Source organism: Mirounga angustirostris, unplaced genomic scaffold (genome assembly GCF_029215605.1).
Source record: "Mirounga angustirostris isolate CCGP_5_RB_7025 unplaced genomic scaffold, mMirAng1.0.hap1 SCAF_1, whole genome shotgun sequence".
Lineage (NCBI taxonomy): Eukaryota > Metazoa > Chordata > Mammalia > Carnivora > Phocidae > Mirounga > Mirounga angustirostris.
This window is the reverse complement of record NW_026991709.1, coordinates 159209921-159663763: the sequence shown is the minus strand read 5'-3', so window position 1 is coordinate 159663763 and position 453843 is coordinate 159209921. Positions and strand designations below refer to the sequence as shown.

At 45.6% G+C, this 453843-nt stretch overlaps 9 protein-coding genes, 4 long non-coding RNA genes, 1 other non-coding gene and 3 pseudogenes across 33 annotated transcripts; 9 read left to right on the top strand and 8 right to left on the bottom strand.

Moving 5' to 3' along the window:
• The first annotated feature begins 3131 nt into the window (after nucleotides 1-3131).
• Nucleotides 3132-3716, top strand: GP9 (glycoprotein IX platelet). The gene has a single exon (XM_045904243.3). It carries the CDS (start codon nucleotides 3132-3134, stop codon nucleotides 3663-3665), a length of 534 nt encoding a protein of 177 aa, XP_045760199.1. The 3' UTR covers nucleotides 3666-3716.
• An 8380-nt stretch (nucleotides 3717-12096) lies between these two features.
• Nucleotides 12097-52254, bottom strand: RAB43 (RAB43, member RAS oncogene family). 2 transcript variants are annotated; one of them, XM_064591388.1, is made up of 3 exons: nucleotides 51898-52254; nucleotides 21955-22132; nucleotides 12097-19780 (listed from the first exon to the last, which is right to left on the bottom strand). In XM_064591388.1, the coding sequence occupies exons 1-3, from the start codon at nucleotides 52099-52101 to the stop codon at nucleotides 19530-19532; spliced, it is 633 nt and encodes a 210-aa protein (XP_064447458.1). In that variant the 5' UTR covers nucleotides 52102-52254; the 3' UTR covers nucleotides 12097-19529. The 2 variants fall into 2 exon arrangements, with proteins under 2 accessions (XP_064447458.1, XP_045760197.1); XM_045904241.3 differs by having other exon boundaries at nucleotides 21955-22138; nucleotides 51898-52250.
• A 6087-nt stretch (nucleotides 52255-58341) lies between these two features.
• ISY1 (ISY1 splicing factor homolog) lies at nucleotides 58342-85341 on the bottom strand. Of its 2 annotated transcripts, XM_045904239.3 has the most exons (11): nucleotides 84024-85328; nucleotides 81552-81574; nucleotides 80875-80926; nucleotides 80034-80099; nucleotides 79003-79045; nucleotides 74270-74382; nucleotides 68519-68636; nucleotides 64666-64788; nucleotides 63527-63648; nucleotides 59474-59560; nucleotides 58342-59084 (listed from the first exon to the last, which is right to left on the bottom strand). In XM_045904239.3, exons 1-11 carry the CDS (start codon nucleotides 84024-84026, stop codon nucleotides 58977-58979), a joined length of 858 nt encoding a protein of 285 aa, XP_045760195.1. In that variant the 5' UTR covers nucleotides 84027-85328; the 3' UTR covers nucleotides 58342-58976. The 2 variants fall into 2 exon arrangements, with proteins under 2 accessions (XP_045760195.1, XP_064447426.1); XM_064591356.1 differs by lacking the exon at nucleotides 64666-64788 and having other exon boundaries at nucleotides 84024-85341.
• A 12344-nt stretch (nucleotides 85342-97685) lies between these two features.
• On the bottom strand, nucleotides 97686-166108 carry CNBP (CCHC-type zinc finger nucleic acid binding protein). 6 transcript variants are annotated; one of them, XM_064591408.1, is made up of 5 exons: nucleotides 165998-166108; nucleotides 100326-100442; nucleotides 100116-100206; nucleotides 99729-99932; nucleotides 97686-98772 (listed from the first exon to the last, which is right to left on the bottom strand). In XM_064591408.1, the coding sequence occupies exons 2-5, from the start codon at nucleotides 100426-100428 to the stop codon at nucleotides 98655-98657; spliced, it is 516 nt and encodes a 171-aa protein (XP_064447478.1). In that variant the 5' UTR covers nucleotides 100429-100442; nucleotides 165998-166108; the 3' UTR covers nucleotides 97686-98654. The 6 variants fall into 6 exon arrangements, with proteins under 6 accessions (XP_064447478.1, XP_054360525.1, XP_045760192.1 ...); XM_054504550.2 differs by having other exon boundaries at nucleotides 100305-100442; nucleotides 165998-166105; XM_045904236.3 differs by lacking the exon at nucleotides 165998-166108 and adding an exon at nucleotides 109213-109382 and having other exon boundaries at nucleotides 97766-98772; nucleotides 99729-99927; nucleotides 100114-100206; nucleotides 100305-100442.
• A 651-nt stretch (nucleotides 166109-166759) lies between these two features.
• Nucleotides 166760-192784, top strand: COPG1 (COPI coat complex subunit gamma 1). Its single transcript, XM_045904233.2, has 24 exons — nucleotides 166760-166916; nucleotides 167856-167908; nucleotides 168358-168438; nucleotides 168697-168768; nucleotides 168878-168957; nucleotides 171006-171081; nucleotides 171313-171405; nucleotides 171793-171879; nucleotides 173202-173359; nucleotides 173447-173580; nucleotides 174670-174737; nucleotides 174983-175171; nucleotides 176090-176185; nucleotides 178696-178939; nucleotides 180166-180241; nucleotides 182016-182119; nucleotides 182595-182720; nucleotides 183030-183098; nucleotides 186448-186590; nucleotides 186906-187077; nucleotides 187972-188069; nucleotides 189581-189719; nucleotides 190048-190146; nucleotides 192293-192784. Exons 1-24 carry the CDS (start codon nucleotides 166880-166882, stop codon nucleotides 192421-192423), a joined length of 2625 nt encoding a protein of 874 aa, XP_045760189.1. The 5' UTR covers nucleotides 166760-166879; the 3' UTR covers nucleotides 192424-192784.
• On the top strand, nucleotides 169946-170049 carry LOC123834973 (U6 spliceosomal RNA). The gene has a single exon (XR_006788547.1). It is a non-coding gene; the product is annotated as a U6 spliceosomal RNA (small nuclear RNA).
• Nucleotides 192785-193784: 1000 nt separating the features above from the next.
• Nucleotides 193785-219504, top strand: HMCES (5-hydroxymethylcytosine binding, ES cell specific). Of its 4 annotated transcripts, none has more exons than XM_045904230.2 (7): nucleotides 193785-193876; nucleotides 194701-194906; nucleotides 205447-205590; nucleotides 206062-206187; nucleotides 214146-214324; nucleotides 217227-217419; nucleotides 218848-219504. In XM_045904230.2, the coding sequence occupies exons 2-7, from the start codon at nucleotides 194724-194726 to the stop codon at nucleotides 219082-219084; spliced, it is 1062 nt and encodes a 353-aa protein (XP_045760186.1). In that variant the 5' UTR covers nucleotides 193785-193876; nucleotides 194701-194723; the 3' UTR covers nucleotides 219085-219504. The 4 variants fall into 4 exon arrangements, with proteins under 4 accessions (XP_045760186.1, XP_064447411.1, XP_045760187.1 ...); XM_064591341.1 differs by having other exon boundaries at nucleotides 193817-193834; XM_045904231.3 differs by lacking the exon at nucleotides 193785-193876 and adding an exon at nucleotides 194161-194279.
• Nucleotides 219505-228983: 9479 nt separating this feature from the next.
• Nucleotides 228984-230493, bottom strand: LOC123864021 (histone H1.10). Its single transcript, XM_045904228.3, has one exon. The coding sequence runs from the start codon at nucleotides 230102-230104 to the stop codon at nucleotides 229463-229465; it is 642 nt and encodes a 213-aa protein (XP_045760184.1). The 5' UTR covers nucleotides 230105-230493; the 3' UTR covers nucleotides 228984-229462.
• A 1549-nt stretch (nucleotides 230494-232042) lies between these two features.
• Nucleotides 232043-240308, top strand: LOC135364444 (uncharacterized). Its single transcript, XR_010411559.1, has 3 exons — nucleotides 232043-232318; nucleotides 234527-234729; nucleotides 235033-240308. It is a non-coding gene; the product is annotated as an uncharacterized LOC135364444 (long non-coding RNA).
• Nucleotides 240309-241413: 1105 nt separating this feature from the next.
• Nucleotides 241414-331065, bottom strand: RAB7A (RAB7A, member RAS oncogene family). Of its 7 annotated transcripts, none has more exons than XM_054504546.2 (9): nucleotides 330849-331043; nucleotides 275843-275954; nucleotides 274639-274699; nucleotides 272421-272547; nucleotides 262864-263082; nucleotides 261001-261129; nucleotides 259496-259639; nucleotides 253726-257146; nucleotides 241414-251975 (listed from the first exon to the last, which is right to left on the bottom strand). In XM_054504546.2, the coding sequence occupies exons 3-7, from the start codon at nucleotides 274689-274691 to the stop codon at nucleotides 259526-259528; spliced, it is 642 nt and encodes a 213-aa protein (XP_054360521.1). In that variant the 5' UTR covers nucleotides 274692-274699; nucleotides 275843-275954; nucleotides 330849-331043; the 3' UTR covers nucleotides 241414-251975; nucleotides 253726-257146; nucleotides 259496-259525. The 7 variants fall into 7 exon arrangements, with proteins under 7 accessions (XP_054360521.1, XP_064447445.1, XP_064447430.1 ...); XM_064591375.1 differs by lacking the exon at nucleotides 275843-275954 and adding an exon at nucleotides 273006-273348; XM_064591360.1 differs by lacking the exon at nucleotides 275843-275954 and having other exon boundaries at nucleotides 253722-257146; nucleotides 330849-331065.
• LOC123834377 (ATP synthase subunit s, mitochondrial-like) lies at nucleotides 263090-269015 on the bottom strand (annotated as a pseudogene). The gene is made up of 2 exons (XR_008505181.2): nucleotides 269005-269015; nucleotides 263090-268445 (listed from the first exon to the last, which is right to left on the bottom strand). The product of XR_008505181.2 is annotated as an ATP synthase subunit s, mitochondrial-like (transcript).
• Nucleotides 304766-320387, bottom strand: LOC129045400 (large ribosomal subunit protein uL24-like; annotated as a pseudogene). The gene has a single exon (XR_008505098.2). The product of XR_008505098.2 is annotated as a large ribosomal subunit protein uL24-like (transcript).
• A 71-nt stretch (nucleotides 331066-331136) lies between the features above and the next one.
• LOC135364445 (uncharacterized) lies at nucleotides 331137-344961 on the top strand. Of its 2 annotated transcripts, none has more exons than XR_010411560.1 (4): nucleotides 331137-333371; nucleotides 341802-342035; nucleotides 342903-343312; nucleotides 344625-344961. It is a non-coding gene; the product is annotated as an uncharacterized LOC135364445 (long non-coding RNA). The 2 variants fall into 2 exon arrangements; XR_010411561.1 differs by having other exon boundaries at nucleotides 341802-342049.
• Nucleotides 344962-358585: 13624 nt separating this feature from the next.
• On the top strand, nucleotides 358586-378885 carry LOC135362285 (uncharacterized). Its single transcript, XR_010406803.1, has 4 exons — nucleotides 358586-358774; nucleotides 359692-359863; nucleotides 363286-363421; nucleotides 375602-378885. It is a non-coding gene; the product is annotated as an uncharacterized LOC135362285 (long non-coding RNA).
• Nucleotides 378886-380234, bottom strand: LOC123862975 (26S proteasome regulatory subunit 4-like; annotated as a pseudogene).
• A 17901-nt stretch (nucleotides 380235-398135) lies between these two features.
• Nucleotides 398136-427134, top strand: RPN1 (ribophorin I). The gene is made up of 10 exons (XM_045904222.1): nucleotides 398136-398476; nucleotides 401878-401942; nucleotides 406480-406786; nucleotides 412393-412602; nucleotides 415028-415220; nucleotides 419697-419796; nucleotides 420977-421115; nucleotides 421387-421506; nucleotides 425086-425331; nucleotides 426519-427134. The coding sequence occupies exons 1-10, from the start codon at nucleotides 398216-398218 to the stop codon at nucleotides 426699-426701; spliced, it is 1824 nt and encodes a 607-aa protein (XP_045760178.1). The 5' UTR covers nucleotides 398136-398215; the 3' UTR covers nucleotides 426702-427134.
• A 15148-nt stretch (nucleotides 427135-442282) lies between these two features.
• Nucleotides 442283-446972, top strand: LOC135364431 (uncharacterized). Its single transcript, XR_010411529.1, has 2 exons — nucleotides 442283-442836; nucleotides 446887-446972. It is a non-coding gene; the product is annotated as an uncharacterized LOC135364431 (long non-coding RNA).
• The last annotated feature ends 6871 nt before the right edge of the window (nucleotides 446973-453843 follow it).

Here is a 453843-nt window from a genome sequence, read left to right as displayed (position 1 = left end):
GGACCTGCGAGGTGCGGCCGCTGACCGAGTCCCCATGGCTTGACCACGGACACAGCCCTCGGGGAGCTGCTGTGCTGTCGGGGAAAGCAGATGACAAACATACAGATGAACAGGAGCGTGCCTTGAAGGGGGCTCTGAGTTGCGAGATGCTAAAAAAGTAAAACACCCACACTCTGTGTACGAGAGGCATTCTCCTACGGGTCTAGGGTAGTGTGTAAATGGGGTGTTTAAAGCACCCCTCAGGGACGCCTGGGTGGCTCAGTCGGTAAGCGTCTGCCTTCAGCTCAGGTCATCTCAGGGCCCTGGGATCGAGCCCCGCATCGGGCTCCCTGCTCAGCGGGAAGCCTGCTTCTTCCTTACCCTCTGCCCCTCCCCCTGCTTGTGCTCTCTCTTGCTCTCTCTCTCTCTCTCAAATAAATAAATAAAATCTCAAAAAAGAAAAAGCCCCCCCCCAGGCCTCTGCCCTTGACTTCTCCTGCTGCTGTCACTGTGGGTGTGGTGCCCAGGTGCCCTCCATCCCGGCCAGGGTACCACTTGGCACTGCTCAAGCATCAGGGGCTCCTCAGCCGGCAGCATCGCGGGGGGCCCAGGACCTTCTTGTCAGGTTTGGCGTCCATGGCTGACATTGGCCATGACCACAGGAATGGCCCAGGGGACCACTTCCTCTCCTCAGCGGCCCCTCACTCTGGGCTCCTCTCCCGGGCCCCTCTATCAAGGGCTCTGTTTACTTCAGTTGCTAGAACTTGTTCCCAAAGCATTGCTATACCCCAGGGGTTCCCCCACTTCAGCAGCCCCCCACACTCTCCACGGGCACAAATTGTGCCATCTCTGCAAGCCCTTTTCTGACTGATTTGGTATTTCATATGAGTGCAATTTTTTATAACTTATTATAAAATGACTACATGAATGTCCTAATTTTATAATATATTTTTGTATAATATTTTACTGTTAGGCTTGATTTTTATTCATGTTTTTTTTTTTAAAGATTTTATTTATTTATTTGAGACAGAGAGAATGAGATACAGAGAGCATGAGAAGGAGGAGGATCAGAGGGAGAAGCAGACTCCCCGCCGAGCAGGGAGCCCGATGTGGGACTCGATCCCGGGACTCCAGGATCATGACCTGAGCCGAAGGCAGTCGCTTAACCAACTGAGCCACCCAGGCGCCCCATGTTTTTTTAATATTAAAAAAATAAACTGAAAATCCATTTCTCTTTTAAAGGGAACTCTTTATCACTAACATAAATGGAAAACTGATGTCACTCCCTTAGGTAAAATTTAGCTATAGAAATAAATATAATGCAAATTAAAAAACGATCTTAGGGGGCCTGGGTGGCTCAGTCGTTAAGAGTCTGCCTTTGGCTCCAGTCATGATCCCAGGGTCCTGGGATCGAGCCCCACATCAGGCTCCCTGCTCAGCGGGAGGCCTGCTTTTCCCTCTTCCCCCGCTTGTGTTCCCTCTCTCGCTATCTTTCTCTCTGTGTCAAATAAATAAAATCTTTAAAAAAAAAAAATCTTAAATTCTAGCTAGAGACCAATGACTGATGGAGACCAAGCCACAAGCCCTCAGCATCCTGTGAAAGAAAAGGATCAGGAGGTTTAGAAGGTGCTAAAGATGTAGTGACACCGAAAAGTGACTTTCTCCTTGACCTATTCAGAAGAACCACAGAAAATTTAAAACGACGTCGTTCTCCCTCCATAGAATTCTCAGCCCACGGGAGCCGCCCCACCTACACCCTGCGTATGCAAGCAGGACAGGGATGATTGCTTCCATTTTACAGATGAGGAAGCCTCAGACTTGGGAGGAACAACCAGCAGAGCCACTCAGCTCCAAGGCCTCCCCTTCCTGGAAGCCTTCCCCACCTCCTGGGACCTGGTGAGGGGCCGCCTTGGTTTTCCCACAGACTCCGTACTGAGGCCCAGCGAGGCACGGGTGGTCCACAGGGATGCACTGTGGGACCCCCTTCTGTAAACAGGGGTTGGCCTACCATTCAGGGCCCAAGTCCCCGGGACCAGAGACGGCCCCCCAGGGCTGCACGTGGGGGATAAGCCAGGCTATTTTCATCATTTCCTTCCTCCCACTGAAGCAGCGGCCACCACCGGCTGCCTCGCGGACAGCTGCCACCTCAGCCTCAAGCAGGACAGTTCAGGCCACAGAAAGGGGTGCCGGCTGCAGGCCTCACAAGTAAGTGGCCCTCTTATTACCCAGCACCACCTCCCACAGCGCACCCCCACCCAGGTGGGACGGCCAGCCCCCGGGCCCACCCCTGTCCCACCTTCAGCTTTCCCTCCAGGAGATGGGGTAGGGTGGGGCATGGCTCTGAGACACTGGCTCCTTGGTTCATTCAACTAATATTCACAACCTGCCATGGGCCCGGCCCTGGTGGGGAGAGCCCGTCTGAGGAAGGGGAAGCAATCGTAGGAAAGTCAGCAAACCAGGCAAGAGCCCGGAGCTCATGAGGCCTGAGTTGGAGTCCGTTCTCTGACACAGACCGCTGGGTGACCCTGCACGAGTCATTCTCTGTCTCCAGGCCTCAATTTCCCCAACTCTGAGTATTGGCCTAGATGTGTGGCTTTCCAGAGGGAACGCCTTCTGGGCTGCCTCCTGGTCCCCACCTCAGCATCCTCATCCTGCTGTTTTCTACATCGAGTATCACCTAAGGTTCGCTGGGCCACAGGCGAGCTGTGGGAATCGATGGGAAGAGGTGTGGTCTGTGAAGTCCACACCACTGGCCTGACCCCAGGCTTGGGCGTGGGGGCTGGGAGCAGCCTGGGGGCCAGGGGCCAGGACTAGGAAGCATCTAGCCGGCATCTGCACCTCTCCCCCCTGAGAAGGGGCTGGACCTCCTGGCCCCTTCCTAAGAGCGTTCTTACCCTCACTCCCCTCCCCACCCCTCACAGCTACGCTCCCCATCCTGCCTTCTGAGTGTCCAGGCTCAGCTAGGCCTGGGTTGGGCACACTTCACTTCCTGCAGTCTTCACCACCCCATTTCACAGAGGACAAGGCTGAGGCCTGAGAAGGGAGGTGAGTTGTCCTTTGTCCCAGGTCAGTCCCGCCGGCCATCAGCAGGGGGTGCGGACTGCCAGGCCCTCCCTCACCTCGCGGCCACTCTCCCCACAGCCAGCCTGCCAATGCCTGCCTGGGGGGCCCTGTTGCTGCTCTGGGCTGCCGCAGAGGCCACCAAGGAGTGCCCTGCAGAGTGCACCTGCCAGGCCCTGGAAACCATGGGGCTGTGGGTGGACTGCCGGGGGCGGGGGCTCACGGCCCTGCCCGCCCTGCCGGCCCACACCCGCCACCTCCTGCTGGCCAATAACAGCCTTAGCTCCGTGCCCCCCGGCGCCTTCGACCACCTGCCCCAGCTGCAGATCCTCAATGTGACACAGAACCCCTGGCACTGCGACTGCAGCCTCACCTACCTGCGTCTCTGGCTGGAGGACCGCACGCCCGAGGCCTTGCTGCACGTCCGCTGCGCCAGCCCCGAGCTTGCCACCGCCCGCCCGCTGGGCCAGCTGACGGGCTTCGAGCTGGGCAGCTGCGGCTGGCGGCTCCCGGCGTCCTGGACCTACCCGGGGCTCTGGTGGGATGTGCTGCTGGTTGTCGTGGCCACGCTGGGCCTGGCTCTCCTGGCCGGCCTGCTGTGCACCGCTACAGAGATCCTCAACTGAGCCCAGGCCCCCAGGGTCACCCCTCCCCAGACCCCGCCCGGCCTGGGCAGCCCAAGCCACCAGTAACTCAAAATAAACTGGCTGCTCAACCATTTTATCCAAGTTCAGGTTTTTGGGTTTTTTCCTCTCAGCACCCACGTCTGGCTCTTTCTGGAAAACTGGGTCCGTTTTGTTATAACCAGATACCAATTGGGCCTTCTCTGTCCCCCCGGTTCCTAGTAAAATGGGCTGTCCCCCCTCCTCCACACCAGCCTCCCCCAGTCCCACAGTCTGTGGACATCCCGAGCCCCTCCTCCGTGCCTGACGGGTCCCAGGACTCCGGTCCTCACGCTCTCCTCTGTCCTGGCCCCTGCTTCCTGCATGGGCCACGCCGGAGGGCCCAGGCAAATTTCACATGAGCGTCCAGCTGCCCTCCCAATTCCACAGAAAGCGTGCTCTCCCAACACAGCAGTGAGCAGAGCAGGAGACACGGAAGACCCTGCGAGGGTAGGAGAAGAGCCATTCCCGTCTCTCTGACAGACACACCCTGAGAGGCACATCACCGTTTCCAAAGCGGCCTTTGGCCACGAAGACACCTGCTCCCCTGGCCCCATCCTTTCTCACCTTCTCTTATAAGCTCTCTCTCCTTTTCCTCCTCTCTAGCCAGCCCTCGTCAGAAACAAAACAACAAATTCTTCCCTTTCTCATGGAAACAACTCCAGGTGCTGACATCAGACACCTGCAAACCGGAGTCCCCCTTCCAGCCCCAGCAATGGCCACCAAATTCGTCAAACAAGACACTTCTCTCCCTCAGAGGAATTCTGGTGCCAGCTGTTAAACTAATGAACTTTCCTCCACAGCATGAGAGAATACTTCCAGGCCTGTTCCTGGCCACCCCAAATCCAGATAGAATTACACTGAGGTCCTTCCCTTGAGGAGGTCCGTGCGGTGGACCTGTGGCTCGGAGGGTGCCACAGGGAAGGCCAGTGGGCACAGAGCACCCACTGGAGGACACTGAGCCGCAGAGGTGAGGCTGGAGCCGGGGGCCCAAACTCAGCGGAGGGGAGGGGCTGTAGGGAGAGGTGGGGCCTGCGGGAAACCGGAGGGCCCGTGTTCCACCTAATGCCTCCCCGCGGAGGTGTGGACCCAAGCACCCAGGCTTCCCATTCTTCCAGGGGGGTTAGAAATCTGCATCTGTGTGTGAAATCTCTGACTCAAGTGTTGGCAACGAAATCCAACAAAAAATGTTGCGGAAATAACAGCACACATAAAACGTAGTAATCGGCTGGATGGAGTCCACAGGCTGGGAGTGTGGGATTTCTGCAGTTGGAGCCAGCGGCTACAGGGCTCCCATGAGAATGGGAGAAGCTGGCTTCTCCTCACCGGGCCCTTAGTTTGTGCGCGGCCCCGCGTGAAGCACCTGCCGTGGGTCATTCTTCTGTACTCCGTGAGGAAGGCACTGCTCGCCCACACTGGGCGGAGGACACAGGCCTAGGACCCCTGACAGTCACTTCGCAGGCATGATCCCAGACAGCTTCCCCTTCACACCTGAAAAGTGCCCCCTTGAAAGCTTCTGAAACTAGTGACCTTCAGCCCCCCAGTGTCCTTGTGGGATGCCCCTATATTCTGCTCCTGCTCCCTCCTGAGGCCAACACATGCAGCCACAGGTCTGGGCACAGGGCGATCAGAAGCCTTGACTCTGCTGGCCGAGCGGCTGGCCCCGTGAGAACTTGCCAGGAGCCTGAGCAGCACCGCATCACCAATGCAGGGGGGCGACACCGCTGCGGGCAGAGGGGAAGGGAGGGGCTGCCAGCGGCCGGGCGGGGATCTCCCCAGGTGGGTGGCGGATTCAGACGAGAATCCCCAGGGAAACAGGTGCACTGGGAGCTTCAATTAGCCTCCTCCATTGTCCCCACGGTCCTTGTCCCAGGCCAGCAAAGTGGCCACCACAGAGCCATGTACACAGTCCCCACTGCTCCACAGCCACCAAACCAGCAACCACAGATCCCGCCGCCGCCGCCCCCACCGACCATGCCCCGCTGACCACTGCTGTCCCCTGCAGGCCTGCAGGTCCCCGCCACCCCTGACGGCTGGGCGCAACACCCCCAGCACCGCCACCACTGGCGCCCACATGGCCTGCTCGCCGGCCTCACGCTTGCCTCCCCTCACCCTCTCCTCTGCAGCCACAGAAGAGCAGCCCTGTGAGGCGACACCGCCCCCCAGCCCCTACCACCTCGGTCACCACTAGCACCAGACAGCCACGGACCTTTGCCCCATTATAAGCAAAATGCCATCTCTGCCACCGCCGTCCCACGGTCTCTGTGACCGCATCCTCATGACCATCTCCTTCACGAGCATTTTCAAAATCAAGCTGCACGTGGAGAATTTGTCGAGGCGACTTTGACCGGCTGCCGTGAGCACCCCCACCTTCCGGGCGGCTGACCCCCTCCACTGATCGCCGGGGCGGGCCGTTCCCCAGCAGGCCTCTGCCCCACTGCAGGCTCCCGCTGAGCCCAGCTCCCGCGCCCGCTCGCGGCCCTCCTCTGGTCCTCTGCGCTCCTCCGGCCAGCGGGCGAGCAGAGAGCGAGGGGCAAGCACGACGTTGGTGGCCGGCCTCGCCGTGGTAGCGATGGCTCTCGCAAGCAGCCGTTGTCTGGGACCAGGAGCCGGCCCCGCCCTAACCGCCGGGAGCCCTGGCACCTGCCACAGCAGCAGGGGGGCATCTGGCCGCCGTGGGCCCCGCGAGGTCTAGGCGAAGCTGACGGCGCTTGATCAGAAGGTGGAGCCGCTGTCAAGAGGGCATTTGTAAAGGGTGGGCACTCTCGGGGGGTACACGCTGAGTCTTGGCCCTGAGCCGCAGCCACATCCAGCCGCTAACACAGTGCCCGTCTCCCGTGTTTTGCATATACACTCAGCCATACCTCCTGTGAGTGCATGTGCGCGCACAGTCTCCCAGCCGGGACCCTCACCCTCTCCAGCCCCTGCGGATACACGCCAAACCAGATGAGGGCTAATTCCTTGTCAAGCGAAGAATGCACTCCATCTCTTGCAAAGGGCCTGAGCCCATCCTGTGTGTGGCCCGAGATGGCAGAGAGCAGAACGTGGAAGACTCTGTCCTCACCCAGCTCTGCCCCAGCGAGGGAACAGTGAGTCCGTGGCCTGGAGAATCTTCGAAGAACAGCGTCTGACTCGACAGACACCCCCGGCCTCTGATTGGCAGCTTTCTAAACATCTTTGGGGATGGAATCCTCATTTTCATTCACTACAGGTAATAAGCAGGGACAACTTACAGCAGGCTTTGTGAAATGTCTCAAAATCTTGGGAAGGTCTCATTTTTTAAGCTAGATCTCTAGTAAAGTGGGTTAAATTCAGAGAGGAAAGCTGAACTGTATTACCTTCTTAATTTAAAAAATTAAAATACCTCAGAGTTGTCAGGGCAACAACATAGAAGTATCCAGATGGAGTCCCTGATGGCCCCAGTGACCCTGTTTTTGTTCAGACTCTTACAGGGATGTAAATAAAATCCTGTTCCTTTCTTTTAGGTCTGCGTATCCCTACTAAGCAGGAAACAAGTGAGGTTTACAAAGACATCATGAAACGATAAGTGAGGCTCTGAGGTTCAGCCAACCTGCTGGATTCTTTATCGAATGCTTCAGGGGGCCGATCGGTGAGTAAAAGCAAAAGCAAGAATACATGCATTTGATGCTTTTGGTTCTGAAAAGAACTCCCTGCACCTGCATCACAACCTGAGTAACTAGTCCTTACTTTGAGTCCAGAAAGTGTGAATTACCTTATAGAGTTTTTTAACCAAGTCTTTATATATTTATGTAGTATCCTTCAACAAACGTGGATCACTTTATTCTGTAACTGAAGCCACCCATTCATTTTGTCTTTAAAAAGTCTGGAGTGGGGGCGCCTGGGTGGCTCAGTTGGTTAAGCGACTGCCTTCGGCTCAGGTCATGATCCTGGAGTCCCGGGATCGAGTCCCACATCGGGCTCCCTGCTCAGCAGGGAGTCTGCCTCTCTCTCTGACCCTCCCCCCTCTCATGCTCTCTATCTCATTCTCTCTCTCAAATAAATAAATAAAATCTTTAAAAAAATAAAAAATAAAAAAAATAAAAAGTCTGGAGTGGAGACTCGAGGGAGGGGGGGAATGGGGAGTTGTCTGACAAGTATCAAGTTTTAGTTTTGCAAGAACTAAGATGAAAACGTTCTGGAGGTGGATGGTGGTGATGATTGCACAAGCACTCAACACTACTCAACTGTACACTTAAAAACGCTTAAGATGGTAAATTTTATGTATATTTTATCACAATTTTTTTAAAGGTCTGGAGTGATGGTTTTCAAACTTTTTTAGTGGTAAGACCTTTTTTCCCACAAACCCTTAGACAGTACTTGGTATATGAAATAAAGTGGCTCAATCTGGTTGGACGGGAGTCTAACTGCCGCCCTTCCCTCCTTCTCCATCTCTGCCCTTTGTGGGCGATTGAAAAGCTTCAAGACTCTTAAAAAGCCCATTTATGAAATACAGATCTAGAGCTTTAGTGGGGTATTAAAATTCAGTTTAAAAAAACAAGTATAACGAAGTGTCACTGAGAATATAAGGTCTGAAAAATGGAAAGAGGTCCCCACTTGAGAACAGCAAGATTCAGTCTTCCCAGTCTTCCCTTTATTCTCTAAATTCAATTTCATCCCAATCAAAATTTTGGCTATAGAACCTGACATCTAAGGGATGAGACCGACACCACCTCAAACTCCTTATCAATCCTCATGAGAGATTTAAGCAGAAAGCCAGATAAAGCCAGGACAACAGCTTGGAGAGGCGTTGGTGATGCGTACAGAACCTTCCCCAGACTCTGCTTACACTGGGCATACTGCCCGAGTGGGACAGTCTCCTCTCCCAGCCCCAAGCCCCACTGAAATTACTAGGGGATTGTAAAAAAGGGATAAACCCACAAGGACCAGGTTAGTGGAGGAGACAACAGCAGGAAAGTGATGCCCACAAGGTTCTATAAGACGGAGAGTTGGGCAAAGGATCCACAGCTGTCTGAGCAGCTGAGAGAAGCCACCCCCACCCCCGCCAGCCTGCAGAGGGAGCCCAAGGAGGGGCAGCCCCGTCGCCCCACAGAACCCCCAGGAGGCTCCACGCTCCCTTTATGCAATTGGGATATGACTTTTATTCAGAAATGAAACAAAAGAATTTTTTAAGGTCTGCAAGATGATAACACTTTATATGATTTTCAATCATGATAACAAAATTCAAATATAACAAACTGCACAAATGAGCCCAGCAAGACTAATGACACAATGCTCCTTCAAAGCAGCAAGGGCGTACTAAAGCTGTCATATAGATCCTAAACATATTTCTATTATGCTTAGGTTACAAGCTCTTGCGCAAAAGCAATCGGAATAGTTCACATCCAGGAAAAACACACAGAACCTTTAAAATAGAATGTATCCTTTTATTAAGCAACTTTGTAGAAAAACAGGATATTATAAAAAGTAAGACTTTTTCATAGCACCAACCACTTTATATTTTAAAAAGTGAACACGCAAATAGGAATTTGCTTTCATTGCTAGGTTGCGCAGATTTTAACAAGATCAGATCACGGGGGAGGCTAGGGGCTGAGAACGAAGCACTGGCTGAAAATCGGGCTCAGAGCACTTGGAACCCACAGGTGCCCTCCCCAACTTCCATCTTGACATGACCACCACTTTGCCCCAACCCTGCAGGAAAGAGGAGATGTGTTTTCAGAGACACCAAGAAGAGAGACTCCAGGCCTGGGACAGCAGGCAGGGCAGTGAGGTTCTGCCATCACCACCCGCCCCCAGAAGGAGACAGAAGATCCTTACTGCACAAACAGAAAGGCCTGGGAGAAAAGACCTTCAGGCACAGACATCTGAGGACCCTGCCCTAGTGGAAAGGCCAGATTGACCCCGATTACCTTATAGGAAGAAGCCCACCCATCATAGGACCCACGCATCCAGCCAGGCTCCAGAAGCTTTCAATACAGGGGACAGTCAGGGGTGACCAGGCTGAAGAAAGCCCCCAGCATGTTCAAAACAAACAACAGGAAAAAGGAACACTGAGCAAAGAACAGGAGAAAACTTAAAAACTTGTTTTGGAAACAGCAAAACACCCAGTGGCTCCTTGGAGTAATGAATGACTCTAGGTCTGGGGCAGAAAATGCACAATATATGCCAGAAAGCAAAGAAGCACTCAAGACCAATGGGTCATGGCAAAGAACTCAGGAGCCTGCTTGAAAGGAGTCTCAGTATCCAGAGATGGAATAACTGGAGCATTAAAAAGAATGATGGCTTCAGTGGATTAACCCACTGACTATGTTCCTTTGTAGAAGCACACACACACATATTCGGTATGTTTTTATCTTTTTTTAAGATTTTATTTGTTTAGGGGCGCGTGGGTGGCTCAGTCGTTAGGTGTCTGCCTTCGGCTCAGGTCATGGTCCCAGGGTCCTGGGATCGAGCCCCGCATCGGGCTCCCTGCTCTATGGGGAAGCCTGCTTCTCCCTCTCCCACTCCCCCTGCTTGTGTTCCCTCTCTTCACTGTGTCTCTCTCTGTCAAGTAAATAAATAAAATGATTTTATTTATTTACTTGACAGAGAGATAGAGAGAGAGCACAAGTAGGCAGAGAGGCAGGCAGAGGGAAGGGAGAAGCAGGCTCCCCGCTGAGCAGGGAGCCCAACGTGGGTCTCAAGCTCAGGACCCTGAGATCATGACCTGAGCTGAAGGCGGCTGCTTAACCGACTGAGGCACCCAGGTGCCCCATATATTCGATACATTTTAATCCATCGAAGCCATTATACTTTTGTTGGCTCAAATAATCCCAGCTAGTGTATACGGAAGGGATGACTTTAACATGAAGGGTGAGCAGGAGTTAGATGGCGCCATTTTTGCAACCCCCTGATGAAATGACTGGTTCAGGCAGTGATGGTTAACAGATGGTAAAAGCATTAGGTGAAAGGCTGATGAAGAACCTTACAAGAAGGCCCGAGGTGGGCACCACCTGAACCCCTCAGATCAATCCCAATACATTAAAAGTGGGACGCCCTGCCACTATGTGCTTCCTGGCATGAGCAAAAGGTACAAATCACACCATCCCTATTCTTGCCAAGAATCCAATCGAACCACCAGTTTCCAGGAAGTACAGGGGAGAGAAAAACATGCTAAAGAACACCATCGGGGCATAATCAGCCAAACCCAAAACCTGAGAGGGGAAGCTACAGGCAAATGACCCAGTTTCATCAACAAGTAAGTGGCATGAAAAAAAATAAAAGAAGGGAATACTATTTTAGATTAAAAGAGACTTAAAAAGAGATACACACCCAAATCTGATAACCATCAACAACAACCAAAAACAAAAATAGAAGACTTTTTTTTTGAGCAATTGGTGAACTTTCATATGGACAGATCCAGGATGACTTGGAGGAATTATGATTACTTTTATTAGGTGGAGTAATGGCATTATTCTGCTTGCCTGCTTGCTTTTAGATTCATAGTGACCAATTTGGATGAAATGCCTCCTGTCTGTGATTTGCATTAAAATACTCCCGTTGAAAAGGGGGGCGGGTAGATGCGGCCAATGTGGCAAGACTATGAGGGTTGTTGAAGGCGGGCAGTGGGTACACAGGGCTGGGCCGCACTCTCTGCCTTTGTGGGTATTTGGAAAGTCTCAGAATTAAAGCAAATATCATGTATCACATATGTGATTTTTAAGTAAAAAAACAAAAAAAAACCCCCCACCAAATAAGTAAGAAAATCCATGACCGATTATCAATCCACCATGCCAAAGTTCTCCCTGAAACTACTGAACGAGGTTATGAGTGATGAAAACTATGAGTAAAATAATTTCCAAAAACCCTTATCAGATTTATTACTTATTTCCCACATGAGCACGTATCTGTATGTATGTGTGGATGTCAATAGCTTGATAGAGATCTATAGTTACACATGCTTATGTAATATATATCAACAGGATATATATAAAATATGCTATATGTTACTCAAAAAGCAGCATAGTTCCATTTTTAAAGATTTGTAAAAGAGAGAAAAGAAGGAGGAAGTTCTTCATAGCTCCGTTTTAACACAATCACCCTTAACATTTTCATGTCCAGACCCTATTGATATTACATTAATTGCTAACACTTCTTGACTTGGGTATTCTGAATCCTTCGATGAATATAGCATCACATTTTTAATGTTATGTTGTTTTCATGACTCTTCTGAAGTGTACTGTGTCTTTCTATGACAAATGTAGTAGATGTTGATCATAGAAGACCGAAAGTGTAGAAAGGCAAAAGGAAGACCCAGCCCTTCACGGAGAGATTGTCCTTCACCTACAATGCTCAGACATACTGTCTAAAGTACTCTGCAGCAAGGGACGGCTGCCTCCCAGTTTCCCTTTGTATAGAAATAAGGCTGTCATGGATATTCCTGTGCATAGAGGTTTTATTATTCTTAAGATTCGTTCCTTGAGATAGATCGCCATATGGTTTCTGTTATTTTCAGAAATGTCCACTTAGAACCGGGTCCCTTTTGTCGAATGTATACCTGAGTACATTGCAGGCTGTCAGGCCAGCCACATCCCATCCCACTAAATCCAAAGGTCCCTCCCAGGATTTCAGGGGGTTAAGGAACAACCCTAGAGCCCAACATCCAGGGCTCAAATCTTCTCTCTGCTGTTCACTGGATGTGCATTTGAGGCAAGTCCTTAAATTCTCTTGTGAATTCACATAGAAACCTTTCAATAAATTTCAGACTCTGCCAACTGAAGAGGCTGTAAACAGCATTCCAATAGAAGTTTCAAGATTCCAGACTCGCAAAGTGGGCAGCCTTCCCCTGTCTACTCACGCCCCCACACAATGTGCCACATTTGGGTGCAGATGTGAATATAGATTTTTTTCTGACTGAAGGGTCTACAGCTTACAGTGGTCAGAGATCCAGAAAAGATCAAGAATCCCTGTCACACACGATAAGCTCAAATGTTGCCAGATGGGGTTGGAGTTTGCTGGACGAATGTTGGGTGTTAGGTGGGCCCAAGTGACCCCACGGGTTCTGACTCTGTCAGAGTCAGAGCTTTGCCAAGGAGCCAGCCACCAGCCCTTTGCCCTTGATGTCCACAGATCGAGTCGGTGCCTCTGCGGAGGATGGAAAACACACTTCAGGGGTAAATGGGCAAGAACCTTCAGGCCTTCTTCTTTAGGAAGAACCTAAAAACTTCTGAAACATGAAGGCCTGCCCAGGGGCCACCTGGGTGGGATGGGCAGGCTGTGTAGACCAGTGCTCCTCAAACTGTAACATGCACCCAGATCCCTTGGGGATCTTACTCCAATCTTGAATCAGGAGCTCTGGGGTGGACACTGAGATCCTGCATTTCTAACCAGCTCCTGGATGACACGGGGCTGTGAGCAGAAGGCTGGAGCATGCCGGCCCCACTCACCAGCTTCCAGGAGCTAACTCACCAGTCCCATGACTGCCCTCTCTCCTGGCCTCCTTTGCCGGGTCCATGTCTCCTGATGTCCCCTCAGCCCTGCACACAGACCCTCCAGCTCCCTTGTAGGTGCTGCTGACACATGCTGATGAGTAAGCGGCTTTGAACTGGGAACCTCTACGTCTGCAGCTTGTTCCCTGGGAACCATACTGAGGTGACGGTCGCCTCGGGATGCCAGGTGCAGAGTCACCGCTGGGGACAGAGGCCCGAAGCACACAGCCCGGGTGTGGGAGGGATGGGACCCATCCCGGGCTCCCTCTCAGAGCTGAGAGCTGAGGTGGGCGGGCGGTGCTGTCCTCACCACAGCCCCGAGTGGCCTGGGTCAGAGCACACGCGGATGCCCAGGAAGCACCGGTCGGGGCCAAGCCTGCCCTCTGGGCGGGGTCTGTTCTTTCCAGAAGAACAGGAGCCGACAGCAGAGACGGGACTTGGCAGTCTCTGGGGCTGTGTGTATGTGTGTTTGTGGGGGGCTCCACAGACTCTGGAGGGCTCCTGGGAGCGTCTGGGAGTCAGCGTCAGGACCAGGTGGTTGTCCTTTGGGGCCGGGCCCCATCTCGGACTGTGTGTCAACAGGGGGCCCTGCTTGGAGAAGCCCAGGACACAGCGGGGAGCTGGGCTCTTCGGGTGGGTCTGGGGGTCTGCCTGTCAGGGGAGCGGCGGGTCAGGGAACGCAGAGCCCCGTGTGGCTGGGGGTGGCGAGTGTCAGGGGAGAGCGTGGCCAGGCCGTGGACAGCGCTGACGGGCCCCTCGAGGGAGCCTGAGGGCAGCAGGGAGCCGGGCAGAGCCAAGCAAGGGGGTGACCCGGTCAGCGTGTGACCTGCTTTAGGAAGCCGGTCAGCCGGTGTGGAGCCGGATGTGGAGGCAGGAGCCAGGGCAGCTGGAGGCCGGCTGGCGTGGGGAGTGGGGAGTGGCCGCGTGGGAAAGGTGACAAGAGGGTGAGGAGAGGAGATGTGACTGGGGTGGGGCCACCTTGCATCCTGGCTTCCCTGAAGGAGGGGCTGGCGCGGTCCCTCCTCAGCTGAGCCCCTGGGTGAATGTGTGCAGGGAGCAGGGGGGAGGCGGGGTTGCGGCTTTGGGAGCCCCTAGGGGAGGGGCAGGGCCAGGCTCAGCTCTGGGACCTAGGCCCCTGGCCTCAGTTTCCCTGTTTTAAAGCCCAGGACTTTGTCCCAGGGTCAGGCAGCGCCACGGTGTGGGCAGAGGCAAGAGAGGACCCTCATCACAGCCTCTGTGGGGGCGTGTGGTGGCCCGGCTCAGACCACCCACTTAGGGGTTTTTCATCCAAGGGGCACATGCAGGCTTGGGGGCTGCCCTGCATTCAAGGACAGCAGGAAATTCAAACCACAGGCATTTCTTCTCCCTGGAAAAGGTGATGGGAAGTGCCTGGAGCGTGGCCCCTCTGGAAGGCCCAGGCTCCAGGTCTTCATCATTCAGTCAGCGGAATTACCAGGATTCTAACCTCTGGGACAGTGTTAGAATCCCTGCAGTGTACAAAGCCTCTCCCAGCTGGGATCTTGCAGTGGCTTGCCGGGTCGCAGGCAGGACAGGAATTAGCGTCCCCCATCTGAGGAAACCGAGGCTGGTGGAAAACCAAGGCCCGAGGCCCAAGGTCACGCAACTAGTCACAGCAGACCTGGGATTTGGATGGAGGTTGGTCTGACTTCCACGATGTCAGTTCTTGCCAGAGCAGGGCGTGGCAGACAGAGTACAGCATGACCCGGCCATGGTGAGCAGCCGTGCCGTGCAATCCTCATCTGGCCCCCATGTCAGCATAGGCCCCTTCTGAGAATGACCAGGAACAGACCCCAGAGTACCTGGGTGGGCTACGGATTCGTGGACTTCCTGGTGCCAGGGGCCCCAATCAGGCACTCTGCCTACTCTGTGCCTAAAACCATTCTCTGCCCTGGGAATACAGCAGGACCAGTCTGGCCCTCGTGAGGGCTCTACTGACTTGGAATAAAAGCTCTAACTTGTTACGGCTTCAAGGCTTGGGCAAGGAACTCCCAACCCCTGAGTTTATTGGCTCATCCGCAAAGAACAAGGATAGTAACACCTTCCCACAGGGTTGTAGATGAGAGATCCCAGGCCTGGTGCCCCTGGCCATCAGTGATTCATACGCAACCTGCCTCAACTCAAACCCAACTGAAGGAACCTAAGACCCAGAGAAATGCAGTAACTTGCCCAAGCTCACACGGGTATATCCCTGGCAGAGTGAGGACCCAATCCAAGCTCCTTCCTGCCCCTTAGGCACTGACTGCTTCTCAGATCCCACACTGGTCTGGGGCAGAGAAGTCTTAACAGGGCTCCCGGCAACAGAAGGGCAGTGGGCAGTGTGTAGGCCCGCCCACCCACTCTGGGCCTGGAGACTAGTCGGGGAAGCCAGCTGGGCAGGTGGAACCGTCTGTGGAGACATGGCCACCTGGGCCAGCTCTGGGCTCAAAGGTGAGATAACCAGTCTTGGGCACCATTGGCTCTTGGCAGAAATCTGTTTAATGATTTAGGAATGTGTACACTCTGGCTCTGCTGTTTCCATAAAGGCAACTTTTCCATGTTTCAAAAAATAGATTTGCTATAAAGATTTATGCATCATAAATAGGTAATGTGAAAAATCCCCAAATGCAAATGGCATCACTGGGCTTGGCTGAGGCCTTCCCCACAGCCCAACGGCCCAGGCCAGCAGGGTGCAGAGGGTCCCTGAGGCCCCATCCCTGGCAGCCCTCCTAGGAAAGAGTAACTGAATTCAATATGAATTAGGAGCTTCCTCTAGCTCCATGCCTGCTGCGGCCTGATGTCTTTGAACCCTGCTTCCAGGACAGGAACCCACCTCTTTGGCTTGGGAATCACGATCCATGTCCCTTGCCTGCCCCGCTGCTAAAACACCAGCCTTCTGGTTCTTCAGCCCGTGTCACACCGGCCCCACCCAGGCCACAGACGGTGCTCTCGCCGGGCCTGCTGGCTGCCAGGATACTTCCTGGCCCTGTCCCCTGCCTCCTCTCCCACACCCTGGCCCCTGACCCCACCTGCTCCTGCTCTTGGGTAATTTATAAACAGAGGAAGAGATTAAGCTCTCTGGCCCCAGAAGCCCTGGGCCTGCTGAGGGAGGAAACAAGAGGTGGGTCGTGTTCTGTCTCAGCACTTCCCCATTTTCTCTTACCCAAGTCTGGGTCCCCATGTGACAGAAAACGGAGGCCCAGCAGATAGTGAGGCCCCCACCCAACCCGGCCCTACAGACAGGTCGCCCAGCCGGCATGCGGTCAACCCCACACCAGCGTCAGGCCCTGAGCACTAGCATTTGTATTTGGGGCCGAAGCTGGGAAATGGCTCCCACTGAGGAAGAGGGGGACAAAGAACTCATTCTTGCCAGGGGGTACTAGGAGCAAGGGGTTAGCTTGGGGTGGGGCCAGTTCTCAGGGGTGTCCAGGTGGGTCATTTGTGGGACTCTAAACGACAGGAATAAAGGCTGGGTGACTGCGGAGGAGGGTGGGAAGGGAGCGGCCTGGACAGAGGGTGCTCCTGGGGCACAAGGTGCTGGGGAAAAGCCAGGGCAGAGCTGTGGAGGCCTTGGACATCCAGACTGAGCATAGACCGTATCCCGAGGGCCCCAGGCACCCTGGAAGGTGAGGGGGCAGCATCAGTGTGACCTTTTGCCACTGCCACGCTGACTGCAGCAGGAGGGTGCCTCGGGCTGCACCGGCTAGAAGCCCAGGGGCCAAGGAGGTCCAGGAGGCGTCCAGGGGAGGCCAGGGCCTGTCCAGAGCAGAGGGGCGGGGGGCAGCGTGGAGGTGGGATCCCAGCACTGCGGTAGGGTGGAGAGAGTGAGGAGCCTAAGACAACCCCTGGATTTCTAAGCTAAACCCCTGGCGGCCGTGGTGCCTGGAGGATGGGGTGGCAGGAGACCACGCAGCCCAGTGTTCTGGACACCTTGGAACTAAGAAAGACAGGAAAGGGAAGTGTTTTCGTGGTTGCTGGGTGAGCCAAAGGCTGCCAGTGGGCAGAAACCTCCCTGGTCCTGGCTGGGCTGGCTGCTCCCTTCTCTTCTCTGCCAAGCCTCTGCAAGGTTTCAGGCCTCCAACCCCGGGGTCTGGAGGAGGAGGGGGATGGTTTGGAGTCCAGACCCCTGTCACCAGCCAGCTGTCTGTTGCTGGGCCTGCCCTGGATCCTCATGGCAGTCCAGGGCGTCCCTGTGAAGGAGATGGAACGGAATGGCCTCCCGCGTTCCCTAGCCATCCCAGCCCTAAGGCGGAGAGGGACAACAGGTAACAATGGGTAGGGTCTGTACCTGGGCTCAGTGGGAACTGAGGCTGCAAGTCATTCATGGGGGGCAGTGGGGAGGTTAGGCCCAGGCCTATGCTCCAAGACCCCCTGCATCCCCGCCACCGCCCCCCAAAGCAGCAGGTCTCTGCAAGGTCAGGCTTCATGAGATTTCTCTTCCAGCTTGGGCCCAGGTTGAATGCCCAGCTCTGCCCAAACATCAGCCCCTAGCAGAGGTCATGGGGCTGGAGGACCTTTGCCCTTGGCTCAAATGTGCCTCAGTCATAGGCACGTTCTACTTGCAGGTAGAGCCCAGGCACTGAAGTGGAGGGGCCTGGCAGACACCAGTTCTCCCTGCCAGCAGCTGGGCCCCAGGCTCCACTCACCCCATCCCACCGGCAAGGCCAGTGAGGAAGGAAGCCAAGTGAAGTGGCCTTCTTGCTCCCAGGTCCCACCCCACCTGGCCACCAGTGGGCTGGTTCCCCTCAGTGCAGGCCCCTGCTCAGTAGCTCCTGGTCCAACCAGGTCAACATCCTTCCTCTCCAGAACCAGGCTCAGCTGTCCCAGGGCTGCCTCCCTGCCCAAAAGGGAGTCCCCAGCCCTGCCTGTCTCGGTCTCAGCCAGGGAAGCCCTCTGTGCCCGACCCTGCTTCACCAGACTGCTGTGGGTCTGGCTGCTGCAGAAGGTCTGGCTTCTGGCTCTGCAGACGGGCCTGCCTGGGCGAGGGTGTGACACAGGCCAAAGGGTGGCAGGCAAGGTGCAAGGCAAGGGAAGTCAGCTGGAGGCCTGTGGCCCACCGCTGGGGCCAGGGCTGGGCCAGGGGCGCTGTCTGGGCTCCACCTCCATGGTGTGGCCTTTCCCATGGCTCTGACAGCAGTGTACTTCCTGGAGCCCCACACGGAGGGGGGCCTAAGGGCCTAGCCTGGGCTGACACGGAGGGCCTGGGTGGTACAGGAAGATCACCTGCCTCCCCCAGCTCCATCCCTGTGATCCCCTGAACTACCCCCAGAGGACTTCCAAGAGCCCCGGTGATGCCGGCGCCCGCCTGCCTTCTAACCAGCATGCAGCACACGCCGAGGCTGTGAAGGGCGGGTGGGCCTAGGAGGATGAAACGGTCAGAGCCAGGACTGTTGGGGCCTTGTCTTCTTCTTTCGGGAAACCGTAAGCTGGACTGGAAACGGTGGGGGAGCTGTTGCTCTGAAGGTGGCAGGAGGGGCTTCTGCACAGGTCAGACTAGGTGCCCTGAGGGTCCCTCTCAGACCTTATCCTCAGGGACTTCAGCTTTTACTTTTCCCTTAAATGTCCACATTCCTATCTCATTCCCCCCAAACCCCCAAATTCTGCGAGTCGGTGCTGAAGAATCAGCTGGTTTTGCAACCCGAGTGGCAAAACTTTGGGCCCCAGGCCAGCAGACAGTCCCTGCTTGGCTGTGGGCCATGACCCCCTACTTGTGCCGATGAAAACAAGAAGCTACATGGAAAACCAGAAAACTTGAGAGATCTTGCTAAGGCAGAAGCCAAGCCCCAAGCTATCTGCGAGCTTAGAGCTGGCAGTGAAGAAAGGAAGAAGGCTCCTCGCCAGGAAGGAGTTAGGGCTTCCCCGGGGCTGTGCTCAGGAACCGAGTCTGTCGGGCTGGTTGCTCTCACTCTCTGGGGCTATGCACAGAGGCCCTGGAATGACCCGGAAGAACCCAAGGCACCAGCCACATCCCTGGAGGGCAGCAACCTGCCACCACAGCTGCAGCAAGACGCCAAGGTGGGAAATGGCCAGAACCAGTACCTGCGGCGCAGGGGAGGCACAGCCCGGCCCCTCTCCCGCTGTGGTCTAGCTGGGCAGGCACCACGAAGGACGCAGAGGGGACAGCCACCGGCCGGCAGGATGGGCCCCCACTCTACACCCTGTAGGACACCAGGTCTCCCTCAGAAGGTACCCCGCTTCTTCCTTCCTCGAAGGTAGCTTTCCCATCAAGTACCCAGGCCACGGAATGGATAATTCCAGGACTTTATCCAGCTGCTCTAGAATCGCTGGCACCATGGATGGCCAGCTCTGGAGGGGTGGGCCCGGCAGGCCAGAGAGAGAGAGAGAGGAGGTGGGGAGGCCCCTGCCTGCCTGCCCTGCACCCCGGTCAGCAGCCACAGCCCCAGCTCTCTCCGACGTCCTTGCTATCCAGCTGGATGTGGTCGGTGCCCTTCTCACTGAGCAGGGGGCCGCCGTGCCTGACCACCAGCTCCGTGGCCACCCTCACGAAGGCCTCCTCCACGTTGCTCGAGTCCTTGGCAGACGTCTCGATGGCGCACAGGATATCGTAGTGCTCCGCCAGGCTCTGCGCCTCGGCCAGTGGGACCTCGCGGAGCTCGCCCAGGTCCGACTTGTTCCCTGCAGGGAAAGGCCGGGTGCGGCTTGGTGAGGCCCACAGGCGCCAGCAAGCCCTGGCCCACCTGGCAGGGCCAAGCTGGGGGATGCCCTGCCATCCATCGCGCCCTGCCCGCCACCAACAAACACCATTTGGCATGGCCATCTCTCTTTCTCTTTAAGGAAAAAAAAAAAAAAGACCTTTTTAAATTTTAAAGTGCTTATTCTAACCTTTCGTCCCTGCTTTTTTTTTTTCCTCTTTATTCTCTTTGCCAGAGTCTCGTGTATTTTATTGCTTCTTCCCAAAGTGTAGGAGCAGTAGAGTTTGGCCAAGAGCACTTTAGAGCTGCGAGCAACGTCAGCTCCCTTTCACTTGCTCTGTGACCCTCGGTAAGTCACTTCACCCCTGAGTCTCGGTCCCCCATCTCTGATGACAGCTTCGGCACAGGGGGACCGGATGGGCAGGAAAACAGCTGGCCCGCGGCAGCATGAACAGGGAGAACTAGTGCTGTGAGGTCTGTTCTTTGCTAACATCTTGTTATGCTTATTATTTATTCTCTCCTATTTTCCTCTGGAATTCTCTTATTCACTGTGAGATCATGGTTTTCGATTATTTTGCTTTCCTGCGCAGAAGAGCACAGACTACCAGCTGACCTGAGAGCACACTTCTGGCTTCTTCTACAAGGTGTCAGACGTTTCATTATGTTCCCAAAAAATCTGGTCAACAGCTCCTTGACCCAATTTCTAGAAGAAATCTTCTAAGTCTCTAAATGGTTGACTTTTGTATTGTGACTATATAGGGAGGACAGAAAAAAAGATAACCGTCTAGAAAGATCTAAACTGTCTTTGGTAGTCTTAAATGATGCAGTAACCAATTTCAATGTGGGGAGCTTATTTGGATCCTCCTTTCAACAAACTGAAAAAAAAAGTATGTGTGCTATTTAGGAGCAATGATAAATCTGAATGCGGATCAGCTACTTGATTATATTAAGAATTTTCAGATGTGAACATGGTCTTGTTGTTAGGTACTTTTTAAGTGTTTGTATCTTTTATAGATTCATGCTGGAATATTTACAGATGAAATAGTTACGGTACTGGGATTCGCCCCAAAGCAAGACAAGGGAGGGGAAGAGATGAGGGTAGAGAAACTGGCCATAAGTTGCTCATAGCTGAAGCTGGGGGATGAATATCCAGGGTTCACTGCACTATTCTATTTTTTGTATTTGTATAAAATGCTCTATGGCAGAATGTTTTACTTTAAATGCCCTGGATAAAAGGGAAGTGTAAGGCCAGGTAAGGTGAGCTCCACTCCTGCCTGGGGAGTCCAGCTCCGCTAAGCGCTTCCCCATCCTAGGCCAGGCAGGCTGGGGAGAACCAAGCACCACCCTTTCCCCAGCCGGAGCTATATCCAGGCCCCATCTGTACAATCTCGTCTTGGAAGAATCAGCCTGATGGTTGGAATGAGGACTCCAGGGACCACACGAATGGTCCAAAGCGTCTTAAGCCCAGGTCTGGGAAGTTGATTTAGGAGGAAAAGGGAAAATGGAGGTAAGAGCAACAGTGGTTCTCAAAGTGGGGTCTCTGGGCCACAGACATGGCACCTGCTGGGAACCTGTGAGAAATGCACATTCACGGGGCCCACCCAGCCCTCCTGAATCAGACGTGGTGCCTGGCATCTGCGCTTTCACAAACTTCAGAGTGATAGGGAAGCACACAGATGGTTGAGAAGCCCTGCTCTGCAGTGTGGTGTGACAGCAAGTCACCGAATGATGATCGGCAGAGCTCAAGTTTCCTATTTATATGCTCACAGGCTGTGTGGACTGGGATAAATTACTTCACTTTTCTGAGCCTGAGCTCCAGCCCCTGACAAACAAGGAGTAGCCAGGGTTATGGGAACTAAATCCAATGACACCAGTGTTACCCACTGTGGGGATACACGGTAACTACAAAGCGAATGTTAGCTCCTTTCTTCCTCCCTCTAATTCCAACTTTGAATATAATTGTGTAAGTGATTGGCAGGATCATATTTGGAAGATCACAGTTCAAGTTCTGGCTCCCTTCCTGCCTGGCCAAGTTCAGCCTCTCTCTGTGCTCCACTTGCCTTCTGTTTAAAAAGGAGAAAGAGACTAGGACAGACCGAGAGATAGATCCGTGACCCCAAGGCACCCTGCTGGACCTGCCCTGTGCCCCCAGCTCACCGATCAGCAGCTGCACGATGTTAGAGCCTGCGTACTTCCTCACATCCTCGATCCAGTGAGGCACTGACAGAAAGGAGCTCCTCTTCGTGATGTCATAAGCGAGGATGGCCCCGTTGGCACTGCGGTAGTAGCTCTGGGTGATGGTGCGGAATCGCTCCTGGCCAGCCGTGTCCCAGATCTGCAGCTAAAGAAATAGGGGGCCTCCCGTGAACCTGGTGGTGTGACCACGCACAGGGGATAGGCAGGGCAATCCCACAGACCCACGCCCAAAGTGCTGGTTCCACTGGGCAGGCCACCAGCCTGCACCTTGGCAGGAATCATGCAAGAGGGGCTAGAAGGTGGACAGAGAGAGAAGGACTTCTGCACCCTTAGGAAACAACTCAGTGGCCCAACTTTGAGGGGGACAGGAGGATGCAGAGGGAAGGTGGGGAGCCCTCATCTCTGCTCGCTAAAGTCCCCAGGGAAAGGTGGTAAGGGGACATTCTGCACTGCAGCAGGAAGTACATTTGACCCAGGGTCCTCCTTGTGCCCTCTCTCCCCTACACACTGGGCTCACTGCTGGCAAGTGAGCCAGAAGAGCTCCAGCAGCTCACAGTTCCAGGTGTGCTATGATGCTGGCTGTGTGTGCATGTCCTGTGCCTTCCCCTCTCTGGGCCTGTAAATGCACTGCTCTACCCAGCTGTGTGGAAGTTTCCTCCAGCATTAGGGTTCTCTACTCCTGCCTCAGTGATGCCTGGGAAGATGCTCACAACCTGGTGATGAGGGGGCCTGGCCTGTGGCAGTGAGGGCCCGGAGGAGGCAGTGGAGAGGGTCCTCCCGTGGGGCCTTTACCACCAGCTGGCCCAGCTTGGCCAAAGGCAAGAAACTTGGGGTCTTTCCTTGCCATGTCTTCACTTAGCAAACACCCATTGGTGCCCACTGCCAAGCCCTTCTGGACACTGACCATGGAGGAGAGGTGCCCGTGTGTAGCAGGAGCTCCCCTGGTTTCTGTAGAAGCAGCAGTCTGCCATGACAGATGCCAGATAGGGCAGGGTGAGGGGTTGTACCCAGAGAAGACCTGGACCTTCACTGTGCCCAGGCTGGGTGGAGGTCACCAGCTCTGGACCTGGGAGAGATGGGCTGTCGGGGGCCATCAGAGTGGGCAGATGCCAGGGCTCTTGGGGGCTCAGGGTTTGTCTTCTCTGCTCCACAAATCACAGGTTCTTGGGGCTCTCTGAAGATGAACACGAGCCTTCGATCTCCACCAAGCTGTGGGTCCATCCATCCTCCTTCACTGGCACAAGCACTCTGGGCACCTCTTTATCTACTTCACAAGGTGTGGGAGGCCCCCTCATCTGTTCAGGATAGGGAAAAACCCCAGAGGCCTTAGACAGTTCCTGAGGGCAGGGCTGTGGAGGTGACCACCTCTTCCCTAAGCCCCACCGACAGCAGTCTGAGTTAACAAACTCTGGGCCACCACACGCCAAATGGAACCCTCCAGTCCTGAGACCTCCTATTTACTCCTTCATAAAAGGCTCCAAGGAAACCGGATGTCTGCTAGTTCATGCATGGGGTGAAGCGAAAGGCATGAACTCTGGCAATACACAAACCTGGAATCCAGATAACCAAGAAACTCATCTCCATACCCCAGAGGAGGGCACATAAGACAGAGGCCAAACGAACATAGAAAAAAAGGTGACTTGAATGAAACAAAAACTATGCAGAGGCAAATTTTTGTTTACCAAAAACAAACATCAGGATTTTCAGAGATAGGAAAAGATCTGTAAAACAATAATAGAATACTATTTCTTAAAAAAAAAAAAAAAAAGTTGAGGGAGTATTCAGGAAAAAGAAAATAGAGGGGCGCAACTCTTGATCTTAGGGTTGTGGGTTCAAGTCCCATACTGGGTGTAGAGATTACTTAAAAATAAAATCTTAAAAAAAAAAAAGAGCTTTTGATAATTAAAAATATAACATCAATGAAAAATTCAACCTAAGGGTTATAAGATAAAGTTGAAGAAATCCCTCCAAAATAAAGAAATACAAAGAGATGGAATAGAGAGGGAAAAAAAATTGTAGAGCCAGCCTAGGAGGTCCAATATGGGGATAGTAAGCATTTCAGAAGAAAAAGAACAGTAAAATCAAGGGGAGGAAATCAAAGAAAAACTTCAAGAACACTCCTTCTGTGTTGAAAGAGCCCACTAAGTAGCCACAATGGAGGAAAACAGACCCCCCAAAACACACCGCATGGGAATTCCACAACAATGGGGAAGGAAAAAAGGTCCTAAAAGCTTCCAGAGAGGAAAAGAAAAAGAAAAAACAGGTTTTAACATTAAAGTTTTACAAAATCCACATGGCATTAGATAGTCAATGAAAAAAATGCCTAATATAATAGGATAGGAAATTATTTCCAACATAGAATTTTCTACCCAATTAACCATCAGTCAAGTGTGATAGTTTAATAAACATTTTCAGATACACAGGCCTCAAAAAATTTATCTTCCTGCCACCCTTTCTCAGGAAGCTACTGGCAGTTCCTCTAACTAAAGCAATCAACCAAAAATAAGATGTGGGATCCCGAAAACAGAAGTCCACTCAAAAGAGAGGCAAAGGGAACCTCAAGATGGTGGTTGAGGGAGATCCCAAGGCAACAGCTGAGCAGCAAGCCTGGACATCAACCCATCTGCAGCAGGCCACGGGGCTCCAGGAGCAGCTTCCAGCTCTGGCAGAGTAATTACTGGCAGATGAGCCCTCCCTCCACAAACAACCATTAGACTGAGAAAAATATGGGAGGTTGCTGTTTTCAAGATGTAAACAACAAGCAGCACGAGAAATAATCCTGAAAGATGCAAAACTCGTAAGATGCGCCTCCCGATCACCACAACTCTCTCTACCCGGGCATGGCTTCCTGACTGCCAGACAATGGGCTATAATCCAAGCAAAGCACAGTGGTCCCACATGGCCAGGAGGCAAATATCAGAGTCTGGCGCAGCTGATGGGACTGGAATGAGGAGCAATGCAGGGGTGGGAAAGCGTAACGTCTGGGTGTGCTGTGGGAAGTCTTTGGAGACTCCTTCCCTGGGGGCTCCATGCATAGGGTGGGACTACCAGAATTTTACCAGAGAGTGACTACTACAGGGTTGAGAAAAGACCAGAGATAGAGGTTGAGCAGTGCTAGGGGGATGCTAAAGTTCTGACCCAGTCACAGTGAAGAGGCTTCCCGAGCACCTTGTTAGAAACCCAGATTCTTTCCTGAGACATCAGAAAGGCTGTCACCTACGAGTGAAGACCATGACTAAACAAAGGCCTCCAAAAACCTGCCCTAACAAAGCCTAAAACCAAGCCCCAACACGAGTCTCAGGTTTGGAGGCTGACTTCTGTCAAGTCAGAGAGGCTAAAGAAACATCCTTGGACTTCCACCTATCTGCCCTAACAAAACATAAAAGCAAGCCTACACAGGTTCAAGGTGATCGGCCAGCAAACTGAATTGACTATTAGGACATGAGTCAATGGGGGTGCCTGGGTGGCTCAATCCATTAAGCATCTGCCTTTGGCTCAGGTCATGATCTCCAGGTCCTGGGATGCAGCCCCGCATCGGGCTTCCTGCTCAGTAGGGAGTCTGCTTCTTTCTCTCTCACCCTCTGCCTCTCCCCACTGTTTGTTCTCTCTCTCTCAAATAAATAAATAAAATCTAAAAAAAAAAAAAAAAAAAAGGACATGAATGAATGCTCTTCAAAAGAAGAGAACAGAATCCAGAGTCTCAATAAGACATCAACCAGGGGTGCCTGGGTGGCTCAGTCGTTGGGCGCCTGCCTTCGGCTCAGGTTGTGATCCCCGCGTCCTGGGATCGAGCCCTGCATCAGGCTCTCTGACCCGCACGAGGCCTGCTTCTCCCTCTCCCACTCCCCCCACTTGTGTTCCTGCTCTCACTATCTCTCTCTCTGTGTCAAATAAATAAATAAAATCTTAAAAAAAAAAAAAAGGCATCAACCACTATTTCCAGTATACAATCAAAAATTCCTAAACATGCAGAAAACCAAAAAAACAAAACACCCTAAGAAAATTTGATCCACAAAGAAAAAAAGCCAATAGAAAATGATACCAAAATGATCCAAATATTGGATTTTAGTAGGCAAAAATATTAAAGCAGTTATTTTAAGTATGACCAGAGAATTAAAGGAAAATATGATCACAATGAGTAGGCAAATAAGGAATTTCAGCACAGAAATGGAAATTATTTTTTTAAAACATACAAAAAAGACTCAAAATTCTAGAGCTTAAAAGTACAATAAGTGAAGTTCTATGAGCTGAGCTTGCAAAACGGAGATGGCACAAACACACAAAAATCTGAACCTGAAGAAAAATCAGTAGAAAGTATTCCCTCTGAAGAACAAAGAGAAAAAAAATATTGAAGAAAAAGCAAGAGAGGTACAGGGACATGCAGGACAACATCATACAGTTCCATATTGACATAATTGCAGTCCCAGGAGAAAATGGTGAGAATGTGGCAGAACTAATGACTGAAAATTGCAAATTTAATGAAAATACCAATTTAATGATCCAAATAACTCAGCAAAACCCAAGCAGAAGAAATACAAAATATACCATGGGAGACTATAGCCAAACTGATGAAAACAACGGTAAAAGAGAGAAATTTTAAAGGAGTCAGAGAAAAAGACATATACAGGGTAACAGTAACAAATGACAAGTGACTTCTCACCAGAAATAATGGATGTCAAAAGACAATGCTGAAAAGAAAAGGAAAAAAAAAAAGTACTGAAAGAAAAAACCTTTCAACACCAAAGTCTCTAGCCAGGAAAAAATCTCTCAAAAATGAGAGTGAAATAAAGATAATTTCAGACAAATGAAAGTAGAATCTTCCTGGAAGACCTGCACAACAAGAAATGCTAAAAGATGTTCTCCAGGCTGAAGAGGAATGATACTAAATGGAAATGCTGATGTACACAAGGAATGAGAAGCACTAGAAATGGTAAATAGGTAGGTATATCTAAAATATGATTTTTGTTTCTTGTAATTGCCATATAAGACAACTGACTAGAAAACTATAAATAATGACTGTAAGGTGGGATTTATAATGTATTAGAAATAAAAAGTATGGGGCGCCTGGGTGGCTCAGTTGGTTAAGCAACTGCCTTCGGCTCAGGTCATGATCCTGGAGTCCCTGGATCGAGTCCCGCATCGGGCTCCCTGCTCGGCGGGGAGTCTGCTTCTCCCTCTGATCCTCCCCCTCTCATGCTCTCTGTCTCCCATTCTCTCTCTCAGATAAATAAATAAAAAATCTTTAAAAAAAAAAAAAAAGAAATAAAAAGTATGACAATAATAGCACACCAAAAAAAGACGGCAGTTAAATGAAATTATACTGTTGTAAGGTGACTACACTTGTGAGGTGTCAGATGTAAAGTGAGAAATGAGAAGTGTTAAGTGTCAGTTGTAACAAATGAAGTGATACAAAACTGACTCTAAAGAGACTTTATAAGTTAAGGATGCATAGTTAGCCCTTCATCTGGTAAGAGAAATAAGCAGGTCAATAGAGGAAATAAAGTGGTATTCTTAAAAAAAATTTTTTTCAACAAAACCAAAAGAAAGTAGGAAAGGAACAAAGGAATAAAAAACAGAAGCGGCAAATAGAAAACAAGGAGCAAATGGCAGATTTAAACTCAAACAGATCAATAATTACATTAAGTATAAATGGACCAAACATTCCGAGTAAAAGCCATAGCTTGTCAGACTGGAAAGAAGGCAAGACTATATGCTATCTACCTGAGATGCACCTTAAATATAAAGACACAAATAGGTAGCCCATAAAAAAATGAAATATATAAAGTACATGTAAAGAGTAAGCATAAGAGGGCGCCTGGGTGGCTCAGTTGGTTGGGCAGCTGCCTTCAGCTCAGGTCATGATCCTGGAGTCCCAGGATCGAGTCCTGCATTGGGCTCCCTGCTCAGCGGGGAGTCTGCTTCTCCCGCTGACCCTCCCCCCTCTCGTGCTCTCTCTATCTCATTCTCTCTCAAATAAATGAATAAAATCTTTAAAAAAAAAAGAGTAAGCATAAGAAAGTATGACAGTTATAAGAATATGAAGTAGGCTTCCAAACAAAGAATTACAAGAGATAAAGAGACATTTCATAATGATAAGAGGCAATTATCAGAAAGACATAATGATACTAAATATGTATCCACTTAATTACAGAGTTTTAAATTTCATGAAGTTAAAACTGACATAACTAAAAGGAGAAACAAATCCACAATCGTAGTTGGAGATTTTACCACCTCTTTCTCAGTAATTGATACAGTAAGTAGACCAAAAAAAAAAATCAGTGTGGATAAAGAATATACTAAACAACACTACTGATCAAATTGACATTTCTAGAACACTACACCCAACATTGCAGAACAGCACTTTTTTTTCAAGTGGACCCAGAATATACACCAAGGTAAACCATACATATGCTGGGCCTCAAAATAAGTATCAATAAATTTCAAAAGGCTGAATTCTTGTAGATTATTACTCTAACCACACACACACACACACACACACACACACACAAAACACTAAAGTAGAAAACAAGAAAGCTCTGAGAGAGATTTCTTCAAGAAGACGGAACTAAGAGGTGCCTGGGTGGCTCAGTCAGTTAAGCATCTGACTTCGGCTCAGGTCATGATCTCCTGGTCCTGGGATCGGGCTGTGTCAGGCTCCCCACTCAGTGGAGAGCCTACTTCTCTTTCTTCCTCTCTCTCTGCCCCTCCCCGCCACTCGTGGTTTCTCTCATGCTCTCTCGCTCGCTCTCTCTCGCAAATAAATCAATATTAAAGAAGAAGAAGAAGAAGACAGAGCTGAGAGAAGCATACTGAGAGGCATATATTGAGAGGCAAGGTATACAAATATGTTGGACAGATGGGGAGGGAAGCTATATCAATTAGGATCTTCTCTAATTGGGGAGATGAATTAATGGTAAATACATAGACACCTAAGCAAAACAAAGATGATTACTACTTCCAGGAAAAACTGGTGAACATAGTAAATGAAAAATAATGGCAGTACACTAATGGCTTAGCAGTGAACAGCACTTACTAATCATAACGTAGTCATTCAATCATTTAAATAAGAACTTACTAAACACCAGCTATGTGTTCCAGATACTAGAATGGAGATACCAGGGCCAACAAAACAGATGCAAATTCCTATCCTCAAGCTTACAGTCTGGTGCAAGAGACAAATGCTAAGTAAGATCCTAAGTAATAAGGATTTATAATTATTATAAAATATATGTATTTATACATACATATATAATATAAAAATATTTATTATAAAGTAAATAATAAAAATAATAAGTATGCTAGATAGGGATAAGAAGGGAAAAAAATGAGCAGGGGAAGAAATTATAAAGCACGTGAAGAATGAAGATTTAGATAGGACAGCCACAGAAGGCCTCATTGAGATAATTGTTGGTAATAATCTGGAGGGGGTGCCTGGCTGGCTCAGTTGGTGGAGTGTGCGAATCTTGATCTCGGGGTCGTAGGTTCAAGCCCCAGGCTGTGTGTAGAAATTACTTAAAAATAAAATCTTTAAAAAAAAAATAAATAGGGCGCCTGGGTGGCTCAGTCGGTTAAGCGACTGCCTTCGGCTCAGGTAATGGTCCTGGAGTCCCGGGATCGAGTCCCGCATCGGGCTCCCTGCTCGGTGGGGAGTCTGCTTCTCCCTCTGACCCTCCCCCCTCTCGTGTGCTCTCTCTCTCTCATTCTCTCTCTCAAATAAATAAATAAAATCTTTAAAAAAATAAATAAATAAAAATAAATATACAGGGGCGCCTGGCTGGCTCTGTCAGAAGCGTTTATAACTCTCGATCTTGGGGTGGTGAGATTAAGCCCCATGCTTGGTACAGAGATTACTAAAAAATAAAAGAAATTCTCTTTTATTTATTTATTTATTTCTTTTTTAAAAGATTTTATTTATTTCTTTGACAGAGAGAGACACAGCAAGAGAGGGAACACAAGCAGGGGGAGTGGGAAAGGGAGAAGCAGGCTTCCCGCGGAGCAGGTAGCCCAATGCAGGGCTCAATCCCAGGACCCTGGGATCATGACCTGAGCCGAAGGCAGATGCTTAATGACTGAGCCACCCAGGCGCCCCAAGAAATTCTCTTTTAAAAAAATAAATAAATAAAAAATAAAGATGTGGAGAAAGTTCGCTAACTATGCAAATGTCTGGGAGACAAGCATTCCAGGAATAGACAAAAGCAAGTACAAAGGCCCTGAGGCAGACACAAAGCAAGCAAGAAGATTGGGGTGTTTGGAGCAGAGTACAAAGGGAAAGGGGGGACGCCTGGGTGGCTCAGTCGGTTAAGCGTCTGCCTTCGGCTCAGGTCATGATCCCAGGGTCCTGGGATCGAGTCCCGCATCGGGCTCCCTGCTCCGCGGGGAGCCTGCTTCTCCCTCTGCCTCTGTCTCTCTCTCTGTCTCTCATGAATAAATAAATAAAATTAAAAAAAAAAAAAGGGAAAGGGTAATAAGGGATGACAGAGAAGTATCAAGGGGCCCAGATCACGCAGTGACTTCTAGATCATAGTAAGAAATCTGGACTTCATTCTGAGGCAAAGTGGGAAGCCATGGGAGTTTTGAGCCAATCAGGCTTACTTTTTAACAGGATCTCTCTGGTTGCTGTACTGAGAAGAGATCAAAAGAGGTCAAAGACAGAAACAGGGAGACAAGTTAGGAGGCAATGGCCATAATCCAGGTAAAAGACAGTGGTTGGACCAGGGTGGTAACAGTGGAGGAAGGGAGAAGTGAGCAAATTCAGAATACACTCTGGGAAGAGAGCTGAAAGGAATGTAATTATGATCTAATCACTATTGCCACACAACTCTACTGGGAGGATGCAAAGTGTGTACGTGTACGATGGGGGCTGGGGGGAGCACTGAGAGTTAGTTAACCATCACCTTCCAAAGTCAGAAGTCAACAAACTATGCTATAACTGGGGGGGGAAGGGGGATGGGTTGCAATATAAGCAAAAGAAATAGAAAAATCCTATCACCTGTAAAAGAGCTGGAGCTGATTACCCCTAGAGGCTGGAGGTGGGGGTATCAGGAGACCTTTTTGTAACAAGTCTTGTTGAACCTAATGACTCTTTAAACCATACACATATGTAACTCTAATAAAAATTAAAAACTAAATTAAAAACCAACAAAATAGCTCCAGATTAAGGTATCTAGGTCAACCAATTGGTGAAATTTGGGCAGCAATGGAGGAGATATTTCTGGAAAGTAGGTCCTTCCCATGACTGGTAATATTCTCATCCTACTCTCCCGCATTAGAGGAAGGGAATGAAAAGAGCAGTGTCAGTGCTCCGGGGTCCAACAGGCCTGAGATTGTAAACCAGTTCCATCACTTTCCAGCATAGTGTCTCTGAGCTACAACTTAATTCAGTTTCCCATCTGTTTAAAAAAAAAAAAAAAGGTACAGTAAGGGCCAAATAACAGATTCAGTGTGTACAGTGTCTAACATAGAGAAGGTGCTGGATAAATGCATCCCTTTAGGGGCACCTGGGTGGCTCAGTCAGTTAAGCGGCTGCCTTCAGCTCAGGTCATGATCTCGGGGTCCTGGGATGGAGTCCCACATTGGGCTCCCAGCTTGGCAGGGAGCCTGCTTCTCCCTCTCTCTCTGCCTGCCTCTCCCTGTGCTTTGCTCTCTATCAAATAAATAAATAAAGTCTTTAAAAAAAAAAAAAAGCATCCATTTAACAATATTTACTGTGCTAGTACAATTTTTGGTTAGTGTTTTAAATATAAGAAAGGAGCTTTAATGCGAGATAGAATATATAAAATGCCCAAAGAAAACTATATCAGGCTGTGTGCATGGGTCATTGATTTCTTCGTCTACTATGTACTGCATTTCTGCCATGGGCCAGCCTTTGTTCAAGAGCTGGGGAGACTGCAGGGAATAAAACAAAAACAGAGCTCACATCCCAGCAAAAGAAGACAGACAAGAAGAATGCAAATAGGACCCTTGCAGAGAAGGATAATGAGCACTCTGCAGAAAATAAGGATAATGGGGAGAGACTCCCTGGGATAGGGGCCTCCTGGGGTGGTCCCAGAAGGTAACACTCAAGCTGAGACCTGATGATGAGAAGCCAGGCATGGGGACAGTGTTCAGGCAGAGGGAACAGTGCCACAGTGTCCAGAAAGACAAAGCTCGCCGTGTTGGGAGATACAGAAAGGGCAGTGTGGCCAGATGGCAGTGAAGAAGGCACATGGAAGGAGATGTGGTCAGGGGCAGCGGAAGCCAGAACATGCAGGATCTTACAGGCCGACGTCGAGTACGGATTTTATTTTTATGGCAATGAGAAGCCATTGAAGACTGTCTGAAACAAGGAAATTCGTATTAGACATCTCTTTTATCCCACCTCACATATCTTAGCAGCCCCCCTGAACTCCAGCCCACTGCAGCAGCAACCAGCCCACACAGTATAACAGCCTAAAGAGCCTCGCTGCCTGCCTTGGATCCTCTCCGATTCCAGCCCGGGAGGCCTGTGGGAAACCAAGCATTCATGCATTCGTGACCCAGAAGTGAGAGGGCCTTACCACCCTACGGATCAACCCTTGGCCAACGGGGAGCAAGGGATGCCCGGCCAGATCAAGCCCCACTTGCCCGTGGCAGGGACCAACTTGAGGATGCAGCCTTGTAGCACTTCCTTCCTCCTGTTTTACTCTCTCCGGTCACCAAAACAAATGAGCTGCGTGCAAGCCTGTGTCTCAGGCTCTCGTTTTCCAGAGGGAGCCCAGGCTGAGACGAGAGGCACTCTGACTGATGTTTGCCAAGTATCACCTGGGTTGCTGAGTGGAGCGGGGTCCTACTGTGGGATCGCGGGGAAGGTTTCATAGAGGAGGCTCAATCTCTTGGCCCAAATGCCCTCTGTGTTCCAAAACAGGTGGGAGAAGCCAAGCCAGGTGAGGGCCTACTTTCCCAGCAGCCAAGCAAAGCTCCTTTGTCGGAGCCCCGCACCTGCCGTAAGGCAGGGCCCCAAGGGGGTCTGGGCGAAAGTTTAATAAGTGTCATCAGCCACCTTAGCTACTCAAGAGACAGGCAGGTGAGGAGGCAGGCAAGCACACTGGGGCTATCCTGAGCCGTCCATCGGAGAGGACAGCTGCAGGCTCTATTTCCCAGAAGCCAGAGCAGAACCCCCCACATGGATGCTGTGGGGTTCTGAGGCAGCAGGCTGGTTCCCCGTCAGAGCCTGCAGGCAGAGACCACCAGCCCAGTGCACAGAGCAGAAAGGCAGGCCCACGTCCATCTGTCTGTCTGTCTGTCTTCTTCCCTGCTCCCTGTCCTCAGCAGGGCCCATGGGCACCGAGTCCTTTGCTGCTCCCTCCCCTCCACACTGGCTGTCACCAAGCCTCACACCACAGCCACCGCAGCCAGCCTCAACCCTGCCCCGGGCCTCCGCCCGCACTGCAGTCCATTCTCCACACAGCAGCCGATGTGGAGCCCCTAAAACAGTGTTAAGTAGGATCTTGTCGCTCCTTGGCTCTCCACCCCAGAAAGGCCTAAAGGACCTGCAGCCTGGACTTTATCTGCCTTCACACATAACTTCACTTCAGCCGTATTTGCTCCTGGCCGGTCCCTGAGCACTCGGAGGTCTCTATACCAAGACCCCTGCCCTTGACATTCCCCTTCCTGAAGTGTTCTTCTCCCAGGCCAGCACATGACTGCCGCCTCCCTTCACTCCTGCCTGCTTTCAAGTATCAGTTGTGCTCACGGGTCTTTCATGATTCCCCTTTCTTAAAAGAGCAGCCCATCCTGTCCCCTCACCCCGATTTACTTTTCTCTGAAGGCAGCATTCACACATATGCACTTTTTAAATGTTTCCTGTTCTCTCTCATAGGAGTTTCATGAGGGCAGAGCCTGGCTGGCTGGCTTTCCACATATGCCCAGAACCCAGCATACTGCCTAGCATGTCGAAGGTGCTTGATTAATACATGCTAGATGGATGAGTACCCTTCCTGCCCTTAGAGCCTGTCACCCTGCCCCGCCGGATCTCCATCTAGCAGCTCAGGCTCCAGGACTTGGCTTAGGAAAGCGAACCATTGGGTCTTCGCATCCTAATGAGACTGTGAGTGTTCAGCCTGAAACCACCGAGAGCATCTACCAAGTTGAAACCGACACCCCACCCGCTGAAGTCCTCTGCCCGCACACTCACTTGCCAAACAGGCAGGGACTTTGTACTGTGGGTTATGCCCCAGCCCGCCCTCCCTAACTCTCCCACTTCCCGCCTGGCACGCTGCCCGCCTCTCCTACCTTCCCCAAGCCAGGCCTTCTTATCTTACATCGGACTTCAGGGGAAATTTTTAGGGCTCCTGACATCTGGAGTGAAGTTCAGAAGCATCTGCTGGGCACGGAGAGTAGGAGTGAGGCCCAGTTAGGATGGAGAAGGGCTCCCAGAGCATCTACACTCAGAAAAGGGGAGCTGCCCCCACTCCCACTCAGGAGAGGTCAGTCAGGTAAGTTTCAAATGGGTGCGGGTGGGGGTGGCTCCCCTCTTCTGAGTGTGGGGGTGGGCATTTCCAGGCTGCAAGGGTTCTGGGTCTTGTTCAGGTCCTTCTTCTGCCTTGGTGACAAGAAGGCTCGGGCCCATGTATCGCTGCCTCAATCTGGGAAGCACAGTCTCAGGGTAAGAGATGAGGCTTATTTTCTCTTCTAAGCTTCACAGTTAATGACTCCTTGTTTACACTGTCCCTCTGAGTCCCTATACCCATGACGGCATATTCTTGTCTTTATCTTCTTTTCCTAGGATAGATTGCATTCATCTTGATCTTTTGGTGAACTCCTACCTAACCTTCAGGACCCTGTTCAAAAGTCACCTGGTCAGTAGAGCTTTCCCTGACACACAGGACCAAGCCCCAGCCCAGAGCAGAATTCATTTCTTGCCTTCCTGTTCCCTAGCATCTGTGTTCTTGCCTCTGTAACAGCACACACTGCAGAGTATGTTCAACATTTAATTCAAGTGTCCCAAACTAAGGTGCGTTTGGGGGCAGGCAAGGAACATAAAATGCAGCAAGGCAACAGAAAAGATTGTCCAGCCTAAAGCAAATCCAATTAAAAACAAAGCAGCACATCACCATTCTGTAGGCACCAAAAAACAGGTTTCTTAGTGGGAACTGGCCTAGGGCTGTCTATGTGGGGCTCTTGGTTTGTAAGTCTCTCTCTTGCTATCGAGAATGGGCTCTTGAGGGGAGAGACCCCATCTTACTCCTTTGTGCCACCAGCAACCAGGCACAGACCCAGGTACTCAACAATAAAGGAACTGAAGGCAGGGCCTGGTAGTCAGGCCAGTGAGAGGGAACAAGAGGAGGACAAGAGGTACGGTGGGGCTAAACCTGCTTTCCAGGGATTTGTGCCTGCTGTCCCTAAGGAGTGGCTTCCTATGTGCCCCAGTGGGAAATCAAGTCTGCTCATTAGGTTAAAAGCACCATTAGCGGGGTGACTGCGTGGCTCAGTTGGTTAAGCATCCAACTCTTGATTTCAGCTCAGGTCATGATCCCAGAGTCGTGAGATCAAGCCCCGTGTTGGGCTCCATGCCCGGTGGGGAGTCTGCTTGAGATTCCGTCCCTCTCCCTCTGCCCTCCCACTCATGCTCTCTTTCTCTCTCTCTCTCAAATAGATAAATAAATCTTAAAAAAAAAAAAAAAAAAGCACCATTAGTGGTTCAGTTTCCAAAACCTATGTCCAGCACTGTCTCCACCAGTGGAAATAGAAGAGGATTTTATGTGAACGGTCTTTCTCCTGCATGACAAAACAAACAGTGGAAAGTTCCTTGCTTCTTCATAGTAGAAAAAGACCTTGGAAAAATTAGTTCTCAGGACAAAACTCTGAAAACTGGTCAGACTGACCCAAATACGAGTTCCTGAGCTATTTTTCATGATGTCTTGGGATGCGGTGAGCTGACCCAGGAGGTGGAGTCTGCAGGCCACTCCTCTGGCCAGCCGCTGTCACTTCTCCTGCCTCAGTCCTCCAGGGAAGAGCACAGCCTGGGGCTTCCCAACAAGCCAGAACCGAGACACGGGTTACTCTTAGGAGCAATAGTGAGAAGCTGCCAAACATCCAGTATGTTAGCTGGCAGGTGGGCAGGCAGGGGGGCAGAAGCCAAGGGAGGGAGAGCAGGGCAAGAACACCCTAGGCTAGTGACCCAGGGAGGGGCAAACAACAAGGTCCTGAACACAGACGGCTTCTCTGCAGCGGGCAGCAAGGGCTGCGGGCATACTCCTGAGCTCAAGACTCCTCCTGCCCCCTAAACACAGCTGCCCAAGGTCCCAGTGTCACAGATCTCTCTCTGTCCCTTGTTACAAGGCAACCCTCCTTGGCAGGTTATCTGTCACTGGAAGTGAACGAGTGATCAGGAATCTCAGGTTCCCATTCTACTCCATCAGCAGAGGGGTCAAGGATGGTTCCAGTAGTTACCTGGAGTCGGTATTTCCTCACCAGGAACTTGGGTACAGCGGTGACCAGTCCCACTCTGCAGGGCTGGCAGGAGCACGTGGCGCAGGAGGGGTTCTAACGTGCTTCGAGAACCTCCAGGCACCACCTGTGTTAGCATTCACCTCTGCCAGCCCGTTTCATCCTCACAACCCTAGAAGGTAAGTCTTACTACTGTCTACATGAGGGGTCACAGGGAAGCAGTGGCAGAAGAGCTTTGTCTGACTCTAAAAGCCCATGCCCTTTACTGTGTGCAAGGCTCCTCCAGAATCCTTAAATGCTTTATTTTGTTTTGTTTCTTCTGAGAAACCTCAGTGATGATTCATACCTCCTGCAGGAATCAGTCAAACCCCTTCCTGAACAGTCTCGATGGGGAAAAGACGAGATGTGGGAAAGAGACCAAAGCCTCTGACCAAGGAGTCTTGCCTCGGTCGCTCGCAAAGGACCACTGGCTCCCCAGGGATGCCCCTCCTCCCTCTCACAGGGAAGCCGAGATCACCTAGCACAACCCAAGTCCTTCCTCTGTGGCCTCCTTCCCTGCTGCTACCAAACCACACTCACAGGCCCCCTTAAGCACTACGGGGCAACAGAGAGTGACCCGACCGAAGCAGGGTGCCAGGAGCCCCCCTCCCCGATTCGGTGGTCAGGCAGGCCCGCCAGGCTGGGAAGAGCCCATAACTAACAGGTGGACTGCTGGCTCCTTGTGGCAACAACCTATGCCTACCAGGAGAAGCTGAGAGCAAGCGATGACAGCATTCCTAAAGCCATGGCCATGAGCTCCGACTTCCTGGGTAAATGGTGTCATGGAGCCCTCGGAGCCTCCACACTAATTCCCTTACGCCCATCTGCTTCTCTTTTTCCAAAATTCCTCTGCAGCAAGGACCCAGCCTAGAGAGGGATCAGATGCACTACATCCCAAAATGAGCTCTGCCTTCCCTCACACTGTCCCTCCTGCACCCTGACACCAGGGTTAATGAAGAGTGCGCCAAGCTGGGAGCCCCACTCAGCCTTGACCCCTTGGCCGCCCCTCCGCTCTGTCACGGCTGATGGTGCCTCCAGCTGGCATCAAGCCTCAGGGACAAACAGTGGGTCTCCCACACAAAGGGCCACCACAGCCCTCAGGACACAGGTGACGCACCTTCCACGATCAGAAGTCTGGCGCTGAGCCCCCTGCATCATCTCATCTCCCCTGACACTCCAGCTACGCTCGACTTGGACAAACACCCACACTTCCTCTTCCACACCTCCCTGACTTTGCACATATATGGCTTTGGTAGCTAAAGCCCCTTCTATCTTTCCTCACTGGGAAATTCACGTATCCTTCAGGGCCTACGTATCATGAAACTCACTGCCTCCGTGACCCTGGGGAGAGCGGATTGCTGCCCCCTCTGTGCCCCTGTGGCATTCAGCAGACATCCCTCTGACAGCCATGGCAACCACAGGGCCCTGCTTTGCAGGGACGGTCCTAATTTTCAATATTCGGTCTTGCTGTCGCTAAAATAAACACACACATACTTGTCAGGCCATGTGTTCCAATTCCTGGTTCAGAAACTGGGCAACGACATTAATAGCACTGCATGCTAGCTGTTTACCTGTCTGTGCCCCTGACCAGTTAAGAGCTCCTGAAGAACGGGGACTGTCTCTTACTCATCCTTTTTTCTCTTGAGCTTAGAACAGTGCCTGGGAAAGAGGAGGTAGTTATAGAACGGACAGACAAACCATCAACTAGTCGCCATCTAATGATCTCCCCAATATGCAGTTTATGTCTCAGGGTGTCAGATGGTCACATCTACCAACAACTGTAATTAAGCTGGACAGAACACTTTCAAAGTTCCAGGCATTTTCTCCTTGGAATCCCATTTCATCTTGTCCACTGCTCCAGGCAGAAAAGGCCAGCTCAAGGCCACGACTCTTAAGTGATATCCCAGGAAACAAATTTAACAGAGCAAAAAGGAATCTTTTAACAATAAATGTGAATAGAGAAATCTGGTAGACACAACCCCAACCAAGTGATCAAACCAAGGCATCAGTACCAATGTGGGAACCTGGCTTCCTGTGCCACCTGCCGTGTCCCACCCAAGTCGAAGTGAGCTCTAACTCAACCTCCAGCTTACAGGAAATACAGGAGACAAAGGAACAAGTGCAAACACACCACAAGGGAACCATGAGACAAATCCAGGAAGTGAATCGGTATCCAAAATCAGTATCATTAACAACAACAACAACAAAAAGTCATTAAAAAAAAAAAAAAGCAAGGTGTTGTTCTGGACCAAACTTTACTGGACTCTGGTTCAAAGAGGAAAAACACTGCAGCGCCTTAGGTAGTTCAGTCAGTTAAGCATCTGCCTTCAGTTCAGATCATGATCTCAGGGTCCTGGGATTGAGCTCCACATCGGGCTCCTTGCTCAGCTGGGAGTCTCCTTCTCCTTCTCCCTCTACCCCTCTCCCTGCTCGTGCTCACTCTCAAATAAAGTCTTTCAAAAAAAGAACAAAAATTAAAAGAGGAAAAACACTATAAAAAACTTGAGGGAGAAAGGTGGAAAAACTTAAAAATCGACTAGACAGTAGATGCTATTTTATAGAAATACCATTTGACCCTTGAACAACATGGGGTCAGGAGCACCAACCCCCTGGGCAGTCAAAAATCTGTGTATACTTTTGACTCCCCAAAAACTTTACAAATAGCCTACTATTGATGGGAAGACTTGTAGATAACATAAACAGTCGATTAACACATATTTTTGTATATTATATGTATTATATACTGTATTCTTACAATAAAATAAGCTAGAGAAAATGTTATTAAGAAAGTCATAAGAAAATTTACAGAACTGTACTATAAAAAATCTGCACAGAGGTGCCTGGGTGGCTCAGTCGGTTGGGCGGCTGCCTTCAGCTCAGGTCATCATCCCAGGGTCCTGGGATCGAGCCCCGCATCAGGCTCCCTGCTCAGCAGAGAGCCTGCTTCTCCCTTTCCCTCTGCCTGCCGCTCTGCCTACTTGTGCTCTCTATCTCTCTGTCAAATTAAAAAAAAAAAAAAATCTGCACAGAAGTGTACCCAGTTGTTCGAGGTTCAACTGTACTGATTTACTTAGGTGTGTTAAAAGCATTGTGCTTATTCTTATCAGGGAAATAAAAATCAAAACCACAATGAGATGTCACCACCTGTCACCTGTCAGAATGACTAAAATAAAAAAGACAAGAAATAGGAAGATTGGGGTGCCCGGGTGGCTCAGTTGGTTAAGCGTCTGCCTTTGGCTTGGGTCACGATCCCAGGGTCCTGGGATTGAACCCCACATCGGGCTGTCTGCTCAGAGGGGAGTCTGCTTCTCCCTCTCCCTCTGTCCCTCCCCCCTGCTCACTCTTTTTTTTTTTTTTAAGATTTTATTTATTTATTTGACAGAGAGACACAGTGAAGAGAGGGAACACAAGCAAGGGGAGTGGGAGGGGGAGAAGCAGGCTTTCCCACCGAGCAGGGAGCCCGATGTGGGGCTCCATCCCAGGACCCTGGGATCATGACCTGAGCCGCAGACAGATGCCTAATAACTGAGCCACCCCAGGCACACCTCTGCCCCGCTCACTCTTTCTCTCTCTCTCAAATAAATAAATAAAATCTTAAAAAAAATAAAAAAAGAAAGAAATAGGAAGTGTTAGTGAGGATGTGGAGAAAAAGAAAGCCTTGCACACACCACCGGTGGGAATGCAAACTGGTGCAGCCACTGTGGGAAAAAGTATGGAGGCGCCTCAAAAAATTAAAAATGGAAGTACCCTATGATCCAATAATCTGGTGGGTATTTACTCCTGGGTATTTACCCAAAGAAAATGAAAACACTAATTCTGAAAGATATATATACCCCTATGTTTACTGAAGCATTATTTACAATAGCTAAGACATGGAAGTAACCCAATCACCCAACCATAGAAGAATGGATAAAGACGATGTGGTAAATATATTCAATGGAATATTACTCAGCCATAAAAAAAGAATGAGACCTTTGCAACAACATGGACAGACCTAGAGGGTATAATGCTAAGTAAAATAAGTCTGACAGAGAAAGACAAATACCATATGGTTTCACTCATGTGGAATTTAAGAAACACAACAAATGAAAAAAAAGAAAACAAATGAGCAAACAAACGAAAAGAGACAAACAAACAAACAACCTTAGATACAGAGAATAAACTAGTGGCTGCCAGAGATAGGAGTAGGGATGGGTGAAATAGATAAAGGGGGTTAAGAGTACACTTATCACGAAGAGCACTGAACAATGTATAGAACTGTTGAATCATTATACTGTATACCTGAAACTAATATAACACTGTATGTTAACTACACTGGAGTTTAAAAAATAGAAAAAAAAATCATGCCCATTCTTAAAAATTGTATGTTGAGCTATGGGGTGATATATCATGTTATCTGCAACTTACTTTCAAATTAAAAAAAAGGTATATTACATATACAGAAAGACGAAGCAAACAGAGTAAAACAGAACAACTGCTGAATCTAGGTGGAGGATAGGTTTGGGGCTTATTGTGCTCTTCTTTCAGCTTTTCTATATGCTTGACAGTTTTCATAACAAAAAGTTGGGAAAAATAAGAGTATTAATAATATCTGCAGAATGAAAATATTACTGATATGAAAAAGAACGAACTGGAGATCTTGGAAACTAAAATTGTAATTATCAAAATAAAACAAGAGATGGAATGAATGGTCAGAACAGATACAGCTGAGGGACGCCTGGGTGGCGCAGTTGGTTAAAGCGTCTGACTCTCGATTTTGGCTCAGGTCATGATCTTGGGATGGGGCCCTGGGTTGGGCGCTGCGCTCAGCATGAGCTTGAGTCTGTGCTCAGCACTGTGCTCAGAGTCTGCTTAAGAATCTCTCTCCCTCTCCCTCTGCCCCTCCCACTCATGCTCTCTCTCTCTCTAAAATAAGTAAATCTTAAAAAAAAAAAAAAAAAGAACAGACACAGCTGAAAAGGAAATCAGTGTACTGGAAGGTGAAGCCCAGGGTTTGTCCAGAACACAGCACAATAGAGCACCATGCTGTTGAGATGGAGAAGGTAAGAGATGTGAAGAACAGACCCTAAATTCCAGCTCCTGTACCATGCAAGCTCCAGAGGGGAGAATAGGAGCTAATCAAATACATTTTTAAAAATTCCTTAGACCTGGGGCGCCTGGGTGGCTCAGTTGGTTAAAAATTCCTTAGACCTTTAGGGGCGCCTGGGTGATGTAGTCGGTTAAGCATCTGACTCTTGGTTTTGCCTCAGGTCATGATCTCAGGGTCCTGAGATCGAGCCCCATGTCCGCTCCACGCTCAGCGTAGAGTCTGCCTGGGTTTCTCTCTCCCTCTTCCTTTGTTCCTTCCCCCACCATGCTTGCTTGCTCCTCTCTCTCTAAAATAAAGAAATAAATCTTAAAAAAAAAAAAATCCTTAGACCTTTAGAAATACAGGAATTTTCACTCTGGTTATACCTACTGAGTTCAGAGGAAGGTGAATGAAAAAATATCCCACAACCTAGGTACACTATGGTAAGATTTCAGAACATTAGAAATCAAGGGTCACTTGATTTCAAGAGTCACTTACAGATTCTTTCTGAAAGAATCACTTGAGGAACAATTCAAGCAAAATGCCAATGAACTAAAGCAATAAAAAAACAGTAAACCAAAAATAAATAAATAAAACTTGGAATTAAATAAATTAAATAAATTAAAGGAATTAAAATAACTGTTGATGCAAAATGTCAAAAAAAAAAAATCAATAATGATCTGGCTCTCGAATCCCAGATGATTTCAATGTGGAAACTGGGGGTGGGGAGGCAATGAGGAGGGAGGAAAAGTGTGCCAAGGTTCTTGTCCTCTTAGGGTCAAAGGAATAAATACTAATTCTAGACCACAGGTAGGAAAATATAAATTTGAATATGTATTTAACATTTAACAAGATGAATAGAGACAGGACATATGTATTTCCAAATTACTAAGAAGACGGCATGGGAGAGAGATCCAACAGAGGCCAAGACATACTTTGTGACGCAGAAAGTCAGTCACTGAACAGTGAGGGCAGAGAGCTTCATGTAGGTCATTCAACAACAACAGAGATGGTGCAGTGCTAAGTGCGGGCACACAGCAGAGCTCACATGCCCTCCCGGGCCTGGGAACAAACACGCGAGCAAGACGTGGGGTGGTAGTAAGTGCTAGGAAGAAAAAAACAAAGCAAGGCAATAAGACCAAAAACATTATGCTTGGTGAAGGAAGTCAGACACAGGAAAACCCACAATATTGTAGGTTTCCATTTATCTGGAATGTCTAGAACAGGCAACCCTATAGAGACAGAAAGTAGACAAGTGGTTGCCAGGGGTTATAGGGAGGTAGGAATGGGAATGACTGCTCAGGGGTAGCAGGTTTCTTTTGGGGCAATGCAAATATCTGAAAATTGATTGTGGTGATGGTTATACAACTCTGTGAGTATACAACACCACAGTGAACCGAACACTTTAAATGGGGAAGTTCTATGGTATACGGATTATATCTCAATAAAGACTTTTTTTAAGGAACTTGGTAGAGTGCTACTTTAGACAAAATTGTCAAGGGGGCACCTGGGCTATTCAGTCAGTTGAGCATCCGTCTGACTCTTAATTTCAGCTCAGGTCATGATCTCGGGGTTGTGGGATCGAGCCCCACCTCGGGTTCTGCCCTCAGCGCGGAGTCCGCTTGGGACTCTATTCTCCCTCTGCCTTTCCCCCCACTCACACTCTCACTCACTCTAAAATAAATTTAAAAAATCTTTTAAAAAATGACAGTCAAGTAAGGCCAACTCACGTAAAGCAAAACAATAATCTGCTGATGTATACATACATGTACACACACAGAGCAAACTGCCCCAAAACATCTTAACACACCACGGCCTTCCATCCATTATCACGCTCCTGCTCAGAGGCAGGGGAACCCCTGAGTGGCAAAAAGAAGAATCTAGCTGGAATTCTATAGTTTGGAGTCCTTTTAATACTTAATGAGTTTTTCACACTAGGCTTGAAAATACCAACCATGACTGTTTCACATCAAATTAGCCGAACTTCGCCAGTTAAATTTTAAGAGATTAGGCTTTTTAGCAAACTAGTCTACAAAAACTTTCCCCATCAACTTGCACTATGGTGACACTATTTCTCAAAAGTCATAAAATCAAACAAAACAAAACAGAACACAGAGTTCCTATAAGGTCTCCCGTTTTCACCTGACATTTACCTCCCCTCCCTGGCCAGGAGCCCTTAAGCTCCTGCATGAACCCAACCCTTCAAGCAGAGGTTTACTGATACCCTTTCCTGCTTAGAAGCCTCTCCCTTCTCTCTCTTTCTCTCCCTCCCTCTCTGTTCATTCAGCCAACACTTACCAAGGACTTATTCTGGGGAAAAGAACCCAAAGAAAACCCTAGAGTCAGAGTTTACACTGAGGTATTTACCTTGTGATTTCAATAATAAAATAGATTTTTTTGGGCGCCTGGGTGGCTCAGTTGGTTAAGCGACTGCCTTCGGCTCAGGTCATGATCCTGGAGTCCCTGGATCGAGTCCCGCATCGGGCTCCCTGCTGAGCGGGGGGTCTGCTTCTCCCTCTGACCCTCTTCCCTCTTGTGCTCTCATTCTCTCTCTCAAATAAATAAAATCTTTAAAAAAATAAAATAAAATAGATTTTTTTCTATGTATTTCAAAGAATGTTCACATATTTTATAAAACCGATCTTTTTCTATGTAATTATCTATAATGTAAACACGGAAGATATTAACAATTGATAGCAAACTGAAGTTTATTCTGACAGCTAAATTCTACTTTTTTTATCATGAAATCATCTGCTATTTGTGTACCCATGAGAGTTAAAACCCAAGAATAAAAAAACAAGTTAAACAAACAAACAAAAAATCAAAGCTTTTCATTGGAAAATGTAAATGGAACATTTTTTATTTTTTTTTAGATTATTTCTTTACTTATTTATTTGAGAGAGAGCATGAGTTGGGGAAAGGGGCAAAGGGAGAAAGAGAATCTCAAGCAGACTCCCCACTGAGCATGGAGCCTGACCTGGGGCTCGATCTCACGACCCTGAGATCATGACCTGAGCCAAAATCAGGAGTTGGATGGTGGGGCACCTGGGTGGCTCAGTCGGTTAGGCGTCTGCCTTTGGCTCAGGTCATGATCCTGGGGTCCTGGAATTGAGTTCCACATCAAGCTCCCTGGTCCGCAGGGAGTCTGCTTCTCCCTCTGCCTCTGCCTCTCATAAATAAATAAATAAAATCTTTAAAAAAAAAAAAAAGAGTTGGATGCTTAACCAACTGAGCCACCCAGGTGCCCCAGAATATTTTTCATTTTAAAAATATCTAATTTTGGGGGCACCTGGGTGGCTCAGTCGGTTAAGCCACTGCCTTCGGCTCAGGTCATGATCCTAGGGTCCTGGGATCGAGCCCCACATTGGGCTCCCTGCTCAGCGGGGAGCCTGCTTCTCCCTCTCCCTCTGACTTCCTCTCTGACTACTTGTTCTCTCTCTCTCTCTGTCAAATAAATAAATATCTTTTAAAATTAATTAATTAATTAATTAATTAATTAATTTAAAAAATATCTAATTTTTATCTTTCTCTGGCATCAAAATGGCAGGAGTGGGGATTCCCTGACTGGAAATTATAGGATTTTTTTTTTTCAGTGAGTGATGGGATCCTTCAGTGATGAAATGTCCAACACCATCCACATCAGCTAACCTAACCCACTAACCATGAGCTGTGAGCTGGAAGCCAACCTTTCAGGCCTCTCGCATCAAGATGACCAGCATCCCCTTAAAAAGCAGTTGCCTCAAGAGATGACACACTCCAATGACCTGTTGCTGCCCAACACACACTGCAATTGCTGTCAGGGCCCTTGGGCAAGCCCCCTGGACTGACATGCACCAGAATTGTGACTCTATGGTTAGACCTCACTTTGGACCGAAGAACACTACCACTATGGAACACTCTCAAATATACCCCTGAAGGACCTGCCAGAAGGAAGAGCTGCAGGCTCTGAAGAATGTGAATAAGGATCGTCACAGCTGATCAAACATTGGGGAAATACGCACACAATTTCTCAAGGAGACGATTTTGAAAGGGGCAGCACCCATGGACACATCAGGTTCTAGGTTGCTATTTTTTTTTTTTTTACAAATTAGTCACATTCCTCCTTAGTCACACTCCAAATTCGGGACGGTGTCACCTGACGAACAGGTGCGAAAACCTCGAAGAACTCACAATGTTTACATACCTCATGTAGGACTAAGTTCCTGTTTTTCCAGTCCAAGAAAGGGAGGTTTACAAGGCAAAGGAGTACAAGTAAGATCAGAGGAGTCCATGTATGTCATGGGATAGATACAGAAGTTATTAATGAGCAATGGTTCTTGCTTATCAATTTATCACAGCAGGTTGGAGAGATCCTCTCTCTAACAGCACTAGCTCAGGTTCTGTTGCTCTATGTTCAACAGAACAGCATTTTGTAAGCCATTCTAGAAGATGGGCTTTTTCGTTTGTTCACACTAGCCATATGTACCAATTCACCCAATTCACCTGAATGAATAAGGATTTGTTTGTTTAACCAGCACCTGGCATTAGGATACTGATAACGGTACTGCTAATCAAAACACACAAAAAATGTAAAATATAAGTGATATATGACGGCCCAGATATTAAACTCATCCCAAACCTTTCCGTGCGTGTGTGGTGTTTGTGCGCATACTGCCAGTGGGAGAGGGCATAGCATAGCAGTGAGAATAAGCACCAGACCAGGAGCCAGAAGGCCAGGTTCTGTTCCGATCTGCCACATACAGGCCTTCATGTCCCACTCTGTAAGATGGTGGTCCTTCTCACAGGGTGACCTCAAGCAAACCCTGTGTGGGTAGGTGAGATAGGGATTCTTTCTGCAGCTCACTGATGGAGTAACAGATAGGTGAAGTGACTTGCACAAGGTCAGCTGGGCACCCAAGCTGAGAAGCCCCATGCCGCTCTCTCTCCCAGTTGATTTCCACACCAACGTCAGTCCCCATTTCCTAATGATCTGCAATGGGCCAGGTCCCTAAAGATAAGAGGTTTACAGGGAAGCAGATTAGAAGCAATGATGTCACATGCCCAAAGAACTACATGGCAAAGTCAAGATTTTAAGATGGTGCCTCGTGGGTCTAACACTGGCCCTCCTTCCACTGTCTTTCCACAACCCGCGCTACCTCAGGACTATTAGAAACCTCAGGAGGCAAGGTTTATTTTGCAACGGGATGGCTGTCATTGGCCTCAAGAACAGATTTCTCCAGACAACCAGCATGACCCAGAACTTCTTTCTAATCTAACAGTCCTTATGCTATTTCTGATCAAAACTGAAAAAGTCAAACCAATACGATCCAAATCAGAAAAGCATCTGATCCAAATAGCAAAATCAGACCCCTGATTGGAAGGACCAAAGATGCAAACTTTAAAAAGAAGGCAGTTCCTATTTCCCTGCCTGCCCCCTCTTTGGGAAGTGCCAGGAGCAGCTACAAAAACAAAGGTGACTTGTAGGGCCTAGGGAAGCTTGAGAGCCAAGGCCCAAGGGCATACACTTTACCTCTGTGAAGGAGAGATCTGGCAACATCCTCAATAAGGGGAGAGTGAACCCGACAGAGAGCTGAATAAAGGGGGTACAATTCGACAAGGCTAACCTCTGTGTGTGGACTTGAGGTCTGTGTCCCCAGCGATCTGCAAAACGAGTTTACATAACAGGCCTTTGTGTTGTCCCAGATAAGAGAGAGTAGAGGAGCAGTAAGAATGTTTTAAGGATTTAGAACCGGCTGATATTTCCTGGGGGATAGTGAGGTTGGGGGGCAGCGGGGGCGGGGAGCAAAGGGTGGGGGAAGGGTGAGTTAAGAAATCATCTGTCTGAGATAAGGAGGAAAATAGTAACAATGGCCATAATAATTTAAGTCCTCATATTTGTAATTCCTTGGTTTTATTCGCAATAGCACTCTCAGGATAGAAAAGAAACCAATAACACCAATTGCCTCTTCTTAGAGGGCATTGCGGGGTAGGAGGACAAAGGTGAAAGGGAGATTTTTTTTTTTTTTTACTGTCTGCCCTTTTACACCTTTGAAATTTGGTTTGGAAGATGCAGCCCCCCAGCCCCCCAGATTCGCTCTTGAAGTTCAACTTGCATAGCTAGAGCTGTGTGAATCCACATGGGGTGGGCACAGGAACCCATCACCCTATATGGAGCCTTACTAACCAGCACAGCAGGCTAGGTGAGCTGTTCAGAGCTGGCTAGATGTTCTGGTAGCAGACAAACATCCTGAAACTTGCTAGGGCTTCAACCCTTACTACTGAAAAATCTATAAAATGCCCAAGTCCACACTGTTTCTCAAAGTACAGTGGCTGCAACTGTCTTTTTACTAGATTCATTAACTTGCAGATTCCCAGGGTCATCATTTTGAACTCAGAGGGACTCAGACGGGTGGCAAGTGTAAAAATGAGCCCTGGGCTTAGGACCCAGGCAGACCCTGGGTTCAAGTCCTGGTTTTGCCCCTGATTTGTGTGTGGCCTTAGGCATGCTGGTCACTTCATTTATTTTGACCTCAGCTTCCCCTCTATTAATAAAAATCAATTCCCAGACATGTACTATGCACCATGCATATAACACTGTTGTAGGTGCGGGGACTCACAGGCCCACAAAGCAGACTAAATCCCTGCACTTTCAAGGAGCGGACAGACCTTGTACAGGAGGAGACCAACACATGAGGTCATTTCAAGTCCTGCTAAGTGCTATGAACTTACCCCTGAACTCACCCTGTAATGGGACAGAGGGTCCAGAAGGTCAGGGAAGGCCTCTCTCTGAAGAGGAGGCATTTGCAGTGGGAGCCAAATGAAGCAACAGGGGGATGTAGGGACATGCTGTGACAGGCAGGGGAACAGATACAAAGAGCCCAAGGCAGGCATGTCTGAAGGACAGAAAGGGCTATCGAGGCTAGAGAGCAGTGAGTGAGGGGCAGAGGGAAGGCAGTAAATCAGCCAAGGCAGACAGGGGCCCACCTCTTCAGGTGAGGAGTACGGATGTCATTCTGGTTGCAACAGGAAGTGACTATAGAAATAAAGGGGTTTAATTAGATCTGTGATGTTGCAAACTTTTTTATTTTTTTAGCAGCAGAACTTTTCAGCCAAATAAAAACAAGTGGAACCTCAATATAGAACTGGATAAAAGTGGTTCTGCTCTGGCTGGGTGAGAAGCTAGTTAAGGCCCTTCTGAACTTGTGGCCTCTTGGCCTTCCCCCTTTACCCTCACAGCACCCCCAAGCACTGGAGCTCAGAGGAGCTGGAAAAACACCAGGTGATCTATCTCTGGGCTCGTCAAGCTCTAACAAAAGCTGCAGAACAAGGAGAGGAGTTTTGGGGAATCATGCTGGATCCTTGCTCGGCCCCAGATAGCTCCTGGAAAGGTTTTAAACAAAATCCCTGATGTGGTCACACTTTCTGCAGGAACAATAACAATAAAATCTGGTTCGTCAAAGGTTCCAGTTAAAATCACACTGCTGAGGGCGCCTGGGTGGCTCAGTCGTTAAGCGTCTTGCCTTCGGCTCAGGTCATGATCCCAGGGTCCTGTGATCCAGCCCCACATCCGGCTCCCTGCTTGGCGGGAAGCCTGCTTCTCCCTCTCCCACTCCCCCCTGCTTGTGTTCCTCTCTCGATGTGTCTCTCTCTGTCAAATAAATACATAAAATCTTAAAAAAAAAAAAAAATCACACTGCTGAAACTATAGGGACAGAAAACAGATCCGTGACTGCCAGGGGCTGGGGTGAAGGGAGGACACTGACACAAAGGGACACAAGGGAACTTTGTGGGTTGCTGGAAGTATTCTATACTGTGATTGTGGTAGTGATTATGGGACTGTATACATTTCGTCAGAATTCACAGAACGGGGTGGCCCAGTCGTTGGGCGTCTGCCTTCGGCTCAGGTCATGATCCCAGGGTCCTGGGATTGAGCCCCGCATCGGGCTCCCTGCTTGGCGGGAAGCCTGCTTCTCCTTCTCCCACTCCCCCTGCTTGTGTTCCCTCTCTCGCTGTGTCTCTCTCTGCCAAATAAAGAAATAAAATCTTAAAAAAAAAAAAAAAGAATTCACAGAACGGTACACCTAAAATGGGTGAAGCTTAAGGAGTATAAATTTAACTCTAACAAACCTGAAGTTTTTTTAAAAAAAACCAAGGCACCTCCGAGGCATTTTATGGATGAGGAAACAGAATCAGAAAGCAAAAATGACTTGCTCCTGCTGAGTCAGTAGAGCCCCAAAACTGCTGTTGATGGACTGTCTCCCATCCACTGCTGCTCAGTTTCAATCCAAAGCCTCTTTAGCACCCTGAGCCCCAGGTTTCTCTGACTGCAAAACGAGGAGGTAGATAAATGCCAAAGACTTTCCCACTCCAGTCAGATTCTAAGAAGCAGTCTGGCATAGGGGAAAGCCCTCGATGCTCTGGAGTCAGAAACACTGGAAGAAAAATGCCCACTTCAGTCAGTTACTGGCTGTGCCCTGGGGCCAGCCTGTCCTATGCCAGTACAGGGTTAATAAGAACACATCTGCACATCGGCTGGCACACAACGGCCTCTCAAGAGGGTCAGCTGTTATAACTACCAAGGGGTTTTACCATCCCTACCCCGTGCTGATCCCAATCCCACCCGGCAGCCTCCTGAGAACAACGTGGAGATGACCATAAGGAACGGAAATCACGAACTGCCTGCCCCGCATTGCATAACCTGCGCTCGGGTACACAGCACACCCTGGGCTCCACTGGGGCACAGGCTGTTATCTTGCCAGGTCAACAGGAACACCCTGCCCCCTCCTTGACCACCGTCAGCACCCAGCCACCACAAACACTCGGGTGCAGGAGAAGGCCGACAGCTTGCAGGAACACCACTGCTATTTATGCCTATATTTTAGGCACTCCGCTTTCCCTCTGGCTGCTGGCATCATCACAGGGCACAAACTCATCCACAGACGCACTCCACCCATCCTACAGCCCTTCCCTCGCCACCTGTTCCAAAGGGGTGGTCCCAAATAATGACTCAAAGCTGTCTGCCACACCTTGCTCTTTTTTTTTTTCCCATCCTAAGGAAACCAGAAACACACAGAAACCCAAAAGATTCTTTAAAACAAAACAAAACAAAACCCTTCAGGCAGGGAGTCTCTGCTTCCTGTGGCACATGAACTCTAGAGGCACTGTGGTCATGTAAAGTTTGTTGGCTTACTATTTCTCCATGGAGGGACAGGAGGTAGGCAACACCCAGAAATTATCCCAATTTTGCAGAAACAAAGAGCTAAGTACCCTGGCAAAAGGCAAACATGAGCAGGGCTACAGCAGCCCAGGGACGCAAAGCACCAGAGCATCAGGTCTCAAGGGACTCCAATACCCTGGCTCAACTTCTAGAAAACACAGAGATAACAGGAGATAACACTTGCCCTGTGCTGCCCCTGCCCAGTGCTCTTAAGAGCTGTCCTGCAGATCACGTGAACTGAAAACCATGAAAGAATGGAAAAGATTTCTGCACAGCTCAGTTAAGTTACTGAGCAAAAACAATGCTCTGCCCTAGCCACGGTCTCCTAACTCTGTTACGGAGGGCTGGTAGCCAGGTTAAGAAACTCTGATTCATTAATCACAAGTATTATTTATCAAACCATTGCCAGGACATTGTGGCAACTACATCCTGCTGTTTCTATTCAGAGTCATTGCCAAAGTTTGGTCCTCTCCCCCACCTTCCGGTATCTGTGAACTTTTCAGTTTCTATCAAACTCCAGCTGGGGGAGGGGACCCAGTGCTGGCCCTCGTCGAGTAAAGTTCCACCACCAGGTCCACAAAGAGACTGCAGGGAGGCGTGGCCAGGCCGGAAATTCTGACAAAAAGTTTTGGCCCTCCGGTCCTAGAAACAACTACTTCCTGATCCCTCCTAGTCGTGGGGGGGTGTAGTTTTCTGGCCGGGTTCCCCCCACCAGGGCAGAGCTGGGGGCTTCGATCGCGGTGGGGAAGGGTCAGGCCAGCCAGGCGGCCTTCTGTCCCCCGCACTCCGAGGCGCTCTGCTGCCTTCCACTGGCGAAGTTATTTTGGAGCAAAAGTGCCCCCAGGGTGTGTAAGCTCCGGCGGGCGGGGCCTCCTCCCCCGCACTACCCCCAAGACACACACACACACACACACACACACACAACCCAAGGCCGGCGCTCTGAGGACTGAACCTGACCCAGACCCCAAGGCCTGGGCCTGCTCCGACAGGAGGAAGGGAAAGGGGGAATCGAAAGAGATTTGCCAGAATCCTCAGGACAATCCGGGGCGCTCGCTGCGGCCTGGGGCCGCCCCCGCTGAGGGAGCGCCTTCTAGGGGCCCCGGTCGACACCCGGTGCCCGTAGGAGCCCGGGCTGCGCGGCAGCCAGAGAGGGCCAGGCCACCCCCGCGCGGCGACCCCAGGCCGGGCCTCCCACCTTGACCCGCTTGCCCTGGATCTCCAGCGTCTTCATGGTGAAGTCGACGCCGATGGTGCTGCCCTGGCGCTCCGAGAAAGCGCCCGTCTTGAAGCGCTGCACCACGCACGTCTTTCCCACGCTCGCGTCGCCCACCAGCACCAGCTTGAACAGGAAATCGTACTGCTCGTCCGGGTCCCCCGCGCCCGGGCCCGGCCCCGCCATGGCCGCGCGGGAGCCGAAGGGCCGGCGCTCCGGACGCTGAGGGAAGCCTGAGCTCACGGAAGCCGCGGACCGCCTGGCGACGTGGAACCGCCGCAACACCTGAAGTAGGGGCGCAGCCGACAGCCGGCCCCGGCCCGGCTCCGCCCCGGCCCCGCCCCGGCAGCCCCCCCCGCCCCGCTCAGCCCGGGACTCGCCTAGTCCCGCCTCCGCAAAGCTCGCGGCCGGCCCTCTGCTCGTTCCGGGCCAGTCCGGCCCTCGCGCCCGGCCTCAGCCCCGCCCCAGCCCGACTCTACCCTCAGCACCTTGGGCCCGCCCCATCCCCGCTCTAACCTCAGCACTTCGCGGTACAGACTCCGCCCTCAGCCACACCCCCGATCAGACTCTGCCCTCGGACCCGCCCCCAGCACCGCCCCGGCCAGACTCCGCCCCCAGCACCGCTCTCGGCCCCGCCCCCAGACCGACTTGCTGCCCTCGGCCCGGGGACTCTCCGCTTCTCAGCCCCGCCCCTGAGTCCGCCCACAACCCAACTCCGCCCACGGCACCGCCCCCAGCCCTCGCCACGCCCCCCACCGCCACGGGCCAGGCTGCCTCAAGGGTGGAATGAGGAGCTGACTCAAGGGTACGGTGGAGTCTCTGGGTGGGCCTGCAGGCCTGGGGCCATTAGCCCAGCCCTTGCACCCAGAATGGCCTCCTCTAGAATGGATCACTGGGAAGGGGACAACCGCGGCAGAATCCCTCCAACAGGGGTTGGGAGAGGTGGTACCATCTTCCCACACAGAAGGGAAAGGCATAGCGGCCCACTACAAGGAACGAGAAGGCTTCAGTGAGGCCGGAAATTAAGCCGGCTACAAAACTGGGGTGAAGACCAGAATCCCGATGGGGAAAGGGACCTGAAGGCTGTGTCCTCAACGTGACCCCCCCTTTCAGGACTCTCAGGAGAAGGGATCTAGAGAGCCCATTTGGTGGATGGCAAGGCCAGAAGGAGGAGTTGGGAAATCACAACCCCCAAAGGCAGCCTAGCAGTGGTTGAAGCAGATGTCCAAATGGCTCAGGGTGGACTGGCTCAGTTGGGGTTATGGGTCCATTTGGGGGAACTGACCCAGCCAAACAGCACCAATGACTGGCCTGAGCAAAGGAACATGGAAGGTTTGTGGGGAATTCTGTGGAGGGTCAGACCAGCTTCTGCCAAGATAATCCATAAACCAAGGGTCCTTCGAGAAATGGAACCCACATAAGCTTGAAATAGGTAAAATGGAACCTCTCCCCACAAAGGGCTTCCCAACTACCCAGCTGGGAGGGAATTGAGAACACTCCTGCCCTCTTCAGACTCCAGTTCTACTTGGTTCAATAAATTTTATTAATGCCTACTATGGTTCAGGTACTATTCTAGGCCCTTGGAACACATCAGTGAACAAAGAAGACAAAAATCCATACCCTCCCCAGCAGAAAAGGGAAGAGGGCTTTCCCATAGCTTAAGGAGACCATAGAGGGCAAGTCCACCAGGATCCCTGACGAACCTTACCAGCCAAGTGGGGAAGAGACTGACTGGATGAGGAGGCAAAGACAGACCCATAGAGAAGATGGAGGAGCAATATGTTCTGGAACAGTGTGAACTCTTCTCCCATGGGAAGTACCCAACAGTGTTAGACAGGAACCCCCAAAGTGACAAGGAAAAGCAATTCTGGGAGCCCAGCTTTATTACATCAGATTGGAGGGGCAGGAAATAGTCTCCCATTCTGAGCTAGAAGGAGACAGAAGGACATGGGATGGAAGGCTTCCACAGGCTGGGCTTGGCTCTGGGGCATGTCAAAGCTCAGAACCCCAGAAAATAACATCTGTTCCAGCCCAGAGTGGCTCCTCACAGCCACTGGTGGAGAGAAGAAAGGAAAAGGTGAGCCCAGGGGCCAGGATGAGCCAAGACTCAGCTATTGGAAGCAAGGGGAGAGGAAGGAAGAGTGTAGACATTTGCAGGGTGGGGTGGACATGTGGCTGAATAACTGAATGGGCTTTTACATTCATCTTGACAGGCATTGGTTTAGGGTGGGATGGGGGCATGTTGGTCTGGCTATGGATTTTGCCAGAAAGCCCAGCTACCACTTGTCTTTGTAGGGTGATGGACATGTTCTGAAACTAGACTGTTGGAGCACTTGGGTGGCTCAGTCGGTTAAGCATCTGCCTTCGGCTCAGGTCATTATCTCAGGGTCCTGGGATCGAGCCCCTCGTCGGGCTTCCTGCTCAGCAGGGAGCCTGCTTCTCCCTCTGCCCCTCACCACCCCACACCCCCACCCCCCACTCTCTCCCTCAAACAAATAAATAAAATCTATTTTAAAAAATAAAATAAAACTAGACTGTCATGAGGGCTGCATGACTCAGGAAATTTATTAAAATCCTTAAATTGTACACTTACAATGGGTGGAGTTGATGGTGTGTAAATTATACTTCAATAAAGCTGTTAAAAAAATATCTGCATTTCCTCTCTTTTGGTGGTAAGTTTCTGAGTAGCACAGTGGCATTTTATCTGAAATTGAATTATGCCCATTTGAAACAGAGCGATTCAAATTCAAAACTGTTTATGATATCTCAATGCCCCAAGTTTGAAATAATGCATATCCCAAATTTTTAAAAATGTGTCAAGAATTTAACATTCTTGGGGTGCCTGGGTGGCTCAGTCAGTTAACCAGCTGCCTTTGGCTCAGGTGGTGATCCTGGGGTCCTGGGATCAAGCCCCAGGTCAGGCTCCCTGCTCAGTGAGGAGCCTGCTTCTCCCTCTGCCTCTGACCCTCCCCCCCACCATGCTCTTTCCCTCTCTCTCTCTCTCTCGCTCAGTCTCTCTCTCTCTCTCTCAAATAAATAAATAAATAAAATCTTTAAAAAAAAATTAACATTCTTAAAGCTAGCAGTGGGTGGGCTGAGTTTAAACTGTGTTTGTGCTGTTGCCACATGGGGGCACACCATCCCAGTTGATAAACTGAAGCATCTGCTGTAACCCCAACAGTCTGTGGATCAGAACTCGTGGTTAGAGGGACAAATGCCACCTTTCTTCCCCTTCCTTGGTTCCTCCCTCCGTTCCTTTCTTCCTTTCTTTTTTCATCTTTATTCTTTCTACTGTCACCATGATTAAAATATACAGCCTCTAACAATATCATCTGAGTTTTATTTGGCAGCGCCCAGACTTGGTGCTAAAAATGTGCCCCCATCAGACCCATCAGACACGAAGGTGAGAAAACTCTGTAAAGAACTGAAGACCAGACATCAACCATGATACCCTGCATTCTTAATATAGAAGAGTGCTTGCTACGCATTATTAGAATATAATGGTGCGATTGCAGACTTAGGTGCCCTGGGTGGGTGCTGGCTGAGAACTGGGAAGGCTCCCTCCCAGAGGCCAGCCCTTAGCCCACCTGAAGGCCAAAGAAATGCCAGCCATCCGACTCTCTCTTCACTCCCAGAACCCCAAAACATCATAAACACGGGTCAAATGAACCCTAGCCCTCCCTGCTTCTATTGATGGTACCCATTTCATGCTTGAGGCTCTACCTGAAAATGAGGGATCAAATGGCTCTCAGCACCCCTACTCCAACCTCTACCAACTCCATGCCACCTTCCACCTCGCACAGTGCCCCCACCCGGGACTGCCCTGGCTTCCTCCCATTAGCTTCCAGTCCCCACTGTCCCCCACCCCCACCAAATGGGCTTGCTGGAAGGGCTCTGATGAGGCCACTCCCTGGCTCAAACTTCAGTGATAAGCCCCAGACCCTCTGGAACACCCTGTTCCACCTTACTCCTCCAACATGATCTGTTCAACCCCCCCTCCTTTTCCCCAGACCCTCCAACTTGCCAGTTTTCACAGAATCCTCCATGGCGTAGCCAGAGAGACCGAAGGGGATCAGCCCTGCTCTCCCTGCCTGCCACTAGTCTCCCTGGGGACCCGTCTGCTCATTAGTAAAGTACTGCCTGCCCCGTTAGGGAAGGCCTGATGTACCCAGATGGGTTCCTGCAGTCACCGCTTCACAGTTCCTGTGAGCAGGGGCTGAGACACCCCCACGCCATCCTGTCTTGGGGCTTTGGGAGGAGGCAGTGGGATGCTGATGTCTCTTCTCCAGTTCAGTTGTTAGCGGATGGGGTGGGGTGGAAGTGGGGCAGTCTGCGGCAACATAACCAGCATTTTGCTTCCCCGTGACAGGCTTGTCCCTCTCATCGCTGCCCAAGGTATCCAGGGTCAGAGGAGAACGATGTTAATCTCTTCCTTGTTTATACATTGCTCAAGAGCAGGAACACAAGTGTCAGGGGGGCAGAGTGCAGGCAGAGGGAGGAAGGCCGGCCTGAGGCCTGGGTGGAGCTGGTCTGATGAATCTTAAAGCAAAACAAGAAGACTGATGTTTTACTCACAGGAAAACCAGTGAGGTGAGCAAAGGAGAGGGGAGTCTATGGAAATGTATCTATGGAAAGCCGCCTTTTTGGAAACTTTGGGCAGAGCCAAAGCTAATATAAACCATGAAACAGATTTTGTCAACAAACTCAAGCCTCCCAAGACTGGTTCCTTTGCCTCTGAGCAATGAACTGGCCCAAGGGAACCACATCCCCACTACTGGTGACACCTGCCAAGCCTATTCCTCTTCTGTTCAGGCCTGGAGTGGGAGCCCTGCAGAGACGTTCCCTCTGGGGCCCCTGGCAGGCAGGCAAGCAGTCAGGGCCTCCAGGACAGGAAGAAACCTGGGGTTGGGTCCATCTCTGCCAAGGACACCTGTAGGAGATGGTGCTGGGTGCTTTTCCACCAGCCTCGGTTTCCTCAGATGGGGGACGCTAATTCCTGTCCTGCCTGCGACCCGGCAAGCCACTGCAAGATCCCAGCTGGGAGAGGCTTTGTACACTGCAGGGATTCTAACACTGTCCCAGAGGTTAGAATCCTGGTAATTCCGCTGACTGAATGATGAAGACCTGGAGCCTGGGCCTTCCAGAGGGGCCACGCTCCAGGCACTTCCCATCACCTTTTCCAGGGAGAAGAAATGCCTGTGGTTTGAATTTCCTGCTGTCCTTGAATGCAGGGCAGCCCCCAAGCCTGCATGTGCCCCTTGGATGAAAAACCCCTAAGTGGGTGGTCTGAGCCGGGCCACCACACGCCCCCACAGAGGCTGTGATGAGGGTCCTCTCTTGCCTCTGCCCACACCGTGGCGCTGCCTGACCCTGGGACAAAGTCCTGGGCTTTAAAACAGGGAAACTGAGGCCAGGGGCCTAGGTCCCAAAGCTGAGCCTGGCCCTGCCCCTCCCCTAGGGGCTCCCAAAGCCGCAACCCCGCCTCCCCCCTGCTCCCTGCACACATTCACCCAGGGGCTCAGCTGAGGAGGGACCGCGCCAGCCCCTCCTTCAGGGAAGCCAGGATGCAAGGTGGCCCCACCCCAGTCACATCTCCTCTCCTCACCCTCTTGTCACCTTTCCCACGCGGCCACTCCCCACTCCCCACGCCAGCCGGCCTCCAGCTGCCCTGGCTCCTGCCTCCACATCCGGCTCCACACCGGCTGACCGGCTTCCTAAAGCAGGTCACACGCTGACCGGGTCACCCCCTTGCTTGGCTCTGCCCGGCTCCCTGCTGCCCTCAGGCTCCCTCGAGGGGCCCGTCAGCGCTGTCCACGGCCTGGCCACGCTCTCCCCTGACACTCGCCACCCCCAGCCACACGGGGCTCTGCGTTCCCTGACCCGCCGCTCCCCTGACAGGCAGACCCCCAGACCCACCCGAAGAGCCCAGCTCCCCGCTGTGTCCTGGGCTTCTCCAAGCAGGGCCCCCTGTTGACACACAGTCCGAGATGGGGCCCGGCCCCAAAGGACAACCACCTGGTCCTGACGCTGACTCCCAGACGCTCCCAGGAGCCCTCCAGAGTCTGTGGAGCCCCCCACAAACACACATACACACAGCCCCAGAGACTGCCAAGTCCCGTCTCTGCTGTCGGCTCCTGTTCTTCTGGAAAGAACAGACCCCGCCCAGAGGGCAGGCTTGGCCCCGACCGGTGCTTCCTGGGCATCCGCGTGTGCTCTGACCCAGGCCACTCGGGGCTGTGGTGAGGACAGCACCGCCCGCCCACCTCAGCTCTCAGCTCTGAGAGGGAGCCCGGGATGGGTCCCATCCCTCCCACACCCGGGCTGTGTGCTTCGGGCCTCTGTCCCCAGCGGTGACTCTGCACCTGGCATCCCGAGGCGACCGTCACCTCAGTATGGTTCCCAGGGAACAGGCTGTAGACATAGAGGTTGCCCTTTCATATAAAAAATCTTTAATAAAAATAGCTCTCTTCAGAACGAGTCATAAAACAGAAGTATCAAACTGAAATTCCTGCCACCTGGGCAGGAGGGAATGAGGCAGGCTGAGTGGGCCATGGAGAACTTGGGAGTAGTACCCGACCCAAAAGGAACAGCTCGGGCTGGCGGCTGACACGTGGGACTGTGGGCCCAGGGTTGACACATTTTCTCATTTTTCAAGAGGAGGTAGCAATATGTCTTTTTAGGAAAAACTGCCATCTTTTTAATGGTAGTCATAAGTTGACTTCCCTCCCCAGCGAATGACAGTAGAAAGCTAAGTAAAACACAGGCAGCCTGTTTTACACACTCTAGATAAAAATAAATGGATTCCTACAATAGCAAACATTTGTACAAAAGTGACAGCTGAGGGTTCAGCACAGACAGCCTGCCGGGGAGGCACAGCAGCCCGTCCCTTCAGATCAGGAGAGGGGGTTAGAAAAGGTAGGGGAAGTAGCAGGAAGACTCGCAGCACGAACCAGCCCATCTGCAATTCCAGGACAGCAGAGTCCAGTGGGCTCACCAAGGGCCAGCGGGGGATGACGGCCTCCTGGCAGATTTCCAGACCCCGAGCATGTCCCAGCTCAGCCCTAGTAGCCCAGAAGTCTTTTGGCCTCTTCACTCTGGGCCTGCAGGGTCTCACTAGCATACTTCTGGAGGAGTTCCATCTTCTTCCTCCGCACAAGGGCCTCCTCAATCTGTGGATGGCAAGAAGAAAGGGCTCATGCTTTACTCCTCAGCGAGGCCCTCCCTGCCCTGCCAGAACCCAGCCAGGAGGGAGTTCCCGGGACCATCAAGGAGCCAAAACCCAGAGGCATCTCCCAGAGCCCCACTCTTCCCCACTGGAAGTGTACGAACAACCGTGTCTCAGTATTCCCTAACGCAGACAAGATCTTGCCTCCCCCGGATTCCACACCCTATTGTGAGCAGAGCGACCAGGCGCATGCGGTTGGGGTCAGAGCTGCCCTAAGGGATAGGAAGGAGGAGGAAAACCCACTCCCCCACTCTGTGCAGTCTCCTTTAGAGGAGAGGCCCCTGGCGCTGGGGAAGCCCCACAAGCAAGGGCAGCTCCCTGCCTCTGTCCTACCTCTTGCTGGGATGGCACTGGGACGTGGGCGATGAACTTCTGCTGCCCGTCTTCACCTCCTTTCTCCTGGCTGCCTTCCTCGTCAGACTACAAATAGAACCACCAAAAAGTCAGTGAGCAGGAGCCCGTTAAACACAGGCTGGGACCACTACAAAAATGCACAACTATGCAGCTGTTTAAAAGGAAAAAACAAAAGGAATGAGGAAGTTCAGTGCTCAGAAAGACATGAAGACGCACCATTAACTATTTAAAAAGCAACAAAGCACTGTGTAAATTATGCCACCTTTTGTCTGAGGAAAGAAAATAAGAAAAGAAACTAGCGAGAGCCGTGAGAACCAGGTACATCTCTGCACCTAGAGAACTAGAGAACCTTTGTTGATCTTTATGTATTTTTGTGGCTTTTGAACCTTGTAAATGTTATCTATTTTGTTTAATTAAGATTTTAAAATGTATCACATACAGAAAAAAGATCAACTCAGAGTCTGCACATGAGTCAAAAGAGATTACTTATCACCTAAGGAAATACTGTGGCTTTGGAAACCTGAAGAGAGGACTCCTGTGAGGCGCTGGATGCCCCGCACCAACCTCTCGGCACACCCGCTGCCCAGTGGAGCCGGCTGGAGACCCTTCAGTGGAATGTCTCGGATGCTGCTGGTAGGAGTGCAAACCGGGCCCAGCACTTTGGGAAACAATTTAGCTGTTATCTACTGAAGCCCAGCACAAGCCTCCCCTATGACCTGATAATTCCACTCCTCCATGTACACACAACATAAATGGCTGCCTATGAATAAGAAAGGCCACAGCAGCCTTATTTGGTATAGCCCCAAACTGGATGCTAAACAAACACCCACGATCATTAGACACCAAAGAGATGCATGATTCCACCAACTGACGTCAAGTTCAGAAGCAGGTAAGAGCTTAAGGGTTATGAGAGGTAAGAAGAGTAACACCCAGGAGGGCAGGAGCAAGCTTCTAGGGTGCTGGTCATGGTCACGTTCCATTTCTTCACCTGGTATCGGCTCCATGGAGTTGTTTGCCTTGTGAAAATGCACCGACCTGCCCACTTACCACTTGCATACTTCTCTCTATATGGACTACTACTCAGCAATAAAAAGGAATGAACTCTTGAATGCAACAACTCCGATGGATCTCAAGGGCATTGTGCTGAGTGTAGGGACCATCCCCAAAGGTGACATAAGGTATGATTTCACTTATGAAACATTCTCAAAATGACAGAATTACAGAGACAGAGAACAGACTGGAGTTTGCCGGGGTGAGGGATGGGGGAAGGAGGGAGGTGTGACTGTGAGGGAGCAGCGCATGGAGGGAACAGCTCCGTATCTTGATTGAAATGGAGGTTACAGGGGCACTTGGGTGGCGTAGTCAGTTAAGTAGCCAACTCCTGGTTTCAGCTCAGGTCATGCTCTCAGGGTCGTGGGATCAAGCCCCACGTCAGGCTCCATGCTGAGCGCAGAGTCTGCTTAAGACTCTCTCTCCCTCTGCCCCTCCCCACCACATGCACTCTCTCTAATAAAGAAATCTTTAAAAAAAGAAACAAACAGGGGCGCCTGGGTGGCTCAGTTGGTTAAGCGACTGCCTTCGGCTCAGGTCATGATCCTGGAGTCCCGGGATCGAGTCCCGCATCGGGCTCCCTGCTCGGCAGGGAGTCTGCTTCTCCCTCTGACCTTCCCCCTCTCATGTGCTCTCTCTCTCATTCTCTCTCTCTCAAATAAATAAATAAAATCTTTAAAAAAAAAAAGAAAGAAAGAAAGAAACAAACAAACAAACAAACAAACAAATGGTGGTTACACAAATCTACACATGATAAAAGACACTGAACTCTATACACTCATTACACCAATTCCGTTTCCTAGTGTGGATATTGTACTATAACTTTGGAAAATGTAACCATTGGGGAAAACTGGGTGAAGGATACACAGGAAGCTCTGTACTACCTTTACAGCTTCCTTTAAATTATTTCAAATTTTAAAAAAGACCCACAACCACCTCTGGTGGCTTGCCATTGCTCTCCGGATAAAGGCAAAGCCTCCTCCCGGTGGAGCTGGGGTGCTTGTCCTGCCTTGCCCCTCTCTCCCGCCTCCTCTCCTCTCCCCACCAGCAGCCCACACTGTGCTTCAGCCACACTGGCCTGTCCTCTGTCCCTCACACTCCCACAGCGTCTCTCAGTACATGCTGCTCCCCTCTGCCTGGAACACTCTTCCCTCACCGCCTCTCACTTGGTTAACTTCTCCTGATCTTCCAGGCCTCAGCTGAATGGTCAATTCCCCAGGAAAGGCTTCACGGGCTCTCCCCACACCGTGTCACTATCTCTGTGACAGCCACTGTTTTCCATCGACTCTACCCACTGGGCTGTCTCCCCACTGACTTTAAGCTATAAGCAGAGCTTGTTTACTGCTGTGCCCCTGGCATGGGCCTGGCTCACAGTAGCCACTAATTAGGCAAACAGCTGCTGAAAGAGCAAATGAATATTTGCAGCTAAAGAAGACCTTCCTAGGTAAGGGTGCCTGGGTGGCTCAGTTGGTTAAGCATCTGACTCTCGATCTCAGCTCAGGTTTTCATCTCAGGGTCTTGAGTTCAAGCCCTCACTGGACTCCACTCAGGGGAAAAAAAAAGGAAGGAAGGAAGGGAGGGAGGGAGGGAGGGAGGGAGGGAGGGAGGGGAAGGGGAAGGGGAAGGGGAGGGGAGGGGAGGGGAGAGGGGAGGAGAGGGGAGGGGAGGGGAGGGGGGAGGGGAGGGGAGAGGGGAGGGGAGGGGAGGGGAGGGGAGGGGAGGGGAGAGGAGAGAGGAGACGAGACGAGACGAGACAGGACGAGACCTTCCTAGGGCATGCGGCCAGCTTACTTCAAATGCTTCACTGTCCCCACTGCTCATCAGCCAGGCCTGCACAGGAACCTCAGGTCGGCTATATCCTGTGTGATGTTGACCAAGTCACTAACCTTCTCTGAGCCTGCTTCTTTACCACTGATATCACAGCAAGCTCCTCACACGGGACCTGACCTACCGCCCATGCACAAGTAATGCCCCTCCCCTTCTCAGCCCAGCAAATCCATTTTATTCTTTCTCGATGTGTCCAAGGAGTGAGGCCTGCATGGCAGGCCCCTCAGGAGAGCCTGAAGCTAGGAGGCTCTGCCAGAGAGGCAGGATCACAGCTCCACCTCAGCCATGACCTTCTCCATCAGTCCCTTGTCTGCTCTGGGCTGGTTTCTATCTCTACCATGGGGGTGTGGGGGTGTTAAGACTGCAGAAGAGCTACTGGCACTGCCATTTAAAAACAAACAAAAAAAGGAAATAATGAGACCTACTGCTGACACCTTGATCTCAGACTTCCAGCCTCTAGAACTCCGAGTAAATCCATTCCTGGTGTTTAAGCCAACCAATCTGTGGTACTTTGTAAAGTATAAGCAATAGATCTATAATTGAACCTGAAATCATGGTAATAATAAATAAATGAATACATAAATAAAGAGAAGCGATGGGGACAGGGGCTATAACTCATACGGCTTCAAATGTGTTTAGAAGTCGGAGAGCAGGGGCGCCTGGGTGGCTCAGTTGGTTGGGCGACTGCCTTCGGCTCAGGTCATGATCCTGGAGTCCCGGGATCGAGTCCCACATCGGGCTCCCTGCTGAGCGGGGGGTCTGCTTCTCCCTCTGACCCGCTTCCCTCTCGTGCTCTCTGTCTCTCATTCTCTCTCTCAAATAAATAAATAAAAATAAAATCTTTAAAAAAAAAAAAAAAAGAAGTCGGAGAGCAGTATATTCAGGAGGTAAGTAATTCTGGGTGTAAAGCAGTTTACAAGGTGCTCTCACAGCCATTCCCTTCTGGAACCCTCCCTGGGATGCTGCGAGATGAGCCTCATGTCCATCTTCCAGGTCAGGAAGCGGAGTTCTCACCTGGAGATAGGGGCAGAGCCAGGCTTTGACCCTGACTGCTCACCAATGAGCTAAGCCTTCCTACCACTCCACCGATTCTCCCAAGGCCCAGCCTTTGTGGCTCGGAGCAGTGAGCACCGGGGCCCCCACTGCCCAGAGTACCTCCTCCTCGGTGACAGCATATATGTTGATCTCTTCCTCTTCTTCCTCCTCCTCCTCCTTTTCTCCTCTTGCCAGCCGGGCCTCTCGCTCTGCTTTCCACTTTTCCACCAATCCGGCCCTGACTGGAGAAACAGGTGCTGCTTAGTCAGGCCTCTGAATTAGTCAGGCAAGGCCAACATGTCCCCTCTGAAGAAGAGAGCCCTCCACTCTGCCCTGGCAGGCAGGAGTGGGATATGAGGGGTAGTCTGGTCATACCACAGCTCTAGGTGGAAGTCACAACAAGGCAGCTTTTTAGGGGACGTCCCCAGATCATCCCCAGTTTAGCAACCTGAGTAGCTTCCTGACATGCCCACATGACAAGGGAGACAGTAGTATATGCTGCTGGAAAAGGGCTCAGGCTCCTGACCACCTGCCCCCAGAGCCCTAGCTCAACACACCACCAGAAGATCAGCACTAACTATTCCTCACAGGGCCATCAGGAGGCTTCAGGACAGGGTCCATAAAATGCTCAGCACAAGGCTTGGCATGGAGGAAGCACTCAGAAAGAGCCACCCATCTTGCTCTACAGTGGTAACATATTGGCTGCGTTTAAAGCAGATCGTAAAGCCACTTAAGGGGCGCCTGGGTGGCTCAGTCGGTTAAGCGGCTGCCTTTGGCTCAGGTCATGATCCCAGGGTCCTGGGATCCAGCCCCGCACTGGACTCCCTGCTCAGTGGACAGCCTGCTTCTCCCTCTCCCTCTGCCTGCTTCTCTGCCTACTTGTGCTCTCTACCTCTCTGTTAAATAAATAAAATCTTTAAAAAAAAAAAAGAAAAGAAAAGCCACTTATATGGGCACCATTTCCTGATTTCAAGAAAGGCCAATGTTGGAAGGAATCCAGATAATAAACTCCCCATGGACGGGGAACAGGTCCGATGTTGCTCTTGGGCATCCTCCACATGCTGCTTCTAGCCCCACACAGCCCCGGACTGCATCACAGTTACGGAGGGTTAGGTCATTAGCAGCCAATGTCTTCTGAAGACCATCAGCAATAAAACAAACTCGCTTTTGGCACACAGCACTATGTAAAAACCCATTTTCAAAGGACAGAACAGAAACCAGATGCCATCTATAATGAAATAAATTGCTCATAGACCTACATTTCTTTTCATATTCCTGTTCCAAAGGCACGATGACACCGTCATCTTCATCGAGGTAACCATAGTATTCAAAATCGATTGCTTTCATGAGCTCGGCACGTGTCTTTCTTGGAGGAGGAAGAGCTAAAAGAAACCGCACCAACTTAGCTAAACATCCCACCACAATCACACTTGAGCCAGCATCCTATACAATGTTACACAGCCAGGGAGTGCGCTCAAGAAAACACCATAGGCCCTTTATAGGCCCTTCCTATACTAGCCACAGAATTACGTAAGTGGTACAACCCTTTTTTCAATCAGTTTTGAAACCTTCAACCCAATTAGTCTACTTAGAAGGCATTTATCCTAATTTAAAAAACAAAAACAAAAGCAGGCACAGAGATGTGCATTGTTTAGAGGGTCGTGAAAACCTGGAATAACCAGGGCTGTCAACTACAGGATGTGTGGGGAATAGGGTACCCTATGACCCCTCTATAGCCATTTCACAAGGTGTTTTGATAACACAGGAAATGTCATGAGGTTTAATTTAAAAAAAATATGATGAAAAATGTAAATATAGAGATAAGACAAAAGAAACTATAAACAAACCAAAAAGATAAATGAGAAAGTCCTGAAGAAAATATTTTCAAACTAAGGGTTACTATTCAGATTATTTAAGTAATTCTTGAAACTCAAAACGTAGGGGCACCTGCCTGGCTCAGTCAGTGGAGCATTGGACTCTTAATCTTGGGGTCATGAGTCTGAGCCCCACGATGGGTAGAGATTACTTAAAACTAAAATATCTTAAAAAAAAAAAAAAGGGAAATGACAACCCAACAGTTAGGTGAAAGAGTAAAAGCTGATCATTTCAGAAGAAAAAATTCATATGTATAAAAATTTCAATTAGTAATTGAATTCAGGGCACCTGGGTGGCTCAGTTGGTTAAGCAGCTGCCTTCTTCGGCTCAGGTCATGATCCCAGGGTCCTGGGATCTAGTCCCGCATCAGGCTCCCTGCTCAGCAGGGACGCCTGCTTCTCCCTCTCCTCTGCCTGCCGCTCCCCCTGCCTGTGTGCTCGCTCTCTCTGTCAAATAAATAAATAAAATCTTTAAAAAAAAAAAAAAGTAATTGAATTCAATTATCAATTTCATTAGTAATCAGGGAAATAAAAAGTAAAAATAATATATTTTCTACCATCAGATCAGCAAAAATTTTATAACTACAGAAAACTAGAAATAGCTAAAGGTCTACCAATAGATGAATAGTTATATAAAGTAAATTCATATCCTATGCTTTAGTTCTTCACATCCACTCACAGAGTTCTAAGCAGAACGATGGGAGGACATCAATGCAGAGCACAACACAACAGGTATGGGAGGGCCACTGGGTCTTCGCAGGCCTCCACCTATCACCCTGACGCTGGTAATGGCGAGTCTGTCCACCCCTGCACCACTCTTGGTCCCTGTCCTGTGATGATGCTGGCTGCACCCAGCACCGGGTACAGGGCTAAAACCTGGCTGGCTCAGAACACTGCATCCCTCCCTGTCACAGGGACTGGTTTAAGGATTGAACTATGATCTGATCAAAGCCAAACAGCTTCAATTCTAGGAGTTTTGTTTGAACCGCTTGGGGGAAAAAAATCTCTTGCTGAGAGAGGACAAAATGTAAACTGATGATGGACCACTTGCCACCACAAGCAGAGAGCTAGACAGAGAAACAAGCTCACAGGCTGGAAGTCAAAAATACAAAATAGAGGAAATGTGACCTGCAATCAGCCATTCCTGAAGACAAACTACCCGTGGGCTTTTCAGTTATGTGTGTCAATAAATTCACTTTTCTGCCTAAACGGAACTGGGGATGAGTCATCTGTCACTCATACTGATGAAATTTAGCTGATGAAATAAGCATGTAAGTGCATAAAAAAAGGCCTGGAAGGGAACGCACGAAACATAATTGTGATTACCAGTGATCCAGGGGCACAGGGATGGGGGGAACCCAGGGGACAGTGCTATTTGAATTATACTCATTAAGACTGACTTAAGCACTTTCGGGGTGCCTGGGTGGCTCAGTCGGTTAACCGTCTGCCTTCGGCTCAGGTCATAATCTCGGGAACCTGGGATGGAGCCCCCCATTGGGCTCCCTGCTCAGCGGGGAGCCTGTTTCTCCCCCCCCCCAAATAAAATAATCTTAAAAAAAAAAAGACCTAAGCACTTTCTTATTAAAAAAAAAATCTAGGGGCGCCTGGGTGGCTCAGTTGGTTAAGCGACTGCCTTCAGCTCAGGTCATGATCCTGGAGTCCCGGGATCGAGTCCCACATCGGGCTCCCTGCTCAGCGGGGGGTCTGCTTCTCCCTCTGATCCTCTTCCCTCTCGTGCTCTCTGTCTCTCATTCTCTCTCTCTCAAATAAATAAATAAAATCTTTAAAAAAAAAAAAATCTACAACTGATTTTTTTAGAAAAATGCAAATTTAAAAAAGTATTATGTACAGCATAACCTCAACAGAGGAGCCCCCCTCCACGTATGTATTTTTATACATATGAATTTTTTCTTCTTAAATTATCAGCTTTGATTCTTTGACCAATCTGTTGGGTTGTCATTTCCCTTTAAAAACTGGAAGGAAATATGCCCCAACATGTCAACAATTGTCATCTACAGGATGTGAAAATATAGACAATTTTTTTCTGATTTTCTGTATTTTACAACTTCTCTATAATAAAATGATATTACTTTCATAATGAACAGCATGATATTTAAACTATGAATTATTTTTTTTAAGATTTTATTTTTAGGTAATCTCTACACCCAACATGGGGCTCAAACTCACAACCCTGAGATCAAGAGTCACACACTCCACCAACTGAGCCACCCAAGCACCCCCTGAATTAATGTTATTATTATTTTAAGATCATTTTTTAGAGGGGGGGAGGGGCAGTGGAAGAGGGAGAGAGAGAATCCCAAGCAGACTCCCCGCTAAGCGCAGAGCCTAATGCAGGGCTCAATCTCATGACCTTGAGATCATGACCTGAGCCGAAATCAAGAGTCGGATGCTTAACAGACTGAGCCAGCCAGGAGCACTTCCCCCTGAATTTTTTTTAAGTGTTGTTAATAACACATGCCAAACAGTTTGGGCATAATTAATTTAAAAATAAGCAGGGCTTAATATAGTAGAAGTATATTTTTAAACCAACAGAAAAACTGACTGGAAGGAAACAGAGCAGAATGCCAACAGCGGTGAGAATACTAGTGTCATTCCTCTCTGCTATTCATCCTTTTTTCTATAACGTGTTTAGACTTTATAGAAAAATTAAAAATCCACAACACTCCAGGCTAGTGGTTTCCAAGTGCATTTTGGAAGGCCAAGGTTTGGCTGAAGCTCCCCAGGGCCACGGAGGGAGAAGGCAGGTCAGGTGAGGGGACCAGCAGCATGGATCCACACATAGCCGTTCCGCTTTTCTCCATTTATACCTCCTGGGGTTTGGCCCAAGGTTGTACTTGTTCTTCAGGCAGGGATTTTTCAACTAATAAGTAACTGAAAGAGGAACCCGTTTCAATGAACATCAGAGCCTGCCCTGATAATCAGAGGCAACTTCAAACAGGGAAAACATTGGGGCTGAGAGACTGGCACGTGCCAAGGGTGAGCATCTGGTACCAGTTGATTCTGGAGCCACCTCCCAGTCCCAGCTTGTGCCCTGGGCCTATGACTTCAACTCCTAATACTTACAGTTTCTCATTTCAAATCTGGGAACAATAATTCTGACACCACTGCCGTGCAGCTGAGAAACAATACAGGAAAAGCACCCAGCCTACACAGACGTGTTATGATGATCACCAGCAATCAGAGGCTAAAACCGTCACACACATTAGCAGTTACTTACGTTCTTTTTCAAAAAGCTCTCTGACACCAGGCAAATCTTTCGCTGCTCCAAAGTACTTGTAACCTCGATTTCCTGGGACTTCTTTCCCTTCATGATCCAGCATTTTAGGGCCAACTTTCTTATTGGGAAGGAAAAAGAGAAAATGGATCTGATCCTTTAACCCACTATTTCCATGTTTGCAAATATACTTTAAGATAATAACATTGAATGTGGGAAAACATTGATGTACAGAGAAAAATACTTAGGTACATTTTTTTCATAAATTAAAATCAGTCTAAATACCTAACAGTATGAGGATGTTTTAAGTAAATTATAGCATAGTCAAAGATGGAATATATTCTATACCTGTAAAATGATGATTCTTATGAAACTTTTGTATTGCCTTAGGAAAACATTTATGATATGACCTAAGTGACAAAACTTAAAGAAACAATTGCAAACAACTTTAATGACAAGCAGTAAAAGACAAATGAAATACATCCTGAAGACAAAATTCTATCCATCAAAAATGATGATGTCAACAACCACATGTAGTATGTGACCCTGGACTAGGTCCTGTCTTAGAGGGGGAAATGCTAAAAAGGAGATTATTGGGAAAATCAGTGAAACAGCCAAGTAGGATGGATAAAATGATTGTATCAAAGTTAAATGTCTTACACTTGATAATTCTACCACGGTTATGTAAGAGAATATTCTTACTCTTAGAAAATACACAGAGAGGAAAAAAGAAAATACACAGAGATATTAAGTATTAAGGGGTAAGGAAGCATGATGTATTTAAGCTTCAAATGGTTCAGAAAAAATAAATCTCAAGGTACACAAAGAAAATGACAAAGTAAATACAGCAAAGTATCAAAAACTGGTGAATCTGTATGAATGGTATATAAGAGTTCTCTCTACTGATTATACAACTTTCTCAAAAATGCTTTTTAAAATAGTGATACAGGGGCGCCTGGGTGGCTCAGTCGTTAAGCGTCTGCCTTTGGCTCAGGTCATGATCCCGGGATCCTGGGATCGAGCCCCGCATTAGGCTCCCTGCTCTGCAAGAAGCCTCCTTCTCCCTCTCCCACTCCCCCTGCTTGTGTTCCTTCTCTCGCTGTGTCTCTCTCTGTCAAATAAATAAATAAAATCTTTAAAAAAAAAATAAAAATAAAAAATGAAATAGTGATACAAATGATTATTGACATGAAATTATGTTCCTGATACACTATTAAGTGAACCAAGCACATAGTTGAGTAAGAAACAATCCTGTAAAAATGAACATACATATACATAGAAAAAAAAGCTAGAAAGATACATAGAAAATGTCACTAGCAGTTATTTCTCTGGGCTAGAAAAATATATAACATATTCTATATCATGCATAGAATATAACAGTTTTTTAATATTTTATAATTTTTACATTTTTTTATTTTATATTTTCTCTCTCTTTTTTGCACAGAACTATGTAGTATCTACATAACCAATGTTACCATTTTGGAATGAAGCACAAATGCTACAACCAAAATTATACATACAGTGAGTGTGATCTCAGTCATGGCATTAACAGTCAAACAATGGAAGGAACTATTCAAGCAGCTGCAGCCAGGTAATAGCACTCTGACTGAATGCTCTTCTGCTTCTTTACACTTTTCTGACCTTAAATGACAATGTACTACTTTTTCTTTTCTTTTTCATGGTGGTTAAATACATGTAACAAAATTTACCATTTTTAGTGGACAGTTCAGTGACATTAAATATGTTCATAATTATCATGTAACCCTCACCACCATTCATCTCCACAACTCTTCTCATCTTGTGAAACTAAGATTCTAAATATATTATTTTTACACATAGAAAATGGAAATAAAATTGTTAAGCATTAAAAAACTCTAGAAAGAGGGGCACCTGGCTGGCTCAGTCGGTACAGCATGCAACTCTTGACCTCAGGGTTGTAAGTTCAAGCCCCACGTTGGGTGTAGAGATTACTTAAAAATAAAATCTGAAAAAACTCTAGATAAAGAAATACATTAAAATATTAATGTTGAATCGCACCAAAAATTATAAAATACCTAGGAATCAACTTAACCAAGGAGGTGAAAGACCTATACTCTGAAACTATAAAACACTGATAAAAGAAATTGAAGATGACAAAGACATTCCCCACTCATGTACAAGAATTAATATTGTTAAAATGTCCGTATTACACAACACAATCTATAGATTTAATGCAATCCCTATCAAAATACCAGCAGCATATTTCAAACAAATAATACCAAAACTTTTATAGAACCACAAAAACCCTGAACAGCAAAAGCAATCTTGAGAAAGAAAAATGAAGCTGAATTCCAGATTTCAAGATATAGTACGAAACTATAATAATCAAAACAATATGATAGTGGCAAAAACAGACACATAGATCAGTGGAACACAACAGAGAGCCCAGAAATAAACCTAGGATTATACGGTCAACTAATGCACAATAAAGGAGACAAGAACATCCAATGAAAAAAAGATGGTCTTTTCAACAAATGGTGTTTGGAAAACTGGACAGTCACATGCAGGAGAATGAAACTGGACCACTTTCTTACACCATGCACAAAAATAAACTCAAAATGGTTTAAGGACCTAAATGTGAGATCTGAAACCACAGAAGTCCTAGAAGAGAGCATAGGCAGTAATATCTCTGACATCAGCCATACCAACATTTTTCTAGATATGTCTCCTGAAGCAAAGGAAATAAAAGCAAAAATAAGCTATTGGGACTACATCAAAATAAAAGCTTCTGCACAGCAAAGGAAACAATCAATAAAACTAAAAGACAACCTACTGAATGGGAGAAGATATTTGCAAATGATATATCCAATAAGAGGTTAATATCCAAACTATACAGAAATTAAACCACACCCAAAAACAATCCAGTTAAACAATGGGCAGAAGACATGAACATTTTTCCAAAGAAGACATGAAGATGGCCAACAGACACACTGAAAAGATACTCAACATCACTCATCATCAGGGAAATGTAAATCAAAATCACAATGTGTGGTTATCACCTCACACCTGTCAGAATGGCTAATATCAAAAACCCAAGGGCGCCTGGGTGGCTCAGTTGGTTAAGCGACTGCCTTCGGCTCAGGTCATGATCCCGGAGTCCCAGGATTGAGTCCCGCATCGGGCTCCCTGCTCAGCGAGGAGCCTGCTTCTCCCTCTGACCCTCCCCCACTCATGTACTCTCTCTCTCTCTCTCATTCTCGCTCTCTCAAATAAATAAATAAATCTTTAAAAAAAAAAACAAAAAAACCCAAGAAACAACAAGTGTTGGCAAAGATGTGGAGAAAAAGGAACCCTCCTGCACTGCTGGTGGGGATTCAAACTGGTACAGCCGCTCTGGAAAACAGTATGGAGGTTCCTAAAAAAATTAAAAATCGAATTACCATAAGATCCAGTCATTACACTATTGGAATTTACTCAAAGAAAATGAAAACACTGATTTGAAAAGATATATGCATTCCTATGTTTACTGTAGCATTATTCATAGTAGCTAAGGCTATGGAAGCAACCCAAGTGTCCATCGACTGATGAATTGATAAAGAAGACATGGGATACACACACACACACATATATATAATGAAATATATATATAAATATATAAATATAAATATACATACACAATGGAATATTCAGCCATAAAAATTAATGAAATGTTGCCGTTTGTAACAACATAGATGGATCTGTAGGGTATCATGCTAAGTAAAATAAGTCAGCCAGAGGAAAAAAAATACCACATGACTTTCCCCATATGTGGAATTTAAGAAACAAATGAACAAACTAAAAAAAGAGACAAAAAACCAGACTCTTAAATACTGAGAATACACTGATGGTTACCAGAGGGGAGGAGGGAGGAGGATGGGTGAAATTGGTGAAGGAGATTAAGAATACATGTATCATGATGAGCACTAGGTAATGTACAGGATTGTGGCGTCACTATATTATACACCTGAAACTAATTATACTGGAACTTTAAAAAAAATTTTTTTAAAGAAATATAGTCAATAATGTTGTAATAACTGTGTAGTGACAGATGGTTAACAACGCTCATGGCATAATGTACGGAATTGTTGAATCACTATGTGGTACACCTGAAATAAATGTAATATTGTGTGTCAACTATATTTCAATAAAAAATAACACTGAAAATTTTAAGAAAATTAATGTTGACTTTGGGTGGTGGCAGTTAAGAATACCTTACATATTCATTTTTTATTGCTTCTGAGGTCATTTTTCCGGGAGGGTTACCAAACTTCTGCATTACTTTAAAGCTGTTTGACAGGACACATAAAATCACCGTCACCAAACTGCTCAAGAGAGTAAGTGAGAAAGTTCCTCATGCAGTGCCAAGAACAAAACCAGGGCTCAAGAAACATGAATGCCTCTCCTTCGTTTTTACGCCAAGTACTAAAGTGAGAATTATGTGTGTTAAACTGTCATAAAAGTGAAAATACCAGCAGGTTAGAAAAACTTCACATACTTCCTACATAACACATTACAGCTCACTGATCAGGTCAAATGACCTGAGGTAGATCTCATCACAAACGAATAAATGGGGAGGACTCTGGGGTAGTATTTTTTAAAGTTAAGACCCATGAGTGAGTCATGAAGTCAATTAAGTGGGTCACAATCATCAATTTTTTAAAATCAAAATATAACAGAATAGAAAATATCAACATGCATCACCATGTATTTTTTCAGTACATTTTTGTGTGTACTGGGTTGTGATAGAGAGTTGGTATGCATGTGTTTCACAATGGGTAATGGTCCTAAAAACTTGACAGCCAGTACAGAGGACTGAATTTATGATAGTCCAAAGAGGGGCACCTTGGTGGCTGACTTGGTTAAGCGTCTGCCTTCGGTTCAGCTTATGATCTCGGGGTCCTGGGATCAAGTCCCGCATCGGGCTCCTTGCTCAGCAGGGAGCCTGCTTCTCCCTCTGCCTGCTGTTCCCCCTGCTTATGCTCTCTCTCTGACAAATAAATAAACAAAACATTAAAAAAAAAAAATGATAGTCCAAAGAAAGGAGGGCCCCTGAGGCCCCCTCAGGTAAAGAACCCAACAATGGCTGCCCCGACTTCCAAGGAGCTCAGGGATGATGCAAAAGGACCATGGTCGTTTTTCTTTTGTTTTTTAAAGATTTTTATTCTTTTAATTATCTCTACACCCAACATGGGGCTCAAACTCACAACCCTAAGAACAAGAGTCGCATGCTCCACTGACTGAGCCAGCCAGGCACCCCAAGACCACCTGAGCAGTAAACACAGGTGCCCTGTCTGCTCTGAGGGCTGTGCTTTGGGATGTTTAAGAATTATCCTACCCGGGGCGCCTGGGTGGCTCAATAGGTTAAGTGTCTGCCTTCAACTCAGGTCATGATCCCAGGGTTCTGGGATTGAGTCCCGCATCGGGCTCCCTGCTCTGCAGGAAGCCTGCTTCTCCCTCTCCCACTCCCCCTGATTGTGTTCCCTCTCTTGCTGCGTCTCTCTCTGTCAAATAAATAAATAAAATCTTAAAAAAAAAAAAAAAAAGAATTATCCTACCCACCCCTTCCATGTTTCCTGTCCACATGCATCGTGCACTTCCCAAACCTTCTTTCATTCCTCAAGTGCCTACTCTGTGGCAGACATGGGCTGGGAGCTGCAGAGGATGCAAAGCTACCCAGGCTGGTAAAAAAGCTCGCTGGCTTACCCCCAAGATCCACTGAGACCACTGCTTACTTACTCCATAATCAGGACCGCCCAGCTCCTTTATCCGGACTTCCCAGTGTCCTTTCTCTCTTAGCAGTTTGTTAATTTCATCATTCAGGTCACGAATTCGGAATTCACCTAAACCAGCTAGAAAACAAAAATGTTAATATCGTTTCTTGAAAATAGCACTCAATGTTATACCCTTAAAAATGAATGTCGGGGGGCACCTGGGTGGCTCAGTCGTTGAGCGTCTGCCTTCAGCTTGGGTCATGATCCCAGGGTCCTGGGCTCGAGCCCCACCTCGGGCTCCCTGCTTGGCAGGAGGCCTGCTTCTCCCTCTCCCACTCCCCCTGCTTGTGTTCCCTCTCTCACTGTGTCTCTGTCAAATAAATAAATAAAATCTTAAAAAAAAAAAAAAAAGAATGTCGGGGTGCCTGGGTGGCTCAGTCGTTAGGCGTCTGCCTTCGGCTCAGGTCATGATCCCAGGGTCCTGGGATCAAGCCCCACATCGGGCTCCCTGCTCAGCGGGAAGCCTGTTTCTCCCTGTCCCACTCCCCTTGCTTGTGTTCCCTCTCTCGCTGTCTCTCTCTGTCAAATTAATAAATAAAGGGGCGCCTGGGTGGCTCAGTTGGTTAAGCAACTGCCTTCAGCTCAGGTCATGATCCCGGAGTTCCGGGATCGAGTCCCGCATCGGACTCCCTGCTGAGCAGGGAGTCTGCTTCTCCCTCTGATCCTCCCCCCTCTCATGCTCTCTCTGTCTCATTCTCTCTCTCAAATAAATAGAATCTTTAAAAAAAAAAATTAATAAATAAAATCTTTAAAAAGGGGGGGGGCGCGCCTGGGTGGCTCAGTCGTTAAGTCTGCCTTCGGCTCAGGTCATGATCCCAGGGTCCTGGGATCGAGCCCCACATTGGGCTCCCTGCTCCGCGGGAGGCCTGCTTCTCCCTCTCCCACTCCCCCTGCTTGTGTTCCCTCTCTCACTGTCTCTCTGTCAAATAAATAAATAAAATCTTTAAAAAAAAAAAAAAATGAATGCCAACACTTAACAAAAGTATCTGGTACAAAAATATTCATTTAAATTTCTAAGAAAGGAGGCACCTGGGTGGCTCAGTCGGTTAAGCGGCTGCCTTCGGCTCAGGTCATGATCCCAGGGTCCTGGGATCGAGCCCCGCGTTGGGCTCCCTGCTCAGGGGGGAGTCTGCTTCTTCCTCTCCCTCTGCCTGCCTCTCTGCCTACTTGTACTATCTCTCTATCTCTCTGTCAAATGAATAAATAAAATCTTTAAAAAATAAAATAAAATAAATTTCTAAGAAAAACCATTAACACCTAAGGAAAAGCAAGGATTAGGAACAAAGTTCCCACCAGCGCAGGGGAAAAAAAAATCCTTGAAAAACAGCTTGCTCCTCATTAGCAACTGAAGAAATATAAACTGAAGCAATCCTGCAGTTCCATTTACCCAATTATTAAAATACCTTAGTGGGGGGGGCACCTGGCATCCAACGCCAGCAATGTGCAGTGAGACTGGTACAAGCACCAGGGCCTGGGAGCATTCTGCGCTGGTTTCACCCTTTCAGAAAAGCAATGTGTCGTTACATGGGGACATCTTTTGGCAAAGACTATACCCTGAGAATTAAGCCTAAGGGACTCGTTATAAAGGAATATGCACAAGGGACTTTGCGAAGGTGTTGTCTATGGCAGCCAAGGCTGCGAGCAGCTGGGGGACCCACCAGAGGAAGGAAAATGGCTAATGACCCCTGATCCGTTAAATAAAATATCACGTGGCTATTGCAAGGGAGTATCCCTCCCTTTCTCCACTGAATGGCTTTTGTACCTTGTCAACTGGCCACATGTGTGGCCCTATTTCTGCCCTTCTTACTCTGTTCCTATCATCTTTCACCAATATATTATTTGAATATAGCAGCTTTATATTAAATCTTAAAAATCAGGTGGTATGAATACTCCAATCTTGTTCTTTTTCAAAATTGTTTTGGCTATTCTAGCTCCTTTGCCTTTCCATTTAAAATGTAGAAAAAAATCTGGTAACCTATTAAAAAAAAAACCCTGTTGGGGGCGCCTGGGTGGCTCAGTCGGTTAAGCGGCTGCCTTCGGCTCAGGTCATGATCCTGGAGTCCTGGGATCGAGTCCCGCATCAGGCTCCCTGCTCGGCGGGGAGTCTGCTTCTCCTTCTGACCCTCCCCCCTCTTATGTGCTCTCTCTCTCTCTCTCAAATAAATAAATAAAATCTTAAAAAACAAAACAAAACAAAACAAAAACCCTGTTGGGATTTTGATTGTGAGTATTTGAAAAGAGACAGAACTGACATCATTACTAGGCTGAGGCTTCCCATCCATGAATGCTGTGTATCTCTCCATGTACTGGGATCGTCTCTGATTTCCTTTATCAGTGTTTGTAGTTTTAAGGATACAGATTGCAGGGGCACTTGGGTGGCTTAGTCAGTTAAGCGTCTGCCTTCGGCTCAGGTCATGACCCCAGGGTCCTGGGATCGAGCCCTGCACGGGTTCCCTGCTCAGCAGAAGACTCTGCTTCTCCCTCGCCCTCTGCCAGTACTCATGTGTTCTCTCTCGCTCTCTCAAATGAATAGATAAAATCCTAAAAAAAAAAAAAATGGGGCACCTGGGTGGCTCAGTTGGTTAAGCGTCTGCCTTTGGCTCAGGTCATGGTCCTGGTGTTCTGGTATCAAGCCCTGTGTCAGGCTCCCTGCTCAGTGGGGAGCCTGCTTCTCCCTCTCCTCCCAACTTGTGCTCTCTGTTGCCATCTCTCTCTCTCTCAAAAAAAAAAAAAAAAAAAATCTTAAAAAAAAAAAAAAAAAGCATACAGATTGCACATATGTTCTGTTAGATTTATACCTAAGTATTTCTTGTGTTTTGGTGCTTTTGTAAATAGCACTTTCTAAAAATGTTCTAGTACCAATTTTTCAATGCTACTTTATAAAAATAGAACTGATTTTTGTGTATTGACCGTCTATTCTGTGACCTTGCTAAACTCACTTATTCATTTTAGAAATCTTTCTATAGGGGCGCCTCGGTGGCCCAGTCGCTGAGCGTCTGCCTTCGGCTCGGGTCGTGGTCCCAGGGTCCTGGGATCGGGCCCCCATCGGGCTTCCTGCTCAGGGGGAGGCTGCTTCTCCCTCTCCCACTCCCCCCTGCTTGTATTCCCTCTCTCACTGTGTCTCTCTCTGTCAAATAAATAAATAAAATCTTAAAAAAAAAAAGAAAAAAAAGAAAGAAATCTTTCTATAGATTTCTTGGGATCTCCTACATGGAAAGTTACATGATCTGAGAACAGAGAATTATAGTTCTTCCCTTCCAATCTGTGTGCCTTTTATTTCCTTTTCTTGCTTTACTGCACTGACTAGGAATTCCAGTAAGACCCTGAATAGAAGTGGTGAGAATAGGTTATCTGCCTTGTTCCTGCCCTTAGGAGGAAAGCATGCAATCTTTCACCATTAATTATGATGCTGGCTATAGGTTTTTTGGTAGAAGTGCTTTATCAGAGTAAAAAAAGAAAATTCCCTTTTTTTTTTTTTTTTTTAAGATTTTCTTTATTTTTTAGAGAGCGAGCGAGAGAGAAACAGCATGAGAGGGGAGAGGGTCAGAGGGAGAAGCAGGCTCCCCGCTGAGCCGGGAGCCCGATGTGGGACTCGATCCCAGAACCCTGGGATCATGACCTGAGCCAAAGGCAGACGCTTAACCATCTGAGCCACCCAGGCGCCCGAAAATTCCTTCTTATTCCCAATTAGTGGTGTTTTCATCATGAGTGAATGTTAAATTTTGCCAAATACTTTTTCTGTATCTACTGAGATGAGCATGTGGTTTCTCTACTTTAGAATGATGATAAGTGAATTATATTAATTTTTGAATGCTAAATCAGCCCATGCATTCCAGGGTAAATCCCACTTGGTTGTGATTTGTTATCATTTTTATAAATTGCTGGATTTGGTTTGCTAATATTCTATTGAAGATTTTTATGTCTGTTGAAGATTTTTATGTCTATATGCATGAGGAATATTGGGTGGCAGTTTTTTTCTATCCGTATAATGTCTTTTTTTTTATTTTAGTATCATGGTAATGCTAATACTAAAATTTATAAAATGAATGATGAAGTGTTCCTTTCCCTTCAATTTTCTGGAAGAAACTAGGTTGAACTGGTATTATTTCTTCCTTAAATGTCTGGTACAACCGACCAGGGAAGCCATCAGGACCTGCAGTTCTCTTTGCTGGAAGGCTTTAATGATAAATTCAATTTCTTTAATAGATATAGGGGTGCCTGGCTGACTCAGTCGGTACAACATGCAACTCTTCATCTTAGGGTCATGAGCTCAAGCCTCACACTGGGCACAGAGTTTACTTAAAAAGAAAAAAAAAATTTTTTTTTTTTTTTTAATAGATAGAAGGCTACTCAGGTTTCAATTTCCTTTTGAACTGTGTTTTTAAACAGTGGCACTACTGACATTTTGGGCCAAAAATTCTTTGTAGAATGCACTGGAGGATGCTTAGCGGCATCCCCGGCTTTATCCACTAGATGCCAGTAGCACCCCAAGTTGTAAAACTAAAAATTTCTCCAGATACAAATGTCCCCTGGAGTGTTCTATAAATGTCAAATTGATTAATACTATTGTTCAGTTCTTCTATGTCCTTACTGATTTTTTATCTACTTGTTCTATTGATTATTGAGAGACAAGTGTTGAAATCCCGAAGTCTAATTGTGGATTTGAGAATCAACACTTTAAAAGACAGGTTAGCTTACCATTCTGAATTTGAGCCACTTTTTTAGAGATCTCTCCAATGATCTGTGAAAAAAAATATAAGGTAATAAATTCTCATGACTTCTGAATATGTCTGAAAGCACAGAAAAAACAGAACTCAAAATTAGTAATTAAAAATACTTAGAATTCTGGTAACGGATCATTTAGATAATAAGAAACAATCAGAATGCAAATCAAAACCACAATGAGACACCACCTTACACCTCTCAGAATGGCTAGAATCAAGAAGACAAGAAATAACAAGCGCTGGCAAGGATGTGGAGAAAAGAGAACCCTTGTGCACTGTTAGTGGGAATGTAGACTGGTGCGGCCACCATGGAAAACAATATGGAGGTTCCTAAAAAAATGATAAATAGAAATACTGTATGAACTAATATTTCCACTACTGAGTATTTACCCAAAGGAAATGAAAACACTAATTGGAAAAAATATATGTTAATTGCAGTATTATTTACAATACTGAAGATATGGAAGCAGCCCAAGTATCCAGGGACAGATGAATGGATAAGGAAGATGAGGTGTACATACACAATGGAATATTACTCGGCCATAAAAAAGAATGAGATCTTGCCATTTGCAACATGGATGGACCTAGAGGGTATTATGCTAAGTAAAGTAAGTCTGACAGAGGAAGACAAATACCACATGATTTCACGTATATAAAAAAACAAAAGAATAAACAAATAAAAAAGTAGAAACAGACCCATAAATAGAGAGAACCAACTCATGACTGCCAGAGGGGAGAGAGTGGGGATGGGCAAAATGGGTGAAGGGGAGTGGGAGGGAGAGGCTTCCAGTTATAGAATGATAAGTCATGGGGGAAAAGGTACAGCATAGGGAACACAGTCAATGGTACTGTAATAGTGTTTACGGTAACAGATGGTAGCTATGCGTGTGGTGTCACCAGGCTGTACACCTGAACTAATGTAACATTCTGTGTCAACTATACTTCAACCCAAAAAGAAACAGAGACTTGTTACTTCTACTAAGACCAGATTCACCCAGAACATACTTGTCGTCTCCACTTCTCAGCTTTGGGCAGCTCAGTACATTCTGAGGCAAGGAAGGGTCTTCGTTCCTAAGAAGAAGCAAAATACACATGTTGCCACTGTCCTAGTTACAAGCTTTATGCAGCATCCCCAACTGATTCAGCCCTGAAGACTAAATGTCTAATGGTCTAAATACATTTGAAGCTTCAGTTCCAGATGATCTTCATCAAGCCTTACATTTCACGCTATGGTCTCTACTTAAGAAACAAGTATACATGCAAAAACATACATAGGCTGCACTGTATCTAGTAGAGTGAACCACTGGAAACAACTTAAAATTCCAGTAACAGAGAGATGGCTAAGTAAGCTAGATTATATCCATTCCATGGCATATTCATATTATCTTAAGAAATAATGGCTATCAGTGTTTAGAACAAAACATACATGTGTGTATACACATGTATGTGTGTGAGCACATATGTATATAATTTTTTTAAAAAACAAAACAAAAACATTGAAAGAATGGTACATATTATTCCTGACCTGGCTGAGCCTCCATGAATTGCGATCATTTACTGGTTGCAGCTTAGAGCTGCTCTCCCCAGCCCTTCCTATTATTCAATATTCAACAGAGCTGGGATAATATGGGAAGCCAATTATCATCATACAGAGGAGGTAGAAGAACAAGCAGCTAGGTCATCACACTGCCCCAGCTATAGGGAGGCACACCTGGAATTCAAGTGTACAGACTATAAGAATGTCAGCAAGTACAGACAAGAAATAGGAAGTCTAGTCTGCTCAGGAGGGAGTTTTACCACATTTATGCTTGATGCTTTACAATTCATGAGGAATATTTACACCAACCTTCACTTTTCCCTCTTCCAGTTGAGCTTGGCGAAATCTTGCTAAGGCCGTCCTACCAGGAAGAGAGAAGACTCCATTAGATACTGCTCACAGATTTGTCACCCAAGTTCCTAGATGGGGCAGGTCTACTCATGACCATCATGTAAGGTATTCATTAATATGACTCATATATATATATATATTATTATATACTTTTTCATAAAAATTATTCATTTAAAAAAAAAAAGAAAGCATACACGAGCATGTGCGAGAGATGAAGACACCACAGAGAAGTTAGGGGTTTTCATGTTCCAACAGTGGGACTTAAAAAAGCCGTTGGTGTTCCTGAACATCCAAGTATCCATTTTACTTACACTGCATTTAAAGACTATGGGAAACTCTACTCATCAGACCACTGTGGTGAGCAACACATCCAGATGTTAAAAGACTAATATCATGGGGTGCCCAGTTGTCACTCTCACAGCCCCTGCACCATCTCCAAGTGAACTAATGTTTATCCAGTATAAGTTCTGGGATCTGTCAGAAAACACTAATGGGGAAAACAAACAGCAAATATGGGAATACTATTTTAACACATGTAGAGAAAGAAACATACCAAAAGGACCAAACACAAAAAGAGCTCTATGGTGATAATTAAGTTACATAAAATTTACAAACAAAATTAAGTTGATACTTACATGGCCTTTTCTGCATTTCGGGCCTAAGAGAGAAGGGAAGAAAAATGCCCATGTTTAAAATACTCTTTTTTTCGGGCTCCTGGGTGGCTCATTGGCGTCTGCCTTTGGTTCAGGTCATGATCCCCGGGTCCTGGGATCGAGCCCCGCATCGGGCTCCCTGGTCAGAGGGAAGCCTGCTTCTCCCTCTCCCACTCCCCCTGCTTGTGTTCCTGCTCTCGCTATCTCTCTCTCTCTGTCAAATAAATAAATAAAATCTTTAAAAAAAAGTAACCTTTTTTTCATGTAGTTTTTAGAGAAAAGTATCACAAAGACAGTCACAAGCATAACGTTTGAACTAGTATATATACACTGTAACAAAAAAAAAAAAAAAAGATGTCCAAATCCTGTGACTTTACTTTCACTGCTCCCTCCACTTAAAATCTTTACTTCTCCACTGTCCCCACCCCCTTGGATCTGGCTAACTCCTATCCATCCTTCACAATGTATCACCTGTGTCATCACCATCCCAGGAAGTTCTGTGGCCCCTTCGTCCCAACTGGGTTGCTAACTTTTGTCTGGGTTTATAACTACCATGGTCCTTCCCACCCAGCATCCCAATTGTCTGTTTCCTGCCAGCAGAATTTGAGAAGAAAAGACTGGCTTTTCTTTCTTTTTTTTTTTTATTTTTTAAAGATTTTATTTATTTATTTGACAGAGAAAGAGACAGCGAGAGAGGGAACACAAGCAGGGGGAGTAGGAGAGGGAGAAGCAGGCTTCCCACAGAGCAGGGAGCCCAATGCAGGGCTCGATCCCAGGACCCTGGGATCATGACCTGAGCCGAAGGCAGACGCTTAACGACTGAGCCACCAGGCGCCCAAGACTGGCTTTTCCAAACTGAGTTTTACCTAAGTATTGTCACACTAGTGTCAAGACAATTGTCCCCAAAACACGGTGTCAAGCACAGAACATGTTTTCTGGGTTGTAGTATAAGTAGAAAGAGGACTTGCTGAGTCAGGGACTTGATTTTACTCTCAGCTCTTCCACTTACCATCCCTGAGAAGTAGTTTCTCAGTTTCCCCATCTTTACAATAGGGATTACAATAGGGATTATCTCACAGAGATGTCATGATGACTTAACAAGAAAAATATATGAAAACATCAGGTATGCAGTTTATAGATACTCAGCAAAAGTGAGCTCAATTTAAGTCTCCTTTCTGGCCCTCCCTTTCAATGAACACAGGAAAAAAACTGGCGAAAGCTTGGTGGACACATGAACACATTATCTACTAAGGAATAAAACAGAGCAGCTTTCCCAGGGGAAGCCATCATCTTGAAGGCTGAGACAGTGTCCTATCTATTTCATTAAATCCTAGAGATTCTGAATATTTAATTTAATGATTCTCAATGCTTACTCCATGCTTAAGATAGGATGGTAGGTACTAGCAATTTAGCCATGGGTCTTCTTTTTAAGGGGACTTACTGGAACTCCCCCCCCACCATGAATCAATGTGATAAGGGAACCCAGGGTAATGGGAGCCCACAAATACAAATGTGTGATGGTGAAAGTGTTGTAAAATAACCAACAACTCCTGTACCCAGAAATATCCAGGCCTAGGGATCCCTCTCCCCTGCTAGTGAATGGAGAGATGGATTCCCTATGCTTGTTAGAGTTCGGAAACAAAGAGCCTCAAGGCTGAGCAGGGCAGTATGAAGCAGTAATTTGGGGCATATTCTCCCACAGAAAGGGCTGTTTCTAGCCCACTAGTTTCTCTCCTTCTTCAGATCTTGGGTTCATTAATCTACAAGAGCTTGCGATACATCTACAACCTATTACTGCTTCGTGTGTTTCTTATGGGGACTTCACTTAATGAAAATACTATGGTTATCAAAATGTGTGAGCAACTTCTTTGTACCAGCGCTATGTGCATTCTCACATTTACATGTCGTGAGCGCTACTTGAACGAATGGAGAAGCCAACAAACCACTCCAGACCACAGAGATCACACCCTCACGCAATAGCACTATGCCATCCATTCAATCGTTACTGAACACCTACAACGTGCCAGACACCGTATTAGACATTAAGAAAGCAATGGTGGAAAGACCCTGTCCTCATGAAGCTTTTATCTCGTGGGGGAGACCGAGGACACATAAATCAAATAACCCAGAAACACACTGTCACAACCGCTGTTCACCTCCCGTATGGGACTTGGAGACAAACAAGTGGGCCCACGCCAGGCACCGTGACTTGCAACCGGCTCTTGCGCCTCTCCTTGCCTTACTTTTCCCGAGCGATAACTTAAAGCGCTTGATCGACATGAAAACACTGCCGGAGAAGGTAACTCCGCTCTCGAGATTCCCGTTTCCTCCCCCAATTTCTGAAGCCTGCAGTGATGCCCAGCTGTGCTCCTGCACCACGAGCGCCCCGAATGCGGCCGGGAGCCCTCACAGCCCGCCCGCTCGCCCCCTCCATCACGCACCCACCCAACTCACCATGGTTGAGTGAGGGCGCTTCCCTGGGGCCGCGCGGCCCCAGCCCCCGGAGCTTCACTGCCTCAGGCAAGGCCGACCCTGGCGGGGAACAAATACTCTATGTGACCGCACCACCGATTTTTCTGTCGGAAGGACGAAGGGGAAGGACCGGAAGTGGGAGCCGGAAGTGAAATGAGAACTGACAAGGGGAGGAGGAAACGCAAGCGCGCTCGCGTAAGGCTGGCCTTTCGTAGGCGCCGGGACGTTGCACCAATACACGCGCACGAAGAATGGGGGCGTTGGCAAAATTGCGCTTGCGCAATGAGACACCTTTTTTTGGCCCCAGCCCCTGGTTTTGCTCTCGCGATAATGAGTGCAAATTTTTCTCGTGTTAATTATTGGTACTGCGGAAGCGGGCGAGGCTAGATGTGGTTGAGTCTAAACTGTTTGGGGTCATGGTTGGTACTGTAGGTGGCATCCCTCCGTCCCCCTTTTTGCTTCTCCTGGTGAGGGCAAACATGCCCTTGTGGAAGTCGCTCGTCCTCATGCCTCTGAACGAACTAAATCCTCCCAAAGGCCTGGGGCAGCTGAACCTAGCCTGCGCAAAAGAGGCTAGGCAGCTCCAGAAGCGGAAGGCGCAGACTCCAGCTAGCGGCGCTGAAACGCCTCTTCGGGCGGAGCGGAGCAAGTGCTCTCCAGGAGTTCGAGCTGGCCGGGCTTCGTAAATTCCTTCACGTTTCCCTGTCATTTGCGTGGGGCCTCAGTTTTTTCGAGCTCTTCTGGAATCGCCGGGCTCATCAGAGCTGGACCAGTAATTGAAGTCACCCTCTTTTAAAATAAGAAATGTAAGGCCCAGGGAAGAAAAAGCTACTTACTCGGAGGAGGAGGTTGGTTAGAGAGGTTACGTATGTGTGTCACTACTCAGAGAGATGCGGTCAATCAGTGTGTGATGAGCATACTGCTGGGATCATAAGATCCTTAGACAAGGACCCAGGAGCACGGGAGAGGCCACTTGATAGGTGGGTATGGTTCTGGTGGCTACTCCCTCATGGTGTCCAGAGCTGTGGTGGGCAGGTCGGGTGAAGGACGGTAGCAAATTAAGCCAGTAAAGCAGCTGTCCTTTTTCAAGCATGGTGCTCTGCCAGAAGACCTAACCAATGGTGGGCACTTCAGCTCCAGCCCGGAGGCACAAGCCAGCAGGGAAAGCAGCTGACGCGGTTCAGGATCTGACAGGACAGACAAGTACTTAAAAGAATAGACACCAGGATCTCATGCCTGAACCATGATAAGGACAAGTTGTCTCGGGGCGCCTGAGTGGCTCAGTCATTACGCGTCTGCCTTCAGCTCAGGTCATGATCCCAGGGTCCTGGGGTGGAGACCCGCATCGGGCTCCCTGCTCGGCGGGAAGCCTGCTTCTCCCTCTCCCACTCCTACTCCCCCTGCTTGTGTTCCCTCTCTCGCTGTGTCTCTCTGTCAAATAAATAAAATCTTTTTTTTTTTTTTTAAAAAGGACAAGTTGTCTCCTTAAAAGTTTTAGGTGGGCATACGGCCTCCCAACTAGACTCCATCTTCCCACGTTCTGGCAGATAGTTGTGGGTTTGTGATTATATAACAGCCAATGGGAATTGAATGGAAGGAATGTGTGCCACTTAGGCATTGCCATGAAAAGTATGGACGGGCCTTTCCCCTTGCCCTTTTCCTTCCCCACTGAGAGGTGACTTATGGCAACAGCCACCTTGAACTCAGAAATGGAAAAATTGTGAGGATGCCAGAGTCATCTCCCAGCTCTGGAACATCTAGCTCTGTAAAATGAGAGGGAAATAAACATAGTCTTGTTTAAGCTGCTGCATTTGGGGGTCTTTTATTAACTTTATTAACCTTTACCATAAATAACACATAACCAAGCTTGTTGGTACCAAACAAACAAGGTCATTTCTCACTCAAATGAGTTTTTCTGAGACAGAAGTTTCTCAAACTTCTGTTTCTTTATCCATTAAATTCCTGACTCTAGGATGCAGAGGTCATATAAAACAGGATTCACGAGGCATTACCTATATTGATTGTCCTTCCAGCATTTGTTCTCCCTACCCACTTAGCTGAAGTCCACGGTTCGGGGGGGAAGAGAACTACATGCCCAGCTTTAAGAACAGAGTAAGAAAGCTAGGTTAAGCTAAACAATCCATGCCATATCCCTACAAATATTGATTGATGGGCTTAAGACCCAGGCTGACCAAGAGTGAGTCTTGGACTTGACTTAAAATGCTGGGAGGATGTCAGAACCAATGTAATACCAGAAGCCACTGTCAGACACTTTAGGACTCCAAGACAAGACTCAGTATTTGGTGACATCAATGAGTTGCTGAATGAGGCCTTGCCTCAAGCCCTCGGCTCAGTCTTCAGTTATATAGACCAATAAACTCTTTTCAGTGTTGAAACCAGTAAGAGTCAGACTTACCAGTACTTAAAACTAGGAGCATCCTGATTATACCATTCATCTTGCCACAGTCTGCTAAGGTCCTTCCTTTCTCTGTGCACACTGATCCTGTCTTTGCCCATACTGTTTCTTGGGCCGGCAGCACCCTTCCTCCATTCTGCTACCCAACTAGTCCCCCTGTTTATGCCTCCTTCTCATTTGAGACAATTTAGACAGCCTTAGGTGACTTAACCTGTGTTTAATTTCTAGTCTGTGAAATTGTCATAACAGTATTTACCTATTTTCATTTTTCCTCATTCATGAAATCGGGACATTTGCTTTACAGAGCTGTTGTTAAAAGAGGCAACTATATATAAGGTGCTCAGGACAGATCTATGTAAAGTTCTCAATTATTTCAAAACCAAAAACCCCATGATCTGCAGTCACATCTATTATGTGGCCTTACCCAAGCCTATGTAGTCAGCTGGGCCGGGTTCAGGGGCTTTGTAAAAGCTCTGTTGGCCTTAATTTTTTCCCCCTCCTAGTATTTTATTTACTTATTTGTGTGAGAGAGAGAACAAGCAGGGGGAGGGGCAGCGGTTAAGGGAGAAGCAGGCTCCCCGCTGAGCAGGGAGCCTGATGCAGGACTCAGTCCTAGGACCCTGAGATCATGACCTGAGCCGAAGGCAGACACTTAACCAACTGAGGCACCCAGGCGTTCCTCTGTTGGCTTTTAAATCACCAAATTTAAGATTTCCAGGCCTTGCCGCCCTGGGATCCTATCTTTTTTTCTTTTTTAAGATTTTATTTATTTTTTTGACAGAGAGACACAGCGAGAGAGGGAACACAAGCAGGGGGAGTGGGAGAGGGAGAAGCAGGCTTCCCGCCGAGCAGGGAGCCCGATGCGGGGCTCGATCCCAGGACCCTGGGATCACACAACTGAGCCACCCAGGCGCCCCCCTACCTTGTTTTTTTTTATCTCCACCCCATGGGTCTGGCTCCTGAGATTTGATAGCCAAATGAGTAAAGCAACAGAGACAATACTGCTGTACTGCCTTTTCTTGTATGCCAACAGCCCCAACTTAAGCTGTTTCTTAGCCACCATGTAAATTTGAACAGCCTTTTGTAGTGCTAAGATTTTCTGTACTTACATTCCAGTATCAATCATATATATCTTATTTATCTACGAATCCACAATTGTGACCTATCATTAGATCACATTACTAATGTACATAACAACTGTAATCTGACCAGCAGGCTGAATTTGGCCTACATGGTTGCTTTGACTTCTATCCTGTTTTAAGAACTGGAAAATCTGGGGGCACCTGGGTGGCTCAGATGGTTGGGCATGTGCCTCCGGCTCAGGTCATGATCCCAGGGTCCTAGGATGGAGCCCTGCGTTGGGCTCCCTGCTCAGTGCAGAGCCTGCTTATCCCTCTCCCTCTGCCATTCCCCCCGCTTGTGCTCTCTGGCTCTCTCTCTCTCTCTCTCTGTCAAATAAAATAAATAAAATCTTAAAAAAATAAGAACTGGAAAATGTCACACACAAATCCTGATATGAGGCAACACTGAACCCACATTCCTGTACAGCAACTGTCAATACGGTTGAAAAACCCTGGGGCGCCTGGGTGGCTGAGTCAGTTAAGCATCCAGCACTTGATCTCAGTGTCATGAGTTCAAGCCCCGCATTGGGCTCCATGCTGCGTGTGGTGCCTACTTAAAAAAAAAAAATGCAAGTGAAACATCCTAATGTTAGATCAGTACATGTTAAAATGTAGAAGTGGTTCTGGAACAGGGCAATGGACAGAGGCTGGAAGAATTATGAGGATGATAGAAAAAACCTAGAATGCCTTCTACAAATCGTTAGTACAAACGTGGATATTAACAACTCTGCTAGTGAGGACTCAGAAAGAAGTGAAGATCTCAACAGAGAAAATCTGTATCTTAGAGAATACATAAATAAAACAAGGACATTGAAGGCACTGCTGGTGAGGGCTCAGAAGGAATTGGGGAATGTTACCAGAAACTGGAAGAAAGGGGAGTCCTTATATGGTAGAAACGTAGCTGAGTTGTATCCTACACTTACGTGGAAGGTGGAATTTGTATACAATAAACTTAGATATTTAGCTCAGGGGGTTTTTTGGTTTCTTTTTGATGCTTATAGTAAAATGCAAGAGCAAAGTGATAACCTAGGGAAGTACTGTTAAAACAGAACCTGAACTTGATGATTTGAGAAAATCTTAGCCTATGCATACTGCAAAAGATGCTAAAATTAGGAGATTCACTGGGATGTGCTCTGGAGAAAAAGCTAAGGGTGTGGTTGAACCACCTTTTTCTAATGCCTCAGAACGATCAAAAGATCAGAATATTCATCCACGGAGCTAGGGTAAGAGATTAGGTGTGTGACTCATGAATCCTTTCAACCACTGCAGCAGAACCCAGGACAGAGATAGAATTATCCAGGAAAGTTCTGTGGAGGAGCCTCTTGTCTAATGAAGTGAATTCCCATGACAAATACAGAAGACCCACAAGGTAGAGAATTTTACACCAGCAGGAAGACTGCCAGCTTGGACTCTGAAGGACAGAAAAAGAACGAAATGAAAGAAGGCTGTCACATTCCCAAAATTTATAAGCAGGAAACAAGCTGATAAAACTACTCAGCTATATTGGGACACCTGGGTGGCTGAGTCGATTAAGCGTCTGCCTTCCGCTCAGGTCACGATCTCAAGGGTCCTGGGATGGAGTCCAGAAGCCTGCTTCTTCCTCTGCCTGCAGCTCCCCCTGCTTGTGCACACGTGCTCTCTCTCTCTGACAAAGTCTTTGGGAAAAAAACACAAAAAACTACTCGTCTATAAACAAGTGCTACCCTTCATGAAAAAGGGAGGGCTGGGGTGCCTGGGTGGCTCAGTCGGTTAAGCATCTGCCTTTGGCTTGGGTACTGACCCCAGGGTCCCGGGATCGAGCCCCATATTGGGCTCCCTGCTCAGCAGGGAGTCTGCTTCTCCCTCTCCCTCTGCTGCTCCCCCTGTTTGTGCTCATTCTGTCAAATAAATAAAAATCTTAAAAAAAAATAATGAAAGAAAGAAAAAAGGATGGCTCCTGGGAAGTCAGCTTGAGCCCGGAGAATATCCTCAGGTATTAAAACCTGATACTGTTTGCCCAACCAGATTTTTATTTTTTTAAAAGATTTATTTATTTGAGAGAGAGAGCACAAGTGAGGGAGCGAGCACAAGCAGATTGAGCCCCACCTCGGGTTCCCTGCTCAGCACAGGGTCTGCTTGAGATTCTCTCCCTCTCCCTCTGGCCCTGCCCCCATCCTCTAATAAGTAAGTAAAATCTTAAAAAAAAAAAAAAAGGAATTTGTAAAAGCCCACGAGTTCATAATTTACTAAGAAAAGTTAGAAGTGTACAAAAACTAGTTGCAAAGATATGAACATGAAGGAGTTCTGCTAAGGGAACTTGTTACACAGAAAGTACTTACTATATAGATGTATTCTTATATGTGTACTTTTCACCTGTGAAGAATTGAATAAAAATGTCCAAAACCAGCTAAACAATCCAGAAAATTTATAAACTATGCAAAGAACAGAAAGGTCTGATCAACTACTGTGGCCTAATAAAAAAAATATTGCAAGAACACTTTCTGGAAAAAAGGGTCCAAACGTTTTTAAGTATGCTTGAAAGATAGGGATTGGGAGACCTGTTCCCTAAAGACCATACTAGGAGTAACTGCTAGAAGAGGAGATTCAACCTTACTTGCAGCATCTCAGATTTTAATCACCTTTGGGCTTCTGTGTCCTAATCTAAGGTTAACCAGCCCAAAATACCAGAAACTCCCATGCTGATAACCTGAGATGAGATGGCATCCTTTTTCTTTTGGGTCTGAGAGTGTTTACACTCAAGAACAAGTATAAAAATGGAATATGGTAGAATTATAAAATCCTGAGGCACCTGGCTGGCTCAATCGAAGGAGCATGCGACTCTTGATTGCAGGGTCATGAGTTCGAGCCCCATGTTGGGTGTACAGGTTACTTAAACTTTAAAAAAAATTAAAATCATTAGGAAGATGTATGATTAGAACATCCCAAAGGCAGAGAAATTTTAAAGTTATTAGCAAAACTTTAAACCATTATATCCGTAGTGTTTCTGTTTCAAATTTTCAAAGCCAGATTACATTCCTAATCAAAGTTGAAATTTAGAACAAATTTAGAATCAAGATCAAAATGCCTAAGAAAAACTGATTTCAAAATGTTCCTCAGGTTTAACAGAGTATGCATTACACAAAGTTTAAAATAGTAGACTGCTCTTCCATGCACCAAAGCATTAGAGAATCTCTCAGTTAAGAGAAGCCAAGCAGCTATTGTCCCCAGAGGGACATGGGCTCTTCTCCAGTTCTCTATAGCACCACCTCTCCTCCATCTCCCAGCTGACCATCTTCCTTCATATTACCATCTGCTGCCTTCCAAAGGCTCTGGAGTTAGTGGCATGCATTAAAGGTGTTCGTGAACTGGTTCAACCAGGCCTTATTTCAGACTTGCCAAATATACTGAGAGGTACTCCTCTCAGGTGGCATACAAACAATCTGGTGGCACTGTAAGAAGTTTGCATAAAAACAGTAAGTACCATTTATTATTCCAGTAAGTGGTAGGCCCTTTACGAATAACGTCTCATGTAATCCATCACGGTGATCCAGCAAAATACAAGGTTTTTTTTTTTTCACTTTACAGATGAGGAAACTGGAGCTTAGAGCTACTTGCTGTTTCAAATATAAGCTAAAAACTGGCTTGGAGCAGAGATTCCAGTGAAGTCTGACACCACAGCCTATATTGGTTGCATGATGCTACATTCCCAAAATTGGGCAAGGCCCTGCAGCTAAAATCAGATTTTCGAGGCCCAGGCACTGCAGCACCAATAGACCTTGTGGGAGAAAGTGCAAGATCACTTGGCCAGCATTTAGAAGTCACACACATTCATTCCTGGGGTCGTCTATCCTGGGCTTGCATTTTTAAGGATTTAAGGTCCACTAATTGTTCATGACTGAAGTATTAGTAGAGATCTGTTTATCATCCATGGCTGCTAAAACCATGTGGTGCAAGGCTGATGGAAGACTTTATAATAGAAAACACTGAAATCACCTGAGCCTACTAATCAAGCCTAGTATCACCAGAAGTAAGGCAATCTGACATTATGTACCTCCTGGTGTGATGTAACAGGAAGTAGACAGCACCCCCTATGATGTATCTAGCCTAAAAAAAAAAAAATCAAAATACAATCAAGCTTCTAGACCTGACTACCACTAAACTCTGGGAAATAAAACCATATGAAACAATACTACAGGGATACAATCAGCCAAATGTAGGTCATTAGGAATTCTTCAATTTGTTTTTTCCAAAAAGGACAGGCAACTTACAGATTTAAGAGACATTACCAAATGCTATGTATATGGAGCATTTGGATCCTGACCCAACAAGAAAAAAATTAAAATGAAATCAAATGGAAATTTGGGTTTCCTCCATACATTACCATTTATCATTTTGTAAATATTCCAATTCCAAGGCATTTTTTGGTTGATCTGATTCAGAAACCTGTTAATGAAGCAATTTTGTAAAAAGTCAATATAAACATGGCAGCTATGATAATTGTGATAGAATTCTGAAATTTGGCACAAAAACCACTAGACTGAATTGACTTTCTCTTCCATTCACAATAGCGAATCAGCAAAGGTTTGAAAAGTCAATGACAAGTAAGTTTTTGCTTCTATTTCAGCCCTCAGCTATACAGTTAAAAATTAAAAAACAAAAATCTTGCCTCTAAAATTTTTGTCCTACTCAGGAAAAAAATCTGTGACTATAAGCTCTGACTTCTTGCCCTCTATCAGTTCAGGTTCGCCGTGTGGAAACAGACAAGCAAATGGCCATAGCCTGAAGAGAGAGTGTCACCTCATCTGTGTAACACCATATAATTTGCACAAATATAGTATCTAACTTTTCCAAATTAAAAATACCACCTGAAAGCACTAAATGAACTCCCACTCCTCTAAGGAGCTTTATACCTAAATCAGCTCCTAAGAGCTCCAATATATAAGATTGCCTCATAAATGATAGGTGCGTCAACTAAGCATCAAACATCAAGTACATGTGCCTATTGCATGCATCTTTGTGGCCTGATCCAGGAAGTATAAATGTAGTAGGCAGAAGAACTGGAGTTCCCCATTCTCCTTCCAGGGAACTGTTGCCCCTATTCCATCCCACTTGCATCCACTTTAAGTTGAGGTCCCATTGTGATAACTCCTCTCCAATGACTTTCATTATTGGGGGCACAAGAGGGCATGCTAACTGCAACTAAGAATATTTAAAATGAACCTAAGGGCAAAGGATGGTTACTTGGTGAAGGCAAAGCAACGCAGTAGCCACACTTAGGAAAGAAGTCCATCTCAGTCAAGTGGAAAAACTCACTGAATAATGACCTGTCTGCCATCAAATTATTTTGCCTAAGTTTGGTCACTTAGCAATGTTCTCTGGGGAGACAAGAGTAGTCAGGTTCTAGGCCCTGGTTGGTGGGCCATGCTGCAAAGTAAACTAAATTAAAACTTCAATGCTGAAAACCAAGAACCACAATAGCAGGGAGAAAAAAGACCAGGAAGGATCAAGACGAAAATGCACCCACGCTACTCAACTCAACAGAATTGCGTTGATCTCCTCAGGCCCATTTAGGAAAGGATGTTTTTACAAGTGAAAGCAAAGAAGTCAGTCAAAAAATGCTTGTTATTTTTAAGAAAACACTACCACCGTCCTTGCATTTGGGTATGTACCAGCTACCTTAGGAGGTAAAATACTGTAGCTTGCTATCAAAACATTTACTAAAAGATTACAGGTAGCAGCTAAGTTCCTTGTAAAGGTTTGTTGTGGGGTTGAAAATGGACAGACGTGAAGCAGTTATGTGTCATGAATGTTCTTTCCATTCTGAAGCAAGCAAGCAAGGTTAATTACACACAAACCACTGTAATTAAGAGCATAAGCACAGGACTATGTTCTCAAATTCCAACTGCACCACCAGGGCTATGACCTTGGTTACTTACACCAATGGTTTTCAATCCAGTGGTACCTGAGAATCATCTGGAAGCTTATAAAATACCGATAGCTCAGAAACTGCCTAGACAAATTAGAGCCAAATGCCGGCATGTCTAATTCTAGAGGTTACTAGCTCCCAGACATGAGGCTGTTGCTAAGATTCACACTTCTCCACTGCTTCAACAGTTACTCCCTCTTCACATCAAGCACACAAGACTCACAACAGTAGCCCCCAATACTTCAGGTTACATACAGGAAATGCAATGTTTAATGCTTACTATGACATACCAGTCTACCACAAAAAACATACCCCAAATCTTTTAAAAAATTTTCAGTATCATGGAGGTTTAACTTAGACTATCACAACAAATACTAATACATATTAAGGCAAACACATCCAAAATAGAAAGTAAGAGACAGATGGTAAAAGACAAATATGCACTAAAAACTTAACTCCCCCAAAATCTCAAGGTTTTACCTCTGGCACTTTAAGTAGACAAGGTTACAAGTGCACCTGTACCAGACAGCATAATCTAAATGTTTTCTGGACGCCAGCTACCCCAAAGCCCTATGCTACATCATCAAAAGCATGTGCAATTTTTCGTACATTGCAGTACAGTGCGGCAGTGGACTCCTAAAAGTAAAACCAGTGTCACTCCATTAATGCCATCACTGTAACTTTTCATTGCAGTACAGCACATTGGTTGTGTAGGGAATAGAATTCTTTTTTTTTTTTTAAAGATTTTATTTATTTGACAGAGAAAGACACAGCGAGAGAGGGGAACACAAGCAGGGGGAGTGGGAGAGGGAGAAGCAGGCTCCCAAGGAGCAGGGAGCCCAATGCGGGGCTCAATCCTAGGACCCTGGGATCATGACCTGAGCTGAAGGCAGACGCTTCACGACTGAGCCACCCAGGCGTCCCAGGAATAGAATTCTTATCTGCTGTAGGGAAAGGAAGGAATCTTTTCAGTTGACTTTAAAGTGTCAAAGCAGGCGCACCTGGGTGGCTCCGTCAGTTAATTAAGCATCCAACTCTTGATTTCAGCTCAGGTCATGATCTGGGGCTTTGTGCTCATCTGGGAGTCTGCTTGAGATTCTCTCTCTCTGCCCCCCCCCCCTAAAATAAATCTTCAAAATAAAGTTTCAAAGATACTGAAATTAACATTAAAAAAATTTTTTTTTAAATTTTTTGACAGACAGCGAGAGAGGGAACACAAGTGGGGGAGTGGGAGAGGGAGAAGCAGGCTTCCCGTGGAACAGGGAGCCCAATGTGGGGCTCGATCCCAGGACCCTGGGATCATGACCTGAGCCCAAGGCAGACGCTTAAAGACTGAGCCACCCAGGCACCTGAAATTAACATTTTAAAATACTACTTAATAGGGGTACTGTTGATCTTGGGGTCCTGCATTGGGCTCCCTGCTCAGCAGGGAGTCTGCCTCTTCCCGTAGCTCATGTTCTCTCATGCACTCTCAAATAAAATCTTTATTAAAAAAAAAAAAAACTAACATAGCTTTGCTATGCATACCTAAGTTAGATGGAACATCTTTTTTGAGAGCGCATGCATGAGCAGTGGGGTGGGGGAGGGGGGCGGGGCAGAGGGATAGGGAAAGAATCTTAAGCAGGCTCCACGCCCAGTGTGGAGCAGGACCCAGGGTAGAGCAGGACACAGGGCTTGATCTCCCGACCCTGAGAACATGACCTATTTTTTTAAATCTAAGCTCCAAAGCCCAATGTGGGGCTTTAACTCAGGACCCCAAGATCAACAGTTGCATGTTCTACTGAGCTAGCCAGGCACCCCTCAATGTATAGATTCTTCTTTTGACTACTCTTTATTAAAAAAATAAGTTTGGAGGCAAGAGCTCCATCTGATCCACTCCGTTTAGGTCATGTTGAAGCAGCTTCAAGAGGCTGAGGCGAAACAGCTATTCTAGAAGTATGCAAAAAGGCAGCAAAACTGAACAGGGATGCAAAGATGAAAATGTTAGACGATGCAAAATTCATTGTAGCACCTCCACTTATCTTTCCATCATCTCCTCGATCCTGCAGGGATAGAAATCTCAGCAAACCTTACAGAAAGGGGGGATTGGTTTCTGACCCAAAAGTGAAGCGGCTAAACCCCAAACAAACCTCCCATTTGACAGAACCATTCACCTATCAAGGCAATGCTACTTACTATCTGAAAACAGTTTTTAAAAAGTTGCTCAAGGGGGCGCCTGGGTGGCTCAGTTGGTTAAGCGACTGCCTTCGGCTCAGGTCATGATCCTGGAGTCCCTGGATTGAGTCCCACATCGGGCTCCTGGCTCAGCGGGGAGTCTGCTTCTCCCTCTGACCCTCTCCCCTCTCATGCTGTTTCTCTCGCTTGCTCTCTAATAAATAAGTTGCTTAAGGGGCGCCTGGGTGGCTCAGTCGTTGGGCGTCTGCCTTCAGCTCAGGTCATGATCTTGGGGTCCTGGGATTGAGCCCCCCATCAGGCTGCCTACTCAACGGGAAGCCTGCTTCTCCCTCTCCCACTCCGCCTGCTTGCATTCCCTCTCGCTGAGTCTTTCTCTGTCAAATAAATAAATAAAATCTTAAAAAAAAAAAAAGTTGCTTAAAACCAAGTCTTACAGGGCTCCTGGGTTGCTCAGTTGGTTGGGTGTCCAACTCTTGGTTTCAGCTCGGGCCATGATCTCATCTCAGGGTCCTGGGATTGAGCCCAGTGTCAGGCTCCACGTTCAGTGGGGAGTCTGCTTGAGGATTCTCTCCCTCTGTCCCCCTCCAATAAATAAAATAATCTTAAAAAAAAAAGTCTTACAACAAATCCTTAATTGCTACAGGAACTGCTCATTGGCTCTCAGCAATTAGCTTGGATTCCCTAGAATACACTATTTTCACATTGTACTTGCTCAGTCATCAAGGTCAATGCAACTAAATGTAACCTTATGAAAGAACACTTATGTAGCCTGTGAATAGGCCCTCAGTTATGTGTATCAAAGGGCTTGAAACAAAAGGCTGCTAGGTACTACAAATGCAGCACAAAGGACAGTTGTGCGAAGCAAAGCAGTTCTAAATATCTCACTTGCTAGGTTTTCCAACTTGAGGCTGGAAACCTTGGGGGAAAAGAACCCCATGTGTACCACCCCCAAACCGGAATCTACATTTAACAGTGATGCCTTTGAAAACAGGTCTTCCTTTACGCTTTTACTTGCAATAGAAACAAAAATTATCAAGACATTTAACATGCAGGGTGCCTGGGTGGCTCAGTCGTTAAGCATTTGCCTTAGGCTCAGGTCATGATCCCAGGGTCCTGGGATCGAGCCCCATCGGGCTCCCTGCTCCGCGGGAAGCCTGCTTCTCCCTCTCCCACTCCCTGTTTGTGTTCCCTCTCTGTCTCTGTCAAATAAATAAGATCTTAAAAAAAAAAAAAAAGATATTTAACATGCTTAGTTAACATCTATCATTTGCTCAATACAAGTATCAAAGGAAAAAGAAACTTGTTTGCTTGTGTTCATGAGTTAAAGGACCTACATGTCAGGGAGCCACACTTTTTTTCTGCCTGCTTTTGACTATTTATTAGGCAAAGTAGAAATTGGCCAGACACCAACATCTTAATCCTGCAATGGTATAGATCACAAATTGACCAGACTACCTGAGGATGAAAAACTCACAATATAGATCCAATGTGAAAAATCACATGGCATTGTGAAGGGAAAAAAATAAACTAAGCTGGGAAAGCATAAGCCACTAAGTATAATTAGTTTAGCTGGGGGGGGGGGAACGGGTGACGGACGGGGACAAAAAGAGGACATAGGGTGGGACAGATACTTGAGTAGGTTCTAGACTCCAGGTAGCTGTCATTTTTCAAGCAAGTTAAGCTTCCACTAACTCATGTTTAAAGTAAATTCGTTCATTAAACCAAATGATTTCTAAGGTCCATCTCAACTCTAGAACAAATCCTAGAAAAACAAGAATCAGCCATTTCAGAGCCTTGTGAAGCCCAGGAAAAGTATTAAATGCTAAAATATAACAATGGCATTAAAACTATCAAGAATGAACATAAAGCTAAAGGGCAGCATTATAATGGGTTACAAAAAGAATTTTTTATATCCCTGCAAAACAGGACACCAAAGGATCTAAAGCTTATGCTTCCTTGTAATAGCTAATTTTCATCACTGAAGACATGACTGAGTTAGTACACAAAGAAAAGTCCAAACTGTCAGCTTTTAGTCCTCCACATTCCCCTTTAATATGGCATTTTGCACTATATACATTAATGAAAATTTGAAACAAACAGAAAGAACTTTAGTCAAACTCCCCTTCCTCCTCCAGCTTTATTGGATAGTTTAAAATTACATTTCTATTTTCTAGGACTTCAGTTGCTTTTTCCATCTGACTTTTAAAAACTGATTACAGCAAATGAAACACAGTTGTCTAAGTGATATAGTATACAAAAATAACATCTTGATTTCTGTGAAAATGCATTTCTCTGCAATTCCTGAATAACTCCAAATTATGCTAACTCTGAGCATAGATGTTTACTCTGGGTTTTAGATTTAGTCTTTGAAAAAAATGTGTTCTAAACCTTTGCCATCACCTTATGTATATTCAGCATCAACGCTGTGATGTAGTTGTTCCTGTTTAGGCCTTTATCCCGTTTTTTTCTCGCACAGCCATTAACACACATTTGTCTTTTTGTTTACTCCCACTCAACTGTATGTTCTATGTAGGGCCTGATACAGATGTTACTTGATGTTATTTAATAGCTACTGAGGTCAGACAATCCAAGGCCATCGTTATGCTAAAATTAAAGTTATTTATGGAAGCTCATAAATACTTCCAGAATTGGTTTTATCTCCTACATGGGAACATATCCAAGAAACCCAGAACGGGCTTACTGGTCTGACTCAACTCTTCCCATTCCTCAATCCCTATTCACCAGTGGCGCGGAAAGGGGGTTCTTTAACAAAGCATTATACATAACACTTCTACCAAACTAAACATAAACTTTTTTTTTTTGTAGTTAAATGCAGAAAGTCGATTTTTTTCCACCCCTTTCCTCCTTTTACACGGCAAGTAAAGCTCACTGGCCTGGGAGTAGCCTCTATCTGCCAACCTTTGGCCAGTGAAGAGGATTCAGAGAAAATAATACAACCATCAATCAGAAAAAGGAGGGGCGACAAAGGAAAATAATTAAGCTGTGGCTTCAATCGTGCATTCCCGTGCAAGGTGCCCTGACTCGCCACAGCGGTAACAGTTGACTTCACTTGTCTTGCTGCAGTTGATGGCTACGTGACCAGTTTCACCACACCTTAAAAAAAAAAAAAAGTTTTCACAATGTGCTCAGAAAACGCAAAACTGTACTGAAGCAATAGTAACTGGAACAAAAAGCAATTGGCAAATGAAGCAATGCATTTTCTCCCTCAAGAGTCTCATTAACCCCTAAACTAAAAGCAGGAAGGAGAAATTAGATAACAAAGTACTCAATTATGAAGCCTAAACCATAAAATTAAGATTTTCACCCTAAGAGATCCACCAAAAATTCCGAAACACCAAAAACAGGGGCACCTGGGTGGCTCAATTGGTTAAGTGGCTCTTATATTTCCGCCCAGGTCATGATCTCACAGTAATGAGATGGAGCCCATGGCCCATTCTGTGCTGGGCATGGAGACTGCTTGGGATTCTCTCCCCACCCCCAATGCTAAAAAGGACATTGACCAAGATGTACCTTTTTCTTAAGTTTTATTTATCTATCTCTACACCCAGCGTGGGGATATGATTTTGAGTCCCACACTGGGTGGGTGCCCCAAGATGTACCTTTATACAAATTAATCCCTAAGACTTCACTGGTATGTACTTACCAAAACTTTAAAGTTTTGTACCTTAAATATGTACATTTTATTGTATGTCTCATCCACAGACAAAGATTTCCGGTTGCAGGACAGAAGATTTGTGTATTGGAATTATCGTTTTCTACAATGCCTCTGAAAACTCCAAATTACAGCATAACATTCTTATTTTTAAAACATTAAAAATTCCAAGTTGTGTAAGTTGTCCAACTGCCATAGCTACAAGCCATGATGGCAGAATAGTGACTAATATAGACAGGCCACTGGTTACATATGCTGAAAATCAGTATCAACTGGTCACAGCCAACCTTCATTAATGTGCTGGTCCACAAGGCCCTTGCCCTTCCATTTATACCTAACTCACCTCTAAAATAATCTCTGCCATAAGCCTTCCTCCAGCAACACCATAACAACTTACCTATAGCACTTCACTTTGGTGCAGTCTTTTTGAATGTGTCCAAATTCTCCACAAGAATAGCACTTCTGCTCATCCGCATGGTCACAGTCACGAGCCAGATGGCCTGGTTTGCCACAGTTGTAGCAGCATTGCTCTCGCTCTCTCTTGGGCTCCTTGCAGTCCTTGGCAATGTGGCCACCTCTACCGCAGTTATAGCAGGCTTCAACAATAAGGAAAAGAAGCAGACCAAGACTATAAAACCTTTACAAAACACTATTATGTTTTAAGCCATACAATACAAAACCTCAAAGGTAAAAATGTCTTTTCTAATGCTACGTGCAGCAGTAGTACATGCTCACCTCTCCAAATTCTAGAAGGGTATTAAAAGGAAGTGTTAAATACTTACCATCCTCTTGAAGATCACAATCCTTGGCAAGATGACCAGACTCACCACAGCGATAACAGATGTCTGGAAGAGATGAGGAAACAAACTGGAAACCTATTTTGGGTAAAAACAAAAAGAATTCGGCTAATTAGACCAGTCTTGATACTAATAAATACTGAAGTGCTTCAAATTTTTTTATTCGACAAAAATACCTCTATCCGAGGTAAAACCACCTCTGCCACGGCTTCTCATTCCACGACCACGGCCTCCACCAGTAGGGCATTCCCGGGCCCAATGGCCAGATCGTCCACACTTGAAACACTCATTGCTGCTCATGGCTGCAGTCAGATCTTCGAAATATTAAAAATGACATTGTTAAACTACTTGAAATTACTTTTAGCTTATATTGTCCTTTGAGTGTGTTTTTGGATAATTATTCTGGGGGAAGAAGCCAGCATATATACTGGTTAGGCATTAAATACCTATTGAGAAATATATTAAAAGTGAAAAACTGTAACACACGTATTTTGATATAATTTCTGATTGTTAAAACCATTATGATTATGAATATATGGATTAATACAAATGTTAATTTAGTTATTAAAGGGGTGATGGAATTTAGAGGGTATCAATGCACATCCATTATTAGAAATGTAACACCTCATTCAAGGTCTAATTTAATGGACACATTTTCATGGTTACAAGCCAGTAAACTTTATTTTGGGCAAATGGAAGTTATTTAATGGTCATAAAATTGGAATAGTTCAAAACAACAGAGCTGTGGTATGTACTTTGAGAGTAAGGGGTAGGGTAAAGAAAAACTGTTTCTCTCTGTAACTTTAGCATCTAACAGTGCCTAGTTCTACTGCAGCACTTGTCTGAGGACTCTTTAGAGCAAACATGTAAGAAGAAATGCAGTATATAAATTTTCTCTAGAGGATACAGTATGCTAAAAATATTAGAAAAACAACAAAAGGATATACCAAAAAGCATCTAAAGCACCGGGACCATTTTTTCTCTCTTTTATTCTCTTCTAAGTTTTCCTGTAGTTTTACATTTAAAACAAGGGTACTTGGAATTTCACAACAGATTCCTTTTTGGGTATTATTTATAAAGGGGAGGGGGCAAAACTCCCACTAAAGCAAATGAATTTTATACTTATGTAACAATCTAAAAATAAACAGGGACTATTCCTGGAATAGAATGTAATGTTGCAGGAGAAACTCCTAAGAAAGTGGTTTTTAAAAAACAAACTATCTCAGAACAATGTAGTAACTTTTACATTTCCACACTTCCACATCTGAGTATTTTTACCCTTATTTCCAGTGCCAAGCCATGGTACACCAAATTTTTTAACTACCCTCTCAAAGCCACAAGCACCACGATCTAGCAAAACATATTGTTTCAACTAAGACTGACTAGTTAAGTGGAATCATCTAAACCAACCACAGCACCAAAACTCAAGTGACAGTGAAATGGCAAAGTCCCCCCTCCCCGCCATCCTTTCAGTAACTGGTTCATTGCTAAGTCATAGAGAATCCAGTAACTAAAAATTAAGCTAAAGTTCAGTTTCAAAAGTTTCCATTGTCAAATATTCAAAAGAACTCAATACTTATCCCAAATCTCTGCTATCAGATGCACTGTAAGTTTTCAAAGGGATCTTTTTTTTTTTTTAATTTTATTTATTTGACAGAGAGAGACACAGCGAGAGAGGGAATACAAGCAGGGGGAGTGGGAGAGGGAGAAGCAGGCTTCCCTCTGAGCAGGGAGCCCGATGCAGGGCTTGATCCCAGGACCTGGAATCATGACCTGTGCCGAAGGCAGACGCTTAACGACTGAGCCACCCAGGCGCCCCCAAAATAAATAAATCTTTTTTTTTAAATAGATTTTATTCATTTATTTGAGAGAGAGAGAGAATGAGAGAGAGCACATGAGAGGGGGGAGGGCCAGAGGGAGAAGCAGACTCCCCGCCGAGCAGGGAGCCAGACGCGGGACTTGATCCAGGGACTCCAGGATCATGACCTGAGCCAAAGGCAGTCGCCCAACCAACTGAGCCACCCAGGCGTCCCAATAAATAAATCTTTAAAAAAAATGTTAGTGGTTTCAGATGCATAATGCACATTTCTAGTCAGAAGAAAACAGCCAGTAAAGATTAAAAATGTATTTTTGCAAAATATTAGATTACATTTGCTTTCTTTTACTGGTATTAGCCTTTTTAAGTCATGTAAAGTACTGGTTTCCACCAGAGAAGTTAGGATAAAAAATAAAAAGATCACAGAAGAGGGCTGCTTATGGTACCTTGTCCTCCCCTCTAACCTCATTTTCATTTTGCATCTTCTCCAGTTTATAGCCAGACCAATTTATGCACATTTAACTATTGCTGTCAATGAGTTCTTTGCACTGAAATGATCACTTCCTTTACAAGGTAATACGGGCAATTTGACAAGTCCTGAGTAGTTTATCATTTAATATTTAAACAAGAGGGGCTGCTCCTGGATGGCTCAGTCGGTTGATTGTCTGACTCTTGATTTTGGCTCAGGTCATGATCTCAGGGTTATGAGGGCGAGCCCTGTGTCTGGTTTCACGTTCTGCAGGGAATCTACTGGAGGTTCTCTCTCTCCCCCTCTGCCCCTCCCCCCTGCTCATGCCCACGCTCTCAAAATCTTTTATAAAAATTATATATATTGGGCGCCTGGGTGGCTCAGTCGTTAAGCGTCTGTCTTCGGCTCGGGTCATTGATCCCAGGGTCCTGGGATCGAGCCCCATATCGGGCTCCCTGCTCGACAGGAAGCCTGCTTCTCCCTCTCCCACTCCCCCTGCTTGTGTTCCTGCTCTCGCTCTCTGTCAAATAAATAAATAAAATCTTAAAAGAAAAGCATATAAAAGTTATATATATCTGTAAGTACAAATAAGGTAACATCTTTTAGAAAACATCACAATCCTATATATTCAATATGCATTTCTAAAGCTAGTTTCAGACAATCACCCCTTTAGACTGATGCTTTAAAAGAACATGGTTTACTTCATAATAAATTTCAAAGGGAATGTGTTATAATGAATCATCATGTTTATCAGTGGAATAAAGTCAGCAGGTAAAATTTTAGGTTTACTTTCACCACAGAAATAGGAGTTTAAAAAACTACTCAAGTACTGATTAATCTATGTGTACATTTTCATTAACTGTTTTCTTCGTTTTGTCTTATCTCTATTCATGGGACCCAGATCCAAAATGAAAAGAAAAAGAAATGATAGGAAAAGTACTTCTGGAAAGATGACAACTAGTTAAAATAACATTAAAGTATTAAACACTACACTCTACTTCTTCTCACCCTAATTCCTAACTGAAATTTGGTTAAAATGTGATCATTTCTATATGAACCACAAATTTAGGGAAAGCAGTATTTCTCCATTTAGACAGTAATTAATTCTACAAAACAAATATGCAACTTTATACATGGTAACTAGTTTTAGATATCTGCTTTGCCATCGACAAATTTCAGTGTCACATAATTTCATTTACCGAGTAAATTAATGTTAAAAAAAATACTAAATCTTAAAGGGAAAAGAAACATTTCATTTACATCCCAAAGACCCATCATCAGTAGGCCACATGCTTTTTAAAAGATCTTCCCAGTGGGTTTAGGTAATGTGTATGCAATCTGCCTTCTCCCGCCCTTTGGCCTGGACAATCAGTCAATTAAGCTGTTCTACATTTTCAGAGCCCCTGTGATAGATTTGTCTCGTAACATTAAACCAACCGATTCCCACTATGTTTTAGAGACCTGCCACTTATCCTAGAAGCAGGTCCCCATCCTAATATTCATCTTATATGCAAATGTATTTAGTTATAATGTCTATAGAAAATTATATGCTATTCCCTATGAAAAGGAGAGGCAGTTAGGTAAGATAGCTGAGATTTATGGTTCTGTGGTTCTCACTGCCTATGACCTCCTGGCTGAAATTTTACTGCACCATCCTGCCTCCGCCCCCCTCCACCTGTCACAACCTTTTCCAACCTTCAGCCGCCAACTCAAATGCCAACTCTTATAAAAGAATCTGACCGTATCTCCAGCCTGGAACTCTCCTTCCTAGTAAAACCCACAGTACTTTATTAGTATCTGTCTCATAACACTACCATACTGACTTTTATCATATTCCTTGAGGACATAGACCAAGTAATTCACCTTTCAATCATCACAACACCCGCCCCCCCATGTAATTATCCTTTTAGTAGCAGTTATACTCAGTATTTTAACTGCTTGGGGTTAAGGGACAATTATAATCAGTTGCTGAATGAAACAAACTGTGTTTCTTGTACTGACCCAACCCAATCTAACAAAGTACTAACACCTAAATGCTTGCTATCACAAGAGTTACTGCACCATTAATTTAAAGTAACAATGTAGGGGCGCCTGGGTGGCTCAGTGGATTGGGCATCTGCCTTCAGCTCAGGTCATGATCCCAGGGTCCTGGGCTTGAACCATGAGTTGGGCTCCCTGCTCAGTGGGTAGTCTGCTTCTCCCTCTCCCTCTGCCCTTCCTGCCCCAGTTTGTGTGCTCTGTCATAAAATCTTAAAAAAAAAAAAGTAACAATGTATTTCTAAATTATGTACTCATTAAGGATGTACTATCACTCTAAATTTAAGAATGATAATTTCAGATTATCTAATAAAATCCTATTACTCTTAGAATTCACAATCAACTAGACCTCTAATATTTTATGGAATGCTACAAAACATTATCTACTAATGAAAATAAAAGACAAAATGCTGTATTTTCACTGTTGCCAGGCAGAAGGAGAGCATATATTCTCTTCCTTTTGTTGCTAAAAGTCATTGCTTGTATCTACACTGATATCGTCACACAATAAAGATTTGGGGACTCTAACAGGTAAGCCTGGGTTAACCACTTAACCACCTGCTGTGTTACCTCAGACACTTGAGGTCTGTCCTTATCAAGAAAAGATAAAACTCATCTGTGATGAGAAATGTTACCAGGTGTCTTGCCCTTAACAGGTGCTCAACTCAAAAAACTTTGGTTTATATCCCCTGCTTAGTCTTTCTATTCTCCCCTCAATTAAGTTAGACTGCTTACAGGTGGATTAGAACACTGTGCAATGCCTACAGAGCAGGCTTAGAATAGGGCAAATTCTGCTTACTCAAGTCTCCCGTCTCAAAGTCTACTTCCTGAATGGAATGAAGAAGTAAGAAAAATGGGTAAATGCCAAACAACTTCACATTTCCAACAACCGAAATCAGTTATGTTTCCATTTCAATTTTTGTGTTATCAAATTTCATGACACAAACCACACTTAAAGAAATGTAGGAGCACAGGGCATGCCAGGCAGCAGTAAGGCAGTCAAGATATCGCTTGAGAAGACTGAAAATTCACTGAGAGGCCATTTATAACTAAGAGGTCCAACTATTTTATACTCATCTAGGCTTAAATTCTGGAATTGAAACCAAAACATTATTGGTTATACTAACTTGTCTTCATCAATGTAATTGGTCCACATTTTTGATACTAAGAACAAGGCCAGTGAACTACTAAAATCTTAACAGGACACCATCAAGACTAACAATGTGAGTTCCAATGAATAAGACCCTAACTCTGGCTATAAATCTATTTAAAGTAAGTAGTGACAGGCAAGGGGGGGGGGGCAACAAAGTATGATGTGGATCTGGCTATCTTTATTGTTTTATATGGTTTTCCTAACATAGCTGTGTGTGTGTGTATCACATTTACTGTATCTCTAGTTATTTCCCTCAAGTTTAGGGTTACCATATTGCTGACCTAACTATATCCAGACCACAGGGGCGCTTTGGCCCCCCCATGAATGTACTCACTCATCATTATATATATATTTTTAAAGATTTTATTTATTTGACAGAGAGAGACAGAGAGAGAGGGAACACAAGCAGGGGGAGTGGGAGAGGGAGAAGCAGGCTTCTAGCCGAGCAGAGAGCCCAACGTGGGGCTCGATCCCAGAACCCTGGGATCATGACCTGAGCCGAAGGCAGACGCTTAATGACTGAACCACCCAGGCGCCCCCATCATTATACTTTTTTTAAAAAAGATTTTATTTATTTGACAAAGAAAGACACAACGAGAGAGAAACACAAGCAGGGGGAGTGGGAGAAGCAGGCTTCCCGCCGAGCAGGGAGCCGGATGCGGGGCTCGATCCCAGGACTCTGGGATCATGATCTGAGCTGAAGGCAGACGCTTAACGACTGAGCCACCCAGGCGCGGGCCCCCCCCCCATCATTATACTCTTAAATCAGTTTAGTGTTCCAACATGGTACTGAAACACTTCACACTATTGTTAAATAAATAAACTACAGACAGCAGGGAAGGAAGGAAGTTACACTGTACATTACCTACATTCTGACCAGAATAAAGGAGACCAGAGTGTAATACTGGGAGCGATTCTGGGTTCTTATCCTGGTTCCTGCCCTGATCACCCCCAAAGGGTTTTAAGGTTTTAATAACTAAATATCTACTATGACTCAAAGGTTAATAAACATGTTACCTGTAATCCTTACAACCCTGCAAGTTATGTATTCTTGTTCCCATTTTACTGAGGAGACTGAAGATCTGAGACCATATAAAACAAGTTACTTTGTAATGACAAAAGTATTTGTCTTTAGATAAACAGAAACTAGAACTGATCAACCTTTTAAAAATCCACAGCCATATATAAATTTATTCACAGTATACCATCACACAGCTTTCCTGAATTTCAAGCCAAGACAGATTTTCTTAACCTTCTTTGCGGTAGAACTTAAGAGTGTCACCACAGATTCAAAGACTGGCAACTGATTTCACTAGTTAACAGCCTCATTTGTAATTATGGAGCCACTCCAGGTGATCACTATACTACACTCATACTACTGATTAATAATACATTCTATCTACTCACAACTTGCATTTTGGTGGCCACAAGCTCTCACTTTATTATTCCAGCAGTTTTTTACAACATGAAAATGGTTGTAAATAGCATAGCCTTACTGCAGCAGCAACTGACACTGCCAGAATCAGAGTTCTATTACGTGAGACAGTAGGGAAAGAGCATTCTCCACATAGCAGGCCAGGATGCCTTGGCATCAGTCTTCTGGCTCTCCACTTACTGTCAAAAGGGCTAGGAAGAGCAAAGAAGCCAACAATTTTTTAAAACTCACTCCTGCAAGGAAAAAAAAAGGCAAAATCTCTCTTGTGGTCAAGTGCTTAGCCAACAGACCATTCCAATTAGTCAAATTGTGGTTCTATTGCTTTTAAGCACCAATTTGGTAACTTCCCATGTATGCAGATGTTACTAGATTTTTTTATAAAAGGCAAAAATAATCCAGAAAGTCATAAAACCACCTACAAAACCCATTTATAATACCTTAAAGAAGAGATCACTCTGCCTGTTCCAGTTCAAATGCTAGTGTAATTAATGCCCTTTGGTCTTCCATTGATTTGGCTGAAAATATTTTACAGAGACTCCACATTTGTTTCAAACACATCATCTCTCATCAGTATGAAAATGTGGACCTTTAGGTTGCTAAGACTTACCCAAGTTTTCTAATGTGACATATGTGGTTAAGTACACAAACATATACTGTTAGGTTAAAAAAAAAAAAAAACTGTTGCCAAGAGCTGCGATTTGGAAAAAATTTTAAGTCCTTATTTCAGCCCTTGGGAATCTAATATTCTTTTTATATTCCAGTAGAGAGCTCTTGTAGACGAGAATCAGGCTGAACAAGCTAAACACAGCATGTACCTATGTACGTGGCATTTGTAGAGGTTTGATTAAACCATGATCAAGAGTAATTTTTAAGCATTTGAAAATGATGCTTCGCAGAAGGGGGGGGGAAGCCTAAGAGGTAGGAATTTCATCTCCTACATCTTTTAAAACCCCTCAAAACCGTATATGCAATTTATAGTGCTTGAGCAAGAGTAACAAAGTTGCTATTTTAAGGTAACTTGTCCATGCAGAAATTAACTGGTTATGTTTCTCTCAAAAATTGTGTCAAACAATAGGAAAAGAAAACCTTAAAAAAAAAACAAAACTTGTTTAACTTGGGGTATGAGGATGTAAATTAATCCAGACTCTGCTTCTTACCCTCTCTGTGGGTCTTTCTGGATAATGACTGAAACACACTATCCCAAGTGACAAATGACTACTGAGCAGTATTTTCTTTTTCTAAGACCTCCAAGACCAGATGTAGTCACTTCCTTTGGAAGTGCCCTGTGGCTGAGGCCATGTGGTTAACATGTGGCAACAAGCATACGCCTTACCCATAATAAAATCAACACCCAAACCCAAATGTGGGCAACTACGTCGTCCTAAAATAGGTTTTCACATTTGGAATATCTACAAGGGGGCTGGCTCATTAACTTTCACGTCTCATTTTAAAATTAAATTGTATTTAATTAATCCATGAAACGACTGGATTTCGTTGATTCACGGAAAGCCAGACCTATCTGCCTCTTTTCGTACTGCAACGTTAAGAGAAGTAACTTAGCATTTGAACCACGATAAAAATTCAAGAATCGGGAAGCTATCAAGTATGTCAGAGTACGAATTTCGGGATTCTCAGGCCTTCTGGCGGAGTATCCCACCACTCTAAACCCAAGCCCATCAGAACCCTTGGCACATGGCCCGCCAGGCCCACTACCCCAGCACATGGCCTGCATAAATACCCAAACCCATCCCCCCCAACCGCACTAGGGTCCTTTCCCCACCACAGCCTCCTTCCAATGAGTTCCCGCCAAATGGACCCTCCGTCTCGCATTCCGCGACCCTCGAAGTCTCAGGGCCTCAGTCCCAAGGGCCCGGGCCTCCTTTGCTGTAAGGCTACGGCCTGGGGTGCGGCCTTGGCTGTGGAAAAGGCCCCGAGGCGCGGCGACCCGGCTTCCCAAGACGGAAAGAAGGGCGGCAGGGTCGCCTGACTGCGGCAGGCCGGAAACCTGGACTTGAGGCGACGGTGGCAGCCGAGTTTCCCGCCTGACGCAGCAGCAGCGCAGGCCAGAGCGCGGCCGCCATCGCCGCCTCACCGCTCCCAACCTCTCCGTCCGCCTCGGCCAGGGCCCGCACCGCGGCTTCCCCCCAACCCCAGGGCCCGCTCTAGGACCTCACCTTCGGCGTCTGAGCGGGCCCGCAGCGGCGGAGACTCAGACGCAGACCCGGGAAAGGCGGCTCACAAGATAGCGGCTGTTTATTTTCAGGGTCCTTGCCTGCGCCACACGCGGGTCTGCACACGGCCCCACACACGCCGCTGCGCACGGCTCTCCTCCGCCTCGCCCACGCGGCCAATCAGCACGCGGAGCTCCGCCGTCCAATCAGAGCCGCCCCCGAAGAAGGCCGCCCAGCTTGAGCGCGGCGCGGGGCGGGGTGGGCCTCTACCTCCGCGCGCCGCGGCCTTTCCCAGCGTGCCCCGCGCGCGGCCTTTCCCGCCCGGAACCCCAGGCCCCAATTCTTCTCCGGCCCTTAACGCTTATTCCCGGCCCCTCCCCACCCGGGGGAAATTTGGGTGTCCCGCCCTTGGGGATATCTCGCGGCAGCCGGCGACGAGGGATGCCAGAGGGCGGGTCTCAGTGAAGTGGCTGTGATTAGCGTGGGATCGGGGAAAATTCCTGTCACTTTTGGGGCTCAGAAAAAAGCGTCTGCTCCGAGACCTCTGGTTCGAACTGACTTTCCGAGCTAGGACACGTTTCCTAAAACACACATCTCAGTTTAGGGAAAAGTCGCGGCTGCCAAGTGACAGAAGTTGCTGTGGCTGTGGGTCGGAGGCCCTAAGTTTTGTTTTGGTTTTTTTGTGAGCGTAGGCAGAGCCTGGAACTCCCTGGTGCTTAAACCTCTTTAACAGATGAACCACCACCAACAACCCCCTATCACTCCCCCTCACGAAATGTACCCGATAAGGGAAAAGGGACCTGCCCTGCGGAGGGTGTGAAGATGGCGAAGGAATGGCCCTGAGACTTCTCTGCCTCACAACACACCTTGTGACCGTTTAGCACATCGATGAGTCACATTCACTGTGACTTAAGGGGGTAACACGGCATGCCAGGAGAGCCATCTGGCCTGGGCTATCATGTTCAGGAATGGCCCTTAGGTGAGATTTGGTATCTTCTCCAAAGATATGGATGGATATGTAGCATAGATACTCTTTCAGGATGAAAACAATTATGGAATATGAACTAAAACTTTTTTTTTTAATTTTTATTTATTTGACAGAGAGAGACAGAGAGAGAGAGGGAACACAAGCAGGGGCAGAGGGAGAGGGGGAAGCAGGCTTCCAGCTGAGCAGGGAGCCCGATGCGGGGCTCGATCCCAGGACCCTGGGATCATGACCTGAGCCGAAGGCAGACGCTTAACGACTGAGCCACCCAGGCGCCCCCTGAACTAAAATTTTTAAGAATTGTGTGTACCGGGGCGCCTGGGTGGCTCAGTCGTTGGGTGTCTGCCTTCGGCTCGGGTCATGATCCCAGGGTCCTGGGATCGAGCCCCGCGTCGGGCTCCCGGCTCAGCGGAAGGCCTGCTTCCCCCTCTCCCTCTGCCCCTGCTTGTGTTCCCTCTCTCTCTGTCAAATAAAATAATAAATTTTTTAAAATCTTAAAAAAAAAAAAGAATTGTGTGTACCATCTTGAAACCGCTTTTGTTAGAAACGGGAAAAAATAGAAGCACCCCTCAGTCTCTTGAGCTCTAAAAGCCCTGAAATTACTATAGTCTCCTACTAAGCTTAATATGCTCCTCAAGGTTAGTATGCAGCCCAAGTTGTTGGCTGGTATATCCCAGAAATTTACTTTTCATTCCTTTAATGATCATCTTACTTGAAATTAATTGTACAGATCTATTAAGATGTTAAAACTGTGATAAACAGTCCATATTTGTAGCATTCATTAGGTGGGTAGCTGTGAAGATTTTAGGTGTCCTTTGTCCTTGGTCTCATCTCATTGAATCCTCCCAGTCCCCAGGCTGTATGACTTCTAAAATCATGTTCATGGGAATGCACAGTGGTTAAGAGCACAGGTGTTGAGAATCAGGCATTAAACCTGGATTCAAATCACTAGCTCTTACTTAATCATTGTAGTGCATTTAGCAGGTTGTGCTCAACATAGTGCTCAATGAAGGGTAGCAATTATCAATTATCAAAGAGTGAATGAACTATCTCAAGGGCCAATGATTTTTTAAAGTTTTGGTTTTTAACCAAGAAAATTAAAGTAAAAATATTTTAAAATTCAGCATGAAAGGGTCCCACTTCCAATAAGATTGAATTGCCTAGCAGTTTCTGTGTTGAGTTATATAAGACCAGAGTTACCAATAACAAAACTGTTTTGTGCTTATATAGTTTTATTACCAAGAAGCTTACACAGCTTTATAGATTTCCCCTTCCTAACTGATTAATCTTTATATCTCCAGCTAAGTAGTTGTGTGGCAACTGCAAACACTTAAGTAGTGATTTCCTAAGCCCCAACAGTGAGACAGTATAATGCACGAGGCTAAATGGAGGAAGTCCACCTTGGGTGCATCCAAGCCATGCCAGGAAGACTAGTGAAATTGTCCTAGTAACCATCAATTCCTATTTTTTACTTGATTTTTGTTTATCATTCCAACCACAATTTTTGATATCTATTATAGACCCAGGGACAGAATGTTCCTAATGTTAAAAAATTGTTTAAAAAGAGGGTGGGTGTGAAACAGGTAGTGGACATAATGTTATCTAGGTTTCAAAAGACTTAAGTGGAAGGAATGGAAACATAATGTGGTTTTTGCTGCTTGGCTCTAGGAGTAGTAATAGGTAATGGCTCTTCTCTACCTGGCACCCAGCTTTCTGTAATGACTATTATTATTAACAGAGCCAGACTGATCATGAGGCATTCTGTCTCCAGAGGTTTATGATAGAATTTAACTACACTCGTTTGTGTTGTCTGGATATGCCCTTGGTGTACACCTATTTCACTAGAGATGTTTGAAAATAAGAAAGGAAAAAGCCAGCCCACTCAAAAGATAAACTGCCAATCGTATATGAAGAAAGAGTCCCTCCCCTATAAATGTGTTTTCTCCCCCTCCTCCCTTCCAGTGTTCAGTCTTACCCACACTTTTTTGCTCAGCAATGTTGACTGTTATGAAAGTGACTAGTTCAGATGTAGACCTTGCCCCTAAAGATCTTGCAAGATGAAATGGGCCATAAGAAAGTATTAAGTGGGGGTGCCTGGGTGACTCAGTTGGTTAAGTTACTGCCTTCTGCTCAGGTCATGATCCCAGGGTCCTGGGATAGAGCCCTGAATCAGGCTCCCTGCTCAGTAGGGGGTCTGCCTCTACCTGCATGTGTTCACTCTCTCTTGCTCTCTCAAATAAATAAATCTTAAAAAAAAAAAAAAGAAAATATTAAATGTCCTGAGGGAGGATCAGCTAAAATGCTATGATTCAGCATGATTCAGGATTCCTTAAAATGAGTACCAGTTGAGCAGCAATACCTGCCAACTCTTAATTTCCGCTAAAATGCCCAACTGCATTGTACATGCCTTAAATTCTGCTGTCCAATGGAGATGATATCGTATATATCTTTCTAAACCCTTCCATGTCTTGTTTTCTCTGCCTACAGGAAAGAGTCTCTGTGACTTGACTTGGAAAATATGCAAATAAGTTTAAGGAGCATAAATCGTTTTCATCTCTCCTGTCTGCTTGTGAAGCTAAAACATAGTTTACTAAACTAAATCCTGAAATAGGAATCAGTTATACTAATAATAGCTAATAGTATATGTAAAGTTCTTTAACAAGGCCTGGCATAATTACTATTAAAGTGTTATCTATTATTTTTGTTATTATTATGGAGGGCTTATTATATGCCAGTCATTGTTTATAGCCTCTTTATAAGGTTACACAAAACCTCTATGAGATATGTACTTTTATTATCCCCATGAGGAAATAAAATTCCAGAGAATTCAAGTATTCTGCCAAAGGTCAGAGAGTGAATAAATGACAGGGCAGGCTTCAAACAGAAGCAGCCTAAGTGCTTAAACACAATGCTTCCGGCCTCCCAGTAGTTATTGAAACCTAATCCTACAATTTCCTATTGACTCCTTAAAGTAACAGTATAGGGAATACTAACAGATGATAAGGAAAATATGAAACACTGACCAATGATTTCGTGAGCATTCCATCAGTTGGCTTTCTCCTCTATGACCTCAAATTGAAACTACCTCTACTTCTGCAAAATAACTGGTAAGAGAAGAACATCATTTGCAAATAGTTTTTAAAGGTTCAAAGTAAAACCACCCATTTTTGTTCTTAAAAGAAAAGCAGATGCATTCATTTAAAAAAGTAACTTCATATGGATCATCTTCATTATTTAAACTTTAAAATAGGTAGTGAATGGCAAATTACAAAATGTCTTAAATTGTCTTTTGAGAGAGCATTAAAAATATGATCATCTGGCTCTCAAATCTACAAAAATAGTGTAATTGACTCTTCAAGATTAGATTGAAAAATAAGTACTGTATAAATGGGTGTATTAGAATCTAACATCTAAAGGAGTATTTAGCCTAATCTACTTGTGCTCTCTCTCTATCTGTCAAATAAATAAATAAAATCTTTAAAAATATATATATATATAGTATAATGTTACAACCAGGATAGTGAAATCGATATAGTCCACTGGTTTTGTTCAAATTTCCCCATTTTACTTGTACTCTGTGTGTGTGTGTGTGTGCAGTTTTATACAATTGAATCTAATATGTAGGTCTGTGTAATCACCTACGTACTCAAGATACAGAATACCTTCAACATCAGAAGATTCACTCCTGTTGCCCCTTTATACCAACACCTACTTCCTTCCCACTCTTCCCCTCCACCCTAATTCCTGTTCTTCATTTCTAAAATGTCCTGTCAAGAATGTTATATATAGGAGCGCCTGGCTGGGTCAGTTGGAGGAGCATGTGATTCTTGAGTCCCAGGTTGGGTGTAGAGATTATTAAAAAAATAAATAAGTAAACTTTAAAAAATATTATATACAAAAATTTTTTGGATTAATAATTTTTTTAAATTTTATTATGTTATGTTAATCACCATTCGTTACATCATTAGTTTTTGATATAGTGTCCCATGATTCATTGTTTGAGTATAACACCCAGTGCTCCATTTAGTACTATATATAAAATTTTTAAAGATTTATTTATTTGAGAGAGAGAGAGTGCGAGCGGGGGGGGGGGGCCCACAGGGAGAGGAAGAGAGAGAAGCAGGCTCCCTGCTGAGCGTGGAGCCCGACAAGGCTCAATCCCAGGACCCTGAGGTCATGACCTGAGCCGAAATCAGGAGTTGGCTGCTTTAACTGACTGAGCCACCCAGGCACCCCAAAAATGTTATACATAAATTTTTAAAAAGTTATATAAATGGAATTGTGCAGTATGTAACCTTTTGGGATTGGCTTTTGTTTCATTGAGCATAACGGCCTGGAGATTCATGGGAGTTGTGTGCATCAAACAGTTTTTTCCTTTATTACTGAGTAGCATTCCATGGTATGGATAAACCACAGTTTAACCAACATCCATGGAAGGACTACTGTTTCTAATTTGGGGCTATTACAAATAAAGTTGCTATGAACATGTGTGTGCAGGTCTGTGTAAACACACTTTCATTTGGCATTTCATTTTTCAGTTAACATTTCCCACATTACCAGTGAGGTTGATCATCTTTTCATATATTTGTAGGCTCTTCAGGTTTCCTCTTTTGAGAAGGGCTGATTTTGCTCACTTTGTGTATTTTGTTGTTTGCCTTTTTCTTCCGGATATGAAAGCATTCTTTATATGTTCGGGATAACAATCCTTTGTAAGTTATATAAAATTGTATGGGTTGACATTTTGGTGATCATTGTTTCTCAGTGTGATGTAAAGTTTAGAAATGGATAAAGAATTCCTGAAAATTGGATTTGGATCATTGATGAAGAGACAGAGTGATTTCATTCAGGAAATGTCACTCAGGGCTACCCACCAAGAGTTTAGGGAGACTACTGCAACCCCCACACTTTGTAGCACCTCCTTTGCGTCTGTTAAATGCCAACAATATGCTTTAATGGTGTCATGTTGAACGCTAGGCAGAGCATATCAAAATTTCTGCCTGCTTGAGAGCAAATGCCACGTAGTTCTTAGATTTGCTTTTATCAAACCCTTTGCCTCATTTTGGGGGAGGGCAATCAGATGCATTTATTGCATCACAAAACCATGATTTCCAGCATTTTAATCAGCCCTCGGAAACTGCTGACATCATGATGTCCTCCTCCACTGGTGTTTCCATTTTCTCTAGCACTGCAGCCAGAATTTAGAATCCTGACTCACCCTTCAGCCAGCCATAGAGAATGCTGATCATTCTGGTATGGTCAATGCTCACAAAGTGACTTTGAAAGGGGAAATAGCTTTTGGACAAACCAAAACCAGTGCAATTTCAGGTAATAGTGAGGCTTTTCTAACTTTCTCTTCTGCTCAGCTGCTATCCTTTCTCCTTTGACTGAAGGGGAAACCACGCTTCTGGAATCCTAGCCATAAAGCTGTGGCTTGTACGGGCTGGCACGGCCAGTACCGTCCTTCTGAGCTCAGTGAGTTGTCTTTCCCTTCTGCAGAGTCCCGGCTGGGGCGTGGCGCTTACAGTGAACAGTCTGCATAGCTAAATTAACAATTCCAAATTTAGCTCTCATTTCAATAAATTACCTTATAAAACATTCACTGGCCAAAATTATCTTGACTAGTTTATTTATAAGAACATTGCAATTGTTCCTGTGGATTGCCTGTGAAGAAACTGAGATGCAAAGTTTCCCCTCAAACCACAGGGAAAAAAAACCCATAAAGGAGAGTACCAGGCTTTCTAGGAGCATGAAATTTATACCTATGCTATACAAATAAATGTTAGGGGCGTCTGGGTGGCTTAGTCGGTTAAGCATCCGACTCTTGATTTCAGTTCAGGTTGTGATCTCAGGGTGATGAGATCGAGCCCCACTCTGATGTGGAGCCTGCTTGAGATTCTTTCTATCCCTCTCACTAGCTCCCCCAACCCCATCTCTAAAACAAACAAATAAATGTTAAAGAAAAGAGGCTTTGGATATTTTCAAAGGGCAGTGGTGGGGATTGAACCCCTCATCGGGCTCCTTGCTCAGCAGGGAGCCTGCATCTCCCTCTCCTGCTCCCCCTGCTTGTGCTCTCTCTCTCTTTCTGTCAAATAAATAAATGAAACCATAAATAAAACAATAAAACAATAAATAAATAAATAAATAAATAAAGTATTTAAATGGAAAATGCTTCACAAATTCCCAAATGTTTTACCAAGGTAAAATATTAAGATCAGTTTCTGACACATTGAAGGCATGAAATTCCTTTTCCACACTGATTTAAAACATATAAAGACAATATCTTGGACACGTGAATAGGCAATGATAATATTTCTATTGCATTTGAAGAATGACTGGAAGTAATTTTTTTCCTTTATTTAGATGTTGGCTTCCCTACTCAATGCAATAAAAGTTCTCAGGGGACTAACACTGACTCTAAAACTTCTGATGCTGAAGATTTATCCAAAATGAAGTTTGCTTTGGGTGGCACAGAATTCAAACACAGCTCTGGACTAAACTAAAGGGGGTAGTTAATGGGATCTTTCCTGTGCTTCCTATTTTCTTCCTTTCTGACACACATCTAGTTTCCTAGTGATTTCCTGAGTCAGCCAGAGCCAGCTTCCTTCTCTCGTCAACATTGACATGCCCTGCTCTATCAGAGACTATCACTTTATCAACCAACGCATGCTAGGTTAATAATAGCTTCATTTACATAGCACCTTATAGTTGGCAGATAAACATTCAACCAGCAGTTTTTTTTTTTAAAGACTTTATTTATTTATTTGACAGAGAGAGACACAGCGAGAGAGGGAACACAAGCAGGGGGAGTGGGAGAGGGAGAAGCAGGCTCCCCGCAGAGCAGGGAGCCCGATGCGGGACTCGATCCCAGGACCTTGGGATCATGACCTGAGCCGAAGGCAGTCGCTTAACCAACTGAGCCACCCAGGCGCCCTCAACCAGCATTTATAGAGAGATTATTATGTGCCACACCATCCAGGGTATTTTCACCTCCTCAAGTTCTTACAGAAACCTAATGGGACACCTGGGTGGCTCAGTCAGTGAAGCGTCTGCCTTCAGCTCAGGTCATGATCCCAGGGTCCTGGGATCGAGCCCCACGTCAGGCTCCCTGCTCAGTGGGGAGTTTGCTTCTCCCTCTCCCTCTGCCCCTCCCCCTGCTCATGCTCGATCTCTCTCAAATAAATAAATAAAATCTTTAAAAAAAAAGAAACCTCATAGATTCAAGCATAACTTCTCTAGGTAAGATCTATATATTTAAGTAGGAGGCATTAGCCTCCTAACCTAGTGTTTTTCACAGGGTGGGAGGCATGCAATGCTTTCAGGTGGTATATGGCAGGGCATCAACTAAAGTTACATCATATGGTAATAAAGTCTCATTTCAAGTTCTTTCAAGCCTTCTATCTGTCTCAAAGGAAAAGTCCCCGTTTGGTGCTTGCCAGTTTTTAACTCTACAACACTGTATTTAATATTTCTTAATGAGGAGAGCATAGGCCCAAGTGATCATCCAGAACATTATCATTTTATTATGAAAACATAATAGACAAGTTATACTGTTTTCTCATTTGTGTAATCAAATTTCCTCTTTTGTTCACATATACACATACATATTTTATTTTATTGCTGAGGCAGCTGAAAGTAAGTTGCAGATTTTGGGCATTTTTAATCAAGATAAAATTGATACAGGGGCGCCTAGGTGGCTTAGTAAGTTAAGTGCCTGCCTTCAGCTCAGGTCATGATCTCAGGGTCCTGGGATGGAACCCCGTGTCAGGTTCCCTGCTCAGTGGGGAGTCTGCTTCTCCTTCTCCCTCTGCTCTCCATATCCCCCCTCGTGCTCTCTCTCTCTCAAATAAATAAATAAAATATTTTTAAAAAAAGATAAAATTGATTTAAAAAAACATTAGTTTCAGGTGTAACAATATAATGATTTCATATTTGTATATATTGAAAAATGATCCCCACAATAAATCTATTTAACATTATATCACTATACATAGTTACAAATTTTTTTCTCATTATGAAAACTTTTAAGATTTGCTCTCTTAGCAACTTTCAGATATACAATACAGTATTATTCACTACAGTCACCATGCTGTACATTATTCCCTTGGGACTTATTTAATTACTGGAAGTTTGTACCTTTTGATCCCCTTCACCTACTTCACCTACTCCCCTCCCTCTGCCTCTGGCAACCACCAACCTGTTCTCTGTATCTATGAGCTTCTATTTTTTTTGTTTGTGTTTATATATGGTTTTTTTGTTTGTTTTTTTAGATTCCATATATAAGTGAGATCAGATAGTATTTGTATTCTTTGTCTGACTTATCTCACTTAGCATAATGCCTTCAAGGTCCATCCATGTTGTCACGAATTGCAGGATTTCCTTCCTTTATATGGCTGAATAATATTCTGTTGTACATATACACCACATTTTCTTTATCTATTCATCCCTTACTGTACATTTAGGTTACTTCCAAAGGTTTCCTCTTATAAATTAAGAAAATGAGGGGCACCTGAGTGGCTCAGTCAGTTAGGTGGCTGACTCTTGATTTCTGCTCAGGTCATGATCTCAGGGTCCTGGGATCAAGCCCCACCTCAGGCTCTGTGCTCAGCAGGAAGTCTGCTTGAGATTTCTCTCCCTCTCCCTCTGCCCTTTTCCCCTGCTCACTCGCTCTCTCTTTCTCTCTCTCAAATAAATAAAATAAGTATTTTTAAAAATATTTTATTTATTTATTTGACAGAGAGAGAGACAGCGAGAGAGTGAGCACAAGCAGGGGAAGTGGGGGAGGGAGAAGCAGGCTTCCCGCACAGCAGGGAGCCCGATGCTGGGCTGGATCCCAGACCCTGGGATCATGACCTGAGCCAAAGGCAGACACCTAACGACTGAGCCACCCAGGCGCCCCTAAATAAAATAAGTATTAAAGAAAAAAGAAATTGGGGCACTTGTGTTCTCTTGTGTTCTCTCTCTTGTGTTCTCTCTCTGTCAAATAAATAAATAAAATCTTTAAAAAAAATCTTTTAAAAAAAGAAATTAAGAAAACAATACCATTTACAAGTGCACCATAAAGAATAAAATATCTAGGAATAAACTTAACCAAAGGTGAAAGACTTGTACACTAAAAACTATAAAACATCAATGAAAGAAATTGAAGATGACACAAACAAATGGAAAGACATTCCATGTTCATGGATTGGAAGAATTAATACTGTTAAAATGCCCATATTACCCAAAACAATCTACAGATTCAATGCAATTCCTACCAAAATACCAATAGCATTTTTCACAGAACTAGAACAAATAATACTAAAATTTGTATGGAAGCACAAAAGACCCCAAATAGCCAAAGCAATCTTGAGAAAGAAGAACAAAGCTAGAGGTATCACAATTCCAGATTTCAAGATACACTACAAAGCTGTAATCAAAACACTACAGTACTGGCACAAAAATAGACACAAAGATCAATCCAATAGAATAGAGAGCCCAGAAATAAGCCTATGATTATATGGTCAATTAATCTAGGACAAAGGAGGCAAGAATGTACAATGAAGAAAAAACAGTCTCTTCAATAAATGGTGCTGGAAAAACTGGACAGCGACAGGTAAAAGAATGAAGCTGAACCATTTTATAACACCATACACAAAAATAAACTCAAAATGGATTAAAAAACTTACATGTGAGTCCTGAAAAAATATCCTAGAAGAGAGCATAGCCAGTAATTTCTCTGATATCAGCCATAGCAACATTTTTCTAGATAGGTCTTCTGAGGCAAGGAAAACAAAAAGCAAAATAAACTATCAGGAATACATCAAAATGAAAAGGTTTTGCACAGTAAAGGACAATCAACAAAACAAAAAGACAACCTACTGAATGGGAGAAGATATTTGCAAATAACATATCTGATAAAGGGTTAATATTCAAAATATATAAAGAACTTATACAACTCAACACACACACACAACATGATCCAATTAAAAAACAGGCAGGGGGGATACCTGGGTGGCTCAGTCAGTTAAGCATCTGACTTCATCTCAGGTCATGATCGCTGGGGTCCTGGGATAGAGCCCTGCATCGGGCTTCCTGCTCAGCAGGGAGTCTGCTTCTCTCTCTCTCCCTCTGCCCCTCCCCACCACTCGTTCTCTCTCTCTCAAATAAAGTCTTAAAAAAAATAAAAAAAAGACAGAGGACCTGAATAGACATTTTTCCAAAAAAAAACCTACAGATGACTAACAGACACATGAAAAGATGCTCAACATCACTCATCATCAGGGAAATACAAATAAAAACCACAATGAGATATCACCTTACACCTGTCAGAATGGCTAAAAACAAAAAGGTAAGAAATAACAAGTCTTGGTGAGGATGTGAAGAAAAGGGAACCCTCTCTTACACTGTTGATAGGAATGTAAATCGGTGCAGCCACTGTGGAAAACAGTATGGAGTTTCTTCAAAAAATTAAAAATAGAAATACCGTATGATCCAATAATTCCACTACTGGGTATATATCAAAGAAAAAGAAAACACTTACTTGAAAGATCTGTGCACCCCTATGTTTATTGCAGCATAGTTTACAATACCCAAGATATGGAAATAACCTAAGTGTCCACTGATAGAAGAATGGATAAAGACAATGAGAGATATTTATATATATAATATTTATGTATATAAAAAATATTATGCATATATAAGCAATATATATAATATTACGCAGCCATAAAAAAGGATAAGATTGTGCCATTTGTGACAACAGGGACAGACCTAGAGGGTTTTTTTTTTTAAAGATTTTATTTATTTATTTGACAGAGAGAGACACAGCGAGAGAGGGAACACAAGCAGGCGGAGTGGGAGAGGGAGAAGCAGGCTTCCTGCTGAGCAGGGAGCCCTATGTGGAGCTCGATCCCAGGACCCTGGGATCATGACCTGAGCCAAAGGCAGATGCTTAACGACTGAGCCACTCAGGCGCCCCTGACCTAGAGGGTTTTACACTAAGTGAAATAAGTCAGACTGAGAAAGACAAATACCACATGATTTCAATCATATATTGAATCTAAAAACAAAAACAAATAAAATGCAGAAACAGACCCATAAATACAGAGAACACACTGATGATTGCCAGAGGGGAGGGGGTGAGGGGATGGACAAAATAGGTGAAGGTGAGCAGGAGATATAGGCTTCCAGTTATGGAATGAATAAATCAGGGGAATGAAAGACACAGCACAGGGAATATAGTCAATGGTATTGTAGAAATGTTGTATGGTAACAGATGGTAGCTACCCTTGTGGTGAGCAGAGAGTAATGTAGAAATTTGTCCAAATCACTATGTTGTACACCTGAAGCTAGTGGAACATTGTGTCAACTACATTTATATAAAATTTTTTTTTCAAGTTTCCTCTTAAAGTAAGAGTAAAACGTGAGTTAATGTAAAGAGTAAATATGGGGTGCCTGGGTGGCTCAGTCAGTTAGGTGTGCTACTCTTGATTTAGTCTCAGGTCAAGATCTCAAGTTTGTGAGGAGGGAGTTTGCTTGAGACTCTTTCCCTCTGCCCCTCCACCCTCCAAAATAAATAAATAAAACTTTTTTTTTTCCACTTGAGAGAGACAGCGTGCAGGAGTGGGGTGGGGGGGCAGAGGGAGAAGCAGACTCCCCACTGAGCAGGGAGCCCGATGCTGGACTTGATCCCAGACCCTGAGATCATGACCTGAGCGAAAGGCAGATGCTTAACCGACTGAGCCACCCAGGAGCCCCATAAATAAATAAATCTTTTTTAAAAAAGGAATAAATATGAAGTAAATAAGAACAGAGGAAGTACAACAAAATGTAAACACTCCCAAAGATAGCATGAAGGATGGGTAGATTTGGCAAAGACGGAGTGGAGGGTATGCAAGGGGAGCAAGTGTGGGAAAGCAAATGAAATGCAAAGGAATCCTTAACAGTGGAAGAGGAGAAGAGAAGTACACGGGGGTGGCACTTCCAGAGCCTCTCACCTAATCCAATCTTAGTATCTGTCTTTGAACTCTGACAGGCCTTGAGGGTCAGCTACTGGAATAATGTGTGTGGTAATTACGGTGGAAAAAAAGATCCTCGGGGCGCCTGGGTGGCTCAGTCGGTTAAGCATCTGCCTTCAGCTCAGGTCATGATCCCAGGGTCCTAGGATTGAGCCTCACATCGGGCTCCCTGCTCCGTGGGAAGCCTGCTTCTCCCTCTCCCACTCCCCCTGCTTGTGTTCCCTCTCTCGCTGTGGCTCTGTCAAATAAATAAATTAAAAAAAAAAAAATCTTTAAAAAAAAAAAAGATCCTCAAGAAATACACTATTGCTGTTAAAAATAAAACACAAGATCATTTTCTCCCTTGAATATGGCAAGGACGCTGTTGAGTAATCATAACACGTTGGCCAGCTATCCTTGAGCATTAACAATGTTTTTAAATTGAGGGAGGAAAAAAAGAGGGCAGAAATAATTTCCTGTTTCCTATTCCCTCTGTGTGCAGAGTTTTCAGAGCAGAAGAACCTGGAGCCCAGGGCTGGTACTGGGACATTTGAATGTCTGACTGCTGTTCAACCAGCTTTTCCCGTTGGCTTGCTATTCCCAGGAAACTGTCTACTGGGCTGTTTGGTGGGGGTGAGGAGGGGAGTGAAGGGCTAATAGAAGGGATGTTTGAGAGCTTCAGCACCTGAATGGTGTGTATGTCTGAAAATTTCAGTGTAGGTGTAGGTCTCCAGCTGCAGGCAGCATTCCAAGTTTAGAGCAGCAATCTGATTCTCTGTGTGTGTGTGTGTGTGTGCGCACACCTGCCCATAGCACCTTGCATGCCCTTGATTACTGGAAGATTGGAAGAATAACACAGGAAGGTAAAACCTCCTCTGCAGATCAACACCAAGGATACTCACCGGGCCTAAGACCCAAATGGAGGATGACAACTGTCTTTGATTACTATCCCTCTTCCTTTTCACAACTCCCTTTTCCACTCCTTACCATTGTCTTACCGATACTATTAGGTAGTGATCTCCGATGAGTAAAAGAGCCAACAAAGAGCTTCCTATTGAGAAGTTAGGAGACAATAGCCAAGGGTCTTATCTTTTCCTGGGTTTCTTCCATGGGTCCTTCTTGAAGAGCCCATTAAATCCTTTGTGGTAGATTTCATAAAGAGGCTAATAAAGGACAGGCTCAGGGCACGTGGGTGGCTCAGTTGGTTAAGCATCTGAATAAGGGCTGTCCCCTTTGGGCAGGTGGGTTGTCATGATCCTGGGATCCTAGATCGAGTCCCTCATCAGGCTCCTTGCTCAGCAGGGAGTCTGCTTCTCCCTCTCTCTCTGCGCCTCCCCCTGTTTGTGCATGCTCTCTCACTCTCACCCTCTCTCAAATAAATAAATTAAAAAAACTTAAAAAAAAAAAAGACAGGCTCCACAAATTTCCTTAAAAAAAAAAAAAGGACAGACTCCGCAAGTTTCCTCACATCATAGGCACAGACCCTTACCTACTTCTTTATTCTACCCACTTTTAAGACCTTTATATGGGAACATATAAAGGACAGTACACTGGGTTATCATGTGGGGACATAAAAGGTAAAACTACAGTTTAAGATACACAATAGAGGAAAAAAGAACTCTGAAAAGTAAAATCAGAGGAAGTGTTTGAAAACAAATTTCTTGGGAGCCTGGGTGGCTCAGTCAGTTAGGTGTCTGCCTTCGGCTCAAGTCACGATCCCAGGGTCCTGGGATCCAGTCCCACCTCAGGCTCCTTGCTCAGCGGGGAGTCTGCTTCTCCCTCTCCTTCTTCCCCTCCCCCCTGCACATGCGCACGTGTGCTCTCTCTCTTTCTCTCTCTCAAATAAATAAAATCTTTAAAAAAGAAAATAAAATAAAACAAATCTCTTAATGTCATTATATGATTCTAAACTCTAGACTGTCCAAGGTCAAAGGTAGGCAAGGTCTGACTAATTTTTATAGTACCAGTACCTAACAGAGTATCTTGAACACAGGTGTTCAGTGAATTATTATTGAGTGAATGAAGATTTCATTTTCCCTCTCGGCATCACGCCTGAGATTGCCTAGATTGTTCATTATCCTCAGAGCCAGCATTTATTATATCTCACTCGAAAGTCGCTAAGACAAGGCATTTTCCACAGGCTTTTCCTGTTTTTCAGTACTGGCCAACCTCGATTTGTGATGACAACATCAGTTGGCCTGTGTTTTATGCTGGCCTTTGCAATGATACAGTAACAGAACCTGGAATCTCCAGAATTGGTGTTAACACAAATAGTTTTAAAATGGAACTACCATAGAAAGGGAAGGTTAGATGCTTACCTAACAAGAGGGTTGAGGGGTGGGCGCCTGGGTGGCTCAGTTGGTTAAGCGACTGCCTTCGGCTCAGGTCATGATCCTGGAGTCCCTGGATCGAGTCCCACATTGGGCTCCCTGCTCGGCAGGGAGTCTGCTTCTCCCTCTGACCCTAACCCCTCTCATGTGCTCTCTCTCATTCTCTCTCTCAAATAAATAAATAAAATCTTTAAAAAAAAAAAAAAGAGGGTTGAGGGGTTAGAATGATGTATGTATGAAGCACTTTTTATACTATAAAGTGCTATCCATATTTAGCTACTATTGTTATTAGACTATCAGAAAACTACCCATAGGATCTAACAGAGTATTCCAGGACATTTTTACTCAACATGACAAAGTAGTGGTTCTCCAATATTTTTGGTCAGTTAATCATTCTGGAAAATACCTCAAGACTTGCTATCTCATTCAGTCTTACCTAATGCAAGTGTTTTACTCCAATGAATGGAAAAAGACTACCTTTAATTTCCAGTTTCCAATAACCTCTGTTTAGGAAAGAGAAAAGGAATAAAAGAATTGTGGAAAGGAGTTCCAAGAACAGGATCAACTACAATTAGATTCTTCAACAATTCCTCCAAAATCAACTATGATTAGATTATTTTTTTAAGTAGGCTCCACGCCCAGCATGGAACCCAACACAGGGCTTGGACGCAGCGCCCTGTGATCAAGACCTGAGCTGAGATCAAGAGTTGGACGCGTAGCAGACTGAGCCACCCACATGCCCCAGTGATTAGATTTTTTTAAAGATTATTTATTTATTTATTTGTCAGGGAGGGAGAGAACACAAGCAGAGGGAGCAGCAGGCAGAGGGAGAAGCAGACTCCCCTGCTCAGCGGGGAGCCAGATGCAGGACTTGATCCCAAGACTCTGGGAGTATGACCTGAGCTGAAGGCAGATGCCCAACCAACTAAGCCACCCAGGCATCCCCCCAGTGATTAGATTCTTGATGAAGCAACAAGAAGCCAAGGTAAGGATTAGGGAAACCCAGAAAAAAGGCTCAGAAGAGGAAAGACTATTGAACATAAGACCTACCAATCTTTAATCACTGGTGTTCCCAAAGGGTCTGTCCTTGGCTGCTTTCTGTCCTTACTCCCTAATTTCCCTGTTTCAACTACCATTTACCTAAGAAGAAAGGCGGTAAGGGGAAAGTTACCTAAGATAACTTAGGGATGGAGTATAATGAAAATGATCAAAACAAACTTGAGCATATGAGCCCACCTGCCCGAAGGGGACAGCCCTTATTCAGATCTAGTCGGTTGTCTTTGGAGAATATGGGATTAGGGTTACCAGGTGTCTCATTTTTTTTTGTTTTGTTTTTTGATTCTTGTTTTTTTCCCTCATATTTTGACAGAAGTTGAAATTCTTCATTTTTATGACAAATCTCCTAGTTTCAACTGTTGGCAATTTATTTTTAAAATTGCAGAGGATTTTTATGGGAGTGAAATTACTCTATATGATACTATAATGGTGGATACATATCACCATTATAAATTATAAATTTCTCCAAACCCAAAGAATATACAATGCCAAGAGTGAATCCTAATGGAAACTATGGGCTTTGGGTGATTATGATGTGTAGGTGTAGGTTCATTGACTGTTTCAGATACACCATTCTGGTGGGGGATGTTGACAGTGGGGGCAGTATGTGTGTGTCCAGACAGAGGGTATAGGGGATCTCTGTACATTCCGCTCAATTTTTCCAGGAACCTAAAACTACTCTAAAAAATAGTGTCTATTAAAAAAAATTACTGTGGCCAAATGAAACCCAAACGGATTTGGCCCATAGACTGTAGTTAGCAACCTGTGACTGACCATACATTTTCTGGCTTTATACTTCTTACTTGAATTTGAAACCTGTATCTTTTTTTTTTTTTTTAAGATTTTATTTATTTATTTGAGAGAGAAAGCATGAGCAAGGGGAAGAGACAGAGGGAGAAGCAGACTCCCTGGTGAGCAGGGAGCCCAATGCAGGACTCGATCCCAAGACCCTGAGATCATGACCTGAGCCGAAGGCAGACGCTCAACCGACTGAGCCACCCAGGCGTCCCTGAGACCTGTATCTTTAATGAAAATTTGGATAAATTAACTGGGGCATTCCACAGACTACTCAAGTGCAATTTGTTTAAACTAGAATACATCTTACTCAATGTACAAACAAACAGAATGAAACTTGCCTCCCATCTTGAGGTCCCTGTTGGTCACAGTCCATCTGTTTGTCCAGATTAGAAGCCCTGGCGTCATCTGTGGCCTTATCTCTACTTTCTTTTTCTTTTTTTTTTTTAAAGATTTTATTTATTTGAGAGAGAGCACATGAGAGGGGGGAGGGTCAGAGGGAGAAGCAGACTCCCTGCCGAGCAGGGAGCCCGATGCAGGACTCAATCCAGGGACTCCAGGATCATGACCTGAGCCGAAGGCAGTTGCTTAACCAACTGAGCCACCCAGGCGCCCTCTACTTTGTTTTTCATCTCCAATTCCTTCATTAAACCTTTACTGAGCATTCCCTAAGTGCTAGGTACTGTGCTAAGCACTAAGGATACAAATATAAAAGACGCAGTTCAGACTCTGGAGAGAAAGGTAGAAACGGACAAGTATTTACAAAACAGTATTTACTAAGTGTTATAATACACATGTATAAAATGACTCCTGACCTTTTTTTTTTTAAGATTTTATTTATTTATTTGAGAGCGAGAATGAGAGAGAGAGAGAGAGCATGAGGTGGAGGGTCAGAGGGAGAAGCAGACTCCCTGCCGAGCAGGGAGCCTGACGCGGGACTCGATCCCAGGACTCCAGGATCATGACCTGAGCCGAAGGCAGTCGCCCAACCAACTGAGCCACCCAGGCACCCCTGACCTTTTTTTTTTTAACTGGAAGGTCTAATTGGCTTTTTTTTTTTTTTTAAGATTTTATTTATTTGACAGAGAGAGAGACAGCGAGAGAGGGAACACAAGCTGGGGGAGTGGGAGAGGGAGGAGCAGGCTCCCCACTCAGCGGGAAGGGAGCCCGATGCGGGGCTCCATCGCAGGACGTTGGGATCATGACCTGAGCTGAAGGCAGACGCTTAATGACTGGGCCACCCAGGCACCCCTCTAATTGGCTTTCTTAAGTGATTCATGAATTAGGGAGCATCCTATCCAGCAAGTAGAGGGGAGCTCCCCCTCATGACCTTCTTTAATCTGCACAATCTTATGAAGTAGGTATCTTTTTTTATAACAGCTTTATTGGGATATAATGGATATGCCATAAAAGTCACCCTTTTATAGTGTATAATTCAGTGGGTTTTAGTACATTCACAGAGCCATGCGATCATCACCACTATCTAATTCCAGACTTTTTTTTTTTTTCTTAAGAGCAGTTTTAGATTCACAGCAAAATTGAACGGAGAGTACAGAAAGTTCCCACATCCCTCCCCCGGAAACCCTGGCAAGACTGCTCATTTTACTGTCTCCAGTTTTGCCTTTTCCAGAATGTTGTATAGTTGGAATCATACAGTATATAGCCTTTTCAGATTGGATTCTTTCACTTAGTAATATACATTTAAGTTTCCTCCATGTCTTTTTGTGGCTTGATAGTTCACTTCTTTTTAGTGCTAAGTAACATCCCATTACCTGGATGTACCAGTTTACCTATCCATTCACCTACTGAAGGACATCTTGGTTGCTTCCAAGTGTTGGCAATTTGAAGGAAGCTGCCCATAAACATCTGTGTGAAGGTTTTTTGTGCACAAAAGTTTTCAACTCCTTCAGTACACATCAAGGAGTATGACTGCTGGGGTGCTTGGGTGGCTCAGTCATTAAGCGTTTGCCTTCGGCTCAGGTCATGATCCCAGGGTCCTGGGATCGAGCCCCGCACCGGGCTCTCTGCTCCGCGGGAAGCCTGTTTCCCTCTTTCCTACTCCCCCTGTTTGTGTTCCCTCTCTTGCTGTGTCTCTCTCTGTCAAATAAATAAATAAAATCTTTAAAAAAAAAAGGGAGTATGACTGCTGGATCTGATGGTAAGAGTATATTTAGGGATACCTGGGTGTGCAGTTGGTTAAGTGTTCAACTCTTGGTTTTGGCTCGGGTCATGATCTCAGGCTCATGAGATCAGCCCCACATTGGGCTCTGGAGTCTGCTTAGATTCTTGCTCTCTCTCTGACATCAATAAATAAATCTTTAAAAAAAAAAAAAAACCTCTTCTTTTTTATTTAGTGATGTTAGAGAGAGAGCACGTGAGTGAGAGTAGGGGCAGAGGGAGAGGGAGAGAGAAACTTTAGCAGATTCCTTGCTGATCTCATGACCCTGAGATAATGACCTGAGCCAAAACCAAGAGTCAGACACTTAACCAAGTATGCCATCCAGGGGCCCTGAGTATATTTAGTTTTGTAAGAAACTGCCAAACTGTCCTTCAAGGTGGCTGTACCATTTTTGCCTTCACATCAGCAATGAATGAGAGTTCCTGTTCCTCCACATCTTTGTCAGCATTTGGTGTTGTCAGTGTTTCTCACTCTGGCCATTCTGATAGGTGTGTAGTGGTGTCTTGTTGTTGTTTTAATTTGCATTTCCCTAATGACATATGATGTGGAGCATCTTTTCAGATGCTTATTTGCCACCTCTGTATCTTTTTTGGTGAGATGTTTGTTCAGGTGTTTTGCTCATTTTTAATTGGTTGTTCCTTTTCTTTTTTTTTTTTTAACACTTTAAAAAAAAATTTTTTTTTTAAGATTTTATTTATTTGCGAGAGAGACAATGAGAGACAGAGAGCATGAGAGGGAGGAGGGTCAGAGGGAGAAGCAGACTCCCTGCTGAGCAGGGAGCCCGATGTGGGACTCGATCCCGGGACTCCAGGATCATGACCTGAGCCAAAGGCAGTCGCTTAACCAACTGAACCACCCAGGCGCCCTGGTTGTTCCTTTTCTTAATTTCGAATTTGAAGAGTTCTTTGTATATTCAAAATATATTTTTAAAGATTTTATTTATTTATTAATTAATTATCTATTTGAGAGAGAGAGGCAGAGGAAGAGGGAGAGAATCTCAAGCAGACTCCTCACTGAGCACAGAGCCCAACACAGGGCTTGATCTCACGACCCGAAGATCATGACCTGAGCTGAAAGCAAGAGTCAGATGCTTAACTGACTGAGTCACCCAGGCGCCCCTGTATATTCAAAATATTTAAAAATTTCTCGAGACTTCTTCTTTGATCCATGTGTTATTTAGAAGTGTGTTATTCAATCTCCACGTATTTGGGGGCTTTCCAGCTCTCTGTTGTTGATTTCTAGTTCAATTCCATGTAGTCTATGAGCAGGCTGGGACCACCCACCTACCTCTCAGTACATGGCAGAGTTAAGGCCCTGAGTCCCAGCAGTACTGAATCTGTTGAATCTGAGCCAAGTCTGACTGTAATTTTAACCTGGAAGGATTGATTGTCTTTTTAAAAAGCTCCCAAATCTCCACCTCTCTATGTTTTAAACTGATTTATGAAAGTTAAAAAAAAAAAAGCTCAGTGTTAGTAAAGGAAGACTAAGCAGATTTCTGTTTTAAAAGCCAAAGCTTCAATGTACAGAACTATGTAGATTTGGGGTAGATGCTCTAACTGAATTTTTTATTTTAGTAAAATATACCTAACGTATAATTTACCATCTCAACCATTTTTTATTTTACAGTTCAGTGGCATTAGGTACATTCATGTTATACAACCATCACCAACATCCATCCCCAAAATTTTTGCATCTTCCTTTTTTTTTCTTTTTTTTTCCTTAAGATTTTATTTATTTATTTGACAGACAGAGAGAGAGAGCACAAGCAGGGGGAGTGGCAGGTAGAGGAAGGCAGAGGGAGAGGGAAAGCAGACTCCCCGCTGAGCAGGGATCCCGATGTAAGGCTCAATCCCAGGACTCTGGGATCATGACCTGAGCTGAAGGCAGACGCTTAACCAACTGAGCCACCAAGGCGCCCCAACTTTTGCATCTTCCTAAAATGAAACTCTGTACCCATGAAACAGCAACTCCCTACTTCCCCTTCCCGGCCCCTGGAAACCACCATTCTACTTTCTATCTCTATCAGTTTGAAGATTCTAGTAGTAAAATCTCATATAAGTGGAATCAGACCATATTTGCCTTTTCGTGACTGGCTTATTTTACTTAGTACAATGTCCTCAAGGTTCATCCATGGTGTAGCATGTGCCAGAATTTGTTCCCTTTTTAAATCTCTATCTGAATTTTTATTTCTTCATTTTGTTTCACATTAAAACTACAATGATCAAAATCAGTCTTGGTTTTGCAAACAAATGTACTGAGCTGAAGCAACCTGTCCAACAGGGAGCATCTGGTGTGATGTGTCCACGCTGGCTTCCCCGCCCTCTCCAGAGGCTGCCTTTGCAAGGAGGATCATTAAGACAGGGAGCTCAAAGCTCTCTCTATTGACCTAGGCTGAGAAGTAACAGAGCATTATTTAGTTTTCTTTGCCAAAGAGAATCTAAATTGTGCTGAATCAGAGCAACTATAAACATTGTTTGCTTTTAGATGGTTCACTTTATCCCCCAGGCTCTGAGATAATCAGCCGGTGTTCTGGAGCTGTGTTTCTGAGAAATAGATAAAAATGAGTCCACAGAGTCCATAAACAAAATATATTAGGACTTTCCAATCTAGGACAAACCAATTAATATAAATCATGGATTGTATTGCATTATACAAATATTTACAAAAAGTGTGCATTAATTAGTGCAAGGAAATTTTTAGTCTATAGGAAAATGGCAATGTATAAAATATTTAATAATGTCTTAGTCTCATACTTTAATATTCTTTTTTTTCTAAGATTTTATTTATTTATTTGACAGAGAGAGACACAGCGAGAGAGGGAACACAAGCAGGGGGAGTGGAAGAGGGAGAAGCAGGCTCCCCACTGAGCAGGGGGCCCGATGCGGGGCTCAATCCCAGGACCCCTGGGATCATGACCTGAGCCAAAGGCAGACGTTTAACGACTGAGCCACCCAGGCGCCCCTTCCTATCATAAACTTAACAAACTGAAGTCAAAGCAATAATTGCTCGTGCATCTAGAAAAGAATCCAACCAGGAAATACTGCTTTCTTACACTGTATTACCATAAAAAATGTAGTTACAGTCCATATTTATAAGTATATGCATAAATGTAACATATTTATATTACTATAAAGAATGTAAATATATATTTATATATATATGCAAAATTAATGATATTCACTGGTTTAAAAGATTACCCCTAAAATATAAAATGTGACAAATAAAAGCTGTCTTGAGGAATTCCTGGCTGGTTCAGTCGGTTAAGCATCTGCCTTCGGCTCAGGTCATGATCCCAGGGTCCTGGGATTGAGTCCCACCTTGGGCTCCTTGATCAGCTGGGAGTCTGCTTCTCCCTCTGCCTGCCACTCCCCCTGCTTGTGCTCTCTCTCTCTCTCTCTGACAAATAAATAAATAAAATCTTAAAAAAAGAAAGAAAGAAAAAATTGCCTTGATGGTTTTTTTTTTTTTAAAGATTTTATTTATTTGACAGAAAGAGACAGCGAGAGAGGGAACACAAGCAGGGGGACTAGGAGAGGGAGAAGCAGGCCTCCCGCTGCGCAGGGAGCCTGATGCGGGACTCGATTCCAGGACCCTGGGATCATGACCCAAGCTGAAGGCAGACACTTAACGACTGAGCCACCCAGGTGCCCCACGCCTTGATGGTTTTATCAGTATCCACCATAGGAGGAAAATTCAAGACAAGATAAATGTTTTTATTTAAAAATACATAAAACATAATAATAACAATATTTCAAATGCATGTGGAATGTAAACTTGAGTTATTCTGTATGAATTTCAGTGAAAACAATTTTTAAGACATAAACCAGTCCTGTGATTTGGATAAAAGTTTAAACATAATTAGGATCTTACTTCTCAACATCAAGCTTGGGCATATTAGAAGTATTATGGAGATATACTATATGACTAGGTTCTTTTTTTCCAAGTAGCAAGACAGACAATCTTCTGAAAAACTAACTCAGACAGCACATCTCCCAACATCCTCCATGAGGCAAAAAGCCCAGAAAATTTCAGTGACTTGCTGCTGGTCACAGAGCCAGGACACCAACACTTTCCCAAATCCACCAGGCTCTAATAAGAAAGGTGTTTTTTTTAAGATTTTATTTATTTCTTTATTTATTTGACAGAGAAAGAGAGAGCACAAGCAGGGGGGAGCAGCAGAGGGAGAGGGAGAAGCAGGCTCCCTGCTGAGCAAGGAGCCCGATGTGGGGCTCGATCCCAGGACCCTGGGATCATGACCTGAGCCAAAGGCAGATGCTTAACCAGCTAAGCCACCCAGGTGCCCCAAGAAAGTTTTCAAGGAGGTGAAAAATGTATAACAAAGCAGAAATATGCTGGAATAAAGGAGATCTAATAGCTTTGCTCAGAATCTTCATAGAGTGGGTTCCATTAGGATTAAAGAAAAAGGTAATCACTACAGAATTAAATATGTCACCAAAAAGAAAAGAAAGCCTTAGGACTGCAGTAGCCCAGAAGCAGGCAGTTTACACAGAAGTGATTTTCTAATCCCCCAACAATACTGCAGCAGGCCAGGAGGGAGGTGGCTTGGGAAAGATTCTCTTATTTCATCCTTGCTGGAAACCCTCCTGTGGCCCTTGTGCATTACTGGTGGGAATGTAAAATGGTGAGGCCACAGTGGTTCCTCAAAACCACTCAAAGTTTGGTGGTTCCTCAAAAAGTTAAACATAGAACTACCATATAACCCAGCAATTCCACTTCTAGGTACAGATCCAAAGGAACTGAAAATAGGGACTCAAACAGATACTTGTAAGCCAATGTCCATCGAAGCATTATTCACAATAGCCACAAGGTGGAAACAAGCCAAGTGTCCATCAACAGATGAACGGATAAACCAAATGTGATATATACATTCAATGTAATATTATTCTGCCATAAAAAGGAACGAACACAGAAAATAACAAGTGTTGGTGAGGATGTGGAGGAATTGGAATTCCTCATGCTTTGCTGGAGGAAATGTAAAATGGTTCAGTTGCTATGGAAAACAGTTTGGGTTCCTTGGGCATCTGGGTGGTTCAGTCAGTTAGGCGTCTGCCTTTGGCTCAGGTCATGATCTCAGGCTCCTGGGATCGAGCCCCACATTGGGCTCCTTGCAGGGTGGGGAGCCTGCTTCTCCCTCTCTCTCTGCCTGCTATTCCACCTGCTTGTGCTCTCTCTCTCCGTGTCAAATAAATAAAAATCTTAAAAAAAAGGTTGTAAAAAAAATAGTTTGGGTTCCTCAAAAAATTAAACATAAAATTACTATATGATCCAACAGTTCCTCTCCTAGCTATATACCCCAAAGAATCGAAAGCAAGGAGTTGAACAGATACTTGTACACCAATGTTCATAACAGCATTATTCACAATAGCTAAAAGGTAGAAATGACCCAAAATGTACAAAAATGGATGAATGGATAAACAAAATGAATGGATAAACAAATATTCAGGCTTAAAAAATAATGAAATTCTGGGGCACCTGGCTGGCTCAGTCAGTAGAGCATGCAACTCTCAATCTCGGGGTTGTGAGTTCGAGCCCCATGTTGGGTGGAGAGATGACTTAAAATTTTTTTTAAATCTTTTTAAAAATCCTAAAAAAGTAATAAAATTCTGACATATGCTATAACATGGGTGAGCCATGAAAACATAATGCTAAGTGAAATAAGCCAGTCACATAAGGACAAATAGTACATGATTCCATTTATTTGAGGTCTCTAGAATAGTCAAATTCCTAGAGACAGAAAATAGGACAGTGGCTGCCAGGGGCTAGGGGAGTGGAATGGCACTTAGTGTTTAATGGAGACAAGAGTTTCAGTTTAGGAAGATGAAAACATTCTGGAGACAGATGGCGGGATGGTTGTGAATATACTAATGCCACTGAACTGTCCACTTAAAAATGGTTAAACTGGCAGGGCGCCTGGGTGGCTTAGTCGGTTAAGCGTCTGCCTTCGGCTCAGGTCATGATCCCAGGGTCCTGGGATCGAGTCCCGCATTGGGCTCCCTGCTCCGTGGGAAGCCTGCTTCTCCCTCTCCCACTCCCACTCCCCCTGCTTGTATTCCCTCTCTCACTGTGTCTCTCTCTGTCAAATAAATAAATAAAATCTTAAAAAAAAAATGGTTAAACTGGCAAATTTTATGTTATGTGTATTTTACCAGAATAAAGTAAAAGCAAATGAAAACAGGACATATTTAGAACCCCCCCCCCAAAAAAGGGGGAGTGAACTTCTGATACATTCTACAACATGGATGAATCTTAAAAACGTTTCTAAATGAATAAGCTGGATGCAAAAGGACAAGTACTGCATGATTCCACTTAAATGAAATAGCTATAATAAGCAAATTCATAGAAGTAGAAAGTAGATTAGAGGTTACCAAGGGCTGGGAGCAGTGGGGAATGGGGAGTCATTGCTTAATGAGTACAGAGTTTCTCTTTGGGGTGATGGGAAAGTTCTGGAACTAGGTAGTGGTGATGGTTGCACAATAGTGTAATTAATGCCACTGAATTGTACACTTAAGAGTAGTGGAAATGGTCAATTTTATATCTATTTCCCCACCCAAACAGATGAAGAAACAAAAAACAAACCAAAAAATCTTTCAGTGGCTCCACAGCTTTACAGAACTAAAAATCTACCTCTATGGCTGGCAGGCAGGACCCTCCATTCTGCCTTTCCAGACTTCTTTTCCACCAGTCCTCCTACCTCTTCTAGGCTGCTCTTGGACTATGCCCAAATCCTACCGGCCCAGCTCCATGAGGTCCTCTCCAATTCCCAGTCTGAGAGTCTGGCTCCCTCCTGTGAGTAACCAGCCACTCCTGTACCACCTACTACCCCACCCTGACCCCTCCCAGGCCTCAACTCTGAGTCATCCGGGCTCACATAGGGATGTCTGCTCAGCAACTGTATGGACCAAGAGAGAAAGCGGTTCAAGCAGAGGCAGGGGCTGGCCAAGGTCACGCTTCAGGGAACAATGCACTCAAGCAGAAAGGTCACCAGACCCACTGTCAGAAGACAGATGATCCAGGGGCGCCTGGGTGGCTCAGTTGTTAAGCGTCTGCCTTCAGCTCAGGTTATGATCCCAGGGTGCCGGGATCGAGCCCCGCATTGGGCTCCCTGCTCCGCAGGAAGCCTGCTTCTCCCTCTTCCATTCCCCCTGTTTGTGTTCCCTCTCTCGCTGTGTCTCTCTCTGTCAAATAAAGAAATAAAATCTTTAAAAAAAAAAAAAAAAGAAGAAGACAGATGATCCAGGTCCACCTCAGCCACCACCTAAAAAAGTAACCATGGACAAGCCCCTCTCTGGATCGGCTTTCTCTTCTGTAAAATGGGAGGGCTGAACTGGTATCTCCAAGAATGCTTCCAATTCCAAGGTCTGGGAACCAAATGTAGGTACACAGTACAGCAAGATAGAAATAACCTTCTTTCCTACAGTTTTCAATTGATGATTTTATTCTCATCAGGGCACCTCGGCAGTCTCTAAAGGTTTCTTAAGAAACAAATGGAAAAAAAAAAAACCACACTGGAGAGTTTTGGGGCTGACTTATCTGGTAATTTTAGTGTTCATTATGGTATTAGGATTTTCACAAAAGAAATTATCCAAAGAACATATTTAGTTATTCTCTCTGTGCTGAGCCCACAAACATCAGCCTAAGCTGTTGAGCAGAACCTGGAAGTTAGTAATGAATAGCTTAATGTAGAAGTCACAGAAGACAGTGAAACGGGTGTGGCAGTGGAATACTCTACAGCGGTGACAAGGAACTGAGCAGGACTCCCTGCCACCACATGGATGAGTCTCAGAATCATATACTGTAGGACTCCCCTTTATCAAATGCTTGGAAGTGGCTGAAACTAATGGGTGGTGATTCTCCTGATTCCACCACATGCCAGCTTGAGTTAACGCTTAGATATTTAAAATAAAATATGGAACAATTAAGGAAAAATATTTAAGACATTTTAACTCATCATTTTCACTTCTGGAAATTTGTCTTAATGAAATATTCGACGATGTGCACAAATACTTAGTTGTAAGGATGTTCACTGAAGGATTGTTGCTATGGACTGAATGTCTGTGCCCCCCCCCATTCATATGTTGAAACCCTAATCCCCAATGTGATGGTGTTTGGAGGTGAGGCCTTTAGGAGGTATTAGCTCATAAGGACGGAGCTCTCATGAATGGGATCAGTGCCCTTATAAGAAGGGGCTAGAGAGGGGCGCCAGGGTGGCTCAGTCGGTTAAGCGGCTGCCTTCGGCTCGGGTCATGATCCCGGGGTCCTGGGATCGAGTCCCACATCGGGCTCCCTGCTCGGTGGAGAGTCTGCCTGCCTCTCTGATTACTTGTGCTCTCTATCTCTCTGTCAAAAAAAAAAAAAAAAAAAATCTAAAAAATAAAATAGGGGGAAAAGTTTAAAAAAAAAAAAACGGGGGGCTAGAGAGTAAGCTTGCTCCTTTTCCGCCATGTGAGGACGCAATGAGCAGATACCCATCTGCAAACCAGGAAGCGGGCTCTCACCAGACACCAGGTCTGCCGGCACCTTGATCTTGGACTTCCCAGCCTCCAGAACTAACTGTGAGAAATAAATGCTTGTTGTGTAAGCCCCCCGGTCTATAATTTGTTATAGCAGCCAAATGGACTAAGATTTTATAATACTGAAAAAGAAGAAACAACCTAAATGTCTACAGATTACGAATTGGTTTTGTATATATTATATAGATAGATAGGATAGCATATGTATAAATAAACATGCACAGTATACATATGCCACCGTAACAGTCTATCAATATATATGCTAGATATATGTCATATGTATATATAATTAAATAACATACAAATATATTTATATTCTACAAATTCTATAAATCCATATTTATGTAACATGTCAGTGTATCAATACAATGGAATGCTATATAGCCATTTAAAATTTTGAAGAAGCGTATTTAATCACTTAATAATAGTAACTAACATACACTAGACCTTAATTAAGTACTTCACATGTATTATCTCATTTAATCTTTATACTATAACTCCCTATGATAAAATACTTGCATTTTTTATTTTTATAGCTGAGAGCACTGAAGCACGGGGGTTAAGTAACTTGTTCAAGCCACCTAGTTCCTAAGTGGCAAGCCCAAACACATTCATTAATTTGTTTAAATGAAAAATAAGGTATGCAACTGTATGCATAGTATTATCTCATTTTTAAAATTTTTTTATAAGTTTTTTTTTTTAAGATTTTATTTATTTATCTGACAGATAGACAGTGAGAAAGGGAACACAAGCAGGGGGAGTGGGAGAGGGAGAAGCAGGCTTCCCGCTGAGCAGGGAGCCCGATGAGGGGCTCGATCCCAGAAGCCTGGGATCATGACCTGAGCCAAAGGCAGATGCCTAACAACTGAGCCACCCGGGCGCCCCAGTGTTATCTCATTTTTATTGCTGTAGTTTTTGTTTTAATTTTTTTCAAAATATGTGTCTGTACAGATAGGTAAAACACAGCAACATAACATACATATACAACACACACATAACCTCAACAAAATGTTATCAATGATGGGATTATGAGAAATTATGACCTTCTTCCTTTTTGTTTATATGTATTGAGTGGGTGTGCATAGGAGCTATAACTCAAAGTCTTAGTTCTGGGCACAGTATCTTATCAATTACCAACATATGGGGACTGCCCAATCCTAGGGAGGGTCAACACATCATACCAGTATCAACATATTGGGGTTGCCTATTTGCATACTCATGAGACCTACAGCAGAGACAGATGTGCACCAGTCATACCTAGGAACAACATGCTAGGGTTTGCTCATTTGCACGTAGCCCATCAGATTAGACTATGGGAGGCAATGGGCAATGACTTCCCTGAGGAAATCCATCTCAGAAAGCCACTCCCCACTCCAGAGTTCGAGAGCCCGAGCTTACAGAGCTTGTTGGCATGAGTATCACTGCAGCAGGGGTGGCGTGCTGTTCTCGCACTCTCCAACTCTTGAAGGTGGATGGAGTCTCCAGTGGAAGGCTCTGGCTTTCTCTCCACTGGGGAACCCTTTGTCCTGGATCCAATCCACAGTGAGCAAGAGCCTAGCAGGTGTGAGGAGGGGGCGTCCCTAACACAATATCCACCTAGAAGTTAAGGTGCTTCTGCTCCTACCCCACAGAAATTTGCCTCTGTGTGCTGCTTAATAGGAAGCCGGGATAGAGTAGATACTTTTATATTGGACAATCTTTTGTTATGTTTAAGAATTTTATAATAAACTGGTGCCTGGCTGGCTGGCTCAGTCCATGGAGCATGTGACTCTCGATCTTGGGGTTGTGAGTTCAAGCCCCATGTTGAATGTAAAGCTTACTTTAAAAAAAAAAAAGAGAAAGAAATATTTGGTTTGATCTCATGGCCGTGAGATTAAGCCCCGAGTCAGGCTCCACACTCAATTCTCTCCCTCTCCCTCTGCCCCTCCCCATGCTCATGCTCTCTCTCTTTCTAAAACAAATAAATAAATAAAATCCCTTATTTATTTTTTATTTATTTTATTTTATTTTATTTTTAATTTTTTTATTCTTATGTTAATCCCCTTACATTACAACATTAGTTTTAGATGAAGTGTTCCATGATTCATTGTTTGTGCACAACACCCAGTGCTCCATGCAGAATGTGCCCTATTTATTTTATTTTTTAAAAAGATTTTATTTATTTATTTGACACAGAGAGAGACACAGCAAGAGAGGGAACACAAGCAGGGGGAGTGGGAGAGGGAGAAGCAGGCTCCCCGCCGAGCAGGGAGCCCGATGCGGGGCTCGATCCCAGGACGCTGGGATCATGACCTGAGCTGAAGGCGGACGCTTAACGACTGAGCCACCCAGGCGCCCCAATCCCTTTTTTAAAAAATGAATTTTATAATAAATATAAGTAATTTGAAAAGGTTGCCTAGGCTTCCACTTCATTCTATGAAAGCCAGTGGACTCAATTAATTAGGTACCTTTTACAAGGTCTGTTTTCTAAAGTTTCTTTAATGAATGGGTAAAACTTTTTGCTATGAGTGTTTCTTGAAATATTTCTTCTTTTTTTTTTTAGATTTTATTTATTTATTTGACAGAGAGAGACACAGTGAGAGAGGGAACACAAGCAGGGGGAGTGGGAGAGGGAGAAGCAGGCTTCCCATGGAGCAGGGAGCCCGACGCAGGGCTCAATCCCAGGACCCTGAGATCATGACCTGAGCCAAAGGCAGACGCTTAACGACTGAGCCACCCAGGTGCCCCTCTTGAAATAGTTCTTAAAAAATATTTAAAACAGGGGCGCCTGGGTGGCTCAGTTGGTTAAGCGACTGCCTTCGGCTCAGGTCATGATCCTGGAGTACCAGGATCGAGTCCCGCATCAGGCTCCCTGCTCGGCAGGGAGTCTGCTTCTCCCTCTGACCCTCCCCACTCTCATGTGCTCTCTCTCATTCTCTCTCTCAAATAAATAAATAAAAATCTTTAAAAAAAAATATTTAAAACAAAATTTTGAAAAATTAGAGGTGCCTGGGTGGCTCAGTTGGTTAAGCATCTGCCTTCGACTCAGGTCATGATTCCGGGGTCCTGGGAATCAAGCCCCGCATCTGGCTCCCTGCTCAGTGGGGAGCCTGCTTCTCCCTCTCCCTCTGCCCCTCCCCTGCTTGTGCACTCTCTCCCTCAAATAAATAAATATTTTTAAAAAATTTTTTAAATAAAAAAAATATTTTGGAAGCATTTCATTCATTTAACAAATATTTGGGAGCTGACCATGTGCCAGACCACCAAGAGGAAGAATGAGACAAGATTTATAAGTCATGAGTTTACAGTGTGCACATGGAAAAGCCCATTTTCCTCCACTCCTCTCCTCCCCCACCACCAACAAGGAAGACCTAAGATTCTCTGCGTCTGTGCCTTTGGGGTATGAGCCCCCTGCCCTCCTGGCAGGCTTATCCCCTAAGCCACTCTTACAAAGTCCTATGGCTGCTCCAGGCCTATGTGAGCACTCCTTTCTCTGGGCTAACCTGTAATGTTCTTATAACCATAAGAGTTTATATTTATTGAGTGCTCATTGTGTGCCAAGCATGTTATACCCCTTAACTCTTACTCCTCCCTACAACACAATGAGATATGTACTCTCACGTTAAAGCTGAAAATAATGGACGCATAGAGAGGTCAGGTAACTTACAGGCAGTCACTCATCAGGGTTTGAATCCAGGCACCCCAGCCTCAGAGCCTGCATACACTCTTAACCACTTCTTTGCTTTGCCATATCCACCCCCAATGCCCACAGCCCACCTGTCTGGCTTGTCAAATTCTGAAGGCTGAAATCAACCTAAGTGTTCCTGAATAGCAGCAGACACTACAGTGGTCAAGACGTATTGTTTCAAAATCCAATTTTTCCCTGGAATCCAGACCCTTCCTTTTCTTTCATCCCAGCTGCCTCTGCTGGGCCCTCACTGTCAGCAGCCTGCACATGATTTAAGCCCCTCCATCAGCTCCACATTAACCATGGGATGGAGTCCAGTTTCTTGTGTGGCAAGCAAGGTTCTTGGCGACCCAGCCTCAGCCAACCTTACCAGCTCCATCTGCCCTCACATGGATCCCATCACACTAGACCCCTCACCATGCTCAGCCTACAAAGGCACTTGCTGCCCTTCTGATAGACCCAAAGTGGGCAGAGGAGCTAGGTTTAGTTAGGAAGACTGACATAAATGACAGACTAAAATACAGTGGAGTAAATGGTAAGACCATCCCGAGAAAGAGAAGGCATTCACTGGGCTGAGAAAAGCAGAAAGGGAGTCCCAGTGTAAAACGATGTAAAAGGGCTTTTGTAAACTGTGATGTGCTCTGTGCTGTACAAATGTTACTTTATTCCACAGTTACAGTGTGAAGACCAGGCTTTGGAGTCAGAGTCAGGGTTGTGATCCAATCCTGGCTTTACCCATTCCGCTCTGAGCTTGTTTACCAAGCAGTAAAAAGGAGATGGGGGTGGGGAGAGATAGGACATTTAAATAAGATATGGGAAAGCCTAGAGCATCAAATGTCCATTTCTTTACCACTGCAAACCAGACAGCAGTGAGCGCTAGGCACACTTGGGGTTGATGTGTCATCCCTTAAACCTGTAAGTCTACTATCAGCCCTGTTTTACACTCAACTATGAAATCTTAATGATCTTGTGCTGGTATTTCTTTAGATTATTGAGATGTTTTTTAAATTACACAATATATTCAAACCTATGGTGTTACTCCTGGGATATTACTGAAACTAATTAACTGAATAAGTAGAAAAGGTCATATGCACAAAGATGTTTCAATAAAAAATGAAAAATCAAAACAACTTAAGTATTCAAAAGAAGAATAATTTAATTTATGGATCATTTTGGGGCACCTAGGTGACACGGTTAGGCATCGGACTCTTGGTTTTGGCTTGGGCTGTGGTCCCAGGATTGTGGGATTGAGCCCCTCATCAGGCTCCCTGCTTAGCGCAGAGTCCACTTGAGATTCTCCCCGCCCCATGCCCCCCTACTCATGCTCTATCTCTAAAATAGATAAATAAATCTTTTAAAAAAATTTATGGATCATCTCCAGATGGGGTATTATGCAGCCATCAACAATTGTGATGGCTGTAACAAATGAGAAATACTTGTATCTTAAGGGAAAAAAGAGAACACAAAAGTATATATATGCATTATGCTTATTGGGGAATGCAGAAGCTATAAAAGCAAAGATACTCATATTTCACTAATTAAAATATTTTAAGTTTTATGACAAAAATACTATTGAAAAGTCAGAAGACAAAGAATAGAGCAGGAAAAAACTAATGTGTACAACAAAGGTTAACATCCTCAGTAAACAGTTTCTACAAATTAAAATCCAGTAGAAAAATGGGTAAATGATACATACAAACAACTTATAAGAGGAAATCCAAGAAACAACCTGCAAATTCAGCCAACAATGAGATACTAATATTCATTTGTGAGATCGGCAAAAACCAAAAAGAATGAGAACATCCAGTCCTTATAAATTATAAAGGTTCAGGGAAAAAGACATTCCTGCTAATTGCTGGTAGGAGTGTGAACTATCATAACCTTTTTGTAAAATAATGTGATATTCAAAAATTACACTCAGCAGCAAAAAAAGGAGAAACTACTGATATGAACAACAAGATGGACGGATCTCAAAGGCATTGCACCAAGTAAAAAAGCCAGACATAAATGTCTACACAATGATGCTTCAATTTATGTGGAATCCTAGGAAACTGAAACCTATATGGACAGTGGGAGTAAGGCTCTTCAGTGAAGGAGCAGGAGGGACCTTTCAGGGGTGATAAAAAATTTCAGATCTGGATTGTGTTGGTTGGTTACGTTGGTTAATACATTTGTCAAAATTTATTGAATGGGACACTTAAAATGGGAACATTTTACTATATGCATATTATATCTCAATAAAATTGGTTTCAAAACTAAAAATACAGGGGCACCTGGGTGGCTCAGTCGGTTAAATGTCTGCCTTTGGCTCTGTCATGATCCCGGAGTCCTGGGATCCAGCCCCACCTCAGGATCTCTGCTCTGCAGGGAGCCTGCTTCTCCATCTCCCTCTGCCGCTCTCCCTGCTTGTGCTCTCTCTCTCTCTCACAAAAATAAATAAATAAGGGGCGCCTGAGTGACTCAGTCATTAAGTGTCTGCCTTCAACTCAGGTCATGATCCCAGCATCCTGGGATGGAGCCCCACATCGGGCTCCCTGCTCAGCGGGAAGGCTGCTTCTCCTTCTCCCACTCCCCCTGCTTGTGTTTCTTCTCTCACTTCCTCTCTCTCTGTCAAATAAATAAATAAAATATTTAAAAATAAATAAATAAAATCTTAAAAAACTAAAAATACAAATATGTGTGTGTACATATATATACATACATATATATGTATGTATGTATAGATAGATAGATAGATAGATAGATATAGATATAGATATATATAGATATATATATATTTGCTCTTGTAAATCCCATTTTGGAGAATCAGGCCCGCAGAAATAAAAGTACCAGTATGGAAGAATATATGTAAGTGGATGTTTTATTGCAGCACTGTTTTTAGAGGCAAAAACTGGAAACGATAGGCATGTTTATCATTAGGAAAACAGCTGAATAAATTAAGGTAGATCCTTCCTGTAGAATTGTGAACCTATTTATTTATTTACTTATTTATTTGGGGGGGGCAGAAGGAGAGGGAGAAATTTTTTTTTAAGATTTATTTATTTATTTGTCAGAGAGAGAGAGAGAGCATGAATGGGGGAGCAGCAGGCAAAGGGAGAAGCAGGCTCCCCAATGAGCAGGGAGCCCGATGCAGGACTCGATCCCAGGACCCTGAGATCATGACCTGAGCCAAAGGCAGTTGCTTAACCGACTGAGCCACCCAGGCATCCCGAGAGAGAGAGAGAGAGAGAGAGAGAGAGAGAGAGAATCTTAAGCAGGCTCCATGCCTAGGGCAAAGCCGGACTTGGGGCTCAATCTCACAACCCTGAGATCACGACCTGAGCCAAAATCTAGAGTTGGAGTCAACCAGCTGAACCACCAAGGTACCCCTATTATGAACCCATTAACTTAAGAATAAGTTAAGAATAACTTAAGAATAAGTTAAGGGGCGCCTGGGTGGCTCAGTCATTAAGCGTCTGCCTTCGGCTCAGGTCATGATCCCAGGGTCCTGGGATCGAGCCCCACATCGGGCTCCCTGCTCGGTGGGAAGCCTTCTTCTCCCTCTCTCACTCCCCCTGCTTATGTTCCCTCTCTCGCTGTGTCTCTCTCTGTCAAATAAATAAATAAAATCTTTTTAAAAAATAAATAAAATAAAATAAATAAATGAGGGACGCCTGGGTGGCTCGGTCGTTAAGCATCTGCCTTCGGCTCAGGTCATGATCCCAGGGTCCTGGGTTCGAGCCCCGCATTGGGCTTCTTGCTCAGCAGGGAGTCTGCTTCTCCCTCTGCCTGCTGTTCCCGCTGTTCATGCTCTCTTTCTCCCTCCCTCTCTCTCTGACAAATAAATAAATAATTTTTTAAAAAAATAATAATAAAATAAAATAAATGAAAGAATAAGTTAAATTGGTATCTATTGACTTGGAGAAATATGCATGTCAAGTTTTTTTTTTTTAAGTGATTTGTCGAGAAATGTGAATAATATATTCCATTAAAAACAAAAAGTATATATTTTATATATTGTTTATATCTGAAAGATAGAGAGAAAAATATGCATTGAGCACTCCAGGCTGTTAATATTTTTTACTTTGGGGGATGGAATTAGAGTAGGGCAGATACAATTTTTCTTTCACAAAATTCTTTATTATTTCACTTATAACAAATAAGCATGCATTGCCTTTGTAGTTCTTTCAAGTCTTAAAGAAAACTTAAGAATGACAAAGACTATAATAGTAAATATTTTGTAATATAACAGAATTAAAATATTAAATTGAATTCATGCTTGGATTACAACTGTATAGATGAAATATGCATGTGGATAAGGGCTGGTAAGGAGAACTCAAACAGGTTTTTAGAGTTTTTTAGAGTGTGGGAGTATGCATTCTTTTTTTTTAAACCTGTGAATGCTTGTGGGCAATAACTGGAATAGTTCTATTACGTAAAATATGCAAAATATGGATGCAGTGAACAAAGTATAAATAGAAATGCAAAAATTAAAATTGTTTAGTAAGGATGGTAGGCCTATGAATACATTTTTTTCAATTTCCCCAAACTTTATGTAATATTACACCATCTTAGGATAAAAAGTAACTCCTCCCCTCTAAAAAGCTAGGTTCTCCCTTTTTTGGGATTAATGACATAAGAACACAAATTTGTATCGTGCTACAACTACAGCTTTGTCACAGTATACCCCTATATGGGTAAGGGCTAGACAGGAAGAATGCTGAGATTGTTGAGGACTTTCTAATTTGTATTCCCTTTATTGTAATATTGCAAAAATACAAAGCGAGAGTAGAGGGAAAAGAGTTTTAACTTGTGCTTTTCCAGTTCCCAGAAGCTCAATCTTCTTTTTCAAGTTTTATATACAAAGTCTCTCCTAAATACAAGCTGATTGGGTCATCCCTGAAACACATTAACTCGAGCTGCTGACCTTTGGAAAGCAAATCAGAGACTATATCCAGAAAGAACTGTAATCAGGCTTGGCCACAGTGAGAGGTATTTAGGACGGAGGCTCACGCTCAGTTACAACCCAACCCTGGGGGGCCAGCGGGGTCACTGGAACATATGACAGCCACTGTGTAAAGGACATAAGCAGCAAGGATCTGAAACAGGCTGGTTTTTGGGAGAGAAGCACAGGACTTCTGGCAGTCTCTGCCAAGTGAGGGAACTGTGATTGGCCAGCAAGTGTTTTTGCTATATCTGAACATGGGGTGCAACTGAACATAATCCAAGCAGGTCACTTTTCCCTGCAACTTAAAAAAACAAAGTCAATCCTACATTTGATATGGTTCAAATCAGCTGGAGCAGAGGGCCTCTTAGGTGTTGAGAGAGGCTCAGGCCACTTCTTATTTGTTTTTCCAATATGAGGAAATATCAAATCAGATTTAAAAATTGTGGTATACTTTAAATGCTTAAATGATTAACACTTTGAACACACAAGCATTCCATTTATAATAGTGCTATTACAAAGATGACTACAGAATTTTATATGCATGTATGGAGATACATACATTTCCTTTTTGGAACACATAGGTATTTTTGAAAGTCAGGAGACAGGATAAGTTTGTTTTTAAATAGTGTATTAGCTACCTTTTCAAATAATATGTTCAGTATATGTTTATTTAACTCCTAGCAACTTTTTCAGGTAAAAAACATCTAAATTCAGCAAGAGATCTGATTGTTCATTTGAAAAGTACATATATTATGAAATTTTTATGTATATATGAATAATATCATATCAATCTATCTAACTACTCATAGTGTACTGCAGGTGTTCTGGTTTGATAAAGGAAGACAAATTCAAGGTAATATGATAAGTCTTCTTTTAATCCTGCCAGGGTGTCTCTGACTCATGCACACCCGTATATGGAGATGAGGCTCTTGGAGAATGCGCAACCTGGCCACCAGCCCATGTCAGGCCCTGCTATGAGACAGCAAGAGCGGCAGGGAGTGGATGAACCTATGGCACAAAATCAAAGGACTCATGTGGGTATTGCAGTTCTGTCATTTCTTGTGTTGACTCTGAGCCTATGTCCTCCACGCAAGATGGAGATAGTAATCAAACCTTGTTCACAGGGCTGTGGGGAAGAATAACTGAGGTAATACATAGGATGGTGCCTAGCACGGGGCTTAGCACCAGGGTTGCTCAAATGTTTGCTTCCTTGGACTGTCTCTCCCTGCTGGACATGAGAATTACCTTGGATGATGTATGTGAAAACAAATGTTGGTTATAATTAGAAACGGGTAACAGGGGCCCTGAATCTATGTCAAGACAGCGTGTCTGTTTGCATTGTAGATGGTAGTGATGGAGGTCTTTGACTGTGCTGCCTCCCAACTCCCAGAACAGGGACGTTAAGCTTCAAATGCTACGATTTTAACGTCCTTCTGAGCCCCTCCCTTTTGGGCAGTTGCCAGATCTAGCTAGCTTCTCAGAAGGGTTCCAGAAAGGCACAAGGCCAAACTTACAGGCAAGGAAGTATGGGTCACAGCTCTTGACACTCAATAAATACTTCAAGGCTGCATCCAAAGGTCCAGCAAGGCACCTGCCTGCTTCTTCTGACCTTACCTCCTACTCTCTCCTAGCTCTTCTTACACTTTAGTCACTCTGGCCCTCTTTCTGTCCCTAAAACATGTCAGGTTGAGTTTTAGTCAAGGTGTATTCCTGCCTTCCTTTGTCCTTGTTCCCTCTTCCTAGAACATTCTTCCCCAGATCATCACATGGCCAGCTCCCTCTCATCATTTAAGTCTCCAAGAAGCTACCCCTCCAAGGAAGGCCTCTCCTGACTTCCTTAGCTAAAGTAGCCATCCCTCAACCCCTAGTCATGTTTTACCCTATTATATTATTTGACATTGCCTTATTTGCATATGTATTTATTATTTGATATCCCACAGGAGCAGGAGCACATCTGTCTTGTCCATACTGAATCCCCAGCACTTCTACACTAAAGAAACATTTGTTAAGTGAATGAATGAGTGAAAGCCTCTATAATAGCTTCACTGCAGAATGAATAGCTTCCTCCTGGGTGACCCATGGCAGTATATTTAATCAGTATGCAGTGCATATTTCGGTTGTGCTAGACTGGTACGTTGGTGGTCTCCAATGAAACACAGCATCCGGTATTCATGCTCTTTTTAGTCCCTCACATATGAACTCCAGGCTTGACCATGTGACTTGCTTTTGCCAATAGGACATTAGCAAGGGTGATGCAAGCAGAAGCTTGATTAAATACTTGAATGCTGGTTTGTCCTCTTGGGATGCTATCTCTTGAGGTCCTGAGTTACCTTGTAAAGAGTTACCCTGATGAGGAGACTACATAGAGAGACAGGTGAGCCCAGCCAGCCCCCACTGTTCCAGCCATTCCAGCTGAAGTACTGGAAATGTGAGTGAAGAAGTCCCCTTGGACATTCCAGCCCCGGCAGATACCAGGTAGAACCACCTAGCTGAGCCCAGCCCAGACTGTAGAACCATGAGAAATAATAAATCATTATTTTTTATAAGTTTGGCATAGCTTTTTACACAGCAACAGGTAGCTGAAACACTAGTCTACCTTCCATTATAAATGGCTGTATATGAGTCTATTCCTAGACTGTGAGCCCAAGGCAAAGGGATGCAACATAATTATCTTTGCTTTTCCTGCTTTGCCTGGCATCCTGCACAAGCTAAGTCAATCTAAGACTCTTCATTCAAAGATTTGTTGAGCTTCTCTACATGCTAGTCTCTGCACCACCTGTGTGCAGATAGTTCTGTGTTTGTGTGTATGTATGTGTGTCAGAGATGGAGAAGGAGCCAAAAGAAGTAGTGAAGATTCACTCCCCAAACACTTCACAAGGGCAAAGATCATACCCAACTCCCAGCACGGCGGCCCAAGTGCAGGAGGCTGAACATCCGTGTCCAGAAAGGTCAAAAGAAAGGTCTATGGGGGCTCAGAGAGGGCATGACTAACTGCCACCCGAGACTTGGGGGGAAGACTTTACCCACCTCAGGAGCAGCTTTTGAGCTGAGCATCAGTGTTCCAGCCACTGTCCGAAAGCAGAGAAGTTGGCAAGGTGACTGCAGTCATTTGCTCATGTGATCTTAAGGCCACCAGGTGAAGGACCGCCATAGCTAGGCTACAATGAGTGCGCTCCCTGTGGACCTTCAAGCCACTCTGCCCTCTCCGTGACTCTGGAGGTTTGGGGGCCACATCCCCCCGACCCTGTGCCCTGGGCAGGCACACACCCATCCTACCTCCTGGGCCCCTTTTCCACAGCCCCAGCTGCTCTTTGGGGAAGGGATGGGGTGGGTCTGCCTCACCTTGAAGCTCATTCATGTTTTTAAAAACCAGATCAAACCCAACCCTACTCTATTTTCCTCCAAACCTATTTTGGTTTGGTATTCCTTTTTCCTCTTTTTTAAAAAAGATTTATTTATTTATTTTAGAGAGAGCATGCGCACAGCGGGGAGGGGCAGAGGGAGAGGGAAAGATAGTCTTAAGCAGAGTCTGCGCTGAGCTCAGATTCAAACTTGGGGCTCGATCTCACAACCCTGAGATCAGGACCTGAGCCAAAACCAAGAGTCGGATGCTTAACCGAATGCACCACCCAGGCGCTCCTCTTTCTCTTTTTTTTCCCCTCTTAGATGGAATTAAGTAAATTCAAAGTGATGACACAATTTATCTCAAAGAGATTAGAAGTGGTGATTGGTTATTTGAGAGTAAAAAAATAACTTTACAGTTACAAATAAATACATTAAAAAAATTTTAAATGGGAGGGAAAAGGGATTCTTTTACCCCTAAAATTTTTATTACAAAGAAATCTAGGGGCACCTGAGTGACTCAGTTGGTTAAGCATCTGCCTTCAGCTCAGGTCATGATCTCTGGATCCTGGGATTGAGCCCCGAGTTGGACCCCCTGCTCAGCGGGGAGTCTGCTTCTCTCTCTGCTCCTCCTCCTGCTTGTGTTCTCTCTCTCTCAAATAAATAAATAAAATCATAAAAATAAATAAATAAATTAAATAAAAGATCCAACAATTAATAAGTGGCCATATTCACTGTGTGTGTGTGTGTGTGTGTGTATTTTCCTCAAAGTTTTGGAGGTAAGTCCAATTCTTCTACATAACCACTATAGCATTGTCGTACCTAAGAAAATTAACTATAATTAGACAGAATCTTTGAACACAGGGCTTGGAGGAAGGAGATAAGACCTTTATCTCCATCTCTTATCTGGGAGCACAGAAAAGTCAGCCAGGGTGCTGGGCCAAATGTAGGGGGTGTGAACAAAAGGGCTTTCTGATCCTCAGGGACCTGGACAAATGTGTGAAGGTGGCATCACTCAAAGGTGTATTTAAAACCATATGGGGTGGGAGTGGCTCAGTGGGTTGATTTTGGGTGGCTCAGTCGGTTGATTTTGGCTCAGATCTTGATCTCATGGGTCATGAGATCAGAGCCCCTCATTGGGCTCCACGCTCAGCAGGGAGTCTGCTTGAGATTCTCTCCCTCTCCCCCATCCCTACCCCCACTTGCGCTCTCTCTCAAAAATAAATAAATAAATACATCTTTTTCTTAAAGATTTTTTTTAAACCATTTTGTGGGAGCTCCTCAGTCTCTGGATTCTGAGCATGTATAATTAACTGTGCATTAGTAAGCCCCAGGCCGACTTCATTGATGGGCCGCATGAAAATGACATGAAACATAGAAGTGAATAAGTCCTTGAGAGAAGAAACAAACTGTAGACACAAGTCATCTTTGCACACATGAGAGAGAAAAAGAAAGAAAGGATTCAGTGCAATTTCTGCTGTGAATAAACCCAGGTCTTCCTGGGGGAGATCTAGGTGGGGCAATTTGACTGAGGAAGGAAATGAGGCTCCAGGCAGGAGGAAATTCCTTACTGTGTTAAATTAATAAAGAATGCTGAACTAATACCTCACTCTTCCCACCTCTGCCCGCTCTGGCTATAGGGGATACTTCCTGCCCTGGAAGGCTTTTGAGAAACTTTGTGTGCATCTATGTCAGGATGAAGCCTACAGTCCTTACTCCTTTCCCCCACCCCCAAACACTCCCTCTCCACTCCCTACAGACTATTTTTCTTCATCTGAGTCCCTAAATGTCCTCATCCATATAATGGAGCGGGGACATCTGCTGGTAGGGCAGTTTCCAGGTAGGCTGTGTGGGGTGGCACAGGCAAACATGTCTGGCAGTGTCAGGCACAACAGAACAGGCCCTAAGTAAGTGCTGTCTGAATCATTTCCTGGAGAGCTCCCACCCTTGTGGAAACTACATTTCCCAAGCTCCCATATCAGTTGGCTCAAGACTGGGTTCAGCCAATGGGAGATGCTAGTGGGAGACTGACAGGTAGGAGGGAGGGAGAAGCCAGAGTCTATCTCCCTGCCTCCCTCAGCTTGGGGGTGGGATGGGAGCTGACTCTTCCTCTGTACAGGCCCTCCCTCTGTGGCCCCAGTGGCCCCCAGGTGTCCCCACCCATCAGTTCCCACAGATGACGCAGCCCCTGGGCTCTGGGAATACCACCTCTAGTCCTAGGGGCAGGAGAGGCTTCCTGCTGCTGCTGCTAATTTCTGCATTCCCTCAGTGCCTCCCCTCCTGCTTAGCTTCTCAGCTCTTCCATCACCTGTGTAACCAACTCCTTCTAGTAAATCCTGTCTGTTTTAAATAACTGCAGTGGTTTCGATTTTCCTGACCGGAGTCTGCCTGATACACATGGTAATTTTTTTTTTTGTTTAAAGATTTTATCCATTTATTTGCCAGAGAGAGAAAGAGGCGGGGGATGGGGGGGAGGGGAGGAGGGGAGTGGCAGGCTGAGGGAGAAGCAGGCTCCCCGCTGAGCAAGGAGCCCAATGCAGAGCTCAATCCCAGGACCCAGAGATCCATGACCTGAGCTGAAGACAGCCGCTTAATCGACTGAGCCACCCAGGCATCCCCACATGGTAATTTTTTAAAACTAACTATGCATTAAAGGATTAACTCAGTAGGCTTGGGGTGCTCGAACCCTGCACAAGCCACAGAAAGGACTGGCCCTTGGTTGGCTCTGGGAGATAACCTTTAAACCTTTGGAATATCCTGCCTGGTAAGAGTATCTTTCTATACTCAGGGCCTTGGGTCACACCAGATAGATTATGCTAACAACATGACTTAGGGTGAATGCCTGTTTTCAATTGCCTGGGGCCTTGGCCACGTTTCAGTCTGACTTGATTGGGGCTGGGGAGTGGTTGTGGACACTGAATACCGGTGGTCAGTCATGCCAGAGCTCCAGGCCTACACAACTGACCCTCAGTAAAAACCCTGGACATCGAGGCTCAGATGGTTGGCAACATTTGTGTGTATTGTCACACGTCATCGCTGGGAGAAGTCAGCTCTGTCTGTAAGGCTCCCCTGGGTGAGGACAACTGGAAACACACACCTAGTCTCTCCTAGACTCTGCCTCATGCACTTTTTCCTTTGCTGATTTTAAACTTTTATTCTTTTGCTGTAATGAACTGTAACCACAAGTAGAACAGCTTTTCTGAGTTGCATGTCTTTCTAGCAAATCAAAAACTTGAGGGTGGTCCAGGGGACCCCCAACACACCAATTATAAAGGAATCATTTTTCACAAACAAAATGTCAGGGTCCCCAGAATTTTTTTTTTTTTTTAAGATTTTATTTATTCATTTGAGACACAGAGATAGAGAGAGAGAGCATGAGCAGTGGGACAGGCAGAGGGAGAGGAAGAAGCAGACTCCCCACTGAGTCAGGAGCCCAACGCGGGGCTCAATCCCAGGACCCTGGGATCATGACCTGAGCCGAAGGCAGACACTCAACCATCTGAGCCACCCAGGCGCCCCTAGGGTCCCCAGAATTTAAGTAACTAACCCAAAGTGAATGCAGGTTCTACCTGACTCTAAAGGCCTACCTCCTGTTACCGTGCCACACTGTCTCTCGTAAGTGAGAAATGTGGATGCAGAAAGACCACTTGATTGAAAATTTGAAGTAAAGATGCTATTAAGGCCTCTTCTGGCTCCAACGGTTTATAAATCTGTAAATTAATAAACACCCCATTGAACTCTTAGACGAAGCAATTATTTGCTTGCCAGGGAGCGACTAGAGAAGGTTTGTATGGGCAAGGCAGGATGGAGCTGCAGAGTGAAGGAGGGCTGGACAGGAATGAAACAGGGTGGAAGCTACTGAAGAAGTCCAGGACTAAGGTGTGGCAGTGGACAGGGAGGGACACGGTGGATTCAAGTGACCATGCAGGAAATGGTCTATTGGACCTCTTGGCTGGGAGCCTTATTTTCCACCCCTCCCCCACATTGGTGGTGTCCTAGGTGACCCCCCTTTCAAAAAACGAGATTGGCTAATTAAAGCCAGACGCAGGCATCCTCTTTGATTGCTCCCTTTCCCTTGCCTCACTCACCCACAGCAGATCATGTTGATTCTGCTTCCAAAACCTTTCCTACGTGGGTCCCTTTCTCTCTCTCCACATCATCTACCTCAGCCCAGCCGAACACTACCTCTTGCCTTTGCACTGGCTGTCCCCTCCCCCCATCCTTTCTCATCCCTCTGGTTTCATCCAAAATATGGGCTTCTCAAAGAAGTCTCCCCTGCCCACCCCAGGGAGAGGAGGCCCATGCTCCTGTTCTCTCCTACAGAATCCTCTTTTTGAGGGGTGCCTGGGTGGCCCGGTTGTTGGGAGTCTGCCTTCGACTCGGGTCATGGGTCCTGGGATGGAGCCACATCGGGCTCCCTGCTCCGTGGGAGGCCTGCTTCTCCCTCTCCCACTCCCCCTGCTTGTGTTCCCTCTCTCGCTGTCTCTCTCTGTCAAAAAATACATAAAATATTTTTTTAAAAATCCTCTTTTTGTCTTCATTCACGGGGTTTCTTACTCTATCTAACAAGTAGCATTTGTTGAGCTACTTACTATGTGCCAGATAAATCCTATTTTACATTAATTTTCAAGCTAAGGAAACAAGTTTTAAACTACTGTGTCAGCTAGAGCGTGGGCATCAAGAGGGCAGAGATCTTGCCTGTCCTGTTTGTTGTGGATCCCCAAAGCCAAGCATACAGCCTGGTTCATAAGGATGAACTCTGCATATATTTGCTGAAGAGACAGTGAAGAATGTAGATGGATTGGATGTGGAGAATGAGGGGAAAGAAGATGTCAGGATGGTTCCAGGTTTCTGGATTATGCAACTGGGAGGTGCCATTAACCAGGTGAGGAGCCATGCAGAGACAGCCAACAGGTATACTGGAGACAGGGGAATCGGTTGGGTTAGGGAATGTGGCATTGAGAAGTCAGCTATTATGTTGCCCTGGGTCTGGAGCTGTTTTGGGTGGTGGATGTGGATTTATGAGTCGTCAGCACGTAGGTAGTAAATGGAGTCTGGAGGTAATTGAGATCACCCAAGGAAGTATGTTGAGTGAGATGAGAAGGCCTAAGGCAGAGCCTTAAGCAATGTCAACATCTAATGTGAGAAGAAAGCATCTAGCAAAACAGCAGCTAAAAAATTAAGTGGGAAACCAAGGTAGTGTGACCCCTCTCCCCCACAGAAGCCACGTAAAAAGACAAGGGGGTGCAATGTAGTATCTACAGGTATTACTGGGCTGGAGCATACTTTCTTTTGGTCTGTCTTCTCGGCCTGCACAATATTTTAAAACACTTTGAGTTTGTTGCTACTTTTAAAAATAAGAGTATTTCTTTTGAAATCTCTCTTCCAGGGGTGCCTGGGTGGCACAGTTGATTGGGCATCCCCTCTTGGTTTCAGCTCCAGGTCGTGATCTCCGGGTCGTGAGATCAAGCCCCGCACTGCACTCAGTGCAGAGTCTACTTGAGATTCTCTCTCCCTCTCCCTCTGCCCCTCCCACTCATGCTCTCTCTATTTACTTGAGAGAGAGAGAGTGTGTGCATGGAGAGGGGGCAGGCAGAGGGAGAGGGAGAAGCAGGCTCCCCACTGAGCAGGGAGCCTGGCACGGGGCTCAATCCCAGGACCCTGAGATCATGACCTGAGCTGAAGGCAGATGGTTAACTGACTGAGCCACCCAGGTGCCCCAAATAAATAAATCTTTAAAAAAAAGAAAAGAAATCTCTATTCTAGTTTCCCTGGAAAAGTCACAATATGGGGCCATTCTGGGCCTGAACTCCTGCATGCCAAAAGCCAGATGCATTGAGTCATGACTGCCCCATTAGCTGAGGTGTGTGCTCTCCTCTCTGTCTCAGTCTCCACCTATCCCTGTTGCGTCCCTAACACTGGAGGCCTAGCAGATGTCATTCACCATCTGTCTTAGTCAGCATGGGCTGCTATAACAAAATACCACAGACTGCGTGGCTTACATCATAGACATTTATTTCTCACAATTCTGGAGGCTGAAAGTCTAAGATGAAGATGCTGGCAGACTCAGTTCCTAGTGGAAGCCTGCTTCCTGGCTTGCATACAGCCACCTTTTTGCTGGGTGCTCACATGGCCTTTCCTTGGTTCTTATGCATAGAGAGATATCTCTCTTTCTCTTTTTATAGGGCACTAATCCCATCATGAGGGTCCCAGCCTCCTGACCTAAACTAAATCTTTTTTTTTTTACTTTATTTATTTATTCGACAGAGAGAGACACAGCGAGAGAGGGAACACAAGCAGGGGGAGTGGGAGAGGGAGAAGCAGGCTTCCCGCTGAGCAGGGAGCCCAACGCAGGGCTTGATCTGGGATCATGACCTAAGCCGAAGGCAGACGCTTAACGACTGAGCCACCCAGGTGCCCCCTAAACTAAATCTAGTATGATCACATTTAGGGTTAAGGCTCCAACATATTAATCTTGGTTGGGGAGGGGCACAAACATTCAGCAATGACACCATCTCTCTCTCTCTTTTTTTTAAGAATTTATTTATTTACTTGACAGAGAGAGAGAGAGAAAGCACAAGCAGGGGGAGCAGAAGAGGGAGAAGCAGGCTCCCTGCTCAGCAGGGAGCCCGATGCGGGGCTCGATCCCAGAACCCTGGGATCATACCCAAGCTGAAGGCAGATGCTTAACCGATGGAGCCACCCAGGCACCCCCTATGACACCATCTCAATTGCATTATTGCTTTTCTTCTAATAGAGTCAAAAGAAAGGAGAGGATTTCTTTTTTTTTTTTAAGATTTTTATTTATTTATTTGACAGAGACAGAGACAGCGAGAGCAGGAACAAGCAGGGGGAGTGGGAGAGGGAGAAGCAGGCTTCCCGCTGAGCAGAGAGCCTGATGTGGGACTCGATCCCAGGACTCTGGGATCATGACCTGAGCCAAAGGCAACCGCTCAACGACTGAGCCACCCAGGCGCCCAAAGGAGAGGATTTCTTAAATGTATGTTTCTGAGAGTAGGAAAACAAAATATAGACTGAGACAGTCAGGCATTTCTTGAAAAATGGGAGGGAGCATATTTCTTAATGAAATGCCTTCTCTGCCTATGAGATTTCTAAGATGGTCCCAAGGATTCTTGCCTGCTGGGCTCATGCCCTTGTGTCATCCCCTCCCTTTGAATGTGGGCTGGACCATTACTTGATTCTACTCAGTAGAGTATAACAAAGGATGTTTTATAATTACAGTCTTTCATATCTGGCTTAGATTTTTTTTTAAGATTTTATTTATTTATTTGACAGAGAGAGAAAGCAAGTGGGCAGCAGCAGAGGGAGCGGCAGGGGGAGAAAGAAGCAGGCTCCCCACTGAGCAGGGAGCCCAAAGCGAGGCACCATCCCAGGATCCTGGGATCATGACCTGAACCCAAGGCAGACGCTTAACTGACTGAGCCACCCAGGTGCCCCACTGGCTTAGATTTTTAAACCATGTTTGTTTTTTGTTTTTAAAAGATTTTTATTTATTTATTTGAGAAAGAGAGACGGAAAGAGAGCACAAGCAGGGGGAGTGGCAGAGGGAGAGGGAGAAGCAGGCTCCCCACTGAGCAGGGAGCCCGACGTGGGGCTTGATCCCAGGACCCTGGGACCATGACCTGAGCCAAAGGCAGACGGTTAACCGACTGAGCCACCCAGGAACCCTCACTTCTGTAATTAGATTATAAAAATTATGACTTTTACCTTGCTAGCAGACTCTCTATATTGCCTTCTTGGTTTGCACACTTTGAAGAAGTAAGCTGACATTTTGGAGAGGCCCACATGTCAAGGGACTGGCGATGGTCTCAAGCCAAGAGTACACAGGGAACTGAATCCTGCCTACAATCATGCTGGAAGAGGATCTTTCCCCAGTCGAGCCTTCAGATGAGACCCCAGCTTTTGTGCAACCTTATGACAGACCTGAAGTAGAGGACCCAGGTAGCTATGCCCAAATTCCTACCCACAGGAACTGTGAGATAATAAAGGTATTTTTTTATTTTAATTGTGATAAAAGTACATAACATAAAACTTTACTATCTTAACCATTTTTAAGCATACAGTTCAGTTGTTTTAGCTATATTCACATTGTTGTGCAACAGATCTCTAGAACTTCTTTGTTTTGTAAACTGAAACTCTATATCCATGAAACAACAACTTCCCATTTCTCCTTCATCCCAGCCCCTGGTAACCACCACTCTACCTTCTGTCTTTATGAATTTGACTGTTTTAGATGACTTACACAAGGGGAATCAAACAGCATTTGTCTTTTTGTGACTGGCTTACTTCATGTAGCATAATGTCCTCAAGGTTCACCTGTGTTGCATCGTACATCAGTATTTCCTTCCTCTTTAAGCCTGAATCATATTCCATCCTATTAATAGACTATCTATCCATTTTTGTCTATCCATTCATCCATCAATGCATACTTGGGTTGCTTCCACCTTTTGGCTACTATGAATAATGCTGCTATAAACATTGCGTATAAATTTCTCTTCAAGATCCTATTTTCTGTTCTTTCGGATATACACCCAGAAGTGGGATTACTGGATCATAGGTAATTCTGTTTAATTTTTTCAGGAACTGCCATACTGTTTTCTACAGTAGCTGTGTCATTTTACATTCCCACTGGCAGTGCATAAGGGTTTCAATTCCTCCACATTCTTGCCAACACTTGTTTTTCTGTTTTGGGGTTTTTGGATTTTTTGATAGTGGTTGCCCCAAAGTGCATGAAGTGGTATCTCACTTCATGTGTATTGTTTTAAGCAGCTAAGTTTGGGGTGATTCTTATGTAGCAGGAGATAAGTAATATACCACTTCATTTTGTGAGTTCCAAGAAGGGAGTAGTTATTGGTTTCAAACGTAGCTTAAAGGTTGAGCAAGAGGAGAACTGAAACAAAAGCTCCTGCAGTCATCACAGAACAAAGGTAGAGACCTTGGACACAGCAGACTCCGTGGGTGGAGATGGGGAGAGGTGGGTGGGCAGTGGCAAGCAAAGAAGAGTAAGGGCAACTTTTTAAGGAGTCGTCTATGTAATTTTTTAAAAAGATTTTATTTATTTATTTATTTATTTATTTATTTATTTATTTATTTATTTATTTATTTGAGAGAGAGAGAGCACGGGGTGAGGAGCAGAGGGAGAGGGACAAACAAACTCCGTGCTGAACATGGAGCCAGACAGCCAGATGGCCAAATGCAGGGCTTGATCCCACAACCCTGAGATCATGACCTGAGCTGAAATCAAGAGTTGGCCACTTGGGCGCCTGGGTGGCTCAGTTGGCTAAGCCACTACCTTCGGCTCAGGTCATGATCCTGGAGTCCCAGGATCGAGTCCCGCATCGGGCTCCCTGCTCAGCAGGGAGTCTGCTTCTCCCTCTGACCCTCTCCCTTCTCATGCTCTCTCTCTCTCATTCTCTCTCTCAAATAAATAAAATCTTTAAAAAAAAAAAAAAAAGAGTTGGCCACTTAACCAACCGAGCCAACCAGGGGCTCCAGGAGTCATCTATATAATTTTTATGGATTGTCAATGATTTTCCTGAGAGGGTGAGATAAATGGAAGGGGGTGGTAGTCAGAAGGAGGGTTTTATTCTCTTTTCCTTTTTAAAATAGGAAAGAATTGATTATGTTTAAATACCTATGGCACCTATGACAGGTGGGACTGGAACCCAACCCGAATGGCTCCTGAGCTTGCACATTTACCAAAATCTTTTGCTCAATTGCCCAAGTCTGAAGCAAAATAAAAAAAAAACAAAAAAAAACCAAGACAATATAAACCAGCAATGTTCTCATTTTTTTTTCTTTCTCCCTGATGGCTATTCTGAGTGGTTTTTGGGTGATATATATCAAATATTTAATTATTTCAAGGATTCTTTCTCTCTCTCTCTCTTTCTCTCTCTCTCTTTCCCCCTCTCTCCCTCCTCTTGGTGCTTCTGTTTGGCTGGGGTGCAAATACATGCTTAATCTGTCTCTTGGGCAATCCAGCTCCATGCCCTTCCTTCCCAACACACCAACTCTTGTTCAAGTCTCTTCCAAGCAAAGCATAATGTATAGTAGATCCCCAATGACATTTTTTGAAAGAGAAAATGAAATCACCCCTGTGGCTGAACTTCCTGGGGGTTCCTGGGTCAAAGGTCCTTCACAAACTGCACCATAAACACCCCCAGGGCAATGCCAGAACCAAGTCCTTGCACATGAAATGTGTTCCTGCTTTATTCACACAAGTGTGATTTGTGTACACTCCACCACATCATGCATCAGTATTTTAGCTGTTTATGCAAAGGCAGACTTGTTCTGGGGGCCTTCTGACTATAGAATCATCAGACCCCAGCACAAGCCAATGTTTACTGGGCCCAGGCGTTATGGGTTGTGTAAAGCAGTCACTGAGGGGTGGGTGCAGGTCTCAGAGCTTATCATAGATACTCCCTTTGGATATACTGGAAGGTCATTATTCTTCAGTCTGATGGGTGGAGATGTTCTAACCCTTTCTATTCATGGTCATCAGCTTCTGATGAATCACTAATAAGTATTCAGCTACTCCACTTTTCCTGCAGATGCTGCTTCTCCTCCTACTTTGCAGTGACAGGAAATCATCTCTCAATAACCTTGAAGTTTTGCTGCAGGCCTACTTGACTTTCAGCTGGCTCACAGTCACATGCTCAGAGAAGAGCAACATGGGTGTTAACTTGTTGCTTGGGAACCAAGGGTCCCCAAGAAGCTGAGTAGAGCCCTCAGACTCCCAATCCAGGGCTCTGTCATCGCACACACAAAAATCACGCATTTGCACATGGACACCAATTTGACTTTAGATGTTACATCATTTTTTTTTCAGTAAACCATCAGTGATCAATGTGAAGTAATTTATTACAGAAAAAGAATAAATGTGAAAAAAAAGAACAAATGGGGAATTGCTTAGATGAAGGCTGGAATCTAGGCTCTGTCATTCATTCATTCAGCTGCTATTTCTGCACACCTACTATGTACCAGTTGCCAGGGACAGTGCACTCAAGGAGCTGCCTTAGCAGCTAAAGGTGGAGAGGTGACAATAAACAAGTGTGATGGCTAATTTTATGTGTCAATTTGACTGGGTCATGGGGTGCCCAGGTGTCTGGTCAAGCATTTTCTGGGTCTTTCTGTGAGTGTTTGGATGAGATTAACATTTAAATCAGTAGACCAAGTAAAGCAGATTGTCCTCCTCAATGTGGGTGGGCCTCATACAATCAGTTGAAGGCCTGAATAAAACAAAATTGCTGACTAAGAGAGAACTACACTTGCCTGATTGCCTTCAAACTGAGGTATCAGGTTTTCTTCTGCCTTTGGACTTGAATCGAAACATTGGCACTTCCTAAATCTTGAACCTGTCAGTCTTCAGACAGGAACTACACGACCAGCTCTCCTGATTCTCAGACCTTTGGACCTGGACTATAACCAAATCATCAGCTCTCTTGAGTCATCAGATTGCCGACTCACCCTACAGATTGTGAGACTTGCCCACTTCCATAACTGCATGAGTGAATTCCTTTTAGTAAATCAATTTCTCTCTCTCTCTCTCTACACACACACACACACACACACACACACACACACACACACACACACACCCCCTGTTGTTTCTGTTTCTCTGGAAGATCCTGACAAATACAGCAAGCAAATCAATGACAATCTGACAGTAATAAACTGCCATGATGAACATAAAACAAGATCATGGAAAAGAGAGGGGTGGTACTTTAGCTGTGGAGGTCAGGACCCCTTCTCTGAGGAGGTGGCCTTTCAGCTGAACCAGAGTGGGAGAGCAACAGCCATGTAAAAGATGTGGGGAGATGATTGGGCAAAGGCCCTGTGGTAGGCGGGATGGTGGAGAGCTGGAGGGACAGAAAGAAAACCAGTATGCCTGGAGGGGAGCATGGTGGGAGAGGGAGGCAGGATATAAGGCACTAGAGATTCATAGGCCATAGAGAGCAGTTTGGATTTTATTCCAAGTGCAAGGGGAATCCTTTGGAAGGTTTTAAGGAGGAGTGTAACACTCTGGCTGCTTGCATTCCTAGCTTGCTGTATCATCTTGGGCAAATGAATATACCTCTCTGAACTTTAGTTTCCTGACACTGTTGTGAGGATCAAATGAGATCACACAAGAGAGTGAGTTAGAACTGTGCCTGGCCCAAAGAAGTAGCTATAGAAACGTCAGTTTCTTTTGCTGGTTGTTCACTAGGGGCAATGACTGGTAAATGCTGACACTAAAACAAACTGGAGAAGTGGAACTGACATGAACTTTCTGGAAGGCAGTATCAGCACATCCTTTGACAAGGGGCTACCTCCCTTGTGGCCTAGGGAAACAAAGAGAAACAGAGACAAAATGTATACCGAAGATGTTTGTCACAATGTCATTTACACATGGAAAAACTGGAAACAACTAAATGTCTGGGGTTGGGGTGGTTTAAAGGCACTTTGGTGGGCGCCTGGGTGGCTCAGTCAGTTAAGCGTCTGCCTTCAGCTCAGGTCATGATTCCAAGGTTCTGGGATCGAGTCCTGCATTGGGCTCCCTGCTCAGTGGGGGGCCTGCTTCTCCCTCTGCCTGCTGCTCCCCCTGCTTGTGCACACTCTATCTCTCTCTCTGACAAATAAGTAAAATCTTTAAAAAAAAAGAAAGAAAAAGAAAAAAGGAATAGTTAATTTTCTACTTCTCATTTTACTTTGCTGTATTGTCCCAAGGTTTCCTCCCCGCCAAATATATATGCTTTTTTTTTTCTCTAATTGGAAAAAAAAAGAAATATATTACATTACCTGGGAAATGCCTCTTGCTAAATTCAGGAATAATTTATAAATAGAACTGTGTTAGGATGCTTGGAAGAAATGGTGTAAGGAACGCATATCTAGGAGGCTGACTGATTCCCCAGGTCATCTAATAACTATGTGTTCAGCACAAACTTTCCTAGAGGTGGCTTCTTCCAGAAACTTCCTTTCAGTTGATGGCTTGGGGTTCAGGAGAAGAAGCAGCAGTCTTTGGCAACCTGGGAACCTAGTTTTGAATGCCAGCTCTGTCATTCAGTAGATGTGTATCCTTTGGCAATGTATGTAACTTCTCTGAGATTCTGTTTTTGTGACTGTAGGAGCAGTCATGTTTACTTTGACCTTTCTTTGGATGGGTTAAGGATAAAATACATGAAGTGTCTGTCTTCCGGTGAGTCCTTGATAAATGCTAGCTCTTATACTGTGATCCTCCTGCCCCAATATTGATCATACCTTATTATAGTGTAGCCCTTTACAGTTTGCAAAGGTGTGTGGGGAGTTATGTTCATTATCTGATCCTGAAAAAAGTCTAATTTTTATTAAGATAATACCTTACCTGTATAGAGTACTTGCTATGTTTATAAGAATTATATAATAGTGGGTGCTCAGTAAGTGCTGAATGAATGAATGAATGAATGAATGAATGAATGAATGAATGCTTTCAAAGGTGGGTATAAGCAGAGAAAAAATAGTGGACTGCTTCATTGACTGGGGAATTCATTCTATGAGGCTAGATGCTGCCCCTAAAGCAAAGGTATCTCTGAATCTCCCTGTTATATTGAGGGGACCTTCAGGGCAGGCCAGGGTTCTGAAACTGCCCTGAGTCATTTTGGTGGACGCCAGAGACTGGTGTCCTGCTCTTGTCAAAAGACCGGGGAAGGGCCTTTTTCCTGCTCTGACTTGTGAAAAACTAGGGGTAAAAAGAGAGAGAGTTGGTGCCACCTGGAGGGTGAGAGTAGGCACCCCAGAGGAAGGCTAGAAAAATTCTTATAACAAAACACTTCTTTTAGTTCAGGGGCACAGGTGGGATGGTGGTGGTAAGAACGTACCCTAAAAATAAGCTCTGCTTTTTAAAAATTAAACTATTATTGAGATAATTATAGATTCATGAGCAGTTGTAAGAAATAATACAGAGAAATGCCATGTATCCTTTTTTTTTTTTAAAGATTTTTATTTATTTATTTGAGAGAGAATGAGAGACAGAGAGCACGAGAGGGAAGAGGGTCAGAGGGAGAAGCAGACCCCCTGCTGAGCAGGGAGCCCGATGCGGGACTCGATCCCAGGACTCCAGGATCATGACCTGAGCCGAAGGCAGTCGCTTAACCAACTGAGCCACCCAGGCGTCCTGCCATGTATCCTTTAACTAGTTTCCCCCAGTGGTAACATCTTGTAAAACTATACTACATAGGGCACCTGGGTGGTGCAGTTGGTTAAACATCTGACTCTTGGTTTCAGCTCAGGTTGTGGTCTTGGGGTCGTGGGATCAAGCCTCAGCGCAGAGTATGCTTGAGATTCTCTCTTCCTCTGCCCCTCCCACTCATTCTCGCTCTTTCTCTCTCTCTCTCTAATAAATTAATAAAGCTTTAAAAAAATTATAGTATATAGATCAGTTGAATAGAATCTAGAGTCCAGAAATAAACCCATACATTACTATCAATTGATTTTTGACAAAGGCAACAACACTATTCAATGGGTGAAAGAATAGTCTTTTTGACAAACGGTGCTGGGACAACTGGATAACCACATGCAAAAAAATGAAGTTGGACCCCCCCCCACCTCACACCATATACAAAAACTAAAATGGGCCATAGACCTAAAATTTAAGAGATAAAACTATAAAACTCTTAGGAAAAAACATAAGGATATATCTTCATGACCTTGGCTTAAGCAGTAATTTCTTATATATGGACAGCAAAAGAACAAGTAGCAAAAGAAAAAATAGATAAACTGGACCTCATCAAAATTAAAAAAAAACAAAAAAAGCTTTTCTTCTTCAAAGGACACTGTAAAAAAAGTGAAAAGACAACTCATAGAATGGAAGAAAATATTTGCAGATTGTAAGTCTGATAAGGATCTAGTATCCAGAATATATAAAGAAATCTTACAATTCTACAATTTAAAAAAACCCAATTTTAAAATGAGCAAAGGATTTGATTAGACAACTCTTCAAAGAAAATATACAAATGGCTGTAAGCACCTGAAACGTCATTAACCATCAAGGAAGTACAAAACCACAAAGAGATACACCTTCACACCCACTAGGATGGCTATAATCAAAAAGATAATAATAAGTGGGGCGCCTGGGTGGCTCAGTTGGTTAAGCGACTGCCTTCGGCTCAGGTCATGATCCTGGAGTCCCTGGATCGAGTCCCGCATCGGGCTCCCTGCTCCGCGGGGAGCCTGCTTCTCCCTCTGTCTCTCTCTCTCTGTCTCTCATGAATAAATAAATAAAATCTTAAAAAAAAAAAAGATAATAATAAGCATTAACAAGATGTGGAGAAATTGGTGGTGAATTGAAATTGCTAGTGGAAATATGAAGTGGTGCCAATGCTTTGGAAAATAGGCAGTTTCTCAAAAAAGTTAAATAGTTATCATATAACCCAGCATTTGTACTCCTAGGTATACACCCAAGAAAAATAAAAACATATGTCACATGAAAACTTGTATACAAATGTTCAAAGCAGCATTATTCATGAAAGCCAAAAAGTAGAAACAACCCAAATGTCCATAAACTAATGCAAGATAAACAAAATGTGGCATATCCATAAAATGGAATATTACTCAGCAATAAAAAGGAATCAAGTGCTGATTCATGCTACGACATAGGTTGAACTCTGAAAACATTATGCTAAGTGAAAGAAGCCAGACACACAAAAGGCCACATATTGTATGATTCCATTTATATGAAATATCCAGAAGAGGCAGATCCACTGAAACAGGAAGTAGATTAATGGTTGGGGAAGGGAGGGGAGTGAGGAAAGCGAATGGATACCACGTTCTTCTGGGGGTGATGAAATGTTCTAGAATTAGTGGTGATGGGTACACAACTCTTTGAATATACTAAAAACCACTGATTTGTATATTTAAAAGGGTGAATTTTATGTGGTAATATACCTCAATTTTTTAAACTAATAAAATTAATAAAAAGTAATATCACAACCAGTATACTGATATTGATACAATCTACCAATGTCATTCAGATTTTCCTAGTTTCTCTTGTACTTTCAGTACTCTGTTTCTACAAAGGACTTAGCAGTTATCCTGAAGAATATATATTAACATTTAAAAATAATAAAAAGCCTACAACTTTATATATATATATACATAAAAGCCCATAGTTAGAGATGGAGTCACCACCCACAATTCTTATTCTCAGAAAGGTATTGTACTTTTTGGCCTTGGTATATAGTTTTATAGAATTAATATAAAGACATAAAAGGATATTTTAGCCCAATACAATTCATCTGTATTTAGCCCAATTCATCTGTATTTCACCCTCTTAACATTAACAATCCAAATTTCTGAGGTTCTTTTCTGCTTTTTAACCACAAGGCATATTCATTTCACCTTAATTGTGAACACTTTTACACTCTGCTTTTTTCGTTTAATGTCTCATTTATTTTAAGAAGTTTGCATATTGCCTCCCAAGTCATCAGAAATATTCCTTTATAAAGGGCAAGGAATATTTCATCTGATAGATCTACCATAATTCCCTTAACCATCCCATTATTGCTGGACATTTAGGGTGTTTCCAATTATCTTACTGCAAACTGCTGCAGTGGGCAAGTTTATTTTCTTTTGGATGATTTCCACCGGATAAGGGGTGGTGTTACTGGTTAAGGATTTTGAGTATCTTTCTGGCTCTTGACAATTTCACGTTGGCGCAAGATCTTCCTTCGCTCTCCCTCTAGCCCCTAGCCTCAGCCTCAGCAAAGCCTAACCCTAGAGTCTGGCCCCTCCCCCTAATTCCACTCCTCCGCTATGCTGTTACTCCCTCTTTCAGTTATGGGCCTCTGCCCCACCCCCTGCCGCTCCTCTCCACCACTGGCTCACCAGGGCTCCTTCTCCTCGCCTGACTTCGAGCAGCCCCCTCCCCAGGCAAGCTGGTGCCTGACACGCATTGCAGCGCTCGGCTATCCTGACTCGGGTTTGCCGTAGCCAAATGCAGTTTGGCACGCTGGCACGCACCATCCTTACCTTAGCCTCAGGGTGTCCCGCGCAGGTGCCCAGGAAGACAAACTGTGGTGACGTTTCTTTTCCCCCTTTCAGTCCATTCCCGCCTCCAGCACTAGGGCGGTGCATCTAGTAGGCGATCGATAAATATCTAAAGTATTTTAAAAGCACATTGAAGTTTCTATGCTGGTTTTTTACTTTAGATCCCTGAAAGTTAATAAAGTACAAAACAATCTGCACCAGGATTAGATGTGATTGGGGGTGGGTGGGCAGATATGAATTATTAAGATAAAGTTAATGCATTTCATGCATGAAAGTTCATTTATTCAACAAGAATTGACTGAGCACCTACTATATACCAACATTAACTACGGCAGTGAATAAAAGACAATAAAATCAATAAAGTAAAAATACTTTAGATGGTGATTCGAGCTTGGGAGAAAAATCAGGCAAGGTAAGGAGACTGAAAGTGAGGGCGCCCCAGAAGCTGACAATAGTAACAGGTAACAATTGGGTGTCTACTGCGGGCCAGCGTGCTAGGGACCTCACCTTCGAAAGCCCGTTTAAACTAACGCCACAATGCAGTGAGGGAGGAACCACCGCTCCCATTGCACGGATAAGGAGGACGTAAGGCGCAGAGCTGGGGTGCACGTCAGCCCCGAGTCTAAGGCCTCCATCCTTCCCCGCGAACCTCCAGACCCGAGACCAGTCCCTCCCCTGCAGGGAGAGGGTTAAAGCGGGGAGCAGCCGTGGGTTGTGCGCTTGCGCAGAGCGCAGGTTGCGCTTGCGCAGAGCGCAGGGCGACGTGGCCGGCCGGAAATTGCCTGTGCGGAACCGCAGCCTGATCGCCGCTGCTCTGCACTGGTTTACAAGGGGGCTGCTGCGTTGCGCCCCGCCGGCACCACCATGCTAAAGAAATTCGACAAGAAAGACGAGGAATCGGGTGAGGGAGCGTAGGCTTGGGGGAGGCTGGACGCTAGCGCAGGCTCTCTGCACCCTCTTTGGGAGCCCTCCTTCCGGGCCTCTGCCTAGACCTGAAGCCGAGACTCAGTGAGGGACAGGGTTTGTGCCAAGGTCCGCAGCTGGTCAGTGGCAGACCTCGGAGAGCCCGAGCATGCTCCACTGCCCCCTCTCGTGAGGTCGGACCACTATTCGGGGGGTGACCTTGGGCGGGTCATGCGTATGTGTGGGCCTCAGTTTCACCAGCTGTGGCGGGGGGGGGGGGGGGAGGCGCCGGCCAGATGCACCCTTGTGACTTTCTCCGTGAGACCTCTTGGGATTCGCCGAGGCTGCGCTGCTGCTGGCCAGACTGGGGTTTAATCTGTGGAGCCAGTGTTCTGTGGCTGAGAACCCTCTTCCGTTCATTTATTCAGCAAACATCTATTGAGCGTGTACAGTATGTCAGGCACTGTACTGCGTTCTGAGACTGCAGTAGAACGAATGAGACACTCAGTGCCTTACCTGGGAGTATTACGTCACAGGCATAATGGAGAAGGTAGACACCAGCCAGATAATCACACATGTAATTAATTACAAATGTGACATTTGCTGTGAAGAAATCCTAGTCACTAGGAGATGGTGGTCCCCACACATTGTAGGGACTCAGTTAAGTACAAGTTACATAAATGAATGCAAGACAAGATGCTGTGAGAGGCACAGAAGAACTGTACCAGGGCTGCTGGGTGACTAAGTGGTTTGGGGTAGAGGGAGCTCCCTGCAGGAGAGTGGTAGGATCTATGTGCAGGTTGTAGAGCTTTGATTGCCATTCTGGAGTAATTTGAACTTGGGCTAGGTAAACAATAGTGACATCTTTTCCTTCTCAATGTCTGGAAGGTTTGCAGTTTAGGCTTACAACCTATACTCAGTCTTCTCTGTTCTGTAGGTGGAGGCTCCAACCCATTCCAGCATCTTGAGAAGAGTGCAGTACTCCAGGAGGCAAGTGTCATTTGCCCTCTTTCATCCTAAGTGTTCACAGCATGCTCAAAATACTAACACATTCAAAGTGGTGGGTTAAAGAACAGTAAGGGAGAAAACCTGTTCCTGGAAAGACAGGAAAACTTCATTCCTGGAGAGACTTCATTATGCTTGCATTTATTGTTGTTTTTGTTCTCTCTTTCTGTTTCTAGTTAACAGGTGTTTACTACTAAGTGTCTGTTAGTAAGTCCGCACATCCCTAACTAATATTTAGGGAAGATTTGAGGAGTTGTTAATAGGTGAATTAAGGAAAAAGCAAAACAAAACTGTTCCCTTATGAAAATAAGCTCATTCAGGCAAATATATTTATTTACCCTGGAACTTCTCAGACCTTGAATGTGCTTGAGGGCAGTCAGTGGGAGGGAAATAAACTAGGCTAGAAGGTAATGTTCTTTATTGCTTCTTCTTAGGCCCGTGTATTTAATGAAACTCCCATCAACCCTCGAAAATGTGCCCACATCCTCACCAAGATCCTTTACCTCATAAACCAAGTAAGAGGATGGAGCTTGGGGGTGGGGAAAATGGTGCTGGGGGTTATTGGGAGGGTTGCTAAGTCGGATAACCCTTAGGGTTTTTGTTAGCTCCTGTGTGGTTGTCATCCAGCTCTCGGTCCCCTCAGTGTCTAACTCTGATGTGTTGCCCTTGATGGAACCTCTCCAGGGTCTGGGGATCTGGCTTGGGCTAATCCGGCAGGAAGAGCCTTCTGGCCTCTCTGTCCCAGGCTGAGACTTCTATTTTGATTAAAACAGGGGGAGCACCTAGGGACCACCGAAGCAACCGAGGCCTTCTTTGCCATGACCAAGCTCTTTCAGTCCAATGATGTAAGTGCCCTCAGTCAGTGTGGTCTACTTTTGTGTGGATTGGAATTTTCCTAACCTTGGCCCTCATGCTGAGCCAGGGGTCATAGGGCTTTTTCTGTTTCTTAACCAGCCCACACTCCGTCGGATGTGCTACTTGACCATCAAGGAGATGTCTTGCATCGCTGAGGATGTTATCATCGTCACCAGCAGGTAAGTCTTGGGTCTGTGGATGCTCCTTTGATGGATGCCATTGCCACAGAGGCCGATTTTTCTCATGTGTATCAGGCAGTGAGACTTGTTTGACATAATGCCAGGCACCGTTTCCTCTTTTGTCTCCCTCATCTTTCAGTTACTGCTGCCCAACCCAGAGCAGCCTCTAGAGTGTACAGTTTCCCTTTTAATTATCTGGCCTTACCTTAGGCATAAATCCTTCCTTGCTTCCTTGATTCCTCTCAGTCAACTGAGCCAGCCTGGAACTTTCACAAAGACTTTAGTGAGTACCAAGAGAGAACACAAGAAAAATAGACATGGAGAGTGCAGGGGGTATAGAGACAGGCTCACTTACCACGTACTGGTTTCTGCTTTAGAATGAGTTATTCAGGGGACAGATGTGACTAAAATATAATCCCTGTCCTTTTTTTTAAAATAGATTTTATTTATTTATTTGACAGAGAGAGACACAGCGAGAGAGGGAACACAAAGCAGGGGGAGTGGGAGAGGGAGAGGCTGGCTTCCCGCTGAGCAGGGAGCCCTATGCGGGGCTTGATCCCAGGACCCTGGGATCATGACCTGAGCCAAAGGCAGACGCTTAATGACTGAGCCACCCAGGCGCCCCTCTAATCCCTGTCCTTAAGAACTAGGGCTCAGTTCTCTTATTCTTGCCACACTTTGGAGGTGGGGGGGATGTTGTACATTCCATTGCAGGTTCGTTTAGAAAATATTTATTGAATATCCACCAGTCCCTGTGTATAGCTCTGGGAATATAGCAGCAAATAAGACCGACATGAGCTCTACAGCCCGGAATTAATAGAGAAATAGCCAGGCAGACAGGCGTTAAGATATAATAGAGTTTATCATGGGATGTATGATAGACTGTGAGAACAGACCAGAAAGATATCCAACTTGAATTTGGATCAAGAAAGGCCTCCTAGACCTGTCTGAGTAAAGTCCTGAAGGATGACTAAGAAATAGCAGGAAAGTACTTGCTTTGGCAGCACATATACTAAAATTGGAATACAAAGAAGATTAGCATGGCCCCTGCTCAAGAATGGCAGGCAAATTTGTGAAGCATTCCATATTTTTTTAAAAGAAAAAAAGAAGCCACTGAAAACAAATCTCTTCCAGGCGCCTGGGTGGCTCAGTTGTTAAGCGTCTGCCTTCGGCTCAGGTCATGATCCCAGGGTCCTGGGATCGAGTCCTGCGTCGGGCTCCCCGCTCAGTGGGGAGTCTGCTCCCTCTGCCTTTGCCTGCCGCTCTGCCTACTTGTGCGCTCTCTATCTCTGTCAAATAAATAAACTCTTTAAAAAAAAAAAAAAAAAACTCTTCCAAAAACTCTTATTAAAAAAGAAAGAGAAAGGGAGGGAGGAAGAAAGAAAGAGAGAGAGAGAGAGAGAAGGGCGCCTGGGTGGCTCAGTCATTAAGCGTCTGCCTTTGGCTCAGGTCATAGTCCCAGGGTCCTGGGATCGAGCCCCTCATCGGGCTCCCTGCTCGGTGGGAAGCCTGCTTCTCCCTCTCCCACTCCCCCTGCTGTGTTCCCTCTCTTGCTGTGTCTCTCTTTGTCAAATAAATAAATAAAATCTTTAAAAAAAATAAATAAAATGTTAAAAGAAAAGAAGAAGAAGAAAGAGATAGACATCTAGATAGATAGAGAGCAGGACAGAGGTGGAGGGAGCCAGGAGTGCTCCAGCCTGAGGGAATAGCATATACAAAGGCTTGGAGAGGAGAGAGCATGACCTGTTTGGGGACTTCTCTGTTAAGGAGCTTATACTTGATGATAATGGGGAGTAGGAAGCCTTGGGAATGTTTTAATCCAAGCCAGAGAGTGACCTGGTCATTTTCGAGTTTTATATAATCTCTCTTGTTGCCGTGTGACTTTTGACCAGGAAGGAGTAAGAATACAGTGAGAGCACTAGTTAGGAGACTCGTATGGTAGTTCAGGCAAGCGTGGTGACCAGAGCTGGGGAGGAATGGATGGGGACATGTGCTTGGGAAGGGCCAGCCAATCTCCTATGTGTGGACGATGCCTTCTGCTCCCACAGCCTAACAAAGGACATGACTGGGAAAGAAGACAACTACTGGGGCCCAGCTGTGCGTGCCCTCTGCCAGATTACTGACGTGAGTCTCCTGCCCCCACCAAGCAGCCATTCTCCTTCCCTGCTTCTTGGCAAGGCTCAGTCTCCTGGGCAAAGCACTGGGCCAGGCATTGTGGGGGTGTGGGTGGGGTGCAGGAACACCAGATAAAGTTTGCCTCCTTCTTGCCCTCACTCTTCCACCCATCACCTGCACTCTTGATGGTCACCAAGGATTGATTGGGTCCCCTCCTGCCCCCACTTGTTGTCCCCACAGAGCACCATGCTGCAGGCTATCGAGCGCTACATGAAACAGGCCATTGTGGACAAGGTGCCCAGTGTCTCCAGCTCTGCCCTGGTGTCTTCCCTGGTGTGTAGCACCCTGGGGGGCGGGGCAGCAGATTGGGAAACTGAGGAAATATCAGTGTTGGTTTTCAGTAGGACAAAAAGGGTTTCTGTATCCCCAGATCTGAGAGTCCCACCTACTTTCTTAGTGAAGCATGCTGGGGAACTCTTGACCCATCCCTTGGGGTGACTGATTGTTGGAATTTGGATCTGGTGGGAGATCTGCCACCAGGGCAGAGAGTGAGGGTAGGAGCTATCCTTGTGCACTGTCTCACAGAACCAGCACAACGGAGAGGCTCTGGGTTGTTTCTGAGGAAGGATCCAGAGCTGGACTGAACTGTGAGCTGGGGCTAGGAGGTATGATGGTTGAGTGTCCTGCCTGCCTACATCTTAATGTTCTCTGTTCTCCTAGCACCTGCTGAAGTGCAGCTTTGACGTGGTCAAGCGCTGGGTGAATGAGGCCCAGGAGGCGGCATCCAGTGATAACATCATGGTTCAGGTGAGGTGTGAGCAGAGCAATGATATTTACAATCCTTAGGTAGATGGCATGGCACTAGCCTGTCAGAATGGACACTCACCATGGAGATTCTGGTGGTCCCTAGGAGGAGCAGACTTTAATCTTCTGTCATTGGATTGTGGGGAGACTTGGGAGTGTGGGGAAAGAATCCTGGGCACCACTTGGGAAGGTTTAAGTTAGAGGCTGCTTACCAGCTGGGACAGAAATATTCAAGTATTTGATAACCAGCTGAGTAGTGTTTTGGGGTATGGTAGGTAGCAAACTTGGCCCAGGCAGGCAGAGGGCCTTTGCCAAGCTGGTTTGGTTAATGATGCATATAAATACCTTGGTGGGGCTTCCAGCTACTTAACTCATTTTCAGTGACCTAGGCCAGGAATTCCTTTTACCTCTGTGAGTCTCAGCTTCCTTGTCTGTAAAATGGGAATGAAAGTTTCTGCCTCACAAAGCTGTGAGGATAATATGAGACAGCATCTAAAACATCTGACCTGTCAGGTTAGGCATCTGCCTTCTGCTCGGGTCATGATCCCAGGGGCCTGGATCGAGCCTCACATTGGGCTCCCCGCTCTGCGGGGAGTCTACTTCTCCCTCTGCCCTTCCCCCTGGTCGTGCTCCCTCTCCCTCTCTCTCTCAAATAAATAAAATCTTAAAATAAAAAACAAAAAAACCCATCTGATCTGTTGGGTGCCTACCTATAGGTGCTCCCTGTGTGTTTTCTCTTCACCCTTTGTGCTGACTCCCCTCTCCAGGGCCAGCTCTGGCCCCTCAAGATACTTCCCAGGGTCAAAGAAGGTTGTCACATACAAGACACCCACAGTTGCATGACTTAGCCCTTGAATGCTACTCTGGTAAAGAAACAAAGAGCAGGGGCATAGGAAGTAACTCTGTGCACCTTACATCTCCAGAAGGGGACTCCCTTGACTTTGGGCACTCCAGACCTAGCTTTGCCAGTACTGGCCATGAGTCCTTGGGCAAGTCAGTGGGACTACAGATATCTACCTTCAGGGGCATCGTAAGGTTTAATGCTATAAGGTCTCATGGGAGGTGTGCCGCACGCCACCTTGACCACACATGTCCATGCTCGGGGCCTGGCTCCCACTTTCTCTATCTTGTTGAAAGACACCGTGTCCCATTCTTTCTGTGTCATCTCTGTGGCATCTGTTGTCCCCGCCACATCTGTACTCATGCTTTCCATTGGGACCCTTGCCAAAATTGGGGGCAAGAGCTAGACTACAGATACACTTTCACACAGCCGGTAGACCTGAACTTCACACACCTGTGCTCTGCCGTGATCCTCTGTCCTCTAGTACCATGCTCTGGGGCTCCTGTACCATGTGCGTAAGAACGACCGCCTGGCTGTTAATAAAATGATCAGCAAGTTCACCCGGCACGGCCTCAAGTCTCCCTTTGCCTACTGCATGATGATCCGGGTGGCCAGCAAGCAGCTGGAGGAGGAGGATGGCAGGTAATGGCTCTTGTCTCCCCTGGCCAGGTGATTCCTCGTTCAGTGCTGGGCCATCCCCAACTTCTTGCCACCCGTATTCTTTTGTAGCCGTGACAGCCCGCTGTTTGACTTCATTGAGAGCTGTTTGCGCAACAAGCACGAGATGGTGGTGTATGAAGCCGCCTCGGCCATCATCAATCTTGCAGGCTGTAGCGCCAAAGAGCTGGCCCCGGCTGTGTCAGGTTACAGACATCACTTTGCCCTAGCCCCGTGCTTTCGCTCCTACTGGAAACTAGGCCCCAGGCTGAGGGTGGGGCGAAAGAAAGAAAAAGCCTTCCAACAGGCCGGAGCGTAGTGTCAAGAAAAGGATTCGGGATCTAGGAAGTACGTTTTTGGTGCCAGGCACGGTACTAGGCTCTCTCACGTGCATTATGTCTGGGGATAGGGTACTTTTAGTCCTAACTTACTATTCATTAAAGAGCCTGGGGCTCTCATAAGAGGCAGAGGTGGGGTTCAGATCCACTCTGTAGCCTGTCGGGCTGGCTAGCCATGGCAAGAGGGCCTGTTGGAAGAACCCAAGTTGTATAAAACCAGTTCATGCTCACCAGGGGCCAAGCTGTCTCAAAGGAGAAAGCAATTCAGAGGGGTCCCTCAGCCTGGACACTGGAGCCCGATAGCCTGGGTTGGAGTCCTGGCTTCCTGACTGCCAAGGCACAGGGAGGGATATGCTGCCTGATGTGCACCCACATAGGATATGAACCAGGGCAGTTGGTGAAACCAGGACTGAGGTAATTCTGCTGGTTTCTGTACATGCCCAGGAGAGAGGAGTGCAGTTCTACTTTCACAGGCAAAGGACTCAGGCTTCAGGTGTGGGGAGTCCTGGGTTTCAATCCTCGTTCTGCCGTTTACTGGCAGCTAGTCTAGAGTTACTTTCGTAGCTTTACCCCTGCATGCCTAAGTCTCTGTATCTGTTAAATGGGGATAATAATAAAAGCTGCTTCATGGGATGGTGAGAAATCAATGAGACAAGGCACAGCGGCTTCTTGGCACAATGCCTGGCACATGGCAGGTGCTCAGTAAGTAGCAGCCGTCATCATTCACGACACCCACTGGGCTCTCACGAGCATATTAAAGCCTCTCTGCTCATGAGCTCTCTTCCTTGGTTGTGATGAGGGTGCCAGCAGGGAAGTGAGTACAGCGTTTGGGTCTGAACAGCCCCCTAGCCTTTGCATGCCCTCTGTGCCCTGTCCTGCCCTTCCCCTGGAGGCCTGGGCTTTCCCAGCTGCTCAGCGGTGAGGGCAGCTTGGCACATGGCGTCTGTCTCCCCACAGTGCTTCAGCTTTTCTGCAGCTCACCCAAGGCCGCTCTCCGCTACGCTGCTGTCCGCACCCTCAATAAGGTAAGGGTTTAGGGGTGGGCAGAATGGGGGTCTGGCCTTTTGAGAGGGTCAGGGAGGTGGCCTGATCCAGCTGGAGGCGTGTCGTGGCCCCTGACCTGAGTTGCAAAAGGTGTGGTGCTGGTCACAGTTCGTTTCTACCAGATGGTGAGATGGGCTCATCCAAAGGACCTCTGACCAGGCCAGAGCCATCCAGTGGAATAACAGAAGTCCCTTTTTATCTCTCTTCTCTCCGTCCTCCCAAACAGGTGGCCATGAAGCACCCGTCCGCAGTGACGGCCTGCAATCTGGACCTGGAGAACCTGGTGACGGACTCAAACCGCAGCATCGCCACACTGGCCATCACCACGCTCCTCAAGACCGGCAGCGAGAGCAGCATCGACCGCCTCATGAAGCAGATCTCGTCCTTCATGTCGGAGATCTCGGATGAGTTCAAGGTACCTGGGCATCCCTGGAATACCTGCTGTCCCCAGAGTGAGGCAGATAACTCTGTGCCTGCTCCCCCATGTTCCCCAGCCCCCAGGCCAGGATTGACCTGGGGGCTGCTCAGGCTTGAGGACGTGGTGGAGGGGGTGGCATGTCGCCCTTCACAGGGCCCAGCCTTGGGAGACACACACATCCTGCCCCAGGGTCTTTGTCCATATTGTTCCTTTGTGAGGCTGGTTGGCAGGGCACGGAGTGAGGGCTGAGGGAGCAAGTGTCAGATTTCTCGTTTTCTGGTATGGGCTCATGGTGGTAGTGTTGATCAGTTTGGGGAAGGAGGGAGAGTCGGGTCCTGGGTGAGGAGAATGAGAAGGTAATGATGGTGATTGCAGACATGCTGAGTTTGAGGTGCCAGTGGGCACCAGGTGGAGTTGCCTGTAGACATTTGGAAACACTGGTCTTGAGCTCAGACAATAGACAAAGGTTTGGGAGTGTGTGGCATAGAAGAGGTGGGTAAAACCACGGGAGGAGGTAGGACTGCTAAAGAGATAGTGTGCAAGGGTCAAGGCCAGAGTACCCAGGGAGGAGCCAGAACAGCTGATTGGTGAGATCGTGGAAGTGGAGGTAGGAAGAGAAGCAGTACAGGTGGGATGGAGAGGGGCCTGTGGACTTAGCTTGAGATCTGAGGAAAGCTGAGTTTGGGGGACCTAGACTCTGGATTTGGGGCTGTTGAGACTGGTGTGCATGCCACCCTAGTTGGATGGGCTCGGGGATCATGTGCTCCCTGAGGGTAGAGATGGAGTTCTTCTCTCCTTGCCCTCTAGGTCCACGGCCTGGCTGGGCCTAAGGAAGGACTCCATTGGCACTTAGTGAACTAAGTAACTTGACCCTAGTGGCAGGGGCTGCTGCTCACACATGTCTGTTTCACTCAGGTAGTGGTGGTCCAGGCCATCAGTGCCCTGTGTCAGAAGTATCCTCGCAAACACGCTGTGCTCATGAACTTCCTGTTCACCATGCTGCGGGAAGAGGTAAGAGCAGGCATTTGGGGCGTGCCAGGTCTCCTCATGTAGGAAGTGACCTGGCTGTTAGCTCTATGCACAGTTTGGAGCCAAGATCCTCTTCTTGGGGGGTACCCAGATCAACCTGTTAACCAGGTACATTTCCTGGTGCCTGCAGCCCTTTATACTCCTCATGGACCACAGTATAAACATTCACCAATTCCTAGTAATTAAAGTAATAACCAATGACTCACCAACCTGGCTTTAAAGACACAGCAGATGTCCTGTGGCAATGCTTGTGCCAGAGTCAGGAAAACCTGTGTTCTTCACTGCTGTCTAGTATAGAAGTTTTCTGGGCCATTCCATGAGCTCCAGGGTTGGTTTCTTCTGAAATTGGTGCTCATAATGTGACGTTGGGTTCTGTTTTTGTTTCTGATGTGAATTAGTGATTCACTTACATTGCCTTCCTTGGGTGTCTCAACAAAATAAGTTAATTCAGAGGAGCAGAAGCAAAGGGTTTTAGAGTAGATTTGGTCCCCAGCTGCCCCTTTGCCCCAGCCCAGAGTAGCCCTTGGACCAAGACAGGTGAGGAGCCTTTGCCTGGGGTGTCTTTGGGGCTCCTAAGATATTAGAGGGGAGGAGGGCGCTAATACTTAGAGAGCCCTCAGCTAATGGGGCCAGCATTTTGGAGACACTACACAGTGCACACAATCTTGTGATCCTCATAACAGGCCTTGTCAACAGACATCATTTTCTCCCTTTAAAATCAGGGATCTGAGACTCAGAGAGGTGAAGTGACCTGCCTCTGGTCAGCTGCCCAGTAAGTATCTGAGCCAAGATCTGAACAGAGATATATCTGGCTCCAGACTCCATGATTTTCCCCCAGACCTCCTTTCCTCCCGGAAAAATACATGGTTCCAAGTATCAGTTAAGTGTAAGACCTTCACTCATTAGAGTGCAGCAGGCAGACACTTGAGACCTTGTCTTTTAGGAATGGGTCTGTTGCTCGTGCACAGGGCTGCGTCGTTCTCTAGTCAGAGCAGCTGCCAGCAAAGCCTCGTTGCAGTTACTCTGAACTTCTTGCCCCCCCCCCATGCTGCTTGGCTGGCTGTAAAACTGACACTGAAAATAGTCTTTGAAGGTTTACAGTGCGCCTACTCGCGTTAACAGTCTCACTGAAGTACAGCAGCGTACAAATAGCATCTTTCTTATTCTTCACAATAACCTGTCAAGTAAGTACACTGATGGTCCTTATTATGAAGGTGCCTAAGGTTCAGACAAGGAAAGTGACTCACAGCCGTAAAACAAACTAGTCTGAGAACAGGGGCCAGATTTCACCCACAGCCAAGTTGTACTTGGATTGTACAAAGTTTTAAACATTTCAAGTTAGTGCCCATTATTTACAAATCAGGAGAACAGCCACCAGCACCAGCACAACGGATTTCTAGTTTCTCCTACAAAACTCGGAAGATCTGGCAACACTGGGTTGAGTGGTGATTTCCCTCTTTAGGTGCTACGGGCACTGTCCAGTCCCTCACCCCTCCCATCCACTCCACTTCCATTGCCAGATTACGTGCCTCCTGGCACCTCTGTCGTTAGTGTCTGTAAGTCGCAGAGCACAGATTGGGTCTGGGGTCTTCTGGCTCTCTGCTGCCCCGTTCTGTTTGTTTTGGGTTTTGTTTTGTTTTCAATTGTGGTAAAATACACATGACATAAAATTTACTATCTTAACCTTTTACGTGTCTAGTTCAATACAGTTAAATATATTCACATTGTTGTAGAGCTAATCTCCATAACTTTTTCATCTTGTAAAACTGAAACTCTGTGCCTGTTAAACAATAACTTTCTGTTTCCCTCTGCAGTCCCCAGAAACCACCGTTCTTTCCGTCTGTATAAATTTGACTACTCTAGATATTTCATATAAGTAGAATCATGCACTATTTGTTTTTTTGTGACTGGCTTATTTCACTTGGCATAAATGTTACTGAGTTTCATCCATATTGTAGGACATGTGAGAATTTCATTTATGGCTGAATGACCACATTTTGTTCATCCATTCATCCATTGATGGACACTGGTTGCTTCCACTTTTGGGCGATTATGAATAATGCTGCTTTGAACATGGGTGTACAGCTATCTTTCTGAGACCCGGCTTTCTATTCTTTCGAGTATATACCCAGAAGCAGAAGTGACAGATCATATGGTAATTGTTTTCTAAAATTTTCTGAGGAACCCCTGTACTGTTTTCCATAACATCTGTACCACCCAGTCTGACTTTTACTTCAAAGTTGGAAAGGAAAGTGAGACCCAAAATGTTTCTATTAAACTATCTACTATTAGATCTGGAAGGGCCCCAGTGAGCATTCAGTCCACGCCTTATGTTTTACACAAAAAATAAGGTAGAATCCCCGAGAGCCAGGTCCCTTGCCTCCAGGTTCTGTGTTTGGACTGCTGTCCCTGGTCCTGGTTAGGTGCTGGGCCTCACAGCTCATTTCTGGAAAGAGCAGCCTCCTTGCTCAGTTCAACCCCTCCTGCTGCAGGGCGGCTTTGAGTACAAGCGGGCCATCGTGGACTGCATCATCAGCATAATTGAGGAGAACACAGAAAGCAAGGAGACCGGGCTGTCGCACCTGTGCGAGTTCATCGAGGACTGCGAATTCACGGTGCTAGCCACCCGCATCCTGCATCTTCTAGGCCAGGAGGGTCCCAAGACCAACAACCCATCCAAGTACATCCGCTTCATCTATAACCGCGTGGTCTTGGAACATGAGGAGGTCCGGGCAGGTGGGTCTGAGCCAGGGCTGAATGGGGGCTCTTAGCTGCTGCTTGAGCAGATGGCCTGCCAAAGGGACCTGAGCCCCCGCCCATGGGCACTCTGTGTTCTTGCCTCACAAGCTCGGTGATTTACAACATTGTGGGAAGGACCTTAGATGGTTGGGTGTCACCCAGTTGAATGGTTCTTTAGCTCTCTGATTTATTTTACTGGTTTTTGGTTTTTAATTTGCACTACATGTTACGTTTAACTTTCTTTTCTTGCTTGTCTTTTTTTGTTGTTGTTTTGTTTTGGTTAGCTTTTTTTTTAAATGGTAGTTTTATTGAGATACAATTCACATACTGGAAAATTCATTCTTTTTTTTTTTTTTTTTTTTTTTTTAAGAGAGGGAGCATGGGATGCCTGGGTGGCTCAGTTGGTTAAGCATCTGCCTTCGTCTCAGGTCATGATCCAGGGTCACAGGATTGAGTCCTGCATCGGGCTCCTTGCTCAGTGGGGAGTCTGCTTCTCTCTCTGCCTGCCCCTCCTCCTGCTTGTGCTCTCTCTCTCTGACAAATAAATAAAATCTTAAAAAAAAAATTTTAAAAAGGTTGGGGGGAGCAGAGGGAGAGAGAGAAACTTAAGCAGGCTTCATACCCAGTGCAGAGCCTGATGCGGGGCTGGATCTCACAACCCTGAGATTATGACCTGAGCCAAAATCAAGAGTTGGATGCTTAACCAACTGAAACACCTAGGTGCCCCAAAATTCACACTCTAAGAGTGTACAATTCAATGCATTAACTGTCATGTTCTTAATTTTATTTTAAATTTTCTGTCCTTCTCATGCCCCAGTGGACAGATTTTTCTTGTTTCAGCAATTGATATTCATTAGTAATAGTTCATTTTCTCATTTATATTAATCCAAAGGCTAATAACTGCAAGTTGAGGCCATTTGGATACAGAAGCTGAGCAGTCTATGTGTGGCTGTCTTCTGTGGCCTCATCTCAGTCAATGCTGAAATGGCTCCTGGAACCTTTAAAAATGGGGCTGCCTTCTCCCTGAAATGGATGAGGGAGTTGAGACCCAATGGAGGTCCACCCCAGGCCATTGATTGCATTGGTGGCAGATTTGGGCCTCCACACTCGGGATGCTTGGCTCTGGGACTCTTTTGCTCAAAGACCCATTCTAAGCATTGTAAGTGTCCAAGCTATGAGCTGTCAGATACATTGGGTAAATCATATTTGCTTTATAAATACAGGTGCTGTGAGTGCTCTGGCCAAGTTTGGAGCCCAGAATGAAGAGATGTTACCCAGTATCTTGGTGTTGCTAAAGAGGTGAGGCTAAGCCAGAGGTCCCTGAGGGATGACAGTGTTCCCCGGGGGAGAGAAGTTATATAACTGTGGATTGTAGGAAAAAAAATAGAAAGCATGGAAAAGCATGAAAAACAGTATCATGCAAAAATTTTGTGACCATTGTTGAGTTCTTTTTGTTGTTGTTGTTATTTTCTTTTTTTAAAAAAGCTTTACTGACATATATTTTGCGAGCCATAAAGTTCACCAATTTTAAATGTATAATATGAGGCACCTCGGTGGCTCAGTCGTCAAGCGTCTGCCTTTGACTGGCTCAGGTCATGATCCCAGGGTCCTGGGATCGAGCCCCGTGTCGAGCTCCCTGCTTGGCGGGAAACCTGCTTCTCCCTTTCCCACTCCCCCTGCTTGTGCTCCCTCTCTCGCTGTGTCTCTTTCTGTCAAATAAATAAAATCTTTGAAAAAAATATAAATAAATAAAACATATAATGTGATGGTTTTTAGTATATTCACAGAGCTGTGTGTAACTGTCACCATAATCTAAGTTTAAAACAATTTTTTTTAAGATTTTATTTATTTATTAGAGAGAGACAGCGAGAGAGAGCACAAGCAGGGAGGAGAGGGAGAAACAGGCCCCCTGCCCAGCAGGGAGCCTCATGTGGGGCTCAATCCCAGGACCCTGGGATCATGACCTGAGCCAAAGGCAGCCGCTTAACCAACTGAGCCACTCAGGCGCCCCAGTTTAAAACATTTTAATCTTCCCTAATAGAAACGCTATATCCATGGGGCTTACAGGGCAGAGTAAATGTCTGTTGGGCTAGGGCAGTCTTCTCAGTGTGGGTGTGTCTTCCCAGCATGAAGACGCCTTGGTTCCTGTGGGGTTTTTTGCAATGTATGAAGTTTGATGAGGCTGTTTTCAGCTATGCCTCCTTGACTCTTTTGCTGGTTAGCGGATGAGGGTGGAAATAGAAAGAAAAGAAACCCTATGGGGCACCTGGGTGGCTCAGTCAGTTGGGTGTCTGCCTTCGACTCAAGTCACGATCCTGGGGTCTTGGGATCAAGCTCCGCATCAAGCTCCCTGCTCATCGGGGAGTCTGCTTCTCCCTCTGCCTCCCCTCACTTGTCTTCATGCTCTCTCTCTCAAGTAAATAAATAAATAAAATCTTAAAAAAAAAAAAAAGAAAAAGAAACCGTATATCCATTACTAGTCACTTTGCCCTCCCCCTAGCACTCTCAATCATATAATCTGTGGCCTTTCATGTGTTTAGCTTCTTTGTGATGTTTTTTTCAAGGTTCATCCATGCTGTAACATGTCCCAGTACTTCATTCCTTTTTATGGCCAAAGAATTCATTGTATGGGTAGACCACATTTTAGCTATTCACCCATTGACAGACATTTGGGTTGTTTCCACTTTTTGGCTCTTCCAAATAATGCTATTGTGAATATTCACGTACAAGTTTTTGTGTGACCTGTCGTCAGTTCTCATGAGGATACGCTCAGGAGGGGAATTGTTGAGTCATATTAAATTCTTTTTTGACATATGACCCTGGATATAAGAGATTGCCTCTTTCACTAGGTGGACTTTAGGGAGAGGGCCCAGGGAATATGAATATGACCACGCCTTAGGTAATTAGTTAGAATATTATAGGCTCCTCTGTGCATTTGATGCCTGGATTGCACATGTGGGGACTGAGCTTTATGAGACTTGCTTCCTCTGACTGCCCTCTGATGAAGCCCTGCAGCGTCCCTCCTGCCACCCCTGGGGGCCCCAGTCAGGAGTACTGTGTGTTCTGGCTACAGGTGTGTGATGGACGATGACAATGAAGTAAGGGACCGAGCCACCTTCTATCTCAATGTCCTGGAGCAGAAGCAGAAGGCCCTCAATGCAGGCTATATCCTAAATGGTGAGTCTCACTGGCTATCTTTGACTTGGTCCCGTCCTCGGGCTGTGGCCCTTCTCACCACTCCAGAGCAGGCGCACCCTCCCTGGGTAGGGGAAGTCTGAGGCAAGACACTTTCGGCTAGACTTTCATGGCAACTTCATGGCATGACTATAACCTTAGCAGACCTAGAATCTTGCGGTTCACACCAATGTGGGTGGAAACAGCTTGGTGAATTGAAACACTAGTCATTAATAAAAATCTCTCTTTGCATAGTACTCTACTCTCTATAAGTCACTCTTTTATATACATTTATCCCCATACCAGCCCTGTGAAGGAGGATGTAGATGAGAAAGTGGAAGCCCAGAGGGTTTAAGTGGTTTTCTCAGTGGTCTAGGATCATACAACCTAGACCCCAGGGCCTCAGTCTTTCATGGGGGATTCCGGGTGCTCGTTCTGTCATGTGTTCAGGCAGTGTGTCTCTCCCACTGACTTCTAGGTCTGACCGTTTCCATCCCTGGTCTGGAGAGAGCTCTGCAGCAGTACACTCTAGAACCATCAGAAAAACCTTTTGACCTCAAGTCTGTGCCCCTGGCCACCACACCAATGGCAGAACAGAGAACAGGTAAGTAACACCTGTGCTTTCGGAAGCCTTCAGATCCAGGCCTCTGCTGGAGCCGTGAAGCCACTAAACCTAGCCAGGATGGGAGGGCTTTGTCCCAAGAGGATGGAATAATCCTTTCTACATCTGGCTCCAGGAAATGGAGACACATGCACATAAACACTCCCTCTCTTTCTCACATGTTCTGTACTCTCAACTGTTTAGGCTCTCAGGGGGTTTGGAAGTTATAATCCGTAAGTAACAGCTCTGTGGTCAACACCACATTGCCCCATTACTGGAGTTGTTGGTCACCATGTGTGTTTGCTCCTGCAGAAAGCACCCCCATCACAGCCGCCAAGCAGCCAGAGAAAGTGGCAGCCACCCGGCAAGAGATCTTCCAGGGTGAGTAGCAGTGCTTGGTGGGGCTCTCAGGACCTGGGCTTGGTCTCCTCAGCTTTAGGGTAGTTGCTCTTCTACCCTTAGGAGAGACTCAATCAACAACAGTCCGTATCCTTTTTTTTTTTTTTAAGATTTTATTTATTCACTTGAGAGAGAGCAAGCATGAGCAGCAGGGAGGGGCAGAGGGAGAGGGAGAAGCAGACTCCCCGCTGAGGAGGGAGCCCAATGTGGGGCTTGATCCCAGGACCCTGGGATCATGACCTGAGCCGAAGGCAGACGCTTAACTGAGCCTCCCAGGTGCCCCCTCAACAACAGTTCTTACTCTTCAGTGCTGGGCCCTAAGAGTACTTTAAGACTTTTTTTTTTTTTTTTTTTTTAATTTGAGAGAGAGAGTGAGAGAGAGAGAGAGAGAGAGCGAGCACAAGAGGGGGGAGCGGGAGAGGGAGAAGCAGACTCCCCGCTAAGCAGGGAGCCCGATGCGGGACTCGATCCCGGGACTCCAGGATCATGACCTGAGCCGAAGGCAGTCGCTTAACCAACTGAGCCACCCAGGCGCCCCCTAAGAGTACTTCAGACAGCACATTTGACCCTCAGGTGGAAGTCATCAGGTCCATTTGGTATTGGAGGAATAGAAGTTCAGAGAGAGAAAGTGATATACCTAAGGTGGCACAGCAAGAAAGTAGAGGGGTTGGAATTAAGATTCACATCAAACTGGCTCAGAGCTGCCACTCAGCCTTGGTTCTGAGGGCTTGGGTCCCTGGAGCCCAGGTTCGTGCCAAATGTCAGATTCAGTACATTTGGGGTCCAAAGACCCTAATACTTTTTTGGGGGGTTCCAGAGGCATTCAGTCCACATTGTCTGGGAAGGTTTTATTTAGGTATTTATCTATCCCTCTGGTCTTGTATCTTTTTACGGGTAGAGGCTATATGTCTAACTGCCAGACCATATTATCTACTAAATTCCCACCTTCAAGGACTAACACATGCCCCTCTTCCTTCTTGAAAGATCCCCTGTGCTCATCACTTCTACTCCAGCTCTTCTGTCTTCTCTTAACTAGTTCTGTGTGGTTCTTCACAGGTTCTGTCCTTTATATGCTCTATCATAGCTTTTAGCACAGTGCCTTTCTTCCTCCTAATTGGGCGAGTTCCCAATTATTGTTGAATTAAAATAAATCCTCCCCTCCATTCCATTCCATTCCATTCCAGAATCCTGTCTTTTGTCATCTTTCAGATTCAGCAAAACTAGGATCTGGAGCTAACTGGGATCACTCTAACACAGAACTTTTCCTTCTGTATTACTTTCTTCTTGCTGTTACCACAAATCACCACAAATTTAGTAGCTTAGCCCAACACAAATTTATTATCTTAAAATTCTGAGGGCAGAAGTCTAAAATGGATTTCACTGTGTTGGCTCCCTCTGGAGGCTCTAGGAGAGAATCGTGTCTTTGCTTTTTCTAGTTTCTAGAGGCCTCCTCCATTTCTCTCCTGGTGACCCCTTCCTCCGCCTTCACAGCCAGCAGTGTGGCCTGTTCAAATCTGACTCTGAGCCTTCTACCTCCTTCTCTTAAGGATCCTTGTAATTACATTGGGCCCACCAGATAATCCAGGATAATCTTCCCGTCTCAAGATCCAACTTGCTTTTACCATGTGATACAACGTATTTGTAGGTTCTGGGAGTTAATTTGTACACATCTTGGGGCCACCATTCTGCCACACCTTCGAAGGAAGACTCCTTCTAAGTCTGTTAGAGGGTATCAATTTCATCTTTAAACAATATTCCAAAGTCTAACATTTATTGATCACCTGTTCAGTTTCAGGAACTTTGCTAGATCCTGACATTTATTGCCTCGTTTATCTTCACAATAATCCTGTGAATGAGATTATTATATCTATTTTATTGGTGAAGAGTCGGAAACTCAGAGACATTAACTGATAGCTTCTAGCAGAATGCCCCAGGGTAGTTAAGTGTCAGGTCTAGAAACTTGGGGCCCGATGAAATAAATTCCCATAGAAAAGCACTCAAGTGCCCACTGATGGGGCGCCTGGGTGGCTCAGTCATTAAGTGTCTGCCTTCAGCTCAGGTCATGATCCCAGGGTCCTGGGATCGAGCCCTGCATCGGGCTCCCTGGTCAGCGGGAAGCCCGCTTCTCCCTCTCCCACTCCCCCTGCTTGTGTTCCCTCTCTCGCTCTGTCTCTCTCTGTCAAATAAATAAATAAAATTAAAAAAAAAAAAGTGCCCACTGATCTAAGCTGCTCTTTCTGGGCTTTTTACTGCCTGCACATTCATCAGCTGCCTTCGGGTGGCAGAGGGCCGAAGCAGTCACAAAGAGAAGGCAAGAATAATAATAATGCCTACTTTCTGTCTCTATCCGTGAAACATGAATTGAGTACCTACTAAGTTCAGGGCAAAATATCAGATCCCTGGCTCAGGGCACAATTCCTGTCCTTACAGAGTTCAGTTTAACTGGGAAGACAAGTTAAAAATCTTAGAGCAGTGGTCTTCAAATAATCAGTGCATATCAGAATCATCTGAGAAAATTCCGTAGAAATGCAGATTCCTGAGTCCCAAATCCAGAGATTCTGATAGAGCTTATTTAGGACAGGCCAGGAATGTGAGTTTTTAACCCAGGTAATTCTGACACCGGTGATCCCTCACCATAGTCTGAGAAACGCTGCCCCTGCCATAGACTGGGGAAGAGTAGGCGCAGCCATCGTAGGTGGACGTCGTGTGCAGACTGCTGCCAGAGGTCTCCTTCGCCTGGATGGGCCAGGGTGGGGGCCTGTGGGCCAGAGGACCCAGCCCAGTGTTGGAACCTGGCTTCGCAGTATAGGGATAGGCCTTACCAGGTGCCCACAGACCACTTAAAGTAGGGTTTTCTGCAAGTCTGAATCTGAAACTTCTCCTTACTGGCCATTTATCTTAACTGATAAATGTATAGGACCAGTTTGTTCTTTTGCCTGATTCTGTGGCTATACCATCACTCATCTCATCTTTAGAGTTTTCCTTTTTAAGAATCCTTGCTAAGCTTCTAAAGTTGTAGGAGTCTCCAAGTGGATTAGGCCTAGGCCATTGGGGTCTCCCAGTCAGTTTTCTGTGGCTGAGGTCTTTTGTGAGACAGAGGGGAAGAGAGTATTCATGGTGGGTGTACAGCTTGAGGAAAGTTAGCAAGAGGAGAAAACACATTGGTATATTTGGGAAATAGCGAGTACCCTGTCATTGTGTATACGTATTCATCCATCCATCTCAGTAGGGTGAAAGACCTGGAAAATTGGCCATGAGCATTGATTAGAAACCATCACAGGTTGGTCTGGGGATTGAAAGGCTGAGTGAATTTGTGGACTGTGGCTTTCAGAGCAGTTGGCGGCGGTGCCAGAGTTCCATGGGCTGGGGCCCCTCTTCAAGTCCTCACCTGAGCCTGTGGCCCTCACTGAATCAGAGACTGAGTATGTCATCCGTTGCACCAAACACACCTTCACTGACCACATGGTGTTCCAGGTGAGCAGGGAGGGCTGAGGCCCTGCTGGGGTGTGGGGCTAGGGAGTGGTCCCAAGTCTGACGGGTCCTATAGGGTCCCACACCAAGTTGGTCAGGAGCCCAATGTGATGATAGGTTCTGTTACCAGCTGGTATGTGTCTTGCAGCCTTGACCCATTACCTTTCTGGCTCCTGTGTGTCAGCATGGGGACAGGGAGCCTGTGCAAGGGTACTGGGATAGGAGTCATAGGGTGAGTTAGGACCTCCGGGCTCTTCCTCTGCAGCAGGGCTTGGACCTAGAGCAGTCTCTAAGCAACCCCTCTTCTCCCTGCTCCAGTTTGACTGCACAAACACACTCAACGACCAGACCTTGGAGAACGTCACGGTGCAGATGGAGCCCACTGAAGCCTACGAGGTGCTCTGTTACGTGCCTGCCCGGAGCCTACCCTACAACCAGCCTGGGACCTGCTACACGTTGGTGGCACTGCCCAAGGAAGACCCTACAGCTGGTGAGCCCCTCTCCAGAAACCACCCTGGCCTTGGGAATCCAGATGGGGTGGGCCGGTTGTGCACCAGCCATTTGTCTTCTATGAGAGATTCAACTCCTTGATTTCAGTCTTAGAAGAAGAAGAAAGGCTGAGTCCTGGGAACTTGTTAGACATCGTCCCATTTCACCCTCACAGACGACCTAGGGGGATGAGTACTGCTCTCCCTATTCCTAGATGAGAAAACTGAGACTCAGGGTAAATGAGTCACCTAAGTTCATGTGGCTGGTAAGAGGCAGAACCCAGGTCTCTCTGGTCCTCAGCCAGAGGCTCTTTCATTTCACCATGAGAGTACAAAGACTGAAACATCCCAATTCCGCTCCTTCCAAGGGACCCACCAGCGTCTTTTTTTTTAAGATTTTATTTATTTATTTGACAGAGAGAGACAGAGCGAGAGAGGGAACACAAGCAGGGGGAGTGGGAGAGGGAGAAGCAGGCTTCCCACCGAGCAGGGAGCCCGATGGGGGCTCAATCCCAGGACCCTGGGATCATGACCCAAGCTGAAGGCAGACGCTCAACGACTGAGCCACCCAGGTGCCCCCCACCAGCGTCTTTGTCCAGGCCTTTGACAGTGGACATTTGACTGTGGCCCAGGCTTAGCCATCCTGTAGCACCTCTGCTTTCCCTCTTTCTTCCCTCTGAGGGGCCTCCTCAGACCCATGACTTGACTCTTTTGCCCTTCCACAAGGTGGTATCTTCTGTCCAGATTTGTGGGGTTGGATGGCTACCTGTCGGGTTGCTGCTACTGATAATATAACAGAGGCCTGGGGAGCGGGCCGTGGCCACCCGCCCTATGGAGGAGCTCGTCCTCTGCAGTGGCTAGGGGCATCCTGACCACCCAGCCTCTCTTCCCTGCAGTGGCCTGCACATTCAGCTGCATGATGAAGTTCACTGTCAAGGACTGTGACCCCACCACTGGGGAGACCGATGATGAAGGCTATGAAGATGAATATGTGGTAAGAAGCCAGTGTCAGGAGGCTCAATTTTGTGCCTGAGGCTGCAGAGCAACCCTCTCCAAGGAGCTAACAACTAGACTTGAAGCTTTTTCTTGCTATTTTTGGCTCTTTGAAAGAAAGTTTTTTTTTTAACTTAAAAAGAATACATGCTTTAAAAAAAGAAAACTTGGGAACTACAAAAACCAAGTGTGAACAAATAGGAAAACATTACTCGTAGCCCTAGGGAGTTACGTGGAGGGGTGGGGAGGTGTTATATAATTGAGGTCATTCTGGACATTATATATCTTGCTGTTTCCACTTAAAACCATAGTGTATTTTCCTGTATGATTACAAATACTTCATAAATGAAGTTTTTAATGACTTAAAATACTCTTGTATGTAGAGATAACTCACTTGATCTTTATTCCCTCAATGTTGAACATTTGGGCTTCCAAATTTCACTGTAAAACGCATTAAGTATCCCTTTGGGTACAAATTTTTATCTGCATTTCAGATTATTTCCTTAGGATCGATTCCTAGAAGTAGAAAAATTGGGTCAAAGGATGAGCATGACTTTAAGACTGATTCCTGTTGTCAAATTGCTTTCTAGAGAAGTTGGATCAGTTTGCATCTGTTGAGTGGTCCTTTCATGCACTCAAAGAACTTCTGATTACACTTTTCTGAGCTTGGATGGAGCTGAGTGCAGGATCGCTCTGGGGTTTGACCATGGGGCACTGGCTCAATGCCATCTGAGGGCCAACTATTATACTCAGCCTGGGGATGCAGATTCTTCAAGCTCCTCATAACTAAAGGGATAGTTACTGTGGAATACAACTGATATTCACCATTGTCACACTGGAGCCTTTGTTGAGGGGACCTCCCTAAGCCAGCAGTGACCCTAAGATCAGGAATTGCCCTAGGACCAAGTGAGCTCGTTGGGAGAACTGGCCCTGAGGCATTGCTTCTGCTGTGGGAGCTGAGTCCTACTTAGGCACACCTTAAACATCCCCAAGAGTAGGGGCTCAGTGAAGATCTGGTGGGTGAGTGAATGGGGAACTTTTATGTGCTCTTTGTCCAAGGTGGGGGGTAATATTATGTCACGTTCAGGGAGGACACAGCTGAGATGGAGGTAGGGTCCAGAATATGTCAGGCTCAGAGAACATAGCTGAGGCAGAGGGTGGGATCTGCTGAATCAGGAGTGATAGAGCCATAGGAGGCAGACCTTCTGGATCCTTGAGGTGCTTACTCTAGGCAGGCTTCAGAAGGGATGTGATCTTGCAGCTGACATCTTCAGGTGAGTACTTGGGTCAGGGCATTTCTATTGAAAGGACACCACTTAGCTGTGAGCACTTGAAGGACAGATATCCAGTTTACTGTATGTCCCTAGAGCCGAGCACAGTGCTCAGCGCCTAGCCAGCACGTGCTGAATGCGTTGCAGAAAGGGATGAGCAGTGAGTTCAGAGCAGAGGTGTGCGGAGCAGGAAGTCATTCCCCTGGAGGTGTGTGCCTAACTTCCACCTCCATCTCCCCAGCTGGAAGATCTGGAAGTCACTGTCGCTGATCACATCCAAAAGGTCATGAAGCTGAACTTCGAAGCAGCCTGGGATGAGGTAGGGGATGAGTTTGAGAAGGAGGAAACATTCACCTTGTCTACCATCAAGACACTTGAAGGTAAAAATCCTTGGCTACTGTTGAAATGTGTCCTCCCCTTTCACCCCTGCCGGCCTTTGCCTCCCAGAGATCTAGGGTCCTGTCAAGAGCACATACTTCAGATGCCACTTCATGAAAAGCCCCTTAGAGGAGCGCCTGGCTAGTTCAGTGGAAGAGCATGCAACTCTTGATCTCGGGGTCAAGAGTTTGAGCCCCATGTTGGGTGTAGAGATTACAAAATAAATAAGCCAAAAAATCCCCTTAGAGCAGGCTTAGGGGATGGGGGCATGGTGGTGACACAAAGGGGAAACAAGATGTGGCTTAATGATGCTGGGATTTTTCCTTACAGAGGCTGTGGGCAATATCGTGAAATTCCTGGGAATGCACCCTTGTGAGAGGTCAGACAAAGTGCCAGATAACAAGAACACCCACACATTGCTCCTGGCTGGTAAGCAGCATTTCTAGGTGGGAAGGGCCTGTGTAACTCACAGCCTGGATGCCACTGCATCCTGGGTTGAGGGCTCCCACTGGGAACACAGGGATTCAAAGTCAGCATTGAAAATTCACAAAGTGAAAAAAAGACCAGCAGTGAAATATCCTCCGACCCTTGCTGCCTGTCATCTAGTTGCATTCTGATTACAGGCGACTGGCACTGCTATTACAAACAATGCCAGTATATGTACACATTTCCCTATTTTAACTCAAATGTTTATGTGTAAATGGTATATATATTGCTCTGCACTTCGCTCTTCACTTGACAGATCTTTCCCATGCCTGGCTGGCTCAGTTGGTAGAGCATGCGACTCCTGATCTCAGGGTCGTGAGTTTAAGCCCCACATTGGGTGTGGAGATAACATTAAAAATAAATTGAAGAATACATAATTTCCTCTTTTTCTTTTTTTAATTGTGGTAAAATGTACATAATGTAAAACTGACCATTTTGAGTTCAGGTATACAGCTCAGTGGCATTAAGTACATCTGCATTAATGTGCAGTTATCAACACTGTCCTTCTCCAGGACTTTTTTATCATCCCAAAGTGAATCCTCATACTTTTTTTAGCTTCCTTGTATTCCATTGTATGAGTGTACCATATTTTATAGGATCAGCCTGTATTGATGAACATTTAGATTGTTCCAGGCTTTTGCTCTCAGGAGCAATGCTACAGTGAATAATCACATACATACATATATATATATATACTTTATTTTGCATGTATGCCCTGAGGATAGCTATAGAATAAATTAACCAAGGCATTACCAAGTCAAAGTGCATTTCTCATTTTGATAAAAATATCCAGTTGCCTTCCATAGGAACTGTATGCCTTTCCTTCCACACTGTGGACAACATAGTATATTATCAGTATAATACAGTAATCAGTAATATATACAGTATATTATCGAATCATTATCAAATGATCTTTGCCAGTTTGGGTGGAAAATGGTATCTTAGTGTAGTTTTTATTTTACATTTCTTGTATATTGAATGAAGTTAAGCATCTTTCCAAATATGTGTGCTTGTTTGTATTTCTTTTTCTGTGAATTATTTCCATATCCTTTCTCTAATTTTCTACTGGGTTGGTTGGTCTTTTCTAATAGGAATGGCATTTTAAGAAGTCAACATGTAAATTTTCAAACTTACACAAAAATTGAATAGTACAGTGAACCCTCATGTGCTCATCCTCCAGCTTCAACAACTAACAGCATCTATACCGCCACTTACTCTACTCCCCACCCCAGGTTATTTTAAAGAAAATTCCAGAGATAGCATTTTGTATGTAAATACCTCTGTATGTTTCTCTAAGAGATAATAGTGCTTTGTTTAAAGGGGTGGGGGCAGGGGTGCCTGGGTGGCTCAGTCGTTAAGCATCGCCTTCAGCTCAGGCCATGATCCCAGGGTGCTGGGATTGAGCCCCCCATCGGGCTCCCTGCTCAGTGGGAAGCCTGCTTCTCCCTCTCCCACTCCCCCTGCTTGTGTTCCCTCTCTCCTGTCTCTCTCTCTGTGTCAAAGTCTTTAAAAAAAAGGGGGGAGGGGTGGGAGCAATACAGTTGTCACACCTAAAATTAAACAAAATGAAATGGGAGATTTTTTTTTTGCTGAGTGTTTATAAACAGGGTTGGGAGGCAGCTCTGCTTCAGTGCTCACAGCTGATAGACCCCAAGCGGATGTTTCTGGCCAAACTGAAGCAGTCCCCTGGGTCTTGCAGGCACCTGCAGTGCGGTTTTGTCATGGAGGGGCTGTCCCTACATCTGTGCTCTTAGATTTAGCCAACATGCATGAGAGCCTCTGTGATGCCAGGTAGAAACTTTGTATGTTCATTAATTCATTTCCACCTGGCAAAGCTTAAAAAAAAAACAAAAAACGGTTAGTATAATCATCTCCTCTATGTTGTAGTTGAGGCTACTGTGGCTCAGAGAGGTAAAGTGACTTGCACAAGATCTCACTTAGGGATTTCAGCCCAGCTCCCCTGTTTCCAGACCCATTCCCATTTCACTACACCACAGCTGCCTTGATCAGTTGCTGCAAATGCCACCCTCAACCTACCTTCTGCAGCTTCCTTCTTCCTTACACACCTGTACTTCTGTCTTCCCTCTAGGTGTGTTCCGGGGAGGTCATGACATCTTGGTGCGCTCCCGACTGCTGCTTTTGGACACAGTAACAATGCAGGTGACAGCCAGAAGTTCGGAGGAGCTGCCAGTAGACATCATCTTGGCATCTGTGGGCTAAGAGGCCAGGCTGCATGAGCCCTACTCCTATCCTTTTCCCCCCAACACTGCACAGAAGTCATGCCTTCATCCTGAATCCAGTGGAAACTCCTTCCCAAGCCTCTGTATCAAAAACAATTAGAAATCACTGGGGAAAAAAAATTTTTTTTTTTTTTAAATTTAATACCTGCCCCAGGCCTGCCAGGGGGTAACCTTTTTTTCTTTTTTTAAATAGGGGATGATTTTAGCTTGTCCTAGAACCTGCTGCCCTGCCTGTCAGGGTAGGGACATTGCAAATGAATAAAATGCTCACACCTCCTCTTGAATTTATCCCCAAGAAAACCATCTTATCCATATAAATAAATCAGCATGTATTTATTGAATGGCTGCTACTTCTGCAGACTCATGCTTAAGGGCTCCACTTTCCACTTCCCCTTCTGAGCCCCCACCAAGAACACCTGCTCTATCCGGTTCACACCCACAGCCTTTTGGCTTCTGTACTTGAGGTCAGACCACTCCCACTCCTCTCCAAGCCCCAGAACAGGGGCAGTGCAGGTCATGACAGCAGTCACTGAGGTCATGTGCCTGTTCTTGCATCCTCACCATCGCCCTCCTTCTCTAGGTGATGAATGGAGCCCTCAGAGGGTTTGGGTGGATTATTTGGGCATTTCCTAGCATGTGCACTGAGGTTTGCCTGCACCCAATTCAGTGAATGCCCAGAGGGGAAGAACAGCCCTTAGAGAGCACTCTGTTGGCTGAAGATGCAGAAATCCTTGGTTTATGTCGCAAGGGAGCAGGCTCAGAGGCCCCCTCAGCTGCTGTTAAACTAAAGCCAGGTGGCTTTGCTAATTTCATGGCCGAAGTAGGCCTGCAAAGCCTGTTCTTTAAAAAATCTAGGCCTCACCCTTAGAAATTCAGATTTGGGGGTGGGGAAGTAGGTGAAGGCCCTGGAAAGTCACATTCTGGTGCCCACTGAAGTATGAGAGTGACGTGTGATTCATGGACGTTTTCCTGATTGTTTCTCAATTTTTGGCCCAAAACTCTGAGGCGGTTAGCCTCACTGCGAAGTAAAGAGAATGTTTCCTGTTATCCCTACAACGACCCGGTGCCCTAGTCCTGGCTCTCGCTATACAAACAAGGGCACCTCACGCTCCCTGGGACACATCGAGGGTCTCTGCCAGCGCCGCGAGGGTGAGCCGGCCCCAGCCCGTTCTTGCGGCTAGCTCTCGGAGCGGACCCCGCAGGGGGAAGGGCGAAGATGGAGGAGAGCGGGGCTCCGGGTCATAGCCTTCCCTTGGGGTCTTTTCAGAAGATTCAGATTCCAGGGCGCGCGGGACGCCGCGGGAACCTCCCGCCACTTGGGGGCGGGGCCGCCCGCGCTGGGGGCGGGGCCTGACGCCAGAGCGCGGGCCCGCAGCGTGTAAGAGCCTGCGGTAGGAGGGCGTTGTGGGCTGCAGGGCGGAGGTGGACGTGAAGTGAGGCGGCGTTGGCGGCGGGGTGGAGGGGGACTGGGGCGAGCTGAGTTACGTGAGGCGAGGCGGGCGGGCGGCCGGGCCGAGGTGGACGTGAGGGGCGGCGGGGCCGGGCGGGCGGCCGGGCCGAGGTGGACGTGAGGTGAGGCGGGGCCGGGCGGGCGGCCGGGCCGAGGTGGACGTGAGGTGAGGCGGGGCCGGGCGGGCGGCCGGGCCGAGGTGGACGTGAGGTGAGGCGGGGGCGGGCGGGCGGCCGGGCCGAGGTGGACGTGAGGGGCGGCGGGGCCGGGCGGGCGGCCGGGCCGAGGTGGACGTGAGGGGCGGCGGGGCCGGGCGGGCGGCCGGGCCGAGGTGGACGTGAGGGGCGGCGGGGCCGGGCGGGCGGCCGGGCCGAGGTGGACGTGAGGTGAGGCGGGGCCGGGCGGGCGGCCGGGCCGAGGTGGACGTGAGGGGCGGCGGGGGCGGCGGGGGCCCTGGCCCTAGGGAGCAGGTCGAGTTCCCGCCCGGAGAGCCGGCCTCCTGGCGGCGCAGGCTGCAGTGCTGGAGGGTAGCGGGCGGGAGCCTCTCCCCCCGCCCGCAGTCGGTGCCCCGAGGGTGGGGGAGGAGAGTAGGCGGACCGGAAAGGGTCCGGCGGAGGCAGGGCGTGCTGCTCCAGCACTGACCGCCCCTCGCCCCCGTGCCTCTCTCGGCCGCCGGCTGAGCTGAAGAATGGCGCCTCGGGGCGGGCCGCCTTCCCGCAGTGTATCCGGTCTCGGCGAGGCTGGCACGAGCCGGCGGCGGGGAGACCGTGAGCTAGCGCGACCGCCCCGCCGTGTTCTCGTCTCCAGGCTGTGCCGGGCCGCGCGGGAGCATGTGCGGGCGCACCTCCTGTCACCTGCCTAAAGATGTGCTGGCCCGAGCTTGCGCCTATCGGGACCGGCAGGGCCGGCAGCGGCTCCCCGAGTGGAAGGACTCCGACAAGTACTGCCCCTCGTACAACAAGAGCCCTCAGTCCAACAGCCCAGTGCTTCTGTCGCGACTGCACTTTGAGAAGGTAACCGCTGGTGTCTGTGCCGGGCCGGCTTCTGGGCCCGCAGGGAATGCTCATCCACTTGGGTTGGGTTTGGCGCGCGCTCAGCCTCTGCTCACGGGTTCTGACCCCCCGTTGAGAACCACTCCGGACCTCACTGCAAAGAGAAGTTTGATCGGTATCTTCTCATCTTAGAAGATGATGCCGTGGGGTGCCTGGGTGGCTCAGTCGTTGGGCGTCTGCCTTCGGCTCAGGTCATGATCCCAGCGTTCTGGGATCGAGCCCCGCATCGGGCTCCCCGCTCAGCGGGGATCCTGCCTCTCCCTCTGCCCCTTCCCTTGCTTGTGTTCCCTCTCTCGCTATCTCTGTCAAATAAATAAATAAAATCTTTGGGGGGGGGGGAACACGATGATGCAGTGTTCTTCGGGCTCATTTCAGGGTTCATCGGAATGCATGCCAAATTTATTTGAGCCCCCCCTATTTGAATATGCTTAAGACCGCATCTTTCAAACCTCACCGATCATCAGGGTCATTTGAGTAGCTTAAAAAAAAAAAGATTTCCTGCCCCTTACCAGGCCAGATGAACCAGAATCTCTAGGCCTAGAGCAGGATTACGACGAGCTAATCTGAAACACCTCTGGGTTTCTTAACATGAAGTTTCTATTTTTTTCTGCTTCTGTTTATGTTTGTCTTTTACTGAAGCTAGGAACAGATGCGGTTGGTTTGGTTGTCTGAAGTTCAATTGCACTCATTGTTTCTATAGTATTTACCTCTGTAGTGTTGGAGTGACCAGTAGTTCATAATCATGTTCTGGTTCTTTATCTCCTGAATGTGTGTGTGGGCGTGTGTGCATGCACCTGAGCACCAGTGCTAGTATGCAGTAAATAAAATGCTTAATTCCAGAAATGAATGGTTTCTCCATGTCTTAAGCATTTTATTTATCTTAAGAGTGTATTTATTTTATTTAAGATTTTATTTATTTATTTGACAGAGAGACACAGCGAGAGAGGGAACACAAGCAGGGCGAGTGGGAGAGGGAGAAGCAGGCTCCCCGCAGAGCAGGGAGCCTGATGCGGGGCTCGATCCGAAGACCCTGGGATCATGACCTGAGCCGAAGGCAGATGCTTAACGACTGAGCCACCCAGATGCCCCAAGACTGTATTTATTTTAGAGAGACAGCACAAGCGAGAGGGGCAGAGGCAGAGGGAGAGAGAGAGAATCCCAAGCGGACTCCACACTGAGCGAGGCGCCTGATGGGGCTTGATCCCAGGACCCTGAGATCAGGACCCCAGCTGAAACCAAGAGTCAGATGCTCAACTGACACCAAGGCGCCCCTCCGTATCTTAAGCATTTTAAATGCCCTTGGTAGGTTATTAAAAATCATGATTGTTTCCATCCTGGATTTTTATTCTGTTTGATCTGTAATACTTAAATCACTTTATAAAGTCAGTTGTACCCCTGCTACTTATCAGAATTCTTGTGATAATATTGTAGTCAAGGTTCATTTCTATATTATTTGAAATAAGCATACCGAATAACACGATCTTTTTGGTTGAATGAAGCCATATACATGAAATAGTTTATTCTTGAGCTGTTTTTACTGAGTGCATCCTTCCCTGTTGAAACTAAAAACCTTTTTAATGAGAGGGAAATCAAAATAAGTATCATGGGGAACCTTAACTGGAAAAGAATAATAAAACATGTTTCAAAAGAAGGCCTAATTGAAGTGAAAAGAGAGACGGATTAAATGTATGTGCCTTTTTTAGCCTTGGTTCTCTCTATATCACGTCTTTAGAATTACAGAATGAATGTTAGCTGGAAGAAAAATTTGTTTAACAGATGTAAAGACAGAAGTGTAGAGATATTGTGACTTGTCTTAGGTTACCCAGTAAGTGAGGGGACAGAGCTGGGACTGAGGTCCAGACCACTTTCCGTAACCACTCCAGTGGATGCTTCCTGGAACTAGGAATGGAGAAGATGGAGCTCCTAGCAAACATAGCTTCCCTCCCTTTCCATCAGTGGTATGAATTTACTAATGTAGTATTTTGACTCCACATCGCTAATAAATTTTGTTAAGATTGCTGGGGTTTCCTAATTTTGATAAATAAGGTTACATTTGTCTCAAACCTACAAGTTGTAAAACAAAATTAGAATCATTTCAGCTGATCATTAATATGTATCAGTGGCCAGCACATGTGTATAGATTGCAGCATTTGCATTTGAAACCACTATTTGCAATTACTTCCTCTTTCATTTATCCACCCCAGCTCTACCAGCTGTTCTGGTCACAAGTCCAAAAGGGTAGAAGGAAAAGATGACTAATATTGAGCAATATTTTCAGTATTTTGGCTTCTCAGCCATTTTCTACTTATTGTTCCCATTAGGGGGCAGCCTCATGTTTGGGTTTGGCTTAGAATTGTCCAGTGAACACACTAACATTAAAGGTGATGATCAGTGGGATTTGGAAGGTAGGATTTCTCAACCTTGGCACTCTTGACATTTTGGATGGGATGCTGTCCTGTGCATTGCAGAATGTTTAGCAGCATTACTGGCCTCTACCCACCAGATGCCAGCAGCATACCCCCCTTTCTCCCTGTTAGATCTTGGTGGTGGGGAAGGGTTGTCAAATTGCATGTTGAGAATGTCAAATTTAGAGTATTGTTGTTTTGCAAATTCCTGATCAGAGATCATTTAAATGACCATTCTGTACTGTTACCTCATTTATGCTTTGGATAGGGGGCTCTTCTGCTTGGAAGGCACATTTGATTCTTGAAGAGAGGATTCACAAAAGCTGTTTTTCTTCGTTTTGTTTTGTTTAAGATTTATTTCAAAAGACAGCAAACACACGTGTGCATTAGTGTGGGGAGGGGCAGAGGGAGAGAATCTCAAGCAAACTCCCTGCTGATCACAGAGCCCAAAGCATTTGATCTCACAACTCAAGAGTTTTCAACCTGAGCCAAAATCAAGACCAGTTGAGCCACCCAGGCGCCCCAAAAGCCCTGTGCATTCTTTCTCTTCCTCCTATCTCACATGAGATTAACACTTGGATTTACATTCTCTACCCTACTTTAAACAGAAATAGTTAGGGGGGTCCCCAGAAAAAGAAAGATGAGACATAGCTTTCATGACGCAAGAGAAGTCATTTTAGGCCCCCAGCTATTTTCTGTGATCTGTGTCCTACTGGCTTTGCTTGCCTAAGCACACTTTTTTTTTTTTTTTTTAAGATTTTATTTATTGGGGCACCTGGGTGGCTTAGTTGGTTGGGCATCTGCCTTCAGCTGGAGTCATGACCTCTGGGTCCTGGGATCCAGCCCCAAGTCAGGCTCCCTGCTCAGTGGGGAGTCTGCTTCTCCCTCTCCCTCTGCCCCTCCCCCCCACTCCTGCTCCTCGCACGCACACGCTCTCTCTCTTAGATAAATGGAAATCTTTAAAAATAAAAACTTTATCTATTTGAGGGAGAGTGTGCAGGGGGTGGGGGAGAAGAGGGGCAGAGGGAGAGAGAGGCTCTCAAGCCGACTCCCAGCTGAGCACAGAGTCTGACCTCACAACCCTGAGACCATGAATCCGGTCCACATCAAGAGGACTCTCAACAGAGTGAACTACCCAGGCACCCTAAGCTCACTTCTTGCAAAACTTCCCAGGAGGTGTCAGAATTAACCCATCAAAAAAAAAAAAAAAAAAAAAACCAACCTCAATAGTTAAGGATTTTAAGGGAACAAAGGGAATGCAAAACTAACAGTGTCTACCAGGCCAGGAAATAGCCTAACCTTATCAGAGGCAAATCAGTGGTAAAACTCCCAGTGCTGTTTCAGAAGTAAACAAGGTCCTGCATTCCTTGCTTGAGATAATGATCCCAAGCCCCACCCAGTTTATTCCCGCTTCAGAGCCTGTGCATAGCCCCTTTACCCTTATCCTACAGTTACCTCTGCTTCTTTATAATGTTAAAGCCTCTGCCCTAGTTGGAGCCCAGGCTTCATTAACATAACATAAGAGGCATTATAGGCAAGTTTTCAAAGTACGTCTGCGCAACTTTATGCCCACTTTTACAGGCGATGATAAAGCTCCCCTTTCTGAATATTCATTCTAACCCTAAATAAAAGGAACGGACTCACCACACCCCCATCTCCACTTACCCCCATCTTATTTGCTGCAAATAAAGTTTACTTTGTGTGACAACTCCACCTGGTATAGTCTCTGTAACTCACCAAGGAGCAAATTCATGTTAAATTCAGCTATGCTACCATTTCTTCCAGGGTAGTCTTTTCCTTACTTACAGTGCATGCTCATTAATTGCCTTTGTTTTTCCTGCCTCTTGGCATACAATATAACCAGGCTTCCTCTGTCTTTAAGGGGAAGAATACACACACGTATATATATATATACATACACATATATACACACACATAGTTGATCCTCATTATTTTGTGGATTTCAAGTTGCAGATTTGCCTACTTTCTAAAATGATTTGTATTCCCCAAAATAATACTCATGTTGCTTTTGAAGTCATTCATGGACGTATAGAATAGAGGAAATTGAGTCACCCAATGTACACATTCCCAGCAAAGCTCTACCTTCTTGTTTTAGCTCTTACCTTGTAAACAAGTACCCTTCTTGGAGTTGATTTAGTGCTATGTTTTTTGCATTCCTGTGCTTTTTGTTGGTGATTTCACTGTTTAAAATTGTCCCCAAGCATAACGCTAAAGTGCTGGTTTGTATTCTTAAGTGCAAGAAGGTTGTAATATGCCTTATAGGGAAAAACATATTAGATAAACATCATTCAGGCATGAATTACAGTGCTGTTGGTCATGAATTCAACATTAATGAATCAACTATATGTATTAAAGTGTCTTTAAACAGAAATACAGAACAAGGTTATTACTGCTCAGTTGATAAAAATGTCTCCGTAGGTAGGTGGGAACCTAACCCTCTATTTCCCCTAAGAGCAGCAGTTCAGTATTCCACTATTCACTAATTCAGTGTTCACAGTGACTTTGTAGAACCTAACTGCCATGAATAATGAAAATGGAGTGTGTGTATGTGTGTGTGAGAGAGAGAAAGAGAAGGAGATTATCTGATAAGGCAAGATTTTGGAAGTAAGAGGACATGATTTTATAAGGAGCACAATGGAGAGATTAGCTTTAAACAAAAGGGAAGCCTTTTGGAGACGGTACCACCGCTGATGATTCTTATCTTAGAATTGTATCCTCTTGACTTTTCTCTTTCTACTCATTCTTTCTCATTCTACTTTCATTTCTCTAGGTACTTTTTCTTAGATTCTGTTTTCCTTCATTTCTCTGTTTTCTTTTTGTACCCCCAGGTTAAATCCTGTGCTTGATTTACTTTTTTTTAAGATTTATTTATTTGAGAGAGAGAATCTCAAGCAGACTCCTTTCTGAGCACAGAGCCCTATGCAGGGCTCAATCTCAAGACCCTGAGATCATGACCTGAGCCAAAATCAAGAGTTGGACACTTAACTGACTGAGCTACCCAGGAGCCCTGATTTACTTTCTAAGAAACTTTGTCCTCACGACCTTAACAGTCACCTTCACATAGAAAATTTTACTATTTGTTTTTAATTCTAAACTTAGAAAAATACTAAACTATAATCTGTGTGCTTATTTCATGTCATGCATTTAAATGATCCTGCAAAGTAGGTATTGTTCACTCTGTTTTGACAGATAAGGAACGTTGAGGGTCCAGGAAGTTGAGATTAGTCCAACCTCGTAAGTAGCAGAGATGGGATTTTTGAACCAGGGTCTTCTTGTAAAGGCTTTATTTTTTCCTCTATACCAGGGGTTGGCAAACTGGTCCGCAGATCAAATCTAGCCCACTGCCTGTTCTTGTAAAGTTTTATTAGAGCACAGCCACGCTCCTTCATTCTTTGTCTGCTTTCATAATACCAGTGGCAGTAGAGTTGAGTTGCTTGAGTCACTGCAACAGAGACTATATGGATTCACAAAGCCAAAAATATTTATTATCTGCCTTTCACAGAGAAAGTTTGCTGACCCATTATTTGTACTATGCTGCCTCTCTCCTAAGCTTTAATTCCATATCTCTGAGTGCTTGTTGGACATAATAAATAGCTGCATTGGATTTTATTCTAGTGACTTTTTTTTTTTTTTAAAGATTTTATTGATTTATTTGACAGAGAGAGACACAGCGGGAGAGGGAACACAAGCAGGGGGAGTGGGAGAGGGAGAAGGAGAAGCAGGCTTCCCGCCGAACAGGGAGCCTGATGCGGGGCTCGATCCCAGGACCCTGGGATCATGCCTTAGCCGAAGGCAGACGCTTAACCGACTGAGCCACCCAGGCGCCCCTTATTCTAGTGACTTTAAACAAACTTTTTGTTCTGTTCACCAGTGAGGGATGAGGACAGAGCATTACAGGTGTGGTTTGTCTCTTCCTTGAAGTCTGAGCTTCACCTGAGAAGACCTGGCATTTGGGGCTAGAATCATCTAGAGCAGGAATGTTACAGAACACAAAAACATCCATTCATTTATCTGTTATCTATGGCTGCTTTGTCCCTGTAACAGTAGTTATATTATAGTTGCAATAGAGACTGTATGACCTGCAAAATCTATAATACTTAGTATCTGGCCATTTCAGAAAAATTTGCCAGCCTCTGATCTAGAGGTATCTTCACTCACTTACCTGGCAATTGGCATTGATTCTCAATTGAGGCTGTTGACCAGAACACTTATGTGTGTCCTCTCCATGTAGCCTGGGCTTCCTCTCAGCATGACAGTGTTAGGGTGGCTGGATTTCTTACTTGGCAGCTCAGAGCTTCAGAAGGAGTGTCTCAGCAAGCGAGGAAGAAGCTGACACGTTTTCTGACCTAGTTTTAGAAATCATACAGTGTCACTTGTGCCACATTATGTTGGTTACAAGTGAATCACGGGCCCATCCAGATTTAAGGGGAGGGAACATACACCTCCAGCTCTCAGTGAGAGGAGTGTCAAAGATTTTGCAACCGTTTCTTTAAACTGCTATAGCTACAGACTTGAAAATAAAACAAAGAACTGCTATAGATGTCCCACTATTATCTTAAATCAACACATCTTTCCCCAAATCAAGCCCCTCTTCAGATTTTTTTCTTTTGCTCATTCTTCTAGGCTTGAAAATTTAATCAGACCTGTTTTCTTTTCCATTTACCATCACAATTTTGTTTTTAGTCTGTCTTTTATTCTTTTTTTTTTTTTTTTTTAAGATTTTATTTATTTATTCATTAGAGACAGAGAGAGGCAGAGGGAGAAGCAGGCTTCCCGCGGAGCAGGGAGCCCGATGTGGGACTCGATCCCAGGACCCTGAGATCATGACCTGAGCCGAAGGCAGACACTTAACCATCTGAGCCACCCAGGCGCCCCTGGTGTCTTTTATTCTTACTACCATCATGAGACTCACCATATCCTTACCCCCAGACCATCATGGTAGCACCCAGAATGCACTCTTCTGCACACCATATAGAATAGTGTGTCTGTGTGTGTGTGTATGCACGTGCATGCACGCATAAGTAGGCGTTTTAATCTGTAGATTTAATCAAGTTCTCAAGGGGCCAGTTACTCCCCAAATTTTAACAACCATGTGTTGGGGTCCCCCCAAGGGTACCCCCACATTTGGAGCTTCATTAGGAAGGACTCAACAAATAAGGCATATTAAGGCTAAGGTTTGTTACAGTGGAAGGATACATAATAGAATCAGCAAAGGAAAAAGACACCACTAGGAATCTGGGAAAAAATCCATGCACAGTCTTCCTTGTCTTCCCTCCTTCCTGTGAGGGGGGCTACACCAGGCATGTTTCTTTTCCAGCAATGAAAAATGTAATGTGCAGTGTTTCTGCCCAGGGCAACCCATTAGGAACTGAAAGTCCAAGGTGGTTTTTTGTTTTGTTTTGTTTTGCTTTGTTTTGTTCCATTTTGTTCTTAAGGATTTTATTTTAGGGTACCTGGGTGGCTCAGTCGGTTAAGGGGCCAACTCTTGATTTGGGCTCAGGTCATGATCTCAGTCCTAGAATTCAACCCCGCATCGGGCTCCATGCTCAGTGGGGAATCTGCTTGAGGATTCTCTCTTTCCCTCTGTCTCTCCCCCTACTCTGGCACGCACTCTCCTCTCTCTCAAATAAATAAATCCTTAAAAAAATATTTTATCTTTTTAAAGATTTTATTTATTTGGGGGAGAGAGAGAGGAGCACAAGCAGGGGGAGTGGGAAAGGGAGAAGCAGGGTACCCACTGAGCAGGGAGCCCAATATGGGGCTCGATCCCAAGACCCTGGGATCATGACTTGAGCCGAAAGCAGACGCTTAACCCACTGAGCCACTGAGGCGCCCCTATTTTATTTATTTTTTTCTTTCTTTTTTTTTTTTCAAGATTTTATTTATTTATTTGAGACAGAGAGCATGAGAGGGAGGAGGGTCAGAGGGAGAAGCAGACTCCCTGCCGAGCAGGGAGCCCGATGCGGGACTTGATCCCGGGACTCCAGGATCATGACCTGAGCCGAAGGCAGTCGCTTAACCAACTGAGCCACCCAGGCGCCCTCTATTTTATTTTATTTATTTATTTATTTTTTTAAGATTTTATTTATTTATTTGCGAGAGAGAGAATGAGAGACAGAGAGCACGAGAGGGAGGAGGGTCAGAGGGAGAAGCAGACTCCCTGCCGAGCAGGGAGCCCGATGCGGGACTCGATCCCGGGACTCCAGGATCATGACCTGAGCCGAAGGCAGTCGCTTAACCAACTGAGCCACCCAGGCGCCCTCTATTTTATTTTATTTATTTATTTTTTTTTTTAAGATTTTATTTATTTATTTGCGAGAGAGAGAATGAGAGACAGAGAGCACGAGAGGGAGGAGGGTCAGAGGGAGAAGCAGACTCCCCGCTGAGCAGGGAGCCTGATGCGGGACTCGATCCCGGGACTCCAGGATCATGACCTGAGCCGAAGGCAGTCGCTTAACCGACTGAGCCACCCAGGCGCCCCTATTTTATTTTTTTAAATAGGTTCCACACCCAGCATGGGGAATGAACTCATGACCCTGAGATCAAGAGTCACATGGACTGAGCCAGCCCCCCGAAAGCCCAAGGTTTTTATTGGGTACTCTGCCTAGCAAGCACCAAAATTCCAGACTCTCAGAAGGAAAGCAGATGCTAGGCATAAACCTCATTTTTGCACAGACTAGACACAGTAAACCAAACCATCCTTATCAGTTAGGAAAGGGGGAAAACTCAAAATCCAAGTTCCCAGATGCTGAGGGCCAACCTTGTAAGCAGGCCCTCCAAAAAATAGCATCCTCAGGCTTGCTATTATATTACTTTGCTGCACAAAACCACTTCCTACCCATTCTTGACATTGCCTCTTTGTTCATTTAATTTTTTTAAAGTTTGTTTGCTTTTAATAATCTCTGCACCCATTGAGGGGCTCAAACTTACAACCCCAAGATCAAGAGTCACGTGCTTCTCCAACTGAGCCAACCAGGCACCCCTGTTCATTTAATTTTACATCTGGTCTTCCCTCCCATCTCTTTGTCTGAATTCTGTACCTCTTGTGGGATCTAATTAAAGAATCACCCCACCCCACCCCTGTCTTTTTGCTCCTTCTGAGGAGTTGATAACTTATCCATTCCATCTCTCACAGATCACTCTCCACTGAACTCCTTTGCTACTCTTCATCTGTACCACTTATATGGCCATTAGCCTGTTGTATCTCAAATTATTAATATTTTTATGTCTTTGTGGCCTTGCATGTTATTGTGCAAGCCCTTTGAGGTTAAACACTTTTGCATGTGCCCCACGGCACCCTGTGCATGCCTTGATCATAGCATGTACCTCACTGTATTATCATTGTCTGTGACCTGTGCTTCTTGAGAGCTAGGACCACATGAACTGCTAGGCCTAGCACTATGTCTCATAGGAGGCACTAAGTAACCGTTTACAGACTAAACTTCTTTGTATCCCCCACCCTACCCAAGCAATATGTCTTACATTCTAATAAATGCTGAAGACCTCAAGTTACTCACATCGTGATAAATTATTAAAATTGTTTTCAAGGGATGCCTGGGTGGCTCAGTTGGTTGAGTGTTTGCCTTCGGCTCAGGTCATGATCCCAGGGTCCTGGGATCGAGCCCCACATTGGGCTCCTTGCTCAGTGGGGAGCCTGCTTCTCCCCCTGCCTGTGCTCTCTCTCTCTGACAAATAAAATCTTAAAAAAAAAAAAAGAACTCTTGGGTCGCTTGGGTGGCTCAGATGGTTGAGCGTCTGCCTTCGGCCCAGGTCATGATCCCAGCATTCCGGGATCAAGCCCCACATAGGGCTCCTGGCTCAGCGGGGAACCTGCTTCTCTCTCTCCCTCTGCCTCTCCCCCTGCTCATGCTTTCTCTCTCTCTCTCTATCTCTGTGTCTCAAATGAATAAATAAAATCTTAAAAATAAATAAATAAATAAAATCGTTTTCAAGTAGAATCTTTCCCTTTTAATAATCTGTATTTTTTGTATTTCAGTGTAATGTAATGCGTGTGCTACATTTGGTTTTCTAAATTTCATTATCTCCTCACTGGATCTTAACCTTTTCCATTACAGGGTGCAGACTCATCTGAACGTATCATTGCTCCCATGCGATGGGGATTGGTCCCATCTTGGTTCAAAGAGAGTGATCCTTCTAAGCTGAAGTTCAACACTTCCAACTGTCGTAGTGATACCATAATGGAGAAATGTTCCTTCAAGGTAGGTAGCAGGTCTAGGGAAAAGGCACATACTCTGTTCTTTTTTCCAGCAGAGCTGTTAGTGCCTTATATACCTGAGAAATATAATAAGGTTCTCCTGGAAAGTGTGTTCCCAGTTGCTAATAATGTTGAGTACTATTAATATATATTACTGTATAATGAGTCATCCCAAAACTTAGTGGTTTAAAACAAAACTATTGTTATTTCTCATGTTCTGTAGGTTGACTGGGTTCAACTAGACTGTTTTCACTTGGAGGTTCTCATGTACTTAAATTAAATGCAGCTGGAGCTGGAGTACATTATTTAATCTTTTCAACAGCTGTGTGAGTGATGACTTTATGCATAAGAAAAGAGAGTTACAGAGAAATTAAATAACTGCTCTAAGGTCATACATTGGTGGACCTGAGATTTTAACTCAAGTCCATGACACATTCTGTCACTAAGACCCTATCTTACTCACATTTTCCCTCAGGTACCTCTCGGAAAGGGAAGACGCTGTGTCGTTTTAGCAGATGGATTCTATGAGTGGCAGCGATGTGAGGTTACTAGCGAAAAGCAGCCATACTTCATCTACTTCCCCCAAGCCAAAACAGAAAAGGTATTGTCAACAGCATTCACAGTAGATATTTGGAAAGGGCTAGAGAGGCTAATCCAAAGAAGGACATTTTGTTTCTTTCTTCACAGAATTTTTTAAAAAATAAATGCTTTATTAAGGTATAATTCACCGTAAAATTCACCTTTTTTTTTTTTTTTTTTAAGATTTTATGTATTTATTTGACAGAGAGACAGCGAGAGAGGGAACACAAGCCGGGGGAGTGGGAGAGGGAGAAGCAGGCTTCCCGCGGAGCAGGGAGCCCAATGCAGGGCTTGATTCCAGGGCGCTGGGATCATAACCTGAGCTGAAGGCAGATGCTTAACGACTGAGCCACCCAGGCACCCATAAAATTCACCTTTTGTTGTTGTTGTTGTTAAAGATTTTACTTATTTATTTGAGAGAGAGAGAGAGCACAAGTAGGGGGAGTGGCAGGCAGAGGCAGAGGGAGAAGCAGGTTCGCCGCAGAGCAGGGGGAACCCGATGTGGGACTCAATCCCAGGACACCGGGATCATGACTTGGGCTGAAGGCAGTCGCTTAACCAACTGGGCCACCCAGGTGCCCTAAAATTCACCTTTTTAAAATATGCAAGTCAGGACGCCTGGGTGGCTCAGATGGTTAAGCGTCTGCCTTCGGCTCAGGTCATGATTCCAGGGTCCTGGGATCGAGTCCCGCATCGGGCTCCCTGCTCCTTGGGAGCCTTCTTCTCCCTCTGCCTCTCTCTCTGTCTCTCATGAATGAATAAATAAAATCTTTAAAAAAAAAAAAAAAATGCAAGTCAGTGATTTTTTTAGTATATTCAAAGTTGTACAACCATCACTACTGTCTAATTTTACATTTTCATCACCCTGAAAAGAAGCCCCATATCCATTATCCATCACTCTCTGTTTCCTATTTCCCCCTGCCCAGGCAAACACTAATCTTTTGGTCTCTGTAGTTTTGCCTATATTGGACATTTAATATATTTAGAATCATACAATATGTGGTCTTTTGTGTCTGACTTCTTTTACTCAGTATTAGGTTTTCAGGGTTGATCCATGTGGTATCGTGTGTCACTACTTCATTGCTCGTTTATGGCTTATCCATTGTATGGATAGGCCATGTTTTGTTTATTCATTCACCAGTTGATGGACACTTGGGTTGTTTCTGCTTTTGACTGCTACAAATAATGCTCTGTGGACATTGATTTACAAGTTTTTGTATGAATATATGTTTTAATTTCTCTTAGGTTTATGCCTAGGGGTAGATTTGCTAGGTCACATGGTGACTCTATATTTAACAATCCCCTCATAGAACTCTCATTTTAAGGGACGCCTGGGTGGCTCAGTCAGTTAAGCGTCTGCCTTTGGCTCAGGTCATGATCCCGGGGTCCTGGGATTGAGTCCCACATCGGGCTCCTTGCTCAGCAGAGAGCCTGCTTCTCCCTTAACAGCTGCCCCTCCCCCTGCTTGTTCTGTCTCTCTCTCTCAAATAAATAAATAAATAAAATCTAAAAAAAAAAAGAACTCTCACTTTAAGACAAAAAATTTAGCCTGTTCACATAACATTATAAGGAAATTGAAAAAAAATAAGGCATGCCAACATGTTTTCATTTTAATCACATTTATTGCTTTGATACTGCTAAAGCCTTTGCATTCTCATCAGTTTGCTTCATTAAAATTGGGAATTATTGTGGGTAGGGAGATGGGGTAACTGGGTGATGGGCATTAAGGAGGGCATGTGATGTGATGAGCCCTGGGTATTATATGCAGCTGATGAATTACTGAACTCTACATCTGAAACTAATGATGTTACTATATGTTGGCTAATTGAATTTAAATTTTAAAAAATTGAGAATTATTGGGGGCTCCTGGCTGGCTCAGTCGATGGAGCATGTGACTCTTGATCTCAGGGTTGTAAGTTCGAGCCCCACTAGGTGTAGAGATTACTTAAAAATAAAATCTTTAGGGCGCCTGGGTGGCTCGGTTAAGCGACTGCCTTCGGCTCAGGTCATGATCCTGGAGTCCCAGGATCGAGTCCCGCATCGGGCTCCCTGCTCTGCGGGGAGTCTGCTTCTCCCTCTGACCCTCCCCCCTCTCCTGCTCTCTCTCTCTCATTCTCTCTCTCAAATAAATAAATTTTTAAAAATCTTTAAAAAAAAATCTTTAGTAGCACCTGGGTGGGCTTAGTTGGTTAAGCATCCAACTCTTGGTCTCAGCTCAGTTCAAGCCCTACATTGGGCTTCCCGCTGAGTGTGGAGCCTACTTTAAAAAAATAGTAATAAATAAAATCTTTAAAATAAGTAAATAAATTAACAGTCAGAATTCTGGGGCTTCTTTCTTGAGGGAACCAATCCATAAGATTTCTAGTGCTTAGCTTTTCCGACTAGAAATTATATATCCGAAAAGAGCATTTTCCTCTGGCACTCTTCTTGAGAGACTTTTAAGCACTTATGTGGATTAAGTAGGATGGCACGTTCTCAATTCTATCTAATTTTTCTTCCCTATCAAAATGTATCTGGGGGCGCCTGGGTGGCTCAGTCAGTTAAGCATCCAACTCTCAATCTTGGCTCAGGTCTTGATCTCAGGGTCTTGAGATCAAGCCCCACACTGGGCTCTAGCTGGCCATGGAGCCTACTTAAAAATGTATCTGTTTGTTCAGTGGACATTTATTAACCATATACCATTGTATATGGTCCTGCTGCTAGTCTCCTGGAAGTTCAGAAGACATGATTTCTATCCTTGAAGCTCGACTGCCAAGACACCCAAGTCAACAGTCACAGGCTGATGCTCAAGGAAGGCATGCTTGTAAGGTTATGGGGGCATAGAGGAGAGCATATAACTCAGACTGGGGCATCACAGAAGGCTTCCTAGAGGAAGGAATTTTGGGGTGTTTAGAAGATTTACATTTGATATAATTATCAATCTGATGGGGTTAAAAATTCACTATTTTGCTAGTTTTCTTTTTCATTAGCTTTTTTGTTTTGTTTTGTTTCATTAGCTTTTTTTTCCTTTTCTCATTTTTTTCCTGGCTGCTTTTAAATTGAGTACTTTTTATGATTCTGTTTTGTCTCCACTGTTGGCTTATTATTTTTACTTCTTTAAGAAATTTTTTTTAAGATTTTATTTATTTAGGGGCGCCTGGGTGGCTCAGTCGTTGGGCGTCTGCCTTCGGCTCAGGTCATGATCCCAGGGTCCTGGGATCGAGCCCTGCATCGGGCTCCCTGCTCAGCAGGAAGCCTGCTTCTCCCTCTCCCACTCCCCCTGCTTGTGTTCCCTCTCTCGCTGTCAAATAAACAAAGTCTTAAAAAAAAAAAGATTTTATTTATTTATTTGAGAGTGAGTGAGAGAGCGAGCACGCACAAGCAGGGGGAGCAGCAAGCAGAGGGAGAGGGAGAAGCAGGCTCCCCACCAAACAGAGCCCAGTGTGGGGCTTGATCCCAGGACCCTGGGATTGTTACCTAAGCCAAAGGCAGACACTCAACTGACTGATCCACCCAGGCGCCTCTAGAAAATGTTTTTGATAGCTGCTCTCTAGGATACATTTTATTTTTATTTTTAAGATTTTACTTATTTATTTGTCAGAGCGAGCACAAGCAGGGGGAGCGGAAGGCAGAGGAGAAGCAGGCTCCCGCTGAGTAAGGAGCCCGATGTGGGACTCGATCCCAGGACCCTGGGATCATGACCTGAGCTGAAGGCAGACGCTTAACCGACTGAGCCACCCAGGTGTCCCAATAGGATACATTTTAAATTAATAATCTGCATTTAAAGAATAAACTGCTTCTTGTGTAGTATAAGAACTTTATAACAGTATATTCCTGATTCCTCCCATCTTTTGGTATATTGTCATAGGTTTTACTTTTTCATATGCTATAAACTCAACAATACATGCTACTATTTTGCTTTAGTCAATTATATTTTAGAGTGATAAAAAATACATTTTACATTTACCCTAATTTTTAGCCATTTCCATGGATCTTTACTTTTGGGGTAGATCCAAGTTTCTATCTGGTATCATATCCCTTAAGCTTAAAGAACTTCTTTTAATACCTCTTGTAGTAGGGTGCCTGGGTGGCTCAGTCGTTAAGCGTCTGCCTTCGGCTCAGGTCATGATGCCAGGGTCTTGGGATGGAGCCCCGCATCGGGCTACCTGCTCGGCGGGAAGCCTGCTTCTCCCTCTCCCACTCCCCGTGCTTGTGTTCCTGCTCTCTCTCTCTCTCTCTCTCTGTCAAATAAATAAATAAAATCTTTTAAAAAAAAATACCTCTTGTAGTGTAGGCCTGCAGGTAATGAATTCTATTTTTGTTTGTCCAAAAAACCATCTAGTTCATTTTTTTAATCATCATGATTCTCTTTATGAGCTATAACTTACATTTAATAAAATTCACCCTTTTAAAGTGTATAGTGGTTTTAGTATTCAAAATGTTGCGTAACCATCATCACTGTCTAATTTCAGAACATTATTATCACCCCAAAAAGAAACCTCATGCCCATTTTTTAATTCAACTAGCCAACATACAGTACATCATCAGTTTCAGATGTAATGTTCAGTAATTCATCAGTTGTGTCTAACACCCAGTGCTCATCACATCACATGCCCTCCTTAATGTCCATCACCCAGTTACCCCATTACCCCATCCCCCCACCCACCTCCCCTCCAGCAACCCTCAGTTTGTTTCCTAGAGTTAAGAGCTTCTTGTGGTTTTTCTCCCCCGTGCCCATTTTTAGTCCTTTTCTGCCCCCAGCACCTGGCATCACTGTCTGCATTTTTGAATGGTGTTTTCACTTTGTATAGAATTCTGGGTTGGCAGTTTTTTGGGTTTTTTTCCAGCACTTAAAAAAAAATATTCCATTGCCTCTGGCTCTTCTAGTTTCTTTTGAGAAGTCTACTGTAATTTTTATCTTTTTTCTTCTGTTTGTAATATGTGCTTCCAACATCCTCTTTGCCTAATGCCTTCAAGATTTTCTCTTTGGTTTTCAGCAGTTTGAATATGATATGTGTAGTTTTTATACATTGTGTGTTTGTGTGTTTGGCATGTTCTCTGAGCCCCCCTCAGATCTGTGATTTGATGCTTTCATAATTTTTGGTAAATTTTCATCCATCATATATTCAGGTATTTCTTCTTACCCATTGCTCTTCACTTTCTGGGATTCTAATTACACATATTAGACAATTTGATATTGTCCCATAGTTCTTGAATGTTCTCTTCTGTGTATTTTATTTTTCTCTGTGCGTTAGTTTGGGTAGTTTTTATTGTCAAGTCTTCTTTCTTATTTTGCCAAGATTTTTTTTTTTTTTTAAAGATTTTATTTATTTATTTGACAGACAGAGACATAGTGAGAGCAGGAACACAAGCAGGGGGAGTGGGAGAGGGAGAAGCAGGCTTCCCGCGGAGCAGGGAGCCCGATGTGGGACTCGATCCCAGGACCCTGGGATCATGACCTGAGCCGAAGGCAGACGCTTAACGACTGAGCCACCCAGGTGCCCAAGATTTTTTCTCTGTTAATGTATGTTGTCTACGTTTTCTACAAGAGCCTTTAACATATTAATTAAACTTATTTTAAATTCCCTTTCTGATAGTTTTAGTATTTGGGAAAAGAAATATCTTTTTGTTTTTTTAAGATTTTATTTATTTATTACAGAGAGAGATAGAGAGAGAGAGCACAAGCAAGGGGAGCGGCAGGCAGAGGGAGAAGCAGGCTCCCCGCCAAGCTGGGAGCCCGATGCAGGGCTCGATCCCAGGACCCTGGGATCATGACCTGAGCCGAAGGCAGACACTTAACCGCCTGAGCCACCCAGGCGCCCCGGGAAAAGAAATATCTTGAGTCTGGTTCTGTTGATTTCTATATCTCTTGGCAGTTCATTGGGTTTTCTGGCTTTTTTGTTTGTCTTGTAATTTTTGATTGATTGCCATACATAGAGACTGAGATAAATAATTATGTCTGGGAATGGATACACTTATCCTTCTAATAGGCCATTAGTGTGTGAGGTTGAGCCGATCTTATTAGGAGTTGAACTGGGTTTGTTGTTACAATTACCTTTACTCACTATAGGCTTTAAATTTCTCTGTGCCATCTTGTGTTCAGGGTAAGGGTGATTCTCCAGACAGTTTATCTCAGTAGCCCTGCTTCTTTCAGCTGTAGTACCTCCCTTTTAGGCCTGTGCTTTGGAAAGGATCTCTCTATGCTCTTGCCCCTTCCCTAGAATTAGGCTGCTGTTCCTGTCCATGTGATGCTTGCTGATATAAAGGGTGGGAGAGTGTTCATTGTCTTCATACAGCCTCATTCTCAGGCAGATCTGTGGCCCTGGCTGTCAGGCTCAGGCTTTCTCAGGGATCCTATTCCTTCCCCAGGGGAGTAGAGGGATTTTTCATTTACCTTTCCCCAGACTCATTGGGTCTTTACCTGTATCTTAGGGGCAGTAGGCTTTATTACCCATACCCTGGCCCCTTAAGGCTTTTGCTCCTTAGAGGAGAAATGACTGGGTGAGGCTTTCCTGCCTTTCCTGATGTAAGAGAGCTCCCCTCCTCTAGGCATGTACCAGCAAGGCAGGCTTTCTCTAGTCTCCTGCTCTGCCCCCATCTTTCTTGTGAGCAGCTGGGGAAGTTGATGGAGAAGAACCAGCAAGCTGGGCGCCTGGGTGGCTCAGTCGTTAAGCGTCTGCCTTCAGCTCAGGTCATGATCCCAGGGTCCTGGGATCGAGCCCCGCATCGGGCTCCCTGCTCAGCGGGAAGTCTGCTTCTCCCTCTCCCACTCCCCCTGCTTGTGTTCCCTCTCTCGCTGTCTCTCTCTCTGTCAAATAAATAAATAAAATCTTTAAATTAAAAAAAAAAAACAAAAAACCAGCAAGCTGATGCGAACTCCCCAGACATCCACAGCTCCCAGGGGTTCTGGGCTCTCAGGCCAGCCCATACACTGCTCTTAGCAATTTGGTAATAATTTTATCTGAATGAAGGCCTTGTCTTTCTCCTCTTGCCACCAGTCAGCCAGTACTTATGTCTCTATCTTCCTTTGGAGGCCCCTGTCTTCTCCTAAAGTTCATGCCAGTTGGTTGCCCAGTGACCTCAGTTTTCTGATGAGTTTAAGAAAAGTTATGATTTTGGGGGCGCCTGGGTGGTTCAGTCGGTTAAGCGTCCAACCCTTGATATGATAGGTCTGGATCTCAGGTTCATGAGTTCACGCCCCACACTGGGCTCCATGTGGGGCTTGAAAATAAAAAAAATAAAAAAAGATAAAATAATAAAAATGAAAAGTTATGATTTTTGTAGATTATCTAGCTCTTTTCTTATTGTAAGGGTAGAGGGGGTACTCTTCCCAGCTTTCTGTATTCTGGGTCTTGAACTGAATCTTAAATGGCAAGTAGGAGCTGGCATGATGAGAAATGGCAGGACATTTTGGGCAGAGGAAGTTGCTCTGGCAAGATAAAAAGGCATGAAATTGCACACAGGCTTAATTTATAGACCGCTGGATTTGGTTCAAATTAAATTATTTTATCTTTTTTTTAAGATTTTACTTATTTATTTGACAGACAGAGAGAGATCACAAGTAGGCAGAACAGGCAGGCAGAGGGAGAGGGAGAAGCAGGCTCTCTGCTGAGCACGGAGCCTGATGCAGGACTCGATCCCAGGACCCTGGGATCATGACCTGAGCTGAAGGCAGACGCTCAACCGACTAAGCCACCCAGGCGCCCCTCAAATTAAAATTATTAGTAAAAGCTAGAATGATGGGCTGGATTGTGAAAGGCCTGAATGCCCATTGGTGGTGTTGGATTGTATTCTAAAAGCATTAAGGATCCATAAATCCATAGCTTCGGTTGGTACTTGCCATTAAACTTCTTACTTTTGGGACAGTGGGTCAAGAGGAGTTAATAACACATGGGCTGAAGTACTTGTAAGATGATTGCCATGTTAAGTCTATAGTAGTACCCAACCTATGTGTAGGAGGGGGCTGCTGAGTATTAATCTGCCCATGTATTTTGCTTCCAGTCAGGTAATGTTGGTGCCGTGGACAGTCCCGAGCACTGGGAGAAAGTCTGGGACAACTGGAGGCTGCTGACAATGGCGGGGATCTTTGACTGCTGGGAGTCCCCAGAAGGAGACCTCCTGTATTCCTACACCATCATCACAGTCGATTCCTGCAAAAGTTTGAATGACATTCACCCTAGGCAAGTCACAGTTCTTATCCCTGGGTCCGAAAGGATTCAGAGGAGGGTTTGTACTCTGCTTTTAGATAAGTAGCTATTGGATTCAGTGCATAAGTTTAGAGGGTAGCAGTTGCTTTGCAAAATACAGTTATGGTCAGTTTGGCTATAATATGACATGCATTCCTAAAAGGCACTACATTGTGCCAGACTGTACAGTGAAAACCCAAGAACTTATGGAAAAAGCAGGGTTAGGGGGACAACACCTAAAAATTTATCAGGAACACGTTAAAAAATAATAGGGATCTATTAAAAACAGTACCACAGTTGTCTACATAGATATTACGTTAAATATGGCACTTTACCTTAGAAAGTTCCAGAATTTGCTTGTGAAAAATGAGTGTCAGAGAAATTGTAGCTTATAAGCTATCATGAAATGGAGGGAAGATTACGCAAAATTTGTGCTCTTTTGTGGCCTTAAATCCTGGGGCATGTTTTTCTGCCTTTGAAATTTTCCTTCAAGGGGTGCCTGGGTGGCTCAGTTGGTTAAATGTTTGTCTTTGGCTCAGGTCATGATCTGATCTCGGGGGTAAAAAAAGAAATGTTGGGGGTGCCTGGGTGGCTCAGTTGGTTAGGTGTCTGCCTTTGGCTCAGGTCATGGTCTCAGGGTTATGGGATTGAGCCCCATGAAGGGCTCTCTGTTCAGCAGGGTCTGCTTCTCCCTCTCACTCTCCTCTGTGCTCTTGCTCTCTCGTGCTCTCTCTCAAATAAATAAAATCTTTTTTTTTTTTTTTAAGATTTTATTTGAAAGAGCGAGAGAGCACAAGTGGGGGAATGGGAGAGGGAGAACGGGCTCCCTGATGAGCGGGAGCCTGCTTCTCCCTCTCCCACTCCCCCTGCTTGTGTTCCCTCTCTCGCTGTCTCTTTCTGTCAAATAAATAGAATCTTAAAAAAGAAAAAGAAATGTTCCTTCAAGGCATGCATTTATAGTAGATATGTATTTAATCAAAATTGAACATTTTGATCCAGTGTATAGCCCCCTTCTGCAATTAACGACTTTATTAACTGCCGAAAATTCTTCCGACACTTTCATTCATGTTCATGTCTTCTCCTGACACTGAAAGCTTTGGAAATTCCATCACTGTTTGAAACCACCAAGCCATTCATTGCTAGCACTCGGAGGAGCCACTTCTGTGGTCTTTCAGATTGTGCATTCTCTTTTTGAGAAAGCAGTTTTTTCACTATTTGGCATTCAGTCCATAGGATAAGGAATCTCTTCATTGTTTCTGTTTCTGTTCCTTTAGGCCTGACTGATACTGACTTCATGATACTTCTTGAAGTTGTTGCAGTCATAGACATTCCTTTTATTTTCACAATGTTGTCACTGGTGGATTCCTTTATGTCTGTTGCTAAGGAGATACCACATGTTCTCTTTTTACTTTGAAGATGCTCTAATAGTTCAAGCTTCTTGTCAGTACTTAAAAATTTTCCACCTACATGCACTGCTTTGCATGTTTTGAGCTACAAAGCTTTGACATGTGTGAGATGTTGAATGAAGAGGGTTTTTTATATAGGGAGAAGTTCACAAATGCAAAATAAGAGCAAAACACAACTTTGGAAGATAACGTGTAGTGAATCACAACACAGTAGCTGTCAATGTTTGAGGTGTGTGTACGTGTGCATTCTTTGTGTTCCTAGAAGGCTCCGTTCAAGTTGGTGCAGTTGCCTGTGCGTTCACCTTGTGTTTCTCACAGACAAAACTATAAACACAAAATTTTTATTATGCTGAAATTGCTCTCTAACATAGCAATCACAGTGGAACAGGCGACATTTTAAAAACAAGCATTAGCAGGGGCACCTGGGTGGTTCAGTTGGTTAAGTGTCTGCCTTCGGCTCAGGTCATGATCTCAGGGTCCTGGGATCGAGCCCCAGGTTGAGCTCCCTGTTCTGCAGGGAGTCTGCTTCTCCCTCTGTCTGCCGCTCCCCTTGCTCTTGCTCTCACTCGCTCTCTCCTCTGTCGAATAAATAATCTTAAAAGAAAAAGAAAAAAAGTAAAGCGCTCCCAACTACTTCGAACTGAACTATATAATACAATGCAGAGATGCCATTCATCAGAAACTAAATTTTTTTTTAAGATTTATTTATTTATTTGAGACAGAGCTAGCAAGCAGGGGGAAGAGGCAGAGGAAAAGAATCTCAAGCAGACTCCCACTGAGCGTGGAGCCCGGTGTGGGGCTCCATCTCATGACCCTGAGATCATGATCTGAGCCAAAATCAAGAGTCAGACACTTAACCCACTGAGCCACCCAGGTGCCCCAATTGTAAAGTATTTTTTAAAGTACACGTTTGATTTGTTGAAGTTACGACTTTTAATTATTAAAATAGATGTTCATGCATTTATCTCCTAAAATCAACTGTGCCACCCACCAGTGAATGTGTGGCGTGCTTCACATTGGCCTAGGACATAAAACTGGAAGCTAAACATAGAATCTTTTCCTACTATCTCCAGGAGTCATCTTAGGCAGCAGCATCCTTGCTTCCTGAGGCATAGTTTCCTAGAGTTCACAATTATGTGAATAACTCTTTCTTACTGTAAATCTAGAGATTATTACTGATAGACAAATTGTCCCTTTAATTCTAGGCTTAGTCCTAGAAAGTTCACCGATCAGGATGTACACTGGAGTGCACTGGATCCAGTCATAGCACTATTCATTGTCTTTGCCATGAAACTTTGTAAGCTAGCTCTTCTAGGGTTGAATTTCGTGCCCTGTCAAGTTGTGGTCAGGGGACACTTGGCAGCAAATCGGCACATGAGGTGTAGAGAGAGGACAAGCTTATCCTTAGGATGATTCGTGCTGACTCAGGTCTCCCTTCTGTCCCTACCCTCCCTCTACCTCCCAGCTAATATCTCTACCTCACTGACTAGGATGCCTGCCATATTAGATGGAGAGGAGGAAGTCTCTAAATGGCTTGACTTTGGTGAGGTCTCCACTCGGGAAGCTCTGAAGTTAATCCACCCCACAGAGAACATCGCCTTCCATCCAGTCTCTTGCGTGGTGAACAACACCCGAAACAACACTCCTGAATGTCTGGCTCCTCTCAACTTACTGGTCAAAAAGGTAGGGGCCTGTGACTGATGGTCCTTTCTGAACTTTCTGTCTTCTGTCAGAATATCTTTTTCTTTTAGGATATGGCCTTTCACTATTAGCTTTAATTTAAACCTTCCAAGACTCACATTTCCTTATGTATGGCAAGGTTAAGCAGAGCGCTATTCTCAAAGCTGGCTGTGACGCAGACTCCTCAGGAGAGCTCTTTCAAAATATAAAATGTTGGACCCTGTCTAGACCTCTTGAGTCAGTATTCAGGGCTGGCTGGGCCTGGGCTTCTGTGTCATTAAAAGCTGCTTCAGTGAGTCTGATAAACCAAGTTTGAGGACTCCTAATCTAGAGGGTGACTTACGAAAGACAGAGGAGACCTTGTCCATAACTGTATCTTTGTCCGCAACTGTGGAGTTTTTTTCTTTTTTCTGTACCTCTGCTTTCCCAACTACAAGTTGGAGGAGTTCCAATCCTTATACTCCTTCAGGAGGATTTGAGAACATTCCTGCCATGAACTTTAACTTTTTTAGAATTGGCAAGGAAGGATCCAGTTGTATTTTGAAGGGAAGGTGAACAGGCCAAAGACCTTCAGTGGGAATAGAAGTTCCAGAGCAAAGGTTTAGGAATAGCAGCTGTTTCCAGGTGGCACCGAGGGACTTAAGTAGTGTTCCAAGAATAGACATCTTAGAATGCCTGAGACGTGTTAAGGACAATGATTACAAAACAGCTACCCCCCATTTTTCTGAAAGTTTCTAAGTTTTCCATACTCCATGTCATCTTTTTTCTTTTGTCTCAGTTCTCTGCAAACTCCTGCAATCCTGATCCTTTTATTCATTAGATGTCTCTAAAAATGTAATGATACACATTCATTTTGTGCTGGACACTACCCCATTTCTGCCATGGTCTTTACTCCTGAAGAATTCCCATTCTGGACAAGTGGCATTATGGGAATTGAGGACCTTCCGTTCAGCTTTGGGCTGCAGGGGTGAGAGAGCAGGAGGGGGCAGTGCTGGGCGAGGAGAGGCTGCACAGTGGGGAAACAGGTCAGCCTGTTCAGCCTCAGCTGAATCTTTAATGCTGGTGACTGAAGCCATTCCTCTTCGGTTTCACTTCCCAGCGCTCAGCCTGGTCACCCTGAACTATATCCTCTTCTGTGAGAATGCGCCTGTTTGGGATGCCTGTCAGCTCTCTCCTCTCACTGACTGGTCCCACACACCTCGTCTTCGAGGCCCGCGCTGAGGGCTCCTCCCGGTCCCTCGCGCCCCTTGGAGCACACTCAGCCGCTCCTGCCTTCTCCCCGCTCCTGACCAGGGGCCCCATCTGGCTCTCAGTAGTACTTTCCAAGCCTGGGTCAGTACCTAATGCCTCTGAGCCTGCTTCTTCCCTTGAAGCTGGCCTGTTCCCAAAAGGTTGAGCTGGGTGGTGTAAACATTCTCTTCTTCCTCCTAGGAGCTCAAGGCAAGTGGTAGTAGCCAGAAGATGATGCAATGGCTGGCCACAAAGTCACCCAAAAAGGAGGAGCCCAAAACAACCCCAAAGGCAGAGTCAGATGTGCCCCAGTGGTCCAGCCAGGTCCTGCAAAAGAGCCCACTCCCCACCAAGAGAGGGGGTGCAGGACTCCTGGAACGATGGCTGAAGCAGGAGAAGGAGGAGGAGCCCGTAGCCAAGCGGCCTCACAACCAGTAACACCGGATTTTCAGACTAAGACTGCGATTTGCTGTACTAAATATTGTTGCTGATAATAGGTGCTTGTGTTGTATGTGTGTGGATTTGCGTTGGGATGAGGTCGCACAGTGTTACTTGACAGTTATGGATTCAGGAGTGAGTGGCTATCCTGGCTGCAACCAGGAACCCACAGTGGAGCAAATGGGCAGCCTGGGAAGAGTAGGGGGCCACCACCATCAATCATTCATAGGGTCCTTTATACCTGGTATGACCGGTGGAGCCTTCTCTCAAAGCTAGACCTGCTGGCGGTTCTCAGCCCTGACCTGGTACTGCTCACAGAAGGCTGTTTTCTGCTCAGCTGTTGGGTTCTGTCAGCCTATTGGAATTAAGTTCTTAAAACATTGTATTTTTTTCTGAATAAATTATATTTGATAAACTGTTTACATTTCAGAAAATGCTGCTGCAGGGGAAATTCTGGATCTTACTGTTTTCTCCTGGCATCAGTCCTAAGGGATGGATTTTGTCACAAACATGGAGCACTAGGGCTTTCTGTGAAGGAAACTGCTTTTTTCGGAAACTGCAAAAAGGCTTGGGGTGGGGGTGGGGAGGGGAGTGCTTGTTGCTTTGTTGAGTCTCTCTGTTCACTCAATACTTCGAAGTTTTGTAAATCCTTTAGCTTAAAACCAAGCTGATTGCTTGCCAAACACGACGGGAGGGCGGGGGGGGGGGGGTGAAGAATGGGGCACAGAGGCCAAGACCCTGTCCTGACCACAGGGACCATAGGATCTGGTTGAGGAGAAGCCCCAGTCACAGCCCACCAAGCCCATCCAGATTCCCAGCCTCTGGGCAGAGCAGGGCACAGAGGGTGACATGCGCTTGGGGCTCCGAGCAGGGCTGCCTAGGGGGCTGATCATCTGCCCCAGCCTGGTCAGAGCCCCTGTGATTTGCTCTGCAGGCTCCTCCTTGGCACTGAACCACTTCATAATTATTTGGAATGGTTGTCTATTGTCTCCCCACGCGGCTCATTAGCTCTCTGAAAGCAGGGGCCACTTTTTCACCGTTATTTTCTCCCAATGTTAACGACGTGTAACTATTTGTTAGGTGAATGCGAGCACTTACTACATGCCCCGCCCTGTGCTGGGCAAGGAGCGACAGGCATTAACACAAGCGACTACACCTGGGAATTGTGCGCGTGTGTGCGCGCGCGCGCGCCCTGAGGGCATACAAAGAGCCAGGGCCGCCGTCGGTGGGGGCTCCAGCAAGGTTCCCGCAAGCCTCGGGGAAGAGGGTGCACAGGCCGCGGGGAGAGCACGCGGGGCGCTCAGACAGGAAGGGGCCTTCCCATGGATCCCGGGGAGGGGCACAGAAGGCTCTCCAGGAGCGCCAGGAGCCGCTCCGCAACTTCCTCTTTGGGGCGTCCGGGAGACCAGGACCGCAAAACGCTGCGCGGGATTCTGGACGGAAGTGGGCCAACGCGCGCGGGGGAGACGGGGCGGAACGCGCTCCGAGCGCTCCTCGGGTGGCAGGCCGCCCACGGCGATTGGACCCCGCGCAGACGCAGCCACGGTAGGCAGGGGCGCTGGCCGCAAGCCCTATGCAAATCAAGGATCGCAATTTCCACCAATCAGAGGGGAGCTCCGGCGCTGTTCCTGCTAATGGGAGTGCACGGCACGCCTCCCAGCCGGTGCCTCGGGAGGCGGGGAGCTGCGTGGGGGCGGGGCGCGGGGCCAGCCCAGGATCTCCCGGACGTGGACCACGGCAGTGGCCCCCCCCGCTCTCCAAATTCCTCTCGGGAGTGCCTGCCTTCCGGCTGAGGGGCGGGGTTGGGCTGCGGTGCTTAGCGCTCCGGCTCCCCGCGCCCTGGAGGAGGGGGCGTTTTCACTGCGGCCTCCAGTTTTGTTTGGGCTGATTTGCGTAGGGTTTTGGTTGTTAGTATTACCAAGAGATTTAAAAATACAGATAACTTACCAGAAGGTTGACTGTTATGACTATTTCGTCATATTTGCTTCAAATTTAATAAGCAACAAAAATGAAATTCCCTTTGTTTTCATTACTCTCCGCCATTTGTCAGGGTTGTGAATCACTGTGGTGGGGGCTTTCATTTTAACATGAAAGGACAGGATGTCCTCAGGGGCATGTTTCCTTTTCATCCAGGTTTTACTTGCACATAAATGTGATGTTAAGAGCACATTCTTGTACCTGAGAACATGTTTCTGATTTTCAGGTTTACATAAATGGTATCTTTGGCGTCTCATTCTGCAATATTTTTTTTTCTTAACTGTGTCATCAGCTGTAATAGGTATTGCCAAATGCTCGCCAAATTTTCACTTATTTCAGGGGCACATGAATCCCACCTTTTGCCAATACTTAGATTGCTTACTAGAGTAGTGGAGCATCTCCTGTCCTTTGTTTTTAATTACTTTTTAAATTTAATTTTTGGGGCGCCTGGGTGGCTCAGTGCTTAAGCAACTGCCTTCGGCTCAGGTCATGATCCTGGAGTCCAGGGATCGAGTCCCGCATCGGGCTCCCTGCTCAGATGGGGGTCTGCTTCTCCCTCTGACCCTCTTCCCTCTCGTGCTCGCTGTCTCTCATTCTCTCTCTCTCAAATAAATAAAATCTTTAAAAATAAATAAATAAATTTAATTTTTGTTTTTGTCCTTTGCTTTTAAAGAACAAATCTCAGGGACAAACAGGGCAGCTTTCACCTGCCATTCGATGTGGCCAAGTCAGGCCAGGGCCCCAACTGTTTCCCCCCGGGGCCGGTGGGATAGCCCTAAATGTGGCTGGCCCCTTTCGCTGGGCTCCCAAATGGCAGGCCTCCTCCCTCCCCCGCCCCCCCGCCCTGCCTCCCCTCTACCTGTGCAGTGACCAGGCTTGGGTCCAGGCCTTAGGGGATTCTTTCCTCTGTAGCCTTAGAGGTGGCAGAGGGTCCTCAGTACTCCAGGTCCTACTAGACCGGTATCTGTACCTCCACCACACACACACACACCACTCCTGTCTGCATTTGTCTAGGTCCATCTCCTAGTGCAAAGCCCATGTTCTTAAAGCCCAACCTGCTTTGTAGAGAGGCCAAACAGACTCAGGCAAGGGAGGGGCTTGGCCAAGGACACACACCTGGGCATTAATTGAGGGCAAATCTAAAGGGCTCCTAGCCTGGGAGGAGTTTAAAGTCTGGAGAAGCTCCTGTTTGCTGCTGGGAACACCCAGGGAGAGGGTAGATTGGTGGTGGGAATGAGAGAGTAATGTGTGGCCTCGGACTCCTAGATACAGATCCCCACCTGGGTCTGAACACCCACCCTCCCCCCTTCTCAGCCAGAGCAAGAAACAAGTGGTGAGAAGGGCTGAAGATCATTCCTTGGGGAAAGGAGCTTTGGCTCAGGCCATATGAGAGGGTCCCCAGTACAAGAGGAATTGACCAAGTCCTTTGGCACCTCGGAGACTTGGTTTGCCCATCTGTGAATCAGGAGAGTGGGTACTCACAGTTGAACTCCTAAGAGCCCAGAGAAACAGATGCTCGTTGTTGGGAGACCAGAACCTACCTACCTCTGGGCTAGTGCCCCTCATGTGGAGATAGATGAGGATCTCCGCCTTGCATCTAGGACTCCAGGAAGGAGAGGCATGCTGCAGACTCCCCAGGCAACACTCCCTGCTAGGCGGGAAGCCTGCTTCTCCCTCTGCCTCCGCCCCTGCTTGTATTCCCTCTCTCGCTGTGTCTCTCTGTCAAATAAATAAATAAAATCTTAAAAAAAAAAAAAAAAAAAGATCAAGTTGAGTGATCTCATAAGGTGGGGAGCTGCAGGCCACACTGAGCTCACACATGATTTTGTTTGGCCCAAATAGTATTTGTTTTCAATTGTGATAAAATACACATGACATAAAATTTGCCATCTTAACCATTTTTAAGTTCACAGTTCAGTAGCGTTACATATATTCACATCGTTGTACAACCGATCTCCAGAACGTCTTCATCTGGCAAAACTAAAATTCTGTCCCCATTAACAAGTCCCATTTCCGTCTACCCCCCAACCCCTGGCAACCATTCTGTTTTCTGTCTCTATGATTTTTACTGTTCTAGATATTTCATGTGAGTGGGATCATACAGTATTTGTCTTTTTGTGACTGGTTTATTGCATTTAGCAACATGTCCTCACGCTTCATCAATGTTATAACGTGTGTCAGACTTTCTTCCCTTTTTAAGGCTGGGTAATCCTCCAGCATACGGATATGCCCCATTTTGTTTATCCATTCACCCGTCGATGGGTGTACAAATCTCTTTTGAGTTGATACTTTCAATTCTTTCGGGCATGTGCCCAGAAGTAAAATTGCTGGGTGATATGATAATTCTCTGTTTAATTTTTTGAGGCACCTCCATACAGTTTCCCCAGCGGCTGCACCCTAACACATTCCCACTGACAGGGTACAAGGGTTCCAATTTCTCTGCATTCTTGCCACCACGTGTTATTTTTTTTTTTAATAGTTGTCCTGATGGTTGTGAGGTGGAGTATTTCTTTTTTTAAGCCCACATTTTACAAGTGGGAGGTTTCACCAAAAAAAAGCGTATGGTTTCTACATAAAAAATTCTTGAGCGGTGCTTCTGATGACTGAGCTGGGACCACGGGCAGAGGCACCTGGATGGCCCCTGGATGGCCCAAGCCACTCTCTGCCTCTGGAGGGGAGCTTAGATGCATTTTCAGGAGGTGCTCTGATATGGTCTGAGAAATGGGAAGCAGTCAGCAGAACTGGTAGTCACTGCTCCTCTTCAGGTAGGGTCTGTGTCCTCCCGTCGGCCAGACCGCCCGCCTGGCCTGCCTGTGCACATCTGTGTTTGAGACAGTCTTGTTCCTCCTCACCCTTCCACACGTGCCCGTTTTTTTTGTTTTTGTTGTTTATTTTATTTTTAAAGATTTTATTTATTTATTTATTTGAGAGAGAGAGAGCATGAGAGGGGAGAGGGTCAGAGGGAGAAGCAGACTCCCTGCCGAGCAGGGAGCCCGATGCGAGACTCGATCCTGGGACTCCAGGATCATGACCTGAGCCGAAGGCAGTCACTCAACTGACTGAGCCACCCAGGCACCCACACATGCCCGTTTTATAACGAGGAACTGCGACAGCTTTGTAGTGTGTCAACTTGGCCAGGCTGAACTACATTTCCCACAACTCCCTTACTCATAGGTTTCCCGTAGGGTGGGCCACAAGGTTCTTGCCAGATTTGGAAGGAAGCCACCATTTTGGTTGCTGATCAGGTGATTTACCTCCTTGGTGTGAAGCAGCACCAATTACTGACTTTCCCTGGATTCTCCTTCAGTTTTGCTGACTCAGGTGGGTGCATGGTTAACCCTATGACGAAGGGTCTCAGCTTCTGCAGGATACCCTCATCACCAAGGTCAGAGGCAACAACAACCAACACAAGTTTCAGTCTGTCCTGGGGCTCCAGCTCGTGCGGTTTCCGCCTGCTCGTGATCTTCCCCTCCTGTCTGGGCAGCGCAGGCTCCAGCCTCGGTCACAGAAATCCTGCCTAATGGAAACTGGCTCCTCAGCCCCGCAATCCATCCGGTGTGTAGGTGCGTCTGTGCCCGATACCCCTCTGGTTCTGCTTCTCCACTGAGCTCGGACTGACGCCTCCTGCCTCGTGCCCGCTCAGTCTACTTGCCGCTTTCCCCTTTCCGCAGACTCGGGAGTTTTTGCCACACTGGGGGCTGGTGCTAGTGCTCCAGCCTGGACCGTCCCTGCCCCAGAGCCGCGGGCTTCTCTGGCCTCGTGCACATCCTCCTCAAGAACAGGAAGCAGGTCTGATTGGTCCCCATCCCTGCCTCTGTTCAGCCAGGGTGCGCTGAATGAGTGACCGTGCACTAGGCCATACGGGACCTCATTCCGTTCTCCCAGTATCTCTGCAAGGATCGATGCCCCCGTTTGCAAGTGCGAGTGGCCCCAGTAGCACTTGCTGTGGAAAGACCCAGGGCCTCTTTGCTGCCTCTTTTGACTAATGGAGCTGCCAGAATGACTAAAGGGCCCTCTGGCTATATCAACCAAGGTTCCATTCCCGGGACAGAGGGATGGCAGCACCCCTTGTGCTGAGTGCTCGAGCCCCCAACGCCCATCAGGTTCTGTGCTCGGCGCAGGAGTCCACTCGGTGGAGACTCCATCATATGGGTCACTAAGGCCTGCACAGCCTGGAAAGGGGCCTTTCCAGTGTCTTCAGAGTTGTCCCGGGGCCAGGGAGAAGTTGGATCTAGGGACCCAGGAGGTAGACCTGAGAACCCGAGGAGGTTCGCAGGGAGATAGATCCCAGTCCCATGAGAGGAAGGAGGCAGGGGCACAGGAGGAGAGTGCGGTACACTCTTGGGGGTGGGAGGCGGGGAAACCTGGAGACCCTGACTGGAGGCAGTGTGTTCCCACCCCCTGGTTAGCTGATGGGTGAGTAAAAGAAATCTTTCTTGGCTCCATTTATAGATAAGGAAGCGGAGGCATGGGGAAAATAATCTTGCCCAGACCAAAAGACATGGTGGACCAGACCCGGAACGCTGACCTCAGCCTCCAGAGACCTGGTCCCACCCAACCCCTCCTCCCCTCCTGATCAGGGGGTGCAGAGAGGAGCCCAGGCTGGGGCCAATGCTAAGCCCCATTTTACAGACAAGCAAATAAACATGGTTCTTTGCTTCCTCCCGGCACCGGGGTCCCCTGCCCCAGGAAGCCCTCTTCCAAAGCCTCACAGTGTCCTGTGCCTCCAGCGTTCACCTGGAATTGAGGCTCCTCAGTGAGGTCTAAGAGACACAGGAGGTCAACAGCAGGTCCTGGGCTCCCAAGCCCCGTGCAAGAGCGGAGTGTGGGGTCAGGGCAGAAAATACAGCCTTCCCAGTCCCAGCACCAAACCAGCAAGACCAGCTTTTGAACACCTTCCTCGCTGGGGCTGTCACAAGGCTGAGATGTGACCCGTGCAGCCTTCCTCAGATGTGCCAGTGCCTGGCACACGCCGAGGGGTCACATGGGGCAGGTCACGGCCATCCATTCTTCAACTTGGGGTGCAGGTCAGTGACGTGGGACCCATGCACAGGTGCAGCTCCGCTGAAGGGTCCAGTGAGCACCCTGAGAAGAGAGGAGGGGAGGGGCCTGTGGGTAAACAGTGGGACACTGGGAAAGTCCTTTCAGAAGAAGAACAATTTAAAGGAATGACAAGGTCCAGGATGTGAGCATGGGAGGGTAAAGTGAGTCAGAGGAGTGAGAGATCAGATTGCAAGTGACAAAAACCAATTCCAATGAGCCAGCGTAAAAAGCAATGTATCAGCTCATGTGGCAGTCAGGTCTAAACTATCTTCAGGCATTGCTGGATCCAGAGGCTCTGTTAATGTCCTCAGGTATCTGTGTCTCCATTTCATGGTTCCAGCTTTCTGTCTTGGCTCCTTTTTCAGATGCGCTCTCCCTGTGATTGACGAAGATGGCTACTGGCAACTCTGGCCCCCTTCTCCCTACCTGAGGGAGAGAGCACCTCTTTCTCAGTAGCTCCAGGAAGAGTCCCAGGATTGACTCTCATTGAACTCACTGGGGTCAAGAACCTATTCCTGACCCAATGGTTGTGGCAAAGTGAACAACTGAACACTCATTGGCCAGGTCTTCAGTCACGTAAACATTACTGGGACTTGAGAGTCAGATCCCCAGAGCCAGGTGGCCTGAGAGTAGGGTGGCTTGGGTCCCCAGAAAAATATGACAGTGTTCTTTATTATCAGAAGAGTGAGAGGCCTGCCCTCCAGAGGGCTGGTCCACAGGTGCTCCAGTGCTCCCGGATAAGGTGGGTCTCAGGATGGAGAAGACAGCCAGCTAGGGGCCCAAGTGTGCAAGGAATGGAGCTGGGAGACGGAGAGAAGTGGGGGCAGCAGCATCAAAGTGGGAGGCCACTGGGAGAGCCAGATGGTCTGAGCAACAAAGCGTGGATTTGGGCGGGAAATAGGGAAAGGCAGTGTGGAATACGAAGGACCTGAAGGGCACTTTGGGGCCGTGGAGCTCAGGAGATGTCTGCAAAGGACAGATGGTCGGGGGTGGGGGGCCTCTGGTTAGGAGGGGCTCAGGGGAAGGGGTGCCACTCCGTGTGACTTGTTGCACACAGCAGGCGCACTGTCCATGTGCCCGGGCCCCTCTAGCAGCCCCTTCTCAACCCCTCTCAGAACCTGAGTTACCTGGGAGCTGAGCAAAAAGCCAAGTCTCAGGCCCTGGCCTCAGATTGTTGACTTGGGACAACCGGGGTGAGCAGTGAGCCTAGGTGGCATCTGGGCTTGGGTTTCCAATTTAGGGAACAATGAGGGGGTTTGGAATCTGAGGGGTCACATTTAGCTGGTCAGGAGCACCATCCCCCAGAATCCTGGGCAGGCCGAGGCCTCGCCTGGCTTCTAGCTGCTGATGGGCTATTAGCTGGCCCTGCAGGCAGTGTGGGACAGGGGCTGGGCTGGCCCCGTGGCCCTGCGGCAGGGCACTGGGCACCCCCCCCAAAAACTGCACATGGATGAAATTATTACTGATCAGCAAGTGGCTAGGACATGGGCTGGCAGGGTGGGTGGAGCAGTCAGCCCCGGCCCACCATGGTCCTGCTGTCTCCAACCCAGGCCTCCTGCCTGCCTCCTGGATGCCCACAGTTGCCCAGAACCAGAACAGTTGCAGCCAAGGCTAGCATCCCATTTCCTCCTTTGCCCTAATGACAGGGCCCCCTACTGCCATGTCAGCAGGTCTCCATACTCAGGGGGAGGTGTCATCTTGTTCTCAAACCTTCTGCCTAGAGAGCAACGATGGGCAGAGGGACTTGGCTGTGACTTGTCTTCTCCAGTGGCAGGGAAGCTTGTGCAGGGCAGGCGCCTGTGCTGGTTTTGCCCACTGTGTCCTTCGTCACAGCCCAGCCCAGGACAAGGCCGGGGAGACTCATGCTGGCACGGGGCCCTGCAGTTCCCAGAGGCAGGAGGCAGCGGGCAGCAGAAAGAGCACGTGGAGTGGCCACTTGCTCTCTGTGGAAGGGTCTGCAGGGTGGTAGGTGGCTGAAGGGTTTGCCCTGTGACCCCACTGTGTGTGCCAGGGGACGGTAGTGGCTGCCAGACCTGGGTCAGGTATACCAGCAGGCCAGAGGGGCTTCTCCAGTGATGCTCCCTCCCCTCCCCTATTGCCCTTCCCCCACCCCACCTGTAGTCTCTAACACAGAGATCATCTCCGTCTGTCCCCTACCCCCAGCCCAGGCTTACCCAGCTTGGTACATGTACATACTCACTGTTCTAGAACACTCCCTAGCTTCCCACTGCCCCAGAGCCTTCCTTTTGCAGGGTTGTCTTCATAGGAACATTCCTCAAGGGCTCAGTTGGGTCTTAAAATACAACTATCACATATACTGGACACCAGAGTGTCTCGGGGCTGTGGATCATTCTTCCCAACTTGTCCAATAACCCTCCGGTCCGTGTGCACTCCAGATCGGCCAACAGGCGGAGGACCAACGCCTTGCTCAGGCCACACCTCGGGCTGTGCTCAGTGAGCCAGAGCCCAAGGCCTCCACATTCCCAATATCCTCATCGCATCAACACAAAGTCTCAGTGAATTCAGAATTAACTAATCTCTGCAAAGGCCCAGCCTGGTGTGACCTTGTACGTGCTGAGGGGCCCTGACCAGCAAACCCCGAAAAGCCAGGGCTGCCCCCCCTTCCCCCCTTAGCGGGGGCCCGACCACCGATCTTCAGCATCTTTCCACCTCCGCTCACAAGAGCTCTGTCCCTTGAGTCTCCCTCCGGGATCAGCCGGCCGCCCCCTCCCCGCAGTTACCACCCCGTGCGGAGAACTCCAGGCTCCAGGCCTACCTCGCTAACATCTGGGGTGCCCAGGACCCTTGGGACCCCATCCAGCCCAAGCCGCGCGCGGACCGCGCCCATCCCTACTCCACTCGGAAGAAAACGAGAGCGGTTCAAAGGTTTAAACAATTTATTGTGCCCCAAAAAGGCCGGCGGGATGAAGGGAAGGCCGCGCGGCCCGCGCCCCGAGCGATTGTTTGTCGCGCACCCGAAGGCGGAGGGTGGGAAGTGGGGATGGGCGGCGCGGGGGCCGGTCCTAGCGCGCCAGGGCCCCGCCACCCCGCGGCCCCCGCCGGGGCAGGCAGGCGCGGCCGCGGCCATTGGCGCCTAGGGGCCGGTAACCATGGCGACGGCCGTTGCCAAGGGCGAGAGCCAATAGGGGCGTCGCCAGGCCGTTTCAAAAATCTAAAGCAAAAACAACAACAAAAAACGCTACGGCGGCGGGGGAGGGGGGACGAAGAGGGGAATGGAGCGGGCCCCAGGCCCTCCGTGCGGCTCAGAGCAGGGGCGGCGGCGGCCCGGCCGGACAACCGTACAAAACACTTGGGGTAGAAAAACCGAACGCCGGGAAGACCCGGCAGGCCGGCGCGCTCACTTGCGGCCCTTGGGCACCTTGGGGACGCTGGGCTTGGCCGCCTTCTTCACCTTCTTGCCCCCGGCGGCCGCCGCCTTCTTAGCCTTGCTGCCTTTGTCCTTCTTGGAGGCGGCGCCCTTCTTGTGCGAGCGCTTCTCGGGCTTCTGGCCCTTGGCCGGCTTCTTGTCCGCGCGCCGGGGGCCGGCCGCGCCCGGGGCCGCCTTCTTGGCCTTGTGCGCGGCGGGCGCCGGGGCGGTGGCGGCCGCCGTGGCTCCGCGCCGCTCGCCGCCGCCCTCCAGCTTCTTGCGGTTGAGCTTGAACGAGCCGTTGGCGCCGGTGCCCTTCACCTGCAGGAGCGTGTCGTTCTGCACCAGCGCCTTGATGGAGTACTTGAGGTAGGTGCGTCCGTTCTGCTGGTCGAACCACGCCACCTTCTTGGCCTCCGTGTAGATCTTGGCCAACGACGAGCCGTTGCGCTCGCCCAGCCTGCGGATGGTCTCCACCACCAGCTGGCTGTACTTGCCCGGCTGGTTCTTCTTCTTGTTGTTCTTTCTCTTCTTGGATGGGGACAGCGTCGCCGAGCCGCCAGCCTTGGCCGCCTTCTTGGCCGCCCCCTCGGCGGTCGTCAGCGGCAGGGCCTCCTCGAGCTCCACAGACATGGTGGCGAGCGGGTTGGTGGCGGGCGGGGCGCGAAAGCCCGGGGGCCGCGCCGGGAAGAGGAAGGCGAGGGGCCGAGGGGGCGCCGGGGGACTGGGGGCGCGCGGCGGCTCCAGGCGGGAGCGGCCGCGGCCGGGCCTGGGGCCGGGCGGCAGGGCTGGGGCGGGGGCCGGGCCGGCCGGAGCTGGGGATCTCGGGCCGGGGCCGGAGCTGGAGCCGAAGCCGGAGCCGGAGCCGGAGCGGAGCGGGGTGTCGGGGCAGATGGGGCTGGAGCCGGGACCCGGCCGGAGCGGGGAAATATCGGCCAAGGGAGCGCCGCGGCTGCTGCTGCCACTGCTGTCGCCGGATCTCGCTGGGCGTGCGCGCTGCGCTCTGGTGAAGAGGGCGCTCTGCTCCGCTTTTATAGCTCCATGGCGGACCACGTTGAGAACAACAACAGCCTGGTCTGGAGCCAGCGCCAACTTGTGCTTCTTGCAGCCCCTTCCTCGGCCGCTGGCTTCCCGGACCGCGCCTCCCGGGCGCCACCGAGCCCACAGCCGAGCGCCCCGGACAGGGCCCGAGCCTGCGGCGCAGCGGAGAGGCGGCCTGCGCCCGGGAAGGGCTCGGCAAAGGGGAACGGAGGGGTGCACCCTATGCTGCGGGAGCGCGAGAGGAGGGGGGCACCCGGTTTGGGGGCGAATAGCGCGGGTCCCGGGGGAGGCCGCGCGGCCCGGAGCTTTGGGCCCGGCAGCCAAGAGTGCGCCACGGCCACCCAAGCCCTGAGCGCGGTCAGGGGGCCTCTGGCCTGCCCGCAGGACCAGCTTTAATTTGTCCGAACTAACACAGGGCACGCCCTCACGTGGTCGGCTGGGGCAATGTGAAGTGTGCTAGGACATCTCCGAGGGGGGTCTCCACCCGCGTCCGAGGGGACGGCGGCTGGAGGCGCCCTCCAGCTGCGCGCCCGGGGTCTTGTTATGCCTCAGGGGCCTGAGCACCGCCCGGGAGGAAGTGGGGGACGACCGCAGGTGTCTCTCTGCGGACATTTCCCAACCCCCCCCCCCAACTGGCGCTGATGCTCCAAGTGCCCCATTTTGTGCTGTGGAAGTAGCCGCCACCGTTCGCCCCAAAGCCAAATGGCGGTTCCATGGTGGAGCTGGTGGAGCGAGTGTCAGGCTGCGACCCCCAAAGGAGTTCTTGGACAGGGTGGGGGAGGGGAGGTGCTGCGGCCACACCCCTCCCCCTGTCCTATGGGAAGGGCGATGGAGAGCGGGTCCCGGAGACTGCTCTCCTAGCTCTCTCTCTGCCGGTACCAGGCGAAATCCTCCGCGGGGGCTTGTGCAAGTCTGGCGGCTCTGAGCTGGGCGGGGTGCCGCAGAACTGGTGCCGAGGAGGCGCCGAACAGTCTCGAAGCCAAAGAAGCCTCTACTTGGGGAAGCTGACACCATGGGGAGACACCCCGGGAGGAGAGCTGATCCCTTTGGAGTAAGTGATTTTAGGCCCGAGCATGGAGGGGTGGATAGGACGGGATGGTAGAAATTGGGGTTCCAGGGTGGAGAGAGCTGGAGGCCATGAAGTCCGGGAAGGGGAAGCGCGGGGGTGGGGGGTGGTGTTCTGGGCCTTCTACCCCAAGAGGCCCCTGTCTGCACGCACCCTTTTCCCAGAGCAAGCACAGACCCCATTTGCCCCTCAGACAAACTAGTGAATAAAGCCCAGGAGAGGAGGAAATTGAAGCTGGGAAATGTGAGCCCCGGGTGGGTTTTTTTGGAGTGGGAGGGCGGTCAGTGGCATTGAGCCAGAGGAGGACTTTGTCCCCCAGGGCAGTGAGTACAGCCCATAGGAGAAGGAAGATAAACCCAGGTCCCTGCAAAAAAGGCCAAGCCCCTCGCCCAAGAAGGAGGACCCCCCCGCCCCCCCAGTGAACTGTATGTCAAGCCAGGAAAACCTTGTCCGCCAAGGTGAGGAAAGACCATCAGGAATCTCCTAGCAGAGACTGGGGTGGGTTTCTGAAAGCACCTGTTGGCTGAGCCCTGGAGGTGGCTGGGGAGCAGAAAGGTCTTGCAGAGACGGCATGGCTTGAGCAAAAACCACAGGTTCCGGAAATGCGAAGTGTGTGCAGGCTAGGCGACATGGAGGATGTAGTGCAGTGATAGAGAAGCAGTAAGGTGGAGCTGCCGCAGCCGCCGAGGAGTGTCTGTCCAGGAGCAGAAGCCGTCCTAGACGGAGCAGAGGGCACAGAGGTGGGTATGGCACCCCCTAGCACTGTGGACCAGGGTGCTCAGAGCTGGGGCTGGAACAGGGACACCAGGAGGAGAGCTGGCCCCAAGAGACCAGCTGGAGCGGGAGGCAGCCAGGTGACTGGCCTGGAGGGGCTTGAGCTTGGTCTCTGAAAGGTCAGAGGAAGAGTAGAGGGTGATGCCCCTGGTGGCCCCCCAGCATGGGCAGCAAGGGCACCCTCAGACTGATATTTGCCCAGCCATCCTGGAGAGAAGGTCGCTGGAAATGTGAATCTGGAGCTGGCTGCAGCAGCAGCCTGGGTCAGGGCTGTCTTCCCGGGGTCACTGTGGAGGGAAGAGGAGGATGTGGAAATGGTAGGAAAGGAAGAGCTGCTCCATGGGAGACAGAAGAAGAATGGTCAGAGAGGAAGGAGGGACGCAGGTGTGGCTGCTGTCACGGAAGCTAAGGAGGAGAGAGTTTCAAGAAAGAAGTGCCTGTCTGTCACAATGCAGCGCATTCAGAAAGTGGATTGATCAGTCGGCAGAGTGGGCAGTTTCAGCGGAGCTGGAGAGACTGGGAAGCTTCCAGCCTCCGAAACCCTCTGGCTGGGATCTGCCGGTTTTGCCCAGTGTTTTAAAAACAAAAATGAAACGACTAAATTAGGTCCGGGATTGAAAGATCAGGTGATTTCAGATAAAAATGTCTCCAGATTTCAGCTTTCCTTTAAAAAAAAGTCTGAAGATTCACCCCGGGTGGGGGCGGAAGGAACAGGGCCTGAGTAACTGTTACCCCTCTAGATGGGCCAGACTCCCAGCACCTGGTCAGTTTGGGGGGTGTGGCCAGTGTGGGGCAGATGGAAGGTTCTTCAGCCCCGGGGGGAGACCTTGCTGTAATTGGAGGGGAGAAGGAATCAGTGGAGGGCATGGATATTTGCAGGCAGGGCAGTGTGACCCAGGCCATTGGGAGGACGTAGAAGACAGGGCTCAGAGTCCACACCAGCCCTGGTGGGCTCCTTGGCCTGCTCCTGGTGGAGCAGGTGCTTTTGCTGTGGGGAGGGGGGTACTGCCTGTGGACGTGTGGAGCAGGGCTCCGGGAGGCTAATTCTAGGGCCTTGGGAATTGGCAGAGACCAAGTGGTTTCATCCCACTGGCCTCGTCATAACAGATGGGGACACAGGCTTGACAGGCTTGGGGGATGGAGGATAGTGGCTTTGTCCAGTTAGCCAGGATTCTAGGCCTGGGGTTCTGCCAGCCTTCAGGGATGCTTCTCAACCCCCACACTCCCAGGCAGCCCCCCCACCATCACCCTTCTAAGGAAACGCAGGTGGGGAAGGCCTCAAGTAACCAATGAAAAATGATGGAATCTGGAGAAAGAAACATCTGGAAGTGGCCAGGGCCTAGCAGAGATGACCCCCTCCTGCATCCACCCCAGGGCAGACCAGTCTTGGAGTTAAGCTAGGGGCAGAATCAGGGTGGGTAGGTGGGTCCTCTCTCCTCCAGTCCTGGGGCTCCAAACACTGTCCTTACACCGGTGACACCCCATTTATGTCAGCCCTCATTCCCGACTCTCTCCTGACCACAGACTGGCCGCCAGCTGCCTGCCGCCAGCTCCACTGGGATGTCCAGGCACATCTCTTTCCGGGTGGTGGCTAAAACAGAACTCTGTTTTCTCTTGCAAACCTGCTCCTCCCCAAGGTTTCACAGACAGTTCTAGCCCCAAAGCACAGACTCGGCCCCGATTTCTTTTCTCCTCTACCCTCTCATTCAATCTATAGATTCCTGTCACATCTGTTCCCAAACAGGTTCCTCTCCAAGCCCCCGAGGTCTCCACCCTTCCCCTCTGGGCTCTTCAGCCCTCTCCACGCAGCAGCAGATGGAGTGGCTAACACAGAAGTCTGATCTCCTGCATCCCCCCTCTGCCAAAGGGCTTCGGGCAGCTTCTCATCAGATTTAGGATGAGTCTGCACTCAGCTGCACTGGCCTTTTTGTTCCTCACACAGACCGGGGGCGGGGTCCCACCTCAGGGCCTTTGCACTTGCTGTGTGGCGGACTGCAGTTACTCCCATCTCAATCCTTGAGAGCCTCTTCAGGGTAGCCGCCTAGTCAGCCTGGCTGAATACCGCTCGAGAATTCCTGTATCACATCACCCTGCTTGATTTTCTTCATAGCACTTATCATTATCTGACCCTGTTTCATCTATTTACATGTGTACTGGGCGCTCTGCAAGAACAGAGTTGGGTCTGCCTTGTTGCCCGCCCAAGCCCAGCCCTGGGCACACCCCCTGCCTGGTTGCTGCCCCTGCTCACTGCCGCCTGAAGATTTGCCTGCAGCTGCCACACCGCGCCGAACAGTCTTTCTCGAAGCCAAAGGAGCCTCTACTTGGGGAAGCTGACACCATGGGGAGACACCCCGGGAGGAGAGCTGATCCCTTTGGAGTAAGTGATTTTAGGCCCGAGCATGGAGGGGTGGATAGGACGGGATGGTAGAAATTGGGGTTCCAGGGTGGAGAGCTGGAGGCCATGAAGTCCAGGAAGGGGAAGCGCGGGGGTGGGGGGTGGTGTAGCTTGTTGGGTGGTTGGGTGTAGCTTGTTCTTTGGAATAGCTGCAGAGTGGCCCACAGTGCAGCGCTGTTTCAATGTGGGCTGGGGAGTCAGGAGTTCCTGGCTGGGCTTGGACCCTGGCACTCCCACAAACTTCACGTGTGACCCATAGCTCCCCCCACACTACTCTGCCCTCAGCTCCCCAGTTTGTGAAAAGGGGTTGGATGTGTGCAGCGCCCTCCAGCTTTGGCAGCCTGAGTTTGGACTTCTGCACAGAGATGCCCTCAAGAGAAGGGAGGACCTGCAAGAATACAGCCTTCCTGGAGGATGAGACACAAAACAGAGACCCTGTGTCAGGCAGAGTGTGGCAAGTCTGGGTCTAGGATGCAGAACCCTGGGCTCTGGGAGGGCTCCTGTGCTTCTGTCAGCCTCAGTGTTATCATCTGTAAAAGGGGTATCCGTCCTGGAGCTCAAGCGGAGGCACCTCCACCTGGGAGGGATTCAGATGGCCTGAGTGGGAGTCACCAACTCAGGGACTGGATTCAGAGGCCCTGCCGCCTGAGGGCCCCTCCTCAGGGAAGGCCCCGTTGGCTGTTACCTGCTGAGGTTATAGTTGAGGGCCAAAGAGTGTCTCCCCAAAATGTGTTTTAAACCGAGAGGTTGGCTTCATCCTAGGCCTGGACCGGGAGCGAGGGTGGCAGGGCCCAGTTTGGGATTTAAAATGTAAATAGGCATTAAGTACTTTTCAGCATTTAAGGGGAGACAAAGGGAAATTCACCAGGCGAGACTGTGGAGAAGGTTGCCTTTAAGATGCAAATGTGTATTGTGAAGGCCTGAATGGGGACGTTGTTAGGGGCCCTGGCCCCTTGCCCCCTGTGGCTGGGCAGAGGGCTCTGAGGGGCCGGTGGGTCTGACTGAACCCGGGAGAAGCGGCCAGAGATCAAAGGAGTGGACAAGTCGTGCTGAGGCTGAAAGGGTGCAAAACGTGGGGGCTGAGAGAGCTTAGAGTTCCCAGACACCTCACTTGGAGGGAGCTTGCTGACCCCTTCAGTAGGAACTGGGCCCCAGCTCTGCCGGGAGACTGGGACAGGCCAGGGGCCTGGTTCCTAAGCGCAGCCGGCCCATGCTTAGGGCACCAGCAAAACAGGAGCCCCACAGAGGGTTCCAATAGGATACACATTGTTTAAGGATGGAGGTAGGTAGTGCGCATCAGGGAAGAAGCCAGACCTTTGTGGGACCTCACACAGCATTAAGTTTGGTTTTCATTCTGAATTGCATTAAGCAAGAGGGATGGCAGGCCCACGTGCACACGTCTGCATGGGGCCTCGAGGCACCCGGGGACCATGGTTGAGTAAGAATCCCCAACCTAGAGATAAGGCCCACAGAGGCGACAGAGTTGAGGATGATTGGAGATTTGCACCTATCTCCAGAATTGAGCCACCTCCCTCTGTCCGTTCTCCAAGAGCTGTGAAGGCTGCTGGACCGAGCAGTGAGTGGGTGCAGGAGAAGAGGGAGGTGGGGGCCCGGCCAGGCCCTGCTGTAAGTCATGCTGCCTCTTTCCCCAGGTCTTCTTTTCCCCCATTTCTTTAAAAGCCCATTAGTTTTTTCTCAGTAAAGTTACTCGTGGTCTAAAACTCAACGGTGCAGAAGGATGCGAAGTGAAAACAAAGCCCCTGCCCCTCAGTCCCACGGCCTGGACACAGCCCCGCTCCCGGCAGGGGCACGCGGCCAAACGGGCACAGTGGTGCTTCTTGCTTTGTTAACCTGGACGGCTCAGTGGGCACATTGGGTGTAGCTTGTTCTTTGGAAAAGCTGCGGAGTGGCCCACAGCCTGTGCCCGGCGCTTTATTTAACCAGCCCTGTTGATGGGTGTGTAGAGCTGTTTCAATGCTTCCATGACTCTCTTCACTAGCCTGGAAATATCTACGGGATTCATCCTATAATTGGGGTTTTTCTGTCAAAGAGAATTGTCAACTTTTGGCGACCTGTGGCCAGGTTGTCCTCAGAGACTGCCCCTCCCCTGCACCCCCCATTTCCCCTTCCCCTGCCCTGTGTCCCCACCTGGGGCCTGTTTCTGCTAACCAGTGCCACCCCGGGGGGGGAGCACTCAGACCTCAGGATTTGGTTTTCTTCCTTTTCACGTTTTGTAACCCCCAGCTTGCGTTATGTGTGCTCTTCCCTGGACCCCCATCTCAGGGGCCGCCATCACTCCTCAGGGCCTTCCCCACCCCCAGCCCGCCACCCCCACTGCCCCCTCCTGTGGGCTGTGGCCCAGTCTAGCAGTCTGCCTTCTGCCAGCTTTTCTAACTTCACATCCCATTCTTCATCCCTGTCAGAGGCCTCAGCTGCCGCGTGTCTGCCTGGCCGCGCTGGGCTCTGCGGCTCACCAGAGCCCTGACTCCCCCGTCCTGGGGTTCCTGGGGCTTGGAAGTGGGGTCTCTGCCCAGCCGTCCAGCCGTGTGTGGCACAGGGCCTGGCACAGGCGCTCAGAGCTTGGACGAAGGCTGAGGGTTCGAAGGAGGGAATGAGCAGTGGAAGCCGGAAAATGGCTTCTCCAGGCCCCGCCCCTGAGGAGCTGTCCCCGCCGCCCAGGCTCACCCTTGGGCGGGGATCAAGGAGAGAAGCTCAGAGGAGCTGGGTCCCTAGAGCTAGGGGGGCAAGGCCGGGGTGAGAGGAGGGTAGCTCCCCGCCCGAAGCCTTCAGGGGGATTCCTTTCCTTGGGGGGCAGTCCTGCGCCCCCCCCCAACCCCAGCGCCAGCTTACAGGCTCTGAGCGGGGAGCGCCAGCCGGGCTGGGGTCCAGGACCCCGCAGCCTCGCCTCTGCCCCTGTGGGAAGTGCCGGCTCGGAAGGGAGCCTGCCCCGCAGGGCTTGGCTTCCCGAGGTGGGCGATGCCAGAATGGTCTCCCAGCCTCAGACGTGTGGTAGAGCTTGACATCTCTTCTCCACAAGCCTCTGAGGCCCGAGGAGCTGGGACAGGATCAAAAAACCATTCTGGGAGGGGGCTCCGGACAACCAGGACAAAGCCTGACAGAGAAACCACCTTCCTAGGTCTTCCTGCGCCGTCAGCCCGGGCGGCCTGCTCTGGCCGCCGCTGCGGCGCCGTCCCTGTTGGCTGAGGTGCAGGCGAGGGAGCCTTGGCTTTACCTCCCTCTCTCACAAGCAGTCTCAGTTTGTGGACCAACTTCCTTCTTGGGGAAGAACTGAAAGCCCTAACGGGTGGGAGAGCAGCCTGCGGCCCCCTGCTCAGCAGATGGAGTCGGGGGCACCACACTTGCCAGACACCCAACGTTCCCAGGCGGCTGGGGGGTGGGGGGGGCAGTGTTTCTACCTCCACTGTCCAGATGAGGAAACTGAGGCTTCAGAGAGGTGAGGTAATGTCCCTGATGATATCCGGCCAGGAAAAGAGGGCAAAGCACTTGCTGTTTACCCCATCGCAAGTAGCCCCCCTCTGCCACCTCCAGACACTTTCTCATACTTTGCTTTATACCACTTATCACTTTCTGAGATTATCCTGTCTCGTGCCTGTCGTCCCCACTAGAGCAGGGACCCTGTCTAAGTCACTGCTGCATAGGGCCTGGCACATAGTAGGCCCTCAATAAATATTTGTTGAATGAATGAGATGGGATTCAAACCCAGGTCCGGCTGGGAGGCCTGTGCTTCCTGTCACAGCACTGACCCTACACGGGTCACAACTCAAAAGTGTTTGTGCACTGAGCCTAGCAGAGCGGACAGGGACCCCACAGGGTTGTGACACCTTTGAAAACCCTAGTGGAAAGCCTACTGCGATCTTTGCGAGGCTCACAGAATTTTATTTCATAGTTATTTGCTTGTCCAAATTGGGGATCCTGAACTGGTCAAGAACGAGTTAACAAATGCCCTGGAAGTTTCCTCCTGCAATGAGGCGCACCCTCAACCTAGACTCTGCTCCCTAACTGCCATTATCTGAGGGGGGGCCCTGAAGAGTGGGGACGTTATGGCTGCTCTGAGTAGCAGGTAGCAAAGACGGGCCACTTCGGACGGCCACCTGCCACCTGGCTCTGCCACGGCCTCCTCCTCCTCCCCCAAGTTCAATCCAGTCCTTCTTCCACTTAAAGGCAGCCGGAGGAGCTTTTAAAAAGGCAAACCAGAGCTTGTCGCTGTCCTGCTTGGACCCGCCAGCGGCTCCCCCCCCACCCCTCGTCAGGCCCTGCAGCCTTCAGGCCCTGCTGACCTCTTCGACTTTATCTCCCGGCGCTCCCGCCCTCCACGCCAGGCACACCCCGCACGGTGCTGTACTGGGCTGCCGTACCAGGCATCCTGCTGCCTGGTCCCCCCTTCCCGACCACCCCCCTCGTCCGCACTAGCTCCCTCAATCCTGTCATCCTGATTCCTTTTCTCATAAGGTTCCTCTAGCTACGTGAGCTTTATCTGCTTGCTTTCTGTCCCCCTGCCTCCAAGACCTTGTCTGTCTTGTGTAGCATCGAATGATGAGAATCTAGAAATGAATCTAACTCCTGGCCCTAGTCAGATTCCAAAACATATTTGGGGAAGGGGAAAAAAGCCCAAATCAATGCCTAATCTGGAGCCTGACATAAGTAGCTCTCAGAAAATGTGTTCCTTTACTCCCCTCTTATCAGGTCATCTTTCTTGAAAGAGGGGGCCTTTGAGGAATGCTTTGGGACCATCAGGGGATTGAATGGAAGGATCCTTAGCCCATGTCTTATAGTCTCATCTGCCCTGCACCTCCCCCCCCCCCCGCCCCCGCCATTTTACACGAAGAAGCTGAGGTCCAGAGAAGAGGCAGGGCCCACTCGGGCCATTTGGATTATACTCCAAGTCTAATTCCCGGTCCAGTGCTCTTGCCCCACCTGACCCCCTCGTCTGTCCAGTTGAGAAAGCCTCAAAGTGAGTCTCTCTGTTGCCAGATCTTCACAGAAGCCAGGTTTTCCCCAAGCCCCCATCGGATCCTGCCCACCCCTGCTGAAACACTTGGGCAGCTTCCCATCACACTTAGAGTAAAATCCAAACGTCTCCCCACAGCCCAGAAGGCCAGGTGTGGTCTGCACCCTGCTGGTCTCACTCCTGTTCCGACCCCGGCTCCCCATCACTGCTGGCCTCTCTGTCCATCCCTGGGACAGCCAAGCCACACGCCAAGGCAGTGCCATCGTGCTGCTGTTCCCTCTCTTCTCAGACTTTGACGGCCTTTGTCCCTTTGTGCCAATCAAGTTAATGTCCTCAGGGAAGCCCTCCCTAAACACCCCGTCTGAAGTAGGGTTACCCCCCCACACCCCACACCCCACCCCCGCATCTTTCACAAATCACCTTTCCATGTTTTCCTTCACAGCACTTATCACCACCTGAGAGTTTCTGGATGCATAGCCCTAGTTTCCCTGCCCCACCCTAAGATCAGCTGGTCTGGCTTATCACCAAATCCTCTGTACCTGGCACACGATAGATGCTCAATAAACATTTGTTTGAATAAATGAAATAAAAAGGGCCCTCGTGGGGTACAGAGATTTGGCCTGGTCTTTTCTGTCCCACGCAGTAAACTAGGTGTCTGGAGAGCCTGGGGGTGGCGTTGAAGGCTAAGGCGGCATCTCCGCGCCCGCCCGCCGCCCCCCGCCCCGCCCCGCACACACAGGACTGTCAGGATGGCCGAGAGGCGGCGGTTCACCGAGCGAGCATTTGCAAGGACCGCGACGGCTGGCGTTGGTGTGTGCGGTGCATGCAGGCTCCCTGCGCACCGACGGGTGCCCGAGGAAGGGTGGCTTGCGGGGCATGTGGGCAGGACGGGCACGCCAGCTGCGGCCTGAGGGGCGGCTTGGGGTCTGGGGAGCGGGAAGGACCTCCTCAACGCTAGGGTTAATGTGGCGTAGTTCAGGTACGCGACGACCGAGGCCAGGTCCGGGGTGGAGACCTCTGGGGGCAGAACCGAGAGGGTTCCCGGGACACACCGGACAGATGTTCAGTGCGGGCTGCCGCGCTCCTGGCCCTTCTCTACAGGGGAAGCAGCGGTGAGTGCCTAGCCTTTGCCGCGTGCAGCTGCCTCAGTCAGGGCCTCTCCAGACCGGGAGTGGAGTAGCCCCCCGCCCCCCAGCCCCTCCGTGTCACAGGCGCCCCGGGCACTCGGGGGATCGCCTCCCTTCCCGGCCTCTGCCCACGAGGGGGCGCGGGACCCTGCGTTTCTGTCCCGCTGCCGCCGCCGCCGGCGGGCGCCCTGCCTTCCCTCTCCCGTCCGCCCCGCCGCCGCCAGAGGTCAGACCCGCCGGACCAGGCCGGGGTGGCGGCGGCGAGGAGGCAGCCCCCGCACAGGCTCCGCGCGGCCGTTAGGCGTTGGGCGCGCGCCCCGCCCCCCGACGTCACCGCCGCCGCGGCCCGGCCCCGCCCCCGTCTCCACGGAGACCAGCACGCTTCCCGGCGCCCGCCTCCCAACTGCAGTCCCGCTACTGCTCCCGCCTGCGCCTCGCGCTGCTGTGGACGCCGCTGCTGTGCGCGCCGTGAGTCGGGGTCTCCCAGACGCTTATTAACGTGCAGACCTCCAGACTGCCTTCTCTGAAGAGTCGGGCAATAGGTTCAGGGAGGGTCATGGGAATCTCTCCTTTTTTTTTTTTTTTTTTTTTTAAAGATTTTATTTATTTGAGAGAGAGCATGAGAGGGAAGAGGGTCAGAGGGAGAAGCAGACTCCCTGCCGAGCAGGGAGCCCGATGCGGGACTCGATCCCGGGACTCCAGGATCATGACCTGAGCCGAAGGCAGTCGCTTAACCGACTGAGCCACCCAGGCTCCCGGGAATCTCTCCTTTACCAGGGCGATTCTTATGATCGATGAGGATCGGCAGGTTTGGGAAAGGAATTAACCAAAGCCTAGAGAGTTTAGACCCTTGGGTATTGTTACTAGTAATCCAGGACCTGCATTAGAACTTTGCTGCAGCACGGTTCTCCTGAAACGTTGCTAATGTTTCCCTGGGGTGGAGCCGAAGCCAGACTCCAGGGGTTTGTGCCCTGGGCACAGATCACCCCGGATAATTTGCCCCCCACGGGGCTGCAGTGAAGGAGGTTCTGAGAGGGTGTTGTGTAAAGGGCCTATCTCCCCTCCGCTCTCCCCAAGAAAGCCCCGGGAAAGACATTGCTTTGGGGACTGCCAATCCGCAACAAATCTTAAACTATCACAGAAGCTCTTAAACTATCACAGAAGCTCTGCAAAGCTGACACTGTCTTGGATCTTGAACTGGGAGGCTGAAAGAATATTCCAGCACCCACCTGTGGTCTCTCCCACTCAGGCTAGGCCACATCTAAGCCTGCCCAAGAGACCAACTGCTGGTCTTGGAACACCCCCAGAACAGATTTTTAGCTACCTAGAGTCCCCGCAGAGGAACCCATGGGTTAAAAATATACATACTGGGGCAGGCTGACCTGAAAGGTGACTTCTAGGGTGACATGGTGAACTGAAAGCTGGTGCACACCTGACTTAATGTAGCGCCAGCTAGCAGAGCTAGCCTCCAGAATGACCTTTTAACTGATCCCCACTGACCACAGGATGAAGCACTATTCCTGATGCTGCCTCAAGGCCTGTGCAACAAGAACCTGCGGGCCTCTCCATGTTTGGAACCCACGCTGCCAGCCCCAGTGGTTACAATGAACACCGGGGACCAGTGCTTCTTAGACTTGCCTGATCATAAAACCACTGGAGACATAATCACATGTAGAACACCACACTCTGCACGTCTCAGTACCTGGCTCACACCCAGCCTTGAGGTGCCCAAACGAAGCTCAAAAAAGCTGCAACCAATTCTTGGGCCCCTTTCTGGCTGGCTTATGTGTTAATCAACAACCTGCCTTTGTCGGTAACCCAGTACCCTACTCAGGCACACCAGTGATCAGGGACCACATTGTTCTGGTGAGTCTGTGCCTCTTTCCTATCCAGGTGAGGCATCCCGAAGGGCTGGGATATTCACCGTTTCCTCTGTGACCATATACATGTGCATATAATAAAGGCATGTGAAGAGCAGTTCTGCGGGCTTCAGGCCTTGATTAAGAAAGGAAAAGGGGTTTTCCTTTTCCTACACAGAAACGCACAAAGCAGGAATAGAAATAAACCTCCGTGCCCACTAATACTAGTCTCTTGCCAACCTGTCATCTTACAGGGCCAGGGATGCTAGAATATAGTGACTCCCAGCTCCTTTCCTAGTTCTGTATGGGGCCTTAAGCCAAAAGCCTCTGCTGATTAATCACCATCTGGACGTGTGGTTCTCCTGTACGCTTTTTTAAAAATACCAGTGCCTTCTCTCAGACCAATTGAATCCAAAGCGCTGAAGGTAGGGCCCTGGCATGAGGATGTTTTAAAGTTCTAGCTCTCCAGACAAGTCTAAGCATCACGGAGGGGGAGAATGACTGTTTCAGGTCATGTGTAAATACTGTCTTAGCAGCTCAAGCTCTGCAGCCCAACCTAAGGAGATGAGCTCCAGGGGCTCCCAGTGGTCAAAGGGGCAAGCTTCTGGGCATCCCGGCTTCCAGAATGCAGAGCAATCTGAAGCTGGGATAAAAGGGAAGCCTGGGAGGGGGCATATCACACTTCCCTGGACCATTTCACAAGGGAGGGAGGGGTGCCCAAAAGGCATTCTCTTTTCCCTTCAGCTCATACCTCCTTCCAGCAAAGCTGGCAGGGGTGGCCCACAGGCTCTCTTACAGCATTTTAGCCAAAGAAATCATTCCTCACTCCTCCCCAACACTGCAAAAAGCTCACCCTCCATTCATATAAGGGAGCTGCAGACAGAAGGCTACAGAACTCAGAACTCAGTAGCTCTCAACCTGGCCTGAGAGCTGAGTTTATATCCCTTGGTCTTGCGTGCTGTGTGATTTTGAGTACTCACAGCCAGCCTCCGCTGCAGCTGGGAGGGAGGGCTGATACCAAAGAGGTGGGGCAGTTGCGGGGAGACCTGGGGTTTCTGTGAGGCTAAGCCCTATTTTCAGGTTCGTGGACTAAATTTAGGTACTAACTGCCTTTGACCATTTTACATTAAGGGTGTCCTTTTTTAAATAAAATGTACGTAACATAAAATTTACCATTTTAATCATTTTTAGTGTACAGTTCAGTGCATTAAGTATATTCACAATGTTGTGCAACCGTCATCACTATTTCCAGAGTATTTCCATCATCCCAAATAGAAACTGTACCAACTAAATATTAACTCTCCATTCCCTCTGCTCCCAACTTCTTTCTTTCCTTCTTTCTTTCTTTTTTTTAAAAGATTTTATTTATTTATATGAGAGAGTGTGAGAGAGACATCATGAGCAGGGGGGAGGGGTAGAGGGAGAAGCAGGCTCCCCACTGAGCAGGGAGCCCAATGTGGTACTCGATCCCAGGATCCTGGGATCATGACCTGAGCTGAAGGCAGATGTTTAACCGACTGAGCCACCCAGGTGCTCCTTCTTTCTTTGTTTCTTCCTCCCTCCCTCTCTCATTCTCTCTTTCTTTCTTTCGACAGCTTGAGCATGCAAGTGGGGATGGGGTTGGGGGCACAGTGTGGAGCCTGATGTGGGGCTCCATCTCATGACCCCATGATCATGACTCCAGCCGAAATCAAGGGTCAGATGCTTAACCAACTGAGCCACCCAGGCGCCCCAGGAGCCCTTGCTTTTAAATAATCTTGACTAATAGGAATGTTTCTCATAGACACCATTGTAATTCTAGGTTGCTTTTAGTAAGATTTCATCATGTTTGGAAATATCTATAGATTCTGGCAGTGGAAGATGTCACACTTACCTGTTTAAATTTAAAAGATTCTTTCTTTTAGCTAAGCCTTTTTGGGTCCTTAGAGCCTGAGGGATGTGCCATGGGTTTGGAGATTGTGTGGTGTTTTACAGTGTACCTGTTGCACAGAAATTTTCTTGAGGTTGGCAGGAGACCCAGTGTCCATCTATTCCATTCCATGACCAATTTGTCCTAACATGGGAATCCTTGGGTTAGGTGGTGAGCATTCCAACAACTTTTATTTTTTTTATTTTTTCTAAAGATTTTATCCATTTATTTGACAGACAGCGAGAGAGGGAACACAAGCAGGGGGAGCAGGAGAGGGAGAAAGAAGCAGGCTACCCTCTGAGCAAGGAGCCCAACGTGAGGCTCAATCCCAGGACGCTGGGATCATGACCTGAGCCGAAAGCAGATGCCCAACGACTGAGCCACCCAGGCGCCCCATTCCAACAACTTTTGCTCAACCTGTGCCCACCAATTTTGTGGCTGCTTCTGAGATTCCCCTTAGCAACAGTCTTTATCTACATGAAACAACACAAACATGCACATTAATATGTCAACAGTAACCAAGAGATATTATGGCTTGCAGGCCAAGAGAAGCCCCCTGTGTGTACCGCCACCTGTTCCCACCATGGAAACTTGCACTGGAGAAAGGACTGAACCAGCAGACCTCAACAAATGGGGACTTCAGACTGCGGGCTCCACATAAATTAAGAACTATAAACTGTCCCGAACAGTTCCCATATGGACCTTGGGACATAAGCAAGGGCTGGGGGTTTCCACTAATTAAACAAGAATTGTGGTCTGAAACAAACACGAGGGGCTTCGGTTCTGGGCAGAACTCTTTCACAGCCGAAGCTCACCTGCCCTGAAATCCCCCTGTCCCCAGCTTCTATTCTCAGTTTCTTAGATTTTTCCTATTCTAGGCACTTGATATAAGTGGAATCCCACATTACATACCCTCTATGTCAGGCTTATTTTATTTAGTATGTCTTCAAGGTGCATCCATGTCATAGCATGATTCAGAATTTTATTCCTTTTAATGGCTGAGTAGTATTCCATTATATATTGCATGGAATACTATTCAGCCATTAAAGGAGTAAATTATCACATTTTGTTTATCCATTCATCTGCTGGTGGGCACTTGAATTGTTACCAGCCTTTGGCTCTTGTGGATAATGCTGCTAGGAATATGATGTATGTGTATCTCTCAGAGTCCTAGCTTTCAATTATTTGGGGTCTGTACCAGGAGTGGAATTGCTGGGTCACATGGTAATTCTACATTTAACTTGTAGCTATGTGTTTGTTTGTTTGTTTTTTGTAGCTATGTTAACTCTTTGTTTTTTTTAAATTTATTTTTATATTTTTTTTAAAGTTTTATTTATTTGACAGAGAGAGACACAGCGAGGGGAACACAAGCAGGGGGAGTGGGAGAGGGAGAAGCAGGCTCCCCACTGAGCAGGGAGCCCGATGCAGGACTCGATCCCAGGACCCCTGGATCATGGCCTGAGCCGAAAGCAGATGCTTAATGACTGAGCCACCCAGGCGCCCCTATGTCAACTCTTTGAAGAATGGCTATTTTCCACAGCAGCTGCACCATTTTACATTCCCTCCAGCATGCACAAGGGTTCCAGCTTCTCCACATCATTGCAAACACTTTTTATTTTGTGTAACAGCCACACTAATGGATGTTGGGTGCTTTGGATTTGCATTTCCCCAGTGACTAATGACATTGAACATCTCTTTCATGTGCTTATTGGCCACCTGTTTATCTTTGGAGAAATGTCTATTCAAGTCCTTTGAACATTTTTTAATTGCATTGTTTTGATATTAAGTTGTAGGATTTCTTTATATACTCTATTAATCCCTTATCAGATATATGATTTACTAAAGTTTTTAATGAAGTCCAACTTATCTATTTTGTTGTTGTCTGTGCCTTAGTGGTCCTATCCAAGAAATCATTGCCAAAGTCACTGCCATGAAGTGTCCCCCCGTTTTCTTCTTTTTTTAAATTTTATGTATTTATTTGACAGAGGGAGAGAGAGTGCACAAGCAGGGGAAGGGCAGAGGGAGAAGCAGACTCCCCCCTCCGAGGAGGGAGCCTGACTCGGGGCTCAATCTCAGGACCACAAGATCATGACCTGAGCTGAAGGCAGACGCCCAACTGACTGAGCCACCCAGGTGCCCCTCTACGTTTTCCTCTAAGAGATTTACGGTTTTAGCTATCATTCTTTGCTCCATTTTGAGTTGTGTCTATAGTGTTAGGTAAGGGCCCAACTTCTTTCTTTTGCATGTGGCTATCCAGTTTTCCCAGCATGATTTATTGAAAAGACTGTCCTTTCCCCACTCAATGGTCTTGGCACCATTGTTGAAAATTAACTGTATATGTTAAGAGTTCTCTTTTTTTTCAAAGCCCAACATGGGGCTTGAACTCACAACCCTGAAATGAAGAGTTGCATGCTTTACTGACTGAGCCAGCCAGGCGCCCGAATAAAGGTTCATTTCTGGGCTCTCTATTCTCTTCCATTGGTCTATATGTCTGTTCCTGTGCTAGTACTACATGTTTTGATTACAGTTTTTTTTTTTTTTTAAGGAGACAAATTTATTGAACATCCTGCAAAGGAGCAGCAGGTAGGACAGCAAAGGAGAGACTGCCTACACTAGTGTTTTTGCCTTTTTTTTAGAGAGGTGGGGGGAGGGGCAGAGGGAGAAGGAGAGAGAGAATTTTAAGCAGGCTCCGGCGCCCAGAGTGGAGCCTGACATGGGCTGGATCTCACCATCCTGAGATCATGACCTGAGCCAAAATCAAGAGTCAGATGCTAAACCGACTGAGCCACCCAGGCGCCCTAATGGGTTTTTCTATTCCTGCAGAAAACACCGTGAGATTTTTTTTAAAAAGATTTTATTTCTTTCACAGAGAGAGCGACTATCCCAAGATTTTGATAAAGACTGCATTGAGGGGCGCCTGGGTGGCTCAGTCAGTTAAACGTCTGCCTTCAGCTCAGGTCATGATCCCAGGGTCCTGGGGTTGAGCCCTGCATCAGGCTCCCTGCTCCACAGGAAGCCTGCTTCTCTCCCTCTCCTGCTGTCTCTCCCCCGGCTTGTGCTCTTTTACTCTCTGTCAAATAAATAGTCTTAAAAAAAAAAAAGACTGCATTGAATCTGTATAATTTTGGGTAGCACTGTTACCTTAAATTTTTTTTTTTTTAAGATTTTATTTATTTGAGAGAGAGAATGAGGGAGAGAGCATGAGAGGGGGGAGGGTCAGAGGGAGAAGCAGACTCCCTGCCGAGCAGGGAGCTCGATGTGGGACTCGATCCTGTGACTCCAGGATCATGACCTGAGCCGAAGGCAGTCGCTTAGCCAACTGAGCCACCCAGGCGCCCGCACTGTTACCTTAATATTAAGCCTTCCAATCCATGAAGATGGGATGTCTTTCCATTTATTTAGGTCTTTAATTTCTATCAGCAACGTTCTGTACTTTTCAGTGTGTAAGTCTTACATCTACCAGGTTGTTTATTTTTAATATTTTTATTCTTACTGATACTATTGTAAATGGAATTATTTTTTTTAAAGATTTTATTTATTTGACAGAGAGACACAGCAAGAGAGGGAATACAAACGGGGAGTGGGAGAGGGAGAAGCAGACTCCCCGCTGAGCAGGGAGCCTGATGTGGGGCTCGATCCCAGGACCCTGGGATCATGACCTGAGTTGAAGGCAGATGCTTAGCCAACTGAGCCACCCAGGTGCCCCAGAATTATTTTCTTAAATTTACTTTTTGAATTGTTGTTAGTGTATAGAAATGCAACTGGGGACCCCTGTGTGGCTCAGTCATCTAAGCATCTGCCAGGGTCCTAGGTGTTATATATAAATTTTATATATATATAATACTATACTATAGTATTATTAACTATAGTCATCATGCTGCACATCAATTATTACATCATGGGCTTCTTTATAACTGGAAATATGTACCTTCTGACCACCTTCACTCATTGCACCCAATTCCCACCCCCTGCCTCTGGCAACCACCAATCTGTTCTCTGTATATGAGTTTGGTTTTTTGTTTTTTAGATTCCAGATATAGGTGAGATCATATGGTATTATGTCTTTGTCTGACTTACACTTAGCACAATGCCTTCAAGGTCTAGCTATGTTGTCACAAAATGGCAAAATTTCCCTTTTATGGCTGTGTACACACACACACACACACCCATCCTATCCATCCATCGATGGGACACGTAGGTTGCTTCCAAGTCCTGACTATCCTATCATAAATAATGCTGCAGTGAACGTTGGGGTGAATATGTCTTTTGACCTTGTATTTTCATTTCCTTTGGATAAATACCCAGAAGTGGGATTGCTGGATCATATGGTAGTTCTGTTTTTAATTTTTTGAGGAACGTCCACACTGTTTTCCCTAGGGCTGCACAAGGGTTCCTTTTTCTCCACATCCTCACCAACACTTGTTATTTCTCAGCTCTTTGATTTTAGCCATTCTGACGGGTGATAGCTCATTGTGGTTTTGATTTGCATTTCCTTGATGATAAGTGATGTTGAGCACCCTTTCACATATCCATTAGCCATCTATCTTTGGAAAAATGTCTATTCAGCTCCTCTGACCATTTTTTTTTTTCTTTTTGCTATTGAGTTAAAGTTCTTTATTTTTTTTAAAGATTTTATTTATTTGACAGAGAGAGAGACAGCGAGAGAGAGAGAGCACAAGCAGGGGGAGTGGGAGAGGGAGAAGCAGGCTTCCCGCCGAGCAGGGAGCCCGATGTGGGGCTCGATCTCAAGACCCTGGGATCATGACCTGAGCCGAAGGCAGACCCTCAACCAACTGAGCCACCCAGGCGCCCCGAGTTAAAGTTCTTTATATATATATATAGATAGATAGATGATAGATGATGTATAAATATTTTCTCCATATTTAAATTGTTGAATATTTTTCAAATGCTTCTTCTACATTAATTGATGGGATCATGTTTTTGTCCCTTGATTGTAAGATTTTATTTATTTGTCAGAGTGAGTGAGTGAGCACAAGCAGGGGGAGCAGCAGGCAGAGGGAGAAGCAGGCTCCCCACTGAGCAAGAAGCCCAATGTGGGACTCGATCCCAGGACCCTGGGATCATGACCTGAGCTGAAGGCAGACACTTAACCAATTAAGCCACCCAGGCGCCTCCATTTTCCCTCCATTCTATAAATATGGATTATATTGATAGATTTTCATGTTGAAGCATCCTTGCATTCTAGGAATAAACCCCACTTGGCCATGGTGTATAATCCTTTTAAAAGGCTTCAGCATTTTTCTAGCAGTCACAGAATCAATGACCTAATTGCATTTTGGTGCTCTTCAGGATAACCTGAATTAAAGTCAGAGTTGGAGGATCCTATCCGATGGCAAGGAATTGAAAAGACAAGTTTCCTGGCCCTTCCACAACTCCTAGACAAAACAATCCCCAAACAGTCCTTTTTGGCGGGGGTGGGTGGGGGGGAAAAAGACCAGAGAGAGCCAGGGTACTTTTTCTGAACTGACAGCCACGCTAGAAAGCAACAGATACAGATGCAAACCCAACTATCGAATTCACCACTTCAGTTCAATAGGCCCTCCCAGGTGGCTTTTTCCTTCCTTAAAGCTCGAAATGTATTATGCCTTTACCCTTTCCCCTCCCTGGCCTAAAGAAGGGAGTAATAATTCACTCATGAACTAGACTAAAGCTCAAGTGGCTAACAAAATTCCAGCACTGGCTCCCTTCGTGTAATTCCAGCAAAATTCCATGTACCCCCGCAAAAGAGGGCATCTTCAGCCTCGCAGGCTGAATGGAGGCGGGACTTCTGCCAACTGAAGAGCCAGGAAAGGGAATGTGAAAGCATAGTGCTCCTCTCCTCGAAGTAAAGAGGGAGGCACAGGGTGCGCCATGCCAGCACTCAGGTTATCTTCCAGACATCTGGCATCTCCCAACTGGCCAGGAAACGAAGGGTATGGAGGGCTGGCAGTCAGAGAGGGATGGGCAGAGCAGTCCGGCCAGTGCCTCACCAAGCCATAAGCCAGATCTCCCGAAGCAGGTGTAGTCCACTCAGAATTCTTGGCCAGCACTTGCACAAGGCACTTTATGACCTATGAGCAAGGTAGGCAAGTTTTAAGTGAGGTGGGTCCTCAATTAATGATCATTATGAGGTACTCAGGAATGAGATTACAGCGTTGCATTTTCTTCCAATAGTTTTTAAATTTTATTTTTAGTGTGTTAATTTTAGTGTGCTGGCTTTGCAGATGCCCTCAACAAATTCTTCTTCTTTTTTTAAAGTAATCTATACACACCCAACATGGGGTCTGAACTCACAACATGACCCCAAGATCAAGAGTTGGATGCTCTACCAACTGAGCTAGCCAGGTGCCCCTTTCCAAGTTTTTTTTTTTTAAGATTTTATTTTTTGACAGAGAGATACACAGCGAGAGAGGGAACACAAGCAGGGGGAGTGGGAGAGGGAGAAGCAGGCTTCCCGCTGAGCAGGGAGCCCGATGCGGGGCTCGATCCCAGGACCCTGGGATCATGACCGGAGCCGAAGGCAGACGCTTAACGACTGAGCCACCCAGGCGCCCCCCTTTCCAAGTTTTTAAGAGCAGCTAGAAAACTGGATATTGTGTGGTATCTTCCAGTTTAAAAATATTGGTTGGATGTGTGTAGGGAAAGTGGGGTCAAAAATTAATGGGCAGGACTGCAACTTAGTGTGTGTGGGGGCGTACAGCTAGAACACACATCTGAGATCTTTTTTTTTAAGCCTAAATCCTCTTCTGTCTCTTAGGAACCAGCAATGGGCCGTACATGTAATTTTAACTCAAAAAATACTTACGGTAGTATTTTTCACCACTTCAACTCTGGCTGCACATTAGAATCACCTGGAAAGGGCACCTGGGTGGCTCCGTTGGCTAAGCGTCTGCCTTTGGCTCAGGTCATGAACCCAGGGTCCTGGGATAGAGCCCCACACATCGGGCTCCCTGCTCAGCCGTGAGTCTGCTTCTCCCTCACCCGCTGCCCCTCCCCCCAGCTTGTGCTGTCTTTCTCAAATAAATAAGATCTTTGAAAAAAGAAAAAAAAGTCACCTGGAGAGGTTTTAAAAAACTACCTTGGGGTACCTGGGTGGCTCAGTTGGTTAAGTGTCTGCCTTTGGCTCAGGTCATGATCCCAGGGTCCTGGGATTGAGTCCCCACATTGGGCTCTCTGCTCAGCAGGGAGTCTGCTTCTCCCTCTCCCTCTGTGCTTGCTCTCTCTCATAAATAAATAAATCTTTATTAAAAAAAAAAAAAAAGGCTATCTTGGGGGCACCTGCCTGGCTCAGTAGGTGGAGCACATGACTCGATCTCCAGGTTGTGAGTTTGAGCCCCACGATGGGTGTAGAGATTACATGAAATCTGGAAAAAAAAAGAAAAAAAAAAAAAAAAGGTTACCTGGGATACCCCAGCACTGTCAAGTTTAATAAATCGGGTGGGATCCAGGCCTCCAGCTGACTTTTTTTTTTAAGATTTTATTTGACACAGAGAGACATAGCGAGAGAGGGAACACAAGCAGAGGGAGAGGGAGAAGCAGGCTTCCCGACAAGCAGGGAGCCCGATGTGGGGCTCGATCCCAGGACCCTGGGATCATGACCTGAGCTGAAGGCAGACGCTTAACGACTGAGCCAAAGCAAAAGAGAGAGCACACACAAGTGAGGGGAATGACAGAGGGAGAGAATCTTGAAGCAGACTTCTTGCTGAGCGCAGAGCCCGATGCAGGGCTCAGTCTCAGGACCCTGAGATCATGACCTGAGCCGAAGGCAGACGCTTAACCGACTGAGCCATCTAGGTGCCCCTCAATAAAATCTTTAAAAAAAAAAGATCCAGGGGCACCTGGGTGGCTCAGTCGGTTAAGCGACTGCCTTCGGCTCAGGTCATGATCCTGGAGTCCCTGGATCGAGTCCCACATCGGGCTCCCTGCTCGGCAGGGAGTCTGCTTCTCCCTCTCCCACTCCCCGTTTGTGTTCCCTCTCTCGCTGTGTCTTTCTCTGTCAAATAAATAAATAAAATATTAAAAAAAAAAAAAAGATCCAGTTTGAGGAAAGTACACGGTCAACTTACAATTAGGATGAGACAGGGTGCCGGGGTGGCTCAGTCGGTTAAGAAACTGCCTTCGGCTCAGGTCATGATCCCAGAATCCTGGGATCGAGTCCCACATCAGGTTCCCTGTTCTGCGGGGAGCCTGCTTCTCCCTCTCCCACTCCCCCTGCTTGTGTTCCCTCTCTCGCTGTGTCTCTGTCAAATAAATAAAATCTTAAAAAAAAAACCAAAACAATTAGGATGAGACATGGTCAGAATGAGTTTCAAGGTCCTTTCAAAGCAAGGAAGGGTCAAAGTCAATGTGAGGTACAGGAAGGTTGTCAAGGTCACAATGAAGGTTAAGAGGTTCAATATCAAGGTCATGTTTATGTGCAAGGTCAGGCTGGGGGCAAAAATCACAGGTCTTTGGAGAGTGTCTGGCTTAGCATCAGGGCTTGGGGTCAGGATTAGTGAAACAAGATGAATAAAACTCATCAATATACATTCACCTCAACAGCCAGCTCTGAGAGTTTGAGCCAATTAAGAGGAGTCTAATTAATGTAAGCATGCTCAGTCTCAATTATTTGATTTACAAAACTCCTAACTGCATGTTAGCATAAACCAAGATGGACAAGAAGTGTGCTCCATATGTTCATCTCTCTGGCACATTATTTCTCTGAGGTAGAGTGAATTAGCATGAATCTAATTAGTGCTATTGAAAAGCATCATTATTTAGTTCAAACAAGCTCAGTCTCAGACATTCTTCCTAAAGGCAAAACCTTATTGCTGGCTAGTATTAACTAACATGAACATAAGCAATTCAACATATACATTCATCTCAAAGGCATATTCTTAAGAAGTGGGAGGAATTAAGATCGATCTGATTAGGAGTTTGGATAAGAATTCCTGTTAGTGTAAGGCACTGGGGTGACTCAGGTCATGATCTCCAGGTCTTGGGATCGAGCCCTTCATCAGGCTTCCTGCTCTGTGGGGAGCCTGCTTCTCCCTCTCCCTCTGCCTGCCGCTCCCCGCTGCTTGTGCGCTCACATGCTCTGTCAAATAAATAAAAAATAAAATCAGGGGCACCTGCCTGGGTGGCTCAGTCGGTTAAGCGTTTGCCTTCAGCTCAGGTCATGATCCCAGGGTCCTGGGATAAAGCTCCACGTCCGGCTCTCAGCTCAGCAGGGAGTCTGCTTCTTCCTCTCCCTCTGCTTGTGTTCTGTCTCTCTCTCAAATGAATAAATAAAATCTTTTAAAAAAAAGAAAAAATAGAAGAATTCCTATTAATGCAACAAACAGCCCCAGACTCCTTATAGATTGTTGGAGTAAACTGCAAGTAAGCACTGCAATACACATTCATACTGTGAGACAGTGAATTTGGATCAAACTAAGGCATACTATTTATTTATTTATTTAAAAGATTTTATTTATTTGTCAGAGAGAGAGCACAAGCAGGGGGAGCGGCAGGCAGAGGGAGAAACAGACTCCCCAGTGAGCAGGGAGCCCGATGTGAGGCTCAATCCCAGGACCCCGGGATCATGACCTGAGCCAAAGGCAGCTGCTTAACTGACTGAGCCACCCAGGTGTCCCTAAGGCATACTATTAAAACAAATTTATATTAGTGCAACAAATTCATTTCCATTCTTCTCAAAATTCTTGTTTGAGCAAACTGAGATGAATGGAAACACAGCAACACATGTTCATCTCAATTCACCTTTTTAAGATTTATTTATTTGGAAGAGAGCAAGAGTAAGAGCGTACAAGCAGTTGGGGGGGGGAGCAGCAGAGGGAGAGGGAGAAGCAGGCCTCTTGCTGAGCAGGGAGCAGGAAGTGGGGCTCAATCCCAGGAACCAGAGATCATGACCCGAGCCAAAACCAAGAGTTGGACACTCAACTGACTGAACCAGCCAGGTGCCTTTCAGCCATTACCTCTTACTATAAGTGGTCATCTCAAAATGAAAGAAGTCAACGTCAGGATGGTTATCAGTTTTAGACTGATGGTTGTGATCAGAGGTCAAGGTCCATTTCCATGTCACATTTAAGGTTAGGACCAGCGAGTATGATCGAGGAATAGGAGCCTGGTTTGTAGAAGTGAGCATCACACAGATCCATAAACCAGAGAAGATCTAGGCCATGAGGCACTAGCCATGGTGGAGTTGTAATTGTGAGCTTCTATTTTTTTTTTTTTCTTAAAAGGTTTATTTATTTGAGAAAGAGAGCGGAGGAAGGGGCAGAGGGAGAGAATATCCAAGCTGACTCCTGCCGAGCGTACAGCCTGATGCGGGGCTCGATCTCACGACCCATGAGATCGTGACCTGAACCAAAACCAAGAGTTGGACATTTAACCGACTGAGCCACCCAGGTGCCCCAGTTGTGAGCTTCTGAAAATACTATTTGTAACAAACAAACTGAGCCAAGAGTAGGCACGGGGAAAGGAACCAACTGAGGAACCTGAGAAGTGGAAATGTAGAAAAGTGTGGTGAAAGAGAATCCAAGAGCTTAGTCAATGGGGGCATTTCTAGAAGCAAAACCTACACCAACCCTGATTGAAACACTACTTATAAATTTGGTTCTAGGTGGCATATATTCAATTCCAGCTGGTGACCTATAATATTAGAATACAGGGCCCCCTGCTGCCACATCTTCCTCTCCTGTGAAAAATCAGAAATCCAGAAATATGATACCTAAGTATTAGCAACTACGCCAACTACAAAACAGAAAAGAGCACAAAGGCTAATTACGCTCATACCCGACAGGCTGTGCACGGTCCACAGGCACAGTCTGTAGTTGCTCCTCCACAGGGACAATGTTTTCTCTATTCAGAGTCCCCACACCCCATCACTGTGATTAAAAACACCAAAACCAAAAACTAGGGACAGGCACTATAGGGCCAGACGTGACAAGGCCTTTCTGCCTCAAAGGCACCACATGTGCCCAGTTATGAAGGGCTCTTTGGCTTGATAAAGCATCGGCTATGATTAGCTAACATGGTCTCTACTGAGCCAAGGGTCTAGAAGAAGGAAAAAAGACAGGGCAAAGGCAGATGATCTTTGTTCTTGTTACATTTTATTGGCATCACGTTCATCTCTTTACAGAAGAACTTGGCCCACACCCTAGAATGTAGACCTTTGGAAAAAGAGGAAGTGCTCCGTTAAGCAAGCTACAATGCAGGGGCAGATCCTAGGGAGGGGGCAGAACTGCCAGGGTTCCATACCAAAGAAACAGGTTAATGAATAGTGGGCAATACTGGGAGTTGGTGGGGAAAAGGAGAAAAAGGTTTGCTAACCTAAGGATACCACAACCCTGAAAGGAGTGCCTTCTAGAACAAAGGTAAAATCACTAGGACAGATCTGTTAGGATTTTCCTTTTCCTCTTAATCAGTAGGATGCTGACCTAATAGGGGAGTTTTGAAGTGTGGAGCAGAAGGGGGGGGGTAAGGGGGGGAGGAAAAATGAGAATTTTAATTTCTGAAACAACAGCCATTTATCCATTGCACACACCACTGTATTATGCAAATCAACCTTTTGGAAAATGTAGACACAGAAGGGAACTAGACAGTGTTCCCCCTGGAGAGATGAAAAGCTTTTTGGCTCGTAAGTCTTTGATAAAAGGCGTACATAATTCTTGTGTCTCCTGTACAGAATACTGCCTCTAGCTGGACTTCTGCATTCTGAGTTGCTAACACTCTGCAATCCAGACAGGGTTCAACCCTCCATCTTACACGCCTGCATTACAGGACTTAAACACATAATCCAAGAATTTCTTACACTAATTTATACATTTTTAATTGGTTGCATATATTAACATGTACTATAAGATTCTTTTCTAAGAAGCATTACATAATAAATGGATACTGTAAAAAGATCTGATTAGTTAAAAGTAACAAGCATTAACAGATACATACAAAACTCAGCCTGATCAGACTGGGTGTGAGCCTGTAATGAAGCATGGGGCACCAGCCTTCCCAAGTGGTAGCCTTCACAGGAGGGAGGGGCGGGGGTAGGGGGTAAAAAGACCACAAGACCGTTAAAAAAATCAGATAACTAATTAGACACAGATTAACTGTAAACAGTTCTCTCTCCCCAGTGACAAAAAGAATAAGCTTCCGATGCTGACTCCACACCAGAACGATTTCTACAGCTTGCCTGTTGTGCTGCCGTACAAGGGCTGATGTGGTGGGTGGGCAGACCCCGAGGGAGTCATCACAGGCCTGGGCTGGAGTCTGTCTGCTTGTATCAGGGCTGTGTGTGTGTGTGTGTGTGTAAGGGTGAGTGTGTTTGATGGGGTTTCTTTTGGCAGCTGGATTCGATAGATGACTTTATGTTTTGTTTGGAAGAGGAGAGGGGGCTTGTGTCGGAAGGCCTAAGTGTGTTCTTTGTTTGTGAAGGACTCTGTGCTCTGCTCTCACTGCCCCTTCAGCAACTGCAGCTTTCCCCTGAGGGCTTGGCCCGGTCGTTCTTGTCCAGTTTGATGGGTTCGGGGAATTCATTGTACAGCTCCACCTCTGTTTCCTGGGCAGGGAGAGAGAGAAAGGTCTGTTACTCAGGGTATGGGGAACTTCCGAGCTCAGCGGTGCTCTTCCATAGCTCTCGGTGGGCAGGGGGCTGGGGGACAGACGCGGCAGTGAAGGGAGGGCTCTGGCAGAAGGTGCTCAACTCTCAAGGGCTGAGCAAGGGGACGACAGGTTTTGTGACAACCCTGGGAAAATGTGAAGAGAGAAACCGAGCAGGAAGAGCTGCAATCGATACTGAGCAGTCAGGACACAGCTGACTCATGCTCTCCATCATCATGATGGAGATCTGGTGGCTTGGGGACCACAGCCAGCTCACAAATGCTTTCTGCGTGCTCCTTATCATCTCATCACCAACACTTTGAAAATCAGACTTCAACATGGGCTGGATTTTGGCAGCTCTTAGCACTTCCACAAGGCAAGTATGGGCTGGAGCATGAGTGCTCCCTGCCCTCTCAGTCCCAAAACATTCCTCTAGTTCCCTATTTGCCATTTATTTTTCTGGACTGATGGCCCGTTTTCTTTTTTTCCCAAAGGTTTAGGAGGGTTTTGCCTCTAAATGCTGCATACTTAGAAACCAGCTATGGATGAATTTTATCACCAACTGTGGTGAGAGGTCATAGGAGATGGACCGTGGTCAGTTTAGTGTGACTTTTTGCTGAAATAACATGTGTCTAGTGAGGAGCAGCTTTCCACTTCCTGGTGCAGGAAAACAGTTTGTTACTTCAACACTGAGCACCTATGTGACAGGCAGTGTTCTATAAAAATAAAAACCTCTAAGAATACACATTAAAAAAACAAAAAGGTTTACTGAGATAAATTCAGTGGTTTTTAGTGTATTCACAAATTGGGCAACCATCACCACTAATTCCACAAATTTTCTTCACCCCATAGAAACCCTGCACCCATTAGCAGTCATTCCCCAGCCCCACCAGACACCCCCAAGCCTTGGCAATCACTGACATCTACTTTCTGTCTTTACAGATTTGCCTATTTTGGATATTTCATTTGATGGGACATTTGTTTTTATTTCTGCTTTTTGGCTATTATGAGTAATGCTATTATGAATATTCATGTACAAGACTTTGTGTGGACAGGTTTTTGTTTCTCCTGGGTAACACCTAGGAGTGGAATTGCTGGGTCATATAGTGACGCTTCATGTTTAACTTTTTGAGGAACTGCCAGACCGCTTTCCAAAGTGGGTGCACCATTTTACATTCCCACCAGCACCTAGGAGTATATTTAATACGAAAGGCAAAGGATGTGAAAAGTGATACAGTGTCACTGAAGGAGAGCACACAAAACCTAAAATAATAGCTGTTACGGACTGAATGTCTGTGTCTCTCCAAAATTTCTATGTTAAAATCCTAATCCCCAGTGTGCTAGTATTAGGATTAAGAAAGTAATGAAGGTGAAATGAGGTCATAAAGGATGGGGCCCTGATCTGACAGGATCAGTGTGTCCTTGTAAGAAAAGACATCAGAGAGTGGGGGTTCCCACTTGCTCGCGCTTGCTGTTGAGTACAGAGGAAAAGCCACGCACCCGAGGACAGGAGAAAGACGGCGGTCTGCAAATGGGGAAGGGAGCCCTTAGCAGAAAGTGAATTTGCTGGCACCTTGATTATAAACCTCTGGCCTCCACAACTGAGAGACGATAAAAGCCTGCTATTTTGCCACCCAGTCTGCAATATTTTGTAATGGTACCCAAAGCACACTACTAAGAGCTCTGATGCGCAATCCCAATTAGAATCTCAATAAGGTTTTGTATTTCGGAAGGGTGAGGAAGGAAAAAGGTGGAACTGGAATAAAATTCTCAGTCTAAATGGAAAATGCACCAAAATAGCAAAAAACAAAACAAAACAAAAAAACCCAAAACCAAAACCAAACAAACCCCCAAACCAACAAAAAAACCCCCACAAAAAAGTCTTTTTGTCAGTCACTAGTCACTTGTCAGCAGAGGTCAGACTACAATATAAAGGCAGTCAAATCAAGATGGTCCAGGCAAGGAACATGCACGCTGCCAAACAGACTGGGAAGACCCAATTTTGGAAGACCAAAAATAGATCCCAATATACATGAGCATTAAATACACAAAGGTAATGCTTCAGTCCACTGGGGAAAGTGGTTTATTTAACAATTTGCTGCTAATAATTGAAACAACTGGCTATCCCGCTAAAAGAAAAAAGGTGAGTCCCTATTTCCTGCCATAAGCCAAAATAAATTTCAATTGAATTAGACAACAAATCATCCAGACACAGGAAACCCAGACACTTAAAATGACACACCTAACAAAAATTACTTTTTTCGATGCCCCAGAAAGACAGCAGAGTTGGAAAAGTCACTTGCCATACCGGTCAAGTTAATTCCGGTTCACAGAAGGCTCACGGGAAGCGGCGGGCGCCCAGGCCAGTGCCACGGGCTGGCGGTGTGCAGCAGGGGGGCCCGACGACTGGCTGCACGGCAGCAGGGCCCCACACGGTGCCGGCCATTTGCTGCTGAGCAGGAAGAGAAGGACTGAAGTATGAGTGCCTTTGAGGAAAGTGATCTGGCACCATCTTTTGAAAGCGCACATACCTTTCAATCTAACAATCTTACTCCTGAGAGGCTAGGCGTGTAGGAACAAAAAAACATTCTAATAAGGCTACAGGGACAGCAATATTCACAGAGAAAAACTGTTGGTGATGCCAGTCAGCAGGGAGCTGGTGGAAACAATTCCCCAGACCTGTTTAGATTTGCATGCAAGTGTAGGAACACGAGGAAAAGCATATTCAGTTACTGACATAGGTGTGAAGGTGGGTTAAACGAAGGGGGAGCGGGGGAGGCAAAGGCCTTGGGCCTGCATCCTGTTTGTATCAGTGTTGCTCAGTGGGGGCTCTCCTAGTGTTTTGGGTGGATCGATTTCTTTCATCACGGAACACTCAGTGCAGCCTCCAGCCCTTGGAACAACCCATTCCAGGTACTTCCCTGCCCACAGGTCCAGATGCCCTGTCCTGCTGAGAACTGGTACCTTCTATAAACCCAGTTTCCTGGAGCTGGCAGAACCTGCCTTGCCCTTTACAGCCACCACGTGCTTCCTTAAAATGTTCTCCGCATTTTCTGGTTTGCACCTCACCTGACACTCACCCGCTCCCCAAGTCTGACCATCACAGATGACTGATGGTGCCTCACAATCTGTCCTAACTCACTGGCCCCCAAAGAGCTGCTGAATCAAAAGAACCTTCAACTCCCTCATGTCAACAAGAAGTAACGGTCTCTTTTTCTGGGAACAGTTGAGTAAACAACATAAATCAGAAAGAACACCTCACTCAAGGAATACAATTCCCAGAACTTCTGGTTAAGCTTCCCTTCTGGTGATCTGGTGATCCAATATAACCAGTTACGAGAACGCCAAGAGCGAACCCATCTCATTCCATCTTCACAACCACCCTCCAAATCAAGTATTATTTGACAGAGGAGGGTATGGAAGCTCAGAAATGATTTAAAAACAAACAAACAAATGATGGGTAGCAGACCTGGGATTTGAATTCAAGTTTATCCCCTCCTTCAGTAGGAGCCATCTGACTAAGGGCCTCCTAGTGGTCTCATCTCCTAACAGCATGCAGAGAGAGTAAGAACATACCCAAATAAGGGTGGCCTCAGCCTGTCTTCATTGCCCTTGCATTGTATAGGTTATTCACAAACAAGTGAAATTTCTGGAAGCTTTAGCAGAATGCCTCATTGCCTTCCCAGACAAACACACGGGTTCTTCTGGCTACATAGAAAAAAGAGCTAAGAAAGATTAAGGACAAGAAAGCCAGGCAGGGGCTGGGTCGATGGTCAGTCACCAGAGGGAGCCAGACAGCTGCAAGAGACCCACCTGTTTAAGTGCATTCCGCGCAATTGTCTGGAACGCCTGCTCCACATTGATGGCCTCCTTGGCACTGGTCTCGAAGTAGGGAATGTTGTTTTTGCTGTAGCACCAGGCCTGTGCCCGCTTTGTGGCCACCTGGAAAAGGAAGAAGGGTGTACGTGGGCTCCCAATAGAGGCAGCCAGCACGGGTGAGGGAGCAGACCGGGGATGAGGGTGTGCAGGGGTTCGAGGAAGGGAGCTGCAGGCCTGGCCAAGGTCATGCTGCTGGCTCTGTATAATGCTGCTAGGCCTCAAACCCAAGCCCATTCTACAGTCCATAGGTTCCAACCCTTAGCTACACTTACAGGCAGACGATGAAAGAGTAAGCAGCTAGTCCGGGAAATACTGAATTGTTTCTCTTGGGACCTCAGAGGTCCCAGCCCAGGAAATGCCTGGCCGCTTGGTCTCAAGCTTTGCAGTCCCATCCCCATTACTGCTAGTGTTACATCACCTGTACCACCGAATTCTGCAGCTCTCACTGACACCCCTGCCTCTCCTACCCTAATTCCTTTCCCACCCCTAGCCCACTTCCAGGCATGAGAGGACTGTCACCTAAGGGAGAAAAAGAGATCAATGGCCAGAAATAAACCAAGCTATAATTAAGAGTCTATGCTCCCAAGAGAAATGCTATTTCAAAGTAAACCAGAGCAATTTTACTCAAAAGCCCAAAGCACACATGGAGATCCAGGCAGGCCCCTGAGGTGCAGGAGCACTCGAGAATGACAAAATCTAATTATCTCCTTTCGAGTACAGAAGGAGAACTGAGGCTCAGAGGGCAAAGACAATGGCCCAAAGTGAGAGCCGGCTGGAGACAGCATGGGGATTTAAACCAGGTCTCGTGGGCCCTGGTCCTCAAAGGGTGCTGACCGGAAGGTAGTTCACATTCCCACAGGTACCTTTCTGGAGCCATTCTGGGCTTTGCATAGAACCCACCAAACCACAAGTCACCTTAGAAGCCAGTGTCTCTCATAGGGGAGGAAAACAGTAACGGGCCAACTAGAAAGCCACCATTTCCCAAGCTCCTCCTGGGTGCCAGGGCTTCTGGGTACACTGTCATCTGATCCCAGAGTATTCTTGTTATGTAAGTCAAGATTCAGACTCCCAAGAAATATTCCCAAATTAAAAGTGCATGAGCCAGGCTTTAAATGCAAGTCTGCCTTTAAATCCAAAAGACCAAAATGCAGACTGCAACTGGCCTCAAGTCAAATTATTTCATAGGGACCAAAATGATGGCCAGTACAGGCAACTCCACAAAGTGGACTTGCTCTTCTCTTGGCATAATTTCAAAGGGAATAGCACTGCAGACTTTCAATGCCCCTGTTCTGCCACAGGGGAAGCAAAAACGGTATGCCTTTACTAGACTAGGAAGCAAGGCCCGATTCCAAGGACTGGGCAGGTAACTAGTTAGTTATGCCTCCCTTCTACCCCACTATGGGGGCACACATACACAGAGATATGCTGGGGACTGGTCCTTAAGGCACATGACTTTTTACCAATCAAAACCAAAAACAGGGGCGCCTGGGTGGCTTAGTCGTTAAGCGCCTGCCTTCAGCTCAGGTCATGATCCCAGGGTCCTGGGATCGAGCCCCACATCGGGCTCCCTGCTTGGCGGAGAGCCTGCTTCTCCCTCTCCCACTACCCCCGCTTGTGTTCCCTCTCTCTGTCAAATAAATAAAATCTTAAAACAAAACAAAACAAACCACCCACTAAAACCAGTACCTGTCATCTGAAACTAAGCTGCCACTTTCAGAAGGCCCAGGAGCCACGACCTAAATGAGGGTAGATTCATAAGCCTCCACATTTAGGATTCCCACTATCTTTAGCACTTACTTGTCTGTTTTCGAGGTCAATCTTGTTTCCCAACACAACGAAGGGGAAGTTTTCAGGATCCCGGGGACTGGCCTGGATGAGAAACTCATCTCTCCAGCTATCGAGGGTTTTGAATGTGTTGGGGGCAGTAACGTCAAATACCAGAACGCAGCAGTCTGCGCCTCTGTAGAAGGCCACACCAAGTGACTGGAACCGTTCCTGGCCTGCTGTGTCCCAGATCTGCGAGAGAGAAAACATTATTCCTTGGGGGGCACAGCACTAGGAGTGGGGGATGCCAGAGGAAACGAGCTGCATTATGGAGCCACCGAGAGACAAGCGACTTCAGATTTCAGAATTCAGGAAGCGAGTGCAGCACCAGAGTATCCCACACAGCCCTGACAGAGAGTATATGTGATTGCATGTTCTGCAGAGGGCAGACAACGAGTCTGAACTCTGCTAGAAAATGTTTTCATCTTGATCTGGGCGGTGGTTCCATGAATAGATATTTATGTAAAATTCATGATATAAACTTAACATTTATGTACCCTGGGAACTTTCTGGGGGTGATGGAAATACAGGGACGTAATTACACACTGAATTGTACATTTAAATCTACATATTGTACTGTATATAAAGTTTACCTAAAAAAATCAGAATGTTTTATTTATATTATGACTCAATTAAAAAAAAAAAAAAGGCAAACAAAAACCCCTGAGAGAGATGAAGGGAAAGACAGCAAGGACATACTTTAGAATAGAGGGGAAAGCCAGCTTTTAATCAAAAGAACACCAGGTACTACTGACTAGCTCAAAGAACTTCATATCGTTCATTGCCATGCTAGGTTCGAGAGCAAGGATGGATTTCCTTACTGCCCTAGATCCCTAACAAGGCCACCCTGGTCGGCCTGAGAGATGGTGAGTGTTCTGAGGAATGGTTCCACAACCCCCAGCAAGTCATCTGGTTTAAGAAAGTGGGGGTCAGAAGCAGCATACCATTACTTCTAGCTGACATGGGTCTTTAACTGTTGGATTCACTGGTTTGCAGGGAACCCACTTAACTTCAGAACAACATAAGAACTTGGACCATCCTTTATAACCCAAATAAATGGCAATTTTATGTCCAAATCACCAGCCAACTACCCCAAAGGCCCAGGGTTTGAACCAAAATGGGAGTGTGGCTTGGGCCACTAGTTTTATCTCCAGAACCAAATTCTGCAGAAGGATGGTTGAGCTCCTTTGTGAAGGCTTTCTCAGGCGGTCAGTCCTGCCTCCCTCCAAGTGATGCAGAACACTTGGGGAACCCGTCAAGTATCCCTAGGCCATACAAAGATTGAGCTCCCAGTTCAGGTAGGAAGAGCACCCTATAAGATGAGGTTATGATGCTTGATTAGAATAAGTAAATAGGCACAAGAGAAATAACAGGACAGGGCAGTAATCTGGGATTCACATTTCTTTAATACTACCAACGTAATCAAAGCTCATGATGTTCTACTAAATCCCCTAACACCTCCCAAAATATTCTCTGAAAGGAGTCCTAAAACCTGTGCAAATCCAGACAGTTGATTTACTCTTGGGGACCGGCTCAAATGACAGTGTAGCAAACAGGAGTGGAGCCAGAACTTAGATACTGACTGGAGGGCTGGATACAGCAGCATTAGAACCCCCTAGAGAAGGTCCAGTAAAGCAATATGACTACACAACTCTAAACTCTGGCCCACAGACTGGCCAAGAATAGCTCAGGCCAACAGCATGCTGGAAGGGGGCTACTGTGGTTACCAATGTCAGGGCTGAGCAAAAGTGCACATTTCAGCTTTCTGTCAATGAACAGTCCCCAAGAGCCCAAGTGTTACTCCTATGAGGAGGACAGGTCTGAGAAACCCGCCTCAGCCTTTTCTTCCAATGCGCATGACCCTCCATAACCAGTACATGAAAACATGGCTGACAGGACTCTTGGCCACAACTGTGAGAGCAAGGAGCCTGACCGTGGCAGCCCACTCCATCCCCAGGAAACCCCAACCACTACATAAACTATCTATATGCACTTCACTCTGGGAAGAATCTTTCTAAAATAGGACATGCCCTAGCAGCCATGGGCTGAGCTCAGCCTGACTGTAGAGTAGAGGTAGGAGGCTGTCATGAATGTATGTGTGTGGCATAGGCGTGCTCAGGCCACTGGTAAAAGCAGCAGCCACTCAAATAGAACCAGAAGGAAGTGACGATGACTTTGATATAAGGGTGAAGACAAACTCAAAGGCAATTATTTTCCCCGCCTCTCATCAGGATGGGGAACTAAATGCAACCCCCACTACAACAAACAAAGCACACATATGCAGACAAAATTCGATCTCCGGTGCCAGTGGATACCCAGTAGAGGGACTGCGGGTGATGTCTGCTTTTGTGCTTTTCTGGTTTCCCAATGTCCTACAGTGAGTATGTGTCTCTGAGTGAAAAAATGAACCCTTTCTCGTAACAGGGAGACTGACCGATGGAGGGGGACCCAAGAGCCTGGTCATACAATAAGGAAAGTAGAAACAGACAACTATTTCTATAAAGAGAAAGTAAGAAAAAAACAGAACTTAAATCTAGGCTTGGACAAATTAAAAAAAAAAATTTTTTTTTTCCATTAGAGAAGTAACACTGTTACTACGTAAACATTTGGGTAAGTAAAGCCAAAGCTAAAAAACCCCCTGAAACACTTGGCACCCTCCCACACAGAGAGCATCTTCATTAGCTCATTTCTTATTCTAGGTATCCAGGCTGTGGGGTTTTACGTAGCTGAAATCTCACACCACACATCACGCCGTGCCCTCCCCATCACTCCTCTCTGCCTAAGTGACACATCACAGTACTCTCTGACAGGAGCTCCCACCTTTACTGCTGCCCAACAAACTCAGCGAACAATTTCACTCTTGTTTTTTAAAAACATATTACTGTCAAATTTCCACAATTTTAAGGACCTCAGGAATGAATGTTAACTTACAGAGCCTCTTCCATATTTCCGATTGCTTGTTTAGGACAGAATCCCAAGAGGAGAACTCCATGACTCTTTTTTTTTTTTTTTTAAAGATTTTATTTATTTGACAGACAGAGACACAGCGTGAGAGGGAACACAAGCAGTGGGAGTGGGAGAGGGAAAAGGAGGCTTCCTGCTGAGCAGGGAGCCCGATGTGGGGCCCGATCCCAGCACCCTGGGATCATGACCTGAGCCGAAGGCATACGCTTAACGGCTGAGCCACCCAGGCGCCCCTAAACTCTATGACTCTTGTTGGAACCAAACGGGTACTTGGAACTCAGATAACAGAGAAGGCAAAGTAAGGCATTAAGAAGTGAAGTTGAAAAACTGCGCAGTTATTCTTTGCAACTTTAAAAAATTAATTTATCTTCACACCTAGAAACGTAAAGTTCTATGAGTGTGATCTCTTAAAATTTTTAATATTTTATAGCACACCCATATTATCTATTTACCCATACTCTAATGTGACAAATATTAACACTGCCACAGTAATGTCAGTTTTTGTTTTGTTTTTTTAAAGAAACAGAGTTAACCCTTCCTCACAGCATTCCCTTTTCTTCCTCCCCAGACGTAAATGGGTCCTGAAGAGTTAACAGTCTACAATGTAATAGTATGATCCTGTACATCTTTTTGCAACTTGCTTTTTTTCCTTTTCCAAAGGTTAACGGCTATATAGCATTCCACTACCTTAATATACACACTCTATTCCCTGGTCATCTCAGCAGCAAGGAGCATTCTTCCTACACTTCTCTTCCTATGCCCAGAGCTAAGTTTCTCTAGGCTCTCGTCCTAGGCAGAGAATTGTGCATGCTCAACAATGAAGAGCAAAATGGTAGTCTCTACTGAAAAGGGCTGCATTGATACACTCCCACCATCAACTTGACAATATTCTACTCCCTGTATTCCAGCCAAAGCTTGATTTTGTGAGCCTTTTTTCCCCCATGTATGTACATTTATAGCAACATGCTTTATTAACTTTAAAGTAAAATGTAGGGCGCCTGGTGGCTCAGTTGGTTAAATGTCTGCCTTCAGCTCAGGTCATGACTCCGGGATCCTGGGATTGAGCCCAGAGCCAGGCTCCCTGCTCAGTGGGAAGTCTGCTTCTCCCTCTCCTCCTCTCTGCCACCCCACCTCAGCTTGTGTTCTCTCTCTCAAATAAAATCTTAAAAAAAAGAACATCTGTGTTATACATTTAAATCACTTTGAAGAACTCTATCTACATCAAGACATATCTATATAAAATGAGGAATATATTAGAATTAAAAGGTTATCTGGGTTTGCATTTTTCTTAAAATGTACATAAATTCTCACTTCCAACTCTAATTTCAGAATGTCATGTCTGAATATTTACTTTCTACATGAGGGACTCTGCTTTTAAAATGTTGCGGTATGACCACCTTTTAGTTCTATTGATGATAAATATATCTAAATAATTTCAAACGAGGGGCGGCTGGGTGGCTCAGTCGTTAAGCATCTGCCTTCGGCTCAGGTCATGGTCGCAGGGTCCTGGGATCGAGCCCCACATCGGGCTCCCTGCTCCATGGGAAGTCTGCTCCTCCCTCTCCCACTCCCCTTGCTTGTGTTCCTGCTCTCTCTCTCTCTGTCAAATAAATAAATAAAATCTTAAAAAAAAAAAAATTTCAAATGATACTTTATATTGAAATAGGACACTTTTCCCCCCATATCCACTATTTACTTACTTTATAACCAGAAGTTTGTTCCTCCTAATCCCCTTCACCTATTTCTCCCATTTCCCACCCCCACCCCTCTGGCCACCACCAGTTTGTTCTCTGTACTGAGTTTTTGTGTTGTTGTTTATTGTTTTTTTAGATTCCACATATAAGAGAAACCATATGGTATTTGTCTCTGTCTGAATGATTTCACTGGGCATAATACTCTCTAGGCCCATCCATGTTGTTGCAAACAGCAAGATCTCACTCTTTTTATGGTGAGTATCACATCTTCTTTATCCATTCACCTATAGATGCTTCCATTTGAAATAAGACACTTACTGAATATTATTATTTTACTTCAAGTCTAATTTTAGTTCTAGAGAAGGTGGTCCTATCTCAAAGGCTTGGACAAGGTTTTCTTTTTCTCTTAGTCCAGGAAGATCACTTTATAGCAAACACTTGAGGTTTCTTAAGTGATGCAGAGCAACGATGCCTCTGTCTGTGATATATCCACATGAAATTATTTCCAACATGCTTTTATGTAAATTTTTAACTTTACAAAGTCTCTCCGAACAGTCAGGCTCAATATATGACACTTGCATGACCTTGTTTTTCCAGCATGCTGTTAGCCCTCCATGTGATCAAATCCAATGCTCATGATTTAAGAGCAGTGGCATCAACTGCCTGAATTCTGTTTGTCTAGAGGGCCTGATGAGAGGTTATGTCCTTCTGCCAACTCTCCTGGCCCTGGTAGCACACCACAGCCCCACAGCAAAGCCACTTGGATGCCACCAGTCAGGGTTGACATCCACTTTATTCAACCAGCCCCAGAAGTATCTGGAGTCACATGACCATGGGGGTTTCTTTAAGCCACCCAACTGCTGGGAAATTTTTCCAAAAGAGCATCTTTTGATAGCACTGGGGGGGGGAGGGAGTGATCCCTGTGACTATAGCAGTGTCACCCTGCCCCGTCACCTTTTTAAATTTGTAATTCCCTGAAATCAAGCCACTGGACATTAAAGGTTTCTTCTGATAGTTGCCTGTTGATGTCTGTTGTCCAGTTATCCACGGGGTTGTTGACTGGATACTATTATGCATTATCAACATTTTTTCTGGTCTGTGGTTTTTATTATTTGGGAATCTTGTTATTCAAATGTTTAATTTAATGTAGTCTACTATTGATCTTTAATCTTCTTTGATTTGTGCTTTCTCTATTTTAAACACCTAAGGTAAAACAATTATTTTAATTTGTAAAGTTTTCATTTTGTACTTTTTTCACTCAGGTCTTGAACCCTCTGGTTACTCCCCACCCAAAATAGAAAACCATGGGCCCACTCCACTGACTGTGTAACTCCCCCTTTCCCTACTCTTTTGGAAGCCGCCTCTCTACTCAGTGTCCAGCTAGGTGTGCCCTGCTTGAGTGCTCCCTGTTCCCTTGATCCGCATGTCTCTTACAATATCACACTGTTTAAATTACCATGGCTTCATAGTAAGTTAACTTTAAATTTTTCTCACATACTTGATTCCATCTAATGTTTAATATTGATGAATTTCTACCTTCTTCCTGAGCAATATAAGGTATCCACAACAACCACTAATCTTCCCTAACACATTAAATTATATAGGTCTAATCCTGGTTTTCTGTGATAGTTTGGAAGTTACATGCTCTTACTATTAGGGTCATAATTCTAACAATAAATATATGCATACAATTAAAGTTTATCTCAGTTTATCTTATCTCAGACCTTTCTAAATGGAATCACTTTCTTTCTGCCTGAAGTACATCTTTTAGAATTTTTGCCATAGAACCTAAGGATGTACGCTTTCATTCTTCCAGGATATTTTTAGCAGGGACAGAACACAGTGCTGAAGGTTTCTTTCAGAATATATTCCGCCTGTTGATTTCCACTGTTACTGTTGAGAGTCAACTGTCAGTCTCATTCCTGTTCCTTTTTAAGGTCATCTTTTTCCTCCAGATGCTTTCGAGTTTGTCTTTTGTTTTTGCAATTTCATTATAGTATGTCGAGATTTCTTTTTTATTTATCCATCTTGGAATTTGGGCTTCCTGAATCTGTAGACTAGTGCCACATCAATCCTGGAAAATTCTCGACAAATATCATCTTTGATCTATTCTCTTTCTTTTGAGATTAAAAGGAAGTCTGACCTATCTACTGAATCCTGTTTGTACTTCTCTTTCCTATCATTCTTCCTTTCAGCCCTCTTCTGGCATGTCCTATCTGCTGCTAAAAACATTCTTGGATTCCCACCTTTTGGTTATTATATTTCATTTTTAGAAATTCTATTAACCTACACCACCTGTTTAGTTTCTTCTCTCCAGATACATAAGATTGCCTTATTTCTTTAAATATAAAAACCACTCTGAATGATCAGGGAGCTTTCCATTGGTTCCTGCCTTGTTTTCTTGTTTGGATTATCTTATTGCACGCTGCTAAAAGCCCGTGAAAAATATGAGGATTCCTCAAGATCTTGGATGATGATGCCTCTGTCCAGAGATCATGGTTTTCATTTACTTCTAGTCTTTCAAGCTGGCTGCAATCGCAGGAGGGCCAGCCTTTTGTTTCAACCTTTCAGAACACCTTCTTTGCCCTGCTGTTTCCAGACTCCAGTGACCTGAGATTCTCCAGCTGGAGTTCACTCCAGCAGTGCAGCCCTGCAGGGTCCCAGCTTAGTAGGGTACATGGAGCTCTACGATAACAGCCCCACACCCAGAAGGAGCTGGGTTCTGACTTTGGAATCAGCCCGCACTGCTATTGAAGCCATAGCCTGGCTCTATAGCTGTTTTCTCCTGGTACAGGAAGCAGCTTTTAGTCTGGCTGGTGCACATGTAAAATCTGCAGGTAGTACTTTACACCAGCAGCCTGAAGGCATTCCATTCCCTTCTGCCTCCTGTCGTCCCCGAGAACTCCTCTGTTAACCTTTGTAAGTAATCCTTCTTTTCTCTCTAGTTGCTCTTATAATTTTGCTTTTGGTGTTCTGCAATTTTGAGTCTTCTGGGTAATTTGCTCAGTTCTCAAAGCTTACTGTTTTCTTCAGCTGTGTTTAATCTGTAGGTTAACTGTTCATTTGGTTTATCACAATGACCATGTTTTCACTTCTTCAAGTTCTAAGTTCTCCAGATCCTCATTTTTTTATAGTATCCTTTTTTATTATGGTTTCGATTCCTTTTTTAAAAATCTCCAGTCATTGTGAACATTTTTTGTGGTACATTATTTCCTCATGTGGCTATGAGCTCACCTTCTGTCCTGAGGTTGCAAGTCTTCCTATAGAATGGTCTTATCTCTGCTTTTGTCAGGAATGACAGGGATTTATGGGTTTATGTCAACATTCCTGTCCCATGTAGAGTATAAGCTCAGAACCCAGACATGAGCATAGTGGGACTGAGAGTCTCCAACAAGAAAGCAAAGAGGCAAAGCCTCAAGCCTACTTCATTCATGAGCTTTGCCACTTCCTTGGGTTGAGGGTATTTGGTCCTGTTTTCTCATATTTCCAAGGTCCCGGGTGAGTGTGAGACTGAGTGAGTGAGTGAGAGAGAGAGAGAGAGAGAGAGAGAGAGAGAGAGTATGTGTGTGTGTGTGTGTGTGTGTGTGTCTTCCCAAGGGGATTCTCAATTCTAGTTCCCCTACCTTTTGTAGTCACATCTCCTGCCCCTGGCGAGTGATGAAACTCTAGTCCTGGTTATAAACTTGCAAAGCACCATGGCAGAAGCCCCCAAGCTTATCACTAGCTTTCGGTTCCCTCTTCTTTCCTGAAACCTGGAAATTTCTTTTTCTCTCAAGTTTGGCTTATTAAAATTGTAGTCATATTTTGGACATCTGTATGTGTATGCTTGGGGGAGGTGGGAGGCGAAATCCATATTAACTCCATCCTGGATGTGTGAGTCAAGGAAGTGTCAAGAGTCCTTATCCTCTGGGAGCATGTCACAGCTTGAGGTCCATGTGTGTAAAAACTTCTACCTGTAACACCTGGATCATTCAAACATTTTGGTGAGCCTGGTGTTTGCTAGGACTACAGTGGGATAAGAATTATAGTTGTCTCTTGAGGCCTAGTCTGCCAGGGACCTCATTTAATACAGGAAGGAACAACTGCTGTGGAGGTAGGAGTTTCAGAAGACAACACCTGGGCTAAAAGTTGGAGACTTCGGGATGAAGACAAGGTTGGGACAAAGGGGCTGGGATAGAAGCAGACAGATGCAAGGACAGGTTTGTAAGAGCAGCACGTGGTTTAGAAGGACTGGCAAAAGACAAAAAAGTGAAGAATAGTTTGTAGCCAGAATGCAAAGGCTTTCAAAAGTTCCTATGAAGGAATGTGTATTTTAGCCTAATTGTTGCAAGGGAAAATCTTAAAAGATTAAGGTGATACACAAAAAAGCTAGGCTGGCTTAAGAGAAACACAACTTTGGTGGCTATAGATAGGACAGATTAAAAGAAGCCAGAAAAATAGGGAAACTACATGAACAGCTACTGTAAGAATCTAGGAGAAACCCAAAGACATTTTGGCCTAAAATATTATGTAGGGATATTAAGAAAGGAATGAGTTAGACATTTTGGAGACACAGCAAGACAGAGGCCTGTATGTTGTCAAATTCAGCAAAAACAAAAACAAAAAAACCCAAACCAAACCAACAGCAAAAAAAAGGAACTCCAATTAAATTTGAGCTTTGGAAAAACAATGAAAAATTTCTAGTATGTCTCATGCAGTATCTGGGTCATACTAGATGTCCTATATTTTATCTGGCAATCCTACCTGTGGCCAATTATCCATGAATATTGTAGTGGGAAATGAAGAACAGGGAGGGAAAATGCCTAGGCATGAACAAAAGGGTTCAGCCCGAATGAACAAGGCTTGGTTGGCAAAGTGGAGACGCGTGCTTACCTGCATTGTAACTAGTCTGTCATCCACCATCACCTCCTTTGTCAGAAAGTCTGCTCCTATTGTAGCTTTGTACTGATTACTGAATTTCTTGTTCACATACTGGTTCATGAGTGATGTCTTACCAACTCTGAAATTGGAGAAAAACCACAAGTATAGGTCAACTAGCAAGGGATGGAAAACAGATTCTGATCCTTGCAGCTCTGAAGATACCTGCCTATCTTAAAGGAGAACAAGGAACTGTAATCACAACAGAGAGCCGTGCCAGCCAACTGCCCAGTGTTACTCATTCGAGGTTGTATTTTCTCCTGGGATAAAAATACGGGGTACAGATATGGGCCAGATGTTGAAAAGCTGCTTTTAAGTTTGTACAAGCAAGTCAGATGGTAGAACCTAGTATTATCTTTTTCCTTCCAGAAAGATGTCAGCAAATACTCTCCTTCTAAAAGGAGCTACAGCAATAAGATCACTCCACCACTCCAAAAATATCTCTGCTGTCTTGGGTGTCTCTCCACTTAGGGGTTGCTATTCAGTCTAAGAAAGTAATAGCACAGGAGGAAGTCAATGGCTGCGAGCAGACATACTCACCAGTCAGCCACCTGCTGCTTCAAAGTTTAAAATCTGAAGTGGAGAAAGCATCAATATTCCACCAAATCAGACTCTATCTCAGAGTAAGCTCCTCCAGAGATGTCTTCCAATAAGAAAACTCAGCAAGAGACAATGTGTGGATTTTTTTTGGTGATGAGATTAGCTGGGGCAGGTTGAGGATAATACAAAAGGCTTCTTCAAAGTCAACGGGAATGCCTTCCTTTCCCACTGAGAAAAACACTCATTTTCATATGCAGAGAACCTGGTAGTACAGTTATGGCTTAAGGCAGTGTTCTCCAACCCAGGCCACCTGGATCTGAATTTTCAGAGGAGGCCAGGAGATCTGTAATCAAATAAAGGCTTGGTGATTCTTTCCAGGCAAGTTTGGGCCTAAAACAATACCCTTCAATCCTGACACCACACTAGAGTCACCAGGAGTAAGGGAGGCAAGGGAGGGACAGAGACAGAGAGACAGAGAGATGTGTGTATTTAAGTACTGCTAACTAGGCCCAACCCACTGGTATGGAAGACTTTTAAAAGGCTCCTCAGGGGGCGCCTGGGTGGCTCAGTCACTTGGCGTCTGCCTTCGGCTCAGATCATGATCCCAGCGTCCTGGGATCAAGCCTCACGTTGGGCTCCCTGCTCCGCGGGAAGCCTGCTTCTCCCTCTCCCACTCCCCCTGCTTGTGTTCCCTCTCTTGCTATGTCTCTCTCTGGCAAATAAATAAATAAAATCTTTTAAAAAAGAAATAAATAAAAGGTTCCTCAGGCAATTAAAAAAGCCAGCCAGGGTAGAAAAATCACTGCCTTTTTAAAGGGCAGGGAGCTCTGGGATAAGGAGGCATACCTGCATTTATTATTATTATTTTTTAAAAAAATACAGGGGCACCTGGGTGGCTCAGTCATTAAGTGTCTGCCTTCGGCTCAGGTCATGATCCTGGGGTCCTGGTATCGAGCCCCGCATCGAGCTCCCTGCTCAGCGGGAAGCCTGCTTCTCCCCCCTCTCCCATTCCCCCTGCTTGTTGTTCCTGCTCTCACTCTCTCTCTCTCTGTCAAATTAATAAAGATCTTAAAAAAAAAAAATACATAGCTTCCAGTTGGCCTAAGGTTTCACAGGTCACTTCAGATGCTGAGTCTGAAAAGTCTCCCACAGAATCCTAACAGCTACTAAAGAGCTGGTCACTTACTTAGTGGCAGATCTAGGATCAGAATCCAGTTATCCAGTCCCAGGTTCTTTTGAATATAGACCTGAATCTGGCACAGCGGTGGGAGGATACCGCACAGCACACCCCAAACCCACAACTGGTAGGCATGAGGTCAGTGGCAACAAATCTACATAAACAGAACTCCCTTGTCTAACCAGCTCAGAAAAAAGGGATTCCATGAAACTATTCTTGAGTTTAAATAGCTACCCCTTCCCCCAAATCATGCCAAAGATCAGGGAACGAAGGGTTACAGAACAAGAGATCATTCACATTTCTGCTGTGCCCGAAAGAGCAGGAGACCTAGGGCCCTACTGCCACCACTATTAGAGAAGGAACTGCCAAATGTCAGCATGGAGGGCACAGGCTTCAAGGAGGTCACATTTATTAACCCAAGCCAACATGTTAGTTCAAACGGTGAGAACCACTTACCCAGAATCTCCCAGGATGATAACCTTCAGCAACACTTTCTTCCTAGAGGTCATCCTTCAAACTAAAAGGAAAAAGGAGAAAGCACTGTGAGTGTGACAGAAGTACCAAGGCTAACCACATCCCCCAGTGTAAACATCGAAACAGCCCCGGGAGCACTGAGTCTTGGGCCTTTCTGTTGGCTATTTCCCTGCCATCCAGGGGGACTGGGCAGAGAGCAGTATCAGTCATTAGAACTCTGGACCCAAGCTGGGCAAAATAGTGAGTCAGGCTCATCCTGCCCCTCGGGGTAGTCCAAAAGAACGGATTCTCCCTCTTGGATGTTGGATCAGTGTGGATTAATGCTCCAACTTCCTCAACAGCTCAGTCCTGCTTCATTTAAGTCTCTGCTCACATTGCACTTCCTCAGAGAGGTGATGTTATCTAAAGTAGCACACCCTCTCCCCATCTGCTCTATCCCTTTACATTGCCTTAGTTTTCTTCAGAGCACTTAACCACTACTTGGCATCTGAATCTATTACATTTGTCTGTCTTCTCCCTTTTCTTTTTTTTAAAAAGATTTTATTTATTTATTTGACAGAGAGAGAGACAGTGAGAGCAGGAACACAAGCAGGGGGAGTGGGAGAGGGAGAAGCAGGCTTCCCGCGGAGCAGGGAGCCTGATGCGGGGCTCGATCCCAGGACCCTGGGATCATGACCTGAGCCGAAGGCAGACGCTTAACGACTGAGCCACCCAGGCGCCCGTCTTCTCCCTTTTCGAATAACCTCCACCAAGACAGTTTTATTCCCCACTACATCTCTAGTGCCAAGTAGAGAATTATTATCAAATATTGGGGTAGTGTGAGAATAATACCTGACCTGTAGCTCTTGGAATCACCCTTTTCTAGAAAACCTTTCAGGCAGCCTTCCCTACCCTTGACTAGACAATGTAAGATGCCTAATCTTTGCTCATCTCTATTCCAGAACTTGCTCCTATTTACTTTTCAAGACAGGGTTCCGGTCTTAATTATCCCTTAGTCTCCTGAACCTGACTCAGTGACTTTCAGAAAAGCAGAAGTCTTAAATTCTGGACCCCAAAGTTAGCAACTTATCTAAAACTGCTAGACGATCACTCCTCCGACAGCTGGAATCCCCAGCGTGAGGCCTGTGTTCTCTGGAACCAGGAATTCAAGACTGAATGTTAGAACCCTCGAGAATGACACCTATACCTGAGAGCCCTTAGCTCTGGTCCATTATCCTCAGGAGACCGTGAAACAGCAAGGGCAGGAGACTACAAGTAACAAGGCAAGGGTCAACATCTACCTCCTGCCTTCAGTGGAGCTGCGGGAAAGAAGTGTTTACATATAAAAAAAGGTAGGTAAGGAACTGGGTTCAGTAAAGCCTGTTGTTATTCTTCTACAGTTTGGGAGAACAAGGCAGTCAAAACTAGGTCTCAGAAAAGCTATTTTTTAGTTTCATTTTTATTTTTTTTAAAGATTTTTATTTATTTATGTGTCGGGGGAGGGGCGGTAAGTGCACAAGTAGAGGCAGTGGCAGGCAGAGGGAGCAGGCTTCCCGTTGAGCAGGGAGCCCGATGTAGGGCTTGATCCCAGGACCCTGGGCCATGACCTGAGCCGAAGGCAGACGCTTAACCAACTGAACCACCCAGGCGTCCCTTAAGTTTCATTTTTAACCACCTAGCTTCTAGAAGGCTGAGGCTGGCTATAGTGACTGTGACTTTATCCTTTAGTGCTTGCTTCTGTTACATTCTTATACATCTAATATTCCTTTGAGTGAATTAAGTGTTTAAATAGCTATTCCTGCCTTTTACTTAATATACCAAAAATCTGGGGAAAGTAATGCTGTAAAGAACATTTTTGAACTTCAGTTTGTGGGATCATTTCCTTGGGACCCAGCAACAGCCATGGGGCGGTGCAGGTGGGGTGGGCATGATCTTCTTAGATTCAGACTCACAGGATTATCACAGGCCATACCTGGCACTTGCCTACTGAGGAGGACTGGGGGGACAAGAACACACCTTGCTGGCTGTTCTTTCAACAATCCACACAGCAGATGGCTCTGGTATAGGGAGACAGTGTGGGTTCAACCCCTGACTTAAAACCCTCATTGTTGAGGGGATCCAATCATCTGTTTTAATAGCTCTGTTGGAGGGCGCCTGGGTGGCTCAGTTGGTTAAGCGACTGCCTTCGGCTCAGGTCATGGTCCTGGAGTCCCGGGATCGAGTCCCGCATCGGGCTCCCTGCTCGGCGGGGAGCCTGCTTCTCCCTCTGACCCTACCCCCTCTCATGTGCTCTCTCTCTCTCATTCTCTCTGTCTCAAATAAATAAAATCTTAAAAAAAAAAAAAAAAAAGCTCTGTTGGCTTCTTGTGAGGAACACAACCAGCACAAGAGCCACTGTACTCTGTGAAGCCCAAGCATGGGGCTCCATGGGGGTACTTCACAGCCTCTCCCTATCCAGATGCAATTACCAACCAGGAGACATTTTACCATAAGCTACAGTGCCCAGCAACAGAAGGTGACAGTCTGCCTTCATCAGGTTCCCCAGAAAAAAAGTTAACCAAAGGTCAAATTCTCACACAGGCAAAAGGGTTCTGTTAAACTTAACTTACAGATATTGTTTAGGAATGGGGTTACTGAATCAAAAGTATAAACATTTTCATGACTTTCACTAATTCACTTTTCTGAAGGATTTTCCAAATTTATACTGCAACCACTGTTGCAGTGGTTAACAGCAGTATAGGACTTAAGTAAGAAAATGCCAATCTTACTGAAACAAAGGAAATCGGAATTAATGAAGAGATATCTCCAATAGGAAGACTTAATGCAGGGATGTAAATTCTCCTCTACTGAAACAATCCCAAGGATTTTTTTGGAACTTGAAATAATTCTATTCATCAAAATAAATTCACAAGAGTCCCTCCCATTCTTCCCCAAAAGAATAATGACAAGAGGACAGAGGACTTGCCTTAACAGTCTTGGAAAGTATGTTATAAAAATACAGTATTAAAAGTATGGGGCTGGAATAGGACTAAACAGAAAAATAACCCAGAAATGAAAAATTTGGACAAATATGGCATTATAAAATTCAGTAGCAAAAGGATGAAAAAAAAAATTCACTAAGTGAAGGCAGCCAGAAAAATTCTGAGAATTAAGATCCTTACACTTCAAAAAAAAAAAAAAACCTTACACTTCATGCTCCAAAACAGATTACCAAAGGAGTAAAGATGTAAATGTAAAAATGAAGTTGAAAGGAATACAATATTGGGTTTTTCCTGGATTGTAGAACTACAAATAGCTTTGTTTTCTTTATACTATCTTATTGTGACCTTTGGAGGAACATATTACCCTTAAACTGAAAAAGCTATTTCCATTTTGGAGAAAAACGTTAATCTGCTGATTTTTCAAGTAAGTTTTCTCATTACAAAAATAGTCCTTATTCATCATGAAAGATGAACTACACACGAATGAGGATTTTCATCCTCACTTAGGGCCTGTCGAACATTCAAGGGTTGTTGCAAATGATACTCAACAGTGGATCTGAAGAAACCCAACAAGTGGTTTCACCGGGATGTTGACGGCTTTAAACTGGCAAAGTTCAGAGCCATGTTTTTGTACTTACTGTTCTCCAGGATCAAGAATGGGGGACACTTGTTTCTAGAAAAGAGCTAAGAAAAAAAAACAAAACAAAACTCAAGCACAACTTTTGCTACAAGAAGCTGCCCAAGCTGCAATGTCTTTAAAATCTCCACTCGCAGTTTCTTCTGTTACTGATTTCCATCAACACCTTCATGGATTTCTGAAGACTGAAATTACTTTTTGAAATTCTACAAACTAAGGGGATGCCTGGCTGGCTCAGGTGGTAGTGCATGCAACTCGATCTCAGGGTTTTGAGTTCTAGCCCCAGGTTGGGCATAGAGTTTACTTAAAAATAAATAAATAAATAAATAAATAAATAAATAAATAAATAAATAAATAAAAATCCTACAAACTAGAAACTTCTAACTGGGAAACAGTTTCTAACACAGAGACCATTCCTTTTACAGGAGAAACTGAAGCAGGCAAAGAGTTGTAACAAGGTCCCTAGCCACTGTGTTCCTTGGAAATGAATATTTTGGATAACATCTATTAATCCATTTACATATGATATCTTCTAAAACCTTTTTAGAATAAGGTGTATTCAGAACACATTTCCTTCCTTCTGCTTTCAAACCAAGCCTCATTAGTGTGCTCTGGAACGACTTCCTAGGAAGAACAAGCAATACTAACTATTCCATATGATGCATCAATTCTTTCCCTCAAGTATAATTTTTTCTCACGTAATAAATCAAAAGCTAGAATGTTCCTCTGTTAGCCTGGAGTTACCACCTTCTTCATCTCTGAAGCAGAGAAACAAACTGGCCATAAAGGCAGACACAACAAAGAAACCCCATGTAGGTAAAAAGGTCAGGAAAATAATATCCAAGGGTCTGGGCTGGGCACGGCCAGCGAGGTCAGAAAGGGCCCAATAGAGAATGGTCAGGGCGAGGGCAGTGAGAACAGAGAACTGCTATGGGAAAAACTGGAGGAGCAGGGAAGGGGTAGAAGTTGGCGGTCAGCGGGCCATTGCAAAGTCTGGCCAATGCAACTTTGTGTGGTGCTCACAAACTTAAGATGACTGCTCAAGTAGAGGTGAGACTAGGGAGTTGCAGTATCAAGGAGTTGAAAGCAAAGCGTTTGCAAAGCCATCAAGACAACTATAAAACACAGGGAATGAAGGTGAACCAGGTGTTGTTATCATGTCCAAGATCACAGCAATTGAGTGGCAGAGCTGGAATTGTCACAAGTGTCAGCCCAGGCCTCAATATTTGACCATCATGCCACTCTGTAATATCAGCTCTCACCGCAAAGAGGATTCTGGTTCACCAGGGCTGGGGATCAGTCCTCAATTAGGCATTCTTAAAAGTTCCTTCTGGCAACTGAGGCACACACACCAGGTTTGGAAAATACTGACTTGAGGTCCATAACTGCTGTTCTGATTTACATGTGTGTCTGATACAGTGATAGCACATATGTTAGAGGTGCAAGGAAAGGGCAGTTAAACCAACTGGTTTTCTAGAGCCCATTAACATTTTTATTTGCTTGGTGTTGCCAAGTTGCCTACTCTCTAACAGCTAGATCCTAATCAAACAAGTGACTTTTCTGCTATCTTGTCTCTCCCCCCACCCCCCAATTAAAGTACTGAATTATAGAAAATTTAGAAAGGTACATACAAGAATGAAGCAAAGACAAAAAGGCACCCACAATTCCAACTCTTAGAAACAATCACTATTAGCACCAGGGGCGCCTGGGTGGCTCAGTTGGTTAAGCGACTGCCTTCAGCTCAGGTCATGATCCTGGAGTCCCGGGATCAAGTCCCGCATCGGGCTCCCTGCTCAGCAGGGGGTCTGCTTCGCCGTCTGACCCTCTTCCCTCTCGTGCTCTGTCTCTCATTCTCTCTCTCAAATAAATAAATAAAATCTTTAAAAAAAAAAAAAAAAGAAACAATCACTATTAGCACCAGAGTTTAGGTCTTTCTAGTTTTCCTTCAAATGGCTGAGATTATACTGTTGCATCCTGTTTTGTTATTGACATTAAGGTTGCATAATACTGCAGCATATGGATAATGCCACTATTATTAAGCATGCAATTATTTTTATTTATTTATTTATTTGACAGAGAGAGAGAGACAGCGAGAGAGGAAACACAGGCAGGGGGAGTGGGAGAGGCAGAAGCAGGCTTCCCGCTGAGCAGGGAGCCTGATGTGGGGCTCGATCCCAGGACTCTGGGATCACAACCTGAGCAGAAGGTAGACGCTTAATGACTGAGCCACCCAGGTGCCCCACAATTATTATTATTATTTTTTAAAGATTTTATTTATTTATTTGACAGAGAGAGACACAGCGAGAGAGGGAATACAAGCAGGGGGAGTGGGAGAGGGAGAAGCAGGCTTCCCACAGAGCAGGGAGCCCGATGCAGGGCTTGATCCCAGGACCTTGGGATCACGACCTGAGCCGAAGGTAGACGCTTAACAACTGAGCCACCCAGGCGCCCCTATTTTAAATTATGTATATAATCTGATCAGACACACAAATGGGTTATCACTCAGCAAAATAGTATGAATATTTTAAAGGCCCTTGAAATACACTGACAAAATTATTTTCCAGAACAGTTTTACTAACACTCACACCATCAGTGAACTAGTTATTTCCATTTCACCATACCCCAGCCATCATTAGCACAAATCATTGTTAATCATATAGCTAGAAAAGAGGGCCAACTGGTTCCATCTGCATCTCTTAGCTCAGCAGAGGTCAAACATTTCAACCAGGTATCTCTCAGTTGTCTGATGGTCTCTGCCTATTTTATCTACTATAAGGTGATTTACTGCATACATAGTCTATAGTATTGAGAAGGAAGCATCATGGGGACAGAAGTTTAGGCTTCTGAGCAGATTTGAAAGTACCATTCTGAACTATAACCAGCTTGAAACCTCTCCATCCCATTTTCTTCCAAGACTCTGTGCTCTGTACCTGACCATTAAAGAAGACCCAGCAGGGGCACCTGGGTGGCTCAGTCGGTTAAGCATCTGCCTTCTACTCAGGTCATGATCCCAGGGTCCCGGGATCGAGGCCCCCGCGCCCCCCACGTCTGGGTCCCTGTTGAGCGGGGAAGCCTGCTTCTCCCTCTCCCTCTGCCCCTCCCCTAGCTTGCACGCACGAGCGCTCTCTCTCAAATAAATTAAATCTTAGAAGAAGAAGATGGGGGCGCCTGGGTGGCTCAGTTGGTTAAGCAACTGCCTTTGGCTCAGGTCATGATCCTGGAGTCCCGCATCGGGCTCCCTGCTCGGCAGGGGGTCTGCTTCTCCCTCTGCCCTCTTCCCTCGCGTGCTCTCTGTCTCTCATTCTCTCTCTCTCAAATAAATAAATAAAAAATCTTTAAGAAGAAGAAGAAGAAGAAGATGGCGATGATGACCCAGCAGTCATCTTGTCCTCAAAATCAATGAATTCAAGGCTCAGAGTGAGGTAGGCAAGCAACATGTACTGATAAAGTTCTGGAGAAGGTCACAGGGGAGGCACCGGGAAGGCATATACTACCACTGTGCTGGTCACCAAGCTGAACAGTAACATCCGCTGTAGGTAGATTCTTTGGAACTTTCCAAACTGAGGAACCTGATTAGGGCCTAACATTAAGGCTCAAGACCACTTCCTGAGCGCACTCCATGCCAGGCACTACACTATAGGTCATGCATTTTTTTTTTTTTTTAAAGATTTTATTTATTTGACAGAGAGAGACACAGCGAGAGGGAACACAAGCAGGGGGAGTGCGAGAGGGAGAAGCAGGCTTCCCGCCGAGCAGGGAGCCTGATGTGGGGCTCGATCCCAGGACCCTGGGACCATGACCTGAGCGGAAGGCAGATGCCTAACAACTGAGCCACCCAGGTGCCCTATCTATAGGTCATGCATTTAATCCTCACAATGAGCCCTTAAGGTCGAATTCTCATTTAACAGACAAGGAAACAGAAGTTTGTAGGTGGTCACTGAATTTGTTAAAATATTCAGATGTGAGATGGGAGCCCAGGACCAATTACAAAGCGCTTCATATTGGGTTGATCAACAAGATCAAAAAGGCTTGTCATGCTTCAAAATAATCCACAGGGTGAGATGGAGTGCACAGCACTGTTCACACTACTTTTTTTTTTTTTTTTTATCTGACAGAGAGAAAGACAGAATGCGGGGGGGGGGGAGGGGGGATAGAAGGAGAAAGCAGACTCTCCGCTGAGCACGTGGGACTCGATCCCAGGACTCTGAGATCATGACCTGAGCTGAAGGCAGGTGCTTAACGACTGAGCCACCCAGGCGCCCTGTTCACACTACTTTTGCACTATTTGAGATTTTCCATAATAGAAAATTATAAATGCAATTCACACTTTTAACAAATTAGGAAAAATCAAGAATGTAATAAATTTATTTTCATTAATAAAAATACTGTGACAAACTTTTATGACAAATGTGTCCCAGATTCAGGCTTGATAATCATCTCTGGTTATCTGTGATAATCAGCCTCTGGTTTGCGGGCAAGCATACTGTTAGTCTTGCCATGATAGAAATCTTAGGTTAGAAATGTCTGGCACACTGGCAACGATGTGGATGGAACTAGAGGGTATTATACTAAGCGAAATAAGTCAATCAGAGAAAGACAATTATCATATGATCTCACTGATATGTGGAATTTGAGAAATAAGGCAGGGGCACCTGGGTGGCTCAGTTGTTAAGCGTCTGCCTTCGGCTCAGGTCATGATCTCAGAGTCCCGGGATCGAGTCCCGCATCGGGCTCCCTGCTCAGCGGGAAGCCTGCTTCTGCCTCTCCCACTCCCCCTGCTTGTGTTCCTGCTCTTGCTGTCTCTGTCAAATAAATAAATAAAATCTTTAAAAAAAAAAAATATATATATATATATAACCTTCCCTTCTTAAAAACAACAGAGCAGCAACCCACCCACAGAGGTGTCTTTAAAAAAAAGAGAGAGAGAGAGAAACAAGGCAGAGGATCATAGGGGAAGGGAGGAAAAAATGAAACAAGATGAAACCAGAGAGGGAGACAAACCATAAGAGACTCTTAATCTCAGGAAACAAACTGAGGGTTGCTGGAGTGGAGGGGGGTGGGTGGGATGGGGTGGCTGGGTGATGGACATTGCGGAGGGTATGTGCCATGGTGAGCACTGTGAACTGTGTAAGACTGATGAATCACAGACCTGTATCCCTGAAACAAATAATACATTATATGTTAATAAAAAGAAAAAAGAAAAGAAATATCTGGCACATACCTTTTATTTTTATTTATTTATTTTTTAAAGGTTTTATTTATTTATTTGACAGAGAGACACAGCGAGAGAGGGAACACAAGCAGGGGGAGGGGGAGAGGGAGAAGCAGGCTCCCCGCAGAGCAGGGAGCCCGATGTGGGACTCAATCCCGGGACTCCAGGATCATGACCTGAGCCGAAGGCAGTCGCTTAACCGACTGAGCCACCCAGGCGCCCTGGCACATACCTTCTTTTAAAAAGGAAGCCTAAATAAAAAACTATGTTATGACTTTGATAATAACTTTTTTTTTTTTAAGATTTTATTTATTTGAGAGAGAGGGAGAGAGAATGAGCAGGGGGAAGGACAGAGGGAGACGCAGACTCCCTGCTGAGCAGGGAGCCTGTCGAGGTGCTAGCTCCCAGGATCCTGAAATTATGACCTGAGGTGAAGGCAGCCACTTAACCGACTGAGCCAGCCAGGCGCCCCAGAAGTAACTTGTTTTAAGATCAGTTTGAGAGAGAGAGAGAAAGGGAGGGGAATAATATAAATTTGGATTCCCACAACTGAGCTGTTTAAGATGGAAAGTTTGAACAAAAGAATTTTCTTTCTTTTTTTAAGTAAACTCTACCCTCGAACTCAAAATCCCGAGATCAAGACTCCCATGCTCTGCTGTCTGAGCCAGCCAGGCACCCCAAGAGCAAAATTTTCAACAAATAGTATCACCCAGCCAATTCCAATTCCAATGGCTAAAAGGCACTACACAAGGGTTCTAGAGTAGCAGGAGACAGCCATAAAAGGTCAATAAACGTATATAAAAACAATCCAGGAAGTGGAAGAAGTTATGCTAGTTGCAGAAGGTGGTTTGCTTGATGGGCATAGGAACCACAGATAACAAGTGAAGGAAGACTAGCTACACAAAGGCTTAAGATCAAATGTTACCAAGTGTATCTCTTGAAAACTCACTATGTGCTTGTCTTCAGGCTAAGCATCTTATCTGTATCATCTCATCTGGGTAAGCATGAAGATTAAGATAACTTAGTGTTACTTATGGGACAGTTTAAGGGTGTTCAGTGTGTACTCTGTGGATGGGAGTTGGAACGTGACTACTGTAACAATCCCAGGGTTAGCAAATCCAGGAAATACTCTACTTTAAAAAAAAAAAAGAGGAAAAAGGACAAGGGCGAACAGATTGCCTGAGTTAAAAATAAAAATGGCTTCAAAATTCTAGGCCCAGAAGAAAGGCAAGAAATAATATCTCGAATGATGTTTTGAAAGCTCCCAAATTAAAACAAGCCATAATTTCAAATGGTAGCAAAAATGTCCCTCCAATAAGGAAATGAGAAAGATGGAAACTGGAGTTGTTTGGAAAACCCCATGATCAGATGGTGCCCGAACCAGGTGCAGGTACAGGAAAGTGAACGGGAGAAGAATGTAGGCCACAGCCACATACTTCCCGGAGGGGATACAAGGCTCCAGAGAGGAGGAGGCTCATCCTGGGCAGGGGGCAGGAGTGGAAAGACTGACTGCCAGTCTGGGAAGGAGGAGGGAAGGGGATGAGTGGGGGCCTTTGACCAAAGCCCTTTCTGTGGAATCATGAAGTCAACTCTGGGGAAGCTCAGGATAGTGCTGGTGTTCTAGAAACTCAGACAACAGGATTAGGTTGGAAAGCAGACTTTAGCAACCAGTCAGTATGGACAATCACTATCTCCAAATGCACAACAGGCATTTAGGCAAGTAAGCCACCTTTTTACTTTTAACTAGCCTTTCTTGTTTTTACGGAATAAAGTCACTTGCCTGGTCTGGAGCACCTTCCCTGCCCTTCAATTGGCTAAGTTCTAATACCCTTCATTCAACACAAGTGTATTTCAGAATAATCCTAAAACCTTAAATCTAGGTTCTCTACTTCTAGGGCACCAGAGTTTGTAGTGAGTTTTTCTTTCCCTTTCAGGTCAAATGCTGCCGTCAGCAGGAAGCCTCCTCTAGCCTCCCCAGGGCCCAAGACAAACTCCAGCCTTCCTTCCACCAGTTTCCATTACATCCACCCAGTAAATGAAGAGATACTGTGGGTAGGACTAAGCTGTGACCAACCCAGAGTGGAATCTGCCCAAAGAGGAAGCCCACACCTGGGACACAGATGGCTGGGGGCAGTGGGCAGGGCCTGTGGAATTTCTTCCCGTGTTAAAGCAGTTGGTACTCTGGAAAGTTCAAGAGCCACTGGTTTAATAGAGTCAAGGATCTGGTCAGGAACATGTATTTTCAAGTCTAGGAATAATATGAGCTCAGTTGAATTTTATCATATTCCTCTTTCCTCCTAAATAGAGGGCCTGGAGTAATCTTGCAGTCAAATCTTTTTTTAAAGTTTTTAAGTAAAGGGACGCCTGGGTGGCTCAGTCGGTTAAGCATCTGCCTCTGGCTAGGGTCATGATCCTGGGGTCCTGGGATCAAATATATTGGGCACCTTGCTCAGCAGGGAGCCTGCTTCTCCCTCTGCCTGCCACTCTCCCTGCTTGTGCTCTCTCTCTGACAAATAAATAAAATCTTTAAAATAAAAAATTTAAGTAAAATCTACCAGTGTGGGGCTTGAATTCACAAACCCGAGATCAAGAGTCACTTGCTCTACCGATGGAGCCAGCCAGGCGCCCTTATTTTTTAAAGATACACTGTATTTAGCCGTATCTCAAATTTCACTAACTGAGGAATGCTTGTTTGTGCTAGGATTTTATGATTTCAGTCTAGATGCCTGTGCTAAAATGAGAATGTCAGCATTCACCGGACACATAGGGCAGTACAAAGAATAATAATAGATGGCTGGCCTTGCCTTCTAGAGGTCTGCTGTCTGGTAGGCAAGAAGACATAATCATTCCACAGGGCAGTATAAATAACAGTACTTTAAGGGAGAGAACACTATCAACAGAAATACTGGAACATTTTCAAAAGCAACACTGAAGAGCTGTACAAGCAAGACTGAAGAGCTGTACACGCAATGCCTAAGAAGGAGAGTCCAGTGTGTCAAAACTAATTGGTCAGGACGTTTTACTTGTTTTCTATCTCTTATAAGCTTCAAAGAAGTTCTCAGGAAGCCCAGTGGGAAATGTTAAAGGACTGAAATGAGAAAGAGCAAGACTTTGAAGGGACAGGTCTGAGGAGCAGTTGGACCACCAGAGGGATCAAAAAAAGTTTTCTGGGGCCAAGACAGCTGGGATGCCCATAGGGCCCGAGAGCATGAATCCACCAAGGCTGGAGCTGGCACACAAAAGCTAAAGCCCAGCCTGCCACGGGCACTCTAGACCATTCGAGGCAGCTATCTAGTCTAGCCTTTTATTTTTCCAGAACATGCATCACTTCTACTCCCATATGCCCTGTATCTCGAGTGTGCTTGCCACTCCTCCCCCAGGGTCCCACCCCCTTCATGTACCAGGAGCCTGCTTATCTGGGAGCGGGCGACGTCTAGGCAGTCTGGAGAGCCTGTCTTCCTGCACACCACTCCCCAAACTCCAGAGCATCTGGGTCCCAGGGCCCCCTTTCATCATACTGAATCGTGACTTCCTGCATATCTGCCTGCCACCCAAATGGGGACAGAGGAAGAGGAAAGTTCTCCTCGAAGGCAGTCTCTCCTTCATCCCTGAATCCCCGATTCCAACAGTGTGTGCCCCAAAGGAGGGCTTGGTATACAACTACTGCTTGGAGAGAGCACAGACGCTGTATAGTAGCTACTAAGCACAGGTGGCTATTTAAATGAAACTAAATGAGGTCAAATACAGTTCCTCAGCCACACTAGCCACATTTTAAGTGCTTGACAGCCACCTGTGGCTGGCACCTACCATACTGGACAGTGCGGATATAGAACATTTCCATTATTACAGAAAGTTTTACTGTACGGTGCCGGTCTAAACAATTCTGGAGCATTTCACTAGGAGTAATATACAGTCCTCAAACATCTCATCTCCATTTATGGCCACTCCTTGTTTCATCACCAGCTTATCTTCTGTCTTCTTTCATGTTCTTTTTTTTTTTTTTTAAGATTTTATTTATTTGACAGAGAGAGACACAGCAAGAGAGGGAACACAATCAGGGGGAGTGGGAGAGGGAGAAGCAGGCCTCCCGCCGAGCAGGAAGCCCGATGCGGGGCTCGATCCCAGGACCCTGGGATCATGACCCGAGCTGAAGGCAGATGCTCAACGACTGAGCCACCCAGGCACCTACCCCCTTTTTAAAAAAAGATTTTATTTACTTATTTAAATGACAGAGAGAGAGAGTGAGAGCAGGAACACAAGCAGAGGGAACGGGAGAGGGAGAAGCAGGCTTCCCGCTGAGCAGGGAGCCCGATGTGGGAAGTGATTCCAGGACCCTGGGATCACGACCTGAGCTGAAGGCAGACACTTAATCGACTAAGCCACTCAGGCACCCCTGTTTTCTTTCATTCTTGACACACAATAAAAATACTGGTTGTTCAACACCAAACTTTAGATACTACTTAATGTCTGAATTTTTCATTGGAACACAACAGGAGGATAATGCTGCATCATAACCACTTCAAAATATCTGTAGCCATTTGTCCTGGCAGACCAGGGGTGCGCAAATACTATACTAGGTTCTCTGCAACCCATAAGGTGGAGGTTCAGTTAATGGTTTCACATTCACTGGCTTACAGGAAAAGAAGTGAGTACAGGAGCAAAGGAATGTTCAAATCAAAGCATGCAATACTGTCAATAACATAAGGAACATTACAAAGACCAGAAACTGATGGCACTGATCAACTGGAACAGCTCTTATAGATTCCTTGCCTGAATAAGGTGAAATTATGAAACATCAATCAAATCTTAAAATCCTTCTCTGAGAAGGTGGTAAACTTTGCGCCAGTGACAGTTTATTTATTTTTTATTTTTTAAGGATTTTATTTATTTATTTATTTATTTATTTATTTATTTATTTATTTGACACAGAGAGAGAGACAGGAAGAGAGGGAACACAAGCAGGGGGAGTGGGAGAGGGAGAAGCAGGCTTCCTGCCGAGCAGGGAGCCCGATGCGGGGCTCAATCCCAGGACCCTGGGATCATGACCCGAGCCGAAGGCAGACGCTTAACTGACTGAGCCACCCAGGTGCCCCCTGTCAGTGACAGTTTAGATGGTTTCATCAGATCGGAGAAGGTCCTATTAGGAACCTTTGTATACAATTTTGTGAGGCAGTTACACGTATTTTACTCAAGTACTTTTATAGGAACCACGGTGAACTGAGGTGTTTCATATGGCTAGATTTATATTCCAAAACAATTTCTTCCTAGCCCCTTCCTGAAACAAGATGTCAAAGTAAAAGAAATCTAGTCTGGTAAATGATAAACTGTCTCCACACTGGAACTTTTAAAAAATTAATTTATTATTTCAGAGAGAGAGAGAACACGATGGGAGGGGTAGAGGGAGAGAGAGAATCCCAAGCAGACTCTGTGCTCAGTGCAGAGCCTTGACTCAGGGCTCGATCTCACGACCCTGAGCTCACGAACTGAGCTGAAACCAAGAATCGGATGCTTAACCAACTGCGCCACCGAGATGCCCCCACATTGGAATTTTTTAAAGCTCTAAAATAAGTATAACAAATAATGTAAATGTAATATCATACCTGTTTAGGTTAGATGCCCAAAAGTTAACTCCCACCATTCACGGGACATACGACCCAGAGGTCCCAAATAGGGAAGCCTAGGCAACATTGTACGGTACTGCCACTAAGAAAGAAGGAAAGAAATCAGAGAGGCAGGATGAGTCACATCAGATGGAAAGCAAATGTGTCCTTTTCCCTCCTAGTAGAGGAAGCGTAGAGACTAATGGCAGACAGATTCAACCAGAACTGACCAAGACAAACACTGTTCAAATGAGGGCGAGGTGAAGGACCTCACTAAAGCCAGGCAGTCTACCAGTCCCCGTCTTAACACAAGCTCTGGCCAGAAATCATGGCACACCACACATGTCAAGGCTGCATTAGTACCTTCTCTCCTCTCTAGCATTTCCTGCTTTTCTCCAATGGACACACCCCAATCAGGGCTCTCCCTGCATGGCAGCCCACTCCTCACACATTTAACTGAAGGGTATAAGGACTCTCAATGGCTGCTGGGTCTTCAGAATACCCAAGAGCCCTTTAGTTCCAAAGGTGTTTCAGTTTCTCTGAAAAGGTAAACTTCAATTTCAACTTCTGCATTACCACACCACACCAATCCCACCTCTCCAAAGAATAAGATCTGTTAAAACAAAACAAAACAAAAAAACAAGACAACAGGCACAAGATGAAGTCACTTATGCTAAGCCCAGCATCACCAAATTGAGACTTAATTACAGTTCTGGCCTCTCCCAGAAATGGAATCTTAAACCAGTCAGTCAGGAATTACCTGCTCAACACTGGTGAGGTAATCTACCTGACAGACCCCTGCTGTCCCCCACAGGAAAGTGATCTTCTCACAACCAATCCACTTATAACTAGTATAACTTCCCTGTCCCACTCTCGTCTGCCTATAAAAGTCTCTTCATTTTGTACAGCTCCTTGAAGTTCCCTTCTCTGCTAGATGGGATGCTGCCTTATTCATGACTACTTGAATAAAGCCAGTAAGATCTTTAAAATTTATTCAGTTGAATTTTCTTTTTAATAAATCAAAGGAATAAAAAACTGTGGCTATATAGCATTTCTCTCTCTCTCTGATATTAGGAGGAGGGAGGGGAAGATACCTCCTAGGGGAAATACAAGTTAGAGCAGCACCCTCTTACCCAACGTTTAAGGTTTTACAGACTTCTAAACCCTTGATTCTTTCTTCAAGTCAGATACTAAGAATGTAGGAGTACTCCAAGACTGACAACTTGTCTGAAGGGCTGAAGCTCAGTGGCTATCATCCTCAGAACAGATACTCAAAATAGAAAATGGTTTTAAGTATATCAGCCTTAATGGGTACCCGGGTGGCTCAGTCGCTTAAGCGTCTGCCTTCGGCTCAGCTCATGATTCCGGGGTCCTGGGATCGAGCCCCGTGTTGGACTCCCTGCTAAGTGGGGAGTCTGCTTCTCCCTCTGCCCCTCCCCTCGAGCTCTAATAAATAAATAAAATCTTTAAAAAATTAAAAAACATCATACTTCATACCATGTCTCCAAAATACATGAACAGATTAAGCCTAATATGCAATCACTGGGACTTAGGTGGTGAGAAAGTCTCACTACCTAAACCATTTTTAAACAAGTATTTAAAAACTTGAATATGAAAGAAAAGAAAGTAGAGAACAGTATTACAGATTCTCATATTCTGTAAGCAAACTTGAAATTAAAAGCAGCATGGGATGTCTCCAGTGGGAAACTATGCATTATTTAGACTCTGAATCTAGAGCACTTCCTTTTGTGTCGACTCTAGCCTTCCACTGCCTGTGACCCAATTGTAAATTGTAGAGAAGAACCCCTGTCTGTGGATACACAAATGAATTCTGCTAGAGAATTCTCTTCCCCTGTGGAAGAGCCAGTTTTGTGTTCACGTGCATGTTCCTTTCAACTTTATTGACCTACACTTAACATCTGTTCTTTGTATTCTTTGGTTGTAACATTACCCCCATTTTCTTCTTCAGTTAGTTTAAACAAAATCTTTGACGTGTTCATTTCATATTTAGATGACAGTCATGATCTTACCTTTTCTTGAAAAGGATCATAGATTTAACAGCTAACATTTCTAACAAAGTTTTTAAGTATGTTTGGTTTATCTTCAGAGGCAAAAAGCAATACTCTTAAGGAGAGAATATGAGGAGTGATGAGATTCCTAATAATCCAAAGCTGGTCATACAAAGGTTGGTCGGAATGCTATGGCTTCAGGAGTGTGCTCAATACTCTTCCCCAAAAGCAGCTCAGATCTGCTCCTTATTCAGATGCGACACAAACTCTGGGATAATAGACCAACCAAGGGCTTTGGGACCTGAGAGGCTCTGGTTCAAATCAGGGCTTTGAAACTTACTAGTTGGTCAAGTTGAGGTAAATAATCTGTCTTCCTTGGGCCTTTTATAGTGAATTCCTAAATCTGTAAAAAGTGGATAGTTTTATCTTTCTGAGCTTCTGTGAAGAATGAGAATGAAGATGTAAAGGAACCAGAGACACCAATGCCTGATACATTACCATTAAGTGGTGTTAAGCTCAGTATCTCCCCACCTCTTGAATTTCTGGAGCTACTACTGGCTCCTGGTAAAACAACATTCTCCAATTCAGTCTTTCAACCAGTGCAATTACAAAACATATTTTAGTCTTCACTCTTATTGTTGAGATGAGCCCCATGACTGAGGAAATTTTCCAAATATAGAGCTTAAAATTAAAACATATCCTCTCGGGCGCCTGGGTGGCTCAGTGGTTAAGCATCTGCCTTCGGCTCAGGTCATGATCCCAGGGTCCTGGGATCGAGTCCCACATTGGGCTCCCGGCTCAGCGGGAAGCCTGCTTCTCCCTCTCCCACTCCCCCTGCTTGTGTTCCTGCTCTCGCTGTCTCTGTCTCTGTCAAATAAATAAATAAAATCTTTTTAAAAAAAAAAAAACCATATCCTCTCTTGGGGTGCCTGGGTGGCTCAGCTGGTTGAGCCTCCGACTTGTGATTTTGGCTCAGGTCATGGTCTCAGGGCCATGGAATCGAGTCCAACATCCAACATCTGGGCTCCACGCTCAGCAGGGAGTCTGCTTGAGATTCCCTCTCCCTTTGCCCCTCCCCCGTCCGGCACGCATGCTCTCTCTCTCCCAAGTAAATAAATAAATCTTTTTTTTTTAATTTTATTTTTATTTATTTGAAAGAGAGAGATAGCGAGAGCAGGAACACAGCAGGGGGAGTGAGAGAGGGAGCAGGCTTCCCACTGAGCAGGGAGCCCGATGCGGGGCTCAATCCCAGGACCCTGGGATCATGACCTGAGCCGAAGGCAGACGCTTAAAACTGCGCCACCCAGGCGCCCTCAAATAAATAAATAAATCTTAACAAAAATATATCCTTTCTTAAGATTTAAGGAAAAGAAAAACAGCAGCAAGAGTCCAATCAAGAAAGGAGCATCTACAATAAGCAAACGCAGCCCTCAGGGAGAACAATACGCTTCAGCCAAGACACCTATGCCAAAGTACAATCGACAACAATGGAGCCTAAACAAACTAATGGCCAATAAGAATAGATTAAGTGTTCAACCAAATTTAGGTCTCCTTAGGAATTTAGGAAGTAAGAAAGGAAACATGGCTAGAAAGGGAAGGAAGAAAATCTCAAGACAAAAAGACCTGAAAACTGGGAACATCTAGGTGACAGGAGCAAGAACACAAGAGGCTTTAAAAAAAGTGTATGTAGTAGCAATTGATCAAAAGCTTCCTCATCTCTGGGACGCCTGGGTGGCTCAGTCAGTTAAGCGGCTGCCTTCGGCCCGGGTCATGATCCCAGGGTCCTGGGATCGAGTCCTGCATCGGACTCCTTGCTCAGCAGGGAGCCTGCTTCTCCCTCTCTCTCCCTCTGCTTGTGCTCTGTCAAATAAATAAAACCTTAAAAAAAAAAAGCTTCCTCATCTCAAGCAAAATAGGATTCCTTCTCTAGCAAAGCAAGGCATGGACCAGAAGGGAATAGAGAGCAATCCTTATACCTTCAGGGTTCTAATGGGCTCTGCAACTACACCTTTTACAAAGGGAGTCCAGCCACACCCAGAGATGGAAAACTCCAGAGGGAGAAAAGCCCAGGCTCAGCAAACTCTCCAAAACCACAAAGTTCTTAAACATTTCATGAAAAAGAGGAGTAGTGTAATATTTGCTTTATTTATGTAAAAAAATGAACTCATTGTGTACTTGGATTTTTTAGGAAGAGAAAGGGGATTTGCCTTAAAAATTTTACTTTTCTTAAGTTAACGTTGATTCTTTTTCTTTAGGCATTCATTTGACAGCAGAAAGAGCTAGGTTAGAAAACGGGGGAGACAGATGCGGATGAGGAACCCTGTATCATTTTAGAGCTGGCTAAGTACAGGCATGCTCACATAATGGATGGGTGACTGAGCAACTGACTACTTTGATAACTGGCTTATTTATTACTCCTACAATTTCTGACTCTCCAGTGTATCCGGTGAAGGACACAGATGATAAATGTAAATGCCCCCTGGGTACCTAACTGAGACCCTTAGCTTAGTTTAAAATCTAGTCCTATTTCAAGATTGTCAGAAATGTGGGCTAGGCAGATTTCCTAGGTATCACACCAAAAGCACAATGTGTAGAAGGACTGACAAACTGAACTTCATCAGGATAAACAAATTCTGTTCTTCAAAAGACACTGTTAATACAATGAGAAGACAAATATGGAGAAAATATATGCAATCCACATATCTGACAACAGACTTAGAACTCTAAAACTCAGTAAGAAAACAAACAGCTCACTAAAATAAATAAGCAACAGATTAACCAGATACTTCACTGGAAGATGAATAAGCATGTGAAAAGATGAGCAACGTTATTACTCATTATGGAAATGCAAAAACCATGACATAAAAATACCAACCTGCTTGAATGGCTAAAAAAAATTTTAATGACCACACCAGGTGTTGGTAAGGATATGGAACAACTGGAGGATGTGGAGCAGCAGTATTGCTGGTGGGAACGTAAGACAGAAAAACCATTTTAAAAATTAAACATACATTTTGGGGTGATGAAAATATGTCCTGGAATGAAATAGTTGTGTTGGTTGCACAATCTGGTGAATATACTAAAAAGCACTAAAAACATGGGACGCCTGCGTGGCTCAGTCGGTTAAACATCTGCCTTTGGCTCAGGTCATGATCCCAGGATCCTGGGACTGAGTCCCACTTCGGGCTCCTTGCTGGGCGGGGAGTCTGCTTCTCCCCGCCTGCTGCTCCCCCTGCTTGTGCTCTCGCTCTATCCCTCTCTCCAACAAATAAATCAAATCTTAAAAAAATAAAAATAAAAAAATAAAAAAACTAAAACAAACCTTGAAAGGATGACTTAACGATTCCCCTAAGTATCTACCCAAGAGAAATGAAAGCGTATGTTTAGACAAAGACTTGTACATAAATGTTCATAACAGGTTTATCTGTGATAGCCAAAAACTGGAAGCAAATGTCCATCACAATTGGAGAATGGAGAATTGTCACCCACCTATATAATGGAATACCATTCAGCTATAAAAAGGAATGAACTATTGATACATTTAACATGGAAGAATCTCAGAATAATGCTGTTGAGCGAAAGAAGTCAGACACTTCTCCCCCAAAAGTACCTCCACAGTATGTGCATATACATAAAGTACATACACGGATTCCACTTAAATGAAATACCAGAAAATGCAAACTAGAAAGCAAGTCAGTGGTTGCCTAGGGATAGGTAAGGAGGGGGAGGCAGGCAGGAGGGAGGATTTATAAAGGAGCATTAGGAGACTTCTGGGGTAATGGATTTGTTCAGCATCTTGATTGTGGTCCAGCTTCAGACACATGCACACATCAAAACTCAACACGTACAGTGTAAATACATACAGTTTACTGTATGGCAATTATACCTCAATTAAGCTGTTCTATAAAAAAGAGAAGATAATCAGGGGCTATCTGCAGATATTTGAGGGGATGACATGGAAGAAGCAGTGACCTTGCGACACTTCACTTCCCACTTCATTCAGGATGTCAAATCTGGGTTCCGGTTTAGGCTTTTCTTAATTTTCTGCTGCGTGTATACACGTCTGTCGTTCTGTTAGCACCTAGAGTCACATTACATACAGAAACCTTCCACCCACCCAAATCTGTCCAAGGGGAACATCGTCTCCTGCTCTCAGACTCAAAACTATTTCCTATGTTCCTCTACCTTACTATTACATGTGCTCTAGTCCTACCCATAACTAATCTTCCCCAAACCTCTTTTTTTCATTTGTACAACCCCAGTTTGAATCCTCATTACTTCCTGCCTCTTGTACTTCCTCAGCTTCAGAGTTGCCCTGCTGTATTTAGCCTGCTTTGCTATAAATACATAGTGTTAGCTACCACAGTCAGAGTTCCTTGGGCTAACTCTTCCAGGCCTCCCAGGCTTGGCCCTAGCTCCCTATTTGCTTACCACATCCAACTTCCCCTTCTATTGTAACCTGCCTTTCCATACTTCCCTAGCCCCAGCTCCTATAAAGAGCATCTCTGTTGTACTATGACCCAAACCCAGCAACTCCTGATTAGACTAGAGGTAAACAACTGACTGAAGAGAAAGTCAATCCATCGTAGGGGCTGAACCATTCAGATTCTCAATGGAATCTGAATGCCAAAATGCAGCATGGTCAAGCAGTGCCAAGCACTAGGCACAAAAACTGCAGCAACAGATGGTGTCAGGCAAGTAAAACCCAGGTGAAAGTCGGAAGAAAAGAACCCACTTCATACCCACTAGGATGACTATAATCAGAAGGACAGACAGTAACAAGTGCTGATGAGCATGTGGAGAAACTGGAACCCCACACACTGCTGGGGCAAAGGTGAACAGGTGCAGCCGCTCTGCAAAAGTCTGGCAGTCCCTCAGAAAGTTAAACACAGAGTCAGCCTATGACCCAGCAATTCCATTCCTAGAGACGAACCCAAGAGAAATGAAATGAAACATACATCCACACAAAAACCTGCACACAAATGTTCATAGCATCATTATTTGTAACAGCCAAAAAAGAGGAAACCACCTAACTGTGTACCAACATTTGGTGATGAAGAGAGAACAAGCTCTGAGAAAGCAGAATCATTTGGACACTTAGGGAACCTAAAGAAATCAAAAAGGGAGAGATGAGAACCCATGCGGTGTTCTGCAGAGATGACAACCTTCCCCCTCCCATTACGCTGGGCTGGAAACGAATTCCCTGATTCTCTCCAGTATCCTTCTGGTAATTCTTCCCAGCCAGTCCACGTGAGTGATGAGTAGTGCAGAGACAGCCTGGACTGCACACACTGTTCCCATCCCCGGAAAGATACAGCTCTCTTAGCCACAACTTTCTCACTTTGCCAAACTCAGTCCCTTTCCAGTGCCCTAGACTTTTCTACTTCTGAATCTGCTGGTGACACTGTTCTTAACTGGAATGGCCTTCTTGCCCCTTCTCCCACCTACCCTCCCTAACCCGACTCGAAAAACACAATTAAATAACGCCTCCTAAACTGAACAAATCTCTGTCTTCAGTTGGCCTCTCTACCTACACAAGCAAAAAATTAACATTAACAGTGATGTGCTCCACTGAATACAGACACTCAAAAACAGCAGCCTCAGTAAAGAATAAATAAATGTTTGCCAAATTGCATTACTCTGGAGGACAGAACCTGAACCAGCTGTTTAACAAGTAAGTTTTGAGGGGCCCCTGGGTGGCTCAGTCAGTTGAGTGTCTGACTCCTGATTTCGGCTCAGGTCATGATCTCAGGGTCATGAGTTTGAGCCCCATGTTGGGCATGGAGACTTAAAAAAAAGGAATACAGAAAGAATGACTGAAATAGAAAAAAATCATTTTGCAAACCTTAATGAAAATGAAAGGTTCAGGTCAAAATCATCAACGATTGCTAATGCCATAGGTGAAAGGTGGGTTTGGGGAACTAAAGATCGACATGTCACCAAAACAGCACCTCACAGATCACTTCCTAATCACAGAGGTTGGGAAGGAAGAGCTGTATATAGCTGTAACCATCTTAATATAGTGATTAAACTTATCTTCACTAATAGGGGGACAATCAGACATTATGAAATATTCTCATCAAAAACATATAACCTAAATTTACCCAAGCTTTTAGATCTAACTGGAAGTTAGTTAGATCAGGGCTAGAGGAACACATTAAATATCAAATGATACAACCAGCCAAACCCAGAATGTGGAACATTCTGTTAAGACAACTGGCTTGATCTTTTCAAAGTTAAAGGTAATGACATAAAAGGAGGGAGGGGGAAGGGACCACATTCTAGATGAAAAGACTTGAGCATTTAGGGGTGAAGTGTCATGATAATATCTAATTTATTTTGTTTCTTTTTTTAAAAGATTTTATTTATTTGAGAGAGAGACAGAGAGCGCACATGCACGCATGAGCAGGGTGAGGGGTAGATGGAGAGGCAGACTCCCCGCTAAGCAAGGAGTCCAATGAGGGTGGAAGGCAGATGCTTAACCGACTGAGCCACCCAGGCACCCCTCTAATTTACTTTGTATTAGTTCAACCAAATACAGTTGACTCTGAACAACATGTGTGGGTCCACTTATATGTGGACTTTTCACAGTACGGTACTGTAAATGTATTTTCTTTTCCCTAGCTTACTTTATTGTAAAAACACTGTATATAATATATATAACATACAAGTGTTAATCGACTGTTTATCGGTGAGGCTTCTGGTCAACAGTAGTCTATTACTACTTAAGTTTCTGGAGAGTCAGAAGTTACACTAGAATTTGACCCACATGCGGGGTTGGTACCCTTAAGCCCTGCATTATTCAAGGGTCAACTGCTGAAATAAGGTAGGAGTGTGTGTGTTTGTGTATTTTAAAAAGAGACGGCTACTCCACATTAGAGGAAGGGTAGCTTCCTGAAGCAGTGCTGTCAGAGCATGATCTCTGATCAGATCACAATCTGGTTAAAGAGTAATCCCCAGGATCCCCCAACTTCACAGGGGCTGTTAGACCTGCCAGGGAACGTCAACATGCAGAAATGCCTCAAATCAAGCCAAGGTGTGCTTAACCAGTTGTCAGTCCCCCTCTCCAGGCAAGAAGGCCCTGACTGCTAATTCAGATTTAAGTAATCCTTCACATCATTATATTATTCCCACCTGTTTTTGTTTGTTTGTTTTAGATGGTTGCAGCTGTAATAACACTTCAGAAAGTTAAGAAGTGGGGGGAGAGGTTTGTAATAAAGAATACATAACATGGTTTGTTTAGTTTATTATGTTGGGGAAGAAGGGCCTGAAAGGGAATGAATACTGGTAAACATTCTAATTCTTGGGGAAGGGTGAGCAAAACCCTTAAGTTTCCATTTTCTCCCCTTCCCTTATCCTTCACCCTTACCCTTTTTCATCTTTAATCTTCACACAACAACACCTACCTGTAGCCTAGAACAAACTGACCCGTCCTTTTTAGCTCAATATTGCCAGAAGTAACCTCACCCCAAGAGGTTTTCAAATTTTCTAGCATGAAGTTATAGAAAGCATTCTTACTGTATTATAACTTATATTATGATTTACTGTGGTAAAATATGCATAACATAAAATTTACCATTTTAACCTCCTTAGCTTTATAAACAAATTCTCACATCTACAACTCAATTTTCTTCCTCACTTGTAAGAGAGCCTTCCTGTCCACCTCTTAGGGTTGTAGGAAGGATTCCATGTGCAAATATAGGTAAAGCGGCTTTGTAAACAATAAAACACTTTACACAGGTACACAAGTTACCTGAAGTCAATATGGGACTGACATAGGGAATGACATGATTTTGCCTTGCTCCCCCGCCCCCCCACAAAGAGGATTAGATTTAAAAAGATTTCAATTACCATTAGTCTAAAATGTTTTTGAATCCGTTAACCTAGAGACTGAGTGTTTTCCTGTAGCTCTCACTCACCCAAAAGCGACCCATCCTTTCAATTCTACATCTCACTTCTGTTACGGTTGGTGGATGAACTTCCTCACTTTTACTCAAAGGCTTAACCATCAAAAGCCTTGTTCAAGTATTGTTCTCTGAATTGTAACAAGTATCTGAGAAACATGGGACGCCTGGGTGGCTCAGTCAGTTAAGTGTCTGCCTTCAGCTCAGGTCATGATCCCAGGGTCCTGGGATCGACCCCGCACTGGGCTCCCTGCTCAGTGGGGAGTCTGCTTCTCCCTCTGCCTTCCACTCTCCCTGCTTGTGCGTTCTTTCTCTGACAAATAAATAAAATCTTTAAAAAAAAGTATCTGAGCCTGGGTGGCTCAGTCGTTAAGCGACTGCCTTCGGCTCAGGTCATGGTCCCAGGGTCCTGGGATCAAGCCCCGCATCGGGCTCCCTGCTCTGCAGGAAGCCTGCTTCTCCCTCTCCCACTTCCCCTGCTTGTGTTCCTTCTCTCACTGTGTCTCTCGCTGTCAAATAAATAAAATCTTAAAAAAAAAAAAAAAAAGAATAAAAATTCTGGGGTGCCTGGGTGGCTCAGTTATTAAGCGTCTGCCTTTGGCTCAGGTCATGATCCTGGAGTCCCAGGATCAGAGTCCTGCATCGGGCTCCCTGCTCAGTGGGAAGCCTGCTTCTCCCTCTCCCACTCCCCCTGCTTGTGTTCCCTCTCTCACTGTCTCTCTGTCAAATAAATAAATAAAATTTTAGGGAAAAAAAAGTGAGAAACAGAGGTATGTAAAGGATCAGTATAAGGATGCTCTGGGACCTGTCCTTAGAAAAGAGTGACTCTATTATTTTTTTTTTAAAGATTTTATTTATTTATTTGAGAGAGAGAGAATGAGAGACAGAGAGCATGAGAGGGAGGAGGGTCAGAGGGAGAAGCAGACTCCCTGCCGAGCAGGGAGCCCGATGCGGGACTCGATCCCGGGACTCCAGGATCATGGCCTGAGCCGAAGGCAGTCGCTTAACCAACTGAGCCACCCAGGCGCCCGAGTGACTCTATTATTAATGTCAAGTTTATTAGGGCTGTCCAAAGAAACAGAACCAACAGAACCACCAAGATGGAGGATGAGAACCTAATGGCTCTGCTGGCAACATATATATGTAAGGTCATATTTTGCCAATTACCTTCAAGTGAGATTTAAAATATATTGTTAAAAATAAACTTCATATACCGGGGCGCCTGGGTGGCTCAGTCGTTAAGCATCTGCCTTCGGCTCAGGTCATGATCCCAGGGTCCTGGGATCGAGCCCCGCATCAGGCTCCCTGCTCGGCAGGGGGCCTGCTTCTCCCTCTCCCTCTGTCCCTGCTTGTGTTCCCTCTCACTGTGTCTCTGTCAAATAAATAAATAAAATCTTTAAAAAAAAATAAACTTCATATATATAAGATTTACATATGTAACAATGTATAAGATCACATAAATACATACAGGATTATATATATACATATATAAAGTTTATATAAGTGACATTTATTACAAGTAAGTAGCTCACACAATTATGGAGGCCAAGGAGTCCCGAAATCTGCAATCTGACAACCAGGAGAGCCAATGGTATAAGATCCAGTCTGAGTCTGAAGGCACGAGAAAACCTTCAAATAGAGTGAATTCTCTCTTGTTCAAGCTTTTTGTTCTATTCAGGACTCTAACAACTGGATGAGGGCAATCTGCTTTGCACAGTCTACAGATTCAAATATTAATCTCTTCCAGAAAGACCCTCACAGATACATCCAGAGTAATGCTTTAACCAAATAACTGGGCATCCCTATCCCAGTCAAGCTGCCACATAAAATTAACCAGTTGGCCAGGGCTAGATATGAAAAGCTAACAGAAGCTCACCCACTTGAGGTTTCAGGTAAAAAAAAAAAAAAGGGGAACTGTAATGCTCAAGCACAGGCCCAACTCTTCAGGCTGAAAAGGAAATGCTAAAGAACAGAAATGTCAAAAGTTTCACAACACTCTCCTTCTATTTCAAAAGTTATTGAAGAGAAGGTTTAAAAGGACTGAAACTGTGCTAGTTAAGATTTTGGCAAAATAAAGACCGCCTGCCAAACTGGATCACCAATGCACAGCTTGTTTCAGACATTTTAGAAACATCATTGCTGGGCGCCTGGGTGGCTCAGTCGTTAAGCGTCTGCCTTCGGCTCAGGTCATGATCCCAGGGTCCTGGGATCGAGTCCCACATCGGGCTCCCTGCTCTGTGGGAAGCCTGCTTCTCCCTCTCCCACTCCCCCTGCTTGTGTTCCTGCTCTCGCTATGTCTCTCTGTCAAAAAAAAAATGAATAAAATCTTAAAAAAAAAAAAAATCATTGCTAAATACGAATTCAAGGTGGAAACACAAAACTACCATGACAAAAAGGAAAAGGGATGAACATTCCATATTCCGTAACTACACATGCTTTTCCACCACATCACATGCACAGCTGAGCACACTATGAGGTGGTAATACATAATTTATGAAATCACATTTCAAGGTCGGAGATCTGTCAGTTAAGATGCAGTCTGGCTTTATTTGAGAGGAAGAGTCTATGAAGAGAAGGTACTGATCTTAATTTCCTCATTTGTAAGAACATCACACTGTGGTGCAACATCACCATCTATTTCCAGAACTTTTTTCATCACAGCAAACAGAAACTCCATATAGATTAAGCAATAATTACGCAGGTCCCGCTCCCCTAGCCCTTAATAATCTCTATTCTACTTTCTGTCTATAAATTTTCCTTTTTTAAATAGCTCATGGAAGTGGGATCATACAATATTTGTCCTCATGTATGGCATATCTCAGCATGATGTTTTCAATTTCATCTACATTATAGTATGCATCAGAACTTCATTTTTTTACATGGTGAATAATACGCCATTGCAAGTAAATACACCTTGTGTATCCTTTTTTATTAATTTTATTTAAATTCAAGTTAGTTAACATAAAGTGTATTTTATTTATTCTTTTATCTGCTGATGATGTGGGTTGTTTCTACTTTTTGACTCTCTTGAATAATTCTGCTATGAACAACAGTATATCAGTATCTGTTTTGAGATCCTGTTTTCAAATCTTTTGGGTATATACCTAAAAGTGGGTTTGCCAAGACATACAGTAACTCTGTTTAAACTTTTAAGGAACAACCAAACTGCTTTCCATAGCGCCAGCACCATTTCAACTTCTTAGCAGCAATAGACAAGAGTTCCAATTTCTCCAGATCCTCACCAACACGTGTTTTATTTATGTATTTATTTATTTGAGAGAGAGAGAGAGAGAGAGAAAGAGCATGAGAAAGCACAAGCAGGGGGAGTGGCAGAGGAAGAAGCAGACTCCCCAGTGAGCAGGGAGACGGAGCCAATGCGGGGCTCAAGCCCAGAACCCTGGGATCATGATTTGAGCCAGAAGCAGACACAGATGCTGACGCTTAACCGACTGAGCCACCCAGGTGCCCTCCCGCCCGTTTAAATAACAGCCATCACCAACAGACACATGAAAAAGTGCTCAACATCACTCGGGCATCAAGGACATACAAATCAAAACCACAATGAGATACCAGCTCACACCAGTCAGAATGGCTAAAATTAACAAGCCAGGAAACGACAGATGTTGGCGAGGATGTGGAGAAAGGGGAACACTCCGACACTGTTGGTGGGAATGCAAGCTCGTGCAGCCACTCTGGAAAACAGTATGGAGGTTCTTCAAAAAGTTGAAAATAGAGCTACCCTACGACCCAGCAATTGCACTACTGGATTATTTACCCCAAAGATACAAATGTAGTGATCCAAAGGGGCACATGCACCCCAACGTTTATAGCAGCAATGTTCACAATAGCCAAACTATGGAAAGAGCCCAGATGTCCATCTACAGATGAATGGATAAAGAAGATGTGGTATATATATATATATATACACACACACACACACACACATATATACACACACACACATACATACGTACAATGGAATATTATGCAGCCATCAAAAATCTGAAATCTTGCCATTTGCAACGACCTGGATGGAACTAGAGGGTATTATGCTAAGTGAAATAAGATAATCAGAGAAAGACAATTATCATATGATCTCACTGATATGTGGAATTTGAGAAACAAAGCAGAGGATCATAGGGGAAGAGAGGAAAAAATGAAACAAGAAGAAACGAGAGAGGGAGACAAACCATAGGAGACTCTCAATCTCAGGAAACAAACTGAGGGTTGCTGGAGTGGAGCAGGGCAGGAGGGATGGGGTGGCTGGGTGATGGACACTGGGGAGGGTATGTGTTGTGGTGAGTGCTGTGAATTGTGTAAGACTGATGAATCACAGACCTGTACCCCTGAAACAAATAATACATTATATGTTAATTAAAAAAAAAACTAAATGCCATCATAGCCAGTATGAAGTGGTATCTCACTGTAGGTTTAATTTGTATTTCCCTAATGACTAGTGATATGCATTTTTGTGGTGTGAATTAGCCATTTGCATATCTTCTTTGAAGAAATGTCTATCCAGGTCTTGTGCCCCTTTTGAATCGTGTTTTATGTTACTGAGTTGTAGGAGTTCTTAAATATTCTGAATATTAATTTCTTATCAGATATATGATTTACAGGTATTTTCTCTCATTCTGAGGATTGTCTTTTTACTCTCTTGATAGTGTCCTTTGAAGCACAGTTTTTAATTTTGATAAAGTCCAATTTACCTGTTTTTCCTGTTGTTGCCTGTGCTTTCAGTGTCATAGCCATAAAATCACTGTCAAATCCAATGTCATAATTTTTTCTCCTATGTTTTCTTCTAAGAATTTTATAGTTTTAACTCTTAGATTTAAGTTTTTGGTTTTGATCTAATTTTTGTACATGGTGATAGGTAAGCTCATTCTTTTGCAGGTAGATGTTTCCCCAGTACCATTACCATTTGTTGAAGACACTGTCCTTTTACCACTAAATGGGACTTTTCGCACCTTTGTGGAAGTTCAACTGATCCTGTATGTGAAAGTCAATTTCTGGGCTCTATATTCCATTGATCTACACATGTATCCTTATGCTAGTACCACAATGTTTTATTACAGCTTTGCAGAAAGTTTTGAAGTCATGAAGTGGGAAGACTTCAACTTTGTTTTGAGCTTTCAAGACTGTTTTCACTATTCAGGGTCCCATGATTTTCTATATGAATTTTAGGATGCATTTTTCTATTTCTGCAAAAAACAGGTCATTGAAATTTTAATACAGATTGAACTGAATCTGTAGAAGGCTTTGGGAGTATTGTCATCCTAATAAAATTAAGTTTTCTAACCCCAAAACGTGACATGTCTATCTTTTTATATCTTGTTTAATTTTTTCCAGCAGTTTTAGTTTTCAGTTTATAGGTCTTTCACCCACCAAGTTAATTTTTAAAATTCAGTTTAAAAAAATTTTTTAATTCCAGTATAGTTAACATGCAGTGATATATTAGTTTCAGGTGTACAATACAGTGATCATGAGGCGCCTGGGTGGCTCAGTCGGTTAAGCGACTGCCTTCGGCTCAGGTCATGATCCTGGAGTCCCAGGATCGAGTCCCGCATCGGGCTCCCTGCTCAGCGGGGAGTCTGCTTCTCCCTCTGACCCTCCTCCCTCGCGTGCTGTCTGTCTCTCATTCTCTCTCACAAATAAATGAATAAAATCTTAAAAAAACAAAAAACAAAAAACAATACAGTGATCATCACTTCTATACATCACCCAGTGCTTATCACAAGTGCACCCCTTAATCCCCATCATCAATTTCACCCATCCCCCCACCCACCTCCCCTCTGGTAACCATCAGTGTGTTGTCTATAGTTAACAGTCTGTTTCTTGGTTTGTCTCTTTTTTTTGCCTTTGCTCATTTGTTTTATTTCCTAGATGCCATATATGAATGAAATCAGATGGTATCCGTCTTTCCTACCAAGCTAATTTTACTTTTTTTGATGCTATTGTAAGTGGTTTCCTCTTTGGATAGTTCATTGTTAGTATACAGAAATGCAACTGAAAAAAAAATAAAAAAGAAAGAAATGCAACTCGTTTTTGCGTCATTTTCTATCCTGCAACTTTGCTGAATTAGTTTATTAGCTCTAACAGGTTATTTTTAAGTATGAAATCTTCAGATATTCTACATATATAAGATCATGTAATCTGCAACAGAGATAATTTTACTCCATCCTTTCCCACTTGGATGGCTTTTATTTCCTTTTCTTGACAAACTGCTCTGGTTAGAACTTCTAGTACTGTTATGAATAGAAGTGGTGGCAGTAGGCATCCTTGCCTTGTCCCTGAACTAAATCAGAGGAAAGAGCTATCAGTCTTTTACCACTGACTATAATGTTCACTGGGTGCTTTTCATATATGACTTTTATTATATTGAAGTGATCATCTTCTATTCCTAGTGTTTCAGTCACGAAAGGCTGAATTTTGTCAAAGGCTTTTCCTGCATCAATTGAGATGATCATGTGTTTTTCTTGTTCCTTTCACTTTGTTAATGTGGTGTACTATATTGATCACTTTTTCAATGTGCAATCATCCTAGCATTCCAGGAACAAATCCCACTTGCTCATGGTGTATAAATTCTTTTAATAGGCTGCTTAATATTTGGTTTGCTGGTATTTTACTCAAGATCTTTGAATCATTGTTTGTAAGGGCTACTGACCTGTAGTTTAACTTTTTTTTTTGTAGCATTTGCCTGGTCCTGGTATCAGAGCAATGTTGGCTCACAGAATGATTTAGTAAGTGTTCCTCCCTCTGACTTCTGGGAAGAATGTGAGGATCGGTGTTAGTTCTTTAAATGTTAGCATTCACCAGTGAAGACATCAGGTCCAGGGCTTTTCTTTGTTGGTAGGTTTTGGGTAACTGATTTGATCTCCTTACTTGACAACAAGTATGATTTTTATTGGGTCGGTTTTGGTAGTTTGTGTTTCCAGGAACTTATTAATTTCATCCAGGTTATTAAACCTGCTGGTATACAAGTGTTCATAGGACTCTCTTATAATCTTTTTTTTCCCCCTGTAGAATTGGTAGTAACATCCCCACAAAGTTAATTTCTGATTTTAGAAATAGGAGGGTTTTTTTTCTTCTTAGTCAATCCAGCCGGAAATCTGTCTGCTCTAATCTTTATTATTTCCTTTCCTTCTACTAGCTTTGGGTTTGTTCTTTTTCTAATTCCACAGGAAGTAAAGTCAGGTTGCTGATTAGAGATGTTTCTTCTTAGGGCACCTAGGTGGCTCAGCTGGTTAAGCATGTGACTCTTGGTTTCGGCTCAGCTCGTAATTCTCAGGGTTGTGAGACTGAGCCCTGAATGGGGCTCTGTGCTCAGTCCAGGGTCTGCTTGAGATTCTCTCCCACTCCTCCCCCTCTGCGGACCACCGCCCCCCACCCCCGCGCTTGTGTGTGTTCCTTCTCAAATACATAAATAAAATCTTAAAAGAGAGGTTTCCTTTCTTTTTTTAATGTTAGCATTTATCACTATGAATTTCCCCCTTAGCAGTGCTCTGCTGTGTCGCATAAGTTTTAGTATATTGTGTTTTCATTTTATTCATCTCTTAAGTATTTAAAAATTTCCCTTGTGATTTCATTTTTGGCCCACTGGTTCTTTAAGAGTGTGTTGTTTAACATCCACAGATTTGTGAATTTTCCAGTTTTCCTCCTGTTACTGATTTCTAACTTCATCTCATTGTGGTCAGAAGAGAAATTTGTATGATATCTATCTTGCCACCAAGCCTTAAATTGTGGCCTAACACCAGGTGTGTCCTAGAGAAGGTCCCATGTGCACTTGAGAAGAATGCATGCGCTGTTGTTGGGTCCTGTGTCTGTTAGATCTGGTTGGGTTACTGTTGTTCAAGTTCTCTATTTCCTCACTTCTCTGTTCTCTGGTTCTACCCACTCTTGAATATCATTGTGAAATTACCTATTTCTCCCTTCAGTTCTGTCAATTTTTGCTTCATATAATTTTTTTTCATTTTAACAGTTTTTGTTTTTTTAAAAAGATTTTATTTACTTGACAGACAGAGAGAGAGCATAAGCAGGGGGAGCGGTAGAGAGAGAGGGAGAAGCAGGCTCCCAGGACCCTGGAATCATGACCCGAGCCAGAGTCAGACGCTTAATCGACTCAGCCACCCAGGCGCCTCTTAACAGTTTGTATTTAAAGTTGCATATAAGATTACTCCTGCATCTTCTCAATTCTTTCTTCCTTATATATGCCCTTTTCTTTTCCTACTTGGCAAGATTTGGCTTCATGTTCAAGGATCTTTTGGCAGTCTTTGTCCAGTTTTAGTCTAGTGATAACCACCTTGCTAAAGTGAATGTCCACATGGACAGCTGTGCCATTCGCCTTCTCTCGCTGTACTCATTCAATGTAGATAACATACTTCTTCCTGTAAACCTGGGCTACTTTGCCAATTTGCTGACCTTTGTAGTGTCCTCGCACAACCTGCAATTCATCATCCTTTCAGATGGGCATGGAATGAACGTTTTACTTCTGTCCCAGCTCTTTGGAAAGAGGGGAAGACATGCTCTTCTTGCAAATTTTTTGGGAAGGTGCACTGAAATGCTGCTTATGGTTCTTGCTCCGGTCAGAAGTCACAAAGGGATTGAACTTCATTTTGGCCACTGGCGCTTCAGTGATGGCCACAAAAGGGAAGGGCTGCGTCATATAATTTGATGACCTGTCATCAGATGTAATAAATGTTTACCATTATTTTATCTTCTTGCTGTACTGAACCTTTTATTAACATATGTTCTTCTTTGTCTCTTGTAAATTTTTTTTATTTAAAATCCATCTCGGGGCGCCTGGGTGGCTCAGATGGTTAAGCGTCTGCCTTCGGCTCAGGTCACGATCCCAGGGTCCTGGGATCGAGCCCCACATCGGGCTCCTGGCTCAGCGAGGAGCCTGCTTCTCCCTCTCCCTCTGCCTCTCTCCCTGCTCATGCTTTCTCTCTCTCTCTATCTCTGTGTCTCAAATGAATAAATAAAATCTTAAAAAAAAAAATCTATCTTGAGGGGCACCTGGGTGGGCTCAGTCGGTTAAGCATCTGTCTGCCTTCGGCTCAAGTCATGATCTTGGGATCCTGTGATCCAGGCCCACATCAGGCTCCCTGCTCAGCGGGGAGTCTGCTTCTCCCTCTCCCTCTCCTCCCCCTGCTTGTGCTCTCTTTCTGACAAATAAAGAAATAAAATCTTAAAAAAAAATTTATTTTGACTCATTTCAGTACAGCCACCCCAGCTCTCTTTTGGTTACTATTTATGTGAATTATCTTTTCCCACTCTTTCATATTCAAATTTTTTGTGTCTTTGGATCTAAACCGAGTCTCTTGTAAATAAATAGTTGGATCAGGTTTTTCTATCCAATCTGCCAATCTGTCTTTTTGGAGTTTAATGCGTTTATATTTAAAGAAATTACTGATAAGGAAGGCCTTATTTCTGTCACTTTGGTGTTTGTGTTCTATAGGCCTTAATAGCTTTTTGATTGTTCTGCACATCTTCTTCTGTGTTCAGCTGATTTTTTTTGCAGTAAAACATTTTAACTCCCTTCTCATTTCCTTCTGTGTGTATTCTATAGCTATTTTCTTTGTCATTACCCCTCAGTTTTACAGATATTAATAAGGTACCTTATTGTGTTGTATGCAACAAAACCCTTTCCTATAGTACTGTGATGCTAACAGAGTTGTATCATCATTTTGAGACCAGAGTTTAAGCAAAATGAAATGAGTATTTTAAGTGTAAACACTGAGGTCTTTAAAGCCAGAAATTATTACAGATTTCCAAACTAGAAAGAAAAAGCCCACTGAAGCACCACACATTTTAATTTAATTTAATTTTCAATAAAGTAAATATTACTGTCTAATAATGATCTTTGGAATCTTTTAAGGAAAAAAAAAAAAAAACCTGACTGGGTGGCTCAGTCAGTTAAGCGTCTGACTCTTAATTTCAGCTCAGGTCATGATCTCAGGGTTGTGAGACTGAGCCCTGCATTGGGCTCCCTGCTCAGCAGGGAGTCTGCTTCAAATTCTCTTCTCTCCCTCTCTCCCCACCCTCTCTCTCAAATAGATAAATAAATCTTAAAAAAAAAAAAAAAAAAGGGCAAGAAAACCAATGTAGATTATCCCCAGCCATTATCAGCCCATTTCTTGCCCTGCACCACTGTGATGGAACTACAAAGACCCATTTGGGCCCCTGTCTAGGCCTAGGTTTTTGGTCTTTATAGCTCAGAAAGCTGATTTCTGGTGACCTGATGGACTTTAGTAACCTGACAGGTTTACTCCTTTTTTTCTTTCCATCTTCTTTCTTTTTCTTGTTTTTCTTTGTTCTACCTTATTTTTCTTCATTGTCTTTTCTCATTTTTATTCTTTTATTAGCATAGTTAGTAAGCGTAATTATTATTTTATATCATTAGTGTTGTTAGCACAATGAGTATCGCCAGTTAGTACAGTTAGCAGATCACCATGCAGCACGGCCTTGCAGCCATCTCTGCTAACAAATCACCCCTATCTACAATTACGAGCTCCTTGAGACCACTGGCCAGGGTAACTGCCAGTGGTGAGGTTAGCCCAGCACATCTTGACTGGGACAGAGGCTGTGAAGGTCACTAAGAACAGTCAGCAGAGCTCCTCCAGTTTCCAGGGACTTTTCTAAGACGCACACAGCACAAAGGCCTTGAATCTCACCAATACTGTAAAGTTGAGGTGACTGACACTGAGGAAGCACTATTCCTTGTCTTGGAGTACGTTAGTGGAGGAGACATGTTTATTTACAATGGACCATGGCCACATGACAGAGAAAGAGGCCAGAGGCAAATTCCAGCAGCTAGTATCCACTGTGCAGTAGTGCCACCAGAATGGTATCATCCACAGGGACCTGAAGCCAGAGAACCTTCTTTGTGACACTCAGATGAATGTAAAAACTGCAAACTTTGGCCTCAGCAATGAGTTCCCCACTGGCCATAAGCAGAATACCTACTGTAACGGCCTCCCTTATACTACCCCAGAACCCTTCCTGTGCCAAAAGTACAATGATCCAAGGTCACTTGCGGGGCTCAGTTGGTTAAGTGTCCAACTCTTGATTTCAGCTCAGGTCATGATCTCAGGGTTTTAAGATCGAGCCCCACATCGCCCAGCATAGAGCCTGCTTAAGATTCTCTTTCTCTCTCCCTCTGCCCCCACCCCCCAAATACAACGATCCACTATGGTGGATGTGTGAAGCATGGTAATCATTCTGTCACTATGGTCACTGGTGTCCCTGCCTTTTGTGGGAGAGGACTTCAGGGAGCTACAGAAGCAGATCCTAAGGGGGCAATACCACATTCCAATGTTCTTTATCTCTTGAATGTGAAAATCTCGAGAAAACTGATGACCCTCAACTGCAGTGATAGAGGAACATCAGAAAATATTATGAGGGGGGTGCCTGGGTGGCTCAGATGGTTAAGTGTCTGCCTTCGGCTCAGGTCATGATCCCAGCGTCCTGGGATCGAGTCCCGCATCGGGCTCCCTGCTCCTTGGGAGCCTGCTTCTCCCTCTGCCTCTCTCTCTCTGCCTCTCATGAATAAATAAATAAAATCTTTAAAAAAAAAAAAGAAAGAAAGAAAATATTATGAGGGATCCAAGGATAAATACGGGCCAGGAAGAGAAACTCACATCTTACAGAGTGCCTCATGACAACAAGGACCCCTGGGGTGACAAAAGTAATGATGAACATGGGCTATGGGTGGGACCAGATCCAGGACTCATGAACAGCATGGAGGTACGAGAGTGTGATGGCCTCCTAAGTGATCCCAAGCTCAAGAAACCCAAGGTGAAGGGCCACCCCCATCATAATAAGCCCCTCCCCCCCTTCTGCTAACCCTAACAGTTGCATTCTTTCCCCAACCTAGAAGGTTCAGCAGGTGTCTTGACAAGGCAGTAAAAAATACCTGCAACAAGCCTGCTATTTCCACCTGGGAGCACCAGAACTCACAGTAGAAGGCCACAGTGCCTGCCAGTCCCCCACACCCCGTCTGGAGTCAAGGACCACCATCCCCAGCTCAGCCCCCTAGCAGTGGCCCTGGGGCCTCCTCCACCCCCAGCACCAGCAGCAGTAGCACAGCACCAGAGGGAACCAACTGTCCTCAATGTGTGTCCTTAAAAGGAAACCCTCTGCAAACCATGCAGCCTGATGGTACAACCCAAACCTCTCCTTCAGGTCACAGCCAGGGCCAACAGCAACGGCTGGCAGGTTCCTCAACTTTATTCTAAGACACTTTTTTTTTTTTAAGATTTTATTTATTTATTTGAGAGAGAGAGAATGAGAGAGAGAAAGCACATGAGAGGGGGGAGGGTCAGAGGGAGAAGCAGACTCCCTGCCGAGCAGGGAGCCCGATGCGGGACTCGATCCCGGGACTCCAGGATCATGACCTGAGCCGAAGGCAGTCGCCTAACCAACTGAGCCACCCAGGCGCCCTCTAAGACACTTCTGTTTTAGGCTGCCCAGCAAGAATCAGAAAGGCAAACAAAATAGAGGCCAATTTAATCTCTCATGGTGAATGGCCGAGGCAGAAATCAAATCAAAGACCATGGGGGAGGTCGAGCTGTACTTCCTGAATTTTAAATGAAGAGAAAGAAGATGCTGAGCTCCAGCAAGCCTGACAACACAGTACAGGTCAGCTAGAGACTAGGCACAAACAGCTGCAGATGGGAGCAATGTAAGAAGTACATGCTGTGTCTGCAAGATACTTGGGGAAGAGGACTTAGTTATTATTGATAAAGAAAGATTTACTTCCACCATGTACCATTCGTTTTCTGTATATCTATTTTTCCATTGTTCAGTTCTTCATTTACTGATATTTTTTGTATTTAGTTGAATTTTTAATATAATTTTAAAAAAAGATTTTATCTGAGAGAAAGCGTGCAAGCGGGGAGAGGAGCAGAGGGAGAGGGAGAAGGAGACTCCCTGCTAAGCAAGGAGCTGGACATGGGACTCGATCCCAGGACCCTGAGATCATGACCTAAGCTGACGGCAGACGCTTAACTGTCTGAGCCACCCAGGCGCCCCTAATGTAATTTTTATGTATCATTTTGGTTCCCTCTTCTTTCCTCTTCTGTATATTTATTATTTTCTTAGTGGTTACCTTGGGGATTACAATTAACATCTTAAATTTATAATAACCTAATTTAAATAATATCAATTTAGTTTCAATAGTTTACACTCTGTTCTATTCTGTCCTTTCTCCTTTACATTGTTATTATCATAGATTACATCTATATACATGTGTGCCTGTTACGACAACTTATAACTTTCATGTTTCTGTCATTTATTCAAAAAAGATTTTACTTATTTATCTGAGAGAGAGAGAGAAAGCACAAGTGGTGGGAGGGGCAGAGGTAGAGGAAGAAGCAGATTCCTCACTGAGCAGGGAGCCCGGTGCAGGGCTCCATCCCAGGACTCTGAGATCATGACCTGAGCCAGTAGGGAGACACTTAACTGACTGAGCCACCAAGGGGCCCACGTGTTTCTGTCTTTTAAATCATATATTTTTTAAAAAGGACAAAACAAAAGAGAATACTGGCTTTTATAGTTACCTACACCAGTCTTCTTCTTACGGCTTTGAGTTAGTATCTACTGTCTTTTCACTTCAGACTGAAGAACTCCCTTTAGCATTTCCCATGGTGCAGGAGTACCGGTAATGAATACCCTCAACTTTTGTTCATCTGGAAATACCTTAATTTCTCCTTCATTCTCGAAGGATAGTTCTGCCAGATATAGAAGTCTTAATTGGTAAGGTTTTTCCCCCCCTTTCAGGACTTTAAAAAACATCATCTTTACTGTCTTCTGGCACCCATGATTTCTTTCTTTTTTAAAAAAGATTTTATTTGAGAAAGAGAGAGACAGCCTGAGTGGGGTGGAGGGGTAGAGGGAGAGGGAGAAGCAGACTCCCCACTGAACAGGGAGCCCGACATGGGCCTCGATCCCAGGACCCCAGGATCATGACCTGAACCAAAGGCAGACACTACATGACTGAGCCACCTAGGTGCCCCTGGCATCCATGATTTCTGATGAGAAATCAACTGTTAAAATCTTATTTAGAATCCCTTATATATGACAAGTTGATTCTCTTGCTTTCAAGTTCTTGTTGCTTTGCAAATTCAAGTTACAACTTGACTGTAATGTGTCTTGGCACAGATTTCTTAAGTTTATCCTCCTTGGAGATCATTAAGCTTCTTAGATGTGTAAATTCATTAAATTCTGGAAGTTTCTGGAGATTAGATTTTCACAAACGTTTTGTTCCTCTCTATATATTCTCCTCCTGGAGCTCCTATGAAGTGTATTTGGCATGCTTGATGATGTCTGCAGGTCCCTCAGGCTGTGTTCATTTTTCATAATTTTCTCTTTCTGTTCCTCAGGCTGAATAATTTTGATGGTCTTACCTTCAGCTTGCTGATCTTTTCTTCTGTCTGCTCACATCTGCTGCTAAACCCTTCTAATAAATTTCATTTCAGGGGTGCCTGGGTGGCTCAGTCGGTTGTGTGTCTGACTCTTGATTTTGGCTCAGGTCATGATCTCAGGGTTGTGAGATGGAGCCCTGCGTTGGGCTCCCTGCTCAGCAGGGAGTCTGCCTGAGATTCTCTCTCCCTCTCTAAAATAAACAAATAAATCTTAAAAAAAAATTTTCATTTCAGTTACTGTACTTTTTTTTCTGCTCCAGAATTTGTTCCCTTTTTATAATTTCTTTCTTGATGGTCTCATTTTGTGCATTGTATTCTCAATTGCCTTTATTTCCTTGTCCATGATTTCCTTTAGCTCATTGAGTATATTTAACACAGTTGACTTAATGTCTTTTTTTTTAAAAAACAAGGTTTATTTATTTTATAAATGAGAGAGAGAGAAAGCACGGGCAAGCAAGGAGGGGGTAAGGGAGAGAGAGAGAAGCAGATTCCTTGCTGAGTACGGAGCCCAAAATCGGTCTCGATGCCACAACCCCAGGATAATGACCTGAGCTGAAATCAAGAGTTGGGCGCTCAGCCACCCAGGCGCCCTGATTTAATGTCTTTAACTTATAATTTCAATATCTAAGCTTCCTCTGAGATGGTTTCTGTCCAATTCCTTTTTTTCCTGTGAATGGGCCACACTTTCCTGTTTCTTTATATGTTTCATATTTTTTTCTTGTGTGAGAAATGAACATTCTGAGTATTATAATGTGGTATTCTCACATTGGATACCAGGAAATCTCACTCTCCTGTTCCTCAGGGATTGCGGATTGTTGTTTGCTGAGAGCAGGAATTGTCCATTTGTGAGCACAGCAATCACTTATGAAAGATCAGGAGTCTATCCCTTCACGAAGCACACCTCCACCCAATCGGGTTCCAGAGTTCCAATATAGTTGATTCCAAATATTCTTTGAAGGTCAATGGCTGACTTGGTAGAGGGACTGACCTCTAAAGCTTCCCACTCAATCATTTTGTGTGATATCACTGCAGTCTATAGTCTTTTAATTAATTTAAATTATCAGTGAACCAGTCCAATTTTCAGACCTTGACCAAACTCATTCAAGCTCTTGAATCACTGCTAATTCTCTCAGCAGAAAATGCCAGGTACATGCATTTTTTTTTTTTTTGACACAAGTATGATTTGTTTTCTAGTTTTGGTAAAGGGTCAGGATGAGTCATTCCCTCCTTAAATGTAACATCTTTCTTAAATCTCTTGTAACCACAGAGGACCACCACAGGAAAGGAACTGATATGTGGCAGAAGACAAAGATAATCTAATAGCACAGACTTAAAATACCAAACTAGTGGCTCCTGGGTTTAAGTACTATTCAAAATACTAGAAGTGATATGTAGTATTAAGAGGTGGCTGATGGGAGCATGGCATAGAATTTACTTCGGGAGTCTTTATTCTAGGTACAACTGTCCAGTGCTCTGAAGGTACAGCTGGAGTTAATACTTCTAACTCTGTGCTCAGAACACATTAGGGACTTGAAGATTTGCTAAAATATTTAGCTTCCTTTGTCTTAATAGAAGCATCTTTCTGGAAGCATATGTAAGAAAGGATACAAAGAATGCTCCATACAGCTAAAGTACTTAGCTCTCACTCCAGAAGCCTTCTCTCTCTAAAACATGCCTTTTTGGGGAGCGCCTGGGTAGCTCAGCCAGCTGGGCATCCGACTCTTTTTTTAAAGATTTTATTTATACATTTGACAGAGAGAGGGAGGGGACAAGCAAGGGGAGTGGCAGGCAGAGGGAGAGGGAGAAGCAGGCTCCCTGCTCAGTAGGGAGCCAGATGGGATGCGGGGCTAGATCCCAGGGTCCTGGGATCATGACCTGAACCCCTGAACCGAAGGCAGACGCTTAACCAACTGAGCCACTCAGGTGCCCCGGGCATCCGACTCTTGATTTCAGCCCAGGTCATGATCTTGGGCCCCATGTTGGGCTCCACACTCAGCAGAGTCTGCTTGTTCCTCTCCCACTGCTCTTCTCCCTGCTCTCTCTCTCTCCAATAAATAAAATCTTTAAAAAAAAATGCCTTTTTGAAGCAATAAATTTGTATCAGCAGGATAAGCTTGGAGTTATAATGTCTGGGAAATTAATGTTCTAACAGTCAGCAATTCCCACCAAACAAATTCTCCCTCCAAAAACAGCCAAACTACCTCACAATTAACCTGTCAATAGCTGTGAATATGAATGAGTTCACTATGAATATGACATAATCATTGGTTAGGAGCAATAGGGGAAGTTGGGAACTTATATTCAGTATCACCAGAAATGGATACAAATCAGGGTACCACACCATGCCAGCACTGCCCATGCATCTTTGGTTAATGGTTAATCCTATTTTTTCAGGAGCAGTTAGCTCTATTTCCTTTTTCACCGTCGCTGCTGTGCTTGCCCATGCCTACCCCTATCTGTGCAAAATCTGTCAAATAGGTGTCCCTGCTTTTCGAGCCATAGTCACCATCTTAGACCAGGCTTGCGCATATCCTACCCATGCTATTTTATTATTTTTTTAAGATGTTATTTATTTGACAGAGAGAGAGAGAAACAGTGAGAGAGGGAACAGAAGCAAGGGGAGTGGGAGAGGGAGAAGCAGGCTTCCAACGGAGCAGGGAGCCCGATGGGGGGGGGGGGGGTTCGATCCCAGGACCCTGAGATCATGACCTGAGCTGAAGGCAGGCACTTAACAACTGAGCCACCCAGGTGCCTCTACCCATGCTATTTTAGTTGTAAATCCTTGCAACTAGAATAATGTACCACATATTTTGTCATTTTCCTTTCAAATATGTAAATACGGGCAGATTATGAAATGTGGTTAATATGAAAATGAGAGTACCACAAATCTGTTTGTCTTTAGCCACATCATATAGTACTTCCTACCTGGGCTCTTGAGTAGTAACATACCCGGAAAACACAAAGCCTGCCACACAGAGTAGTAGTGTATACCACGCCAGCTTTCTTACTGTATTCAGTCCCAATTTTTCCTCCTCATTTTCAAGGCCTACCATCCTCTCAAATCTATCAACTCAAATCAATTGCTGCCAAGAATCTAGACGCCCTACTTCCAGGTTCTGCCACATTAACATACTGGGAAGGTCATGGGTCCACTTCTCTCCTTTCCTTGATGCATCTCTCGCAGCCAAGAAAACCCAAGTGGTGAAAAGAGTTCTGCCCCTGCTTCACAATGTATATTCAAAACACATAAACGCACACAGGCAGACTTACATGTATTATGAGTGAACATTCTAAAATGTAGTTAGTTTTTAAGGTAGGGTACAGAACAAGATAGGCTCCCATTTGTGTCTATTAGGTTGAAACCTATGAAAATGTCCTTTCTGTAGGTCAAAACCAAGCAACTTTATAGGGTTCACTGTCTCTAAAGTAGGAGGGATTAGGGTAGGAAAATATTTGTTTTCAAGGTTTCCTTCTGTACAATTAGATGTATGAAATTTATCATTACCTCTTCACATCCAAAAACTGAACACCTGTCCAGAAGCCTACTATCAAATGTTTTTCACACTTCATTATCCCCTTTTGTGGGTGGCTCCTCATGTGTCACAGAGTCAAAAAGAAAAATTCCTCCAGGACAGGAACTATCTTACTCCTTTGGCATTTCCCTAGCATAGCACCCGGTACAAAGCATCCTTTGGATGCTTGCATGTCTGAATGACTACATTCCACTTTCCCTGTCACCAAGGGTGGAACCTGTTCTCTACCACAGTAGTGGGAAGCAGAAAAACCAACTCCTCAGATTCTGACATGCACTGTTTGATTTTGGCCCGTGAACAACCAGAGGTGAAGTTACTAACTGTATACACCATCTGTCTAGGGAGGGCGTACCTTACAAGGCTGACCAACATGAGCTCCTCCTCACTCCCCTCCCACCCCCCTTCCCAAACTCACAAGGGGAATCTTGCTACTGCCTCACCTCTCCAGTGGGCTAAGTCTGGCCACAAGGTTCCACCCTTCACAGAAACAGCACACCTTTCTCTCCCCCAAGTAGATCACGGATGCTCTTTATCTCCAGATTACTTTATGGGCGCACAGAACTGCAAGCCACAGAAGACGTCAATTTGGCAGGGGCAGGTGGCAGATGAAATCCAGTCACATGTAGACAGGATTTCATATTGTTGTCATGCAGAAATGATTAGCTACAACTTTAGAAAATAAGCAAGGGGAAAAAAAGATAGAACCCGTTGACCAAGTGTACTTTTTTCCTGTCTAAAACACAATCGTTTCTCCCAATTCAAACTGCTAACATTTTTTCAACAGCCCTGAAAATAAAGACTGGCCCAATGGTCTACTCTTTATCTGTAAAAATTAATTAACTCCCCCCCCCCTTTTTTTTAAAGATTTTATTTATTTATTTGACAGAGAGAGATACAGCAAGAGGGAACACAAGCAGGGGGAGTGGGAGAGGGAGAAGCAGGCTTCCCGCGGAGCAGGGAGCCCGATGCGGGGCTCGATCCCAGGACCCTGGGATCATGACCTGAGCCGAAGGCAGACGCTTAATGACTGAGCCACCCAGGCACCCCAACTCCCTTCTTATTTGTTACAATTAATTAGTAAAAAGAAAAAAAAAACATTTTTAGCTCATGCCAAGTCTGGGACACTCGTATGGAATCTGCTATTACAACCCTCCAATAGGAGTGACAAAGAAATCTAATTTGTCAAAGTTAAACAAGAAAAGTTGGTAAAAAAAAAAAAAAAAAAATCCATCTAGAGTGTAGATTATGAACTGTGTGTGTTCAAATACTGCAAGAAATGACCATAGAAGGCAAAACATGAAATGCATAAAAACTTCATGAATATAATTTAAAACCTAATACTTGCTTTCCAAAGTCTTTTTTTCAATCCATCACCTAAGGCAGTTGGGTTACAAGGACTGAAAGATATGTACCACTGCCCTATCAAACACAAGGCTCCTTGGGGGTCAGAAAGCAGGTTTTCTACTGTTTGTAGAGCTACTACCTTGCACAAGGCTTGGGATGTAGTGGTGCTCAATAAAACCTACTGACTATATGAGAAATTACACAGTATTTGTCCCAGACATAGGGGAGAGAATTTAGCTGCCTCTCTCTGCCAGGGCACCTTAGAAAAAGCTTCTTCTAAATTTCTTGATGGATGAAACTGCCAAACTGATTAAAGGACCAGGACAAGGGAGTAGAAAGAAAACCGATTTAATCAGAAGCAAACATATTCTGAGCCTAACTCTGACAGAGTTCTGTGAAAGATGGAAAACTGCTGAACTTATCAAAATATATTATGAAGCAGAAGCAAATAAGACAGTGGTACTGATGAAGAATGGATCAGATGAATTAAAAAAGATACATGTAGGTGGGTAATTAGTGTGTGATAAAAAGATTTCTAGTCAGTGAGAAAAGGATGACAATATAACAAAATACTGGCACAACCGTATATTTGGAAAGATTCTGATGTCATATTGCATCATACATAAGAATTCCAATATGCTAAGTACTAGGGAAAAACATTGTTTTTATTACCGTTAGGATAGGGAAGGCCTAATATAATAACATGAAACCCCAAAACCAAAACAAATCGACGATACTGACTACAGGAAAGTTTCTTTACTACAAAAACACACCATTAACTAAACCCAGCCATGAGAAACAGCCTGGAATGTTTACAACATGAAAAAGGGTCAATATTCTTGCTATACAAAAAGTTTAGGTTGGGCGCCTGGGTGGCTCAGTTGGTTAAGCAACTGCCTTCGGCTCAGGTCATGATCCTGGAGTCCCGGGATCAAGTCCCGCATCGGGCTCCCTGCTCAGCGAGGAGCCTGCTTCTCCCTCTGACCCTCCCCCCTCTCATGTACTCTCTCTCATTCTCGCTCTCTCAAATAAATAAATAAATCTTAAAAAAAAAAAAAAGTTTAGGTTAAAACAAACAACCCGCCTCACTTGGGCGTTAGAGAAAACAATCAATTCACAGAAGAAAAATAAATAAATGGCTAATATTTTTTTAAAAACTTAATCTACTCATCAAAAAATGGAAATGAGGTATCATTTAAATTTTTCCCACTAGTTAAACTGGCAACCATTAAAAAAATTGACAATCGGCAATTATATAAATAGAATTCTCAAGCTACAAAAGTTAAGTAGACAAACTTTTTGGAGGCAGTATGGTAATGAATACCAAATTTTAAGTATGAATAACAACTACACTTTAAGGAAGTGATCAAACAAGTGGATGAAGATAACTATTAAATAGCTGTCTTTAAAAAAAAAAAAAAGATTTTAAAGTAATCTCTAGACCCAATGTGGGGCTCTAACTCACAACCCTGAGATCAAGAGTCACATGCTCCATTGACTGAGCCAGCCAGGAGCCCCTTAAATAATTTTCTTGGGGCGCCTGGGTGGCTCAGTTGGTTAAGCGACTGCCTTCGGCTCAGGTCATGATCCTGGAGTCCCGGGATCGAGTCCCGCATCGGACTCCCTGCTCAGCGGGGAGTCTGCTTCTCCCTCTGACTCTCCCCCTCTCATGCTCTCTCTCTCTCTGTCTCATTCTCTCTCTCAGATAAATAAATAAAATCTTAAAAAAAAAAAAAAAAAAAAAATAATTTTCTTAAAGAGAAAAGTTGGAAGTAACTGAAACACTCATTTAGAAGATGGTTAAACTTGGTAAATGCAATATTATACAGCTATTAAAAAAGAGTAGGTACTGGGGGCGCCTGGGTGGCACAGTTGGTTAAGCATCTGACTCTTGGTTTTGGCTCAGGTCATGATCTTTTTTTTTTTTTTTTAAAAGATTTTATTTATTGGGGCGCCTGGGTGGCTCAGTCGTTAAGCGTCTGCCTTCGGCTCAGGTCATGATTCCAGGTCCTGGAATGGGGCCCCGCATCGGGCTCCCTGCTCCGCAGGAAGCCTGCTTCTCCCTCTCCCACTCCCCCTGCTTGTGTTCCCTCTCTTGTTGTATCTCTCTCTCTGTCAAATAAATAAATAAAATCTTAAAAAAAAAAAAAAGATTTTATTTATTTATTTGAGAGAGAGAGAATGAGAGACAGAGAGCACGAGAGGGAAGAGGGCAGAGGGAGAAGCAGACCCCCTGCTGAGCAGGGAGCCCGATGCGGGACTCGATCCCGGGACTCCAGGATCATGACCTGAGCCGAAGGCAGTCGCTTAACCAACTGAGCCACCCAGGCGCCCTCAGGTCATGATCTTAGGGTCATCAGATCGAGCCTTGCATTGGGCTCTGCGCTCAGTGCAGTCTGCTTGAGATTCTCTCTCCCTCTCCCTCTGCCCACCCCCCCTACACACACTTGCACACGCACGCACATGATCTGTCTCTCTCTCTCATATAAATAAATCTTTTTTAAAAAAAAACAGTATGTACTGACAAGGAAAGGTGTGCAGTACATACAGAAAAATTTTAAAAAGCAAGTTACAGAAGAGTGTGTACTGTATCATCCCATTTAAATATAAACATGTAAGTCTGGAAGTATAGCCACCAAATTATCCAGAAGTGTGATAGAGAACTATTCATTTGCTTCTGTAATTTAGAAACAAGTCCATTTTAGAAAAAATCTAACCACCTAGGGATTCCTGGGTGGCTCAGTTGCTTAAGCATCTGCCTTCGGCTCAGGTCATGATCCCAGGGTCCTGGGATCAAGTCCGGCATTGGGCTCCTTGGCTCAGCGGGGAGCTTGCTTCTCCCTCTGCCTGTCACTCTCCCTACTTGTGCTTGTGCTCACGCTCTCTCTCTGACAAATAAATTTTAAAAAGTATCTTAAAAAAAAGAAAAATCTAACCACCTATGGTGAGGTTACTTTTGCCCCTCAAAGTGAATGAGCAGGGCTCCTTGTGGGTGATAGCTTCTGAAATGGCTTGAAGGGTCCTCAAAGTTTCTGATGGTGTCATCTTGACAGTTGGGATACTGCAAAAGCCACTGCAGTATGATCAAGAGCCAAAGAAAGCCAAAATATGAAAGGATCTTGAGGACAGCCAATCCGCTACTCTCATCTTTCAGAAGTGGAAACGGAAGCTTAGTTAACTTACTTAAGAATCATGCTGTGGCCCTGCTTAAGGAAGTCTCCCAGTCCTACAGCTTCTGGCCTACTGATTTCAAACAAACGTGAATTTACAGGTATTTCTTTTTTTCAGCCAGAGAACACAACAGATGAGAACACACACACACACACACACACACCCTAAAAGCCACCTGGAGCAGAGAACACAACAGATGAGAACACACACACACACACACACACACACACCCAAAAGCCACCTGGAGAATATATTTTCAGTTCTTTCCTCCAAATGATTAGGGAAAACAGATAAATTAGTATCTACCCTGAAGCCCCTCTCCTAGAGTAGGCAAGACACATATATAAAATGTGTGTAAGACACATATACGAAATACCAGTCATAGGCATTCAGTGAAAGCTGAGAATGGTATGGGCTGACGCGGCCACAAACAGCTTTAAAAATGGAGCTGGTGGTACCTGAGCCAGGCAGGATGCCAAAAGACAGAACCCAGAAATGAAGGGAAGTGGCAGGAACCAAGCTTAAGGAAACAGGGAACAAAGTGTGGTATGGAACAGGTAAGTAAAACAATACAGGGTGTGCATCAGAGAAAGGACAAAACCAGGAAGACAAGCTGGAGGCGGTTTGTGGAGGGACATAACCAAGGGCAATGGAAAACCAGGGGTTCTGCAGGCAGGGAAGGAAGAGGACCTAAGGAGTATTTTTAAGACTATCTGATAGCACCTTCCAAGGGGGACAAGGCGTGGGAGGGTGAGAAATCAGTTAAAAGACAGCTCGTAAGTCTATAGGTTTCCAACACTGAAAACACGGAAGGCAAGGGAACGCTCACTCAGATTCAAATTGTTTCTTTCACACCTACTTCTGCAAAGGGTACTTCGAGGCACTTAAATTGAGATTATCACACGTCATTTAAAAGAAATAAATTTCTACAAAAAAAGAGAGAAAGATTTCTTAGGATAAAAAGGTGATCTGTGAATAAGGCAACTTGGTATCCTTTTCTGCATTTAAACTGCCAGTTGATGGGAACAACAATCTACAAGTGAGCCATTCATTCCCCAACAGCTATTACTACAGCAAGCCACTGTAAAACTGGTACTATTTCCCAAATATTTCCAACTCTGTGCTTTCCAGGTCCACAGTAGAATCACACTCCTTAGTTTCTTGTATGGTGTGACTCATTCTGGCCAGTGAGCTGTAAGCCGAAGTGACGTGTCATCCTGGGCTGGAACATTTAACTGCAGGAGAAAGACCCTCCAGTAGTTCTTTTTCACTTTGCCAAGACACCCAGCAATATTCCATATCATGGCTGCTCCTTCAACTGATGTAGGAATGATGCAGAGCCCCTGGAAAACTCATGCTGCACATGCTGCACGAGCAGAAAATAAACCTATGTTGCTTTCAACCATTTTGAGGTGATTTGTTGCTGCAGAGTAACCTAGCCTATTCAGTCTCGTATTGCTGGAAAACTGACTGCCTGAAAACTTATATTTCAAAAGAAACAGAATCATCAAAACACCTTTCATTTTTTAAATTTTTATTTTAAAGATTTATTTATTTGTTTGAGAGAGAGAGATAACAAGTGAGAACACAAGCGGGGACGGGGGTCGAAGAGGGAAGCAGGCTCTCCACGGAGCAGGGAGCCCGATGTGGGGCTCGATCCCAGGACCCCGGGATCATGACCTGAGCCGATGGCAGACGCTTAACCAACTGAGCCACCCAGGCGCCCCAAAGCATCCTTCTTTTAAAAAAAAAACCCTAAGTAAAACTGAACAATAAAATTTACATAGGCTGATCTTCCAGATAAGATGTTACTTTTCTCACCGCTATTAGGGTTAAAAAAAACATCTGATAACTTGGAATATGAAACGCCAGTCCCAATACTGAGCACTTCCTTTTGGGTCATTTCCTTATCTGGAAAGAGACAGTCACAACTCATCAGCTGCTTGGATTGAACTCTGAAGTGAAGCTTAAACAAGGTAACAGCTGATCTCCATAAGAGACTGATTATATATACACTTTGTTCCATGTATCAGTCATGGGGTGGGTGTGGGGGGGGGCGGGAAACTAAAGCAACTTTTACAAAGAAGCAAGTTCCTGGGAAAGCAATTCCTGTTGAGGACTTTGCAGTCCAGCCCAATAGATTCTTGACTATAATGCACCCCACTGCTCTCAAGCTAAGGCAGGTACCAAACCAAGAGCTGAGTCTTTAGCTAGGGACCTGGATGATGGTGACTTTTTTTTTTTCTTTTATGGTGAAACAGACTGGAAAGCAGAGAGCTAGTATAACAGTTACACAGAACTATTCTCAATAGCTCAAAGCTTTTGCTAGTAACTGTAGGTTATCTCAAGCATTTACCCAGTAAAATAGATTGTCCATAAAGTGATAAGAGGAGCCCACAATGGGCTGGCTGGCTAAAGAGTAAAACCATAAACTGTTTTTTCTCCATCCCATCCGTCCCAAGCCAACTCCTTTTAATCCATGTTAAAGACACTTCTGAGGAAGGACCTCTTTGAAGGCTTAAACACATTTGTATTTGAGTCCCAGCCCCACTAATCTCTCAATATGTGTTTCTCTAGGTAAATTATAACATCAAAGTCATTCCTTATTCATAACTGGGGTACCACCTGCCTTACTCAATAGGGCCGTGAGGTTCAAGTGAGAGGATTATGTCCTATCCTAGCTTTATCTAGTGAAGTATCACTTTGTTAAACATAAATCCTTCAAGAAGGCACTTGAGTGCCTCCCCTCCCCCACTCCACCTGGCCCCCATACATATATGGTCATTCCCAATTTGGAGATGCTGCAGCTACTCCATCTACCTTAGCATTTCCCTACCTCCATTCATTTGCTTATGTCATTCCCTCCAACTATAATGGGTTTCCCCAGTCTTGCCTCCATACCAAAACTCCACTCCACACCTCTAGCATTTTCTTTAAGCTGTTTTTATGACTCTTATCCGCCTTGTTTTTACAATTATTCCTAAACCTCCAGTGATCTTTATTTTATACTCCCCACAGCTGCCAGCAGTATTTTCTTATACCAGACAATAAAAATCTGTCAAATGAACATAGAACACAGTTTAGCATTCAGGAAAGCTCTACATATTAATCATTGGCCCAGAAGCATAACTTATGTGCTACAAATAGTAACTTACTATGTGAAGTTAGAACTGGAAAAAAAAAAATTTTAAGTTTACTGAGTAGTATCTCAAGATCCATCCTAGAAGGATTCATCCCTGCCCTCCAGGAGTTTAGAGTGGGGGAGGGGTAAAATCATGTAATATTATTCCAACCAAACTAAAGTCTAGAGCAGATGTACAAAAAAGCTCAAGATCACTCAGCCAGAAAGCTGCTGGTCAAACACCAGTATCTAAAGGGACAGTCAGACCATGCAAACAGGCCTATTTCTAACATGTGTATGAAGGAATCCAATATTTTAAGAACTCAAGTGCAGATCAAAGAAGAGTTTGAAGGAAAGCACTGTTTATTATGGCTAGATTTATAGCCCACAGATGATACTTTTAGGCCAATTCCACCACCAGGAATGGATCCAGATTATAAATGCAAAAACTAATCCACAAGGGCAACTATGGAGGACTAACCACTCACTAGGCTGAAACCATTCTGCTTTTCTTTTCTTTTTTTTTTTTAAGATTTTATTTGTTTATTTGAGAGAGAGAGCACATGAGAGGGGGGAGGGTCAGAGGGCAAAGCAGACTCCCTGCTGAGCAGGGAGCCCGATGCGGGACTCGATCCCGGGACTCCAGGATCATGACCTGAGCCGAAGGCAGTCGCTTAACCAACTGAGCCACCCAGGCGCCCCCATTCTGCTTTTCTAACCCTAACGGATTTACAAAACATTTACAAGACATTGTCTCAAACTATAACACACTCAGCTCCAGAAACAACTTCTCCACTCCCTCAAGGACTACCTACACTGGTACTGAATGGGGCCATAAAAAAACAGGTTCCTAGCAGAGGGGCAAAAAAATGAAAAAGAAGACAAGTGTTAGCAAAGATGTGGAATATTTGGAACCCTCAAATACTGCTGATGGGAGTGTAAGCTGGTACAACAATTGGATAATTGACAGTATCTACCAAAGTGTAACAGATATTGGCATGGGATGAAGTGTATCCCCACCAAATTCATATATTCAAGTCCTAACCCCCAACACCTCAAAATGTGATGATCTTTGGAGACAGGGTCTTCAAAGATGTGACTGAGGTTAAATGAGGTCATGAGGGTGAGCTCTAATCAATATGACTGATGTCCTTATAAGAAGAGATTAGGACCCAGACAGGTATAGAGGAAAGACCATGTGAAGACACCCATCTACAAGCTAAGAAGTCTCCAAACAAGGGGCGCCTGGGTGGTTAAGCATCTGCCTTCGGCTCAGGTCGTGGTCCCAGGGTCCTGGGATCGAGCCCCACATCGGGCTCTCTGCTCGGCGGGGAGCCTGCTTCTCCCTCTCCCTGCCGCTCCCCCTGCTGTACTCTCTCTGTCAAATAAATAAAATCTTAAAAAAAAAAAGTCTCTAAACAAATCAACCCTACCAACACCTTGATCTTGAGCTTCTAGCTTCCAGAATTACAGGAAAATAAATTTACTTTGGTTAAGCCACGCAGTCTGTGGTATTTGTTACAGCAGCCCTAGCAAAAGAATATAAATACATACCCTAAAACTCAACCTTTCCACTCCTCGGTATTAACATAATAGAAATGTGTACATATATTACTCAGAGGCAGACATAAGAACATTCATACAGCATTATTTGTAACAGCCATAAATTATAAGCTACACAAATAAACATCAATAAATTAATACATGATGGTATACCACATAATGGAATACTTCTCAGCAATGAAAACAGTTTACAACTGCACTCAATACAAAATCTCAAACAACAATGGATCAAAGAAACCAGACACAGAAGAGTACACAGCGTATAACTCCATTTATACAAAGTCCAAATCCAGCAAAATCACACCATACTGTTAAAAAATCAGCAGACTCTTTACCCTAGGAGGAGGGGAGGATAATGACTTGAAGGAGGCACAGGGGGGCTTCTAAGTTTATAAAAATTCTCCAAGTTCACTTATTTGTGTGCTTTTCTGTATGTTCTCCTTCAAAGTTTACTTATAGAAATGAAAAATTATTTAAAAATAAGGGCAACACTTGGGGTGCCTGGGTGGCTCAGTCGTTAAGCGTCTGCCTTCGGCTCAGGTCATGATCCCAGGGTCCTGGGATCGAGCCCCACATTGGGCTCCCTGCTCCGCGGGAAGCCTGCTTCTCCCTCTCCCATTCCCCCTGCTCGTGCCCCCTCTCTTGCTCTCTCTCTGTCAAATAAATAAATTAAATAAAAAGGTTAATCGTATTGGCTTTATCACGCATTCTCAATTACCCGAATTAAGAGTTCATCAAATGGAAATAAACTTTTAATTAAAATTGCATGCAAAAATAAGAAACCAACAATGTAACTATTTAGATCACAATGTAATTTTTAAAGGATTACTGAACTGAGCTAGGTAACTCCAGGAAAGCCAGTAAGCAGCGAGCACAAGGCCATCTTGAAGGGTCAGAGAGAACAGAGAAGCTCCTTCACCGTGTCTGGCAGCAGTCACACAAGCATGTTCATTTGAGAGTCAAGTGAGGTTACAGAATTCCTAACACTGACCAGGTCCCCAGGCCTCCCTTAATACGCTTCCTCAGATTTGCTCTGCCCCGACAGCAAGCAGTCCAAGTCGACCAGGAAATGGACAACAAAATCAAACTGATCTCCACGGCAGTGATGACGTCACCAAAACAGACAGCCCAGGAGAGGCTTGAGGTCCCCTGCATTAAGTACTGCATCCTCAGGCAAATGAGCAAGGCCAACACTGTATGTCACCACTGGAACTAACTCCCAAGCTTTCTTCCTCCCCCACAGAGACATTTTGCAAGTAGCTATTCTTAAATTTGTTTTTGAAATCACAGCCTGAGTACTAAAATTGAAACTAGTCAGAGGCACTGCTAAAAAGCCTGTTCTGATTTCATCCACCACACATCACTTTTACCTTTGATTCACAAATCACACTGACCACGATGACCATTAAGAAGTTTTAAAACATTAATGCAAACTATTTTTCTGTGTTTAGGAAAAGGCAGAAAATAGAAGGAAGATGTGAGAACAAATAACTGAAGAAATCAACACGTTAGAACAAATAACTGAAGAGATCAACACGTTGTAAAATGTGTCTGCAGCAAACTGCAGACATAGAAGCACAGAGATCTATTAGATGGCATTAACAGATAAATGTTTGGTAACACAGGAATGGATGACAGAGAATACAATGGCAACCTTACATGGGAGATAAGAGTCAGCAGAAAGCCAGCAGCCGCACACGTTTGGGGGGGGGGGGTGCTCATTTCTAGAGCTTCAGTCTCCTTCGGAGGATGACAGCAGTACCAAGGGGAACCACCGTTTAGCCTTACTCAGGAGGACTCCTCCTCCTTCCTCCCCCAGGAAACCTTGCCTGTGGTAACTCCTAGTCTAATACCTAGTCAAATCCTTGGCCTTATTTGTTGAATTGCACAGATGCAGAGTTAAACAATTTTATCATAGGAATAATAGTATATATTTATGTCAAATCTCAGAAAGGAGCAATGCATAGAAGACTATCACAAGAGTGTGGTCTGGGTTTGCTACACCTTTGCACAGAAAGGCTAATACCAATATAAGGGAAGAAATGATATTAGCGCAATTCTCTTTGGAGATTTATTAGAAGCTTATCAAACAACCAAAACCTTTTTGCTTCACTTGGTGGTGGGGTCAGGAATCAGATTCAAAGCCATACTTTATTATAAAGCAATGCTCTTTTTATGGGATTTGGGGGCCTAGGCCTGGTAGACACAAACAAAACATAATAAAACAATCAAATGCCCAAGTGATCACTAACAATTACCTGGAGATATATACTAACAAAACTATTTTTAGAGTGCTTTCTCCTACATTCCACCCTTCTGTTTGTTTACTCATGCAGTTCTACCACAAACACAAAACTCAAATCTCCTTTTAAAGAAGGGGAGCCAGAGCGGTTGCAGGAGATAGGGTGGCATAGGGCTTTATTTAGTAAACTATAACTGGTGGGCACTATATTAAACTTTCTTCATCAGCTAAAGAAAAAAAAATCCAGCATGCCAAATGTGCCTTTGCTCAAAGAGCAGTGCAACAGCAAACATTTGCAGTGTCAAATAGCAATGACATGAACTCCCTCAAGTGAACAACAAAATGCCACTAGAGCCAAAGGAAAAACAAGTTTAGCGTCCAAGGTTTCTCTTCCAAAGACATGATCAATTTGAAACTGTAACATTATCTTCTATACTCTCAAGAGCAAACTATACAAATGCTATTACGATTAACAAAGGCTTCAAGTTGGCCAGAATACCAGACTGCCTACTATGGATTCACTTGCAGAGATGAGAAACAACTCCTCTTTCCAAAAGCCTCAGGTTCTACCACCAAGCCATTCCACAACAGAATTCCTGGCCATGATCGCACATCATTTTTAAATTCCTTTAGGACAATAACCACACCTATCTCCCTGAGTCAATAACCAGTAATGCCTAATACTCAAAACATCTCAATGAATGAAAAGGTGCTCATCATTACTCTACTCTACTCTCTAAATTTAAACATTATTTAATTTAAGACTACCATACTTATTACTCACTTAAATACATCATATTTTTAGGTATGCAGAGTTAAAAAAAAAAATTAGAATACAACAGGGTTGGGAGGACTAAGCTTTAGCTTGGACAGTATCTTCAGGAGTACTCACAATTCACCTTCCAGTTCTTAGACTCAAATCTGAGCAAACTCTCCCAAGTCTGAAGAGAAACACACTAATAGGAGACTCTATTAATCCATGGATGAGAAGTCATGCGGCTAATCAGCTGCTTAAGTCACAAGGAAGAGACAAGAGCCTGTTCTTTTGTAATCCAAAGAGAAGATAGAGTATTTTCAACAGGAAGGAACCAACTGGCTAGATACCCATGTACTAAGGTTTTAAGAAAGGTTCACATGGCAGGATTGCCAGGCTTAATTCGTTTGACAAAACATTTACGTAACAAAATTTTTCAGACCTCATTTAAGCACTTGATAAAACTGTAGAGCTTCTAATACTGGCACTACACTACAAAAAACCTGTGTTAAAAGTCACAACCGCAAATGGAGTATCTTATGATTTTAAGGTAGAACTAAGGTGGCTGTAAGGTAGAACCAGAAGAGGCTTTCAAATGTCATCAACTAGAAACAAAGGAGGCAGAGAGAGGGAGATACCAGGTGGCAAAAGACAGATCACAAACTTCTGGAGCATCGGAAAGCAGTACAACCCAGAGACTGAGTACAGTACTCTGGAGTCTGATTGCCTAGGCTTGAATCTTCGCTCCTTAACTTATTAGCTGTGTGACCTCGGACAAACAACTTAACCTCTCCGTTCTTTGACAATAATGGTACTTGAGGGCTGTTCTGAGCATTAAACATAAAAATCTGTGCAAAAGTTTTTGGCGCGCTGCCCAGAACACAACCAGCGCTCAAATGTTTGCTATTATTACTCTCAATTTTCCACTTTTACGAACCACTAGGCATCAAGCTTTGATTTAAGGCAGTATGAGGTCCCCGACGCGGTGGCGTCCAAACACAGCTCTACAGCCAACCACCAACTTTCCCCCAACAAGTTTGAAAACTTCCTTCGGGATTTACCACAACATACTTACGACAAAAAGCTCCCTGTCTCCCAGAGCCAGAAGCGTCTCATGTGTATACAAGTGCTTGGGGCGAGCCCAATGCACGTGACCTGACTCACTGCCTTGACTCAGTTGCCGTCAGGGAACCTCTCCCACTTAAAAGGGTCAGGCTGTTCAACTGAAGACACAGACGGGAACGTGGCTCAGCCGTGGGAGCCTGTTAGCAAGGCCCGCACGGTCGGCGGCGCCCGGGACAGCGTCCCCAGACAAGGCAGCGGGCGCGGTCGGCTCCGACACACTCCGGCTCGCTGCTCCAAGGGACTCAGCCCAACAGCGCGTCCCGCCGCGGCGCAGGCCCCCAGTGTCCAGAGGCCACCCGAATCAGGAGACACTCCGGGTCTCGACGCTACCAGCAAACACGGCGTCCGGGATCGCCGGCCCGCGGTCGACAACCCGGCCAGAGGGCACACCCGGCGACCTCTGACCTCCCCCCAATCCCCCAGCCGGGTGCGGTCCGGGCCTGCTCTTGGGCCCTGAGCGACGCTGGGTTTCCCCGCGAGGCCTGCGTGGGCCCAGAGCCTGCCCAAGGTACGGACGACGCGAGGCCCAGGCGAACGAGGAGCTGAGGAGGGGGATGGGGCCAGGCCACCGGCCAGGCTGGGCCCGCTGCTTACCGCGGCCGCTCCGTTGGGGGCTCCGGGCCGGACGCGTCGCTAGGGCTCCCACCGAGGAGGAGGTACAAGGGAGGACAGGAGCTGAGGAGAAGTTCAAGTTCCGGTTCCGGCTCCTGCTGACTCCTCGGCACTCCCCAAGCCTTCAACGCCGCCGCTGCCGCCGCCTCGAGCTTTATGGCCAAGACTCCGGCTCCGCTCCCACTTCCGCCACCGCCGCCGCCCGGAGCGGAAGTACCTGTCACGAGACTCTCGACGCCAAGAGTGCGGGGGAGGAGCCCCGCCTCAATCTTGCGACACGTTCCGGCCGCTTCTGGGCTGAGCCTAGATCACGTGGCACAAACATGTCTGCCCCCAATTGGTTGTTGCCATCTTTGAGGCTCGTACAATGAGAAGGACGGCGCCATGTTGAATCCGCAAACCGCTGTCTCAGCCATCGCCCCCTCTTCCCCCGCTCCCGCGTTCCCCCCGGAATAATGAATGCCGCGGAAGGGAGGACGAGAGTAAACTGGCTCTTCCAGTAGTGTCCGTCTGCAGAAGGCACTGATCAGTCAACTAAGTAGTCCTACTGTGTGCCCTGAGCTGTTCAGGATCAAACAAAGCATGCATGCTCTAGGAACAGGCTTTTTCAGGGAGAGGTCTCTGAGTAATGGGAGCTAAAAGAGTGGTTATTTGACAGACTTACATTGTGTTGAGGAAGGGTACCCATATTTATTGAGCGCCCACCATGCCTTTGTACTACACCTTTGGATCATCTCCATTTGTCCTTAGTTTAATCACTTAAGGAAAGATTATTTTCACCCTTTTGGGAACAGGGAACAGAGACCTGCTACAGGTGGGTTTGACCTAGCTCACACAGTAAGTAGTAGAGTGAGATGTGAACCAAGGGAGGTTGGACGTTAATGTGCATGATCTAGTCGACTGAAAATGATGTACCAATTGTGTAACAGAGTGATAGACATTACCAGAACATTTCTTCTGGTCCAAGAAAATGGAAAACCAGTGTAACCCAACTAACATGAGGTCACTCCTTAGTGAGTCACAGATGTACCAGGTGGAGTTGTCTCACAAAGTAAACTTTATTTGCAGCAAATAAGGAGATCGCTGGGAATAACTTCCAAATCCGTGGCTCACAGAGCAAAGGCAAATGGATTCCTTTTATTTAGGGTTAGGATGAATATTTAGATAAGGGAGCCTTGTCATCTTATGTAGAGGCGAGCAAAAGGAGGTGCATGTGCCTTAAGGAAACATGCCTATACATACACTGTATGTTATGTATATGAGGCTTGTGCTCTTCCTTGGGTGGAGATTTTACAGTTACGATGAGGTAAAGGTAAGTCTTGGTCAGTCTGTGGGCCACTCCATGGTCCATCTGCATAGGTGTGAGTAGGGGGTTAAGTTCAAGCTGGTCTGGGTGGTCTGGGCAGTTGTTATTGCTTGAGGAGTATTGTTTGTTTGTTTGTTTTTTAGAGATTGTATTTATTTATTTGACGGAGAGAGAGTGCACACAAGTTGGCAGAGTGGCAGGCAGAGGGAGGGGGAGAAACAGGGCTCCCAGCTGAGCAGACAGCCCGATGCAGCTCTATCCCAGGACCCTGAGGTCATGACCTGGGCCGAACGCAGACGCTTAACTAACTGAGCCACCCAGGCACCCCGACTGAGGGGTATTTTGGTTTCCATCAGGGAACGTTATGCCCCTCAGGTCTTTGCCTGAGTTAAAAGATAAGCTAGAAAGAAGAGCCTAAGGAAAAATGTGGGACAAAGGTCAATGAGTACAATAAGCAGGTAGGCATAAAGGTCAGGCTTTGGAGTCCAGCTGGTGACAACAGCTCAAGACTCCCTGAGCTTACTGTCAAAGGTGAGGCAATAAAGTTGTACACTGTAAAGCTCTTAAGAGGGTGGGACACCCTATCAAAGACCCGCCCCATCTAAACACATTAAGATCAACTCGGAACTTTATCTCCATCTTCAACAACATGCTCTTCTCATAGTCTTTTCCTGTCTTGGTTCATGAAAACTTCATTCTTTCAGTTGCACATTCTAAAAAACTTTGGAATCATTCTGTCTCCTGTAGCGGGTTGAATAGTGACCCGCAAAAAGATAAGCCTACATCCTGGACCCTGTGGATGTGACCTGATTTGGAAAAAGGGTATTTGCAAATATAATTAAGGATCTTTTTTTTTTTTTTTAAGATTTTATTTATTTATTTGACAGAGAGACCGCGCAAGAGAGGGAACACAAGCAGGGGGAGTGGGAGAGGGAGAAGCAGGCTTCCCACAGAGCAGGGAGCCCAATGTGTGGCTCGATCCCAGAACCCTGGGATCATGACTTGAGCCGAAGGCAGACACTTAACGACTGAGCCACCCAGACACCCCTGTAATTAAGGATCTTGAGATGAGAACATCCTGGATTATCCACGTGGGTCCTACATCCAATGACAAGTGTCTTTAGAAGATACACACAGTGTCAGAGAGTACAAACACACAGAGAAAAGAAGTCCCTGTGAAGATGGAGTCAGAGATTTGAGTGAGTATCCACAAACCAAAGAATGCTGACAGACACCAGAAGCTAAAAAAGACTAAAAAAAGGGAGGGGAGGGGTTGATTTTGAATTTTCTATTTGAGTTGTATGAGAGATTACATTTCTGTTGTTTTAAGCCTGTGGTGATGTGTTACAGCAGTCCTGGAAAATGAATTTAACTCCCCTCTCTCTTATGCCCCTCATCCATAGCCTTCAAAAGATATTCAGAACATGACTACCTCTTACTATCTCTGCCATTACCACCTGGTCTGAACCTCCATCATTTCTCCCCTGGAGTAGTGCAAAAAATCTTGATTTCCTGCTCCCACGTCTCTCTTTATCATTTCTTAACACAGCAGCCAGAGTAATTCTATCAAAATGTCAAACCGTCATTCTCTTGCTCAAACTCTTCCCATAAATCAGACTAAAACTAAAAGCTTTGACTCCCAAATACCTCTCTGACCTCATCTCCTTCTAATACCCCTCAGATCAGTCCGCTCAAACTATACCAGTTTATGAAAAGAGAAGGCACACATTTAACTCAGGCCTTTACAGCTGCATTTCTTTCTGTCTGGAAAGTTCTTCCCCCAGATACCTGTATGACCACTCCCTCACTTTCTCAGGTCTTGACTTAAATGTCATCTTCTCAGTGAGAATGGCCTTTCTTATTTAAAATGAAAGTTCCTTTTCCTATCAACACTTAGACACAAAACACCACTTGCTATTTTCCTTCCTGCCTTTTTTTTTTTTTAAGATTTATTTATTTGAGAGAGAGAGAGGAAGAGAGTGAGGGGAAGGGCAGAAGGAGAGAATCTTCAAGCAGACTCCCCGCCGAGTGTGGAGCCTGATGCAGGGCTCGATCCTATGACCACGAGATCATGACCTGAGCTGAAACCAAGAGTCAGAAGCTTAACTGACTGAGCCGCTCAGGCACTTTTTTTGTTTCTTTATATTGTTTACTTTTATTGCCTGTCTCTCCCACTAGAATGGCAGTTCCATAAGGGCAAGCATTTTTGTCTGTTTCACTCATTGCTGTATCCCTGATCCCTAGAACAGTGCTGGAGCACAGCAGGTGCTCAGTGAGTACCATTTGCAGAGTATTCAGGGGAATGGAAATTGGAAATAGTCTCAAAGGCAAATAATTATGGAAATTCCACCCCATTCTGCAGCCATACAAAATGCTGGGTTTGAAGATAAAGAAGTAATTAGAGAACACCTGAAAAGGCAAAGCCCCTGCCTTCTAAGAAGTTGATTGAGAAGGCTATTCAGATGTAAATATGGACTATTTCTTTTTTTTTTTTTTTTAAGTATTTTATTTATTTATTTGAGAGAGAGCGAGCCCAAGCAGGGGGAGGGGTAGAGGGAGAAGCAGACTCCCCGCTGAGCAGGGAGCCAGACTCGGGGCTCAATCCCAGGAGCTTGGGATCATGACCTGACCTGAAGGTAGAAATTTAACCAACAGAGCCACCCAGGTGCCCCAACATGGGCTGTTTCTTATGGAAAAGAAAGGATGACTTAGAAGAAACCCATGAGCCAAGAGGGTAGAATCAAGAGCTATAGAGAATCATTCCCAGGGAGCAGGACTGTACAGTAATCAAAGAGCTGGCAATGTGTGCCTAACTGGATTTCAGAATTGCTATGGCCCAGTGGTAGCTATGTGACTCCTGTTTTTCCCTTTTTGGAACAGAAGTGCCTGCTCTGGGGGCACCTGGGTGGTGTGGTTGGTTAAGCATCTGACTCTTGGTTTCAGCTCAGGTTGTGCTCTCAGGGTTGTGAGATCAGGCCCCTCAGCAGGAAGTTGGCTTGGGACTCTCTCTCTCCCTGTCTCCCTCTGCTCCTCCCCAACCTCAAATAAATAAATAAGTTTAAAAAGGAAAAAAAAAGGTGTCTGCTTTGGTTATCTCAAGCCTGTCACCTCTGTTGGTTTCTGGAGAGCAGAAAACCTGTCTATATCTTACAGGTCTTCAGATCAAGAAGAATAATACTCAAGGGCGCCTGGGTGGCTCAGTTGGTTAAGCGACTGCCTTCGGCTCAGGTCATGATCCTGGAGTCCCGGGATCGAGTCCCGCATCGGGCTCCCTGCTCAGGAGGGAGTCTGCTTCGCCCTCTGACCCTCCTCCCTCTCATGCTCTCTGTCTCAAATAAATAAATAAAAAAAAAAATCTTTAAAAAAAAAAAAAAAAGAAGAAGAATACTCAAGAAGCTGTTCTTGAGGAATCATACCTACTCTGTACCTGGACCCAATTTATATGATAAGATCCATTACGAGCCAGTGATGTTTTGGGACAAGACTTTAAGGGTCCTTGGGAGGAGGTGAATATATTTTGCACATGGAAGGAATGTAAATAATTTGTGTCCAGAAGGTGGACTACAATAGATTAAAGATGGTGGTAAATTCTTTGCTCCTCCTTTGAGATGTAGAATCTACTTCCCTTCCTTTTGAATTTGGGTTGAACTTCCTGACTCATTTGGCCAATAGGATGTAGCAGAAGTGATCATAAGAAGCTTTACAGTTTTCACCCAGAAGTCTTGAAATGCTCAGGCAGTAGAAGCTCCTCCTCAGAAAGCAGGCTCCATGCTTTGAGAAGCCCAAACCATTACAGGTGTCCTTATCAATCGCCCCACCTGAGCCCCCAGCAAGCAGTCAGCATTAATTGCCTGCCATGTAACTGCACCATTTGTGATGTCCAGCCATGTTAAACTTCAAATGACTGTAGCCCCGACTAAAAGTTTACTGTAGTTATACAAGAGACTCCAAGTGAGACCTGCCCAGTTGAGCCCAGCCAACCTACAGAACCAAGAGATGCTAATAAATTCTTGTTTTAAGCTGCTATGTTTTGGGCTGCTTTGTTATACAGCAATAGATAACCAGAATAGGGCCTATAGAAAATGAAGGGGAAGGGAACAGTTATATAAAAGACCTTTGGTACAACAGGTTTGGGTTGGGGAAGACAGACTTCAGAGTTGTTGGTTAAGGGAATGACATGATGACAGCCGTTTTAAGAGTCTCCCACTAAATTGGTGTCCTGCTGGAAGCGAGAGAGAAGAAAGTCCAGGCTGGGACTGTATGTGAGGCTGGGTGGGCAGGGAATGTCTGGGATTGTGACTTACTGATCTGTGCAGAAAACTCACTTGAGGAAGTTTGTCACATCAGTGGGACATGGATGGGACCTAGTACTATCTGATTGAGCTCGTGAGGTCAGAGAGAGAGAGAGAAGATTGGAGCCTGGAAGGTTCAAAGGAGGTTAAAGTGAGGTTAGGAGTGAGGAGTTCAGTTCCAGAAATACTGACTCAAAGGACCTCTGTGGGACATGTAATTGGAGATGTGGAGGAGGTTGAGGCAGAGAGGGGGCAGTTAGCAATCTGGTTCCCTCAGCATAGCCTGGGCTGACAATAAAGATTGGAGAGTAGTGATGGGTGTGAAAAAGATAACCCATGAAAAAAGTCTAGGAGTGTTTCATTCTTTCAATAAGCTATTTACTGAGACTCTCTTATGTGCTAAGCTTTGTTACATCCTAAGAACATGAGAAAAGCAAGGCCTCTCAAGAGCCTTACTACTTTGTGTGGTAAACAACACATAAGTAGCATCCCCCCCACACACAAGCACACACAAAATTTCACTTAAATTTCCATCAAAGGGGAACTGGTTAAATAAGCTACAATACATCCAGTCAAAGGAATACTATGCAATTATAAAAAAGAATGAGAGAATTCTCTATATATTGATATGGAACGATCTCGAAGAGGTATTATTAAGTGACAAAGCAAGATATAGAATTGTATATACCATATGTTTCTTTTTTGGAGGGGGGGGAAGAGTGAAGGTAGAAAAATAACATACTTCAGCAAATAAAAAATGTGATTAACTGGTATATCAATTAAGATTTAATAAGAGCAGTTAGAATAAGAAGTTAATGGTAGGGATTAGACCTACACAATTTGTTGGAGTTGTTAAAAAAGTTTACGCAGGCTATTGTTTCTGAGTTCAGTGTTGGACCCAACATTGGTCACCATAGGTCAGGTAGACCAGCATTCAGGAAGAAAAGCTAGATGTGGAGGAGGACAATGGCACATTGGACCCCATAAGGATAACTAGAACACACAAAGACCAAATGGAAGCCATGTTTGTCTTTTCTCACCTCTAACTTCAGTGCCATGTGTGGGTGACCTGCAGCAGAACCTGGTGTCTTTCACCACAAAGCTGCACACATGCCTGGCCCAGGATTCAAAAAAGCCAAAGGGGGAGATTTGATGGGGGCTGGAGGAGGTATGGGTCTGGGTGCTGCCTCAAGGCAACAAGACCAGCAGACCAGTGACACCAGGAGCTGCCCCGTGGCAGGTGCCCTGCATGATTTTCAGAGTATAAACAGTATAATTGCTCTTTCACTTTTGCCTTCCAAATCTCATGCAAATGTCTCTTCTGACCGATGTGAATACAGATCCATATAGAGAAGAGGATTCTGGGAAATGTAGTTCCAGCTTAGTTGTACTACAAAGCCACCATACCTCATGAATGGGATAAAGGTGAGAACTAGATTTTCAGTGCATGTCCTTTATATTATCTTTAAGTTTTAATCATGAGATTATATTATCTATCAGATATTTAAATTAAAAAAAGAAATCCATAAAGTGATGAATGGGATGCTGATGATAAGATGGTATATGGAGCAGAGATGGAAGTTGGAGGAAAGGTGGTATTAGACACAGGTGGTAAGAAAGGCTCCCTGAGGAGGTGACATTTGGGCAGGCTCCTGTTGACAATGGGGGAGCCCGCCTCTTGACATTACCTGCAGAAACTGTTATAGGTAAATGGAACGGCAAGGGAAAAAGCTTTGTGAAGAAACAAGGTGTCCTGCTCAAGGAACAGCAGAGAGGCCAGTGTGGTTGGAGCAGAGTGAGGACGGGAGAACGTGCAAAGAAGTGAGGTGGGAGAAATGGGCAGAGCAAGTCATAGAGGGTTTCATGGTTCATGGTAAGACCTTTGAAATATATACTATGTGTGATGAAGCCCATGGAAGTTTAGGCAGAGAGTGTATGCTTGTGTGTGTCTATGTGTGAGATGTGTCTCCCTTCACAGGTCACTTGCACTGCAGGGCCTTTTCTGGCCATCACTCTCTTTTCTCCTGTTCCCACAGGGAAGCCATGGCCCTGGTAGGCCCCTGTCACAGCCCCACAACACTGCTTACTTGATGTCTGCTTCTCCCTCTGCTCCTCATCTAGACTGGGGGGCTCCTCAAGGGTCAGCACTTGTTCTGATCTGCCTTATTGTCCCCAGCACCGCAATAGGCATTGAGAAACCTCACCACACGACTGAACCATTCAAAACAGAATGAACTGTTGCATTATTCTCTCTGATACAGCTTTGCATGATTTATGAAGTACTCTGGGGTTTGCTATTTAAACATGGCCAGTTTTCCTCAGGGGTTCCTTCCTTGGCAGTTTTTACTAATCCAGGAGTCACTGGCTGGCTGTCCCTCCATGCCCGTTCTAGTCTTCCCTTCTCGGTACTCCCCCAGTCTAAGCTCCTGCGCCTTTGAGCAACTCACTTGACAATCTAGGCCTCAATTTCTTCATTCTAAAATGGTGTTAATAACCCCAACTCTGAGATATTGTGAGAATCAGATGTGAAAGTGATTTATCAAGTGCTCTATCATATGTAGGAGAAAGACTGAAGTTACATATCAGTTGCTGGGTGATATAAATCTGGGGTGGTAGTTTCAGGCATTTTTCTGCTAGATATGGTGAAGAAAACAAAGATCCATTAATTCATTCATTGATTCATCCAAAACAAATCAGTCCTCAGCTTCCAGGACAACCCTAGGGACACAGAGATGAACCAGCCACGGTTCCTGTGCTCCACGAAGTCCCAGTTGTGTGTGTATATATGTAGGCAGGGGTGCACCCACAAAAAGACAACTCACATCATACTAAGTCCTCTTCCTCTTCCCATAACTAGCCATGGGCTGCATTCCAGAGCCTTCTTACTCACAAGGCTATACTGCAGCTCTCCGCCCACAGTAACCCTGTCAGGGACAGGCACTCAACCAGTTCCAGGGCAATCAAGGCCAGTAACTCTCAAGTCTGGTTCTTTTTTAGAGTGGAGGAAGGCAGCTATATTGGGAGAAAGAAGACCTTTTCTCTGTGGAGAAAGAATAAGACGTGTCTAGAATTGCTGGGGGACTTCTTGTCACCTCAAGGGCAGAGCCTACCCGAGAGTAAAGCTAAATAAAAAACAGAGGAAAACAGGGGTGTCTGGCTGGCTCAGTCAGTAGAGCATGCAACTCTTGATCTCGGGGTTGTGAGTTTGAGCCCCATGTTGGGTGTAGAGCCTACTTAAAAAATAAACAAATAGGGCGCCTGGGTGGCTCAGTCGGTTAAGCGGCTGCCTTCGGCTCAGGTCATGATCCTGGAGTCCCGGGATCGAGTCCCGCATCGGGCTCCCTGCTTGGCAGGGAGTCTGCTTCTCCCTCTGACCCTCCCGACCCTCCCCCCTCTCATGTGCTCTCTCTCTCTCTCTCAAATAAATAAATAAAATCTTTCAAAAAACAAACAAACAAACAAATAAAAAATAAAAGCAGAGGAAAACAAAGAGATGGTGAGGGACACAACTTAGGGTTAAAATCTGGGCACTTGTATCCAGTGATGCTTGAATCCAACTGCCCCTGTCCCTCCCGCATTTCCCCAGCCCCATCCCCACTCCACCCTCCAGCCTTCACCACTTGCTTAAGGGAAAGTCACAGCCACACCAGGGGCTGGTGTCAGCAGGAGCTGCGGCAGCTTCTGGTCCAAGTCCTGTCTAAATGGACTCACAGAAGCTTTGGTGACTCTTCTAGTGACTGCTCAGAAAAGTCTGGGAATACAGCCCAGAGATGTGGGGGAGTGAACATCCCCAATGAGACTCAGAATTTGAGGAGAAGCTTAGAAGTCAAGTCTCTGCTTTTACCTTTCCCCAGTGGACGGTTCCAAATGCCTTTCTGGAGATATCTCATGGGACTAAAGTCGTCAGAATTAGCAAATAAAAACACTTGGCCTAAAACATTGTTTGTGTTCATCTGGAACTCAAATTTACCTGGGTGTCCTATATTGGTCTGGCAGCCCTGTATGAGACCCAGCAACAAGCTGTGTCTGCTGAGACTGTGACCAGTGTGATAATAGTGTGACAACCTCATGTTTCTTTTCTCTGCTCCCCGTCTTTTCCTCACCTCTCTTTTTCACTCTTGCTGCCTGGGTACTGAACTCCAAAATAAAGTGACAGCATGTTAGGCTTTGTCGCGGGCACTGCTTTCTAAGAGACAAGCCAAGATAAGGCAGTTGAAGTTAGATTTCTGTCACTTACATCCCAGAGTCCTGAGGAAAATTCAGCCTGTTTCCTCTTCTGTGGAATGAGGTAAGAGTTCCCACCCCACTGACAGCCTAGGATGGACGAGAAGGTCAAAAGACCTCATGAAGGGCAAAGTGGTAACGCCAGAGCCAGTGGGTCACCGCGGTCACCCCGGAAGACAGGAGGTTGAGTCCCAGGGCTGACCCCTGCCTCACTGAGTTAAGGGCACTGCGAGACAGGGCTGCTATCTCCTCATGGCTGCTGGCTCCATCTGTGTTCTCTCACGTGGGCGATGTCTCCCCTGGCTCCACTTCCCTGGACCACCTGCCTCTGACTGTTTCAGGCTTTGCACTTCAGAAGAACTAGCCCCATAGGGACCAAGGAGCCCTGCTTCCACCCAGTCAATCTTTCTACAGTGTGGATTGACACCCTCCTCCAACTCCATCCTGACAATGCTGTGGGTGCTTTGTCCTGTCTTTATCAACACATGCCCATCCCTATGGGTGCCTCTGGTCCCCTTTGCCTGGAATGGCCCTACTACCGTGGTCTTCGTGGCCCTACATCATTTGGTCTTTGTCTCTTTTTCATGGATTTATTCATGCAACAAGCCTAGGTTTGAGCGCTTACTGTGTGGCAGGCACTATTCTGAGCCCTGGAGAGAGAGCAGTGAACAAATTAGACAAAATCCCCGCCCTCGTGGAACTTATGTTCTAGCGGCAGCCCCAGAAAATAAAGCATATAAATAAGTGAAATATGTAGTGTATTAGATGGAGTAAGTGTGATGGAGAAAAACAAAGCAGGGAAGCAGGGTGGCAAAGGACTCTGCCCCCAGCCAGTCTCCCTTTCTCCCCTGATCAGTCAGTGCACTCCTGCCACACTGGCCTTCTTGCTGTTCTCAAATACATCAGACTTGTTTCACCATTGCCCTTCTTAGTTCCTCTGTCTCAACAGCTCCCCCTCTCCCCCATTTTGAAGATCTTGACACGGCTGGATCCTTCCTGCCATATGAGTCTCAACTCAGGCCCCCCTGGATCACCCTGTCAAATGTTATTTCCCAGTTATTCTTTATCTTCTAACCTTGTGACATTGTAACATTTCTTCCATATCATCTCTAGATGCAAGAGGAGTGAGAAATGAGGGACCCGGGTTAGGCAGTTGCCTTCCAGCAACAGCTGTTTGCTATAGAAGTGGAAGAATAAACTGCAGTGGACAGCTTTCTGCCCCTGCCACAAATACAGCACGATATATACTACATAAAGGAAGCAAAGGCGTGAAGATGGCCCAGGAGAGACACCTGATGTAGCCTACGAGACAGAGTGGTCATGGGGCCCAGAGGAGGCAGTGCTGAGGTGACTATTGAAGGGTAAGAAAGAATCTGCTGGGCAAAGGTAGAAGGAGGTTACTGCCAATAGAGGGATGACTATGTGCAAAGGTATGGAGAAAAGAGAGAGCATGTCATAACTCATTCCAGAAACTGCTGATGGTTCAGTGTTCCTAGAGAACAGAGTTAGAGGGAAGGAAGCAGGAGCAGGAAGGAAACCTAAGAAGAAAGAGTGGGTGTGAATGCCTTTGATCTAGATGTTGAGGGGGCCTTTTCCTGTTTTCCTAGTATTGACAATCGAGATACAAGATTGAGGACAGAGTTGAGGATCTCACATTTAAGGATGATTAAGGATGTCTCCTAAGACTGGGGCAAGAACAGGCACTGCCCCAGAAGTAAACAGCGAAGTGGCAGGACTGGCCTGACCACGTCACTCACCCTCCTCCCCCACCCCCAATGAGCAAAAGTGTGGGAAGAGATGAGACAGGGAATCCTCGTAGGCCCAGGGTTCACTGGGGAGTACTGGGCTTTTCCCCTTCCCCACCATTGCCAAGGTGAGGGGGTTCTATGAGACTTACTCTTAAAGCTGGGGTGGGGGGCTACAAGCAAGACTGATGAGCATCTCATTTCCCAGTGGAACCCCTCCTTAGGCAGCAGATGTACTGATCCTCCCCTATGTCTCCCTGGACAGGGAAAGGAGAGGGACATAAGGACAAGAGGAGGCTGCAGAAGAGCTGCCAATGAATCCTCGTGGGTCGGGCTAATGTGCAAGAGTTTCCCAGAGTCCAGGGTTTGGTCCAGAAGGGCTTCAGGCTTGAGCCACTATGTTAGCTACCTATTGCTGCAAAACTTAGTGCCATGAACCAATAGTCATTTATCATCTCATGATTTCCAGGGACCAGGAATTCAAATGGAGCACAGCGTGCCTGATTTATCTCTACTCCATGATGTCTTGGACCTCAGCTTAAAGACACAAAGCTAGATGCTAGAATCATCTGAAGTCTCGCCTGGGGCTAGAGAATCCGTTTCCAACGTGGTTCACTCACATGACGGGCAAACTGGTACTTGACAAATTGGTTTCTTTCCACATGGGCCATTCCATAGGGCTGTTTGATTGTCCTTATGACATGGCAGCTGACTCCTTCCTGAGAAAACAACCCAAAGGACCAAGGTAGAAGCTGTAATGTGTGATATGTCCAAGCTTCAGAAGTCATACACCATGACCTCTACAGAATTCTACTAGCCATACAGTTCAGCTTTGATTCAGTGTGAGAGGAAACTACAGAAGGAAATGAACACCAGGAGGTAAAGATTATTGGGCCCAGTGTGGAGACTGGAGACCACATCCCTTTTTTGGCTCCTCACCCAGGAAAGTTGGTGAAGGAAGGGGGAATCCTTAAGAGGACTGGGGTATTTCCTCAGCAGAGCTGAGGGGTAGAAATAGTTCAAGCCTGAGTCAGATCTCCCTCATGGTTTTGAGCTATGGGAAGGCCCCACAGGGTTCTGTGCATAACTCACATGTGCCCTGTATGGAAATGTAGGCCCCACAGATGATGTCGGGAGTCAGTGAGCATAGCCACAAAAGCAGCCATGACCCTATTAAAAAGACCATCTTGGGGTGCCTGGGTGGCTGAGTCAGTTGGGCAGCTGACTCTTGGTTTTGGCTCAGGTCGTGATCTCACGGTCCTGGGGGTATTGAGCCCCATGTTGGGCTCAGCGAGGAGTCCGCTTCAGGATTCTCTCTTTCTCTCCCTCTGCCCCTCCCCCCACCGCTCTCGCTCTAGAATAAATAAATCTTTATTAAAAAATAAAAAGACCATCTTTCCCCACTGCTTTCATATTTCCCCACCTTTCTCATAAATCAGATGACTGTATATTTACGGGTTTATTTCTAGACTCTATCCTGTTCCACTGATCTGTTTGCCTATCTTTATGCCAATACTACATTGTATTAATTACTATACTTACATTATAAGTTCTGATATCTGGTAGCATAAGTCCTCCAACTTTCTTCTTCCTCTCCTGAATTGTCTTGGCTATTGCTGGCCCTTTGGATCTTCATATAAATTTTAGAATCAACTCGTCAATTTCTATAAAAAAATTCTGCTAAAATATTGACTGGAATTGCATGGCATTAGTAGATCGCTTTGAGGAGAATTTCTTTTTTTTTTTTTAAGGTTTTTTTTTTTTTTTAAAGATTTTATTTATTTATTTGAGACAGAGAGAATGAAAGGGAGGAGGGTCAGAGGGAGAAGCAGACTCCCTGCCGAGCAGGGAGCCCGATGTGGGACTCGATCCCGGGACTCCAGGATCATGACCTGAGCCGAAGGCAGTCGCTTAACCAACTGAGCCACCCAGGCGCCCTTTTTTTAAGGTTTTATTTATTTATTTCAGTTAGAGAGAAGGAGAGAGAGCAAGAGCCGGGGGCAAAGGGAGAATGAGAAATAGACACCCCGCTGAGCTGGGAGCTCGATGCGGGGGGGCCTCAAATTCCATTGTCTGCATACCACCTCCATTATTTTTGACAGTCCACACTATCAATACTGCTCTTTACAGAAAGGGAGTTGATTTAAAAAAAAAAATTTTTTTTTAAAGATTTTATTTATTTATTTGACAGAGAGAGTGAGAGAGCACAAGCAGGGGAACAGCAGAGGGAGAGGGAGAAGCAGGCTCCCCGCCAAGCAGGGAGCCCAATGCAGGACTCGATCCCAGGACCCCAGGATCATGACCTGAGCCGAAGGCAGACGCTTAACCATCTGAGCCACCCAGGCGCCCCGATTTAAAAATTTTTTAATTTATTTTTTAAAGGAAAACTTTCTATCACCATTATGAGGTGAAAATGAGTCTCTCTTAACATGTAAAGATAACTCTCAAAATAAGCATAATTAAACGTTGTTGAGTTATAACTAAGTATTGTCTGCTGAAGACGTTGAGCATGAAGCCTGCTGTTTGTTCAAAAGGTATATTTGCAAGTGTCAGAGAAGTGTAAATGACACATTGCTATCATAATTGTAATTTTACTTTAGGTAATCAGAAAGATTGGAAAGTAACTGGAAAAAGAATAATTTTATCATTCATTTTGTTGTGAATTGTAGATTCACATGTAGTTGTAAGGAATAATACAGAGAGATGACTTGTACACTGCTCAATTTTCCTCAATGGTGACATTTTGCAAAGCTATAGTAAATTACTTCGAGGATGCTGACATCAATCTTATCCAAAGTTCCTCGGTTTTACTTGTATTCATTTGGGTGTATGTATGTGTGTGTACCAAGTTCTATACAATTTGATCCCCTGTCTAGGTTTGTGTATCTACCACTACAAACTCTGTGGTTTTTTTTTTTTTTAAGATTTTTGTTTTATTTATTTATTTGAGAGAGAGAGAATGAGAAAGAGAGCACATGAGAGGGGGTAGGGTCCGAGGGAGAAGCAGGCTCCCTGCCGAGCAGGGAGCCCGATGCGGGACTCGATCCCGGGACTCCAGGATCATGACCTGAGCCGAAGGCAGTCGCTTAACCAACTGAGCCACCCAGGTGCCCCAGACTCTGTGTTTTTTTTAATGGTATGTCTTGCCCCAACTTGTCCTCCTTTAGGAACCTGGGCTGATGGAGCCAGCCTTCCTGGCATATCACGTGTTGCTGTGTCATGGGGGTGTGACTATGGAAACTATGCTCTGCCCCCCAACCAGATGTGAAATGCATTGCTTCCATTTGTGTTTTCTTAGACAAAGTCTGTCACATGGCCATGCCCTAACTTCAATGAGACCGGGAAGCATGATCTCACTATGTCCCTGAAAGGAGGAGAATTTGAATACTAATGACCACTATCACACTATTTATATATTCTTCTCCCACTGTGTGCATTGGTGAATATCCTGAAAGGGCCAGGTCTCTAATCCACTCTTGGGGGAAACGAGGCAAATAGAATACAAACAATTAGGTAGAGCCTTCAAATAACCTGATATTAATAACACTGTGGGAGGCGAGAATTCTACCATTGAACCACCAATGCCTAACACTGGCACTGTGAGAGAGTAGATCAATTTCCCTTCTCATGGGTCTTTGGAAACTATGCCTAGTGTGGGACAGTTATTTTGGTCATGTCTCTGCCTCCTGTTAACCAGGCACCAGGGTCTACCCATCTGGCCTCCTATTCCTCTCTTGGGTTCATCCTTCCTTCTACTCTAACCTCTGACCTCTGCATCCCATACAGAACCACCATTCCACTCTCCTCCCACGGCCTAGCCTCCACTCTGCTTTTCTCCAAGGTCTGCCAAGGTCATTTTTCTTTATTTTCAATGTTCCGGTCAAGTGGAACTCAATAATGAAACGTAGTAATAACAATTAATTTGATATTCAAAGGGAGATTCCAAAGAATTAACTGTTGCTTTTTTTTTTTTTTTAAATAGGCCCAATGTGGGGCTCAAACTCATGACCCCAAGATCAAGTTGCATGCTTTACCAACTGAGCCAGCCAGGCACCCCGAGGATTAACTGTTTTGAGTTTTCCTTTCCGATCCTTATCCAAATACAAAAGGAATTTTTATGTAATAATAGTAGTATAGTATACATATAATTTTTATATTATTTATTTTACCTAATATTGTCTTAAATGCATTTTATATGTTATCAAATAGTCCCTAGGCATACTTAAAGTAGCTATCACTTTTCTTTTCTCCCCTCATTATGTAAACAATATGTTCATTATTGAATATTTAAAAAAAACTAGGAATCTGTGAATAGGAAAATAAGGCATCAAAAATCACACTACCTAGAGATAACCAGCAATATATGGTATACATCATTTATGGTTTTTTGTCTATGTTTGATATAACATACTGTATTAGTTAATTTTAGAAAACATCAAAATTACCTCAAAACTCAGCAGCTAAAACAAGAATTTATTATCTCACAGTTTCTGTGGGTCAGAAATCCAGGAGTAATCTAGTTGGGTATATCTGGCTCCAATGCTCTCAAAAGGCTGCAGTTGATGGGTTGGCTAAAACTATAGTCATCTCAAGGCTTGACTTGGGCAGGGGCGTCCTCTTTGAAGCTGACTTTCTGGCTGTTGGCAGGCCCTGGGTCTGCATTGGCTTCTGTCTGCAGACATTAGTTCCTCACTACATGGAATCTCCATAGAGCTGTTCATGATATGGCAGCTGGCTTCTCCAGAGTGAGGAATGAAGTGAGAGGAAGAGAGCTGGAGAGTCTCCGGTATGGAAGACACAATCTTTTCATAATGTAATATGAAAAGTGACATTCCACCACTTCAGCTATGTTGTTTGTTACCGGTGAGTCACTAAATCCTGGCCTACACCAAAGAGAAGGGATTATACAAGGGCGTGAATGCCAGATGAGAATCACTGGGGGTTGCTGGGGCACGTAGGTGGCTCAGTCGTTCAGTGTCTGCCTTCAGCTCAGGTTATGATCCCAGGGTCCTGGGATCGAGCCCTGCATCGGGCTCCCTGCTGGGCGGGAAGCCTGCTTCTCCCTCTCCCACTCCCCCTACTTGTGTTCCCTCTCTCACTGTATCTCTCTCTGTCAAATAAAAAAAATCTTTAAAAAATAAAAAAAAAGAGTCTGCCTACTCACCGCTTATACAAAACATTATTTTGTAACCTACTTGTTTTTTGTTTATTTGAGATATAATTCATATACCACAAAATTTACCACGCACCAGTTTTAGAGTATACAAGTCAGTGGTTTCTGCTATTCTGGTATATTCACAAGGTTGTGGAAACACTACCACTTTTTTTTTTTTTTAAGATTTTATTTATTTATGGGAGTGGGAGAGGGAGTGGGAGAGGGAGAAGCAGGCTTCCCGCGGAGCAGGGAGCCTGATGCGGGACTTGATCCCATGACCCTGGGATCATGACCTGAGCTGAAGGCAGACGTTTAATGACTGAGCCACCCAGGCACCCCAAAACACTACTACTACTTCCAAAACATTCTCATCACACCATAAAGAAACTCTATGCCCATTAACACTCTCCATTCCCCTCTTCCCCAGCCCCCCAAAACCATTAATTTACTCTCTGTCCCTATGGATTTGCCTATTGTAGATATTACGTATAAATGAATATATGCAATATCTGGATATTACATACATGTATGCATATGAATTGCATACATTATGTGACCTTTTGTTTCTGGCTTCTTAGCAATAATGTTTTCAAGGTTCATCCATGTTGTAGCATGTTTCTTTCTTTCTTTCTTTCTTTCTTTCTTTCTTTCTTTCTTTCTTTCTTTCTTTCTTTCTTTCCTTTCTTTCTTTCTTTCTCTCTCTCTCTCTCTCTCCCTCCCTTTCTTTCTTTCTTTCTTTCTTTCTTTCTTTCTTTCTTTCTTTCTTTCTTTCTTTCTTTCTTTCTTTCTTTCTGTAGGCTCCACGCTCAGTGCAGAGCCCAACATAGGGCTTGAACTCACAAACCTGAGATCAAGACCTGAGCTGAGATCAAGAGTCAGACACTTAACTGACTGAGCCACTCAGACACCCCTGTACTCATTCTTTCTTACAGCTAAAAAAGATTCCACTGTATGGATACAACACATTTTGTTTATCTACTTTTTTTTTTAAAGATTTTATTTATTTCTTTGACAGAGAGCGACACAGCGAGAGCAGGAACACAAGCAGGGGGAGTGGGAGAGGGAGAAGCAGGCTTCCCGCGGAGCAGGGAGCCGGATGCGGAACTTGATCCCAGGACCCTGAGATCATGACCTGAGCCGAAGGCAGCGGCTTAACGACTGAGCCACCCAGGCGCCCCTCATTTTATCTACTGATCAGTTCATGGAAATTTGGGGGTTTTTTGTTGTTTTGTTTTTTAATTTTTTAACTATTATAAATCATGCTGCTATCAACATTCATGTGCTAGTTTTTTTGTGAATGTATGTTTTCAATTCTTTTGGTTATAAAACTGGCTGGTCATATGGTAACTCTTAAGTTTAAGGGTTTAAAATTTCTTTTTAAGGATTTAATTTTTTGAGAGAGAGAGAGAGCGCACATGAGTGGGGGTGGGGGCAGAGGAAGAAGGAGAAGCAGGCTGCCCGCTGAGCAAGGAGCCTGATGTGGGGCTCCATCCCAGGACCCTGGGATCATGACCTGAGCCGAAGGCAGTGGCTTAACCAATTGAGCCACCTGGGCTCCACTTTTTTTTAAAGATTTTATTTATTTTACAGAGAGAGAGAGAGAGAGCACACAAGCAGGGAGAGGGGAAGAGGGGCAGAATAGGAGGGAGAGAGAAAAGGAGAGAATCTCAAGCAGACTCCATGCTGAGCACAGAGCTAGAGCAGGGCTCGATCTCAAGACTCTAAGATCATGACCTGAGCCAAAACCAAGTTGGACGCTCAACTGACTAAGCCACTCAGGTACCCCAAACTTTTTGAGGAACTGCCAAACTATTTCCCAAAGCTGATGCATAATTTTACATTTCCACCAGCAATGTATGAGAGTTCTGATTTTTTGGTGTCCTGGGCAACACTTGTTATTGTCCTTTTTTTCCTTTCTTTTTTAAAAACTGTAGTCATCCTAGCAGTGGTTTTTCTTTGTGGTTTTGTTTTGCATTTCCCTAATAACTAATGAAGTTGATTATCTCTTCATGTGCTTATTATCCTCTTGTATACCTTCTTTGGAGAAATGTCTATTCAAATATGTTGTCCAGGGCGCCTGGGTGGCTCAGTTAGTTGAGCGACTGCCTTCGGCTCAGGTCATGATCCTGGAGTCCGGGGATCGAGTCCCGCATCGGGCTCCCTGCTCAGCGGGGGGTCTGCTTCTCCCTCTGACCCTCTTCCCTCTTGTGCTGTCTCTCATTCTCTCTCTCAAATAAATAAATAAAATCTTTAAAAAAATATATGTTGTCCATTTTTAAATTGGGTTGTCTTTTTTTTTTTTTTTTTAAGATTTTATTTATTTATTTGACAGAGAAAGACACAGCGAGAGAGGGAACACAAACGGGGAGTGGGAGAGGGAGAAGCAGACTCCCTGCCGAGCAGGGAGCCCGATGCGGGACTCGATCCAGGGACTCCAGGATCATGACCTGAGCCGAAGGCGGTCGCTCAACCAACTGAGCCACCCAGGCGCCCTGGGTTGTCTTTTTATTTTTGAGTCATGAGTGTTTATATATTTTGGGTAATAGATTCTTAGTGGATGTATGAATTGAAAATACTTTCTTTGATTCTATGAATTGTCTTTTCACTCTCTTGACAGTGTTCTTTGACACATAAAAGTTTTAAATTTTGATGAAATTCAATTTATTTTTTCCTTGGTTGCTTGTGACTAAAGAAACCATTGTGTAATCCAAGGTCATAAAAATTTACATCTATGTTCCCTTTTTATAGCTCCAGAACTTACATTTAAGTTTAATCAATTTTAATTTTTGTATATGGTATGATGTAATGATCCAACTTTATTCCTTTGCTGTGGTCCAAGTACCATTTTTTGAAGACTATTCTGTCCCCATTTAATGGGCTTGGCACACTTGTTGAAATCAATCGATTATAGATGTATGGGTTTATTTCTGGACTCTCTAATCTAGTCCATCAATCTGTATGTCTTTCCTGATGGCATTACTACATTGTCTTGATTACTGTTGTTTTGTACTACATTTTGAAATCACAAAGTGTGAGGTTCTCCAACTTTGTCCTTTTCCAATATTTTTTTTGGCTATTCTGGATCCCTTGCATTTCCATATGAATATGAGAATTCTGCAAAAATCCCCACCCTAAACAAAAAAGGACAGTTGGATTTTTTTTCTTAGAGAGATTGAGAGAGTGTGCACAAGTATGGTGGGGAAGGGGCAGAGGGATAGAGATAATCTCCAGCAAACTCCCCACTGAACACAGATTCCCAACGCAGGGCTTGATCCTATGGCCTGAGCCAAAACCAAGAGTCGGACGCTTAACTGACTGAGCCACCTAGGTGCCCCAATACAGTTGGATTTTGACAGAGATTTTATTGTATCTGTGTATCAATTTGGAGAGGATTGCCATTTTAACAAATTTATGCCTCCCAATCTATAAACACAGGGTGTCTGTCCATTTATTTAAGTCTTCTTTAATTTTTTTCAACCATGTTTTTAACTTTTCAGTGTATAAATTTAGCACTACTTTTGTTAAGTTATTCCTAAGTATTTTATCCTTTTTTAATCTATTATAAATGGAATTTTCTTAATTTCATTTTCAGATTCTTATCATTAGTGTATATACTATTTTTCTTGTATATATCTCTTCTTTCTTGCAACCTTGCTAAGCTTGTTTACTTGCTCTAATTGCATGTGTTGTGTGTGTGTGTGCATTTATTCCTTAGGAGTCTCTATATGCAAGATCATGTCATCTTTCTTTCCAATCTGAATGCCTTTTATTTCCTTTTCTTGCCTAACTGCCCTGGCAAGAACTTCCAGAATAATGTTGAATGGAAGTAATGATGTCTTTGTCTTGTTCCTGATCTTAGGAGAAACTCTCATTTGGTATGATGTTAGCCGTGGGTTGTTCTTCGATGTCCTTTATCAAGTTCAGGGAGTTCTCCTCTATTCTTAAAATACAAAAGTTTTTTTTTAAATCATAAAGGGTATTGGATTTTGTCAAATGCTTTTTCTACATTTATAGAGATGATCATGTGTTTTTTTCCATTTTATTTTATTAGTATGATGTATTACCTTAATTGACTTTCATATGTTGAATCAACTTTGCATTCCTGGGATAAATCCCAGTTGGTCATGGTATATTATCCTTTTTATATGCTACTGAATTCAGTTTGCTACTATTTTGTTGTGGGTTTTTATATCTATAATCACAAAAGATGCTGGTCTGTAATTTTTTTTTCTTGTGATGTCTTCTCTCTCTCTTTTTTTTAAGATTTTATTTATTTATTTGACAGAGAGAGAGTGAGAGAGGGAACACAAGCAGGGGGAGTGGGAGAGGGAGAAGCAGGCTTTCCACCAAGCAGGGAGCCTGATGCGGGGCTCGATCCCAGGACCCCGGAACCATGACCCGAGCCGAAGGCAGACGCTCAATGACTGAGCCACCCAGGTGCCCCTCTTTCTCTGGTTTTGTGTCAGGGTAATACTAGCCTCATAGAATGAGTTGGGAAGTGTTCTCATATTTTCTTGTTGAAAACTGGACATTTTAAATAACTGAATGTGCAACTCTAGAAATCACATTGTCTCCCTCCTCAAGGTCTTTTGTCGTTACTGTTTCTTGTGGTAGTTGTCTGTTAAGTGACCATCCTGAACTATAGTTTCTGTTTTCTTTGTCATAGTAAGGCCACTGACTGACGTCTACTCAGTTAGCTTAGTGGTCAGCTAAAGATGGGACAGAGATGTCTATAAATGCCTGGAATCAATAAATCTCCTAGTTTGCCAAGGGGCTCTGAGTGTTTATTAGGACATGCTTTCAATGTGCAGGCAAGCAGTTACAAATCCACCTTAGCATTCACTTGTGCATTGCTTCAAGGGCAACCAAAAGGTGAGAGGTTAGGGGTTTTTTTTTTAATTCTTTCCTAAGCATGTGCATCCCTGGGCACACAAACCTATGCATGTGCATGAACTTCTAGATTTCCTAGAATATGTCGAAGATTTCAAAGCCCCTATGGACATCTATTCCCTAACTTTTCCTTTTTCAGCCTTTTTTCCCATCTATTGTGTGACCCAACTCTTATCTACTGCCTCTAGCAGTCACAAAGTTAAAACACTTGCCTATACTTGTTTTTTGTTTTTAAGATTTTATTTATTTGACAGAGAGAGACACAGCGAGAGAGGGAACACAAGCAGGGGGAGTGGGAGAGGGAGAAGCAGGCTTCCCGCGGAGCAGGGAGTCCGATGTGGGGCTCGATCCCAGGACCCTGGGATTATGACCTGAGCCGAAGGCAGACGCCCAATGACTGAGCCACTCAGGCGCCCCAGTTGTCTGTACTTGTTTTTAAAAAATCATCCCTTAGGGGTGCCTGGGTAGCTCAGTTGGTTCAGCGTCCCATTCTTGATTTCAGCCCAGGTCATGATCTCGAGATCATGATCTCAGGGTCATGAGATGGAGCCCTGTGTTGGCGGGGGGGGGGGGGGGGTCCAAGCTCAGTGGGGAGTCTGCTTGAGAGTCTCTCTCTCCCTCTGCCCCTCCCCCCTTGCTCTCTCCCTCTCTAAAATAAATAAATCTTAAAATTAACTAAGTATATAAATAAATAAAATCCCCTAAAGAGAAAACTTTCCACACTGGGTGAGCTCCAAGTGGGGCCAAATACAAACAATCTTGACCTGAAGTCTTTTAGGGAACCACCAGACAAGTCAAATAATGAAAATCATTTGGAAATGTATCTTTTAAAGAGTTTTAGCTCCATTCCTCTTCCTCTGGTAGCTGCCACAGTATAACAGGACTGCAGATTGTTGGTTTTTTTTTAAGATTTATTTATTTTTTTTTTAGAGAGAGAGAGAAAGAGTGCAGTGGGGAGGAGCAGAAGGAGAGGCAGACAGAATCTCAAGCAGATTCCCTGCTGAATGCGGAGCCCAATGCAGGGCTCGATCCCACGACCCTGTGATCACAACCTGAGCCGAAATCAAGAGTTGGACACTCAACCGACTGAGCCACCCAGGCACCCCACAGATGGTTATTTTTGAAGGCTACTGTTGACCTGGCGAACAGGAGATGGGTCTAGGGCAAGTTAAAATGTCATAAAACTCACTGTTCTTACTGACACTCACCTTTATTATTTTTTTTTTATTTGACAGAGAGAGACACAGCGAGAGAGGGAACACAAGCAGGGTGAGTGGGAGAGGGAGAAGCAGGCCTCCCGCTGAGCAGGGAGCCCGACGTGGGGCTCGATCCCAGGACCCTGGGATCATGACCTGAGCCGAAGGCAGACGCCCAACGACTGAGCCACCCAGGCGCCCCACTCACCTTTATTCTTGAATAAATGTTCTTCAGGTTGTTCCAAGCCTTTGACTAATTTCCACACTCCTCAAAAAATTGATTCTGATCATTTTTGCCATTTTCTGGTTGATTTTATGGAGGAGATGATTTTTTGAGTCCTTACATTGCCATTTTCACTGACTCACTCACGCGTACTTGTTTTTTAAACTTGAAAATGAACCTTGAAATTTTCAAGTAAGACTAATTATTCTAAAGTATGATATTCTCATGACTGGATTGCATTCCATTCCATGAATAAATTATTGTTTCTTTAAGAACCACCTCCCAACTGTTAGACGTTAGGAGGTGGAAATCTCCAGGGTTTGCTGGAGCCAGTGTGTACTGACTCTCAGACCCACTTGTATATCTCTTCCCAATTCTCTGTTCAGTGTTCATTGGTAGCTTGAAATCAGCCATGGTGGAAATGCTTACACCACAGAAATTGGCAAAAATACAAAATGTTTCTCTCCACCCCCAACTGATAGGTGGCTGTTAAACATTTAACTGCACATCACTGGGTGCCGGTACCATAACAGAAAGCCATATTAGGACCACATTTTATTCATTTGTGTATCCTTAAGACTCAGCAGAAGGCCAAGCACACCGTAAGTGATTGTGATTTTTTGTTCTTTTTGTGTACATGCTTCTTAACAGAGTCAGATTTCCAATTTGAGTATACTATTTTATAATCTTTCTTTTTTTTTTTAAGATTTTTTATTTATTTATTTGAGAGAGAGAGAGAATGAGAGACAGAGAACACGAGAGGGAAGAGGGTCAGAGGGAGAAGCAGACCCCCCGCTGAGCAGGGAGCCCGCCGTGGGACTCGATCCTGGGACTCTGGGATCATGACCTGAGCCGAAGGCAGTCGCCCAACCAACTGAGCCACCCAGGCGCCCTATTTTATAATCTTTCTTAATTCAGCAAAACTTCAAAGCTTATTATACATTGACACATATTTGTCATTATTTTAATGGCTGCAATTTTCCTTTGAATGAATGAATCATGATTTCTTTAATCCCTCTGATGTTGATTTATTATTAGGTTATTTCCGATGTTTCACAGCGATGGACATCTTTGTGTAATGACCATTTTATATCTTGTTACAACTCCTTTAAATCTGGGAACAGGTTATCTTGTTAAAAACACAACACAAAACAAAATACCTGAAGGGTGCCTAGGTGGCTCAGTCGATTAAGTGTCCAGCTCCTGATTTTGGCTCAGGTCATGACCTCAGGGTCATGGTATTGACCCCGTGTCAGGCTCCACGCTCAGCATGGAGTCTGCTTGTCCCTCCCTCTCCTTCTGCTTCTCCCCCACTCGTGCTCTCTCTCTCTCTCAAATAAATAAATAAAATCTTTAAAATAAAAACACCTAAGATAGAGTAAAAAAACATATATGACCTCCTAGATCATTAATTCTTTTATATACTGAGTGTCTTTTCTAGGCCTAAGTCTAACACCTGTTACAGGGACTCAGGAATAACATTGGCCTGGGTCTCACATTTACAAACAGGTCCTACATTTAGAATTTTACTGATGTGATGTCTCCAAAGGAAATTATACCTGCAAAACAGTGGTACTCATCATATATTTCCATTCTGAATCAGGTTCTGGTTCTGAATCAGGGTGTACTTTCAGTTGCTCTAATAGAGAACCTAAATACTTGCACATTAGAGAGACAGAAGTTTCTTCTTCATCTATTAATAGTCCTGCTTTGGAGGGCGCCTGGGTGGCTCAGTCGTTAAGCCTCTGCCTTCGGCTCAGGTCATGATCCCAGGGTCCTGGGGTCGAGCCCTGCATCGGGCTCCCTGCTTCGTGGGAAGCCTGCTTCTCCCTCTCCCACCCACCCCCTGCTTGTGTTCCCTCTCTCGCTGTGTCTCTCTCTGTCAAATAAATAAATAAAATCTTTAAAAAAAAAAAAAAGTCCTGCTTTGCAGTATCAGGGAGTCAGCCTCCAAATATATCATTGCTCAACTATCCTTAGGCATGCCCCAGTCTGCTCAGCCCAATGTGGCATACTGCCTATTGGAAGTAAGAAAATATCTTTTCCCTTTTAGAGACCCTGAAGTTGTGTATATCACTTGCTCCCACATTCTATAGGCCAGACTTAATTATATGGCCACATGTAGCAGCAAGGGAGTCTGGGAAATGTAGTATTCCCTGGTTGACCATAAATACAGATAAAAATTGAGGATCATGATAACATAAAAAGTAGAGAACTCATTTGGAGTAAAATTAACATTTTCTCCTATAGTTTCTAATGCCTTTTAAAATGAATTAATACTTTTATGTTCTACAAATTTATAAATTAAAATTTTTCTGAATTCATTTTGAAAATATTCCAGTTACACTGCATCATTTTTATGTTAAAAGCATTAAGTTGGTAAACTTAAGCCTTTAAATTGTACCAGCAATTTTGTTACCCTGTTTCAGTCTTCTTTCACTTTTTTAATATGCCAGGAGCTAAAAGGAATTGGTCTCAACCTTGCTCAGCTGTGTAAACAGAGACAGGTGAGACCTAGTCTCTGCCCTCTTGGACTAGAATGGGTGACAAACATATAAATAAATCATTAGAGAAGGTATGCGTATAGAAGCCTAGAATAAGATTTTTCCCCAGGAGGTAAGAGAAAGCTTCTAAGAAGAGGCAATCCAGGGGCACCTGGCTGGCTTAGTCAGGTAGAGCATGTGACTCTTGATCTCAGGGTTGTGAGTTCAGGCCTCACACTGGGCATAGAGCCTACTTAAAAAAAAATAGAAGAGGCAATCCAAATTCATCTGGTAGGCAAAGTAAGAGTGTTACAGACAAAGGGCCATCTTGAGCAAAGACACTGAGCGTTGGAGGTACCCCAGCAATTCAGTTGAACACAGGGTGGGTGGGTGGGTTGGATAGGGGCTGGAGATGAGGCTGGGAAGGTCAGCTGGGCCCAGGGATTAGAGATGCTTCATTTGTTTGACTGTGGTAGGTATGATAAACTGACTCCCATTATCCATTCCAATCTCTTAATGTGCCTTCACATGCTCCAGAGGCTAGAAAGCCAAAAATTTCACTGCCTTCCTTGCAGGTAGAATTCTGGATAAGAGTTAGCTCCACCAGTTAAACACATCGATGCAGCTAGGAGTGAGGTAGAGGCCATCATTTTGCTTCTCTGGTTGTAATTGCTGGCTGGCATGGACTGGGAGATACTGGGTTTCAGCAGCAGTTCAGCTCTGCGGGAGCTAAGAGATTGAGAGTTGCAGCAGTGAAAAAGGCTTCCTCATATCTGGCGGATCACAGTCCAGGTGACAGCCTCCTGACTCTCCTGCCTCCTGTGGGAGAGACGGCAGCTCCTCTGGTAGGCCAGTTCTGCTGTGTCTTCTGGGTGCTGGCTTAGAGGCCCAGCAAAGCCATTCCTCTAGGCCCTCCAATGATTTTGTAAGCATCTGATCCTCTGTATTAAATCCCCTTCTGATTAAAATTGCTAGAATGGTTTCTGCTTCTCATAATTGAACTCTGATTAATGCAGAGGATATGCAGTTGGAACTGACTATCCAGCTGCATTCCACCTAAAATGTGGCCCCAATTCAGCCTCTGGCTTATGTTCTGGAGAGCCTGTTGCTGATATGTCCAGGCAGCAATGTGGTCACCCCCTACCAGAAAGCTCCCATGGCCTGCTCTAAGTGGAGAATAGGCCACTTCTGAGAGTGGGTTAGGGTAAGCGTAAACACAGCCTTCTCTGCAGAGATCCTGCTTCTGACATATCAATAGTAGGGGTGGGAAAAATTTCCCTTCTTCCCTTCTAGGTTCTTTGGCTGATCTAATAATCAAACTGACGTAAGACAGATTAACAGGAGAAAAACAAATTTACTTTCATACATACATAAGGGTGCCCGAAAGATAGGAGACTCAAAGGCAAGTCAGGCAATTGAGGCTTATGTGCCATCCTAAGCTAAGGAATGGGATGGGGGTCTGGGGCTTCAAAGGGGAGGAGGGTAATTTAAAGGACAAAAAGAAGAGTAGATGTTTGGTAATTAGGTGTTTGCCCTGCCATACAGATGCGTCTTTCAGCCAAAAAGTTATCTCTGGTAAGAGCCCTCTTTCTCAGCCAGGCTTCCCCTATCTAGATTATTTTAGGTAGTTAAGGGAGAGGTAGAAGATTTTTTGATTGCCTTCAGCTCAAAATAATCCATATGCCAAAGTGGCATATTTTGGGGTGACATGGTCTGCTCTTTCTCATGGTCCTCCCTTCCGCACCCAAATCCTGGTCATGACTCAAGGCCACTTGAGTCTCTGCAAAAACATACTGAATGGGTTAAAATACCTATCACTGCAGACTTTTGGGGCCCCTTTCATTTCCATACAAACAAAGCCATGGACATTAAATCAGAGACTGGGGAGGGGGGGAGAGGTATTGGTGGTAGTGCTACACAGAGGGGAGGGAGGGATCACTCTGCATCCATTACCCCACTGTGGTACACACATTAACACTTTATTTTCTTTATTTTTTAATTTTAATTTTTTGTCTGTTTCAAGTTTTTATTTTAATTCTCATATGAACACTTTTAAGTTTAATCATTGTTCATTTCTTCTAAGGTATAGTAGAAAAATAAAATATGTGAAATAAAGCCAATTTCATGAGCAGTATTTCTTCAGGACATGTTTATTTTATTTTTTTAAAGATTTTATTTATTTATTTGACAGAGAGAGACAGCGAGAGAGGGAACACAAGGAGGGGGAGTGAGAGAGGGAGAAGCAGGCCTCCCACCGAGCAGGGAGCCCGATGTGGGGCTCTATCCCAGGACCCTGGGATCATGACCTGAGCCAAAGGCAGACGTTTAATGACTGAGCCACCCAGGCGCTCCAGGACATGTTTAAAAGGCAAACCAGTTAGGGGGAATTATTAGGTAAGTAATAGTAGAGCTGGCACGAAGCCATGGCCCAAACCACACCAGTGGCATGGCATTTCCTAAGATCTGGAAAGCCCACTGCAGGATCACAGTGAGTCCTCCTGACAACTGTAGGAGTTGCTTATTTTTTGCCCCCACTTTAGACTGGAAAGTGAGGGTCAGGAAATAGAAATGACCTGTCAGGGTCACACGGCTGCAGCAGTCAGTGATAAAGTTGAGATTCATTCCTGGCCAGTGTTTTCTTCAGCCCTCTCCCACCCCCACTTTTTTTGTCATATACAGACTCTGAAAGCCACCAGTAAGGATAACTTTGGAGAAGTGAAAATTCTTCCAGCCCACTTCCTCCTGGTGGCTGTGGTTATCCACCAGATTCCAGTTCCCCTCTGATGGGGGTGGTCTGTTGGAGAGAATGCTCAGGAGATCTGTCAGGTTTGGGGCCTGGACATCTAACTTGGCTGCCTCCTCCAGCATGCCAGCCTGGAAGGTTCAAGCCAGAGGGTTACGAGGGGCCTTTCTGGGTCTCTGCTCCTTCTCCTTGCCCTTGTCTCTGGACTACAGTCTATATTTTAGGAAAACAAAAGAGAAAGGACAGTGGGGATGGATAGGGGGTTGGGATGTTGCTTGAGCACAGGCTGAGAGTTCCTTCTCCAAAGTCAATGACTCATGTGGCCCCAGGACTCAAGGTCAGAGCTGTTTGAGGCAGCAAATGGAAGAGGGGGTAAGATCCAAGCCAGCCTTCCCAAGGATCCAGTGGCCATTGGTGTGCCTCCTGGGCCAGAAGTTTCGATGCTGTCCTAGACTGCAGGCTGGGGGGCCCTGAGACCCAACGAGCAGGGAAGGAGAAGGTCTTTTTGGGCAAGGCTGCAGTCTATTGCTCTTGCTCTAACCCAAATAACTTCTGTTTTATGTCTTAGATTCTAAAAACAGTTTGAGAACCATTGCCCTAGCATCTTCTAGGCTTCAGGTTTAAAGAAATGCTCGAAGGGCCTCATTCAGCCACTGGCTCTGAAGATATCCAAGGCAGAAATGGATGAGTTAGAGGAGGAGAGCAATGGCAAGTGGTGACAGAGGAACCTGGAGAACCAGGTGAGCAGAAAGGATACTGCGTCCCAGAAGCTAGCCTTTACCAAACCCTCTTCTGAAATGCCTCCTGTCATTCCCCTAACTAGCTTAGGGGAAAAAAATACACATTTGTCTCAAAGTATCTCCTCATGATAACTTCCTGATTACAAAACACTGACTTTCCGGGGGAAAAACCTGGTAGACGTCTACTTTAATCAAAGGATCACACTTAACATCAGCAATATTGAGATAAAGTAACATCAGGGACCTCCTGATGAGGTGAACTGAGACAGTTCACATACAGCATTTCTGGCAAAAATGTAAAGCCTGGATCTGTCTAACAAGAAGGAAACATCAGGCAGGCCCAAACTGAGGGACAGTCTATAGAATAACTGACTTACGGTCTTAAAAAATATCTAGATCAGAAAAGACAAAGAAAGGCTAAGAAATTGTTCCAGATTAAAAGAAACTGAAGGGACATGAAAACAAAATGCAGTGCCTGGTCCTGAATTGGATCTTGGGCTGGGGAAAAAAAAAAGCCATAAAGGACATAACTAGGACAATGGAAAAACATGAATATGGGCTGTGAAGTAGATAACAGTATTGTATCAATGTGAAATTTCTGTTTTTGATAACTACTCTGGTTTTGTAAAAGAATGCTTTTGTTCTTAGGAAATAAACCCTGAAGGTAGGGTAAGTATAAAGCTGTTTTCAATGTACTCTTAAGTGGTTGAGAGAGAGGGAATGATAAAGGAAAAAACATAAATAACACATACTTGGGGCACCTAGCTGGCCCAGTCAGAAGACCATGCAACTCTTGATCTCAAGGTTGGGAGTTCCAAGCCCCACATGGGGTGTAGACATTACTTAAATAAATAAATTTTATTTATTTGTTTTATAAATAAAACTAAAAAAATTACATACTCAAGTCAAACAACAGAGAGTATAAAGGAAAGGTAAGAATCTCTCCCAGTCTTATGGCCTCCCAGACATAAGCACTATTTTTGATTTGGAAGTCATTTTTAACATTTTTTATTTACTATTATTAAAGCAATACACACATTTGGTTAAGAAATAATAGTACTCAAAGGGCTTTAATAAAAGCCAATGCCCCACCACTTCTTGATCTCGATGCTGCTTCACAGAGCAATCACTCTTTTTTTTTTTAAGATTTTATTTATTTGACAGAGAGAGACACAGCGAGAGAGCGAACACAAGCAGGGGGAGTGGGAGAGGGAGAAGCAGGCTTCCTGCCGAGCAGGGAGCCCGATGCGGGGCTCGACCCCAGGACCCTGGGATCATGACCTGAGCCAAAGGCAGACGCTTAACGACTGAGCCACCCAGGTGCTCCCAAAGCAATCACTCTGAACTATTTGCTTTTCTGGTAGTTAACCTCTATAGCTCTAAATAATCTATTCATGGATATATGAATGATGTTATCAACATCCTGCTCTGTGTGAGGACTTAAGTCATTTGTACCCTGCCAACCCCCACTCTTTCCAATAGAGTTTTTATCACTATTTTTAGTCCTTGTAACTTCAGGTTTTATGTTTTGTTCTGTCTAAGTTCCAAGTTTGTCAGATATGGCTACTCTGGCACTTACTCTCCCCTTTGCCTCATTCTCCTACCTCCCTACTTCCCCGATCTGTGATTTTAGTTTTTTTTTTTTTTTTAAAGATTTTACTTACTCATTTGAGACACAGAGATACAGAGAGAAAGAGAGAGAGAGAGAGAGAGAGAGAGAAAGCATGAGCAGGGAAAGAGGCAGAGGGAGAGGGAGAAGCAGGCTCCTCGCTGAGCCAGGAGCCCGATGTGGGGCTCGATCCCAGGACCCTGGAATCATGACCTGAGCCGAAGGCAGCCGCTTAACCATCTGAGCCACCCAGGTGCCCCTCCGTGATTTTAGTTTTACACCATCAAACTGGATAGGGCTTATGTTTTGTTCTGTAACCACAAGGGTCATCCTTGCTGAGTCTGTAGGTTGGTTTTCAAAGTCGAAAAGTCAATAAATATTGCTCATATGACTAGGACTATATAAACATTTTTACCTGCACAACCAAGCAGTTTACTATGGTTACATTTCCTTTCTTAAGCAGCCTTTGACTTTTCTTGTATTCAACTACTTTTAGGGGCTCCTGCCTAGCTCAGTCAGTGGAGCGTGTGACTCTTGATCTTGGGGTCATGAGTTCGAGCCCCATGTTGTGTGTAAAGTTTACTTAAAATAAAATAAAATAGGGGCACCTGTGTGGCTCAGTTAGTTAAGCATCTGACTCTTGAATTCAGCTCAGGTCATGATCTTAGGGTCGTGGGACTGAGCCCCGCCTTGGCCTCCACGCCCAGCGTGGAGTCTGCTTGAGATTCTCTCTCTCCCTCTCCCTCCACCTTGCACTCTCTCTCTAATAAATAAATAAATAAAATCTTTTAAGGGTGCCTGGGTGGCTCAGTTGGTTAAGCGACTGCCTTCGGCTCAGGTCATGATCCTGGAGTCCCGGGATCGAGTCCCACATCAGGCTCCCTGCCCAGCAGGGAGTCTGCCTCTCTCTCTGACCCTCCCCCCTCTCATGCTCTCTATCTCATTCTCTCTCTCAAATAAATAAATAAAATCTTTAAAAAAAAATATTTTAAAAAAATAGAAAAAAGTAAATAAAAATCAACTATTTCTACTTAACAGTGTCTGAAAGTTCTTCCATTTTTTACAATGACCATATGGCAATTCAAGTCTGTAGACTTAAATTTTTTAAATTAAATTAAAATTTTTATTGCAGTGAAGTACATGTTAACATAACATTTGCCATATTGACCATTTCTAAGTTGTTTAATTCAGTAGCATTAAGTACATTCATACTGTTCTGCAACCATCACCATCCACCCACAGAACTTTTTCATCAATCCGTACAAAACTCTTTACCTATTAACAAATAACTTGCCATTCACTCCTCCCCAGCCCTTGGTAACTACTGTTCCACTCACTCTATGAATCTATTTCAGGAACCTCATATAAATGGGATCATATGAGAGGGAGCAATATACATGATCCCAAAATATGTCACTTTGGCATGTGGATTATTTTGAGCTGAAGGCAATCAAGACCCAGCAGACTCAAGAAAAACTTCTACCTTTCCCTTAACTATTTAAAGGAATTTAGACAGTGGTCCTGGCCTAGAAAGAGAGCAATTGCCAAAGGCAACTTTTTATTGAAAGATTTATCTGTATAGCAGGGCAAACACCTAATTAGCTAATATCTGCTCTTCTCATCGTCCTATGGATCACCCTCCTCCCCTTTGAAGCCCCAGGTCCCCCCGCCCCATCCCATTCCTTAGCTTAGGATGGCACGTAAGCCTCAACTGGATGACTTGTCTTTGGAATCTAATGGTCTTTGTGGGGCCCCCATATGTATGTAATTAAATGTTTTTCTCCTGTTAATCTGTCTTATATTAATTTACCAGCCAAGGGTAGAGGAAAAATTTTTCCTCCCCAACAGCTGGCACAGTTGGCAGGATGAACGACTAGCGGGACACTTCTTGCTTTGAGGCTCTGCTGCAGCAGAGAGAGCCTGGGATCTCTGATCAGCATCAGCAGAAGGTAAGAATTCTTACCTCAGTCTCCCAGATCTCTGCCTGAAGGGACGGTGCAAGTGAGAGTGGTGACTCTTTTTCTCCCCCCTTTTTTCCTTTTTTAAATTTAGGTGAGTGGGATAAAATATTTGTGCAACTGGTTCCTTGGATTTATTGACTTTGCTAAAGACTTGTTAGGAGTACTCTTGATTTTTGTTGATCCTTTTCCTCCCAGAGATGGTCACTGTTTTCCTTTGTCTCTGTTGCGTCATTTGTCACGAGGAAGAAAACCATAGGGAAGAATGCAGGCGCTGGCTTGTAAGCCTGCTGTTTGACCTGGCCTCACAGCACAGTTGAGTCCATGGTTCTCACAGACCAGTGTTCACTTAGACTAACTCTGCCATGGGTTAATGTGCACATAAGGTAGAGGCTGTTGCTAAGGGACGTTTTGGAAGCCAAAGCCACAAAACTGGTGGGCATGGGTCTAGCACTTTAAAGCTATTAAGAGTGATTGCCACCTAACTCAAAGACTCATGTGTTAGGATAAGTTGGTCACTTGGTCACAGAACAGGTTAGACTGACCATAGGTTACCTGTTAACCTCAAAAAAATGTCTGTGTAATGAGGCACTTTGTAAACCACCACAAAACCCCCAACCCTGGGGCACATCCCTCCTACATATTAGTTTGGCTCTGAAACCCAAGGCTTAGCTAAAGCTGTTAATGTGCATTTAAGAAAAATTGAATGAGGTTTCCCTTTTGCCTCGTTCTGTGTCTTGAGAGCTTGGCTTTATGAAAAGTAAGGATATTCCCTCTGGTCTCTGCCAACTGGGGGATGCATATACTGGTGTATCTGGTGCATAGCCATATGCTGTGGATCTGATAAGCAGAATTTTCTTTGTCCAACTGTACCAGCTTTCAAGGGAATTTGTCGTAAGGGGTCCTGGTCCATAAGGGGCCTTTGTTGTCTCAACATCTGTTGTCACTAATTTTGCTGGACAGAAATGTGAGTGTACTCCATTTGCAGCTAGATCTTTTTTCAGGTTAACTTTGGGAGTGAACTTTTTGGATTTGTAAGGGCTGCATTTTTTGTACTCTCCTTTGGAAACACCTCTTGAGTTCATGGTTAGGTCATAAAAAGGCTTATTGGTTTGAGTTGCTATTGAAATTAATTTAAGATCCTACTTGTCAATAGCCAGATGATGGAGCCTCTGAATTGGCTATATTTAAAAGAAAAAAAAAATTGGTTTGGGGCACCTGGGTGGCTCAGTCGTTAAGCGTCTGCCTTCAGCTCAGGTCATGATCTCAGGGTCCTGGAATCGAGCCCCGCATCGGGCTCCCTGCTCAGCGGGGAGCCTGCTTCTCCCTCCCCCACTCCCCCTGCTTGTGTTCTGTCTCTCGCTGTGTCTCTCTCTCTGTCAAATAAATAAAATCTTTAAAAAACAAAAAAATAATAATAAATTAAAAAAAGAAAAAAATTGGTTTAGAGAGCTCTCATCCTAAATAATTATCTTATTGGCACCTATACAAAGACCAAATTAAAAAGAGGACACACAAAAAAAATTATAATGGTTAGCCTTAGGAACTCCCTTAACAAGATGAAAGAACACAAATTAGACTTAAAACAAAAATTAAATCCAATGTGAATTCCTCTTCTTAAAATCTGGCCCTGTCTGCCTATTTTAACTTCCTTTTTCCTACAAGATTTACAGAGAGCACTCTGGCCTGATCTCCAGACCCATGATATATAGGTTACTCATGTAACTGCTGAAAGTCAGGAAGTGAATTTAGCAGAAGCATCTGGGACAGGGAATAGGGCTTGGTTTGCTGGGCTCCACAACCAGGCTCTGCCAGCATCAGGCTTTCCTACCAATGTCCTTTGCAGGTATATTCTAGAATCCCATCCAAAGAATTCATGTTCCCAAGATGGCAGAAAATAAAATTTCACGTTATCCCTTCCTTTGCAAATCCAGATCTGTTCAGTTTTTGATCCTTTCACCCCAGGGATAATTATTGCCTTCTTGCTTGCCTAGTTTTGTGTCCTAAGAACTTGGTTTGGCTTTCTGCCTGCCTGGGACATACAGGTTTTGGGTTCTTTCTTTTGGCTTCCTTTGGGAGTGACTCTGGATCTTGGGAAGGTAATATCCTTTGCACCCTCTTTGGGGGCCCCTCTTACATCCAAGGGGGGGATTTGTTTAATAATGCCAGAAATATTTACTGTTTGTTCTGGCTGAAAACTGACACGATACAGGCATACCTTGGAGATACTGCAGGTTTGATTCTAGATCGCCACAATAAACAAATATCACAATACAGTCAAATGAATTTTTTCGCTTCCCAGAGAATGTAAAAGTTATGTTTACACTATACTTCAGTATATTAAATGTGCATTATGTCTAAAAAAACCAATGTACATACCCAATTAAAAATATTTTATTGCTAAAAAATGTTAACCATCATCTGAACTTTCGAGGAGTCATAATCTTATTGTTGGTGAAGGGTCTTGACTCGATGTTGATGGCCACTGACTGATCAGGGTGGTGGTTGTCCAAGGCTGAGGGGGCTGTGGCAACAACTTCTTAAAATAAGACAACAATGAAGTTTGCCACATTGATTGACTCTCCCTTTCACAAACCATTTTTCTGTAGCATGAGATGCTGTTTGGTAACATTTTACCCACAGTAGAAATTATTTCAAAACCATAATCAACTCAAACCCTGACACTGCCTTATCAACTAAGTTTATGTCATATTCTAAATCCTTGTTGTTATTTCAACAATCTTCACAGCATCTTCAACAGGAGCAGATCTCAAAAAACCACTTTCTTTGTCATCCATAAGAAGCAACTCCTCATCCATTCAACTTTTATCAGGAGATCACAGCAATTTAGTCTTGTCTTCAGGCTCCGATTCTCTTGTTTTTTCCACCACATCTGCAGTTACTTCCTCCCCTGAAGTCTTGAACCCTCGAGGTCATGAGGATTGCAGTCAATTTCTTCCAAACTCCAGTTCATATTGATATTTTAACGCTTCCCATGAATCACAAACTTTTTTTTTTTTTTTAAGATTTTATGTATTTATTTGACAGAGAGAGAGAGAGAGTGAGCGCACAAGCAGGGGGATCAGGAGAGGGAGAAGCCTGATATGGGGCTCGATCCCAAGACCCCAGAATCATGACCTGAGCCGAAGGCCAATGCTTAATCAACTGAGCCACCCAGGCACCCCAAAAATCACAAATGTTCTTTTTTTTTTTTTTTTTTAAGATCTTTAATTATTTGACAGAGAAAAAGACAGCCAGAGAGGGAACACAAGCAGAGCAGGGAGCCCGATGCGGGGCTCGATCCCAGGACCCTGGGATCATGACCTGAGCCAAAGGCAGACATTTAACGACTGAGCCACCCAGGCGCCCCACAGATGTTCTTAATGGTATCTAGAATGGTGAATCCTTTCCAGGAAGTTTTCAGTTGACTTTGCCCAGACCCACCAGGTCCACTATCTATAGCAGCTGTACCTTTACACGGTGTATTTCCTAAATAAGAAGACTTGAAAGTTGAAATCACTCCCCAATCCCTGAGCTGCAGAATGGATGTTGTGGTGGCAGGCATGAAAACAACATTAATCTCATACAGCTCCATTGGAGCTCTTGGATGACCAGGTACATTATCAATGAGTGGTTATATTTTGAAAAGAATCTTTTTTGTCTGAGCAGCAGGTCTCAACAGTGGGCTTAAAATATTCAGTAAACCATGTTATAAACAGATGTGCTGTCATCCAGGTTTTGTTGTTCCATTTATAAAGCACAGGCAGAGTAGATTTAGCATAATTCTTAAGGGCTCTAGGATTTTCAGAAAGTAAATGAGCACTGACTTCAACTTCAAGTCACCAGCTGCATTAGGTCCTAACAAGAGAGTCAGCCTGTCCTTTGAAGCTTTGAAGCCAGGCACTGACTTCTCTTTTCTAAGCTATGAAAGTCCTAGATGGCGTCTTCTTCCACTAGAAGGCGGTTTCGTCTGCATTGAAAATCTGTTGTCTAGTGTAACCACCTTCATTAATGATCTCAGCACGATCTCCTGGATAATGGGCTGCAGCTTCTACACCAACACTTGCTGCTTCCCTTTGCTCTTTTATGTTATGGAGACGGCTTCTTTCCTTCACCTCAAGAACCACCTCTGCTAGCTTCACACTTCTCTTCTGCAGCTTGCTCACCTCTCTCCGCCTTCTCAGAATTACAGGGAGTTAGGGCCTTGCTCTCCATTAGGTTTTGGCTTAAGAGAATGTTGTGGTGGTTTGATCTTTTATCCAGAATACTAAAACTTTCTCTATATAAAATAAGGCTGTTTTGCTTTCTTATCATTCACAGATTTATTGGAGTAGCACTTTTACTTTCCTTCAGGAAATTTTCTTTTGCATTCACAACTCTGGCTGTTTAGCATAAGAGGCCTAGTTTCCAGCCTCTATCTCAGCTTTCAACATGCCATAATCATTAAGCTTAATCATATCTAGCTTTTGATTTAAAATGAGAGACATGGGACTCTTTGTCACTTGAACACTTATAAGCCATTGTGGTTTTATTAATTGGCCTAATTTCAGTTCTGTTGTGCCTCAAGGAATAGGGTGAGCCGAGGAGAGGGAGAAAGAGATGGGGGGAAATGGCTGGTTGGTGGAACAGTCAAGAACACACATAACACTTGTCAGTTAAATTTGCTGCCTTATGTGGGCACATTTTGTGGTGCTCTAAAAACAATTACAATAGTAACGTCATAGATCGCAGATCACAGATCACCATAACAAATATACTAAGAATGAGACAGTTTGACATATTCTAAGAATTACCAAAATGGGACACAGAGACATGAAGTGGGCATGGTGCTAACAGATTTGTTCAATGCCAGGGTGGCCACGAATCTCCAACTTGTAAAAATCACAGTATCTGCAAAGTATAATAAAGTGAAGCATGATAAATGAGGCATGCCTATATTTAAAAGGAGGAATTTATTTTTTATTTTTTATTTTTTTTAGGCCTTCTCTCCTAAGGTAGAATAAAACTATGTACCCAGAGGGAAAGAAAAACATTCTAATATAGGTGTATGGGTGTGTCAGTCCTTCATTATCCAGGCTACAAACCAATTCTTTGAGGAATTAAGGATGACTGTCCTTATCTTACAAATCTTTGCAAAATTAGAAATACAGCTCTAGAGGCCATTTCAAACTCCACCTATTCCTTTTTACCAACCCAGAAACCTAAGTACTACAAGAATTCTTCCCTTAGGAAACCAAAGTTCTTGAAAGAACTTGCATTAAGATTACTTGTCAAGAACAAATACAAATCTTTTTTTTTTTTTTTAAAGATTTTATTTATTTATTTATTTGACAGAGAGAGAGATAGCTAGAGCAGGAACACAAGCAGGGGGAGTGGGAGAGGGAGAGGCAGGCTTCCTGCTGAGCAGGGAGCCCGATGTGGGACTCGATCCCAGGACCCCAGGATCATGACCTGAGCCGAAGGCAGACGCTTAACGACTGAGCCACCCAGGCGCCCTCTTTTTTTTTTTTTTTTAAAGATTTTTATTTATTTGACAGAGATAGACACAGCAAGAGAGGGAACACAAGCAGGGGGAGTGGGAGAGGGAGAAGCAGGCTTCCCACGGAGCAGGGAGCCCGATGCAGGGCTCGATCCCAGGACCCCGGGATCATGACCTGAGCCGAAGGCAGGTGCTTAACAACTGAGCCACCCAGGTGCCCCCAAATACAAATCTTAAGTGTCTTCTAAAAGGCTTTAGCCATCTAAGCAGACAAACTTATTCCAATTGTTCTTTTATAACGTGAACTTTACATTATCATACCTATTTCATGGCTAAAATTTTAAAATGAAACTATAAGGTTTCTGTGTCCGTCTGTATTTTTATTTTTTTATTTATTTTTATTTTTTTATTTTTTTAAAGATTTTATTTATTTATTTGACAGAGAGATAGAGAGCACAAGTAGGCAGAGTGGCAGGCAGAGGGAGAGGGAGAAGCAGGCTCTCCACTGAGCAGGGAGCTGGACATGGGGCTCGATCCCAGGACCCCAGGATCACGACCCGAGCGGAAGGCAGCCGCTTAACTGACTGAGCCACCCAGGTGCCCCCGTCTGTATTTTTATATGTGTCCAAATATATATATTGTAGATGTGTAGCATTTTATCCCTGTGGATGGTATCACCAAAATTAACTTGTAAAAAAACTTTATTTAATTGGCTTAGAGAAAATGAAGTGCTTATATAATTGAGTTCTCAGAAATATAACAGAAAGTAACCCAAATACTTTTTAGGATCAAGTGATCTGGAAAAACATTTAGTATTAAAGCTAATTTAAATTTGTTGGCTTAGTTAAAATAGGCATATCTTCAGAGTTATCAGCATAAAATATACTTCTATTCTACCTAGGTTTACCAAAAGTCAAATAAGCTCACGCCATCTCCATTACAGAATTTGTCAGCAAGAAAGATAACTTAAGATGATGGTTAGCTTTCTAATGTCTCATGAAATTTTCCTAACTAATCTAAGCATAATTGTTAAGAACAAGTGAATTAAATAGATGTAAGATAACAGTTTATAAATCAACTTTCCAGGAATATTTATGTGTTATGGTATGTCTATTTAAATAGTTTCCCCAAATCTTTTTGGTAACTTAAAGCTTTAGAGTTTTGCTAAGTTAAATGATGTATAGTCATTAAATATCTAGATCATTTCCAAATAAGATAAAATATTGAATATATTTTTTTAAAGATTTTATTTATTTATTTATTTGACAAAGACAGAGAGCCCAAGCAGGGGGAGCAGCAGAGGGAGAGGGAGAGAGGGAGAAGCAGGCTCCCCGCTGAGCAGGGAGCTTGATGCGGGGCTGGATCCCAGGATGCTGGGATCATGACTTGAGGTGAAGGCAGATGCTTAACCAACTGAGCTGCCCAGGCACCCCAAAATACAGAATATTAATTATTGTCTCTTCTGCCTATAAAAGCCTTCCTTTTTAAAAAAAAAGATTTATTTATTTATTTATTTTGGAGAGAGAGAGAGAGCGAGAGAGAGAGAGTGTACGCACAAGGGAGGGGTAGAGGGAGAGAGAGAGAATCCCAAGCAGACTCCCCCCTGAGCATGGAGACTGATGTAGGGCTCCATCCCACAACACTGAGATCATGACCCGAGCTGAAATCAAGAGTTGGATGCCCAACTAACTGAGCCACCCAGGTGCCCCAAAAGCCTTTCATTTTGTATAGCTCCTTGGATACTGTTCTATTCATGAATCTTGCCAATCAGATGTTCAAATTTTACTCAGTTGAATTTTTTAAAATGGAATTAAAGATATTTGGGTCTTTTGGTAAACATGTCTTGTGTCATGTTGAAAGATTATATTGTGAAGAAGCATATGTTTCTAGAAATTATGAAATATATTCATAAACTTGCCAATCTAAAGAATACTAGTATAATATAATTCAAAATTGCTTATTCTTAGTTTTCACTAGAAATTAAGATTTCTAAGGGTTAAGAATTCTAATTAACCAACTAAGCCACCCAGGCGTCCCCAAGAATTCTAATTAATATATGTAATTAAAGTTACAAGAAATAATAAGGGAAATATCTCCATATGTAAGGAAAGTAGGATGTATGTGTTTGGTAAAAGAAGGTATGAGGAAAGGAAATGAATTTTTGTTGAAGGAAAAGAGATTTGTAGAAATTTGTAGGAAAACAATCTTTGGAAAGAAATTTTAATGTTTGGTCAAACTTGCTAATGTTAGAATAAATTTAATTAAGTTGAATTTTATTTTATTTTTTATTTTTTTAAAGATTTATTTATTTTAGAAAGAGAAAGTGGAGAGAGAGAATGTGCATGTGAGCAGTGGGGGGAGGGGAGGCAGAGAAAGAGAATCCCAAGCAGACTCCCTGCTGAGTGTAGAGCTCAACAGGGGCTCAATCTCATGACCCTGAGATCACGACCTGAGCCAAAACCAAGAGTCCACCACTTAACTGACTGAGCCACCTAGGTGCCCCAGTTAAGTGAGTTTTAATATAAAAAATAAGCTGGTGCAAAATTAGAATTGGTTTCTCTCTTAAAAGGACAAAGTTTTCTTGGACTTTTGGTTTGCTGTTTGTAACAGACTGCAAAAGAACTTTACCTTTTAAATAATCTGCCTAGAAAGCAGAAATTCTTTGTTTTATCAAAATAATTTTCTGTGCTTTATTTGGTCTTTCACTGGTTTTGCTCAGAACTACATAACATTTTGTATTTGCCTTTAAAATCTTTTGTCACTTTGGTTCAATGGATAATTATTGTTTCATAGTGATCTGTGATCCTATTTGGTCAAGTGTCCAAACCATTTGATATTTTTGACAGTTTCCAGAATCAAATTCTCAGTAAAATCTTTTTTGACCTCAGGGGCACCTGGGTGGCACAGTTGGTTGGGCATCCAACTCTTGGTTTCAGCTCAGTTCATGATCTCGGGGTCATGGGATTGAGCCCTGCATTGGGCTCCCAGCTCAGTGTGGAGTCTGCTAGAGATTCTTTCTCCCTCTCCCTCTGCCTCTCCCACTCATGCTTTCTCCCTTTCTCTAAAATAAATAAATAAGTCTTAAAAATATATATATTTTTTTTTACCTCAAGCTAAATTTTGAGAATTTCCAGAGGCTCCCTGCAATATCTCAAAAGATTTGTATTCTCTCCTTATAAAAAGAGAGCTGTTAATACCGATTGGGCTTATTTGGTATGTTAAATTACAGGGGAAGGATTATCAAATAATCCTGATAAACCTTCTTAGGTTATATTGTATGTTATTGATATTATTAATATAATTATCCTAGAAATTGTATGAAATTCCTAAAATTCTGACATGTACCTGTATAATGTTATCAGTCATAATTCTAGTTACTACCTTAAAATATTGTGTCATACAAATAAGCACATTTATGTATTAATTCCACTATAATGAGCTCTCATCAGATCTTTAACAATGGTCATTTAAAATGTTTTTGTCATTTACAGATAGTCATTTTAGTCTGATTCTCTGCAAAGTGTTCTTGCAAAAGTACTCCTTCTTCAAGGAGATTCAAGAGAAGAACTTTTGACAAGTTCAGGTTTCTGGTAACTTGAGATTATAAAACTGGGCTGGGTAATGTGGGCATCTCTCTGGCTCACTTGGTAGAGCATGTAACTCTTTAAAAAATTTCTTTTTAATTTTTGAAAAAAATTATTTGAGAGAGAGAGGGAGAGAGAAAGAGCACGAGCAGGGGGAGGGGCAGAGGGAGAGGGAGAAGCAGACTCTCCGCTGAGCAGGGAGCCCGACATGGGACTTGGTCCCAGGACCCTGGGATCATGACCTGAGCCAAAGGCTTAACTGCCTGAGCCATCCAGGCACCCCTTTAAAAAAATTTATTTTGGGGGGCGCCTGGGTGGCTCAGTCATTAAGCGTCTGCCTTCAGCTCAGGTCATGATCCCAGGGTCCTGGGTTCAAGCCCCACATTGGGCTCCCTGCTCAGCAGGAAGCCTGCTTCTCCCTCTCCCACTCCCCCTGCTCATGTTCCCTCTCTCACTGTGTCTCTCTCTGTCAAATAAATAAATAAAATCTTAAAAAAATTTTTTTTTAAATTTATTTCCTTTAGGGAGGGAGAGAGAGCATGAGCAGGGGGAGTTTTTTTTTTAATTTTTTTTAAAAATTTAAAATTTATTAATTTGAGGGGGGTGGAGAGAGAGGGTAGAGCATCTAACTCTTGATCTCAGGGTTGTGAATTCAATGTCTGTGTTGGGCATGGAGCCTACTTTAAAATAAAATAAAATAAAATAAAATCAGATAAAATAAAATAAAACCTTTACCAAAAAAACTGCTGGTTAAGAATTTCCAGAGCCAATAGAAAAACTGGATTCAGGTGGAACAAGTATTAATTATTTGGAAATGATGGGAATGCAAGCTGGTGCAGCCACTCTGGAAAACAGTATGGAGTTTCCTCAAAAAGTTGAAAACAGAGCTACCCTATGACCCAGCAATTGCACTACTGGGTATTTACCCCAAAGATACAAATGTACTGATCTGAACGGGCACCTGTACCCAATGGTTATACCAATGTCCACAATAGCCAAACTATGGAAAGAGCCCAGATGTCCATCTACAGATGAATGGATAAAGAAGATGTCGTACACACACACACACACACACACACACACACACACACACATTGGAATATTATGCAGCCATCAAAAAATGAAATCTTGCCATTTGCAACAACCTGGATGGAACTAGGGGGTATTATGCTAAGCGAAATAAGTCAGTCAGAGAAAGACAATTATCATATGATCTCATTGATATGTGGAATTTAAGAAACAAGGCAGAGGATCATAGGGGAAGAGAGGAAAAAATGAAACAAGATGAAACCAGATAGGGAGAAAAACCATAAGAGACTCTTAATCTTAGGAAACAAACTGAAGGTTGCTGGAGGGGACGGGGGGTGGGGGATGGTGTAATGGGGTGATGGACACTGGGGAGGGTATGTGTTGTAATGAGCACTGGGTATTATATAAGACTGGTGAATCGGGGTGCCTGGGTGGCTCAGATGGTTGAGCGTCTGCCTTTGGCTCAGGTCATGATCCCAGGGTCCTGGGATCGAGCCCCACATTGGGCTCCTGACTCGGCGGGGAGTCTGCTTCTTCCTCTCCCTCTGCCTCTCCCACTGCTCGTGCTCGCTCTCTCTCTCTCTGTATCTCTGTGTCTCAAATGAATAAATAAAATCTTTAAAAAAATAAAAAAATAAAAGGATCTTCTCTTAAAAAAAAAAAGACTGATGAATCACAGACCTGTATGCCTAAAACAAATAATACATTATATGTTAATTAATTGAATTTAAATTAAAAAAATAAAAAATAAAAGGAATTTGAGATGAAAAATAACTAAAATGGAATTGATCAAAACTAAAAAAATTTTTTTGGAAATGAATTATTATCATTTTTATGATTTTTGGGAAACATTTTATGGCTTTTTGTTTCTCCAAATTTAAGGAAACCTTTTTCTCTTTTCTCTTAAGTTATCAACAATTTGGTAACATATACCTTTGCATAACAATTTTTCTCCCTACCTGATCCCTCTAGAATTTGGTAATTCCTAGTGAGTGAATATTCTTATTTTCATGGCAACAGAATTATTTGCATAAGGTCAATAAGAATCTGTTCTCCTTGTAACAGGACACAATTGGAAACATAGGTTATATTACCAAGGCTTTGACTGGAATGTCACCGTTTGAGAGAGATGTATATAGACTCAGATATAACCAGACAGCTTTTTAAAAACTTTTTTTTTTTTTAAAGTGATCTTTATGCCAAACATTGGGCTTGAACTCACAACCCTGATATCAAGAGTCAGATGCTCCTCTGACTGAGCCAGCCAGGTGCCCCCATGACCAGACAGCTTTAAGGAACTAATACTGACTTTATGGAGCCAATAAAGCCCCATGGAAAAATTGGCCTGGTACCTTGCTTACAGGGTTCCCAGGAGCCTTACCAGGTGAATAAGGAAGGTCACATCCTGGCAGGTGCAGGACCCTTAGGATATTTTGAAGACCTCAAAAAAAGACGAATTCACCCAAATCTATAGATATTGCAGGCACAATCTGATGCTAGTCCTTAGTATGGCTTGTTAACCTTGAGAAGCTTTTAAAAGTTCAATCTGAGGGGCGCCTGGGTGGCTCAGTCAGTTGGGTGTCTGCCTTCAGCTTAGGTCATGATCCCAGGTCATGACCCCCGCTGAGCAGGGAGCCTGATTCTCCCTCTCCCTCTGCCATTCCCCCCACTTGTGCTCTCTGGCTCTCTCTGTCAAATAAATAAATAAAATCTTTAAAAAAATAAATAAAAGTTCAATCTGAGATTCCTTATGAAAAGTTCCAGCAAAGTAGATTTAAAAGAGCCTATATGGTCAATCACTATTCTTGATGCACTTATGTAAATGATCAGGCCAAGTTGATTAAAACTAGACTTGGTTTGCAGATGCATTAGTCTTGCTGTGGTTATCTTTGATAAAAATGGGGGTGATTGTAGAGAGAAAAATTATGTTTCAGTAATACACCTTTGTGGATATCAAATTCTAGTGCTGTTAATTGTCTTTGAGATTTTGTTTTCTATCTGTAAACTGGACTAGATCCTGAATTTTTCTTTTTTTTAAAAGCTTTTTTTTTTTAAAGATTTTATTTATTTACTTGACAGAGACATGGCGAGAGAGGGAACACAAACAGGGAGAGTGGGAGAGGGAGAAGCAGGCTTCCTGCGGAGAAGGGAGCCCGATGCGGGACTCGATCGGATCAATGGATAAAGAGATCATGACCTGAGTCGAAGGCAGAGGCTTAACGACTGAGCCACCCAGGCGCCCGGATCCTGAATTTTTCTAGTTTCCTCCAATATTTGGCTCAACTCTCCAAACTAATGTTTCCAGCTTTCCTCCCACCCTCTGACATGGAATCCTTGAGAACTAAAACTGCCATTTTTCTGAAGCCACGCAAGCTACAGTTGGACAATTTGATATAAACTTCATAGAAATCACCACAACAGCTCATGTATGGACCATCAGGCCTGTTGCGGTGTGGCTCCTCAGTGATATCACCAATGACATTCAAGCTACAAACAAGAAAAATCTGCGAGATTGTCTCTGCCTGAAAATACTTTGAGCCGACACCTAGGAATCTTCCAGTCTCACTGCCTTTGGAATTCAGAAACAGGGATTATAATCTGCTCCAATCATTAATCCTGTTTTTCTTTTGTTTCCATAGAAATGCCTCTTGTACCACAGCCCTAACTTTGGGAGCCCACCTGAATCACCACCTCCTGAAATGAGATACAACTGTTTAACTGAATTGACCTATTCTCAGTATTAAGAGAATGGTTCAGTGAGATGGAGCAATTTACCAACTCAATTTTAGGATTGTGAAACTTCTTGGGGAAATTTCCAAGGTGGGACTGAGGCGAGGGACAAACTATGTGACTCCAAAACATGCCCTTTTGGCTTGTGGGTTATTTTGAGTTGAAGGTAGACTCACGAAAAACTTTTATTTCTCCCAAATCACCTAAAGAATTTAGATAGGCGAGCTGACCCAGAAAGACAGCCGTAACCAGAGATCAACTTTTATTTGAAAGACCTATCTATATGGCAGGGCAAACATCTAATTACCAAACATTTGTTCTTCTTATTGTCCTGTCACCCTCCTTCCCTTTGAAGCCCTAGGCCCCTATCGCATTCCTTAGTTCAGGATGGCATAAAAACCTCAACTGATGGGCTTCTGTATGTATGTAATTGAATGTTTTTCTCCTGTTAATCTGTTTTTTTTTTTTAAGATCTTATTTATTTATTTGACAGAGAGAGAGAGCTCACAAGTAGGCAGACAGGCAGGCAAAGGGAGAGAGGGAGAAGGAGGCTCCCCGCCGAGGAGGGAGCCCAATGTGGGGCTTGATCCCAGGACCCTGGGATCATGACCTGAGCCGAAGGCAGACGCTTAACTGACTGAGCCTCCCAGGTGCCCCTCCTGTTAATCTGTTTTATATCAATTTACCAGCCAAAGAACCTAGAAGGGTAGAATATAAGTTCTTCCTCCCAACACATGCAATATTTGTTCTTTCATCCTTTTGGCTTATTTTGCTTAGTGTACTTCCCTCAAGTTCATCAGTGTTGTAGCATGTGTTAGAATTTCCTTCCTTTTTAAGGATGAGTTATCTTTTATAATATTGTATGCATACACTAAATTTTATCTATTCATTCACTGATGGACATTTGGGTCCATCATTTGGGCCACCTTTTGGCTCTTGTGAATAATACTGCTATGAACATTGGTATACAAATAAGTGTTTGAATACCTACATTCAATTCTTTGGAAATATACCCATAAGTGGAATTGCTGAATCATATGGTAATTCTATGTTTAAATTTGATGAAGTCCCAGTTTGTTGTCTATGCCTTTTGTTTCATATTCACAAAATCACCGTTGAATCCATTGCCAAAACTTTTTGCCCTATTTTCTCTTAAGAGTTTTATCGTTTTACCTCATACATTTAAGACTTTGATCCACAGTATATAAGCTTTATAACTTGTTAAATTAGTGATCTTCAAAAAATATAAACCCAGGGGTGCCTGGGTGGCTCAGTCAGTTAAGTGTCTGCCTTCAGCTGGGGTCATGATCCAGGGGTCCTGGGATGGAGCCCCGCATCGGGCTCCCGGCTTAGCAGGGGAGCTTACTTCTCCCTCTCCCTGTGCCGCTCTCCCTGCTTGTGCTCTCTCATCCTCTCTCTCAAATAAATAAATAAAATCTTTCAAAAAAATAAAAATACCGTAGCCTGCAGGGCTCTACATGATCTGGTTTACACTTTTCTGATTTCAACAAATTCTAGCAACATTGCCCACACCATGCTATTTCTCAAACATGCCAAACACATTCCCAACTCAAAGCATTTATACTTGCTATTCCTTCTTTCAGAAGCACACTGCCTTCATATCTCTGATTATTCATCCCCTTCTCAATGAGGTCTTTCCTGAGCACCTTATCTAAAGTGCCATTTTCATCTCTATCCCATTACCCTGCTTTTTTTTCTTATTAGCATTTGTCATTGCCTAACATGTTATTTGTTTTTTCCTCGTGTCCCCCAAAGAGAATATAAACTTTAGGAAGGCAAAGATCTTGGCCTCCTTCTTACTGTAACAGGATCCTCAAATTTTTACCTGAATACACAGATGCTCAGAATAAAGGCACTCAGTGGTGGCCAATGGGTGAAAAACTTCTAGGTCATATCCTTAAAAATAAGGAGCTCCTTCTCTCTCTCCCCACTTTCCACTGGCTAGAATTGGATGTGGTGGCAACCAGCTGTAGACTATTTAGATGATGACAACTCCTTAGAGATGACAAAGCAACAAGACTGATGGAACCTAGGTACCTATTGATTTCTTGAATCAAAGCTGTTAAAAGGGGCACCTGGGTTGCTAGTTGGTTGGGCATCTGCCTTCTGCTCAGGTCATGATCTCCGGATCCTGGGATCGAGCCCCACATCGGGCTTCCTGCTCAGCAGGGAGTCTGCTTCTCTCTTTCCCTCTCTCTTTCTCACTCTGCCCCTCCCACTGCGTGTTCTCTGTCTCTCTGCCTCTCAAATAAATAAATGAAATTAAAAAAAAAAGCTGTTGAAAAAGCTTGGACTTTTCTTTTTTTGAGAAAGAGCACACTTTATTTGAAAGAGAGCATTGCACATGACCAAAAGATGAAGGCAGCCCAAAGGGCATCCTACACATGTTCTAAAAGATACAAAGGATGATAGGTAAAGAGGATTAAGAGTACACTTAATATGATGAGCACTGAGTAATGTATAGAATTATTGAATCACTATATCATAGTCCTGAAACTAATATAACACTGTATGTTAATTATACTTGAATAAAAAACATTTTTAAAGATACATAGGATGTTTTGCTAAGAAAGGTCAACTGGAATATGTATTTCTTTGGGACACCTCCCCAATCATATCTCTCTGAGGCGCTGCGACACTCCTAACCATTTCTTTGAAGGCAACTGTAGTTCACTAAAGACAGAGCCACTCAAAGATGCCTTCTTGTTTTTCATAAAAACATTTTTAGATTTTTTTTTTAAGTCCTCATTTGTTACTTTCATTCTACGTTCTCTCGAGGTCATCAGACTAGCTTCTGTACAGGTTGCCTTGATGTCAACACCAGGGAGGTCATCTTTAGCCACGATCAAGTCATCTAGGGTTACATCAGCAGCAACCAGCATCATCTTGCTTGCATGAATCAGACTTCTTTGTCCTTTCACTGGGCAGGGGGACCTTACTCTCCCTGTCCATGTGGCCTGATCTGATAAGTGCTGGATCCAAATTTCTTACTCGGTTTGTGGCCATGATAACTTGCACGTCTTCCCTTGAATTAAATCCATTCAACTGCTTCCACAGTTCTAATATTGTTTGCTGAATTTCTCTTTCACCACCAAAATTCGAGTAATATTTTTTTGTCCCAATAGCATCAATTTCATCAATAAAAATGATGAATGATACATGTTCTTCAGCAACTTGAAACAATTCCTGGACAAGTTTGGGCCAATCACCTAGGTACTTCTGAATAATTCAGAGCCAGTTATTCTCAAGAAAGTGGCTGAGGTTTGGTTCACTATTGCTTTGGCTAGTAAGGTTTTGCCTGTGCCAAGTGGGCCATGAGAAATGACTCCCTTGGAGGCTTTATACCCATTTTCCCCCCATAATATTCAGAATGAGCAAGAGGAAACTCACAGTTTCCTTAATTCCCTGATTTGGATGTCCAACCCCCCAATTACAGCATAGAGTTCCTGGAGAGACTTTTCAACTTCATCGCTGTGACTAGGAGATCCATGTCACTCCTCTCACAGCATGCACCTTGTGGCTGAGCAGGAATGAGCAGCTGGGTTCCAGCAGATTGTTGTCTACACATGAAAAGAATGCTGATGTGATGTTCTTAGCCCACAGATGTAGACACAATGGCGTGTCTTTGATCATCAGTGACCTCTTCCAAGGTTCCTACCAACATTGGGTAGGAACTGGCTACCCTCAGATCATTCACCTTTGATCTTTTCTCCCCTTTTCTCCTACAGGCTTCATTTATTCCTGATTTCTAATGAATTCTTCCTCCTCTAACTTCAGTAATTTTAACTGGCACTGAATGTGAGCGTCACCAGTGGCAGTTTGCTGGCAGTATCTGATCCCTTTGTTTCCTTCTTTTCCCCACTCTAGTTGGTACACAAGGTTCATACTTCTTTTTCTTGCCCTCGTCATCCGTCTTGCTACCTCCAGGACCATGACCACCACTACTCTGACTTTGACCCATCTTGCTTTGGCCACTGGAGCCAAGATTGGACTTTCATGTGGAGACACATTTTCATCTCTTTTTAAAGATTTTATTTATTTATTTGAGATAGAGAGTGAGAGAGAGAGCGAGCAAGAGAGCACACACAAGCAGGGGGAGTGGCAGGCAGAGGGAGAGGGATAAGCAGACTCCCTGCATGTGTAGGGCTAGATCCCAGGACCCTGGGATCGTGACCTGAGCCAAAGGCAGACACATAATCGAATGAGCCACCCAGGCACCCTAACACATTTTCATCTTAATAAAGTAACTATTATTTTGCATCTCTGTCATAGTAGCTGTATATATTTCTTAACTCTGAGCTTTCTAACCATTGTGCCTCAGCCAAGAGAAAGGAGGAATATCAACCAACAGAGCCTACCATAGTGACCAAAAAGTTTCCTCTTGTATTAATCTCAGTGTATTCCTAGTCTTAGAATGGGGAATAGAAAGAAAAAAAAAACAAACAAACCCAAAACATCATTCTTGCTGCTGCATATATGTATATGTGTGTATGTATATATATATATATATATATGTTTTTATATATATGTTTATATATATATGCACATATTATCTCAACTATTTATAAAAATACATATACCCATGCATACAAAAAAACACTAGAAAAAATACTCAAAAATGTTAAGCAGAGGGGCACCTGGGTGGTTCATTCGGTTAGGCGTCTGCCTTCAGCTCAGATCATGATCTCTAGGTCCTGGGATCTCTCCCTCTCCCTCTGCCGCTCCCTCTGCCACTCTCCCTGCTCGTGCTCACTCTCTCACTCTTATGCGCTCTAAATAAATAAAATCTTTAAAAAAATGTTAAGGGTGAAGATTCGGTTGCAAGAGTTCAGGGAAGAAAACTAAGTACTGTGAAAGAGAAAAAATACTGAAAATGACCAGAAGCTTTTTGGATTGGGAAATGGAAAGAATAATGATACAATTTTCATGAAAGTCATTAAATCTGTAATTCTTACTACATTATAGTAACACAAATACCTTAACAAATCCACCCTGGGTTCAGATAAAATTTTTCTTTGAAAGTATTGGAGAGAGACTGTGCTTGTTCGGTGCTTCCTGAAACATGTACCATGAAACAGTATTCCTTAGACACGACCATTGCAAAGAGTTTTTTCTGTGGATGCATACAGTATCTCTCCCTGGAATTTTAAAGGCTCTGAGAAATCCTGCAGTTAGGAAACATGATTCATGTTGCTCAACGAAGCTTTACTGTGACAGACATTACTATTCACATCTATATTCTCCTCTTTGTTCTTACAACCCTGATTTGTTCAGAGCAACAACATGCCCAGCTAAAGAACCATGTTTTTCAGCATTCCCTAGAGAAGGCCAGGTGACATGGTTCTAGGCAATGAGGTGGAAATGGCAGTTGCTGAGTGAAGCTTCCTGAATAGTTCATAAAAGAAAGACCAACTGAGCTGGCAAGTATGGTTGCCATTTTCCCTTCCTGTTCGCCTTGGCCGAAACATGGATGTGACAGAGGAGCCAAACCTCTGAAGATGAAAGACACAGGATATGGATAACTGAACAAAAGTATAAAAGTAGCTTCAGCCTCTAATGCTTTCATGGGTTGACTGTACTTCTCAGAACTTCTCAATCCATGAGAAAAAGGAAATCTCTGTTTGGCTAAGGTACTATGGGTTTCCTGTCAAAACACAGAAGGAGTCTGGGTCCTTGTTGGCACCATGGGGTAGCTGCATTTGCTTAAATCTAAACTACCTGTACAAAAGAGAAAAAGCAAGCCCTCATTTGTTTGGTACTTGTACCAGAGACAAATAGCAATGTGCACTGTGCCTGGGTTCTGGATAAGGAAGGAGGAGAGAACAGTCCATGCTTTGGAAATACTGAGTCTGAGATACTTGTGGGATAGCCACATGTGGAGAACCAGGAGAGCGTGGGATGTGTAGGTCAGGAGCTTGGACAAAAGATCCGGGCTACGAAAAAACAGGTCATAAGAGTTCAGGGTAGATACCTTAAAGTCCCTTACTGCTTGTCATGGATTGGGCACAAACACATTCTGTGCATCCCTGAGGAACAGAGCAAGGGATCAGATTTGACTCCAAATGAATGAATACTTTCCCATAGCCAGACCTCTCTACAAATGGAACAGGTCCTCTGAGTTAGAGAGCATCCTGCTCCTTGAGCAATGCAGGCAGAAACTGAGTACTCAAGTGGTGGGCAAGATGTCCAGAGCACTGGGAAATTAGATTTGATGACTGTTAAATATCTTTCAAACCTTGAGCAGCTAATATTCTAAGCATCTAATGTGGTTCTGAAGTGTGATGTTGTCAACCTTGTGAAAAGGATTCAACCAACTACAAGCCCACGATCCTTCACTGTTGTTGTACCCATTCTTGCTCTGAACTGTACACTTAAAAAAGTTAAGATAGTAAATTTCATGTGCACTTTTCCACAGTTAAAAATTCTCAAATAATTAAGCACATGCAATAGGCACTTCATAGCAAACACTAGAGTATGAGGAATGAGCCTCAGAAATAGTGGCTGGTGCCTCTTAGAGGCATTGTAAATGCTCCAAAGAGGTGACTGTGAGCTGGGACAGCGCAGGTGGCTGTTGGCAAAGGGGAATCTCTGCAAATGGCCCACAGATCATATCCGCTTGGGGCGGGGAGACCTTGCAATTTTTCCAATGGAGGCAGGAAGCCTGAGGCACTGAAGCCAGTGGACCTGCCATCCCTCCAACTTCTCCCTGTAGCTTCCTGTGGTAACTGTCACCCTGTGGCCACCTGCTCCTGTCTCTTGACCAGAGAAGTTTTCCTGCCTCTGAGTGCAGTATTAGTTCCTTAACTCTGACGCTGAAATACTACAGAATTAGAGACCACTTATTGAGTGCCTACTATGCCTTGCATAAAGTCCTTTACATATTGTTTCTATTATTTTCACAGGGACTCTGTGAAAGAGGTTAAGTAACTTACTCAAACATGCATAATAAGCCAAATTCTTTCCATCATACCATGTGGCCTCTATAATGATAATAATAATAAAATCCCTATAGCAACTGGGATATTTTTAAAGCCCCCGTAAGTTCTCAGAGGCAAAAATGCACTGTAACTTGGGGTTGCCATGAAATAGTAATTGCTAACATTTATTGAGCATTTAGTACAGGTTAGGAACTTGGTGAAACACCGATTACATTACCATATTTAATACATCCAATAACCCTGAGTAGTATGTGTAAAGGTGCCCATTTGTCCAGTGCCTGGCACATTGGCAAAGGCTCAGGAATGGTCAATTATTTCAGGACAGAGGATTGATCCTTCTTTCACATTGAAATACGTGATTCCCAAGATCAATACCAATTCTGGAACTGCTACTACTTTATTTTTTGAGTGTTGGAAACACATTTCTGGATGATTTTAAGGAAGAACTTGGTTTGAATGCTAGTTCAATGCTGCCATTGTTTTCCATGATACTAACCCTAAAAACAGGAAGATATACCAGAAGATGTCACTAAGAATATGTGTTTATAGTAGAAAGGCATGCATGCATTCATTCATTCATTCAACAAATAGGTCTTGAGTGTCTTCTGTTTGCCAGGCCACACCTCCTGTTCCCCCTCCTCCCCTCAAAAAACAGACAAAAACAAAAACCCTTCAAACAAACAATACAAAACCCCAAATCAAAAAAGCAACCCCTCCCCCCCCATATAACTAGCTTTCAAGAGGGTTCAGGTAGTCACATGGGTATAGAATAGAGCCGTTGCAGCAAGTACTGTAATATTGACCTTGAAAATTTTATCCTTACACAATGAATATCATGGATCTTTATTAAATTCAGTTACAGCTGAAAAATGTCATTTTTGCTATTGTCTTTTAATGATATGATGACCTCATAAAGGAACTTCATGTGATTAAATCATATATTTAAATAATTATAAAACTTATCTTTCTTCCTATTCCTGTTCCTCGCCTTTTCATATCTATTGCTTTTGTTAGACCAGGCAATTACTGTTACCAGTTTCAGATGGAGATGTTTTATGCCTAGGCAAGTGTCAGGGCAGAAAAATTTTCCTTCCATCCTCCTAGGTTCTTTGTCTAATAATTAAATTGACATAAAACACATTAATAGGGAAAAAGGTTAATTTTGTATATACAGAAGCCCCATAAAAAGGTGAAACCCAAAGACACTCAGGCAGTTGAGGCTTATATGCCATTTCTGAGCTAAGGAATGGGATAAGGGCTTGGGACTTCAAATGGGAGAAGGCAATTCACACGAAGATAAAAGCAGATGTTTGCCCTGCCATGCAGGTAAGTCCTTGAGATAAAAAGCTAACCCTGGTAATAGCTCTCTTTCTGGGCCAGGTCCCCCTATTTAAATTCTTTCAGACAGTTAAGGGAGAGGTAAAAATTTTCCTGAGTATACTCACCCCCATTTTTATCAAAGATAACCACAGCAAGACTAATGCATCTGCAAACCAAGTCTAGTTTTAATCAACTTGGCCTGATCATTTACATAAGTGCATCAAGAATAGTGATTGACCATATAGGCTCTTTTAAATCTACTTTGCTGGAACTTTTCATAAGGAATCTCAGATTGAACTTTTATTTATTTTTTTAAAGATTTTATTTATTTGACAGAGAGAGTATACTTGAGAAATCCACATTTCCACCTCATTGCCTAGAACCATGTCACCTGGCCTTCTCTAGGGAATGCTGAAAAACATGGTTCTTTAGCTGGGCATGTTGTTGCTCTGAACAAATCAGGGTTGTAAGAACAAAGAGGACACACAATCCAGTCAATCCAATACTGGATTGACTTCGGCTTAAAATAATCCACATGTCAAAGTGGCAGGCACACTTTGGGGTGGCATATTCTGCTCCCCCTCACAAGCTCTTTTGTATCTTAACCCATGTGGGTCTTTTTTGTTTTGTTTTTCAAGATTTTATTTATTTTTTAAATATTTTATTTATTTGACAAGAGAGAGAGATAGCGAGAGTAGGAATACAAGCAGGAGGAGTGGGAGAGGGAGAAGCAGGCTTCCCTCTGAGCAGGGAGACCGATGCAGGGCTCGATCCCAGCACCCTGGGATCATGACCTGAGCCGAAGGCAGACGCTTAATGACTGAACCACCCAGGTGCCCTTCAAGATTTTATTTTTAAGTAATCTCTACACCCAAGGTGGGGCTTGAACTCACAACCCTGAGGTCAAGTCTCACACTCCACCTACTGAGACAGCCAGGAGCCCCAGGACTACCCATATGGGTCTCAAAACAAAACAAAACAAAACACAACACAATGTTATAACCATAGACATTTTTCTGTGCTTTGCTTTTTCTCACGTAATATATCTTGGAATTTGTAAACTGCTGCTTTGCTCTTTCTAGCAATGGCAAGTTATTCCTTTGGGGAAAAATGGGCTCTAATTTAATTTCACCTGGTTACTCTCTGGTTTCACGGCTTAGGAGAGGAAAAAGCTGTCTTTTTGTCTACATGAATCATTTTGAGGTTACTAGGAATCCCCGCTCTGCCCCCCTTTCTTAGTTGTTGGCAGGGAAAAGTTCCTTACGGTACACAACGAGGTATCATTAAGTCCAAACTGAGTCCCAGGAAAAAAGCAGGGCGGGGAGGCCCCGGACGGGACCCTTCCTCCAACCACTCCACCCGCACACAAAGACCGAGCGTGCAAGGCCCATCCCACCCGCGGCGGGGGCGGGGCCGGACCCCCACCCCGACGCACGTTCGCACGCTCCCATTTTTCCGGCTGTCTCCGCTTTCACAGTGGGAGCCGCCATCTTGGACTTTGGGTCACCTACCCCGTCAAGACACGGGGAAACTCCGCGGCAGCCATCTTTTACGAGAAGCCTGCATTGCAATCCCTGCGCTCAGATCATCGCGTTTCTCAAAACGGAAAAACTCTGTGTTCCCTACAACCACAAAGGAAGCAGCCATCTTGTACGGCGAACCCCTCCATTTCCGGACTGGCTCACTGACGTGACAAGGGAGGCATGAGCCAACATAGGCGACTCTCGCGCCCTCTGGTGCTGGTGCCCTAGCAGTGACTCCAGCTTTAACCCGCTGGGGATTCTGCTTCCGGGTCTGCTCGGGCGGGGCCTTGACGTCGCTTGGCCCCGCCGCGAACGCCGAGCTGGGGCAAGGCTGGCGTGGAATCTGAGCCTGCGCGGTGAGCGATCGGGGGCGTGACGTGGCGTGGCGTGGCGGGGCGTGGCGTGCGGAATTTGGAGAGGAAATATTCACATTTGTGTAGGGTCCTTGTGTGTTGTGTTAATCCTACTGGTGGAGGGAATGTACGTTTTTACAGCCTCCTTAGAAGCCAAGCTGGGAATGTCTTAACATAAAATTAATTCTTTCCATGACTTAACCACTTAAAGGCTTAGGAAATTATTTTATAGGTGTGTTCCAAATGTGCACAGACACAGATAACAAACCAGCATCGTTTGAATAGTGAAAGCCTGGAAACAACCTAATTGTTCATCAGTAGGGGACTGGTTTGGTTTAAACAATATAACACACTGGGGAGCTGGGGTGGCTCAGTCGGTTAAGCGTCTGTCTTTGGCTCAGGTCGTGATCTCAGGATCCTGGAACCGACCCCACATCGGGCTCCCTGCTCAGTGGGGATTCTGTTTCTCCCTCTTCCTCTGCCCTTCCCTCTGCTCATGCACACACTCTCTCTCAAATAAATAAATAAATAAATAAATAAAATCTTTAAAAAATATGACACATCTATGTGACAGAGTACTAACAGCTCTTTTTTTAATTTTAGAGAGACAAGGAGAGACACAGTGCGCAGGCTGGAGAGGGGCAGAGACAGAGGGAGGGAGGGAGGGAATGTCAAGCAGACTCTCCGCTGAGCCCTGGAGCCTGACACAGTGCTCAATCCCATGACCCTGAGGTCATGACCTGAGCTGAAGTCAACAGTCTGATGCTTAACCGACTGAGCTACCCAGGCGCCCCTATGCAGCTCTTAAAAAGAACAAAGCAGGGCTGTTATGGAATGAGCTCCAAGGTTATATTGATCACATATAATTATGATGCATGTGGCTGCAAATAATAGAATACTCTTCTATTGCAGCTTCAACAGGCCAGTGTTAATCTAGTCTGTATAATAAGTAGTCCACGCATAGGTAGATCTGAAGTTTGTGGGGTATGGTGTGCCATCAGGGATGTAGACTTTTTTTTTTTAATGCAAAAAATTTTTCTTACCATGAATTGTATATTAAAAAGTGCATAAAACATAAATGTCCAATTTAGTAAATTATTGTAACACAAATGTCTATGTAACCACTACCTAATTTAAGAAAGAGAATGTTGCCAGCGTCCCAGAAACTCCCCCTTGCGCTCCTTTACCCCATGTGCTAGAAGATCCCAGGTAGGTGTGCATCACAATCACAGCATACACAGCAAGATCCATGGCAGAAACACCACTCAAGCCAGCACTGAGCTGGCTCTCCCTGGCCAGTTGCACATAGCCATGGGGTTGTGGCCCAACCAGTCAGAGATGTTAAAAGTCAAGGGATAGGGGGCACCTGAGTGGCTCAGTTGGTTAAGCGTTTGCTTTCAGCTCAGGTCATGATCTCAGGGTCCTGGGATCGAGCCCTGCATCAGATTCCTTGCTCAGGTGGGAGCCTGCTTCTCCCTCTCCTCCCCACTCATGCTCTCTCTCACTATCTGTTGCTGTCTCTGTCTCTCTCAAATAAATAAATAAAATCTTTAAAAAAAGTCAAGGAATAGGACACAGGAATAAAGTAATTTCCCCTAGTGCTAGTGCCCTCAACACTGGGCCTAACGTTGGTGGACCTGGTGGGGACACCTCATCTGTGCCAGGGAAGACAAAGTAGATAGATGGGAACCAGGACTGTGATGTTTCTGAGAACCAGCTGAGGGGTATTGGAGGAAGGCTGTGGGCTGAGGGCTGAATATTTCTTCCTCTCTGTCTGTGTATGGTCCACCTTGCTGCTCTGGTCCACCTGCTTGTGGTAGTGGCAGAACTCTAGGAAATAGGGTGGCCAGGAGGATGACCACATAGACCATGAAGAAGTAGCTGAAGGCACTGTCTGATGCAGCGGTGCTGTGAAGAGGCACTGGTCATGGGCAGGGAGGAGACGATCATCAGGCACTGGTTGCTTATAAGAAACATGTAATTGGCAGTCAGGATACCAACCAAGGAGAATGGGCTGCTCTGCAAAGTGGCACTGAATGAGTTGGAGGGCATGACTTTGATTGTGGTGATGATGGAGAATGGCATGGTCTCCAGGTGCCCCATCACCAGGAGGGCCACTTGGCTGCCCAGGATCCACACAGACTGGATCTTCCTGAGCAAGGAGAAATTAAAGTAGTAAAGGACAATAGGGGCACCATGGTGTATTGGGTCAGGACACTGTTGATGAGAGCTAAGGAAACTTCTCTCCAGAGGGGCCAACCATGGAGTAGATGAGGAATGAACATAGCTACTAAGCTAAACAAGGCCAGCGATATGTTGAGGATTATGCCCAGGTGGTTTGTGAAGCAGACAGAGGTGGTTATGGAGACATTCCAGAGAAGCATAGTCCATAGGCCCAATATGAAGAAGCCAGCCCAAGAAGCCTTGTTCCTTACCTGGGGCTGGTGATGGGTTGTCATGGTGATGGTGTTCTTGTACCACCCAGCCAGCAGCTCTCTCAGTCAGGAACTTGACTGAGGTTGGGCAGGCTCTGGGAAGCAGTTCTGGCTCTGTCTCAGGAGTCTGGAAGCCTGGCTTGTCTTGCAGGGGTCTTACTAGTCAGGGTCTTCATAAGAAGGAGGAGAACTAGATCTCTATGGTATTCACCATAGCACCTATTTCCTAAGTAAGACATTTGTAAATAAACAGTGATTTTAGGAATCTTAGATATCTAACATTCCCTGCTCTATCTGCTTCAAACCATCAATCAGACCACCTCCAATTCCATTAGGATAGCTTCCTGTTTCTGGAAAGTGGATGTATTCCAGGTCTTCAGGAGACCTCTCTTTAAAGTACAAAAATACCTTCATATCTATTATCAGTTTCCACATTGGTTATTAGTTAGCACCCCAGCAGGGATGTATTTACCACTTAGTTAAGGGGAAGTCACAATTTTCTTCTTCATCATCACATCCTCCTCCTCCTCCTCCTCCTGGGGGAGAATCCAGTACCTAGAGGAGGTGCTGTTTCTGTCCTTGGGAAATACACAAGATTTGTCCACCCAGGTGTGCAAATGCACAAAAGTTATTGTCTTATTGTGGAAGAAATGAAATAAGGAAGGCTTTTCTTATTTTTCTAGTACTATCTAACATATTAAAAATCTACAATATTGTCTTTTTTTTTTTTTTTTTTTAAGTAGACTCCACACGCAGCATGGAGCCCAATGCAGGGCTTGAACTCACAATCCTGAGATCAAGACCTGAGCTGAAATCAAGAGTTGAGTGCCCCCACAATATCATCCCTACAATATCCCTACCTTAAACTTATGAATAACATTCATGCAGGACAACATAAACCAAAACAAAGAGAACTTCCGACTTTTGCACTTTTATCCACCTAATATGTACAATTACTGCTTTATGAAGTTGTCTTTTAAATCAGAGGAAAAAAAGAGCTACAAACAAAAAGGACATTTATGTTGTCTTTTATATTTACCCAAGTAGTTACTTTTATTGGTGTTCTTAGTTTTTTCATCTGGAATCAAATTACTCACTACTGTCATTTCATTTTAGCCCAAAAGATTCCCTTTAGCATTTCTTATAGTATAGGTCTGCTAGTGACAAATTCTCGTAGTTTTTGTTTATCTAGAAAAGTCTTGATTTCTCTTTCATTTTTATTCTATTATTTCATTCATTGATTTTTGGATATTAAACCAAACTTTCATTCTTGGGAAATAGCCCATTTGATCATGGTGTATAATTCTTTTTATATGTTGCTTGCTTTTGTTTGCTGATATGTTGCTGAGAACATTTGCCTCCATATTCATAAAATATATTGGTCTGTAGTTTTCTTCTCTTGTGATGTCTTCGTCTAGTTTTGTTGTTAGGGTAACACTGGCCTCATAAAATGGGTTGGGTTGTGTTCCTTCCTCTTCTATTTTTGAGAAGAGTTACTGAAAAATCGGTATTAATTCTTCTTTAGTGTTTGGTAGAATTCACCAGTGAAGCCATCTCCCCTGGGCTTTTCATTATGGGAGAGAAGCCCTGTGTTCTTGGCTGCAGTGGCCTGGTGTGGAGTCTCTGCCTTGCTGAGCTAGGATGGTGGTGGGAGGTAGCAGTCTTGGTTTGAATACCTCAGACTCTTGCTTTCCTTACTGAGTTTTCATAGATTTTGTTGAATAGGTGTTTTTTCATTTGTTCTTTGCCTTCATGGCCATTCCCAGAGGCTTTAAATGGTTGTGTTTTTATAGTCTTTACCAGTTTTACCACGGAGGTCAGTAGAGCTCTTCACGTCATGCTGGAAGTCAGTCCTGCACTCATGGTTTTCTTTTTTTTTAAATATTTTTAAAAAGATTTTATTTATTTATTTGACAGAGAGAGACACAGTGAGAGAGAACACAAACAGGGGGAGTGGGAGAGGGAGAAGCAGGCTTACTGCAGAGCAGGGAGCCCGATGTGGGGCTTGATCCCAGGACTCTGAGCTGAAGGCAGATGCTTAACGACTGAGTCACCCAGGCGCTCCCATGGTTTTCATTTTTGAAGGATATTTTGTTCATATGAATTCTTGGTTGGCAGTGTTTTTCTTTTTAAAGATTTTTTTTTTTTTTTGACAGAGAGATAGCAAGAGCAGGAACACAAGCAGGGGGAGTGGGAGAGGGAGAAGCAGGCTTCCTGCCGAGCAGGGAGCCCGATGTGGGACTCGATCCCAGGACCCTGGGATCATGACCTGAGCCGAAGGCAGACGCTTAACGACTGAGCCACCCAGGCGCCCCAGTGTTTTTCTTTTTAGCCTTTTGAGGGCATCCCACTGCTTTCTGGCCTCCATGGTTTCTGATGAGAAGTCTGTTGTTTAGCTTATCAAGGAGTCCTTGTACATGGTAGATCATCTCTCTCTTGCTGCTTTCAAGATTTTCTTGTGTTTGCCTTTTGTCCACTTGATTATGATGTGTCTAGGTGTGGATTGCTTTGAATTTATCCTGTTCTCATACTTTGCCTTAGTTCTTTCAACATATTTAAAATAACTGATTCACAGTCTTTGTCTCGTAAGTCCAATGTTTTTATTTCCTTAGGTATAGTTTCTCTTTATGTCCTCCCTGCCCTAATGTGTGGACCATACTTTCTTATTTCTTTGCATACCTCATAATGTTTGTGGAAAACTGGACATTTGAAGTAATCTAATGTGGCAACTCTGGAGTTCAGACCTCTGCTTCCCCAGGACTTGTTTTTGCTGTTTGTTGTTGTTGCAGTTTGTTTGTTTAGTGACTCTCATGAATGAAATCTGTGAAGTCAGTGTTCTTTGTCATGTGTGGCCAGTGAAGTCTCTGATCAGTTAGCTTAGTGGTTAGCTAATGGTTAAACAGAGATTTCATTAAATGCCTGGAACCATTAAATCTCCCAACCTTTGCTGAGGGGCTCTATGTGCATGTCAGGCACACCTTCTGTGCTCATGAAGGCAGCTTGCAACTTTACCTTATCTTTCACTTACTGTTTCCACACAGTCTCATGAGCAGCCAGAAGTGAGAGCTTAGAGTCTCCTCAGGTATTTTTTGGGCATGTATGTAGCCCTACATGTATATGTGGACTTCTAGATCCCAAGAAGATGGGATCAGTTTCAAAGCATTGATTTTGACCATTTTTTTCCAGTGTTCTCATTGTATTTATAAAGGAGAGGAATTTTAGAGGTTCTTACTTCACCATTCCTGCTGATGTTGTTTTATTCATGTAGTATTTGCAAAAGTCTTTACTCTTGATAGGTGACCACATAGGATGTTTTCAATTTTTGTCATTACAAACAAAGCTCTATGAACATTTTTGTGTATGTATCTGGGGCACATGTGCTCACATTTCTCTAGCATATATATCTGGAAGCGGAATTGCTAGACCATTTGGTACACATATCTTTGGTAGATGATGCCAAACTGTTTCTTTTTTTTTTTTTTTAAAGATTTTGTTTATTTATGTGACACAGAGAGACACAGAGAGAGAGGGAACACAAGCGGGGGAGTGGGAGAGGGAGAAGCAGGCTTCCCGCGGAGCAGGGAGCCCGATGTGGGGCTCGATCTCGGGACCTTGGGATCATGACCTGAGCCGAAGACAGTCGCTTAACCGACTGAGCCTCCCAGGCACCCCTCCAAACTGTTTTCTTAAGTGGTTATACCAAATTATAGCAGGGAATGAGGGTTCCCATTGATCCATATACTCACCAACAGTTGGTATTGTGAGACTAAAAGTTTTGCCAATTGATGAGTGTATAGTGGCATCTTCTTGTGGTTTTAATATACATTTCCCTAATTATTAATGTCATTGCATGCTTTTCATCCTTATTGGCCATTTGAATAATTCTTCTGGAAGTTCCTGGTCAAATTCTTCTGCTTATTTTTCTACAGTGTTGTCTTTTTCTCATTAATTTGTATTTTTGTATATATTTTGGATATAGGTCCTCTGTCTGTTATATGTGTTCCAGTGACCTTCTCCAACTCCGTGTTTCACTTAATGATATCTTGGAAAAATATTTTATTTATTTTAAGATTTTATTTAATTATTTTTTTTTTAAAGATTTTATTTATTTATTTGAGAGAGAGCACATGAGAGGGGTTAGGGTCAGAGGGAGAAGCAGACTCCCCGCTGAGCAGGGAGCCCGATGCGGGACTCGATCCCGGGACTCCAGGATCATGACCTGAGCCGAAGGCAGTCGCTTAACCAACTGAGCCACCCAGGTGCCCTTAAGATTTTATTTTTAAGTAATCTTTTTACCCAATGTGGGGCTCAAACTCACAACCCTGAGATCAGGAGTCACATGTTCTTCCAATTGAGCCAGCCAGGTTCCCTGAAAAATCTTTTATTTTTAATTTGAGCTTTAGATTTGCAGAAGAATTAGGAAAAATAGGAGAGAGTGTCCCTGTCTCATCTCAGACTGTCTGCAGAGCTGCTAGTTTGCCCCTCTCACCTTCACCCAGCTTTTCCTTGTGTGAACCTCTTGCATAATAATAGAATGGGAGTGGGCATCATTTTTTGTGAATATTCCCCATGGTAAGTGGTTTAGGCTCTGTGGGTCATCCAGTCTCTGCTGCAACTACACAACCCTGCTTTGTAGTGTGAAAGTGGTCATAAATCATACGTGAATGAATGGGTGTGGCTGTGTTCCAGTAAAACTTCATTTACAGAAACAGGTGGTTGGCCTGCAGGCCATAGTTTTTAGACTCTTGCTCTATAGGAAAGGAACATGCTCTCCCCCTCCTCCTCCTCTCTTCCCCTTATGTAGAATGTAGACATTATGAGGAGGCAGGGGCAGCCATCTTGGCTCATGAAATGGAAGCCATGTGATAAGGATGGGTGAGTAATCTTATTGAAGGAAGCTGCGTTCCTGGGTTCCATAGGATTATTACATGAGAAATAAACATTCTTCTTGTTTAATCCATTGTTGTTTGGGAATTTTCTAACAACAGTTTGTACTGCATACTACTATGCTATGCTCAGTTTGAGTGGGGTTTCTATCTCTTGCTACTAAAAGAGTTTTGACTAATACAATTGACTACAGGAATTTGGGGTCTAAAGAAAGGAACTGTTCTGAACATTCTTCTGTGGGTATGATAGGCTCAGTGTTGAACTTTGTTTTCTGTGATATCTGGATGTTCTGTCTTTCCAAAATAGGGGAGTACTAAGGAGGGTTCACTGTTCTGCTAATGTGCAGAGTGGTATTTCTCAAGCTCACCTGACTGAATGAAAACACTTTTTACACCTTTCTACTGAGCATCTGTAACAACCCATGCACTCTGGGAGTCTTCATGGGGAAGGATGAATTACAGCTTGGTGTTCCCCTTTCCTTTAAAGAAAGGCAGGTATACAGACCACCTACTATGGGACACAGAGGTAAGAGGGATTAATTGTTTGTGTGTGTGTGTAGATAAGATTCATGAATTGTTCTCAGATGGTTTAATTTTATTTATTTATTTTAAAAGATTTTATTTATTTGCGAGAAAGAGAGAGAGAGAGAGAGTGCACTAGCAGAGGGAAGGGGCAGAGGGACAAGCAGACTCCCCACTGAGCAAGGAGCCCCATGTGGGGCCCATCTCAGGGTCCTGAGATCGTGACCTTAGCCAAAGGCAGACGCTTAACCAACTGAGCCACCCAGGTGCCCCTCTCAGATGATTTTAAATCTACTCCCAGAAGTAAGCAAAGGGAAGAGTGAAAGAGTTTGGGGATTTTAGTTAGAAGGAATAGTATAGGTAAAGCCATCACAATTTCTTTTTTTTTTTTTTAAGATTTTATTTATTTATTTGAGAGAGAGAATGAGAGACAGAGAGCATGAGAGGGAGGAGGGTCAGCGGGAGAAGCAGACTCCCTGCTGAGCAGGGAGCCCGATGCAGGACTTGATCCCGGGACTCCAGGATCATGACCTGAGCCGAAGGCAGTCGCCTAAACAACTGAGCCACTCAGGCGCCCCCATCACAATTTCTTGATGTACAGGCTACAAACACAGGTATGTAAGAAATATAAACATATTTATTTGCATATCACATCTTTATTTCTATTTCCAGCTTCCTTCTCTTCTGGATGGTAAAAAGTTAATCTTGGTTAATTTGGTTTTTTTTCCCTCTCCTTTTCCCAGGTTGCCCTAAATCCTGGGAGTGGGATGGAGGGTATTGTTTAGTGCCAAGTCAGGGAGCACTTGGTACTTGCTATTATTTATCCATGCTGGCACCCATTGGGACAACCTCTCTGTCCTGCATTATCTTGAATTGTCAGTCTGAATAGCTAATAATTTGTCCCTGGCACAACATTGTGATTATCTTCCCAACATCTCCATCTCCCCTCACCCTCCAATCTATCAGAAACTTGTTCTAGCTGATTTAATAGGAGGGGGAAAAAAGGAATATACTGGAAGTTTATGGGGTAGCTCACAGAGTCAATGGAGGAGCAGAAGCAGCCAACATTGAAAAGTTTGGGACTAGAGAAGAATCGAGGCCAACTCTTCAGGACTGCCAATGAAGATGAATTAGTTCAGCAGTTATCAGGTGTAGTTACTGCATTAAAAATTCAAGTTTCTGGTAGAGAGAGTCTGGTCTACATTGGGTCTTGTTCCCTCTCTGATGCCAGTGGTGTTTGGTGCACTTTGACTATTTCCCCAAATGGAACTAATGAAAGTTCCTCAAAAAGAATTGTGGAGTTATGTGGCACAGACTGCTCATTATCTACCCAGCATCTCTAATTCTTCCTTATCAACATTATGTTCTCTGCTATGTTCAGATGGGTGGGTTGGCAATGCAACCCAACGCTCAACAAGTGCTTCTTGAGGGAGTCAATGAATGAATGAGTGAAGAGAATGTCAATGACCTCAATGTTACAGAGCATTTTTGGGCAGTATTTTCTAAAATTAAAAAAAATACTGTTCACTCAGTATTGACATTTTTGGGGGACAGATGCTGTTTGTACTCCCCGTTTGTGACTATCTTTGCAAAGAGACCAAAGAAATGGGAGCAGCAGTTACCTCCTAGGAGTGTGACTAGGTTCCGGGAGAACAGAAGATGAAGACTGACTTGCCACTGTATACTCTTTGTGGTCGTCCACCTCCAAAATGGTCCCCAACTATCTCTGCCTCCTGGTACTCACCATGGCCTTTCATAATCCCTTCCTACATTGTACTGGGGCTGGTCTGCCACCAATAGAATATGGCAGAAATGATGGTATGTCATTTCTGAGATTTCATTTGATGAGAGGAAAAAACTTTCTAAAGGCCTGATAGATTTCCTTGTAAGTCAGCATAACTGTACATAAACTTTGTTTAAACCAAAGGTCTGATTTATGGCCCACCAAGCATACATTGTGCACCTACTTTGGAAATGAGTAGGCTAAAGGAAAACCATCTGGTCCTTAATATATTGATCAGTGCTCCTACTCCCTGCATTCCTTGATGTTAAAACTTGTGATTCTTGCCTATATGCTAATCTATAATCTTTTGATCTTTTACAAGATCAAAAAATATATAACCCTGTGAAAACTGTTCATTCTCTGGAACATTTTCTTTCCTGTGAAGAGCATGTTTTCTGGGCAGCTGTCCTAACTTGGGCTCGAATAAAACTCTCTTTCTTATTTTTAAAGATTCTAAAAGGTTTGCTCATTGTGCATCAACACATTGCAGAAGACACTCTGGCTTTTGTCTTGGTTGCTATCTCTTTCTGACATCTCCTGCCAGTAGCCACATGAGTGAGCTGTCAGCTGGGCCACAGCCTCTGAAGACTTGACTGGGGCTAGAAGATCCGTCTAAGCTCACTTAAGTGGTTGTTGGCAAGAGGAATGAAAGAGATGGAGGGAGAAAGAGACTGTGACAAAGGCAGAAGTTACCCTGGGAAAATGGAAGATCTGAAACTCCAGGATGATTCAGGGATATCTTTGCTATAATTGTCTCTTGGTGCAAAAAAATCAAATTGGTTCATTCATTTGGAACCTGGTGGATCTCCCTAGATTTGCAATAGACTGCTGCCAAAGCAACTTCCCTGTATTGTATTTTAATAATGACTGCATTAAAATGTTTAACACTATCCATTCTGCCATTTTTGATGGGGCATTAGGAGATCAGCTTCCCAGTCCAAGACTTTGGATAAGGTACCCTCTTGGGCCTGTATTTCATATCTGTGAAATAAGGATTAGATTGGGATCCCTAATGTTTCTTTTTGTCTATATGAATCTGGGATTTTATTCAAGAGTGTGGGGGTAGTGGAAAGAGCTCCAGTTCAGAGTCAGTCCAGGTTTCTAAACAACCTGATTATTTACTAGCTTTAATATTTGAGTTTAATCATCTGTAAAATAGGGATAATAATATTTATAATGAGAAGCTCATTTATTCAATCAATGTTTATTGATACCCTGGGATTCTGGGATGAACAATCTAGGTAACTTCCTGCCCTCAGAGAGATTACCTTCTGTAATAGTTTCTTATTGCTGCTCTAAGATATTACCACAAACTTAGTAGCTTAAAAACAATACAAATTGGGCGCCTGGGTGGCTCAGTTGGTTAAGCGACTGCCTTCGGCTCAGGTCATGATCCTGGAGTCCCGGGATCGAGTCCCGCATCGGGCTCCCTGCTCGGCAGGGAGTCTGCTTCGCCCTCTGACCCTCCCCCCTCTCATGTTCTCTCTCTCTCTCATTCTTTCTCTCAAATAAATAAAATCTTAAAAAAAAAAAAAAAACCCCAAACAAAAAAACAATACAAATTTATTATCTCTACAGTTCTGGAGCACCGAAGTCTGAAATAGGTCTCACCGGGTTTAAGTCAAGGTGTCTCTGGTTGTCTGATGTTTTTTATGGTTGCATTGAGGTTATACTGTGCATTTTCAGCAATTCTGTGACAATACCACAGAAGCGAGGTGCCCTTCTGGGTGTATCAGATCAGTGGGTACTTGATGTCATTATGTCTTGTAATTGGTGATATTAACCTTAATCATTTGGTTAAGGTAGTGGTTGCTAGGATTCTCCACGGTAAACTTATTATTTCCCTTTTTCTAATTACTAAATATTTTAGGGGAGATACTTTGAGACTGTGCAGAGAGCCTATTTTTGCTTAAATTTTGCCTAGGCTTTTACTTTCTCCGTTTGGAGTAAATTTTACTGTCTTAAGGAGTAGAAAGCCATTGTTACCCGCAGGATTGGCAAGAGCAAAGGAGCGTGTAGTCGGGCGCCCAGCGGGCCGCCCGTTGCCCTGGAGATGGGGTCCTTCCTCCGTGGGCGCCGCCATCTTGTGGCGCCAGCCCGCGCCCAATGAGCGGCTGCACAGTGGCCGGAGGCGGGGCGGCGGCGGCGCTCGGCGCGGTCTGCGGCTCTGCTGGTCCGGGTCATGGAGGCGCCCACCGCCCGCCTGGTCCTGCTCTTGCTGCTCGGGGCCTGGGCCCCGGGGCCGGGCAGCGCCTCCCCGGAGGCACCGCTGCTGGTCAACGAGGACGTGAAGCGCACGGTGGACCTCAGCAGCCACCTGGCTAAGGTGACGGCCGAGGTGGTCCTGGCGCACCCGGGCGGCGGCTCCACATCCCGCGCAGCTTCCTTCCTCCTGGCCCTGGAGCCCGAGCTCGAGGCCCGCCTGGCGCACCTCGGCGTGCAGGTGAGCGCGGGCGAGCGGCGGGGTTCGGCGCGCGCCAGCCCGGCCGCCTCGGTGGACACGTCAGCGTAAGCCTGCTGAAGCGAGGCCGCCGCCCGCGTGGGCAGCAGTCGGATGGCGGCCCCCCAGTCCTCCGAGTGGGCCCTTCCTGGGCGGGGGGCGGGCGGTACCCGCGCTGGCCTTGGGCCGAGCGAGCTCCCCGTGCCCGCCCTGCCCGGGGAAACCAGGCTAGTGGCCCAGCGGGGCGCGGGTGTGCCCCAAACTGGTTTCCCACGACTTGACTCAGGAGCGCAACCGGAGGACGAAGAAGGGAGCCCAAATGAGTATCATTCTCTTAATTCAGTGTCTGGCCCACAGTGGGTGCTTCTTTCTAGCCGTCATCCAGTACAATCAGAAATGTAACATTGTGTATTTTCCAGTTGTAATTTGAAGCCGTTGTTAGTGTAATACACTTAAGGTTGCTAATGAACGCTTTTTAAATTTTGTTCCTCTCCTTAAAGTTAGTTTAAGAAGTCATGTAGGTAATAAAACCTCTTTTAAACTGTACAGAAAGGTCAAGGCCGAATCACTCCCTTCCTCCTACCGGTTCACGTTCTTGCATCTCAGCAGTATATGGCTTGGAAGTTTGCTTTATGTTCTTCCCCAGCATTTCAGTGAACACTTTTACAACTCTCAAGGAAATAAAATGTTGGCTTACATATCCATAGGTTTGCTTTTTATTACTATTTTCATTAAGCAGCGTCCATTAAGTGATTACCCAATTATTTGTTGAGGGACTAGTCATTACAGTGTCATATTTCTTCTAAGTACATCTTACTCTCTGACTGAATCTGGAGCTATAAAGCTGGGTTTGTAGAGCTTATGCCTCTGAAAGGATTCCTCTTTTCTTGCCTTGTCTGTGATGGAATGCACAGTTTTACTCAAAGGTTTGTGTAAAGATGGATCAAAACTTCATTTAAATGTGTGCTGCCACCTTTGAATGTTTTGAATGTTAAATCCCATTCTTTTATAAAAACTAGTTCTGGGGGCGCCTGGGTGGCTCAGGTCATGATCCTGGAGACCTGGGATCGAGCCTGGTGTCAGGCTCCCTGCTCAGCGGAGAGTCTCCTCTCTGCCTGCCACTCCTCCTGCTTGTGCTCTCTCCCTCTCTGTGTCAAATAAATAAATAAAATCTTAAAACAAAACAAACAAAAAACTAGTTCTGATAAATTGAAGTTGCCACAGTTTAACGAGACAGCAGCAGAAACTGTCTGTCATCATGCTGAAGAATGCTGGATTACTGCAGACATGTCCTGTTGGCAATCTACTTTGTGTTGGGTGTTGTGGTAGGTGTTTTAAGTACATTCTCTTTAACCCTCGTAACAGCCCTTTGAGGTGTAGGCTTACTGCAGGTGAGGAGTGCAGTCTAGGAGCTAAGTTGTTTAAACCCCGTGTCAGCTCTTAGAGCGATGAGTGAATCGGGGCTTAGGTTAGTTTCAAACTTTGTGTGCTCTTCACTGTACCCCATTGCCTCTTTTGGTCTAGATGGCTCTGAGGTAGGGTTGTGTAGGGATGTAAGACCTGCAGTTGCATCACCAGATTTATTCGAAATCATTTGTTAATTTTATAGTCCCTTGAAAGAGACGGGTTAAATAGATATATGTGCTCCTTTACACCCCTATCCCAATGGGAAATGTAACTAGATGTTAGACTTAGCAAAGAGGGTGTGTATTTTTCAACAGTTGACTTCGAGGCCTTGATAAGGTTGCTAGAAGTTTGAATTTTCAGTGGATTTATCTTTAGCCTTCCATGTAGAATTTTAGGAACTGGTTAGAAGGGACAATGGTGACTTCTTAAAGAATTTTTTTTCAAGATTTTTATTTATTTGAGAGAAAGCATGAACAGGGGGAGGGGCAGAAGGAGAAGCAGACTCTCTGCTGAGCAGGGAACCCAACATGGGGCTGGACCCCAGGACTCTGGGATCATAACCTGAGCCAAAGGCAGGCACTTAACCGGCTGAGCCACCCAGGCGCCCCACAGTGATGATTTCTGATGAGGATCTAGTGGTTCCTCATCTTCTTACTACCAAGGACCATATTAATATTTTTCCTCTCATGTGGATTCTATATTTGAAATCTTTTGTCTCTCTGGTCTTTTATTAATTAATATCTTTTAGTAAGAGATCAACATGTAACTGAATGGTGATGAGCACGAGTATACTAGAAAGTTACCATTGTGATAAGATTCCAGTCAAAGTGATGAAGCTTGTTTTTATTGGCCTGTGCAGCTTTATTGAGGATGATTGTATGATTACTTTCAGGCATTTTATTTTTATTTAAAAATTTTAAAAAAAAATTTATTTGAGCGAGAAAGAGAGACGGAGGGAGGGAGTGCGAGCAGGGGGAGGAGCAGAGGGAGAGGGACAAGCAGACTCCCTGCTGAGTGCAGAGCTCAATGTGGAGCTCAGTCCCATGATCCTGACATTATGACCTGAGCCAAAACCAAGAGAAACCAAGGGTCAGATGCTTAACTGAGTGAGCCACCCAGGTACCCCTAAAATTTTTTTTAAGGATTTTATTTTTTAAGTAATCTGTATGCCCAACATGGGGCTCGAACTTTCAACCCTGAGATCAAGAGTTGAATGCTCCACCGACTGAACCAGCCAGGCGCCCACTTTTAGGCATTTTAAAATATTAAAAATAGCTTCTTCCTCATTATAATTCTGTGTGCCCTATTGGGAACAAGTGCTTCAGCCCAAAAAGTAGTTTTACTTTTTTTTTTTTCCTTAGCAGAGTTTGGGTTGGCAAAGAGATCGGCAGTGTGTATTAGGTTTTCCTTATAGTTTGCTCCACCATTTCATGATTCAGGGTGTCTACTTTTTCTCAGATAGACCTTGCAGCCTGCTGGAGTTAACATTCTCTTCCTGGTTACACATCCTTTTGCAGTGAAGGATGAGAATAAGGGAGTGTGACGAGCAGTGGTTGTTGGACTTATGCTACTGTTAACTTTCATGCAAGTAGAACCAGTTTTGGCAATGTGTGAGACTTTTCTACTACAACAGTAAATAATACTATTTATTTTCTATGCAAATGTGTATTTGAATGTAAATGGAGAAGAAAACGTCACCTTTGTATTGGGAAACGTAAAGTGTAAGTGTAATTTTTATTTATATGTGTGTGTTTGGTCATTCAGGAAAATGTTATGTATTTATAGAGCTTACTATACAACTTATTCGTTGCAAAAGTAAGTCTTTGACAATGTTCTTATGTTTCATGTGGAAAAAAAATTGTTACCAGAGTTGTCTTTAAGTTCTTGTAGTTTGAATACTTTACTGTGGACATTCTAAGGCAATTGGTTAACTGTTGACTCAAATTTAGAGGCTGAAAGACATAATAAAAAGAATAGCCTCTTTTGTCCCGTCACAGGTGAAGGGAGAAGATGAGGAAGAGAACAATTTGGAAGTACGAGAAACCAAAATTAAGGGTAAAAGGTAAGCAACCAAACGGTCAGAATATCTATATATCCTGCCTCTTCTTGTTGTAGGTTATCCTATCGGTTGGAATCATAAGGTAGGAGAGTTGCTGAGGACATACCTGGTGTTTTAGAGGCTGTTTCAATTAATATAGTGTGTGTTCAGTAAGCAACAGGCTATAATGTATTCTGACCCAGTGATGTCTTTTCTGATTAGTGATGCTAAAATTGCCCCTCACGGTGGCAGTTTGTTTTACAGGAAGGTAGCTACTTTCCATACCAGGTCAGGTCTGCTAATGTATGTGGGGATAGGGATCTCCAAACAGTGGATGGAGAATCAGTATGGTATGTGAGAACTCCAGGCTGTTTGTCTCAGTAAATAACCTCCGATCTGTTGTTGGCTACCATCCTCTTTCCAAAGGGCAGACAATTCTACCCCCTCCCCACCTCCTCTTGAGCCTTCAGGGCATTGAACGTGGTGCTTCTTTGTGGGAGTTAGACCGAGCTCTCTGAAGGCTGGCGTTGGACTTGCCTTGTTCTTCGCTTTAACCTCAGCACCTACCATGGGGCCTGGCACTTACTAGTTATTGTAAAACGCTTTGTTAAGGATATTTTCCAAAACGAATACAAAGCAGGAAGAATTGAATAAAGAATCCCCATATATCTCATCACCTAGCTTCGACAGTTACCAGTATTTTGCATGGTATTGATTAGGCGTTGAAATATTTGTTGAATGAATGATGTGGGAGGAAGAAATGTTTTTAGCTCAGTGATTCTTAACTGGAGGAGGGAGCAGTCGTGTCCTGCACCTGCCCCGCCCAGGACATTTGGTAATGTCTGGAAACATTTTTAGTTATAGCTGAGGGGTGCTGATGGCATCTAGTGGGTAGAGGCCAAGGATGCTCCTAAACATCCTACAGTGCCCAGGACAGGTTCCTCCTCCCAACAAAGAACTATCCACTCACAAATGTCAGCAGTGCTAAGATTAAAATATCCTGTTTGCTGAGGCAAACAGCGTTAGCTTATGCTGTAGTTTATCATAAAAAGAAATAAAATATTTGATTCTTGACCAGCAAACCTTTGGACCTTACAGCTGTCAGTCCCCACATGATTCAGAAAGTGTTAAATTTGGTCTCCCTGCTTGGCAGAGCTTGGTTTTGTTTTGTTTTGTTTGCTTGGCAAAGTTTAAAAAATTTTTTCTCATTAGTTTTAAATTAAATGAGAATATGATATAACTATTTTCTTTATGCATATGCCCATTTATACATAATTTTACATAAGCGTATAAATGGGATAATTTTAAATTTATTAATCTGTCTGTATAAAGTTTAATGGCAACATTAAACAAGTCACTTATCCTGCAACCCTAACATGACAACTTACGTGTCTTTGTTCTGATCCACGAAAAAATCTGTTCCTTAAATGCCAGTATAGTCAGCTCTGTGTTGTCTGCCTAGTCTTTCATCAATCAGAAGCTTTCATTAGCTGCTGCTTCTGAGTTGCAATGAGACTTGATATTTCCTTTTTTTTTTTAAGATTCATTTATTTATTTTAGAGAGAGAGAGAGAGTTTGCACAAGTGAGCAGGAGTGGGCAGGGCAGAGGGAGAGGAAGAGAGACTCTCAAGCAGACTCCATGGTGAGCACGAAGCCGTATGTGGGTCTTGGGGCTCAATCTCGTGACCCTGAGATCACGTCCTGAGCCAAAACCAAGAACCGGACCCTTAACTGTGCCACCCAGGTGCCCAAGAGTTGATACTTCTTTCTCTCCTTCTTTTTTTAAAAGATTTTATTTATTTATTTGACAGAAAGAGAGATAGTGAGAGCAGGAACACAAATAGGGGGAGCGGGAGAGGGAGAAGCAGGTTTCCTGCAGAGCAGGGAGCCCAGTGTGGGACTCCATCCCAGGACCCAGTGCTCCAATATTTCTTTCTTTTTTTGAAATAAGATTTATTGGGGCGCCTGGGTGGCTCAGTCGTTAAGCGTCTGCCTTCAGCTCAGGTCATGATCCCAGGGTCCTGGGATCGAGCCCTGCATTGGGCTCCCTGTTCAGCGGGGAGCCTCCTTCTCCCTCTCCCACTCCCCCTGCTTGTGTTCCCTCTCTCACTGTGTGTGTCTCTCTCTCTGTCAAATAAATAAATAAAATCTAAAAAAAAAAAAAAAAAAAAAAGATTTACTATTCTAGGACGCCTGGGTGGCTCAGTTGGTTAAGCGTCTACCTTCGGCTCGGGTCATGATCCCAGCGTCCTGAGATCGAGTCCCGCATCGGGCTCCTTGCTTGGCGGGGAGCCTGCTTCTCCCTCTCCCGCTCCCCCTGCTTGTGTTCCGTCTCTCGTTGTGTGTGTCTCTCTCTCTGTCAAATAAATAAAATCTTAAAAAGATTTATTATTCTAGAGAGAGTGCAGGGGGCAGGGGCAGAGAGAACGAGAGAATCCCAGGCCAACTCCATGCTGAGCGTGGCCCCTGATGCAGGCCTCAATCCCAAGAGCCTGAGATCATGACCTGAGCCAAAGCCAAGAGTTGGTCACTTAGCTGACTGAGCCATCCAGGCGCCCCTGAGAATTGATATTTCTAATGATCACCCTGGAACACTGAAATGTTGTTAAAATGAGATTCAATTATGCTGGGACATTTCATGTGAAAATTAAGATGGGGTTGTGTCACATTTTGTTGATGGGCTAGAGGGAGAAAGAGATTAGGGGGTTAATTAGGAAGATAGGTAATAATCTTGGCCAGGGAGAATTGTTTGAACTGAGGGGGCAGCAATGGAAATTCCGGAAGGGATGAATTTGAGAGACATCCTAAGGCAGGATTAACCAGACATTAGGGATGGAGTAGAGTGAGGCATCCAACCATGTAGGAGGGTTTTGGTTTAGAAGTGGTCAGATGGGGCGCCTGGGTGGCTCAGTTGGTTAAGCGACTGCCTTCGGCTCAGGTCATGATCCTGGAGTCCCGGGATCGAGTCCCACATCGGGCTCCCTGCTCAGCAGGGGGTCTGCTTCTCCCTTTGCCCTCTTCCCTCTCGTGCTCTCTGTCTCTCATTCTCTCTCTCAAATAAATAAATAAAATCTTTAAAAAAAAAAAAAAAGAAGTGGTCAGATGGTGGTAGTATTTATTAACAGAGTAAGGAATTGGGATCATGAATGATACTGGGTATGTTGGGTGGTCAGTGGAGCTGTGTAGTGAACCTTTGAAAATAGGAGTTTAGTGCTCAGGGCAGAGTGTGGGATGAGAAGCAGATCTGGAACTTGAAGCCAGGAATTGGTTAAGACCGTCCTGGGAGAAGGTGTAAAGCTTACTATATTTTAAGTAGGTACTTCAGAGTATTGATAGTGTGTGATGGTGTGACTGATGAAGATATGCAAGATTAGAGTTCCGTAAGGCCATATCAGGAAAAGTGATCCGTGTTCTGACGTGTTCTGACCTTGGAGGACAAATTCCAAAGAAGCCTGTTAAATGCCTTTCATTTTCCACTAACAGTTTCTGGGCCTACCAAAAGTTATCTTGTGGCGTAGAAAATTCACATTTATTTTTGAGTTAATATTGTATGGATTTTAGTAGTTTCCAGGCCATCTCTTTTTCTTTAAAATGCTAGTAGCTTTATTTTTTTAGTTATGAGAGTGGTACAAGTTCATAAAACCAATTGGAGAAAATAACAAAATAAAGCTTATTCTCCTCCCTAGACAGTTACCATTCACAGTTTGGAAACATTCATTGGAATACTTTTCTTCACATACACTTGTTTATGTTTATTCTTTAAGATAGAATCATACTGTGCCATTTGTGAACTGATTTCTGTTATTTACACTGTACATGGAAATGCTTAATATCCTTTTAAGTGGCTGCCATTATCCCACTGTGTGGCTCTGCTGGAATGCTTTTAACCATTATCCTGTTGTTGGACCTTGTTGGACCTTTACGTTTTATACTTTTTTTCCCCCCAAGACTTATTTATTTTAGAGAGGGAGAGAGCAGGGAGGGGGCAGAGGGTGAGGGAGAGAGAAAAATCTCAAGCAGACTCCCTGCTGAGCGCAGAGCCTGACACAGGGCTCTATCTCATGACCTGAGCCAAAACCAAGAGTCTGGGGGTGCCTGGGTGGCTCAGTCGTTAAGCGTCTGCCTTCGGCTCAGGTCATGATCCCAGGGTTCTGGGATCGAGCCCCGCATCGGGCTCCCTGCTCTGCGGGAAGCCTGCTTCTCCCTCTCCCACTCCCCCTGCTTGTGCTCTCTCTTTCACTATGTCTCTCTCTGTCAAATAAATAAATAAAATCTTAAAAAAAACAAAAATTAAAAAAAACAAAAACAAAAACAAAACCAAGAGTCTGACGCTCAGCCAACTGAGCCACCCAGGCGCTGTTGTACTGTTCTGTTATTATAAACAATTGTGAAATGAATACCCAGACATCTGTCTTAAAAGGCTTGAATTAATAGGTTAAAGATGATCTCTTAAAGGTAACTGCTTTTGTCTTGGGTACAAAATGTTGCTGTGACTTTGAGTTGCTATTTCTGTTTTCAGTTCCCTTCATCTCTTAATTTTCTTGCCTTGTTCTTGCTCCAGTGGGAGATTCTTCACAGTCAAGCTCCCAGTTGCTCTCGATCCTGGGGCCAAGGTTTCGGTCATTGTGGAAACAGTCTATACCCATGTGCTTCAGCCGTATCCAACCCAGATCACCCAGTCAGAGAAACAGTTTGTCGTGTTTGAGGGGAACCATTATTTCTACTCTCCCTATCCAACGAAGACACAGACAATGCGTGTGAAGCTTGCCTCCCGAAACGTAGAGAGCTACACCAAGCTGGGGAACCCCATGCGCTCTGAGGACCTCCTGGATTATGGACCTTTCAGAGACATCCCTGCTTACAGTCAGGTAGGCTCGTGTGGAGTCCAGTCTGTCCCTGCCTACTTCAGAGAATGTTTTCTGGAGTGACTACTAGTGGATGGGCTTGGTGGTGTGAGATGGGTGTAAATCTGAAGTCATTTTTAAGATCATCCCCAAACATTTTCACCTGCTGTGAAATGACTCCATGGGGGTCACCTTTCTCATTTTGGGAGTATAGCTAGAGGCTGGGAGGTTTAGGAAGATTTTCTCTAATAAGGAAAAACATGGCAGATGAACCTCATAAACTTCATGACTTGGATTTTTGAAGCAGTGATACATGAGCTGAGTTGAATTATTCCATCAGCATTTAGGACCTGTCAAAGCCTAATATTAGCCAGTGACAATGATAACTGGAGATTGCTGAGGTCTCTGAGGGAGCCCCACAAACAGCAATCCTTTTCCCCCTTCCCAAGTTCTGTACACACTGAGAAACAAAAGTATTGAGGTAGGTAGGAAGTGAAAAAATATGTAGCTTTATTACAGGTAAACTAGGTTGAAGGAGATAGAGTTCATCTGCAGGTACTGCAGGAGGTTTCCTAATACTGAATCCCAAATTGAGACAAGAGTGTCCATGCAAATGTGGGCCAGGGCAAGCCTCTCCATGTGGAAGTTTTGCCAGCAGATGAAGTGAGCTCTCTAACTGCCTACTGGCAGGTATGCCAGATGGAGGAGAGCAGCTGGGCAGAGCATGCCCTGTCCATTCTTCTCCAACTTACTCTTTTTTTTTTTTTTTTAAAGATTTTATTTATTTATTTGAGAGAGAGAATGAGATAGAGACAGAGAGCATGAGAGAGGGGAGGGTCAGAGGGAGAGCCCGATGCGGGACTCGATCCAGGGACTCCAGGATCATGACCTGAGCCGAAGGCAGTCGCTTAACCAACTGAGCCACCCAGGCGCCCCTCCAACTTACTCTTTACTTAGGGGATGCCGGTCCTCTGGATGAAAAGGCTCAGAGTCTTATACTAACAGAACTCCCATCACATGAAATAAAATGTGAGCCCAGAGGCATTAACTTTTTAAGTGCAAGCAAGGTGGAGGAGAAGGGGATTAGGGAAGGGAAGAAAAACTTGCTGACCCACCATCTTATTTCCTAGACTCTGTAGATAGTGTATTAAATAAAATCATTCATTTCATTGAATCAGAATTAAAAAGTTAATTTTTTTTTTATTCTTTAGCGATAGACGAGGAAACAGAATCAGTGAAATTAAATGACTCCCCCAAGACTAGATTACAAATAAATTAGCTTCCAGGGAAGATGGGCAAGTTGTATGTAGCACAATTCTAGCAAATATACTCACATTAAAAAAGAATAATAAAAAATAAGGAGGTAGCATGTGGAGGGTTGGAGTGGGGGTTGGGGGAGAAGGGAACAAGGCGTTGTTGGTAGAAGCCCCGAGATGGGAGACCAGGTGCTGTGCTGGCGGGGGTGGCTGCTTGGGTAGTAAAGCTGGCTGCCTCCCTGAGCCTAGGAGCTGGGCCTTAAGCATAGAGGGAGCAATCAAGGCTTAAAAAACACTGTTGTTATGGAAAAGTTCAAACATATACAGAAGTATAGAGAATAGTGTAATAACTTCCCATACACCTATCAACTTTGACATTGTCAATGAGTATCAGAATATTACCACACTTATCAGCACTGTTTTTTTTTTTTCTCTGTTGTAATATTTTAAAGCAAATTTTAGGAATCTTGTCATTTCAGCCTATGTACTTGATTGTCATCTCTGAAATACATGGATATTTAAGACTTCTATGCATCTCTGTGTTTAGAACATGTGTCACTTAGTTTGTTCTAATGTCAAAATAGTTTGTTCTAATGTCACTTGAAATAATTGTTTCTGTTTTCTCGGTCTCAGATGTCAGTTTGACATAGGGCTGTTCATTTTGGGTCATTTTCCACTGTTAAGAATTTTTTTTTAATTGATACAATTTTTTGAAATGAAAACAGCCAAAATTATTTGACAAGGTATATTCAGAGAACTCTTGCTTCCACTTCTCCCTTCTGTCTGTTCTTTTTGGTGACCATTTATATTAGCTTTTGGTTTATCTTTCTAATTTTTTTTCTCTAAATATATGCAGATTATAGTAATTTTATATTCCCCCATTTCTCAGAAAAGTAGCACCCTGTGTATACTATAGCCTTAGGGGTTTTGGTGGGGGAGTGAGAGTATCTCTCTGTGATTGCTGGTGTAGTTACCTTGTGGTGCGGAGAGCCCTGGGGGCGCGTGCCTCTGGAGCTCTGAGTTGTGTTTCCTCTAAGTGCATTATTTATTTCTTTTCCTTACTTAATTCAGTTCATGTTGGGGACAGAAATTTGTCTCCTGTACAAGCTTCTAAATTTTCAATATTTTGGATTTTGGACTTTTTTCCTCCATTTTATTTATTTTTTTTGAAATTTTATTCATTTATTTGACAGAGAGAGACAGCGAGAGAGGGAACACAAGCAGGGGGAGTGGGGGAGGGAGAAGCAGGCTTCCCACGGAGCAGGGAGCCTGATGCAGGGCTCAGTCCAAGGACCCTGGGATCATGACCTGAGCTGAAATCAGACGCTTAACGACTGAGCCACTCAGGTGCCCCTCTTCTTCCATTTTAAATTAATAAAATGCTCATGAGAGACTATTTGGCCAATACAGAGGAAAATTTGACATCCACTTTTGACATAGTAGTACCTGAGTCATTTCTTTCTAAGCATAGGGGCTTTTTAATATGGAAATCACACTGTGTGTAAAGTATTGTGTACTTTGCCACTTAGAATATTCTGTAAACATTTTACATTACCTTTGTAAACCATTTTTATTTATTTTATTTTATTTTATTTTTTAAAAGATTTTATTTTATTTATTTATTTGAGACAGAGAGAATGAGAGAGAGCATGAGAGGGAGGAGGGTCAGAGGGAGAAGCAGATTCCCTGCCGAGCAGGGAGCCCGATGCGGGACTTGATCCTGGGACTCCAGGATCATGACCTGAGCCGAAGGCAGTCGCTTAACCAACTGAGCCACCCAGGCGCCCTGTAAACCATTTTTAATAGCCATTTAAGATCGTATAATTTGATGTTTTATAGCTTATTTGCCAAGTTTCCTATGTTGGACAGTTAGCTTTTTTTCTCTAACGCTGTAGTAGTCATCTCTTTACATATAACTTTTTATATAGTCTCAGAGTAGATTTTTTATTTTTTATTTTTAATAAGTTTTGACTTTAGCTCCAGTTAGTTAACATATTGTGTAATATTAGTTTTAGGTGTACAATGTAGTGATTCAGCACTTCCATACAACACCCAGTGCTCATCACAGTAAGTGCCCTTCTTAATCCCCATCATCTCTTTCACGCATCCCCCCACCCACCTCCCTCTGGTAGCCATCAGTTTGTTCTGTTTGTTCTCTACACTTAAGAGTCTGTTTCTTGATATTTCTCTCTCTCTCTCACTCTCTCTTTCTCTCTCTACATATACATACTCTGCTTGTTTTTTAAGTTCCACATAGGAGTGAAATCATATGGTATTTGTTTTTGTCTGATTTCGCTTAGCATTATACTCTAGCTCCGTCCATGTTGTTGCAAGTGGTAAGATTCCATTCTTTTTTAATGGCTGAATAATATTCCATTGTGTGTGTGTGTGTGTGTGTGTGTACACACATATATGTACCACATCTTTATCCTTTCTTTTTTTTTTTTTAAAGATTTTATTTATTCATTTGACAGATAGCGGGAGCAGGAACACAAGCAGTGGGAGTGGGAGAGGGAGAAGCAGGCTTCCCGTGGAGCAGGGAGCCCGATGCGGGGCTCGATCCCAGGACCCTGGGATCATGACCTGAGCCAAAGGCAGCTGCCTAACCAACTGAGCCACCCAGGTGCCCCCAAAATTAAAAATCTTTTTAGGTTTTTTTTTAATTTATTTGACAGAGAGAGACACAGTGAAAGAGAGAACCAAGCAGGGGGAGTGGGAGAGGGAGAAGCAAGCTTCCTGCCGAGCAGGGAGCCTGATGTGGGCCTCGATCCCAGGACCCTGGGATCACGATCCGAGCTGAAGGCAGACGCTTAATGACTGAGCCACCCAGGCACCCCTAAAAATCTTTTGATGTATGTTGCCAAGTGGTTTTTCAAAAGATTTAGCAAATTTATTATGGCACCAGCAGTCAGAAACTGTTAGTTTCCTTGTATCCTTATCAGTATTGGCATTAAATACTGTCAAATATGATTATGGATGAAGTTGAACTTTTAAGAATCTACAGATTCTTGGGGCACCTGGGTGGCTCAGTCGTTAAGCGTCTGCCTTCGGCTCAGGTCATGATCCCAGGGTCCTGGGATTGAGCCCTGCATCGGGCTCCCTGCTCAGCGGGAAGCCTGCTTCTCCCTCTCCCACTCCCCCTGCTTGTGTTCCCTCTCTCTCTGTGTGTCTCTCTGTCAAATAAATAAAAATCTTTAAAAAAAAAAAAAAGAATCTACGGATTCTTAATTCTATGAGAATTAATAAAATGTCCTTTTTCATGGACTTCTGGGGAAGGGTGTTTTCCTGATTCTTCTGTCCTTTTAGATCCCATTTCTAAGGTTCCATGTGTGTATTCATAGAAGGGCATTTATATTACTTAATGACTAGAAAGATTTAATACTAATTTAAATGGGGAAATTGGCAAAGTGGAGGAATTTCCAAAGGTAACTCCTTTAATTCTCTGAGGCCTCCCTGGGATGCAGTATTTACTGTGGAGGAGTGTGCAGCCAGAGCTAAAAAGTTGAAGACCTGAAGACCTAGTATTGCCACTTAGATTTATTTATGACCTTGAATATGTTAAAACTGCTGGGCCTCGGTGTTTTTAATTTGTAAAACAAGATGAGTAGTACTTACCTCATTGTGTTGTTTTGAGGATTAAATGGTCATGCATTTGTTTCGCACTCATAAAGAGTGACTGACACATATTTTTGTTAGCTCCATACATGTTAGCCAAACAAGTTCTCTTCTGGGAACTTTTCTGGGTAAGTCTTCTCTGTGTTAGAAAAAATCCAGTAGTGCTATGAATCATCCTCAGTTTTGAGGTTATTTGCTAGCTCATTGGGTAGACATTATGTCTTTATGAGATCATATATATACCTTGTCCGAATTTTTCTTTATTATAGTTTAAGATTTTGTTTTCTTTCAAAACTGCAAAAATTATTCAAAAGGCAATTTAAAAAGCTCATTGTAGAAATTTTGAAAACAAAAACTACAAGGAGAAAGTAGAAACAATCTAAGAACTCTGTTTCCTATCTCCCGTATTTGGGATTCTCCCGTATTTCATTTCAGGTTCTTTTTGTTCTTTTACTCCTATAGTCTATAAGATAAGTGTCATGTAGAAGTGTTTGTTTTTAAAATACAAATGATACTTACGTTGGCACCTAAAACAATTTTGTGGAGCCTATTTTTCCACTTAGTAATACATCATGAATATTTATTTCCATATGCCATTAAAAAGTCCTAGTAAGCATCATTTTAGAATACAGAGTGCATTTGATACACCTTAATTGAGCCATTCTATTGCTGATGTATGGATTGTCTCCAGTGTATTTGAAACTAGTGTTGATTCATCTGTCACCCAGACTTGGAACTACTTGTTTCTTGTCTCTCCAGGATACTTTTAAAGTACATTATGAGAACAACAGCCCTTTCCTGACCATCACCAGCATGACCCGAGTGATCGAGGTCTCTCACTGGGGTAACATTGCTGTGGAAGAAAATGTGGACTTAAAGCACACAGGGGCTGTGCTGAAGGGACCCTTTTCACGCTATGATTACCAGAGACAGCCAGATAGTGGAATAGCCTCCATCCGCTCATTTAAGGTATGGGATGTGCAACGTGGACATTGGGAGAAAGTATCGTTTTATCACATTTGCCCTTTAGCTTTTTGAAAGTATCTAAATATGGACCATTGTTTGGGATCAATTGGTGTTTAAGTAGTTGGGTTCACAGGGTTAGAACCAACAGAAAGAATCTTAAAAAAAAAATGCCCCCATTTGTATAAGTAGGCCATTTTTTCTTTTGAAAAGAGATTTTATTTTTAAGTAATCTCTACACCCACCATGGGGCTCGAACTCCCAACGCTGAGGTCAAGAGTCATGTGCTACACTGAATGAGCCAGCCAGGTGCCCCAAAGTAGGCCATGTTTTTATTATTTATTTATTTATTTATTTATTTTTAATTTTTTTTTTTAAAGATTTTATCTATTTAAAAAAAAATTTTTTTTTTTTTAAAGATTTTTATTTATTTATTTGAGAGAGAGAATGAGGTAGAGAGCATGAGAGGGGGGAGTGTCAGAGAGAGAAGCAGACTCCCTGCTGAGCAGGGAGCCCGACATGGGACTCGATCCCGGGACTCCAGGATCATGACCTGAGCCGAAGGCAGTCGCTTAACCAACTGAGCCACCCAGGTGCCCAGATTTTATCTATTTATTTGACAGAGAGTTAGCACAAGTAGGCAGAGAGGCAGGCAGAGGGAGAGGGAGAAGCAGGCTCCCCGCTGAGCAGGGAGCCTGATGCGGAACTCGATCCCAGGATACTGGGATCATGACCTGAGCCGAAGGCAGATGCTTAACCGACTGAGCCATCCAGTCGCCCCTAGGTCACGGTTTTAAAAGAAAATTTGAATAATAGGAAAAACCAGACCCCCCCCCAAATTAGTATTGCTCATATATATATATATTTTTTAAAGATTTTATTTATTTATTTGAGACAGAGAGAATGAGAGAGAGAGAGAGCACATGAGAGGGGGGAGGGTCAGAGGGAGAAGCAGGCTCCCTGCCGAGCAGGGAGCCTGATGCGGGACTCAATCTAGGGACTCCAGGATCATGACCTGAGCCGAAAGCAGTTGCTTAACCAACTGAGCCACCCAGGCGCCCCAGTATTGCTCATATTTTAATACTTCCTTTCTTCTATAATGCTTTTTTTAAAAAGATACTTGATCATATTGTACATGAAGTTTTGTATATTTTTAGTCTTATAAATGAAATCTTATATTTTCACGTACAGTCAGAAACTGAAAACCCCCTTGGAAAACAGAGTTTGGGGCACTGGCCCCTTGCACAGTTAAAAATCTGCATATAACTTTTTTTTTTTTAAAGATTTTATTTATTTATTCATGAAAGATAGAGAGAGAGAGAGGCAGAGGCAGAGGGAGAAGCAGGCTCCCCGCGGAGCAGGGAGCCCGATGCGGGACTCGATCCCAGGACCCTGGGATCATGACCTGAGCTGGAGGCAGACGCTTAACCGACTGAGCCACCCAGGCGTCCCTATAACTTTTGACTCCCTGAAAATTTTAACTGCTAATATCCTCCTGTTTTCTGGAAGCCGTACTATTAACATAAACAGTCCATTATCCCATATTTGGTATGTTGTATGTATTAGGTACTGTATTCTTATAACAAAATAAGTTAGAGAAAAAATGTTAAGAAAATCATGAGAAAATAAATTTACAGTATTTACTGTATTTACTGAAAAAGATCCACATATAAGTGGACCTGCGCAGTTGAAACCCATGTTGTCTAAGGGTCATCTGTACTTCATATTATAGAAGGGCTCGTTATGTGAATGAAGTGTTAGAATTGTTTCTTCCTGATTATGAAAATACTCTTACAGATTTGGAAGCTATAATAAAGAATATGAGGTGGAAGAACCCCTCCATAACCCTGCCACCTAGCGATTTGATGTAATTTCTCCCAGTTTTAGTTTCTCTCCCTGCAGAGTAATTTAGAGATTATGTTTATCTTTGTATTAATCCTTAATATTCATGAAGGTATTTATGATTGTCTTCATTATTTATTGTTTAGGAGAATTGGCTATTTACCTACCATGATTGAGAAATAGATGCAATATCTAGAAATTTTGAAGCCTCAGGCGGGAGGGCTAGTTAGACTTCTTTTTGGGTTGTTCCCAGTTTGGGGACTGTTTTTTTTTTTAAGATTTTATTTATTTATTTGAGAGAGAGAGAATGAGAGACAGAGAGCATGAGAGGGAGGAGGGTCAGAGGGAGAAACAGACTCCCTGCCGAGCAGGGAGCCCGATGTGGGACTCGATCCCGGGACTCCGGGATCATGACCTGAGCCGAAGGCAGTCGCTTAACCAACTGAGCCACCCAGGCGCCCCTAGGGACTGTTTTAATTAGATAGTGCTATGGGGAGGCTCTTGGTGCAGAAAGTCTTTTCTGTCTTTAGGATCATCTCCTGTGAGTAAGTTTCTGGGGGCTTTAGAAGGCGTGTCCCCTCTCTTGCAGACCATCCTCCCTGCCGCTGCCCAGGACGTTTACTACCGGGACGAGATTGGCAATGTTTCCACTAGCCACCTCCTTATTTTGGACGACTCTGTAGAGATGGAAATCCGGCCTCGCTTCCCTCTGTTTGGCGGGTGGAAGACCCATTACATCGTTGGCTACAACCTCCCAAGCTATGAGTACCTCTATAATTTGGGTCAGTCTTTAGTAGTTAGGGAGTAAAAAGGGGAGAGTCCATCATTTCGTTTCCTGCATTTTTGTTTCTAGTGGTGGGTTTTGTGTGTGTGTGTTTGTTTTTGTTTTTTTAACAGTTGCCAGTCATTTTTGATGGGAAGAGAGTATTGTCGTTTTTTGGAAGTCTGGGATATTAGGAACAATTTTTTAATGGGTGGGGACAAATTACTATTGTAAAAGTAATAACATGCATTTGGTAGTCAGTTCGAACAGTCTGGTAAAAATCCTCTTCTTACCCCCATTTCCATCATAAGATGGAACTGCTTCAATTCTTTTAATTTGAGGTTTTTAAAAAAATGAGAAAAACTAAGAGAATAATAAACACTTTTACACAAGCACCCAGAACTAATTATTATAATCATTTTGCCATATTTTCTTCATCTTTTTTTTTAAATCTTTTAGATAGAAAATTAAATAGAAAAAACCACACTAACAAATGTGCTCAGTAAATGTCTATAAGAACTGCTCAGTAAATGTCTGTAAGAACACCTCAGAACCACCACTCAGGCCCAGAAATTGAACTGAGCCAGCCAGCCAGAAAGCTCTCCACGTACCTCTTCCTTCCCCACAATAGTGGTTACCATCCTGACTTTTAGTAACCACTTTCTTGACTTTGTTAAGTTTTATCACCCAAGTGTGTGTCTTTAGAATCTCTACTTTAGTTTTGCTCTTTTCAAAAAATTTGATGTCTTATGAGTCTCTATTAATCCATAGTCCCCTCCTCCATCTGTTTTTTTTTGTTTTTTTTTTTACAGTTTATCAAAGAATGTGAGCCACTTGTAGTGTAACCTACAGTCTGGATTTTGCTGACTCCTTACTTAAAGTGCAATTCAGTATTCCTGTGTTTTCTGTGTTTCTTGCAGATTGAAAGCTGTTACCCTCCTTGATGTCTTATGAAAGACATTCTTGGCCCAGCTTATATATTTTCTTTCTTTCTTTTTTTTTTTTTAAGATTTTATTTATTTGACAGAGCACAAGCAGGGGGAGCGGCAGGCAGCGGGAGAAGCAGGCTCCCCGCTAAGTAGGGAGCCCGATGTGGGGCTCGATCCCAGGACCCTGGGATCATGACCGAGCTGAAGGCAGATGCTTAACCGACTGAGCCACCCAGGCACCCCCAGCTTGTATGTTTTCTGTCTCAGACCTGGAATCAGCCCTTTCTCCTCAAAGCCCTAGATTCTTCTTGTGGAAAAACGTGTTTTAAGACCACAGTCTGAGAACTAGGAATGCATATTGTTCTTAGTTTGGTCAGTATCTAGGCCTTTTCAGTTAACAGAGCTAGGTGTGTATTATGTCTATGCGTAAAAAAATTATGAATTTATATAGTTACTTAATAGTGTGAACTGTAATGATTTTGCTCCTATGTTATATCTGTATCTAATTCCATATCGAGAGTCCTCTTTCTGAAGAACAGAGAAGGTGACAGAATGAGAGCATTCCACCATTAATTGTTATATCCCACGCCTAATACACAGCAGTCTCAGAATAAAAAATGGTCATACTACCACTTCCAATATGATTACTGAAAAGAGTTTATTTTTGGCATATCCCCTCTCCATTCTACCCCATTTTGGTGTGCTGTGTGTATACTGTATATCTATTGTCAGAACAAATAGCCATTACACAGCATGCTCCCCCCCCCTTTTTTTAAGATTTTATTTATTTATTTTGAGAGAGCGAGCGAGCATGAGCAGGGGCGGGGGCAGAGGCAGAGGGAAAGGGAGAAGCAGACTGCCCAAGAAGCAGGGATCCCGACTTGGGGCTCCATCCCAGGACCCTGGGATCATGAGCTGAGCCAAAGGCAGATGCTTAACCGACTGAACCACCCGGGTGCCCCCTTTAACTCTATTTTTTTTAAAGATTTTATTTATTTATTTGACACAGAGAGAGACACACCGAGAGAGGGAACACAGCAGGGGGAATGGGAGAGGGGGAAGCAGGCTTCCTACAGAGCAGGGAGCCCGATATGGGGCTCGATCCCAGGACCCTGGGATCATGACCTGAGCCGAAGGCAGACACCCAACGACTGAGCCACCCAGGCGCCCGCCCCTTTTAACTCTAGTCTTACCTCTATAGTAGCTGTAGTTAATGCTTACCCTGTCAGTGTTTACATTGACAGCTCTAGTCATTTTGATGAAGCTCATTCTCTAGTAGATTCTTTAGGGAGGGCTTATGGGAATGAGTTCTCACATATTGATAGTTGATAACAGGTGGTGCCTTTTGTGCATGTAAGTATCTTGAGGAATATAACATCACTGGCTCATACGTCTTTCCTTGAATATCTTAAATACGTTACTTTTTTTGGTATAAAATGTCACTGTCAAGGTCTGATGATCTAATTTTTCCCCTTTATAAGTCTTTTTATATAAATATTGAAAGGGATTCTTCCTTTAAAATCTAATACTTTTCTGGAACATGTTTTGGCAGTGGTTGCCATGTTCCTATTCTTGGGTCTGCATTATGTTTTTTCAACTTACAGTTTTGAAACCTTTTTGTAAGTTTTCTCCTTTTATTTCCGTGTTGAGTCTTTGCCTATTTTCAATATTTGGCAGTTTCTCGAGTCTTTCCTTCATTGAAAACTTTACTTCTTTTTACTTTTTATTATAAGAGATTACCTGTTGTGTTTATTCATTGCTATTCCTTTTAGCTTATCCTTTGTTTCTAAAACAATTATTTTCTTTCTAAAATTTATTTCCTGCATTTTAGCTTATCCTTCGTTTCTAAAACAATTATTTTCTTTCTAAAATTTATTTCCTGCATAAAAAATTTCCTGAATTTTTTCCTGCATTCTGTCACTTTTCTGAATTTCTATAATTCTGGTTTATATTGCTCTTTCATGACTTGTGTCATTTTTATTTATTTTTATTTTTATTTTTATTTTTTTTAAAGATTTTATTTATTTATTCATGAGAGAGAGAGAGAGAGAGGCAGAGGGAGAAGCAGGCTCCCAAGGAGCAGGGAGCCCGATGCAGGACTCGATCCCAGGACCCTGAGATCATGACCTGAACCGAAGGCAGACGCTTGACCGTCTGAGCCACCCAGGCGCCCGACTTGTGTCATTTTTATAGTACCTTTAGTTTGCTTTGAAATACTGGGAACAGTTTTTTTTGTTTGTTTTTTAGAGAGAAAGAGTGTGTGTGTGGGGGGGGGGCGCAGAGGGAGAGAGAGAATCTTAAGCAGGCTCCATGCTCAGCATGGAGCCTGATGTGGGGCTCGATCTCACTATCCTGAGATCATGACTTGAGCTGAAACCAAGAGTATTATGCTTAGCCGACTGAGCCACCCAGGTGCCCGGCAGGAGGAATTTTAATTAGTTTTGTGGCATGAATTTCTGGCATGTTTTCATTTTCTCTTGGGATGTTCTCTTTTTTTTGTAGCTTTTAAAAATATAACTTACTCTGAGAGTGAGGGGTACCCTTTTTCTGTTGCTCAGTTTTCTTTAATTAAAAAAAATTTTTTTTTAAGTAGGCTCTGCACTCAATGTAGGGCTCAAACTCACAACCTTGAGGTCAAGAGTTGCATGCTCTATCAACTGAGCCAGCCAGGCACCCCTCTGTTGTTCTTTTTTTTTTTTTTTTTTTAAAGATTTTATTTATTTATTAGAGAGAGTGAACACGAGAGGGGAGGGTCAGAGGGAGAAGCAGGGAACCTGATGCAGGACTCGATCCTGGGGCTCTGGGATCATGACCTGAGCCTAAGGCAGTCACTCAACCAACCGAGCCAGCTAGGCCCCCTGTTGATTTTTAATGTGAATTTTTAGGAGGAGGTACCGTAACTGCCAGTTCTCTGTTGATTTAGTATGGTATTTTGATTTTCTTCCGGCAGTTTTTCCTCCACTTAGGGTGCTGTCCTGGGAGGAGAGCTCTGATGGCTTTTCCAAGTTCTTAGGGACTAGACTGCTCTAGACTCACAGGTCCGTGGGCCTGTTTTGCTTGCCCACCATGTGGGGTCAGGGGAGGACTCCTCGGCGCTCCAGCTGCTTTCTACAGTTGGCTTGCCTCCTTCTCTAGTCAGTGTGGTGGCCTGTTTGGGGCTCTTCTCTTCTCAGGTCTGTCACTTGCCCTGTTGCCTCCCTCTGCTTTCTCCTTTACAGACACTAGTAATGTGCACGTTGTGTGTTGTTGGCGTTTTGTGACTTCCCCGTTTGTATTTTGGGGTTCGTGGAGATCCTTGTTTTACCTAGTTTTGTTGTAAAAAATGCTCCATGGGTTTTTGGTTTTGCTATCTAGTTGCTCTGCCTTTATGTAGAAATTGGGGAAGACCCATAGTATGCTGCCGGCACCGCCTCTGTCTCCCAGAATCTCCTAGTCCGTTAACTGTAGGTAGCATCTCTTTACTCCTCTCTGTGTAAGGTGAGAGTGTTTGTACCCTGTGCTTCCCCCTAGCTCCTGTGTCATTTCCTCTGTTTTTCACATCCCTGCACGTGTTTGTCTTTCTTCAGGTGACCAGTATGCACTGAAGATGAGGTTCGTGGACCATGTGTTTGATGAGCAAGTGATAGATTCTCTGACAGTGAAGATCATCTTGCCTGAAGGGGCCAAGTGAGTGTGACTGTTCCTTTCCTCTGATTCCCATTTCTCTGGTAGTGGCCTTGTACCTCAAGGGGAAGCTATGTTTTGGGGGTGCTGACTAGGTACTCAGCACATAGCTTTGACTGAGAGGTCTGTAGGGACTTTCTGACTGGAGTTTAAGCAGAAAAGTTAGACTCAAATGAGGGCACAAGGTTTATTTATGAAATACATTCCCCAGACAGAATGCCTCTGTATGACAGCTGCAGCATCCAAAGGGGATGGGATGATCTGCAACAGGACAGAATGCGGAGTCAAGACAGCCAGGGAGCCCTTTGCTGTGGAAGAGCAATGGAACAGTGGCTTTATTTTATCCTGGGCTGGTTAGACCAGGTTCAGAAAGGGGGGTCCTGATGGTGTTACAACCAGGAGTGCTGTCTTTGGCCAGTTTAAGCAGAAAGGAGTGCATTGGAAGGGTAAGTCACTTGTAAATTGGCAGCATAAGTTGCAGAGCCAGAACATCTCTGGGAGTCAGTTTGGTGGAAACTGACAGTTGTTCACAGGGGACCTGCCCTCGGCAGGAGGGACAAACACCTATGTGTGTCTCCATGTCACTTCGCTCTAGGTTCATCTTAAAGGGGAGCTTCTGTTTGGCCTCTCTTGGGTCACGTGCCCACTCTGGTCACCAGAAAGATCGGCACCTTGATTGTTCCTCCTATGGGGGATGGGGAGTTTTAGCAAAACTAGAGCGTGAGAACCTGGAGGAGGGAGAGTGGATCCAGGCAAACAAAAACGGGACATGTCCCACTGTACCTTATGAAAGTTCTCTGTCATGTGAGGAGAAGGAACTTCTGGAGTAACTTCTCAGGGGCCTCTTCAAGTCCCCGAGAGGCTCTCGCTGGGTGGAGTGCACAGGGGGGCTGTGGGCTGTGTGACTCCGGGGGCTGGCCAGTACTGGTGAGCACTAGCAAGAACAAGGGAGCATTAGCAGGGAGACGGTCATTACCTCAGCAGGAGAGTGGTCGAGTAGTCGGGGTATTCTGGCAGCGGGTCAGCTGTCTTGGAAGGTCTGGTGCCAGGAGGGGAGCAGAGTGGAGCGGGAACTTAGTGACCCTGATAGGCCCCCTGAGCCTTAGAATTCTCCAACCCTAAATAAACCTCGTTGTTCAGTGCAGTTTGTCTTAGGCTGTATTTCATTCCTACCTGTGTCCAGGAACATCCAAGTTGACAGTCCCTATGAAATCAGTCGGGCCCCCGATGAGCTGCACTACACTTACCTAGACACATTTGGCCGCCCTGTGATTGTTGCCTATAAGAAAAATCTGGTGGAACAGCACATTCAGGACATCGTGGTGAGTGCTCCACTGGTCTGCCTTCTGTGTCTTCCTCCCCAGAGTATGGGGTCCTGGCGGCCATGGACTTGCCTGTCCTTATCTTTACGTCCTTGGGCTGCAGGGGTTTGAGCACAGTCACCTCTGGGGATGGGTGGGGCAGCCTGGATGATCGTGGGCCTGCTGAGGCCCCTCTGTTGCCCCCGGGTGTCTGAGTCCCCATAGGCCTGTGGGAGCCCATCCTCCGTGTTCTCTCCCCTAGGTGCTCCTTGTTCTCTCCCTTCTCCCCTAGGTGCACTACACGTTCAACAAGGTGCTTATGCTGCAGGAGCCACTGTTGGTGGTGGCTGCTTTCTACATCTTGTTCTTCACCGTCATCATCTACGTCAGGCTGGACTTTTCCATCACAAAGGTACCCCTTGGCTTTTTTCCTACATTTGTTAGTCGTTTCGTGTCCTTGATAATGTGTTTCGTTAGCTTTACTGAGCACAGGGGTCCTCTCAACAAGCCCGAGGCAGAACCCTGTTGCCCAGAAGCCTCTCCCCTGCCTGTGGCCTCTGCTCATCCTTACTGTAAAGAGAGAGACCCTCTTCTTGTTGCTGTGGTCACAGAGCGTGTGGTGTTACGTGAGGCAGGTTGCCGCTGGTGGGCGCGTGCTGTGGAAACAGGGCAGCCGCAGTGTGTTTCATGGCGGGGCTGTCCTGAGGAGGGTGACCGCAGATAAAGTAGGGAAGGGCATTCAGCTGGAAGGAACAGTTTGTGCAGCGGCGGGGAGGGCTTCGGCGGAACCCATAGGGAGCAGTAGGGTACATGTGGCAAAGACGTTGATCCGGCTGGTTCCGTAGACAGGCTGCCCAGTGAGGCAGCTGCTCGCAAGCCTTGTCATACAGAAGGTCTGAGTGTAGGTTTTATTATGAAATAGTTCCACTTTTTAAGCTATAAATGCTGCTTTCCTTTTTTAATTTATTTTTTATATTTTATTTTAAGTAGGCTCCACACCCAATGTGGGGCGTGAACTCAAAACTCTGAGATCAGGAGTCACATGCTCCACTGACTGAGCCAGCCAGGGGCCCCTGCTTTTGTTTTTTTAAAACTTTTCTTTAATTCCACAGGGGCGCCTGGGTGGCTCAGTCGTTAAGCGTCTGCCTTCGGCTCAGGTCATGATCACAGGGTCCTGGGATCGAGCCCCGCATCGGGCTCCCTGCTCCGCGGGAAGCCTGCTTCTCCCTCTCCCACTCCCCCTGCTTGTGTTCCCTCTCTCGCTGTGTCTCTCTCTGTCAAATAAATAAATAAAATCTTAAAAAAAAAAAAAAAAATAAAATAAAATAATTCCACATTTATGGAAACTTTGCAAGAATAGTAAAAATAACGATTGTATGCTCTTTACCTAGACATAGCACTTGACATTTGGCTTCTGTCTTGATACATAATTATTTTTCCTGGGCCATTTGAGAGTAAGTTGTAGACATTTATATCTTTTACCCCCTTGAGTATTAAAGCATGCACGTAGCCTAGGGACAAGAGTATTCTCTTAACATAACCACAGTAGAAGGATCAAATTCAGGAAATGTCATGTCGCTGTAATGCTGTTACATGCAAGCTATGTTCAGATCTGGCAGACTGTCCCGGTGACTGTAACATTTTTAGCAATTGTTTTTCTTCCTCCAGAATCCAGCTGAGGATCATGTATCCCATTTAGTTGTAACGCTTCCTTTGTCTCCTTTTATCTGGAACAGCTCCTCAGCCTTTCTTTGTCTTTAATGACCTTGACATATCTGACGTGTAGAGACCGGTTTTGTAGAATATCCCTTAACTTAGATGTGTCATATGTTTCTCTCTGATTAAATTGAGATTCTGCATTTTTGGCAAGAATGCTATAAAGTGGGGCCGTATTTGTAGTGCATCCCCTCAGGGGTACCGGATGTCAGCTGGTCCCAGTGCTGGGAATGTTATTAACTGTCCCTACTTGGCTAAGTTGATGTCTGCCTAATTTCTTCATGTTAAAGTTATTGTTTTTCTCTTTGCAATTAATGTATGATTTGTTTGAGGCTATATAAATACTCTCATATACGTTCACCAGTTAGTCCTAGCATTTAGTATTGATTCTTGTCTGAATCTGCTGTTAGTGTGGTGGTTGGAAAACTGTGATTCCTTTTGTTGGCATTGTGCTGGAAGGAGAAGCTTCTCTTCCTGGTTGACTGGTTGGCTGGTTGTTACTTGTTGGGACTCCTGGCTTCCTTCCTTACTCTGGGCTACTGTTCACTGGTATTACTTATTTTGATGCTCATATTTTCCCACATTGGTCCATTTTGGTCATGTCTCATCATTTTTTCAAGCACTTCCTTATTGTCAGGCCTAGCAGCATGTTTCAGGCATATTCAGTACTTTCTCCAGGCAGCCCTGGTTCCTTTCAGTGTGGAAATGGTACCTAGAGAGCATGATCTGGGAACTAGGTGCGATCATTGCTTTTTTGGGTGTCGCTCTGTCTGGGCCTTTCAGCAGACAGAGCTGGGGAGAGATGTATGGTATTTACAGCAGCATTTAACACGGATGTCTCCCTCCAGTCTGACGCCACAGGGTTCTTGCTGTCCTCTCTCATCCACCAGTTTTCCTTCTCTCCTGGACCCCAGCGTCAGTATGTTTATTCATTTGTTGAATTCTGTAAACACACAAAATAGTTTCAGAATTGTTGCACTTATGCCCCAGAAACACCAGACGTATCAGGTAGAGTCCCAAGATTTGTTAGGAGTTCTTTTTGTCTCTAGACTGAGAATATCTTGTCAGAGTACTGCGTTCCAAGGTAATTGGCTGAGTTTTCCGGTGTTAACTCATTTGAAATATAGTTAGGGTCATTTATTTGTTTGAATTTTATTGTAGTTTCCCCTGTGGCACTGTATTTAATTTTGATTATGAATTTATAAAACCCTGCCTTGTAGATAACTAATTTTATCAGTCTCTGGATATCCTTCCTGATTTATTTTGCAGAAAGAAGCAGATACTTTAATTCCTATTTCCTCTTCTTTCTTGCACAAAAGGTAGCACAAGTATATATGTTTTGTCCTTTTTTTAAACTAAACAGGTTGTGAGAGTTACCCAAAACGGTTCATAGAGCTTTTCCTCATTATTATTTATTTATTTTTTGTATAGCTGCGGAGTACTTCACTGAATGAACGGGTCAGTTTACTCAGTTTCTTGTATATACATTTCCTGATCTTAAAGCTTTGATAATTTATTGAGAAAAAAAAACAGTTGTGGGCCAAATCAACCATTTGCAGACCAGATTTGGCCTTTTGAGCTGCCAAGCTAGAACTTGTCTGAAGTAGACATGTGATGAAAGAGAATTTGGGGGTAGGGCCTCATCTAAAGGGTCATGAATGGCAGGGCAAGGAGCTTGGGCTTTATCCTTTAGGCCCTGGGAAACTCTTGAAGGTTTTAAGGAGAGAGACATAATAAATGTCCTGGAAGCCTTCCCTGACCTGCACGGAGGTTTCTCTTCCTTTAGCACCTCACCTATCCCTTTCATGGTGTATTCTAAAGATTTTATTTATTTATTTGAGAGAGAGAAAGAGAGAGCACATGAGAGGGGGGAGGGTCAGAGGGAGAAGCAGACTCCCTGCCGAGCAGGGAGCCCGATGCGGGACTCGATCCTGGGACTCCAGGATCATGACCCGAGCCGAAGGCAGTCGCTTAACCAACTGAGCCACCCAGGCGCCCCCTTTCATGGTGTATTCTAGCATTAATATCCTTTCTCCCATCCTCTCTCTGCCCTGCCAGGCTTTGAAGTGAATGTCTTCTTCATCTTCATGTCCCTAGTCCTGCCCTTTGCTGAACTGGTTCAGATTTAGTGTCAGCAAAGGTTTGATTCTCTGACTTTCCAGGAAGATGGCTTTTCTTGTTTGCACAGCCAGCCGGTGGTGGGTACTCTTTGGGAGGTGAAGGTTGGAGCAGGCTCAGGCCTGGATGTTGTCACTCATGATGTCCCCCCCCACAGGATCCGGCTGCAGAGGCCAGGATGAAGGTGGCTTGCATCACGGAGCAGGTCTTGACCCTGGTCAACAAGAGAATAGGTCTCTACCGTCACTTTGACGAGACCGTCAATAGGTACAAGCAGTCGCGGGATGTGTCCACTCTCAACAGCGGCAAGAAGAGCCTGGAGACGGAGCACAAGGCCTTGACCAGTGAGATTGCATTGCTACAGTCCAGGCTGAAGACAGAGGGCTCTGACCTGTGTGACAAAGTAAGTGTCAGCTGTCCCGGAGTCCCTTGGCTCTTTGCCCTCCCTTGTTATGCCTTCAGGGATTGTCCCCCACTTAGAGCACCACGGGGCTGCTCTGGGTGGGGCACATGCCGGGCAGCTGTTGCTCACTGTTGGCTTGTCCTGTGGAGCCAGCCCCTACAGTGGAATGAGAAGTTTGGGGGTCTTGGTTATGGGCTGGGTTCGGAAAGCTCTGCTATCCTCCATGTCACTGTCCACATGGGCACTGTTGAGAACGACAGCTGCCTGTCCCGGAGGCCAGCCTGGGCAAGGCTCCAGGCTGCTTGTGTGTGCTGAGAAGAACCTAGACTTAGAATCCGGCATTTGATTCAGACTTTGTCAACCTGGGCAAGTTACCTAACTTCTGTGCCTCCGTTTCTTCTTGTCTCAGTACTTACCTCACCGTGTTGTGAGTGTGAAATGAGTTAGTGCATATAAAGTGCTGAGAACCCTGTCTGGGACCTGCTTTGTGAGTGAGTCCTTGTTACCTATAAAGGAAGAGGAGACCCCTTTTCTCCTCAGAGGTACCCCTCAGAGGCCCTGATGATCCCCCTCTCCACACGCCACTCGCAGCACTCCCTCTCCTTACCCTGTGTTCTTCATAGCACCTACCTCTTTCTGCAACTCTTCTCCTTATGTGCTCGAGTATTACCTGGTAGCTTTTTGAAGGCCAGATGCCTCATCTGTCTTGACTGCGGTTTTCCAGAGCCTGGACTTGTGCTTAGCACTGTGGCTCACTCAGTAATTGTTGAATGTTGAATGATTATGATTGTGAAGTCTTGTGAAGCCCTCAGCCTCACACCCAGCTGGTGATAACAGGGGAGTCATTCAGTCTGTCTGCCATACCCCCGCCATTAGTCTTGCCCAACTGAGTCCCTGGACCTAATTTGGCCAGCCAAAGGGAAGAAGATAAACGTACCTCGAGGACCTGCTGTGTGCCTGGCACTGTGCTGGGGGATTGCCCCTCTGTTCCCACTCGATCCTCACAATCCTCCCGTACAGCTGAGGCCTGAGGTCAGAGCTTAAAGGTACAGAAAATGGAGCTGGCATTGGAAGCCAGGCCCGTCTCCCTCCACAGCCAGCCCCTCTGCCCATGGGAGGTGGTGGGCCCTGCTGAGTGTGGGTGGGAGGACCACTCTCAAGCTCTGCCCTGCTCTTGCTTCGGCCAGGTGAGCGAGATGCAGAAGCTGGATGCGCAGGTCAAGGAGCTGGTGCTGAAGTCCGCGGTGGAAGCCGAGCGGCTGGTGGCCGGCAAGCTCAAGAAAGATACGTACATTGAGAATGAGAAGCTCATCTCTGGAAAGCGGCAGGAGTTGGTCACCAAGATCGACCACATTCTAGATGCTCTGTAGCCCCTGACAATTACCATCGGGGTGGGCCTAGGGTGCTGCACTTTCAGATGGCAGGTTGGAGGTGAAGGGGGGAAGGCAACCATCAAGGCTGCTGAATGCTGGCATCTGTATTTTTACAAAAGGCCTTCAAGGAAGTGAAGCCAGACCCTGCCATAGGCAACACAAGAAGCTTAGTTTTTATCTTTAAAGGGTTCTTTAAAAAAAAAAAAAAATTAAATCCCATTAAAAACAAAATATCTTTGCGTTTTGAACAAAGAAATTTTCAGTAGCTGATTGGTTTTGTTTTGTTCTGAAGCCTAGGATATCCTTTCAGCCCAAAAGCCCCTTGTTTTTTGTCTTTCTAATTCCCTATGTTTGGGTATTTTGTGAGTGTATGTTTGTTTTTTTTAAACGTGTGTGGCCAAATGAAAATAAAGCAGGGACTGTGAACATTTGTTCTGGTGACAATCACATGTCATAACATACTAACTTTGATGGTACTTTTATCAAGTGCTTTTTATTCATTAAATAGTGGATTTCCTTCTTAGAGCAAGTTTGCATGGCAGGCATTGCCTCTGTTTTACATGTTAGAACACTGAGCCCACAGAGGTAGAAGTGGGCTACATAAGGTCACCGAACAGAGTAGTGGAGCAAGGGCTCTGTTCTCACACTTTTTTATCTGTTCTGCATCACATGCTGTACTAGGCTTTAAGGACACAATGATGGATGAAAAAGAGAACAGTGGTTCTTATGGAGGACAGATAGATGATCAGACACAAATTCATAATCACAAATTGTGACAATCCCACGGAGAAAAGGGACAGAGTTCTCCCTACAGTATTTATTGGAGAGTAGCGAGTATGATCTAGGTGGAGAGGGGAATCGGGCAGTTTCCCTAAGGAAGTGACTTTGGAGTTGGGCTCTGTAGGAGTTACATAGATGACAGGGGCATAGCATGTGCAAAGGTCCTGGGACAGGCTGGGGCTTGAGGACCGGTAGGGAATCCAGAGAGTGAGGTGGAAAGTGTACAGCATAGGCTGCAGAGGTGGGAGAGTCCCAGCGAGATCAGGCTTTGTAGGTCTGACAAGGCTTTTGGCTTCATCCTAAAATCAAGGGGAGACCGACCACTATGTGAGACATGCTTAGATTTGTATTTTGGCTGAGAGCAAACTGAACTGCTGAAGGCCATAAATAGGGGTGGGAGAAAACCTTGGGCAAGAATGGCCATGTGCCCAGATGGACACAGCTGAGAGATTTAGGTGGAATGGACAGTGTGAAATGAGTGCCATGCTTTCTCCCCCTCCTCTCTGCCTGAGGTTTGTGCCTTGTCTTCACTTAGGTAATTCCACCCTTGAGGTAACAGCTTAAGTTATTGGCTCAGGGAGGCCTTCTGTGATCTCCCAGACCCAGTCTGGCCCTCTTGTTGCAGTCTGTCTCTACATTATAACCGCAGCTGGGATGTGTGTAATCACTGGAACTAGCTCCGATGGGGCAGGGGTTTCGTCCGATAAGGTCCCCTCATGGTATCAGCTAGATGCTGGGGTTGGCGTGTGACAGTGTGTGACATATTGGCAGGGTGGGTGGAGGGATGGTTTACCATTCATTTAATACGGAGAGGTCTGTAAAGACCAGTTTTGAGGAGGATGATGATGGGTTCTGTTTCAGACACGGTGAGGTGCCTGGGAATGTCGGGGCAGCTGGATATTCAGGCTTGGGGTTCAAGGAAGGGGCCTGGTGTGGAAATGATGAAGGTGGGTGGTGGTCAACACGCTGTGGAATGGCTGTGGAAATGGTGAGGTCGAGGCTGTGGTGGGTGAGGGTGCCTAGGAAGGGTATCGAGAAGAAGAGATGCAGAACTGAATGTATGGCTGCAAAGTGCAGTGGCTGCTTGGAGCACCCCGCTCCCTGCACACGGCTTGTGGAGTGGCCCGTGAAGTAAGGGAGTGGGAGCGTGTGGGGTCACGGGGCCCCAGGGAAGGGGGTTTTAGGAGCAGCAGGTGGGGAGAGGTCAGCCTATGCTGGGAGCAGGTCACTGCAGTGGTCCTTCAGGGACTTGAGCACAGTGTGGGTGGAGCAGTGGGCCAGGGGGTGGGGGCGGGGGCCGGGCCAGGCTTGCTTGCAATGCGGATGGTGTGTGGCAGAGACAGGCGGTGAGAGGGAAGGCTGGGGGGCACCCGGGCAGCTGCAGGCTTTCAGAGGGAGACTCCAAGTGTGTTCACTGCCAGTGGGACGGGTCTGGTGGAAAATGAGAGGCTGAACATAGAGGAAGGAAAAGGTGGGCAGGGTGAGGTTTCTCAGGCAGTGGGAAGATCCAGGGTCCAAAGGAAGGAGAGGACTTGGATATGGAGAACGTTGGCTCAAGACTCGGGCATGCAGTCAGATGGACTGCATAGAGGGGCCACTTACTGTGACCTCAGGCGAGTCTGGGGAGGCCGTTCCCTCATTTGTAAAATGGAGCAGTGCGCCCTTATCTGCTTCACAGGCTGGATCACATGAGTAACACACGTGAAGGGTCATAGGGCAATTGCACCTTAAGCATTAACTGTTGGTTCGTTGCATCCCTTAATCTCTTTCCGTTTCGCCAGTCAGTGCTTCTGGCATGAGCCTGGGTGTGTCCTTGGGGTGTTCTGGCCTCGTGGGTTGGAAAGTGTGGAGGTGGCACTTGATGGGAGTTGACAGTGGTGTTCTCATGGCCTGACGCCACACGCACCCAGCCTCTGGCGCCCCTAGGTGGGACCGAGCTGGGCCTCCCCTCCCTCCCTTGGAATTGCCTCTTGCTCGGCAGTGGCTGCCCCTCTCCTTGGCCTCCCTGCGCTGCCTCTGCTTCTCTAAGGAAGGCCCAGCGGCAGCTGTGTGTCTCAGGGCGGGGACCTGGTTACCCTGGATAGATACCATCTCAGGCCATTTGGCCAGTTTCTTCCTCAGCCCTCCCCGCACTTTTGCATTTGGTTAAATCTTTTCTCACTTTTGGAGCAGGAAAAGACAATTTGGCAGGAACCAAGGGTTTGTGTCGACGGGCGCTCTCTGCTGGGCTGGTGGGCCGCTCGCAGGCCTGGGGAAGTTGCTGCGCTTGCGCCCTCGTGTCAGTGTGAAACCTGTGGACACGTCACTGGGGGGTGCCAGGAAGTAAGACCGAATGCACAGGCGCAGAGGGCCAGCTGGGCTAGAAGAGCAGCGCATGTGCGGGGCTGCAGCCACTTGAAGGGCAGGGCAGCTCTGACATTCCCCAAAGCTAATGCTCTGGCTATGGCGCCATCTAGGGGTGTGGGTCGGGAACCACAGCCCTGGCCTGGGCTAGAACTGGGTCTGGGGTTGTTGCGCAAGGGGGCCGTGCTGCTGCCAGAGGGCATTGAGGACTTGGGCTCCCAGATGTCCTGTAGGGTTTGGGGGCCAGAGCCCATGGCTCACCCAGCATCAGGGCTGGGGACCACAGGTGAGGCATCCCACTCTCCTTCCCCCCGCTCCTCATATTCCTAGCTCAGGGGCATAGCATCTTAGTCCATGGACAGCCCTCTGCCTCTCTGGTCCTTGATTTCCGTGGCAGACAGGGCTTCAGTTTCCTCCTTGTAAGTCCTGGGGTGCAGTGAAGTGGGGTCCTGAGGGTGGAGCCTTGGCCCAGGCATAGTACCCGCCCCCGCCCCGCCAGTATAGGATGAGATGCCTTTCATTTGGTCTCAGGCCCAGTCTGCCCACTCCAAGGCCGTCTTGGCAGGTGGAGAGGAGTGCTCACCGGGGGCTTCCCCACCACTGTTCAGACCCCCAGGCCAATCCCATTTGTCCAGCCCTGCCCAAGACTCCTGATCCCAGTGGCCTGGCCCTGGCCTCCGCTGCCGCAGCTTCGAGCTGCCCCTGCAGCCATAGGTGGTTGGGTGGCAGTCCCCCAGCCCTGGGCAGCTGCTGCCTACAGCCCGGCCCCTGGCTCAGAAGGGGGAAAACATGGCTGAAGAAGGGCTGGATGTCACTTTGTCTCCTTCATTTGTCTTGGAGGCTGACATGGGAGAAAACCCCAAAGGACTGAGTGCACCCTCACAGTTTCACCACAAGTATCCTGACCGGGCGTCTGGTGCCGAGCTGATAGTGCAGGCCCTGGCCGCAGCCCCGCCGGAAACCGCGCTGCCAGCGGTTGGGGGCCGCAGGCCCAGACAGGAAACGCCCCCAAGCGCACCCCAGGGCCCATGGCCTCCGCACAGGCCTGCTGCCTTGAACCAGGCCCCGGCGCCATTTTGAAGCTGGGCTGGACTCTGGGACTCTGGCCTGGGATCTAGGGACTTGTCTGTACCCTGCTTGGACAGGCTTGGGAGATGACAGGGAGGGAAGAGGGAACCTTCAGACTGGGCTAGACCCGACCCAGAGCCTCTCCCCTACCGTGGCCAATCCTCCCATCATGCGATCCGACCCAGCCTTCTAAATTCCTGGCCTCCCTCAGGTCACTGGTTCCATGTTTTCTGTGGCAGGCCCAGAAGGAAATGCAGGGGACACAGAAGTGAACACAACAGTAGTAGTACTGGGCACCGGAAGAAGCAGACAGAATGGGGGCGTAGTTATGGGGAGTAATAACGGGGCCTGAAGAATTTGCATGTCGGAGGTGATGGAGAGGAGGAGCCCAGTTTCTAGTGCCCAGTTTTGACTTCCATGCAGGAGATGAAATCCAGAAAGATTCGTTTGAAGATGAGGAAGACAGGAGCCCATTTAAATGCTGAGGGGAGGAAAGAGGTCACGGGGAGAGAAAGGTTGCAGATCCAGGAGAGGGAGCCCCAAGAGCAGGACTGGACAGGACTGAGGGCTGAAGGGACAGACCAGGGAGATCTCTGAGCCATTGGCTGTGCCTCCCACCAGCACCTCAGAGGAACAGTTCAAGCTTTGCCTCCTGGGTGGCCTTCCTTATCCCCCCTGGGAATTTGGTAATGCTCTCTGAGGTGCAGTGGACTGCTTGCCTCCCTAGACTGAGCGCTCACTGTGAGCAGAGTCGAGAAGGCATCACGTCAGTGCCTGTGATTCACTTAACAAACATCTTTACTATGTGTCAGACACTGTGCCTGGAAGGCACTGGGGACACGGTAAGGAGGGCACCGTCTCGTGTGACCTTTAGAAAGGAACTAGAAAATAAATGTTTGCAGGTAGTGATGGATGCTAGGAAGGACAAAACACGGTGCTGTGATAAATGGATTTAGTCTGAAGGGCTGGGAGGGATCCCGGGAAGGAGACAGCTGGGCTGGGAACTGAGGAAGCCAGGAGCTCTGGGGGGTGGCATGGCAGAGCGTGGGCTGCAAGGCTGAGTGAATGCCGGAAGTCTGGCTGCCTCTTTCCTCCCCGTCCCGCCCCACCCCGACCTGGCCCAACCTGGCCCTGGCGGCTGCAGAACCTCCTAACACGACACCCCTTCCCTCCCAGGGCAGCCCACATCCTCAGCTGCTGGCTCCCTCTCCTGGAGGCCGTAAGCCCTCCTTGTCTTCCCCAGCCCTTTGCATCAGGGTGTGGTCATTACCCAGGCCAGGCTCCTGACTGCGGGGTGTGACCCACTTGAGACCTGGCTTGTTCTCCAGCCTCACCTTGCTCGCTTGGAGATTGGGGACCGTATGATGGGAGGTCTGGAAGGACCAAGTGACATGGCACAGTGACACCCTTCCACAGCAGTGGCTCAAGGAATGGAGTCTCTTTCTTCCACAGGTACTAGAATGATCAGCGTAACCCTTTTGTCAGAGAGCTCAGCTGTTTACAAAGTGCCTTTATAAGCGCCCATTACTCATTGGTTTGGGTGCAGACGGGGGTCCCCCAGTGCACTGGGTTGAGGCCCTGGGCATGGATGCTGGGTCCCAGATCTGCAGCCAGCCACTGGGCCACCTCGGACAAGTCCCTTTCCCCTCTGGGACTCAAGTCTTCTTGTACGATGACAGATGTCTGAGGGCCCTTCTAGCATGGACTCTTAAGGATGCTGGTGCCCTTCAGGCAGGGAGGAGCCTCAGTTGAGGAGGTAGGCACGGAAGTCCCCCCCCACCCCCCTTCTGGCTTCTTCCCAGTGCTGGGCTTGGTTCCTTGTTGCCTTATTGAGCTCTGGAGGCGAGCAGAGCAGATCCTGTGCCTGCATGACCTGCGTGAGCAGGCTGGAGGCTTTCTCTCTGTCTCTGCCTCCTGTGGACCCTCATGGCGGGCAGAGAGGGCACACCCCCCCCCAGGCATGTGGTCATCAGGGTTGGGCACACCACTCCACCCCCTCCTCGGGTTCTCACAAGACTCACAGGGGGACGTGTGAACGTGCTTACCTGCTGCTGGGCCGAGTCACAGGTGCCAGATGCTAGGTGGGGAATGGGCAAATCTCCGCCCGCACAACCTTAGAAGGCCACGGCCAGGGTCATGACAGCAGCCGGCACTCGGGGCACGTGTGTCGCCTCTGTTAGCCCTCGGCCGCTGTGGGCGGGTGCTCTTACCTCACTTTGTAGCCCAGGGGGCACAGCAGGCAGGCCTGGCTCTCTGGGCCTTGTCTTCTCACCCTCCGACTCTCTCCTTTGGGGCACACAGGCCACTCCACGGGCCCCCGCGTGAGCAGAAACACTCGTTTGCACCCTCCGGCCCTCTGCGTGGGGCTGTCACGCGCACCATCGCATCACACGGTTGTGCCACCCCCTCCTCAGTCCCAGCTCACATGGGCTTCTCTCTGGGGGGCACCAATCTGTCTGTACTCAGTCTCGGCCCTGCGCCTGTGACTCTGACCCATGCCCCTTCGGGCCTGGCCACCCCGGCCACCGGGCTGAGGCCAGGGCGGGCCCTGGGTCTTGTGGCCAGCACAAGGCCTGCAGTGAAGCTAGGTCTGTGCACGCAGTGACGGAGTGTTGCAGGAACATGAGGGCACCGCCTCTCACCCACTGGCTCCCGGAACTCTTCCAGAAAGCCAGGTTTCCCTGCTTCTGAGGCCTCATCACCAGAGCAGGGTGCTCAGAGCCAGGAGGGAGCTGGGCAGGAGACCAGGTGCACCCCTGGAGACCCAGGTGAGGGACTCCAGGAGCATGGTGGGGGGGCGGGGAGTGTTGTCAGGGATGGAGATCGGGTCCTGAGGAGGAGACCTGTTTGAACTTCGCAGAGCTAGAGAGGGGCGATTTGGGGCGTGAGGTCTGTGATGGGGTATCTGTGCACACCCGAGGTGTGGGAGGGGAAGAGGCAGCTCCAGGAAGGTGTTCTGTCAGGCTGTGACCCGTGTGTGTGTGTGTGTGTGTGTGTATGTGTCTATTCCTGAGGCAGCTGGAAGAGGGTGGAATCAGACCTACCCGGAATTGTTCTTGGTTTTGCAAGTCACTTACGTTTCCACCTAAACAGAGGGCTAAATGATACCTGTGTTATGAGGATGAAACCTACGTAAGTAAATATCCCAGCACAAAGAATGTGTGTGCTTAATACATAGCCCTTGTGATTCACTGTGTGTGTGTCAGGGGGAGGGTTTTGAGGGCTTGTGGATTGCAGATGTTGGCAGAGCTGGTCTTGAAGGCCCATCCTAGCGTGGCTGTCCTGTGATTCTAGGGGCGCTGCCCACCTGTTACTCAGGACCCACAGTCACCTACTGTGGGCTCAGCACAGATAGCCCTCCTACCCGAGGCTCCCATCTGATGGACATGGACACAGATACTTAGGCCTTAACCAGGGCCTGATAGGCTGGCTTCTGTGCTGGGCATTCTATCATTAATCTTTTCTACTTGTATCTTTTTCTCAGTTTGGGACACATGGCCTCTCTCCGCACAGTATCTTCATCCTGACCCCTCTTCCCATCCCCTGTCCCTGTGGACAACCCCACCGTGTAGAGTGCACATCCTCAGATATGTATGTGTCTTGGTAAAGCGTGTGGTGTGTCTTCATGCAGGTGTGTCCACTGGCTCTAGATCATACTCTGATTCTTGTTGATCTCACTTGGCTCAATTTTTGGGGTCTATCCATGTAGCTGTTTGTATATCCACAGTGTTCTATCCCAGATTATTTCACTGTGTGTCCTCCACTTCTCAACCCTCCACCCTCAGTGATGGATGCCCACATCCCCCATGTTCCCTCATGTCTCACCCCCCAACCTCCAGTGGTGGACACCCACAGCCCCATCTTCCCTCATGTCCCACTCCCCACCCCTGTGATGGATGCCCACACCCCTCATCTTCCCTCATGTCCTACCCCCCATTCCCAGTGCTGGACACCCACACGTCCATCTTCCCAAAGATAGATCCCAAAGGAAGCTGCAGGGAGGAGGACTGGCCAAAGGAGCTGGGGTGGGAGGACTGGCAGGTCACAGGCTCTGCAGGGATGGCCACCAATGTGCCCCCCCCGCCACCAGTGGTGTCACCCTGTTTTTTTTTTTTTTTTATCAGTTTCAGAGGTAGAGTTTAGTGATTCCTCAGTTGCTTATAACACCCAGTGCTCATTGCATCAAGTGCCCTCCTTAATGCCCGTCACCCAGTTACACCATCCCCCCACCAACCTCTCTTCCAGCAACCCTCAGTTTGTCTCCTAGAGTTAAGTTTCTTATGGTTTGTCTCCTTCTCTGTTTCTGTCTTATTTATTTTTCCTTCCCTTCCACTATGTTCATCTGTTTTGTTTCTTAAATTCCACAGATGAGTAAAATCATATACTTGTCTTTCTCTGAGTGACTTATTTCACTTAGCATAATACCCTCCAGTTCCATCCATGTTGATGTAAATGGTAAGTATTCATCCTTTCTGATGGCTGAGTGATATTCCATTGTGGATATATATATATATATATACACACCACATCTTTATCCATTCATCTGTCGATGGACATCTGGGCTCTTTCCATAGTTTGTCTATTGTGGACATTGCTGCTATAAACATTGGGGTGCATGTGGTGTCTCCCTGTTTTGATACTTTGTCCAGGGTTCTGTTTAGTCCCTACAGCAAACCTGGCAGGTGGGTGTAATTCATTTCCATTTACCGCAAGGACTGGAAGCCAGAGACAAGTGACTCTCCTGGGGCCGCACAACCACTGGGCAAGTCTGGTTGCAGAACAGGGGGTATGTGGTGGAACCCACACAGTGCTGGGGTTGCGCCCGGACTGGTCAAGACGGGAGCCCTGGTGTAGAGCTGCAGTCTGCTCCGAGGTGTCAGTGTCCCCAGAGAGCAGCATACCCACTGTTGGAGCCAATAGGGAGTGCAGTTCCCTGGGCAAGGTGGGACAAACTGACTGAGGAGGCAGGTGGGGAAGAAGCAGCCAGGTGGGGCCGCCCTGGGTCTCACAGCCCTGAACATGTAATCTCAGGAAGACAGAGCTGCTTGCAAATGCCAGGCTTCCCGCTCACCACTCTGTGTAGCCGAATGGAGTCCCATTATTTGATTTACATTCTATTTGTTTTTCACAGTACATTTTATTTAGGCCAGTGAAATGGTAGATTACAAAGTTTCATTAAAACTAAGTGAGACTAGGGGCACCTGGATGGCTCAGTCATTAAGCGTCTGCCTTTGGCTCAGGTCATGATCCCAGGGTCCTGGGATCGAGTCCCGCATCGGGCTCCCTGCTCGGCGGGGAGCCTGCTTCTCCCTCTCCCCTTCCCCCTGCTTGTGTTCCCCCTCTCGCTGTGTCTCTCTCTGTCAAATAAATAAATAAAATCTTAAAACAAACAAACAAACAACTAAGTGAGACTAGGGGACGCCTGGGTGGCTCAGCTGGCTAAGCATCTGCCTTTGGGATCGAGTCCCACATTCAGCGGGGAGCCTGTTTCTTCCTCTGCCTGCTGCTCCCCGTGCTTGTACGTTCTTTCTCTCTCTGTCAATTAAATAAATAAAATCTTAAACAAGCAAACGAAAAACCAACTAAGTGAGACTGTGAGACCAACCTGAGGGGAGGAGGTGGCCTCCTGGCAGGCCCCTGGGGTGGAACTGCTAGCTTCACCACTCCTGAGCAGTGTGACTGAGCAAGGTACTCAAGTGCTCTGACCTCGATTTCCCCATCCATAAGATGGGGCAATATTAATTTCTAAGTCTGAGAACCGTTGTTGTTGGTAGGCCCAAATGAACTGGCAGGGGCCGGGCGTGGACCCACAGTGGTCATGAGGTGGGGTCTGTTGTTACTGTGGGAACACAGATTATGAGACTAGAGCATATGGCATAGGGTGTGAAGGTGGGGTTTGAATGCTGGCAAACACCCATCTAATTCAGCTCCTATTTCAGAGGAGAAACTGAGTCCCTTTTGCCTTATGCCACCCTCCACTGGACCCCGTGGAACACAGGGGCCATTAAGGTGCAGTTCCCTGGGAGGCTGGCCCGCAGGGTGGCTTTGGAATCAGCCTGGCATTGAGCCTTGGGTCTCATCTGTAGAATGGGATCATCCTAGGGTTGCCATAGGGGTGACGAAGACTCTCCTTGACCAAATGGGCTCCTCTGAAGTCTCTTCTCAACTAGGCCTTGACTTTGTGGCTTCTGTGTTCCTCTGCAGCATCCTATTTTATTATTTTTTAAAAAGATTTTTTTTTAAAGATTTTATTTATTTATTTGAGAGAGAGAGAATGAGAGACAGAGAGCATGAGAAGGAGGAGGGTCAGAGGGAGAAGCAGACTCCCCGCCGAGCAGGGAGCCCGATGCGGGACTCGACCCCGGGACTCCAGGATCATGATCTGAGCCGAAGGCAGTCGCTTAACCAACTGGGCCACCCAGGCGCCCAAGATTTTTTTTTTTTAAGTACTCTCTACACCCAACGTGGGGCTCAACCTCACAGCTCAGATCAAGAGTTGCATGCTCCACCCACTGAGCTGGTCGGGTACCCCTGCAACATCCAGTTTTAGCTAGAATCCTCCACCTTACAAATCTGACCAGGCTCCTCACCGCCAGCATGTCCCAGCCATGTCCTTGAGCAAGAAACCCCCCTTGGCCCGATATTTCCCTTTCCTCATTGCCATCCACTGACACCCCCTGCCCCATAAATTCCCCTTTCTTTGTTGTATTCAGGGTCGAGCCCCATCACTTCCCCACCACAAGGCCTCACTGCAGTGGCCCCCTGCCTAAAGTCTTTCCTGCTGTCTTTAGTGAGTGCGATGAATAATTTTTTCTATAATAGGGGTCATGGGAGACCAGGTGCACAGAGAACACAGCAGGTGCTCAGTAAATGCTGGTGTCCCACTTCACCCCACAGGCCAGCTGCTAGACATAAGTCTGGCTTCTTCCTGCAGTTCTTCCATGGACTGTTCTGTGGCCCTGGACAAGGTTACTGCTCCATTTTCAGGGCCTTGGTTTCCCCTTGACCAAGTGGGGCAGCTGAGTGTGGGCCAGGTTGGACGCGCTTCCTCATGCTCCAAGACCCTCCGAGGCCGGTGGGGACTCTGAGGCCTCCGCCAGCAGAGGGCGCCCCCGCCCAGGAAATGCACACCTCTCCCCTCCCGGAGGAGGCCCCGGCGTTTCTGCCAGCTGGGCTTGCTTTTGCCAGTTGGTGGCCTGTGCTCTGGCACAGAGTGCCTCTATTGAGGGTAGCCAAATTCGACTTGGGAGTGATGAAGACACTTGGCACCAGCATGAAGGGCGTGGTGGGTGACAGCCTGGATGCTGGAGCCAGCTGGTCACGGCTCAGATCCCGGCTCCCACACTCACTGACTGTGTATAACCCTGCCTGCCTCAGTTTCCTCATCTGGCACGTGGACTAGCACTGGATCTGCCACACGGGGCTCTTGTGCAGACTAAACAGATTGATAGAGCTCTTCGAAAAGCAGGTGTCAGATAAATGTCAGCGACTATCAGGACCTGCCTTGGGAACTTGGCATCCTCCTACCCTTGGTTCTTCACAGTTACCCTGCAGCTGGAGGTTTTGTTAAGGAAACTGGAGCTAAGGGAAAGAGCTAAAGGTCCCACTGTGGTGAGGAAAGTTCCCAGCGAGATTCAGACCTGGTGACCAGCTCCTGGTTGGGGACTAGCCATGCTACGCTGCTCGGGCTTTTGCGACTACCCATGGGTGGGCCCCGGGTCCTCAGGTTCCCTGGGGGAACCCACACAGACACCATATGGGCAAGGTGCCCAAGGCAGCCGTCCGTCCTCTAGTGATGGACTGAGGTCCTCCTGGACCTCTGAGAGGTAGCTCCGGGCCAGCTCCGGGCCAGCTCCTGTTGGGGATGCAGGGACCTTCTCAGGCTACAGTCCCTGCTCTGGAACCACCCTGTGGTTCCTGCTTGACTCCAGACCCCTGACACGTGCCAGGTTCATTTCTCCGTCCCTGTCCATGCGTGTGCCACGCTCACCACCTTAATCCTTTCTGCCGCTCCAAGTCTGTCTATCTTTCAAGTCCCGGTCCAGAAAACCTTCCCCAGCGACCCCGACAGCCACCGATTTCCTTAGTCTGCAATGAAGTTTCCCTCCTTGTCTGCCCGGGAAAAACTCCTATTCATTCTCGAAAACCCAGCCGCCAGCATTACCCCTGGGAAGGCCTAATGGCACCGTCCTCCTCTCTCCTAGATGAGGACAGTCACTACCCTTCTGTGCACTCTGTGATTTGAGTTACAATGTCCTAGATGTATCCCTGCATTGGTTTGCAGACAGATTCATTAAACATATGTCCTGTGTTTTATAAAGTTGTGAAAGTAATACATGCTGGAGGCAAACATTCAAGCAGATCAGAAGAGAAAAGTAGAGGCGTCTACCTTCCTACCTGCCCACAGTTGCCAACTACTCTCCCAGAGGAAAACTTTGTTGGCAAGTTGTTGTAAGCTCCCAGAAAATTCCTCCTGCCTGTGGAAGAATGCACGTCCCGTTTCTCTGCACCTTGATGACCTGTCTCTGTCCACTGCTCCCACCACTCTGTCTACCTTCCTGAGGCCTGGGATAGGGTCTGATTTCGGTGGCTGCCCAGCGCCAGCCCTGGCCTGGGCCCAGAACACATACTCAGAAGAGGTTGCCCGGGTTGCTTTTGCGTTTTCACGACACTGGCCATATGTCGTGTGGAACCTGGTGAATCTCCCTGCCGCTGATGGGCGTTTTGTTTGTACCAGCTGGCCGCCAGATGTATTTTCTTTTCCTGCTGAATGCTATTATCATTATGAAATACTGAGTTAATTTTCAACACTTAAAAGCCAGGCGCTATTCCCTAAAAATTGGCATTTTTTTACGTCTCTTGAAAAAATGATCAGGCCACCTCGTGGCCCCGGACCGGCGCAGCAGCGGCTCCTGAGTGCCTGGCCTTTGCACAGCCTGCGGTGCTCCCAGCCCCCACTGCCATCCACACCCTGGGAGCACCCCTATCCTGGCCCAAGGCCCCAGAGTCTGTGGCCCCCCAGGACCCCCCAGGAGCCACTCTTCCAGATCAGTATCACCCAGGCCAGCCCTGGGGTTTATCTTCTGGATCCTTGCTGTTCTGTAGGTGGAAATCTCCCCTGCATGTGGAGGGTGCAGCCCAGCGTGGCACCTTCAGCCTGTCTGCAGTGGATGCCAGTGGCCCTGGACAGGTGGCCCCCAGGGCACCTTGCCCATGGAGGGATGCAGACACAGGAGGGAGGCGTTCTGGGGCGAGGCACGGGGACGGGTTGACATGGTGTGGGGCAGCCGTGCGGCATGGCTAACTCTACAGAGCCCCAAGGGAGAATCATAAGGAAGCAGCCTACCTCGCAGGGAAGGGCAGGGGAGGGAGCGAGCCTGGGGCACATGGGGAGGCTCCTGGCTCAGAGCTTCTGAAACAAAGCTGGAAATACAACTTAGAAGAATGGCCTTAATTAAAGATGTAAAGATGGAAGCCTAGTTGCCCCCACAGCAAACTCGATATGCCGGTGGGCCTTCGCTGTGTCTGATCGGTGAGTACCATCCTTTTCCTTTAGGGGAATGGTTTCGCTTTGTTTTGTTCCCCTAAAAAGTGGGGCTCTCATCATCTCCCTGTCCAGGGCAGCCCTTCCAGTGGATGCATTTTGCTTTATGGAAAACCCCTGAGGTTGCCCTCGGGATTTTGGTTTCCAGGCAAGGAGAGGAAACTTCCTTGGCCTAAACCTATTGACCTGTGTGAAGGAGACCCGAATTGTGGTGACCCCACAGCCACCCCCGGGCCTGTCTTCCTCCTGCTGAGCCTGGGCCTGGAGTCCCTGCCCAGCTGCAGGAGCGGAGGGATGCTCTGCAGCACAGTGAGGAGGCATTAGTCAAGGAGAAGCCCACATCTCCATCTGGCATCAGCCAACGAGGCCAGCAGGGCTGGGTTGAGCCCCCGGGCCCCCGAGGCTCCACTCGTGGGCACAGAGGCTCAAGAGCCATCGCACCTGTAGGAAGCTTCCAGGCCAAGGGAGAGCTCCACAGGCAACTCCCCCATAGCCCTGCACAGCAAGGGTCTGCTCAGGCCCCGGGGCCAGATTAGGGATAACTGGGCCACCAAGATGCTCGCTCGGCCTTATGCCTTGGCCTCTTCCCGCTCAGGGTGCCCAGGGCTGGGGTGCTGCAGGTTGCGGAGTGAGGCTGGAGCTGAAGGATTGGGGCAGGCAGAGCTGTCCTGTGGCCTATCTCTGCTTGAGGCCTCTCTGTCCTTCCTTTCCCAGTGTGCCCCCCCCATCTGCCCCTGCTCCCCCTGTGGGGGTGCATCGTGGGGAGGTTGTTGACAATTTGTGCATTAATCTCTCTGCCTGGGGCCTCCTGGTCAGGTGGTGCTTATCAGGGTTCCGCTCCTGTCAGATGGGCCTTCCGGAGCCCGTGGGTGAGGGGGGGCGGCAGGAGCCCCTGCTGCAGGGCCTGAAGGCTGCCTCACCATCCTTGGGCCTTCACATCCCCTCGCCCCTCCCGCGGGCTGTCTTCTTTACCACATCAGGATACAGAACATTGCATGAATTCCGGTCTCAATGGAATTATTTCAGAATTCTGGTCAACCGCAAGCTCAGGGTATTTCACAAACTATCTATCACTGCTGTGTGGCGTGCAGAGCCTGGGCTGGGGGCAAGTAACGGATGCAGGGAGGCCCCTGTCCACTGCCTGTGGGGGTGGTGAGTCCCTGCCCACCTTGCTGCCCCTCCAAGGAGCACTCACAGCTTTGCAGACAGATGCCCCCGCCCCCGTGTCTGCAGGGGACATGGGGGGTAGGTTCAGGAAAGGTGGCAGGAGGCCAGGCCCCGGGATGGGAAGGGTGTGGATAAGGGAGAAGCAAAGTGGGGGGGGTCAAGAGCGGCTAGGTTTGGGGTCCACTCCTACTCTACCACCTCCTAGCAGTGGGATCTTGGCGAGTACTTAGTAAGCCTCAGTTGCTTCAGCTGTAAAATGGGGTTATGATGCCTACCCCCCTCAGTTCAACATAGAGTCAGAGATCAGTGAGACTCCAGCCCCTCCTAATTTTCTTTTTTTTTTCTTAAAGATTTTACATATTTATTTGAGAGAGAGAGAGAGAAAACACAGAGGGAAAGTGAGAGGGAGAAGCAGACTCCCCACTGAGCAGGGAGCCCGATGCGGGGCTCGATCCCAGGACCCTGGGATCATGACCTGAGCCGAAGGCAGACGCTTAACCGCCTGAGCCACCCAGGCGCCCCTTCCTAATTTTCTCCGCACTTGTAGGACTGTTGTGGGGACAGCATCTACAAAGTGCTTGGCTGAGAGTAAGTGCTTAAGCACTGTTAGCTGGGAGGGTAGTAATAATAGAGGCAGTAGTCTGCTCATAACCTCTCCCCATCTCTCTCCCCTGGAGGTTATGCTTACAAGTTGGGGGAAGGCAAGAGCTTACCTCAGGGATGGCAAATATGTGGTCTGCACACTGCCAGCCCCCCATTCCACATCGTGCCGATGTGGCCAACAGGTCACCGATGCACGCTTTCCTTCACGCTTGGACTGTGCCTCAGAATCCTCATCACAGGGCCCAGGCCCCCAAATCCCAGGTCCCTACCCAAGTAGGCACGTGCGAGAGAACTTCTTTCTTATCCTGACCCCAACTGATGGGAGTGGTGTAGACTGGCAGGGCAAGGTGTCCCCACTCTGCTTCCTGCTCCCGAAAATCCTCTGAAATGTCTTGACCATTCCTCCAGGAAGCCACCTTGCTGGAGGGCCTGAGCGGGACAGGGATTGGAAGAGCCAATCACATCTCCTCGTCTGCAGGCTTCCCGCCGACCACGAGTGAGGAGGCCCCAGCCCCGGGTGGGACGTGATAGGAGGGCCTGGGCTTGGCGGCACAGGATATCCTTCCCACAAGGGTCCAGGATTTGGGCCATCTGCTCAGCAAGATGCTCCCAGGCAGCACTGTCCAGGTGAGGCCCGAACACCCCAGGTGAGGGGGGTCGGCAGAAGGTAGGGGGGTTGCTGCAAAGTCCTTGTAGCCAAGCTCAGTGGCAGCCCAGCCCATGAAGAAAGGGGCTCCAGGTTCTGAGTGCCTGGGGAACCAGCCCTGCCTTCCTGTCCAGAGCTGAGGAGAGGATAAGGCTGGCGGGGGCCATCTGGCCACATGCCCAAACTATGGCTACCCAGTTTACGAGCCCCACCTGGGGACTCCCAGGCAGCTGGCTGTCTGAGGGCACGAACAGTCCCGGGTGACGGACATTTCAGTGTTCCCGTCTTTGACTCCACTGACCACATGGGGTCGACGCCTCAGGGATACAGCTTTGGCCGACGGGAAGAACACCCAGGAAATAAATTCCTAGCAGTAGGTTTGCTGGGTCAGAAGACCCGTGCCCGTAATGGTCGTTGGCCATGGCCGTATCACCCTCTAATTTCCCCCCATCCAGGTAGGGTGGGGTGCGCCGCTGCCCCATAGACTCACCCCGCAGAGTCTTCACACATTTTATTTTATTTTATTTTTATTTATTTATTTTATTTTAAGATTTTGTTTATTTATTTGAAAGAGAGAGAGAGAACGAGCTGGGGGTGGGGGGGTGGGCAGAGAGTGGCAGAGGGAGAGGGAGAAGCAGACTCCCTCCTGAGCCAGGAGCCCGATGTGGGGCTCAGTCCCAGGACCTGGGATCATGACCTGAGCCAAAGGCAGACGCTTAACTGACTGAGCCACCCAGGCGTCCCTTCACACATTTTAGTACTTCTGCCGGTCCCCATCAATGATGTCCGACAAAGTTTAAAAAAAAAAAAAGATGAACAGAAACATTACAAATTTAAAATGATGCCTCTGAATTTGCCTCTGAACTATTAGATGGCATCAATGGAATACGATTTTGTTAATGGTAATATATTTCAGCTATGGACGAAAAGATGGTATTATTTTTCAAGACGTGTCCTGGAGCCTGCAGGGCTGGGGTGATGTGAGATCTGTGATTTACTTTGAAATATGTCAGCACACAAAATAAAATTTATTAGAGTTTCCTTCTGCTGTTTAACTTCAGATCAGAGTTTCACTGAGGGATGATGGTCATAAAGTTGGGGACAGGCTGAAGAAGAGGTGGCTCTGAGGACAGAGGGCTCGTCAAAGGCAGGGCATGGGGAAGCTGAGGAGGTGGGGTTGGAGAAGGGGGAAAGGGCCAGAGCATCTGGCCGGAGGCAGCTGGGGTACAGGGTGGCTGTGGGGGTGGCCCTTGGCACCCAGTCTTTCCTCCTCGACCCGTCCCCTGGAGCTGGAGGCGAATGCTGCGGGCAGTTCAGGGCAGAGCTGGGTTTGGGATGTATTTGAGGGTGGAAGATGGGCAGGTGATACTGGAGAATGGTGAGGGTTTGGGGTGAGCTGGTGAGTCAGAAATGATAGCACAACCCACTGTTATCACTACTAATAGCAACTTAGAAGGACTTATTAAGAGCTAGGTATTGTTCTACACACTTGTACATTTATTCACTCATTTGGTCTTTGCAACAGCCTTACGAGATAGATACTACTGTTGTGTTTAAAAATAAGGAAATGGGGCCAAAGAGAGGTCAAGGAGCTTGCCAGTGCCCCTCAGTAGGGGAGTGGGGGGACCAGGCTAGGAACCTGGGCATTCTCGCTCCAGGGTCTGCTTTGGACCAGCAGCTGCGCAGAGATGCAGGTCCGCGGGGTAGCCTGGAGTCCTTGAGATGCCTCCAGTTTTGAGGTTCCATTGATTTAGCTTGAATTATCAAACTAATATAACATTGCAAAAAAAGTTTTCAAAATAACAAAAACAAATGAACAAACAAAATCTTTCCCCATTAAACTGCATACTCACTGTGATCATCTGGGCATGTTTTTGCGCAGTGAACATTTTCATGGATATAACTTTTCCTCTCCTTGTCATTCCCGTCCTCCCTCCTTTTCTCCCTCTTCCCTCCTTCTCTCTCTTTCTTTTATTTTATGACTTTCTGAGGCTAGATTTCCAGAAATAGATGAATGGGGCAAGGGGGATAAGGTGGGTTTTTTTTTTAATGGTTCGTGGCAGCTATGGTGTGAGACTGGGTCTTAAAAAAGGGAGTTCCCATTTCTGGAGGCTGAATATGGGGGTTTCACAGATCAGAAGATGTATCTTAGATCACTTTTCGGAGGCTTATGGGAAGCACCGAGGTCCTGGGTGTCATTACTGCTGATGGTCATCTTCACGGTATCATCTAACGCACTTTCAGGAAGTGCAAGGGCCTGGGAGAGAATGACCCAGCCCCAGCCTCAGCCCTGCCCTGGGGCTTTCTCATGACAGACAGATGACAACCACAGAGGGGGACTATAGAGTGCACAGGAGGACGACGTGAATGCAGGGCTGGGGACGCGGGACTGAGGTCCCTGCCACCTGAGTTGGCCAACGCCAAGCGTCCTGCTGTGGCAGGTCACAGATTATGACCCGATGCCCCCCCGGCCCAGATGAGTAGTGCACACCCTTGACAACCTTACAGGGCAGCTGTGGACGAGCTGGTCGTGTGCATGAGCGAACAGAACATGTGTCTGCAGACTGACTCCATATGAATATTCTTCACCTCCATCAAGTAAAACTCATGGCCCTTTGATTTACTTTCCATTTTCCAACTTTTGATAGAAACATGGATACGAAGAGCCACGTCTCCACCATAGGAAGAGCAATGGTCTAAAGGCCTTCAGAAATGGGAACAGTGCCTCAGCTTCTGCATCCTGGTGGCAATAGGGAGTGGGGGGTGGGAGGATGGCCGTGGTGAGCGGGGGAGCACGTGTACCATGGGAGGGGGCGACTGCTACTCACCTCCGGCTGAGGGGCGCTATGTGGGGGTGTGGCCAGTGCCGGCAGACCGTCCATTGTTTTTGCTAGAGAAATCTAAAATTTGGACTTTTCACAAATGTGCAATCCTTCACTGTTTACCTGCTGACTCAGGTGTGTTTGAAATGTTGCTGAGGCCGGACAGAGCACTTGGCGGGTTGGGTGAGGCCCAGCGAGGCCTTCCTGGCTCCCTGGCGGCTGAAACGGCACCTGTCTCCCCTCCATGTGACACGTGGCTGGCACTCACAGGGTCCCCCCTGCCCGCTCGAGACCACCCCTTCATCTCTAATCCATGGGGACGTTGGTCCACATCTGCAGGTGGCAGTGAGTGGACCAGAGATAAGGTTCTTTAGCCAAAGGGACTAATAATAGCAAATGCAAACCCCTTTCATCTATATCCTCTCCATTTAATCATCCTGGGGGTCCTTGGCCCCAGATTACAGATGAGGAAACTGAGGCACAGGCAGGTTTAGTCACCTTGCCCAGGGTCACACAGCCAGAAGGAGGCAGAGGCTGGGCACATTGCCGTTCCCAGCCCAGTGCTCGGGCCCAGTGGGCTGGCCAGTACTCTTGGGGAGGAAGGGCTGCCAACGAAGCATCTCTTGTGAAGGGATGGTGGTGTTTTTCAGTGAACACGGTTTTGTCTTTCTGGGTGTGATTCCAGCCAGAAGGGAAGGGGTTCCAGGAAAGAGTGAGGGATACCTTCCGAAGACTACAGAACTCTGCTCCATCACTTTGGTTTTCCGAAGGGAAAGCAACCGCTTTCTTGAGCACCCACCACATGCCAGACACTTAGGATATTCAGTCCCGCATGTCGTTAACCCCCATCACATGGCCAAGGTCCCGGCGCAGACCCTGTTGGACAGGCAAGGAGGCCGAGGCTCTGAGAGCAGGAGCCACGGACCTGAAGGCACTGGCTGTGGCTCGAGCTGGGCCTGCCTCCTGGGTGGGAGACCCCAAAATGTCCACCCCAGTCCAAGGTGGTGGACAGAGAACTCCTTGGCAGGAGCCTCCCTTCCCTCTGCCCTCTGTTCTGCGGGACCAGGCCTCCCCACACAGAGGCCTGCTTCGCAGTCCCAGCTCCCTGTGCAGGGAGGGCACCCCCATGGCTCCTTTGGGGTCCCCTCGGAGGGCACTGCACACGTCGCAGCGGTCGCGAAGCCTTGATTGTCCTCTTTCATCTTGCAGGTGCCCATCTCCTTAACCCCATACGTCCTTGACACTAAAAACTCTCTTCTAATCAAGGCTAAGTTTATGAAGCTGCAAGATGCACGTGCACTTTTTAAAAAATGGAAATCTGTATTCATCCGATCGTGGATTCACAGTTCTTCCTCCCGTTGGCCTTGCACGCACGGATTTTCATGATGGGCTCGTGAAGATGGAGAACTTCCCAGCACTGGGCTCCTTATCTGAGCTTTTTGGCAGCTCTGGAGGTCTGTGGGGACAGCCCGCCACGGAGTGACATTGCCACCATCACGCTGCTGGGGTAGCGGGACCAGGACCGGCAGAGGACCGCGTTACATCCACATAACTTTCCTTTTGCTTCGACCCCCATCACATTATTACTATTACTATTATTAAAACAGTCATCCATGTTTGGTTAAAAAGTTCAAACAGGACAGAAGGGGGCACGATGAAAAGTGTAACACCTGTTTTTCCAGATGCCCCAAGGGAACCTCTGTTTTCTGGTGTAAACCTCTAGTCTTTTTCTACATATTTACAAGTCTATATGTGAATGTTCCCTTTTATTAAAAACAAAAAAAGCGCAGATTGACTCACACTACACCCCCTGTTAGCAACTGTTTATCACTTAATCATGATCTTGTGTATCTCTCCAGGCCTCAACATATAGATCGTTTTCATCCCCTTCCTTTAAATCTAAATGTATCTTAAAAGATAATATATTCAGGTCATTTAAGACCCAAAAGGTACAAAAGAGCGCACAGGGAAAGCCCCTTGCTTCCGCTGTCCCTACCCCAGATACGCTGTGTAGACTGAGCCAGTATTTCTGGTTCCCTGGGAGTTCTAGAGATGGCTTTTCTGTATAAGCATAGAGCCATATTAATTCTCCCCCTCCTTCTTTTTAATGTGTATTATTCTCCCCCTCCTTCTTTTGTATTGACGTCTAAGCACTGTATAACATTATATTAATTTCGGGTGTACAACATAATGGTTTGATATTTGTGTAGATTGCAAAATGATCCACCACCACCCTCACACATAGTTATAGAATTTGTTTTCTGTGATGAGAACTTTTAAGATCTACTCTCTTAACAACTTTCAAATCTACAATAGTGTGTGATTAACTATAGTGACCATGCTGTACGTTACTACCTAGGACTGGTTTATTTTATCACGGGAAGTCTGTACCTTTTGACACCCTTCACCTATTTTGCCCACCCCCTGCCCCCGCCTCTGGCAACCATGAATCTTCTCTGTATCTATGAACTCAGTTTTTGTTTTTTGTTTTTGTTTGGTTTTAGATCCCATGTATAAGTAGATCATACAGCATTTGTCTTTCTCTCTGACTTATTTAGCATCATGCCCTCAAGGTCCAAGCACGTCACAAATGGCAGGATTTCCTTCTCTTTTTTATGGCTGAATGATAATGGATTCAGCACTTTGATCTGTCTCCCTGAACACTGTGTCTCAGGGATAGATTCTCTTTCCTCTTTCTACAGCTGCATAGTATTCCATTGCAATGTATGTGCCGTAACTTAAGAAGAGTCTCTTATTTCTGTCCTCTGAGGCTGATTCCAGGTGTCCTCTGTGTGTATTGCAGGAGATGAGAAACTCCCACGGTGGAATGCCAGGCACAGATTCAAGCGTTTGGGGCAGGGGCTCCTGGGTGCTCCTTGGAGCAGATGTGATCCCCAGAGGTCGGGTGTCCTTGAGGCCCAGGGAGTCTCTGTGCCCAGTTGTCACAGGGACGCATGTGTCAGCGCATTTCTTACTAGTGACATTTGCAGGTTGGTGACTCAGAATGCTGTTCACTGCTAATCTTACTTCCTTTCTGCCTTTCACTTTTTCCAGCCTCCCTGCCTTCTGCCCTCCTCCCTGAAGAGGGGCACCAAGTCTGAGATCTTGTGGAGATCTCCCGGCATTAATGACTCAAAAAGGTCATCCTGAACCAGGACTGTTAGAATTTAGGTTCCTTGTTGGGGTTACTTCCAGATAGATGGGAGCTGAGAAAATGTGGCTAAGGTTTCTGATTTGAGATCTTATGATCAGGGGCATGGTGACAGCCTCGGTTCTTCCTGGGGCCGTGGAGATAGAGCTCTAGTTCTGCTTTGACAGTTGATGAATTTGTGTGAACTTGGCAACAACTCAGGCCTGAAGAGACCAGCTGGGCTCCAGCCTAGTGTCATGTTTACCTCTTTGATTATTTTTGGTGGTGTGGGTTTTGAAAAAGGAAATCCAATGCCAACAGTTTCATGGACTTGCCCTTAATGCAGCCCGTTTTGTCGAATCAGGGAATATTTAATCGAAGGTTCTCCCTGGAATGCGACTCCCCCACGTGGGGCCCTAGGAATGGTTTGGATTTGGAATGTGGGTTTTTCCAGGATGTGTGGCGTTGGTGAACGTAGCAAAATCTGACATTGGCATTTGGTTACTGGCCGTTTTAAGATCTGACTGTTGAAAGTGCCGTGGTGGTCTTGTGTGAGGAATGGGCTGAGGAGGGCACTCTGACAAGCTTTCCGAGTGGCTCAAGAAGGACCCCTGGTGACGGCGTTGGGGCTGTGCTGTCTCTGCCCCTGGTCCTGCTGGCTGGCTGGCTCCAGGGTCCACCTGCCCCGGCACAGGAAAGTCCACGTAGATCTGCCTCCAGGATGTCCCAGCAGTGTCACCCCAGCCTCGGGGACAACAGCTTCCCTTGAACTCCGTTTCCTACCAGGTCACCCTGCCTGTGCGCGGGCTGTCTCCAAGTGTCTCCTCACCTCCCCCACCCTCTGAACATCCTCCTCCTCAGACTTCGATTTTTCTCAGGGGGGCTCCGACTCTCCTCACATGCAGCTCCCCTCCAGGCTTCCCCCACATCCACGTCTCCTTCAAGAGAAGAGCCTGCCACAGACTCTGCCAACTGTGGGCCTCCTTCTCCCTGCTCCCTGTGAGGTCTGGTTCTTTCCTTTATGGGCCCTTCCTCACACCTTAGGGACCATGAGGTATGAGAGGGTGGGGGTCACCCTGATGTTACATGTGGGGGGGTCTCACACTCAGAACTTCAACATTCTCCCTAAAACAAGTCAACAGCAAGAGGATGAAAACACAAGCTACGGACTGAGATATAATCTTTGCAAAAGATACATCTGATAAAGGATTGTTATCTAAAATATACAAAGAACTCTTAAGACTCAACAGTAAGAAAACAAACCACCCAACTAGAAAATGGGCAAAAGACCTGAAAAGACACCTCACCAGAGAAGGTATGCAGATGGCAAATAAGCATATGGAATGATGCTCCACATCATCTGTCATCAGGGAAATGCAAATTAAAATGAGATACTACTACACACCTATTAAAATGGCCAAAATCTGGAATACTGACACCACCAAATGTTGGCAAGGATGTAGAACGATGTGAACTTTCATTCATTACTGGTGGGAAGACAAAATATACAGCCACTTTTGAAGACAGTTTGGTGTGTGTGTTTTTTTTTTTTTTTAAGTGCAGGTTGCCTTGAGATTTATTTTATTTTATTGAAAGGGAAAGAGATAGAGAGAGGAGGAGGGGCAAGGGGCAGAGAGAGAGAGAGAGAATCCTAAGCAGGCTTCACACCCAGCACGGAGCCCAACACAGGGCTCGATCTTGCAACCCTGAGATCATGACCTGAGCGGAAATCTAGAGTGAGACACTCAACCAATTGAGCCGCCCAGTGCCCCAGTTTGGTGGTTTTTTACAAACTAAACATACTCTTACCATATGATCCAGCAATCATGCTTCTAGGTATTTACCCAAAGGAGTTGAAAACATGCCCACAAAAAACCTACACACGGGTGTTTATAGCAGCTTTATTCATAGCTGCCAAAACTTGAAAGCAACCAAGACGACTTCTGGTAGGTGAATGGATAAATCAAGGCACACCCAGACAATGGGCTTTATTCAGTGCTGAAAAGAAACGAGCTACCAAGCCATGAAAAGACATGGAGGTTATGCATGTGTGGGGGCAGGCGGTAGAGGGGAACTTTCCAAGTTTCCACTCAATTTTACCCTGAATCTAACTGCTCTAAAAAAGATAGTTAATTTTTTTTTTAAGGTCAAACATAAAATCACAAAAATCCACAGTGTTGAAAGAAGATGGTGTTCCTCATTTGGCTTTAAATTTGTGTTTCAGAATTGTTCTCACTCCTTATAGAGACTCCAGAGTAATACATACATATTTGTATAAATCTCCTAATTCTCTTTTGTGAGTATAATTACATTGTGGCTAGCTTTTCTCATAAGGGCTTTAATTTGTTCAGTGGAAACAATTAAAATACCTTCTAATTTATGTAACCATGTTTTGACATTTCTTTAGTTTTTTATGTGCTAGTGGGACTCAGGTATGAAGGGTCCCACCCTCAGTCCCTTTCATAGGCTGGTGATGTCTCACCCCTTGGGCCTTTCTTCTCCCTCCTGTGGTCTCCTACCTAAGCCTCGCATTCTGTGCAGTCCTGAGATGGGCCTCCCCTTATCTTGTCCCATTTGTGACCCTCAAGGCCTCATGTCATTTTGTCCCAACTCAGCCAATTCTGTCATCCTGCAGGGCTCCCTCCCCAACCAGTCTGCAGAGCTTCTTCCTGGAGTGCTTGAGGTGCCACCCTGACTAGAGCTCCTTTCCCGTCTTATCATGCCATGGGGGGCAAGGTAAATGAGCAAATATGGGGCATCCTAATTCTTTCATACCTGATGTCACTGTGAAGTTGGATTCGTTGCTTGGGAGAAAGGAGATACTTATCCAAACTACAAAGCTTAAGTTAAAAATCCCATGGTATTGAATTTGTTGGAAGTATGAGCTCATGTATTTTATGTTAAAATGTTAAATGTGTTTTATTCAATGCAAGGCCTCAAATCAAGGCCAATCCTTGGCAGTAAACACCTGTACACTCAAACTGTGGTCTCTAAATACCCTTCTTCACTGAATGATACTAGAGGTCCATGGAGAAATGGCTGATTCCAGGTCTAGGACAGGAGAGGCACAAGATGAGTTTGGAACATCCAGTCACACAAGATTTGCTATGTTATCTAGGGTTATACTAGGGTTCTGTTAAAAAGACTCAGGAGCCAACTCTAATGATTCCCACTAGCCAAAGACTGGACAACCACCTGAACATCAAGAAGAATAAGATGGTAATGGATTGTAAACACTTATACTTAAATCCATGTGTTTGATGCTAAAAACAGAACCAAAATAACAAAACTCACTATCACCATTGGGAATCTACCCATCATTTTGAAAAATGGTACACAAGAGGGAAAGAATTAGCATTTATCCTTCCTTTCCTATATCACCGCACCACTGGGTAATCAAGTAGTAGATGAGACAAACTTTTCCTTTATGGATGTATTCTTACTAATGAATGAAGAGGAATAACGGAAATAGGATGCCACCCTTTTGCAACCCTAATGAATGAATGGATTTAGGCGTTGATGGTCAACTTCTGCTAACATTATAACAGAGAGACAACCAGGCACGATATGCCTCCTGATGGAAGAACAGTCACTACCTATGACATAGTCTTGGTGAAAAAAATCAAACCTGAACCTGATCAAGCGTCCAGCTCCAATCACCAGTTTTAGGAAATGCGGCAGAGAAAAGAACGTGCATCGGGGGTTTCTCAGGCTCCAGCGCACGCACGAATCACCGGGAAGCTTGTGAAAATGAAGTTCTGATCCAGCAGATCTGGGGTGGGCCTGGGATCCTCCTCGTTTCCAACAAGCTCCCAGGTGATGAAGATGCTGCCGGCCTGTAGACACGCTCCCCATGAGTAGTGAGGTCAAGCTGACAACACGGAGATGCAACCAGCAAAATCCACACTGTGGTGAACTCCACAGGACAAATAACATGAGTTTCTTTAATAAATAAATTGCCAACTCATCTTAAGAGATAAGTCTTAAGGGCGCCTGGGTGGCTCAGTTGGTTGGGCGACTGCCTTCGGCTCAGGTCATGATCCTGGAGTCCCTGGATCGAGTCCCGCATCGGGCTCCCTGCTCGGCGGGGAGTCTGCTTCTCCCTCTGACCCTCCCCCCTCTCATGTACTCTCTCTCATTCTCTCTCTCTCAAATAAATAAATAAAATCTTTTAAAAAAAAAAGAGAGATAAGTCTTAAGAGACATATCAGCCATTCACAACTGGTGATCCTTGTTTGGATCTCGATTTCAACAGACAAACTAAAAAAAAGGTGACATTTGTGAGATAATTGGAAATTTGAATGTTGACAAGATTAGTTTTCTAGGGCTGCCTTAACAAAGTACTGCCAACCGGGTGGCTTAGAATAACAGAAATTCGTGTCTCACACTTCTGGATGCCAGAAGTCCATGATGAAACTGGCGACAAGGCCACACCCCCTCTGAAGGCAGCAAGGCAGGGTTCTTCCTTGCTTCTTACAGCTCCCTTAGCCCCTGACATTCCTTGGCCCATGACACCAGAACTCCAGTTTTCACATGGTATTCTCCCTGTATCTCTTCCCATGATCTTTTCTCCATGCTGGTCTGTCTCTGTGACCAGATTTCCCTCTTCTCATAAGGACACCAGTCAGGTTGGGTTAAGACCCACCTTAATGACCTCATTTTAACTTGATCACCTCGATAAAGACCCTGTCTCCAAATCAGGTCACATTCTGAGGCACTCAGGGTTAAGATTTCAACATATCTTTTTTTTGAGGGGGGGGGCGGGATATGACTCAGCCCACAATGCTCGATATTTGATAATATCAAGGAAATAATGTTCATTTTTTGAAGGTATGAAAATGCGAATATGATTGTGTTCTAAAAGTTTCTTTTTCCTTCAGAGAAAGATACTAAAATATTTATAAGTGAAATGCTGTGGTGTATACGATTTGCTGTGGAATAATACGGGAGGGGGGTAAATGCAGGGCAGCAAGAGGTGGAGAACATTGGCCCTGAGTTGATCATTATTGGGCCTGGATTGATGGGTATGCAAGGGG

Coding starts and splice junctions, on each gene's coding strand:
- GP9 (XM_045904243.3), top strand. CDS start 3,132: ATGCCTGCCTGGGGGGCCCTGTTGCTGCTCTGGGCTGCCGCAGAGGCC.
- RAB43 (XM_045904241.3), bottom strand. CDS start 52,101: ATGGCGGGGCCGGGCCCGGGCGCGGGGGACCCGGACGAGCAGTACGAT. Junction 22,139..51,897: donor TCCAGGGCAAGCGGGTCAAG/GTGGGAGGCCCG, acceptor CTATTTCTTTAG/CTGCAGATCTGGGACACGGC. Junction 19,781..21,954: donor CATCGTGCAGCTGCTGATCG/GTGAGCTGGGGG, acceptor CTTTCCCTGCAG/GGAACAAGTCGGACCTGGGC.
- ISY1 (XM_045904239.3), bottom strand. Junction 79,046..80,033: donor CTGAGAAGTGGAGACGACAA/GTATGTTCTGGG, acceptor TTTTTTTCACAG/ATCATTGGAGAGATCTCTAA. Junction 63,649..64,665: donor ACAGGAATATGAAAAGAAAT/GTAGGTCTATGA, acceptor CTGTTTCTCCAG/TCAGGGCCGGATTGGTGGAA.
- CNBP (XM_054504550.2), bottom strand. CDS start 100,428: ATGAGCAGCAATGAGTGTTTCAAGTGTGGACGATCTGGCCATTGGGCC. Junction 100,207..100,304: donor TGGTTTTACCTCGGATAGAG/GTATTTTTGTCG, acceptor TACCCAAAATAG/GTTTCCAGTTTGTTTCCTCA. Junction 98,773..99,728: donor ACCAAAGTGAAGTGCTATAG/GTAAGTTGTTAT, acceptor TTTTTTTTTAAG/GTGTGGTGAAACTGGTCACG.
- COPG1 (XM_045904233.2), top strand. CDS start 166,880: ATGCTAAAGAAATTCGACAAGAAAGACGAGGAATCGG. Junction 176,186..178,695: donor TCACCATGCTGCGGGAAGAG/GTAAGAGCAGGC, acceptor CTCCTGCTGCAG/GGCGGCTTTGAGTACAAGCG. Junction 190,147..192,292: donor CCACACATTGCTCCTGGCTG/GTAAGCAGCATT, acceptor TCTTCCCTCTAG/GTGTGTTCCGGGGAGGTCAT.
- HMCES (XM_045904230.2), top strand. CDS start 194,724: ATGTGCGGGCGCACCTCCTGTCACCTGCCTAAAGATGTGCTGGCCCGA. Junction 194,907..205,446: donor CGCGACTGCACTTTGAGAAG/GTAACCGCTGGT, acceptor TTTCCATTACAG/GGTGCAGACTCATCTGAACG. Junction 214,325..217,226: donor TTGAATGACATTCACCCTAG/GCAAGTCACAGT, acceptor CTCACTGACTAG/GATGCCTGCCATATTAGATG.
- LOC123864021 (XM_045904228.3), bottom strand. CDS start 230,104: ATGTCTGTGGAGCTCGAGGAGGCCCTGCCGCTGACGACCGCCGAGGGG.
- RAB7A (XM_064591360.1), bottom strand. CDS start 274,691: ATGACCTCTAGGAAGAAAGTGTTGCTGAAGGTTATCATCCTGGGAGAT. Junction 272,548..274,638: donor ATCATCCTGGGAGATTCTGG/GTAAGTGGTTCT, acceptor CTCCAATTTCAG/AGTTGGTAAGACATCACTCA. Junction 263,083..272,420: donor ACAGACTAGTTACAATGCAG/GTAAGCACGCGT, acceptor TCTCTCTCGCAG/ATCTGGGACACAGCAGGCCA.
- RPN1 (XM_045904222.1), top strand. CDS start 398,216: ATGGAGGCGCCCACCGCCCGCCTGGTCCTGCTCTTGCTGCTCGGGGCC. Junction 401,943..406,479: donor ACCAAAATTAAGGGTAAAAG/GTAAGCAACCAA, acceptor TTCTTGCTCCAG/TGGGAGATTCTTCACAGTCA. Junction 406,787..412,392: donor ACATCCCTGCTTACAGTCAG/GTAGGCTCGTGT, acceptor TTGTCTCTCCAG/GATACTTTTAAAGTACATTA.